Below are 569,788 nucleotides of genomic sequence, written 5' to 3' on the forward strand. Positions count from 1 at the left end.
TCCCTAGAGGTGTTTAAGTCTCGGCTTGACAAAGCCCTGGCCGGGTTGATTTAGTTGGGGTTGGTCCTGCCTTGGGCAGGGGGCTGGACTTGATGACATCCTGAGGTCTTTTCCAGCTCTATGATTCTCTGACTGGATATAAACATTGATGGATGTAAACTGTTCAGGGAGAAGAGGTGGAAGAGTTGCATTGTGAGCAGTATGATTGCTCAGAGTTCCTATGTGAAATTGGAGAAAAGCCTGTTGAGAGTGCTTGAGTTAAGTTTAGAGGCCAAAACAACCCGGGTGATATTGTGGTAAGTGGGGTGGGGGGGAGAGTGCTCCACTTGATATCAGCTGCCAACTAGGTATTGAGCCATTGATCACTATCAGTTGAGCCCGGTAGTCTAGCCAGCTTTTTACCCACCTTACAGTCTAAAGGTGAAATCAGAACAGTGATCGTGACTATGAAATGCTCAGGGAGATGAGAGAGGCTATCAAAATAAAAAACTCAATAATAGTGGGGGATTTCAACTATCCCCATATGGACTGGGTACACATCGACTAAGGACAGGATGCAGAGAGAAAATTTCTTGATACCTTAAATGACTGGTTCTGGAACCCACAAGGGAAGAGGCAGTTCTTGATTTAGCCCTAAGTGGAGCGCAGGATCTGGTTCAAGAGGTAAATATAACTGGACCGCTTGGAAACAGTGACCATAATGTAATAAAATCTAACATCCATGTGGTGGGAAAAACACTTTAGCAGCCCAACACTGTGGCATTTAATTTCAGAAAGGGAAACTACACAAAAATAAGGAAATTAAACAGAAATTAAAAGGCACAGTAACAAAACTAAAATCTCTGCAAACTGCAAAGACACAATAATAGAGGCCCAACTTAAATGTATACCCCAAATTATAAAATACAGTAAGGGAACCAAAAAAAGTGCCACCACGGCTTAACAACCAAGTAAAAGAAGCAGAGAAAGATAAGAAGACCTATTTTAAAAAGTGGTAGTCAAATCCTAGTGAAGAAAATAGAAAGGACCATAAACTCGGTCAAATTAAGTGTAAAATATAATAAGAATAGCAAAAGGGAGTTTGAAGAATATCTAGCCAAAAGCTCTAAAAATAATAGCAAAAAGTTTTTTAAATACATCAGAAGCAGGAAGCTGGCTAAAGAACCAGTGGGGCCCTTGGATGACTGAGATGCTAAAGCAGCTCTCAAAGATGATAAAGCCATTGTGGATAAGCTAAATGAATTCTTTGCTTCAGTCCTCATGGATGAGGATGTTAGAGAGATCTCAAACCTCAGCCATTCTTTGTAGGTGACAAAGCTGAGGAATTGTCCCAGACTGAGGTGTCATTAGAGGAGTTTTGGAACAAAGTGATAAACTGAACAGTAACAAGTCACTGGGACCAGATGGCACCCAAGAGTTCCGAAATAACTCAAATGTGAAATTGTGGAACTATTTAACTGTGGTTTGTAACCTATCCTTTAAATCAGCTTCTGTACCTAATGACTGGAAGTTTAACAAGGACAAATGCAAAGTGCTCCATTTAGGAAGGAACAATCATTTTCACAAATACAGAATGAGAAGCGACTGTCTAGGAATTAGTACTGCAGAAACGGATCTAGGGATCATAGTGGACCACAAGCTAAATATTAGCCAACAGTGTGACACTGTTGCAAAAAAAAGCAAACATGATTCTGGGATGAATTAACAGGAGTGTTGTGAGCAAGACACGAGAAGTCATTCTTCTGCTCTACTCTGTTCTGATTAGGCCTCAGTTGGAGTATTGTGTCCAGATCTGGGCACCACATGTCAAGAAATATGTGTAGAAACTAGAGAAGGTCCAGAGAAGAGCAACAAGAATGATTAAAGGTCTAGAGAACATGACCTATGAAGGAAGACTGAAAGAATTTGGCTTGTTTAGTTTGGAAAGGAGAAGACAGAGGGGACATGAGAGCAGTTTTCAGGTATCTAAAAGGGGGTCACATGGAGGAGAGAGAAAAATTGTTCTCATTGGCTTCAACGGATAGGACAAGAAGCAATGGGCTTAAACTGCAGCAAAGGAGGTTTAGGTTGGACATTAGGAAAAACTTTCTACCTGTCAGGGTGGTTAAACACAGGAATAAATTGCCCGGGGAGGTTGTGGAATCCCCATCTCTGGAGATATTTAAGAGCAGGTTAGACAGACACCTGTCAGGGATGATAGATGGTGCATGGTCCTGCCACAAGGGCAAGTTGCTGGATTTGATGCCTCCCAAGGTCCCTTCCAGTTCCAGTGTTCTATGATTCTATAAATTTTGAAGAGTACAAAGAATGATGGAACGGTAAATAAAAAGGACAAGTCAGTTGTACACAATTCTCTGCTGAGTGTAAATCACATGTTTTAATGCAATTATAAGATTATAAATCTAGGAGTAAAGAAGGTTGTTTCAAAGAATGTGTGCGCATGCGATGAAGCAAGGGGCTTAAATTGCAGCAAGGGAGGTTTAGGTTGGACATTAAGAAAAACTTCCTAACGGTCAGGGTGGTTAAACACTGGAATAAATTGCCTGTGAGTTTGTGGAATCTCCATCACTGGAGATATTAAAGAGCATGTTAGATAGACATCTATCAGGGATGGTCAACACCAGGGCTACTCAATACGCGGCCCATGGGCTGCATGCAGACTGCGGCGCTTCGAGCCGCTTCCCAGGCCGCCTGCCTGTGGGCTCCAGCAGCAGCGCCTCCCTGCAAACGCTACATTGAGACAGGCCACATGTGCAGGAGCTGCCGGCCAGCGGTGTGGGGTGGGGGAAGCAAGAGGCAGTGGCAGAGCGTGCCTGCTGCGTCGGCCACAGTGGCAGCACCTCCTCGTGAGCAGAGCCCTGTGGTGTGGTGCTGAGCCAGGCCATGGTGACGTGTGCGCAGGAGCTGCCAGGGCGGCAAGAGGCAGCAGGGGAGACAGGAGGCAAGGCAGTGGCAGAGCGGGGCAGTGAGAGACATGGGCAACGAGAGCGCGGGCGGTGGCGGAGCCGGGCAGCGAGGCCGGAGTGAGGAAGGTCTGTGCTGGGGCTTGGGAAGGGTGACCACACATCCGGTTTTTCCTGGACGTCTCCATGTTTCCACCCTTGGGACGGGTTTTTTAAAAGGCAAAAATGTGCAGGGATTTTTTGCCCTGGAGAGGGGATCGGGGAGGAGACAGCAGCACGTGTCTTCAACAGAACATTCGGAGCCTCATTCCTGGACCATTCACAGCTGCTCTGCACGCAGATCCCAGTGCCTGGAGGGAAAAGCACGGGGCTCCACCCCGCTAGATTTATGTCTTCAGCTCTGCAGAAGGGGAGCTGAGGTTGCCTGGCTCTGGGGGAGGGGAGGGGCATTGGGTTAGAGCAGGAGACTGGGGGGTACCTGGCTCTAGGGGAGGGGAGGGGCATTGGAGCAGGGGTGCTCCTGGCTCCAGGGGAGGGTAAAGGCATTGGAGCAGGGGTGTTCCTGGCTCTAGGGGAGGGGAGGGGCATTGGAGCAGGGGTGTTCCTGGCTCTAGGGGAGGAGAGGGGCATTGGAGCAGGGGTGTTCCTGGCTCTAGGGGAGGGGAGGGGCATTGGAGCAGGGGTGTTCCTGGCTCTAGGGGAGGGGAGGGGCATTGGAGCAGGGGTGTTCCTGGCTCTAGGGGAGGGTAAAGGCATTGGAGCAGGGGTGTTCCTGGCTCTAGGGGAGGGGAGGGGCATTGGAGCAGGGGTGTTCCTGGCTCTAGGGGAGGAGAGGGGCATTGGAGCAGGGGTGTTCCTGGCTCTAGGGGAGGGGAGGGGCATTGGAGCAGGGGTGTTCCTGGCTCTAGGGGAGGAGAGGGGCATTGGAGCAGGGGTGTTCCTGGCTCTAGGGGAGGGGAGGGGCATTGGAGCAGGGGTGTTCCTGGCTCTAGGGGAGAGGATGGGCATTGGAGCAGGGGTGTTCCTGGCTCTAGGGGAGGAGAGGGGCATTGGAGCAGGGGTGTTCCTGGCTCTAGGGGAGGGGAGGGGCATTGGAGCAGGGGTGTTCCTGGCTCTAGGGGAGAGGATGGGCATTGGAGCAGGGGTGTTACTGGCTCTAGGGGACGGGAGGGGCATTGGAGCAGGGGTGTTCCTGGCTCTAGGGGAGGGTAAAGGCATTGGAGCAGGGGTGTTCCTGGCTCTAGGGGAGGGGAGGGGCATTGGAGCAGGGGTGTTCCTGGCTCTAGGGGAGGAGAGGGGCATTGGAGCAGGGGTGCTCCTGGCTCCAGGGGAGGGTAAAGGCATTGGAGCAGGGGTGTTCCTGGCTCTAGAGGAGGGTAAAGGCATTGGAGCAGGGGTGTTCCTGGCTCTAGGGGAGGGGAGGAGCATTGGAGCAGGGGTGTTCCTGGCTCTAGGGGAGGGTAAAGGCATTGGAGCAGGGGTGTTCCTGGCTCCAGGGGAGGGTAAAGGCATTGGAGCAGGGGTGTTCCTGGCTCTAGGGGAGGGTAAAGGCATTGGAGTAGGGGTGTTCCTGGCTCTAGGGGAGGGGAGGGGCATTGGAGCAGGGGTGTTCCTGGCTCTAGGGGAGGGGAGGGGCATTGGAGCAGGGGTGTTCCTGGCTCTAGGGGAGGGGAGGGGCATTGGAGCAGGGGTGTTCCTGGCTCTAGGGGAGGGTAAAGGCATTGGAGCAGGGGTGTTCCTGGCTCTAGGGGAGGGGAGGGGCATTGGAGCAGGGGTGTTCCTGGCTCTAGAGGAGGGTAAAGGCATTGGAGCAGGGGTGTTCCTGGCTCCAGGGGAGGGTAAAGGCATTGGAGCAGGGGTGTTCCTGGCTCTAGGGGAGGGTAAAGGCATTGGAGCAGGGGTGTTCCTGGCTCTAGGGGAGGGTAAAGGCATTGGAGCAGGGGTGTTCCTGGCTCCAGGGGAGGGTAAAGGCATTGGAGCAGGGGTGTTCCTGGCTCTAGGGGAGGGGAGGAGCATTGGAGCAGGGGTGTTCCTGGCTCCAGGGGAGGGTAAAGGCATTGGAGCAGGGGTGTTCCTGGCTCTAGGGGAGGGGAGGAGCATTGGAGCAGGGGTGTTCCTGGCTCTAGGGGAGGAGAGGGGCATTGGAGCAGGGGTGTTCCTGGCTCTAGGGGAGGGGAGGGGCATTGGAGCAGGGGTGTTCCTGGCTCTAGGGGAGGGGAGGGGCATTGGAGCAGGGGTGTTCCTGGCTCTAGGGGAGGGGAGGGGCATTGGAGCAGGGGTGTTCCTGGCTCTAGGGGAGGGGAGGGGCATTGGAGCAGGGGTGTTCCTGGCTCTAGAGGAGGGTAAAGGCATTGGAGCAGGGGTGTTCCTGGCTCTAGGGGAGGGGAGGGGCATTGGAGCAGGGGTGTTCCTTGCTCTAGGGGAGGGTAAAGGCATTGGAGCAGGGGTGTTCCTGGCTCTAGAGGAGGGTAAAGGCATTGGAGCAGGGGTGTTCCTGGCTCTAGAGGAGGGTAAAGGCATTGGAGCAGGGGTGTTCCTGGCTCTAGAGGAGGGTAAAGGCATTGGAGCAGGGGTGTTCCTGGCTCTAGGGGAGGGGAGGAGCATTGGAGCAGGGGTGTTCCTGGCTCTAGGGGAGGGTAAAGGCATTGGAGTAGGGGTGTTCCTGGCTCTAGGGGAGGGTAAAGGCATTGGAGCAGGGGTGTTCCTGGCTCTAGGGGAGGGTAAAGGCATTGGAGCAGGGGTGTTCCTGGCTCCAGGGGAGGGTAAAGGCATTGGAGCAGGGGTGTTCCTGGCTCTAGGGGAGGGGAGGAGCATTGGAGCAGGGGTGTTCCTGGCTCCAGGGGAGGGTAAAGGCATTGGAGCAGGGGTGTTCCTGGCTCTAGGGGAGGGGAGGAGCATTGGAGCAGGGGTGTTCCTGGCTCTAGGGGAGGAGAGGGGCATTGGAGCAGGGGTGTTCCTGGCTCTAGGGGAGGGGAGGGGCATTGGAGCAGGGGTGTTCCTGGCTCTAGGGGAGGGGAGGGGCATTGGAGCAGGGGTGTTCCTGGCTCTAGGGGAGGGGAGGGGCATTGGAGCAGGGGTGTTCCTGGCTCTAGGGGAGGGGAGGGGCATTGGAGCAGGGGTGTTCCTGGCTCTAGGGGAGGGGAGGGGCATTGGAGCAGGGGTGCTCCTGGCTCTAGGGGAGGGGAGGAGCATTGGAGCAGGGGTGTTCCTGGCTCCAGGGGAGGGTAAAGGCATTGGAGCAGGGGTGCTCCTGGCTCCAGGGGAGGGTAAAGGCATTGGAGCAGGGGTGTTCCTGGCTCTAGGGGAGGGGAGGAGCATTGGAGCAGGGGTGTTCCTGGCTCCAGGGGAGGGTAAAGGCATTGGAGCAGGGGTGTTCCTGGCTCTAGGGGAGGGGAGGAGCATTGGAGCAGGGGTGTTCCTGGCTCTAGGGGAGGGGAGGAGCATTGGAGCAGGGGTGTTCCTGGCTCTAGGGGAGAGGATGGGCATTGGAGCAGGGGTGTTCCTGGCTCTAGGGGAGGAGAGGGGCATTGGAGCAGGGGTGTTCCTGGCTCTAGGGGAGGGGAGGGGCATTGGAGCAGGGGTGTTCCTGGCTCTAGGGGAGGGGAGGGGCATTGGAGCAGGGGTGTTCCTGGCTCTAGGGGAGGGGATGGGCATTGGAGCAGGGGTGTTCCTGGCTCTAGGGGAGGGTAAAGGCATTGGAGCAGGGGTGTTCCTGGCTCTAGGGGAGGGTAAAGGCATTGGAGCAGGGGTGTTCCTGGCTCTAGGGGAGGGTAAAGGCATTGGAGCAGGGGTGTTCCTGGCTCTAGGGGACGGGAGGGGCATTGGAGCAGGGGTGTTCCTGGCTCTAGGGGAGGGGAGGGGCACTGGAGCAGGGGTGTTCCTGGCTCTAGGGGAGGGGAGGGGCACTGGAGCAGGGGTGTTCCTGGCTCTAGGGGAGGGGAGGGGCATTGGAGCAGGGGTGTTCCTGGCTCTAGGGGAGGGGAGGGGCATTGGAGCAGGGGTGTTCCTGGCTCTAGGGGAGGGTAAAGGCATTGGAGCAGGGGTGTTCCTGGCTCTAGGGGAGGAGAGGGGCATTGGAGCAGGGGTGTTCCTGGCTCTAGGGGAGGGTAAAGGCATTGGAGCAGGGGTGTTCCTGGCTCTAGAGGAGGGTAAAGGCATTGGAGCAGGGGTGTTCCTGGCTCTAGGGGAGGGGATGGGCATTGGAGCAGGGGTGTTCCTGGCTCTAGGGGAGGAGGGGGGCATTGGAGCAGGGGTGTTCCTGGCTCTAGGGGAGGGGAGGGGCATTGGAGCAGGGGTGTTCCTGGCTCTAGGGGAGGGGAGGGGCATTGGAGCAGGGGTGTTCCTGGCTCTAGAGGAGGGTAAAGGCATTGGAGCAGGGGTGTTCCTGGCTCTAGGGGAGGGGAGGAGCATTGGAGCAGGGGTGTTCCTGGCTCTAGGGGAGGGGAGGGGCATTGGAGCAGGGGTGTTCCTGGCTCTAGGGGAGGGGAGGGGCATTGGAGCAGGGGTGTTCCTGGCTCTAGGGGAGGGGATGGGCATTGGAGCAGGGGTGTTCCTGGCTCTAGGGGAGGGGATGGGCATTGGAGCAGGGGTGTTCCTGGCTCTAGGGGAGGGGATGGGCATTGGAGCAGGGGTGTTCCTGGCTCTAGGGGAGGGTAAAGGCATTGGAGCAGGGGTGTTCCTGGCTCTAGGGGAGGGGATGGGCATTGGAGCAGGGGTGTTCCTGGCTCTAGGGGAGGGGATGGGCATTGGAGCAGGGGTGTTCCTGGCTCTAGAGGAGGGTGCGTTGGGTTAGGGCAGGGAACTGGGCGTTAAAACTTCTGGCTTCTTTTCTTTCCTGTATGTGGGCAGTGGGTCTGTGGGTTAGATTTGGGGGTTCCAGTCTCTGCTCCGTGAGGACTGTGGGAGCTGGTGCTTAGTGGGGCGGGCAGGAGAAAGGAAGGGATTCTGGGAGCAGGATTCCTGGGTTCCTTTTCTAGTCATGCCATTTCTCCCCTCGGTGCCTTTAACTCCACATTGATTGTACTTAATTTCAGTAAATATTGGATTGGCAGTTTTTGTTTGATTTGTTAAAATTGTGAAGCCAAAACAAAAAAGTAATCAATATAATGGTGGTTTGTTGATATGTGTTTTAGTAGTTAAATTCCTGGACTTTCAGTGCTCATGAAAAGGGCTGTCATATGGGTGGAAATCAGGTAAATGTTGCATTTTATTAGTATCAGCAGAACTGATTTAAATGGGGCCTGCGTGTTGTGTAGTCTCGCCTTAATCTTTGTATTCGTGCCCATCAGTGTGAAAGAAGCTATTTGCATACATTTGCATAAATATTCAGCATGTACTGCAGGTATCATTGTGGCCCCCCGAGGCTTCTAAAGTTGAGTAGCCCTGATCCAGATGGTACTGGGTCCTGCCATGAGGGCCACGACTGGACTCGATGACCTCTGAAGGTCCCTTTCGGTTCTAGTGTTCTACGATTCTACGAAAATTAATCCAAATCAGGTTCCCCTAATGTGGATGTGTTATCTCGATTTAGAGCCCCAAGAGGCACTGGGGAGGAATAACTTAAAATGGCCCTGGTGAGGAGCTATTTCGGAATAGCAGCTGTGGAGCATACACACACACACACCCTTTTCTGAAAGAGGCATTATTTGTCATGGAATGAGGTTTACCAACGTTGGGAAAAGCCCTCCGTTATTTCAACATTTTTTTTTTGAAATAACGCAATTGCTGGGTGGAGGCTAGTATTATTTTTCTGGAATAACAGCCATTATTCCAGAATAATGGGGCGGTGAAGATGTACCCTAAGGGGGGGCGGAGGGGATATGATAGAGGCTTATAAAATCATGACTGGTGTGCAAAAATTGAATAAGGAAACATTATTTATTTGTTCCTATAATATAAGAAGTAAGGGTCACCAAATGAAATTAATAGGTAGCAGGTTTTAAATAAACAGGTAGTTTTTCTTCACTCAGAACACAGTCAATCTGTGGAACTCCTTGCCAGAGGATGTTGTGAAGACCAGGACTTTAATAGGGTTCAGCAAAGAGCTAGATATATTCACGGAGGTTAGAGCCATCAATGGCTATTAGCCAGGATGGGTAAGGATGGTGTCTCTAGCCTCTGTTTGCCTGGAAATGGATGACAGGAGGGGGATCACTTGATGTTTCCCTGTTCTGTTCACTCGCTCTGAGGCATCTAGTATTGGCCACTGTCAGCAGACAGGCTGCTGGGCTAGATGGACTTTGGTCTGACCCAGTCTAGCCATTCTTATGCTCTTATCCATAAGAACCAGACTTTTTAAACTTGCTGTCAAGAATACTGTGGGAAACCAAGTCAAAAGCCTTGTTAAAATTAAAGTGTATGTACACACATTGTCAGGGGTTGTGACTCTGTGTATTTAGAATAGCTTGCTAATCATCTGTGCACAATTCCAATACACACTCAAGCTTGTGGTTTACACAAAACTAACTTCAAACATCCTGGCTTGATCCATTGTCCAGCCAGGAAAATGGAATGGTAAATCCCCTGAGCTAATGGAAACCATGGAAACCACTTACAACTGGAAGGAAAATCACAGTCTTGGAAAATGAAGACAGGGACAGAATCCCCCCACCAGGAATCACCCTTTTCTGAGAGAAAGCAAGAAAAAGAAAGGAGGTGGGAGCAACAGGGCAGCTTCTAAGCCAGGGGTGGGAACCTTTTTCGGGTCAGGGGCTGCTGACCCGCACAAAAAGAAGTTGGGGGCTGCACACAAGTGTGAAGCAGGAAAAAAAGAACAAATCCTCACTGATGTGGCCCCTGACGGAGAAGGAGAGAGACACTCCCCGTGTTCACCTTGTACAGCAGAACCTACTGGGACCTAGGTTGTTAGATTTTTGTGTTTCAGCCCTGCTGGGAAGCGGCAAAAAACTAAAGTAACAGCGTGGCCTACTCAATGCTGAGGGGGTGGGGGTGGAGCCCTGAGGCTTGGGGGCCAGATCCAGGCAAGCCGAGGGCTGCATCCGGCCCTGGGTCTCAGGTTCCCCACTCCTGTTCTAAGCAAACACAGTCCATGACATGTGGAGTCCCCTCTAGCATAGTGATGCACCGAGAAACTGTTCAGAGGCGAGGGTAACATGTTAGAAAAGGGAATTCGGCTAATGTAGAAACATAAAACCTAACACTGCATCTCCGTGTTTATTCTCTGTCTGGCCTGGGGGGGTGTTCACTTTCCCTCACTATTTCATCTCCGCATCTGTGAATTTTCTATTGCTTAAAGTCACTGTTTATTTTTTACCACAAGCCAGTCTCTGTTGTGCAAACTGCAAGGACATGAGTGCTCCAAAGGAAACTGGTAACTGGGGCCTGTTTTCACGCCTTTGGAGGTGATGAACCAGAGGGGGAAACTCCAAGTGCCTGGCAGTTAAGAATTTGGGATAGACAGATTTGGGAAGACTCAGGACCTGAAAGGCTACTGAGGCCACCCTGCAAGGAGTAGCTGGGCTGGTGCAAGCCAATGAAACTGTTATGCTTGTCGGCTGGCTAAAGGCATCAGGGCTCTCAGCCACAGCAGCATTACACGAAGGTACCAAAGTTTGGAGGCAAGCAGTGACAGAAGCCCTGACTTGTCTGGCGGTCTCCAAGCCATCATTCCTTACTATTCATTTGATCATCACACAGCTAGCCTGCCTTCAGAACTGCATCATAGAAGCTCACCTTCTGACTGAGAGCGCTGTGCTCTGGCCAGTACAAGAATTTGACTATCTCAGTAGAATAGAACCACTTGGCAACAGCAATCTTGTGGCAGGACCAATGGCTAAATTGTCAGCTTGTCTCCATCAGATAGGCCTAAATTCCATCACTACCCTATTCCAGCAGCAAGTGCTTCTGGGACATGTAGTCTGTGGGGGTCATCTGGGAGTTTAACAGGGTGCTTACCTCTCGTGATTTTAGCATAAGTCTTGTGATGTTTGATATTTTTCTGAATGTCTCAGCTTCTGGAGTCATGTGCGTACAAGAGAGTCTGTTGCCACTGAGGGTTTTCTATTGAAAGTCTTAGCCTTGCACACAGCTAAACAACTGAGCCTTGCACTGCATTACCAGCTAAATTGGGTGCTGTGACAATTTCCCCCTCTCCTCCTCCTGCCCAAATGGGCCACCACTAAGACATATTATCCCCTGGTGACCACACACTGTGAGGATAAATACATGCACTTCACAATACATAAATTCCTTAACATGCACCTCCCGATAATTATGAATCTTGACCAGTTATGAGCATGTTACTCTTTAGGATAAATATCTTCTAAGACCTGTTTGGTGCAGTGAGTTTGTCAGGGGTGAAGTGAGAATGTCCCCAGTTCTCAGCAGACCACTTTGCCAAGGAGTTACTATGTCATCTTCACATTGCAGGGTGATGCTGCAGCCTAACCAATCTCACTCTCCAGAAAAGTCCCTGCCCTTTGGCAAGATGTTCTCTCTGGTTTTGTCCTCTCCTTCCTTGATGTTTATGCTACCCACTAAATCTTTGTTTTCAAATCCTAGCTTGGCAGTCTGTTTACAGCAGATGGCATTGCAGACTGGAGGGCTTGCCTGCCTGGAAGCTACAATATAGCAAGGCAGGTGTCAGTTCTAAGTAGCTTTCAAACACAGTAGCTCCATTTGGCTCATGGGCGATACTGCTTTGGAGGGCCATGGATTCACAGCTGCAACCCCTAAGATGGTTGTTTGGAGGCCACCACTGTTGGGAGATCCCATGAAGGAAAATAAGAGACCAGGGTTACAAAGAAAAATAGGGGAGGAGCGCAGAGCAGAGAGGGAGGAGTCCTGTCTGAGTGAGTACAAGTAAACAATGAAACCAGACAAGCAGGGAAAGAGAGAGAGAGAAACCAGCCAGAGTGGGAAGGGGAGGGCAGCAGCACAGGCATAAGACAAGGTTCTCAGCCAGCAATGGATTGGGACTGGGGGAGGGGGTGCGGGCGGGGGGAGTGCCAATGACCGTGCAGTCTGATCCATCATTTGCAAGCTAGCTTTGTGTGTTGTGGGAGGGTGCTACTGGGCCAGAGGAGGACGATCATTTGCTTGTCTTATGGTAGCACCTACAGGGCAGGACCCCACCTTGCTGGCTGCGGCACTGAGAGCCCCTGACCCAGGATGACAGGCACATCCCTGGGGATGCCCGCTTGGCTTGGGTTCTGTATCCCTCCCTGCAGCAGCCACTACTGGCAACGTGACCTGGCGACTGGCCAGAGTGCACATGATGCTGACGATAAGCACTAATTGTCATGGCCCTGTACTGCGCAGATTGGCTGCTGGGCATCCTTCCTGACGAGGTTCACACGGGATGTGTCTGTAACTGTGTGTCAATACAGTATTTTTTACACAGTGCCACTCCTGGCAGTACAGCATCATACTCTGTGACATTCCAGCTGAAACAAAAGACAGGACTATGCAGCACTTTAAAGACTAACAAGATGGTTTATTAGGTGATGAGCTTTATATGATCAATATGTGGAAGAAAATTGGCACAACCATAGATACCAAAGTGATACAATCAAAAAAAAGTGAACACATATAAAATTGACAAATCAGGTTTAAGAACAGAGGGGTGAGGGGGGATGGTTAGTGTCTGAGGTAATGACATTGGGGTGATAATTGGGGAAGCTATCTTTGTAATGGGTGAGATAATTAGCATCTTTGTTAAGACCCATACGCAAAGTGTCAAATTTAAGCATGAATGACAGTTCTGAGACTTCTCTTTGAAGTCTGGAGTTAAAGTCTCTTTGAAGCAATATGCATGTTTTAAGGTCATTGAGGGAATGGTCAGTCTGGCTGTAATGGCAAGCAACAGCTTTCTCTCTGTGAGAGAGTCTTATGTCTGTTTTGTGGGCATTGATTCTTTGGCGAAGTGTCTGAGAAGTTTGTCCAATGTACATAGCAGACAGACACTTTAGGCACATGATAGCATAAATTATATTTCTGGATGAACAGGAATGTGTGTTCTTGATCTTCTAACTGGCATGGTTAGGTCCAATAATGGTGTCACCAGAGTAAATATGTGGACAAAGCTGGCACTAGGGTTTGTTGCAAGGGAAAGTTCCAGGGTTGGTATTAGTGTGGTATGTCCTGTGGTTGTTGGTAAGAATCATCCTGAGGTTAGGTGGTTGTCTATAGGGGTATGTCTACACTACCACCCTAGTTCGAACTAGGGTGGTAATGTAGGCATACCGCACTTGCAAATGAAGCCCGGGATTTGAATTTCCCGGGCTTCATTTGCATAAGCTGGCCAGCGCCATTTTTAAATGCTGGATTGTTCGAACCTCGTGCCGCGCGGCTACACGCGGCACGGGCTAGATAGTTCGAACTAGCAAGCCATTCCGAACTATCTGTACACCTCGTGGAACGTGGGACGAGGTGTACAGATAGTTCGGAATGGCTTGCTAGTTTGAACTATCTAGCCCGTGCCGCGTGTAGCCACACGGCACGGGTTCGAACAAGCCGGCATTTAAAAATGGCGCCGGCCGGCTTATGCAAATGAAGCCCGGGAAATTCAAATCCCGGGCTTCATTTGCAAGTGCGGTATGCCTACATTACCACCCTAGTTCGAACTAGGGTGGTAGTGTAGACATACCCTAGGAGACTATGGGTCTGTCTCCCAGAGCTCTCGAAGGGTAGTATTCTGTTCCAGTATAGGCTGTAGTTTACTGATAATGCATTGGATGAGTTTAAGTTGGGGGCTATAGGTGATGACAAGTGGTGTTCTATTGTTCGTTTTCTTGGGCCTATCTTGAAGTAGATGGTTTCTGGGTATTCGTCTGGCTCTTTCAATTTGTTTTTTATTTCTCCGGGTGGGTAGTTGAGGTTTATAAATGCTTGGTAGAGATCCTGAAGTTTCTGGTCTCTGTCAGTGGGATTAGAGCAGATGTGATTGTAGCTAAGGGCTTGGCTATAGACGATGGATCGTATGGTGTGTCCTGGATGGGAGCTGGAGGCATAGTGCTGCATAGTCCTGTCTTTTGTTTCAGCTAGATCAGACTAACATGGCTGCATCTCTATCACTATGTGCAGGGCTTGACAAGTGGTGAGGAGCCCGGCTCTCCAGCCGCGCAGTTTGGCACACTGCGCATGTGCAGACTGCGCGGCGCATGCGCTGATTGCGCTGTGATGCCATGCCGGGCTAAAATCTACTCGCTACAGGCGAGTAGATTGCCCTAATTGTCAAGCCCTGACTAGCTGACATTCCAGTCTCTCTTGAACTCTTCACTGTCAGTCTTGATTACTTTTGATCTGGTCTCTCAATTCCTTTTCTTTCTGACATCTGGAGTTGTCCATCTTTTTTCCCCAGCCAATTTAGCACAAACATGGTCACTAGGTTCTAAAGTGGACAGTCCTGTAACTGACTGATGTCTATTGTGAAAGAGCTCATAGGCTTTTCTTGCCTTTTTATCCAATGTGGCTGTTCCCTTGTGTCTGGCTACTGTAGAGATCGCATCTCATTTGCATTTCCTCCTTGGATCCCTTTTGCACAAGAGGTTTTTGCACAAAAAAGCACTGTGTAGATGGCTCCCTTTTGTACAAAAACCTCTTGTGCAAAAGGGATCCAAGGAGGAAATGCAAATGAGCACTCTATTTGCATTTCCTCTTGCGGAAGAGGCTCGTAGGGTAGACGTAGCGTGCCCAGGCAATCAGGTAGGAACTTTTATCCTCATCCTCTGTCTCTTGGCATCCCTACTGCCTTCCTGGCATTGGAGGTCCAGGTTAGGACACCGCCCGCATGCAGGCAGGCGAAGGACAGTTCTGCTGCGCTTTACTCAAGCTACCAGGAAACAACACATCCTTATCCCTGCATGCAATTCTAACATGATTTGTTACCCAGCACCAGCCGAAAGCGATCACAAGAGCAGCATAGCTTGTTCTGCTGGATACCTAGGCAGAGTAGGCATGATCATGTCAATATGGTCTGGGCCTGAAATCCTTCCCCACCCCAGCTCATTCAGACCCTGACACATTAAGATTTCCACAGACTTTCTGTACCAACAAAAATGGGGAGGCTTAGCAGAGATTTTGAAGGCCAGAAGCAATGTGCAGAGTGGCCTGGGGCAGCAGCCACGAGGACTTTTCTTGTGGCCAAGGGCTCCTGGGCTATGATGGGGGGAGCAGCAGCTCCGCCACCCCGTTGCTCCTGGATGCATCATCTTGGTGTTGGCTTCAAGGTGAGGCTGGGCTCTGCTCCCTCTGCAGACAGCTAGGGGACAATGCTAGTGGAGCAGGGGGCTGGTGAGCTCCCCCTATGCCACAGGCTTTGAGCTTCATCCCTGGGGTGATGGGGTGGCAGGCCCCAGCCTCTGGCCCAGGTCTGGCCAAAGAGTTTGTGGGACCTAAGGCAGCATGTATGGTTGGCTGCACCATGTGGCCAGGTGGCTCCCAGCCAGAGCAGCGTGGGGCCCTGAAGGCGAGGGGCCCAAGGCAACTGCCTTGTTCACTTTGCCTTAAGGCTGGGCCTGCTTTAGCCATGCAGCTTGGTCTCCATCCACTAGGGAACACGTCCCCTCCTTGCCAGCTGGGAGAGACAAGCTATATCAGGGCTACTCAACTCTGGAAGCCCCACAGGCCACAATGATACTCACAGAACGTGCTGAAGGCTGCAACTTAAGTGTGGTTGCATATACACAGGCATGGCCCAAGGCCGGCTGCGGCAGCTGGCGCCCCAGGCGGAAGGTGCGATCAGCGCCTCCGCCTGCACAGCTGCCAATGGCCATGACGTCATCATCGGGCGCCCAGGCCGGTGGCATCCTAGGCTCATGGGCCGCCCCTGCACATACATGCAAAAATATATGCAAATAGCTTATTTCACACTGATGGGCATAAATACAAAAATTAAGGCAAGACTACACAACACACAGGCCCTATTTAAGTCAGTTCTGTTGATATTAAGAAAATGCAACATTTACCCGATTTTCATACATATGACAGCACTTTTAATGAGCAATAACAGTTCAAGAATTTAACTACTAAAATGCATATCAGCAGAAGACCGTTATACAGGCGACCTCTGCACTTATGACCTAATTGGTTCCTGGAGAACCGTTGTAAGTTGGGCCGTCGTAAGTCGAACCCTTATTGCCCATATGGGCAATGTTATGAATGTGGGTTCCAATCCTAGCCCGCTTTGCCTCCTGGGAGTTGTAGTCACTGGAGCCAGCAGTGTGAACAGCACCCAGAGTTTGCTGGGGGCTGTGCTGGGTAGTAGGTGGCCCTGTGGCGCGGTACGAATGGCACCCTGAGCCAGCCAGGGGCTGTGCCAGGCGGTAGGCGGCCCCATGGTTCCTGGAGTAGGGCAGCCATAAATGCGGGGGGTTGTATGTCGGGCGGCCGTATGTCGGGGGTTGCCTGTATTGACTGCTTTTTTGTTTTGGCTCCTGCCCACGGGTCATCTGTTGAGCCCCATGTATATCCAAACCACACCATGGGCCACAAACAAGCAGGCCGCAGGCGGTTCACTGGCCACGTGTTGAGTAGCCTTGTGCTACACGCTGCCCTCAGCAGGGGGCTACTGTTGTCACTGGGGGTACGGCTGGACTGCGGGGTTTTTTGGGATAAGCTTTTCCAGAATAAGCTGCGAGCTGTCTACACTGGCCGCTTGCTTTTCCGGAAAAGCAACGATGCTCTACTGTACAAAATCAGCCGCTATTCCGGAAAAACTATTCTGCTCCCGCTCGGGCATAAGTCCTTATTCCGGAACACTGTTCCGGAAAAGGGCCAGTGTAGACAGCCCAGTAGTCATTTCTGGAAAAAAGCCCCAATCGCGAAAATGACGCTTGGGGCTCTTTTCCGGAAAAGTGCGTCTACATTGGCCACAGACGCTTTTCCGGAAAAAGGGCTTTTCTGGAAAAGCAGCCTGCCAATGTAGACGCTCCTTTTCCGGAAAAACTGAAAACGGAATAGCATTCCGTTTTAAGCAGTTCCGGAAAAAGGTGCCAGTGTAGACACAGCCTGGATGTTTAATAAACTGTATTTGCTTAGAACCTTATGAAATGATCACTGGGCCAAGAAAGCCTGCAGTGTGAGGAGAGCACCTCGGAGTGGGGACACCCTAACTCCTACCCCTAGTGACTAGAAGGTCGGGGATTAAGCCCCAGGAAACCTGGGCTCAGCCTTGTTGGGGTTTTGAGGACTCTGCTACTCAGGAGAGTGGAGAGGGAGCCCTCAGGATCAGGGGAGCCGTGGGGTAAAGGAAGAGGGATCAGGGACTCAGATCCTTTCGCTGGTCCATTTCACTGGGGTGGTATAGAAGCCAGGAAAGTTCCCCACAATAGCGGAACCATTCCCCCACTTACACATAGGCTATGTCTAGACTGCAAGCCTCTTTCAAAAGAGCGCGTCTAGACTACAATACGCGGATCGGAAAATCGATCCGCTTTTTCGAAAAAGAGCGTCCTGACTGCTGGACGCTCTTTCGAAATTAAAAGCCACCTGGAACCGCTTCTGCCAGGGCATGGGGGCAGCATTTCCTTCTGGGTGCTGCTGCCTGCCCTTTGCAGAGACGCGGGGTTAAAGGGATGCCCCTGAACACCCGTTGCTCTGCTTCTGCAGCTGCCTTTGCTGTCCCTCTAGGAGGTAAGCAAGGCATTGCAGTGCTGGTTTGGAGTGCTCAGCTTCCTGGGACACCCCAGCAGGTTTTTTGTTTAGAGGTTTTTCTGTTTTAGACCCATTTTTTTGGCACTGAGCCAGATCTGCCCCTGGGCAGGCGATGGCCCCACGCCATCATACTGCAAGTGTTGCTGCATCTGCATGACACAGTCATGAGGCTACTTCCCCATCTGGACCCAGACCAGAGGTACGAAGGGATCGTCCGTCATGCAGCCCCACTGCCCTTGCCTCCAAACTTCTTTGTGGACAGGTGTTTTTGGAGGCTTGACACCAGCTCTGACTGGTGGGACCGGCTTGTTATGCAGCTCTGGGATGACCAAGAGTGGCTACGCAACTTCCGGATGCGAAAGACCACTTTCCAAGAGCTATGTACCTGGCTCGCCCCTGCTCTGCAACGGCAAGACACCCACCTGCGGCCCGCTATCCCCGTGGAAAAGAGGGTCGCCATTGCTCTCTGGAAGCTGGCAACCCACGACAGCTACCGCTCCGTGGGACACCAATTTGGAGTGGGCAGGTCTACTGTTGGATACATCCTGATGGAGGTAAGTCATTGTCTGGGGACAGTCACCGTTTGGGGTGAGGGGGAAGGGAGACTGTCAGGAAGGGAAAAGTGGAGTGTGAGTGGGAGGGAGCTCCTCCACTCACCCTGAATTGTTGGGGGGGGGAGTTCTGAGGAGGGGATTCCTGGGGTGTTTGAGAGGGAAGGTGGGTGGTGGGTTCTCCTCCTAAGAGATAAGGCACCCCTTCTAACATTTTGTTGTCTGTCTTGTTCTGCAGGTGGTGAGGGCCATCAATTCGGAGCTGCTCAACAGGCTCGTCTGTCTACCAGATCTGGACAGCGTCATGGCCGGCTTTGCTGCCCTTGGCTTCCAGAATTGTGGAGGAGCGCTCGATGGGACACACATTCCAATCCGTGCACCGCCCCATCGAGGAGCCCAATTCATTAACAGAAAGGGCTACTTTTCTATGGTCCTCCAGGCCCTGGTCGACCATCGTGGCCAGTTTTCGGACATTTGTGTTGGGTGGTCAGGGTGGGCACATGATGCCCGCATCTTCAGGAACTCGTACCTGTACCGGAGGCTTCAGGCAGGAACATTTTTCCCGCATCACAACTTTGCGGTTGGGGATGTGCACATGCCGGTGTGCATAGTGGCTGATGCCGCCTACCCCCTGATGCCGTGGCTGATGAAGCCCTACACCGGCCATCTGGATGCGAGCAAAGAGCAGTTTAATGCTCGCCTTAACCGGGCTCGCAACCAGGTGGAATGTGCGTTCGGACGTTTAAAAGGCAGATTCCGGTGCTTGCTCACACACCTAGACATGGGGGAGAGCAACGTCCCTGAGGTGGTGGCCGCATGTTGCATTCTCCATAACCTGGTGGAGAGGAAAGGGGAGGCCTTCCTACCAGGGTGGGGTACAGGTGCTGATGGTCAGGAGAGGCACTTTGCCCAGCCCCCGACAGCTGCCATCCGCCAGGCTCACCGGTCTGCTGTTTGCATACGGGAGGCCCTACGGGAGCAATTCTCAATTGGAGGCCACTGACTCTACTGAGGGGCTTCTGCCTGGGGACTAGGCCCTGGCCCAAAAGAAGCTTCCCTCCACAACCCATCTCCTGACCCTGTTTGGAGAAATAATAAACACCAGGGTTTGTCTCAAAATAATAAGTTCTGTTTTATTTTTTTTAAATATCACTCACTGGAAAATAGTATAACTGTTGCAAACATAAAAAAGCTTTTGTTCATTTTTATGTAGAAAATATACTTTCATGCCAAACTATGTACAGTAAACATTTTGTTTAACACTTTCCTTGTCATTTAACTGGGGCGATGGGGGTGCTTGAAACCTGGAGGGGGGAAGGGGATCAGGTTGCACGGTGCTTGCCTGATCTCAGTCTCCTGCTTGGGCCTCGTGTTCGGGGTCCACCATGGCCATGGGATCGGGTGGTGCACCTGTCGGTTGGCTGGATAACAGTGGGTAGGTGCTCTTGGGAAGGGGAGGCCTGGGGGAGAGGAGGGCCAGGGGGAGAGAGGGGCTGGGGAACTGGGCGGGCTGGGGGAGAGGGAGGTCCAAGGGGGGAAAGGGATGTTGCTGTGGAAGGGGGGTTTGGTGGGGCGGGGTCATGGGGTGCTGGAGGAGCAGGACTAGGCAGAGGAGCAGGCAAGCCGCAGACCTCTCTGAGAGTGGCACTCAGGGACGTGCGCTGCTGGACCAGCTCCTCCATCAGACGGTCATGCCACCGACCCTCTGCCTCCGCCCTCTCGCAGGATGGTGTTGAGCTCCTGCACGGCCTCCACATGCTGCCTCAGGATGTCCGCATACACACGCCTGTGTCTGCGGCTCCCATGTCCCCAAGATGGAGGTGGGGCTGGGGTGCTGCGGCCCTCTTGCACGGCTGGTCTGGCTGTGGAGGAGGAGAGGAAGACACAACCAGTCCTAAAAAACTGGACTATGTAGCACTTAAAATACTAACAGGATGGTTTATTAGGGCCAGACCCACTTCCTCAGATCAGAGTAACACGGCTACATTTCTATCACAATCAGTCATGTGTGCAACAGCTGTCCAAAAGGGCATGCCCTCTCCTTGAGACAGGGGAATCAGACATTCTGAAGGTAACACCGTGTGTGACCTGGGCATCAGCCTGAGCATGACAGGTTTCCCTTGTGCATCACCCACTGTGCACCCACCTACCTCCCCACCCCCCGGGTGTTACACAACCTCACTGCACTCACCTGCTGCTTCATCTCCGGCATCAGATGACACCTGGGAGGCCTCTGGGGTCTGTGTGACTGGCTCCAGGGTGAGGGTCGCCGTCTTCTCACTGTCCTCCTCTGGCACCATGTCCCCGTCTCCAGATTGCTCTGGGTCCTGCTCTGGTGTGTCCACCACAGGGTCCGCCAAGCCTGACTGCATGAGATGCCGTGGTGTGCGTGCTTCACCACCACCACCCAGGATCTGGTCCAGCTCAGTATAGTAAGGGCAGGAGAGGAGGGTTGCCCCAGAACGGGAGCTATGCTCCCTGGGCTTCACATACCCTGGGTGCAGCTCCTTAACTTTGGAGCGCACCTGGTCCTGGATGCGGGGGTAGTGTCCTTTCTGGGCCAGGGCCTCTGCCATGTGGCCATAAATGTCTGCATTTCGCTGCCAGCTTTTTAGGGCTTGTAAGGCCTCTTCCTCTCCCCAGAGCTCGAGAAGGGTCTTGAGTTCTGGCCCAGACCATGACGGTGCCCGGTGTTTGGAGCCCCTGGTTGGGTCCCCAGAAGGCTCTCTAGAAGGGCCAGGAGGGTCTTGGGGCTGGGACATGCTGCACTTCACCAGCCGTGTGCTCTGGGCTGTGAGGGTGCCTGTCTCTTTAAGAAATGGCTGCAGACAGGAACCAGAGACATGCAAGCCGTGCCCCAGATTGTCCACCAGCGCTTCTTCCTGGAGGTCATTATTTTTGAAAAAATGGCCTCCCCACGTCCACACTCACTTATTTTCGACGGATCTCTGTCGAAAAAGGCGTTCTTCCTCGTGCAATGAGGTTTACCGCAGTCGAAAGAAAAGCCGCGTTCTTTCAATTTAATTTCGAAAGAACGCGGCTGCAGTCTAGACGCAGGTGAAGTTTTTTCAAAAAAACCCCTGAGTCTGGACACAGCCATAGACTTTGGCCTTTGCTCAGGGATGCTACCAATGCACTCAGAGCCCATAGAAGTGTCCCTAACCCACTATACTGCCAGGACTGGACTCTGCTCTCCACTGCAGGGAATTACTGCTGCCTAGTTGGCATCTGCTGCTGGGCTGTGTTCCAGGAGTGCTGTTACATATACTCCCTCCCTCTGCAGACTCACCCCCCAAGAGGGCGCCCACACACCAGCGCCTGCTAACAGAGCTTACATTGCTGACAAGATTAGATATGTCTCCTCTCCTCAATCATTTGCTGGCCAGTTTTTGTGGGTGCAGAAAAGCAGCACCTGTTGTTCTGTGTCATTTTGTCACTTACAAACTCAATACAGCTGAACTTTCCCCCAATAATTTATGCAGCACAGTCACCAATGTAATTGTCAAAGTCAGCCTGCAAGGCATTAGTTATTATGTTCCACTATTCCTCACTTTTTATGGCTGCTGAACTTATGCTAGTATTATTCATCTACTGGATTCTGCTTTCTGAACTAATCCATTTCCTTTACACACATGAAGCAGACATTTCTTAATATAAAGGCAAAGGGAGATTTTTTTTTATAAGCACCCTAAAAAAGAAAGGATTACATTACGAGATGCCTTTTCCTAGGGACAGAATCATTCCAAAACAAATCAGGAATGCTTACCAAGGCCCATACATCTCAAAGTGTTTCATAATAGGTTGGTGGAGGAGAAATGGGTGAAATTTTTCAGACACTTTATTTAATGCAAAATGCAGTTTGGGTTGATCTGTTTACAAATTTGACAATAGTTTTGGCTGAGAAACCAAAGGGCTACGTCTACACTGGCCCCTTTTCCGAAAGGGGCATGCTAATTTTCAAGTTCGTAATAGGGAAATCCGCGGGGGATTTAAATATCCCCGGCGGGATTTAAATAAAGATGTCCGCCGCTTTTTTCCGGCTTGTAGAAAAGCCGGAAAAGAGCGTCTAGACTGGCCCGATCCTCCGGAATAAAGCCCTTTTCCGGAGGATCTCTTATTCCTATTGAAGTAGGAATAAGAGATCCTCCGGAAAAGGGCTTTATTCCGGAGGATCGGGCCAGTCTAGACGCTCTTTTCCGGCTTTTCTACAAGCCGGAAAAAAGCGGCGGACATCTTTATTTAAATCCCGCGGGGGATATTTAAATCCCCCGCGGATTTCCCTATTACGAACTTGAAAATTAGCATGCCCCTTTCGGAAAAGGGGCCAGTGTAGACGTAGCCAAGGTGTGTCTGTCTACCCTTCTTTATAAACTTTAGCACAGTGGCTAGGCAATATGCCTGGGATGAAGGAGACCCACTCTTAAATCCCCCTCTCCAGCGCCACCTCTCCCACCTAGGGATGTTAAGGACTAGTTGACTTGTCAACTATCCAATAAGCAAATGCTTATCAGATAGACTATCAGAGGCAGCAAGGGGAGGCGGGAAAGGGGTACTTCAATGCAGCAGCACCACATGGAGCCCTGAATAAGCTGGAGTCCCCGGCTGACAGACTCCACGTGGTGCTGCTGCTTTGAAACGCCACTACAGCATTTCAAAGGGGCAGCACCGCACGAAGCCCGGGATCAGCTGGGGGCTGCCCCTTTGATATACCACTGTGGTGTTTCAAAGCGGCAGCACCGCGTGGAGCCCAGGTCCAGCTGGGGGCTGCGCCACCCTATCAACTAATCAAATAGTCGATGCAAAAATGCATTGACTATTCAATTAGTGAATTACACGCAACTTAACATCTTTACTCTCACCTGGCCAAGAAATCCTGGCTTTTGTGAACAAGCTCATCTCACCTGTCCTTTTTGTGCTACTGCCATGAGACTGTGGGGCTGTTGGCTAGGGGCCCTGTGTACACAAGGCCCTGTCTGCGCTCCCTCCAAACAGATAGCAGCACGTTTCTGAGAGACTCTTTGGGAGCAGAACATACAGGACAAACACTGTGACTTGGGAAACGGAAGCCAGCTGAATGCAGTTGGTGTCAAGCAGGAGCACATCTGGGTGCAAGAGCCAGTGAGAGTGGGAAGCTGCCTTTCTTCCAAAACACAATTTTGTGTCAGCTTCTTGCTTGTGCGAAGGCCAAAGGGCTGGCGCTGGGCTCTGAGTGCATGGCAGATAGATACAGCCTGGGTGTAAGTTGACTCTGCACAGGATGTGTGCATGCCAGTTGCTCCTGTTTGGAGGAAAGGGGACAAATCAGCTCCCCAGCTCTTGTCACATAACTGTCAGCACCAGACTAACTTGGAGCTGCTATGAATGGAGCTAAGTCTGAACTGCGCTGTAACCATTTTGCAATCACTGGAGAAACGCAGCTCCTAAGGGATGTGTTTTAAGTAGGAGACTTAAAAGCTTCACTCTCTTTAAATTGCACCAAATGCATTTTCGCCCACAAAGTCACACCCACTTTGTTTGGAAAGAAAATAAGCCAAGATGCAAATGCTCCTACGCTTTCAAAGCAACGCTCTTCCCTGGTACACTATCTCCCTCTTGCTGTCTCTAAGGAGCGCAGATGCTCTCGGTATTGGAAATGATCCATTATGATATGTCCCCCCCCAACCTGTGTGCAGGAGAGATGGCTGCTAGGGACTTTTACTTGGTGTTCTTGCCCTGCTGTGAGCCCGCCCAGGTGCCTAGCAGTGGGAGCCGGGTTTTGTGGCTGAGGCAGAGCTGAGCAATTTCAGACCCTCATCCCCAAAAAGGAACTCTGTGCCATGAGAGGTCAAAGGCAGCTGGGTCCCAGGAGACAGACTCCCTGCCAGCAGTGTTTCCTGTAAGCTGAGCGCTGGGGCGGCTGCCCAGGAGAGATTCGGGTGTTGCCCAGCTGCACAGCCAGCAGTGTGTGTTCGGGTGTTGCCCAGCATGCACAGCCAGCAGTGTGTGTTCGGGTGTTGCCCAGCTGCACAGCCAGCAGTGTGTGTTCGGGTGTTGCCCAGCATGCACAGCCAGCAGTGTGTGTTCGGGTGTTGCCCAGCTGCACAGCCAGCAGTGTGTGTTCGGGTGTTGCCCAGCATGCACAGCCAGCAGTGCGTGTTCGGGTGTTGCCCAGCATGCACAGCCAGCAGTGTGTGTTTCTACTGGTGGTGCACAGCTGCTCATGCCTCAGTGAACACTCCAAAATGGATTGTGCACATGGATGGCAAAAATTGAGGGAACATTGCTTGCCCACAGCTCCAGCTAAGCCCCCACAGCGTCCTGTGCAGAATCAGACATTGCTGGCCCATCCCTTTTCTGTGAGGGCAGACCCAGCTGCCTTCCCCCACTCTGGGCTGCCCAGCTGGGGCAGGAGGAAATGGAGGGTCTGCGCTGGCTCCCCACAGCTGTCCATGTGGCTCCTACCCTAAGCCAGCTCTGGCCAAGGCCTCAAGCCACAGCCCCTCCATGGTAAGAGCTGCACAGGCACTTGTGTGGAGCTGCAGCAGACCCTCCACCTGCCCACCCTGGGGTGGGGGGAGGGGCAAAGCAGCCCCCAGCCCATGTCCCTGCCCCGCTGGGCCTACCACACAGGGCAGGTAGAGGATCGGGGCTGCAGCTTCTCACAACTGCCCGAGGCTCTTACGGGGTCAGGGTAAGAGCCACGAGGCCGCTGTGGAGAGCCTGGGTTCCCCACCTGCCCTAGCTCAAAGACCCCAGGCTGTAGGCAGCCAGCCACTGATAGAGACACCGGAGTGGCATTTGGAGCTCCCCTGGGCAGCCACCCAAGCACACAGCTCACAGGGAACATGCTAATCCCCTGACAGCTGGAGCAGGCTACCCTTTGCTGGTCCCACCCCCGAACCTGAGCACCCCACCATCACCCCTCCCTTCCCATGGCCACCACTAGGTGGGCAGGCAATGCATGGCCCCAGGACTCCAAGAGCACAGCCCCTGAGCACAGGGTGGGGGGACACGTCCCCCATCCCTAGCCTCCAGTTGGGCAGCCCTGCGCCTCAGCCTCTCTCCCACCCAGGCCCCAGCTCCGCCAAGTTCAGCTAGGAGGTCGGGTGGCTGGGAGAGGCGCTGACGGCCAGAGCTGGGGCAAGGGCAGGCAAGAGGACGCTTGGCGAGGAGCAGGCTGGGCTCTTTGGGAAAGCGGTCTTCCCCAGCCTGTTTAACTCCCCCCATTCCCAGGGAGTGGGACTATGGGCAAGGGCTGCTCAGATGGGGCCCAGCAGGGTTGGGAGACCCAGGTGGGGTGAGGATAGGCTCCCTGGCCCCACTCTGGCTTCTGGTTTGGCCTGGGACAGGGCCTCTGGGGGAGGAGTAGTGGGAAGGGTGGGGTAGGATAAGAGGAGGGGTGGATTGGCAGTGCTCCTGCCCCCGGTCTGTAAGCCTCTGGCCCCCCTAAGTGGAGACAGAGACAAGGAACTGGGCTTTGGGTACAAGCGGGATCCTGGAGCAATTCCATTGCCCAAAAGAGAACAGTGTCTCACCTGCCCATTGAGAGGGGCACTGTAGCCTGATGGGTAAAGCTAGGGGACAGCACGTGTGGGCCTACGATTCATCTACACTGGGGGGGGGGGCACTCCAAGAATTTGGAAAGTGGTCGAGGGCCGCACTTGTCCATGATATTAATGGAGGAGATGTGGGGTGTGATGGAGATTGGGCGCAGAAGGGAGCTGCGGCTAGGGGGCTGGGATGCAAGAGGGGGTGCAGGGGATTGGGTTGTGACCTAGGGCAGCAGGGGGTATTGATCTTGGGCAGGGGATTGGAGTGCAGTGTCTGCAAGCGGGTAATGGGTGCAGGAGTGGGGGCCAGAGGTTGGGTTATGTGGGATAGGGAGGCAGGAGTGGGGGGCAGAGGTTGGGGGGGGGGGGCCTGGGGTGCCAGAGGCAGGCTCTGGCTGGGACACTTACCTGGGTGACTCCTGGCCAGCAGCCCAACACAATTCCCAGGCAGGGGCCATGTGGGTCTGTGAACAGAAACTGGCCAATGGGATTTTGCTGGGGGTGGGTGTTGAGCCCAAAGCCTCCCCTCCCCCTCCCTTTGGGCTTGCTGCTCCTCAAAGACTGCACCCACCATCCCGCCCCCAGCCCTGCACCCACCGTCCCGCCCCCAGCCCTGCACCCACCGTTCCGCCCCCAGACACAGCCCGGCACCCACCCTTCCGCCCAGAGACACAGCCCTGCACACACCATCCCGCCCCCAGCCCTGCACCCACCATCCCGCCCCCAGCCCTGCACCCACCATCCCGCCCCCAGCCCTGCACCCACTGTTCCGCCCCCAGACACAGCCCGGCACCCACCCTTCCGCCCAGAGACACAGCCCTGCACACACCATCCCGCCCCCAGACACAGCCCTGCACGCACCATCCCGCCCCCAGACACAGCCCTGCACGCACCGTCCTGCCCCCAGACACAGCCCTGCACGCACCATCCCGCCCCCAGACACAGCCCTGCACGCACCATCCCGCCCCCAGACACAGCCCTGCACGCACCGTCCTGCCCCCAGACACAGCCCTGCACGCACCGTCCCGCCCCCAGACACAGCCCTGCACGCACCGTCCTGCCCCCAGACACAGCCCTGCACACACCATCCCGCCCCCAGACACAGCCCTGCACGCACCATCCCGCCCCCAGACACAGCCCTGCACCCACCGTTCCGCCCCCAGACACAGCCCTGCACCCACCGTTCCGCCTCCAGCCCTGCACCCACCGTTCCGCCCCCAGACACAGCCCTGCACGCACCATCCCGCCCCCAGACACAGCCCTGCACCCACCGTTCCGCCCCCAGACACAGCCCTGCACCCACCGTTCCGCCCCCAGACACAGCCCTGCACACACCGTTCCGCCCCCAGACACAGCCCTGCACGCACCATCCCGCCCCCAGACACAGCCCTGCACGCACCGTCCCGCCCCCAGACACAGCCCTGCACGCACCATCCTGCCCCCAGACACAGCCCTGCACGCACCATCCCGCCCCCAGACACAGCCCTGCACGCACCATCCCGCCCCCAGACACAGCCCTGCACGCACCATCCCGCCCCCAGACACAGCCCTGCACGCACCATCCCGCCCCCAGACACAGCCCTGCACGCACCATCCCGCCCCCAGACACAGCACTGCACGCGCCATCCCGCCCCCAGACACAGCCCTGCACGCACCATCCCGCCCCCAGACACAGCCCTGCACGCGCCCTTCCGCCCAGAGACACAGCCCTGCACACACCATCCCGCCCCCAGACACAGCCCTGCACGCACCCTTCCGCCCAGAGACACAGCCCTGCACACACCATCCCGCCCCCAGACACAGCCCTGCACGCGCCATCCCGCCCCCAGACACAGCCCTGCACGCACCGTCCTGCCCCCAGACACAGCCCTGCACACACCATCCCGCCCCCAGACACAGCCCTGCACGCACCATCCCGCCCCCAGACACAGCCCTGCACGCGCCATCCCGCCCCCAGACACAGCCCTGCACGCACCATCCCGCCCCCAGACACAGCCCTGCACGCGCCATCCCGCCCCCAGACACAGCCCTGCACGCACCGTCCCGCCCCCAGACACAGCCCTGCACGCACCGTCCCGCCCCCAGACACAGCCCTGCACGCACCGTCCCGCCCCCAGACACAGCCCTGCACGCACCATCCCGCCCCCAGACACAGCCCTGCACGCACCATCCCGCCCCCAGACACAGCCCTGCACGCACCATCCCGCCCCCAGACACAGCCCTGCACGCACCATCCCGCCCCCAGACACAGCCCTGCACGCACCATCCCGCCCCCAGACACAGCCCTGCACGCACCATCCCGCCCCCAGACACAGCCCTGCACGCGCCATCCCGCCCCCAGACACAGCCCTGCACACACCATCCCGCCCCCAGACACAGCCCTGCACGCACCATCCCGCCCCCAGACACAGCCCTGCACACGCCATCCCGCCCCCAGACACAGCCCTGCACGCACCATCCCGCCCCCAGACACATGGCAAAGCGCTGCACACGCTGCCCCCCGACACAACACCGCCCCCTCCCCCTGACACAACACCGCCCCCCCTCCCGACACCATCCAGCACCGTCGAACCGAAGCGAAGCCTCGCTCCCGCCCATCCGCGCGCTCTCCGGCCCGGCCCCAGGCGGCTGGAAAGTCTCCGAGACGCCCAGCGATCCAGGGGCCGCCGCGCGCGTCCAGCCCTGTTCGCTGCCGGAGCCGGGCGGCCACACGCGGGGCCCCGGGGCGCTCGGCAGGTTCGGGGCAGCCCCCGCGGGGAGCGGGCGGTAAGTGCGGGCTGCGGACGGGGAAGGAGACCTGCGCCCGGCCTGCGCCCCGCTCCCAGGACCGCGGGGCTCCCGCTACGTGGCGACCGGCGAGTTCTCGGCAAAACTTTTTCCCCTCGAAAACGTGGTTTGGCCAAAAGCAGCCTGGGCCCGGGCAGCGTGTCCGCTCGGAGAGCCCCGCAGCCGCCCGCAATGGCCCGGGGCCCGGGCAGCGTGTCCGCTCGGAGAGCCCCGCAGCCGCCCGCAATGGCCCGGGGCCCGGGCAGCGTGTCCGCTCGGAGAGCCCCGCAGCCGCCCGCAATGGCCCGGGGCCCGGGCAGCGTGTCCGCTCGGAGAGCCCCGCAGCCGCCCGCAATGGCCCGGGGCCCGGGCAGCGTGTCCGCTCGGAGAGCCCCGCAGCCGCCCGCAATGGCCCGGGGCCGGGCAGCGTGTCCGCTCGGAGAGCCCCGCAGCCGTCCGCAATGGCCCGGGGCCGGGCAGCGCTGCCACATCCCCAGCCCGGACGGCTCCTGGAGGCAGCCCGCATGGTCCGGTGCAGAGGGAGGCAGGGGTCTGCTCCTGCCGGCAGGCACCACCCCTGCGGCTCCCATTGGCTGCGAATGAAGAACTGCGGCCAATGGGGGCCGAGGGGGCGGTGCCGGCCGCTGGCCCCTCGGGGGCGGGGTGGGGAGACAAGTAGCCGGCTTGCCTTAGCCTCGCTGCGCTGCTAACCGGGAGCTGCCTGTGGTAAGTGCCGCCTGAGCCATACCGCTGCCTGCCCCACGCCCCAGCCCTGAGCACCCTCCCAGAGCCAGCACCCCAAACCTGCTCCTGCACCCCACCCGTCTGCCTCAGCCCGGTGGCCCCACCCACACCTAAACTGCCTCCCAAGGCTTACACCCTTCCCCCCTCCTGCACTGTAGCCTCTGCCCCAGGCTAAACCCTGAGCCACCTTCCATACTGAACACCCCTTAGCCTCAGCCCAGAGCCTGCTCCCCCAAAAGCCCTGCCCCAGCCCAGAAAAAGGGAGGGAGGGAGGGTGAGGGAGAGCAAGCTGTGCGTGAGCAAGACAAGGTTTGGTCTGAGGTGTCTTTGAAGTGTAGGAACAGCCCTAGGGCTGTTGCTACATGTCAAAGGCGGAGATGCCCTATCGACTAATTGAATAGTCAATGCAAAATGCAATAGTCAATTACCCAATACTTATACTCAACATCCTTACTGTGATTCCTTCTGGCCTCGCCATCAATGACTGAGGTTAGCCTGCTGAACCCCTCCTCTCAGTCTTGGTAGGGGGAATTGATCCTCACTCTTGAAATTAACTATTAATTGGGGCAGAAAGAGGGACTGGCTCTGCAGCCTGCTGATCAAGATGCTCCCTAGGGATGTGCGCAGAAGCAGGCAGAGCAAGGAGTTCAAGCGGGGTCTGCACAGCCCAATTCCGTGCTGTACCCACCATCTCTCTCTCGGTCTTTCCCTCCCCTGAACAAGATTTTCCAGCAGTCTTGGTTAAATCGTTTGTGAAATGGAATCGTTTTCCATCAAGCCTGTTAATTGCCTCCCTGTTAAAATGTGTCTGGTATTTCCAGTTTGCACTTGGCTGACTTGAGCTTTCATCAACTGGATCTTGATTTGCCTTTGCCTGCTAAGTCAAAGGGCCTCTAATATACATTGCCTCTTAACTTTCTCTTCAGTAAAATAAATAGATGGAGCTGTTCAGGGCCACTGAGGACAGGAGGGGCAAAAAGGGCAGCAGCTGGAGCCCTGGGTGGTATGGGTCTGGCAGTGCTGAAGTGCTGGCTGGGGGGAAGCTAGCCCTAGCCCCAGCCTTGCCCTTTTCATCTGAGGCCCTGCCTCTTCTGAAGTCTGGAGCCAGCCTCCTCCACCTTCCCCAGAAGCTCAGCAATTCTGTCTTCAGCCCTGGAGCTGCCCTAAAGTTTTCTCACCAGAGCGGGGTGCCCTACACTGGAATTCAGTACCACTTCCCTGCTCTCAGTGACATCCCCTTTGGTACTGCTCCTGTTCAGCTGCTCAGGCCCTTAAGTCGCAGCTTTGCCGGCAGCAGTCTCCCCCCCCCCCCCCACAACCACCATCCCAGATGGCCAGCTGGACCTGTATTGCTTGTTCCTGGCCCAAGACGGGAACTGATACTGGTGGAGATTTCAGGGCAGTGAGATTTCTCCAGGCTTCAGGGAGCAAGAACAGCTCTTGACTCACCTTGGAGCTCTGCTTTCCGGATGATTTTATTTTATTTTATTGTATTTTAAACCTCTCCGAAATGCTTGTGTTATTACAAATCTAATCCTGAGCTGCCCCTTGTTGCTAACATTAGCCAACCAAGCATCTAGTGCCTGCCTCTCCTCCCCTCCTTTGGACATGGCTCTATGAGCATTCTCTGACCACAGAGAAGGAAGGACTGTTTGGGAGGTCAGGGTACAGGAATGTTGATTGTGACATTCACACCCGCCTTGGCAGGCGCTAATGAGTAACAAGCCCAGAAGTGGTCAGTCTCAGTAGCCCCTTTGGCTTTCCATGAGAACTGGCCTGACAGGTGCCTCGTAGCTGCTCTGCAGGGGGAAGTTTTGACACATTCTTGTCTGGGGGGCTGGTGTAAATGCCCCAGGGTCACACAGTGCAAATCTTTTCCCATGTTATCTGGCATCTTTTGGTGAATTGGCTCACACACTCTGAACTAGAGATGCACAAAACCATGACAATTGTTCAGTGGTTAAACAGTTACATTATTACTGTTTAACCAGTTAACCACTGGCGGACAGCTGCCAGGGCTGGGCACCCACTTGCCTGCCCAGCCACTTCTGCTGGCCCACCCAGTCCAACTAAGAGCAGCCAGGGCTCAGCCAGAGTCCTGCTTTGGCTGCTGTGGTGTAGCTGGGGCAGGGGTTCACCACTAGGGCTGGGACCAGGGTTCTGCCAGCCCACCCAGGCCTTTTTGGAGAATGTTGGGGATAACTTCTTGGCACAAGTGCTGAAGGATCCGACCAGGGGCCATACGCAGCTTGACCTTCTGCTCACAAGCAGGGAGGAACTAATAGGGGAAGTGGAGGTGGGTGACAACCTGGGAAGCAGTGATCATGAGATGGTAGATTTCAGGATCCTGACCAAAGGAAGAAAAGAGAGTAGTAAAATACACACCTTGGACTTCAGAAAAGCAGATTTTGACTCCCTCAGAGATCTGATGGGCAGAATCCCCTGGGATGCTAACATGAAGGGGAAGGGAGTCCAGGACAGCTGGCAGTATTTTAAAGAAGCCTTATTGAAGGCACAGAAAGAAACCATCCCGACGCATAGCAAGAGAGGCAAACATGGTAGGAGACCGGATTGGCTTACAGGAGAAATCCTTGGTGAACTTAAGCACAAAAAGGAAGTTTACAAAGAGTGGAAACTTGGACAAATGACCAGGGAGGTGTTTAAATGTATAGTTCGAGAGTGCCGGGGGTTATCAGAAAGGCGAAAGCACAGATGGAATTGCAACTGGCTAAGGATGTGAAGGATAACAAGAAAGGTTTCTACAGGCATGTTAACAAGAAGAAGGTGATCAGAGAGGATGTGCGGTCCCTACTGGATGAAGTGACAGATGATGTGGGGAAAGCTGAAGTACTCAATGCTTTCTTTGCCTCTGTATTCACGGACAAGGTCGGCTCCTGGACTAATGCGCTAAGTGATGCAAGATGGGATGAAGATGGACAGCCCGTGGTGGGTAAAGAACAGCTTAGGAACTATTTGGAAAACCTAAATGTACACAAATCCATGGGTCCAGACTTAATGCATCCCAGGGTACTGAGGGAGTTGGCAAATGTCATTGAGGAGCCTTTGGCCATTATCTTTGAAAAGTCGTGGAGATTGGGAGAAATCCCGGATGATTGAAAAAAGACAAATGTAGTGCCCATCTTCAAAAAAGGGAAGAAGGACGATCCAGGGAACTATAGTCCGGTCAGTCTTACCTCGGTTCCTGGAAAAATCATGGAAGGGATCCTTAAGGAATCCATTTTGAGGCACTTGGAAGAGAGGAAAGTCAGCATGGATTCACAAAGGGAAAGTCGTGCCTGACCAATCTCATTAGCTTCTATGATGAGGTAACTGGCTCCGTGGATGTGGGAAAGTCAGTGGATGTGATATACCTGGATTTTATCAAGGCTTTTGATACAGTCTCCCACAATATTCTTGCCAGCAAGTTAAGGGAATGTGGATTGGATAATTTGACAGTAAGATGAATAGAAAGATGGCTACAAGGCCAGGCCCAGCGGGTAGTGATCAATGGCTTGATGTCAGGATGGCCGTCGGTTTCTAGGACCAGTTTTGTTCAATATCTTTATTAATGACCTGGGTGAGGGGATGGATTGCACCCTCAGCAAGTTTGCGGATGACACTAAGCTAGGGCGAGAGGTAGATACGCTCGAGGGCAGAGATAGGGTCCAGAGTGACTTAGACAAATTGGAGGACTGGGCCACAAGAAATCTGATGAGGTTCAACAAGGACTCTGATGAGGTTCAACAAGAGTCCTGCACTTGGGACGGAAGAGTCCCAAGAATTGTTACAGGCTGGGGACCAACCAGCTAAGTAGTAGTTCTGCAGAAAAGGACCTGGGGGTTACAGTGGATGAGAAGCTGGATATGAGTCAACAGTGTGCCCTTGTAGCCAAGAAGGCTAATGGCATTTTAGGTTGCATTAAGAAGAGCATTGCCAGCAGATCCAGAGATGTCATTATTCCCCTTTATTTGGCTCTGGTGAGCCCACATCTGGAGTACTGTGTCCAGTTCTGGGTCCCCCCACTACAAAAAGGATGTGGATGCATTGGAGAGGGTCCAGCGGAGAGCAACCAAAATGATTAGGGGGCTGGAGCATATGACTTATGAGAAGACGCTGAGGGAGTTGGGTCTGTTTAGTCTGCAGAAGCGAAGAGTGAGGGGGGATTTGATAGCAGCCTTCAACTTCCTGAAGGGAGGTTCCAAAGAGGATGGAGAGAGGCTGTTCTCAGTAGTGACAGATGGCAGAACAAGGAGCGATGGTCTCAAGTTGTGGTGGGAGAGGTCCAGGTTGGATATTAGGAAAAACTATTTCATTAGGAGGGTAGTGAAGCACTGGAATGGGTTACCTAGGGATGTAGTGGAGTCTCCATCCCTAGAGGTGTTTAAGTCTTGGCTTGACAAAGCCCTGGCCAGGTTGATTTAGTTGGGATTGGGCCTGTCTAGATCAGGGGGCTGGACTTGATGACCTTCTGAGGTCTCTTCCAGTTCTATGATTCTGTTTCCATGACAGAAGCTTTATCGACATTATCTGTCGAAGAAGCCTCTGTCAACAAAAGCCTGTAGTCTAGATGTACTGTCGACAGAACTCAGCAGTAGTATAGATGCAGGTATAGCTTTGTCGACAAGTCTACTTTTGTGGACAAAACCCTGTAGTCTAGACACACCCTAGGTTATTCTTTATTTCTACGAGGAATAAGCCTTTTGTGCAACAGCTCTTGCTCAAAAAGGTGTTTGTGGATAGGAAACAGGTTTTTGCACAAAACCAGCCTACCGAAAGAAGCACAGTGCCCTGGTGGCTGATCAGAGCTTTCTTGTGAGAGAGTGTCCATGCAGTGTGCATGCTCTCTTGCACAAAAGCGCATCGCTTTTCTGATGTGCTGTTGCAGTGTGGATGCGCTCTTGTGCAAGAAGTTTTTGTAGAAGATCTTACAAAAAGCTCCTTGCGCAAGAAGCCTGCAGTCTAAATGTAGCCTTAGTGATTTGTTTCGGGTTATTAGCCTCCAACTGAAAGGACAGCTTGGAAAGGTGCATATGCAATTATTAACCTTCTCCTGGCTGCCCCTCACTCCCACCCAGCACCAAACCTAAGTCTGACAATTCTGTTGTTTTCTGTAGTTTTGAATATAAGCACCTCTTATCATGCCTCCCATGTTCATCTCAGCGGAGAGCACTGCGATGGTGGGTTCCTTTCCCACTGTTCATTGTGAGACACCATTGTAGCATGTCCCCAGCCGGAGCATTTGCACAATTCCTGGCAGGGCTGTATATTGGGTCTTTCTTCTTCTCTTCACTGCTGACAGGTCTGTCTTCTGCCAGATCTGATTATGAGCAACGAGGCATTCAGAGATGCCATGAAGGCTGAGTAGAGACCAATGTTCTGCAGCTCAGAGCCAACTTGGAACTTTGGAAAACACATTCATCTCCAGATGCCTAAGCTCTTGTAAAAAGTCTGTCTTTGAGTCCCTCAACACAATGCCACAGCCATAGCTATAGTTCAGTGGGCTGGTGCTTTGGAACTCAGGCAAAATACTCTTTCTTATAGGAGAGTAATGCTGGTTATTTATTAATTCAAAAAGGCAACATGAATAGTTTCTTTCCCTCCTGGGATCAGTGACCATTTCCAGCTTTTGTTCGTTAACAGGCACAGCCTCTAAATTCTGAGTACATGAAGTAAACAAACTCCTCAAACTCTGACTCAGGGTTATTGTTGTGCTATCTCCAGCTTCCATTTTGGAGCTACTTTGGTGAGAATTTGAACCTAGTTTTTGCTGTCTTCCTTCCAGCTCCGGGATAGGGGTGTGCTCGCTTTTAGCATTCGCCACTCCTGCTGCCCAGTTTGTTTAAGTGAGACCCTGGCTGATTGTTGCTCTGCCCTGATTGCAGGCCAGTGGCATAGACTGGTTGTTGCCCCACCTTGCTTGGGGGTCCAGGCCCAAAGACTTGTTTGCAGATCTGCCCTGACTGCAAGTCCGAGCCATATCACCTGAATGTTGACACCACAATTAAACAGCCTGGCAGCCCAAGCCCCATGAGCTCAAATCAGCTGAAATGAGTCAGCCACAGGTAATAAGAACATAGGAACGGCCAGACTAGTTCAGACCAAAGGTCCATCTAGCCCAGTAGCCTGTCTGTCGACAATGGCCAGCACCAGGTGCTTCAGAAGATATCAGCAGAGCAGGTAATCATGAAACGATCCTTCACCTGTCATCCATTCTCAGATTCCAGCCAACAGAGGCCAGGGACACCATCCCTGCCCATCCTGGCTAGTAGCCATTGATGGACCTAACCTCCATGAATGTATCTGGTTCTTTTCTGAGCCCTGTCATAACTTTGACCTTCAGAACATCCCTTGGTGATGATTTCCACAGATTGTCTGTGTGTTGTGTGAAGAAAAACTTCCTTTAGCTTGTTTTAAACCTACTACCTATTAATTTTATTTGGTGACCCCTAGTTCTTGTGTTCTGAGGAGTAAATAACATTTCCTTATCTACTTTCTCCGCAGCAGTCACAATTTTAGAGACCTCTATCATATCCCCTCTTAGCCTTTTTGAGTTGGGGCAACTAGCTCTGCAAAGAGTATTCAAGATGTGGGTGTACCATGGATTTATATATTGGCATTGTGATATTTTCTGTCTTATTGCCTGTCTCTTTCCTAATGACTCTGAACATTCTGCTTGTTTTTTTTTTCTCTTTTTTATTCAGCTACATATTGAGTGATGTTTTCAAAGGACTATCCACAGTGACTCCCAAGATCTCTTTTGAGTGGTAACAGCTAAATGATCCCTCTTATACTAGATCTGCTTATTTGCTTAACAGCCTTTGGTGAGGGATCTTGTCAAAGGCTTTCTGCAAGTCTAAGTACATGATATCCACTAGATCCCCCTTGCCAACATGCTTGTTGACTCCTTCTAATAATTATAATTTATGGGTGAGGCATGATTTCCCTTTACAAAACACATGTTAACTCTTACCCAACAAATTATGTTCATCTACATGTCTGACAATTCTGTTGTTTTCTGTAGTTTTGAATATTTGTCCAGGATTGAAGTTAGATTTATAATATGTAATTGCTGGGATCACCTCTGGAGTCTTCTTTTATAAAAGGATGTTACTTTAGCTGTTCTCTAGCCATCTGGTGCGGAAGCAGATTTAAATGATAGGTTACTGAGATCCTTCAGAACTCTTGGTCTGGTCCTAGTGACTTATTACTGTTTAACCAGTCAAACAGTGTAGATGTAGCCTCAGGTGTTGGGGACTGGGATTAGGAGAATCATGAAGCGAGAGCAAGTTGTCCAGGTACCAAATACAATGAATGAGGAGAAGTAGGTGTCCAAGAATGGGATTCACAAAAACAAACAACTAGACGGAGAACCACCCAAGCTGGCCAATGAAAGATGCTGAGGCAGCAGGTATGTCTTAAGCCTTGCCATGCTCAGAGACTTTGGCACCACAACCCAGGCTGCAGGAGGTGCCTCCCTCTGCTTGGGAGTCTTGGCTGCAAACCCGCTCTTGGTATTTGGCACCTGCTATGTTTTTGTGAGAAGGAGGTGGGCTTCCTCCGATCACGCAGCCCAGTGCTCAGGACACTTACCTGGCCTGGGGAAGAGCCTCAGTTCATGCCCCCAGAAGGAGTTTGACAGCCCTGCTGGTTCTCAGGTGAGGACTCCAACCACTGGGCTCTGGTACATGCCCTTGAGCAAAATATCAGTCTCTGCTGCTGAAGCTGTCAAATAGTGGCTGAAGTAATTGGCACAGGGTTAAGTGAGTTTCCAGCCCAGAGCCATGCTCATGGCTTTTTCGGTGTTTATGCTCAATGAGGCAACCGCAGCCCTCTCTCACACGACGGCTAGAGCACTCAGCTTATTCACAGCCCTTCTTCCCCTCAGGTGGAAGTGTGTGTGGGGAGGCTGGGCTATGCATAGAATCGTAGACTACTAGAACTGGAAGGGACCTTGAGAGGTCTTTGAGTCCAGTCTCCTGCCCTCATGGCAGGACCAAGCACCATCTAGACCATCCCTGACAGGTGTTTCTCCAACCTGCTCTTAAATATCTCCAGAGATGGGGATTCCACAACCTCCCTGGGCAATTTATTCCAGTGTTTAACCACCCTGACAGGCAGGAAGTTTTTCCTAATGTCCAACCTAAACCTCCCTTGCTGCAGTATAAGCCCATTGCTTCTTGTCCTATCCTCAGAGGCCAAGGAAAACAATTTTTCTCCCTCCTTCTTGTTACCACCTTTTAGGTACTTGAAAGTTGCTATCATGTCCCCTCGTAGTCTTCTCTTTTCTAAACTAAACAAACCCAATTCTTTCAGTCTTCCCTCATCGATCATATTTTCTATCAATTTTGTTGCCTTGAGGGCAGGGGATGAACTCGATGACTTCGCAGGGTCCCTTCCAGTTCTAGTGTTCTATGATTCTATTGTATGAGTCTATGGCAGGGGAGGGTGTTGAGTCCTAGGCTAAACACAAGGCAGGAGGCTTCCTCCACCCTCCCCTCTTTTATGCTAGTTCACAGATAGGCTCAATATGGCAAGTGATCTCGGAGCACGCTGCTCAGGTAGGGCCCCCAGGCAGGTGAGGTGGAGCAGTGCTTGTCGCCCTTCCTTTGATGCATTGCAGGGATGGTTGCAGGGGCAGATGACCATTTTGCGGGGCCCCGGGCAGCATAATTCTGCGGGGCCCCCGCTTTGCCACAGCGCATGTGTGGGGCGGCCGCCCCGTTCGCCCTGCTCTATATCCGCCCCTGGATGGTTGGGCATTTGGGCACCTGGTGTGGAGCTGCAGGGTGCATGCTGGGTACCTAGGTGCTGAGTGAGTGTAGGCACCTACCAGGTTCAGGAGCAGCCTAGTGGGGCCTGATACTGGCATGTAGGTGTCTACACTGAGAGTTGGATGCCAAAGTTCCTTTATGAATCCAGCCCAAGTGTTCAGAAGTGGAGCTGGCCACTGGCAATTTTGAAAGTCTTACTAAGCACCTGTCTGAACCATTTAGCTGCCTGGATACCTTTGAAAATCCATCTCTGAGACACTCTAGAAAACTACCTCTAGGAGCGTGGACTTAAGCACCTTAGCTCCTTTGTGGTTTAATTTGGTGTAGGCAAGAGAGAGTCAGTGCAGTATGGCCTGGCTGTGCCTAGCAAGAAACTCAGCTGCTTATATAAATTATCCTATATCCATCAGGCCCTGCTGCTTTGTCAGCCAGAGTAGAACTTTTGAATTGCACCAGGAGTTTTTTCCTAGATGATAGTCTTTCCCTGGCTTTGGAACATTCAAGATTTTCATTTGGGAACAGTTAGTTTGCATTAGAATTTTGTGCATCACATAGGGTTGCCAGGTAGACCCCGCCAAAAAACCGGACACACTTGATCATGGGCGGGGTGGGGGGGAGGGCTGGCCGGGAGGTGGGCAGGGCAGGAAGCAGAGCTGTCAGGAGGTGGGAGGTCCGGGGGTGCGGGGTTAGACTGGAGGAAGGGAGGGGGCGGGAAACAGAGTTGACGGGAGGGGGGGTGTCAAGGGGCCATGGGGCTGGCTGGGAGGAAGGGGGGGCTGGGAAGTAGATCTGGCGGGGGGTGGGGCAGACAGCCACTGGCAACAGCCAGAGTCCTTCGGACTGCGCCCCTGACAGGCACTCCCTTTAGTTGGGAGCAGAAGCCGGGCGGGGGCGGGGCTGGGAGTCACTCCCCGCGCCTGGCTTCTGCATGCAACCAGAGGCTCCCAGCTGGGAGGTGGGGGCCGTAATTGGCGCTGGGAGCCTCTGGTCCCGTGCAAAAGCTAGGCGGGGGGGAGGGGTGGTGGTGGCTGGGAGTCCCGGCCCCCACCTCTCCCCACCTGGATTTTGCACGCGACTACAGGGCTCCCAGTGCCGATCGCAGCTCCGCCTCCCAGTCGCTCCTTCGCCCCCGCCAGGCTTCAGTCTGGCGCCCAGCCGGAAATTCAGAAAATACTGGACATTGCACATGTCCAGTATTTTCTGAATTTTTCTACCAGACAGACGGTGTATATATTGGACTGTCCGGTAGAAAACTGGACACCTGGCAACCCTTTACATCAAGATTTTGATTCCCCTTTTGGGCATAGAACTGTGAGGATCAATATGGCAACATTTTGATATTCAAGGCTTGGCAGGTGTGGTCTGGATTTTATTTTTCATTGCTGATTTAGAATCAGATTGGAAGAATGGCTCTTCCTTATGACAAATAGGGAATGTCAGTCTAAAACAGAGAGAACTTGAGTGTGAGAAATGTTTTGCAAAGATTTGAACTTGGCTGCAGGATTCTGTTGTCTGTACGTAATGTTTCTGATCTGTTTTGTTGTTGTAGGGTTTGCTTGTGAGTTGGCCTATGAGAGGAGCCCAGTGCCCAGGTAAATATACTTCAGTATTCTCAACTGGAAAATGGCAATTTCTGAGTTGTTATTCAGTTCAAAAAACTCTGTTAGGCTGAATTTTAGCTCAGGGCTTCAAAATGGGACTTTTAGCAGATTTACAGAAAGCTTTTCTTTTGTTGGGTTGTTTTTTGCTAACTTTCCAACCCAGAAATAATCTAGGGTGGGGTGGGGAATCTAAGGCCCAGGGGATGAATGCTGGATCTAGCCCCTGAGGCTTGGGGAGCCCCTGTTGCTATGTGGTGGGTTTTTTGTTTCTCACTTGTATGCAGTCCCTGACTCTGGCACCTGACCCAGAGAAGGCGCCCCACCCCTGGTTTAAGGAGAGATCTGAAACGTTCCAGTGCAAGTTGCTGAAGCAACAACTCTCTCTAAACAGAAATGTCCCATTCAAAATAAGCCTGTGAGGAAGAACAGCGGAAACCTTCTCTCTGAGGAGCCTAGTGTCTCCAGACTCCACTTTGGGCCAGACTCTGTGGCCCACTTTGGGCTCAGTTCTCAGTGGGATTCACGGGGTTTGTCTTGTCCTACAAAGCCTTAAGTGGTTTGGACCTTTGCCTTTGACAGATGCTTTTCCACCATGAAGCTGCATTATTTGTGATCAGGAGAGATGCTTGGGCTGGTTAATTTCAGAAGGGGGGCTATTGGTAGGACATTTCTCTGAGGAACTTTCAGCACATGTGCTCTGCTAGAACCCAGATTTGTAAACCATTGTGGCATGAAACAAGGTTGCCAGTTTTCTTGGCTGTTTCCAGAAGGAACAGGCAACAAAGCAGTGCCAGTGGTAGGGATCAAAGCCAGTGCACTACACCCGGAAAGTCAGCTTAAGGTTCACAATTCCAGCTATGTAAATAACGTAGCTGGAGTTGACGTACCTTAAGCCAAGCTTGTCGCTGACTTTGCAGCGAGAGGTTGATGAGAGAAATGCTCCTGTCGACTTCCCTTACTTCTCATGATAACAAGGAATACTGGTGCCAGTAGGGATGCTCTCAGGTTCGATTTAGCGGATCTTTACTAGACCCACTAAATCAAACCCCAGAAGATTGATCACAAGAGTATTAGTCCTCTGGTAAATGGAGATGTGACCTTATTATGTGTGCAGTGGAGCTGGCTGAGATATTAAGGCTCTGGTTATATAAACAAAAGCTTCAGAGGGTAACCGAATTAGTCTGCAACAAGAAAAATTTAAAAAACAACAAAAAGTCTAGTAGCACTTTAAAGACTAATAAGACATGTAGATGGTATCATGAGCTTTTGTGGGAAAAACCCACTTCTTCAGATGACCAGAGTATTGTAAGTCCAGATCCAAGGAAAAATAAGGGAAGGGGGGGGGGGGGGGGAGAGGGAGAAAAAGAGAGATAGTGAGTAGATAAATTTTAAAAAACAAGTCAGTCTAGCAGCACTCTTAAGGACCAACAAAACATGTGGATGGTGAGTAGATGGTTCAAGTAGTTACAGGAGTCTGTTAAGAACCATTAGCACCTTCATTGTTTCTTTGGTTGCTAAAGTTATTAGAAGGAGGAAGATAGTGTGTGAGCCAACCAATATCCTTGTTTAGACCATTAGCATAAGAATTAAACTTGGGAATGAAGTTAAGTTCCAATCCTTTTCTGTGTATTTGGCTTGTGGAATTGGTCTGAAACAAAATGGTGACTTGAAGATCCATTAATGAGTGTCCAGGAAGATCAAAGTGTTCTCCAACAGGTTTTTGTGTGTTGCCTTTTTGGATATCTGGTGTGTGTCCATTAATTCTTTCCCATAGAGATTGTCCAGTTTGGCCAATATACATGGCAGTGGGACATTGTTGGCATTTGATAGCATAGATCACATTAATGGATGTGCGGTTAAATGAGCCTTTGATTTGGTGGCTGATGTCATTGGGTCCAGTGATTAAATCTTTTGTATAGATGTGTGTGCAGAGTTGCAGCAGGGCTGATAGCAGGGATGGGTTCCAGGATGATTAAACAAGGATATTCGATGGCTCACACACTATCTTCCACCTTTTAATAACTTAACTAACCAACCAGCCAATGGAGTTGCTATTGGTTCTTAACCGACTCCTGTAACTACTTGAACTATCTACTCACCATCTACATGTTTTGTTGGTCCTTAGAGTGCTGCTAGACTGATTGTTGTTTTTTAAGTTTTATCTACTCACTGACTCTCTTTTTCTTCCTCCCCTCCCCTCCCCCTCTCCTTTATTTATCCTTAGATATGGACTTCCAACACTCCGGTCATCTGAAGAAGTGGGTTTTTCTCAGGAAAGCTCATGATACCATCTACATGTTTTGTTAGTCTTTAAAGTGCTACCAGACTATTTGTTATATAGACAGTCACTTACTAAATCTAATGAAATACATAAAAAGAGGCCTGTGGCTCCATTAATGCCCAAAGGGCCCGGTCTAACATTGAGGCTGTGAACTTCCACATCACACGATTCCACAGTTCTGGGCTAACGCACTCGCTTTCTCTCTTTAGATCTGTTCGGCGATTACCAGCCATGTCAGATGAGGAAGTCCATCTTTGGTTGGGGGAATGATTGCACCACCGCTCATTAGAATCATTCACCATCTACTCAGTCATGGCCAATTCAGTAACTGGGACATCCTATGAATTTCAGGTCCACAGCATTGAACTCGTTAACCATTCAGCAGTCACAGCTAGCATTTAAGGGTTGCATGGACAGGTGAGAGAAAGCCAGGGTGGTCTGGAGATGTGCATACTGCTAGAACTTGGAACAAATGACTACATAGGGCCTAATAAGTGTGTCTGGCACCATACAGTCTTGTATTGTCATATGTACTCATGGAAGGGAGAGTTCCCTGTGAGAAGAGTTGCCATGTTCAGCTATTAACTGTGGGCAAGAGTTTTCTTAGAAAGTTTTGTCTCAAAGACAGGCCAATATGGCAATGTCAGATGTTCCACTCTGCATTTCACTCTCCAGTACTGAGAATTAGCTCAAAAAGAAGATGTGGACAGAACAGAAATTAAAACACTTTTTGGCCTTTGGCTAGATGAGAAATTGTGAAATAAAAATGGAATACCCGTAAATTCCCACCCTTTATACTCTAGCCAGTGTCAAAGTATGGCAGAAATAACAACTGGATGATTGTGTTAGAACTTGCTGCTTAGTGTAGTGGTACAAGAGATGTGTTGAAATAAACTGCAGGAATCTAATTTAGAAAATTCTTCACCTGTTACCCAGAGGTTGTTCTCCCCAGACTTGGTGTTATCCACAAAAGTTCCATTTCAGGTGAAACAGTCACATTGGAATTGCAATGGAAAATAAAAAAATGCCCCAGTGTAACCATTCACAAGAACTTTCTCGCCAGAATACATCCAATGAGTCTCTTAACTCCACTGAAATGCCGATGGCTTGGGATGAGACCACATTGCTAGGGCTGAGGATCTTACTAGCCGTCATTCTGTCTGCTATCACTCTGGCAACGGTTCTTTTCAATTCTTTTGTGATTATCACCATTTTTCTGACTAGAAAGCTTCATACACCTGCAAATTATCTCATTGGCTCCTTGGCCGTGACTGATCTCTTGGTCTCTATCTTAGTCATGCCAATCAGCATTGCTTATACTGTCAGCCACACGTGGGCGTTGGGCCAAGTTATGTGCGATATCTGGCTATCATCCGACATCACCTGCTGCACAGCCTCCATACTGCACCTCTGTGTCATTGCGCTGGACAGGTACTGGGCCATCACAAATGCTCTGGAATACACCAAGCGTCGGACGGCTGGCAGAGCAGCCCTCATGATAGCTCTTGTCTGGGTGATCTCAATTTGTATTTCTATGCCACCGCTTTTCTGGAGACAGGCAAAAGCTCATGAAGAAATGGCAGACTGTAGTGTGAACACTGACCAGATTTCCTACACAATCTATTCCACCTGTGGTGCTTTCTATATCCCGACTGTACTCCTGGTTATACTGTATGGGAGAATGTACATAGCAGCTCGGTCCAGGATTCTTAAGCCTCCTTTATTATACGGAAAACGATTTACCACAGCCCACCTGATTACTGGCTCCACTGGGTCATCCCTCTGCTCCATTAACTCTAATCTTCATGAGGGGCATGCCCATTCTGGGGGCTCCCCTGTGTTTATCAATCATGTGAAAATCAAACTTGCAGATAGTATCCTGGAAAGGAAACGAATTTCTGCTGCAAGAGAAAGGAAAGCCACAAAAACTCTGGGTATTATCCTGGGAGCTTTTATTTTCTGCTGGCTACCATTTTTTGTTGTGACCCTGATCCTGCCCATCTGTCAGGATGCCTGCTGGTTTCATCCGATCCTATTGGACTTTTTCACATGGCTAGGTTACTTAAACTCACTTATCAATCCAGTCATATATACTGCTTTTAATGAAGAGTTTAAGCAGGCCTTCCAGAAACTAATCCAGTTCAAAAAATATTCTTAGTCCTGCTACTTTCTTGTTTTGTCATTTGTCCCAGTGCATCCCCACAGCCCATCTTGTGGCTTGTGGACTCAGGCCTCCAGTTTGGACTGATAGTTGCTGTCTCTGTTGCTAGTTTGATGTACATGTAATGGAGAACTTCTTGCCAATCATTTTGTATTTATTTTTTGTCTGTGGTTATACATCTTTTCATAGAACTTCTTCCCGGTCTCTGCAGTGAGCGTGTATACTTACAAAATCAGGAGATGGAGGAAGTTTTGTAAGAAGCGTGCTGGAATGAATAGGAAAGCCAAATCCCCTGCTGTAGTGTGACATGGGTGTGACACGGTGGGAGCAGAAATATGTGTGGGTCCCAACTCTATTTCTTGTGAATAGTATTAGCAGAAATTCTCAATTGTGAATGAGGGTGGCTGCTGCGGGGAAGGTATATTAACTTTCGAGACCTTATCTGAGGGGGAAATCTCGCTCCCCTGCGGTACAGAGCCCCCAGAAGGGTCTGAGGCCGGAGGTCAAATCAGTGAGGCAGGAGAGAAACCTAGAAGAGAAAACTTTATGATGCATGCATGCAGGCTGTCACACCAAGAGTGAAGCAGCAGCAAAGAGAGACAGATTCAGGTATCCTATATACAGAATGCTTAGACAGTTCAATTGTTGATTGTTCTTCTTTAACATATTAAAGTCTCAGCAGAAGCACTCTGAGACTTCTGTTCACCCCGGGAGTGCTAGAAGTAAGTTTTACAGAACAAAGCCATATGAGAATGTGGAGTGAGTGGTCTTACAAGGCAAACTGTGCCAAAGATAAGGGTTTACATGACAAGTTGTGACAGACTAGGAGTATCCATGAACTTGAGATAGGAGGCATTGTAAGGGTCTTGATTAGAGTTAATTTGATTTCTCTCTGTTACAGGGAGAGAGGTCTGGAAAACCTTTAACCCTTACAGCAGTTTTCTTTTAGAGTTTTGATTTCCTGCACAGTCCCCCCTTTAGACACAATTGGAGTTATTTGATTTTTCTCCCACATATCTGTACTAGGGATGTGAAATGTCAGTTAACTGAATAGTCAAGTAACCTCGTGAATTCTTATCTGTTAGTCGACTATTCTATCGTCCCGGGGCACGGGGCTGGCAGCCAGCGCATCTCACTCCCGAGGAGCCCCCTGCCACTCTGTGCTGCTGCCTCTGTATCAGAGGCAGCAGCGTGGGGTGCCAGGCAGGAGTTGGTCTGTGAGGAGAGGCAGTTTAAAAACCAGCTCCCCTCACGGACTGGCTGCCTGTCACCCTGTGCTATCACCTCTGATAAAGAGGCAGCAGCCCTTGTCTGGGGGCGGGTCTGGTCTTCCTGACCCAGCATGAGCCGGAACTGAGCTGGGCTGCCTGCCTGCCCGGCTCCTAATACATTTTAAATGCAGAGCCACAGCAGAAGTAGGTCCCAGACCTGGCACAAGTCAGGACTGAGCCGGGTTGCTGGCCAGGAGGGTGGGGAAGAAATGCATATAGTCTATAGCAGTGGTCACCAGCCAGTAGATTGGATCTACTGGTAGAGCGTGAAGTCTCTGACAGGGGATCCTGACTGGTTTGGCCAAGACGCTATCAAGCACAGCACTTCAGCTGCCCCTCCCCTCACTGCTTTGCGTCTCCTGCCCTTTGCATTGGAGCTGCCTGCCCCCTCCTGGGAGCCTCCTGCTTGCTCTGCAGAGCAGGGAAGGGAGAGGAGGGAGCACTGATGTCAGGGTGCCCCTTTCCCACCCTGCATTCTGTCTTCACAGAACAGAGGGGGGCACCGGGCTTGGGATGCAGGGAGTTTGCTGGCTGCTTTTGGGAGTGGTGCAGGGCCAGGGAAGGGGTGAGCCTGCCTTAGCCCCACTGCACTACCACCCAGGAGCCACCTGAGGTAAGCAGTGCCCAGTTGGAGCCAGAATCTTAAACCCCTGCCCCAGTCATGAACCCCTCCTGCAGCTCAAGCCCCTGTCCTAGTCCTGAGCCCCTTAGACTCAAATGCCCTCAGAGCCTGTACCCTGAATCCCCTCTACCCCAACTCCCTGCCCCAGGCTGAGCTCATAGCTCCTCTCACTCCATATCCCTTAGACCAAGACGAGAGCCTATTCCCCAACCATCTGCCCCTGCCTGGTGAAAGGGAGAAAGATGGGGGAAAGAGGGAGGACAGAGTGAGCAGGGGTAGGGCCTCAGAGAAGTGGCACGAAGGAGGCGGGACAAGGGTATTTGTGTTTGAGGTAGATCTTGGATTGCACTTAAGTTCAAAAAGTGATCTTGTGCTTAAAAAGGTTGGAGACCACTGGTCTATAGCATTAACCTCTAAGCACAATAGCATTAACCTCTAAACTTCTGCTTATCGGTTAATCGGTTAGTTGACTGCACTATTACATCCCTAATCTGTACCCATCCTACCCATTGAAAATGTGATGAGCCAGTAATGGGTATCTGGATAATTGTTCATAATGTTGTGACACTGAATGTGACAGTTAGAATCAGGAAAGGGGCATGTGAGTTACGTGGAGCCTATTTCATTTCTCACCCTCCCTGTTGTGGAGGGATGCATGCTATATGACTATAAAACAAGTATTGTTTAAAATTATTTTTATACATTTTATCATCAATGGAATCAAAAGTGGAGAAATCCTACAAAAATAAACAGCATGTGAATATACTTTAAATGATATGGCTCTTATTTATGTGCTATTTTATTTTTTCATGGATATACTGAAAACAGAAAGAGACATTTTGCAGAAGAAAATATCGAGAAGCAATGTTCCCTCTAATGTGCTATGTCCATGTATGGAATGCATTTTGTTCTGTGCACCAATCTGGTGATGACATCCATATTGGTGCCCATAACATTTATTCTGTCCATGGATGATCTATGGCAGGAGTGGGACTGAGGGGTGCAGGCTGTGGGAGGGGGTGGGGGCTCTGGAGTGGGGCTGGGAATGAGGTGTTGGGATGCAGGAGGGGGCTCCAAGCTGGGGCCGAGGGGTTTGGAGTGCGGGAGCTGGCTCAGGAGGGTGGAGGTGCGGGGTCTGTACAGGATGCGGAACGGAGGTCAGGGTAGGAATGTGCGGTCTAGGAGGGATCGAAGGTGGTGGAGGGGGCTCAGGGCTCATGCATGGTATTGGGATGGATGGCTCTGTGCTTCCCCACCCTCGCCTGCAGGCCCCACCCCTCATAGTTCCCATTGTCTGTGTTTCCTGGCCAATGAGAACTGTGGGGACCAAGCTTCCTGGTGCTCCCGGTGATGCGGCTCCAGCAGGGAGAAGGAACAGCAGCCAGGAAGGGCTGGCCCAGAACACTGAGGCTTTATGGGCTGTAGCCAAGGGTCCCAGACTGCAGCCTCTAATGCCCCTTTCTTAATCTGGCCCTGCTGCTGGAGCTGGTTCCCCTGGCAGCCCTGAGCCCAGTGTGGGGCTCGTCAGGCAGTCGTGGGCTTAGAATAGTGATAGAAATGTAGCCGTGTTAGTCTGGGGTAGCTGAAGCAAAATGCAGGACAATGTAGCACTTTAAAGACTAACAAGATGGTTTATTAGATGATGAGCTTTCGTGGGCCAGACCCACTTCCTCAGAAAATAGTCACAGCCATATATACCAAAGGATACAATTAAAAAAATGAACACATATGAAAAGGACAAATCACATTTCAGAACAGGAGGGGGATGCGGGGGGGGGGGGGGGAGGAAGGAAGGTAAGTGTCTGTGAATTGATATTAGAGGTGGGGAGAGTGGGATGTCTGTGAGCTAATGGTATTAGAGGTGATAATTGGGGAAGCTATCTTGGTAATGGGTAAGATAGTTTGAGTGTTTGTTCATTCCTTCCCGGAGAGTGTCGAATTTTAACATGAATGACAGTTCAGAGGATTCCCTTTCAAGTGCAGATGTAAAAGGTCTTTGTAGCAGAATGCAGGTGGCTAAGTCATTGAGAGAGTGTCCTTTCTGGTTAAAATGGCAAGAAACTGTTTTAGAAGGAACCTTGGTGGTGAGGCAGGGTGTGGTTGAGCCTCCGCAGCAGGACTGAAGAGCCCTGGGCTCAGTTCTCAGCTCTGCTACAAACTTGGTGTGTGATCTTAGGCAAGTTCCCAGAATCTGGGCCTTACTCCACCACTTCTAACGTGGGGCTCACCAGGCCTCCTTCTCCCAAGGTGCTGGGAAGAGACATTTGCCAGTAGCTCTGGAAGGCACTTGGAATAGGAGGGTCATTTCAGAACTTGGAGACTTCTCCTACCAACAAAACTTCTACCCCAACAAGTGGGTCTAGCTTTGTCGCAAAGCGCTGTCCGCACCAGTCCTTGTCATCAGCAAAACTTTTCTCTTTCGGTTTTTTTTAAACACCTCTGAACACTGCTCCTCCCCTACCTCTCCCTGCAGAACCAAAGCAGCATTCCCCCCTTCCACCCATGACACACATGCACACAGAGCAATTTGGTGCTCATGACATTTGTTTGCCTCTCCTGGTCCTGGGCTCCAGCAATGGCCCTGGGTGGGAGGGTGGACTTGACCAGCAAACCCTGGCAGAAAACTTGGGGGGAGGGGTATGCAACCCTACCTGCCCCTACCACTTTTCAGGGGGGGATGGGAGCAGGCTGCAGTGCCCCCAGGTAGCATGGTGCTCACCTGTGCAGAGTTGTGTGCCCTCCCCACCTGCCAGAGCAGTTGGAGAAAGAGCAACCCCTCTTCTGGACAAGTGGTGCTTTTAGGGATGATTAGTCCAGGCTGACCCCCACCACAGTCTAGATAGGAGGGAGGCTGCTCCAAGCCCTCAGGTAGGACACACAGGGTATGTCTACACTACCACCCTTGTTCGAACTAGGGTGGTTAATGTAGTCATATGAACTTGCAAATGAAGCCCGGGATTTGAATTTCCTGGGCTTCATTTGCATGTTGCCGGGCACCACCATTTTTAAATGTCCGCTAGTGCGGACTCCGTGCCCGCGGCTACACGCAGCACGAACTAGATAGTTCGGATTAGGCTTCCTATTCCGTACTACCATTGCTCCTCATGGAACGAGGCGTACAGGTAGTTTGGAATAGGAAGCCTAATCCGAACTATCTAGTTCGTGCTGCGTGTAGCTGTGGGCACGGAGTCCACACTAGCGGACATTTAAAAATGGCGGCGCCCGGCAACATGCAAATGAAGCCCGGGAAATTCAAATCCCGGGCTTCATTTGCAAGTTCGTATGACTACATTAACCACCCTAGTTCGAACAAGGGTGGTAGTATAGACATACCCACAGAGTTAAGTGCTGGCACCTAAACCCTTCCTCCCTCCACCCTCATTTTATCTACACATGGAGACCCTGCAGTTCTGTCTAACTGTCCTGTACTCACAGTTGACCTGGTGCTTACTTGGAGACCTGCCACTTTTACAACGAGCTGCAGCCCATACGTGGCAGAGACCCATAACCACCATGGATACACAACCAGCCTAAGTCACAAGTCCCTGATGGGGGGCATGTAACCAGGGGTCCAGCTATTCCAGGAACCAGAATCTGTTTGAGACTCCACTGCAGTCCAATTAGTTCTGGAAGTTGAATCTGGGAACCCAGATGCCGGGGAAGGTACCTTGGGTAAGTGTGTAATTGGATGTCCCGTTACAGTGATAAATTAACAATGCCTTCAATTTCATGGGATGCAGCTATCGACTTTTAAAAGAAAGGTAAAGTTGTCATCTACTTTTTATTCCCCTATAGACTTTGGCAGGTAGACGATTTGGAACAGTTTTATTATGTAAAGAGGGATGTCGCTTGAATCCTCCTGAGAGATCTCAATAAACTCTCAAGGAGTTACTCTGAAATCCTTTTCTAAAGGTTTCTAGGGATGGTGCCTTATTTCTTCTTGTGCAGTAGGACACCTTTTCACATCAGTCTGTAATAACTTCAGCAGACACCACTGCAGCACACAGATTAGTAACAAAGGGTATGTCTACACTACAACGTTAATTCGAACTAACGTGTCTAGAACTAAAAACAAGTTTGAATTAGCGTTTTGCTAATTCGAACTAGCATGTCCACATTAAGTGGACCCTGAACCGGGCTTAAGGATGGCCGGAAGCAGTGCCGGCAGGGCATCAGAGGAGGACTTAGAGCGTGGAGATGCTGTCTTAGGCTAGCCGAGGGCTGCGCTTAAAGGGACCCGACCCCCACCCCGGACAGACAGTTCTCAGGGGTGCCCCGCTTGCAAAGCAGTCCTGGCTTGGAGTGCCTGGACTACCCACACTGGGCACATCACACCACTCGGCCATCAGACTGGCTGCACTTGCCGCAGGCTGACATCTGGGGAGAGGGAGCAATTGGGGGGCTGCAGGAGAGCTTCCACTCCCAGAAGCCCGCAGAGCCAGCCCAGTCCTCCCCATCGGGGGCTCGTACCCCATTCCTCCCTCACCTCCTTCCTCTTACCCTTCCCTAGCCCCTTTTCTTGATGTACAAAATAAAGGACAATTGTGTTCAAAAATGGAATCTGTCTTTATTGAACAAAACTGGGGGAGACTAGGAAAAGGAGGTGGGAGAGGGAAAGAGAGAGGCTTGGAAAGGCGAGGGCAACTAAAATGATCAGGGGTTGGGAACAGGTCCCATATGAAGAGAGGCTAAAGAGACTGGGACTTTTCAGCTTAGAAAAGAGGAGACAGAGGGGGGACAGGATAGAGGTCTTTAAAAGCAGGAGTTGGGTGGAGAGGGTGCATACAGAAAAGTTCTTCATTAGTTCCCAGAAAGAAAGACTAGAGGACACCAAAGGAAAGGAATGGGTAGCAGGCTTCAAACTAGTAACAGAAAGTTGTTCTTCACAAAGCAAAGAGTCAACCTGTGGAACTCCTTGCTGCAGGAGGCTGTGAAGGCTACAACTAGAACAGAGTTTAAAGGGAAGTGAGATCAAGTCATGGAGGTTGGGTCCATGGAGTGGTATTAGCCAGGGGGTAGGAGTGGTGTCCCTGCCCAACGTTTGTGGAAGGCTGGAGAGGGATGGCACGAGACAAATGGCTTGGTCACTGTCTTCGGTCCATCCCCTCCAGGGTTCCTAGTGTTGGCCGCTGTCGGCAGACAGGCTACTGGGCTAGATGGACCTTTGGTCTCACCCAGTACGGCCATTGTAAGCTCAGGGCTCAGGGTCGGGGGTCTCAGTGGACCCCCTTGATTTTCATGCACACCTGCTCCTGGGCCAGGCTGGCAGCTCTTTCCTGTGACCTAGTGCGGAGGTCGTGGACGAGGTCCACGATGTCTGCACTAGCCCAGGCGGGTACCCGCCTCTTGCGGTCCCGGGCAAGCTCCCGGGAGCCGCCAGCCTGGTCCCGGGAAGAGGGGGAGGGCTGGGGGGCATCGGGTGGGTGGCTCGATCCGTGCCAGGTGCAGGGTCTGCTGGCTTGGTGCTGGCAGGCTTGCACCTGGCACGGGCACCGTAGCCAGCCTGTGCCCCTTTAAGGGGTCCGGGGCCGGGAGGGGGGCAGATGAGTTTCCCTGGTGTTGGCCAGAGTGGCCACCAGGGAAACCTGGGGAGGGCTAGCCTCCCACTAGTTCGAATTAAGGGTCTACACAGCCCTTAATTCGAACTAGTAAGTTCGAACTAAGCTTAATCCTCGTGGAATGAGGATTACCTAGTTCGAACTAAGCGCTCCGCTAGTTGGAATTAAGTTCGAACTAACTGAGCGCTAGTGTAGCGCCTATGAAAGTTAGTTCGAACTAACTTTGTAGTGTAGACATACCCAAACAGATCTGGGTAGCTTCAGGATGCCAACACCAGTTGTGCTCTCTGTGCCTCTGTTACCTTCAGGAGTGAGATCTGCTAAAATCACTGACACCTGTGGAAAATAGTGCCAGTGTTCAGAGCCATGGCACAACAGTCATTGTTTCATAAGAACAGCCACACTAGGTCAGTCCAAAGGTTCATCTAGCCCAGTATCCTGTCTGCCAATAATGGCCAATACCCGATACCCCAAAGGGGTTGTACAGTACAGGGAAACATCAAATGATCCCTCTTCTGTCATCCATTTTTAGCCTCTGACAAACAGAGACTAGGGACACCATTCCTACCCATCCTGGCTAATAAGTATTGACTGTAGAACAACTTCCTCCCCATTTGTCTCATCTCTGGGGGTCCATATTCATCACAGGTGGTGCTGTGAGTGGTGCCATGAACAAGCACTCTGAAGTCTAGTGTAAAACTTGAAAAACGCGTAAAAGCATACGTGATGGCGCGTTGAGGTTTTCCCGTCTCCTGCACCCCCATAATGGCATGGACAGACTCCACCAGCCAGTAGAATAGAGGGAATGTATTGCTTCTCCAGGATACAGCACAGCACAGATGTAATCTGCTTACAGGGCAGGCCTAGGATGCCTCAGCCTCCCTTGAAATGGGGGAGCCTGGGCCCCTAAATCCCAGCCTGTTGCCTAGGCTGCTTCCTCTATGATACCAGACAGAAACTAACTCACTCACTTCCAGCCCTGCCCCCAGCCAGGGCTCCACTCCCCTTCTTCCCATTGTTCTGCTCCCTGGGAGATACCTGTCTGACGAGTTTCGAAGCCCCCTTGCATAATGACTCATCCTCTGCCCTGCTGGGCTGTGCTGCAGCCATCAGCCAGTGGAGGTCACTCACAACCCACTGCCCAGCATAGCAACCAGCAAGGTACCCCCCACTACATCACAGCATGTTTAGTGTAAAACTTTGGAGGAGCAAGAGAAGAGAGTTCTGAATCTGAACTTTCATGTTCTATTGTGACTGTATTGTGGCTTACTGTTCAAGTGCTCTTTCAAAGCCTCCTTGACCTGTATACATCTTTGTCAAGTTATTTAAATTCCCCTCTTGTCTGTCTGTTCCAACTCAGCAGACAGAAGATCTATGTCTGCCCTCCTCCATCCCTGGAAGTAATGTTTCCCCTTTGCTTCACAGGTATTATGCAGAATACAGAAGACCACTATAAGCACTGGGGTCCTTGTATTGGCACTGTGCATGCTCACTAAAGCTATGTCTACGCAGCAGCATTATTTCAGAATAACACAGTCCACTTCTACACAGCAAGCAGTTATTTCGACATAATGTAAAAATAATATCAAGCTGGAGGACTTCTTACTCCAACTCCTGTAACCTGCATTTCACAAGATAAGGGAAGTTGGAGGAAGAGTGCTCTACGTCGGATTTCCTGCTGTGTAGACAGTGACAAAAGCCGAAATCAGCTTTTTTTGACTGCCACTGAGCACTGACTGGATGTTTACAGAGAACTATCCACAACAACTCCAAGATCTCTCTCTTGAGTTGTTGTAGCTAAATTAGTCCCCATCATATTGTATGTATAGTTGGGGTTATTTTTTCCAATGTGCATTATTTTACATTTATCCACATTAAATTTCATTTGCCATTTTGTTGCCCAATCACTTAGTTTGCTGAGATCTTTTTGAAGCTCTTCAGTCTGCTTTGGCCTTAACTATCTTGAGCAGTTTGGTATCACCTGCAAAGTTTGCTACCTCGCTGTTTACCCCTTTTTCTAGATCATTTATAAATAAGTAAGTTGAATAGTATTGGTCCCAGGACAGACGCCTGGTGGACCCCCACTAGTTATCTCTCTCCACTCAGAAAACTGACCATTTATTCCTACCCTTTGTTTCCTGACTTTTAAACCAGTTATCAATCCATGAGAGGACCCTCCCTCTTATCCATGACAACTTACTTTACTTAAGAGCCTTTGGTGAGGGACCTTGTCAAAGGCTTTCTGGAAATCTAAGTATACTATATTCACTGGTTCCCCCTTGTTCACATGTTTGTTAACCCCCTCAAAGAACTCTAGTAGATTAGTAAGGCTTAATTTCCCTTTACAGAAACCATGTTGACTTCCCCCCAACAAATTATATTCGTCTATGTGTCTGACAAGTTTATTCCTTACTATAGTTTCAACTAATTTGCCTGGTACTGACATTAGACTTACCAGTCTGTAATTGCCAGGATCACCTCTAGAGCTCTTTTTAAAGATCAGCCATCTTCCAGTCATTAGGTACAGAAGCTGATTTAAAGGATAGGTTACAAAGTTAATAGTTCCTCAATTTCACATTTGAGTAAGTTTTCTGAGTGGAGAGAGGTAACTAGTGGGGTCCCCCAAGAGTTTGTTCTGGGACCATTCCTATTCAACTTATTTATAGAATCATAGAATACTAGGACTGGAAGGGACCTCGAGGTGTCATCGAGTCCAGTCCCCTGCCCTCATGGCAGGACCAAATACTGTCTAGACCATCTCTGATAGACATTTATCTAACCTACTCTTCAATATTTCCAGAGATGGAGATTCCACAACCTCCCTGGGCAATTTATTCCAGTGTTTGACTACCCAGACAGTTAGGAACTTTTTCCTAATGTCCAAACGAAACCTCCCTTGCTGCAGTTTAAGCCCATTGCTTCTTGTTCTATCCTCAGAGGCCAAGATGAACAAGTTTTCTCCCTCCGTCTTATGACACCCTATTAGATACCTGAAAACTGTTTCTTTCTCCTCACTGACCAGTGGGCCTAACCTTGGTCTTCCTCTTGCTTCTAATGTATTTATAAAAAGTCTTCTTGTTTCCCTTTATTCCCGTAGCTAGTTTGAGCTCATTTTGTGCCTTTGCCTTTCTAATCTTGTCCCTGCATTCCTGTGTTGTTTGCCTATATTCATCCTTTGTAATTTGTCCTACTTTCCATTTTTTATAGGACTCCTTTTTTATTTTTAGATAATGCAAGATCGCATGGTTAAGCCAAGGCCGTCTTTTGCCATATTTTCTATCTTTCCAACGCAGGGGAATAGCTTGCTTTTGGACCCTTAACAATGTCCCTTTGAAAAACTGCCAACTCTCCTCAGTTGTTTTTCCCCTCAGTCCTGATTCCCATGGGACCTTACCTATCAGCTCTCTGATCTTACCAAAATCTGCCTTCCCGAAATCCATTGTCTTTATTTTGCTGTTCTCCCTTCTACCCTTCCTTAGAATTGTGAACTCTATGATTTCATGATCACTTTCACCCAACCTGCCTTCCACTTTCAAATTCTCAACCAGTTCTTCCCTATTTATTAGGATCAAATCTAGAACACCTTCCCTCCTGGTAGCTTTTTCAACCTTCTGAAATAAAAAAGTTGTCTCGAATGCAGTCCAAGAACTTATTGGATAGTCTGTGCCCCGCTGTGTTATTTTCCCAACATATATCTGGATAGCTGAAGTCCCCCATCACCACCAAATCTTGGGCTTTGCATGATATTGTTAGTTATGTTAGGAATCATTTAAAAAGGGATACAGAATAAAACAGGAAATATCATATTGCCTCTGTATAAAACCATAGTACACGCCCATCACCACCAAGTCCTATGCTTTGGATGATTCTGTTAGTTGTTTAAAAAAGCCTCATCTACTTTTTCTGCCTGGGTAGGTGGTCTGAAGTAAACACCTAGCATGATACCCCTTTTAACCTAACCCAGAAACTCTCAACAAGTCTGTCTCCATGTCCATCTCGATCTCAGCCCAAGTGTATCCAGTTTTTAATGTATAAGGCAACACCTCCTTCCTTTTTCCCCTCCCTATCCTCTCCATTTTTTCCTTTTCTATCCCTCCCCCAAGCACCAGCTCCTACCTCCCAATCATTGCTTCCTCTGATACCGAGGCAGCAAGGGTGTGTGTGTGTGTTCTTGTAGTCGTTAGGATGAACTGATAAGCCCAGGTTTATCAGTTAATCGTTTACACGACTACGCAAACATCCCTATTCTATACCAATATTCCAATCCCACCAAGTCTCTGTGGGTATGTCTACACTACAAAGTTAGTTCGAACTAACAGATGTTAGTTCGAACTAACTTTCATAGGCGCTACACTAGCGCTCCGTTAGAATTTAATTCGAACTAACGGAGCGCTTAGTTCGAACTAAGTAATCCTCATTCCACGAGGATTAAGCCTAGTTCGAACTTACTAGTTCGAATTAAGGGCCGTGTAGACCCTTAATTCGAACTAGTGGAAGGCTAGCCCTTCCCAGCTTGCCCTGGTGGCCACTCTGGCCAATACCAGGGAAACTCTACTGCCCCCCTCCCGGCCCCGGAGCCCTTAAAGGGCCACGGGCTGGCTACACAGTTTGTGCCAGTTGCAAGGCTGCCAGCACCTGTGCCAGCACACCCAGCAGCTGACACCCCATGAGCCAGCCACCCGATGACACCGAGCCCTCCCCCTCTTCCTGGGACCAGCCTGGCGGCTCCCAGGACCCTGCCCGGGGCTGCAAGAGGCGGGCGCCCGCGTGGTCTAGTGCCGAGATCGTGGACCTCATCGAGGTTTGGGGGGAAGCCTCCAATGTCCATGATCTCCACACTAGCCACAGGAACGTGGCCGTCTACAGCCGCATGGCTGCCAGCCTGGCCGCCAGGGGCCACCAGCGCAGCCGGGAGCAGGTGCGCTGGAAAATCAAGGACTTGCGGCAGTCCTACTCCCGGGCCTGCCTGCCAGGGGCCGACCCAGAGGCGTGCCCCCACTTCCAGGCTCTGGACCGCCTCCTGGGGGCTCATGCCGTCCCTGCCCCCTGGGACGTGATAGACCGCGGGGCAGAGGGACCGCTCCCAGAGACGGAGGAGGAGGAGGAGGAGGAGGGCTCCGAGAGCCAGGAGCCTGCCGCCAGCCTGCCCAAGACCCGGGACCCCCGAGGTACCCCACAGAGCTGCTCGCCTGTGTCATCTGAGGCCGGGGAGGCGTCCACATGTGAGTACTATCGTGCTCCCCTTATGTGTACGGGAAGCCGGGGCGAGAGGGAGCCCAGGGACCGTGCGCCTGGGCCTTGCCCACCACGGAGCAGCAGCTGGGGATCCTGCCGGGGCCCTGGCCTTGCAGAGGGGAGCTGGGTTTCACACACCTGGGCCCCTGGGGTAATTGACCGCTGGTCTTGTTTCACCACAGCCGCAGCACCTGGGCCTGCAGGGCGCACCACCCCGCCTGCAGCAGCCGCCTGCACCCGGGCCAGCAGGAGAGCCAGGAACCAGGAGGAGTACCAGAGGCAGCACCTCCGGTTCCTGGAGCAACAGCTCCGCATCCAGGACCACTGGGTCCAGGAGGACGTGAGGCTGCGCCGGAGGAGCTTGGAGGCACTGGAGGAGCAGGGCCGTGCCCTGCAAGGCCACCTCCAGAGCCTGCTCGACCACTTCCCAATTCCTCCTGCTCCCTCCACACCCCCCATCCCTCCTGCCCCACCCTCCACAAGCATTCCCCACCGACGCCCCCGGACCTGCAGTGTTGCGAGACAGGAGAGGCAGCTGGACCCCCACCCCTGAGCTTTGCTTTCCCTTCCTCCCTTCCCTCCCCTTCCAGCGCCCTCGTCCCAGGTTTCCCCCTCCCCTCTCCCACCCTCCTTCCTCCCTCCCTCCGCCTACCCCAGTTATGTTAAATAAAAAGATGTTTTTGTTTGAAAAACAGGTGTCTTTGACAGTAGGTAGGGAGGGGAAAGGGGAAGGGGGGTAGGGTGGAAGAAGGCCCCAGTGGGGCTTGCAGGGAGAGGTCAGTCCTCCTCCTCCACCAGGAAGCTCTCCTGCAGGGCTTCCCGGATCCGGACGGGCCCCCGCTGGGCTTCCCGGATGGCAGCGGTGCGGGGCTGACCGTAGTGGCCAGCCATGCGGTCAGCCTCAGCCATCCAGGCTGGCAGGAAAGCCTCCCCCTTTCTCTCACATAAATTGTGGAGCACACAACATGCTGCCACCACGGGAGGGATGTTGTGCTCGGCCAGGTCCAGACGGGTGAGGAGGCATCGAAAGAGGGCTTTCAGTCACCCGAAGGACATGGTGCCCGGGGACAGTATAACCATAGTGGCCTTGTCGGAGTACTCGGTGAGCCTGCCTGTAGCTAGAGTCCATCTTGAGTGGGGGGACTTCAGGGGGCAGGTGTTGGTGGCTGTCCGGGACTTGATTCCCGCGGCTGTCTTGGTGGGGAACGACCTAGCGGATATGCCCAGCCAGGTTAACGTGGTGACCAGGTCACAGAAGGAATATGGGGGTGAAGCCGATGCCCCGGTAGGTAGCAGCGGGGCGGAGGGAGATCAGGCCCAGAGTGTGCCCCAGGCGGGGGAGGTTGAGAGGGCGCCCGAGGGGGCGGATGCTGCTCCAGCGCTGAGGGGCACACAGCAGGAGTTCCAGGAGGCCCAGCAGAGCGATGAGTCCCTGGAGAGAGCCAGGTAGGAGGCCCAGAACCAGACCCCAGCTACTGAGGAGAGGGGCAGATTTCTCATACAAGAGGGGCTGCTATACAGGGAGCCCCCCCTGGGGAAGAAGGGTTCCCCAGGCAGCAACCCTCCACCATGATACGGGCCCTGGTCAGCCTGGCATTGAAGGCCTGGCGGGAGGGACTGAGGTGCCCTGTGTAGGGCTTCATCAGCCACGGCTGCAGTGGGTAAGCGGCATCCCCCACCAGGCACACGGGCATGTCCACGTCCCCGACCCTGATGTGGCGGTCGGGAAAGAAGGTCCCGTCCTGCAGCCGCTGGCACACAGAGGAGTTGCGGTACACCCAGGCGTCGTGTGCTTTGCCGGACCAGCCCACATTTATGTCCGTGAACTGTCCCCGGTGGTCACACACGGCCTGCAGGAGGATGGAGAAGTACCCCTTGCGGTTCACGTAACGGGACGCTTGGTGTTCCGGGGCACGGATGGGGATGTGCGTCCCGTCGATGGCCCCCCTGCAGTTGGGGAAGCCGAGGGCGCCGAATCCCCGGATGACGGCGTCTGGGTCGGCGAGGCGGACCACCCTGCGGAGCAGCACCCGGTTGATTGCCTTGACCACCTGCGGAGAGAGACACAGCAAAGCGCCAATCAGTGGGGCGCCCGGGTGGCTGGGAGCGTGCGTGCCCTGGCAGTGCCCCGCGCCCCACTCCCGGAAGCAACCCCCCCTGGCGGCGTGTAGTACGGCCGGGACAGCCCGACCCCTCCGGTGCGGGGCGCTTTCACCTCCTCCCTCCCCCCCTTTGTCCCTGGGGTGGCCCATCCCCTCCTCGCAGCCCCCCTCCCCCCCGGCTCGGTGGCCGATGAGTGCCATACCTGCATGAGCACCGCTCCGACGGTGGATCTCCCCACGCCGAACTGGTTCCCGACGGATCGGTAGCTGTCCGGCGTGGAGACCTTCCAGAGGGCAATGGCCACCCGCTTCTGGAGGGGGATGGCGGGTCTCATGCGAGTGTCCCTTCTTTGCAGGGCAGGGGCGAGCCACTCGCAGAGCTCCAGGAAGGTGTCCCTCCTCATCCTGAAGTTCTGGGTCCACTGTCGGTCCTCCCAGCGCTCCAGGACGATGCGGTCCCACCAGTTGCTGCTGGTGTCCAGACGCCAGACGTGGCGGGGCACGCCGGTGCCGGGGCGCCGCCGCGGCTCCTCCACGGCCCCCAGGGCAGCCAGGCAGAGAGGCAGGGGGCTGACGTGCACCAGGAGCCTCGAGCCATTGGTGGCAGGCTTGCAGCAGCAAGTCCAGAAAGTGCACCAGAAGGTGCAGGGCGAGCTCTGGCTCCATGTTGCCACCTGCGGCGGTGTCCCCGAAGGGAAGCACCGACACAGACGGGCACAGAGACCAACGCTTTGCTGTCCCTCGGCGAGGTTGGCAAGCAAGCAGGAAAAGCTGAGAACCGGCTGTCCGGGGGGGTCCCTTTAAGCACGAGCCTCAGACAGCCTCAGACAGCAGCCACACAAAGCAACTACTGACCTGATGCCCTGCCAGAACCGGTTTCAGCCGCCCTTAGATGCCCCCCTGCGTCCAATCAGTGTGGACGCGCTAGTTCGAATTAGCAAAACGCTAATTCAAACTAGTTTTTAGTTCTAGATGCGTTAGTTCGAATTAGCGCTGTAGTGTAGACGTACCCTGTGATACCAACTATGTCATAGTTGTGTTCATTTACTAGCACTTCAAGTTCTTCCTGCTTATTACCCATACTTCTTGCATTTGTATATAGGCATCTAAGATACTGATTTAATTTTGCCCCCCCAGTTCTGCCTTGTCGTTCCTTTATCTCTGCAATTATAGCCTATGCTGCTTCCATTTCTGACCTGTCTCCCAGGTCTCCATGTTTTTCACTTACCTGTGGGCTTTGGTCATCTGCCTCCATCAAACCTAGTTTCAAGTCCTCCTCACTAGGTTAGCCAATCTGCATGCAAATTCTCTCTCCTCTTCTTCGAGAGGTGAACCCCGTCCCTACTTGGCAGCCCTCCTGGAAGAAGGAATGTCTCAGGCTGTATGATGGAGTATGCATACCCTGCACTGAAGCAAGCGGGGTTAGAAATCCATGGGCAGAGAAAGTCCTGCCCTTTTATCCAAACTGGGCATGCTCCAAATGCTGGGGCAGCATAAAAAGCAGGAGAGCAGCATCAGCTAGGGACCCAGGAGACCACTGTGAGTTACCAGCCCCAAAGGAACCCCAGGGAGAAGCAGCTGCTAGGGAACTAGAAAACCCGGGGGCCACACGGGACACCACCCCACCAGCACTGGAGGGTTCGGGGAGCTTGGTGTATTTCAGTTGGAGTCCCTGCTGACAGAGTGACATCTGGGGAGGGGGGCAATTGGGGGGCTGCAGGAGAGCTTCCACACCCAGAAGCCCGCAGAGCCAGCCCAGTCCTCCCCATCGGGGGCTCGTGCCCCATTCCTCCCTCACCTCCTTCCACTTACCCTTCCCTAGCCCCTCTTCTTGCTGTACAAAATAAAGATAATGTGTCTTCCAAAATGGAATCTGTCTTTATTGAACAAAACTGGGGGAGACTGGGAAAAGGAGGTGGGAGAGGGGAAGAGAGAGGCTGGGAGAGGGGAGGGCAACTAAAATTATCAGGGGTTGGGAACAGGTCCCATATGAAGAGAGGCTAAAGAGACTGGGACTTTTCAGCTTAGAAAAGAGGAGACGGAGGGGGTACAGGATAGAGGTCTCTAAAAGCATGAGTGGGGTGGAGAGGGTGCATACAGAAAAGTTCTTCATTAGTTCCCATAATAGAAGGACTAGAGGACACCAAAGGAAAGGAATGGGTAGCAGGCTTCAAACTAGTAACAAAAAGTTGTTCTTCACAAAGCAAAGAGTCAACCTGTGGAACTCCTTGCTGCAGGAGGCTGTGAAGGCTACAACTAGAACAGAGTTTAAGGAGAAGTGAGTTCAAGTCATGGAGGTTGGGTCCATGGAGTGGTATTAGCCAAGGGGTAGGAGTGGTGTCCCTGCCCAACGTTTGTGGAAGGCTGGAGAGGGATGGCACGAGACAAATGGCTTGGTCACTGTCTTTGGTCTATCCCCTCCAGGGTCCCTAGGATTGGCCGCTGTTGGCAGACAGGCTACTGGGCTAGATGGACCTTTGGTCTCACCAGTACAGCCATTGTAAGCTCAGGGCTTAGGGTCGGGGGTCTCACTGGACCCCCTTGATTCTCTTGCACACCTGCTTCTGGGTGGCCAGGCTGGCAGCTCTCCTGCCCTAGACGGCCACTTTCCTGTGCCTAGTGCGGAGATCTTGCGTTCCCGGGCAAGCTCCCGGGAGCTGCCAGCCTGGTCCCGGGAAGAGGGGCTGGGCTGGGGGTCATCAGGTGGGTGACTCGATCCGTGCCAGGTGCAGGGTCTGCTGGCTGGGTGCTGGCAGGCTTGCACCTGGCATGGGCACCGTAGCCAGCCCGTGCCCCTTTAAGGGGTCCGGGGCCGGGAGGGGGGCAATAGAGTTTCCCTGGTGTTGGCCAGAGTGGCCACCAGGGAAAGCTGGGGAGGGCTAGCCTCCCACTAGTTCGAATTAAGGGGCTACACAGCCCTTAATTCGAACTAGCTAGTTCGAACTAGGCTTAATCCTTGTAAAATGAGGTTTTCCTAGTTCGAACTAAGCGCTCCGTTAGTTCGAATTAAATTCGAACTAACGGAGCGCTAGTGTAGCGCCTATGACACTTTGTAGTGTAGACATACCCTTTGTTTATATTACATTTGAAGTTAGAGATACTTGTGCAGAGTCTGTATCCCATTGCTGTCCCTTAGCACAGTGCAGGTGGCACAAAGGAAGCAAAGACCAACTGCCAATCCCTAGCTAAGGATACCAAGTGAACTGAGGGAGTGCCTGAAGCATGACACGCTTTGGCAACCTGCAATTGGTAAAAGGTTCCTTGTGGACCAGAGCCAGCTGGTGCAAGTTAGAGCAGGTCCATGCTGTCTACTCTGGCCTGCACTGAAGGCCAAGCAGATAATCAGGATGGTACAACCTCCTCCCTGATTCTCCATGCCATCTGTAGTGGGCCCAGGCACTCCAGCCTCGTCACCCCCATTCAATTGGTTAACCAGTTAAACTTCAAGGCTGTGTCTACACTGGGCCACTTATTCCGGAAAATCAGCCGCTTTTCCAGAATAAGCTGCGAGCTGTCTACACTGGCCCTTGAATTTCCGGAAAAGCAACGATGCTCTACTGTACAAAATCAGTCGCTATTCCAGAAAAACTATTCTGCTCCCGCTCGGGCATAAGTCCTTATTCCGGAACACTGTTCCGGAAAAGGGCCAGTGTAGACAGCCCAGTAGTCTTTTCCGGAAAAAAACCCTAATCGCGAAAATGGCGATCGGGGCTCTTTTCCGGAAAAGCGCGTCTACATTGGCCACAGACGCTTTTCTGGAAAAAGGGCTTTTCCGGAAAAGCAGCCTGCCAATGTAGATGCTCCTTTTCCGGAAAAACTGAAAACGGAATAGTATTCCGTTTTAAGCATTTCCGGAAATTCATGCCAGTGTAGACACAGCCCAAGAGGAAACAAAGGGAGGATATGATAGAGGTCTATAAAATCATGACTGCTGTGGAAAAAGAGAATAAGGAAAAGGTATTTACTTGTTCCCATAACATAAGAACTAGGGGTCACCAAATGGAATTTATAGGTAGCAGGTTAAAAAAAGGAAGTTTTTCTTTGCCCAGCGCACAGTCATCTTGCCAGAAGATGTTGTGAAGACCAGGACTTTAAGGGCATGTCTAGACTACAGGCTTTTGTCGACAGAGGCTTTGTTGACAGATACTGGGTAGGAATGGTATCCCTAGCCTCTGTTTGTCAGAGACTGGAAATGGATATCAGGAGAGCTATCACTTGATGATTCCCTGTTCGGTTCACTCCCTCTGGGGCATCTGGCATTGGCCACTATCAGAAGACAGGACACGTGGGTTAGATGGACTTTTGGTCTGACCTAGTGTGGCTGTTCTTATGTTCCTATGTTTAAGCGGTTAACTAATTAAACAGGATTTTACATCCCTAGTAGGGAATGAGGCAGAGCACTCTGTGTGCATCCTTAAAGATAATTAAATAGGCAACTTCTTAGAGGGAAAATACCATTGATTGCAGCTATGTGCATGTGGATTCACTAAGGGAAAGTTATGCCTGACCAACCTAATTGCATGCTGTGATGGTATAACTGGTTCTGTGGATATGCGGAAAGCAGTGGACATGATACACCTTAACTTTAGCAAAGCTTTTGATAACATCTCCAACAGTATTCTTGCCAGCAAGTTAAAGAAGTCTGGTTTGGAGAAATGGTCTATAAGGTGGATAGAAAGCTGGCTAGATTGTTGGGCTCAACAGGTAGCGATCAATGTCTAGTTGACAGCTGGTATTAAGTGGAGTGCCCAGGGGTTGGTTTTGTTCAATTTGATTAATTGATCTGGATGAAGGGGGTGGATAGAACCCTCAGAAAGGTCACAGATGACACTAAGGGTGTGTCTAAACTACATGTGCCGGTCGACAAAGGCTTCCTTGTCGACAGCGGCGCGTCCAGATTGCCCCGATCTGCCGACAAAAAGCTGATCATGCTGGTCGGCGGAGCGCGGCAGCCATTTAAATTTAAATGAAGCCGTGATTATTTAAATCACGGCTTCATTTCCCTCTGTCGATCAGCCTAATCTACATGGCTCCATCGATGGACACACCCTAAGATGGGAAAGAGGTAGATATGCTGCAGGGGTAGGGTCCAGAGTGACCGAGATAAATTGGAGGACTGGGTCAAAAGAAATCTGATGAGGTTGAGTCCTGCAGTGAGGATGGAAGAATCCCAAACACTGCTACAGCCTGGGGATGGACTGGCTAAGTAGCAGTTCTGCAGACAAGGACCTACAGATTACAGTGGATGAGAAGCTGGATATGAGTCAAGTATGCCCTTGTAGTCAAAAAGGCTAACAGCATATTGAGCTGCATTAGTAGGAGCATTGCCAGCAGATCTAGCCATTTATTTGGCAATGGGGAGGCCACATCTGGAGTATGGTGTCCAATTCTGGGCCCCTCATTACAGAAAGGATGTGGACAAATTGGAGGGAGTCCAACAGAAGACAATGAAAATGATTAGGCGGTTGGAGCAAATGACTTATGAGGAGAGGCTGAGGGAACTGGGCTTAGTGAGTCTACAAAAGCGAAGAATGAGGAAGGGATTTGATAGCAGCCTTCAACTCCCTGCAGGGAGGGTCCAAAGGGATGGAGGGAGGCTGTTCTCAGTGGTAACAGATGACAGAAGGAGGAGCAGTGGGCTCAAGTTGCAGTGGGGTTGGATAATAGGAAACACGTTTTCCCTAGGAGGGCGGGGAAGCGCTGGGCTGGGCTCCCTGGGGAGGCGCTGGAGACTCCATCCCTGGAGGTTTTCAGGCCCTGGGAAGCTGGACTAGCTACTGCCTGGCCTCTCTGCCAGCCGGCCAGGGGACGTTTAGCCACCCAGGCACTGCCCACACGCTGGCACCAGGCCCAAGCTCGGCAGCTTCCCACGGGCCCCGCTCTGTCCTCGCCCTGCTCCCCGGGAGCGACGCGCTGGCCACGGCAGGGGCCTGGGACTCAGCGCGGCTCGCAGCTGCCCTGAACCAGGGGCCCGCCTGGGCTCGCCCGGGCCCGCCCCCGGCTCGCTGACGTCAGGCCCGCCCGGGCCGGGCCCGCCTCTCATTGTCAGGAGCCCGCCCCGAGCCCGCCGCGCTGCAAGGCGGAGGCGCCGCGCTCCGGGAGGAGCCCCCGGCGGAGGCTCCGTCTGCGAGACTCGGGCAAGTTCCCGGCGGGCCGGGGCGCTTTGTTCGCGGGGCCCCGCAGGGCGGTGCAGCTCCTGCCGGGCTGGGCGGCAGCTTCCCGCCGCGCTCGGGCCCAGGCCCGCGAGCCGGGGCTGGGCCAGGGCAGCTTGGGGCAGGCGAGCCCCGCCAGGCTCGCTCCGGGTCCCCCAGCGCCGTGTCTTTGCGGGGATGGTATCCCGGGGCTCGCTCCAGTGCGGCCAGGAGGCGCTTTGCGCGGTGCGGGGAGGGGTGGGCGCGAGCTCCCTGCGGCAGGACGAGCCGGGGGATGCGGGTTTGCTCAGGTCACTCCCAGGAATTTTCCAAGTTTCTAAAACGAAACCGTTTTCCTGCTCGGGGAGACGCGGCCGGCGGCGGCCTCCCGGCCAAGCTGTAGGAGTTTCAGCCTCCCGGAGCCGGGCAGTTTGCAGGGGTCTCAGTCCGCTTTCCTTGCGCGGTTCCCACCGCTTTGTTGGCCAAAGGGCAGCTCTGTTCCCCTAGAGCAGTTGTGAGCATCGTACTTTGTCCCGGGAGAGCTGAGCAGAGCCCTGTTTGACAGGGATTGTGGGGCTGACTCGTGTCTGCTTTTCAAGACTTTCAGCAATTTCTGTAGAATTCAATAAATCTTTTGGTAACCAGCAAAATGCTAATACAATACGAAGTTCATAGCAGGGATTCTGTGCTTCTAATACTCAGGGGGTTGGATTATATTGTTTCTGGTGTTTCTCGTTGGTTTAATCCAGTTTTATTGGGGGCCCTGCGACCCCAAGCATGGGCACCCTGTGTTGTTATCCCTGCTTAGTACCTTTCCAAATAGCTCTCTATTTATCTGAATTCCCCCTTCCCACTCCCATTCACCCTTCACTTAGTAATACCTCAATAATGCAACCTTAATGTCATCAATTTCAGACTAATGTTTTATTTTTATTTCAGCTTTTCTGATTTTCCAGAGTTGAGGTTCACTTTGAAAATTCTTGAGGAATTTGTCTCATCTTCCCCGATCCTAAAATCTTGGGAAGTATGTGATTTTAATCCTGGAAAACTGATAACATTTCTTCCTTCTTTCTGTTCCCATTTATAATTTTTCCTGAAATATTGCCTTTATGGTTTCCAAGTGGTAACTGCTGGTATTTGTGTTTAATGTTTGTGGCGCTATGGCAGAGGGGATATTTCTCCACAATGGTAACACACTGTAATTGCAAACTTGCATTTTTCTAATGCCAAATTTGAAACATCTAAACCAGTTAAGCCAGTTTAAAGACATCCAGATCAACCAATAAGTACATTAGAACTAGGCTTGGAAGGATTAGATTTTAATCAGCAAATGACAAGAGTAGTTAATTTCTCTTTGCTTACCAAACCACTGAAAAAATTGATAACTGAAATGTACATACATATCAGAGGGGTAGCCGTGTTAGTCTGAATCTGCAAAAGCGACGAGGAGTCCTGTGGCACCTTATAGACTAACTGAAGTGTAGGAGCATAAGCTTTCGTGGGCAAAGACCCACTTCATCAGATGCATGTAGTGGAAATTTCCAAACACTTCAATCTTCCTGGACACACAATTGCAGATCTAAAAGTAGCCATCCTGCAGCAAAAAAACTTCAGGACCAGACTTCAAAGAGAAACTGCTGAGCTACAGTTCATCTTTAAGTTTGACACTATCAACTCTGGATTAAACAAAGACTGTGAATGGCTTGCTAACTACAAAAGCAGCTTCTATTCTCTTGGAATTCACACCTCCAGATCAGCTGCTAGAAGTGGGCCTCATCCTCCTTGATTGGATCCACCTGGTCATCTCCAGCCTGATCCTGGCCTGCATATTTATTCCTGCCTCTGGAAATTTCCACTACATGCATCTGATGAAGTGGGTCTTTGCCCACGAAAGCTTATGCTCCTACACTTCAGTTAGTCTATAAGGTGCCACAGGACTCCTCGTCGCTTGTACATACATATGATTTTAAAAAATCATTTTGGTGGGTGTACACGAATATGAAGAACTGTTTGTTAGATATTGAGCATGCTTAAATTGATACATTCAGTCATTATGAACTATTCTGCAGTACTGAAGTTGTCAGGACACCAAAGCCCAGGAAAGGTGTATGTTTCTGAGCCAGACCTGTGTGCTTATTTTGACATTATACAGTTTGCAGTGATCATCTGCAATGAGAGAAGGGTAACAGCAGTTCTCCTACTTGTACAATCACAAGGCTGGAAGGGACCTTGAGAGGCTCTGCACTCATGGCAGGACTAAGAACTATCTAGACCATCTCTGACAGAAGTCTGTCTAACCTGCTCTTAAAAATCTCTAATGATGGTGATTCTACAATCTCACTAGGCAATTTATTCCAATGTTTATCCAGCCTGACAGGAAGTTTTTCCTAATGTCCAACGTAAACCTCCCTTGCTGCAATTTAAGTCCATTGCTTCTTGTCCTATCTTCAGAGGTGGAGAATAATTTTTCTCCCTCCTCTTTGTAACAACCTTTTGATGTACATGAAAACTCTTACCATGTCCTCTCTGTCTTCTCTTTTCCAGACTAAACAAACTCTTCCCTCATAACTCATCTTTTCTAGACCTTTAATCGTGTTTGTTGCTCTTCTCTGGACCTTCTCCAATTTGTTCACATCTTTCCTGTGGTGCCCAGAACTGGACACAGGATTCCAGTTGAGGCTTAATCAGCAATGAGTAGAGTGGAAGAATGACTTCTCATGTCTTGCTTATGATCCTCCTGTTGATACATTCCGGAATGTGTGCTTTTTTGCAACAGTGTTACACTGTTGACTCATATTTAGCTTGAGGTCCATTATGACCCCCAGAATCTTTTCTGCAGTGCTCCTTCCTAAGTACTCATGGAAGTCGTCATTTCCTATGTTGTATGTGTACACTTCATTCTTCCTTCCTAAATGGAATACTTTGCTTTTTTTTCTTATTGCATGTCATCCTATTTTCTTCGGATCAATTCTCCAGTTTGTCCAGATCAAGCGGGCTGGCTGAGGAGGGCAGCCAGAATCCCCACTGGTGGTAGTGGAACCAGCAGTGTCCACTGGGAATCCGAGAACACACTGTGGCAGCAGGGCTGTAGCAGTCAAGTAGTCCCCTCTCTCCCTCCCCTCCCTGGGAATCCTGGGAGACCCTGGGGCAGTGGGTGGGCAGCAGGGCAAGAAGCTGTGCTGGGCCAGTGTTAGGGGGGCCAGCAGCAGGGCAGGGAACCCCAAGGAGAGGAGCCCGGGAGAGGGGCAATCAGCAGGGGAGCACTGACTTCTCCTGGTCCAGCAAATTCCCTCATTTGGGACAGCTCAGGTCCCGAGGGTGCTGGACCAGGGAGGTCCTACCTGTATTTGCATCCCCTCCGAGTTTGGTATCATGTGTAAACTTTATAAATGTGTTCTCTATGCCATCATCAAAATCCCTGATTAAGATATTGAATGGAATTGGACCCAGGACTGTTTCCTGCAGGACCTCATTTGTAATGCCTTTCCAGCATGACTGTGAAACATTGATAACTACTTTCTGGGAACCGTTTTCCAACCAGTTTTGCACCTACCTTATAGTAACTCCATCTAGGTTGCATTTCTCTAGTTTCTGTATGAGAAGGTCATGGGAGACAGTCTCAACAGCTTTAATAAAGTCAAGATGTGCCATGTCTATTGCTCCCCGCCCCCCTCCCCCAATCCAGAAGGCTTCTTATGCTGTCAAAAACCACTATCAGGTTGGCTTGACATGATTTGTTCGTGACAAGTCTATGCTGACCGTCACTTTTCACCTTATTATCTTATAGATGTTTACAAATGGATTCCTTAATTATTTGCTCCATTCTCTTTCCTGGTGCAGAAGTTAAGCTGACTGGTCTGTAACTCCTTGAGTTGACATTATTTCCCTTTTTATAGATTAGTACTATATTTTCTCCTTTTTAGTCTTCTGGAATTTCTCCTGTTATCCTTGACTTTTCAAGTCATGGATGACCGGAAAATATCTCAGATCTTACTGGTCATCTTTGAGTATTCTAGGATGCCCTGGTGATTTGAAGACATCTAATATTTCTAAGTAATTTTTAACTTGTTCTTTACATATTTTAGCCTCTGATCCTCTCTCTCTCTTTCACTGGCATTCACTATGTGGGGCATCTAACCACATCCATCCTTCTTGGTGAAAACCAAAATGAAGTCATTAAGCACCTCTACCTTTCCCCATTTTCTGTTGTTGTAATTGAGTAATGGGCCTACTCTTTCTTTGGTCATCTAGCTTCTAATGACTTGTAGACGTTCTCTTGTAACCCTTTATGCAATATGCAAATGAACACACTTGGGTTAAAAATGGCCCTCAGCCACTCAAAGCATTTTGGACCAATGAAGGATATTACCTTACCCAGTTTGTCTTGTCATGTATCCTGAGACCAGCACAGCTACAATGACACAGCAGACATATTTGACACCATGTTAATGAACATGTTTTAGGTATCACATCTTTGAACACAGTGTATGTTTTTTCCACTGTAAGCAAGCCCTTTTGATAGTGTAAGTTCACATCTTTTCACTTAGAACTGCAGTTAGTAAGGAAATTTGCATTTGGTATTTATTACATAATCTCCTCAAAAAGTGATGATAGCATAATTGAACCTGGTCACTAAATGGGGAAAATATACTGAAACTTTAATCTCTTGTTAAAAGCAAATAATCTTGGCTAGAAAATATTTGATTTTAAAACCATTTCTTCTTCTATTAATTATGAGTATTAGTAAGTGTTGTGTGTTTCCATCTTCCAGGAGGCATGGCTTTTCCCACATCTTTACTGTGCTGCATTTTATTTCCTTTGTTGATAATAAACTTAATTCAAAATGATTTTTCCATAGTTTGGTGACTTTAGTTATTATTCATGTTGTTGGATTGACATTTTTAAATTCAGCCATTTCACTTACTCTCACTTTAACTTTTGTCCATGTCTCTGTTAGGTTCTGACTACTGCTTTTTGACTTTGCAACAGTAAACTTACAAAAGCCATTGGCGTGTGCCTAGGAGGAGACTGGGAATCTGGGCTCCAACTAGAGCTTATAGCCACTCCTTCCATTGGGTGAAAAAGAATTCCATCTCTGCTGGCTAAAGTTAGGTACGTTGATAAGTGGCCTGGTTCCCAAAAGTGCTGAGCACCTGCAGCTCCTATGAAAGTCCAGGGCATGTGTGGTACTTAGCACCTTTGAAAATCAGGCCACTTATTTAAGTGTTTAAATATGAATTTAGGGGCCTAACTTTAGCCACTCAAATTTGGCAATTTTGGCCTTCCCTTTGGCCTTTTCTACACTGCGATTTCAGTCACTGCAGCACCTGCACCTGTGCAAACCCCAGATGTAGACAGATACGCCGCTAGGAATGATAGTTTGTACTGATTTTCCTTAGCTCTCCTTGGAAGTCACCCTCAGCGATCCCTAGATTGGCGGATGATCTCTTTCACCAATTTGCATATGGGCCCTGAGATGACTTAGGCAGAGCACCTACAGTGGGTGGCGTCCTCTCCTTGTGAGTCAAATGCCTGTTGGGAGAGAGGTTCCCACTTCCCCTTTCCTTGTCTCTCTTTTCAGCTTCGAGGGCAAGGCGCTTCTTGAAGCAGGCCACACTGCCTGCTGGAGGATGTGGCACCATTGAGCTCGTTAGTGGCTTGCTCGTCCCTGCTTATGACATCCTCATCAGTTTTCTTGCAATACTCTTTCAGTGTGTCTTTGTAGCATTTCCTCAGCATCATGGGATCTTTGAACAAAGGTGAGCTGAGAGCAGGGAACTTGTTTTGGTGGGAGTCTGGTATCTGTACACAGTGTCCAGCCCAGCAGAATTGGCGCATGAGGATCATTGTCTCCGGAGTTCCTCTCTGGTGTTAGTGCAGCAATCTTCCCACTTCATGTGAAGGATCTTCCAGAGGCATTGTTGGCGCCACCTCTCCAGACTCTAGAGGTGCTGTTGATGGGTCATAAAGGATGGAAATAAGGCAAGATGCACTGATGCAAGGGACAGCTTTGCTTGTCTGCACTAGAGATTTGCTCTAATTCAGACATACCCCAATGTAGACAAGGCCTCTGTTTCTCCATCTGTAAAAGGGAGCTAATTTACCTGCTTCCTATGTTGTGAAGTTGCTTTAACTTTTGTGAAGTGGTACTATAATAATGGGATGAAAATAGAATCATTTGATGAGGACATTTATCTTTTTAGTTAATATATCCAACTACAGGCAGTCCCCGACTTATGTCGGATCCGCACTTACGAACAGGGCTTTCTCGCCCCGGAGGTCGAGGTGGCGGATTGCTACCTGCGAGCTCCGGGGCAAGAGAGCCCCGTTCGTAAGCTGCTCCAGTGCCCCTGGTCTGCTGGAGACCACAGGCACCGGGACTGAAGCGGCAGCCGCGGCAGGTCCCGCGCCTCTGAGACTTTGCCAGAGCAAAGCCTCAGAGGCGCGGCACCCTGCTGCCACTGCGGCTCTGCTCCCCGTGTCCCTGGTCTGCTGGGGGGGGGGGGCGCAGCTAGTGTGCCCCCCCCCAGCAGACCAGGCTTTTGTTTTGGACCCTGGGGCGCTGCCGATTGGTCCTGCAGCGCCGCTCTGGGCACTACTGGACCAACCCGGCAGCACCCCAGCTGCTCTGCCCCAGGTCCTGATTCAGCCGCTGCTGGTCAGTTTCAGCAGCGGCTGAATCAGGACGCCTGGGGCAGAGCAGATAGGGTGCTGCTGGGTTGGTCCAGTAGCACTGAGGAGCGGCGCTACTGGAGCAACCCAGCAGCACCCCAGCTGCTCTGCCCCAGGTGTCCCCAAGTCAGCTTCTGCTGAAACTGACCAGCGTTGACTACAGGAAGCCCGAGGCAGAGCTCTGCCCCGGGCTTCCTGGAATCAGCTGCTGATCAGTTTCAGCAGCAGCTGACTTGGGGACGCCTGGGGTTCTTAAGTTGATTCTGTATGTAAGTCAGAACTGGCGGTCAGTTTCAGCAGCGGCTGACGCCAGTTCCGACTTACATACAGATTCAACTTAAGAACAAACCTACAGTCCCTATCGTGTACGTAACCCGGGGACTGCCTGTACTAACTAGCTCCTCACCCAGTCTGTAAAGCAGAGAGACATTTCAGTTGTACTCATTGCACAGTGGGCATGTAAGAACTGCTAGTTCTGTTCATTGGAGTATTTGGCTAACTCACCAGGGTGTACTTGGTCTCTGAAGGTTCATTCTGTTGTTGTACAAAGAATCATCCTAAGGCAGAACTTGGAGCAGATACTTATTGAGTTAAGAAGGCCAGCGCCACCCCAGAGCCAGGCTGCCAAAGTGTAGATCTGTCAAATGTAAGAAAATATCCACCAATAGGAATGTGTTTATTTAAGATAAGCTAGACAGATGTGCAGCTGGTGTAAAGTGGCATATTTATCTCAGTCTCAGTAGAGCTACAGCGAGTTATATTTGAGCCTCTGGCCCTAAGTGTGTAATGTTGGCTTCATTGCCCTGATGCAATATTTAGTTTACTACTTATGCTGTTACAGCTTTAGACACTCTTCTATGTGGCCAAGCTTTCTGTCTTTCTGAATAGCATACCCTTCGTATTCTCTGACTCTTCTATACTAAAACTTTTCACTATAATGTAGCATTAACATAGCCGTTTGCATATTGTTAAAAAGGGGGAAACACCCCCCCTCAAAACGAAACTTCTCAGAGAAAAGAAGGAAATGCATATGGTCAGTTTGTGCCAAATCAACCTGGGTGTTGGATTCATTTAATAGCTCTGAGCACTAGTACCCGCCACTTGTCCACTGCAAAAGGCTGTGCCAGTATCACACCACACTTCACAATTGCTCAGAGACACGCAAGTCTTGTTAGCCAACTTTGGTAGCTGGGAACACTGAAGCAAGTAAAATAACTTCCAAGGCCACAGGAAGGGTCTGTTAGTGCTAGGGTTAGAATTCAGGAGTTCCAGTTACTAGATCATGCTCCAGATTTGTGTAGGGTCAGCTCAGCATAAACACTTAGCTTCCACAGGGATGTATGTGGTAACAGAATATTAATGATCCAGCTGCATGTTGGCAAATTGGCATCTGCCAATACAGATTGCAGCAGCATTAATATTTGCCCTGTACATTTTTGCTTACCTGTTTGTGCCACCCTATAGCTTTCCTTGTGACTTTGAACATCACATTATCACTCTTGCTAGATTGGTGCACCTGCCAAGCATAGTTCTGCTTTTGCACAACTCTTAACTCCATGGGGCAGAAGCACCCTTTCTTGCTGAGTTCTCTGCATATAGATCCCAGGGCCCTGCAGGCAAGCAAAGAGGGAGCAATGCGGCAGGGCTTACATCCCCTTCTTTCATGTTTCTTGGGACTGACTGTAAGGTATGGTCCTTTTGCCCCTTCCAGCCATGTTGGGAACAGTTTGGGCTTTAGTCCTTTCAGTCTTTCATCCACGTACCAACTCATGCATCCAGACAGCTGTAACTGTGAACTTACTTAGCTGATGGTTTTCAGAGTTGTCATTTTTTTTAAGGTCAGAAAAGACCGTATGGTCTTCTGTGGCTAGGCTCTGCATAACACAAGCTGGAAAATCTCACTTGATATCAAATTGCCTATCAACAAGCCTTCACTGAGAGATTTTAAATTTGAACCCTTTTTTTGTTATGTGAACAACTTTTTTAATTGGAGAAGTTATTGTTTTGGGTTTTGTCATGATTGCTTAGGTCAGAAATGGCTGGACAGATTTTGTTCAAACTGCCTTAGCGGCTGCTTTTGGATTGGACCCAAAACTTCAGTGAATAAGGAGTATTTCTGAGCAAGAATGAGCACCTATGGTTAGAATGACAGGCTCCTCTCAACTTTACTGTATATTCAGTACCAATACTCCTGCCACCTAGGCACTTTGTTCAGTGTTTTCTTGTGTAACTTGGTCTTTTTAAATGGCTTCTAAATATGTATTAAATATTAGGTTCTCTGTTAGTGGAGGGCATGGTATGATTGCTTATTATAGCATGTGGCCCATCTGTGACTTCTAGTAGCAAATATTTCCAGTGGTCAGTGATGGGACACTTTATGGGGAGGGCTCTGAACTACTACAGAGAAATCTTTTCTGGGTGTCTGGCTTCTGGGCATTGTCAATGTATACATAGTCTAACAGTTCACCATATCTGGGGTTGGGTAGGAATTTACCCTTCCCCCCACTCCACCCCCGGTCACATTGGATTTTTTTTTTGTCTTCCTCAGTAGCATGGGTCATGGGTCTCTTGCTGATTTGAACTAAAGTCAGTGGTGGATTCTCTGTAACTTGAAGTTTTTAAAAATCATAATTTGAAGACTTCAGTATCTCTGCCAGAGGTTCTTGGTCTGTAACAGCAATGTGTGGGTGAGGTTGTGGCCCATGATGTGCAGGAGGTCAGATTAGATGATCATGATGGTCCCTTCTGGCATTCTTAATATCTATGAATCTAGATAAAAACACATTTCCCTGCATAGGTTGGTGAGCGAAGTTTAAATGCAGGTAGCTTTGTAGTAGAGCGATGAACATAATTTCTTTTTTGAATTAAATGTTTCATTTTATGTAACACAAGTTTTTTATTGTTAATCTGAACAATTCAAAATGACTAAAATTTGCTTAACAATATCTACCAAGGGCTCATCAGAGTGGAAGTAGCTGCTTTAGCATTTTTTTTCAGCTCTGTCATATTCTGCTGCATTCAGCAGTACACCTTAGAATTCCGAGTAACAGATTTTGCTGCAGTGCTGCATGCTTTTGACATGCTGCAACTGGACCTGTCCTGCTTTGTTTTCACATTAACATTTAATGGTGTAAATTGCTTTCATGCATATAGCCTGAGCCCTATAACAAAGAAGTAGTAAGTAGTTTCCCTGTCTGGATATGTTGAAAAACATACCACACAGTTTCCAAAGCCAAGAAGATACCGCAGAGACTAAAAGCCTGAGCAGATCATCTGATTCCATTGCAGCACTTTTAGCTGGCTTGTGTCGTGAGGTCCCTGTGCCTCACGTGGGAGTAGAATGGGTTACCTTAAAGGGAAGTACAATGAGACTTCTTCAAGAACCTGTTGGTACAGGTGATACCTTCGTGAAACATACCAGAGGAGAAAGGAGATTCCTGAACAAGAATTTGGAGCAGAACTGAAAAATCATTAATTCCCTGTGTCTTGTGAATCATTTGGAAATGTCTGTTTCGAAGTGGAAGAAAATCTCTCCCCTTCTTTGAAACTAAACAAAGTAAATTTAGCATGAATATAAAAAATTTAAACATGCAGCAGATATGGACTCCTAATGCAAAGATCCCCACAGCAAAGTTAATACAGGGTATCTGTACATTGCATTTTGCAGAACAGTTCATGCTATGAAATGCAGAGAATGCCTTGGCCTTGATGCATGTGGGAGATTTAATGTTTCTGTTGGAAGTTTGTCTTTAAAAATCTTGGCTCATATGTATTTAAAGTCTCAGCTTTAATACTGTCTTCATGAAGCTTGTGTGCTGGGCAGGCGGTGCCAACATGAGGTTCAGTGTAGAGCATCTTCCTTCTGTGGGGAAAAACTCTTGACACAGAAGGAGAGAAATCCTCAAGCCAAATCAGCACTGGTGTGGACAATCCACAAAAGGGGCCCAAAGGGGAGGGATGAAAGTTGTCTGTCTGTCAGGGGTATGGGATTTGCTGTCCCATGGAGAGGATGAGGGCTATGGCTGTCTTAACCCAGGGATGCTCAGTCTCTTCATGGCACGGAGAGCAAATTTGTCCCACGCCCCCCCTTAGAAACTATGGGTGTGTCTAGACTACAGAGTTTTGTCGACAAAAGTGGACTTTTGTTGACAAAACTATACCTGTGTCTACACTACCGCTGAGTTCTGTCGACATAACGTCGACAGAACTCAGCAGTTTTGTCGACGCTGGTAAACCTCATTTTATGAGGCATAACACCTTCTGTCGACAGAGTTTCTGTCAACAGAAGGTGTTATTGAATGTAAACTGTCCTTTGCGTCTACACTACCATGTCAACAAAGCAGCTTGCTTTGTCGACAGAACTCAATGTAGTCTAGACGCTCTTTGTCGACAGAAGTTTTGTTGACAGTATCTGTTGACAAAACTTCTGTTGACGGAAGCCTGTAGTCTAGACATACCCTATGTGTCTAACAGAGATGCGGGGCTACCCAGCAGATCCTGGGACATTCACTCCAGAGATCTGGCCTTCTCAGCTGCTTGCCACCCTGGCCAGTGCTTCCCCTGCCCACCAATGCCCTTGGGAATCCCACTGAAAAGAAGTGCCACAGACTGTAAAGTGCCACTGGCACAGAGTGCCACTGTCCTGACCTGTGGAGAGACAACACAACATGTTTATCCTAGTAGTGTCAAAGGACCAACCAAAAATGGGGCCACATTGTGCTAGAATCTGTACAAATGCCCTGCCTTTTCCCCACGATGTCTCTGTGGGTCACACACAGGAAAGTAAGCATTATGTGCACAGAGATCTTGGGTACAGCCTGCAAACTCTGCCGGAAGAAATAAGAACCTTCTACCATCCCCTGTTGTGGACGAAATGAAGAGCCCACCTTTTGTCTTCCCCACAGGAGCTCCTTTGCTTTCCGGGATTGATTAAAAGCTGTTAAAACCCTTTCACCTGCCTCTCTCTGGTTAGGAAGGGCAAGAGAGAGCAGAGAGGCATGCACAGTCACACGAATCTAAAGCATGTAGGTGCCTACATCACATTTTCCAAAAAGACTATATTAATGGGACAAGATGCCTAAATGGCTCCTGGGCCAATGGCTTTCATGGCTCCTAAGGCCAAATTCTTAAAAGATATAGGTGCCGAACTCCCACTGAAATTGAAGCCTCCTTTAAATATAGGAATTAAGCACCTGAGTCACCTCTCTGCTTCTGAAAATGTTGAGGTAGGTAGGCTGATACTGCATATCTGAGGTGATTGTTGAAAGACACCAGGGAGTTAGAGGATAAGAAATTAGACACGAGCGTGATTCAGGATATCGGTAAAATAATGTGTGCGCAGCTTTGGCCTGTAAAGAGCAAGGGATAAATAACTTCTCTCATGTGAGATGAGTCTGCAGCTGCAGTGTGGCATTCACTTCTGAGCCCCTCATTACCAAAAATGTATAGACTAATTAGAAGGAGTTTAAGGAAAAACAACAAAGATGATTAAGAGCTGGCCCAGGAGGAAAGGCTCCCAGATAAATGACATATACCCAGATTGAATAACTGACACCTGAGCAAGATGGAGCCCATGAAATCCATTCTGTTTTATTTGGGATATTCCTGCCCGGTCAGGTCCTCCATCCACTAAAATGTGCAGCCCTAAATTTTCTCTCACTGCTAGAGCTGGCAGTGGGGAAACCTAATTATTTTACCACTGAGAAAAGTTAGGCTAAAGATCTGGGTTTCCCATTCTTTTCCCCTCTGTGGGCAGAAGCAGAGAGGTGGGGTAGGGGGAGGAGATGGTCTGGTCCAACCATAGCATAGTGAAGTCAGTGTGAGATGCTCTTCAGACAGTCCAAGAGGAAAAGGCCAAGTAAAAGGAACTGCCATGCCTGGAAAAGCACTGTAGCAGTAGACCCTCACAAGCTGTTATGGTTTGCTCTAGGGATGTTAAGATGCATGTATTTGTGTAAATGTGTATCCACTGACACTTTAAAGCCAGCTCCCCGTGAGCACTGGCTCCCATTTAGCCCCCCCCCCCCCACACTCCCCTGTGCTGCCTCTGTATAGAGGTGGGCATAGGCAGTCCAGTCCGCTCAGACTTAAGCCTGCGCTTAGAGGCTTCCACCTCACCCTCTGCGCTGCTGCCACTTTATCAGAGGCAGCAGTATGTGTGTGAGAGAGTGGCAGGCGGCTCTGCAGGAGCTGGCATGTGCTGTGAACTGGCTCTTGCCCCCCCCTTGCTGTTGTTGACATAGAGGCAGCAATGGGAGAAGGGTGTGTGTGTGTGGTGTGTGTGTGTGGTGTGTGTGGTGTGTGTGTGTGTTCATTTACATGATTAATCAGTAAGCCTGGGCTTATGTTTTTCCTCAGGAAGCCCAGTCTGCCTTCCTGCTCCCTGACTGCAAGTAGGCTCTGGCTTCCTGACATCTAGTTGCCACTTTCCATACAATAGTGGAAAACCCATTTTAAAGCGCCTCTTGTGAGGCTGCTGTTGCCATCTGCCAGCAAACTAAGCCCTTGGCAGGAGCAAAATCCCATGGCAGAAATGCTGAATTCTGTGTTATCTTGGAAAAATACTGGTCAGAAATCAGAGTCCATGGGTCATTGAGTAAGATGAATGGAGCAATTTGCACTTCTCAAAGCTCCTGTTTCAGGCTCTCTGTAGACTCAGGCAGACAACATGGTAGGGGCTTACCCTTGGTTTTTGTTCTCTCCACAGCCATAAGCAAAAGAAATGTGTGTTTTAATATATAAGATCATATTCTGGAACACGGTTTTGCATCAAGAGGTGAATTCTGAGGCACGTTAATGGTGTCAAATGACAAGTGGTAGCATTGTACTTCTAAGAAATATACCTGTATCTCCTGGAGTCACGTTCTTGTGTAATTGTGTAATTTATTTTTTCTTAAAAAAACAACACTCCTTAGGAAATTAAAAGCAAAAGTACCTAGCTTATATCCTCAAAAGTGCTTTAACCATTTGAGCCTAAATGTTTGTCTATACTAGCACTGTTGTCAATAAAACTTGTCATTCGGGGTGTGGAATAAATTCACTGATGGACGCACCAGTGTGGACAGCGCTTTTTCAGTGCAAGACCCTGTACTGTCAACATAGGCACTCATTAGAGGTGATTTAATGATGCCAGCTTGAGAGCGCTCCCCTGTTTGTATAAGCAGCTACAAGGGAGACCTTAGGGCAGCACAAGATCTGAAGTCTGGACCTGACCTCACTGGATGTCAGTTGCCAAGGTCAAACCAATTCTGGAGCCTTCCATTGTTTCCTAAGAGCAGTTAAGGTGACATAAGGAAGTCCAAGGAACATGTGCTGCGGGGGGCTAAGGGACAGAGTCCTGAGAGCATGTGCATAGATCTCTTGCTCAGTGCTACTTGCTATGACTTACCAAGCCAGTTTTCATTTACCTGCATGAATTGTGGGGAAAGAGCAGATTTGCTGTCCCCGTAGTTCAGGGGTCAGCGACCTGCTGCTCTGGAACCTCTTGAGGCTCTTTTGCTGCCCCTTTGCGGGCTGCTAAAAGTTCGGTAACTGTCTCCCAGCTAGATCCTGTTCGTTGCCCCCCTTCCCACACCCCAACTCACTGCCCCAGTTCAGAATCTCCTCCTGCTCCCAAACTCCCTCCCAGAGCCCGTAGCCCTTACTTCTGCCTGCACCCCAGCCTGGGCCCATACACAACACCCCCTCCTGCACTGGCCTGGAGTTCCTTCCTGCAGCATACAACTTTAAACATAATTTAACATAAAGGTAATAAGCAATTAACTACGACAGGGACTGGGTCACTGTGTAATGTCTTGGAGATGACAATGTACAGTCAAACTGTAATGTAATGATGCCGGAGGGAGGGTTAATAGGCACAGGACGTTCCATTACCTATTTTGTTTAAGTTGGAATTTGTTTGCCATCTGCAGTGTACAAGTAGCTTTGCCTGTGGTGAGACTCTCAAAATATTTTGGTGAAAGATTAAAAACAAACCAAAAAAGGGTCCTCTTTGGAAGGTGGCTGACACCTGACCTAGTTCAAATGATGACACTGTGAAATCCCAGGGGTCATTGAGCTGGTGTGTGGCAGAGGTGTGAGTCAGTGGCTCATGTAAGTGGGTGTGGTATCTGCCATTTCTGTTTAACTGCAAGGCAGGGTTTCCTGATTCGCTAATCATGCCTCATCTTGCCCGTCTCCTCAGTTCAGTTGTCACACTCGCTCCTCCTGAGCCAGCTCTTTTCCTGGTGCAGCCAGCACTTGTTCAGTGCTGGACATGGGCTGCAGAGATTGGAGTTGGTTATCGTGGAACCCCCAGGAGCCTCAGAGCTATTGGCAGGGTCTTGACAGGGTCCTGCTTTAACACAAAACTCTAGAATAAAGATTTCTTGAGATACAGCAGGAGTAAGTTAAAGCACCTGGTGCAAACTTGCAGGGAACCTTCGTGATGTGATCAATAGTCAAGTTTTATCTGCAGCAGCTGAACAATGGCATCCGGGCAGTGGCATCCTGCAGGGCCATGTTAAGATGAACTGCCCAAAGCTTTGTGCCAGAAGAGTGTCAAATGGCTGACACTTTCCGTCCAGTCTTTTGGTACCAGCAATGCTGACCCCTGGCCTGCCTCTGTCGAGTGCCCAAGCACCGCTGCCTGTGAGTGCTCTGCCTGCCTCTGGAATGCTGTTCTCTTGCAGCACCTGAGCCTCAGTTGTCTAGTGCCCAGCAGGGCTCTTGCAAAATGAAGTGACTGTATTTCTGTAGTTCTGCAGGCTTGCGTGGTGCTAGCAGCCATAGAAAGACACAAGCCTGACCCAAATTGCTCCAAGTCCAAACTGAAATGAAGACTGTCACCTGCTTCTGCACAGCTGGTGTCAGCAGTGGATTTAGCTTCCATTTCCAGCAACGGCAGCCTTTCCATTGATTTCACTGGGCCTCTGTTTAGCTGCATACACTGTCCCTGCAAGCACAGATTGAGTCAGGCTATGCTCAGCACCACTCAGAAAACCCCAGTTAGTCTCCTGGGAGCAGATCCCTGCCCTGGTTTGCTGAAATGCTGAGGTACCCTGTGTGGCTGGGTCTACACCCAGAGCTACGCACGTGCAGATGAACCAGCGCTGAGCCCTTCTTAGTACTGAATGGTGTTTCTGGCATAGGACAGGCAGGGTATGGTGGGCTGGGGGGGGAGATAGTGACGTACAAAGAAGGGGTTGTGCCCATTGCAGGGGGCCTTTTTCTATGGAGCGCATGGGGCAGAAGTCGGTTGCTTCTTTGGGTTTGCGGTTATCGCTTGTTTCTGTGTTTGAAAGATGTCATTTGCCTTTCAGTAGTGGATTAACAATTATGTGTTCTAAAGGTCACTGCAAAAGAAGAATTAAAATTGTGTTTATGGCCCTTTTATGGCAGGTAAAGTCCCATAAAACCTTGTGGCAGTTCTGGTTTGTGGAAGTTTTGTCTCCTTGATTTTTACCTTAGCAGAATCAAGAATAGCATGTCTAGTCCAGCCACATCATATCAAGTCTTTTCTGGGTTTGTGAGAGGACTCGATGGGAGTCTCAGAGACATGGCCAGCAAACTCTCTCAGCCTTTATGTGAAGTGGTGATGTTGAATTTTAACAGATGTATTTTCTCCAAAGCGCATACAAACATTGGCATTAAATCTGTATAAAAGAAATGGAAAATAAGTTTTTAAAAAGTCAGACTAAAAATTTCTTCCCATGTCAATTTGTTTCTTTTCCTGAGGATAGTCATTAACCAGCAATGGCCCATCAAGCCTTGCAACAAAACAAGAGCTGGATTTCTAATGTCACTGAGAGGCTTACCAAGCTGATCAAACCTTCGGATCGCTACCCCTTCCTGCTTCTCCATGTGGGAACTAATGATATGGCCAAGAATGACCTTGAGCGGATTACTGCAGATTACGTAGCGCTGGGAAGAAGGATCCAAGAATTAGGAGTGCAAGTGGTGTTCTCGTCCATCCTCCCTGTTGAAGGGAAAGGACTGGGTGGGGATCGTCGAATTGAGGACGTAAATGCGTGGTTGCGCAGGTGGTGTCGCAGAGAGGGCTTTGGTTTCTTCGACCATGGGACTCTGTTCCGGGCACAAGGATTGTTAGGAAGAGATGGGATCCACCTAACGAAGAGAGGAAGGAGCATCTTCGCAGGCAGGCTTGCAAACCTAGTGAGGAGGGCTTTAAACTAGCTTCGTTGGGGGATGGTGACCAAAACCCTGAGGGGAGTGGGAAAGTCGGATACCGAGAAGAAATGCAGAGAGAAATGAGCAAGAAAGGAGGACCCCTGTTTCAAATGGAGAAGATAGGGCGCTCAACTGGTTACCCGAGGTGTTTGTACACTAATGCGAGAAGCCTGGGCAACAAACAGGAAGAAATGGAGGCCCTGGGCCCAATCCAAGAAATATGATTTAATTGGAATAACAGAGACTTGGTGGCATGACTGGAGCGCTGTCATGGAAGGGTATAGACTGTTCAGGAAGAACAGGCAGGGGAGAAAAGGAGGAGGAGTTGCACTATATGTAAGAGAGCACTATGAGTGCTCTGAACTCCAGTATAAAGAGGGAGAAAAACCTGTTGAGAGTCTATGGGTTAAGTTTAAAGGAGCAAACAACAGCAGTGATGTTGTGGTTGGTGTCTGCTACAGGCCATCGAATCAGGTGGATGAGGTAGATGAGGGTTTCTTCGGACAACTGAGCGAAGCTTCCAGATCGCAGGCCCTGGTTCTCGTGGGGGACTTTAATCACCCTGACATCTGTTGGGACACCACTACGGCAGTATACAGGCAATCCAGGAAGTTTTTGGAGAATGTTGGGGATAACTTCTTGACACAAGTGCTGAAGGATCCGACCAGGGGCCGTGCGCAGCTTGACCTTCTGCTCACAAACAGGGAGGAACTAATACGGGAAGTGGAGGTGAGTGACAACCTGGGAAGCAGTGATCATGAGATGGTAGATTTCAGGATCCTAACCAAAGGAAGAAAAGAGTAGTAAAATACACACCCTGGACTTCAGAAAAGCAGATTTTGACTCCCTCAGAGATCTGATGGGCAGAATCCCCTGGGATGTTAACATGAAGGGGAAAGGAGTCCAGGACAGCTGGCAGTATTTTAAAGAAGCCTTATTGAAGGCACAGAAAGAAACCATCCCGACGTGTAGCAAGAGAGGCAAACATGGTAGGAGACCGGATTGGCTTACAGGGGAAATCCTTGGTGAACTTAAGCACAAAAAGGAAGCTTACAACAAGTGGAAACTTGGACAAATGACCAGGGAGGAGTTTAAAGGTCTAGCTCGAGAATACCGGGGGGTTGTCAGGAAGGCGAAAGCGCAGATGGAATTGCGACTGGCTAAGGATGTGAAGGGTAACGAGAGGTTTCTATTGGCATGTTAACAAGAAGAAGGTGATCAGAGAGGGTGTGCGGCCCCTACTGGATGAAGGAGGTAACCTAGTGACAGATGATGTGGGGAAAGCTGAAGTACTCAATGCTTTCTTTGCCTCTGTATTCACGGACAAGGTCGGCTCCTGGACTTCTGCGCTAAGTGACGCAAGATGGGATGAAGATGGACAGCCCGTGGTGGGTAAAGAACAGGTTAGGAACTATTTAGAAAAGCTAAACGTACACAAATCCATGGGTCCGGACTTAATGCATCCCAGAGTACTAAGGGAGTTGGCAAATGTCATTGAGGAGCCTTTGGCTATTATCTTTGAAAAGTCGTGGAGAAATCCTGGATAATTGGAAAAAGGCAAATGTAGTGCCCATCTTCAAAAAAGGGAAGAAGGACAATCCAGGGAACTATAGGCCGGTCAGTCTTACCTCCGTTCCTGGAAAAATCATAAAAGGGATCCTTAAGGAATCCATTTTGAGGCACTTGGATGAGAGGAAAGTGATTAGGAATAGTCAGCATGGATTCACAAAGGGAAAGTCATGCCTGACCAATCTGATTAGCTTCTATGATGAGGTAACTGGCTCGGTGGACATGGGAAAGTCAGTGGATATTATATACATTGACTTTAGCAAGGCTTTTGATACGGTCTCCCACAATATTCTTGCCAGCAAGTAAGGGAATGTGGATTGGATAAATGGACGGTAAGATAGATAGAAAGCTGGCTAGAAGGCTGGGCCCAGCGGGTAGTGATCAACGGCTCGATGTCAGGTTGGCGGTCGGTTTCTAGTGGAGTGCCCCAAGGTTCGGTTCTAGGACCGGTTTTGTTCAATATCTTTATTAATGACCTGGATGAGGGGATGGATTGCACCCTCAGCAAGTTTGCGGATGACACTAAGTTAGGGGGAGAGGTAGATGCGCTCGAGGGCAGAGATAGGGTCCAGAGTGACTTAGACAAATTGGAGGATTGGGCCACAAGAAATCTGATGAGGTTCAACAAAGACAAGTGTAGAGTCCTGCACTTGGGACGGAAGAATCCCAAGCATAGTTACAAGCTGGGGACCAACCAGTTAAGTAGTAGTTCTGCAGAAAAGGACCTGGGGGTTACAGTGGATGAGAAGCTGGATATGAATCAACAGGGGGCCCTTGTAGCCAAGAAGGCTAATGGCATATTAGGTTGCAGTAAGAGGAGCATTGCCAGCAGATCCAGAGATGTTGTTATTCCGCGTTATTTGGCTTTGGTGAGGCCACATCTGGAGTATTGTGTCCAGTTCTGGGCCCCCCACTACAAAAAGGATGTGGACGCATTGGAGAGGGTCCAGTGGAGGGCAACCAAAATGATTAGGGGGCTGGAGCATATGACTTATGAGGAGACCCTGAGGGAGTTGGGTCTGTTTAGTCTGCAGAAGCGAAGAGCGAGTGGGGATTTGACAGCAGCCTTCAACTTCCTGATGGGAGGTTCCAAAGAGGATGGAGAGAGGCTGTTCTCAGTGGTGACAGAGGGCAGAACAAGGAGCAATGGTCTCAAGTTGTGGTGGGTGAGGTCCAGGTTGGATATTAGGAAAAACTATTTCACTAGGAGGGTGGTGAAGCACTGGGATGGGTTACCTAGGGAAGTAGTGGAGTCTCCATCCCTGGAGGTGTTTAAATCTCGGCTTGACAAAGCCCTGGCTGGGTTGATTTAGTTGGAATTGGTCCTGCCTAGATTAGGGGGCTGGACTTGATGACCGTCTGAGGTCTCTTCCAATTCTATGGTTCTATGATTCTAAAAACACTTCAAAATCCTTTCGGGCCTAATTTTTGTGTGATGAGAAGCATAAGGTATTGAGCCACACTGTTTGGAATGCACTGGAGGGGTATGAAGTCAGAACAGGAGGGATACAGTAATGAAACAAGGAACAGATAAAGAGTTGGCCATCCTATGTGCTTGACTTGCATTTGGTTAAAAAGTGGTGCATCACTGCTTGGACATGCTTAAAACAGGTTGGGAAAATTTGCTCTAGGCTCTTCAGCTTGCGGGGAGGGGAAGCAGTCGTCCAAACAGAAACGGATCATGTGTTGTTATAATTCCCTCTGTCATTCAAAAGCCACGGAGGAAGGGTGGGGTCCTAGGCGTAATTGGTAAACAATATTTTTAGGCATCACACAAGTTAAGTAACAGGGCACCTGCTTAGAGAGAGTGGCAGACAGACTTTTATAATGTGGCAATAACTTAACAGTCCTTTCCCAGGCTCTGAGTTCAGAGCTGTGAAGTCAGGTTTGTGGGAGTGTCTCTCTGCATGGCCAGGCGTAATGGTCTTTCTTTGCTGGGTTGCAGAGTAGAGATGTGAAAAAGCAGTTAATTGTGTAACCGTGTGACTGCTGAAAAATCTCGGGTTATATTACTGAGTCTGCAGCGCAGCCGGCTTCCCACAAGCGGAGCTGGCTGGGCCCCACTCCTGGGGAGCTAGCTGCGCTTTGGGCTCTGCAGCATAAGCTTTATACTGTAGCTGGCTCCTCAGGAACAGGGCTGGGAGCCAGTGCGTAACGGTAACCGATAAGCCCGAGCTTCAACAGTTATACTATTATATCCCTACTGCGGAGTTCGCTCCATTTCACCAGTGTCTTGAAAATGTCCCTTGGCAATGACGCATCTGCCCTTGTGACTCTCGCACGTATTCTTCAGGACCTGGCTCAGGAGAGGAACGGACCAGTCCATTCCAGAAGCTCAGCACGCTTTGGAAAGGGCCAGGAGTAGCACTTGTGCTTCTCTCCTGGAACCTGGTGGGAAATAGGGATCTCAGCATTGCCCTGTCCCTGTACACGTGCAGTGGCTTTGATCTGGTGCTGGCGGATCTCACCAGCGAGTAGGGTCCTGGTAGCTCAGAGAAATGTTCTGAGCTGCTCTGGCTGCAATTGGCCACATTCCAGTATAATGAGTGCCACCTGTTTCTCAGGCACCTCCCTTTACCTGGGTGTGTATCTGGCACTGTTCATTTTGTCTTCATGGCTAGCTGATCCCATCAGGTTTGTCATTTCCCTAAATAGCTGTCAGGATTGTTTTTTGTGTTCATCCTGTAGCAGCCCTATCTGAGTCACAATGGCACTGCAACAGTAAGAACGTAAGAACTGCCACACTGAGCCAAACCATTGGTCCGTCTAGCTTAGCATCCTGCCTTGGACCAGACTTTTATCCTCTGCTTAGGTCCAAATCAAGAATTGCTTCTCGCCTGGATCTGGATCTAGCTGCTCTAGGAGACAGTTAATGGTGGCTAGAGACTTTCATCTTTGCATCCCATCGTGAGGTGATGTGGTTCCAGTCAGCATGGGGAGAGTTGAAACCTGTTGTTATTGGGTTTTCTGTTTTTTGTAGCTTCTCACATCTCCCTGAGCATTTCAGAGGTTAGTATAGTTCATTCCGTCTCCTGGGCTTCTCTTAGAATCATAGAACTGGAAGAGACCTCAGAAGGTCATCAAGTCCAGCCCCCTGATCTAGGCAGGACCAATTCCAACTAAATCAACCCGGCCAGGGCTTTGTCAAGCCGAGACTTAAACACCTCCAGGGATGGAGACTCCACTACTTCCCTAGGTAACCCATTGCAGTGCTTCCCCACCCTCCTAGTGAAATAGTTTTTCCTAATATCCAACCTGGACCTCTCCCACCACAACTTGAGACCATTGCTCCTTGTTCTGCCATCTGTCACTACTGAGAACAGCCTCTCTCCATCCTCTTTGGAACCTCCCTTCAGGAAGTTGAAGGCTGCTCTCAAATCCCCCCTCGCTCTTCGCTTCTGCAGACTAAACAGTCCCAAGTCCCTCAGCCTCTCCTGGTAGGTCATATGCTCCAGCCCCCTAATCATTTTGGTTGCCCTCCACTGGATCCTCTCCACTGCGTCCACATCCTTTCTGTAGTGGGGGGCCCAGAACTGGACACAGTACTCCAGATGCGGCCTCACCAAAGCCGAATAAAGGGGAATGATGACATCTCTGGATCTGCTGGCAATGCTCCTCTTCATGCAATAGTTCCTGCCTCTCTGTGGCAGGTAGATTCACAACCATTCCGTTGGACTCCGGTAAAGACACAGGAACAGAAAGCAGCATAGGCCGAGCTCCAGGCCACCCTTCCCAGCCCCTGCACAGTTTCAGAGAACTGATGGTATTAGATATATCGTTTGAATGGTCCTCATTCAATGCCCAGGCAAACCCTGTCCCTGCCAATCTGTCCTCCTGACTCCAGATGTGCCCTGTGTAAGCTGGAGCATTGCTACCATGATAGATTCCTACATTCCCAGGCCGGAATGGACGTTTGATCATCTGCTGTGGCCCACTGTACAACTCAGGCTGAGACCTGCCCAATGTAATTCTTACAGCACAGTTTCTCAAAAAATCTCTCCTCTTGATGTAAGAGTTGTGAGCGAGTGAATGAATCACAGGAATGTGCAGGCTGCCAGACCCTGAGGGAACTAGGAATTAGAAATGTCAGCTACCCCGCAAGGGTGGGCAACGACAAAGCACCTACATTTATCACAGTTAAATGTCAGGGATTATTTTTTATTTCCAGGATTCTCCACATTCTCCTTCTACTGTTTGACTCAACTAGAATGTCAGGAACCTGTGGCCACAGGGGAAGAGCTGCCCTACGCCCAGCCCCAAATTAACCCCCACCTTCCAACTGGAAGAGCTGGTGGGCTCCAGTCCAGACCCTGCCCCAGGCAGTGCGGCTCTGACCTGGTTCCTACTGCAGCAGCCCAGCCCTGATCCTCTTGTGAGAGGGATGCGGCTACAGTTCCCATCTAGGCTACGCACAGCACCATGACCACAGTGCTAGTGCTCTGGCCCCTGTCCAGCTGCAGCCTCTCCAATTTGGGCCTGCCTGACACTCTGCCCCAGCCCCCATCTGGCCTCGGCTCCATCCAGTCCCATCTCCTATCTGACCATAGTGGCCCAGCATCCACCCCAATCCAGTTTCTACCTTGGCTCCCACTCAGCCCCATGGGTGTTCCCTCCCCATCCAGGTGGTGATCTGAGGAATGAGAGCTGGGAGCAGGGGGAGTTCTTTCTCCTAGCAGTAGCCCTGAAGCACCACCCCAACCTTTCCTGAGCCCAGCCCCACCCCATAGCAGGTATCCCCAGCCAGAGCCCTTTCAGCCCTGCACCCCAATCTTCTCCAGCCATAAGCCCCTAATCTCTGGCCCCACCTCAGGCCTCACAGCCTTGTATTCAATCCTCTTCCTCAGGACTGAGCCTCCTCCCACACTATGAATTCCTTGGCCCCACTTTACCACATGAATTTTGGCCCTGGGAGAAGCAGGCAAGCATTCTTAGTAAAATATCCTTACAGTATCTGAAAGGGGAGAGGTCTCTGTCCTACTGCACATTGTTACGTTTGGCGCTGGGCAGTCCCAGTCTAGGTCACATTCTGATGGTGTGTGTGTGTGTGTGTGTGTGTGTGTGTGTGTGTATCTCACTCTACAAACGAATGGTTGCCTAGGTGTGCACGATTGCAGCCGATTTCATAAAGCTGGAAATAGGTATAAGCAACATTGATTGTCGAGAAAAAAATTAAATTGGCAAATGTGATTGGTGGCTGTTATAAAAATGTTTTACTAGATACCCATAAGCAAGATTCTCTCATACAATTATTTGACTAAAACAACTGTCTTGGTCTATAAGGGACATGAATGCCCCAATAAAAACTACTAACAAATGGGGGAAAGGGAGACTTAGTAGCAGCAAGTATGTCAGAGGTAAAAATGCAGGCTAAAGGTCAATGAATAATCAATGGCCAGTAAGGATGAAAGACAATGAGTGAATTATTTAACATTTTTACAATAGTGCTCGGTTATATTCATAAACTAACTTAGTCACAGTAAATCACAGCTTCCTCACATGCGCACACATTCTTTGAAACAACTTTCTTTACTCCTAGATTTATAATCTTATAATTGCCTTAATACATGTTATTTACACTCAGCATACTAAGCAATCCAGAGAATTGTGTACAACTGACTTGTCCTTTTTATTTACTGTTCCATCATTCTTTGTACTCTTCAAAATTTATAGAACCATAAACTCATAGACTTTAAGGTCAGAAGGGACCATTATGGTCATCTAGTCTGACACCCTGCACAGTGCAGGCCCTAGAATCTCACCCACGCACTCCTGGAATAATCCACTCCTCATAGAACACTAGAACTGGAAGGGACCGTGAGAGGTCATCGAGTCCAGTTCCCTGCCCTCACAGCAGGACCAAGCACCCTCTAAATCATCCCTGATAGATGTCTATCCAACCTGCTTTTAATATCTCCAGTGATGAAGATTCCACAACTTCCCTAGACAATTTATTCCAGTGTTTAACCACCCTGACTGTTAGGAAGTTTTTCCTAATGTCCAACCTAAACCTCCTTTGCTGCAGTTTAAGCCCATTGCTTCTTGTCCTATCTTCAGAAACCAACGAGAACAATTGACGCTTTTTTAGATACCTCTCGTGTCCTTCAGTTTTCTCCTTTCCAAACTAAACAAGCCCAATTCTTTCAGTTTTCTTTCATAGGTCATGTTCTCTAGACCTTTAATCATTCTTGTTGCTCTTCTCTGGACTTTGTCCATTTTCTTAAAATATGGTACCCAGAACTGGACACAATACTCCAGTTGAGACCTGATCAGAGCAGAGTAGAGTGGAAGAATGACTTCTTGTGTCTTGCTTACAACATTCCTATTAATGCATCCCAGAATCATGTTTGCTTTTTTTGCAACAGTGTGACACTGTTAACTCATATTTACCTTTGGTCTGCTATGACTCCTAGATCCCTTTCTCCAGTACTCCTTCCTAGATAGTAATGTCCCATTCCATATGTGTGAAACTGATTGTTCCTTCCTAAGTGGAGCACTTTGCATTTGTCCTTATTAAACTTTGCCCTATTTACCCCAGATCATTTTGAATTATGACCCTATCCTGTAAAGCTGTTGCAACCCCTCCGAGCTTGGTATCGTCTGCAAACTTAATAAGTGTGCAAATATCTAAATCGTTAATGAAGATACTAGACTGAACCAGTCCCAAAACAGACCCCTGCAGAACCCCACTTGTTATACCTTCCACCAGGATTGTGAACCATTAATAACTACTCTCTTATTAGAGTTATCCAGCCAGTTATGCACCCACCTTTTAGTAGCCCCATCTAATTTGTAGTTGCCTAGTTTATTGATAAGATTGTGTTAGACCATATCAAATGCCTTATTAAAGTCTAGGTATACCATGTCCACCGCTTCTCCCTTATCCACAAAACTCATTATCCTATCAAAGAAAGCTATCACATTGGTTTGACATGATTTGTTCTTTACAAATCCATGCTGGCTACTACCTATTTAGGTGTTTGTGAATGAATTCCTTAATTACTTGCTCCATTATCTTTCCTGGCATAGAAATTAAAATGAATGGTCTGTAGTTTCCTGGGTTGTTCTTATTTCCCTTTTTATAGATTGGCACTATATTTGCCCCTTTCCAGTCTTCTGGAATCTCTCCTGTCTTTCATGATTTTTCAAAGGTGATAGCTAAAGGCTCAGATACCTCCTCTTTCAGCTCCTTGAATATTCTAGGATGCATTTCATGAGGCCCTGGTGACTTGTAGACATTTAACTTTTCTAAGTGATTTTTAACTTGTTCTTTTTTTTTATTTTATCTTCTAAACCTACCTCCTTCCCTCTAGCATTCACCATGTTAGGCATTCCTTCATCATCAGACTTCTTGGTGAAGAGTGAAAAAATTAGAAACTGCCATTTCCAAGTTTCTGTTACTGTTTCTCCCTCCTCACTGAGTATTGGGCCTACCCTGTCCTTGGTCTTCCTCTTGCTTTTTATAGAAAGTCATCTTGTTTCCCTTCATGTCTGTAGCTACTTAGAGTTTGTTTTGTGCCTTTGCCCTTCTAATCTTGCTCCCGCATACCTGTATTCATACTTTGTAATTTTTCCTAGTTTCCACTTTTTATGACTCTTTTTTGATTTTGAGATCATGCAAGATCTCCTGGTTAAGACAAAGCAGACTTTTGCCATACTTTCTGTCTTTCGGACACAGTGGAATAGTTTGCTTTTTGGCCCTTAATAATATCCCTTTGAAAAACTATCAGCTCTCTTCAGTTGTTTTCTCCCTTAGTCTTGTTTCCCATGGGGCTTTACCTACCAGCTCTTGAGCTGTTCTCCTTTCTACCATCCTTTAGAATCATGAGCTCTTATGATTTCATGATCACTTTCTCCCAAGCTGCCTTCCATTTTCAGATTCTCAACCAGTTCTTCGTTATTTGTTAAAATCAAATCTAGAACAATTTCCCCCTACCTAGTAGCTTTTTCAAATTTCTGAAATAAAAAGTTATCTTCAATGCAGTCCAAGAGCTTATTGTATAGTCTGTGCCCTGCTGTGTTAGTTTCCCAACATATGTCTCAATAGTTAAAGTTCCCCATCACCACCAAGTCCTGCACTTTTGAAGATTTTGTTAGTTGTTTTAAAAAGTTATCAGTGTTTATATATTTTTTGTGTAGATCATCTATATTAAATAGTTAGACTTTAGTTCTTGGGATTACATTAGAAATACCACCACTAGATGATGATTCTTCATGAACAGTCACATTTTGAGCCAGTTTTTAATTATGCTAATTTTTAATCCGATTAAGTTCCAAGTAAGTCCAGAAGTCCAAGTAAAACACATCAACAGTTATCAAACCATTATACCAAGTTACTTTCACAAGTACTACTTAAAAAAATGTTGATTGGTGTTATTTCCAGCCTCTAATTCTTAATATTTGAATTCTGTATCACCGGTTTCATTATTTGTTTGATATTAATATCAGGCTAACAGCATGTAATTACTCTAGTTATCCCATTTTAAATATTGGCTCAGTGGGAGCTTTCTTCCAGTCCTAAGTATACAAAGTTCTATTAACTATTAACATTTGTGTCCAGAAAGTTCTGCTGCCAACTCTTTTAAAACTCTTGGGTGCAAGTTAGCTGGACCTGCTGATTTTAAGTTGAGTAATAAGAATGACCATATTGGGTCAGACCAGTTGTCCACTTAGCCTAGTATCCTGTCTTCCAACAGTGGCCAGGGCCAGATGTTTAAGAGGGAGTGAACAGAATAGGGTAGTTTGAGTGATGTATCCCCTGTCCTTCAGTTCCAGCTTCTGGCAGATGGAGGTAAAGGGATATCCTGACCGTGGGGTTTTGTGTCTGACCATCTTGCCCAATATCCATTGGTGGGGGCCTATCCTCCACAAAGTTATCTAATTCTTTTTTGAACCCAGTTCCTCTTTTGGCCTTCACAGAACGTTTTAAACATGCCTCCTATTAATTTCATTGGGTGATCTTGGATTCTTGTGCAGGGATGGATGACACTTTTCTGAATAGCTTTCTCTACACATTCATGGTTTTATAAACCTCTATCCTTTCTCCCCGCACTCATCTCTTTTTCAAGACAGTATTTTAAATCACTCCTCATATGGAAGCTATTCTATTCCCCCAACAATTTGTGTTGTCTTTCTCGGTACCTCTTTGAATTCTGTCTTGTTTTGAGAGAATGAAACATGCATGCCATGGGCTTATGCAGTGGCATTACAATATTTTCTTATCTCTCTCTCTCATATTAGGTGGCCTGGACACCCACTCTTGTGAGATCCCTTTGCAGTTAGTCCAGTCAGTTCTGGATTTAACTATCTGGAGTAATTTAGTATTCTCTGAAAACTTTATTACTTCCCAGTTTACCCTCTTTACCAGGTCATTTATGAATAAGTTAAACAGTACAGATCCTTGGAGGATCTTACTATTTACCTCTTTCCATTGTGAAAACTGATCATTTATTTGTATCCTTTGTTTCTGTCTTGTAACCAGTGAATGATCCAGGAGGGCCTTCCCTGTTATCCTTAGGCAATGCTATTCAACAGTAACTAAGGAGGATGTTAAAGTTGGAGGTGCTTTATCATTATTTTATGATGGAAACATTTTTCAATGAGCAGACAAACTTTAAATAAGATACAGTGCTCAGAAGTTGAAGCTAGAGATATCCAAATTAAAAATTATTCTATTCTTAGGCAGCAAAGTTTAAAAATCAACATAAGTCAAAAGAAGACACTCAAAATCCATTACAATAGATTCAGTCATTTAGGTTCCAGTTTGTAGGTAGAGAAGCCTTCAGGCAGAGATCTTGGTATTGGCTACACCAGGCAAATGTTTTGAAAGTTTTCTTCACAACCAGATGCATAACTGCTGAAATCAATGAGTTATGTGCATAAGTCACTTAGACCTTTTGTAAATCCCATTAGTGCTCACTTGCATCTTTTTGGTGGCTAGACACCTTTGTAAACGTGGTTGTAGAATATTCAATGAGAGCTGAAATGAGTCCAGTGGAACTTTAAAGACGAATACATTTGCACCCCCAGACTCCTTGTTTTTGCTGAAACAAACTAACACAGCCACCCCTCTGAAATGGAAGCTGAGATGCTGGAGAACAGTTATCACGTCATTCTGCAATGGCTGTGGAAATGGCTTGTCCTTCTGCACGCTGGAAAATGCTGCTTTAGCATAACCACAAGTTGTTTGACTGTGATGTAAGAAGCATAGAATGAAGTTCTCTGGCCTGAGTTATGCAGGAATTTAGATCAGGAGATTGTCTGATATTTGGATTTAGATGGTCCCTTCTGGCATTAAAACCTATTAAAAGAAATGTAGGGTGAATATCAGGGAAATTTTACTGATTTAGTCCTATGATGCTTTTCTTTCCTATAGGAACAAAAATGGACTGGACCCAGAAAACTGTTGATGGAACCATGTAGATGAGTTTACTAGACATAGGAAAATGAAGTGGCGATTTAAATAATCACGGCTTCATTTACATCAAAATGGCTGCCCCGCTGTGCTGATCAGCTGTTTGGTGGTACAGCAGGGCAGTCTGGATGTGCTGCTGTCGACAAGCGAAGCCTTTGTTGGCCGCTCGGGTATGCCTTGTGAAATGCTGTTTACCAGAGCGGTCGACAAAGGCTTCCCTTGTCGACAGCAGCACATCCAGACTGCCCTGCTGTACCACCAAACAGCTGATCAGCACAGCGGGGCAGCCATTTTGATGTAAATGAAGCCGTGATTATTTAAATCGCCACTTCATTTTCCTATGTCTAGTAAACTCATCTACATGGCTCCATTGGAGCCATGTAGTCTATTAATAAATGGAGATTGCCTATCTCCTAGAACTGGAAGGGACCTTGAAAGGTCATCGAGTCCAGTCCCCTGCCTTCACAGCAGGACCAAGTACAATTTTTGCCCCAAATCCCTAAGTGGCCTCCACAAGGATTGAACTCACAACCCTGGGTTTAGCAGGCTAATGCTCAAACCACTGAGCTATCCCTCTAGACATACCCTAGATGACCCAACAGGGTTTCTCCAGCTAAAAATCCATTTATTTATTTAAAAAAGTCTGTTTTGTCCACACCCTGATGAGTAGCCGCTCTGGTTCTTTTGTGCTGCAGCCTTACAAAGGGTGAGGAAGTAGCCATACCAGAAGTCGTTCTGGATGAGTCATAGGTGATAGTGCCTCACCCCCATCTTGTTTGGGTTTAAAGGCACCTAGTCCTTCCCATCTGCTTTGCAAAAGGTAAAGCCGGGGAAGCTGCCCCTGACTGATGCAGAACTGCCTGCAGAGCTGTGGCAGCGGCACCAGAACCAGTAGAAAGCTAATCGGAAACAAAATGTGTTTAAGCTCCTGGAGTGACCTCCCCCCATATTTCCCCAAAGGGCACTCACTCCAGAAGCCCTGTCCCACGGAGACACTGGATGCTTCAGTCTGCATGTCTGAGCTTCAGGGCTAGCCTTACCATGAGGCAAACTAAGGCGGCTGCCTCAGGTGCCAAACTGTGGGGGGAGGGCGCCACTAGGACCCAGAGTGTAGAAAATTGTGTCTGCTGCTGGTGCATCTGTATTCTCTCTGCCCTAGATGCACAGAGATGGTGGAGTGACATGAGAGGAGTAGAACAGGAAGAAGGCAGAATTGAGACCTTTCAAAGTTTTAGCCCAAGCGAGGGGGTCTGGGGGCCTCAGGTGCCAAAATGTTGTGGGCCGGCCCTGCTGAGCTGTTAGAGGTGCTGTTGAAATATGCCAACTGCAACTGTCACTGCCTACAAGCGGCATCCTGCAGATGGTCTGAGAGCTGCTGCTGTACCCCCTCCCCCCAGGGACTGGAGCTGGCCGAGGCTCCTGCAATTCAGGTCCTGAACAGTCTTTGATGTGGAGTTAACCATTAATCATCGCTGCCAGCCGCTTCTTTGCCTCAACTCCTGGATGCCTTCGTGGGTGGCAAGGAACCTCTTGGCTGCTCCCATAGCCCATCAGGTCCAGTTCTAAAGAGACTCACCTGGTGCTAAACTCTGCCTGCTCTGCTGCTGCGGTGGGCCCAGACGATAGGCAGGGTAAAGGGGTCTGGGTAGGAAGGCAGCAGCCTGTGAACTGTGTTGGGGGACACACACGGGCTGGCACGGAGTCCAAGGTGTCTGGCCCAGCGTGACCTCTGCATGTCACACAATTGACCTCAGGTTTTGTTACCTTTTCCCGCAAGGAGGAACTGTCCTTTGAGGATTGGCCGTAATGATGATTTATTTGCTGCTGCCACTTTCAGTGTCTTGGTGTGTGAAGTGGCAGCACAAGTGCCCTGCCCAAGCAATCCCTTCCTTCCCCCCCCCCCCCTCCAACCCCTTCAGCAAGGGCCTGCTTGGCAGGTTGCCGTGTTTGCATTCGACACCCCCTGCCCAACAGGAAGTGAGTCACCTCCTATCAAGTGCTTCGTGTCAGGCCCAGCAGTCTCCTCCCCACATCCTGCTCTTCCCTTCTTGGCTCTGTGAAATAGGAAACTCATTAAATGCTTCCTCTGCAGGGAACACTGACTGGGATGTATAGTCCAAGCCCTTTCTGCTGCTGGTCAGCCAGGCTCAGTAAGGCTTGTAGGCCACAGGTACTCTTCCTGGGCCGTATTCCTCAGGAGCCTGGAACTAACACACAGCAAGAGGAGGTGTTCCAGCCATTGACCAGCAGCCCCTGCCTCACCTGGAGATGAGTCAGAGGTGGATGGGGCTGGCCTAAGTATTCCCGTCACTGGTCGGCTCCCCGGAGAGGAAGCCCTTAAACATTCCCAAGTACGCTGCTTGGCTGGGCATTACACTGCTTTTAAAATGAAAAAGAACTTTGGGATCCATGGGACTGCAGACGTCAGCTGGGGATGGTGCGGCTTGCTGTTACAGGAGACGCCAGAGATAGAAAAGAGCGTTTGAAGAACCCCTCTCCTGGGCTTGGAGCTGTGACCTGACATCTCTCTAAATTGCATCTGGAGGAGCAGCGAGGAGTCCTGTGGCGCCGCAGAGCCTCAGATTTGTTAGGGCATAAGCTTTTGTGCGTGAAATCCATGTCCTCAGATGCACTGGATGGAAGCTTGTGCCCTAATAAATCTGCCAGTCTCTAGAGAACCACAGGACTGCTCGCTGTTTTTGCGGATACAGACTAACATGGCTCCTCTCTGAGACTTCTGGAGTCTCATTGACTCCAGAATTCACTGGCATTGCACTCCCAAAAATCCCCAGCTGCCTCTGTTTCTTGAGTCTGATCTCAGTCATCTTCAGTGAGCCCTGTCAAGCAACCAAAGCTCCAGAATTGAGCGATGTGATATGACAGGCTCTAAATCCCAACTCTCCCTATTCTCCTCTACGTGCCCAAGGAAGAGGAGTTGAGGTTTTCTCCCCACAGCTGCAGAATCCTGGATTCTGACTCTCGCTTTGCCTTTGTTTCCTGTTCCCAGCAGATGGCAGCAGGTGCTCGTGCTGGGCGGTAGCTCTGCAGACAGATCAGTTACACAGCTGCATTAGCATGTTTCTGGGGATGTTCTATTTTTCTGTTCCCTGATTGTAGAAATCCATGGAATTCTGACCTGGGCAGCTCTTCCCAAAAAACGGCTGCAGAGTGTCACAAGGCAGGGGATCCCCCACATATACTCAGTGGGTTCAGGAAAGAATTCAGCTCTCACAAACACCACTCCTCAGGTTCCAGCAGAAGTTCAGCAATCCTCTCCCTCCCCACCTATGGCTTGAGGTGCATTCAGATTCTACTCTGTCTTGCTATTGCAAACTCTTTAAGTGTAGCCAAAGGATGTGTTGCAGGCCAGGTGTACACTACACTCATAAGGTCAGCTTTAGGTTCACAACTCCAGTTATGTAAATAATGTAGGTGGAGTTGACATTTCTTAAGTCGAACCTGGTGCCATCTCCACTGAGAGGTCCTGTCATCTTCTCTTACTCAAGGAGAACCAGTGCCAATTGGGGGCGCCCTCAGCATTCAATTTGCTCGACATGCTAAATTGAAGGCCGGAAGATTAGCGCAGCATGATCTTCCTGCAAGTGGAGATGTGGCCGCAGAGGCAAATGTGATCCATTTCCCAGGGCCAGACTTCATGGGTGGGGAACCTTTTTTGGGTTGGGGACAACTGACCCCCAGGAAAATCAGTTGGGGGCCACACAAGTGAGATGCAATAAAAAACAATCATCACAGGACTGGGCTGGATGTTGGGGGGAGGGTCTGAGCAGAGGGTAGGGTGTAGGAGGACTGGGTAGGAGATGGGGTCTGGGTGAGGGTCTGAGTGGAAGGGGTGCAGGAACAGGGGTGGTGTCTGTGTGTGTGAGAGATCTGGGCAATGGAACGCACTCACCTGCACAGTTTCATGGGGACACAAGTGATTCTATGCCTCCTGGCACCACTCCCTGCTGCTCCTGTGGGCTGAGATTATGATCAGTCGGAGCGGTGGGGGAAAAGCCTCCAGGCAGGTGCTTCTCTGTACTACCATTTCCCCAGCCGGAGGGAGTTCACTGAGCTGTTAACCCGCCTCCCACTAGGCATAGCCAGCGGGCTAAACCCGGCCCATGAGGCTTGGTCCTTTCTTTCCCCTCCACAGTGAGGAGCCCATTGCAAATGTGATTCTGGGCTGCATTAACAGGAGTGTTATGAACAAGACATGATAAGTCATTCTTCCGCTCTACTCTGCGCTGATTAGGCCTCAGTTGGAGTACTGTGTCCAGTTCTGGGCACCGCATTTCAAGAAGGATGTGGAGAAATTGGAAAAGGTCCAGAGAAGAGCAGCAAGAATGATTAAAGTTCTAGAGAACATGACCTATGAAGGAAGACTGAAAGAACTGGGCTTGTTTAGTTTGGAAAGGAGAAGACTGAGAGGGGACATGAGAGCGATTTCCAGGTATCTAAAAGGGTGTCACAAGGAAGAGGGAGAAAAATTGTTCTCATTGACCTCAGCAGATAGGACAAGAAGCAAGGAGCTTAAACTGCAGCAAGGGAGATTTAACTGGACTTTAGGAGAAACTTCCTAACTGTCAGGGTGGTCAGACACTGGAATAAATTGCCCAGGGAGGTGTTGGAATCCCCATCTCTGGAGATATTTAAGAGCAGGTTAGATAGACACCTGTCAGGTAGGGAGCTGCTGTGAGGGCAGGGGACTGGACTCGATGCCCTCTCGAGGTCCCTTCCAGTTCTAGTGTTCTATGATTCTATGAAGCCATGGGCTGAATCTGGTCTGCAGGCTGTGGGTTCCCCACCCCTGAATCTCTGCTGACTTTAACTTGCAAAATCTCCAGCCTATGTTAGCAACAAGAAGGTGGTCAGAGAACGTGTGGGACCCTTACAGAATAGAGAAGGCAACTTAGCGACAGGTGATGAGGAAAAGCTGAAGTGTTCAGTACTGCTTTTTTTTTTTCCTTTGCTTTTCACAGACACGGTCAGCTCCCAGACTGCTGCACTGCCCAGTGCAGCAAGGGAGGAGGTGGGCAGCCCCCAGTAGTGAAATAACAGGTTAAGGATTATCTAGAAAAACTGGACACACACAGGTTCATGGGGCCAGATCTGTTGCTGCTGAGGGAGTTGGCTGATGTGACTGCAGAGCCATTAGCTATTATCTTTGAAAACTCGAGATTGGAAGAGTTCCCAGATGAATGGAAAGGCAAATATAGTGCCCATCTTTAAAAAAGGGAAGAAGCGGGAACTGAGTAACTACAGACTGGTCAGCGTCACCTCAGTCCCTGGAAAAAATCATGGAGTAGGTCCTCTAGGAATCCATTTTGAAACACTTGGAGGCAGTGGGACCAACAGAATTCCTGGGCTCCTGGGCAAAGTGGTGGGCTACATTTGAGACAGTATGCGTATTACTAGACTGAATGGATCACTGATCTTTTTCACTGTCACTCCTTATGCTCTGAATTATAGCTTTCAGAAACATGTTTAATGAAAGAAGAGATTATACAAAAATTGTTTCCTATCCTCCTTTACTCACTCTGTTTTCTTCTTTCAGGCTAACATTGTCTCTATCAAAGAAGCTGTAGGAGTCGAGGAACTGACATGTTTAAAACTACTCCTTTGATCCAAAGTGAAAAAAATTGAACTTAACAAGAACAAAACAATAACAATGGCAGAATTTCCAGGTTATAAGGAGACTTCAAATCGCCACCTTCGATTCAAATTACAGAGTCTTAGCCGTCGTCTTGATGAATTGGAAGAAGCAACAAAAAACCTCCAGAAAGCGGAGGATGAGCTTCTTGACCTCCAGGACAAAGTTATCCAGGCAGAAGGCAGCAATTCTAGCATGCTGGCTGATGTAGAAGCCCTAAGAAAGAGAGTGCTGAAAATTGAAGGCAAGGATGAAGAAATAAAAAAAGCCGAAGAGCTCTGTCAGTTGATGAAGGAAAAACTGGAGGAGGAGGAAAGTCTTACCCGAGAACTTAAATCGGAAATTGAGCGGCTTCAGAAGCGAATGGCAGAACTGGAAAAACTGGAGGAAGCTTTTGGCAGAAGCAAGAATGATTGTACTCAGCTGTGTCTGAGCCTTAATGAAGAAAAAAATTTGACCAAAAAAATTTCTACAGAATTGGAAATACTTAGGATGAAAGTAAAAGAACTTGAGGCATCTGAAGACAGATTGGATAAAACTGAACATAGTTTACTAAGTGAGTTAGAAAAACTGAAATCTTTAACATTGAGCTTTGCTAGTGAAAGAAAACACTTTAATGAAAGAGAAAAGCAGAATGAAAAATTAATCCAGGAGCTAACACAAAAACTAGAACTAAACAACAAACTAAATAGAGCAGATCAAACTAGAAATGCATCAAACCTGCTAGAAAGATCCTCAAATAATCTTGTGGATAGAAATGACCTGAGAATTGAAGATGACTTGACCTCTGCATTGCCTTCTAAAGAAGATGGAAGAAAGGGAAGGTTGGATTACCTAAAACATGTAGAAAATGAAACCAGAAATAAATCAGAAAATCAAAAGAATAAAAATCAAGAAGACAATAAAGTGAAAGATCTTAACCAAGAAATTGAAAAACTTAAAACTCAAATTAAACATTTTGAATCTTTAGAAGAAGAACTTAAAAAAATGAAAGCCAAAAATAATGACTTACAAGATAGTTATTTGAGTGAACAAAATAAAAACAAGCTTCTAGTTGGTCAGTTGGAAGAAATTAAAATTCAAATAAAAAAACAAAAGGATATGGAGAATGGTGAGGTGGAAAGTGAAGAAATGAACTTTCCCAGCAGAGTTAGACATGATAGACATAAATACAGGGGTATCACAGCAGAGCCACCAATTTCAAAACACAAGACCCGGGAGCTTTCACCGCAGCATAAACGGGAACGAATACGGAACAGAGAGTTCTCTTCTAATAATGACCATTATGCCACAAGCAACAAGCAAGTTCCAAGTCCAATATTAATTACTAGAAGAACAGCAAAGGCATCTAGTACATCTGCTTTACTAGATACTGTGGTTACTGATATAAAAAGAATGGAAGACAAATCAGCAGTTGCTACATATTTATCTATACAGAAAGACAGTGGTGCACCACAAAATGAAGTGAAGAAATTGAGAGAGCAGCCATCTGTGCTTAGTCGATACCCACCAGCTGCACATGAACATAAATCTTGGAAAGCATCTTCCAGACCTGGAAATGAAAGTGGACTGAAGGCCAAGGTTGAAAAGCCATCTCAAACACTTAGTCAAGGTAACTCTGATGCACTTGATGAAAAATCAAGCAAAGGGCAAGTGACTTCATCTTTGACTGAAAAGATGAAAACAAGCCAAGCAGAGGTGTCTGATCTATGTGTAGAGATACCCTTTATGAAAAGTAATCATGCACTATCCAATGAAACAGCTTTGTCATGTAGATACCATATGCCATCTGCAATGTTAGCAGCTGAATCCACTAGCTGTAAAGTAGAAACAGCAACAGTCTCTGTTTTATCTCCCAGACAGTCCCCAGAAGAGAAATCTAAAAGAACAATAAACTCTCAAGAAAGAGAATGTATAGATAGTTTTCACGAAAATACAAAGCCTCCAACTTTATTGAAGTATTCAAACAGGTCAAGAAGTCAAGAAGACATCTTACAAATTCTCACAAATCAAGATAAGGAAGAAATGGATCAATCTGCACCATCAGTTACAGGTCAGACAAATGTTGGCATAAAATCTGACTCTTTGAGATCCAAAGCCATCAAACCAGTTAGCCATGACAAATTTAGCACAGATGAGGAGATGGGTAAATGTAGCAATGCTGCTGCCGAGCCAGAGCTGGAGATGAGAGAAAAACCCAGCTCCAGAGGCGTTCTCAGAGCAGCTCTCTTAGAAAATGATAAAAATACTGGAAATGAAGATGACCCCCCCAAGTCCATAAAGACCTCATCAGATGTAAACAATGTTGGATTGAAACCCAAAAGGTCGTTCAGTCCTAGAGAAGCTCTGAGATCAAAAGCCATCATTAAACCTGTAATAATTGAAAAGGACATGAAAGAAGTAATGGGAGGGGCTGGGTCTGAAGAATACACTCAGAAACAGAAATCTGTGTTTAAAACTGTGACTAGTAAAATGACAAGCAGCATAACAATCTTCCCCTCTGAGCCAGCCAGCACAAGGGCCAATACAAATGAAGCAGCAAAGGAAAAACATACTTCTACCAGCAATATTCGAGTCACTCCAAATGAATTGTCATCTGTAACAAATAGCATCAGCTCACCCTTTGAGATCTCAATTAATAAGAGTGATATTGCTCTGAAATTATCTGAGACCGATAAAACTGGGGACTCAGCTCTGAGAAACAGGACAGAAACATTAATCTCAAGAAGCAGTATTACAATAAAACCTTCTGAACCCACTGAGAAGAACAATTGTGAGCCATCCTTAGAGACAATCAGCTGGAAAAGCCACGGGCCTTTAGAAGCAGATTCCCCAGAGACAAAACACATCACTCTGAGAAGTTCTTGGAGGACAAGGCGGGGGTTACAATCTTTGGAGGACTCTCAGGTCAAAGTGGAAAAAAATACAGCTTCCACTCGTGCAAACACAAGCAAGTCATCTACAGACCTCTCTGAAATGGAAGGGGCCAATGCAAGAATAAGTTTACTTGAGCAGAATTCAAGACGGTCCAGAGCCACTATTAATTCTTGGAATGCCCCTGAACTAGAATTCAGAAGGACCCAAAGTAGCTTAAGTGCATCTGAATTATCTGCTCGAAGGAGCTACATCCACGATCCCATCACTGCTTCTACTTGGAACCGCACGATATTACCAGTAAGTGTTTTCTGTTTCCACTTTTAACCATCCTTCTCTTTTTGAAATAGTCCACTGACTGTTGTAAATAAGCCATATTCATCTGCTCTTCCCAAGGCTAAGAGAGGGAAGAATTGGTCCCAGCTTAGTCGTGAGCCTGTTTGTCTTTTAAAGTTAAGCTTTGTAAGGCAGAGTCAGCAGTAAATAGCAGAGATGTGATTAAAAAGGGCTCCACTGCTTCTGTCTGAATGTTCAACTTGCATTTGTAAAGGGATGCTGGTCCTGTCGCCTCCATGTGACACACACTTCAAATGGCTCCTAGCGGGCCACAGAGAGATGGCTATTGAGGCTGTTGTTTTACTCTCAGTGAGAGGAAAGTTTGCATATGCAGAAATGAGGAGATGTTCTCTCTCTGAAAAGGAATTGTGGAATCCCTGACATACTTTAAAACATTCATCTGATGGGGTTTGTCCATTCAGGCCATGCTAAATAATACATGTCAATTCCTGTTACAGTTCAGTGTAGCCACTCTTTATGAAGTATCTGTACAACACAAACAGTAGGGGCACCCACATTAACACCCGCAGTCATCAGAGTTGCTCTGACACACAAAGTACAGAAGCTATCAAAGGGCTGTAGAGTGCTTGTGGAAGGGAGAGGAGTCTCAGCCAAAAGAGTTTGCCACTGAACAAATGCTTCCATTTGGAAATGGACGTGAAGATGTGAGAGGGTATTTTTTTTTTCAAACCTTATTTTGTTCCCTAGAACAAACTTTACCTCGCAGGGAGTAAGCATGCACCATGGCTCTACTTTGTAGTAGTGATTGTCCTCTGAGTTAGAGACAGATTATCAAAGAGATTTGGGCATGTCAAGATGCAGATAGGTCCATTACATTCATTAGGGGTCTAATAAGAATGTTTGAAAATCCCATTAGGCCCATTGCTTCTTTGAGTTGCTGCAGATACATATTCCAATCTGGTATGTGCTTACTCTGCGCACAGCAGCAGGAGACTTTTACCTACCGGTACCAGCCAGAGGGGCAGCGCTTGCCATTCATGTATGTAGTCTCTCCCCTGACAATATGAGTTGGCATCAACCAACGGCTGGAGTCAGAGCTTTGTGGGAGCAGTATTCACAGCCCTGCATTCATCCGCTTAGCTTAGCTTACTGTGCACTGATACGAGTTATACTTATCGTGTGAGCTTTAAAAAAAAAAAAAAAAAAGGTCTAGTGTCAGTGGGGTTCCAGCAGTGCCCTTGGTTTGGAGTGGTGATTCCCAGCAGTGACCCTATGAACAGTGCTCACTCTGCCTTGGCAAAGCCCACTTTAAGGAGCTCAGACTGGCCTGGGACTGGCCCTAGTGTGCAGGATGACATGAGTATATCAAACCCTCCCTCGGTGCTGGGAAGAGAATGCAGAAACCTTGCACCAGTGACTCCAGTTCTGGCCTCCGGGCATCCTGTGAGTCCAGCCTGGAGGGACGCCAGCACAGACAGTCTGATATCAGCAAACCAGGCTGTAGCAGATGTATACTGCCTTTGGGTCCCATCTTCGCTGCTGGTTCCAGATTTTCGAGGCTTGTGCCTGCTGTGGAGCCCCAGTTGGAGCATCCCACCCTCCTCAGGCCCTTCAGCCCCACACAAGGAAGCAGCCTTCCTGGTGGCAGTTCTGGACATGGCCCCGGAGCTGGGACGAGGCTCTTCAGGACCAGAACGTCCTCCACATCCAGGCACTTCAGGCTCTTTGCACCAGGATTGACGTTTCCTGTGGCACCAGCAGTAGGGATTTAATAGTATAGTCGATTAAGCGATAAGCAAAAGCTTATTGGTTAATGCTGTAGACTACACGCATTTCCTCCCCTCCCTTGCCAGGACAGTTTTTAGCAGGCTGGCCAGCAGCCTGATTCAGTCCTGCCTTGAGCCAAGTCCAGGAGCTCAGACACCCCCACCCCACCCCACCCCCAGACAGAGCCTGCTTCTACCCCATGCTGCCGTCTCTCTATCAGCCAGTCTGCGAGGGGGGCTGGTTTTTAAGCTAGCTCCTCTAGTGGACCAGCTCCCACCTGACACCCCATGCTGCATGATACAGAGGCAGCAGCACGGAGAGGCAGGGGGCTCCTCGGGAGTGGGGCCAGAGCGCACTGCCTGCCAGCCCCACCCCCACAGACTATAGAATAGTCGACCAACCAATAAGAATTCATGAAGTTAATCAACTATTCAATTAACTGATATTTAACATCCCTAACCAGCAGTGCTGACTACATCAGAGGCATCGATTCCATTCTTGAGCTGATACATGGATGTCCTGGGATCACCTATTGGCCCCCTCTGGAGTTGCCACCTTCTTGCCCCTCCTCCCTCTCCCCCAGAGCTTAGAGTTGAGATCTGTGTCAAGTTTGCTGGAGGAGGTCTGAAGGCCACTGGTAAAGCAGATGGGCCACAATGGTCAGCATTGGCCCAGCACCTTCAGAGCACAAATGTTGTACCTTTACCAGTGGCTGCCTTGGGCTCAGAGGAGAGCTCCTTCCTCTTTCTTTCACTCTTTGCTCCCTGATCAAATCAGTGACCATCCTTTTTAGGCTGGGATGGGACATATTTGGACTTGAAGCGTGTAGCCTGTGATTGAACAGGATGCCTCATTCCACCTCAAGATAGTGGGGCTTCAGGCTATCTACAACATGTCATGTTTTCTAAGCCCACATTAGGCATTCAGTGGTTCACTTACTCACCAAGGGCAAATGCAAAGGAAGGAACAATCAGTTTCTCACACACAGAATGGGAAGTGACTGTTTAGGAAGGAGTCCTGCAGGAAGGGATCTAGGGGTTTAGTGGACCACAAGTTAAACATCAGTCACCAGTGTGGTGCTATTGCAAAAAAAGCAAACACGATTCTGGGATGCATTAACAGGAGTGTTGTGAGCAAGACATGAGAAGTCATTCTTCCGCTCTACTCTGTGCTGATTCGGCCCCAATTGGAGTACTGTGTCCAGTTCCGGGCACAACATGTCAAGAAAGATGTGGAAATGTGGAAGGTCCAGAGAAGAGCTACAAGAATGATTAAATGTCTAGAAAACTTGACTTATGGGGGAAGACTGAAAGAACTGGGCTTGTTTAGGTTAGAAAGAGAGACAACTGAGAGGGGACATGATAGCGGTTTTCAAGTATCTAAAAGAGTGTTAACAAGAAGGAGGGAGAAATATTGTTCTGCTTGGCCTCTGAGGATAGGACAAAAAGCAATGGGCTTAAACTGTAGTAAGGGAGCTTTATGTTGGACATTAGGAAAAACTTCCTGTCAGAGGTGGTTAAACACTGAAATTGCCTAGGGAAATTGTAGAATCTCCATCATTGGAGATATTTAAGAGCAGGTTAGACAGGCATCTATCAGGGATGATCAGTGCTTGGTCCTGCTGTGAGGGCAGGAGACTGGACAGGATCACCTCTCACAGTCCCTTCCAGTTCTAGGATTCTGTGATTTTGTGACCAGCACAATGTACTCTGAGTACATTGTACTCAAACAATGGGGAGCCCACTCCAGTTGGCTCTGCCTCGGGCCAGTCAACCTATGGCAGGACTGCATCAAAGAAAACATCAACCTGATAGCTGTCCACTTGCTGGGTGAGCAGAACCATCTCTCAGAACGTCCCCCCGGGTGTTTTCCCCCAAGCCATGAATGGTCTCTTGAAGCAGAGATGGTGTCTGCAGCATGAGGCATCCCCATGATCAGTCTGCTCTCAACGAGGGAAAACAAGGCGTGTCGCCTATTCTGCTCTCGGGGGGGAGGGGGGGGATCTGAGGCTTTACATGGCAGCTGGCAGACAACTTTCCTCCTGTCCCAGTTGTTCCCTAGGTGAATTGACCCAGGCTTATCCTGATTGCTGTGGCGTGGCCCAGACAGTGCTGGTTCTTGGGCCTCCTTACTCTCAGATCAGCCTCCCATGCTGATGCTGCTCCAAACTCGGAGGCTGTTCAACAGGTCCTGCTTAACAGTAAGAACCCTTCCACTTGGACAGCCTACGTTGCAATGTGGCCAAGCAGGCACTTTCCTTCAGGACATCTTGGAGTGCCTGCTACACCGTCAGAAATCAGACTTGGCATTCAGCTCTCTGAGAGCACCCGAGGCAGAAATATCTGTGTTTCATCCAACTGTCCATCACTATGGAGATGAGATTTCTCTACCTGCACCTTATGGGACCTGCACATTGGTTTAGCAGCTCTTATGGGACCTCCATTTGAGCCCCAGGTGTCTTATCCATTGCTGCTCCTCTGGCAAAAAATGCATTCTTGGAAGCCATTACCTCTGGGCCTCCTTACACATAGCTTTCCTGGGACAAGGTAACACTCTGGCCATACCTGAACTTCTTATCCAACATTGTCTCTGTTCCATTTGAACCAGGTGGTGTATTTGTCCCTACTTTTCCCTTTAGCTGCATTCCTCTCCAGAGGAACACCACCTCTAGATGTTACACTGACTAGAACTGAACTGGTTTGTGCTTCACCTTGCCCGTGTGGACTGCAAGAAAAGGACAAGCAGCCTCAGTGCCTGTAAGCTCTAGATGCAAAGGGTCTTGTATCTAGATTACCTATGAGAGAGCATGAGCTATATTTCCTCAGTAGATATAGGCTCATTCCACGAGAGCATAGGCAACATTGATGGAGTTCCTCAGTGACAGTTCCACATTGGACACTTGCATGTGGCCACCCATGTTTACCATTACATGACCACAGCATCTCCAACAGCAGATGCCAGCATTGGAATTCTTAGTCTCTGAGCCCCTCCTCCAGACACAGGCACTCCTGGTGAGTCACCTGCTGCATCTAGTCAAAGAAGAAGAAAGGGTTTCTTATTGTAATGGTGGTTCTTTAAGATGTGATTCAGACATGTATTCCACGACCTGCCCTCCACCCCTCTGTGTTGCAGTCTTCCCCTAGACATTCAGTGTGAAGGAACTGTGGGCAGTCAGGGTGGCACTGCCTCATCTAGCCAGGGGAGTGGTTCTGGACCCACAGTGCCAACACTTCCCCTCTGAGTACAGCTCAGCCAAAGGTTTCATCTTCAGCACGTGTACATTTACTGGAAATACACGTCTGCATGCCATCTTGAAGAACTACCATTACAATAAGTAACTGCTTCGTTTAGGTACCTAAAATACCTTGGCAATCTGGCCCTAAGATAGTAGAGTTCACAGGTTAGGAACAGAGAGCTTAGTGCTATTTGAGGGTACGTCTAGACTACATGCCTCTGGCGCCAGAGGCATGTAGATTAGGCTACCAGACATAGTAAAATGAAGCGGCGACTTAAATAATCACCGCTTCATTGAAATTTACATGGCTGCCACGCGGCAGCCATGTAAATTTAAATGAAGCGGCGATTATTTAAATCGCCGCTTCATTTTACTATGTCTGGTAGCCTAATCTATATGCCTCTGGCGCCAGAGGCATGTAGTCTAGACGTACCCTTTGAGTCTAGATGAGAAGGAAGGAGAATGTTCTAACTGGTCATTTAAATGAGATGGAAGGTGGAGATGTAGAAGGGAAAGCTTTTTTCAGTGAGATGAGATTGTATTGGGCACAGGGAGGACAGATGGAGAAATAAAGAAAAAAAGCATGATGTCATGGAACACAAGACCTGTTTTTTGCTTCAGTTTGAAATAAACATACATGCATTACAGCACTATGAATGATTTTGCAGTACATCACAAATGAAGCTTTTTAACTAACATCACACGTTTGAGTGGTCATGCACTTAACGCATTGAGTCCAACTCTCCTGGCCTTGAGGAGGCTGAACTCTGGTGGGCAGTGGCCCTCTATGCCATGGTGTAAGCTCAGCCTCTGGTCTTAGAGTTCAGGAGGAATATGAGTGGGCAGGACACCTTGGAGGGGCAGGCAGCTTTAGAGCTGTTGGATGCTCTGCCCTGTAGGACACAGCACACCTGAAGTCAGTGCTTCAGGTTGGGGCCAATTGAAGCTGCCTACCAAACCCTGCAGCTCAAGCTGGAGGATGTTCCCATTGGTGGTCACAATGCACCTGGCCAAGCCAGTCAGTCTAGAGCTGCTCTGGAGGTGCCAAATGGAGGATGTAACACACTCAGAGTGTTGGCACTGTTGCTGCCAGCCCCACAGCCGCTCTGGGAGATTCCCACTGCAGAGGAGAGAAACGGGAGTTTCCCTGGCAGCTTTTTTAAAACCTGTTGAAGCTGGCGAGAGGTTTGTAATCTTGGACTCATTCCTGTGAGGATGGATGAGCAGGCCCAGAAGTCAAAGGGGCAAGATACTCACAATTTATCCAGCGCCTTTGCTGTTCATCACAGTGGTAGCACTGGCTCTGCCATGGAGTGGAGTTGTCTGTTAAAGCAGTAGTGCCATGAGAATTCAGTTCCTAGCACCCTAACTTTCTCCTTGCAGGCTGGAGTTTTATGTCTTTGGCCTCTGCCCGAAGATGAATTGTTTGTTTGTTTTTTTTAAAGTTTGAGCAAAATCTGTTTAGCCACTTTTAGGCATGTGAAGAGCAGTGACAAATCTAGGAGGCCTTTTCTAGTGGCTCCAGTGTGAACACTGACCTCTGGCCTAAAAATAGCCCTTGGGTGCATGGCACAGTTTGAGACTCCGAGGCATTGGCTTTGTTACAACTTTGTCAAATCAATGTAGAGGCCCTTTGTCTGTTAAGCTTGTGAGGTATCCAAGTAAGGAGCCTTGCCAAGCCTTGGCTTTCTCCCATTTACAAAATGGTCCCTCTCTCTTTTCTTTCGTTCATAGATTCCAAGTCAGCAGGGACCATGGGGATCATCCCCTCTGGCCTTGTGTTCCCTGCCCCGAAGTAATTCCTAGAGCAGAACTTGCCCCTAACCCTCCATTGCCTTAAAGAAACTGTATTGCAATCCAACCTTCTGAACCCATACAAAAAAGCGAATGTTCCAATAGAGACAATCCGCTGTAAGAGCCATAGATCTTTAGGAACAGCTTCTTGAGAGAGAGAAGCATCACAGGGAGAAGTTCTTAAGAACATAAGAATGGCCATACTGGCTCAGACCAAAGGTCCATCTTGCCCAGTATCCTGTCTGCCAACAGTGGCCAATTCTTTAAGTTCTTTTGCAGGCTCTTAATTAGGGATGTAAGATTGAAATCATTTAAACAGGTGACCAATAAGCATGTGCTTACTTAGATGGCTACACACAGCTTCTGGTCCAAACAACTAATGAAACCCAGGACTTGCGGGAAATGGCTGGCTTTTGGACAGTAATCTCTGTCCAGTTAGAAGTTCTCTTCCTAAGGTCAGGCACATTCATGGAGTCACCTCTCCAGAAACCATTTGGTACAATTATCTGGGAATAAGATCTCAAACTGCCTAGAAAGGCTCCATGATTTGAGTATCCGAGCTCTGCTTCAGGCAAGGAGAAAAGATTTGGGGTACTGGGGAAAGAGCAGTTTCTTGTGTAGGGATACACTCAAAATGAATATCGTGCAGAGGACACTCTTTTCCTGTAATCATCCTAGCTGACCTAGCAGACTGGGGTTATAATGGAGATGGGCTAAGAGAAGAATAGGGGTTCTCCTGGATTCCAAGACCATGGAAATATAGAGCTGGAAGAGACCTCAGGAGATCATCAAGTCCAAGGCAGAACCAATCCCAATGAAATCAACCCAGCCAGGGATTTCTTAAGCTGAGACTTAAAAATCTCTAGGGATGGAGACTCCTCCACCTCCCTAGGTAACCCATCCCAGTGCTTCACCAGCCCTCCTAGTGAAATAGTTTTTCCTAATATCTAAGCTAAACCTCCACCACTCTAACTTGAGACCATTGCGCCTTGTTCTGCCATCCGTCACTACTGAGAACAACCTCTCTCCATCTTCTTTGGAACCTCCCTTCAGGAAGTTAAAGGCTGCTATTAAATTCCCCCCCCCCCCTCACTTTTCTCTTCGGCAGTGGAAACAAACCCAAATCCCTCAGTCTCTCCTCATAGGTCATGTGCTCCAGCCTCCTAATCATTTTGGTCGCCCTCTGCTGGACCCTCTCCAATGTGTCCCCGTCCTTTCTATAGTGGGCAGCCCAGAACCAGACACACTACTGCAGATGTGGCCTCACCAGAGCCAAATAAAGGGGAATAATCACTTCTCTAGATCTGCTGGCAATGCTCCTCCTAATGCAATCTGAGATACCATTAGCCTTCATGGCTACAAGGGTGCCCTGTTGGCTCATATCCAGTTTCTCATCCACTATAATCCCCAGGACCTTTTCTGCAGAACTGCTACTTAGCCAGTTGATCCCCAGCCTGTAACAATGCTTGGGATTCTTCTGTCCCTTCCATGATTTTTCTGGGGACTGAGGTAATGCTTACTGGTCTGTAATTCCCTGGATTGTCCTTCTTCCTTTTTTAAACATGGGCCCTACATTTGCCTTTTTCCAGTCATCCGGGATCTCTCCTGATCTCCACGAGTTTTCAAAGATAATGGCCAAAGGCTTTGCCAAGACATTTGTCAACTCCCTCAGTGCCCTCAGATGTATTAAATCCGGACCCATGGATTTGTGTACGTTTAGCTTTTCAAGGGCTGCCTACCTCCTTCCCATACTGCATTGCCTACTACGTTAGTCTGGGAGCTGACCTTGTCCGTGAAGACAGAGGCAAAGAAAGCATTGAGTACTTCAGCTTTCCCCACATCATCTGTCACTAGGTTACCTCCCTCATCCAGTAGGGCCCCAAACCCTCTCTGATCACCCTCTTATTGCTACATGCCTGTAGAAACCTTTCTTGTTCCCTTTCACATCCCTTGCTAGCTGAAATTCCAATTGTACTTTCGCCTTCCTGATAACTCCCCTGCATTCTCGAGCAATATATTTATACTCCTCCCTAGTCATCTGTCCAGGTTTCCACTTCTTGTAAGCTTCCTTTTTGTGTTTAAGCTCACCAAGGATTTCCCCCGGTAAGCCAGTCTGGTCGCCAACCATATTGGCTTTTCTTGCTGCGCATCGGGATGGTTTCTTCCTGTGCCTTTCATAAGGCTTCTTTAAAATACTGCCAGCTCTCCTGGACTCCTTTCCCCTTCATGTTACATCCCAGGGAATCCTGCCCATCAGATCTCTGAGGGAGTCAGTCTGCTTTTCTGAAGTCCAGGGTGTGTATTTTGCTACTCTCCTTTCTTCCTTTGGTCAGGATCCTGAAATCTGCCATCTCATGATCACTGCTTCCCAGGTTGTCACCCACCTCTACTTCATCTTGCAGACATAGGCCAGAGGACTGCCTCCGCTTTTACAGGCACGCTGCTGAGTGATGGAGACTCCACCCCTACCCCTGGTCAGTTGTTCCAATGGTTCGTTACTCTCCCTGTTAAAAATGTACACTTTATTTCCAGACTAACCTTCTCTTGCTTCATCTGCCAGCCACTGGATGAAGGTAAACATTTCTCTGCTAGACTGAAGAGTTCTTTAGTAAATACTTGTTCCTCAGGTAGATGCTTGTAATCAAGTCACTCCTTAACCTTCTGGTTGTTAGGCTAAATCATCACTCGCTGTAAGGCAGGGTCTCTAATCCTTTCATCATTTTGTGGATTTCTCTGAATTGTCCCTAATTTATCAGCCTCCTTCTTGAATTGTGGACACCAGAATTGGACCCAGGATTCCAGCTACAGTCACAGCAGTGCCAAATACAGATGTCAAATAACCTCTCTGAGGTTTGTGTAGCTAAGAATCATATTAGTCCTTTTGGCCACAGTATTCCGCTAGGAGATCTTGTTCAGTTGAGGAGCCACCAAGGCACCCACAATCATTTTCTGAGCCCCTGCTTCCCAGGACACAGGCCCCAGCCTGTCATTAAAGCTGATGTTCTTTGTTTCCAGATGTGTGTTTGCAGTTAACCATATTAAAATGCATGTGGTTTGCTTGAGCCTATTGTGAATAAGCTGCACTGTGGTGCTGCAACACTTCAAACAAAAGAGACGTATGTTCAAGAACAGAAACTGGGTTTATTGAACAAAACTGGGGGGGAATGAACCTCTGGGAAGACTGGGAAAAGGAGGTGGGAGAGGGGAGGAGAGTGGATGGGAAAGGGGTGGGGGAAACCTGGGAGGAGGGAGCTGGAAGGGGGAAGCAAGGGGAAGAAGGGGGAGGGGAAGCTCAGGGCCCAGGGTTGGGGATCTCGCTGGACCAGCTTGATTTTCAGGCAAACCTGCTCCTGGGTTCGCATGTGGCCTTTGGTGGCCAGGCTGGCAGCTATCCTGCCATAGATGGCTGCGTTCCTCCGTCTAGTGCGGAGATCATGGACGTTGGGGGCATCCCCCCCCAAACCTGAATAAGGTCCATGATCTCCACCCTGGACCAGGAAGGCGCCTGTCCGGCTCCTGGGAGCTGGCAGACTGCTCCTGGGAAGCGGTGGAGGGCTGGCTGCCAGTGGCTGGCTGGCTCATATTTTGGGGCCACTGGGTCAGGGGCCCCGGTGGCCACTGTTGGCTCTAGGCTGGCAGGCTTGGAGCTGGCACAGGCACTGTGGCCAGGCTCTAACCCTTTAATAGCTCCAGGGTTGGAGGAAAGGGAGAGTAAGTTTTCCTTGTTGTGCCCAGAGGGGCCACCAGGGCTCCCTGGGAAGGGCTGGAGGCCCCTTATTTTGAATTAAGTGTCTACACAGCACTGCATTCCAAATAGCTATTTCGAATTTGATGTTACTCCTCGTAGAATGAGGTTTACCAAATTCGAATTAAGCGCTCCGCTGTTTTGAATTAATTTCGAAATAGCGGTTTGCATGTATAGACGCTATTAAAGTTAATTTGAAATAACGGCTATTATTTCAAATTAACTTTGCAGTGTAGACATACCCTTAGAAAGTTGACAGCACTCTCAGCATGACTTTCCCAGCAGGAAAAGTGGCTCGTATAACTAGTCGTTTATTAGCCATGTTCATAAAATCAAGGGTCTGCTATATTCCAAACTCTTGGATATTTATTCCCAAATGATCCATTGATAATCACCCTAGCAGAAATGGTCTTGCTCCCAAAAAATGAGCACTGTAATGATGAACATTCTGCTGCTGATGATTGCGTAACAGTGGTCTGTACTCCTGTTGAAACTTCCTACAAAGAAAGAAAGAAAGAAAAGGGTTTCCAGTCAAATAACAGCAATAACGCCCTCTTAATTCACCTTCTGGAATGGAATCCCAGAGGCTTTAGGGTAGGTGGGGCTGACTGGACTCCTGAATAAACTCGCACTCTTCAGTGGCAGTAGATAATTTGTCTTTCTTTAAAACAAACAAAATGCATAGAGTTTATGTGGCTTGAATGTTGCATAGTTGCAACCACAAAGTCCAGAAATGGAAAAGTTGCTTCTAGCAGCAACCTATACCCAGCTGCTTTGCACAGATGGAGCATATTCTAATTCTTCTTTGTTTCGTTAAGTGGTAGTTTAGACTCCTGTCTTCAAAGAGAGCTGATAATTTTAGGGTATCCAGTTTTAGGCTACCTGCTTGAAATCAATGGGAGCTGTAGATGTTCTTTATCCGTGAAAGCTGAACCTCTAGGCCTGTCTGGCTGTGCTGGCACCTAAGTGCACCACGTAGCTGCCACTAGCATTTTGAAAGCTGTGACTCAGCTGGTACCAAAGCACCATGGGTACCTATGTTTCCACTGGTCAGGATTTGTAAAACCTCCAAAGTACTGACTCTGCCTCAGCTACTGAGCTGCTCCAAGTCCTTGCTGAAGCTCCGTACGTTCCAAATTCTCAAACTAGGCAGGCAAATGCATGGCTTGCTAGTGGGGCCGTACTCAGTTAACATTTTCTGAGCAGGCCTAAGTCTGAGAACCTGCAGACGAGAAACCAGTGCCATAGGATGGTGTTGGGCACACATAAGAGAGGGATCAAGTATGAGCAAGAAGCAGAGAGAGAAATGGTTACAGAAATTAGGACATGGGCTAGCCAAGCAGCTGAACTGAGCCCTGACCCTAAAAAGTGAAAGAAAGAGGGTGTGCCACTCTGGCAAAGCCAGCAGGGAGCTGTTTAACGAGGCGGTGGGGCTTGCTGTTTAAAGAGCTGGTTAGGCATGCAGCTTTTGATGCACTCTTCCAGCCAGGCTCCTGCTGCTGGCCTGCACAGCCAGGTGAGTCAGCAGGCAGGTTGCCTGAACGGGAGCAGCATAGTATTTCCACAAGAACACTGACAATCTTACATGAGATTGTCAGTGTTCTTGAGGAAATTCAAACGGCCAGTATAAACAGCTGGCAAGTTTTTCTGAAAAACTTGCCAGTCTAGACTCAGCCCTGGTATAATCCACTCAGCATCATGAGCCTTAGGCACAAGGCTACCTGGACAAGTGAACTATTTTGCTAACAACAAAGGGACCGTAGGGCCGTACACTTTCTGAGGGCAAACCTCAAGTGAGTAAGACCCTCGTAATATGATCAAAGCCCTGGTTTGAGCTCCAGGTCAGGGCAAAAGTATATTGGTCAACTTTAAGAGAAGTCTTTGGGTTTTTTTTCCCCCTAGGGATTTTAATTAATTAATGGAGATTGCCTATCTCCTAGAACTGGAAGGGACCTTGAAAGGTCATCAAGTCCAGTCCCCTGCCTTCACAGCAGGACCAAGTACCATCCCTGACAAATTTTTGCCCCAAATCCCTAAATGGCATCTGCAAGTATTGAACTCACAAGCCTGGGTTTAGGAGGCCAATGCTTAAACCACTGAGCTATCCCTCCCCTGGATTCTTGAGTTAAACTACCCCAAATTTGGAATACTAACTATGTATATCCCCAAGCCTGACTCCTGCACCTCCTCCACACACATGTCCACATACACCCTACTTGAGCCTCCTGTACCCCAGATCTCCTGCCCTAAGCCTTCCCACACACTCCAATGGGAATGAAACTGCATGAATAACAGAAAATCAGAGTTACTGCTTTAATTATGTATATTTTACATTACATTACAAATCCTCTTCAGGTTTCAGTTTGTACTTGTCAGGGAATATGTTCACATCTGGTCTGATGTGATGTAATCCTACTGTCTGGGTCTCGCTCAAATAGTAATGGTGGATCCCCTTGTGAAATAAAGCAGTTTTACGTTCAGGCTGTGTCTAGACTGGCCAGTTTTTCCGGAAAATCAGCCACTTTTCCGGAAAAACTTGCCAGCTGTCTACACTGAACGCTTGAATTTCTGCAAAAGCACTGACTTCCTACTGTAAGAAATCAGTGCTTCTTGCAGAAATACTATTCTGCTCCCTTTCAAGCAAAAGTCCCTTTTGAGCAAAGCTTTTGCGCAAAAGGGCCAGTGTAGACAGCTCAGATTTGTTTTCTGCAAAAAAGCCCCGATCGCGAAAATGGCAATCGGGGCTTTTTTGCGGAAAAGTGCGTCTAGATTGGCACAGATGCTTTTCTGCAAAAAGTGCTTTTGCAGAAAAGCATCCATGCCAATCTAGACACTCTGTTCTGAAAATGCTTTTAACAGAAAACTTTTCCATTAAAAGCATTTCCGGAAAATCATGCCAATCTAGACACAGCAGTGTATAAATAGACATTGGGACAACTTCCCCCAGCCTTATTAGATTAGCCTGCCGTGTCAGATGTAGTTTACAGTAGAAAGTAAGTGGGGGGAAAAAATGCCTCCTAAGAAGAACCCCCCCAAGGGGATGGGTTGCAAAAGGACAGTACCTGTAAGAAATTTAAGTTGCTTTTACCTCTGATTTAGATACTTGACTTCTATGGGAAATAGGTTCCTAAATACCTTTTGATAATCTGGGCACAGGGGTCCGTGGCTGCAGGAAAGCATTCATGGCTCCGGATCCTGAGTGGAGAAAGATGCCAGATCAGCCACAGAGACATTTATGTCCCTTTCTTCTCCCTATCACCTCCTTAACCTTTCACTTCTGGCTGGCCTAAACGGATCCCTGCTCAGCTGCCTGGCACCAGAGGACCCTTTCTTGGATACTTACCTTGTGGTAAGAACCTTGCAAATCTGCAGAGAACCACTTTGTAGCTGCAGATATCCACGGATGCCAGTGCCGATATCCACAGCTCATGAGGGGCCTGGGTACCTAGCATGGGCTGAAATGCAACGGAGTTGCCAGGCACGTGGGAACTATTTATTGCAGCCCTACTTAAAGCAATGCTGAGGTATCTCTAAGGATCTGAGCTACATGTTTAATGCTCCGCATCAGGCTTGCTTCAGAACACTATTTATTCTGAGAAATATTCACTGAAAATGATGCAGTTTGCCCCGAAGCAAGGTGAATGGTGCTGTTGCTGGATTATTCTGCACTCTGGGTTTACCGTGAGCACATGTGGGAAGCAAGTCATTTGCTGATGATGCCAAGTTATTTTCATGAGTAAAGGTTTCCTGGGCTTTATGCCTCTGTGAGATTGGGCAGCACAATGGATGCTGAAACTCACTGTGGGCAAGTGGTCACATTAGCTAAATTAGCCAGGACGTCTCCTGCTGCAAACCTGCCAGACACACTCTGTTGTACTGAACAGCACAAGATTTCCAATCTTTATGCTCCTATCATGACAGGAAGAAAGCAAAGAGTTTGTTCCCAGTTCCAGAAGAAAACAATATGGGTCTTCTGAGCATCTGTTCCAGGCTGAGACTCCAGGGAAAAGGCCAGTGTTGCAGATGGAGCTGCAGCAGGGCCCTGAGGCCAGCCCCCATGCATATCTGGGCAGCAAGACAGAGGACCAGGTAGGCCAATCACTGCTCTAAAGAGAACTAAACTGACCAAAGGAGATGCTTGAGGCTCTTACTTCAAAGATTTGCAACTTCTCTGATATTCCCCATATAGTCAAGTCAGGTCTGGGGCTGCCACTACTGCTGGGTGGGGGCTGTTTCCTCCCATGTGCTTGGGGGATGTGGGTGGAGGGCCAGGTGGCTGTTTTTGCTCTCTGTGCGCGATTGAGGATGAGGAGCAGTGTTGGAGCTGCCCCAAGCTCTTTCCGTTCAGTGTTCATTGAAAAGCAAACCCCCCACAGATGACAAATCATTTTGGGTGACATCCCCCGTTTTGCCTCATTCTGAGCTTTCCAGTGGATACAGGTTTGGCTTCAGGGTCTCTGGCCATTGAGTTTCATTTGTCAGTGTTTGGTGCAGTGGGTGGTGAGGAAATGCTCTCACAAGCACCGCTTCCTTCCCCACCCAGTGAACTCTGAGGGATTTGCGGGCACTGCAGTTCCATCTTGGCTTGCAGGGCTTGAACTGCAGGTGCAGACGTTGAGGGTTGGGCTGCAGATTGAGCTCTGGGACCCTCCCTTTCACGGGGTCCCAAGGCCTGGGATCCTGCCTGAGCCCAAGTAGCAATTTAACAGCCTGAGCCTCGCGCTCCCCGGTCAGCAGACGTGGCCTGAGCATGTGCACAGCCAAGCCTGAGACACACTGCCAGGGCACTCACAACAATGGGATTTGTGGGACACTTGGCTGCTGTTCCTACAGAGCCCATCTGCACTGGCATGTCGAGATGAGAGATACCAGGCACGGGTATGGTCTTCTCAATGTATGCTGCCAGTCCGAGTAAGCAAGCTCTGTGCGTCTTAGTGTGACTGCTGCGAAGGGCCTGCCAGATGGCATCAGGCTGCTCCACGTGCATTGTCTCCATGGCTCAAGATCACTAATGGGAATTGTTTTGCAGCCCAAATATTCCCACAGGGACCCCCTAAGGCTTATGGCATTCATAGCCTCATAAGGCTAGGAGAGACCTCAGGGGCTCATTGAATCCAACCCCTAGCCCAAAGCAGGACCAACCCCAACAAGATCAACCCAGCCAGGGCTTTGTCAAGCTGGGGGACAAACACCTTTAGGGATCGAGATTCCACCCCCTCCTTGAGTAATCCGTCCCAGTGCTTCTCCACCCTCCTAGGGAAAGAGTTTTTCCTCATATCCAACCTAGATCTCCCCCACTGCAACTTGAGACCATTGCTGCTGCTCCTGTTATCTGTCACTACTGAGAACAGCCACTGTCAGTCCTCTTTGGAACCTCCCTTCAGGAAGTTGAAGGCTGCTATCGAATCTCCCCTCACTCTTCTTTTCTGCTGACTAAATAAGCCCAAGTCCCTCAGCCTCTCCCTGTAGGTCATGTGCTCCAGCCCTTCATAATTTCTGTTGCCCTCTGCTGGACTCTCTCCAATATGTCCACATCCTTTCTGTAAAGGACCCAGTACTCCAGATGTGGCCTCCCCAGAGCCAAAAAGGGGGAATCATCCCTTCCCTAGATCAGTGCTCATACCTATATAGGCCAATATGCCATTAGCCGCCTTGGCTACAAAGGCACACTGTTGACTCATATCCAGCTTCTCATCCACTGTAATCCCCAGGCCCCTTTCTGCCGAACTGATGCTTAGCCAGTCGGTCCTCAGCCTGTAGCAGTGTACAGGTGTCATTCAGGTCATGATTTACACAAGATGGGGCTCCACAGATTTAGCTGAGGGCTTATTTTTGATTGGCGATGATGTACAAGATAAACCCAGTGTGATTCACAGAGGGACTGTGTTCCCAGGTCCCTATGGGATAAATCCCATAACACAGAGAAAATACCAGATACAAACCTGGAGGCTGCCTGTCCCTGGACAATGCCCTGTTATCATGGGAAGCCTAAGGACATGATGGGGCATGTCAGAGCTGTTCCTGTATAAATTCAGAAAGGGGCAGGTTCCACTGATCAGTGCATTTATTCAGGAGGCAGTCAGGATTTACTGCTGAGTCCTCCTCACAGGTCTCTGGCTCTGTTGATGATGAGAACCAGAAGGCTGCTTGTGTGTGTGCCCAATGGTTTGTGCTGTCAACTTGTGCAATTTAGTGTCCGCAGCAGACCCCAAGAGAGCCCCCAAAGACTACAAACCACATAAGGGTAGAATATGCCAGGCCAGGTTTATTGTTAAGCGAAGTACAGTAACAGTTGTCAGTAGTCTCTACTGAACCACTATACGCATCTGTACCCCATAACATTGGAATGACTCAATCAGTGGGAAATTTCCACTGCCCCCTAGGTCATCCCAAGGCACCACCTTATATAAACGTATAAAAAAATCACATCTCACTGACGTATCAGGCTGCCACCCTCTAATGTTGTCAGGTTCCCATCCTCTGACGCTACTTAGATACCATCACCCATCACCCTGTACCTCGTGGTTTGAGTAGATCTTCTCTATCCATCATGCTGTCATTTTAGACCCTTTCCTGAACCTGGGTGTGTATCTGTGAGGAGTGGTATTTTTAATGAGCTAGTTATATCCTGTACTTTTCACTTATGACCAGTACCAATTATTTTTCTGCACCTTGGCTTATTACTAATTAGTGTTTTGCACTCTCAGCTCTGTTTGTGCCAAGTTCTGTGACCAGAGGCCTGTCTCTTGCTCACAGCTTAATGTTAGCCATGTTTTGTCTGTTGTTAGCTAGGCCTCAGGCCAGGCCTGTGCTGCATGGGCTTTTGTTTTAGGCCTTCATCTTACTACAGTCAGATCTCCCTCCCAGCTGCCCTGTCTGGGGCATGAGGCTGTGGCATTTGCACCCTGGGGGAAGGTAGAGAAGGAGGTAAAGGTTTAGGTGGTGATTGTTCCTCTGGCACATACTGCTTTTGGAGAGGAACAGATCTCTGCAGCTCTTCACCATGGATTGTTGTGTGGTTCTCTCTTCTAGGGTATTTCCCGCTCCACCCGGATGACCTCTAGGAGATGAACTTCTTTCCTTTCACCAAATGAACACTCCATTTCAAGGGGCAAGAACCAAGGATGTTTCCAGCTTCATGGGAGTCATTCCTGCCTTGTAAATGCAATGAAGCCTTCTGCTAGCCTGAAGTCTGTTTTCTGATGCGATTTGTGTGGGACAGAAGATGAACCAGAACATTTTCCTTCTCTGCCAGAAGTCTGCAGAGACGTCTCTCAGGGGAGCCCCACTTCTCATCTCTGGACTGAGACTGGATCTGTCTCCTCAGAAATTTAGGTCTGTGTCAGCATGGAAACCCCTCTGTGTCCATGGCCGCTGCTTCTACAGCCTGCTGTAATAATGGCAGTACAAAAACGTACCCTCCATTAACCACTGTAATTTATAAAGAACTCTAGAGCTACCCCAATGAACACAATGCAATCGATTCTCACAGCTGCCCCGTACATCTGGATTTTCAAAAGGAACCACGTCGTTCCACGTCTGAAAGTTTTCAGTGTCACGATGAGAATTTGCATTATTCTTCATCTGCTGCTTTGTAGTGCTCAGCAAACACCCCTTGCACCAGGAAAGCACATGAGTTCCCAGATTTTTTTTTGACCATGTCAGAGGAACACACTACCCCAACAGAACATTGCTTAGGCTCTTCCCCAGCAGTCCTGCCACAGTCATGCCAGGCCATCTTACTCCTCCTGGGCCAAGCAAAACAGCAGTGAACCTTCACTGAGCTTGGACCTGGCTGCTTTCCAGCCAGAGCTCCAGGCTCCATTGGCCCCAACCCTCCCAGCCTCACTGCCATGCACTAAGGGCCATGAAGAGAGCTTTGCACTCTGCCCTCGAAGGCAGAACCCTCGTCTCCAAAAAGGGCTTCTGGGAGGGAGCACAAATGTGCATTGAGCAAATCTGGGATGCTTTGCTCAAACCATTCTCCAGCCCTGCAAGAGACAGCCAGTACCTTTCCCTGTCTGCCTTCTGGCCAGGGGCTGTTCCACCTCCTCCCAGTATCCTCTGGCCAGGGGCTGTTCCACCTCCTCCCACTATCCTCTGGCCAGGGGCTGTTCCTGAATCTCCCTGTCATGCATCAGGACGAGGTTGTTGCCTTTATCTTTGTGTCCTGCCTCTGGCTAGGCTGGGAGCCATTGCACTCTAGCTGGGACCCTGTTATAATTGAACACTGTAGACATGTTTTTAAGGTTAACGTTCCCCCAGCGGGGAGAGGGGAAGGGGACAGAAGCAGACTCCGTTGCACTGTCAGTGGGGGACGGGAGTGGCACTGCATGGCTCCCAGCCCAGTCTTTGTGTGGCAGGGGGAGATGCTACATGGCTCCCACCCTGGTCAGTGGGGCAGGGGTGGTGGTGCATGGCATGGCCAAGGGATGGGGTGCTCTGCTCCCAGAACACAACTCTCACTAAATGACATCTCAGAGCTTCCCTGGGAAACTGTTGGCTTCTGAGGAGCAGTTTGCATCTGAGAACGAGTCTGTATTGCTGCAGGGGGGACTGGCCCATCAGGGGGGCTCAGGCCCTGAGGTCTGCTTGATGCTGTCCCTCTCGCCTCATGTAGCTGGGGCCCCTGCTTCAGCCTCTCTACCTCCCAGCACCTGCTGGGGCAAAGGGAATCCTGCAGGCAATTTAGCCTGAGCTTTGAGGCAACTGCAGGAGACTCTGTGCCTTCCATTGCTAGGATGTCCTTGCTATAAGTGTTTCCTCCCCCTTGCAGCCACTGCCCCTGAAAGGGAAGGAGGCTGGAACCCAGTTTCGTTGGCAATGCTCATGCTCTGCACACCTGCCATGCCCCACTGCAGCTGGACACAGAGATGCTCTGAACACAGGGACCCCCATTCCTAGTGTGCTCCACTGGAGGCAGTAGGACAGAGCTCCCCAGGCCAGCTGGCTGGACTTACAGCACAACCCCATCTGGTGTGGCTGATTTCCTTCTCTTGGGCAGGGTGATTGCACCTGTGTGTGAGCGTGACTCTCAGCACTGCATAAGGCTTCCTTCCTATCCTTACAATAGAATATTTCTTCCTGTTCGCGGCTTCCGCCCTTCGCTTGCCAAGATTCATGGCTACAGTTTCCCACAGCTCTGATCCTAAATCCCTGCTAGTCTGTGGGCCATGTCATTTGTGGTACCTTGGGGAATGGCTCCCAGGGCACCTGCCATGAGTAAACCCCCCCTGTTAAAGCAGCTGCCATTGGGCCTCTGTCCCAGCCTAGGCCAGGCTTGCTGCTGGCTGAGCTTGCCCCCGTGGGGAGAGGCAGGGAGCTCCTTCAGCCTTGTTGTGCTTACAGGGAACTTAAGCCATTCCCACAGCCAGCCAGGGATGTTAGCTTGCTGCAGCTCGGCCCAGGCTTGTCAAAGGTGTCTGTGCTGTGGCTGTTCCTGAATACACCCCTCCTCAGCATCTTCCAGGGTCACAGACTCAGCTCAGGCTCTGTGGGTCCTTCCGAACCGTTCTTTAGTCCCTGTCTCAGCTGAGCACTTGGCTGCTGCAGGCACAGTCCAAGATGTTCACTGAAACCTTACTGGGGCAGCTGGGAGGACATCAAATGCCAGTCCCTGCCATGTACTCCAGCCCTCACAGCCTCCCTCTCAGAGATGTTGTGCAGCAAAAAATTGTATTTGCAGGGGACTGGACTTGATGACCTCTCAAGGTCCCTTCCCATTCTACGATTCTAGTCTGGCTTTTCTCTAATGACGCTCCTAAGCATGTGCATACATTTCAGCCCACTGACTTCAGAAGGAGAGTACCTCACGTGCATAGGTAACGAACTGGCTAAGGGCCCTGGGAAAACCCAGCCATCAGAGTCTGCAATGATCTCAGGCCAGAGCTTACAGCCCCTCTGTCCTATGCTGTGGAACATGGCCCATCATGCCAGCTCCCCTCAGTCTGCACAGAGTCTGGGTGGGAGGCTCCGTGTTGCTGAGGCAGAGCTCTCACAGAGGAGGTGTTGCCATCCATGTCACTGAGCAGAAATGGGCCATGCTCAAATAAGGTGCGTCTACACTGCAAAGCTATTTCGGGATATCAGAGTATCCCAAAATAGCTAGTCCGCGTCTTCACAGCAAGCTCGTTATTTTTGGCTCGCTCTTCTGACATCCCTGTTAAACCTCATTCTAGGAGGATAAAGGGACATTTTGGAATAGCGCTTTATTTTGAAATAGCATCAAAATAAGATACACAATTTGAGTAGCTCAAATCTTATTTCGAGTTACGGTGCAGTGTAGACACAGTCTTAGAGGCATTCATCCAGGGCTAGGCATTGTGCCATTCCTCCATCTGCCTGCAAACAGTAACACCCCATTTGGGCAGCCGTAAACCTCAAGCCCCAAACCTCACCTGCCCCCAACCATATTTCTGACATTCAAAAGTAAAACCAGTTAAGTCAAATGCAACCACTGCCCCTTCCCTCTAACCCCCTCATCCCCAAGGCTGAGGGTGACCACAGAGAGCCGCCTTGCTATCACCAATGGTGTTTGCTCCTGTCAAAGCTTGTCTGCACCCAGCATGAGCAGCATTTCAACAGTGGACCAGGTGCACTGGAGTGCCCAGCGCCACTTCTCTCCACAGCAGTGTCCTGTGAAAGTCAGACATTGTGGGGCCTGGAGAGCTCAGGCAGGAACTTGGCTTCAGCTGCTCTGGCCGGTAGTTTGGACTATTCATTCACTGTTTCAAGGCATATTTGGATTCCTGTTTTTGAAAAGAAACAACCTCACTACCATTTCCCTGGCTGTAAATAATGAATGTAAATGTCAGTAACTGTAGGTTGTGGTTTATCTTAACACATCTGAGATTAACAGAGAAATCCTCATTGAAACCTAGTGGGGAAATATCCCCAAAATCTGAGTGCAATAGGAGCTGATTGTATTATTAAACTGATAGTATTGATTTCAGGAAACATATTTTACTCAAGTTGCACACTTTTGAGAACAGCTGTAACATAGAGAACCTATTTGTAAATATTGTCAGCACTGGGGAAATGGTGTTTGTAATTGTAGCATATGAATATGGGGGTTTCCATGGACTTGCTAATGCTGAAAATGTGAATCAGACATTCAGAGAATTCCAAAGTTGTAACTGTACCTGCTGCCTGTGAGAGTGTGTAACTGTTGCTCTCTTCTCCCAAGAAACACTTAGAGAAATCCAACCCTCATCTGCAGATCACACCTGCTATCCGGGAAGGAGGTTTTAGCAAAACTGGTACTGATGGAGAGGGTGTTCACACTGCCACAAGTAGCCTCAGGCCTGCTTCAGGCATCTGCTGGCCTAAGTGGTTTGAGTTGCTCCCTTCAGCTTCCCTCGTGTGTGGAAATGAAACTGCAGCCAGCCCTGGGGATGAATTGAGCCCTAAAGTGGCCCTGGAAATTCTGGAGTCTCAGTTCCTGATGTATATTGTCTCAGTCCTTCAGGGCTGGGACTGGCCTGCTTGCTAGACATGACCGGAGGACAAGGGAAGAGGGTTCAGGTGGCTCCTAAAGACTTTACACAGCGTGAACAACTCATTACACCGGTGCCCACCTTTAAGAGAACCAGCCACCCATCCCACCGGTGGCATAAAGAACCTGCACGGGGCAAATGGGGAAGAGTGAGGTGGCTGCTGTCTAGGGCATACCGCACAATGGATGGGTCTCCAGCATGCAGCACGATCATCTATCTGCACAGGGGAGGCACCTTGGCCTTCCTGCCATTCACTACCTGAGCACTCCAGCCAGTGTGGACTGAATTTTTAAGAGACATTTTTTTGTATTTGCAGATGTTTGATTGGGGAACTGAGTCCAGTCGTGGTGTTACAGGCAGATAGGAAACCAGGTCTCTCTTCCTTTTCCCATATTCCTGCTAAGTTACATGAGTCCAGTTCAAGTTAATTCTTTTCTCAGGCTCTAGCGTTCAGCTCCCCTCTACTCCAAATGGACCAAGAAAACTACCAATGCTGTAGTGACTCTTACAAAACTCCCCATACCAGCATGTTCAGTAGGGGAAAGCCTGTTCCTTCCTCTCTACCCTGCTTAAAGATGGTCCTTATCTCTTACCAGTTATATCACTCTTCTAATCTGCATGCCAAGTTTAAACAAAGTTTATCTGCATGTATCTCCACGACCAGATAACCGTCTCCATACTGTGCAGTGGCTCTGCCTCCAAGCCTTTTGACATCCAACTGGCGTAAAACAAGGCTGTGCAATGGCACGTGCCCTTTGCTCCTTTTTCTTAGCTATGGAAACAATCCAAGTCTCTACCACAGGGCATTGGCATCTAATATCGAACAGATGGGCAGCCTCTTCAGCCTTTCTCATCTCTATGCCAGAACTAAAGTGATAACCGAATTCTAGTACACAGATGATTGTGCTGTTGTTGCCACTCAAAGGAGGATCTTCAAAGAGCCCTTCATTGCTTCTCGGAAGCTTACAAAAGCCTATGGCTAACTCCGATTTACATTGGCAAAACAAAAGTTCTCCACCAGCCAGTTACTGGTGAAATCATCGAACCCAGCAAGGGAGAGCTACTCTGACAAAGAAAAACAGGCACCATATTCTCCATTTTCCAATCTTGGCAGCCACCTCTCTCAGAGGACAGACAGACGTTAAGATTCAGCCCGGAATCTGCTGCACCTGCCATGTCTTTAGCAGACTCTCTTACCAGGGGTTCAACAATCACAGTCTCAGAACACACACTGGACTTTTCATCTCTAAAGTAGTTGTACTCCCAGCAGCTCACCTCTAAGGCTATGAAACGTGGGTGACTCATAGGAAACACCCCGAAGGCAGCACCAGCACTTCCTCCGAAAGATCCTCAACAAGTGGGAGGATCATCACACTAATGTCAGTGTCCTCACAGAAGCCAACATCTTCAGTGCTGAGGCCCTGATTATCCAGCACCTGCTGAGGTGGAGCGGGCACGATGTGTGCATGCCTGAGAGACGCTTACCAAAAACCTGCTGTACGCCAAACTCCCCAAAGCAGACAGGAAATGGAGAGGTCAAAAGAAATGCTTTAAAGACACCCTCAAGATAAACAACAAGAGATGTAGCACCGACACTTCACACTGGGATATAGCAGCCCAGGATTGGGAGAACTGGCAAAGACTTGTCAGAGACGGAACATCCACTTGAGGAAAACTGTCTTGTCCTGGCCACAGGAAAATGCCAGGAAAGACAACTGTCACACAGCAGTTGTGGCTCAATTCTGTCAACACCACCTGCAAAGTCTACCAACAAGCCTGTGACTCCAGCATTTGGCTCCTCAGCCACCAAAGGACCTGTGAAAAAACCAGTAAAATGGGTCATAGAGGGATCTCCAGTGAGGATGGTTAAAGATAGTGCTCACCTCCTAACAGTTGTATCACTCTCCTAGTCTGCATGCCAACAGTTTATCTGCATGTATCTGCTGTCAGCTCTACAATATGTAATCAATAAAATTATCCCTTTATACGTATAATTGGAATAGATGTGATTTGGAGCTGTAGCGGTTCTCTTATCCTCCCTGTTTGTGAGTCTGAGAGTTTTTGGTTTCTCCACTTATGGAGTTGACATGACCTCACATTGATGCTCCTACAGCAAAATCAAATCAAATTTATTAACATATCCTCGTAGCTTGGGCTATGAGGATTAAGTAAATGCATATGTAATTTGCACAAAATAAATACATGTTTTAAAATCAACAGTACTCAATAAAATGGAGAAATGAAAATGAAAAACATACAACAACCCTTTCTCTAAAATTAATTGTATATTTAAAATCAACTCTGCACCATCAGGGTATGTCTGCTCAGTAGCATTGTTTTGGAGTAACTGACATTATTCTGAAATAACAAAGAGCACATCTACACAGCAAGCCATTATTTTGAAATAATGGCAAGCTGGAGGATTTCTTACTCCTTGTGAAATGAGGGTTACGGGAGTAAGAGAAGTCGAAGGAAGTGTGTTCTTCCTTTGATTTCCTGCTGTGTAGACAGCACCAAAAGCTGAATAAAACTATTTTGACTTCAGCTATGCAATTGACGAAGCTGAAGTAGTGTAGCTTAATTCGACTTTTGCCTGCTGTGTAAATGTGCTCTCAAAAATATAAAAGTAAATTACAAAAAGACATTTTGGGGGTCATACAATGCAACCCTTCACTCACTATTTTTCTTGTTTTTGCAGCCAATTGGGCAATAATCCAAATAATCAACTACTGAAAAAGATATCTAGTTTTTGAGCTGGTGCAGTAAATAGTGTTTGCACTAGAAAGGGAACTCATGATTTATCTCCTCAGATTACACGCATGTAGAAAATGTGATTAAATCATTGGCCTAGCCAAATCAATGAGATCAAAGATTTACATTATAGCTCTCAATAACAGCATACCTCGTTTCGAGGTGTAATATATGCATGGTGTAGAAACTATCATAAAGGCTATCCTTCATTATTGTTCTGATTAGCCAACTAGTTCTCTTACTTATGAATATGTTCTAATTGAGAAAGCTGAGTGGACATAGCCCAGTGGGCATATCTGCTGTACAGATAAGTGCCATTTCCATTTGTTTGCAAATACTTTCTTTTCTAAACTTGAGTTAAGATTTCTTGCTCTTGCCTGTAGTCCAAGCCAGGTAAAGTTCAGAGAAGCCTTAGGAATGGGGAGATCAACTGATTTGAAAAGCCAGTGTAACTTTAGGATCGGTATCTTGTTAAAACATAACCTTAGAAAGCATTGTTGAGTCCTATGGTGAATACATAGCCAGTAATTAAGGGCATTCACTTTAAATTGAATAGCACGCTCCCCTACCTCTGCTGTAAGTTCTTTAGTGGGGTGGAATTTGGGAAGCTGAACACGCGCCTTAAAAATTTGTTTTGTCCAATCTCTAACATCCCAAAAACCTTACTGTCCTACATTTCCTTACCACATGAGATTTGGGCATGGACTTCATTCAGCCTTGAAAAGTTTAAAAGCTGCATGGATCTATTTGAAGCACAGAACTTAAGTTTCTCCACTACACATTTATGCCTTTGGCCAAACACTTAGCAAAGGGCCAAACATGACCACTGCAGTATAATTCAGGCATGCCTGCTGGCACAAAGAGATAAGTCCTGGATTACAAAAGGGCTCTTTTGTTGAGCATTACAATTTATAGCTTTCAGAAACTACACTACAATGCACAATCCCTGAGTTAGGTGGTGAGGCTTCTTCTACAAGACCCTTTACTTAGACTGTCATTCAGAAAACCTAGCACAAGAGGCAGGTCTACGCCTGAGCTAGGTGACAGGAGAATCTGATGCAGGATTTCTGTTAAGCCCTGAGACAGACAACCAACACTAGTTGCAAGTCCCACCTGGGAACCCTCTTTGGAGTTAGGCACTGAACCGATGTATTGAAACAGGCTGGAGAAGGAGGCAGGCCTTCTTAAGACTTTTAGTCTAGTCAGCGGTTCGTGCACTGACCAGGGCTGCGGAATGCCCCACTACAAATCGTCCTCACCACCTAGGAAAATGTGTTTCAACAGGGATCTGCTAATTTTCAGGTGAGTGTCCCTAACCATTGCACTTGGGCAGATTTATTTATGGGGCTGCCTCATCTGCTGAAGTTGTTCCACTGGGGAGAACTAATTCTAGAGTCATTAGTGCTCAAGAAACTAGATCTGAGGCCTCCCACCTCCTAGGTGAATGCTGTAACCACCAGGGCACACGTTCATTTTCATGCTTATCTGTTCTGCTCTGACTTTCTGGCGTTAATCCACAGTGCAGTAGCTTCAACCCAAGAGTCCAAGGCAGCCTTCCATAGGAATAGCCCGTAACTCAGTAGCTAGAGCAGTGTGTGTGGAGAGGGATTTGAGGCGCATATCCTTGCCACTGAACAAAAAGTTAAGCACGTGTCTTGTCTTCCCCTTTCTCCCTTTCCCCACAGCTGTTTTCTGTGATCTCTTTCCTCTAGGAGTCTGAGCCAACAGGTCAGCTCTGAGCATGCTCACTTTGCTCGCATGCTCTGGGGCTCAGGTTTCTAGATATCCACAGCATGTATGTCCAGAGGCAGAAATGTAAGCGCCTGAACTGCTTTTAGTGCAAGTGCCTGGATCCTGAGTGGATTTAGGCACCTGCAGCACTTGGCAGAAGATGACGCGAGGTTTGGTAAGTCCCAGTGGGGCTGAGTTGTGGTTTAGGTGCCTAAATTGGTAGTTAGACAGCTATGCCCTTGTGTGAATGCAGCCTCATGTGAGTTCAGGCACCTACAGCGTTCAGCAGGCATTTTGTGAATCTCAGCAGAGCCTCTTACTAGATCTTAGGCACCTAAGTCTGGTGTTTAGATCCCTTGGGTATGTCTACACAGCAAAGTTATTTCGGAGTATTGGCCGTTAGGCCGCAATAACTGTGTGAGCGTCTACTCAGCAATCGTGGTATTTTGAAATAACAGGTGGCATATTCTGAAATCTAGAAACCTCATTCTATGACTAACACATCTTCCGGAATAGGGGCTGCAGTTATTTTGGAGTAAGGGACCCTCAGCTCCTCCCACGGTGCCCTGCTGGCCATTCCAGCCACACGCAGCCAAACTCGATATTCCACCCCCACGTCCCCTGGAGCCCTTAAAGCTGCAGCCTCAGTAGAAAGGGCTGCTGGCCAGCAGGAGGCCCTGATGGCCCAGATCCACCCTGCAACTGCCACTGCCACTGCCTCACTTTCCACCCTGCCGCTCCCAGGGAGCAGTGAGCCAGCTCTCAGGTGCTTGCCGGGGCCAAACGAGGCAGGCGCCTTCCTGGTCTGAGGCGCAGATCCTGGACTTTATTGATGTTTGGGGTGATGCGACCCAAGGCCGGCTTTAGGGGGCCCAATTCGAACCGTTTTGGTGCCCCCTCCCCCCAGGATTTTTTGTTGAGAAAAAAAATACACACAAGAAACCACAAACAAATATCACCTCAGAAGTAGATCTGATCACAATGTATAGCAATATAGTTGAACATTTTCAAAAAAAATGCAAAATTTTACACAAAATTAAATCAGTTGCCTTAAGTGTAGGTCAAAAATATTTTCAATTGCAAACTATCCAATTTTTTCAATAACGTTTAAAGTTTCATTTTTAAAAAGTTCCCAGAGAGCGTTTCAGTTTTCTGTTCCATTGATTTACTTTTTAAATAGCAAAAATGGAGTCTCTTTTTATTCCGCACCTGCTTTTGCGGAAAAACTTGCCAGTCTAGATGCAGCCTGCATTTAAAGTGTCAGATATAATTGAGGACCCCCAAATAGACTCTACACCACCAGAAAAAAAACCTGTTTCCATCTTCTGTGACTTCCTCTGCTTAGTGTTCAAGTTATGATAGACTCTAAGCCAGGTCATATTAAGTTCAGGTCTTTTACCTTTTAATCATGCAATATGGATTACAACATTTCATTCTCCCTGCTCCAAGTCTTAAGTGAATTTTGACCCAAAAGAGCCAAAATTGAGCACCTTGACACAGCAAGTGTGTCTACTGATCTCTGTGGCAAAGTAGGTATGTCTATATAAATAAGGTCTGCTCGTGAAGCCTTTTCCTACAGTTGATTAACAGAAGGCAGTAGATAGCTCATTCAGACAACTGGCTGATAATAGTTAGGCACCCTGACCAGTCATTAACCATAGTCATGGACTCATGCTACTCTCCACTGTCTCTATGATTCCCTGATGACCTGTGACAAAAAAGGAGGGTGGAAAGGGAAACTGAAGGGAGAGACCTCTCTAAATGGAGGTGGGCATAGAAGACAGAAATGTTGAGAGTCTCTGGGTTAGGCTAAAAGGGATTAAAAACAAAGGTGATGTCATGCTAGGCGTCTACTACAGGCTACCTACCCAGATAGAAAAAGTAGATGAGGCTTTTTTTAAACAACTAACAAAATCATCCAAAGCCCAAGATTTGGTGGTGATGGGGGACTACAACTATCCAGATATATGTTGGGAAAATAACACTGCGGGTCACAAGTTCTTGGACAGCATTGGAGACAACTTTTTATTTCAGAAGACTGGAAAAGCTACCAGGGAGAAAGCTGTTCTAGATTTGACGCTAACAAATAGGGAGGAACTGGTTGAGAATTTGAAAGTGGAAGGCAGGTTGGGTGAAAGTGATCATGAAATCATAGAGTTCACAATTCTAAGGACGGGTAGAAGGGAGAACAGCAAAATAGAGACAATGGATTTCGGGAAGGCGGATATTGGTAAGCTCAGGGAGCTGATAGGTAAGGTCCCATGGGAATTGAGAATGAGAGGAAAAACAACTGAGGAGAGTTGGCAGTTTTTTAGAGGGACATTGTTAAGGATCCAAAAGCAAGCTATTCTGATGTGTTGGAAAGATAGAAAATATGGCAAAAGCCTGCTGAGGCTTAACTACGAGATCTTGAATGATCTAAAAATAAAAAGGAGTCCTATAAAAAATGGAAAGTAGGACAAATTACAAAGGATGAATATAGGCAATCAGCACAGGAACGCAGGGGCAAGATTAGAAAGGCAAAGGCACAAAATGAGCTCAAACTAGCTATGGAAATAAAGGGAAACAAGAAGACGTTTTATAAATACATTAGAAGCAAGAGGAAGACCAAGAAAAGTGTAGGCCCGCTGGTCAGTGAAGAGGGAGAAACAGTAACAGGAAACTTGGAAATGGCAGAGATGCTCAATGACTTCTTTGTTTCGGTGTTTACTGAGAAGTCTGTAGGATTGCCTGACATAGTGAATGCTAGTGGAAAGGGTGTAATTGTAGAAGGTAAAATATTAAAAAAAACAAGTTAAAAATCACTTAGAAAAGTTAGATGCCTGCAAGTCACCAGGGCCTAATGAAATGCATCCTAGAATACTCAAGGAGCTGACAGAGGAAGTATCTGAGCCTCTAGCTATCATCTTTGGAAAATCATGGGAAACAGGAGAGATTCCAGAGGACTGGAAAAGGGCAAATATAATGCCCATCTATAAAAAGGGAAATAAGAACAACCCAGGAAACTACAGACCAGTTAGTTTAACTTCTGTGCCAGGGAAAATAAAGGAGCAAGTAATTAAGGAAATCATCTGTAAACACTTGGAAGGTGGCAAGGTGATAGGGAACAGCTAGCATGGATTTGTAAAGAACAAATCATGTAAAACCAATCTGATAGCTTTCTTTAATAGGCTAACGAGTCTTGTGGATAAGGGAGAAGCGGTGGATGTGGTATACCTAGACTTTAGTAAGGCGTTTGATATGGTCTCGCATGATATTCTTATCAATAAACTAGGTAAATACAACTTAGCTGGGGCTATTATAAGGTGGGTGCATAACTGGCTGAATAACCATACTCAGAGAGTAGTTATTAATGGTTCACAATCCTGCTGGAAAGGCATAACAAGAGGGGTTCCGCAGGGGTCTGTTTTCGGACCAGCTCTGTTCAATGTCTTCATCAACGATTTAGATATTGGTATAGAAAGTACGCTTATTAAGTTTGCAGATGATACCAAGCTGGGAGGGATTGCGACTAATCTGGAGGATAGGGTCATTATTAAACTTCATCCTATTTATCTCAGACCATTTCTCCAATTTGTCCAGGTCATTTTGAATTAAGACAAATGCAAAGTGCTCCACTTAGGAAGGAACAGTTTCACACATACAGAATGGGAAACGATGGTCTGGGAAGGAGTACGGCAGAAAGGGATCTAGGGGTTATAGTGGACCACAAATTAGTCAGCAGCGTGATACTGTTGTCTTTTTTGCAAACATGATTCTGGGATGTATTAACAGGTATGTTGTGAGCAAGACATGAGACGTCATTCTTCCACTCTACTCTGCACTGGTTAGGCCTCAATTGGAGTATTGTGTCCAGTTCTGGGCACCGCATTTCAAGAAAGATGTGGAAAAATTGGAGAGGGTCCAGAGAAGAGCAACGAGAATGACCTATGAGGGAAGGCTGAAGGAATTGTGTTTGTTTAGTTTAGAAAAGAGAAGATTGAGGGGGGACATGATAGCGGTTTTCAGATATCTAAAAGGGTGTCATGAGGAGGAGGGAGAAAACTTGTTCATCTTGGCCTCTGAGGATAGAACAAGAAGCAATCGGCTTAAACTGCAGCAAGGGAGGTTTAGGTTGGAAAAAGTTCCTAACTGTCGGGGTGGTCAAACACTGGAATAAATTGCCCAGGGAGGTTGTGGAATCCCCATCTCTGGAGATATTTAAGAGTAGGTTCAGGGATGGTCTAGACAGTTTTTGATCCTGCCATGAGGGCAGGGGACTGGACTCGATGACCTCTCGAGGTCCCTTCCAGTCCTAGTATTCTATGATTCTATGATTAAATTCACCGATGAAAGAGCAGTATTGCCAACCTAAAAATCACAAGGAACGCCTACACAAAGTTATGAGAATGGTCTACAAATCATAAGATATTTTAAAAATAAAACATGTTGGATTTTTATTGACCTTTTGTTTCTTGAGTATTTAGGGTTCATGTTTTAAAGCTTTCCTCCTTAGCTGTAAGGCCCAGAAGTATAAAGAACTTTTTTTAAATGAAAGCTGAGATTCCTACATAATCAGTTGACTCCAGGCCTTTAGAAAAACACCAAGAGTGCGTCTAGACTGTTTTGAGACTCATGGTAAAACAATGGAGGAATTCTTGTGAGCCCATGCTTTGCCCACAGTATAAATAAATAAGTAAAAAAAAAACTTCTCCACTAAACATCCTAATGAGATACTGCAAATGGTAAACTGAATTCAACAGCTCCTGATATGAACAGGGCAACTCAACTTTGGAAGCCCCAGGGTACTTACAGAACATGCTGAGGGCCTCAACTTAAGTGTGGTTGCATATGCAAGCAAATATATACAAATAGCTTCTCTCACACTGACAGGAATGAATACAAAGATTAAGGCGAGACTACACAACACGCAGGCCCCATTTAAGTCAGTTCTGCTGATATTAATAAAATGCAACGTTTACCCGATTTCTACCCATGTGTCAGCACTTTTCGTGAGCAATGACAGTCCAAGAATTTAACTACTAAAACACATCAACAGAAGATCATTGCACTGACTACTTTTTTGTTTTGGCTCCCACTCGCCGGCCACGTGTTGATCCCCACATAAACCCAAACTTCACTGCGGGGCGCAAACAAACTGGCCATGGGCCGCATACCAAGTTATTAATAAATATTTTATAAACCTTTACCTTTTCTCTCTGCTGCCAGGTCTCCTCTCCTTGTTCCATCACCTCCCCTGGTGCCTGCTGCCCCCCAACTCCCCACCCTCCTCTGCTGTCCTGACTCCTGCCCTTCTCACTGCCCTCAGCCCTCCTGTGACCTGCCCCCCTCCACCAGCCCTTCTCTCCTCCCTGTGCCCACTCCTCCAGTAGCCCCACTCTGATCATGTGAGCTACCCTCCTCATCCCCTCTCCTAACATCTCCCTCTGCAAACCTGCCCTGTGTCTCTCCTCTGGTGCTGGTCCCTCCCCTGCAGGTGTCTGCCCTTCTGCTTCACCCCAGAATCCCCTGGCACCTGCACCTTCCCTTACCCCTGCACCCTCCTGGTGCCTCCCCCTTCCCTTACTGACCCTGCCCCCTTTCTCCCTGATGCCTACATGGCACAAGAAAGAAGCTGAGATAGAAAAATCAGCCAAAGGCACAAGGCAGTGGTGGCCAATAAGGCAGAGGGCAACCACCAATAGAACTGCTCCGGCTGACAGTCCCTGCAAGAGGCCCTAAAGCTCGCAGCAGGAGAGAAACGGCTGTCCAGGGAGATCCCTTTAAGCACGTGTCTCAAAGGAGCTCCAGCCCCACCCCCGGAAAGGGCTGGTGCCATTTTGCCCTCTTCAAAATGGTTCCGGGCTTCTGCTTTTGCACAAAAGCGGCCTGCCAATGTAGACGCGCTTTTGTGCATCTTGTAGGACTAAGGGATCTTCCGGAAAAGGGCTTATTTTCCGCAAGATCCCGTCTAGACTGGCGCTTTTCTCTGGCAAAACCCCGAGCCGGAAAAAAGCGGCAGCCATGTTGATGCAAATGCTGCAGGGGATATTTAAATCCCCCGCGGCATTTGCAATTCTGACTGGTCTCATTAGCATCCCTTTTCCGGAAAGGGGTGCCAATGTAGACACAGCCCTTGATGGGGAAAAATACATGGAAACAGGGATACAGCTTCTCAGCCTTTCATTAATAATAACTGTCAGAATTGTTGATAACTGTCATCACTTGGGCTGGCAGGAGGATGGTTTGCTAAGGACCCAAGTCTGCAAACTGTACTCTCCTTGGGGAGCACGCCCACATATGAGTCAATGAGCTTAGTCAAGTGAGTGGTCATCATTAGTGAATGTTTGAATTCAATAAAAGATTTGTGATGGAATGACTTAATCGAAGATTAATGTAGCTCTATACAGAATGCAGAAAGGAGACATACTCTACTGTCTCCTGTAGATGAAGAAGAAAAAGTAGTTTGGAACTTTTTTCTGTACCTAGTGGAATAGTGCTTATGTTCATTCACAAATTAGATTGCCAACTTTTTTTCCTTTTTTAGGGTGTGAGATAAAGACACTTCTTTTTGGAGGTAAAAATACCTTCCCATGATTAATTTTACCATATGTGCTGTTTTCCTAATTACTCATGGAATTTCTTTTATGTTCCTCATTTGACCTGGTGGAGGAGCAAAAAAGGAATCCCTAAACTGGTCATTATTACTAACAGCTGTGACAGCTACCAGCAGTTAATGAGTTAAAAAAATATTTCAGCGGGACATTAGTTCATCAATTACAGAATTCATCTGCAATAAGAAATACCACGTCTCAATCAGCGAACATAACTGAACACCCCTTATCAATTACCCAGTCTTGTTTATTAGCACTTACCTCTGTAGACACCTTGCAATAGTTTTGAAGAGGTCCCTTCCCTGGATGTCTGGGCTCTGTTACTAAGGTGGAGGTAAAAAGCAGTGTAAAAGACACATTCTACCATTTTCCAGTGACCCCTTAGATTTGACCGGCCACACAAATGTTAGATTCAATATGTGTAGGGCGATAAACAGAGAGATGCACAAAATAAAAAGGCTGTTGGCTGGATTCCATCAGAGAGACTGGGTGGGCAGGAATGCAAGAGCTTCCTGGGCTAGTGCACAGTCAATGTCCTCTGCCATGTTCATAGGGGGACAGGTCTCCAAGAAGAGACGAACTGTCCATTGCCTGTTTCTTTGCCAAGCTGAGGATCCATGTGGGTGACTCAGTGGGAGGCAGCTGGGGCATGTCCCAGTGCCCTGTCAGTGCCTCAGCCCCACCCTAGATGGACTCCTCTGGGGCAAGATGCTGTTCTATCGCCGTGCTGAGTGAGGGGGCCAATCAGCATCAGTTGTGATCAACGATCTTGTGTGATGAGCTCTTGCCCACTGGGCTGATGCACTTGGGGGTGTCTGGGCCTGGGGCTCTCGTTTGGCCCATTACAGAGAAAGGGGAGAACCATGAAGCTTAGAACCAGCTCCCAGTGAGGATGCCAAATTTCTCCAGCACTTGGGTCTGGGGCACTGGCTCAGCCATCTGGAATTATTCCCCCTTGTGATACACAGAGGAACTCCCCACTAGCATGTGTCTGAGTATCGCTTTCTATGGCGTGTGGTGTGGACTAGGAGGAATGGCTACGGTGGTGTGTCTGCCCAGTGGAGGTAAGAAGGACCACTCCAACGGATGACATCAGGCGGTGTAGCAGCAGGAGCTCTCCTGCTCTGCTCTTCAGCTGTTTTAGGGATACCCTGTGGCTCCCATCTTAGCGGCAGGGCCCTGTGCACCAGGAATCAGGGCCCTACTGCACAGGCATTACTCTGCGTCTCAGCTTTCATCACAAAACACTTGCTTTCTAGCCTTTATGGTGGGGGGGTGGGGAAACTTTCCTGGCTCCAGCCCTCAGGACTCCCCCACTCAGCATTGGGGAGCACATGAGGGTGCTCAAGGCCCCCCACTATGGGAAATATCTACTAGCCTGGGCACTCCTAGAAGCTGGGACGTGAGGGGAATGTGAGACGTGTCGTTCTCCTTCTCAGTCAGGGGCCATGTCAATGAGGGTTGGTTTGGGGTTTTTTTGCTTCTCTCTTGTGTGCGACTCCCAAATTACTTTTCTGTGGATCAGTGGCCCCCCGACCCAAAATGGTACCCCACCCCTGCCTTACGGGTGCGACAGAACCTTGGCAGTATCAACCCTCTCTTCCCCTCGCCAAGGGCATCATGTGCACTTCAGGCCTTGCTCCCTAACCTCATGGGGTGGCCTCTGCGCAGGCCACAGCCATCCAATGACCAGCACAGGAGAATTTCCAACTGCCCAAGGGGCTACCGGAATTCCTGAAGGTGGGTTCTAGACCTAGGTGTCCAGTTGGGTTTGGCTGGGGAGGCAACAAGAGAGGAATCAGGTCAGCCCCGCCCCGGGTGTTGTACAGCACCTGGTACAGCACAGGGCTTGCGGGTCTGGCTGCTGGGCCCTAGGCATGAGCTGCTCCCTGTAGCATTAGCCAATCCCCCTATGCACCCAAGCCAGCCATTGAGGGTGAGCCTGCCTCCATCAGCCATGGCTTGGAGCAGGGATGGGTGTGTGTCCCTGCTTAGGCCAGCCTGCAGGGTGCACTCAGAGCTGGGGAAGGACAGAGTGAGGATGAACATAGAGCCCTCCCTGGGCAGCCTCGTTGGTGACAGGACTACAGTGTCCCAGTGAGGAGGGAGGCTCTGTGAGCCTGCCTCAGGCTGTGGCTCCGGTTTTGTGAAGCTGCAGGTCTCTGTCTTCTAGTGCTTGGCATGACTGGCCAGAAAGACCAGTGAGCGAATGGGCAGTGCCGTGGGCGGGCGGGGCCAGCAGTGCTGGGCAGCACTGAAAAAGCGAGTTCTGCTGAGAGCGGGAGAGGTGGGCAGTGCCAGGGTGGGACGTGTGGTAGCAGTGGTCAGTCCTGAGCTTTGTGGTCATCAGCTGCCTTCTACAGCCTGACCCAGTCCTGCTGGGATTCCACTGGCCCCGAGCCAGGACCTAGAGCAGAGGTGGGGAACTGCAGGTCTGGGGGCCAGCTGCGACTCTCAGCTTGCCTGCATCCAGCCCCTCAGGCTCAGCTCCCCACCAACGTTGGGAGAGCCTGCAGTGGTGCTCCAGCCCCCCCCCCCTCATTCCCCATGGGGCTGGAGCACTCAAAATCTATTAGGCTGCCCCCCCAGGCGCTGATCTGGGGAGTGTCTTTCTCCTCAGTCAAGGGCCACAGTGAGGGAATTTTCTCTGCTTCTCACTTGTGTGCAGTCCCCAACTGATTATTCTGTGGATCAGCAGCCCCCAACTCAAAAATGGTTCCCACCCCTGAACTAGAGCATGAATTTGGCCCACCGATTGCTGTAGCGGTCACCAGTAATGAACTCAGCACCTCTTTTCAAATGTATCTGGTACCAGCAGCTGGTACCGCTCCCCCTGGATTCCCCGGTGTGCTGTACAATATCAGTGCTACACTCGCTCTCAGATCAGAACGTTTGTACTGTGGCCTTGGGAGGGGACCCAACCTTCTAGGTGTTTGCGTGCTGAGTGGCCAGTTGCATGCTATTGTGTGGGCAGGATTTTCCTCCTCTCCCTCCCAGGTTGGGAGGGGGTTGGTGGGTCTAGTCAGGACAGAGCCCAGCTCTGTGCAGGGACAGGCTGGTGCCTGGGCTGCTGCCAGCCATCTGCCCTGTATCTCACCCTGCTGGTGACAGTGTTTCGTCTTGGCCCTGCAGCTGGGGATGCTTCTCCTACAGGTCATTAGCACCATGGTTTCAGCAGGGCACCTGGACACAGTGGTGGCCTCTCGAATACATTCTGCTGCTACTCGATGTGTCTGCCAAGGGGCAAGGTCAGCTCTCTGCCCACCAGACCTGGATTCACGCCCCCTTCTAACCCTAAGCTTTTCCCACCACACACCTCCATCCCCATGACACTGCTTTGATTCCCTATCCCTCCAATGGCATATCCATGCAACTTGCACGTTGCCATTTACAACTGGGTTTTGGCCGGCTTGTCCCCACACACCCTCAGATCCCTGGCTAGGGGGTTCACCCCAGCGGGGTCTCTGCCAGAGTGACTCTGCACTCATCTTTCCTAGGGGCATCCCCGGGGGGAGAATGGTGGAAAAAGATGACCCTGAAAACCAGCCTGGCAACATTAAAAACTATCCTTGCCTTGAACAGGGGGCTCAGCCAGATGAGTGACTCCAGTGACATACTGCAGTGACCCCCAGTCTAGCCCAGGCTGAGCAAGAAACGAAAGTGACAGGGCCAGGCCTGGGAAACAAGAGTGATTGGTGTCTGTGGTCACTGTGGAGCTCTAAGGGTGGTTATGGGGGAGGGGCAGAGTGGGGATCTGAGGGGACAGGGGGGCAGAGTGGGGCTGTGAGGGGGAGAGGTAAGCCTTGTGCACGCTCCCCCACTGCAGGAGCTATGGGTTCAGCTCCTGGGGTATGTTACCCACCCCCCACTATATATACACCCTCACCCCGTGCTGCTGACTGACTACTCTGGCAGAGAAGCATTAGAAGCACCAGTGCAGAATACATGGCTATGTGGAGCCAGGTCAACCCGGCCCTTCAGGGCTTCTGGGATCACAGCCCTGCGTTATCCTGACCACGGGCATGGGGCCCTGCAGTGCCAGCAGGGATGTGCTGGGGGTGGCAGCAACATTCCTGCTAAGCTTTTCCCACCCCTGTGCAGAACCAATGTTTATGGGCAGCAGCAGCAGAAACAAACCTCAAGCTGCGGGCTCTCTGCGCACCGCCTGGGCAGAATTGAGATCTCTTCTGAGTGGCTGCACAAGTGCCCACTTGCAGGGGACTTGAGGGGAGGGTTGGGTCGCCTTGCGCCCCCCCGAAGTTCTTCATGCCCCCCAGGGGGGCACACCCCTGAGTTTGGGAACCCATGTTCTAGACCCCACTCTTCTTCCAGAGCTGAGAGCGCGCCCGAAGTCCTGACAGGTTCTCTCTCTCTCCACAGACTTAGTAACAAAGTAGAATACAAAGTTAACCAGTGAACTCTGAGCGACTTGCCGCAAGATTCAAACTCTGTTCGTGTTAGAGCTGAGGGGGGTTAATATGTATTTAATGTTCTTTTAGATAGAAATGAGATCCAGGGCTCCTGTCAGCTAACTGCTGAGTTGTTTGCCAAAAAAAGTAGTTTTCCAGTGAGCAGGTACCCCTGGATAGAGATGATGTGTGTGGGGGAGGGGGGAGGGAGGAAGACAGATGGGGGTTGGTTTCCCCTCTCCCCCCTGCCGCCCCATTTGGTGCTTGGCTTGTACTCAGTAACACTGTCCTCAGCCCACACCCCAAGCTCTCATTCTCTTCCCCCCCTTTCAGATCTGAAATGGTGCCCCTGTCCAGAGGGAGGGGCGTCAATGATGTAGTCCCTCATTAGCACAGACATCCTGCTGTCCCCTCCCTGACTCCACCTACTGGGTCCTTGACTCAGGAGGGAACTGGTCAGCAAGTGTTTCCTGTTTATCCCGATGCTAAGCATGGACCTGGTCTCTGCCCTACCCCCGAGGGTAGCTGGGGCATGCAGATCACTTCCCTGCCCTTCTCAGGTGCTGTCAGCATCCCTGTTTGAGGGACAAAGGTGTGGAACATCACTCCTCTTGCTGAATGCCCTGTGATGTATGTGGATGAGGCTGGGCTGTGGTGGAGGGAGATTACAAATTTAATTCGATATCTGTTTGGTAAGAAGGGGTGGGAGTGGGAGCAGCTGGGATGGGATGAATGGAATGCAGCAGACAGGCTCTAGAACTATGGGAGCTTGCAGCCTCATGCTGCATAGTAGGCTTCCAGATGTCCCATTGGAGTGGTTGGGCTGGGATGGCAGAGAGGGATCAAGAAACTCACCAGTGAGTGGACAGAGTGAGGAACAGAGCTGAGCTACGGGAGAGAGACTGGCTAGAGCTTGCACCTGGGAAACCCAGATGGGGGCATGTCTTCCCTGAGAACCTGCTGCTCCCCTATTAGGGCTGTTCTCCACCAAGCCTTTAAATACTTTAACCCTATAAGCTCTGCTTACAAAAAATATAAACCCTCCCCAAGTTACAGATGCATTGTCTCCCACTGCCAACCTGCTGGGATCACCTGTTCCCCTCCTTTTGGCTGCCAGTCTCCCACCGCATCTCCGAGGCAGCGTTTTTCTGTTGGGGCTTTTCCTGGGAGTTCATTCCTACCAGCCCAGGCAGGCTGCAGCTCAGATTTATCCCCACTTCTCCGTTCATCACCCTTACCTCCCTCAGGGCTCTGGGGCAGGTGGGCAAAGCAGCACTGGATGGGTTCCTCCACTTTCCGTGCGAGGACTGGAGAGTCACCAGAATGGCCAATGCTGAAGAGAGCTGGGCTCCGGATGGACTCTTCCCCGGGTGCTACCGGGGCGAGCGATGAGGTGGCCAGCTGGGCAGGAAGTGGGATGGGTGCAGGTTCGGTGTTCTCCTCTCCATTTTACAAAGAAGCCCCTGAGAGCCAGCCACCCCCCTCTCCCTGGCATTTTCATGGTGCCCTGCTTTCCTCTGGTTGGAAACAGAGGAAAGAAGGGGGAATATAATGCCACAGTATACAGAGTGTACTGAGTTAGATACATCTCAACCCTGTGCTTCAGCAGCCAGGCTCAATCTTTTAAAAATCAACGAGTTAACTGCTAGAGGAGTTGCCCTCATCTTCTGAAAACTTTAACCAATGTTTAGTATGGTTACATAAATGTTCACAACTACTGGAGGCAAGAGAGATGAGACTGAACAGAAACCATTGCTAGTTCAGACATCATGGGGCCTGCTAAATTCACATACTCTTGGTTTTGATGATGACATTGCACAGATGATTAAATGTGTAGGTCAAAAACATTTTAAGTTGTCTGGAGCTATAGCTGCCCTGAAGGGATTTGCAAGGTTGCCAAACTGGCTGACTGGATTCCAACATACACTAGGGTGACCACAGGAGGAGGAGATGTAGAAGTGCTGAAAGGAATTGCATTGGACGCACTGCTGCCAGAAGTAATGGACTGAATGAATGAATGCATGGTGTGAGGAGGGAGGCAGACAGATCCCATGGAATGAGTGGATTGAAAAGGTGGAAAAGGCTGTAAAACAACAGGAGAGTACCCCAGTGCATGAGCTGTGAATGCAATTAGTACAGTGGAAAACTGAGGAAACAGAATGCTCCCCCTGTCTCTGAGGAAGCTGGGGTCCCAGCTGGCAGGGACTCCACCATTGTCCAGTGCAACCTCTGTCTGTAGGGAGTCCAGCTTGCTGTAGACATGGGCTGGTCCAGAGGGGTCTGGGAGCCAGAGGCAGCCCCGGTGTGACCTAACATTAACCAGGTAACTGATGAATAGGAAATTACATCACTAAGGAGATGGACTGCAACTTTGCATTTGTTGAAGTTATTGCAAAATTATCAAGTGTCCTGCATTTTCACAAGCCAGAATGACAATATTGAACCATAACTACATGGTGGACCATAGAATACTAGGACTGAAAGGGACCTTGAGAGGTCATTGAGTCCAGTCCCCTGCCCTCATGGCAGGACCCAGTACTGTCTAGACCATAGGTTCCCAAACTGGGGGAAATGAAGAGATTATGGGGGGGGAAGGAAGGGAAGAGGGGTGTGAAGAGACCCATTCCATGGGATCTGTCTTCCTGCCTCCTTGCACCATGCATTCATCCCTGCCCCCCCGCCTCCCAAGTCCCCCATAGGAAACAGCCCAGTCCATCCAGTAAAAAGATCCAGAAAATACCATGTGAAATGTCCGGTATTTTCTGTTATTCTTGGCTTGGGTGTCCGCTGGAACACACGCCTGGAGTACTGGAAACCATTCTTTTTTTAAATAAACAAAGGTCCTGGGAATTAAAGGGGCTGTGACTGTTTTTTGGCCCCAGTCAGTCCCCCCCCCCCCCCTTTTTTTTTTGCTCAACAAGTTGTTTTTTTTTTTGGAGGGTGTGTGAGGATTTCTCAAAAATAAAAAAGAATCTAAGAACCACAGAGCTGGAAGAGACCTCAGAAGGTCATCAAGTCCAGCCCCCTGCTCTAGGCAGGACCAATCCCAACTAAATCAACCCAGCCAGAGCTTTGTCAAGCCGAGACTTAAACACCTCTAGGGATGGAGACTCCACTACTTCCCTAGGTAACCCATTCCAGTGCTTTGCCACCCTCCTAGTGAAATAGTTTTTCCTAATATCCAACCTGGACCTCTCCCACCACAACTTGAGACCATTGCTCCTTGTTCTACCATCTGTCACTACTGAGAACAGCCTCTCTCCAGCCTCTTTGGAATCTCCACCCCTAGAGATTTTTAAGTCTTGGCTTTACAATGCCCTGGCTGGGATGATTTAGTTGGGTTGGTTCTGCTTTGGGCAGGGGGCTGGACTCGAAGACCTCCTGAGGTCTCTTCCAGCCCTTGGAGTCTATGATTCAATGAACTGCACCAATTTAATTCTCAAATGAAAGAGGAAAAAAGGAACTTGGTGAAAACTTTATTTTTTATTTTTTCTAAACAAAAAAACTCCATGTAAGAGACAAGTTCACATTGTTACCAACAGCAGCCAGCTACTGGAGTATGAAACCTTCTGTGCAATTACTGAAGTGTGAACACACTAATAAGTTCATTAGGTCTCAAAAGAAATGCAGCTCAACACCAGTAGCCTGGATTCCCAATGTATTTTCACTGCCACAGGAATTCCTGACTAGTTTGGCAGTAAGAGCTATACACAGACACTAAGACAGACAGGGATCTGTATACCTAATGCATGGGCAATAGATCTTATTTCATAAGGCCATCTCAATGGGATGACACTAATAAGTGACTCCTGGCACACTGCTTTCAGTAGCTACTGCTACAGACTATGAAGACATCCTGTCCTCAACAAATGCATTGTGAATCCATCACTCCTCTGGCAGCCAGCATGTCCCTCACATGCTAGGGGTCTGTGGTGTTGGAACACCAGGGGTAGGTTGGCGAGGCAGTGTGTACATTGCCCCAAGAAACTGGTCTGCAATGCGCCCTGCTTCTCTCAGCCCACTCAGCAGAGCACCGTGGACAGTTGCTGGGTAATTGCGAATTGTATGTTCTCCTGCGAAGAAGAGGCGAGGAATTGGCTGAGAAGAAGAACAAACAGCACACTGTTAAGACTGTTCTACTTAATCGGGTTCTCTTTCATCACTGCTACACTTCTCAGTAGAACTAATGAGAAATAAGCATTTCTCCTGTTCAGAGTTACTGCTACTGCACAAAGCTAGTTTAGGTGTGAACTAGGTAACCTCAGGGCATGTTTTAATCTTTCCTTCAACAAATGCTCTTGCCCACATGCTCAGGGTTTAGCTGGTCGCCATGTTTGGGGTCAGGAAGGAATTTTCCTCCAGGGTAGATTGGCAGAGGCCCTGGAGGTTTTTCACCTTCCTCTGTAGCATTGGGCACAGATCACAGCTGGAGGATTCTCTGCATGTTGGGGCCTTCAAAGTATTTGAAGGCTTCAATATCTGAGACATAGGTGAGAGGATTATTCTAAGAGGGGTGGGTGAGATTCTGTGGCCTGCGCTGTGCAGGGGGTCAGACTAGATGATCATAATGGTCCCTTCTGACCTTAAAGTCTATGAGTCTATGAGAAATACCTTTTGCTCCAAGGAGAATCAGCATCTGGTTCCCAACTCTCTCAAATGTTCAGCTTTAAGGAGACATGGGAACACTTTCCTGCTAGCTGACAAGGGAGCAGGGCTTCAGGGCAAAAAAAGATTACCATAGAGCAAGAGCAGCCATGGGCTGGGTCTGGCCCACCAAACGGGTTGATCTGGCCCCTGGATGCTCTGCTGCTCCCCAGCCCCCAAGTCAGTCTGCCTGGGGGAGCACGCAGTGCTTAGAGCTAATTGCCAATGGACGATCTGGTCCATCTTTGCAGGGTGGGAGTAGGGAGCAAGAGACTTCGCATGCTCCTTCGGCCCCCATTGACCTGGAGGCAGGAGGGGCGCACAAAGTCTCCTCCTGACACCAGCGGTGTGAGCATCTAGAGAGAACTGCCAGCTGTTCGGGGGGGGGGGGGGGGGGGGGACGGGACATCTTGCACTCCACCCCCAGGCCAATCAGGGTTGGTGGCCAGGAAAGTATGAAGTGTCTTGGCCCTGCCCCTTCTGCCCAAGGCTCAGCCCCTTCCAGGGCGGCCTGGGGCCACTTTATAGATGGGGTGGGCAATAATCTTTAGAGTTTTGTTCTGGAGAAAGGAAGCCTTTGGAAGGCAGAAGTTGAGAAGCAGAGGCCACACAGAATGTTGGGTTCTCTCTGCAGTGCAACCCATCAGATTAAAGGCCTTTCTATATGGCCATTTACTGCACATCGAGCTGGGATTTAAATCTATAAGCCACATATCCTAAATTTCCTTGTGGCCCTGCTGCTGTGCACTGAAAGTTCACTAGTGCACACTGACATAGTGGACTGTGAATAAAGGCAGAGGGAAAAACCACAGATAATTAACAGTTTGTACATTATAGTCCATAGTGCCCACTATCTAGCAATACAGCTAGTGCTAGCTAAACTAATGGATTTAACCAGCCATAACAGTTTTTAGACTAAATAAGACTCTTGCGCTGCAGCCTCACCATGTGGTGTTCAGAAGTCCCGTTTTAAGGGAATTCCCCATTTACTCAATAGGTTGGCAGGAGATAGGACTTGCACTCTGGACACTTCTCCCTAATCCCTTTACTTTATCTCATCACTCTTCACCATGAACGTTTTAAAATGATTCTTCAAAGGCATTTCTTGTAACTTATTACAACGTTTTCCCTGCACCCCACTCTGCAAACGTGGTTACATGTTACAGGGTGTCTCCTGACTGCATCATGGTGAAGGCTGAGCTGAAATTCTGTCCTGTGCCTCAAGCAACTTGCAGGCTAGGAAGACCTTTTGTGAATAACGCTCGTTTCAGTAGATGCTTCCTAACAGGTAGAGGATGCATTAGGCCAATTTATGCTTTTTTTACACAGAACCTGTGTTATATTATCATCTACCCTCATCTTTTTTTGTGGTATAAGAGGAGTTAAATTCTTGGTTTTACTTCTTGAACAGGAGGACTGAATTAAGAGCTAAGCACATTCACTGTCAACAGGCAGGTGAAAAATGTTACCACAGAAATAACAGCACAACAGGAAGCACACATCAGTGATAACATTTTCAATGGAGAAGTGTGAAAACTGTCTCATTTCAATAAGGTAAAAACGTTTTCTTTCAATCTTTATATTTAATATTGTATATTAGAGTATATTGCGAGTAGGGCTCTCAAGCAATAAAAATTAATTACGATTAATCACGCTGTTAAATAGAACATTATTTCAATATTTTTGGCAGTTTTCTACATTTTCAATTAGAACAGAATACAAAGTGTACAGTGCTCACTTTATTATCAAACACTTGCACTGTAAAAACAAAAAACTAGTCTCAATTTGTAGTACAACCTCTTAATCATGAAAGTTGAATTTGCAAATGTTGAATTATGGACAAAAAATAACAGCATTCAAAAATAAAACATTGAACCTTCAAGTCCACCAGTCCTACTTCTTTTGCAGCCAATCTCTCAAAACAAACAGTTACAATATGCAAGAGGAAAATGTTGCCCACTTCTTGTTTACAATGTCATCTGCCCACTTCATAGCACTTTTATGGCCAGCGTTGCAAGATAGTCATGTGCTAGATGCACTAAAGGCTCAAGTGTACCTTCATGCTGAGGGTACACATGAATCTTTCCACCATTCCAGAGAACATTCATCCATGCTGATGACAGGTTCTGCTCAATAACAATTCAAAACAATGCAGACTGACGCACATTTATTTTCGTCATCTGAGTCAAATGCTACCATTCTCTTTTCTGGTGGTTTGGGGTTCTACAGCTTCTGCATTGGAATGTTGCTCCTAAGATATACATCTCATCTCTCTTGGATTTTAGAAGGCACATCATTACTTGACCCAAGGTTTAAGAATCTGTAGCTATTTTTAAAAAACTCACATTGATATCTTCTTTGTGTTCTGTCAAATCTGCTGTGAATGTGTTCTTAAAATGAACATGTGCTAGATAACATGAAATATATGGCAGAATGTGAGTGAAACAAAGTAGGAGACGTACATTTCTCCAGCAAGGAGTTCAATCTTAAATTTAAATTAACACATTTTAAATAAGCATCAACAGCAGGGAAGCATGTCCCTCTGGATGGTCATATGAACATTTAACTTATCTGGCACATAAATACCTTGCAATATGAGTTTCAAAAGTGCCACATAAACACCTGCTCTCATTTTTAGGTGCCATTGTAAATAAGCAGCAGGCAGTAAACCAATTTGCTTCTCATAGAGATAGGCTGAACAAGAAGTCAGACCAAGTGATTCTAAAATTTTACACTGTTTTTGTTCTTGAGTACAATTATGTAACAAAAATTTCTACATTTGTAAGCTGCACATTCGTTACAAAGAGTGTGTTTTTCACAGTGCAAATATTTGTAATAAAATAAAAAAATATTAAGTGAGCATTATACACTTACTATAATTTATAATGCAGTGACATTACTGAAATGAAATCTCCTTGTTTCCAAATAGAAATTGTTTAGAATTTCAACTTAGAACAGAAACAAAATTTTAAAGTGTTATACATTTCCCAAAGGAAAGAAATTGTTTTCTGACCAGTTCTTATAATTAGAGGATATCTGGAGATTGGATGAATTGCCAAATGCTCCTGTTTCCCAAATGGCTCTTAAAAATTCCATTTGTGCTCTCATGCCAGTCATTTCTAACCGCATTTGTATATTTTCTCACCTGAGGAGAACCTGGAATGGCTGGTCCTGGAGTAATTGGCTGAGCCATCAAGTCATAATCATTTCCAGAAGATCCAGCTGCTACATAAGAATAGGACCCCCGGGCCCAAGGGTCAGCACGCCAACGGGATACCACTGTCTCCTTGGGCTAAGACAAGAGTTGTATACATCACTAGCTTTGCAAGAGCAATTTATAGCATATAAAATAAGCATGAAGATCCTAACAGTACCATGGAGTCTATATTTCTTGACACAGGGAAAATAAATATTTCCACCAAAGTTTTTATGGATCACGAAGCTCATTTCTGCAGTTATTTAACCAAACACATTTAACAGGACAATACTACAGATACCACAAGGAGAAAATACAGGAATCCAAATATTTGGAATACAACCAAAACAGTTAGTTGGCATATGTTCAGAATGGCACTTGTGAATGAAAATAAGAGGGCCATTCTGAAATTCATGAAGCATCTTAGGAAATATCCTGCCTGACTAAAAATTATAGAATACTAGGACTGGAAGGGTCCTCAAGAGGTCATCGAGTCCAGTCCCCTGCCCACATGGCAGGACCAAATACTGTCTAGACCATCCCTGATAGACATCTAACCTACTCTTAAATATCTCCACAGATGGAGATTCCACAACCTCCCTGGGCAATTTATTCCAACGTTTAACCCCCATGACAGTTAGGAACTTTTTCCTAATGTCCAACCTAAACCTCCCTTGCTGCAGTTTAAACTGCTTTTGGGATCCATTAGAGAATCTGATATTGCAATAAATGTATAAAAAAGGTAAACATTGTGCTAGATCAGTTAGGATCCTCTGTGCTAAATGCATTAAAAGTATGTAGCTCCTTTCACAGAAATTGCTGTCCTTGCCCTGATGCAAGTCCAAAGATAGAATCCTTGAATTAATGTATGTATTAATGTATGTATATCTGCCCATTTTAGTTTACAAAATTTTAGAGCTTGTCAGATTAAGTGTTGTCCTCCCTAGGGAACAATTAAAAACCCATCTGAAATCTCTGACATTGAGAAATGGTTATGGTCTTGATGGAGTCACTCCATAAACAGGTCCTAGGAAAAGGACAGCTGGCACTTCCATAAACTATGGAGGCATTGAAACACTGGCATAAATACCTACCACAAAGAGATGGCTAATGCACTCAGTTATCTGGGGTTCTTATGTTTGCTCAGACACAGAGACCGATCTATCAAATAGAGTGGGCGTATTACCTGGGGGACAGCACTGCTGCCAAAGATGCCTTTGAGAATTGCAAGGCAACGCCCAACAATGACATCATCACTGATGTTTTCCATGATCCCAGCTGCTTCTCCAGCTACTAAGGCCAAGAGAATCGGAGCTACAGAGGAGAAAGAATAATACATCAAGATGCTGATTAATTTGTAGAACTATAAGCAAAATATTTAAACTCAGAAAAATGTGGAACAGAACTTAAATTTTCAGGGCAAATCAAACCCAACAAAATTATTTTTAAAAATGGCCTAATATTACTCTGAAATAAAGGTAATAAGGGTTACATTAGAATTAAAATAGACATTTTGTTACACTTTGTTAGTTGGGACAATCCACATGACTAGAAAGTCAAAAATCACTGTTTATAATCATGTTAGGAAGCATTAAGTTGATAAGAGATGGGGACCTGCATTAAAGACATGATTGCTTTTTTTTTAATTTAAAAAAGAGTAATCATGGGATGTGTGTAGTGGAACTCCAGTACTGACTAGTCAACATTTTAATCAATGATCAGGAAAGAAAAAAAAATCACTGAAAATATGCAGATGAGACTGGCAGAGTGGTAAACAATGAAGACAACAGCACAGTCATACAGAGTGACCTAGATTTCTTGGTAAAGGGAAGTTACTCACCTTTTTATAACAGGAGTTCTTTGACACAGCAGTTCTTTGTATTTGACTGTAAATATATGTATTTACTCCATGCATTTGAGACTAGAGAATTCTAGCAAGTAGTGTTTGTTGGTCTGCATCTGTGTCCCTTCGTGTGTATCAGTCAGTGCTGAGAGTATCATGAGGCATGCAGACCAATAACTCCAACTCTTTCTTTTACTGTGAACCAGGGAAAGTCTGAAGCAGAAGGATGGCATGCAGTGGAATACAGAACCACACATCTCAAAGAACTCCAATTACAAAGGGTAACTAACTTTCCTTTCTGCTTCAAATGCTGGCCTCTCTCTCTCTGTCTTCCACAGTGGATGACTGCCAAGCAGTACTAGGAGGAGGATGCATGTATATGGATAGTATGATCGCTTGAAGTGCTGTCCCAAAGGATGAATCAGCAGAGAGACTGGGACCAAAATTGTGTCAAGTCCTGAGAGGAGATGTCTTCTTACTAAAGTCTAGATATACCATATGTTCTAAATTCTCAAGGCATATTTACAAAGATCTAGATTGTAATAAGGTGATAAGTATGAGTCAACATGGATTTGTCAAGAACAAATCATGTCAAACCATTCTAATAGCAGTATATCTAGATTTTAGTAAGTGACAGAAATGTAGCCGTGTTAGTCTGGTGTAGCTGAAACAAAATACAGGACTATGTAGCACTTTAAAGACTAACAAGATGGTTTATTAGATGATGAGCTTTTGTGGGCCAGACGCACTTCCTCAGATCAAATAGTGGAAGAAAATAGCCACAACCATATATACCAAAGGATACAATTAAAAAAATGAACACACATGAAAAGGACAAATCAAATTTCAGAACAGAAGGGGGATGCGGGGGGAGGGAGGGGGAAAAGGTAAATGTCTGTGAGCTAATGGTATTAGAGGTGATAATTGGGGAAGCTGTCTTTGTAATGGGTAAGATAGCTAGAGTCTTTGCTGAGACCCCCGCATAGAGTGTCGAATATTAGCATGAATGACAGTTCAGAGGATTCCCTTTCAAGTGCAGATTTAAAAGGCTTCTGAAGCAGGATGCAGGTAATTAAGTCATTGAGACAGTGTCCTTTCTGGTTGAAAGATTTTAGTAAGGCTTTCTATATAGTCTCGCATGACCTCCTCTTTAAACTAGGGAACAACCCGTGATGGAGCTACTGTAAAGGTGAATGTACAACTAGTTGGAGAACCATTCCCAGAAAGTAGTTATCAATGGTTCAGTGCCACATTGAAAAGGCATAATAAGTGGGGTTCCACAGGGATCAGTTCTGGGGCTGGTTCAGTTCAATACCTTGAATAATGGCATAAAGAATACATTCAAAGTTTGCAGAAGAAACCAAGATTAAAGGGGTTGCAAGTGATTTGGAGGATAGTATTATAATTCAAAATGATCTGGACAAACTGGAGAAATGGTCTGAGGTAAATAGGATGGAATTCAATAAAGAAAAAAATACGAAGTACTCCCTTTAGGAAGGAGCAATCAGTTATACACACACAAAATGGGAAATGAATGCCTAAGAAGGAGTACTGTCGAAAGGGATCTGGCTATAACAGTGGTACACTAAAATGGGTCAGTGTAATAGTCTTGCAAAAAACCGTAATTGTTCTGGGATGTATTAGCAGGAGTGTTGTAAGACAGACAAGAAATAATTCTTCCCACTACTCATTGCTAATTAGGCCTCAACTGAAGTCGTGTCCAGTTCCAGACCTCACACTCCAGGAAAGATGTGGACAAAAGGGAAAGTCCAGAGAAGAGCAACAAAAGTGATTAGAGGTCTAAAAAAACATGACCCATGAGGAAAGACTGAAAAAAATTGGGTTTATTTAGTGAGAGGGAACAGGATAACAGTTCTAAAGAACATAAAAGGCTGCTACAAGGAGGAGGGAGAAAAAGTATTCGCTCATGATAGGACAAGGAAGAATGGGCTTAAATTGCAGCAAGGGAGATTTAGGTTGGACATTAGGAAAATCTTCCCAATTGTTAAGGGCTACGTCTAGACTGGCATGATATTCCGCAAATACTTTTAATGGAAAAGCATTTCCGTTAAAAGCATTTGCGGAAAAGAGCGTCTAGATTGGCACAGATGCTTTTCTGCAAAAGCACTTTTTGTGGAAAAGCGTCCGAGCCAATCTAGACGCGCTTTTCCACAAAAAAGCCCCGATTGCCATTTTCACGATTGGGGCTTTTTTGCGCAAAACAAATCTGAGCTGTCTACAACTGGCCCTTTTGCGCAAAAGCTTTGCGCAAAAGAGACTTTTGCCCGAATGGGAGCAGCATAGTATTTCCGCAAGAAGCACTGATTTCAGAAAGTAGGAAGTCCGTGTTCTTGCAGAAATTCAAGCAGCCAGTGTAGACAGCTGGCAAGTTTTTCCACAAAAGCAGCTGATTGTGAAATCTCCATCATTGTGGATGTTTAAGAGCAGGTTAAACAAACACCTGTCAGGTAAGGTGTAAATGGTGCTTGGTCCTGCCATGAGTGCAGGGACTGGACTTGATGATGTCTGGAGGTCTATTCCAATCCTATAATTCTATATGCAGAAAGAAATACGAAAGAAGCCACACTCTTATTCGCTTTCTGATCACAGCCCAAGAAGCTTAGGCAAGCCTAAAACATTGTGTCTTGAGTGCAAGAACTGACCCCACCTGGATGGGGTCAGTTAGCACGCCTTTCTTTTAGATATAGGAGGGGATCTATTTTTAAGCTTATGAGAGCATCTTAGAGTCTTGTGAGAAGGCCAGACAAAAGGTCCTTTGCTTGAATAGTTCCTATTCCTGAGACAGCCATTGAGTGAGTAGGTGCTCTTGTCAGTGTTCCAGGTTCTCCCTTGGCCTGAATGTGACTGGGGCTTCATTTGGTTTTTCTAAAGGCGGTGTTCTTGTGCCTGACATGTTCAGCTGGGAAAGGAGTGGACAATACCAGAGAAGCTCATATCTCTGAAGTAGGAGAGACAGAGTTTGTGTTTATCACTGCCCACAAAGGACTGGGGGCAGCAGAAGCAGATCTTAAAGCCTGGAAGCTTGGGCATAATCTAAGTCATCCCCAGGGGAATGAATGCTGGATGGCCAGGATGTATGGGCCATTTAACATGATGAGAATGACTCATGTTCTGTCCTGCTGAATCTTCTGTACTACTTGAGGAAAGATGGGGATTCTTACCAATACTCTCCAAACTTCAAGAGTGAGAAGGAATAAAAGCAGCATTCTGTTTCACCCCTTATATCCTCAGCACAGACCAAAAGGAGAGCAGGGATTCTGGCAGAGACTTACTTGGCTACAATTTTCTGGTCTTAACACACATGGAGAGTATGCCTACCCACTGTGAAACACACACAGAGATCAGCACTCAAAGAAAAACCTGAACTCAAAGACAATGACACAATAAAATTGAATACCCAATATAGTTACCTTTGTAGAGATTCCAGAACAGAAAAAGTTCTCCTCTGCTGGCAGTAGTGCTGCCAACATGACCAAACAAATTGACACTTGGATCCCAGAAAACACGGTCAAAACATAATACCACCTAGAATAAGAAAGTTCAAGAGTTAAGAGGACCCAAAACTGAACAATTTTTTGTACAGCTTTTACAAAGGGAAAGACCAGGATATTAACATTCAGTGAATACGAAGTCACATATGTACACATTGCCTTTCCATACAAAAGCCACCTATTGTAATTTGCAACCTGACTAAAAAGCTACAGCAGAGGGGTCAGTTCATCCGCCAGGTTACACTACATACAACCATGCACAATAGTTTGAACAAGATGTGAGGAAGCGTTCCTTAACTGAAAACCCAGGGAAAATTTGGTAGTGAAATTATTTGTGTTTAGACGCATGAGCTCTTGCAGAAAGTGGCACAAGATATTCAATAGCAAACCATAGGTTGTTAGCCTCATTTGCATGTTTATCAACACAATGTCATCTACCTATGCTGGAGCACTGGTTGAGTACTTACTGAATAAAAATGCCCAACATTACTACCCAAAAGCTTCAGAGGGTACCTGAGTTAATTTGTAACTGTAAATTTTTAAAAAACCACCAATAGTCTAGCAACACCTTAAAGGCTAACAAAATATATAGATGTCATGAGCTTCTGTGGGTACAACCCACTTCTTCAGATAAATGAAGTATGAACCCAACTTACCGTACCAGCTACGGTCTTGCTCATACTTTCTTGTAGGCACTCTTAAGGATCTGAATCTCTAGCAGATTGAATGTTTCACAGACTAATGAAATTAGTCTGTCTATAAAGTGCTACCAGACCATTTGTTGCTTGGAACTAGAGAGTCATCTCGAGTAGCAGTGCAGGCACACAATAGTATCAGTCTAACTTTCATCTACAGCTACACATGTAAACCTGCTCTCTTTCACAAGAAACTGCTTGAAAATACAAAGACAAGAATATGGGATTAGATGTGTTCATCTGAAGAGGAGACAAATGGTTAGGTCACTGGACTTTTTATTTAAAATCCATCTAAAAAAGAATAAAGTTAAAATTAACTAGTAAGACCAACCCCATAAAGAAGAAATGCAGGAAAGGAAACAGACAACTCCCAATGACTAGTTTTCAAAACTCACGCTACAGGGATGTAAATATGAGTAAATTATCTTAAAAAAAGAAAATGTGTGATGCCTTCCATTGCAGTCCTTGAATTCTTGGTTACATTCTGAGTAAAACAGAAAGAATGGTCCTTGAACCAAAGGACTCCACATCTGAGTCTGAGGAATATTCAGATGCGGATCAAGGTGGTGCCGCAGGTGCCTCTTGGTGCTGGCTATGGTATACCATGGCTGCTGGTTTGCCCCAGTGCGGTGCCGGATGTTTCCGCACCGATGCCGCCTGTGCTGAAGGTGCCGGGATGGTGTTGCTTCTACCCAGCCCCTGACCCCGTGCCGACGTGGCCGGTATCACTCCCTCTGGCGGATTTGGCCCCGCTCTAAAGCCTGTTGGTCGCGGCTGTCACATGGCTCTACACCATGCCGTGCTGGACCCGGGGAAGAGGTCAATTCAATCAGCTCTTGGGCCATGTCGAAGGTATCCAGGGTTGACAGATGAGGGACCTCTTCCCCCAAGAGGTCTTGTACGTCAGGGCTACTAGCCCGTGCGGGGCTCAACCTGTGCCTGTGGTGTGTTGGAGCCTCACTGCATCTAGGCGGTGGTGAAGTCCATGCGGAAGCACCCCTTGGTCCCGCCTAGAGGGCAATCTTCCTTTCCTCGCTCTCTTGTCTGAGCTCAGTACCGGGGACTAGGAATGAAGCCTTGGTGCCGAGCGGTGTGTTGACGCCCTGGAACATCTAGGTGCGGTCTCCATACTTTGTACCAACTCCAGCATGCTATGCACCAACTGTGCTGGCTCCGGTGCCACAGACTGCAGCGCAGACTCCATTAACAGCAGCTTGAGTCTGCAGTCAAGTTCCCTCTTAGTCCTTGGTTTGAAGGACTTGCAGATCCCTACAGGAGTTCATCAAATGACCTTCCGCAATGCACTTAAGGCACTCCTTATGCGGGTCTCTTCAGGCCACGGGCTTCAGGCAACACTAACAGGGCTTGAAGCCCTGAGGTTTGCTAAGTACTTAAAACAACAATTAAGATAACACTAGCTACAAGAACTATTAAACTATTTACAGAGATAAGAGTGCTAAGGGCACACTTGCAGAAGCAAGAAAAGCAATCCAGCAACTGTAAGGGACGGTAAGAAGGAACGGAGGGAGTGGAGGGCCAACAAGGGTATATAGGCACCGATATAGCGGCACCACTCCAGGGGGCTCCCTGGCTGGCCCAACAGGTACTGCTAAGGATAAAAAGCTTCCAGAACTCATGCACACAGCGCGCACAAACACACTAAGTGGAATGGACATAAGCAACACATCTTGAAGAAGAACCTATCATTTGTAACTATGTGTCCCAAGTGCAGGACTCTACACTTGTCCTTGTTGAACCTCATCAGATTTCTTGTGGCCCAATCCTCCAATTTGTCTAAGTCACTCTGGACCCTATCTCTGCCCTTAAGCGTATCTACCTCTCCCCCCAGCTTAGTGTCATCCGCAAACTTGCTGAGGGTGCAATCCATCCCCTCATCCAGGTCATTAATAAAGATATTGAACAAAACCAGTCCTAGAACCGAACCTTGGGGCACTCCGCTAGAAACCGACCGCCAACCTGACATCGAGCCGTTGATCACTACCCGCTGGGCCTGGCCTTCTAGCCATCTTTCTATCCATCTTACCGTCCATTTATCCAATCCACATTCCCTTAACTTGCTGGCAAGAATATTGTGGAAGACCGTATCAAAAGCCTTGCTAAAGTCAATGTATATAACATCCACTGACATTCCCATGTCCACCGAGCCAGTTAACTCATCATAGAAGCTAATCAGATTGGTCAGGCACGACTTGCCCTTTGTGAATCCATGCTGACTATTCCTAATCACTTTCCTCTCATCCAAGTGCCTCAAAATGGATTCCTTAAGGATCCCTTTTATGATTTTTCCAGGAACGGAGGTAAGACTGACCGGCCTATAGTTCCCTGGATTGTCCTTCTTCCCTTTTTTGAAGATGGGCACTACATTTGCCTTTTTCCAATCATCCAGGATGTCTCCCGATCTCCACGACTTTTCAAAGATAATAGCCAAAGGCTCCTCAATGACATTTGCCAACTCCCTCAGTACCCTCAGATGTATTAAGTCCGGACCCATGGGTTTGGGTACGTTTAGCTTTTCTAAATAGTTCCTAGCCTGTTCTTTAACCACTACGGGCTGTCCATCTTCATCCCATCTTGCGTCACTTAGCGCCCAAGTCCAGGAGCCAACCTTGTCCGTGAATCCAGAGGCAAAGAAAGCACTGAGTACTTCAGCTTTCCCCACATCATCTGTCACTAGGTTACCTCCTTCATCCATTAGGGGCCGCACACCCTCTCTGATCACCTTCTTCTTGTTAACATGCCAATAGAAACCTCTCTTGTTATCCTTCACATCCTTAGCCAGTCGCAATTCCATTTGCGCTTTTGCCTTCCTGATAACCCCCCGGCATTCTCGAGCTATACATTTAAACCCCTCCCTGGTCATTTGTCCAAGTTTCCACTTTTTGTAAGCTTCCTTTTTGTGCTTAAGTTCACCAAGGATTTCTCCTGTAAGCCAATCCGGTCTCCTACCATGTTTGCCTCTCTTGCTATGCGTCGGGATGGTTTCTTTCTGTGCCTTCAATAAGGCTTCTTTAAAATACTGCCAGCTCTCCTGGACTCCTTTCCCCTTCATGTTAGCATCCCAGGGGATTCTGCCCATCAGATCTCTGAGGGAGTCAAAATCTGCTTTTTTGAAGTCCAAGGTTTACTTCTCTCTTTCCTTCCTTTGGTCAGGATCCTGAAATCTACCATCTCATGATCACTGCTTCCCAGGTAGTCACCCACCTCCACTTCCCCTATTAGTTCTTCCCTGTTTGTGAGCAGAAGGTCAAGCTGCGCACGGCCTCTGGTTGGATCCTTCAGCAGTTGTGTCAAGAAGTTATCCCCAACATTCTCTAAAAACTTCCTGGATTGCCTGTGTATTGCTGTATTGGTTTCCCAACAGATATCAGGGTGATTGAAGTCCCCCACGAGAACCAGGGCCTGCGATCTGGAAGCTTCGCTCAGTTGTCCGAAGAAACCCTCATCTACCTCATCCACCTGATTCGGTGGCCTGTAGCAGACACCAACCACAACATCACTGCTGTTGTTTGCTCCTTTAAACTTAACCCATAGACTCTCAACAGGTTTTTCTCCCTCTTTATACTGGAGTTCAGAGCAATCACAGTGCTCTCTTACATATAGTGCAACTCCTCCTCCTTTTCTCCCCTGCCTGTTCTTCCTGAACAGTCTATACCCTTCCATGACAGCGCTTCAGTCATGCGAGTCATCCCACCAAGTCTCTGTTATCCCAATTAAATTATATTTCTTGGACTGGGCCAGGGCCTCCAGTTCTTCCTGTTTGTTGCCCAGGCTTCTCGCATTAGTTACCTGAAGTGTTTGTACACCAGTTGATTGCCCTATCTTCTCCATTCTAAACAGGGGTCCTGCTTTCTTACTCCTTCCTCTCTGCATTTCTTCCCGGTATCTGACTTTCCCACTCCCATCAGGGTTTTGGTCACCGTCCCCCAACGAACCTAGTTTAAAGCCCTCCTCACTAGGTTTGCAAGCCTGCCCGCGAAGATGCTCCTTCCTCTCTTAATTAGGTGGATTCCATCCCTTCCTAACAATCCTTGTGCCCGGAACAGAGTCCCATGGTCGAAGAAACCAAAGCCCTCTCTGCGATACCACCTGCGCAACCACGCATTTACGTCCTCAATTTGACGATCCCTGCCCATTCCTTTCCCTTCAACAGGGAGGATGGATGAGAACACCACTTGCGCTCCTAATTCTTGGATCCGTCTTCCCGAATTCTTGTGTGAGAAGAAGCGCTTTCTTTTATTAGTTTTAAACCTGCTACCCATTAATTTCATTTGGTGTCCTCTAGTTCTTCTATTATGGGAACTAATAAATAACTTTTCTTTATCCGCCCTCTCCACACCACTCATGATTTTATAGACCTCTATCATATTCCCCCCTCAGCCTCCTCTTTTCTAAACTGAAAAGTCCCAGTCGCTTTAACCTCTCCTCATATGGGACCCGTTCCAAACCCCTAATCATTTTAGTTGCCCTTTTCTGAGCCCTTTCCAAGGCCAAAATATCTTTTTTGAGGTGAGGAGACCACATCTGTACACAGTATTCAAGATGTGGGCGTATCATAGTTTTATACAGGGGCAGTAAGATATTCTGTGTCTTATTTTTCTATCCCTTTCTTAATAATTCCTAGCATCCTATTTGCCTTTTTGACCACCACTGCACACTGTGTGGAAGTTTTCAGAGAATTGTCCACGATAACTCCAAGATCTCTTTCCTGATTTGTCATAGCCAGATTAGCCCCCATCATACTGTACGTATAGTTGGGGCTATAAACTGATGAGGCTAAGGGGTGGCACAGGGACTGGGGTTAATGGGCACTGCATCTCAGCTGCTCAGGGTTCTAAAAATCAGTGGAGGCAGCAGCAGAGCAGGTTGGTAGAGCCCTTTTGTAGTACCCACATCTGCAAACATGAATCATGGATATCTAGATTGCAGATATCCATGAATTTGCAGGCATCTATCAAAGGGAACTCCTTTCACTACTGAGCTGGGTCCATGGACAACCAGATGTGTTCCGGTACCATGACCACGGTCCAGAAGGTGTGTATTGGGAAGGTAGACCAACATCAGCCATGCCTCCAGGGCTCTAAGATGGTGCCATGCATACCAGACAACATTAAGTCTAAGTGCAATATGGTTCAGTATCTTAAGGTACACGCAGGCAGTCGTAGAGGGTGGGCCCATGTGGGAGATCAAGCTTAACATGGTCTGGAAACAGGCCTTTGGTGTGCTTGCAGATGAGTATTGCTCCTATGAACTCTATCATCTGAAGGATCAGAGTTGATTTCTGCTCATTTATCAGCAAGCCTAGATCCCAACAGGTAAAGCACACCAGATCAAGGCTCTTTGCACCTGAACCTTTAAGAAATTCAACAAGGAAAACAGAACACCACTGGTCATTACCAACAGCCCACAGCTTCAACGCCTCCAGTGCATCACTAACAATCTACAACCTATCCTGGAAAACAATCCCTCACTCAAATGCTGTGGGAGACAGACAACCCGCCAACCTGAAGCAAATACTCACCAGCGGCCACATATCACACCTTAGACACATTCACCCAGGAACCTACCCTTGCAACAAACCCCATTGCCAACTCTGTCCACATATCTTTACAAGCAATACCATCACAGGACTAAGCCACAACATCAGAGGCTCATACAGCTGCTGCACATCCTCTATGTGTTATATGCCATTGAGTGCCAGCAATGCCCCTCTGCTATGTATATATGCCATGCGCTAGAATAGCAGAGATAAAGGAGCAACAAGGCAGAACTGGAGAGCAAAATCAAATCAGTATCTTAGCTGACTTGTACACAAATGAAAGAAATCTGGGAAATAAGCAGGAAGAACTTGAAGAGCAAGTAAATCATAGAATCATAGAATACTAGGACTGGAAGGGACCTCGTGGCAGGACCAAATACTGTCTAGACCATCCCTGACAGACATCTATCTAACCTACTCTTAAATATCTCCACAGATGGAGATTCCACAACCTCCCTGGGCAATTTATTCCAGTGTCTGACTACCCAGACAGGTAGGAACTTTTTCCTAATGTCCAACCTAAACCTCCCCTGCTGCAGTTTAAGCTCATTGCTTCTTGTTCTATCTTCAGAGGCCAAGATGAACAAGTTTTCTCCCTCCTCCTTATGACACCCTTTTAGATACCTGAAAACTGCTATCATGTCCCCCCTCAATCTTCTCTTTTCTAAACTAAACAAACATAATTCCTTCAGCCTTCCCTCATAGGTCATGTTCTCTAGACCTTTAATCATTCTCGTTGCTCTTCTCTGGATCCTCTCCAATTTCTCCACATCTTTCTTGAAATGCGGTGACCAGAACTGAACACAATTGAGGCCTAACCAGCACAGAGGAGAGCGGAATGACTTCTCGTGTCTTGCTCACAATACACTTGTTAATGCATCCCAGAATCATGTTTGCTTTCTTTGCAAAAGCATCACACTGCTGACTCATTCAACTTGTGGTCCACTATAGCCCCTAGATCCCTTTCTGCTGTACTCCTTCCCAGACAGTCGCTTGCCATTCTGTATGTCTGAAACTGATTGTTCCTTCCTAAGTGGAGCACTTTGCATTTGTCTTTATTAAACTTCATCCTATTTACCTCAGACCATTTCTCCAATTTGTCCAGGTCATTTTGAATTATGACCCTATCCTCCAGATTAGTCGTAACCCCTCCCAGCTTGGTATCATCTGCAAACTTAATAAGCGTACTTTCTATACCAATATCTAAATCGTTGGTGAAGATATTGAACAGAGCTGGTCCCAAAAGAGATCCCTGCGGGACCCCACTTGTTATACCTTTCCAGCAGGATTGTGAACCATACTATTTAACCATAAACAAACATAATTACAACAAAGCTGATATCACAGAGTCTTGGTGGAATAATACATGATTCAAATATTAGTATAGAAGGGTACAGCTTGCTCAGGAAGGATAGGTAGGGAAAAAAGTGGTGCCTTGTATATTAAAAATATACATCCTTGGACTGAGGTTGAAATGGACATAGGAGAGAGACTTGTTGAGTCTCTGGGGTAAGTTAAAAGGGGTAAAAAACAAGTGTGATGTCATGCTAGGGGGTCTACTTCAGACCACCTAACCAGGTAAAAGAGGTGGATGAGGCTTTTTTAAACAATCATCCAAAGCAGAGGGTGTTGGGGGACTTCAACTATCTAGACACTCTTATCTCTGTGCCACAAACACAATCAATGTGTGTCACAAAGTCTATTTCTCTCTCTCCCCCCTTTTCTCTCCCCATCCCCTGTCCTTTCTGGGGGAGGGGACTGTGTTGAAGCCAGCCACAATCACATAACCAAAACTTGTGAAGTGGACCTCCTGAAAAAATTATTGCCCACTCCTGATCTAGATAGTGCTTGTTCCTGCCATGAGTGCAGGTGACTGGACTTGACTTCAAGATCCTTTCAAGTTCTAGTATTCTATGATTCTGTAGTTGCGAAACTGTTCAGTCTCTATGACAAACCTATAGGAGAACATTTTAACCTGCCTGGGCACTCAATCATAGATTTAAAAGTAGCCATTCTTCTACAAAGGAATTTCACCAGCCAGTTACAGGGTGAGAGTGTGGAATTGGTATTCATCTGCAAATCTGACATGTTTACCTGGGCTTGAGGAAAAACATTAACTGGATGTCGCATTATAAAGTCAGTTTCCACTTAATTAGCCTCATTAGCACCAGTCCTACAATAGACACACAGCTTTGTTCCCGTTATTCTTTTTTTTATGTTACATCTAGTTTCTTTTATTTCTACTCCAGCACAAAACTAGGAAAACACATTTACACAGGTATACAGGACAATTCTTTGAGAAAATAGATCCTGCTTAGAGGAAACTTCCAAATTCAGGTGCATGAGTACTCACATGTGAAATATACACAGGGTACCAGCTCACAAAGAAGCACCACAGATTGGCATTTCATTTGGCATTTCAATCCTGTGAGACCAAGGATTTAATCAGCATTGGACTGAACTATTTTTTTTAAAAGAGGTGTTCCTCCAATCCAGATTACAATCAAGGCAGGGCAACACTGATATGTACCTACAGGTGTTCTAAAGATATAAATGGGAAGGGGCTGGGGGCAGCTGTTGCTTCAACTTTGCTCATATGAAGCCACTTGGCACCTGGAAGCATCCTACAGAGGAACACAGTAAAGAAGAAAAACACTCTTCAGATATACGACTGAGGTTCCAGCTCCTATAGTAGGAACACAAAGACAAAAATTGTGAGGTCTCCTTTTACAGTTGCGTTCCTAAGCCAAGTCAAGTTCAGTGCAACTCACAATTTGCACAGAAATGGCTCTTCTTACAATCCAAACAATAGGGATCTAGAAAGAAAGTGAGGAGCTGCTTTCCAGATTAGCATCATGCATTCTAGTATCTTTTTATTGTACTTATTTCTCTATAGCATTTCCCCTCTCCTGTGACATTACCTTGTTAAGATTCCCAAAACCCATTCTCTGCACAGCGGACGTTTTCCACTCTGGAAGAGGTGGCACAAACTGTACAGCAGGTGGTTGCTGTTTCAACACTCCCAGAGGCAGAGTGCACAGGACAGCATCACATTTATAAATAAAAGTCTGGCTAGTGGAGCGGGTGTTCACAGCTATCACTTCACAGCCTGGTAAAGGTAAGGAAAGAGAGGCATTCAGACATTTCACAGCCAGGGCCTTGTGGAAAAAACAGCACATGATCATACCCTTAGGAGACTATCATGATGCATTCACACAGTTGGATAGAATTTAGGTTGCACATACCACCTCAATTCTGGAATGGTCTAATTTTTGAGTGCTTGAATCCAACCTCAGGAGGTCATCAAGACAAGCCCTCTGCCCAAGGCAGGACCAATCCCAACCTAGCCACGCTGAGACTTAAAAACCTCCAAGAATGGAGATTCCACCCACGCCCTACGTAACCCATCCCAGTGCTTCACCACCCTCCTAGTGAAATATTTGTTCTTAATATCCAACCTAGACCTCTCCCACTGTAACTTGAGACCATTGCTTTTTGTTCTGCCCTCTGTCACTACTGTGAACAGCCTCTATCCATCCTCTTTGGAACCTCCCTAAGGAAGTTGAAAGCTGATATCAAATCCCCCCTCACTCTTCTCTTTTGGAGATTAAACAAACCCAAATCCCTCAGTCTCTCCTCATAGGTCATGTGCTCCAGCCCCCTAATCATTTTGGTTGCCCTCCGCTGGACCCTCTCCAATGTGTCCACATCCTTTCTATAGACACATCCTTTCGGGACACAATACTCCAGATGTGGCCTCACCAAAGCTGAATAAAGGGAAAAAGAATGGTTACTTACCTGTAACTGTTGTTCTTCGAGATGTGTTGTTCACGTCTATTCGAATTAGGTGTACACACCGCGTGCACCGCATCTTCTGGAGCGTTTTCCCTAGCAGTACCCGTAGCACCAGCAGGGCATCCCCTGGAGTGGCGCCGCCATGGCGGTGCATAAGTACCTCTGCCGGCGCTGCCCCACCTCAGTTCCTTCTTGCCGGATGCTCCGACAAGGAGAGGTGGGGGGGAGGAGTTGAATGGACATGAGCAACACATCTGGAAGAACAACTGTTACAGGTAAGTAACCGTTCTTTTCTTCGAGTGGTTGTTCATGTCCATTCAAATTAAGTGACTTCCAAGCCAACCCCACTTCAAGGAGGAGGGGTCGGAGCACTCAGAAAGAGAAGTCCATGAAAGTTGAACAAACCAAACAAATTTATTCAACCAAACACACACATAAATACCGTACAAAGTGCAATGTTACACTGATAACCATACATATTTACAACACAGAGCTGAGGACTGCAGAGCCCACTCCTGTGTCCTCCCTGGCCTGCTGTGCAAGCGCGTAGTGCGCTGTAAAGGTGTGGAGTGACGACCACGTGGCCGCCCTGCAGATTTCAATGATTGGAACCTGCTCCCCAAAAGCCACAGAGGATGCCTGCGCCCTGGTCAAGTGTGCTGTAACCCAGGGTGGGACCTTCCCAGCCAGGGCATAACACTCCCTGATACACCCTGCGACCCAATTGGACAACCTCTGGGTTGAAATGGGAAGCCCTTTCATTCTGTCAGCAGCAGCAACAAACAATTGTGTGGATTTGCGAAAGGGTTTGGTCCTATCAATATAAAAAGTTAGTGCACGTCTAGCATCCAGGGAATGGAGCACTTGCTCCTTAGGGGAGGCGTGGGGCTTTGGAAAGAAAACCGGGAGGTAAATTTCTTGGGATAAATTGAACGGTGACACCACCTTGGGGAAAAAAGCCGGGTGAGGGCAGAGCCTCAAGTTATTGTCAGAAAACACCAGGTAGGGCGGATTTACAGTTAACGCCCTCAGTTCAAAGACCCTGCGAGCCGACGTAATGGCCACAATGAACGCAACCTTCATAGAGAGGTGCTTCAAAGAGCACGTGGCCAGCAGCTCAAAGGGGGGGGGGGGGCAACACAAGTCTAAACAAAACGAGGTTAAGGTCCCAAGTGGGGAGAGAGGGTCTAACCGAGGGATACAACTTATCCAAGCCCTTGAGGAACCTTTTAACCATAGGGTCAGAAAACAGAGAAAGTCCTGCCGAACCAACATGGAAGGCGGAGAAAGATGCCACATGGACTTTGATAGAGGAGGTAGAGAGGCCACCGGACCTAAGTTCAAAAAGGTAGTCCAGAATGGACGGGACAGGTGAACTCCCCTTCAGGATGCCCAAGACGAGAAGCGGAACTACTTGGCTGCGTACAACTGCCTGGTAGATGGCTTCCTACTACTTAGGAGCACCATCTGTACCTCCTGGGAACATTCCCTTTCCGGTTGGGTCAACCACGGATAAACCAGGCCGTTAGGTGGAGACCTGAGATTCAGGTGAGCCATGGTCCCCCCGTCCCAAGGTTGGGTGAGGAGATCCCGAGCTGGCGGGAGCATTACAGGCTCCTCGCTGAGCATGTCCACCAGTATAGGGAACCAAAATTGTCTGGGCCACCTGGGGGCTATCAGGATGACCGTGGACCTGAAGGTCTTGACCCTGGTCAGAACCCTGGGAATTAGGGGGAACGGATGGAAAGCATAAAGGATGCCCACCGGCCACGTGACCGTCATGGCATCCCCCCAGGAGTGTTCCCCCAACCCCAACAGGGAGCAGTAACTCTGACACTTGGTATTGCATGCTGAGGCAAACAGGTCTAGTAGGGGATAGCGCCACCTGAGGAAGATCTGATGAAGGGCTGAGTCCTTGAGAGACCACTCGTGGGCTCCAAAGGACCAGCTCAGAGCATCGGCCAGCAGGTTTTTGCAGCCCGGCAGGTACTCTGCCTGCAAAACCATGTCGTGCTCTACGCACAGGTCCCAGAGGTACAGAGCCTCGCGGCAGAGGGGAGGTGACCGGGCTCCCCCCTGCCTGTTGATGTAAAATACAGCTGCCATGTTGTCCAGGCGGACCAGGACAAAGAGGCGAGAGAGCTTTGACCGGAAGGTCTTGCACGCTCTCCTGACTGCACTGAGCTCCTGGACATTTATGTGCAGAGCCTGCTCTGCAGGGGACCAAAGACCCTGGGTCCTGCGGCACCCCAGGTGTGCTCCCCAACCCAGGTCCGAGGCATCTGTGACCAGAGTGAGCGAGGGGGGAGGTACAGTGAAAGGGATCCCGCTGCACACCACAGCCTCCAGAGTCCACCATTGTAAGGAGGCTATTACCTCCGGAGGCACTGAGAACTGTGTACCAGAGACCCCTGGATTGGTTGAATGCCTTTGCCAACCAGGTCTGCAGAGGCCTGAGCCTCATTCGAGCATGGCGTACCACATACGTACATGCTGCCATGTGCCCCAGTAACCTTGAGCAGACCCGGGCGGTTGTGATAGAAGACAGGGTCAATTCGGAGACCAGCTCCACTATGGACAGGAACCTGGGTCTGGGGAGAAATGCCCTCGCCCTCTGACGTCCAGGAGGGCACCCACAAATTCAAGGTACTGAGAGGGAGTCGATGACTTTTCCTCGTTTAGCATGAGTCCCAGCCTTACGAAGAGGGCCCTTGTGAGGGACACATGGGTCTCCACTTGTTCATAGGAACGGCCACGAATTAGCCAGTTGTCCAGGTACGGAAATACGTGTACCCCTCTTTTGCAGAGGAACGCCGCTACGACTGCCATGCATTTTGTAAAGACCCTTGGTGACGTTGAAAGGCCAAATGGGAGCACTGTAAATTGGAAGTGGCATCGGGAAACAATGAAACGGAGGAACCTCCTGTGGCTGGGTCTTATCGCCACATGGAAGTAAACATCCCTGAGATCGAGAGTTGCGTACCAGTCTCCTAGCTGTAGGACTGGGATGACAGAAGCCAGGGTTACCATTCTGAATTTGGATTTCACGACCGCCTTGTTGAGGTCCCTGAGATCTAAGATGGGACGGACCCCGCCCTTAGGTTTTGGGACAATGAAATATCGGGAGTAAAGGACCCCAGCTGGAAAGGGACCTTCTCCACAGCTCCCTTTTGGAGGAGTGCCAGCATCTTCTGGTGGAGCATGCCTTCGTGAGAGGTGCCCCTGAAAAGGGACGGGGCGGGCGGGTTGGAAGGGGTCAGGCCCAAAAAGGATATGGTATAGCCACTCCTGGTTTAGGACCCAGGCGTCGATCATGATTTCTGCCCAGGCCTGAGCAAACCAGGATAACCTGGCCCCAAACAGGGGGCCAGGGTGGGAGGCTGGTGCACAACTCTCTGGGAGCCCATCAAAATTGGTGCTTATGCTGCTGGGAGGGGCCTTGACCAACCCCATGGGGGTTGTCCCCCCTCGGACGATGTCTACGTCCACTTATGGACGAGGGGCCCGCAGCTGCCCCTGCACCCCCACCGGGAGGACAAGGATGGCGTCTCCAGTAATACCCATGGGGGACCTGGGACTGCGGTCTCCCCTGCTGCCTGTAGGGTAGCTGATGACGCTAAGGAGCCGGTGTGTGGATCCCCAAGGACCGTAGGGTAGACCTCATGTCCTTGAGCGCATGGAGCCTCGAGTTCGTATGCTCCGAGAATAACGCCTTGCGGTCAAAAGGCAGATCCTGGATAATAGACTGGACATCAGGAGGTATTCCAGATACCTGCAACCACACCTGACGCCATGGTGCGGCTGCAGAGTCGACAGCGTCCAGGGAAGCCTGAAGGGCTGTACGGGCGATGGCTTTACCCTCAGAGGTCATGGCCGCAAACTTCTGACGGGACTCGGCAGGCAGCTTGTCCTTAAACTTATCCACAGCCTGCCATGTATTAAAAGCATAGTGACTCAGCATCGCCTGCTGATTAGCGATGCGGAGTTGCACCCCACCGGTGGCGTACACCTTCCGGCCCATCCGGTCAAGACATTTGGGCTCCCTAGCTTTCGGGGATGGCCCCGGCTGGGGGAGCTTCTCCCTTTGGGCCGCAGCCTGAACGACCAAGGACCCCGGGACAGGCTGGGAGTACAGGTGCTCGTGCCCCAACTGGGGAACGTAGTAGCATCTCCCTGACCCCTACCTTAAAAGGAGTCGAGTCGCCGGTGTTCGCCACAGGGCATTGGTAATTTTTGCCACGGTTTTATTAAGTGGCAAAGCCAAACGGGCGGGCGCGTCATCCGAAAGAATGCCAATCATGGGGTCCATGTCCTCCACTACTGGCTCCACAGGGACACCCAGATTGGAGGCCAGATGCCTGAGCAGCTCCTGATGCGCTCGGGCATCCATAGTAGGCAGCGCCGGTGCAGGATCCGCCAGGGCTTCATCAGGAGACTATGACGACGACGACTCCTGGGTCGGTGCCGGGTTGGACAGGGGGTACCGCTTGCGGAAGCGGCTTCGGTACCAAAGGCTGTGTCTCAGCTGCAGGATCCGACACAAGCAGCCTCTGGGGGGAAGGAGGGGGTCGCGACAGCGATGCTGATGGTTGCGATCAGCGACCCGAGGCTCCTGACACCAGAGGAGGGCACAGGCCCTGCCACTGGTGGTAGGCCCATGGAGTCCAGAAGGGCTACTGCGGCTGAGATGGCCAAGTCTGCTGCACCTGTGGACGATCACGTCAGTGCCGGGAGTGGGATCTAGAGCTGAAGAGGCTCCCGAGGACTCCGACCGGAACGATGAGCAATCAGACTCCGGCCAGGGAGGCGCAGATGAGGAATGTCCCGTATCCGATGGAGGGGCAAACCTGGCCATGGACTCGGGTTTACCAGCGTGAGCTCGGTGGGGGCATGCCAGCACCGGGAAGACTGGTCCCGGTGCAGTTAGCGGTGCCTGTTGCGGTACTGGGGGAACAGGTTGCTGTTGCGGCACTGGGGGAACCGGGCCCGGTGCCGAGAGTGGTGTTGGTGCTGAAGGGTTGAGCCTTGGTGCCCGGGCTTGTGCCGGTCGCGGCACCGGGAGGCCCAGTCCTGGTGCCGGTTGCGGTGCTGACGCGGAGCACAACGGCGCTGCCGAAGCCGGTATCGGTTGCAAGATGAACCCTGAAGAAACCTACGTCACTGTTGACTGAGGCACTGGCAAGGTCCACATGGTCGATGCCGGTGCCTGCGACGGTGCCAAGACGTGCATCAGTGCTGCAGAGGCTGACGCTGAAGGGCCCAGCGCCGACGACTGGCACAGCACCTCTAGGAAGCTGCTCAATGCCAGCGTCGACGATGACGGTGCCGTAGACATTGCCACAAGGCTAGAGTGGTACGGCACCGGGGCGGCCAGGAGGGGGACAGAAAGAGGTCCTAGCACCGAGGAAGGCCGAGACCAGTCGGGTGCCGGGTGAGGCATGGAGGCCTGTGTCGATACCGGCACCGGTGAGGAGGCAAGCGGTACTGGTCCCACTGGGGACGATCCCGCTGCGTAAGTGGCCTGAGCCGTCCGATCATGCCGGTGCGGAGGCGAAGCCAAAGCCAACACGGCCTCTGGCGTAGGTGACCTCGACCCTTCCGCTTCAACCGATGACGGAGGGGAGGTAGTGAGGCTAATGAGGTCCTGCGCTGCCTCAAAGGTGTCCAGTGTGGAAGGGTGGTGAGAGGGTAATTGCCCTGGATTGGACGGATGTCCTGCTTGCTTACGCCACACTGTAGAGGATGAGGATGAGGATAAGTGCACCGGTGAGTTGGCACCACGGTGCAGGCCCAACCTGGATTTCTGGCTCGGAGACCTCTCAAGACTTTCTTGACCTCTTTGGTGCCAGAGAGTGAGACCAGTGCCGGGCCCTCGACACCGAGGTCCGGCCTCGGGACAGAGCATCTTGCATAGACACCGGTGCACTGTGTACCGCAGCATGCCCAGCCGGTGCTGGCTGTAAAGCCGCCTCCATGAGGAGGAGTTTTAGATGAGAGAATCTCTCCCTCTTAGTGCTCGGCTTAAAAGACTTGCAGATCTTACAGACATCTGTAAGATGGCCCTCACCCAGACACTTCAGACAACTGTCGTGAGGGTCTCCTTTGGGCATGAACTTTGTGCAGACAGCGCACGCCTTAAAGCCTTGCGGCCCTGGCATTCATCACCCCCGAAAGGGGGAGAAGGGACAAAACAAAGTCACTAACTACCTAACTAATTGAACTATTTACAATGCTAAGAGAAAACGGGAACCATTAACTGATCTAAGAGAGAGAGAGAGAGAGAGAGAGAGAGACGGAGACGCTCCAACGACCGTCACAGGCGGTAAGAAGGAACTGAGGTGGGGCAGTGCCATGGCGGTGCCCTGCCGGCGCTACGGGTACCGCTAGGGAAAACGCTCCAGAAGACGCAGTACACGCAGTGCGCACACCTAATTCGAATGGACTTGAGCAACCACTAGAAGAAGAATCACTTCTCTAGATCTGCTGGCAATGCTTCTCCTAATGCAACCTAATATGCCGTTAGCCTTCTTGGCTACAAGGGCACACTGTTGACTCATTTCCAGCTTCTCATCCACTGTAATCCCCAGGTCCTTTTCTGCAGAACTGCTACTTAACCAGTCAATCCCCAGCCTGTAACAATGCTTGAGATTCTTTCGTCCAAAGTCAGAGTGGCAGACTGCCAAACACAAAGCAAGAAATGCCTGCTGATCTGGATTCTCTTTAATCACCCTATTTGATTGTGGTCTTCTCTAAAACAGTTTCCTCATAGCCCAGTCTAAGAGCTTAGTGGCTTTGCTGGAACCCTAGGCATAACAGTGTGTGAATCTGAGTAGGCCTTGGCAGAATAGTAGCAAGGTGTCACATAACCAAGTAAGCTCTGACTAGAGGATGGTACAAAACCACACAGATCTCTCAGGTTCTAATTAACACTTTCCTAAGAGATAGACACCACCATGCCCCCTCAGCAAGAGAAGGATGGGCTGACAGGATAATGGATGAGGATGTTTTAATTCACTCTAGCACAGGGATGGAAAACCACGAATAGTGGGTGGGCTGCCTGAGTAACCCTCCTTGTGGCCACAGGAGCCCACAGCTCCTCATCTGTCCCCATCCACATGCGCCTCTCATGCACTAGGGCCCTACACTTACCTGTTCTTTCCCTTCCTCCCAGCACTTCCGAAGTGCCACAAATTGCCTGATTTGCACTCTGCCCCACTCCTCTGTCTCCTCTCCTAGAGCTGCTGATTGGTGGCATGTCAGCTCTGGGAGGGAGGGAAAGGAGCAAGGACCGAGTGTGAATCAGGCAATTTGTGTGATCCACTCTGGGCACCACCAGGGAAACTGCACAGGTCCGCAAGAGGCCGGCGCCCACCTGGTCTAGTGCGGACATCGTGGACCTCATCCACGACCTCCGCACTAGGCAAAGGAAAGTGGCCATCTAGGGCAGGATAGCTGCCAGCCTGGCCACCCAGGAGCAGGTTTGCATGAAAATCAAGGTGGTCCAGTGAGACCCCCCCGACCCTGAGCTTAGAATGGCCATACTGGGTCAGACCAAAGGTCCATCTAGCCCGTCTGCCGACAGCGGCCAACACTAGGGACCCTGGAGGGGATGGACCGAAACAATGACCAAGCCATTTGTCTCGTGCCATCCCTCTCCAGCCTTCCACAAACAGAGGCCAGGGACACCATTTCTACCCCCTGGCTAATAGCACTCCATGGACCCAACCTCCATGACTTGATCTAACTTCCCTTTAAACTCTGTTCTAGTTCTAGCCTTCACAGCCTCCTGCAGCAAGGAGTTCCGCAGGTTGACTATTTGCTTTGTGAAGAAGAACTTTCTGTTGTTAGTTTGAAGCCTGCTACCCATTCATTTCATTTGGTGTCCTCTAGTCCTTCTATTATGGGAACTAATGAAGAACTTTTCTTTATGCACCCTCTCCACACCACTGATGTTTTTATAGACCTCTATCATATCCCCCCTCAGTCTCCTCTTTTCTAAGCTGAAAAGTACCAGTCTCTTTAGCCTCTCTTCATATGGGACCTGTTCCAAACCCCTGATCATTTTCATTGCCCTCCCCTCTCCCACCCTCTCTTCCCCTTTCCTACCTCCTTTTCCCAGTCTCCCCTCAGTTTTGTTCAATAAAGAGAGTTTCTATTTTTGAACACACGTGTCCTTTATTTTGTACATCAGGAAGAGGGGTTAGGGAGGGGTAAGTGGAAGGAGGTGAGGGAGGAATGGGATACGAGCCCCCGATGGGGAGGACTGGGCTGGCTCTGCGGGCTCCTCGGGGTGGAAGCTCTCCTGAAGCCCCTCGATTGAACCCCCCCCCAGGGGGCACTCAGGGCATTCCAAGCCAGGACTGCTTTGCAAGCGGGGAACCCCTGAGAACTGTCTGTCCGGGGTGGGGGTTGGAACCCTTTAAGCACAGCCCTCGGCTAGCCTGAGAGAGCAGCTCCACGCTCTAAGTCCTAATCTGATGCCCTGCTGGCACTGCTTCCGGCCATCCTTAACCTCAGTTCAGGGTCCACTCAGTGTGGACATGCTAGTTCGAATTAGCAAAACGCTAATTCAAACTAGTTTACGTCTGGATGCGCTAATTCGAATTAGCTTAGTTTGAATTAGCGCTGTAGTGTAGACTACCCCCTGTGATTCACTGGACAGGGTGCTGCTATTGCTCTTTGCTGACCATAAACATGGCTGAGTGCCTTTGTCACTAAACAAAGCCTGTTTTTCTTTATGAAGGCCACTAAGCTCTGCCAATTCAGCAAGCACTGGTGCAGCTCAACACTGGAGCTCCAAGACCAGCAACACTAACACCATCACAGCTCTAAGAGTCTAAACCAGCACCCCCAAAGAACAATTCCCCCATGTTTATTCCCCCCTTCCAACCTGGTTCTCTTTCTATTCTAGGACACAAGCAATGCTAAAAAGGGAATTATGGTAATATATTTTAGATTCCATTTCCTCATGAATTCCCAAACGGTAAAGTATCAAGGCATTATATTATGGTCATTATATAATTAATGGGCATTAATTTGGTATGCAGCTACTTCTTACCGTAATTTAAAACAACATCTGGGTTTTTGTGTGCCAGGAAAACAAGAAGTGCTGGGAATGGCACTGTTTTGCATAACATGGAAAGAGAGGGGGCAGAGAGAGGAGGGTTGTGATACTGAGAGTGGCCATTGGGGGGCAGCGAGCACAGGGTAGGGCTATACTGCAGAGTGACCACTGGTGGCAGCTACACCCCCAAGACAGTGGCCATCCAATCAAGACGACCCCCTGCTGCAAATCTTTCCCCCACCCTGTGGTGGGAAAAACACCTCAGCAGCCCATCACTGTGGCATTTAATTTCAGAAAGGGGAACTACACAAAAATGAGGAAGTTAAACAGAAATGAAAAGGTACAGTGGCAAAAGTAAAATCTCTGCAAGCTGCATGGAAACTTTTCAAAGACACCATAATAAAGGCCCAACAAATTAAAAACCCCAAATTATACCCCAAATTTAAAAACACAGTAAGGGTATGTCTACACTACAGCATTATTTTGAAATAGCTTATTTTGAAATATTTCAAAATAACTTATTTCGAATTAACTAACATCTTCACACAAAATGCATTTTGAAATAGCGTTTTGCTATTTTGAAATAGCGCATCCACACTGAGTGGACGCTGAATCGCATTTACGGTCGGTAGGAACCAGGTCCGGCAGAGCATCAGGTCAGGAGTTAGCCTCAGGCAGCAAGTACACAAGGTATCTGAGGCCTCTGCTTCTCTCCCCCCCAGACAGCTGGTTCTCAGCTTTCCCTGCTTGCTTGCCTACCTCAATGAGGGACAGCAAAGTATTTTGTCCCTGCGTGCTCTGATTGCCCTCACTCGGGACACCACAGCACTCCGCAACATGGAGCCACAGCTGCCCCTGGGTACTCTGGTGCTTCTCGTGGACGCGTTGCTGCAAACCTGGCTGCACTTTCTGCAGGCTGCCATCCAGGAAGTCCATTGGGGGGCTGTCAGTATCCAGGAGGCCCTGCGGGAGAGCTTCCACCCTGAGGAGCACCAAGAGCCTCCCTGGTCTGCCTCACTGGGGGCTTGTGCCTCATTCCTCCCTCACATCCTTCCAATTGCCCCTCCCTAACCCCCCTTCCAGATGTCAAATAAAATACATGTATTTTCATGAACACAAACTCTCTTTATTTAACAAAACTGGGGGGGGGGGGGGGAAGGAAATGAAAATCTGGTGAGACTTCTGGGGAAAGGAAGTGGGAGAGGGGAAAAGAGAGGGTGGGAGTGGGAAAAGGGAAACCAGGGAGGAGGAAGCTGGAAGAGGGAAGCAAGGAGAAGAAGGGGGAGGGGAAGCTCAGGGTTGGGGGGGGGGGGGGGTCTCGCCAGACCAAATTGATTTTCATGCAAACCTGCTCCTGGGTTCGCATGTGGTCTTTGGCGGCCAGGCTGACAGCTATCCTGCCATAGACAGCTGCATTCCTCCATCTAGTGCGGAAATCATGGACCTTGGAGGCATCCCCCGCAAACCTGAATAAGGTCCATGATCTCTACCCTGGGCTAGGAAGGCGCTCACCTTCTCTGGGCCCTGGCAGGCTCCTGGGAGCTGGCAGACTGCTCCTGGGGAGCGGTGGAGGGCTGGCTGCCAGTGGCTCGCTGGCTCATGTTTTGGGGCCACTGGGTCAGGTACAGTGACAGATGGCTCTGGGCTGGCAGGCTTGGAGCTGGCACAGGCACTGGGGCCAGAGTCAACCCCTTTAAGGGCTCCGGGGAGAGAGAGTAGTGTTCATGGTTGAGGCTGGAGTGACCACTAGGGCACCCTGGGAAGGCTGGAGGCCCCCTATTTCGATATAAGTGTAAGCACAGCTATTTCAAAATAAGTGCTATTTCGACTTTGGCGTTATTCCTCGTGTAATGAGGTTTACCAAATTTAAAATAAGCATGCCGCTATTTTGAAATAATGGTTTGGCCGTGTAGACACTAGTAAAGTTATTTTGAAATAACGGTTGTTATTCCCTAAGAGAACCAAAAAAGTGTCACTGTGGCTTAACAACCAGGTAAAAGCAGCAGTGACAAATAAAAATATCTCTTTTAAAAAGTGGAAGTCAAATCCTAGTTAGGAAAATAGAAAGGATCATAAACTTTGTCAAATTTAGCATAAAAATATAATAAGAAAAGCCAAAAAGTTTGAAGACCAGATAGCCAGAAACTCAAAAAGTAATAGTAAAATCTTTAAGTAAATCAGAAGCAGGAAGCCAACTAAACAACCAGTGGGGCCCTCGGATGATAGAGATGCTAAACAAGCACTCAAAGATGATAAAGTCATAGCGGAGAAGCTAAATGAATTCTTTGGTTCAGTCTTCATGGTTGAGGATATTGGGGAGATTCCCAAACCTGAGCCATTCTTTTTAAAATAACAAATCTGAGGAATTGTCCCAGATTGAGGTTTGTTTTGGAACAAATTGATAAACTTAACAGTAACAAGTCACCAGGACCAAATAGCATTCACCCAAGAAAAAACTCAAATGGGAAATTGCTGAACTATTAACTGTGGTTTGTAACCTATCCTTTAAATCAGCTTCTGTACATAATGACTGGAACATAGCTAACATGACACCAATATTTAAAAAGGGCTCTAGAGCTAATCCTGGCAATTAGAGATCAATACAGGGCAAATTAGCTGAAACTATAGTGAAGAATAAAATTGTCAGACACATGGATGAATATAATTTGTTGGGGGGGAAGTCAACAAAGCTTCTGTAAAGGGAAATCATGCCTTACTAATCTGCTAGAGTTCTTTGAGGGGGATTGGCAAACACGTGGACAAGGGGATCCAATGGATATACAGTAGTACACTTAGATTTCTAGAAAGTCTTTGACAAGGGCCCTTACCAAAGGCTCTTAAGTAAAGTAAATTGTCATGGGATACGAGGGAAGATCCTTTTGTGGATTGAGAACTGGTTAAAAGACAGGAAACAAAGAGTAGGAATAAATGGTAAGTTTTCTAAGTGGAGAGATGTAACTAGAGGGATTTCCCATGGGTCTATCCTGCGACCCATCCTACTCAACTTATTTATAAATGATCTAGAGAAAGGAGTAAAATAGTGAGGTGGCAAAATTTGCAGATGATATCAAACTGCTCAAGATAGTTAAGGCAAAAGCAGACTAAAGAGTTTCAAAAAGATCTCACCAAACTAAGTGATTGGGCAACAAAATGATAAATGAAATGTAATGTTGATAAATGTAAAATAATGCACATGGGAAAAAATAATCCCAACTTTATATACACAATATGATGGGGACTAATTTGATTACAACTACTCGAGAGAGATCTTGGAGTCATTATGGATAGTTCTCTGAAAACATCCGCTCAGTGTGCAGTGGCAGTCAAAAAAGCAAACAGAATGTTAGGAATCATTAAAAAAAGGGATCTAGAATAAGACAGAAAATATCTTATTGCCTCTAAATAAAACCACAGTACGTCCACGTCTTGAATACTGCATACAGATGTGGTTGCCTCATCTTAAAAAAAAAAAAAGTATCTTGGCATTGGAAAAGGTTCAGAAAAGGGCAACAAAAATGATTAGGAGTTTGGAACAGGTTCCATATGAAGATAGATTAGAAAGACTTGGACTTTTCAGCTTAGAAAAGAGAAGACTAAGGGGGGATATGATAGAGGTCTATAAAATCATGACTGGTACGGAAAAAGTGAATAAGGAAAAGTTATTTACTTATTCCCACAATAAAAGAACTAGGGGTCCCCAAATGAAATTAATAGGCAGTAGGTTTAAAACAAAAGGAAGTTTTTCTTCATTCAGTGCACAACCTGTGGAACTCCTTGCCAGAGGATGCAGTGAAGGCTAGAACTTAAACAGGGTTCAGCAAAGAGCTAGATAGATTCATGGAGGTTAGGTCCATCAATGGCTATTAGCCAGGATGGGTAGAATGGTGTCCCCTAGCCTAGTCTCTTTTTCTCTGGAGGTGGGTGACAGGGGAGGGATCACTTGAGGATTACCAGTTGTGATCCCTCCCTCTGGGGCATCTGGTATTGGCCACTGTCAGCAGACAGGATACTGGGCTAGATGGACCTTTGGTCTGACTCAGTATGGTCATTATGTATGTTCTTACCTGATCTATTCATTCATCTGATGCTTTGAAGACCACTATTTTAGACAGTGTTAAAAAAAGAACTAGATAAATTCACGGAGGACAGGTCCATCAATGACGATTAGCCAGGAAGGGTAGGAATGTCAGAAGCTGGGAAAGGGTGACATGGGTATGTATCACTTGTTGCATATATTCTCTCTGGGGCACTGGCCACTGTCAGAAGACAAGATACTGGCTAGATGAATCTTCGCTCTAAGATGAAATTACTCACCCTGTGAAGTAACAATTGTTCTTCGAGATGTGCCCCGTGGGTGCTCCACTCTAGATGACGGGTCCCGTCCTGGTGCTGCGGCTTGGAGATTTCTCATAGCCATGCTCTGCCGGCTTACACATGCGTGCTTCCCTGGCGAGGCGTTTGCGCTTTTGATCAGCGAATGCTCTCCATACAACAAAGAGAGAGAGACTGGGCACATCCTTGTCTGTTGAGCTAAAACATGGTCGCCACATTGTCCGTCAGAATCCTGGTAGTTGTATTCCGAATGTGCGACCGAAAATGCTTGCAAGCATGGCGCACCTCTCTCAACTCGAGGACATTGATATGCAATAGCATTTCCTGTGTCAACTATCGTCCCTGGACCGTGAGACTGTCCATGTGAGCTCCCCATCCTGTTAGGGAGGCATCTGCTATCTGTTTTGTAGGTTGTGGTCGATAAAATGGAACACCCGCAAGAAGATTGGCCGGGTTGACCCCCCACTGTAGGGACTCCCGTACATACTGTGGCACCACTAGTGGTCTGTGAACACCGTGCTTCGCCGGAACGTAAACAGTGGCCAGTGTTGGAGGCAACGATAACATAACCTTGCGTTGTGCACTACGATGGTGGCAGCAGCCATATGCCCCATCAACTGTAGACAGACGCACATGGGAATTGTCGGAGCGTATACCACAGTATGCACCAGATCTTGGATTACCGTAAAACGTTCCGTTGGTAAGTATGCTCGTGCCATGGTGGAATCGAGTCATGCACCTATAAAGACGAGGTTATGGGATGGAACTAGTGATGACTTCTTCACATTTATGAGAAGGCCCAGAACAGGAAATGTGTTGGACACTGTTCGAACCATATGGCATGTTTCCGTATACATCACGCCCGATGAGGCAATTGTCTAAATAGTGAAAAATTGTCATTCACAATCTGCGCAGATGGGCTGCAACCACTGCCAATGTTTTGGTGAAAACTCTGGGAGCACATGCCAGACCGAAGAGTAGAACTTTGTATTGATAGTGTTAGTCCCCCAATTGAAAGCGGAGAAAACATCTGTGAGCTAGGTGGAAATAAGCATCTTGTAAGTTGAGGACTGCAAGCCAATCCCCTTTGTTCAACGATGGAATGATAGTTGTTAAGGTTTCGTTTCTTGAAACGAAACTTCTGAAGTTGTCAATTTAGCTTTCGAAGGTCTAGAATGGGTCTCCAGCCTCCCGACTTTTTTGGTGAGAGACAATATCGGGAATAAAAGCCTTTTCCCCAGAAATGCTTGGGAACTCTCTCTATCGCTCCAACAGCGAGCAAACTTTGAACCTCTTATTGCAGCAGTTGCTCGTGAGAGGGGTCCCTGAAGAGGGACGGGGCAGGGGGAGTGGTAGAAGGAAACAGAGAGAAAGGGGATGCAGAGGCCGGACTACACTACTTCTAGTACCCATCTGTCCGTGGTGATGTTGGATCAACGATGGTAAAATGATTGTAGGTGATGGTGAAAAGTCTCGTTTTCCGTGTTGACTGTGGGCGGCTGGTTTGCATCCTCGACAAACAAGTCAAATCTGCTGCTTCGTTGACGACTGATTGGTCGAACGGCCGTGTTGGGGTCACTTGCGCTGAGGACGTTGCCTAGGGCGTTGATTGTCGAAGGGACGTGATTGTTGTCTAGAGAAATTAAAATCATATCTTCGTTGATAAGGGACGTAACGTCTACGCTTGAAGGAGGCTGTGTACATCCCCAGTGTACGTAAAGTGGTACGTGAATCTTTTCCCAAGTGAAGGACTTCATCAGTGTTCGCCACAAAAAGCTTAAGTTTGTCAAACAGTAGGTCCTCAAACTTGCTTCGCATCTCCCTTGGGGCTCCTGCAGATGACAGCCATGATGATCTCCTCACGGCAATACCTGTGGCAGTGGCTCTAGCTGCTGTGTCAGCCACATCCATAGTAATCTGCAGTGCAGTACTACACGATACGTACCCTTCTTGCACTATTACTTTCAAGAGTGGTTTCTTGTTATCCGGGAGATGATGCAGTAACTCTGCTAATTTTGAATAATTATCAAAATTATGGTTGGATAAATGGGCTGAATAATTAGCAATGCGCAGTAGAAGCGTGGCTGAGGAGTAGACTTTCCTACCAAATATATCTAATTTTTTGTTGTCCTTGTCCGGAAGCGTATTTTTGTACTGTGGCGCCCTAGCCCTATGTTATGCTGCGCCCACCACTAACAAATGAGGCTGGGGATGACTAAATAAAAAGTCCAAGCCTTTCGCCAGCACAAAATACTTTGTCGGACTTCTTACTCATAGGTGTAACCAATGTTGGGGTTTGCCATATCTCATCTGCCACTTCCATGATTGCATCATCAATGGGTAAGGTGATCTTTGCACGTTGTTGTGGATGGAGGTTTTTCAAGAGACGGTGCTTTTTAACCAGAACATCCGTTAGCTGTATTTCCTGTGTGTCTGGCACACGTTTAAACAGGTCTTGAAATTGTCTCAGATCATCCGGTGGAGAGATGTCACCTGGGAATATCGCCTCATCCAGAGAGGACGAGGAGCAGTCTGCTGGAGAAATTTCCAGTTTGGGGTCTTCAACATCCGACAACTGCCACTCTGACTTGGACTGGTCTAGTTGGATCGTTGGACTCTTAGATGGAGAAGGTGAGTCTAGGTGCTGTGATTGATGAGATAAGTAGTTTGCACTCGATGGTTGACAAATGCAGGAGGATCCCCTACGGGAGGACGATGTATGATCATGCCGGGGACGATCATCGTACTGTCTATGGTAGCTCTCATAATACCGCTCGGAATGCAACGGGGAGGAGTGGCGTGATGAGCGTGCACTACCATGCTGAATATAATAGACGCAGCATGGGGAGCATTTAACAGACTCGTATCTTGAGGATTGACCGGGTGAGTGGGATTGTGAACGGGTCCGACGTATTTCTAGATACACTGCATCCCTATAATTACGCCGTGTATACGTGATCCATGTAGGAGAAACTCTATAGTCATGATAACAAACATACCTTTCTGGTGAAAAAACTGGAGACAGGGATCTATCCCTATAATGAGTCTTTGATAATGCCTCCCTAAGTAGGGAGGTGTTCTCTACCCTGACAGCCACAGGAGAGCCAGACACTGAATGGCAATGGAGCGGTGCCGGGGAAAGCAGCTGTTACTGCGTTGATGCTGGCGCTGGCAGAATGCCCGGTGCCGGAGTCAGCAGTGCTGCCGAGGCTGAGGCATCAAGACCTTCTACCACAGAGCCTGGTGCCAGAGGAGACGGTGTCATGGGGGACAGTACCACCATAAGCGGGGCCGGTGAGGCAGGCGCAGTTATAGCCGGTGACGCTGAAGCTGGTGCAGAGTGGCTGGTCAATTGCGGCACCGGCATCAATTTCAAAGAGCACACAGCTGAGGCAGGTGCAGGCTTGCCCGCCAGCTGCGGCATTGCTCCTGATGCTGGCGCCGAAGCCACACTCGATCTCGGTGGCGGGGGCTCTCTGATGGCTGCCCCAGCAGATTGCCCAGACCTCTCTGGGGTCACCTGAAGATGTTGCAGCTGCTGCAGGGAGGTATCGCACTGGGGACGGCTTCGATTGCTTTGAGCCAGCCAGACCTGGGGAAACCGCCCTGTTTTTCGGGGGCTTTTGTGGTTGCAGGAGGGATTGGGTCAGGCTGCAATGCCTTCCCAAACATCAGCATGAGTATCTTCATCTCCCCCTCCCTCCGGGTTCTTGATGTTAATTTTCTGCAATGCGTGCACTTCTCGGGGACATGAGCTTCCCCAAGACACCTAATATAGGTGTCATGGCCATCAGCCGTTGGCATGGGCTCACGGCATGCTGAACACTTTTTGAATCCGGTCGATCCAGGCATTTTCAGTTTGGGTACAGATTAAATGCCTGTATAAGCCTGGCATGAAGCCTTGTCAATTTCACTTTTAGCGCTCTGCACAGCGCTTTAAGAGAAAAAGAGAAAAAGCGAGAAAAAGAGAAAAAGCGGCTTGAGGAAAAGATTTTTTTTTTTTTAAAACTTTCTTTTGAACAGGAGAACAAAGTAACAGGAACACAACTAACACTAATAAATTTAACTATTTACAGATGCAAAAACTAACAAACCATTCTGAAGAGAGAACTCAGGGAGCTCCGACCGCGATCTGAGGCAGTTTGAGAGGAACTGACGGTTGCCGGCTCACATGCAGCTGATCAAAGGCACGAACGCCTCGCTGGGGAAGCACGCATGCGCGAGCCGGTGGTGCACAGCTATGAGAAATCTCCAAGCTGCGGCACCGGGACAGGACCCGTCACCTAGAGTGGAGCACCCACTGGGCCACTCGAAGAACTAATGGTTCCTATTATTTGTGATCTCAAATCTGGTTAAACTGCTTAAAACGCTCCTAACCCCATTGTGTTTCTAAAAAGCAGAATATATAGGTTTAATACTATTATGCTTGCACATCATCCTCCTAGGCCTCACATTTTTCTGTTGAAGGTAGGGGCCCAGGCAGAGACAGGTGCATCCTGGAGGCGTATGCCTGGCTGCATAGTTGGTATCATCAGGAGGGCTGTGGCTTCCTCGACCACGGATGCTATTCCAGGAAGGACTACTAGGCAGAGATGGTGTTCACATTTCGAGGAGGGGGAAGACCCTATTTGGACACAGACTGGCTAACCTAGTGAGGAGGGCTTTAAACCAGGTTCGACAGGGACAGGTGAGCAAATCCCACGGGTAAGTGGAGAACATGGAGATCTGAGAGATGGGTCGGAAACGGGAGGGAGCGTGGGCTATAATGGCAGAGAGAAAGGAGGATCAGGGCAAAACTGGGAGACAAGGTCAAATCAGTATCTTAGATGCCTATATACAAATGCGAGAAGTATGGGTAATAAACAGGAAGAACTGGAAGTGCTAATAAATAAGTACAATTATGACATTGTTGGAATCACAGAAACTTGGTGGGATAATACACACGATTGGAATGTTTGCATGGAAGCGTACAGCTTGCTCAGGAAGGATAGACGGGAAAAAGGGAGGAGCTGTTGCCTTATATATTGAAAATGAACACACTTGTAGCGAGGTGGAGATGAACATAGGAGACGCAAGTGTTGAGAGTCTATGGGTTAGGCTAAAAGGGATTAAAAACAAGGGTGATGTCATGCTAGGAGTCTACTATAGGCCACCAACACAGGTGGAAGAAGTGGATGAGACATTTATTAAACAACTAACAATATCATCCAAAGCCCAAGATTCGGTGGTGATCGGGGACTTCAACTATCCAGATACATGTTGGGAAAATAACACAGCGGGGCACAGACTATCCAATAAGTTCTTGGACTGCATTGGAGACAACTTTTTATTTCAGAAGGTTGAAAAACCTAGTGGGGAGAAGCTGTTCTAGATTTGATCCTAACAAATAGGGAGGAACGGGTTGAGAATTTGAAAGTGGAAGGCAGCTTGGGTGAAAGTGATCATGAAATCATAGGGTACATCTAGACTACAGGTTTTTGTCAACAGAAGGTTTGTCGACAGTATCTATCCACAAAACTTCTGTCGACAAAGAGCGTCTAAACTACATCCAGTTCTGTCGACAAAGCAAGCCACTTCGTCGACATGAGAGTGTAGACGCAAAGGACAGTGTAGATGCAATAACGCCTTCTGTCAACAGAACTCTGTCGACAAAAGGCATTATTCCTCGTAGAATGAGGTTTATAGCCATCGAAAAAACTCCGAGTTCTGTCAATGTTATGTCGACAGAACTCAGCAGCAGCAGAGACGCAGGTATAGTTTTGTCTTCAAAAGTCCACTTTTGACGACAAAACCCTGTAGTTTAGACACACCCATCGAGTTCAAAGTTCTAAGGAAGGGTAGAAGGGAGAACAGCAAAATAGAGACAATAGATTTCAGGAAGGCAGATTTTGGTAAGCTCAAAGAGCTGATAGGTAAGGTCCCATGGGGGTCAAGACTGAGGGGAAAAACAGCTGAGGAGAGTTGGCAGGTTTTCAAAGGGACATTATTAAGGGCCCAAAAGCAAGCTATTCCGCTGTGTTGGAAAGAGAAAATATGGCAAAAGACCGCCTTGGCTTAACCACGAGATCTTGCATTATCTAAAAATAAAAAAGGAGTCATATATATAAAAAAAAAAGAAAGTAGGACAAAAAATAAAGGATGAATAAAGGCAAACAACACAGGAATACAGGGGCAAGATTAGAAAGGCAAAGGCACAAAATGAGCTCAAACTAGCTACAGGAATAGTCAAGGAGCTGATAGAGGAGGTATCTGAGCCTCTAGCTATCACCTTTGGAAAATCATGGGAGACAGAAGAGATTCCTGAAGACTGGAAAAGGGCAAATATAGTGCCCACTTATAAAAAGGGAAATAAGACCAAACCAGGAAACTACAGACCAGTTAGTTTAACTTCTGTGCCAGGGAAGATAATGGAGCAAGTAATTAAGGAAATCATCTGTAAACACTTGGAAGGTGGCAAAATGATAGGGAACAGCCAGCCTGGATTTGTAAAGAAGAAATCATGTCAAACCAATCTGATAGTTTCTTTGATAGGATAACGAGTCTTGTGGATAAGGGAGAAGCGATGGATGTGGTATACCTAGACTTTAGTAAGGCGTTTGATACGGTCTCGTGTGATCTGCTTATCAATAAACTAGGCAAATACAACTTAGATGTATACTACTAAGGTGGGTGCATAACTGGCTGGATAACTGTACTCAGAGAGTAGTTATTAATGGTTCACAATCCTGCTGGAAAGGTATAAGTGGGGTTCCACAGGGTCTGTTTTGGGACCAGCTCTCTTCAATACCTTCATCGACCATTTAGATATTAGCATAGAAGTACGCTTATTAAGTTTGCAGATGATACCAAGCTGGGAGGGGTTGAGACTAATCTGGAGGATAGGGTCATAATTCAAAATGTCCTGGACAAATTGGAGAAATAGTCTGAGGTAAACAGGATGAAGTTTAATAAAGACAAATGCAAAGTGCTCCACTTAGGAAGTAACAATCAGTTTCACACATACAGAATGGGAAGCGACTGTCTAGGAAGGAGTACGGCAGAAAGGGATCTAGGGGTTATAGTGGACCACAAGCTGAATATGAGTCAGCAGTGTGATGCTGCTGCAAAAAAAGCAAACAATTCTGGGATGCATTAACAGGCCAGGGGTGCAAACACAGGAGTGTTGCGAGCAAGACACGAGACGTCATTCTTCCACTCTACTCTGCGCTAGTTAGGCCTCAGTTGGAGTATTGTGTCCAGTTCCGTATTTCAAGAAAGATATGGAGAAATTGGAGAGGGTCCAGAGAATAGCAACAAGAACGAGTAAAGGTCTAGAGCAGTGTTTCCCAATTGGAGCTCCGGGGAACCCTGGGGTTCCGCGAGGAGCCGGCACTCCCCCGCCCCCTCTGAAAGAGAACCAGCCAGCCAGCAGAAGCATGGGCAGCAAGTTGTATGGGCTCATGGTGCCCATGCTCCACCAATATTTGGAGCTGGAGTGGGAGCTGGTCCCCCCACGTGTCCTCCCACCCCGACCCCAGAGCGTCTCTCCCCCAGCCCCGTCCCTGGCCCATCCCTGCCGTGCGCAACCTTCACTGAGCTCCCCCTTGCTGGCTGCTGCTGCCCTGCGCAGTGTGCTCAAACCGGTGGGCGGGGAGATGCCTGGGCGTGACATAACATCACAGCCCGGGACTTTAAAACTGTGTTGCGCCATGTGACTGAGTTGCGGGTTCGGAGTCCGGGGACACAGCGCAGACTTCAGCCTCGCAAAGTGAAAGGCAGAAGGAAAGGGAAGGGTGAGAGAGGAAGGGGGCTTGTGTGGAGGGGGAGGAGAGAGGGGAAGGCACCAAAGGGACAGGGTGGAGGAGAGACTCTACCAGGGGGCCAAGTGCAGACAGTAAGGAAAAAGGCAAGAGGTGAGGTGTCAGTCGGAGCAGGACAGGGTGATGCTGGGAGGGGAAAGGGAGGTGCTGGGAGAAGGCTTGAAAGAAGGGGTGGGCATGAGAAAGGCCGGGATGGAGCAAATCATGTGTGAGGGCACAGAGGGACATGAGGAGAACGGGGGCAGAGGGTGGTGAGGGGGTGGGCATCAGGGAAAAAGGGCAAAGGAGGTAGGGGCAGTGAGGGAAGGGGGAGGCACCAGGAGGGTGCAGGAGTAAGAGAAGGTGCAGGTGCCAGGGGATTCTGGGGGTGAAGCAGAAGGGCAGACACCTGCAGGGGAGGGACCAGCACCAGAGGAGAGACACACGGCAGGTTTGCAGAGGGAGGTGTTAGGAGAGGGGATGAGGAGGGTAGCTCACATGAACAGAATGGGGCTACTGGAGGAGTGGGCACAGGAGGAGAGAAGGGCTGGTGGAGGGGGGCAGGTCGCAGGAGGGCTGAGGGCAGTGAGAAGGGCAGGAGTCAGGACAGCAGAGGAGGGTGAGGAGATGGGGGGCAGCAGGCACCAGGGGAGCTGATGGAGGAAGGGGAGGAGACATGGCAGCAGAGGGAAAAGGTAAAGGTTTAAAAATATTTATTAATAACTCGGGTGCCACAGTGGCACATTCAAACAAGCCACATGAACTCAGTACTTGCGAGCTGTGCTTTTGCACAAAAGTATCTATGGCAGCGTGGATGCTCTCTTGCCCAAGAAAGTGCCAACGGCCATTTTAGCCATAGGGCTTTCTTGCGCAAGAAATTCATGTTGCCTGTCTACACTGGCCTCTTGCGCAAGAACAGTTGTGTAAAAGGGCTCATTCCTGAGCGGACGCATCTTAGTTCTTGCTCAAGAAGCCCTGATTTCATCCATGAGAATGTCATTGTACTTGCACAAGAACATGCGGCCAGTATAGACAGGAAGCAAGTTTTTGTGCTAATGCGGCCGCTTTGGTGCAAGATCGTGCCAGTGCAGACAAAGCCAAGGGGCGGGCAGGAAGGAGGCAGGGGCAGGGAATCAGCGCTGGCTCAGCAGGTCTGTATGTTTTGGGGGAAGGTGCAGGGAAATTGAGCTCAGCTGGGTTGCAGAGTGGCGAGGTCCAGGGAGCTGAGCTGGGGGCGGGGGGGGGGGGGGGGGGTGAGTGTGAGCATGAGTGTGAGTGAGAGAGAAAGACCAGTGCTGGGCTGAGGTGGATGGGGGAGGGCATACAGAACAGATGGGCAGCTCAGCTGGGCTGTGAGGGGCTGCAGGGAACTGGTGCTGCACTCCCTTGGATTGTGGGGGATGGTTTTGGGGCAGGTGCAGGGAACCAGCAGTGGTGGACAGCTCAGTTGGGTTGCAGGGGATAGAGGTGCAAACAAGCCAGGTTGGAACGGGGGGAGGGGGGAGAACCAGGAGCCCTGAAATGATCTCCCCTGGTCCAAAGATCCCTCATCTGGGACCAAGGCAGGTCCAGAGGGTGGCAGATCAGGGAGGTCCAACTCCTACCCAAGTTCCCTCCCTGGCCCCAGGACCCTGCCAGTCACCCTAGTGCCCAGCAGGACCATGTCCTTGACCCCAGCACTTGCCCCCTGCCTGCCCCAGCACCCTGCCACCTGAGCCAGCATCCTTCCACCCAGCAACACCCTCTCCCCAGCCCCAGAACATGCTTTGACTCTGTCCCCTGCCCCCACCAGCACATTTGGGACCACATCAGCGAGGCTTGGGGTTTTTTTTGGAGGGTTGTTGGGTTTTTTTTGCATCTCACTTGTGTGGCCCCAACTGACTTTTCTGCGGGTCAGTGACCCTTGACTCAAAATAGGTTCCTCACCCCTCTCATAAATAAAGGCAATGCTAAAACCTTTTGAGTTTGACAATCTTTTATTTCAAAATGAAGCCTGGCCAACAAGCCCCTAGTTGGGTCCAAACCTCCATCTCACTGCATCATAACACTCCTGCACCACCTCACCCCAAACCTGAGCCTGTCATACACTGGAGCCCCCTGTCCTGAGCCTCTTACATCCCCAAACTCCTGCACCCCCACAGCCTCAGTCTTCTGCCACAACATTCCTCCACCATCCACACATCACAGATCTGTGTCCTGAGCCCATCATACTCACAGCCTCCTTGCCCTGAGTCCCTCCAGCCCAAACTCCTGCACCCTCACATCCACAAGCCCTGGCTTGCTCAGCACCCCAATCTTCTACTTGAACCCAACACTCCAGAGCTTGGAGCCCCCTCCCCAAGCCAACATCCCCTTCTCCTGCATCCAAATTCCCTCCCAGAGCTTGTACTTCTCACCCCTTCCCACACCCAAATCCCTCATTCCCACCCCACACCTCCTGTCTCAACCTAGTGAGAGTGTATAAGGGCTGGGGATAGCAAGTGGTGGAGAGGAGGGGAACAGAGCGGATGAGGCCTCAAGGAACGGGGGTGGGGGGTCTTGGGGAAGGAATGTGATTTTCATGCATTGGTGGGGATTTTCCCTCCCCCTCCCTTTTCCCCCCCCCTTGACAAACCTAGGGGTTCCTTGAAATTCTGAAAAGGGTTCCTTGGCCAAATAAAATTGGGAAACACTGGTCTAGAGAACATGAAGGAAGGCTGAAAGAACTGGGTTTGTTTAGTTTAGAAAAGAGAAGACGGGGGGGGGACGGGACATGATAGCGGCTCATCTTGGCCTCTGAGGATAGAACAAGAAGCAATGACCTTAAACTGCAGCAAGGGAGGTTTAGGTTGGACATTAGGAAAAAGTTCCTGCCTGTCAGGGTGGTCAGACACTGGAATAAAATTTCCCAGGGAGGTTGTGAAATCTCCATCTTTGGAGATATTTAAGAGCAGGTTAGATAAATGTCTAGACAGTATTTGGTCCTGCCATGAGGGCAGGGGACTGGACTCGATGACCTCTCGAGGTCCCTTCCAGTCCTAGTATTCTGTGATTTGCAACCAGAATTTAACAAGGAATCAATAGCATTGGCTAAGGACCCTGAAGGCATAAGAGATGGCAATTAAGTGAGAGTAGCAGGACATCTTAATTTTGATACAAAAAAGGAACAGGTACAGACTCATCAGGTGATCACTTCTGAGCAGGAGATGCAGGTGACATTAGTTATTGGAAGGGCTACAATGATCAATGGGCAAACTGTCTACAAGGTAAGGACATTCACAAAATACCAGAAAAGCCGAGAAAGAAATTTCAGCAGCAGAACCTGTCCTTTTAGAATTAGAACCTTCTAGGTTAGATGTCTATCAGGGATGGTCTAGACAGTATTTGGTCCTGCCATGTGGGCAGGGGACTGGACTCGATGACCTCTTGAGGTCCCTTCCAGTCCTATTATTCTATGATTCTATGATAATTAGGAATTTATTCCATTAAAATAAACAATTTTTGTGGGGGAGGGTGGCGAGTCCCTTTTTTGTCTGGCGAGTAGGGTTTTCCATAATTTGTTGACCCCTGGTAATCTGGATGGTTTAGACACAACAAACCCTACATCATGGCAGAGGATGAAACTAGATAACACTTTATAACATCATTTCTATGTCTACATTAGCACTTTTGAAGTAAAAAACTCACTACAACCAACAAAAGCAGCGGTGTCGATAGCTCTGTCAGTCAAAGGCTATCCCTCCAACAGAGTGGCTACATGGGAGACTTTACAGTGACACAGTTGCAGTGGTATAGCTGAGTTGTTGTAAGGTCATAGACTATGATTCTACGCTTGCTGCTTGAGTCATTTTAGGCCCATACAGCAAATCCTGCACCAATGGAACTGTGTCTTGGAGAACAATATGTTGGCCTGTAATGGACATTTCTGCGTAGCATAAAGCTCTCCCACTGAATTCCTATGGTCAGAATCAGCACAGGCTAGGCTGTATACAGAACCCTTACTGCATTTACCTTAACATTATGAATGGGAACCAGCAGATCAAGATGTACCTGGGACACGAGCAACTCAAGTTGCAAGATGATCAAAGCCCACACAACTAAACAAGAAACCAAAATTCATCATTTGTAAGCCTGTTACAGTGTCCTAAATAGTCAGACTCTGCTGGATATGGCTTTTCTATGGCTGTGCACAGTGCCAGGAGTGTGTGACTCCTGAGTGAGGAACAGAGGAAGTTGTCAAAGACTCCATGGTAGCTGACTTCTGAAGCTAGAAAGCTTGATTTACCTGAAGCAGTATACCGAACCTGTCGAACCGCTGTATTTAATTTTATGTCCAAACCTTCTGCCAAGGCTACAGGCACACAGGAATAGCCATTTCTCACAGTAAGGTGACTGCCTGTGAATTCAAAATCATCATCCTGAAAGAAAAATATAAAAATACATACATTTATAACCAAATCAACTCATCAGCACAGAGATAAAAATGGAGGAGAACTTCCACTCAAAGTGTTTTACCTAGAAAAGCCCTAGCATTACTGGCAAAATTAATGGTCTAGGCTATTGTCCTATAATAAATATAGCACTATAAACTAATTAGAGCCTGTTTGGGTATTAACAGGACTCTCTGGAACTTGGTCAGTAAACGTGTACAAGAATTAGCCATCTCTGTAGAATCTAGAATAGTGGTGGGCAATATGCAGCCCATCAGGGTTCTGTGTGTGGCCCGCCAGACACTATTTACCATTGCTCACATGCAGGTTTGCCAAATATCACTGGTTTCTGTCCCTGTAGTTTACTAAAGTGACATGTGCATTAAGCAAGGGCATGTAAAGTGAAGTGTGTGCTGACTGCATACCACATTGACTGTGTGAGAGCTGTGCACTCTCTCTGCATCCAAAGCACTGCTATGGTCCAACTGGCACACCCTGCAAAGTGTCTAAGCACCTAAGAGCAGTTGGCAAAACTATCCAATTCTGGGAAAGCATTTTTGTTACAATAGCTTTGCGGCCCACTGACAAAGGAGGGCAACTCATGCGGTCCACTATCTAGTCTAGGTTGCCCATCTCTGATCTAGAATGAGGGCTGAAGGGATAATGTTGAGGTACATGACATTTAAATCTTAGAGATGCTTGCTAACAAAGAAACAGGTCAGAATGAAATGCATGTGTTAAATCTATGAGCGCCATTTTAAATAATTAATTAGGTACCTGATCCCAGTGCTTCAATGAGAGTGTAGATAGTGGTGTGGCATTAGCAAATTCTAGATTTGCAAAATGCCAGTCAAGTATCTGTCTGTCCCTTGATGATAAATAAACATCACTAGAAAAATATAAAAAGGGAAAGAATAAAGTTTATGTTGAAGTACATGAAATACGGCAAACAAATTGGGGTCAAGAAAACAAGGAACACAAACAGAATATAACCCTCAAAGTTCCTGAGCTAACTGCAAAGAGTAATTCTGGACATAAGCACGGTGAAAGAAGGATGAGTACGGATCTATAAAGCCAATATAGGAATGTACAGACTTTCGTTTTCTCCATGAAATACTTCCACATTGGGTGCTCTCTTTGTGGAAACTAGGATCAAATTAACTCTTTTGGCCACTATGTCATACTGGGAGCTCACATTCACAGGATTATCCACCACCACTTCCAAATCTATTTCAGAGTTACTGCTCGAGATAGTCATCCATCCTGAAAGTACAGCCTAGAAGAAAATTATTTGCTTATGCCCAATTTACCAAGTGATTCAGAGTGTTCTGAATTAGTGATCTGTCTGCCTCATTATTTAACATTCTCCCAGTTCTTGTAGCATCTGCAAACTTTAATCATGGATGATCTTCTGTCTTCTTCCAAGTCATTGATATAATGTTACATTGCATGGGGGTCAAGAACAGTGTTCCTGCTAAGATTTTCCATCCATGAGAGGAGTAAGATTTGTCTTGTGCACCAATATTGAGATCATGTATGCTCGTTTGGATGTGTGCCACTGTGGCACACAAGTTATTAACAAATATCTTACATATATATTTTAAATGTTATTGGAAGAAAGAATATTAAAACAAGGGATAATTAACAAGGTGCATGACTTGAAATGTTTATTTAATATGAAGTCAAATAAAAAGAAAACACTGCAAAATTATAAGTAGCCAACTTGCTCTGCTTATAGCCCTCCCCCAGACTGTCCCTCAGCTGGGCTTATGCCTCAACTAAACCTGGCTCTCTTATCTTATGTTAATTGGCCTTTCAGACTAACATTTTTAAGCAAGACAGAACTCACTCTGCTCATGGATGGAAAATCTTAGAAAGAACACTTATCCCACACAAGAGTCTTATAAGCAATTTAGGGAAATATCTAGGGTCTGGATCTAGAAGACCCAGAGGGGCCCTGATAACCATCTTCAAATACATTAAAACTGTTATAGAGGGGATGAGGATCAATTGTTCCCCACTTATACTGAAGTTAGGACAAGAAATTTGCCCAATCTGCAGCAAGGAAGACTTGATGATCTTGCAATAAACCCTCCAAGCCCTACAGCTCTAAGATTTTTGAACATTTAAAGCAAGAGGTTTATTGAAGAAAATGTTCATACAGAGATGCTAGATTAAATACAACTTAAATGAACTACTCTGAGTTTCACTTTGGAAGTATAGCTATAATAGCCATCCAATAATTATTTTAATAAGGAGTGATAACATCCTATCATTTTAAGGGCATTAAATCAATTGACTCAAAGATATCTGGCTCAACCTTCAAAACGATAAATCATTGCCCCATTCCCCTCAATGCAAACCCTGCCCCTCCAATCCAGCCCCCACATCCTCCTTCACCCCCCCCCTCCTACTCCCACATCCCTGTGCCCCCAGAACTCTCACCACTAGGGCAGCAACGCTGAACTCGCAGGTACCAGGGAGCAGCACTGGGACGAGGAGAGGCTGGGGGGCGGGGGGGGGGGGGGGGGCAGGAAGAGGAAGAGGAGCAGGGCTGGAGCAGGCAGAGCTTACACTGCCCAGTGTGCAGCATGGCACAGCCCCAGGCCCCAGCTCTGTGGAGCGGGCCCATTTCTACCTGCTCCTGAAGCAGGAAGCCCGTAGCATGCGTGCACCTTAGCTCCAGGCGTGTACCTTAGAGGGAACACTGGTCAAGAACAAATCCCATAGGAGCCCACTGGAAAGAGACCCACACAATGATAATTTCCTGACTACATTTGTTAGTTCCAAATTTCTAACCAATTCAGTATGACATGTTATTAATTTTATATTGTTCTATTATTTTAATCAAAATGTTGTGCAGCACCAAGTCAAATGCCTTATAGAAGTCTAAATTAATAGTGCTGATGTAATCAAGCAAGTTTGCTATTTAAAAAAAAATGAGATTACAAATCCGTTTAACAGGATCATTTGTCAATGAACCATTTTGATTGGTATCAATTATATTACCCTCTTTTAGGTATTAATTGAGCCCGGTATCAGCCACTCTATTACCTTGCACAGATGTCAGGCTGACAGAACTATAATCATCTGAGCCTGAATGGAAACAAAGTTATCACAGTATGTCAGACCATCATCTGTTTATTCCTCAAACACAGAATAAGAACACTTCTGCCTTTTCTGCATCATTATTAATTTTATGTTTCCATCAAGTAAAAATGTAGGCCATACTGTACAGGATAGGGGGACTCCTTCCTGGAAGGAGCAACTCTGAAAAAGATTTGAGGGCCATTGAAAACTGAACATGAGTTACCAGTGTGATGCCCTGGGTCCCCCGTTCCCCAAAAAACCCACAACACAACTAATGCAATCCTTGGATGTATGAACATGATAATTTGGAGCAGGAGCAGGGAGGTTATAGCCCCTCTGTATTTGGCACTGGTGTGACCATTACTGGAATATTATGCCCAGGCTTAGTGTCCACAATGCAAGGTACAATGAAGAGACAAATATACAGACCAGAGAATGTGTAGGATATAAACTTGAAGGGATGAGAAATTATTTAGGATGATTCAAAGAGGTATAAGCTCAGCAAATGGGATGAAGTTGAAAAAGGGTGAATTTAGGCTAAATAGTAACAAATATTTAAGTGAAAGTTTTTACATTAGAGTTTTCCAAAATAGAGAGCTGGTCCCATCATTTGGGATAATTCACACCTATTGGGACACAGCAGCCAAGGATATAACAAAGTGGCTATTCCTGCATATACCTCAACAAAACTGACTTGTTAGAGTGATAAATGAATTAGTGGGTAGTAACTGAGAATAAAAAGGCAAGGAAAAGCAAAGTAGAGGCCTGAAAATGAGGAACCCTCTCACCAAAAACAAAGATAGGTGGCAAGTACAAAAGCATCTAGAAAACCACACACAAAAACCTAACTGAAAGATCACCACTGGGGATCCCAAGTGAATGGGGATATCAGACCTTTGAAGAGATTGTTATTAATTCCATTAGTGCCTGATCCAGACATAGTCGAACCTAAAAAATACAAACACTGGAGCTAGGGACTGAGCAGTCACTTGGGGCTTATCTAGACTACACTAAAGTGTCAAAAGAGATCATCATCTGATGTCGCTTTCAAAAGTGAAAATAGTTTAGACATGGCTTTTTTGGCGACCCCCCCTCTTCCCCTAGTCTTTATCGAAAAGCTGCATAAACCTCATTTTTTGAGGAAGAACGGCTTTTCAACTGGGGGAGGGGGGTGTTTTCGCCAAAAAAGCCGCATCTAAACTACTTTCCACTTTCAAAAGTGAGATCGGAAGAAGATATGCAAATTCCCGTGGAAACTGCATATCCTCTTTCAACACTTTAGCGTACTCTAGATAAGCCCTTGGAACTGGAACAAATCCATTAGGCTGCAGTTCGTGTACACGTACACACACGCACACACACACTCCCCTTAAAAGGTAGGCACATCTGGGCCGGTTCCTGGCCCAACTGCCTACTCACCAAATGGGAGGCAGCCATTTTCAGACAGGAGGTAAAATTGCTGAGTTTCACAGGCACAGTTGTGAGACCCTGAGTAGGTAAAGCAGTAGTAACAGTGGGGCCTGCACCACTTTCCTATAAAACATTGGGGGAGGGTAGCTTGCAAGCTCAGTCTGAACCCTGGGAAAGACACTTTGCAAGCTCTTACTGGAAGCTGTCCTGGAACATTTGCTGCTAGAGCTGGAATTCAGGCTCCTGCATACGCCTGCATGCTGTGCTCTGGAGAAGCAGCTAAATTGTCAAGGGCCACAGCTTGCACCCTGTGCCCACTGACACCATGGTGCACACCCCCACTTATAGATAAGAGGTGAAGATGCTGAAGTTCACTGGCATAGCTGTGAGCTTCACTCCTATAATGTCTTTGTTCAGAGTTATTAATCTTCATTCCTGAGGTGTCCATAACTCTGAGGTTTTACCCTAAAAGGGATGATTAACAGGCTATACTAACTGAGAATGACCTCTCTCCTTTAAGCCACTTTCTACTACAGAGGAAACTCAGACTTCACACACATGCTTTTACATAACCAAGTCACTTGGTTAATACAATACAAGGTGAATCTCTCTCAGCATTTTTCCCAAGAGAGTCTGTAGAAGAGAGAGAGTCTAAAACACAAGCCCTTATGTTAGAAGTCTGAAGTGAACTGAAGTAGTAACCAAGCTTTTCAGATATAGAGCAAAGACAGATTGTGAACAGAAGTCAGGTTCTGCCTGCTTGCAGGCTCACAGAACCTGGCAAGAACAGGGCTGGTATTGTAAACACACACATATCTGAGAAGTGCAAACACATTCCAGAAGGATGGTAGCAACACCTTCAATATCACTACAAAGGTAACAGGAACACACAGACCTTTCAAAGAAAAGGTTAGGATGATGGGTAGGATGTTTTGATCAAGTCATGTACAAGGTAACGGGGGATAACTAGCCACATCAGAGGGCTGTAACTAGCCATGTCAGACGGGCAATATATAACTTGTTTGTACTGGTATACAAAATGGAGTCTCAGAGGCCCAGCCTACGAGAAAGTGGAAGTCCTGCAACTCACCGTGCTGCATCCACTGTCACAAGCCTACATGTGCTACTGTTACTAGACAATTGTCCTGGGAGCTAAGACCTTGCTTTGTCAGCAATAAACCTAACCTAATGCCTTGGAATCTTAACAGATCTCGTGCCCATTGGGAGGTTTGATCAAGGTCTGATGTGCCAGCTCTCTGTACAGGTTTGGGACAGTACACAGAAAACACATGAAACCAAACATCGGACTACAGAGACCACTGTGATCATGTAGTCCAGTGCTTCTCAACCTCACATGCATGTACCCCTGGAGATACTTGGAGATTTTCCAAGGGGTACATCAACTCATGTATACATTTGCCCACTTTTACAACTGACTACATTAAAAAGCACTAGCAAAGTCACTACAAACTAAACTTTCACACGACTTGTTTCTATTGCTCTGTACTATATACACTGAAATATTTAAGTACAATATAAATATTCCAGTTGATTTTTTAGGATTTTTATGGTAAAAATGAGAACACACAATATTGTGTAAGCAAGTAGTTTTAAAATTAGGTGAAACTCAGTGGCATGCAGGAAACAAAAAAAACACTCCTGAAAGGCAAAAAGTAGTCTGGGAAGGCTTGGAACCACTGATCTAGTCCTGACTTCCTGCACTTTGGCTGAGGTTCTGTGACCTGCATCCACTCCTGAAATAGATCCAGAACCTCTGAATGAGTTACTGATCTCCTCAAATTATACATTTAAAAAGACTTCATGTTTCAGACAATCCACCAAATGAAACCAGCAAGTGACCTGTGTCCCATGTTGCAAACAAAGGCAAAACTCCACCAACGTCTCTGTCAATATGACCTGGGGTAAAATTCCTTCCTGATCTCAAATACATCAATGCAATATTAAATGAGAAACACCAGCCTTCCTGATAAAAAAAAAAAACCCTAGATTTAGAGTTACCTTGGTGGATTGGCTTCAAGTTCTTGGAGCTTCTCTTCCAGCTTCCCTTGTGTTTCTGCCAACTCATCATACTCCTGATAAAAGGTTAAACAAACCCAGTAAAGCATTAGTTTAAATTTCTCTTGTTTTTAAAAAGAAAATGAAGTGCCTATAATGAACTTAGATACAATGATCACAAACTCTGGCTGTACGCGGGCAAACCCAGGCAGGCCCCGGGCTATAGGCAGAGATCCACATTTCAAAGAAAGAATGCAGAAGTGCCTATTGACTAGTCAAAAAACTATCTGATAAGTAAATCCTTATCGGATAGTCGACTAGTCTTTACTATCCTTACCCATAACCATAAAAATTGAACACAAAAGGAAAAAAACAAAAACAATGAACAGTCCTGCAGCACCTTAGAGACTAACAAAAAATTTAGTTGGTATCATGAACTTTCATGGGTATAACCCACTTCTTCAGACAAGTGTAGTTTAAGGGATCCAGGTTCCACATAAATAGCAAAGAAAGAGAGGAGATGGTGAGGGAAAGGAGAAAAAATGGGAAAAGAATGGTCAATTACAATGTCCATGTTAAATGAAGCTGACAGAGTGGGTTCTAAGTATTCTTAAGTATCTGCTGTTTGGTTTTTTATGTCATTAGGATGTGGAAAGTAGCAGACACAAAGGATGAGATTTAGCTATTACAAAGTTATGAACAGTAAAGGTTTTGTAATTAAATATTTATATTACGGTAGAGCACACAGGCCCAATACAAATGGAGTTTGATCCATCTCCCACTGAAATCACTCATATGTGTTTCAATGGGTACTGAAGCAGGGCCCTGGATCTTAAGAGTGCTGTATATCACACACATGATGTGTATTTCTGCAGTTAAATGGATTGCAGAGGGGAGACAGGAGGGATGGGAGCCAGTGCTCTCCTGCAGCCAGCTTTTAAGATGATTTCCCACTAGCACCAGCTCCCGCTGATATAGGGGCAGCAAGGGTGCAGTTATGTGCTTGCATAGTCGTTAGGATTAACTGATAAACCCAGGCTTATCAGTTAATTGTTTAAATGACTTTATGCTAACATCCCTAATTGAACCCCAAACTTACTTTCCTGGATTATCAGCAAACACCCAGGTTAGAGAACGTGATAGAATCCATGAGATACAAGACGGTTCAACTCAACCACACTAGTTGTAATGTATTTTGTATTCTAATTTCCTTATTAAAGACTTAATATATGATTTCACTGTTGAATGTATAGTGAGATATTTTAAAAATAAAAGAAAAATTGAAAAATAATCAAGTATGTGCAATACACCCAAGCTGAAAGAATTTTAGAGAAAGACCTTTAGACACAGCTGTGAGAAATATGCCGTATTAACTGATGCAGAAGGACTCAGTGTAGGCTGTAGACCCAGTGGTCTCCAATCTTTTTATGCCCAAGATCACTTTTTAAATGTCAGAACAAGCCAAGATTTACCCATCCTTCCCCCAAGATCCCACCCCTTCCTTGATGCCCCGCCCTCTCTGTTCTCCTCCTCTCCATCACTTGCTCTTCCCAGCCCTTATACACTCTCAGGGTACAACTACACTGCCGCCCCCCCCCCCCCCCCAATTCTTCTGTAGGAAAAGGTTTTTCCAACATTTGGCCTGTCTAGACTGGGCAAAATTTCAGAAAAACCCCTTCTTTCAGAAGCCCCCTTATTCCTCGTAGAACGAGGAATACAGAGGTTACCAAAAGAGCATGTTTGCTCTTCTGCTAAAAAAAAAAAAAAAAAAGCAGAACAAATGAGTCCCTTGGACACGGAAGAGTTTTTCTGGGAGACCTCTGAAATCCCAGAAAAACTCCTGCAGTCTAGCCACACATTCACTGGGTTGAGACAGAAGGTGTGGGCTCTGGAGTGAGAATGAGGGTTTTGGGTGTGGTAAGGATGAGAGGTGCAAGCTCTGAGAGGGAATCTGGATGCAGGAGGAGGTGGAGAAGAGGATGCTGGCTCGGGGAGGGGGCTCCAGGCTGGGGAGTATTGGGTACAGGTGGAAGGTTGGGGTACTGAGCAAGCCACAGGCTTGTGGAGGTGAGGGTGCAGGAGTTTGGGTTGAGGTGTGTGAGGGGCTCAGGGCAGGGAAACTGGGAGCATGATGGGCTTAGGACACAGATTTCCGTTGTGTGGATTGTGCAGAAGTGTTATGGCAGAAGACTGAGGATGTGGGGGTGCAGGAGTTTGGGGATGAGAGAGGCTCAGGACGGGGTTCCAGTGTATGATAGGCTCAGATCTAGGGTCTGGGTGCAAGAGTGTTATGATACTGCAGCCAGATGGGGGCTTGGCCCCAATTGGGTATTTGTTGGCCAGGCTTCATTTTTTAAAAAAACATTCTGTCAAACACAAAAAGTTTCAGCATTGTCTTTATTTATGAGAAAGGTGAGGAGCTTGTTTTGAGTCAGGGGTCACTGACCCACAGAAAAGTCAGTTGTGGCCACACAAGTGAGATGCAAAAAAATAACTCCTCCAACCCCCTCTCCCTCACAAACCTCATTAATGTGGCCTCAACTGTGCCAGTGGGACCAGGGGACACAGACTCAGAGCTGGAAGAGACTTCAGAAGGCCATCAAGTCCTGCCCCCTGCCCAACGCAGGTCCAATCCCAACGAAATCAACCTAGACAAGACTTTGTCAAGCCAGGACTTAAACACCTTTAGGGATGGAGACTCCACTACTTCCCTAGGGAACCCATTCCAGTGCTTCACCACCCTCCTAGTGAAATAGTTTTTCCTAATATCCAAACTGGACCTCTCCCACCACAACTTGAGACCATTGTTCCTTGTTCTGCCATCCGTCAACTGAGAAAAGCCTTTCTCCAGCCTCTTTGGAACCTCCCTTCAGGAAACTGAAGGCTGCTATCAAATCGCTCCTCACTCTTCTTTTCTACAGACTAAATAGACCCAACTCCCTCAGCCTCTCCTCGTAGGTCATATGCTCCAGCCCCCTAATCATTTTGGTCGCCCCCCCTGGACCCTGTCCAATACATCCACATCCTTTTTGTAGTGGGGGGCCCAGAACTGGACACAATACTCCAAATGTGGCCTCACCAGAGCAGAGTAAAGAGGAATAATCACATCTCTAGATCTACTGGCAATGCTCCTTTTAATGCACCCTAATATGCCATTAGCCTTCTTGGCTACAAGGGCACCCTGTTGACTCATATCCATCTTCTCATCCACTGGAACCCCCAAGTCCTTTTCTGCAGAACTGCTACTTAGCCAGTTGATCCCCAGCCTGTAACAATGCTTGGGATTCTTCCGTCCCAAGTGCAGGACTCTACACTTGTCCTTGTTGAACCTCATCAGATTTCTTGTGGCCCAATCCTCCAATTTGTCTAAGTCACTCTGGACTCTATCCCTGCCCTCCAGCATGTCTACCTCTCCCCCTAGCTTAGTGTCATCTGCAAGGTTGCTGAGGATGCAATCCATCCCCTCATTCAGGTCATTAATAAAGATTTTGAACAAAACCGGTCCCAGAACCGAGCCTTGGGGCACTCCACTAGAAACTGACCGCCATCCTGACATCGAGCAGTTGACATTCCAGCCAGCTTTCTATCCATCTTACTGTCCATTTATCCAATCCACATTCCCTTAACTTGCTGGCAAGAATATTGTGGGAGATCGTATTAAAAGCTTTGCTAAAGTCAAGGTATATCATATCCACTGACTTCCCCATATCCACAGAGCAAGTTACCTCATAGAAGCTAATCAGATTGGTCATGCACAACTTGCCCTTCATGAATCCATGCTGACTATTCCTGATCACCTTCCCCTCTTCCAAGTGCTTCAAAATGGATTACTTGAGAATCCCCTCCATGATTTTTCCAGGGACATGGTACTGGGGAAGGGTGCTAGTGGTTGCTGGGGGTAGGGGATAGAGTGTCCCCCGCATGCGCTTCCTCCCAGGATTCCTACCACCCCTTCCCCCACCGAGGAGGGAAGCCCTGGCGCACGCCTACTCTGGGGACTCCTACCCCTCACCCCTGGGTTATGGTACTGCACCAGCTGTTTGGGGGAGGGGGAACTGCCAGCGCACTTTCTGAAACCCCAGAAATGGCGCGCAGCTGCCGAACTTCCTTCCACTCCGTAGGAAGCCGGCACTTCCTCTACTGTCGTTAGAGTTAGGTAGTGGGGCTTCATGGGGGTAAAAGAAATTGAGGGGGGGGGGGGCCCTGAACACCTAGCCATCAACTGGTTGAGCCCTCCCGATCAACTCATCGATCGAAATCGACGGGTTGGTGACCACAACTGTAACCAATGCTCCCTCTAATTTTTTTCATCCATCTGTGGAATTAATTTTGTTATGTGCACCAAATTAGAGGTAATTTGCAGATGTGTGCCACCAACAGAAACAAAAACCCTAGACTTAATATATATATTTTTAAAAAGTTACCATAGGGATAATTTCTCCAGGCAGGACGAGTGAGGCATTTTAATTGAAACTTGAGAGAAATAAAAATCATGAAATACACAGACCAATAAAAAAAACTCAAACAATAGCACTCTGAAAGAATAAAATTAGAGAATGTGTGTGCAGTAGGAAATACCAAGTAGTAACAAGTGCATGTTAGAAGGTAAAAGAAAGAGACAGCGAGCGAGCGAGCGCGCGCTGCTGGGAAAATGTCTGAGACTACACACTCTCTTTAAGCACAGAAGCATTCAGTCTGAAGGCTCATTCAGATCATAGCAGTGGCCAGCTGTTCCATCTAACTCCAGAGCCCTGTTCCTTTTCCCCTGCTCTGCAGAGATGAAGTACAGAGGAGGTGGGGGACACCCTGGCATCGGTGCCTCTGTATCACCCACCCACACTCCGCACAGCAGGCGGATCCTGGGAGCAGCTGGTCAAAGACTCCAAGGCAGAGGGCAATTTTTATTTCCGGTTACACAATGGGGAGACCAACAATTTTGGAGAAAATCAGAAGCCATCAAGGTGCACTCTCTTATAAATTGAAGCCACTTTTCCAGAATTGGAGGGTGGAGGGGAAGAGAGAGAGAAAACATTTAAATAAAAAACTTTTTCCTCAGTGCATCTGAGGGGCTTTTCTATCACAGTGGGTGGTAACTTCCTACCAAAGCAAACTACTCAAAAAGGGCCCCTAGAAAAGGAATAGGGAAGAGGGGCTTGTGACATTGTATTTCACTACCAACAATCCAGGAGTTGGGTGGGAGAAAAATAATTCTAATTTGTTGTGGGATGTCAAAGTTGTCAGTTTTCTTCACCAGGGTGAAATGGATTAAGAGGTATGACAAATAGTCATGACATGTACCAGTAGCTCCTCGTTTACTAGTAAAGCAATTCTACATTTGTGATGGGGTGCACCCAAATGTCCATTTCTTGACACTTATTAGTGCATGAATATCTGCCACATTGAACAACTGCTACTGAAAATACTTAAGCAGAAATGAAGACAATGAAAATAGTCTCTTCAGCAGAGGCTGAAGTATAAGCTTCAACCTGAGGGAAAAGAGCATCCTCAAGATCACTATCAGTGCTCTCAGTGTCTATTTCCAGCTTCTCCTCCCTACCCTGGTTACTTGACTATCCTCTTAAGTCCACCTCCCAAAATTGAACAAGAGGAGGGCACAAGAGCTAATATACCATGGAACATAATCAAACTGATAAACATGGAAATCTGAACAAACTCCACAAAGTACTAGAAAGACGAAGGGGAACGCTTTTAAAGTTCTATTAAGATGTGGGCCCTATTTTCTCAAATTTGGGAAACTATAACATTTTCCATGACTTCATCTGGGATGGATTTGGAGAAGATAGAAAGGGCATAGATGTGAGAAGATGTAAATCAGTGAAGTGATGGGGACTTCTCATTGATTCTCATACCAGGTAATGAACGAAGTAGAACAGAGTTTGAATCTAAGGATTACTCTAGAATGAATGCAATCAGGGAAGCTACCTCAGTTCTCAAGTCTAGATCCCATACACGTAGTTTCAAGACCCTAATTCATGATTACTCCTGGTGCTACTTACAGGATTATTCCAAATGTAAGCTATGATTTTATGGTTCTCTGAAGATTAGATTTGGAAGAGACCTCAGAAGGTCATCTAGTTCAACCCCTTGCTCAAAGCAGGACCACACTCAATGAAATCATTCCACTCAGGGCTTTGTTGAGCCTGGCCTTAAAAACCTTTAATGATGGAGATACCACCATCTCCTGGGGCAACCCATTTCAGTGCTTCACCACCCTCCTAGTGAAACAATGTTTCCATATAGCCTACACCTAAATCCCCCTGCCCAAGCTCGACTGTGATCTAAAACTCAACTAATTCACCAACACATTTATGTGCTTTGGCCTGGTGTGATAGGAGCTCATGTAGTCCCATTATTACTTTCCAGAAGGTTCTAACACAGGAAACCTGCACATGAACATTTCAGATCAGTTTTACACAGGCACTTTTTGGAAAGTGTACCTGACAATTCTGCATAATCAGTTTTTCATTCAGCTTTTAAAGACAAACGTTTGTAAGAGAAAACTCTTGTATTCATGGCATTTTGTACCTTGCAGAGGGCAGTAAGATCTCGATGTTTGCTCTTCACAAGGAACTCTGCAGTAATATCCCGAGGTGGTTTCACTTCAGATGCCTCCTTATACTGCTGATGGAGCTCTTTAATCTTCTCTTTTAAATTCACCATCTGGGAAGAGGGAAGGAATGAGGAAAAAACCAAGATTTTGTAACACTAACAGTAAAAAAGAATTCTACTTCAAAAACAGTTATACCACCGTTGGTACTTCCCTGCTTGCTATAAGGGAAAGGGGTTGCAACTTTTGGCTCTCAGCCTGTCATGGCAAGATATTTTGCTGACACTGACCATCCTCAGCCACGACTCCCTTGTTGTTTCCAGTGACTGTGCTTCACGATTCCCAGCCAATGGGAGCTGTGGGAAGAGATGCCTGCAGGCAAAGAACGTGCTAGCCTGAATTCCCTTTAAATTGCACAGGGACTCAAGGAAGATGCACCCTTTGGGCCCCAGCATGGAGCTATCACGGCAGCTCTGTGCCAGGTCAGGGGCCTTGCTCTCTGCCACCACAGCTCCATGCTAGGGCCTGGTGAACATGTCTCTTCTCTACCATGGCACCCAAGTAGGAGCTGCCCCAGGACAGGGACCCCTTTCCTGGCCACCAACCAGCCAACCCATGGCCTGTCCCAATGGAAGAACAGGCACCCTTACTCTGGTTGTGCCTGCTGGAGCTACAGTGGCTTTGCAGATGTGCTTCTCACATGGCCCCAAGCTGCATGGTGGGTGAGCTGAAGGTAATCCTCTCTCCCTGGAACAGCCTGCACCCAGAACCCTTCATCCCTGACTCCATGGCAGAGCCCACACCTCAACCCCATTGGTGCATATAACAAAATTTATTCTACACACGAGCCAATGTTCCCTCTAATCTTTTTCATCCACGTGCAGATTTTTTTCCCATCCACGTGCAGAATAAATATTTTGTGTGAGATGGGACATGTGTGAAAGTGCACCACTAATAGCAACACAAACCTAGCTGCAGGCACTCTCCTAAACAGCTGGATGGCATCTGAATCTTTCCTGAGCAGCTGTACAAATGTATAGCTTAAAGGGAACATTGACATGGACATAAAAAACCACTAGTGCTGGCTGCCTCTTTTCACTTTTTGGTGCTCTTCTTGAGGGCCTGTACGCCATTTATATTTAAGCCTCTTGTAAAGAACCATTTCTGCCATGATGGTTATAGTGAAACAAGATGATGTCTATATAAACTGACTACTTTCCCTGATCCTTTTACTTGTTTGTCTTTTGACTGAGGTTCTCAGAAGAGAAAGTGTCCTTCAGTGTTTTGAAAGCCCCAGCTTAACAAAATAACTAGCTTCTTTGGGGCTTGCTTGTCACAACACAATTCCTCCTTGTGGACCAAAAAGCATATTAATTTGTGAATAGTGTTGCTGCTCTCCTTATTGATAAAATCCAGATTTCTTGAAGTGTGTTCCTTTCCACATAAACGTGAAATGTAATGATGGCCATTAGTTTCTGAAATCAGAGTCTTCGTCAAGTCCCTAGTAATTCTGTCTAGTGCATTTGTAAGAGAAGGAAGTGACAGGAGAGCATTATATCCAATGTGTGCAAGAATGGGAGAAGTCTGACCTTGTTAAGGAGATCTTTCAGCTCCTCTTGTGTTTTTACAATCTTCTTCCAATGTTCAATCTGTTCATCCTTCACATGCTTCTCTTGAAGTCTAGGGGTGGGGAACAGAAGCCAGAGACTGTTTTAACCTGGAAATCCTACAAAGCTATAGGGCTCTCTCTTGATTGTCTAAGCTATGAATGTAAAGTAGTAAAGCCAAGTGTCATTTCAGTCAAGTCATGGTTATTTTTCCAGCAAATGTACAACTCATGGAAAGAAAGCAGCTGGTTAGCTAGTAGCTAAGTATAGGACACCTACAAAAGCCAAAGGGCACCAATTCTTTCTTGCAGGAAATGTTTCCAAAAAAAAAGGATTCAAATAAGCAGACTTTGTGCTATAAGACACCATTGTGCTCAGTCAAATGTTCATTTACTACTGTATCACTAATGGAAGAGGAATTTTCAAGGCTGATACAAGTTAAGGCAAAATTTCTCACCTTGGGTCTACAAAGCAGTTTGTTAATACTAAAAACGTGCAAAGGGTGTGCCTTGGGCAGAAGCAGAGGTAGGCGAGAGCCAGTACACACAGGGAGCTGGCTCCTCATGCGTACCAGCTCCTGTGGCCAAACTAGCTATGAAGTGGACCTGGACTGATGACAGAGACAGCCCTGGACTTTCACATGAAATAAACAAATTAAGATGGATTGCAGGAAAGAGACTTCATTCAGAGACCTAACAAGTGAGGGACTTCCACTTAGTGAGACAGGTGGTTCTGGTGGAGGGTTTTCTGCTATCCAGCAGCATTTGCTGGACCAATGCTGAGCAAGCATCCTCCTCAGGGATCTGCCACATAAATCAAACTGTTAGGTGTAAGAAGCCAGGATTCACGTGAAGCAACCTTCATTGGCTGTGGGAATCAGGTCTGAACATTGTGGGAGTCCCAATGGATTGCCACCAAGAGACGGAGAAGTGTGCCAAACCAGTGCTAATGTGGCCACATGAGAGCCATCCAAATAATTCTCAAGTTGTGTCTCAATCTTTAGTACGACCGTGGCTTCAGTGTCCTCAGTGACAACTGCAGCTCTAGGGAAGATTCACAGCATTCCAGCTCTGGTAAGGAAGGGGAGAAGCAGGAAGAGAGCGCAAATCAGCAGATTTGTGGCACTCCAAACGTGCTTGGAGGGAGGGGGACAAGTAGGAAGTGCAGAGCTACAGTGCACAAGAGGTGTGTGAAGTAAGGATGTTAAATTCATCAAGTAATTTCCATAGACTACTCAACCAGCTGACAGGCACTTCTGCATTCCTCCTTTGAAGTGTACGAGAGACCCTGGTGGGGCTCTTGTACATTTCAGAGGAGGAATGCAAACTCTTGTGTGCAGCCCAGGGCCAGTGGGAAGTCCTGCTGACTTCAGGCTGTACCTTCAAGTGTCCCCAGCAGGGGTCTTGTGCATATCAGAGTCCCCTATAGCCTCTGCAGACCTTACACTTCTCAACGTGAGCCTTCCCAAGGCAGTTTAAACAGGCTGAAAGTAAGTTGTTCACTGGCATAGGAAAAGCCCAGATTAAAGCACTCCCTTCAGGTTGGTGTCTGCAAACTTTAGATAACGGTAGAGGTAATACTCTTGTAAATTGAGGAACATATTGAACAGAACCAGACCCAGAACGGACCCCTGCAGGACCACACTCAATATGCCCCTCCAGCTTAAATGTGAAACATTAACAGATAGGAAAACAATTTCCAGGGTTGTGCTCCACTCTGATATTCCAGTAATTCTCAACTTATTTGCCATTATGGGTGCCATTCATGCAACCTACAAAGGTTTACATGAACCTCGTTCAGGATCACCTGTATGTCCATGAGCTTATCAAATGGGCCACAGTTGTGTGGTGATTGGGCCACAAATCACCAGTGGACTGCAGAATGAAAATATCTGCCATATTTCTTCCTTTTTTTATGAGAAGGTCACATGAGACACTATTTTAAAATCTTATGAGAGATAGACATAGTGTATCACTTTCTCCCTATCCACAAGCCTTGTTACAGGTTAAAGGATGCCATTAGGTTGGGTTGATATGATTTAATCTTGACTGTTAAATATATTATCTTGTAAATGTTTGTAAATTGCTTGCTTATTTGTTCTTTCTGGGTAGCAAAGTTAAGATCACTGGCCTGCAATTCCCTAGGTTGGCCTTATTTCTCTTTTTATAGATATGAACTAGATTTGTCCTCTACTGGTCCTCTGGAATTTCCCTCATTCCTAAGTTTATAGATAGGATGGTATGATGAAACTACCTGCAATGTCATATCATCAAACCATGACTGGTAGTTGCAAATATCTTCAGTGGCTGGTGAAGGGACACTAGCTGGGGAGGACAGTCACTATAGAGAATTCTTTCCCAGACATCTGGCTGCTGGATCCTGCCAAAATACTCAGTATCCGTATCTGGGATTGGGAAGGAATTTCGCCAGTCTAACAGGGAAGAGACCCTGAGCATTTTTCGTCTTCCTCTGCAGCACAGGTCACTTGCAGGTTTAAACTAGCGCAAATGGATTCTTTAACATGAAGTCTTTTATTGTGAACTTCAGTAACTCAGCCCAAGATGAGAGAGATCTATTACAGGAGTGAGTGGACGAGATTCTGTCATCTGCGAAGTGCAGGACGTCAGACTAGATGATCATGATGGTCCCTCCTGGCCTTAAAAAGTTCATGAGTCTATCAATTTCTATCAGCAAAGCATGAGGGCACTTACTGTATGACAACCTCCAGAGCCTGTCCTAAGGAGACTGGTTTGTTATTGAGGACATTGAAGTCCAGCTGATGACTGAGATAGGAGGTGGCCTCCAGCAAACGGTTGAATTCCTGCTCTACCATTTCATCTTTCTCCTTAGGAACCTGGAAGTCAAAGAACAGATTTGTCTCTGTAAATAATTTTTTTTTTTTTTAAAAAGCACAAGACACCACAGTTCCAAGATCAGGAACATTTAATTAAGAAGTCCAGAAAGACTTCAGAGCGATGGAGCTTATACCTCTTTTTCCATTGTGATATTAATTCCACTACAACATAACACAATTTGCCTCCAATCCTTCCTCCTCAAAATGTGAGCATTGTACATGGCAATGAAGTAATATGCAAAAAAGCAAGGCAGAGCACAGATACAATGTCACGCTGGTGATGACAATAATTGCTGTGCTGACCTAAGTCACATCCTTTTGAAAAAACTTCAGCAAACAAAAAGAAGATAGGGCAGGCACCTGTAAGTTTTGAAGTCTTCAATACTTCAAAATGATTAGAAAAGCTCAATATGCAGGGCATTGAGCAATAATCTGCCAAGTTCTTCTCTCACCTCTGAACTGGCACACTGGCAACTAGCACTGTTTACTGGTCTCCCCATGACTGCAAAAAATGTTAGTAGAAAAAGGATGAAATCAAACAAGTCAGGTACAATGGCTCACCTGTGGGCCATGTTTACGTTCTTTGGACACTGAGTAGGTATAACCCTGCTCTTCTGAGCAGTATGTCACCTCCCAACAAGGCTTAGTACACAGCAAGTCTCCAGAGAGGGCCTGCGGAATGCTGATCAGACAGAAGGAAAGTACTACACATGAGAGAGCTTGGCTGCAGATAACTAGCGCAACTAGTGCCCTCTGCCACCTCACCTATTTCTGGAGGAAATGGAGCACTGCTGTTAGCTTGCTAAGTTTTTCAATCTTACTGTGTAGTAAGGGAGATTTGTTTAAACACTTTTGGTGTTGCTACTGGGACACTACAGAACCTTCACCACTGCAGTACATGGAACCATAGCTGTTCTACAGGCCACTGCTTGAGGCCTTCCTTGCCCCACTAAATGGCAATGGCAACTGCTGTGCCAAGTGCATAGCAGCACAGTCGACCTAATAAATGCAAGGAGAAGCCTTGTGGAGCCTCTTCCTGAGTTCCAATAACATGACAAATGCTCTAAGGAGCTTTAGCAGTCAGTCTGGTAAGTGAGAGTGAGGAAATTAGGTGGGGAAACCTCCAGAACTAGGAGTCTGTGCACAAAGAAAAAAAGGAGTGAGAACACAGGATGGGGAAGAACAAAGGGGTCAAAGAAAGGAGGAGAGAAAACAGCAACCACCATAAAGGTGGGCAAGTGAGCAGAGAAAGTGCTAGATAGCATGTGCCAGGCTCACAGAAAGTCCTCTGGAAGCTAAGGACAGACACAGGGTTATTTTCTCCAGGACACAATTCCAGAAGGTATGGGGCACCTCTCTATCATCCTTAGTTCAGTAAATCCTCGATGTGACCATCACATTGCAGAGTGGCTCTCCTAATACCCTCTCAAAAGCTGCTTTCTAAGGAAGGCCTGAACAATTCCCTAACAGCACTGGGTGGTGAACTGCAACTTGTCTCCTGTGTATGTAGTGAAGGTGAGGGTTAATCAAAATGCCTTGTACAGAGCACAGAGTAGCAGATTTCATACCCTTCCGCCTGGATAGAGATGGGCTGTAACCTCAGTTGCTGCTGATGATAGGGAAGACGGAGACACAAACTGAGGAAGTTCATAGTGAAGTGGTGACTGCACTTTGGCTCCAGTACTAGTCGAGGCATATTTAAAGGGACACTGTCAAGGCTGTTGGTCCAGCATAAGACCTAAGTATTTCTTTTCAGTCTACATAGTCAGTGTAAATTTTTTCTCCCCTAAAACTATTCGAAGTTATCTGCCCAACATTCATGAGCAACCATCAAGTCAATGTGAATGTACCAATGAAGGGAAAAAAAGTGTTCAGTAACAAATTATTTCAATTTTAAACTCAGATTATTATAAACAATAACAAAAGGGATTTTAAAAAATTGTAAGTAATACCTTGACAGTGTCCTTTTAACCATTGCAGCAGAAAGAGAAATAAATAATAAATAGGCTAAAAGCTGTTTCAAGGTAAATTGTGTACAATAGGGTAAAATCAAAACAAGGTCTAACGCATTGCAGAAGCACCGATCACTTTTTAGCAGTAACAACAACACAGACAGACAGACTGTGGTAAGTCAGAAGAGAGAAAACCAAGAGTGAATGCAAGAATGAATTAGCTTGAAGCAGTTCGTATGTGCATTTAGGGTAAAACAAGGCTAAAGAAACAGTAAAGACAGGATACAAATGGAGAACAAAGAATGATGCTGAACAATCACACCATGCTTGAGCAAGCAAATTTAAACAATCCTGTCCTTTTATTGCATATCTGCAGTTATCGTCTCTTCAGTGTAGTCAATTTCAATGTATGCAACATCCGTGTACTGTATGCAACAATGCTGCACTGTGGAAGTAAAGGTACTATCAAGTACATGCTGTAAATTCCAGCTTTGAATAAATCGAGCAAATGATGGTGACGGGGAAAAATGAGAATTCTATTTACACAAATATTCTGACAAGAAAAGAAACTCAGAGAGACTCAATGGGATTTGGAAAGATAGCTTGTGCATGATAAGTTTTCAAGTAACATTAGTACCAGATTAACAGTCCAGGAGATTGAAGTATTCTGCTCAGCTACAGAGCAGTTACAGCACAGGGATCAGTACTTTCCCTTATAATAGTAGCTAGAAAGGGAAATTATGGAGTACATTAAGGAAGTATAAGATGCCACATTATATAAAATAATTGAGGGAAATGATGTAGGTGAGGCAAATTCTTTAATTGGACCAACTTGCTGAAGAGACAAGTTTTTGAGCTTACACAGAGCTCTTCTTTAGGCCTGGGTGATGTACTCAGTATTAGAATATTGAGCATAAGCAGTTAATACATATTTCAAGGGACCATTCAAGATCAACTGGCCAGTTAACACCTCTCACACCAACAGAAGTTTGTCCAAAAAAGCTATTACCTCACCCACCTAATCTAACATCCTAAGATCAAACATTAAATAATTCAGAACATCTACAATATGAACAATCTGTGTCACAATTTTCACGAGATGTAAAAAAGAAAGATTAATTGGGAGTTTACAGTGAATGTTCCTATTCAAGGAATTGAGGCAGTACACTGGAAACCTCTTGAAATGCTGTTGAGGCAACCCACCTCTCTCACCTTCCCCTTCTTGAAGGGCTCTGATCGTATAAAAGGAGATGTAATCTCAATCGCCTTTTCATTCCCGTACACTAACTCAAGAATTAAGATTCCAGTGAAATGAGGAAGAAAGGTGGAGATATAAACATGCTGAGGATCATCTGGATAAATGCCAGTTACTGGGAAGTAGTATTCTTTTCTTGACTGACCTCTGCACATTCCCAGTTGTGATAGTTTAGCCAGCAGTGTAACTCCAAGGAAGGTTACGCTGAGGAGTCACGGTGAACTAGCAACACAACTGCCAAAACAAGCATCAACAAAGAAGAATGGAGGCCAAAACCTCAGAGTTACAGTTTATAGTTCTGTATTTTACTCCTTCTGAAGGCAAAGCTCTATGACATATTTTCTTCAAACCATTTTTAGGGAAAAGTCTGTTTTTTAAAATTTGCCAACTTACAGCTTGTCCGTTGGCTTCATAAAGCGGGCATTTTTGTTTTATCTTAGCCAGTTCCATATTTACTTGTTTGCTGACCACAGCCATTGGATTCCCTCCTGGAAGAGATTGTGAGAGTAAATCTGACATTCATGCATAGAATAAAAAGGTGTCTGAAAATAAAACAATAAATACAATTCTGAGCAGTCATTCTAATAAAACATTAACTCGGGGCTACTCAATACGCAGCCCAGGGGCCGCATTAACAGGTGTGTTGTGAGCAAGACATGAGAAGTCATTCTTCCGCTCTACTCTGTGCTGGTTAGGCCTCAGCTGGAGTATTGTGTCCAGTTCTGGGCACCACATTTCAAGAAAGTTGTGGAGAAATTGGAGAGGGTCCAGAGAAGAGAAACAAGAATGATTAAAGGTCTAGAGAACATGACCTATGAAGGAAGGCTGAAGGAATTGGGTTTGTTTAGTTTAGAAAAGAGAAGACTGAGAGGGGGACATGATAGCGGTTTTCAGGTATCTAAAAGGATGTCATAAGTAGGGAGAGAAAACTTGTTCATCTTGGCCTCTGAGGATAGAACAAGAAGCAATAGGCTTAAACTGAAGTAAGGGTATGTCTACACTGCAAAGTTAATTCGAAATAACAGCCGTTATTTCGAATTAACTTTAATAGCGCATATACATGCAAACCCCTATTTCAAATTTAATTCGAAATAGCGGTGACCTTAATTCGAATTTGGTAAACCTCATTCTATGAGGAGTAACGCCAAATTCAAAATAGCTATTTCGAATTAAGTGCTGTGTAGACACTTACAGGCAGTCCCCAACTTACACGGATCCGACTTATGTCGGATCCGCACTTACGAACGGGGCTTTTCTCACCCTGGAGCTCACGGGCGGCACGTCGCCACCCGTGTCCTCTGGGGCGAGAAAAGCTTCTCCCGGTCTCCCTGGTCTGCTTGGGGTGCTGGGGGGGTCCAGCAAAGCCGCTGGACCCCCCCTGCAGACCAGGGACACTCGAGCAAAGCCACCGCCTGGGCGGCTTTGCTCGTTTGCCCGGGAGCAAAGCCGCCCAGGCAGCAGGACTCCCGCCGCCTCCAGCAGACCAGGCTTTTGTTGCGGGACGCCTCAGGTAGAGCAGCTAGGGTGCTGCCGGGTTGGTCCTGTGGGAACCTACCGGGCAGCGCCCCAGCTGTTCTGTCCCAGGCTCCAGGTTCAGCAGCTGTTGAAACTGATCAGGCTGATTCCAGGAAGCTGGGGGCAGAGCAGCTCTGCCTCCGGCTTCCTGTAGTCAGCCCCTGGTCAGTTTCAGTGGCAGCAGCTGAATCTGGAGCCAGTTCCGACTTACATACAAATTCAACTTAAGAACAAACCTCTAGTCCCTATCTTGTACGTAACCCGGGGACTGCCTGTAATTCGAAATAGGGGGCCTCCAGCCCTTCCCAGGGAGCCCTGGCGGCCACTCTGGGCACAACCAGGAAAACTTACTCTCCTCTCCCCCAGCCCCAGAACCATTAAAGGAGTAGACCCAAGTCACAGTGCCTGTGCCAGCTCCAAGCCTGCCAGCCCAGAGCCAGCAGTGGCCACCGAGGCCCCTGACCCAGTGGCCCCAAAACATGAGCCAGCCAGCCACTGGCAGCCAGCCCTCCACCACTCCCCAGGAGCAGTCTGCCAGCTCCCAGGAGCCTGACAGGGACTAGAGAAGGCAGGCGCCTTCCTGGTCCAGGGTGGAGATCATGGACCTTATTCAGGTGGGGGAGGGGGGGCAGGATGCCCCCAACATCCATGATCTCCGCACTAGACGGAGGAACGCGGTCGTCTATGGCAGGATAGCTGCCAGCCTGGCCACCAAAGGCCACATGGAAACTCAGGAGCAGGTTAGCATGGAAGTCAAGTTGGTCCAGCCAGACCCCCAACCCTGAGCTTCCCCTCCCCCTTCTTCCCCTTGCTTGCCCCTTCCAGCTCCCTCCTCCTAGGTTTCCCCCTCCCATCTCCCACCCACTCTCTTCCCCTCTCCCACCTCCTTTTCCCAGTCTCCCCAGAGGTTCATCCTCCCCCTCCCTACCACCAGTTTTGTTCAATAAACCCAGTTTCTATTTTTGAACACGTGTCTTTTAATTGACATCAGGAAGGGGGGCTAGGGAGGGGTAAGTGGAAGGATGAGGGAGGAATGGGGCACAAGCCACCGGTGGGGAGGACCAGGGAGGCTCTGAGGGCTCCTCGGGTTGGACGCTCTCCCTCAGGGCCTCCTGGATCCTGACAGCCCCCCCATGGACCCACTTTGCTGTCCCTCATCGAGATAGATAAGCAAGTGGAGAATCTGTGAACTCTCTGTCCAGGGTGTGAGTAGGTTCCCTTTAAGCACAGAGCTCAGTTAGCCTCAGGCAGCAGCCCCACGCACTAAGTCCTAACCCGATGCCCTGCCGGCATTGGTTCCGGACAGCCTTAACTTTGGTTCAGAGTCCGCTCAGTGTGGACGTGCTATTTCGAAATAGCAAAACGCTATTTTGAAATAGTTTTTGTGCATAGATGCGTTATTTCGAATTAGCTTAATTCAAATTAACTATTTCGAATTAAGTTAATTTGAAATAGGGTATGTCTACACTGCAGCGCTAAGGGAGGCTTGGGTTGGACATTAGGAAAAAGTTCCTAACTGTCAGGGTGGTTAAACACTGGAATAAATTGTCCAGGGATGTTGTGGAATCTCCATCTCTGGAGAGATTTAAGAGTAGGTTAGATAAATGTCTATCAGGGATGGTCTAGACCAACGGTTCTCAACCATGGGTCTTATGGCTCCCCAAGGGCCACACCCTACCTCTAGGGGGCCACATGGAAAAAATGGAACATTAGGTAAATTATGTACCTTTTTTCCAACTAACAGCGGCTATGAGAGGGGCCACAGAAGTAAACGAGGCTCAGAAGGGGGTCATGAGCAAAAAATGGTTGAGAAACACTAGACTAGACTGGACACAATGACGTTTCGAGGTCTCTTCCAGTCCTAATATTCTATGATTCTACAGCCCGCAGCCCATTTGTTTCTGGCCTGTGGGTGGAAGCTAAAACAAAAAAGTAATCAATATAATGGACTTCTGTTGATATGCGCTTAGTAGTTAAATTCCTGGACTATCATTGCTCATTAAAAGTGCTATCATATGGGTGGAAATCAGGTAAATATTACATTTTATTAATATCAGAAAAACTGACTTAAATGGGGCCTGCGTGTTGTGTAGTCTTGCCATAATTTTTGTATTCATGCCCGTCAGTGTGAAAGAAGCTATCTGCATATATATTTGCATGTATCTGCAACCACACTTAAGTTGCAGCCCTTGGCATGTACTGTGAGTATCATTGTGACCGCTGGGGCTTCCAGAGTTGAGTAGCCCTGTATTAACTATTGCCTATTTTGTGCAGAACATCTTCCCAGGAACCAGAAAAGCTTTCAAATATTGTTAAAGCTCCTCATAGCAATTCCATACAAGGAGAGACTATAGATAAGGAGCACTGATGACAAATAAGCTGAACTCTAACATGGTGGCAACTAGCAGGACAGCCTTGAGAGTTAATACCCAGAGGGACGCATTTCCCAGAGGTTCAAAGGAAAAACAGAACAAACTGTTCACAAAGGCCCAGTGAAACAAAGCGCTGGTGTAACAGACAAATAAGGATGTGCAGATATGCATCACTGAGGTCCACTAAGCTGGGAAAGGCCCAAAGGAAACACAATGGAAAACAGGCACTTGGCCAAGCGTAGACTGTTATTCACAGGGCAGCAAAAGGCATTTCTGACACACCAAGCGTATGACCAAATTTCCACATACCTAACATTTAATCAGTTAGCCTCTGGCTCTCAGCCCCTGCTGAAGCAATCCCTGTCTACAGCAGGCCAGGCTACTCATGGACAAAGGCTGCTCTGATGGAGCAGCCCCCTTCCTGTGGGGTACCTGGGCCCACTGTAGCAGTCGCTGCCTGCAGGTGCCTGGGTCCATCACCGATAGGGGCTGCTCTGGATGAAAGCAGCCGTTGTCCAGCCCCAGAGAGGGCTCGCAGTGGAGCAGCCCCCGGCCCATGGCAGGTGGAGAACTGCTCCAGCCCCCCAACTGTTACCAGTTAACCTTTGACATCCCTGGTCTCAACACATTTCCACTAAACTGACTACTACTGTGACTGATTCCTTCATTGAGCATCAGGGCATCCTGAATGAAGAAGAGACAAAAGGATGTTAACTACTGGGTATTTGTGTAAACATGTAACCACTTGAAATGTTAGCAGTTACATGTTTACACATGAGGAGGGGTAAAGGCAGGAGCCAGTGCTCCCCCTGAAAGTCAGCTTGCACCTGTGCCCCCTGCTGTCTCTAATGGAGATGGGAGGAGTGTGGTGTGGTGGTGGGGAGAGGAAGCTCAGTTGACCAACGTGGGCATGCATAGAGTGTTGTCTTAAAAGCCGGTCTCCACCTCCCCCGCCCTTCCTTACTGCCTCTGATACAGAGGCAGCAAAGGAGGGGCGAAGAAGTGCCACATAGCCAATGGGATTAACAAATAAGCCCAGGCTTATTGGTTAATCATGTAGTCAACTCCACAATGACATCCCTAGAAAAGACCCAAAGTAGAATGTTATTAAAAAAGAAGGGTTATAACCTTTAAAGTTCACTATTTTGAATGACTCACCTAGCCCTGTTACGACCATGGCACCTAGATCAGCAACATAGTTTCCTTTGCGAAATGTAGCAACTCTTCCTCCTACACGATCCTTTAAAAAGATAAAAATATATCAGCTATTTTCATTCAATCAAATTTAGAAAAAATATGAGCAATGAAGTCGCTCTTTCAAAAATCACTCCCCTGAAAGTCTGCCACAGATATCTAAAACAGGTTACCTGAGCTACAATAAGGCTATTTTTTCAGCTGAATAGAACACATGAATCCAGAATTACTGTAGGCTAAGCAAGGATTTTGTGAATATGTTACAGTAGATCCCACAAGCAACATCCCCTCGGGATGGTAGGAATGAGGCGTTTCATCTGCAATAGTCAATAGTGATCATAGTACTACTTTACCAAGAACTTACTTGCTCAGATTCCAAGTGAAAGTCTAGTATTTAACAGATTGGTGGATTATTCCACATTGCTGCCTTTCAGAGTACTGATACTAGCATATTCCTGAAGCAATGGAGGATGTGGTTTGCCATCTAGTGGAGTAGGCGATATACTGCCATTTTCTGAGAGACTGCCTGAACTTTATAACACTAAGCCATGACTAAGACCAGATGGAGACAGTGTCTGATAAACCAAGAGCTGGATACACCTAGTATGCATAGTCATTTCTTTCCTCCCACTGCAGAATATGCAACTTGGGGAAGACAATAAGTGGGCTGATTGACTGGTTTGAATGAAAATTTGAAATCATTTTCAGAATGAACTGCATGTGAAGCCTGAGAAGACTATGAAGTGTATTGGGAGGGAACCCAAAAAAGATTCCCCACTCTTGCCTTAGATGTTCTCCACTCATCAATTTTAAAGGTTCTTGGGCTACTGCCACTAACGATCCTGGGTTTGAGTGGAATAGAAGCGCTCAAAGAAAGACTTTGGTGGCACCTGATAAGCACTTCTGCATCCATGTAGATATGGGCTGAAAGGTAGCTATTGTTTTCTAGACCATGTGGTTAGCTCTAGTATGCCCTCATTTATAGGGAAGAGCAATTCTGACCTAGGCGGATGTGGTCAAAACATTAATAAAATGAATGCGATTTCTCTCATGAAAGTTTTAAACATTTAAAAACTCTCTGCCATGCAAGCTAGGAGACTCAGAAATGCTATAAAGTCTTCAATCAATGGAGCTGGAATGCTATGACTGCCTTGTCCCATCAGGATGACAACTTTTAATGGGGACTGGAGAAGCTGTTCTTCCATGACTCCCAGCGCTCCTTGGACTGATATTGGCAGATTGGGCTGAAATGCCTCCAAGGAGCCTGATCTCCTCTTCCTGGATCTAGAGGAACGGGCTCTGATGTGAAACACCTGAAAGATAGCCCCCAGTCAAGCCAGGGTGCAATGATATATAGGTACCTGCTCAGTTTTGGCTAACTGGTTCAATGCTACTTGTGTTTGCTGGGATAGCATCTTGCGAGAGGAATCTTGGCACAGGGTCTGGGGTCATGATCAGAAGAGAGGGGGGGTCCCTACTCAACACCAGGGAGAAGGTATAATAATGTGATGACAGTAAGAAAAAGCAGTGCTTTCTGAATGGCAATGCCATGTGCTGGTGTCTTGGCCCTTCCTCTGGGTGTTGTATCATGCCAAGGGTGACCTCTGAAGAGTTCCATGAAGGTATACATCAGTTCCTTAACCACACTCTTCATCAGTGATGGCTTACCTGTCATCACTTCCTCCTTTAACAAAGAGCTCCTATGTCCGGTCTTTGGTGTAATTATCGCTCTCTTCTCTCCAGGATGGTGCCCCTACTGTGTCTGGAGCCACATCTGCTATCCACCTGACCCTACCATTCAGTCTTACCTTTCTGTTGAATGACAAGTCTAATGAGAATGTTAGTACTGAAGGCACAGGTGCTGTGTCTGGGTATGTCTAGATTGTAGAGATTTTTCCAGGATACTAGAGGCATCCCAGAAAAGCTCCGCCGTATCCAAGAAACATGTCTGCTTTTCTGAAAAACACGGTTTTTCGGCATCTCTGCAAAACTCATTCTACAAGGAAGAAAGAGGCTTCCCCCCCCCCCAGCATTCAGCCTAGTGTAGACAGGCCAAATGTCAGAAAAGCTCCTTTGGAAGAAAAGTGGAAAATATCTAACTTTTCTTTGTAATCTAGACACAGCCTCAGTCTGTCCAGTGTCTGGGGCAGCATTCACTGAGAGTGGTTGCACAAGTGCCCAGCTTCAGAGAGATTCCAATGCCACCCAGCTGATTAGCACAGCGCTCACAGCTAGGTTTTATTTCCACTAGTGGTGCACATTTGCACATGCATCAGTGCATATAAAATGCATTCCACACTTAGATGGAAAAAATTAGAAGGAACATTAGTCTGTGGCAACATCCAGTGTCAGAGACTAGGTGCCGAGCTGATTAGTGTCAATGTGGGCACTTTCAATGGTTTTCCCTGGCCTCTCCTTCTGGACTTCAGGGTGTTGTGTCTGCTTGGAAGGGCTCTCACTGAGAACCAGCAGTTTGGTTCTTTGGAGGTAAATGCCAGGTCTGAGATGACTCATCCATTCAGTAAGTGTCCTATCACCCATGACAATATCCTCCGATTTCAGTTTCAGTTACTGTGGCAGTTGGGCATGTGTGTCTGGAGAATGTTTGATCCTTTGTTCCCTTAATTGCCTTTGATCAGCCTTAGGATTAGCCTTCCCCTGTGTAACTAACAAGGGAGTAGGCCTGATCTGGGCAAGCAGGCTTTAAAAGCCAGAGCAACCAGGGGAGGGAAGCAGACTGGGGGCTGCAGACCGGGGTGGTTTAAGAGGGAGTTTGACAGAGGGAGGCCCGCTATGGTCAGGAAGATCTGCAACACCTGTGCCAGGACTGCTTCTGTCTTCTCCACCTGCACCTGTAGCCAGACAGAGCACCTGATCATGGATGCCTCTACCCAAATCCTGGTGTGGTTTTGCAGGACTGTAGTTTGCAATTCCCACTTACTGAAATCCAGGCTGATGGGATGGGGGGGGAAGGGAAGAAACCATCCAATGTGAAAGGTGCCTGCTGGTAGAATCTCAGGCAGCAGGTGGGAGAGCTAAAAGAGGAGGTGGCTAAGCTGAGGAGCATCCAAATCCATGAGGAATTCCTGGACAGTATTCATGTGGAGACAGCTGAGGTAGCTGGCAGCTGGTCACTTCTAGCAGCAGGCAGTGCTCCACTCCTGCTCCCAACCCTCCCACCGTGGTACTGGGAAACCGTTACACTCTTCTTGATACAGAAAATAACTAATCACCCCCCTACAGCTCAGGAGGAAAAGCCTCATACCCCCATGGCTGGTAGGTCTGCTGCCACCACTGGGAGGAGGAAATGTAAGGTACTGGTGGTCAGAGATGCCCTGACATGTCATCTTGGGAGATATGCTACCTGCTAGGGGCCCATATCTGAGATGTTACGGAGGCATTGTTGAGGATTATCCGGCCCTCTGACTACTAGCCCAAGCTACTCATCCATGTGGGCACTAATGATACTGCAAGGTGTGACACTGAGTAGATGAAGAGTGATTACAGAGTTTTGGGAGTACCAGTGAAGGAGTTTGGAGCACAGGTGGTATTCTCTTCAGTCCTTCCTGTCAAAGACAGAGACAGGTGCATCCTGGAAGTGAATGCCTGGCTGCGAAGATGGTGTCACGAGGAGGGCTTTGGCTTCCTCGACCACGGAATGCTATTCCAAGAAGGACTGCTAAGCAGGGATGGGGTTCACCCTTCGAGGAAAGGGAAGACTATATTTGGAGGCAGACTAGCTAACCTAGTGAGGAAGACTTTAAACTAAGTTAGTCAGGGGCAGATGACCAAAGCCCACAGGTAAACAAAGAACATAGAGACGTGAGAGATGGGCCAGAAATGGGAGGGAGTGTGGGCTATAACAGCAGAGAAAAAGGAGAGGCAAGGCAGAACTGGGAGGCAAGATCAAATCAGTATCTTAGATGCCTATATACAAATGCAAGTTGTATGGGTAATAAGCAGGAAGAACTGGAAGTGCTAACACACACACACACACAACTGACATTGTTAGTATAAGAGAGACTTGGTGGGATAATACACGATTCAAATATTGGTATAGAAGGGTACAGCTTAATCAGGAAGGATAGGTGAGGAAAAAAGCGAGGAGGTCTTGACTTATATATTAAAAATGTATACATTTGGATTGAGGTGTAGATGGACGGAAGAGACAGATGTGTTGAAAGTCTCTGGATTAGGCTAAAAGGTAAAAAAACAAGGGTGATGACATGCTAGGGGTCTACTACAGGCCACCTACCCAGGTAGAGGTGGGTGAGGCTTTTTTTTAAAACAACAACAAAATCATCCAAAAGTGCAGGATTTGGTGGTGATGGGGGACTTCCAACTATCCAGACATATGTTGGGAAACTAACAGCAGTACACAGACTATCCAATAAGTTCTTGGACTGCATTGAAGACAACTTTTTATTTCAGAAGGTTGAAAAACCTAGTGGGGAGAAGCTGTTCTAGATTTGATTTTAACAAATCGGGAGAAGCTGGTTGAGAATTTGAAAGTGGAAGGCAGCTTGGGTGAAAGTTATCATGAAATCATAGAGTTCGTGATTCTAAGGAATGGTAGAAGGGAGAACAGCAAAACAGACAATGGATTTCAGGAAGACAAACTTCGGTAAACTCAGAGCGCGGTTAGGTAAGGTCCCATGGGAAGCAAGACTAAGGAGAAAAATAACTCAAGAGAGTTCGAAATTTTTCAGAGGAACATTAAGGGTCCAAAAGAAAGCTATTCCACTGCATAGGAAAGAGAGAGAAAGTATGGTAAAAAAACCTGCCTTGGCTTAACCAGGAGAACTTGCATAATCTAAAAATCATAAAGAAATCATAAAAAGTATAAACTAAGACAAATTTCAAAGGATGAATATAAGCAAACAATACAGGTATGCAGGGGCAAGATTAGAAAGGCAAAGGCACAAAACGAGCTCAAATTAGCTACAGGTATAAAGAGTAACAAGACAACATTCTATAAATATATTAGAAGCAAGAGGAAGACTAAGGACTGGGTAGGCCCACTGCTCAGTGAGATAGGAGAAACAGTAACAGGAAACTTGGAAATGGCAGAGGCGTTTAATGACGTCTTTGTTTTGGTCTTCACCAAGAAGTCTGATGATGATGGAATGCCTAACAGTGACTGCTAGAGGGAAGGGATGGGGTTTAAGATAAAATAAAAAAGAACAAGTTAAAAATCAGTTAGAAAAAGACAGATGTCTGCAAGTCACCAGGGCCTGATTAAATGCATCCTAGAATACTCAGGAGCTGATAGGAGGTATCAGAGCCTTTAGCTATCATCTTTGAAAAATCATGGAAGACGGGAGAGATTCCAGAAGACTGGAAAAGGGCAAATATCATGCCCATCTATAAAAAGGGAAATAAGAATAACCCAGGAAACTACAGACCATTCAGTTTAACTTCGGTGCCAGGAAAGATAATGGAGCAAGTAATTAAGGAAATCATCTGCAAACACCTAGAAGATAATAAGGTGATAGGTAACAGCCAGCATGGATTTGTAAAGAACAAATCATGTCAAACCAATCTGATAGCTTTCTTTCATAGGCTAACAAGTCTTGCGGATAAGGGAGAAGAGGTGGATGTGGTTTACCTACACTTTAGTAAGGCATTTGATATGGTCTCGCACAATCTTTTTATCAATAAACTCGGCAAATACAACATAGATGGGACTACAATAAGGTAGATGCATAACTGGCTGGATAACCGTTCTCAGGGTAGTTATTAATGGTTCACAATCCTGCTGGAAGGGCATAACAAGTGGGATTCTGCAGGGGGTCTGTTTTGGGACCAGTTCTGTTAAATATTTTCATCAACGATTTAGATACTGGCATAGAGAGTACGCTTATTAAGTTTGCAGATGATATTAAGCTGGGAGGGGTTGCAACTGCATTGGAGGATAGGGTCATAGTTCAAAATGATCTGGAAAAACTCCAGAAATGGTCTGAGGTAAATAGGATTAAGTTTAATAAGGACAAATGCAAAGTGCTTCACTTAGGAAGGAACAATCAGTTTCACACATACAGAATGGGAAGCAAGTCTAGGAAGGAGTATTGCAGAAAGAGATCTAGGCATCATAGTGGACCACAAGCTAAATGAGTCAACAATGTGACGCTGTTGCAAAAAAAGCAAACGTGATTCTGGGACACATTAACAGAAGTGTTGAGAGCAAGATAAGAGAAGTAATTCTTCTGCTGTACGCTGAGCTGATTAGGCCTAAATTGGAGTACTGTGCCAAGTTCTGAGCACCACATTTCAAAAAAGATGGAGAAACTGGAAAGGTTGTAGAGCAAGGGTTCCCAAACTTTTTGACCCAGAGACCAGTACATCCATTCTCAAGCTTTTGGAGGACTGATAACAGTCATTTGCATATTCATTAAACAAATAATGAATATTCAAATAAGCTGTTGCTGGTCCTCCCAAAGCCCCCAGTGCCAGCTTTAGCAAGGCTTGTGATACAATCACCCACAATATTCTTGGCAGCAAGTTAAGGAAATATGCCATCGATGCCCGAATTCCAGGCCGCAAATCTGGCCCACCTCTGCAGATAAGTTAGTCTCGTAATGGGTCTCCTGGAATTAAGATGTTTCTGACCCTTCGAGACAGCGTTAGCTCTTTGTCTGAGAGCCAACAAGCATCCAGGCTCGCAGGTTTAGTGTATGTAGCTTGGGGTGTGGTTTATACCCCCTGTCCTGAGTCAAGAGAGCTTGTACCAGGAAAAACTTGTACAGCTGACGTGTGCTGAGTTGGAGTATGCTAGGATACCAAATCTGTGTCTGCCAATTGGGACTATGACTCGTGCTGCTTCCTGTTTGACCTGTATTACCGTTTGGTGTATTACAGATATAGGTGGAAATGCATACGCTAGTGGGACAACCCAGTGTATTGCAAATGCATCTCCTAAAGCTCATGGTCCACTGCCCGCTCTGGAACAATGCAGAGGGACCTCTGACAGATTTGTTGATCTCCTCTTTGTGGTTCTGTGGGAATTGTTTGCTAAGGGCATCCATTAGTACATTGTCCTTGTCTGGCAAATGTATAGCAATAGACGTAGCATTGTGCATAATACACCAGAACCATAGTTTCATTGCTTCTGCACATAGGCTGAAGACCTCGCTCCCCCCTGCCTGTTTATGTAATGTGTCAGACAATTTCACAATGGCAATATCTTTACAGTTTTGTTTCATATGTGCAGAAGCAGTTGGGAGCATGCCCCGACTGCTCTGGGCTCCAGCACACTGATGTGAAGCTGGGACTCTTTGCATGTCCACTGTCCCTGTAATATCACACTCCCCAGATGGACTCCCCATCCCAGCAGGATAGTCGTGAGTGACACGGATGATGTCGTGTCTGAAGTAGAAGTCCTATACCAACATTGTTTAAGTCTATCCACCAATTTAGAGTACACGGAGCGTAGCAATGCCTGCAACAGCCTCATATGGAGATGGGCATTTGGGACACTTATGTGTCCGAGTATTTGCAGGCATGTACATGCAATGGCGTGTGCCACTCTGTGCAACTTGATCGTGTACGTACATTCTCGACCAGCAGTGGGTGGGCAGCGAGGCTAGGCTATGCCTCCAGTGCAGGCCAATTGTACCCCTAAAAAGTCCTGCGTCTGGGTAGGAGTGAGGGTGCACTTTTCCAAATTCAGGAAGAGTCCGAGTGTGTCGAATAATGATCCTGTGGGCTCCCGTGATTGTTCTGTGTCATCATAGGAGGACACCACGAACAAACAATCGTCAAGATATGGAAATGTTTGTTTTCTTCGCAGGTATGCGGCTACTACGTACAGAACTTTGGAAGAGACTGTGGGTGCTGTCGACAGCCCAAAGGGGAGCACCCTGTGCTGATAGTGTAAGCCCTTGATGGAGAACCTGAGGAATTGTCTGAGAGGTAGGTGAAGAGATATATGAAAATGTGCATCCTTGAGGTCGAGCCATGCTCCTTTCTCCAAGGTCGGTATGATCTTTGCTCGCGTGACCATCTTGAACCGTTGATAGTTGACGAACCGGTTGAGTGCACATAGGTCCAAGATAGACCTACACCCCCCTGATTTCTTGACAAAAAGTATCGAGAATAAAATCCCCTTCCTCTGTAGCAGCTGGGTACCTCCTCTATAGCACCTAGTTCTAGGAGGCGCTGTGCTTTTTCTGGGAGAGCCAACTCATGAGAGAGAGGGGGGAAGAGAGTTGGTTTGGTGGAACTGCTGTAAACGGTATGCCGTATCTGGTTCATATTCTTTCTAGGACCCACTGATCCGAGTTCATGGTTTTCCATGCTGAGTAGAATGCGGCAAGTCTCTCCAAATATTTGTCTGCTTGGTTGTACCTACCCTGGAGAAATCGGGGGCTTTTGTACCCTCGACCAAATTCTCAAATTTCCGGACGTGAGGCCAGGGTTGATGATTGCTCATTTGACTGTCTTCGTCAAGTTTCACTCATACACCTTTTGTTCTCACGGGGTCTTTGCTGTTGTGTATCCCCTGATGGTCTGAACCTCTGGTTATATTGTTCGTATTGTTGCCTCTTGGCTCTGGGCAGTTGTATCCCTAGTGTGTGGAGCATCACCCTGGAGTCCTTCAATGCATGGAGAGCTCAGCTTTGTTGCCTCTGCAAAGGGCTTCTCACCCTTGGATGGGAGATCCTCGATGTTCGGACTGAAGTTCCCTTGGGAACCCCGACAGTACAACCATGACATCCATATTCTCACTACTGCGGATGCCCTCAACCTGGCCACCGTATCCACTGTATCTAATGCAGCCTGTAGAGCTGTTTGGGGAATCAATGAGCCTTCTCTATTTGATTCAAATTGCTCCCTCACATCCTCTGGTATACATTGAACAAAGGAATTGAATGATTCAACCATGTTGTGAACTATTTTGCTAGTGGGGCCACAATTTGCAACGTGCAGCTGGAGGGAGGCTGAGGAGTAGGCTCTCTTCCCCATAGCGTCCAGCCTTTTTGTCTCTTTATCACGGCTTGGTGTTCTCGGTAATTTTGTTGTTTCCCCCTCTGATTGGCTGCTTCGACCACTAGTGAATTAGGGGAAGGGAGAGAAAGGAGGAATTGGACCTCTGTGGAGGCATTGTCTAGCTTTTGCGATATTGGAGGCACTGATTCCGGAGTTTTCCAGGTGAATTTAGCTAGTTCCATCAATGCTTTGTTCATCGGTAAAGCCAGCCTGGTACGTTGAGGTAAGATGAGCATGCTCGTGAGATCATATTTGGACTGTGTTACATTGGAAAGTTTTATGGCAAGGGTCTCCACGACCCTCCTAAATGGTCTTGGAACCTTCCAAAGTCATCCCCTCTGACTGGTGATGCGGGAGACTGTCTTCCTCCGTCGTGGAATAGGAATTATTGGACAGAATAGAGAAGCCTGTGTTGCATCCTCCATAGGTGACTGACTGTCGGGGTCAGCTCGGTTCCCGTCAGCTCACCTTCGGGTATTCACATGAGCAGGACTCGACAAATAATACAATCTACTGGCCACAGGCGAGTAGATTGTAACCCGGAAGAGCCGGGTTTGGGCAATCTGCACGTGCGCAGATCGTCGGACAGCATGGCTGGCGAGCAAGGCTCGCCGCGGTTCGGCGAGCCCTGCACATGCGCACACTATGCTGCTGGGGCACAGTCCACACAACTGTGGGGTCAGTACGGCAGCACAGAGTCCTAATAGGCCCATTGGGGAGGAAGGGGGCATCGGTGGGGGCATCCACTTGTGCCCTCTAACATTTCCACATTTGCGGTTGTTGTGGTTCCGCATATAGAGGGCATGACTTTGGAAGGTTCCAAGACCGTTTAGGAGGTGCTGACCCATTGGCTGCTCCTCCTCATCATCACTAAATCTAGCTGATGTTTCTGATGCTGGTGTCGAGGAGAACAGAGAACCTCTACCCCGTGAGATGCCATCGGTATTGACTACTGGTGAGCATGGTACCAATCCTACTGTGAGGTCCATCTCTGTCATGAGCCTTGGTACCAAAGATGCAGATACATTGCTATGTAGCTCCATACAGCTGCCTGCGTCGGTACCAATGGTACTGCAGCTTGCTTGCTCCTCCGCAGTACCATGTTACTGTGTGGAGAGCTACAAGCATGGCCAGCAGCTCAGTGCTTCATATTAGGGTCACAGCTTTTCTTTAAGCCAGACCCCTTATCCTGCTTTTGAGAGCCCTGCACTTGTGGCACTCTGATCAGCCTCCTTCGTCTGTTTGTCTGAGAGGCTGAGGCTCAGCAGGGGACCAGGAGTGTTTCATGCTTCACTCTAGGTCCTGCTTTCTAGCACGTCCCTGCTTGGTAGTGCTCCTCCTGCCCAAGAGTGTTCTCTGTAACTGGGGGGAAGAGGGGAGGCGATGTCGAATGAGGCTGTGACACAGCCATGTTGTCCAAAAGACTAGTCTTCTGTGTAATTTTGTCACCCTCTTAGAGTGCGGGACGAGCTTCTAACAATGTGAGCACAGACTGACAGAATGGTCTTGCCCTAGGCAACGCAGGCACTGCTCATGCCTCTCTGCTGCTGTAGATTCAGTGATTTGTCGAGCCCTGCCCATAAGGCATTTTCCTACAAAGTCCATCCAGCTGAACATAAGGAGTTAGATGGAAGACTGACTGACTTTAAGGCTGGAAAGGATCATCATGAGCATCTAGTCTAACTGCCTGCACATTAGGTCACAGAACCTCACCCACCAACTTCTGTAACAGTCCTAGTTCCTTTGACTGAGTTACAAAAGTAATTGAATCATGATTTAATGACTTCAAGTTACAGAGAATTTGCCATTTACACTAGTTTAAACATGCAAATAAACTGTGCTCCATATTGCAAAGGAAAGTGAACCTGCCTCTCTATCCCCTCACTGGTCTCTGCCAATCTGGCCTAGCGAAAAATTTCTTCCTGACCCTGAACATGTGAGCAAGACCTTCCAGCCAATCACCTGGCTTATGCCAGACACCCTCACCCCAAACACTATGCTTTCTCTATTATGGAGAAAAACAGGCTGTGGTGCTGCTGTGATATTTGATATAACTGAAGTGTGTTATATTCTGGATGGACTGCTAGGGAGATGAAAGAATGAAAATTAGATCACAAGGCTCACTAATCAAGGAAGCAGATTGTTTTGGATCACATTCTTGCATGGACAACTGCCAAAAGATGCACTCTGAGGCCAAAGAATTCCATCTCAATATTGGTGGAAACATGGAAAGGGCTTTTCTAATGATCTTCTGGACTTCACAAGAGTAATAGAACAGCACTGGTTGCAGCTCCTGGTCAAGAAGTATGATGGCACTACTGCACTTTTAAGAGTCAGGTACACTGAACAAATAAAAAGGAATATTCCTGTTTCTGAGCTGAAGGAAATCCAGCCACCTACCTAGTTGCCCACCTGAATTGGCAATGGTCACAGCCAGAAGTTCCTAGTCCCACTGTATGTTGTTACAGAGCATCCAATCATACCAGTACTTTATCACTTGTAAATATTGGCTAAATAAATTTCATTAGCTAAATTCTCTCTTTGATCAGCAAGTTCATACCCTGGCTTCCAGAAGCGTGACATCCATCCCAAAACTCTGTAACTGGCGAGCTGCAGCCAAGCCAGAGACTCCAGAACCTATAATGATCACCTTGCCAGTCTTCTTCGCTAGAAAAATGAAAGCATAAGTTATTGGCTACACATGTGTAATGGTACAAGCATAGGAGTACAAGTAAATTTCAGTCCTGAAATTAAGGATGGAAGTCTACTTCAAAACATTCTAATAATGCTTCATCACAGCTAATTATTAGAAGGAAAAAATGTATAATTCGTATAATTCTCAATTAAATGTAGTCAGTACTTAGTAGCCAGCAGAAGTTAATGATAAGAAAATGCAGGTAAACCACAATCTAGGTAGAAAACAGCAAAGACCCTAGATTGCATGTTCAGACAGGGTAATGGGGGCCAGCATGGTACCTAACCAGGAGGGACCTCCCTAACAGACATTTCCTCTCTGGGAAAAGAGGCAGTTGCAGGAGGACTGTGCAGCTGAGCAAAGGAATGAGCTCACTTGTCATTCTGAAGGAATGTGTCTTTCCCTGTTTCATGGAGAAAGTTGGAAGCATTGGGCAGGACTGCATTGGGTCAGATGTTTGTTTGAATGTGCAATCTATACACATTCACAGGCATCGGTACAAGATGCAGGCATACAGGGCCACAGAGGTGGCTTAGATTTGAAAGGGAAGTTATTTTTAAATAATGGAGAAGCTGCAATAGTCCTCTTTGAATTGTGTTCCCAAGCAAACTCCTATCACACTCAGATTTGTGAACCTTTGAGGTAGTGTCAGTAGAAGTGAATTAGCATGACATCCCTCGCTTCCACAGGTGAGTCACATTTCATCTGGAAACTACAATTCTCTCAGCTTCCCAAAACCTTGTAAGCAGTCCTGAATTAGGCAGGAAATGGGATGCCCAAAGCAAGGCAATCCAAACAATGACAATGCAACACTGGGGAAACAGAAAAGAACCCCCCCCCCACACACATACCCACCAGTGCAGGATCCTCAAACTAAGGAAAAAGGGTGAATAATTTGAGAGATGATGCATCTTAGGGATGTAAAAGAGTAGTCAAATAATAGACTACCTGATAAACCTACACTTATTGTGTAGTTGAGTGGACTACACACATTTCCCACCTGCCCTTGCTGCCTCTGTATTTGAGACGGCAAAGGTGGTGGTGGGGTGGGGGAAGAGGGTGCAGGAGCCAGTGCTGGGGGGAGCCAGCTTAAAAGCTGATTCTCCCCAGCAGTCTCTGTGGTGTGGTGAGTGGACAAGGGAGGCAGAGTTGCACCGAGGAACCCGGCACGAGTGGGGACTGGGTCCCAACTGCTGTGCTTTGGCCTCTGAAATGTAGCAAGAGCCACCCGCAGCTCTTACTACATTTCAAAAGCAGAGGCACAGTGACTAATCAAAATTTAACATCCATAATGCATACAGGCTTGTTTACTATAATGGCATAGATAGGACCTCGCCTCCCTCCATGACTATATCTTTAAAGGACTCTATTAAAAAAAAAAAGTAGAAAAGCTATATATAACTTCAAAAAACTTTAAAAAAATGTATTGCTCTTGCACAATAATATTAGACTAGTTCCCAGCCACTTCAGTAAGAACTAAGACTACAGCAAGTTGGGAAATTTTAAAACCCAAGTGTTACACAAATGTACAATAAAGTGTGAAATACTTGTGAAATGTGAAACATATTTTAATCCAAAGTAACTCAAATATAGGGTAAGCAGTGCTCATATTGTGGTGACGAATGACAAATATCTACAAATATAATGTTAAACTTGTCAAATAATTCAACTTTGGGCTCAGAAAAAATTGCAAAATTTCAGACCAAAAGAAAAATTGTGGAAGCCAAATCAAGAACACCAAACAGCATAACATTTAAAGCCTTTACTAGTGTTCCAATATCATGGTGCTAAAAATTACGTACATTTTGGGCCCACAGACCACACAAAAAAATTTAATTTAAAATCATTTGTAAACCTACTTGGTAGAGGCTTTACCCTTTTGTAGATACCGAAGTTGATTAGACCATGACGTTCTAGATAGCTGTGCACTCTGTGAACTAGAACAGTGTCACCTACAAAATAAAAGATTAAATAATTATATATTTTAATTATTCGCTATATTAAAATAATCTATAGTCACATTAACTGGCTGGCCCACTGGATTTACACAAACTGAAGAACTAGTTACACTCATGCCCACCTTTAAGAGACTTTGCTATACTCACCCCACCCATGTAAATAAAAACCATTTACTTAGCAAAAGATGAAGAGCAATGCAGATGTTGTGTAGGGCATATAGCACAAGGGAAAGTTATCCAGCACTTGTTTGCTTCTTACTTCTGGAGTACAAAAAAGCTTTAAACAAAGGCCTGAATGACAGATTCAAGCTGTGGATGTATTCAAGAGGGACTTTTAAGCCAAAAAAATTCAATATTTCTAAGAACCTGATATGATTGCTTTGCCATTTAACAACTACTATCTTCTTGTTCTTTTTTCTTTAATATGATCTTTTAATTATAAAGACTAAAGGACTCGCTGGCAGCAGGATATTTTGGGTAAGATTGATCCTACTAACGACCCGGGAATGTGGCTAGTCCTTTGCCCTAAGAATAACATTTTACATATTGAGAAGAGTTTCAAAAATAACTTCTCGCTGTACTGGTCTTAGGTACAGACTGGAGAGCCAGAGAAATGGAATGCAATAAGAGGGATATGTGATTTTTTAAAAGCTTCTTGACATCAGCATGGGGATCAGAAGCACAGTTTGTGATTAGTTGAGGAGTTTTAACCAGCCTTAGGAATACCTGCTCTACTGCCTTTGGCATTTTTAGTGAGGGCTATTTCAGGAACCCACGTCACATCCCCTTCCTGCTTAATGACTTTACTTAATTTGTACGCGAGTAGTAAGCAGAGGGGAGATAGAGGAACAGCGGGAAATGGCATGCTGCTTCTGCTTTTGAAGTGTACAAGAGCCCAATGTTTCGCTGGGGAGCTTCTACATTTCAAAAGCAGAGACCTGGGGCTCCCTGTGGGTCTTCCTTTTGAAATGTACAAGAATGTAAAGAAATGTTTGACTCCCAATTCTTTCAAAAGGTAATTGTGACGGGCCGGAGATGGCCCGCACGGAGGAACGCCAAGGGGGGCTGAGGGAGAAACAGAGCCGCGGTCTGTCTGGCTCCCGGCGCGCGTATGCCGGCGGCAGGCACAGGGGCTGACAGGCCGGGCAGGACAGGAGCGCGCGCCAATGCTGGAGGGGCGGTGCGCCGGTGAGACGTCATCTCCGGCGGGCCATTTAAAAAGGGCCCGCCGGCAGCGCGGAGGGGGCACGCCCTCGGAGGCCGGCTCCCACAGGGTTTGGGGCCGACACGGGGAGACGCCACCCCGGGGAACCCGGATTCCCAGCGAGGACCCCTGCGGCGAGGGGTCGAAGATGCCTACGGCAGCTGACCACTGACGGGACTGGATCCTGTGACGAAGGACGGACTACGCCCTCATTGAGTGACTGAGCCACGGTAGGCTACGGGGACCCCACGGGGAGGCCGACGGGGAGGAAGCAGCCTGGGGCGGGGCCCTTTTGGCGTCCGTGGGTGGACGCGTTTCGGGAAGGAATCCCATGTCCGCCGCACAGGGAGCTAGCTGACCCCTGTGCTTGGGGCCCTGGGCTGGGACCCGGTGGAGAGGGTGGGCCCTGGTCCCCCTCTCCTCCCGCCGTCGTCGGGAGCTGCAGGGCGCACCAGCGCCAACGAGCCGGAACCACTGGCAGAAACCGCGGGGAAGAACCCCGCTTAAAGGGACAGGCAACCTCTGGGTTCGCAGATTCCCCAGACTCGGCTGAGCAGGGTGATCGTGCCCAAAGGCGTTAAATTGGACTAGACTCCGGGACCAACGGGCCGGAGTCCGGCAACAGGGTCTGCCGAACCCCTCGCCCGGGGCAGGAGAATGTGGGTAGGAGACCGACGCGGGTGAGGGTAAGAAGTAGGCCGCGGGGGACGGGGGATAACCCGTTTTAACCCCGGCAGGTACAATGGATCTGAAACAGCTTTTGGACTGGGTGAGCGAGACCCAGAGACAGCAGCAACAGCAGCAAGCGCAAATGCTGCAACAGCTAGCCTCCCAGTTCCAGGACCAGCAAAGACAGCTGGTCCAGGAGCTGGCGGTGCAGCACGAGAAGTGGCTCCAGACCGCGGGCCCTCTGAGTCCCGGTTGGACCGAAGAAGATGACGGGGGAAAACGTTGGGCTCCCTGCCCGTGCGACTGACGAAGATGGGGTCAGAGGATGACCCGGAGGCGTACCTCACAACTTTTGAGATGGTAGCCACGGCCGTGCGGTGGCAGGAGGAACATGGGGCCAGCAATGTGGCCCAATATTTAACTGGCCCCGCACAGATGGCCTACCAGGGCCTGTCTGCCAAAGACGCGCTGCGCTATTTTCCAGTTAAGGATGCGATCCTCGACCAATTGGGGGTCACTCCTGAGACCTACCGCCAGCGCTTTCAGCAGGAACGGTTCCAGCAAGGAGAGCGACCCCGGGCCTTTGCCCAGCGACGCCGGGATTCGGCGTGGAGGTGATTGGAGCCGGAGCAGCGGACGGGGACCCAGGTGGCCAAGGTCATAGTCTTGGAACACTTCATCCATGCCATCCCGCGAGAAACTCAAGGTTGGGTGCGGCGGCACCAGCCCACCACGGTGGCTGAGGCCGTTACCCTCGTAGAGGCCCATCTCACAGCTGAAAGCGGGGATGGGACTAGCTACCGAGAGAAACCGCCGGGTATGCCCGGGAATAAGCCCCTGTCCCGACCGGGGGGGGGGGGGGGGAGGCGCCGGGGAAAAAGGGAGGGGCACAGACAGAAGCCCCCAAAGGACGACGCCCGTTCCTAGCCCCCATCTGGCCCGGGCGGGCGCGGGGAGATCTAGAAGAGGATAATGGGGGGGCAGAGGACAGGACCCAAGAAAGCAGGAAGGGCCCGTCCCGCAACGCCTGTTTTCAGTGCGGCCAAGAGGGCCACTTCAAGAGATTGCCCACTGATGGACTGCACCCTGAGCCAGACCATGCCACCCCAGGTTCTGGAGGAAGCCTGGCTGATGGTCACCCTGTGACTGGAGGGGCGGGTGGTACAGGCAGTGGTGGACTCAGGATCTACCCTCACGCTGGTGAGAGAGGACTTGCTGCAACGGGCCCCTACTACAGGGGAAGTGGTCTGGATGACGTGCATCCACGGGGATGTCAGAGCCTATCCGATGGTATGGGCCCACCTCTCAGACGGGCGACTGGCCAGACGATGGCGGGTGGGCAGAGCACCGGTACTACCCTGCCCTGTGATGCTAGGCCGCGATTGGCCGGGGTTCCGACAGTTGTTCCAGGTGAAGAACCCCCCAGAGAGACGAGCCCCGGGGAGTGGCACGCGCCAGAAGGTGGAAGGGTATGTACACTCCGAAGCCCCAGGGACGGACGGAGGATGGCCACGACCACTGAGGAACCCGGGAGCAGGTTCAACCCCGACGGCCGGATCCGGAGGCCCCGGGGATTTCGTGGCAGAGCAGCAGGAGGACCTCACACTGAAATACACTTGGGAACAAGCTGAGGCCCCCAGCACCGGAGAGGACGCTGTCGGCTGGAAGTGACAAGGACCTTGCTTTTAGGTACACGAGGGACGCCTGTACCGGGTGGTGAGTGGCCCCGAGGGCGAGGGAGATAAACGCCAGTTAGTAGTCCCCCAGGGTATGTCTACACTACAAAGTTAATTCGAACTAACAGATGTTAGTTCGAATTAACTATGATAGGCGCTACACATGCAAACCGTTAGTTCGAACGTAATTAGAACTAGCGGAGCGCTTAATTCGAACTAGGTAAGCCTCATTCCACGAGGACCAACGTCTCGTTCAAATTAAGTAGTTCGAATTAAGGGCTGTGTAGCCACTTAATTCGAACTAGTGGGAGGCTAGCCCTTCCCAGCTTTCCCTGGTGGCCACTCTGGGCACCACCAGAGAAACTCTTCTGCTCCCCTCCCGGCCCCGGAGCCCTTAAAGGGGCACAGTCTGGCTACGGTGCCCGTGCCAGGTGCAAGCCTGCCAGCATCCAGCCAGCAGACCCTGCACCTGGCACAGCACGAACCAGCCACCCGCTGCCACCCAACCCTCCGCCTCTTCCCGGGACCAGGCTGGTGGCTCCCGGGAGCCTGCCCGGGACCGCAAGAGGCGAGCGCCCGCCTGGTCTAGTGCGAACATCATAGACCATCATCCACGACCTCCGCACTAGACACAGGAAAGTGGCCGTCTAGAGCAGGATAGCTGCCAGCCTGGCCACCCAGGTGCAGGTTTGCATGAAAATCAAGGTGGTCCAGTGAGACCCCTGACCCTGAGCCCTGAGCTTAGAACGGCCATATTCGGTCAGACCAAAGGTCCGTCTAGCCCAGTAGCCTGTCTGCCGACAGTGGCCAACACCAGCTACCCCAGAGGGGATGGACCGAAGACAATGACCAAGCCATTTGTCTCATGCCATCCATCTCCAGCTTTCCAAAACAGAGGCCAGGGACACCATTTCTATCCCCTGGCTAATAGCACTCCATGGAACCAGCCTCCATGAATTTATCTAACTTCTCTTTAAACTCTGTTCTAGTCTTCACAGCCTCCTGCAGCAAGGAGTTCCACAGGTTGACTATTTGCTTTGTGAAGAACAACTTTCTGTTAGTTTGAAGCCTGCTACCCATTCATTTGGTGTCCTCTAGTCCCTCTATTATGGGAACTAATGAAGAACTTTTCTTTGTGCACCCTCTCCACACCACTCGTGCTTTTATAGACCTCTATCCTGTCCCCCCTCAGTCTCCTCTTTTCTAAGCTGAAAAGTCTCAGTCTCTTTAGCCTCTCTTCATATGGGACCTGTTCCCAACCCCTGATCATTTTAGTTGCCCTCCCCTCTCCCACCCTCTCTCTTCCCCTCTCCCACCTCCTTTTCCCAGTCTCCCCCAGTTTTGTTCAATAAAGAGAGTTTCTATTTTTGAACACACGTGTCCTTTATTTTGTACATCAGGAAGGGGGGCTAGGGAGGGGTAAGTAGAAGGAGGTGAGGGAGGAATGGGGTACGAGCCCCCGATGGGGGCTCTGCGGGCTCCTCAGGGTGGAAGCTCTCCTGAAGCCCCTCGATTGACCCCCCCCTCCAGATGGCAGCCTGCGGCAAGTGCAGCCGGGCTGATGGCCGAGTGCTGTGATGTGCCAAGTGTGGGCACTCAGGGCACTCCAAGCCAGGACTGCTTTGCAAGCGGGGAACCCCTGAGAACTGTCTGTCCGGGGTGGGGGTCAGGTCCCTTTAAGCACAGCCCTCGGCTAGCCTGAGACAGCAGCTCCACGCTCTAAGTCCTAATCTGGTGCCCTGCCGGCACTGCTTCCGGCCATCCTTAACCTCGGTTCAGGGTCCACTCAGTGTGGACATGCTAGTTCGAATTAGCAAAACGCTAATTCGAACTAGTTTTTAAGTCTAGATGCGCTAATTCGAATTAGCTTAGTTCGAATTAGTGCTGTAGTGTAGACATACCCCCAGAGACGTAGAAGGGAGGTGCTGGAATTAGCCCACGCCAACCCGTGGGCAGGCCACCTGGGGCGGGAAAAGACGCTGGCCCAAGTTATACAACGATTTTATTGGCCTGGGGTCTATCGGGCAGTGCGCAATTTTTGCGCGTCACGCCCCGACTATCAGAAGGTTTCCTCGGCAGGGGTACCTCGGGCCCCCCTGGTTCCCTTGCCAGTGGTTGGGGTGCCCTTTGAAAGGATCGCGCTAGATTTAGTGGGTCCCCTGAAGCCATCTCGGAGAGGGCACCGGTTTATAATGGTAGTGATTAACTATGCTACCCGATACCCCGAGGCCATACCCTTGCGGAACACGCAGGCCCCGACCCTCACAAATGAGTTGTTGGAAATGTTTGCCCGCGTTGGCTTCCCAAAGGCAATCCTGACGGATCAGGGCACTAATGTCACGTCCAGACTACTAAAGGAGTTGTGCGTGCTCCTCAAGATAAAGACATTGCGGACCTCGGTGTACCACCCGCAAACCGACGGGTTGGTCGAGAGGTTTAACCGCACTCTAAAGGACATGCTAAGGCGGGTGGTACAAGATGACCCTCGGGAGTGGGACCATCTGTTACCAGCACTCTTGTTCACGATCCGCGAGGGGCCCCAGGCCTCCACGGAATACTACCCCTTTGAATTGTTGTATGGGCGTCAGCCCCGGGGGATATTAGACATTCTGAAGGAGGATTGGGAGGCGCAGGAGACACGGTGCCAGAGTACGGTCCAGTACGTGTTGCAGCTCCAGGAGAAGCTCCAGCGACTAGGGGGCTACGCGAAGCTGAACCTCTTGAAAGCCCAGACCCGCCAAGCGCACTACTATAACCAAACAGCCCAGATACTCCAGTTCGAGCTCGGAGATCGAGTCCTGCTCCTTCTGCCCACGAAGGAGTCAAAACTCCTGGCCAAGTGACAAGGGCCATACGAGATAGTTCGCAAGGTGGGGGACGTCGACTATGAGGTGCAGCTCTCGGGACACCGGCGAGACACCCAAATATATCACGTTAATCTCCTTAAGAAATGGGTGGCTCGTGAGGGGTTCCTTCTGGCCCCCCAGGCGCAGCCTGAAGACGATCTAGGGCCCTCCCGGGAGGACTGCGTGACAAAGGGCACTGTAGCGGTGGGAGCCGACCTAAGGGAGGATCAACAGCAGCAGGTGGAGGCGCTGCTTGGGAAGTTCCAACACGTTTTGACGGCTGTCCCGGGACAGGCGAAGATAGGAAAGCATCATATCATCACGGAGGCGGGACGAGTCGTCCGAGAACCCCACCGACTCTTGCCGCGGAAGGTATGGGAGATCGTCCGGCAGGAGATCGACCAGATGCTACAGTGGGGAGTTATCGAGGACTCACAGAGCGACTGGCGGAGCCCTATCGTGCTGGTCCCCAAGAGCGATGGCATGACACGATACTGCATTGACTTCCGCCGAGTGAACGCCGTGTCGCAATTTGACGCCTACCCGATGCCCCAAGTGGACGAACTGCTGGAGCGTCTTGGAAGAGCCTGATATATATCCACTCTTGACCTGTCAAAGGGATATTGGCAGATTCCCTTGGAGCCTGCCCATAGGGAGAAGACAGCATTTGCGACGCCCTTTGGGCTCTACCAATTCCGGAGGATGCCATTCGGGCTAAACGGAGCAGCGGCCACCTTCCAACGGGTAATGGACAAGGTATTAGCCCCCCACAACCGGTACGTTGACGAGATTATCCATATTATCCATTTATAGCCTAACCTGGCAGGAACACCTCGCTCTGCGGGAGGCAGTGCTCCAGTCATTGCAGGAGGTGGGCCTGACAGCCAACCCCAAAAAATGCCACATCGCCAGAAGGAAGTGTCGTATCTGGGGTATACAGTGGGCAGAAGCAAGCTGAAACCACTAATGGATAAGGTATGAGCCTTGCGGGATTACCCCAAGCCGACAACAAAATGACAGGTCCGCCAATTTCTGGTTTGACGTGGTGTATCGAGCGGGGGCCAAAAACCAGAATGCTGACTTCAAGGGTATATGAGCCCAGGGAAGAAGTACACGGGTGCACTTTAAGGGGGGGGGGGGGGGGAGGAGGGTGTGTGACGGGCCAGAGACGGCCCGCATGGAGGAACGCCAGGGGGGGCTGAGGGAGGCAGCACCTTCGGCCGCGGCACCCGGCGGCGGGAAGCCGGCGCGCGGCAGATACCAGCCGCAGGAGCTTCCCCCGCGGCTGAGAAACAGAGCCGCTCCTGTCCTGCCCGGGCCGTCAGGCCCTGTGCCTGCCCCTGGGGGACGCGCCTCGACGCTGGAGGAGCGGCGCGCTGGCGAGACGTCATCTCCGGCGGGGCATTTAAAAAGGGCCCACCGGCAGCGCGGAGGGGGCACGTCCTCGGAGGCTGGCTCCCGCAGGCTTTGGGGCTGGACACGGGGAAGACGCCACCCCGGGGAACCCAGATTCACAGCGAGGACCCGCTGCGGCAAGGGGTCAAAGACGCCGTCGTCGGGAGCTGTAGGGCGCACCAGCGCCAATGAGCTGGAGCCACCGGCAGAGACCGCGGGGAAGAACCCCGCTTCAAGGGACAGGCAACCTCTGGGCTCGCAGATCCCCCGGACTCGGCTGAGCGGGGTGATCGCGCCCAAAGGCGTTAAATTGGACTAGACTCCAGGACCAATGGGCCGGAGGCCGGCGACGGGGTACGCCGAACCCCTCTCCCAGGGCAGGAGAGGGTGATCGCACCCCGCGGCGGTCACAGTAATCATTTTTTGAATCCCACTGCTCTTCAACCTCTTCACATATTGAGTTAGGTTTCTGAGCAACCCAGGAATGTTTGTGTTTTGAGGCCACATTTTTTTATATTGCTTGTGCCACAGTGGAGATGCAGAGGCTCAAAAATTTGGGTCAGTACATGTATCTATGATATTTGGAGCTCTAATCAGGCTCAGTGTCTGGAGTAATGATGCATTTGGTGTACATAGTTTCACATTATGACCGATAACCATTCAAGGTAGAAAGGTGTGTATTGCTGCTACTACCAGTAGTGCAACCCTTGACATTTGGAGGAATTTTCTACCTCAGTGACAGTCAGATAAACATTACCGTGAGAGTTGTGTCTAAACTTAACTTTTCTGAAGTTAAGGCTTGCTCTTTCAGATCTGGAACAGGCAGGCTCACGAGTTAATTCAAAACTATGTTATACAGCTAATTGTGTTTACATAGCAAATAAACTGTCTTCAGACTACAGCAAACATAGCTGCAGAAGGGAACTGTTCTAGACCAAGGTAGATGAGGATGCAGCAGTTACAACTAGAAACTGTTGCTAGTAAGATGTCTTAAAGGTTCATAACTTTGCTCTTGGAACATTCTGAACAAGCCCTAAAGGACTACTCTGAGAATACTCCAATGACTGCACATGTTCCACAAGCATCTTTCCACTACAGAAGAAGGATTTTATTTCTTACTTTGGGAATAAAATTCATACAGTGTGGATATATTCTTGTGTAAGATTCACTGGGGCATAACTGGCTAACAATTGAAAACAGCAAACACCATAAAACACAAGGTTCTCTCTGTGAAAAATGATTACTTTTGCTTGGAAATGTTGTTCAGAAAGTTTTTAGAAGTTCTCCCATAACTAGTTTAAACAGATGTCCAACAAATAGTCACCTCAATTTTATATTCAAACACTTAATGGACTCCACTTTGCTAGCTCTAAGAATATTATAGCTCTAAGAACAGTTTAGGACCTGACTGAGGGTCGTCTTGATCTGAAATAGCTTTTTCTTAAAACAAACTGGCAAACAGCAGCAATGAGGTTTCTTTAAAAAAAAAATATCGACTTACTGTTATAAGGTGCTTCTAGTTGTTGAAGAGTTGCCTCGAATGTCAGCTGGATCTTTGGATTGTCCAACCAAAGCTGCAACTATATTTTAAACCAAAACAGTGTGTATTTATGTATGGATAGACAAATACACACACTAAAGATACATCTTTCATGCTGTAACAGTTTCAATTCATAAGAACACAAAAGAATTTACATTTTGTACTGCTGTCACATAAGCAAGAAATAAAAACTATACATAATGTGGACTTATCCTTCTATGATACCTTTCTGATATTCTTTACATATGAATGAATCTGTGCTTTATTTTCCCACAACCATCACAAATAAGATAAAACATAATAACTGATCATATTTATAAGAAAGAATAAGAGAACTAGGTATGTTAAAAATCGGTTAACTGAATAGTCAAGTAACCTCATGAATTCTTATTGGTTAGTTGACTATTTTATAGTCCCCAGGGGTGGGGCTGGCAGCCAGTACACTCCAGCCCAACTCCTGGGGATTCCCCTGTCACTCCAAGCAGGATGCCAGGCGGGAGCTGGTCCGTGAGGAGAGCCAGTTTAAAAACCAGCTCCCCTCGTGGACCAGCTGCCTGTTGCCCTTTGCTGCTTCCTCTGATACCGAGGCAGCAGCGTAGAGTGGCAGCAGACCCTGTCTGGAGTGGGGAGGGGAGGAATGCCTGTAGTCTATAGCATTAACCTATAAGCTTTTGCTTATCGGATAATCGGTTAATTGACTACACTATTACATCACTAATTAGAACATGCATTAAGGTTAGAAAAAGGGCCGTGCCAGAACGCCTGCCTACGCAGCCTTAACTTGGCTTGCTAGTGAGTATGTAGCCATTTATTATGGCATTTCCCAGCTTCTGAGTTCTTTACTTTGCAACACCAACATCATTCCAAGACAGGTGGTGGTGTTCACGGACTCCCTCCTAAGAGGGACTGAATCATCCATCTGCCATCCTGTCCTGCAATCTCGAGAAGTGTGTGCTTACCAGAGCTTGCATTCAGAATGTGACAAAGTCTTCCGAAAGCGATTAAACCCTCGGATCGCTACCCCTTCCCGGTTCTCCATGTAGGAACGAACTATACAGCCAAGAATGACCTTGAGCGGGTCACAGCACATTCTGTATTGCTGGGAAGAAGGATCAAGGAATTTGAAGAGTAAGTGGTGTTATCGTCCATCATTACAATTGAAGGAAGAGGTCCGGATAGGGATCGTCAAATTGAGGAAGTAAATGCATGGTTGCGCAGATAGTATCGGAGAGAGGGCTTTGATTTCTTCGACCATGGGACTCTGTTCCGGGCACAAGGATTGTTAGGAAGAGATGGGATCCACCTAACAAAGAGAGGAAGGAGCATCTTCACGAGCAGGTCTACAATCCTAGTGAGGAGGGCTTTAAACTAACTTCGTTGGGGGACGGTGACCAAAGCTCTGAGGTAAGTGAGGAAGTCAGATACTGGGAACAAACAAGGAGGAACGAGCAACAAAGAAGGACCCCTGATTAAGAAGGAGAAGGCAGGGCAATCAACTGGCTATCTAAGGTGTTTGTACACAAATGCGAGACGCCTGGGAAACAAACAGGAAGAATTAGAAGCCCTGGTCCAGTCAAAGAACTAGGATTTGATTGGAATAATGGACACTTGGTGGGACGACTTGCATGACTGGAGCGCTGTCATGGAAGGGTATAAGCTGTTCAGGAAGAACAGGCAGAGGAGAAAAAGAGGAGGAGTTGCATTGTATGTAAGAGAGCAGTATGATTGCTCAGAGCTCCAGTACTTAGAGGGAGAAAAGACTGATGAGAGCCTGCGTGTTAAATTTAGAGGTGGCAACAACAGGAATGGTGTTGTGGTAGGCAACCAGATTGGCTTACCAGGGACATCATTGGTGAGCTTAAACACAAGACGGAAGCTTACAAGTGGAAACTTGGACAGATGACTAGGGAGGAGTATAAATTTATTGCTCAAGAATGCAGGGGAGTTATCAGGAAGACAAAAGCGCAATTGGGATTGCAGCTGGAAAGGAATGTGAAGGGCAACAAGAAAGGTTTCTACAGGCATGTTAGCAATAAGAGGGTGATCAGAGAGGGTGTGGGGCCCTTACTGGAGATGGGAGGTAACCTAGTGACGGATGATGTGGGAAAAGCTGAAGTACTCAATGCTTTCTTTGCCTCTGTCTTCACGGACAAGGTCAGCTCTCAGACTAATGCACTAGGCAATGCAGTATGGGAAAGAGGTGGACAGCCCTTAGTGGGGAAAGAACAAATTAGGTACTATTTAGAAAAGCTAAACAAACAAATCTATGGGCCCAGATTTAATGCATCCGAGAGTACTGAAGGAGTTGGCAAATGTCATTGTGGAGCCTTTGGCCATTATCTCTGAAAACTCATGAAGATCGGGAGAGATCCCGGATGACTGGAAAAAGGCAAATGTAGTGCCCATCTTTAAAAAAGGGAAGGACAATTAAGGCAATTACAGACCAATAAACTCTACCTCAGTCCCCAGAAAATTCATGGAAGGGACAGAAGAATCCCAAGCATTGTTACAGGCTTGGGATCAACTGGCTAAGTAGCAGTTATGCCAAAAAGGACCTGGGGGTTACAGTGGATGAGAAGCTGGATATGAGTCAACAGTGTGTCCTTGTAGCCAAGAAGGTGAATGGTATATTAGGGTGCATTAGAAGGAGCATTGCCAGCAGATCCAGAGAAATGATTATTCCCCTTTATTCGGCTCTGGCGAGGCCACACCTGGAATATTGTTTACAATTCTGGGTCCTTCACTATAGAAAGGGTTTTGGATGCATTGGCAAGGGTCCAGCAGAGGATAACCAAAATGATTAGGGGGCTGGAGCGCATGACCTATGAGGAGAGACTGAGGGATTTGGGTTTGTTTAGTCTGCAGAATAGAGAAGTGAGGGGAGATTTGATAGCAGCCTTCAACTTCCTGAAGGGAGGTTCCAAAGAGGATGGAGAGAGGCTGTTCACAGTAGTCATGGATGGCAGAAAAAGGAGCAATGGTCTCAAGTTACAGTGGGAGAGGTCTAGATTAGTTTTTCCTAATATCCATTTCACTGGAAGGGTGGTGAAGTACTGGAATTGATTACCTAGGGAGCTGGTCCAATCTCCATCCCTAGAGGTTTTTAAGTCTCGAGTTGACAGAGCTCTAGCTGTATTGACTTAGTTGGGATTGGTCCTGCCTTGGGCAGGGGGCTGGACTTGACCTCCTGAGGTCTCTTCCAGTTCTATCAAGGGCTGAAGCTAGGAATATAAAAAGAGTACTCGAGTCGGCTCCTTGCACTTCCTCCCACCCCTTGTTCCTACCACCCCTGTGGCAGAAAGTGGGGAGAGCAGAAGTTGGTGTGAGGAGCAGGGGATGAGGTGGAAGAGAGGCACAGCGGCGCTCTTTTAAATGCAGTAAGAGCCATAGCTCTTATTGCATTAAAAGGCAGAGGTGCAGCAGGGGTAGCAAGCGCCCTCCCCCCTTCTAGACTAATTGAGTAGTCGATGGAAATTCCGTGGACTACTCGATTAGCTGATTAACCGAAAGTTAACATTCCTGGCTGTAGCTGGCCTCTGGAGCAGCCCCGACAATCACAACAGACTCCGAAACACACAGCCAGGACCCTGGGTGCTGCTGCCACTGAGCTGGCTGACTCAGGCCCCTGCTGCCAGAGCAAACGATGTGGGCAGGCAAAGAATTGTTTTTGCATGGCTGCGCAGGCACACCCCTTAGCAGGAACTATGCCCCCTAGTATTTGCTTCTTTTAAAAGAAGATTACAGATGCAAAGCCAAGCACTCAAAATGCCATTATCCTCTTTATTATGCAAATACTGAGCTGGGTGAGTAAGCTTTAAAAGCCAGAGGCAGGGTGACCAGGGGAGAGAAGCAGACAGGGGGGTTTAAGAGGGAGTTTGACAGAGGGAGGCCTACTATGGTCAAGACCACCTGCAACACCTGTGCCAGCACTGCTTCTGTCTCCTCCACCTGTGCCTATAGACAGAGCACCTGACCCCGAATGCCTCTACCCAGATCCTGGTGTGGTTTTGCAGGGCTTGTGGCTTGCAATTCCCACTTACTGAAATCCAGGCTGGGGGGACCCATCCAATGTGAAAGGTGCCTGCTGGTTGAATCTCTCAGGCAGCAGGTGGGAGAGCTAAAGGAGGAGGTGGCTTGGCTGAGGAGCATCCGAATCCATGGGCAATTCCTGGACAGTATTCATGTGGAGACAGCGGAGGTAGCTGTCCCACTGCACAAGACTGCTGACCACCACTGGTGGAGGAGGAGATGGTCTGACCTAATATGGCCATTCTTATGTTCTTATATGTGGAACAGGGATGTGGACAAGCCCCCATGAGAGACTGTGTCCTGGACCTCTCAGGGGGCTACGGACAGTACTAACCCCCCCCCCCCCAAATGAGGTGGTGGTTCTCATTTCCCCCCCTTGCACACGGCAAGGTGGTGCTGTATGAGCACAAGGGTCCTGCTGGGCAGCACCTTGCTGAAGTGCATGGCCCAAAGAGTCCTCAGAGGCCAGGTTAGAGCGGGACACACCCTGCAGCAGCATGCACAAGGCAGGTAGGTCCCCATCACAGCAGGCACAGCATGGGGGTAGTGCAGGTTCACCAGCTCCTTGCTCGAGAATCCCATCTCCAGGTCGACTCCCAGTGACTGGGGAGTGGGAGACACGACAAGAGGCTCACGGCGGCTGCAGACTCAGAGCACAAAGAACAAGGTGGGACAGGCAGTCTCGCCTGAGGTGCGGGGACATGGATAAGCCCCCCATGAGAGCCCACTGCATCCGTCTGTAGTGTAGAAAGGTGGGAGTGGGGGCTGAGCTTGAGCCGCGGATGGCTGCACTTTGAGAACCAGTGGTTTAAGCGACTGCCTAGAATCCAGAGCAGCATTCCCATCCCAAGCTCATGATCTGAGTCTCCTTGTCTTCCTCCTCCTCCCCCTCAGCTCCCAGTGCCTCGGCTTCCCCATTTTTACACATGGGGATAAAACGACAAAAGTCTACATAAAGTGCTGAGAGATATGAAGATTAAAAGCACTGTCCTAATCGATCCCCATCCTCCCAGTTTCTCTCCCTTTTCAGACCAAGTCTCACCAGACTTCTCACCAGACTTGTGTCAGTCACCTGTATTCATGGCAGGGCCAACCATCTAGCCCAGAAGTGGGGAACCTCTGGCCCCTGATTTGTCTGGATCCAGCTCGAGGCTCCCCCCAAGCATTAGGGGGACTGGTGCTCCAGGCCCTCACCTTCCCCTCCATCCACTAGCCTGTGCCCTCTTAGGCTTTGGCGTGCAATGGGAATGTAGATATTCTCTCTCTCTCTCTCCCCTCCCCCCCAACTGATTTTTCTATAGGTCAGCAGACCCCCAACCCAAATCAAGGTTCCCCAGCCCTGATCTAGATGAACTCCAATATGTTTTTGGCCCAACTCTTGGACAAAAGGAAACTAGTTCAAAAGTTATGATCAAGAAGGAGAATCTTATATGATACTTCTGTTTGTAATCTTAAGAGTGTGCATAGAATCCAATGAAGAGGTCCAACATCAATGCAGATTTCCCTCTACTGCCCTATACGAATGCCTCAATCCAGAACTGGATAAGAAACTAACTGCATTGATTTTGTGAAAGGTTTCTGAAACAGAACAGCTCAGAGATCATCAATCACAAGAAGAAATTGCAATCCAGATGTTCTTGGCAAATTATTAAAGATGTAAGGAAATGTTCCCAGAAATGTTCCTAAATACTTAAGAACTTACTGTGCGATTCCTGATGTACAGAAACACTTTCTGAGTTTGCTGCGGGCCACTGATGATGTCTGGAAAACACGCAGCTTCTTGAGAGGTCATACGATCATGTGGAAGTCTACTCTGGAAAGCTGCGCCCTCCACACCTACAAAAAAAAGGTGAATCTAACAAGTACTCCAAAAGCAACTGATATGTTAGTATTTTTATTAGAAAGCTCCAACCTCATGGTCAAAACACCTACAATATTCATATATAATGATTGGTTCTGTCTTACATTTTCACCAGCTTCTTTTATCTATTTCTGCAAGTCAGATCAATCTCAGACAGTGCTTTGAGTTAGAGAGCAAAATTGGTCATCAGGCGAGCACTACCACAAAAGAACATAGAATTTGGAAAATTAGCATCAAGTACATGTGAGAAGATAGAAAGACATGTAAAGAAAACTAAACTGTTAATCAGTAAGAAATAACAGGTTTAGATCTCTCACCTTCCCAAAGCTCTACAAATCTTCAGGACACCCCTATTAAGCCAGGGTACATCTACACTATAGAGGAAGATTGAAGCTGCCACTGTCAATCTTCGAGGGTTCAAATTTGTGGTCCAGTTAAGACAGTTAATTCAAACTAAGAGGGGAACTCTGGTCGATGCCGGTAACCCTGCTTTCACAAGGAATAAGGGAAGTAAAAGGAAGAGAATTCTTCCTTCGACTTCCTGCAGTGTAGACCATGCCAAAAGCTGAGTTAAGCTACTTTGACTTCAACTACACAATTAACGTGGCTGAAGCTGCGTATTTAATTCAACGGTGTCTTGTAGTGTACATGTACCCAGAGTGCTGTAAACTAGGGATGTTAAATTTAGTTTAGATCGACAAGTCGATTAGTTGACAAGTGGGGGAGCCGCAGTGGGGACTCTGCTGCAACTCTGCCTTTTAAATGTGTTAAGGGCCGACAGGTTCTTAATACATTTAAACGGCTAAAGTGCAGCAGGAGGGATCCAGCATGAACTGGGACAGCTGATTCCTGACTCGTGACAGGTCCCCTCTAAAAGGCATCAGCCTTTTAAATGTCAGCTTGCACTGGGTCCCTCCGGCTGCACTTTAGCCTTTTAAATGTATTAAGAGCTGACAGGCTTTTAATACATTTAAAAAGCAGAGGTACTGCTTCTGGGACTGGGCGGAAGCTGGGAATCAGTCCCTGCTACCCCCCTGCAGAAACAGTGCTGGGGGGAACTGGCTTTTAAGCTAGCTCCCTCCAGCACTGGCTCCTGCTCTCCCTCCCCCCCACACCACCTCTGATCGAGGCAGCAGGGGGAAGGAGCAACTAGTCACCTACAATCCTACTGTAAACCACAAAGAGGAAAGCATTTAGTTTCCTTCTATCTGCTACTTAGCTTCCAAAGATGCATCTAGATTAGCCAACTCAAACACTGGCTTCTTTTCCTAAACCTAGAGAAATTCCACACAGTTCATCCCTTGCAGTGGTTCTCAACCTACAGGCAGTCCCCGACTTACGCGGATCCGACTTATGTCGGATCCGCACTTACGAACGGGGCTCTCTCACCCCGGAGGTCGGGGCGAGAAAGCCCCGTTCGTAAGCTGCTCCGGTGCCCCTGGTCTGCTGGAGACCGTCTCCAGCAGACCAGGGGCACCGGGCGGGTTCCGGCGCTTCTGAGGCTTTGCCAGAGCAAAGCCTCAGAGGCGCGGCACCCCGCTGCCGCTGCGGCTCTGCTCCCCGTGTCCCTGGTCTGCTGGGGGGGGGGGGGGGGGGGCGCAGCTAGTGTTCTCCCCCCCCCCCCGCAGACCAGGCTTTTGTTTTGGACTCTGGGGCAGAGCAGCTGGGGCGCTGCTGATTGGTCCTGCAGCGCCGCTCTGGGCACTACTGGACCAACCCGGCAGCACCCCAGCTGCTCTGCCCCAGGTCCTGATTCAGCCGCTGCTGGTCAGTTTCAGCAGCGGCTGAATCAGGACGCCTGGGGCAGAGCAGATGGGGTGCTGCTGGGTTGGTCCAGTAGCACTGAGGAGCGGCGCAACTGGAGCAACCCAGCAGCACCCCAGCTGCTCTGCCCCAGGCGTCCCCAAGTCAGCTTCTGCTGAAACTGACCAGCGCTGACTACAGGAAGCCCCAGGCAGAGTTGCTCTGCCCCGGGCTTCCTGGAATCAGCTGCTGATCAGTTTCAGCAGCAGCTGACTTGGGGACGCCTGGGGTTCTTAAGTTGATTCTGTATGTAAGTCAGAACTGGCGGTCAGTTTCAGCAGTGTCTGAATCTGGACGCCAGTTCCGACTTACATACAGATTCAACTTAAGAACAAACCTACAGTCCCTATCTTGTACGTAACCCGGGGACTGCCTGTATTTACCATTGTGGACGGCATCCAATACTATATCCATATGGCCCTGAGGATGTCAAATAGACTACAGCGATGTGTTGATTTGGCCACAAGCAGCCCACAGGCCAGAGTCTGAGAACCACTTAGCCTAACCAACATAGCCATAATGCGTACAGCAGTGGTATGTAGGCCCACGCAAGAGACTGCTATATTTTTCTGAGTGAAATAAAGGAAAGCAATTTTATTCCTGGGCAACATAATACTTAAACTCTACTGCTCGACAAACTAGATGCTGTTTCTTAATATGCAAAGATGGCATCCAATTAAGGCACCTGAATATTTAACATTCTTGAAACAAATAGAAGTCACAGGCTAAAGAATACTACAAGAATATCATCATCTAGACTGTATTCCTTAAGTTACAGTGGAACACAAAAACTAGCTAAACACAAGTCACAAAAAATGCACAAAATCAGACATCTGTGCATAAAAGGACATTTGACAGGCACAAAAAGGGAGGACAAAAGTACATTGAGAGGGAAATGTCCATGAGGTTAATTTTAAAATACCAGGTAACCTAGGAAGGTTAAAAATATAAGCAGAAAATCAAGTTAAATGGCGATAAAACAAGCTATAGTACAATATCCAAAGAAAAATGCCAACACACAGATAATGAAATAAGCGTGAGGCAATCAATAGTGATGCTGGGATTGTTCAAGAGATGGTAGTAGGCATCAAATTAGATAGGACCTTGTCGGGTGTTGTGGAAACAAAAATATGAATGATTTTAGGCTTGATGGGCACCATGTTATAGAATGGTGAGGTGGGAGGGAAGGAAATTATGCAGGTCTGGTGAAACTGTTCTGAGCATTTTTATACCATAAAGAGGAAGACAAACTTGAATGAACTTACAGATAATTATTATGGGTCTGAAGAGTGATTTATGAGAAAAGATTAAAAAAAGAGCTCACTAAGAGTGAAGACAACTGACTGCAATTATTTGTGGGATCAAAACACCATGGAAGCAGATAACTTTGTGGCACAGGGACCCAGGAGATTATTTAGTAATATAAACTGAAACTAAGTGGAAAAACTAGGTTGAATATCAAGTAAGGTCTATTGACAGCAATATCTATTAGGCTATTAAAAAAAGTATTCTACTGTAGAGAGTAGAAAATCTATTCCTCGGATAATAAGTTTTCACTAGTCCTGGGAACGATTTATGCTATAGCGATTTTCCATCCTCCTATAAATCTGATATTTACTCTGCAAGAATATGCATTCAGTAAAAAGTACCCTACATATTCTGTCAAGGGAATCAGTCTGAAACTATCCATTACCCTCTAATACCATTAGCGGAACTGACTGACTACCAGAGATTAAGTATTCACATCACCAATATCAATGAGAAAAAGTTGGCTCTTAAACTGCACGAATACCAAACTTGTAAAAACTGCTTTACAAGTTTTTACTGGAAACAAAGAGGCTAACCAGAGATTTTTTTCTGAAAGAACACCCCATCAATGTTTAATTAATGGAGTTTGCCAATCTCCTAGAACTGGAAGGGACCTTGAAAGGTCATCAAGTCCAGTCCCCTGCCTTCACAGCAGGACCAAGTACCACCCCTGACAAATTTTTGCCCCAAATCCCTAAATGGCCTCTTCAAGGACTGAACTCACAACCCTGGGTTTAGCAGGCCAATGCTCAAACCACTGAGCTATCCCCCCCCAAACTACTATTGCAAAACTCCAAATAAAACCTTTGGAAGGACTCAAGAGCTACGTCGAGACTACATCCCTTTTTCGGAAAAGGGATGTAAACTAGACGTATCGCAATTGCTAATGAAGCGGGGATTTAAATCTCCCGTGCTTCATTAGCATAAAAATGGCTGCCTTATAAGGGATCTTTCGGAAAAGGCTTTATTTTCCGAAAGATCAGCGTCTAGACTGGCGCTTCTCTCTGGCAAAGCTCCGTGCCGAAAAAAAAGCAGCAGCCATTTTTATGCTAATGAAGCACGGGAGATTTAAATCCCCACTTCATTAGCAATTGCGATACGTCTAATTTACATCCCTTTTCCGAAAAAGGGATGTAGTCTAGACGTAGACAAGATACATAAACCTAATCCCTTTCCACTCAGTATGGCATAGTCAGCAGAGTTTGTGTTTCAGCAGAGTTTTAAAAAACAAAGCTCCTGCAGCTATAAAGAACCTTAAAAAGAAAACTTTCAGCTCCCACAAAAGGATTTAAAGGGATGGTCCAAGCAGCCTTCCTCCCCTGCCCCACCGCCAAAGTCAGGCTCACATCTCATGAGACTACAGGCTTTAAATTACAGGTCACAGAAACAAGCTGCTTTTGCTGACATTTCATAATTAAAGGCTGAGCAGAAACATTTACTTCTCTTATTTGAAGAAGGAGACCAGGACATCAGAAGAGAATATTTTAATATGGCTCACCAACAAAAAGAGCTCACAATCAAATAAACTTTTAGTGGATTCCTTGCAATTGAGTTGACTACTCTGACACAAACCATGGTTTATGAAAGAAATCTCAAAGAAGAATGGAAAGATCTCATCCTGGGGGATTCACACTCATTTGTCTTGCATAAAAAACTGTCAATTGTTCCACCACAGATTTTACTCTTTTACAAACACAAGAGATTTACTACTTCATGGCTATAGTACCAACCATTATGAACATTTAACCCAACCCGTACTTTTGTATACTACTACTTCATAAGACACATCCCTTAAGAATTTTATTAACTAATGTTCCATTAAAAAAGAAAAAACAAATCTCACTTGGACATTTTCAGATAAAAACTCCTCAGTTCTCTGAAAGCAACACATTTTGCTCCCTTGACAATTTCCAGGAATTAGTAATAATCCACCAAAGTGGGTAAAGCATACTCTCACAAGAAACAGTTTGATATTCATTTAACATGCATAATTTGCAAACATGTAGAGTCAAAAAAGTCAGAGGGGACACTGCTCCCCCACTAAGTCTAAAATATTTAAAAAAGGATTGTGCGCGCGCGCTGGTACCAAGTCCAAAATGTAACCAGGATAGAATAAAGATAAACCCCAGAGATATCTTGAATTTTGTATCTGATGCAAAGAGGTTTACTTCACAGACCAGAACAGGTCTTAGAACTCATAGCTACATTGATTAAAACCCCATGCCTCATTTCTCAGATGGCACAGGCATATAGTGAGATGGTTTGAGGAAGATGAACATTTTGATAGCATTCTGGAAGTACTTGAAGAAAACAATTGGTGAGGATTATAAGCTAAACGCATATGCCTTATATCAATATGTGGGATCAAAGCGTGGCTGTAATTCATGAGCCAGTCTATTAAAAAGCAGACTAATCTACCCCACAGGTAAATCTTCTGTGCTTAATACCGGGACATTTATCTATGGGCTTCTTCAAGTGTACTGGAAAAGGGCCTGGTATGCTGAAGCCTGGCACTCAGTGCCATTCTACTGGGTAAAAGCTAGCTACGCAGGGACTACCCTTTCCCATGTTTGGTCTCCTCTGAGCATGGAGAGGAGTGGAGGGATGAGAGATCGGCCTGAGGGATTTCAGTATAGTTTTACTTTCCATTTCCTTAGTCACTATAGCCTTCAACTGCAATCAGAAGAGATTCCTCCCTTTTTCCAAAAGGTGAGTAAATGTCTCCTGTACTTCTTGCTAAGGTCTGGACACCCACACCCATGCGCACTTGCAAGCATCAATCCCTCATTTGGCGGCTCTTGCTACTAAATGGCAAGCATCAAACGCCACCCTCACCTGATGCTTGGCCGTCTCCATACCCTCCAGAATTGTCGTCTTGAAGTCCTCCTGCTTGCCCTGTGGAAGGAAAGAGGAGAACTCAGGGACCTTACTCCATAAATTAAAATCATATTTGGACATAAAGGCCTGGCAGTTGGTGATTTAAGTATTAAACTTCACTAACTAACTAAACACATTTTCTTCTAAAGTTTTGTTTTTGTTATTGGAACCCTTTAAATTACTCTTGCGGGAAAGGTAGAAGCACACGGTATGTAGTATTCTTGGTGGCTCAATAATTATGATCAGCTTTTATTAATAGCTGAGAGTGGAATAGCAAGATTACACTTAGTATCAATATGAAGACTGGTTGGATGGGTATACTGACAACCTAGGGATCTGAAGCTGCAAGAATTTGATAAATTTGCCCAGAATATTCCTGCATTTGCTACCTGAAGTGGAACAGAGTAAATCATTCTGAAAAGCATCTGTTATTTTCAAGAGAGCCTTTTCCTTCTCTTCCATACATTTTCCTTGAAGCTGGAAGCATGAACCATGCAAGGTTCAGGACAACAATATGTGCTTCAATCCCTGTGGTAAACCTACATTCTATTAGAATGCTAAAACAACCCTAGAAGTGGAGGTGGGTCAACAGTATTGACCCACTGATGACTGGTTTGGGCAGCTATACTCTTGGGTACACTATAAAGGTATTAAATACTTTGAACTTTTACTATATCCAGAGCTGGGCACATAAAGAAATGCAAAGTACCCAGCTGAATGGTCTGAAGAGACCTTGAAGTTCTCTCACCTTACATAAAAGTCCTGCCTGAATGAAAATACTAATTGGAAAATGAGTAATTTTAGGAATAGGGTAAGTGTCTGCAATGCCTATGGGAGCAAGCTTTTAGGCCCCTCTCTCATGGCTCACTAACTTCTACTGGCGGAACTCTCTAAAACTTTTGCTCATAGAAGATATGCTTCTACGACTAGATGGTTCTGTCATTACATCTCAGCTCCCAAGTGCAGGAAGCAGTGGAATGATCTGAAGTTATCTGAGTAGTCTAGATCACCACTGAGGCACCTTCAAAGCAATGCTTCAATGCAATCTCCCAAGACCCAGCAGATCCTAAAGGCCAAACAAATCTCCTATGCTCAACGGAAAAGATTTCTGAAGCTCCCAGTGGCTAAAGGGACAGTAGCGTTTCTCAGGTCATGAGGACTGAAAGTGACATCCTCAAATAGATCACACTGTTTTACTCCCCTGTGGTACAGAACACTGGTTAAGACTGTTCGTTAGGCTTGGGGGATCTTTTTGTAAAACTGGGATACAGTTTGAAGTTCTTAGGGAGCCTCTGGCATCCTACCATATAAATTTAGCAAATTACCTCCCACGCCAAATCGAACCTGATAAGATGTATGATAAGTCAGATATTTGCATCCTTTTGTATGTTAAAAATGCACTCTGAACTCCACAACATCCCACATTTACACAAAATAAAAATGGAAAATAGGAAATAAGGGAAGGGAAATCTGAACTATAAAGTACTCCACAGAAGTTACTATCCATACTGAAAGCTTTAGCAAAAATACAGGACTAACAAGATGGTTCATTAGATGATGAGCTTTCGTGGGCCAGACCCACTTCCTCAGATCAAATAGTGGAAGAAAATTGTCACAACCATATATACCAAAGGATACAGTTAAAATTTTTTGTATCTCTATCCTTTAGTGGAAGAAAATTGTCACAACCATATATACCAAAGGATAGAGATACAAAAAATTTTAACTGTATCCTTTGGTATATATGGTTGTGACAATTTTCTTCCACTATTTGATCTGAGGAAGTGGGTCTGGCCCACGAAAGCTCATCATCTAATGAACCATCTTGTTAGTCTTTAAAGTGCTACATAGTCCTGTATTTTGTTTCAGCTACACCAGACTAACACGGCTACATTTCTATCACTATTCTGAAAGCTTTAGGGCACTTCAAGTTCCAATGTGATCAAGAGAAAGGCTCTTAGGAGAAGGGTTAGGTAGCTACACATACACTTTCACTCATATGAAGAGGATGAAGTGGTTGGGGGGGGGGGGGGTTGGGTGTTTTTTTTTTTTTTTTTTAAAAACACTTGCTAGTTTGCCAGACTGACTATCATTGGGGAAAGTCTACTGAATTTTTATACCCACTTCTAATTTTTTAGGAGAGACTGAGCCAAAAGTTATATGAATGAAAAATGAGCACTCATAGGTTCTAATCAGAACTGGGGACCTACAGTGCTCATAGCTCCACAACCACAGTGAGAAAATGCCACTAAAGCACAAAGTTTATTTTCATATCAAGACACACACTCATGCCTTGTGTACATTAGGAATTTGATCAATCTCTTGCAGGCCCTGGCTGTCAGTCATCAGTCTCTCTGAACTGGTGCTGACAACATGAGTAGATAGAACAAAGATGTTTTCAGTACTACTACAGAATGTGCGATGCTTTGTATTTACATGTACTACAGTCAACTGTTTTCAATACCAGTTCAGAGAGGCACTACTGACTTGCACTTTTAATAGCAAGCCAATTACTGAGCACAGATGTGGCTTAGAGTTACTGGAATACAGCTCAGGTTTCAAAATATATTTCTGACAAGCAAGTAGATGTACTGTAAATCAGAGAAATGCCTATTATCTCACAGTAATGAACTGAAATGGACAATCCTTGTCAATATCATATGGTTCCAGCTGAACAAACGATGTAAAGAGCAGACTACAGTATTCAAAAGCCTCTGCCTCTTGGGATAGACGGGGAAGGAGCACAATTTTCTGAAAAGCAGCGAGGGAGAAAGAGGCAGAATCCATTTTAATTTTGCTATTGTTTTTCTTACATATACAAGAGCAAAGTACCAGTCACCCATAGTATTCAAATAAAGGCAGTGGAAAGCAGCAAAGGAGACTTAAAATTCCATGCTCAGTTTAAATTTAAGAAGAAGAAGAAGGAAAAAAAAAAAGGAAGGAGGCAGACCACAGAGCAGTCATTGTGGGCAAGTGACTGGAGCAAATTTAATCTTGCTCTCTCTTGGCAAGCAGCAGCTATACACATTACTTATCACAAACTAAAAAGACTGACAGACGAATAGACAAATGGGGTCTGAGTGGGAAGAGAAGCCATGGGAAGTGGGGCAAAAAGGATAAACTCCAAATTGATGAAGGCAGGGATGAAAAACAATAAAGGTTGCTTAATTTAAAAGGAGTTTAACAGTATTCAAGAACTGACATAATTTAACAGACATTTAGATTGTTAACAGAAAAACCTGTACTCTCTTCTCTCCCCCCCCCCCCCATTCTTTTCAATTGTTCTCCAAAGCGGAGTAGCCAGCAAAGTGAAGTTAAGCTTCTAATACAATATTTTTAAAGTTACTTTAATTAAATATGCCTCTGAACACTGTTTTATAATACTGAGGGTCTTCCTTGCTAAAGCTTGAAATTTCCGAATGCTCTGAACATTCTCCCAACCAGGGCCATCCCATCACATCCTAAACAAAGCCCAAAGCGTTACTACTTAGTAAGCTCTGTTACCACAGAATGTAGGGTCTTGTTACTTGATTTTACTATCTCTAGGGACAACAATGTAAACAAATAACTAGGTTGTAAAATAGTTTTTGCTCTTAAATTAAAAGCCATTGAATGTTATGTTTGCAAAACTGACATTTGTTAAGAAATACAAAATGTTCTTACGGTATCACCAACTTGTTCACTTCTTATCTTGGTTATCTATACATAGTATTATAAACCAATTATAACCAAAATAGAATAGAAAACGGGTCATGCAAAGTAGCCAAGTTAACCATGAGGCAGAAAATAGATTCTACGTTTTCTGATTTTGCAATATTAATCTATCATTGTACTTTCTGCATTTATATAATAAAAAGGCTTAAGGAATTTAATATTCCAATTAAGCTTTAATTCCATGCTTCACTAAGAATGGGAAGAGACACATTTTATCACAATGAGTAAATCTACACTAGAAAAAACTATCAATGCAATGTGGAATATGAGTTTGCTGCTAGTACTGTTTGGATGAAGAGTTTTCAGCAAGTCTACACCCTCAAAGTAACAAATTTTCTCATTTTTAAGTTTGCTGTATCCTAACAACTGAAGAGACAAAAACTACACTGCTCAGCAAAATGCACGATTAAACCCATTTTACAAATATAAAAGCAGAAAGGCTCGAGATTGGATATGAGAAGAATCTCTTTTAGTAAGTCTTTTTTCCTGAAACTCAGATGTGTCAAGGTTTTTTACATGGTCCAGGGGCAGATAATACAACAAAGGCAGGACAAAACAGCCTGGAATGTAGCATGTTTCAAAAACAAGATACATCTAATGGTCCAGCTATACTATACACTACTGGTGATAGCATGTAGTGTATGTGTAGCTAGCTGCCACAGTGAAAATTTGCCTGCTTTCATGGTGTCATCTGAAGCTACATGTCTTAGTGAAAAGCTCAATAGCAGGGAAGCATGGGGAAAGACTACAGAAGCAGCTAAAAATAGCAGCATCAACACAGAAGCAATGGCTTAGTATACAGAAAGCAAGTGAGACAGGGTAGATACTCACACACTTACATACACCCTTCACAATACAGGGCTATGTAGCTCTTTAAAGACTAACAAGATGGTTTATTAGATGAGCTTTCGTGGGCCAGACCCACTTTCTCAGATCGATCTGAGGAAGTGGGTCTGGCCCACGAAAGCTCATCATCTAATAAACCATCTTGTTAGCCCTGTATTTTGTTTCAGCTACACCAGACTAACACGGCAACATTTCTATCACTATACACCCTTCAGGCATTTCTTTATTTGCTTAAGCCATGCTTCACTGGCTATACTACTAAGCATACCTATAATGGGGGAGAAGGGGAAACCTATGCAGGTATCAAGTATCAGAGGGGTAGCCGTGTTAGTCTGAATCTGCAAAAGCGACGAGGAGTCCTGTGGCACCTTATAGACTAACTGAAGTGTAGGAGCATAAGCTTTCGTGGGCAAAGACCCACTTCATCAGATGCATCTGACGTACACTTAACTACCAGTATATCCCTTACAGATGCTTTTGCCTGAAAAATTAGGAATGAGACAGGACACAGAAAGCAGTCACTCAATTTCACAAATACAAAATCTAAGAACACAAATTCCCATTGCTAAAGGAGACATTTCACCTTACCAAAAGGCAGGAAGGAAAGCAATCAAGTTTATGCAAACAGTATCTTGCCAGAAATAGAAGAATACAAACCTACAAATTTACAGTTTAAGGCATCAAGAAACCATAGTCTAATATCAAATTAGTCCAGGGAATTCTCAAACTTGATTATAACGTGATCCCCTTCTGACAACAAAAATTACCACATGACTCCAGAAGCCTGCCAGAAGCTTCCCCAGGCCAGAGGGCCAAAGCCCAAACCGCACTGCCCTGGCCAGCAGAGCCAAAGCCCAAGCGTGAACCACACTACCCTGGGCAGAGGGACCAGACACAAACCCAAGGGCTTCAGCCCCAGGTTGGAAGCCTGTAACATGAGCCCTGCCATCCAGGGTGGAAGCGCTCAACCAAAGGCAGTGTGGTTCAGCTTTGGCCCTGGTCAGTAGGGCTTGGGTCTGGAGTGGTACAGCTTGGGCTTCATGCCTGGGCCCCAGTAATTCTATCACTAGCCCTGTTGACTCCATTACAACTGGGTCACACCTACAGCATGAAAATTACTAAATTAGTCTAATCTCCAGCATAGCACACACCAAGAATTCACCCAATAATTTCTGGCATCTTTTCCTGTAGAGAAACAAACAATGAATATTTGCAGCTAAACAGATGTTGAAAAAGCTACTGGCACAAGTATTTGCTTATCCAGATCATCATTTAAAGACAGAACAACCAGTGCTAAAGATGCAGTCTTGTCATGCACATTTCAGTATGTGGTCTTGTCATGCATATTTATATAAGATCAGAACATGGCAATCTGCTCTTATGTATCTGTGTAGCCTCTTTTCACACGGAGACCAGCTGAGAAAGTTTCACAGAACATTTTTCTAAATGATCTAAAAATCAGGGTCATGATACTGTATCTGAATGACCACAAGTTTCTGCAGCTGAAACAATGCAAATATTACATTGTTAGAAGAGTTGATTCTCCACTCACCAGATGGCTCTTCTGGTTCGCTCTCATTCTCTTCTTCTGGAGGGGCTGGAGGTGGTGGTGGTGGCAGCTTTTTCTCTTTCTCCGCTTTAGCATTTCTCTCCTCCTCGGAATAATACTCATCTTCAGAGAGGTTTGCAAGACTCTCATCCATCTCCCTGTACTCCACCTGCAAAACAGCACAATTACATGGTAAGCACCACAGAACAAGATAATGGGTTTTAATACCAAAGCAAGCACTGGAAACATCAGGGCTATGTCTACACTCGCGGCTTCTTGCGCAAGTACGGCCATTCTTGCGCAAGAATCCGCAGAGCATCCACACTGGCTGCCTGCTCTTGCACAAGGAAATTTACAGTACGGCGTGGTAAGAGAGGGCTTCTTGCGCAAGAGCTACACTCTTTTAACAGGTGTAAGCCCTCTTGCGCAGGAGCTCTTGTGTAAGAGGGCAGTGTGGACGCTCGGCAGGGATTTCTTGCACAAGAAAGCCCTATGGTTAAAATGGCCATCAGAGCTTTCTTGCGCAAGAGAGCGTCCAGACTGCCATGGATGCTCTTGCATAAAAGCACATCTCCCACACGGCAGTGTGGACGTTTTCTTGCACAAGAGTTCTTGCACAAGAACCCTTGTGCAAGAAGCCACCAGTGTAGACATAAGCCTAAGAAACTATTCATGAAAATTCAGTTTGAAGTGGTGATCCTTTTAGTCTTACGTACTTCCAAGAAGATAGTTTCGCAATAAAAATTTGCCAGCTTGTGACAGTTAGAGAACCATAGCAAACAACTAAAAGATGTCATACCTGCCTCTACAGAATTGAGATCGTGAATCCTTGAGAAAACCTCCTGGGAAGGCTCCCAGAATGCCCACTAGAGAACATGGGATATTACCCTGTTACTACTTCTTTGAAAAGTACTCCAAATAAGAATCCCTCTATTACAGCTGATTGTTAAGAGTGCTAGTGAAAGTGTAGGCAGTAACCCAAAGTTTCCTTGGAGCATGAAGCAATGGCTATTATCAAATGAAGTTTTTCTGAAGAAAAACCATGCCTTTTTTATTTTTAAACTAAAAACCACTTAGTGAAAACAGAGCACCTAATGAAAAAACTGAAGCCCAAACTCAAATGAGCAAGTGAAAACTGGAGGAGTTGATATCCAAGAAATAAATTAAAAGACAGGAGACTGGGAAGCTTCACTTACAGGAAAACAGAAAACTGTTAATGAACAGGACACAGATTTAAGAGCTCTTTGAATATCAAGTTGCGAATAGGACTTTAATGGCAAAAGACATGCATCTATGTGGCACATTTGATTAGCTCACTAAAATAAAAAAAGCTTCACACCTTTGAGCTCAAATAACTACTGCATGTGTCTTGTAATGCTCAGAAAAAGATAGCAATGAATTCAGGATTCAACTACAGCATCACTTCCATCCCTATAAAACTTAGATTTCCTTACTGACTAACGCTCACAGATATTTGAGTGATTAAAAAAGGAACTTGCCAAGACCATGAATACCACAACACAGGGAGCTTTCAAGTATGTTAGATTCATTCATGGTTGACAAAAGTCAATGAAAATCTTACCGTTATCGTCTTTGGACTCCTGAAAAATGAATAAGAAGGGTAGTTGTCAATAAGCTAGGTATGGAAAGAAGAAGATTATGGTTAAAGGGATCATTGGGGTCTGTTTATACCATGTTGCAAGCCTTTTACATTCACAGAACTGGAAATCCTTCTGGCAGATTTCTTTAAAGGTAATTTCCATGGTGCTAAAATAGCATAATTCATAACATTAATACAAAGATAAAGAGGCCTCATACCAAGGCTGTAATGCAATAACTTATGTTTCAGGCCCTTTTCCTACTACAGAAGTTAGGATAGACTATACAGGCAGTCCCCGAGTTACGCAAACCAGGGAGACGGAGCAAAGCCGTGGAGGACGCGGGCGGTCCCGCCACCCGTGTCTCCCTGGTCTGCTGGGGGGAGGGCGGGGTGCAGCTAGTGCCCCACCTCCCCTCTCCCCCCCAGCAGACCAGGCTTTTCTTGCCTACGCCTGGGGTAGAGCAGCTGGGGCGCTGCCGGGTTGGTCCCGCAGCGCCGCTCCTCGGTGCTACTGTACCAACCCAGCAGCACCCCAGCTGCTCTGCCCCAGGCGTCCTGATTCAGCCGCTGCTGGTCAGTTTCAGCAGTGGCTGAATCAGGACGCCTGGGGCAGAGCAGCTGGGGTGCTCCAGTAGCGCTGAGGAGCGACGCTACTGGAGCAACCCAGCAGCACCCCAGCTGCTCTGCCCCAGGCGTCCCCAAGTCAGCCACTGCTGAAACTGACCAGGGGCTGACTACAGGAAGCCCGAGGCAGAGTTGCTCTGCCCCGGGCTTCCTGGAATCAGCCGCTGATCAGTTTCAGCAGCAGCTGACTTGGGGACGCCTGGGTTTCTTAAGCTGAATCCGTATGTAAGTCAGAACTGGCGTCCAGATTCAGCCGCTGTTGAAACTGATCAGTTTCAGCAGCGGCTGACGCCAGTTCCAACTTACATACAGATTCAACTTCGGAACAAACCTACAGTCCCAATCTTGTACGTAGCCTGGGGACTGCCTGTATTCTTACCATTAGAATACAGCAGCTGAAAATGTAGAAATGGTGTGTGGGTGGGTGTACAGGGAAGGAGGGGGGCGGGCTGACTCAAACGCTATGCCTCTAGGTCTCTACTGTTCTAGAATCCATGATGTCTGGAAAAGGCCTTTCAGACTAGGAGAGTGAAAAGCACACTTGGTAACTGATCATTTGTGACTAGACATGCAATCTTATGTGATGGGTCACTGATTCTGCAGCGGAACTGAACTGTATGCCAGCATGGGTAATGGGGCTTTCTGAAATTGTCAAAAATACTTTTGTATCAAATACTCGGCCTGGGAATATACATCAACCCTATCTAAAGTACAGAGAAAGCAGTCGTTGCTACAGTCAGTTCAGTGCCAGCAGCACAAGAATGGTAGCTCTTTGCTCAAGTGAAAGAGTCCCAAGGGATAAAATGAGGGCTGTATACTAATTAGGGATGTTAAATATCAGTTAATTAAATAGTCGAGTAACCTCATGAATATAGGCTCCGTGGGTAGGGCTGGTAGCCAATTCACTCCACCTCACTCCCAAGGAGCCTCGACACTCTGTGCTGCTGCCTCTGTATCAGAGGCAGCAGCACTGGGTGCTAGGCAGGAGCTGGTCTATGAGGGGAGCCAGTTAAAAAAAAAATCAGCTCCCCTCATGGACCAGTTACCTGTTGCCCCATACTGCTGCATCTGATAAAGGCAGCAGCCCCATCTAGGAGGAGTCTGAGCTCCCAGACCCGGCAAGAGCCAGAACTGAGCCAGGTTGCCTGCCCACCTGGCTCCTAATACACTTTAATGCCACAGCAGGGGTAGGTCCTGGAACCACTGCAAGCCAGAACTGAGCTGTGCTGCTGGCCAACCTGCTAAAAAATGAACTGGCTCCGGGGAGGGGGAGGATGCATGTAGTCTACAGCGATAACCTATAGCTTATTTGTTAATGAGTGAATCAATTACACTATTACATCCTTAATACTAACTGACTTAACCCATCTGAGACAGTATCTTTCTCTAGGTATGAGAGTGCTGTATCTTGAGTTGACAGCTGCTGTGGGCATGAAGTTACCATGTTGCTTCTTCATCCAAGGCTGGATAGATCTATGGTCACTACATAATGAGATACTGGAATTTGTAAGTCCAGCACTAGTAAGAAATTCCCAAATGGTCAAAGAGGATTTTAGGTCAACCATCTCTAGGAATCAATGCAGACCACTTGGTACCCTTCTTCCATCTGGGATCTACGTGCCCAAGAGCTGTTTCATATGGAAGCATGGCATATGTACTATAGTTATTGGTAGCCATATGTAGTGATGTGAGGTGAGAATATTCTCCGAGAACAAGAATATTCTGAGAATTATTATTTCCTGAGAATTTTTGAGAATTTTCTAATTTTTCATTTCCTCTTGAAATAATATATTATATTCAACTTTTACAACACCCTGAATGTTAAAGAGCTTTCGTGATCATTCAAGATAGCTTGAGAACGTTATAGAATTTTCCAGAATGTTATGGAACTTTCTAGAACATTCATGAGTCAGGAATTCTGTCTGTTATGGAACTTTCTGGAAGCATCACAAAAAGTATATAAAGATATAACACATGTATTCTCTTTTGTGAAAGGTGTCATTGTGTCTTCATCAGTATGAAAAGAAGAACTAAGCCTAAAAGTGATGTGTGGGATGATTTCCTTCATAAAAACAGTTAAAGACAAAGTGTTATATGAATGTAAGTACTGCAAGGCTGAATACATCAGAAATGCGACACGGATGAGATAGCATATTTCCAATTGTTTGAAGATTCCTGCTTACATCAAAGAAAAGACAACAAAATTCTCAGAGTCCAGAAGCAGATCACCTCAACCATCAACATCTACAGAACACTGTGATAGTGAATTTACATCACCACCTTCCACATCTAGTTCAGCCAAGGTGTGTGACTCTAAGTTGCTACTTTGATTCTATGAATGAAACTGAAAAAGTTTTGGATGAATTTTTTGCACAATCTATATTCTCATTGGGATCACCTCTTTCACTGGTTGAAAATGAAGACTGGATTATTTTCATGCAAAAATTAAGATCATCTTACAAGATGCCATCTAGATACACGCTTTCTAACAAACGTTTGGAAGCTGAATATCGACATGTTGATGCTCTTATAAAAACAAAAATTGCTGAAGCCTCTTCTCTTGCACTGCAGTGTGATGACTGGAGCAACCAAATAAATGAATCTGTTATAAATTTTATTATATCAATACCGCAACCAGTATTTTACAAGACAGTGGCAACCGATGTTGAACGGCATACTGCTGAGTATATGGCATTCCGTATGGAAGAAATAATGACAGAAACAGGCACTGAAAAAATTGGCGCCATTGTCACGGATAATGCTGCAGCAACAGTGAAATCCTTATCCATGTTTAACAAGAAATACAATCACATTGCTATGTACATTTTTGCTGCTCACACACTAAATTTGTTAATTTGTTAATCAGTAACTTTATCTGTTCAAGAAACTGAAGCTACCTGTAAAACTATTGTGAAGAAAATTAACAAACTGCAAGTTTTACAAGCTCATTTTATTGAATTTCAAAAAGAGAAATAAGTCAAACTTGTGCACTTAAATTGCCAGTTAAAACAAGGTGGGGTTCCATTTTTATCGTGTTTGAAAAGCTTACTGGGAAAAAAAAGGTCTTAAAATGCCTTGCTGTCCATGAAGATTTACAGACTAAACTGAGCAAATGTACCAGGAATTCAATCCTGGATGAAGATGTATTTTAGGTAGGGGTCCAAAAACTTCATGCACTGATAATTCCTGTTGTTAAATGGATCACACTGTTTGAATCTGACCAGCCAAAAAGGAGCAAAGTTCCTGAACGTTTCAGGGAATTAAGCGATCATTTTGATAGGCTACTTCCTGAAAGTCCACCTACCAAACAAGAAAACAGTATGTGATGAAAAGTTTTGAAAAAAGAAAAGATATGGCTCTAAAAGACATTCACTATGCTGCAAATATTCTAGATCCAAAATTCAACAGTGAGTGCCTTACAAGAAATGAATACAAGGAACTGAATTAATCAATTAATTAGTCACAGGAACGTATGGCACTGATCACTCAGCAAAAGTCATTGCAGAGCATCGTGCTAAAGAACGTTTTTTTGGAAAATCATATGTAACAAAATCAGCTGGCTCAGTAGATGCAGTAACATAGTGGAAAAGTATTTGCTATGGATCAAAATTAGGGAAAGCAGCAATCAACATATTGACTATGCCACCACCAACAGCAGCAACTGAAAGAAGTTTCAGTACTTACAGTATCATTCATAATGCAAAAAGAAACGCTGACATTCATAGCCCAAAACATAAAGCTTCTTAAAAACCCAAATGATGCTCCATTGAAATCCCCAAGAGAAAAAAGAAAACAGAACCAAAGAAATGAGGAAGAAGAAACTGATGATGAAGAGAAAGAAGAAGTCAAAGAAGAGGATATGTATGAGGAAGAAGAAGAAGGAGACAGAAAGATATGGGTCAGATTCGGAAAGTGCAGATTCTGATTAGACTTGTATTCAATCCAGAAAGTTAAAAATATTTGTATCCTGCAATAGAAGATTTGTAATAAAAGTTCTAGTAATTTAAACCTGCCTTTTTTCCTTTACTTTCCCAAATTTTCATTTTAACAATTGGAAGCTTTCATGATTATTTTACTAAAGACAGACATTATTTAAATAGTAACATTCTTTAAAAAAAACCTATTTAACAAGTATTTAAGAGAAAATTCTCAAAAATTCTTGCATTGGAGAATATTCTCAAGAAATTCTCGGGAATAAACTGTCCGAGAATGTTAACATCACTAGCCATATGTCTCCATAAATCACAGCATTATCTAAGCTATCAATTACTGGGCCCATGAAAATCCTCTCAGCTTTACTGATATCCTGGATCCAAGGCAGAAAGCATAGATGAACCATATCAAGTCAATAAACTCTCATGCAGTTGTTTACAAACAAGTTACTTTATCTGTACAGTTTCTTGGGCTGCTTTCATCACCTTTCACAAATGCATTAAGTAACTGACTGACATGCATCACATGTGGCTCATTACAGATGTACCCAAACAAGTAGCTTATAAACAAGGGACCTTCAGGGCCCCTAAACAAACTGATACTTAGACATCTCCAGAGTATTATTTTATCAGCCAATCCCACTAGATGCAGAAGTACAAATCAGCTTCTGTACCTAAAGATTGGAAGATAGCAAATGTGACACCAATATTTTAAAAGGTCTGTAGAAGCGATCCCAGCAATTACAGACCAGTAAGTCTAACGTTAGTACCCGGCAAATTAGTTGAAACAATAGTAAAGAAGAAAATTGTCAGACACATCGATGAACATAATTTGTTGGGGAAAAGTCAAAATGGTTTCCGTAAAGGGACATGCTGCCGTACTAATCTATTAGAGTTCTTTGAGGGGAGGGGATCAACAAACATGTGGACAAGGGGATCCAGTGAATATAGTGTTTTAGTTTTCCAGAAATACTTTGACAAGGTCCCTAACCAAAGCTCTTAAGTAAAGTAAGCTCTCATGGGATAAGAGGGAAGGTCCTCTCATGGACTGATAACTGGTTAAAAGACTGGAAACAAAGAGTAGGAATAAATGGTCAGTTTTCAGATTGGAGAGATAACTAGTGGCGCCCCCCCAAGGGTCTGTACTGGGACCAATCCTATTCTACCAATTTATAAAAGGATTGGGAGAAAGGATTAAACAGTGAGGTGGAAAAATTTGCAGATGACACTAAACTGCTCAAGACAGTTAAGACTAAAGCAGACTGTGAAAAGCTTCAAAAAGATCTCACCAAACTAAGTGACTTGGCAACAAAATGGCAAATAATATTTAATGTTGATAAATGTAAAGTAACACATTGTAAAAAAATATAAAAAAATCACCCCAACTACTCATACAATATGATGGGGGACTATTTTAGCTACTCAAGAGAGATCTTGGTGTGTCTGTGGATAATTCTCTGAAAACACTTACACAGTGTGCAGCGGCAGTCAAAAAAGCAAACAATGTTGGGAATCATTAAAAAAGGGAAAAGAGAAGAAGACAGAATATCTTATTACCTCTATACAAAAGCATGTGTGGCAAGGTCAGTCCTCCCTCCTAGGTCCCAGACTCATGTTCTGCCCACTCTCTCACAGTTTAGGGACCATGGTACAAGTCCCACATACCTTTTATCAGCATTTGGGCTTCTGTCCCTTGGCAAAAAACAAAAAGGGTGCTGGGGCTGCTGTTTTTTCTCAGCCCTAATTGTCGAAGAGCAAACAGTCTTCCCCAACCATCAGCTAATGTTTCTGGCCACCTTGGGGGGGAGGGGGGGGGGAGGGAACCGCCAAGGACTCTGTCAGAGCCCCTCACCTCTCACCAAAAGCCTTTGGCAGTGCTGATGTTCTGCTCAGCTCCTCTGATTCTTCTTAACTATTAATTCCTCTCCCCCTCCACTCTCTCACCCTCTCCCAGTAGGAAGATTTTTAAAGGTCCAGTGGTATCATGAAGTCAGCTCACCGGCCCTTAATTGATTTATTGCTGCCCTGCCTCAGCTGCTCCAATTAACAAAAAACAAGTTGCTGTTTTTTCCAGAGCTGCCTTTCTCTCCTTCTATTAAGCCCTTTAATCTGCCCTGTCACATATCCCCCCTCCCCTACCCAACACTATGGGGTTAGACTAGTTGGGACTACATGTAGTGTACCCTTGACAGGCCATCAGTGTTACTGTGCTTGGCTCTGGCACTTGAAAGTGGTTACTGTGCTTGGTTGCACTTGAAAGTGGAATGGTTGTAGGGATAGGAACCACGTTACTCTCACGTGCCTGTCTTTATTCCAGCGCATCCACTGTAAGGGCATGTGGTCCGTAACGAGGGTGAATTTTTGTCCAAGCAGGTAACATCACAAGCTCTCCATGACCCACTTCACCTCAAGGCACTCCTCAACAATGGCATGGTTTCTCTCTCTTGGGAGGAGCTTCTGGCTGAGGTATAGAATAGGATGTTCTTCCTCACCAACCGTTTGTGACAGTACAGCACCCAATCCAACTTCAGAGATGTCAGTCTGGACTAAGAACTCACTCTCAAAGTCAGGAGCTATGAGCACTAGGACACTACACAGGGCTGAATTAAGTTGATGAATGCCTCCTTTGCTGCAGTGGTCCATTTCACCACATCAAGGCCCCAGGCTCTCATTAAGTCGGTCAGGGGAGACACACCGGAAGCAAAGTGGGGGATAAAACTGTAATAATACTCCACTAGTCCCAAGAATGCCCGGACCTGCTTCTTTCGGACCGGCCAGGGCCAGTTCTGTATTGCTGCCACTGTATTCAGCTGGGGCCTCACTAAGCCCCTTTCCACTATATACCCCAGGTATTTGGCCTCTGCTAGCCCCATTGCATACTTTGCCAGGTTTGCTGTTAGGCTAAGTCTCCTAAAGTGTCCAATACGGCCTCCACCTTCTCCAGATGCATGTCCCAGTTTGGGCTAAGTACAATGACATCATCAAGATAAACAGCTGCATACACACAGTGTGGGCACAGCAGCTTATTCATAAGCCGTTGGAAGGTCGTGTAGCCTGATTAGGAGGACGGTGTACTGATATAGGCCTTTGGGTGAGGAAAAGGCGATCTTCTCTCTGGCTTCCCTGGCCAAGGAGATCTGCCAGTAATCCTTGGTCAAGTCAAGGGTGAACAAAAACTGAGCCTTTCCCAAGCAGATCAATCAGCTCATCTATTCAGGGCACAGAGTATGCATCAAACCTGGACACCTCATTTAACTTCCTGAAGTTACAAATCCGGAGGCTTCCATCAGGCTTAGGCACTAGGACGATGGGGCTGGACCACTGGCTGTGCGATCGTCCTCTTCAACAACTCAGTTCTGTAACCAGTCGGGACACAACCCTCCACTCTACTGGCGTCTAGCTGATTGGACATACTCCTCTGCTTTCCCCTGGACCCTACCTCTCAGTTAGAATTTATGTTAAGCTCTGCGTCATGCCTTTGGTATGTTAACCCACATAGTATTTACATTAGGTCCTTTTAGAATGTCAAGCAATCCAATTTATGGTAGGTTTCTGGTTACTTACCCAGAAACCATATGGCTTATGAATATGTACATAACCTTTGTTGGGGTGAATGAGAAATACCCAACCAAAAGGCCAGTTTAGGATCCATGACCTTTTAAGGCAGACAAAGACCCTGCAAGCAGAAAATTAACTGAGAAGAGGCCAGAAAAAAAAATTCTCACTCACTCACAATGTAACATTACAGCAGAAACCTGGGACCAGCTCAGAGAAAGTAAAGCCTCCTTCAAGCTGACACCTGGCCAGCACTCCAGCCACCAGCGACATCAGAAGTAATCTACACTGCACTTGCAGCCTGCCTCCAAAGTGCCAGCATGAATGCGGTGTGTACGTGTGTGTGTGTGTGTGTGTGTGTGTTTGTTCCCCAGCAGGTCTGAGGAAGTGCAACAAGTTACAGCATTTTTCTTACTTCTTTTCGGCCCTCCTCCCACTTTGCCCCTGGGATTCAGAAGGGCCTCACATTCACCCTTACTCCTGGGTCCATGACTATGTGGGGTTCAACCTCAGTGGTCCACCCAGGCTCAGTTGAGAACACATCCAAGTGTCACTTCAGCATCGCAAGAACCTCCGCCCGTTGGTCCGGGGTTAACTCTGGTGAGATCTGCACCTGCTCCTGTTGGCTTTCTTTTGGTATCACCACCCCAGGGTGGACAATTCCACATCCTGGTCCCACCAGGGTTTCAACAGATTAATATGATAGATTTGTTCTAGTTTCCGACAACCAGTTTGTCACACCTTATAATCTCTCCCCCCTTAGGACGTCAACCACTTCATAGGGCCCCTGCCACCTGGCAAAGAGCTTGCTCTCCGCTGTTAGAACCAGTACCATCACCCACTTGGAATTTCAGGATTGTTGCCAATGGTTATAGTAGGCTCCTGGGCCTTTTCCAGGTGCTCTCTTACGATGGGGGTAATCTGGGCAATACTCTCTTTCCTTTGGAGAACATACTCAATAATATTGCTTCTGTGATTTGACTGCTCCTCCCAGGCCTATTTGGCAAGATCTGGGATTCCCCAGGGGTTACGTCCATGTAATAATTCAAAAACAGAAAAGTCTGTGGATGCCTGAGGAACATCTAGGATGGCAAACACAAGGTATAGGAATGGGTATCCAAGTCTCATGTCCCAGCTCACCACTTTCTGGATCATATTCTTGAGGGCATGGTTGAAGCGCTCGATGAGGCTGCCCAACTGTGGGTGGTAGACTGACCTCTTCAGGATGCGTATGTGGACCAGTGCACACAGGTCTTTCATCAACTTAGAAACAAAGGGAGTACCCTAGTCTGTACCCTACAAACAAAGGGAGTAACCTAGGATTGCCTTGGATACCTCCACCCTTGAGAAGATCTGGACTAACTCCCTTGCTATTGTCTTCGAAAGGGTATTCCATAGGGGCACCATCTCCAGGTATCAGGTGGTGTAATCCAGGACTACTAATATGCTCTGGTACCCGCAGGCTGATTTCTCCAGTGGGCCAACTAGGTCCACAGCGATGCATTCAAAGGGAACCTCAATGATAGGCAGGGGTACCAGTGGTGCTCTCAGATGCAGCCGAGGCCCATATAGCTGGCACTTGGAGCATGAGGCGCGATATCATTGGACTTCCACATACACCCCCGAGCCAATAGAACTGCCCAGGGTTTTCTCGACTCCTAGGTGGCCCCCAAGCAAATGGCTGTAAGCCAAGTCCAGCACAGCTCTCTGGTGTTTCTGGGGTACCAAAAGTTGTTCCACCACTGGTTCCTGGACTGGCACTATAGGGTACAGTACGTCCTGCTTGATTAGGTAGTATGGTTGAAGGCCCTTGGTCCTTCCTTCTATGTGGGATCCCATTTTCCTCCATTACCTCTCTGCAAGTGTTTTGGTAAAGATTATTGGCCTGGTCCTGTCCAAAATTTTCCTGGAAGGACCCTGTGCGCCCAAACCCAAGGGGGCCTTCTGCCTCTTATAACCCAGGGAGTTCTGCTGAGTTAAACAAGCCTGAGGCCAGGCCTACCTCCTATGTCGCTCCCCTATAAATTGGCTCAGCTTCCCACCTGGTCAGGGCCTGCCTTAGGTTCTGGGACAGGATCTGCATGCCCAGTCTGTTGGCTGGGCTCCTCTCCCGCCTGGAATTCCAGGGTTTCCCAGGCTCCATGAACAGGTCCTGGGAAAACTCATGGAAGATCGGGAGCAGGCTCTCTACGCCCACCTCATCTGTGGGGAGTAGGTCACTAAACCCAGGGAAGTCCCTCCCGATCACAACTGGGTACAGAAGCCTTAGTACCACCCCCGCTGCCACCCAGTGACATTCCCCTGGATCTCTATCCGCATGGGGACAACTGGGTAATAACTGACATCCCCATTCACACAGGATCTCTCTGTGCACTTGGCACAGAAAAGCTGGTCCCGTCCCATCAGCTGCCCTGAGACCAACCTAATGGCACTTCTTGAGTCCACTAGCGCCAAGGTCTCTATGTGGGCCCTTTGGAACGGGCTAGCTTTTTTACCCCTCCAGACTTCCTCCCTAAGGGGTTGCAAGAGACCTTTAGCCATTAACTGTCTCTATGAAAGCTACCATGTCATCGTATGAAGAGGGGTCATTCTGGCTGACCCATATTGCAGGTCAAGTGGCAGTCCCCTCATATCAGTCCAGGACGACAATTTCCACAATCTTCTCCGGGCTGTGAGTCTCAGGCCGCATTCATTTTTGGGCAAGGTGGTTTAGGTCAAATCATAGAATACTAGGACTGGAAGGGACCTCGAGAGGTCATTGAGTCCAGTCCCCTGCCCTCACGGCAGGACCAAATACCGTCTAGACCATCCCTGACAGACACCTATCCAACCTGCTCTTAAATATCTCCAGAGATGGGGATTCCACAACCTCCCTGAGCAATTTATTCCAGTGTCTGACCACCCTGACAGTTAGGAACTTTATCCTAATGTCCAACCTAAACCTCCCTTGCTGCAGTTTAAGCCCATTGCTTCTTGTTCTATCCCCAGAGGCCAAGATGAACAAGTTTTCTCCCTCCTCATGACACCCTTTTAAATAGCTGTCACCTTGGCACTCTGCCCTCCTGGTGCCCCCTCTCATGGAACCTTTGGGCTTTGGCAGCAGTGTTCATTCCCCAAGGTGATCTTGGCCTTCAGCTGGAGGTACTCAGTGACTACCACCTCAGGCACGTTGAAATAGGCCTTCTGGGCCTCACCACACAGAAACGGAGCCAGGATGGTGGCCTACTGGGCTTGGAGCCAGCCTTTCCACAAGGCAGTCCTCTCAAAGGCCAGGAGGCATGTGTCCACATCGTCCTCCCCTGTCATTTTCTGGAGATAACTGTTGGCCCACAGGGACTGAACGCCATCTGGGCTGGTCAGAGCCTTCAGCTGCATTACCACCTCCTGCAGGGTGGCTCGCCTCATCAGCAGCTGGTTTATTTCCTGCTGTAGCCACACTGATTCCCACTGGGAAGTCACTTGAACCCTGGTAGCTTCTTGATGCACTGTGGTGGCTTGTACTAGTGCCTTCGCTACACCCTCCATCATACTTTTCTCCCTTCTTACTGGGAGAATCCCACACCTGACAACTGTTGGTTCCTCTCCACCTCCACTCCCCAAACTCCTTCTCCTTCGCTGTCCCCCACTGGAAAGCTTTTTAAATAGGTCCAGTGGCAGCCTGAAGTCAGCTCACCCAGACCTTAATTGATTTATTGCCACCCTGTCTCAGTTGCTCCTAATTAACAAGTGCAGTTGCTGTTTTTTCCAGAGCTGCCTTCCTCCCCTTCTCTTAAGCCCTGTCACGTATCTCCCTCCCCTGCTCAACACTATGGGGTTGAGCTAGTTGGGATAGCATGCAGTGGACCCTTGACAGGCCATCAGCATTGCTGTGCTTGGCTCTGGACTTATGTTACACTTGAAAGTGGAATGGTTGTAGAGACCGGAACCACAGTTATTCTCATGTTCCTGTCTTTATTCCACTGCATCCACTGTAAGGGCGCGTGGTTCATAACAAAGCTGTATATACTGCAAAGCCCACAGCGTGTGTAACTACTAGGACTTTTAGCAATTACAGTTACATTTTGAAATTACTTTTTACATCCCTAATCCCAATGGCAAGGATCCTCTTGTACGAATTTCTGCGGCATAATTTTCAATATCTTTTCCCCCAAGCTGTGGATTTGGGCATGGTACATGGACATCTGGAGGGCTCGGATACCTAAAGGCAGTATGACTCCGCCACTAGGCAGATCACATTTATGCTTTGATCAGTTAGAATTTCATGGAGGATTCCAACCTGGGCAAAAACCTTCAAGAATTCTGTTGTGATCTTTGACTTGGTTGTAATAAATGTTCCCTCAAACCATATGCAGAATAAATTATATACACGTCCACCTCGAGGAGAAAACACAAATATAGATGTGACTGCTCTACTAATCAGCTGGGCAGCATTTTATTCTCTCCTGAGCAACTGCACAGCTTACAGGGAACACTGTCCCTGGATAGAGAGGGTCTTCCTCCTTTTGTTCAAGGACAAAACCATTACTGAGGTCAACCTGGAGCCCTGAACGGATTTCATCTGCACGAAGTGCAAGCTGGTCAACATTTTGGAAGAGAAAATTAGAGGACTGGAGGCCAAAGTGTTGACCCTACGTTCGATCAGAGAGGATGAAGACTTTGAAGGATTAAATGCTGCCTTCTATCGACCACGGCAGGCAGAGGAGCCAGAGAGGGCAGTACGTGACCAAGAAGAGAACTGGCAGCATGTAACTTCTAGAAGGGGAAAAAGGCCAGCATGGGAACCCCCCAATGCTATAGAGGTAACTAATAGCTTTCAGGCTCTCTCCACAGGCTCTGCAGTGCAGAAAGCTTTGGAAGGGACCTCACAAGGAAGAAACCAGAAGGGAACACCATCTACTGGAAGGCATGGGATGCGTAGTCCTAGGGATGGGGGTTCCACGGCCACCACCCCCAAAAGAAAACGACGGGTGGTGGTGGTCAGGGACTCCCTCCTAAGAGGGACTGAGCCATCCCTCTGCCATCTGGACCTGGAATCTCAAGAGGCGTGCTGCTTACCGGGAGCTCACATTCACGATGTAACTGAGAGGCTTACCAAGCTGATCAAACCTTCAGATCGCTACCCCTTCCTGCTTCTCCACGTAGGAACTAATGATACGGCCAAGAATGACCTTGAGCGGATTACTGCAGATTACGTAGCGCTGGGAAGAAAGATCCAAGAATTGGGAGCGCAAGTGGTGTTCTCGTCCATCCTCCCTGTTGAAGTGAAAGGAATGGGCAGGGAAGGTCGAATTGAGGACGTAAATATGTGGTTGCGCAGGTGGTGTCGCAGAGAGGGCTTTGGTTTCTTAGACCTCGGGACTCTGTTCTGGACACAAGGATTATTAGGAAGAGATGGGATCCACCTAACGAAGAGAGGAAGGAGCATCTTCGCAGGCAGGCTTGCAAACCTAGTGAGGAGGGCTTTAAACTAGCTTCGTTGGGGGATGGTGACCAAAACCCTGAGGGGAGTGGGAAAGTCGGATACCGAGAAGAAATGCAGAGAGAAATGAGCAAGAAAGGAGGACCCCTGTTTCAAATGGAGAAGATAGGGCGCTCAACTGGTTACCCGAGGTGTTTGTACACTAATGCGAGAAGCCTGGGCAACAAACAGGAAGAAATGGATTGGGCCAGGGCCTCCATCCAAGAAATATGATTTAATTGGAATAACAGAGACTTGGTGGCATGACTCGCATGACTGGAGCGCTGTCATGGAAGGGTATAGACTGTTCAGGAAGAACAGGCAGGGAAGAAAAGGAGAAGGAGTTGCACTCTATGTAAGAGAGCACTACGATTGCTCTGAACTCCAGTATAAAGAGGGAGAAAAACCTGTTGAGAGTCTATGGGTTAAGTTTAAAGGAGCAAACAGCAGTGATGTTGTGGTTGGTGTCTGCTACAGGCCACCAAATCAGGTGGATGAAGTAGAGGAGACTTTCTTCGGACAACTGAGCAAAGCTTCCAGATCGCAGGCCCTGGTTCTCGTGGGGGACTTCAGTCACCCTGACATCTGTTGGGACACCAATACGGCAGTACACAGGCAATCCAGGAAGTTTTTGGAGAATGTTGGGGATAACTCCTTGACAGAAGTGCTGAAGGATCCGACCAGGAACCATGCGCAGCTTGACCTGCTCACAAACAGGGAGGAACTAATAGGGGAAGTGGGTGACAACCTGGGAAGCAGTGATCATGAGATGGTAGATTTCAGGATCCTGACCAAAGGATGGAAAGAGCGTAGTAAAATACACACCTTGGACTTCAAAAAAGCAGATTTTGACTCCCTCAGAGATCTGATGGGCAGAATCCCCTGGGATGCTAACATGAAGGGGAAAGGTGTCCAGGACAGCTGGCAGTATTTTAAAGAAGCCTTATTGAAGGCACAGAAAGAAACCATCCCGACGTGTAGCAAGAGAGGCAACCATGGTAGGAGACCGGATTGGCTTACACGGGAAATCCTTGGTAAACTTAAGCACAAAAAGGAAGCTTACAAAAAGTAGAAACTTGGACAAATGACCAGGAAGGGGTTTAAATGTATAGCTCGAGAGTGCCGGGGGGTTATCAGGAAGGCGAAAGCGCAAATGGAATTGTGACTGGCTAAGGACGTGAAGGATAACAAGAAAGGTTTCTACAGGCATGTTAACAAGAAGGTGGTGATCAGAGAGGGTGTGCGGCCCCTAATGGATGAAGGAGGTAACCTAGTGACAGATGATGTGGGGAAAGCTGAAGTACTCAGTGCTTTCTTTGCCTCTGTATTCACGGACAAGGTTGGCTCCTGGACTTGTTCGCTAAGTGACGCAAGATGGGATGAAGATGGACAACCCGTGGTGGGTAAAGAACAGGTTAGGAACTATTTAGAAAAGCTAAACGTACACAAATTCATGGGTCCAGACTTAATGCATCCCAGGGTACTGAGGGAGTTGGCAAATGTCATTGAGGAACCTTTGGCTATTATCTTTGAAAAGTCATGGAGATCGGGAGAAATCCCGGATGATTGGAAAAAGGCAAATGTAGCGCCCATCTTCAAAAAAGGGAAAAAGGACGATCCAGGGAACTATACGCCAGTCAGTCTTACCTCGTTTCCTGGAAAAAATCATGGAAGGGATCCTTAAGGAATCCATTTTGAGGCACCTGGATGAGAGGAAAGTGATTAGGAATAGTCAGCATGGATTCGCAAAGGGCGAGTCGTGCCTGACCAATCTGATTAGCTTCTATGATGAGGTAACTGGCTCTGCGGACGTGGGAAAGTCAGTCGATGTGATATACCTTGACTTTAGCAAGGCTTGAGATACGGTCTCCCACAATATTCTTGCCAGCAAGTTAAGGGAATGTGGATTGGATAAATGGACGGTAAGATGGATAGAAAGATGGCTAGAAGGCCAGGCCCAGCGAGTAGTGATTAACGGCTCCATGTCAGGATGGCAGTCAGTTCCAAGCGGAGTGCCCCAAGGTTCGGTTCGAGGACCGGTTTTGTTCAATATCTTAATTAATGACCTGGATGAGGGGATGGATTGCACCCTCAGCAAGTTTGCAGATGACACTAAGCCAGGGGGAAAGGTAGATACGCTTGAGGGCAGAGATAGGGTCCAGAGTGACTTAAACAAATTGGAAGATTGGGCCACAAGAAATCTGATGAGGTTCAACAAGGACAAGTGCAGAGTCCTGCACTTGGGACGGAAGAATCCCAAGCATAGTTACAAGCTGGGGACCAACCAGTTAATTAGTAGTTCTCCAGAAAAGGACCTGGGGGTTACAGTGGATGAGAAGCGGGATATGAGTCAACAGTGTGTCCTTGTAGCCAAGAAGGCTAATGGCATATTAGATTGCATTAAGAGGAGCATTGCCAGCAGATCCAGAGATGTCATCATTCCCCTTTATTCGGCTTTGGTGAGGCCACAATTGGAGTATTGTGTCCCGTTCTGGGCCCCCCACTACAAAAAGGATGTGGACGCATTGGAGAGGGTCCAGTGGAGGGCAACCAAAATAATTAGGGGGCTGGAGCATATGACCTACGAGGAGAGGCTGAGGGAGTTGGGTCTGTTTAGTCTACAGAAGCGAAGAGTGAGGGGGGATTTGATAGCAGCCTTCAACTTCCTGAAGGGAGGTTCCAAAGAGGATGGAGAGAGGCTGTTCTTAGTTGTGACAGATGGCAGAACAAGGAGCAATGGTCTGAAGTTGTGGTGGGAGAGGTCCAGGTTGGATATTAGGAAAAACTATTTCACTAGGATGGTAGTGAAGTACTGGAATGGGTTACCTAGGGAAGTAGTGGAGTCTCCATCCCTAGAGGTGTTTAAGTCTTGGCTTGACAAAGCCCTGGCCGGGTTGATTTAGTTGGGATTGGTCCTGCCTAGAGCAGGGGGCTGGACTTGATGACCTTCTGAGGTCTCTTCCAGCTCTATGGTTCTTGATTCTAACTCACAAGACAATATTACAAATAAGCAGCATGGACTTATGAAGAACAAATCTACACTAGCTAATTTGATTTCCGTTTTGTAGAATTAGAAAGTTATTGAATTAAAGTACTACTGTCAAAGTATGTGAGCTACTTGTATGAACAGATGTTCACCAACAAGATGGACAGGAAAATGAGACCCTTGGATTTCAGTAAAACTTTTACTGCTGCCTCTCTTAAAATTAATTCAGATTGACTTGGTTATAACAATGGGGTGGGAAATTAATGTAAACAGTCAGAAGCAATCGATGACACTCAACTGAATTGACAGATATGTTCAGTGGAGTATTAAAGGATTGGTGTCATGATTTAGACCCAGCCTTGCGTTTTCCAATATGCAGATGAACCCCTGTCCCTACAAAGAGCAACACTAACTGCAGTGGGGCTCTGTAAAACACAGGGTACTTCCTTCATGTGGCCTTTGGCCACAATTCAGGGCAGCACTTGGACACATGCTTTATTTCAGCCATCTTTATTCAGCAAATCACTTCAGGCTTATGCTCAAGCACACTGCTGAATGTGGACCTTATTTGCCATCTGTATTATGATATAAAAAAGTAAATACCATGTTGATGAAATATGCAAATAAAACTAAATTAAGAAGACTTGTGGAACTACTGAGGGCAGAGAAAGAATGCAAAGAGATGCCAAGAGGCTGGAAATATGAATAGAAAAATAAAATAAAATTCTCCTTGGATGACAGAAGCAACTGTATTTGTGGAATAACAATCTAAAAGCCAGGGATAAAAACCCCAAGAGCAGTAATGCTGCATGAAATTTAGGGAAGGTAGTGGAGAGTAAATTAGATAGGAGTTTGCCTTGAGAAAAAAAGGCACTTTGATCTTTGTCTGAAGAGAGCACATCACAGAGCATGGAAGTAACAGTCCTTCAGTAAATGGCTCTGGTACAATAGCAACTTTGGCATTTAATTTGGTACCACATTACCTAAGTTTGAAAGTATTTTAGAGAAGAGCAGTAAAAATAACTCAGTCTGGCAGGACCAATTAGTGAACATAGGTACTTAAGAATGGCCATAATGGGTCAGACCAAGGGTCCACCTAGACCAGGGTTTCCAAACCTATGGGTCAGAACCCAAATACGAGTCGCCATTATATTTCAAAAGGGTGGCCAAGTGTCTTCCCCAGGTGGCTCTGTCCCCTCTCCTCCCCACCCTTTTTGAATTGCCTTGGGTCACCAAGTCTTGTCAAAATGGGTCCCCATCTGGAACAGGTTGGGAATTGCTGACCTAGACCAATATCCTGTTTTCCGAAAATTATCAATGCCAGGTGCCCTCAAGGGAATAAATAGAACAGATGTGGGCTTGACTAGGTGCTCCAATGGCCCATGTTAATTCTTCAGTGAACACACATCTCAAGTCTGCTCCCCTTCAAAATCCAAACCAAGCACACACTTCACAAACCATCCCAACCCTACAAATACCACAGGATGCCTCAGACTTCCCCCCTGCTTCACTTCCCACTCAGTTGTCTTGTGTCTTTTCTGGTCAGAATATTAGTGCTAACTGCACGTAATTCTGTCTGATTCTACTGCTTTAGTGCTAGAGTTGTTGCATATACATCCTGCCTATTCTTTCCTGTTCTTATAATGTGCTCTGTAAAAATAAGAGAACAAGGGACAGACAGGTCCAGGAATCCAGTATGCTGCTGGCCTGTCCCTTCCAAGTCACTTTCCTGCACTCCCATTTTTCTATTTGATGGGGGCCCTCTATGCAGACCATAGATTCAGGCTTTATAGGTCCATGGGCACCTTCCTGACTAGGGGTCTTGATGCATCTTAATCAACTGTGTTGTTAGAGGAGGTTTTAGAACAAACTGATAAACTAAACAGTAACAAGTCACTAAGACCAGATGGCATTCACCCAAGAGTTTTTTTTTGGGGGGGGGAGGGGGGAAGAAAACACACTTCAGTGTGAAATTGCAGAACTACTAACTGAGGCAGTGGGTCTGGCCCAAGAAAGCTCATCACATATTAAACCATCTTGTTAGTCTTTAAAGTGCTACATAATTTTTCCTTTTGTTTTAGTAAGATCAGACCAATACGGCTACCTCTCTATTACTAACTGTGGTTTGCAACCTATCCCTTAAATCATCTTTTGAACTTAATGACTGGAATAGAAGAATCCTAGAACTGGAAGGGACCCTGAGCGGTAATCAAGTCAAGTCTTCTGCCATCACAGCAGGACCAAGCACTGTCTAGATCATCCCTGATAGATGTCTATGCAACCTGCTCCTAAATATCTCCAGTGATGGAGATTCCACAGCCCCCCTAGGCAATTTATTTCAGTGTTTAACAACCTTGACAGGCAGAAATTTTTTCCTGATGTCCAACCTAAGCTTCCTGTGTTGCAATTTAAGCCCATTGCTTCTTGACCTATCTTCAGAGGTCAAGGAGAACCATTTTCCCCCCTCCTCCTTATAACACCCTTTTAGATAGAAGTTTTCAAGTATCACGTCCCCTCTCTGGGTCTTCTTTTCTAAACCAAACAAGCCCAATTCTTTCAGTCTTCCCACATCGCTCATGTTTTCTGGACCTTTAATCATTTTTGTTGCTCCTCTCTGGATCTCTGCCAATTTCTCCACATCTTTCTTGAAATGGAGTATTGTATCCAGTTCTGGGCACCACACTCCAATTGAGGCCTAATCAGCACAGAGCGCGGAAGAATGAGTTCTTGCGTCTTACTCACAACACTCCTATTAATGCATCCCAGAATAATTTTTGCTTTTTTTGCAACAGTGTCACACTGTTGACACTGTCTTAAGATAGAGGCTCCAGTTGAGAGTGATTTCATAAGTCAGGCTGAAAGCAACTTCTCGTTATGCATATAAAAAAAAAAAAAAAACATATCCTCCCCAAACTCACTACACTTAACAGCTGAGTTTTTAATGCATAGTCAAAGAATGTGCAATTACGTTTTCTAATTAATTTATAAGTCAAACCTTTAAAATATTTCACATTTTGCCAGTCACATTTAAAGCTTTGACTTAAATTATGTTAATAATGGAACATAATGTAGACTCTTCAAATTTACCATTTAGGGACATGAACTTTTGAATGAACTATCTATTGTTATTAGTGGCCAGATTCACCAATACAGCTCAGCTGCTTCTGGATGCTCCGCTGAATGGATTAATTTTTTCTTAAAAATAAATAAATAAATATCTATATAGATATTGATTGAACCTCTCTAGTCTGGCACCATCTATGGTCCAGCATGATGTTCAAGTTTCCCACGGTCACATAAAGTTTGTTTGCAGCCACCAGTACTGGCTGTCAGTGTTCTGTGCTGTTATTTTGCTCTAGGGAGTTTGGAAGATGAGTGGGAAGAGGTGCGACACTTGCCATTCTTTAAAATCTTTTCACTAAACTATCATCAAAACTTCCTGAGCTCTAGTGGGTATTCAGGGGTCGATTATATCAGAGGCAAGGCTTTGAGCCGGACCTAGCCTCAGCTTTCTAAAAGAGGCAGCCAGAGCAAATGCAGAGAGCAGTGAAAAGGGGAGCAGCCAACATGGGAGTTTGCCTGGGAATTCACCCTGGAACACCCCCGTAGTATTTGGTGCTCTTTTCCCTGAAGACATTTTTCTTTTCTCTCTCTCCTGCCATTCAAGGAGGCATTTAATAACATTTGAGCAATCTCTCAGAAGGCAGGCAGGTATGGATGGTGATAGGTCTGCTGTTGCACAGCATGTGCCGTGTTTGTCTTCCTCCCAGAAGAAAGAAGGAATTTCATCCGCACTAAGTGCAAGCTGGTCACCATTTTGGAAGAAAAAATTAGAAGACTTGAGACCCAAGTATCGACCCTCGAAGACTTCCTCGATAGAAGGCAGCATTTAACCCTGCAGGCACAGCAGGTTGAAGAGCCAGTCAGGGCAGACCAGGACAAAGAAGACAACTGGCAGCATGTAACCTCTAGAAGAAGCTGACCAATTCAGATATCCCTCATTCCTGTAGAGGTAAGTAACCTCTTTCAGGCTCTCTCCACAGGCAGTAGAGTGGAGAACGCTTTGGCAGGGACCTCTCAGGGAAGAAATCAGAAGGGAACACCATCTATGGGAAAACATGGGATGCGTAGTCCTAGCGATAGGGGTTCCACAACCACCACCCCCAAAAGAAGATGACAGGTGGCGGTGGTCGGGGACTTGCTCCTAAGAGGGACTGAATCATCCATCTGCTGTCCAGACATGTCCTGTTTACCGGGAGCTTGCATTCAGGATGTGACCAAGAGTCTTCCAAATCTGATCAAACCTTCGGAACGCTACCCCTTCCTGCTTCTCCATGTAGGAACAAACGATACGGCCAAGAATGACCTTGAGCGAGTCACTGCAGATTATGTAGAGCTGAAAAGAAGGATCAAGGAATTTGAAGCACAAGTGATGTTCTTGTCCATCCATCCAGTTGAAGGAAAAGGTCCGGGTCAGGATCGTCAAACTGAGGAAGTAAATGCGTGGCTACGCAGGTGGTGTCGAAGATAGGGCTTTGGTTTCTTCGACCGTGGGACTCTGTTCTGGGCACAAGGATTGTTAGGAAGAGATGGGATCCATCTAACTAAGAGAGGAACGAGCATCTTCGTGGGCAGGCTTGCAAACCTAGTGAGGAGGGCTTTAAACTAGCTTCCTTGGGGGACGGTGACCAAAGCCCTGAGGTAAGTGAGGAAGTCGGATACCAGGAACAAACACAAGGAGGAACGAGCAACAAGGGAGGACCCCGGACTCGAATGGAGAAGGTAGGGCAATTAACTGGTTATCTAAGGTGTTTGTACACAAATGCAAGAAGCCTGTGAAACAAACAGGAAGAATTAGAAGCTCTGGCCCCGTCAAAGAACTAGTATTTGATTGGAATAACGGATACTGGGGCTGTGTCTACATTGGCAAGATTTTGCGCAATGCGCAAAATCTTGCCACCTGTCTACACTGGCTGCGAGTACTTGCACAAGAACACTGATGTTCTAATGTATAAAATTAGTACTTTTTGCACAAATACTCTGACGCTCCCGCTCAGGGATAAGCCCTCTTGCGCAACAGTTCTTGTGCAAGAGGCCAGTGTAGACAGGAAACGTTAATTACTTGCGCAAGAAAGCACGATGGCTAAAATGGCTATTGGAGCTTTCTAGTGCAAGAGAGCGTCTACACTGGCACAGATGCTTTTGCGCAAAAGCACATCTCTTGCGGAAAGCCACATGCCAGTGTAGACGCTCTCTTGCGCAAATACTTCAATGCAAAAACTCGTGTTAAAAGTATTTGTGCAAAATCTTGCCAATGTAGACGTAGCCTTGGTGGGATGACTCGCATGACTGGAACACTATCATGGAAGGGTATAAACTGTACAGGAAGAACAGGGGGAGGGAGGGGAGTAAAGGAGGAGGAGTTGCATTGTTCGCAAGAGAGCAGTATGCTTGGTCAGAGCTCCAGTAAATAGAGGAAGAAAAGCCTGATAAGAGTCTATGGGTTAAGGTTAGAGGTGGAAGTAACAGGGATGATGTTGTGGTTGGTGTTTGCTATAGACAACAGGATCAGGTGGATGAGGTAAACGAGGCTTTCTTCAGACAACTGAGAGAAGTTTCTAGATCGCAGGCCCTGGTTCTCATGGCGGACTTGAATCATCCTGACATCTGTTGGGACACCAATATAGCAGTACACAGACAATCCAGGAAATTTCTGGAGAATGTTCAGGATAACTTCTTGGTACAAGTGGTGAAGGAACCGACCAGGGGCTATGAGCAGCTTGACCTGCTGCTCACAAACAGGGAGGAACTACTAGGGGAAGTAGAAGTGGTGACAACCTGGGAAGCAGTGATCATGAGATGGTAGATTTCAGGATCCTGACCAAAGGAAGAAAGGAGACTAGCAAAACACAAACCCTGGACTTCAGAAGAGCAGAGTTTGACTCCCTCAGAAAACTGATTGGCAGGATTCCCTGGGATGCTTACACGAAGGGGAAAGGAGTCCAGGAGAGCTGGCAGTATTTTAAAGAAGCCTTATTGAAGGCACAGAGAGAAACCATCCCGACGTGTAGCAAGAGAGGCAAACATGGCAGGAGACCGGATTGGCTTACAGGGGAAATCCTTGGTGAACTTAAGCACAAAAAGGAAGCTTACAAGAAATGGAAACTTGAACAGAGTGCTAGGAAGGAGAAAGCGTAATTGGAATTGCAGCTAGCAAGGGATGTGAAGGATAACAAGAAAAATTTCTACAGGCATGTTAGCAATAAGAGGGTGATCAGAGAGGATGTGGGGCCCTTACTCGATGGAGGAGGTAACCTAGTGATAGATGATGAGGGAAAAGCTGAAGTACTCAATGCTTTCTTTGCCTCTGTCTTCACAGACAAGGTCAACTCCCAGACAAATGCACTAGAGAATGCAGTAGGGGAAGGAGGTGGACAGCCGTTGGTGGGGAAAGAACAAGTTAGGTACTATTTAGAAAAGCTAGACACTCACAAATCAATGGGTCCAGATTTAATGCATCCGAGGGTACTGAGGGAGTTAGCAAATGTCATTGCGGAGCCTTTGGCCATTATCTTTGAAAACCCGTGGAGATCAGGAGAGATCCTAGATGATTGAAAAAAGGCAAATGTAGTGCCTATATTTAACAAGGGGAAGGACAATCCAGGGAACCACAGACCAGTCAGCCTTACCTCAGTCCCCAGAAAAATCATGGAGGGGATCCTCAAGGAATCCATTTTGAGGTACTTGAAAGAGAGGAAAGTGATCAGGAATAGTTAACATGGATTCACATGCCTCACCAATATCATGAGCTTCTATGATGAGGTAACTGGCTCTGTGGATATGGGAATGTCAGTGGATGTGATATACCTTGACTTTAGCAAAGCTTTTGATACCATCCCCCACAGTATTCGTGCCAGCAAGTTAAGGGAGTATGGTTTGGATAAATGGACTGTAAGATGGATAGAAAGCTTGCTAGACTGTCTGGCCCAACTGATAGTGATCAACGGCTTGATGTCAGGTTGGTGGGCGGTTTCTTGTGGAGTGCCCCAAAGATCTGTTCTAGCACCGGTTTTGTTCAACATCTTTATTAATGATCTGTACGAGTGGATGAACTGCACCCTCAGCAAGTCTACAGATGACACTAAGCTAGGGGGAGGAGTAGATACGCCGGAGGGCAGGGATAAGGTCCAGAGTGACCTAGACAGATTAGAGGATTGGGCCAAAAGAAATCTAATGAGGTTCAACAAGGACAAGTGTAGAGTCCGACACTTGGGACAGAAGAATCCCAAGCATTGTTACAGGCTGGGGATCGACTGGCTAAGAAGCAGTTCTTCAGAAAAGGATCTGGGGATTACAGTAGATGAGACGCTGGAGATGAATCAACAGTGTGCCCTTGTAGCCAAGAATGCTAATAGCATATTAGGTTGCATTAGGAGGAGCATTGCCAGCAGATCCCCTTTATCCAGCTCTGGTGAGGTCACATCTAGGCTATGTCTAGACTGGCATGATTTTCCGCAAATGCTTCTAACGGAAAAGTTTTCCATTAAAAGCATTTTCAGAAAAGCGTGTCTAGATCGGCAGGATGCTTTTCCACAAAAGCACTTTTTGCGGAAAAGCATCCGTGGCCAATCTAGACGCGCTTTTCCACAAGAAAGCCCTGATCGCCGTTTTCGCTATCGGGGCTTTTTTTGTGCAAAACAGTTTTTAGCTGTCTACACTGGCCCTCTTGCGCAAAAACATTTCTGGAAAAGGGCTTTCCTCCCCCCCCTCCCCCCCCGAATGGGAACATCGAAACATTTGCGCAAGCAGCACTGATTTCGGACAGTAGAACGTCAGTGGTTTTGCGCAAAAACAAGCGGCCAGTGTAGACAGCTGGCAAGTTTTTGCGCAAAAGCAGCCGCTTGCGTAAAAACTTGCCAGTCTAGACGCAGCTCTGGAGTATTTTGTTCAGTTCTGGGTCCCCCACTATAGAAAGGATGTGGACGCATTGGAGAGGATCCAGCAGAGGGTGACCAAAATGATTAGGGGGCGGGAGCACATGATCTATGTGGAGACACTGAGGGTTTTGGATTTCTTTAGTCTGCAGAATAGAAGAGTAAGGGTAAGAGTAAGAAGCAGCCTTCAATTTCCTAATGAGAGGCTCCAAAGAGGATGAAGATAGGTTGTTCACAGTAGTGACGGATGGCAGAACAAGGAACAATGGTCTCAAGTTACAGTGGGAGTGGTCTAGATTGGATATTAGGAAAAACTAATTCACTAGGAGGGTAGTGAAGTACTGGAATGGGTTACCTAGGGAGGTGGTGGAATCTCCATCCCTAGAGTTTTTTAAGTCTCAGCTTGACAAAGCCCTGGCTGGTTGATTTAGTCGGGATTGGTCCTGCCTAGAGCAGGGGTCTGGTCTTGATGACCTCCTGAGGTCTCTTCCAGCTGTGTGATTCTAAATGTCTTCTTAGACCCCAATAAGTAGTGGAAGTGTTGGTAAGGCTGCTAGGTCCCAACGGTGCCAGACTAGAGAGGTTCAACCTGTATTAAGAGTACAAACCATTGGAAACACCGTGGCTACGTCTACACTGGCATGATTTTCCGGAAATGCTTTTAACGGAAAAGTTTTCCATTAAAAGCATTTTCAGAAAAGCGTGTCTAGATCGGCAGGATGCTTTTCCACAAAAGCACTTTTTGCGGAAAAGCATCCGTGGCCAATCTAGACGCGCTTTTCCGCAAAAAAGCCCCGATCGCCATTTTTGCGATCAGGGCTTTTTTGCAGAAAACAAATCTCTGCTGTCTACACTGGCCCTTTTGCGCAAAAGCTTTTTGGAAAAAGACTTTTGCCTGAATGGGAGCAGCATAGTATTTCCGCAAAAGCACTGACAATCTTACATGAGATCGTCAGTGCTTTTGCAGAAATTCAAGCGGCTAGTGTAGACAGCTGCCAAGTTTTTCCAGAAAAGCGGCTGCTTTTCCAGAAAAAAGTAGCCAGTCTAGACACAGCCCGTGATAGTGCTTTCAAAGGGTTGCTTGTTTAGTAGTCATATAGAAAATTTTAAAACAAGTGCACACAAAAAAATCTAGACCATAACTTCATCCAGACCAAGTGAATTTTTTTATTCTAGGGATTTAAATAAAAGCCCACATTTTTGGCTGAAGCATTAGTAAAGTAGCAAAACTACTGTTAAAATGGATTATAAAGATAGAAGTGCAATTTAGGGAATCACAGCAAGAGTTAAGGCAAATTTGTGAACTGTTATGAGACATCACACAAACTGATGAAAGACTTTTAAATCTTCAAAATATGTTACACTCCCCCTCATGTGCTTATAGAATTCTGACTCCTGTGCTGTAGCAGTGCAGAGAGGGAGGCGCTGCTGGGGCTAAGCTACCAGGTAGACACAATGCATTAGGGAAGCTGTCCTGTGCTCCAGTGCTAGTCTGTCACTCAGTTTCTGTCCCCTTGTGCCCCCCCCCCTCACCTCCAGCTTTGTGCATTCTGCAGGGGGCTCACCCCTTGGGGTAACCGCTACCCCCCTAACCCCTCCCTGAATGGAGGCAGAACACCTGACACGGACAGGAGCACCCCCCGCCCCCGCGTCTCCCCTTTCTAGCCCGTTCTGCCACGGTTAACGGACCGCTCCGGCCGGTTAATTCCTGCCCCGCTGCTCCTTTGAATGACTGCAGAGAGCCGGGAGCAGCGGCTGAAGCTACGTAACGGCAGAGCGAGGGCGGCGGCAGCGCCTGAGCACGCTCAGCCCCCGGGCACGGCTCCTGGCGCTTCACCGGCACCTACTTTGGCCCGCTTGCGGCGGCTGGTCCTGCGGCCCTCGGGTGTCTCTGCGATGCCGGTAGTCTCGGGGCCGGGGGCGATGGCGGCCGGCGGCTCGGACAGGCCCCCCGGGGGCGAGGCCCGGGACGGTTCCTTTTTGCGCGGAGTCCGCTCCGGGCCCCCGGAGGCCTCCGAACCGGAGAGCCCGGGCGGCGGCGGCACCGGCCCCTCGGGCCCGCTCTCCCCGCCGCCCTCGGCCGCCTTCTTGCCCCCCGACAGCATCGTCGCTAGCCCGCCCGCTCCGCACCGGACAAAGGGCCACGACGCGCCCCAGCCCCGCCCCGCGTCCTGACGTATCCTCGTTACGGGGTGCGCAATAGACCCGCCCCGCGTCCTGACGTATCCTCGTTACGTAGTGCGCAATAGGCCCGCCCCGCGTCCTGACGTGCCTTCGTTACGCCTCAGCAATGGGCTCAGCCAGTCACCGGGCGGGCGCGTGCCCAGAGGCCGTTGGTCGCGCGTGCCCAGAGGCCGTTGGTCGCGCTCTAGCGCGAGCCGGGCAGTACTGCAGTCTGTGCCCTGTGCATGGGCTGGGGCCGTGCTGCTGGGCATGCTCAGTACAAGCCAAGCAGCAAAGGGGCCACAGTGTGCACCGCCCCTCCCCCCACACAAGGCCCAGGGCGAGTGGCTCGAGGGAGACTTGCAGGTTTAGTGTCTGCACTCCGGGTCTCAGGCTCTCGCGGGGCCAGGCGGACGTGGCCTGCCACGCTGCTGGATCGGGCCCATGGGCGCGGTGAGCGCCTAGTCCTGGGGGAGGGGAGAGGCCTCACGCGCTGTCCCCCCGCCAGCACAAGGCTGCAGCTCCCCTTGGCCAGTCAGAATCGCCTGTCTGGAGAACAGGTGCAGTACCTTTTCCCCACCCCTCTTGGGCGTCCAGCTGTTCATAGACACACACGGCCCCCTAGCTCGCCGCCTGCTCTGAGCGGGTAAGCGGCTCCCAGCTGGAGCTTGCCTCTTGACACTCCAACCATATGCCTCCCTTCCCCCCACATAACACAAACCCTCTCTCTTCATGCGCCCATAACCCCTCCCAGACCTTGCATCCAATCCCCTGCCCCAAGTCACAACTCTCTCCTGCCCTACGTTACATCCCAAACCCATGCATCGCCTCCTGCACCCCAGTCCTCTGCCCTAAGTCTCAACCCCCTCCTTTACCCAAACTCCCACCCAGATCCCACACCATCTTGTTAGGCCACAGAAAATTGGGCCTAGGGCAACCTAAGACAGACCGAGAACAGTCCAGCAAAGGGTTCTGGGTAGTCCCTGAACAAAATTTGAGACATGGGTTGAGCAAGGGCATGAGATAAGCGAACAGCTGCTTTTTTGTACTTGCTGAGCTGAACAGCTTGCTTAAGAAACTGATAAGAAAACTCCCTGTCTCCTCATTGTCTGGTACTTGCTTTCTGTCTTAATAAGAAAGTTGCTAATGTATCAAGGCCACCTTGTACAGCTGGCAAGGTATGCACCCATGCTAGAAGTGTCTAACAAACAAAGGGGGGGGTTGCTTAAGTGAATAGTCGATGACGCGACAGAACTGTCTATATAACCCCACTTGCTATAGGACTCGGGGGCTGGTTCTTGGTAGAGACGGGCTGCTCTCTATTGTTGTGTGCACTCTTCAATAAAGAGCTTTGTGATTAGACCTTGCTGGTGTTGCCTGTCTCTTTGCGGTCAGACAACAAACTGATGCCATCTGGATTAGAAGTCCCTGACAAATTTGGCGACCCAGATGGGACTCGTCTGACTCTCTGGTGCGGGATCGGACTCCGAAGCAATGCAGCGTGCATCCTCCGGCTTTGAGGAGCCTTGCCCGGTGGCCTGATCCCTGCGTCGGCGATAAGGCGTTTCCTGTGAACCAGCCGAAGCCCGCAGAAATCCAGCAACGTCGACCTACCCGTTGTGTAGGATCCAGGTCTTCGGGGTTCGAGTCCCTGGACAGGTAAGCGAGCGCTTGGTATTGAGAGGTTGGGGTTAGAGTCCCTTAACCGAGGTTAGGGTTTGAGTCCCTTAACAGAGGTTGGGGTTAGAGTCCCTTAACCGTGGAAAATGGGACAAGTTGGCTTACTGCCCGGGGGACGCCCCGTTGTCCCTGATACTCAGAGATTGGAAGGGTATCTCTGGAACAACCGGTTTAGCGAAGTCAAAAATGAAGAATTTGTGTCAAATTCAATGGCCTTCTTTTACTGCCCATTTGTCCCCGACTAATGATTGGCCAGACTGCAGAACTTTCTCCGTAGAGAGGATGGGTGCCTTAAGAGATGTATTGGTCAGTCTTAGACTGGGACAAATGGAATATTTATTTGTGTGGTACAATTATAAGCCAAAAGAGAGGGAGATGGCCCTGCAGGCTGTTTGTATGAAGGAGTCTGTTAAACTTCCCCCACCCTATGCCCCGGAAGTGGTAGAAAGAACATTCCGTACCATTTTCTCTATCCATCTGCCAACCTGGGCTGATGTGAACCAACTGTTGGATACCCTCCTTACGGAAGATGAGCATCAAAAGGTTAAAGAAAAAGCTGTAGCATATCACCAGAATCAAGCTTGAGGAAGTATGCTCACCGCTGAGCCTAATTAGGATCCGATTTCGGATGGGATGCAAGGGAAAAGTTTACCTGAAGTGTTTAGCATTGTGACACGGGTGTACAATGGGAAAGAAGAGAAGAGAGAGAGAGAAAGAAGGAAGAAAAAACAGAAGGATATGAGGGATCAAGTATCGCTGTTGGCAATGGCTGTGACAGGAGGCAGAGGAGGGGGCCGCGGGTGGAGTCGCGGTAATCAGGGAGGACCTATTGGAAGGGGAAGGGGTAGAATAGCAAGAGGGCGAAGACGCAGAGGTAGTGGTGACCCTGGTCGTAATGAGTGCCACTATTGTGGTGAGGCAGGGCACTGGAAAAGAGAATGTCCTTTCAGACCAAACCCTGATTGCAAGCCTGAGGTAATGGGTCAGCTGAATCTCGAAACTCAGCGGATATGTAAGGAAGTGACAACTCCCCTTATTTCATAAGCTGCTAAGGTCTGACACTCTAGACCTGGCAGACTCTTTCTTTGGCGTGTGTAGAGTTAGTTTAGGTGGGGGTTAGTCTAAACATATCCCCCCACACTGCCGAAAGGCACCCCTGTGTACTACATGTACGTGCATAATAGTCCAAGGACTTGTAAGCATTTAACGGATTGGAAGAGGAAAAAATTAAAGCCCTGAGGGATGAAAGTAAAGCTCAGAAAAGCAAAAATCCGCCCTTCAGTGAAAGATGTAACTTACAAACTGGGCAGCGCCTCTGTGCCAAAATAATGCACACAAAAAATGAAAAAAAAAAAGATTTCTCAGTTGGCACACCCATATCAACCAAGCTTGGGGGGGAATTCGGCACAACATCACCCCCTATCCCTCTTTATGATGTATACATAGATAAAGAGGAAACACGAAAAATAACTGAAAGGAATTAGCTCTTCCCTTTGGAAACATGGGCTCCTGTAACAAACTTGCCCGATCCAAAGCAAAACACAGAGTTTTGAAATAGACTTAACAGCTTGTGGAAAGTATTCCTCCAAATTCTCAAAGAAGGAATGCCCACCGGCCATCAAGCCATATTGGCCCTAAGCATTTTAGTTAGAAACATTTACACAGAACACAATACAAGAGTAGGAAAGGCTGCCAAGCAACTTCAGGAGATTCTCAAGCCCTTGTTAGCAAATAGATAACTACAGTCTCTCCGGCTGGAATCGCAGGCAATTCAAGAATGTATCACGACGCACGAGCAGAGGCTGTCCAGAGAAAAAATAAACAGTTAAAACTTTTCCCTCACACACTGTTATAATTGGCTTGAGAGCGTGAGAGGAGGTAATCTAAAAGCCACTGTAAAGTCAACCAGTAGAAATTGAATTTGAAGATGTAATCACTAGAAGCTAAATCTGCCTTAACAAGGAGACACATTCTGCAACATAAATCTCCTTACAGAACATGGGTGAGTGATTCACCCCAGAGTCAGCAGCATAGATCAGCTGCTGCAGCATAGATGTTATGAAAACCCTATACTGATAAGTTTAAAATTAATAATAGCTGACTGCACTACTAAACATTCAGATTTACCTACTGAAAAAAAATTAGGAGGGGTAGAGCTAATTGGAAAGTCCACCCTCCTTACCAAATTAATACTAGATAAGCTTGTATCATTGAGAAAAGTCATTTAGAAAGAATAAGGAAAGTAGGACAGACATTGGAAAGTTACTAGGAATGAGAAACGTTTTCTTTGGAAGAATGAAGCATGTGATTTGAGGGTATGCGAAGGTGAGAAGTAACTCCGTGGGAGAGTAGAAAGGATTAAGCAATTGTTGTAATATGTGAAGAGAAACCTGCTTTAAAAATGACTCGTTTCTTGCAGCCTCTTTTAATCATCTAGGCAAAGAAACAATCAAGTTTAAACACTTGGCTACAGACACTTTGTTAAATCTATTATAGAGAAATAAGGAATTCTACTGAAACTTTATTGGTTAACTGCATAAAAGAATAAAATCTATATTTTGTAAATTTGTAAAACCTGCACCCTAAGAGTTAAATGTGTCTTCCTAGGAAACTAATTATTGTTTTAAAAATCCAAGCCCAGAAACTTCACTGTGTTTCTGTTCAAGGCTAAGTTGATAGCACTTTTGGCTTGCTTTCAGATCCAAGGTTGTGTGTGTCTGCAAACTGCCTGTCTGTTCTGGAAGTGGGGAGAAGAGCACTGTCCCCCATAAGTAAGCCTGTAACATTCCATGTGATTCTTTTCAGGAAAAGAAAACCTTTTTGCTTGCTAGAATAGTAACTAGCAAGCACCTTGTTCTAAAAAAAAGTTTCTGTAGCAGTAAATCATTTGAAGCTTCACATTAAAAAAAGTCTGGTCTGCAGTACAAGAGGGAAACTGAGGCATGCCACTGTTAGGAAAAGCTAGCAACTCTGAGGTAATTCAAGGGAGTGGAAGGTCACAAGTACTGATGAAGCACCCTTGTTCTCGGAAAGTTGCTGCTCACTCGCCCATAGAAGTGGTAAAGAGTTAGCTGTAACTGGTTCCCCTAGCAGATCTTAGGCAGTATTTTAAGTTATAATAGGCCACCCCGATAGAGGTAGAAATGTTTTCTTTGTCTTTCAGATCATTAAAAAGCACTAATATCAGCTGAAAAGTTAATTGAAGAAAAAAAAACATGGTTCTGTGTCATGACATAAGTTTATGTTCTGTGTTCTATCCACATTTGTCTAGTGTGTCTTAATTGTGATATATGTATTTCAAGCATTGTTGTGTGTACAATATTGTTGTTTTAATGAAAGAATAATTTAAGTCCCTTGAATAATCTTAACTTTATGCTTTATACAGATAAGTTTTTGCCGTTATAAATCTAGTGAGGTTTTAGCAGCAAGATATGTAGTTTGTACTGTCTGGAATGTAGCGGAATCTGCTCCTGTACCTGCTGTTTTTTCCCCTTCTCTCCTACGATCGCCAGCTCCTTTGCCACCTCTTTCGGAACTGGCCCTCCTGTAAGACCAAGCCCCAGAATCGGGAAAGCAAGGGTATGTCTACACTACCCTCCTAGTTTGAACTAGGAGGGTAATGTAAGCATACCGCACTTGCAAATGAAGCCCGGGATTTGAATTTCCCGGGCTTCATTTGCATAAACCGGGCACCACAATTTTAAATCCCGGCTCATTCGAACCCCGTGACGCGCGGCTACACGCGGCACGGACTAGGTAGTTCGGACTAGGAAGCCTAGTCCGAACTACCTAGTCTGTGCCGCGTGTAGCTGTACGGCACGGGGTTCGAACGAGCCGGGATTTAAAAATGGCGGCGCCCGGCTTATGCAAATGAAGCCCGGGAAATTCAAATCCCGGGCTTCATTTGCAAGTGCGGTATGCTTACATTACCCTCCTAGTTCAAACTAGGAGGGTAGTGTAGACATACCCCAGGAGTGGAGACTGGCAGGGTGCACCTTGCACCCAGACCACTACTGGTGCAGCTCTGATGGCCACATTGTTGCCCCAGTGGTCTTGTTACCTCACCTTGCCTCCGTGATCCATGGATTGTCGCACATTGGCAAAGGTAAAACAAAATTAGTTTGCTCCCAAATTCTCCCAAGCAGCCAAAAATTACTGTCTGGCTTGCCATGTCTGCCAAGCCCACAACATGGGTAAACCTGTAAAGACAGTTCTGGCAACCAGACCTCCACCTTTGGGACCATTTGTGAATTTACAAATGGACCTTATTCAATTGCCTAAATGTCAATCCTTTGGATATGTGCTAGTTATTGTTTGCTTGTTTTTTTGATGAGTAGAAGCTTATTCCTGCAGGAAAACTAATGCCATCACAGTGGCAAAGAAACTTCTAAATCATTACATTCCATCACGGGGAATACACCTTGTGATCTTCAGTGATAGAGGTACCCACTTTACTAGACAAATTATTCAAAACTAGCAAAGTACTACTCTATCAGACAAGCACTGCACTGTGTGTGACACCCGGAGAGTGCAGAAGCAGTAAAAAGATGAAACAGGATTTTAGAGAACAAACTTGCTAAAATATGTGAGGACTCTGGCTTAACATGGGTAGAAGCACTCCCGATTGCCCTAATGAGCATGAGAGCCACTCCTAATTGGAAAACTGGACTCAGTCCACATGAAATTGCATGTGGCCGACCTATGAGATTGTTAAGCAGCCCAGAAATTAACCTGGCTGATGCCACACTTGTTAAAGGAAGCATAGTCAAGTATTGACAGGAACTTATGAGGTGTGTACAGTCTTATCATTCACAGGTTAAAAATGCCTTCCAGGAGGCTCCGACTGAGCCGTGCCATAAACTACAACCAGGAGATTGTGTTTCCATGAAAGTTCATCATTGGAAAACTGCCCTGGAACCCAGGTGGAAGGGTCCCTACCAGGTCCTTCTGACCACCATACTGCTGTAAAGTACGAGGAATCGCCCACCTAGATTCATGCCTCCCGCTGCAAACTGGTTCCAGTGCCTAAATAGGTTGGCCCCAACAAGGAGCACCGCAGACCTGGTACCAAAAACCCAGGTCCAGAAGTAGACGGGGATAAGCGCAGGCCTGGTACCGGCAATCCAGGCCCAGAAGCAGATGACGTCGGACTTCAAGGGAGCCATGCATGTTCACCCCACCACGAATCGGGTGAACCAGAAGCAGATGACATCTATGCCCGAGGCAAATGAACTGCTACCCCCTTAGGCAACCTGAAGCTTCGCCTTCAACTGAGATAGCCTTAAATTAGTGGTGTCCTTTCCTGGAAAGATAGCCTCATTTCCTTGCCTAGGTTCTTAGGTTTACAATCGGTTTATTATTTGTCGTCTTTCTTTTTCAGTGGTATGGAATGTAACAGTTTCAGGCTCACATTAGAAGAGCCCCCCCTTGAATAATGATAATAAGTGAAAAGAAAATTCATATATCCATGCCACTGTAGTTATAGCTAAAGCTTTACACTGATCCAAGTGTTGGTTATGTGGTTGAAACTCCCTGTCAGCTTCCCAATCTTCATACCCTACTACAGCGATAGGTGAAGCAAACTACAAAGTCCTGAAGAACAGCCAGCATAAGGCTGGACAAACAATACATGCTAAACTTATGCTTAATTTTGTTTTTAATACCTAGCAGTTACAATTTATATGGTTCAAATGTGTTTATGCTTTTAATGAACCAAGTTTCCTAAAAATGTAATTCCACAGGTTGCTGGATATATGCTCTCAGTCCTGTACATTCAAAAGGAGGTATCCCAATGATTCCAGTCCCACTAAACAACACTCAAATGAATGGCACACTGTTTAGTGAACTAAAGCCAAATAATACTTAGCAGGATAAAAAGTTTACTAATCCAGAGTATATCCGCCTAGCCCTGACCCCAATTGGAGAGTACTGCTGAACATGTAATGGTTCCAGAGCCAGGGTAGAAAAAGCCAAAACCGGATGGCCCTAAACTACGTCCTAGCAAGTAAAAGCAGGGTCTGTGCCTTAGTGGGAAAAGAATGCTGTGTGTATATTTCTGACACCAGCAAAGAAGTAAAGGAAGATGCCTCAGAAATTAAAAGAACTGTGGAAAGCCTAAGACAGGAAAAAAACTGGACCCTCTGGGGTTAGTGAGAAAGCTGATCTGAACATGTGGAAACTTGGATTTTGCATGGAATAGTTCTAGTATTCGTTATATTCTTTTGTGCTTATTGCTGTTTCTTGTTAATTAAATGCTGTATTTCTTGTATTTAAAAAAAACACAAGACAGACCTTTACCAAAAGGAATGTGAAACTCATGATGTTAAAATATAGTGAACAAGGTTCTGATCAGCGCGCCACGCAGTACCGCAAGGTTGTCTCAAGAGTCCCTTTGTGGTACTCTAGGGATAAAGGGGGGACTGTTAGGCCACAGAAAATTGGGCCTGGGGCGGTTATGGTAAGACAGACCGAGAAGAGTCCAGCAAAGGGTTCTGGGTAGTCCCTGAACAAAATTTGAGACATGGGTTGAGCAAGGGCATGAGATAAGCGAACAGCTGCATTTTTGTACTTGCTGAGCTGAACAGCTTGCTTAAGAAACTGATAAGAAAACTCCCTGTCTCCTCATTGTCTGGTACTTGCTTTCTGTCTTAATAAGAAAGTTGCTAATGTATCAAGGCCACCTTGTACAGCTGGCAATGTATGCACCCATGCTAGAAGTGTCTAACTAACAAAGGGGGGATGGGTTGCTTAAGTGAATAGTCGATGATGCGACGGAACTGTCTATATAACCCCACTTACTATAGGAATCGGGGGCTGGTTCTTGGTAGAGACGGGCTGCTCTCTATTGTTGTGTGCACTCTTCAATAAAGAGCTTTGTGATTAGACCTTGCTGGTGTTGCCTGTCTCTTTGCGGTCAGACAACGAACTGAAGCCGTCTGGGTTAGAAGTCCCCGACAATCTTCTGCACCCAATCCCTTACCCACTGATGCGCAAACTTTTTTTATTCATGACTCCCGGGAAAATTTTGTTAAGCAAAAAAAGAAACCCGCCAGGCCACTGAAATGCAGTCTTGGCCCCTTTAATTGCCAGGACACGCCCCTGCAACTCCCCCAGCCACGTGACCATTGGGCATCAAGCTGGGAAAAGCAGAAAATGATGAGGTTCAACAAGGACAAGTGCAGAGTCCTCCATTTGGGACGGAAAAATCCCAAGCATTCTTACAGGCTGGGGACCAACCAGTTATGTAGTAGTTCTGCAGAAAAGGACCTGGGGGTTACAGTGGATGAGAAGCTGGATATGAGTCAACAGTGTGCCCTTGTAGCCAAGAAGGCTAATGGCATATTAGGTTGCATTAAGAGGAGCATTGCCAGCAGATCCAGAGATGTGATTATTCCCTTTTATTTGGCTCTGGTGAGGCCACATCTGGAGTATTGTGCCTAGTTCTGGGGCCCCCCCCCCACTACAAAAAGGATGTGGACACATTAGAGAGGGTCCAGTGGAGGGCAACCAAAATGATTAGGGGGCTGGAGCATATGACCTACTAGGAGAGGCAGAAGGAGTTGGGTCTGTTTAGTCTGCAGAAGCAAAGAGTGAGGGGGGATTTGATATCAGCCTTCAACTTCCTGAAGGGAGGTTCAAAAGAGGCTGGAGAAAGGCTGTTCTCAGTTATGACGGATGGCAGAACAAGGAACAATGGTCTCAAGTTGCGGTGGGAGAGGTCCAGGGTGGATATTAGGAAAAACTATTTCACTAGGAGAGTGGTGAAGCACTGGAATGGGTTACCTAGGGAAGTAGTGGAGTCTCTATCCCTAGAGATTTTTAAGTCTCGGCTTGACAAAGCCCTGGCTGGGTTGATTTAGTTGGGATTGGGCCTGCCTAGGGCAGGGGGCTGGACTTGATGACCTTCTGAGGTCTCTTCCAGCTCTATGGTTCTATAATTCTATGAAAATACCGGCCAGCCAGATCACAGAGCTGCGACCCCCCCCCCAGGAATACAGCCGCAACTCCCATGGGTTGCGCACTACTGCCTTACCTCATGCTCCCTTCTGCACCCAACCTCAATCCCAGACCCCGCACCTCCTCCATTAATATGGAAGAGTGCGGCCCTTGACCACTTATACAATTCTTAGACTGGTCCCCCCATCAACAATTACAGATCACCCTTGGTCTGGTGGATTACGGCAGCAGGCAGATATATCTAGACTCTAGCTATGAACATCAGGATGGCCATATTTGGTCAGATCAATGATCCATCTAGCCCACTATCCTGTCTTTTGGGGGTGGTGAATGCCGGGTGGTGAATGCCAGGTGCTTCAGAAGGAATGACAAGAAGAGGTAATCATCAAGTGGTGCTACCAGACCATTTGTTTTTATCCAGGCTAGGGAGGTAATAGTGTAGTCAATTAACTAATAGGCAAAAGCTTATACATATAGGCTACGTCTACACTGGCCCCTTTTCCGGAAGAGGCATGTAAATTTCATGAGTCGTAGTAGGGAAATGCGCGGGGGATTTAAATATCCCCCGCGGCATTTAAATAAAAATGTCCGCCGCTTTTTTCCGGCTTTTAAAAAAGCCGGAAAAGAGCGTCTACACTGGCCCCGATCCTCCGGAAAAAGTGCCCTTTTCCGGAGGATCTTATTCCTACTTTGAAAAGGGGCCAGTGTAGACGTAGCCATAGGCTGTGTCTAGACTGGCCTGTTTTTCTGGAAAATCAGCCGCTTTTCCGGAAAAACTTGCCAGCTGTCTACACTGGCCGCTTGAATTTCCGCAAAAGCACTGACTTCCTACAGTAAGAAAGCAGTGCTTCTTGAGGAAATACTATGCTGCTCCCGGTCAGGCAAAAGTCCCTTTTGCACAAAACTTTTGCGCAGAAGGGCCAGTGTAGACAGCTGAGATTTGTTTTTCGCAAAAAAGCCCCGATCGCGAAAATGGCGATCGTGGCTTTTTTGCAGAAAAGCGCGTCTAGATTGGCCACAGATGCTTTTGCGCAAAAAGCGCTTTTGCGGAAAAGCATCCGTGCCAATCTAGATGCTCTGTTCCGAAAATGTGGGGGGAGCTCGAGGAAGGGGGTGCGGGAAGCAGCGCTGGAGGGGGGGAGTGCGGGGTTCAGCCACTGGCCGCAGCTGGAGTCCAACAGGCTGCGCCCCCAGCAGGCACTCCCTCTAATTGCTAGTAGAAGCAGGGCAGGGGCGGAGGGAGTGACTGGGGGGGCCACTCCTCCTGCCCAGCTTCTGCATGCAACCAGAGGCTCCCAGCTGCGGGGCGGGGCTGCGATTGGCGCTGGGTGCCTCTGGTTGTGTGCAGAAACTGGGAGGGGGACCAGCCACTGCCACCTCGTCCCGCCCTGCCCCATCCCGCCCGACTTTTCCACACGACCACAGGGCTCCCAGCGCCACTCGCGGCCCGCCTCCCAGTCGCTCCCCTGCCCCTGCCAGGCTTCCGTTCGGAAATTCAGAAAATGCCCTGTATTTTCTGAATTTTTCTACTGGATGGAGGGCGCAAATACCAGACTTTCCAGTAGAAAACCGGACACCTGGCAACCCTAATCACAATTGAGTGGTTGATCAGGAAGGCATGACCAATTGATCACGAGGCATTTGGGCCCCCCCCATTTCCTCCCATCCCCAAGAAGTGGGACATCCTTCCCCTGTGGAGGGGAGAGGCGGTAGGAGTCCCTGGAGGAGGCATGCGCTGGGACGTCCCTCCTCGGTGGGGTGGGGTGGGGTGGGATGGGAGGGGGTAAGAGTCCCTGGAGGAGGAGCGCATGGACTTCCCTTCTCTAGGGGGAAGGGAGGGAGTAGAAGTCATGGGAGGAAGCATGGGGACTCCTTGTTCCCTGACCCCACCAACACCCTGTTCCCTGCCCAACACCCTGTCCCCTGCCACAGCACCCTGTCCCAGCATCCAGTGGCACCTGTCCCCACCAGCACCCTGTCCCCTCCAACACCATGTCCCCTGCTGCAGCACCCATTAGCATGCTGTCTCCTACCACAGCACCCTGACCCAGCACCCACTGGCACTTGTACCCTGCCTCCACTAGCACCCTTCCCCAGTACCATGTCCCCTGCTCCCACCCGCACAGTTGGGGCCACATTAGTGAGGCTTGGGGGGTTTTGGAAGAGGTTTTTTTTTTTTTGCATCTCACTTGTGTGGCCCCCACTGAATTTTCTGTGGGTCAGTGACCCCCTGACTCAAAACAGGTTCGTCACCCTTATCATAAAGACAATGCTGAAACTTTTTGGCTACATCTACACTGCGGGCTTCTTCTGCAAGAACGCCTATGCTTGTACAAAAACTTGCAGAGTGTCTATACTGCACGCACATTCTTGCGCAAATAAATTTACAGTAAAGCATCGGAACAGAGGGCTTCTGCTCTCTTGGAATTCACACCTCCAGATCAGCTGCTAGAAGTGGGCCTCATCCTCCTTGATTGGATCCACCTCCTCATCTCCAGCCTGATCCTGGCCTGCATATTTATTCCTGCCTCTGGAAATTTCCACTATATGCATCTGACAAAGTGGGTCTTTGCCCACGAAAGCTTATGCTCCAACACTTCAGTTAGTCTATAAGGTGCCACAGGACTCCTCGTCGCCTCTGATCCTTGTTTCCCGACCCTCCCCCCTCCTTCTTCTGCTCCCTTCTCCCCTATTTATTTTGAGTCTGTACATCCTAAACTCAAAACTCTGGTCTTCTGAAGAAGTGGGCTGTACCCACGAAAGCTCATGATAACCATGTTTTGTTAGTCTATAAAGTGCTACTAGACCATTTATTGTTTTTTACGTTTAGTGTGTACAGGATAACTCAGCTACCCCCTGAAGCTTCTGAATGTACTCAGATATGAAACTGCTAAACTACTGTAGTTTATATAAGGTGCCACAGGACTTCTTGTTGTTAAGACTAACACATTTATTTGGACATAAGTTTTCATGGGCTGGAGCACGCTTCATCACATGATATATAACCTATCACTTCAATCTGCCTGTGCCAGATGACTGGCAAAAAAGCAAATGTAACACTGATTTTTTAAAAGACCCCAAAACCGATTGTGGCAGTCATATCCCAGTAAGCCTAACTTCAGTACCAAGCAAATTGGTTGAAAGTACGATAAACAATAATATAACTGAACATATTGATGAACATGGTATGTTGGGGGACGATCAATACAGCTTTTATAAAGAGTAATAGTGCCACACCACTCTAACGTTCTTGGAGGACGAAGCATTTGGAGAAAGGTGATCCCGAAGTCTTTTAAGCAAAAGTAATTAGACATAGGATAAGAGGGAAGGTCCTGTCATGGATTAGTAATGCTAAAAGACAGGAGAGAAAGGGTGAGACTAAAATGGTTAGTTTTCACAATGAAATGGGTCCCTAAGGATCTGTACTGTGACCAGTGCCGGTCAAAATATTCAGAAATGATCTGGAACAAGTGTGGGAACAAACTTTGCAGATACAGCACTACTCAAAATAGTTAAGTCAAAGGCAGACAGTGAAGTTACAAAGAGATATTACAAAACTGGAAAACAAAATGGCAGATGAAATTCTATGTTGACAAATGCAAACTGGAACACGTAACCTCCAACAAATAATAGGATCTAAATCACTTTATATATTAAAGAGAGTTTTTCCTACAGGGCGACAGTGTGACATCATCACATCACTATGTCGCCTCTCCCCGCAGCCTGAGTGTCCCCAGGAGGGGAAGAGGCGGCCATGGCTCAGGGTTCTACTCCCACAACCTTGAGCTCCCTGCTCAGAAGGAGGATCAGGGGGCACCAGCAGCAGCTCCTCACTGTGCTGGGGGGCCTGACACTCTGGGACCCAGCGGGGAACCGCTGCCTCTGGCTGCTCGGGCCAGGCACACTGGGGCTGCCACTTGCCTGGAGCTCTCCCTGCCAGCACCAGCTTTCTGTGGAGGAGTGGGGAGAGGAGAAACCCTGAGGCAGCTTGTAGAGAAGCATGCTCAGCAGAGGGGAGGAGGCCCTTGGCCCTCCCCACAGTAGTACAAGCACTCTTTTCCACAAGCTGCCTCTGACTTGGAGCCTTGGGGTTTTCTCCTCTCCCCACTCTCCCACAGGAAGCCAGGGCTGTCATGTTAATCTTGTGGGGAGGAGGAGGTAGAATGACATGATGATATCACTTGATTGCCCTGCAGGAAAAACCTTTTTTAATATATAGTGTTAGATCCCATAATTCGTTGGAGGCTGTGTGTTCTGGTTTGCATTTGTCAACGTTGAATTTCATCTGCCATTTTGTTGCCCAGTCATCCAGTTTTGTGATCTCTCTTTGTAACTTCACTGGCTGCCTTTGACTTAACTATTTTGAGTAGTTTTGAGCAAATTTTGTTCCCACACTTGTTCCAAATCATTTCTGAATATGTTGAACAGTACTGGTCGCAGTAGTTTCCCGCTGGGTCCCAGAGAATTAGGGCCCTCAGCGCAGTAAGGAGCCGTTACTGCTGCCCCCTGGCTCAGCCCCGGGGGCCAAGAGGCTGGCTGCAGCCCAGGAAGGAAGGAATGCGGGAGTGTGGGGGGAGAAGAGGCCAGGGCTAGCTGCGGCTGCAGGGGGGATGAGAGGCCAGGGGGAAAATGGGGGGGATGAGAGGCTAGGGCTGGCTGGGGCCCCCCAAGAGGCCAGGAATTGGAGGGGCTGGGAGGAGAAGGCTGGGGAGGGGAAATAGGTCAGGGCTGTAACCAGGGCCCTCCCCAGCGGCTGGGTCTGGTGTGGCCCCAGCCTTCCCCTCTCCCAGGTGGTTGGGGGTGCTGAGAGGCCAGGACTGGTGTGGCCACCCAGGGGACAGCCAGACTTGCTTACCCCCAAAATAGGGAGATTAGCAAACACAGCCAGCCGGGACACTACCCCCTAGTTAACTATTACCACTACAGAAAGAGACCTTGGAGTCATGTTGGATAATTCTTTTGAAATAATGTGCAACAGTCAAAAAAGCTAACCAAGTTAGGATACATTAGAATAGGGACAGATACAAAACAGAAAATATCTTATTGCCACTATATTAATCCATGACACGATCATACCTTGAAGTGCGCAGTTCTGGTCATCTCTAGGGATATTAAAATGTTTATTTTTACAAACGTGCACCTGCTGCAATTTTCATCACTTACATGTTTACATGCAGCTGGCAGAGGGAGGCAGGAGCCAGTGCTCATGGAGAGCTGGCTTGGCTTAAAAGCCGGCTCCCCACACATACTGGCCCCTCCTGCATTGCTGCCTCTGTATCAGAGGGAGTGGGGAGGCAAATGAGCCCAGAATCATCAGTTAGCCTCGTACTCTGGTATACATTCTGTTACTACCAGCTCTGTGAATCCAGGCCTGCTCACACCCAAATTCATCATTATCAGACCAATTCTAGTAATGGATCCTATTGACATCCAAAATACTGAAACTACCTAGTTGCATTGTGAGCTCCTTCAAGGAACATCACCCATAGCCAGGTGTGATCAGTCTCTATTGTCTCTCTTCTGTTTACCCATAAACAAATCCAGTGTTCTCCTTGAACTATTGTCCTGTCCCTATAAAAATGCCTACCCTTGCCCAAGAAAAACTGTTCTAATACCTGGATTTAAATTACATCAGATCCATTGAGACGTCTTCATCTCCTGTCTGATCATGCTGGGGGCTCTGCTCTGCTTGTCTCCTGCCTTCCAGATTCCTGGCTACCATCACCATCTGGGAACAGTGATCAAAGCAAGCTCCACGGAGTGGTGAGTTCTCTCTTCCCCTGCCCCCCACTAGCTCTCTCTAAGCATAGTCTCCTGACCCTGTCCTATGTAGATTGTTACATGGTTTGCTAGCCATAAACTTTGTAATCAGTTTCAATTTAGATTTAATATCACAAATGAGGAGCTTTGGAATAGAGCAAGACAAGAACCGCTTGATGTTCAAATCAAGAAAGTGGGGATGATTAGGCCCCACTCTCAGAAAACCATCATCCAGCATAGTCCGCCAAGCTCTCACATGGAACCCGCAAGGAAAATGCAAAAGAAGAGGACCTTGGACAACGTGGAGAAGATCTACTGAGACTGAAGGACAAAAACTGGGGTACTCCTGGAGTCAGCTAGAAGTTTTGTCTCAAGACAGAGTGAAGTGGAGGAGACTTGTAGATGACCTATGCTCCACGCAGAGTACAAGTGTTGAAGAAGATCATAACTGTTTTGTGTGTCTGGCTCCTCATACATATATATATTCACTAGCCAGAAAGAAATAACTTTCATTGTTAAGCTGGTTGCTTCTCTCTCTCTCACTCACTCTTCCTCAGGAGTGCTGTTTTGGCTTCCTGATTCTCTGCAACGCTTCTTGTACCCAAGCTAAAGATCCCTGTAGTGCCCAAAAATGCTGTGGGGTTTGCTTTTCACATGGCTTACCAATGAATGATTGTAGTGTGAAAGTGGGGACAGGGAGGTGCTGAACCTGGGAGCATATGAGGATGGCAGCTTAAAGTATTGTTAAATCCAGCCCACTGAGTCCAAAGGCACATGAGGTTACAGTGTGGCATTGCTATTAAACCCAGCCTGCTGAATCCAGGAACATATAAGGGGTCAGTTTGTGAGTGCTGATTAATCAGGCCTCTCAGACATGCTCTGTTAGCGGGTGTGAGCGTTCGTGTTTCTCTAAGGTGGAAAGAACCCGATCCTGAGGAACATAGTTCCTGCAGGAGAACTCCATTGGGAGGAGGAATTGTCAGCAGGGAAAATTCAGCTCCATATGAGAGCACAAGCAGCACATGGACACAATTATTAACCTCCCCCCAACAAGAGTAACCCTAATAAATGAGCATACCCCAGAGTAATGAGAAAATCTGGTAATTCTCATCCCTAGTCATCTCATAAATGATACATTAGAAATGAAAAAGATGATTAGAACTATGGAACAACTTCCACATGAAAAGATATTAAAATACAGTTCAGCTTGGAAAAGTAAATAAGGAAGCATTATTTATTCTTTTACATAACACAAGAACTGCAGTTACCAGAAAATTAATAGGTAATAGGCTTTAAAACAAACACAAGGAAGTACTTATTTATGTAACACATAGTCAATCTAGCAAAATCATTGCTAGGAGATGTTGTGAAGGCCAGAAGTATAAGTGGGTGTTAAAAATGACTTAGAAAATGTGTTGGAAAATTAGTCCATTAATGGCTATTAGCCAAGATGGCCAAGAGGACAATCCCATGCTCTACATATTCCTTAGCCTCTGACTGACAAATGCTAGGATTGGGCAGCAAGGAATGGGTAATTCAATTGTCCTGTTCTGTTCATTCCCTCTGAAACATCTGGCACTGGCCACTATTGGAATACAGGCTACTGGGCCAGATGGATCATTGGTCTGACCCAGAATTTCCAATTTTATTAGCAGCTGCCACTCTTTGGAAGTAGCAAGAATTTCAGGAGATGGGGACACAGGTATGACAAAGAATTAGCAGCTTTTTTCCCTTCTGTGGAACTTCTTGCTCCCTCTCTGTAGCCTCTTCATCGACCACAGACCCAATGAAGAGTGAAGAGCTGATTTCAAACACCAGTAGAGGTACAGTGCACAAGTTATGACTTCAAGAATGATCAAACATATTCTGGAGATGGAATTTATTGTGATTCTTCGATTAAAAGAAGAGGCAGTTTTATTATACCTATGAAAGTAGCTTTTTCATCCACTGCAAACAAGAATTTGAGTTCAAGGAAAGGGCGCACCTTCTATCCAATACAACCACTTGTTAAATACAAATGAACAGTAATTAGCTAGCATAAGCATTTCTCACATGAGGAGCTAAATCACCCAAACCTTCACTCTGAATTAGGAGCACTGGGCTGAGGTGCTGTCAATCTAATTGATGCAAGTGAAAACCTACTTTACAAAAAGCCGAAAAATTATCAAAATTTCAAAAGCCACAATCAAAATTTATACATACTCGTGAGATGTTTGCTTCTGGGGATGAGAGGAAATGTTTTCCCTCAAAATCTGTTCTGCCATTTAAAGATAACATTTAGTGAACAAGAAACACCTTTTACAACACATTTTTCAAATTTAGTCCCACAAATTATTTTCTTAAAAACTCAGTTTAGTAAATTTAATAATTTACTAACTGCATTCAGATCAGGACACACTGGAAGAATTATTTGGAAAAATCAAAAAACAACTCTGAATTTTGCTTCTGAGATAGAAGCACTGTTTCTGAACCAACAATGATATTCCAGTCAGTCTTGCTTTGCTTCTTTCAAGGCTTGAAGTCTTTCTAACAGAGGAGGGTGGGAATAATGCCACATTGAAAATATCCAGTCAGAAACAGGAAATCCCAAATTATCTTTGTTTAATTTGATCAGAGCAGAGTATAGATCATTAGCCTTTCCAAGCTCCTTGGCAAATGCATCAGCTTGAAACTCAAATCGTCGGCTCAACACTGTCAAGCAAAAGGAGAGAACCTGTAGGGGAAAAGAGATTAAAATGGTATAAAATCTAGCTGCCTACATTTTTCAGGAGAGTTCTCAACCAAGTAACCTAGTTTCCCTACATTGATTTTGAAATTAGCAGACAAGTTCAAATCTCGCCTCTCCTATGAACTGTTAATATTTCAGTGCACTTCATAGCCTTAACAACTGAAAACCTTACACTCTAACCATAGAAGACAGTCAAATATTAATTTTAAAAATAAGTTAACAGAGGATGCACAAGGCCTCTTCACCCACTGTTGGGAGTAGACTCTAGGTCATTATAGAGCAGACATGTTTTATCGAATAACCCCGCTGCAGCTCTGCCTTTTAAAAATGTATTAAGAGCTGCCAGGTTCTTAATACATTTAAATCGCTGAAGTACAGCGGGGAGGACCAGTTGCGAACTGGAACAGCCAATTCCTGGCTCACGGCCCGGTCCTCCGCTATGCCTTGGCCTCCCGTGGAGATGGTGCTGGAGGAATCCGGCTTTTGAGCCAGCTTACCCTAGCTCTGGCTCCTGCTCCCTCCTCCTCTCCCCTGCTGCCTCTGATAGAAACAGCAAGGGGGGGAAGCGACTGGTTGAGTCACTACTCAACTATCAAGTAAGCTTATGCTTATCAGATAGCTGACTAGTTGCTTACATCCTTACATTAGCTCGACAAAATCAAAGAGAAACAACAATCTAGTCAAGCAAGTTAAGGGAATGTGGATTGGATAAATGAACGGTAAAATGGATAGAAAGCTGGCTAGAAGGACGGGCCCAGCAGGTAGTGATCAATGACTCGGTGTCAGGTTGGTGGTCGGTTTCTAGTGGAGTGCCCCAAGGTTCGGTTCTCGGACCGGTTTTGTTCAACATATTTATTAATGACCTGGATGAGGGGATGGACTGCACCCTCAGCAAGTTTGTGGATGACACTAAGCTAGGGGGAGAGGTAGATACGCTTGAGGGCAGAGATAGGGTCCAGAGTGACTTAGACAAATTGGAGGATTGGGCCACAAGAGATTCAACAAGGACAAGTGCAGAGTCCTGCACTTGGGAGAGAAGAATCCCAAGTATTGTTACAGGCTGGGGACCAACCAGCTAAGTAGTAGTTCTGCAGAAAAGGACCTGGGGGTTACAGTGGATGAGAAGCTGGATATGAGTCAACAGTGTGCCCTTGTAGCCAAGAGGGCTAATGGCATATTAGGTTGTATTAAGAGGAGCATTGCCAGCAGATCCAGAGAAGTGATTATTCCCCTTTATTCGGCTCTGGTGAGGCCACATCTGGAGTATTGTGTCCAGTTCTGGGCCCCCCACTACAAAAAGGATGTGGATGCATTGGAAAGGGTCCAGCGGAGGGCAACCAAAATGATTAGGGGGCTGGAGCATATGACCTACGAGGAGAGGCTGAGGGAGTTGGATCTGTTTAGTCCGCAGGAAGCAAAGAGTGAGGGGGGATTTGATAGCAGCCTTCAACTTCCTGAAGGGAGGTTCCAAAGAAGATGGAGAAAGGCTGTTTTCAGTAGTGACAGATGGTAGAATAAGGAGCAATGGTCTCCTTATTGGGAGAGTGAGTGCAGGCACATGCACGGCGGCCAGGAGGCTTGTGGTGGGAGAGGTCCAGGTTGGATATTAGGAAAAACTATTTCACTAGGAGAGAGATGAAGCACTGGAATGGGTTACCTAGGGAAGTAGTAGAGTCTCCATCACTAGAGGTGTTTTAAGTCTCGGCTTGACAAAGCCCTGGCTGGGTGGATTTTGTTGGGACTGGTCCTGCCTAGAGCAGGGGGCTGGACTTGATGACCTTCTGAGGTCTCTTCCAGCTCTAAGGTTCTATGATTCATCAGAAACCTCAAACTATTCCCTGAAATAACAATATAAGCAAAATGATTATGAAAAAAACAGTATGATGTTCAAATGTATATCTTTTTAAAAGGCCATAACAGAAAGCCATAATTTTACCTCATTATACGGTGAAAAAATGAATTGGAAAATAATCATCAGGCCAATTAGGGTGGGCTGAGTCTCATAGAAACCAAATGCAGCAAAGAGTTCTCTCTGACCGATTAATACTGCAAACAAAAAGAAGCAGAGAAACGAATTCATCTAGAAAGAGAGGAAACAGAATGTTAGAGAAGAAACATACTAAAATAGATAAAAGTGTCTGACTAATGCCAGATTGTGGCCACTTGGACATTGTGTTGAATGTCTGAGGTAAACGTGTGTAGGCAATAAAGCAGTTACTTTTACCCCATCCGCTCCTGGGCTATTTGTTTCTTTTCTCGCACAGAATATTCCCCATTAATATCAGCCTTTCACCTAGTCACAAGTTTATTGCTTAAATGCTGCTTAGAGAGGTGCTCAGTAGCAAGTGTCCTGCTGAGAAGGTAGCATGTGATCATGTATGAGACACCAAATTAAGGTCTTAAAGGCAACTCAGTTCTGACATTTCCTAACTTTCAAGTATGTGACTGTGCCACCCTAATAATGTTCTTTTAACGTAATTTTCTGTGTTTATGAATAAAGTCTGTCCATTATCCCTCTCTGCCAACAACTAGGCTGACTTTATATAGGCATGATGGCAATAGAGGCAGTTCTTTTGAAAAATTCAGAAGCAAGATTCTGTAGTAACTTTACAGATCTATTAAAAATAGGTGGTGTGTGTGTAATAGGCAGCATGTCAAAGGCACACAAATGTTTCCATGAAAAACTGACATAGGAGAAGAGGTAAGGGGCTCATTAGAAAAAAAAAAGTGGAGAAGACGTAGGGAGAGACAGATTTGTGAAGATTCTTGAAGAGGAGGTCAAGAAGTTTGAACTTAATGCAGTGAAATGGGAGAACCAGTGGAGGGAGGATTTGAGGACATTGGGAATAGAACTCAAGACAATGCTATTGCTAGGATCTTCTAAGATATTACAGTACAGTAATTCCTCATTTAACACGGTAGATACATTTCAGAAAATGATTGTGCTAAGTGAAAACTTGTTATGCGGGGTCAATTTTCCCATTGAAAATGATGGAAAAGGTGGGGGTTGCGTTTCAAGTGCACATGCGCTTGCAGCTCGAGTCTGCACTTGTTAGCAGCTGGGACCGGGACATAAGGTTGGGGGAGAAAGGGGACTGGGTTATAGCAGGGAGGGGAGGTGTTTGGCTCTGGAGAAGGGAAGGGAAGGACAGGGGAGGGGGCTTGCAGCTGGCGGCTGGGTTTCCCCACCTGGCCAGTCACTGACAGCTGTGCGGAGCTTCCCCTGCCTCCCTGCAAAGCGGCAGAGGTTCACCGCTTTGCCACGCCGTTCCCTGGCGACCGCCTCTGGCCAGATGCCTTGCGTCCGGCGAGGAGGGGTCGCCAGGGAATGGTGCGATGAGCGGAGAACCTCTGCCACTTTGTAAGGAGGCAGGGGAAGCCCCGCGCAGCTGCCAGCGACCGGCCAGCTTGGGAAACCCAGCCGCCGGCTGTAAATGGGGCAGGGGGAGGAGAGGGAAAGAAGCATCCCCAGAGGTCGTGGCCGTTGCGGAATGGCGCAGGGAACGGTGAACCTCCGGAGGCAGGGGAAACCTCGCACAGCTGCCGGCAACTGGCCAGCTGCAGAAACCCAGCCACCGGCTGCAACCAGGGGGCAGAGGAGAGGGAGCCAAGCATCAGGCCAGAGGGGGTCGCCGGGGAATGGCGTGGTGAGCGGGGAACCTCTGCCGCTTTGCAGGGAAGCAGGGGAAGCCCTGTTCAGCTGCCGGCGACCGGCCGGTTGGTAGGGGAAATCGTGTTATTGCGGGGACGGGTCGTGTTGTTCGAAAAAGGTTCCCTACAAAATAAATCATGCTATCTTGAAAATGTGTTAAGCGAGGAATTACTGTACCAAAAGCAAATGAACGAAAGAGACTGATGCTGGTAATCAACAGCAATTTAGAATAAAGTTCTAGATCAGGGGTCTCCAACCTTTTTACGCCCAAGATCACTTTTTAAATGTCAGAACAAGCTGAGATTTACCGACCCATCCTTCCCACAAGACTCCACCCCTTCCTTGAAGTCCCACCCTCTCTGTTCTCCTCCTCTCCATCACTTGCTATCCCCAGCCCTTATACACTCTCAGGATATAGCTACACGGCCAGGTTTTTTTCAATTCTTCTGTAGGAAGAGGTTTTTCCAACATTAGGCCTATCTAAACTGGGCCAAATGTCAGAAAAAACCCCTTCTTTCGGGAGCCCCCTTATTCCTCGTGGAACGAGGAATACAGGGGTTACCAAAAGAGCATGCTTGCTCTTCTGCTAAAAAAAGCAGAAGAACAAACGCGTCCCTGAACACGGAAGAGATTTTCCGGGATATCTCTGGAATCCCAGAAAAACTCCTGCATTCTAGCCGTACCCCCAGTGAGTTGAGACAGGAGGTACAGGCTCTGGGATGGGAATGAGGGATTTGAGTGTGGGAAGGAGTGAGAGGTGCAAGCTCTGGGAGGGAATTTGGATGCAGGAGGAGGAGGAGAAGGGGATGCTGGCTCGGGAAGGGGGCTCCAGGCTGGAGAGTGTTGGGGTCAGGTGGAGGGTTGGGGTACTGAGCAAGCCACAGGCTTGTGGAGGTGAGGGTGCAGGAGTTTGGGTTGGGGTGTGGGAGGGGCTCAGGGCAGGGAGGTGGGGAGTATGATGGGCTCAGGACACAGATTTGTGGTGTGTGGATGGTGCAGAAGTGTTTTGGCAGAAGACTGAGGATGTGGGGGTGCAGGACAGGGGGTTCCCTTGTATGATAGGCTCAGATCTGGGGCAAAGTTTCAGTCTTTATTTATGAGAAGGGCGGAGAATCTGTTTTGAGTCAGGGGTCACTGACTCTCAGAAAAGTCAGTTGGGGCCACACAAGTGAGATGCAAAAAAATAACTCCTCCAACCCCCGCCCCCAAGCCTCACTAATGTGGCCCCAACTGTTCTGGTGGGAGCAGGGGACATGGTACTGGGGAAGGGGACAGATTGCCAGTGGGGAGCGGGGGTCCCCAGCATGCACCTCTCCCTGGGACTCCTGCCCTCTCCCCCTGCAGAGAAGGGAAGCCCTGGCGTGCGCCTCCTCTGGGGACTGCCCCTCCCCCCGCAGAGGGAAGCCCCAGCACGCGCCTCCTCTGGGGACTGCTACCTCCTTTGCCCCCTCCGTGCAGCAAGTCCCTGGCATGCCACAGACCTGGGTTTGGTACCGCACCGGCTGTTTGGGGGAGAGGGAGCAGCCAGCGCACTTCCTGAAACCCCAGAGGTGGCGTGCAGCTGCCGGAAGCTGGCACTACCTCCATTGTTGCTGGAAATAGGTAGTGGGGCTTCTTGGGTTTGGGAGGAAATGGGGGGGCCCCTGAACGCCTCGCAATCAACTGGTCGAGCCCTCCTGATCGATCAGTCGATCGTGATTGATGGGTTGGTAATCACAGTTCTAGATACACTGAAGTGCAAGAGAGATTTGGGGAATATTTTCCTAGCTTTTGTGCACTGTTCAGACTGGATTGCACGAGTAAACTGATTTTGTCAGATCTCACTTCAGAATGTTGGGGTGCCCTTTTATTGCAGTCTCGAGTCATGCGGGGACCTTGGGGAAGTGCTCTGCTCCCCAAGTACAAAGGCATAGAGCACCCTTCTACTAAAGCATAATGGGAAAGTCATAATGCACCCCCCCCTTAGGGAGCAAGAATTGCAAAAAGAAGTAGACAAGGAATGATTTGGGAGCATGAGAAAAGATGAAACTTGAGGGTATAGAGGATGTTTTATAGAAAGAGAAGGCCTAAAGGAAGGGATGTTGTCTCTCTTTGTTCAGACTGTACTAAGGTTCCCTGAAGATGTGACTGGATGTGGTGGGCAGTAGAGTTGCATACAGGATGCAGAACCCTTGGTGTGAATTGCAGACAGGCATCAATACTGCTTCAGATTCAGAAAGAACAAGGGCACCAATTTGGGAAGGCAGGAAGGGGCAGCAGCTACGTGTTCTGGGATGCGGCTTACTTTTCTTCCTGTTCCTGATAAGGGAGTGAGGAGAGTACACTTGGGTTCCATGAATTACTCCTCTGCTCCCTCCTTTCATCAACCAGGAGTGAGAAATGTATACAGAAGCCACGTACTTTCCCCTCACTCCTTAATCGTCGGGGAATAGGAAGGAAAGCAAGCCGCGTTCCAGTATGCATGACTACCACTCCCCCCGCTCAGGCTCTCCCGAAACAATGCCTTTAAAAAAGAAATGGAACCAGACAAAGTAGGCAAGAGTAAAATGACTTGGGTACTTGCGATACCATTCCCAAATAGCTGCAAAGGAAAGCTGAATGGCCCATGGAATGCCACAGACTTCCCGTTCCTCAATAGTTCATTTGCTGCAGGCAGCATGATTATGTGTGAACCATTTTGAATTGCTGAACACTGTAATTGAAAAAAATGCTTAAGGAATACCACAAAATCTACTACTATTTACCTGGCTGATGACAATATTTTTGATAGTATGACCGAGCTTCCAGTGACCCAGTTCATGGCCAAGCACTGCCAAAACCTCTTCATTTTTACACCCTTGCTTTTTACTCTGTGCAAAAAAAGAGAAAATTTTCAAACAACTCACAACATGAGTAACCAGTTTCTTTCCTGTTAATTTGTTTTTTCCAAACCCTATAGCATGCCAGCCCAGAAAGCAATTATTTTCCTCCTCCAAGCCTAGGAATACAAGTACAGGCAGTCCCCGAGTTACATACAAGATAGGGACTGTAGGTTTGTTCTTAAGTTGAATGTATATGTAAGTCGGAACTGGTACATATTGTACCCCAGGTGTCCCCGATTCAGCCGCTGCTGAAACTGACCAGTGGCTGACTACAGAAAGCCTGAGGCAGAGCTGCTTTGCCCCGGGCTTCCTGGAATCAGCCGCTGATCAGTTTCAGAAGCAGCTGACTTCAGGACACCTGGGGTAGAGCAGCTGGGGTGCTGCCAGGTTGGTCCCCGCAGCGCTGAGGTGCGGCGCTGTGGGGACCAACCCGGCAGCGCCCCAGCTGCTCTGTCCCAGGCGTCCAGATTCAGCCACTGTTGAAACTGACCAGCAGCGGCTGAATCGGACATGCCTGGGGCAGAGCAGCTGGAGTGCTGCTGGGTTGGTCTGGTAGCGCCGACCCTTGGCGCGGCGGGACCAACCCGGCAGCACCCCAGCTGTCCCCAAGTCAGCTGCTGCTGAAACTGATCAGTGGGGGTACGTCTACACTACAGCGCTAGTTCGAACTAACTTAGTTCGAATTAGTTAATTCGAACTAAGCTAATTCGAACTAACGCGTCTAGAACTAAAAACTAGTTCGAATTAGCGTTTTGCTAACTCGAACTAGCAAGTCCACATTGAGTGGACTCTGAACAGGGCTTAAGGATGGCCGGAAGCAGTGCCAGCAGGGCATCAGAGGAGGACTTAGAGCATGGAGATGCTGTCTCAGGCTAGCCGAGGGCTGCGCTTAAAGGGTCCCGACCCCCACCCCGGACAGACAGTTCTCAGGGGTGCCCCGCTTGCAAAGCAGTCCTGGCTTGGAGTGCCCGGAGTACCCACACTGGGCACATCACACCACTCGGCCATCAGCCCGGCTGCACTTGCCGCAGGCTGCCATCTGGGGAGAGGGGGTAATTGGGGGGCTGCAGGAGAGCTTCCACCCCCAGAAGCCCGCAGAGCCAGCCCAGTCCTCCCCATCGGGGGCTCGTACCCCATTCCTCCGTCACCTCCTTCCACTTACCCTTCCCTAGCCCCCCTTCTTCTTGATGTACAAAATAAAGATAACGTTTCTTCCAACATTGACTCTGTCTTTATTGAACAAAACTGGGGGGAGACTGGGAAAAGGAGGTGGGAGAGGGGAAGAGAAAGGCTGGGAGAAGGGAGGGCAACTAACATGATCAGGGGTTGGGAACAGGTCCCAGATGAAGAAAGGCTACAGAGACTGGGACTGTTCAGCTTAGAAAAGAGGAGACGGAGGGGGGACAGGATAGAGGTCTCTAAAAGCAGGGGTTGGGTGGAGAGGGTGCATTCAGAAAAGTTCTTCCTGAGTTCCCATAAAGAAGGACTAGAGGACACCAAAGGAAAGGAACGGGTAGCAGGCTTGAAACTAGTAAGAGAAAGTTGTTGTTCTTGACAAAGCAAATAGTTAACCTGCGGAACTCCTTGCTGCAGGAGGCTGTGAAGGCTACAACTAGAACAGAGTTTAAAGGGAAGTGAGATCAAGTCATGGAGGTTGGGTCCATGGAGTGGTCTTAGCCAGGGGGTAGGAGTGGTGTCCCTGCCCAAAGTTTGTGGAAGGCTGGAGAGGGATGGCACGAGACAAATGGCTTGGTCACTGTCTTCGGTCCATCCCCTCCAGGGTCCCTAGGGTTGGCCGCTGTCAGCAGACAGGCTACTGGGCTAGATGGACCTTTGGTCTGACCCAGGACGGCCATTGTAAGCTCAGGGCTCAGGGTCGGGGGTCTCAGTGGACCCCCTTGATTTTCATGCACACCTGCTCCTGGGTGGCCAGGCTGGCAGCTCCTGCCCTAGACGGCCACTTTCCTGTGCCTAGTGCGGAGATCGTGGACAAGGTCCACGATGTCCATACTAGCCCAGGAAGGTGCGCGCCTCTTGCGGTCCAGGGCAAGCTCCCGGGAGCCGCCAGCCTGGTCCCGGGAAGAGGGGGTGGGCTGGGGGACATCGGGTGGGTGGCTCTGTGCTGTGCCAGGTGCAGGGTCTGCTGGCTGGGTGCTGGCAGGCTTGCACCTGGCACGGGCACCGTAGCCAGCCCGTGCCCCTTTAAGGGGTCCGGGGCTGGGAGGGGGGCATAGAGTTTCCCTGGTGTTGGCCAGAGTGGCCACCAGGGAAACCTGGGGAGGGCTAGCCTCCCACTAGTTCGAATTAAGGGGCTACACACCCCTTAATTCGAACTAGCTAGTTCGAACTAGGCTTAATCCTCGTAAAATGAGGTTTACCTAGTTCGAACTAAGCGCTCCGCTAGTTCGATTCAAATTCGAACTAGCGGAGCGCTAGTGTAGCGCCTATTAAAGTTAGTTCAAACTAACGTCCGTTAGTTCGAACTAACTTTGTAGTGTAGACATACCCTGGCTGATTCCAGGAAGCCCGGGGCAGAGCAGCTCTGCATCGGGCTTCCTGTAGTCAGCTGCTGGTCAGTTTCAGCAGTGGCTGACTTGGGGATGCTTGGGGCAGAGCAGCTGGGGTGCTGCTGGGTTGGTCCAGTAGCGCTGCACCTCGGTGCTGTGGGACCAACCTGGCAGCCCCCCAGCTGCTCTACCCCAGGTGTCCTGATTCAGCCGCTGCTGAAACTGACCAGCGGCGAGAAAAGTCTGGTCTGTTGGGGGGGGGGGGCGCGCACTAGCTGCGCCCCCCCCCAGCAGACCAGAGAGACGCGGGCGGTGGGACCGCTGAGACGCGCCGACCCAAAGCCGCCTGCATCCTCCGTGGCTTTGCTCCACGGACCCCCCCCCAGCAGACCAGGGAGACGCGGAGCAGCTTTTCTCGCCGCGGAGGACGCAGGTGGCGGACTGCGGCGTGTCTCGGCGGTCCTGCCGCCCGCGTCCTCCACGGCGAGAAAAGCCCCGTTCGTAAGTAGGGAGCCGACTTAAGTCGGATCCACGTTACCCGGGGACCGCCTGTAAAAGCTAACCTCTTCTAATATTCTTTTTTTTATAGGGATTCACTCATAAGAGCTGGACTCAAAAAACCATTTACTGGACCTATTAGCCATCAATGAAGCTACAAACTTTTGAATAATAATACAGAGTCTTATGTAACAATAGGTGGTTATCTTTATACTATCAGTATATATGCACTTTTATGCCGAACTTTCATAACACTGCTACATAGAATACAGCCAAATCAGATAAATTAAAAATATAATAAATAACTATTGAGCTTTATTGGCTATGTCTGGGGGCCTTTAAATACCAGTAAAATAAAAATTTCCAGCTTCCAGGCAAAGAGACATCAAAATGAGCTATAGAAAACCAGGAGACATTTTCTAAAAGGAAGCAGGACAAACAGAGGTGGTGGACTGTCCTACGCTGAATGCTTCACAGATAGAACAGAAGCAAAAAGAAAAGACTGAGGAAAACTTTTGTTCAGGTGAACCGAGAATGAGCTGTCTGCTGGTTGGAATAAACTCTTTTGAGCCAGCTACCTTTATACTGGTGAGAATGTCCTAGGTTGTTTTATCCTGTCCTCTCTCTGCTAGCAGAACTTGAGCCCACTGTCCCAACTAACATACAGGATGATAGAGAAAGTGCAATCACTGTGCAATCAGTCGTTGTAAAATAATTTTGCTTATACTACTGAGGAACACATGTGGAAGCATTTAAATGTGTTCTTCCAAACAGTTCAAGCATGAACTATTTCTCTAAAACCCATATAACAAGCAACTGGGGCTGACTGAAGTCCACTTTTTTGGTTCAGTGGGTTTTACAAATTCAGTTTGGTGGATTTAATTTGCTATCCAGACTGTCTCAAGATGCAGACTTTGTTCTGCGGAACAAGTCTGTTTCTGGCCCCAAAGTTCAACTGTAGAAGAGCCTAGGAGACCAACCTACTCCTCCACTCTGCCCCATGAAGGACCTTCCTGGATTGGAGTCAGGTATCTTTTTGCCTGTCTCTCAAGACTGAATAGGAAAACATGCTGCTGACTGCCTGGAAAAGATTTTTGAATGGGGAGAAAAGTAAAGTTTATCAGGTCTCTAGCTGAAGACAGCTACAGGTGAAAGATGTACCAAAGCCTGAGACAAGAAATGGCATAGGAAACTAGCACACAGAACTTTTGAGGTAGAAAAGAGAGGCCAGAAGAGCTCTCCAGAGATTTTTTAGGAACCTCTAGCCAAGATTTTTGAGCTCCTGATGTTGCACCCATCCACAACCTTGGAAAGTGCATTTGTACCACTGTGTCGGATTTTTTTTAATAATGCAGTAATCAAGTTTTAAATGCTTCAAGTTTTATTTTCAGTTTCACAGTCCTCCAAGAGAATATGGAGAATATATAAGAGAGAATCTCTCTGAGGGATAAAGACGAACACCACGATGGGAACAAAAGCGAAGCTCACTTGGACTTTGGACTTTGTTTCATCTTCTTCCCCATTTTCTCCATCTGGTTGTTCTTTGTTCAGTGCAGAGTAATCTTCCAGGAGGGTATCAAACAGAACGATCCGCTTATTCTTGAAGAAACCATAGAAATAAGCATTGCTATGAGAGGAACGCTTGGAACCTAGTGGGGGTGAAAATTCGCATTAAAAACATAGGTCAAAATACTTTGAGTGCATTCAAATCTAATTGTACAACCTTCCATTTAACAGTCTTTCAGGAGCTTTTCCTCTATCAGGAGATCAACAGCCATTAAATCATTGAAAAATACATTACACGCCATTAGGTTTGTTTCAACTACTGCTGTAGTACAGGACATACAATAGATTAGATTTCTTTATCTGCCAAGCCCATTATAAAGGCACTATATATAGTTAAGTTTGCATTTGGAAAAGAACTTAATGTCGCATAACATTTTCTCTGTATGTAAATAGCCTCAAAGTGTGAAATTTGTTTTAGCTTAGCATTATATAAAAATCAATGTATCACATTCAATGGATTAAAAAATAGCCAGCTGATATCTCAAAACGTAATTCATATGGGGAATAGTTATCCAATGGAAACAATTCAGTTGGGATCTCACAAAGACGTTTTCTTGCTTCACTGCTGTTTGAAACTTATTAGTGATAAAGAAGAAAATATAAATTCCTTTATGCAGATGACATAAAAATTGACAGAGTGGTAAATACTGATAAGATCAAGTCAATTCTACACTGTAACATGGATTGAATGGAAATCTGGATTAACCTGAACATGCATTTTTGTACAGGTGAATGAAAGTCATACATCTAAGATCCAAGAGGGCAGGTCATGCTTTTAGGATGGAAGACTACCCTGAAATAGAGAGACTCTCAAAAGTACTTAGGGGCCATAGTAGAAATCAACTGAATGTGAGCACCCAGTGAAACAAGATGGCTAACAGCACATTTGACAGATGGATATATAAGAGCTGAACACTAAGCTAAAATATGAAAGTGTTATTACCACTCCATATGGAATTAGTGACTATATACTGTCAGTGGAATACTATGGCCGGTTCTGGTGTCCACAGAAGCTACAAGAATAATTTAAGGTCTAGAAAACCTGCTTCACATTAACATTTAAGAGATGCCTCAATTACAGTCTAAGTACATACATAGAAAGAAGTTTTCTGATAGTAAAAGACTCTTGTCTAGCAAGCATAACATGATCCAAAGGTTGGAAGCAATAGCTAAATACATTCAATCTAAAAATAAGGCGCACATTTTTAATGGTGAGAGTAATCAACCACTGGAACAATTTATTAAAGGATATGGTAGATTCTTGATCACTTCTCATCACAACTGGTGAGCACTACCTCAACCAGAAGTTATAGGCTTTGTGCAGGGATCTCAGGAGGAAATTCTCTGGCATATGTAATGCAGGAGACAAGACAAGATGATCACAACAGTCTTTTCTGGCCTTAACAAAAATCTATAATTTATATTAATTATGCCCCTGGAGTTTTTATATAGTTTTTGTTTAGCTCCATGTAAGAAATCTCTCCTGTTAAAATCTGTCAGGAGGTTTCTCATGTTTTTTGCTGTTGTATCTGTTTAAAACATGATAATCTATCTTCCCAAAAATTTGGCAGAGGGAATTTTGGAGTAGATTAGGTACTACAGATACTTCTGAAAGGAAGTATTTATGTATAAAAGACAGTTATAAAGCAAACTCCTGAGCAGTGATCAGGAGTTTCAATCAGAATGACAGCACTTCCCTTTTAAATGTGCTATTCAACTCTGGTAAGTATTATAGCCAGCAAAACACACAAAAAACAAAAAAACACCAATTACTCTGATCTTCAAGGGACAAAGTAAGTTTTCCTTTCCTCTTGAAGAAAAAGTTTTCCTTCGTGTGCATAAACTCTAAGTGGTAGCTGTCTTGGAAGTAAGTTTATAATCTCAAAAATACAATGCCAAATGTAGAGATCCTGACTATATGGATTTTGTGCTACTATACCTATAATCTGTTGGAAATCAGTTTAAAATGATAAAATCCCCTAGTATACCATTGTAAAAGTTGTATCAATGTAGTTTAATCCTGTCCAGATACTGAAATAAACTACACCAGTGTGAGCATCTTCATACTGATATACCTGCACCCACACCATGATTAATGCTGATTTAAGTAGTTTTATTATAAAAGGTACATCCTGAATCACATTAATTCAAACTGGCACAAAAAATGTGTGTAGACAGCCTTATGTGGCATTCAAGACGCTGTGATCACAAAGTGAAAGAACCACATAATTCTACCCAATTAAATTCATCACACTGAAGGAAGTACTTAGCATGGCAACCAGAAGATATATAACTAGGTCTTAAGCAAAAGTAGTGAATTGCTAGGAAAAGACCTGACATAATTCAGACTCAAAGCATCACACACATAACAAACTAAGTTATCTTAGTAATTAAAAATATTCTTTCATATATATGGTATACACCAATGTTAAAAGCCTGGGCTGGAAGGACTGGAAACTCTTGTATTTGAGAAAAATTCTTCAAAAATCTGGTAGAAGGATTCATATGAATATATAAATCCCTGTAACTACTTAAGGAGGAAAGGATGGGTAAAATTATAATACCTAGCTCTTATGTAGCACTTTTCATCAATAGATCTCAAAGCCATTTTCAAAACATGCCAGTAATGTTATCCCTATTTTAGAGATGGGGAAACTGAAGAAATGACTTGCTGAAGTTGTCCAGTAGTCAAGCAGCAGAGCTGGAAATACCACCTTGGTCTCCTGGTTTGTAGTTCAGTGTTCTAGCCACCATAGCAAACTGCCTGCATAAAAAGTATCATTACCTGTATTAAATTTGCTGCAACTTTGGAACGCATGCTTTTGACTGACTAATGTCTAGTATTCTAATAGGTAAAGCACAAAATGAGGTACTGGAATTTAACTTGTGTAGCACATGAGGATTTGCCTTCTATGAAGAGGTAAATGGCTTTGTGGGTATAGGGAAAGCAGTGGATGTGATACACCATTTCCAGCCTCTAACAAATAGAGGCTAGAGACACCATTTCTACCTATCCTGGCTAACAGCCATTGATTGACCTAATCTCCATACATTTATCTAGTTCTTTTTTGAGCCCTGTTAAAATCCTGGTCTTCGAAACATCCTCTGGCAAAGAGTTCCACAGGCTGATTGGGCACTGCATGAAGAAATACTTCCTTTTGTTAGTTTTAAACCTGATACCTATTAATTTCATTTGGTGATTCCTAGTTCTTATGGTACGGGACCAAGTAAATAACTTTTCCTTATTCACTTTTTCCATACCTGTCATAAGCCTACCTAGCCCTAGACACAGTAATGTTGCTTTGCCTGTTTTCTTGTGTCTCCAGTGAAAACTGAACCAGAGGATAAAGAAAAGCAATCTAAATAGACCATAATTAAAGCCATCAAGCTAAAAGAAAAGACCACTCAGCACTCCTGATGGGGAATTGAGCTTGCACACCCAGGAACCCTTCCTGGCTCTTGGCACAGAGACAACAGATTCTATCTAATATAAGCAAAGACTGAAGGCTATTTTGGTTTCTTTACCTAGGTGATAAAGGGGGAGCTACACCCTTTGAACTCTTGAACCTTTTGCCCTGAAAACCAAAGTGTAGCTAGAACTGATTACAGATGAGAAACCTGGTTAGACAAAGATTGTAACTTGCTGACATTAAATATAAGTCACTAGAAAATGTATTTTGTTTCATCTTTAACTGTACCTGTGTCTTCTATTCTTAGTATCATTTAAATCTCTGATCTTTGTTAATAAACTTATTGTTTTAGTACAAAACTGTCTCCATGCTGTATATTAAATTGAAGTGTGAAGTCATCAGCTAACTGGCTGGTGTGGACTCCCAGGCTGGTGTAGACTGTTTCTTTGGAGGCAGTGAACTTAACACCAGTGAGCAGCCAGGGAATGGACTGGACACAGCAGGACAGTCAGTTTTGGGGAGACTGGATTCAAAAGCTGTTGGTGTCACCAACTCAGGAATAGCCAGGCTGGAGGAGTCGGGATAAGGCTGTCCTACAGTGAGCAGTGATAGAAACGTAACCATGTTAGTCTGGGGTAGCTGAAGCAAAATGCAGGACAATGTAGCACTTTAAAGACTAACAAGATGGTTTATTAGATGATGAGCTTTCGTGGGCCAGACCCACTTCCTCAGATCAAATAGTGGAAGAAAATCAAGATCAAGAACACATATTCCTGCGCATCCAGAAATATAATTTATGCTATCATGTGCCGAAAGTGTCCGTCTGCTATGTACATTGGACAAACATCTCAGACACTTCGCCAAAGGATTAATGCCCATAAAACAGATATCAGACAAGATCACAAAGAAAAAACAGTTTCTTGCCATTTTAACCAGAAAGGACACTCTCTCAATGACTTAACCACCTGCATTCTGCTACAAAGACCTTTTACATCTGCACTTGAAAGGGAATCCTCTGAACTGTCATTCATGTTAAAATTCGACACTCTCCGGGAAGGAATGAACAAACGCTCAAACTATCTTACCCATTACCAAGATAGCTTCCCCAATTATCACCTCTAATACCATTAGCTCACAGACATCCCACTCTCCCCACCTCTAATATCATCAATTCACAGACACTTACCTTCCTTCCTTCCCCCCCCCCCCCCCGCATCCCCCTCCTGTTCTGAAATGTGATTTGTCCTTTTCATATGTGTTAATTTTTTTAATTGTATCCTTTGGTATATATGGTTGTGACTATTTTCTTCCACTATTTGATCTGAGGAAGTGGGTCTGGCCCACGAAAGCTCATCATCTAATAAACCATCTTGTTAGTCTTTAAAATGCTACATTGTCTTGCATTTTGCTTCAGCTACCCCAGACTAACACGGCTACATTTCTATCACTATTCTACATGCAAGGCACTACATTTAGCCGTTTGGAATGGAAATCCATCAACCATACGAAGAAACTTGCACAGATACAGACAGACATCATCTTTCTATCCAAGTGCAAGAAGATGGACATCATACCCAAAGGACTGAAAGTGAATAATCCACTAAGATCAATATATCAGAGGGGTAGCCGTGTTAGTCTGAATCTGCAAAAGCGAAGAAGAGTCCTGTGGCACCTTATAGACTAACTGAAGTGTAGGAGCATAAGCTTTCGTGGGCAAAGACCCACTTCGTCAGATGCATGCAGTGCAGTATATTGATTCGTAAGATCAATATACTGCACTGACTACAGTGAAAGACTCTGCCTCACACTATCCAAGAAATTAAGAAATCACCTGATAAGTATTTTATACAAGAAACAGAAAACCATCAAGAATGACATTTCTAACTTAGATCGTCTCATCTCAAGACAAACATCCACACTGACTGACACCTTGCAGGACTTTTGTTCCACCAGACAAGAAATCTACTATACACACTTCTATTCCCTACAACAAAGAAAAGACAATAAATTTTCTAACCTGCTCCATACCACTGGCTACAACAGCAACTGCCTCAACCTACCGGATAATATTGTTAACCTCTCCAGCTACAAACTCAATCCAGCAGAAGAGTCTGTCTTGTCCCGGGGTCTCTCTTTCTGCCCCACGTCCCCCACAAACTGGATACAATTTTGTGGTGACCTTGAGGCTTTTTTTCGCTGCCTCTGCCTCCGGGAATATTTCCAAACCACCAATGAACATCAATCTGACCTACCAGATCCCCCCTATCAACACCAAAGGAAAAATAATTCTATATGGACTCCCCCTGACGGTCGGAATTACAATCTGGATTTCTATATACAAAGCTTCCGCAACAACGCCCAGACTGACATTATTCGCAAACGACAACAAGCGACACACAATCTTAGCCGCGCTGAACACCATGCCATCCAGAGTCTCAAAAACAACCTGGACATTATAATCAAACCAGCTGACAAAGGGGGTGCTATGTTCATTATGAATAAGGCCGACTATAACCAGGAGGCAACCAGACAACTCTCGAATACCACATTTTACAAACCTCTCCCCTCTGATCCCACCTTGGAATACCAAAAGAAACTACACTGTCTCCTTAAAAGCCTCCCCACAGCTACTCGGGAACAAATCCACACAGAAACACCTTCTGACCCCCGACCAGGATTGTTCTATCTGCTTCCCAAGATCCATAAACCTGGGCACCCCGGATGTCCCATCATCTCTGGTATTGGCACGCTCATTACTGGTCTATCCAGCTATGTAGACTCTCTTCTCAAACCCTTCGCAACCAACACCCCCAGCTATCTCCGAGACACTACTGACTTCCTAAGGAAACTACAAAACATCGATAACCTCCCCAATAACACCATCCTTGCCACCATGGATGTAGAAGCTCTATATACCAACATCCCACATGAAGACGGATTACAAGCAATTAGAAACACTATCCCAGAGCACACCACTGCCAACCTGATAGCAGACCTATGTAACTTTGTTCTCACCCACAATTATTTCCAGTTTGAGAACAACTTATACCTCCAGATCAGCGGCACAGCCATGGGTATACGCATGGCCCCACAGTATGCTAACATCTTTATGGCTGACCTAGAACAACGTTTCCTCAACTCCCGTCCCCTTTCACCCCTTCTCTACCTACGGTACATCGATGACATCTTTATGATCTGGACACATGGCCAAGAAACACTGGAGATATTCCACAGAGATTTCAACAACCTACACCCCACCATCAACCTCAGCCTGGACCATTCTACACGAGAGATCCACTTCCTGGATACCACAGTACAAATCAACAATGGAAAATTAGACACCACTCTCTACAGAAAACCCACCAACTCATATAGTTACCTACATGCTTCCAGCTCCCATCCAGAACACACCACACGATCCATCGTCTATAGCCAAGCCCTTCGATACAACCGCATCTGCTCTAATCCCACTGACAGAGACCAGAAGCTTCAGGATCTCTACCAAGCATTTATAAACCTCAACTACCCACCCGGAGAAATAAAAAAGCAAATTGAAAGAGCCAGACGAATACCTAGAAACCATCTACTTCAAGACAGACCCAAGAAAACCAACAATAGAACACCACTTGTCATCACCTACAACCCCCAACTTAAACCTGTCCAACACATTATCAATAAACTACAGCCTATACTGGAACAGGATACCATACTCCAAGAGGCTCTGGGAGACAGACCCATAGTCTCCTATAGACAACCACCTAACCTCAAGATGATTCTTACCAACAACCACAGGACATACCACACTAATACCAACCCTGGTACCTTCCCTTGCAACAAACCCCATTGCCAGCTTTGTCCACATATTCATTCTGCTGATACCATTATTGGACCTAACCAAGTGAGTTATAAGATCAAGAACACATATTCCTGCGCATCCAGAAATATAATTTATGCTATCATGTGCCGAAAGTGTCCGTCTGCTATGTACATTGGACAAACATCTCAGACACTTCGCCAAAGGATTAATGCCCACAAAACAGATATCAGACAAGATCACAAAGAAAAAACAGTTTCTTGCCATTTTAACCAGAAAGGACACTCTCTCAATGACTTAACCACCTGCATTCTGCTACAAAGACCTTTTACATCTGCACTTGAAAGGGAATCCTCTGAACTGTCATTCATGTTAAAATTCGACACTCTCCGGGAAGGAATGAACAAATGGTCAAACTATCTTACCCATTACCAAGATAGCTTCCCCAATTATCACCTCTAATACCATTAGCTCACAGACATCCCACTCTCCCCACCTCTAATATCATCAATTCACAGACACTTACCTTCCTTCCTTCCCCCCCCCCCCCCCCCGCATCCCCCTCCTGTTCTGAAATGTGATTTGTCCTTTTCATGTGTGTTCATTTTTTTAATTGTATCCTTTGGTATATATGGTTGTGACTATTTTCTGAGGAAGTGGGTCTGGTCCACGAAAGCTCATCATCTAATAAACCATCTTGTTAGTCTTTAAAGTGCTACATTGTCCTGCATTTTGCTTCAGCTACAGTGAGCAGGCAACTGATGGCAAGGCTTTCATCCAAAGCTTTGCAGCACAGAAGTACCCAAGGTTCCATGGCAGGCAGAGAGAGATTCCCCTAATGGTCTGGATGACCCCCCAAAGCATCACCCCTGTGTAATACAACAGGATTTTCACACAGCTTGCTACTCCACTGAGGTTTACGTTCTAAATATTGCTAAACAAGCTTGTTAAGTGATTTTGAGGGAGAAGACTAAGAACCAGCAAAAAAAACGCAGTGTTCTGTTTACTCCAGTAGACCACAACAAGGAATTTTAAAGTGAGCAAAAATGCAGTAACTGCAAAGTTTACTCACTGGAGGGAGAGAGAGGAAGGAATCTGTGCCACTGTGGGGACTCAATTCCTATGGCCTGATTTAAACACTAAAAGCTGACCCAAAACCGAGTGAAAATAATGGAAAAGCTCCCTCTAGCTTCAAAGGGCTTTGGACCAGATCTGAAGTTAGTATTAATAGGAAGAGCTGATAAAAATACAAATCAGTTAGGCTGTGTCTACATTGGCAAGATTTTGTGCAAAATCTTGCCGCCTGTCTACACTAGCCACAAGTATTTGTGCAAGAACACTGACTTTGTAATGTACAAAATCAGTGGTTCTTGCGCAAATACTCAGATGCTCCCGCTCAAGGATAAGCCCTCTTGCGCAGCCTTAATGTTTCCAAAAACTTTCCATTGTGAGCCTGTGTTTATAGTTGCTCAGAACTTTGCCAATCTAGAATTATTTGGGCGACTTTTTAATTTTTTTCTCTTTATCTCAGTCTGATGTTTTGTACAGTTCAACAATTGAGCTATTTTGAAGAATTATGTTGGGAAAAACGTGGGTTTTTTGCAGATGTTCACAATCATCCCTTCTGCCCCTCAGCAGCTATTTCTTGAAGAGCTGCAGTACCTCAATATTATGGTATGTGAGAATAAAATTTGGATGGTTGCTATCTAGGTCATTTTGGCTCTGAAAGTTGTCATTCCCACAAGATGAGCAGAGCCTGTTAGAGGCTCACTGCAGAAATTATAAACCTCCCCCCCTCCACCTTCATGACAACGCCACTGTATCTGCTTAGACTCCAGAGAACACTTTTAATGATTCTGGATGAGACACAGGCAATACTGGAGATGCAAACTATCGTTTTGACCTAAGGGAAGGTGTGTTGTGTTGGAAGCCAACAGACAACAACATGGATTCTAGTCTAAAGGCTTTATCGCTCTGCTCTGGGGAAATAAGGGTTAAACTCAGCCTCGGAAAAGAGCTGGGATTATGGGCCAATCAGTTGAGGCAGGTAGTAGCCAATCAAGGCCCATCTGGAGCAGTATGAACAAGGGGTGCTAAGCTCAGGGACACATGCTCTTGCTACAGCTGTGAAACAGGAAGGATGGGGCTGCCTGGTAAGCTAGAGAGACAGAGAAGTGCGGAGCAGCTCTAGCCAGGCAAACTCCCAGGCTGAGCCTTGCTCTCAAGGTCTGTGGGGTACCAGGACTGTAGGGAGGCTGATAGAGGCACTAGGGCTGCAGTGAACTGGATCGAGGAGGCTGGATTATACTCTATGACATACTCCTATGAAATGGTGAAAATACATACTGTGGCCAAGCTCGGGCTGTGCCCCTTCGGTCCTGCGCTTCCTGGTGGGGTTCTGTATGCCTCAGAGGCTCACAGTTGCTCTACCACTGCCTCTTTTTTTCTCAGAGGTGAGAGTACCCTGCTTCATGAGCCATTTTCTTCAGAGGCCAGTCACTAGTTTGGAAGGAAAATCTCCTCCACCATCCAAAGGTCCTTTTCCCCTGTTGGCAGTCCACCAGCCGGGGGGTGGGAAAACCAGTTCCACCCACTTACTCTGGGTTCTGACACAGGGCCCTATGTGGCAGCTACTAGTGGAGCTCTTGCCCTTATCCCCACTGAATAGCAGCCCCTCCCTAGGCCACTTCCCCAACTGCTCCCTCAGTACCTCCTCCCTGGCATCTTGGAGAAAAACTCTTCCTGCTTGCAGCCTGTAGTTTTTGCCTCCACTCTGTCCCTCTTCTTCTTCCTCTACCCTGCCTGAGGGGAAGCCTTTTATAGTGGGCCAGCAGGCCTTGACTGATAGCAGGTGTTCCATTCAGCTGCACTGTAGGCTGGCTCCTAATGAGTTTCAGGTACCCACCTGACCTGATGGCTAAGCAGTACTCTCTGGCAGTCTATTCAGAGAACATAAACCCACGCACCCAAATACACCTGCACCCGCCCTCCACCAACCTCCTGCAACCTGCTGTCTTCGGTCTGCCACAATACACACACGGGGGGGACAGGCTGAACTAGGATTGCACAGGCAAAATAACTTTACTGGCACGGTTCTATGTGCCTTCATGGAAATAACTAAAATCTAATGGTAAATAGCACATGCCCTGACCTAAAGCACAGGAGTTAGCAAACTTAAATAATCTGCAATCAGCAAAACTAGTAGGAAACTAAAAAGAGGTTTATGAACTCCATCTGTGTGTTTACTTCAAAAGTCTCACCTTCTACAACATAGACCTTAGTCAAAGGAAAATCAATATTTTTTGCCATAATTTCAATTGCTTGTTTGAGTTCTCCCTCGGGAAGTGGAATGAATTTATCAAATAGAGGGGCAATGTAGTCTGCGTAAATTGTAACAAGAACCTGCAAAGAAACATAGTGTTAAGATCAGGCATAGAAAAATTCTTGATGACCAAAAGAATTCAATCTTAAAATTTAAGAACAATATTTCTATTTCTAGATTTTTAGAACACAGGTTTGGAGTAAGAAGCCTTCAACAGAAGGTGGTGGTAAGGAGCCATTCCCTCAGAATCAGACACTGAAAATGAGACCTGTTCTCATTACAGTAAAAAAAGTGTGCAGTTCTTGAAGAGCAGCAACTACAACGGAATAGTAAAATGTTCCTCAGAGTGATCAAAACTAGCCGGTAACCTGGGTACATTTTAACATGGGTTTTAATGCAGCCAATGCAAAGTCCAGCATTCCTGAGCAAAGAGCACAGGACACTGTATCTTGGAAAGTAGCATCTCTGAACAGGATAGTCATGATGGAAACCAGCTGAACACAACTCCCAATATGATGCACCGACTAAAATGGCAAATGCAATCCTTGTGTTAGCCAATATATTTTTTCTAGAAGGTTTTGAACAGTTTGCATTTATGCTATTCTGCAAAGATGTGAACCAAATTCCCAGCATGTTTTTGCACTTATGCCAAGCTTATGGTAAACTGTTTATAAACTTTATTCTGTATATGCACTGAACTTTTCAGAGGATAGATATGTTCAGTTAAGCAATGTTATACATGAATTGTTAGTAAGTATCATTAGTATAAACCAGTTTGTCACTACCCACTGCATAGTTCATGAACATCTGGAAAGTATGTTGAAAAATAGATATGAAACTGGATAAGGAAAAGGTTGTAAAGTGTGTTAATCTACTTGCTATAAACAAATGGACAAAACACGGTCATATTAACTCTCACTGCGGAGCAGACATAGATTATATGAACTGATTGCTGTGACACCACTTCTCAGAGATTGAGAACCTACAATTCTCTCTGTGCTGATTTTTCTATATTTAATAAACTGAGTTATCTGATATTTCATTAATCACTAATGAAAACTGAAACCTAATAACTGGAAATCAAAGCAGGGAATAATACTTTCCCTGTATCTATTTGAAACTACTTCTGTCAGCATTAGTGAGATAATAACTGGAACAGCAGGTCCAGTTTCTCTGTCAACTTAACTTTTGCCTCTTGGAGAGGTGGATTCAAGATGGTGATGGGAAAACCCCACTCATCACTGTAGTGATTGTTCACATAGAAGCATAACAGCAATTGTACTGCCATAGCTTTTCATATGTAAACATACCCTAAGTATTATGTAACTAAAACCAGTGATAGGATATTTGAAAAGAATGTCAGATGTTATGGTCAGAAATGTATATGTAGTCAGATGGTTATTTTCCTCTTGATAGAAGACACAATATTAAATGTATTTTTCAGTTAAACGTCACATTAAAAACATTTATGAGCATTCAGAGGAAAAATAAACATGAGTTGCTGGTGCTGGACAAATAGTAATAATAACATTGCAAAGTCTGATAGAGTCCCAACTATATATTTCTTTCCGTTTCAAAAAATATATTACAGTATTTAAAAATCTCTGTGCACTGTACTCTAAGAACAAATATTCAAAATGGACATAAAAGTATCTCCATACTCACCAAGGAAACAACTAATGTGAACAGCCAGGCATAAATGAAGAAGTAGTCTCCCCCTATTTTAATAATGTAAAGCAGAAGAGAGGTCACCGGCAACAAAATACACTGAGTCACAATAAATTTCTTGATGGCATCCTTAAAAAAAAATCCCAGTGTCTGGAAAGAAAGAGAGAAAGAGAGTGATATTCATATTGATACCTAAGTGGCACTGTTGGTTAATCAACTGGTCTTTCCCCTAACGTTCAAAAACTACTTTAGATTACAAGTGAGAGGAATACAGCAATACCGATGTATGCCATTGAGCAACACAGCAGAGGCAACAATTAAAAACTGAAAGAACAGTTAGTTTTCTTTCAGGAGCTATTGTTCTAAGATGTACTCTCTACATGGATTCTACTCCAGGGCACATGCACCCCAGGCATATAACAGAAGGTTCTCTTGACCAGCAGTATCCAATAAAGCTGCACTTGCACCAGACAGAGGTGTCCTTGAACCACCACCTCCCACTGAAAGACATGAAGGGCAGAGTGAGTCCAAACAAAATGGGAATTTTTCATAATATTTTTATGAAGCCCACCTGTGCCTCACCTTTCCTTTGTACTTTCCATTACTATCCAGTGGGAGGGGAGGGGGGGAAGGAGGGGAAGGTTGAAATGTGCCGTCAGGGCAGCACAGCAGATGTGAAATGTTTATGTTGCTTTGCTATCTGAACCACAGTGCATTCACACCCAGCATTCAATCATCAAGAAAAAGGTGGTTTCAGGAAAACGCTAGTGGCACACAGCTGGGACTGACAATAAGATTAGAGACAAAAGAGATAATAAACCCATTACTGTATGAGTCTTCGACCTTTTTATGTTCAAGATCTCTCTGAATTTAAGAGCAATCCAAGATCTACCCTGTCTCACTCACTCCATCCCCCCAGCTGGGGTAAGGGGTTGTGGTGCAGGAGGAGGTATGGGGTGCTGGCTCTCAGAGAGGGTTCAGGAATGAGGAGCAGTAGTTTAGGGTATAGGAGGTGATCAGGGTGCAGGAGGATGTATAAGGTACTGGGGGCTCATGTGCCCCAGCCCTCTAATCATTTTCATTGCCCTGTGCTGGACATTCTCCAATTTGTTCACTTCCTTTCTATAGTGGGGGGCACAAAATAGATGTAATGCTCCAGATGTGGACTTATCAGTGCTGAATAGAGGGAATCACTTCCCTCGATCTACTGGTAATGTTCCTACTAATGTAGCTTCCCATATGCCATTAGCCTTCTTGGCAACAAGGCCACAGCTTCTCATCCACTGTAATCCCCAGGTGTTTTTCTGCAGAACTGCTGCATAGCCCAACCTGTAGCAGTGAGTAGGATTCTTCCATCCTAAGTGCAGGAATCTTCATTTATCCTTGCTGTACGTCGTCAGATTTCTTTTGGACCAGTCTTCCAATTTTCCTCTATGGACTCTATATCGCTAACCTCCAGCATATCTACCTATCCCCCCAGCTTTAGTGTCATCCGTAAACTTGCTGAGAGTGCAATCCATCTCATAATCCAGATCATTAATGAAGATGTGGAACAAAACCACCACCAGGACTGACCCTGGGGCACTCCACTTGATACCAGCTGTCAACTAGGCTTTTAGCCAATGATCATTACCTACCGAGCCCAACAATCTAGCCAGTTTTCTATCCATCCTACAGTAAATTCATCCAAACCATTCTTCTTCAATATGGTGGCAAGAATACTCTGGGAGACAGTATCAAAAGCTTTGCTAAAGTCAAAGTGTATCATGTCCACTGCTTTCCCCGTATCTATAGAGCCTTGTTATCTCATCATAGAAGACAATCAGGTTGGTCAGGCATGATTTCCCTTGGTGAATCCATGTTGACTCTTCCTGATCATCTTCCTTTCCTTCAAGTACATTAGAGTGGATTATTTGAAGACATGCTCCATGATATTTTAAGGGAATGAGGTGAGGCTGAAAAGTCTATTTCCCTGGATTCTCCTCCTTCCCTTTTTAAAATATAGGCACTACATTTGCCTTTGTCCAATAATCAGGAATTCCCTCAATCACCACAAGTTTTCCAAGATAATGGCCAACTGCTCTGCAGCCAACACTTTCAGCACTCTCAGATGCACTAGGTCTGTCACCTCGTGTTTACACCAGGGATTTCAAGTGAAATGGGGAGCTCCTTTAGCAATTTTACTACTACAGATCAAAGCGTTCTGTACTTCCGTAGAATAGCTTTGTTTGATGACCGCTAGCTGGCCAGCATCCAGGCTGTCAGATATGATGATGTGGGATCTGGATATAAGATACAACCACAAACCACACTGGGTAGGAACAGGTCTGATCAGCAGCTGCACTGATGGATTTATCAGATCAGAGTATTAGAACTGTGAAGCGGTTACTACCATAATCATGGAGAATGAATCTTATCCAGTTTTCTTGGAACCATTGGTATTGATGGGATTAATGGCTAGACATACAAAAACCCTAGTGTTCATGGATTGAGGAAAACGTATGACAGGGACCATAAGATCAAACTTCTCTGAAGCAGAACACCCAGCATTTCTTGTTCTGGACTGTGGCAAATCAGGAGACCCCAAAATAGACATGCCTGCAGGTATTCTGCACAATTGAGTTTCATAATTGACTGGTGTCTGATCTAGCTAGCCTAGGTGATTCAATGGGGCATTTTGTAAGCTTGAAAGATGCAAAACCACAGGTTAGAATTGATGATGAGTGCACCAGTCAGGGGCTATGTCTAGACTGCAAGCCTCTTTCGAAAGAGAGCGTCTAGACTGCACGCAGAACTTTCGAAAGAGCAAGCCGCTTTTTCGAAAGAAAGCACCCAGTGAGTCTGGATGCTCTCTTTAGAAGAAGCCCTAGTTACATTCAAGAACGCCTTCTTTCGAAAGAAGCACTTTCGAAAGAAGGCATTCTTCCTCGTGAAATGAGGTTTACCGCCGTTTAAAGAAAAGCCGCGTTCTTTCGATTTAATTTCGAAAGAACGCGGCTGCAGTCTAGACGCAGGTGAAGTTTTTTTGGAAAAAGGCTACTTTTCCCGAAAAACCCCGAGTCTGGACACAGCCCTACTGACAAATGCCTTCTTGACAGAGTTAAGTTGACCCTGCTTCTCCCCATCTATTGACAGAATGCACTGCTGTTGCATTGCCTCTCATCATTTGGGCTGGGGATCCCTGTAGCAAAAGTCAAAATGCCACACATACAAGATGTATGGTTCTGAAACTGAGGACATTAATGTGGAGAGAATTTTCTGTGGGGTAAAAGGGAGAGAAGATGCACAGAGTTGAAGATGGTCCAGATGAGCTTCCCATCTGATTGTGTATCATCCATCATCAACTTCCTGACAGGTGCTGCTCCATCTGGGATAAGGTGTTGCAGTTCATAGCAAAGCTTAAAAGAGAAAAGAGAATATCTGTAGCATGTGAAGGGCAGCTAGTGGCTCGAACATCTGTGCAAAAGCTGCTTTAGAGGCATCTGATACAAGGGAATGTTCAATGGCCGCTTTCGTTCTAGCAAACAGGGCTTTGTGGCCGGGAATACCCAGGGAGGGCCAAATGACCACTGAAGACCAGCGAACACCCCATGTGTTCACACTTCAAGACTTCAAAGAATCTGACAAGATCAGCAAGTCTGAGGGAGGTAAGATCATGTTTTGCAAATATTATACAAATCGCTTCTAAAATTACTGTCTTGCTCCAAGTTCTGCTTGTAATAAGTAATCCACTAGTGCAATATTATCCAGTTGGATGTGGACAAGGAGATGTGCTTCTTGACGAGTATTAGGGCAAATTGGATGGACTGCGGTTTGCAAAAAAACTGCATAGATTTCTTTGCTTCCCTGACCAGTTGCCCTAAGTCAACCCAAAGATAAACACTGCTCACTCACATTGGAAATGACTGACCAGTGAAAGTTGTGAAGAGGCACATTTTTGTTTAGGTTCATGAGGCTTCCACCAGCCCACAGATTGTCTGAGTGGAGCTAAGAAGGAAATTACTTTTTTCAGAGTTAACTATAAAGTCCAGGACAGTAATTAACTGAGCTGATCTTTATACCTGATGACTTTGCTTTCTGACAAGGATGAAGTATCTAGAAAGTATCAGCAGACAAAATACTGTTGCAGTGACAACCACTTTAGAGAATACACACAGAGCAGATGGTATGGTAAGATGATAATTTAAAATGTTCATGGCCAAGAGCAAATATCTGGCAACCTCTGCTTCAAGAAAAAATAAGTCTGTGTTCTTTTTGATTCTTTATGGAAACGGACACACAACACACTTTCCTGAAATGTTTCTTAAACATTTGAGTGTGCATGTAAGAACTCAAACAAAACATGAAGTTTTAAGCATTTTGAATAGACATCATCTTCCCTTTCAGTCAATTAAGTTGTTTCCATAGTATTTGTGATGCCGCACTCGTACTATTTATGCAGCCCACATGGCTAGGCTAGACATGTAATTCTAATGAATGAAATAAAACAGTTGGGGGGGAGGGGAGAACAGAGTGCTGGGAGCAAAAGAGGAGCAGGGAGAAAAAATGTTAGTCCTTTTATACACAATAGTAAAAAAGCTTCTGTTCTTTTTCATTGTTGGTCACCTGTAGATTGATGGAAGCAAGAGTCTGCTGGTTCTAGTGCAGTAGGGGTGAAGTGACTGTCACACTGGCACTGCTCTGAAATGTCTAAGTGAGAAACAACTAGTAGATCTAGCTTCAAATCAATCCTCCTAGCTCCTTGCATTCTCTACAATATGATACAAGGTATTCTTCATTGACTTCCCAACTTCCAACCTGTGCGAAACTGGAACCTTTGTGGTGGGCTCTGGGTCCCACAGTCCTTTCTGGAGAGATATAGTGCTGTGCAGACAGCTACAACCAAGGTTTCAAAGTCCACAGAAATAAACTGCCTATTATGGTCTGGAGAAGAATATTTCTCAGAGAAGCAAAGCCTTTCTCCAGAGGAACTGAAAAAAACTAGTGCCAGGGAAGAAGGAAGGAACCAAGTCTGATGCCCTGGGATCTGACCTCTGAGTAGGGTGCCCTAGCTGAGCAAGAGCCAGAAGATATTGGGAAGGGAAAACTCTCTGGAAAGAAACGTCTTGCCACTTTAGGAGGGAGACTTGAGCATGTAATGGGGAAGGAGCAGGTTAAGGAAGTTGGAGCTACTGGAACAAGACAAGTGACTAGTTTGAAGGAGATGGACATGAAGACATGATCCTTCCCATTTAGCAGAAGGTGGAATTCATGAGGCAGATTAAGGAGGTAAACCAGAGATAGTGTTGTCAGCCCCACTCAGTCAACTACACGTAGTGCCTCAACATGAGTGTCAGAAGTGATTCTGGGAAGGGCTAAACAGCAGCCTAGCAAAGGAAACTCACTCACTAGACCTCTTCAGTTTGGGACAAGTAAAAGGAACCAGACTGTACGAGGCACATACAAGACCTAACTGACAATGGACCCTGTAACAGGGTGTATTGGCCCTGCCCTGGAGCAGAAGTGCTTAAGGCAATGCTCTTAGCAGCAGAAGCCAGGCCCCCTCAACCTGCTGGGCATGCCATTGGACTAGGGTTGTTAAATTGAGGGTAATTGTCTAATCGAATAGTCAATGCATTTTGCATCGACTATTCAACTGGTCAATAGGGCGCCTCCACCTTTGAACTGCAGAAACAGCTTAGGGTTATTACACTTTAAGGGCAAAAGCGCCATGTGGAGCCCGGGGTCAGTCGGGACTCCCTGCTGACCCTGGGCTCCGTGCAGTGCTGCCAATTGGAAACACTGCAGAGCCCAGTGTCAGGCTCCTCCTGGCATTTCAAAGCGGCAGTGCTGCATGGAGTTCAGGATCATGCCTCAGGCTCCACGCAGCACTGCCACTTTGAAGTACCCCCTTTTTCCTCCCCCATCATTTGCTGCCTCTTTCTGATAGAGGTAGCAAAGGTGGGGGGGGGGGGGGGAAGGAAAGCAACTAGTCAATAAGCTTGTCGACTAGTCCTTCACATGCCTACATTGGCCCACACAGCTCTGAGGCTGAGCACAACCAAATTAACTTAACAGCTGGGCTAGCACCTTTATCCCACACCCAGGGTTAGGAGGCAGCCCCATGACAAGCAATGAGGAAGGAGAGATTTTTGACTCCACAGCTAGTGTATATATTTCCTCCCCTTTTTCCTGAAACCACTGTTATAATGTTTTTAAGGACAGGCTTCACAAAGCCCTGGCTGAAATGATTTAGTTTGGGCGTTCCTCCTGTTTTGAGCATGGGATTGGACTAGATGATCTCCTGAGGTCTCTTCCAACCCTATTCTTCTATGATCTTCCCTGAATAACTTAATATAAATATAAAGCATAACTGATTCCTTTGTAGGTCCTGGTTCTCAGGCTTTCTTCATACTACATTGATGAGATGCTTGTGTGAGGACAGCTGCAGAAAGAGCTAAGTACCAAGAGTTCATCGTCTGCAATAGAAGGTGATCTCTTGATACAAGCAGAAATTGCCATATTTGTGATTTATGGTCAGGAAATTGAGAGATTCAGGCTCCCACACAAATATTAATGTCACATTCCATATGGTAAAAGAATGATCTGCTAAAAGAAATGCTACTGGCAAAAAGGCTATTTACAGCTATTGGTCCACCTTGCATTTTCTGTAAACTAACTTTAATCTGGAAAGTTATTTCTGTACATGTATATTTCCAAAATACCTGTTGATTGAAGCCATGTTTCTCCTCTATGACAAAGGTATTATATAGACTCCATGGCAGGCCAGTCACCGCACTGAAGAGCGTAGCAAGCAACAGGAACATCAATGACTGAATGATCTATACACAAGAAAAAGAATTCCGACTTGTAAACTTTTTACAATTTAGACATCTTATTGTCAATAATTCAAATTTATATAAATAGTGTAAGAAAACCTGCCTGAAATCAAAAGCTAGATAAATTCTGGCTAAAGATAAGGTGCAAGTTTTTAACACTTAGGGTCATTAACCAATTGAATTACTTGTCTGGATATGTGATAGGTTATGATTCCAAGTGAGAAATAAAGTGTGGATGTTTTTCCAAAAACATAATGTAGCTTAACCACAACTTAATCAAGGATTTACTGGGTGAAATTCTTTGGCTTGTGATAAGCAGTAACTTGGAGTAGATGATGATGGTCCTTTGTGGCCTTAAAGTCTATGAATCTCTGAACACATGTTCATAAGTATTTCAAGACAGGGAGGAAATATATAGGGCAAAGTTCAAATATATAAAGCCCAACAATGTAACAGACACAGAATGCTCTAATCAGAACCCAGAACACAAGGGAAAATTAACTACACACATTTCTGTTAATAAGATACCGTCTTGAGTGATTTGTCCAAAAGTACTGACCATTCTTAATTACATCCTGTTATTTTCTATGAAGGATAGATAGAGATCAATTTGTCCAGGACAGCAACTTTTTTCATTTGACAAGCTATTGTATAAACTAGATCCAGCATAAACTATTTGAATAGAGCAAAAACACACCAACTGACTGGAACAGCTAAGCATTAAGATCTCCTCCTGTGCAACAGCTTACATCAAGTCTGTCATAAAAGCCAAAGCTCTAAGTATATAGAATCATAGAATCATAGGACTGGAAGGGACCTCGAGAGGTCATCTAATCCAGCCCCCCGCCCTCAAGGCAGGACCAAGCTCCATCTACACCATCCCTGACAGATGTCTATCTAACCTGTTCTTAAATATCTCCAGAGAGGGAGATTCCACCACCTCCCTTGGCAATTTATTCCAATATTTGACCACCCTGACAGTTAGGAATTTTTTCCTAATGTCGAATCTAAACCTCCCCTGCTGCACTTTAAGCCCATTACTCCTTGTCCTGTCCTCAGAAACCAAGAGGAACAAATTTTCTCCTTCCTCCTTGTGACACCCTTTTAGATATTTGAAAACCGCTATCATGTCCCCCCTTAATCTTCTTTTTTCCAAACTAAACAAGCCCAGTTCATGAAGCCTGGCTTCATAGGTCATGTTCTCTAGACCTTTAATCATTCTTGTCACTCTTCTCTGTACCCTTTCCAATTTCTCCACATCTTTCTTGAAATGTGGCGCCCAGAACTGGACACAGTACTCCAGCTGAGGCCTAACTAGTGCAGAGTAGAGCGGCAGAATGACTTCACGAGTTTTGCTTACAACACACCTGTTGATACAACCTAGAATCATATTTGCTTTTTTTGCAACAGCATCTCACTGTTGACTCATATTCAACTTGTGGTCCACTATGACCCCTAGAACCCTTTCCGCCATGCTCCTTCCTAGACAGTCGCTTCCCATCTTGTATGTATGGAACTGATTGTTCCTTCCTAAGTGGAGCACTTTGCATTTCTCTTTATTAAACTTCATCCTGTTTACCTCTGACCATTTCTCTAACTTGCTAAGGTCATTTTGAATTATGTCCCTATCCTCCAAAGAAGTTGCAACCCCACCCAGTTTGGTATCATCTGCAAACTTAATAAGCATACTCTCTATCCCAATATCTACATCATTGATGAAGATATTGAACAGTACGGGTCCCAAAACAGACCCTTGCGGAACTCCACTTGTTATCTGAAGGATAAACTTAACTGTTGTCAGTATGACCCCTGCTGTTAAAGTCCGGTCTTTGTAAAGAGGTACGTGCTTGAACACAGGTATAGAAAAGGTTTGAACCTGTTGTAAGGCCTGCAAAAGGACTGTGAGGGGACAAATGATGATTGGAGGGAATTTGGTGCAAAGGGGCATGACCTGTATATACATGCAATTGTAAGTGGTCAGTAAAAGGGGGGTAATTACCCTGTAAGAAAGTACAAAAGACCTTGCCTTTTGTTTGGGCAGTTGCAGAAACTTTGCAGAAACTTTTTTTCTCCTGAGTATCCTGGAGGTTTTTGCCCTGGAATGCATTCCTGAATAAAGCTGGTTGCTTAAGAAGGGTGTCTGGAATTGATTTGGTAGGGGTTTTGGGCCCCCATCCGAACCCTCAGATTAAATTCTCCGTCATATCCCTTTCCAGCAGGATTTAGCACCGTTAACAACAACTCTCTGACTACGGTTATCCAGCCAATTATGCACCCACCTTATCGTGGCCCTATCTAAGTTGTATTTGCCTAGTTTATCAATAAGAATATCATGCGAGACTGTATCAAATGCCTTACTAAAGTCTAGGTATATGACATCCACCGCTTCTCCCTTATCCACAAGGCTCGTTATCCTATCAGCATTAGCCTATTAGCATCAATTTCCCAAGATGTATAAATAGCAATTACCTGTTATCAGTTTAATTGTCTATTCTGTTTTTGCCGGTGAGACTGACCAGTTTCTTTCCACTGATCAGAAATGCTATCAGCAATAGCAGACGGGGACTCAATCCAGTATTTGTTGGAAAGGGGAGTGAAAAGACATTTCCCTGCTGCTCAGTGTTCCCTGTAAGTTGTGTGAACACTCAGAAAAGATTCAAATGCCGCACAGCTGATTAGCAGAGTGCTCACAGCAAGGTTTTTTGTTTTTACTGGTGGTATGTATTCACACGTGCCTCGGTGCACATTAAAAAACTCTTCTGCATATAGATTAAAAAGTCTGCATATATGGAGGAGAAAGATTAAAAGGAACATTGCTCTTATTTCTGCTCTCAGGACCAAGTCTTTGTCTGTATTTCTTTTCATAGTCTTTAGAGCTGTGGTACAGTGAAAATTATCAGTAGCTAGTTGGTCTGTTTTCACAGTTCACGTCAGACATGTGTAGAAGCAATAAAAGTGACAAGATACTACAGTAAATTTCCGATAATCTGGCACCTTTAGGACCCAGGGGGTGCTGGATTATCAGATATGACGGTCTATCAGAAGGGGGGGCTATGAGGGATCTGGAGTGGGGTGGGGTGAGGATGCCACCACGGACCCCTTATAGCCCCCCCCCGAAAATGACCAGCAGCGGCTGAATCAGGGACACCTGGGGCAGAGCAGCTGGAGTGCTGCCGGGTTGGTCCGGTAGCGCCGACCCTTGGCGTAGCGAGACCAACCCAGCAGCACCCCAGCTGCTCTTGGGGACGCTTGGGGCAGAGCAGCTTGGGTGCTGTTGGGTTGGTCCCGCAGCGCCGCTCCTTGGCGCTACTGGGCCAACCCGGCAGCACCCCAGCTGCTCTACCCCAGGTGTCCCCAAGTCAGCCGCTGCTGAAACTGACCAGCGGCTGACTCCAGGAAGCCCGAGACAGAGCTGCCAACCTGGCAGCGCCCCAGCTGCTCTGTCCCAGGCGTCCTGATTCAGCTGCTGTTGAAACTGACCAGCGGCTGACTCCAGGAAGCCCGAGGCAGAGCTGCTCTGCCCCGGGATTCCTGGAATCAGCCGCTGGTCAGTTTCAACAGCAGTTGAATCGGGATGCCTGGGACAGAGCAGCTGGGGTGCTGCCAGGTTGGTCCCCGCAGCGCAGCGCCACACCGCACCTCGGCACTGCAGGGACCAACCCAGCAGCACCCTAGCTGCTCTGCCCCAGGTGTACCCAAGTCAGCTGCTGCTGAAACTGACCAGCAGCTGATTCCAGGAAGCTGGGGCAGAGCACCTCTGCCTCGGGCTTCCTGGAGTCAGCCGTTGGTCAGTTTCAGCAGCAGCTGAATCGGGGACAACTGGGGTGCTGTCGGGTTGGTCCCGCAGCCCTGAGGGGCAGCGCTACAGGACCTACCCGGCAGCACTCCAGCTGCTCTGCCCCCGGTTTCCCCGATTCAGCCGCTGGTCAGTTTTAGCAGCGGCTGAATAGGGGAAGCTGGGGGCAGAGCAGCTCCAATGGTCCGGCTGCCCGGAGCACTTCCGGGTTCCTGATGGTGCCGGACCATCAGGAGTGCCGGACCATCAGATGCCGGACCATCGGAGTTTTACTGTATTTGAAGGTTATACAATATAGGTCTGTCAACTTTTGAAAATATATATCTTATAACACATCCTAGCTAAAGCAAGCACTATGTTAAACACAATTTTCCTCTCTTTATAGAAAGGGGCTGTCATGTTTGACATTGTGTGAGCTTGTCATGATGGTACTCCGAAAGAAAGAACTCTCGTCTGCAGTTCTTGGTCCAGCAAAAGAGGGCATAAGGTGTCCCTATGTCTTGCTCAGCAAGTTTTCCTGTAGTACTATCAGGTAGATTTGATGTTTAAGAAGCCATCATATCTAAGAGCTTCACTGCCTCTGAGGAAAAGGCAAGTTTACAATGCAAAAAATGTCAACACAAAATAGATTAAAAATTCCTTATCTCAGAATTGCCTACAGAAGGGCTAGCCTAGGTTTTAGAACGGTTCTCTCCAGGAATAGCCCTTAGCAACCTGTTTGATCATAGGAAAGTAAATCACAGTGAATTACTGTTCAACACTAGCACTTTGAGAGTCATCTCTGATTAATTCTTAGGAAATTCAGTGCAACAGTAAAATTTGTGACAGAAACAGTTACCAGACTACTAGTGAGACCTCTTGACACTCATTTTGCATTTTCTCTGTGTGTGTCACAGTAGCTTTTATGATGGCTATAAGTTTTGCATATAGTGTCTAATTTGGATATATTCTCTAGAATCCCAATTTATAACCTATTTCCAAACCAAATTTGCCTAACTTCAACTTCCAGCCATTGGACTGTTTTACTTTCTTTTGCTGGATTGAAGAGCCAATTATCAAATATTTTTTCCTTATATAGGGTACTTGCAGACTGATCAAATTCCCTTCTTAATTTTCTCTTTATTAAGATAAACAGATTTAGTTTATAGAATCTGTCACTATAAGGCACATCTTTAATCACTCTCCTGGCTTCCACTGTGGGCACTCCATGACCCTCCCTCCTGCCCTCTGCCTCAGAGTTCTAACATATCTCTGCAGTAGAGAAGAAACTGAGGGACGGTTGACAGCGCATATGCACTGGCACACTCACCATGGCATAAGCAGCACCGCCAGCACCCAGGGGTACTGCTGCTAAAAAGTGTAAATTGTAAGTGCAGGGGCACCGAGACACCTACAATGGAGCACCCACAGGGACAAACATCTCAAAGAACATCATTTTCTGCACAAGGTGAAAAATCTCTCTTTTATCCAATGAACGTGAACTGGAGTTAGCAAAGGCAGATTCAGAATTAAGGAGTGTGCCTTTGCCAGATGAAAATGCAGTGATGATTCTGAAAGGTCCACCATCAGAAGGAACTGGAGGATTTTTGAGTTCTCAGATGTCAATGGAATTGGCTAATTGTTCTGCTTTTGTGGAGAGAGGAATCATCTCTTCGATATTTTGAGGGCAGTGGATAGACAAGAAGTCATACTTCCCTAATTAGTGGAACTGAGTTAGCCAGCAAAGGCAGTCTGGAAAACTTCTTCAATCACTCAGTCCTCATCTAAGAAGGCAAATAAATTATATCTGTTCTCTCAAGCAAGAAACTGGCTGGTCTTCATATTCTTCTCCTAATTTTTTTGTGGTCAGCATAGTATCTCAAACTGAAAAGATGCCCAAGCTCGGTCTACTCCAGGAGGTGGAAATACCATTTTTCTATCAGGGGCCATTGACCCCCCCACAAAAAAAATCAGTTGGGGGTCTGTGAGTGTCATATCCCATGGTGACAAATGAAGAGTAGAAGGCAGGTACGTTGGGTTTCTTGGGGAACTGTGACCAAAGCCGAGGTAAGTGGGGAAATCGGTTACCAGGAAGAAGCACAAGGAGGAACGAGAAACAAAGGAGGACCTGATTTGAATGAAGAAGGTAGGGCAATCAACTGGTTATCTAAGATGTGTGTACATAAATGCAAGAAGCCTGGGAAACAAACAGGAAGAATTAGAAGCCCTGGCCCAGTCAAAGAACTATGATTTGACTGGAATAACAGAGACTTGGTGGGATGACTTGCATGACTGGAGCGCTGTCATGGAAGGCTATAAACTGTTCAGGAAGAACAGGCCGGGGAGAAAAGGAGGAGTTGCACTCTATGTAAGAGAACAGTATGACTGTTAGGAGCTCCAGTATATAGAGGAAAAGTCTGTTGAGAATCTACAGGGGGAGGGATAGCTCAGCGGTTTGAGCACTGGCTGGCTAAACCCAGGGTTGTGAGCTCAATCCTTGAGGGGACCATGTAGGGATCTGGGGCAAATCTGTCAGGGATGGTACTCGGTCCTGCCGTGAGGGCAGGGGACTGGACTCAATGATCTCTCAAGGTCCCTTCCAGTTCTATGTCATAGATATATCTCCGTATATTATTATTATGGGTTAAGTTAAGAGGTGGAAGCAACTGGGGTGATGTTGTGGTTGGTGTCTGCTATAGACAGGTGTATGAGGTACACGAGTCTTTCTTTGGACAACTGAGAGAAGCTTCCAGATCACAGGCCCTGGTTCTCATGGGGGACTTGAATCACCCTGACATCTGTTGGCAGACCAATACAGCAGTACACAGGCAATCCAGGAAATTTCTGGAGAATGTTCAGGATAACTTCCTGGTACAAGTGCTGAAGGAACTGGCCAGGGGCCATGCGCAGTTTGACCTTCTGCTCACAAACAGGGAGCAACTAGTAGGGGAAGTAGAGGTGGGTGACAACCTGGGAAGCAGTGATCATGAGATGGCAGATTTTAGGATCCTGACGAAAGGAAGAAAAGAGTAGCAAAATACACACCCTGGACTTCGGAAAAGCAGACTTTGACTCCCTCAGAAAACTGATGGGCAGGATTCCCTGGGATGCTTACATGAAAGGGAAAGGAGTCCAGGAGAGCTGGCGGTATTTTAAAGAAGCCTTATTAAAGGTACAGGAAGAAACCATCTTGATGTGCAGTAAGAAAAACAAATATGGTCGGCGACCAGATTGGCTTATGGGGGAAATCCTTGGTGAGCTTAAACACAAAAAGGAAGCTTACAAGAAGTGGAAATTTGGACAGATGACTAGGGAGAAGTACAAATATATTGCTTGAGAATGCAGGGGAGTTGTCAGGAAGGTGAAAGCGTAACTGAAATTGCAGCTAGCAAGGGACATGAAGGGTAACAGGCATGTTAGCAATAAGAGGGTGATCAGAGAGGGTTTGGGGCCCTACTGGATGAGGGAGGTAACCTAGTGACAGATTATGTGGGGAAAGCTGAAGTACTCAATGCTTTCTTGGCCTCTGTCTTCACAGACAAGGTCAGCTCCCAGACTAATGCACTAGGCAACACAGTATGGGAAGGAGGTGGGCAGCCCTTGGTGGGTAAAGAACAGGTTAGGAACTATTTAGAAAAGCTAAACGTACACAAATCCATGGGTCCGGATTTAATGCACCCGAGGGTACTGAGGGAGTTGGCAAATGTCATTGAGGAGCCTTTGGCCATTATCTTTGAAAACTTGTTGACATCAGGAGAGATTCTGGATGGTTGGAAAAAGGCAAATGTAGTGCCCATCTTTAAAAAAGGAAAAAAGGACAATCCAGGGAACTACAGACCAGTCAGCCTTACCTCAGTCCCTGGAAAAAATCTATGAGGGGATCCTCAACTAATCCATTTTGAAGCACTTGGAAGAGGGGAAGGTGATCAGGAATAGTCAACATGGATTCACGAAGGGCAAGTCATGCCTGACCAATCTGATTAGCTTCTAGGATGAGGTAACTGGCTCTGTGGACATGGGAAAGACAGTGGATGTGATATACCTTGACTTTAGCAAAGGTTTTGATACCATCTCCCACAATATTCTTGCCAGCAAGTTAAGGAAGTATAGATAGGATAAATGGACTGTAAGATGGATAGAAAGCTGGACAGACAGTCAGCCCAACGGATAGTGATCAACGGCTCGATGTCAGGTTGGCGGTCAGTTTCTAGCGGAGTGCCCCAAGGAATGCTTCTAGGACCGGTTTTGTTCAACATCTTTATCAATGACCTGGATGAGGGGATGGATTGCACCCTCACCAAGTTCGCAGCTGACACTAAACTAGGGGAGACAGATATGCTGGAGGGCAGAGACAGGGTCCAGAGAGACCTAAACAGATTAGACAATTGGACCAAAAATCTGAGGAGGTTCAACAAGGACATATGTAGACTCGTGCATTTAGGACGGAAGAATCCCAAGCATTGTTACAGGCTGGGGACCGATTGGCTAAGTGGCAGTTCTGCAGAAAAGGACCTGGGGATTACAGCGGATGAGAAGCTGGATATGAGTCAACAGTGTGCCCTTGTAGCAAAGAAAGCTAATGGTATATTAGGTTGCATTAGGAGGAGCATTGCCAGCAGATCTAGAGAAGTGATTATTCCCCTTTATTCGGCTCTTGTGAGGCCACATCTGGAGTATTGTGTCCAGTTTTGGGCTCCCCATTATAGAAAGGATGTGGACTCATTGGAGAGGGTCCAGCGGAGGGCAACCAAAATGATTAGGGGGCTGGAGCACATGATCTATGAGAAGAGACTGAGGGATTTGAGTTTGTTTAGTCTGCAGAAGCGAAGAGTGAGGGGGGATTTGATAGTAGCCTTCAACTTCCTGAAGGGAGGTTCCAAAGGGGATGGAGAGAGGCTGTTCACAGTAGTGATGGTTGGCAGAACAAGGAGCAATGGGCTTAAGTTACAGGGGGGGAGGTCTAGGTTGGATATTAGGAAAAACTAATTCACTAGGAGGATGGTGAAGTACTGGTATGGGTTACCTAGGGAGGTGGTGGAATCACCATCCATAGAGATTTTTAAGTCTCAGCTTGACAAAGCCCTTGCTGGGTTGATTTAGTTGGGATTGGTCCTGCCTTGGGCAGGGGGCTGGACTTGATGACCTCCTGAGGTCTCTTCCAGCCCTAAGATTCTATTAGCCCTAAGGGAAGGTTTTCACCCAGGGTCTCTGTCATCTGAACCAGAGGAAAATTCCTTCCCAACCCCAAATTTCAGTCCTGATCACCACCACCCGTCTTTTCTTAATCAAAAACTTGCTCCCAATGCATTCTATGAACTTACGGGACATTTTGTGTTTTGCCTTATTGAGGGATGTAAGTGACTAGTTGGCTATCCAATAAGCATATCGGATAGTCAACTTGTGACTTGACTAGTCGCTTCCCACCCTTGCTGCCTCTATCAGACAGTGGCAGGGGGAGGAGACGGAAGAGAGCACAAGTTGGTACTCGGGAGAGTTGGCTTAAAACCTGGTCTCCCCCCCCCCCCCCCCCTCCCAGCACTATCTCCAAGGAGGGGAAGAGGCATAGCAGGGGACTGAGCGCAAACCTGGAATTAGCTGTCCCAGCTTTTGCCTGGACCCTCCCGTTGTGCTTCCGTCTTGTAAGTGTATTAATAGCCTACTGGCTCTTAATACATTTAAAAGGCAGAGCTGCAATGGGGTTAAGCTCCCGGGGGCCAGGAGGTAACCCCACTGCAGCTCTGCAGTTCCCCCCCTTATCAACTAATTGACTAGTTGATGGAAATTCCTTCAACTAGTTGATTAGCTGATTAAATGCCATTTAACATCCCTAGCCTTATTCTTTTCCAACAGATGCTCGAGTAGTAAGTCTCCCATTACTATTACGTCTTGCACTTTGGATATTTCTGATATTTGTTTTGAGCATGGCTCACCTTCTTCTCTCCTCATGGTTTAGTGGTCTATAGTGGACCCCAACCATGAAGCAAGTTTTTTGGACCTGCTCATTTTAAAATGTCTAACTTCAGTAGCTGTTGTTAAGCATCCGTTTGTGCTAATAACAGAATAAAAAGTGTATAATTACTATAATGATATGGTGATTTTTTTTTCCAAATAACCACCAGAAATTTTTAAAGTGTACATTTCTGCCTTTTCTTCATTATTATTGACAATTCTTCCATTCCCATTCAGTGGATGAATGCCATCGTTACAATTCATTTTAATCCTAATATATTTATAAACTTCTTACTGGCCTTAACTCTTCTAAACAGATTCTTCCCTTTGTCCCTTTGCTTCCCTCAATTTTCTCCAATTTCAAGCTTCTGATTTATGTTGATTACTTTCAACTTCTTCTTTCTTCTGTTTTTTGTCTGTTTTATAACAGCAGCTTTCATTTCCCCTCTAAACCAGGTAAGTTTCAGATGGCCTTCTTTCTTGATTGTTGGACTGTTGCTTAACACATTTCTAAAAAAAATGCTGAAGTTTGAATGTGACCTAACTGAAGAGCAAGACGACAATCTCTTATCCTATTCTGCCCTCTTGTCAACCATAGCAGCAAATTCTGACTGACAAATTCTAAATGCTACAAAAACAATAATGGGCTTTTTTTAGAGTCCATACAAGTCAACATGAGTCTTCCCATGGACTTCTACAGGTTTGCATCAGTTCTTATAGATCAGTAATTAATATTAGCAGGAAAAACTGAGGCCTAATCTATACCTAAAAGTTAGGTTGACATAACTATGATGGCTCAGGGAGTGAAAAAAAATGCCCTAGCTATGCCAACCTACACCCCAGTGCACACATAGCTAGGTTGACAGAACAATGCTTCCATTAACCCAAATACCATTATTTGAGGAGATGGCATTCCTACAGTTATGGAAAAACAGAAAGCCTGTATAGTACAGCTGTACCACTGTAGTACCCTTAGTGCAGCAACAGCCTTAGACCATGCAAAGAAGAAGTTGGGATCAATGACTACCATGGGTAGTGAAGAGAGATAAACTGTGGGGTGGGTAGGGAAAGATAATTTACCCCTTCTATGGTGGTTACATGGCACTCTGCATAGGCAATACCATGAGGGAGAAGGGGGAAAAGAAGAGTTTCTTTCCATTTTAAAATATACATTTCAAGTATTTTTTTCTTATTTGCTAGGGCTTCCAGCATTGAAAATAACACTAATTCATTCACCAAACAGATATCACCCAGAAAGCCTCACACTTTCCTCCCATCTTTGATCTGGAAAGACCACATTCTTGGAACAAAAGACAGAACTATGTAGCATTTTAAAGACTAACAAGATGGTTTATTAGGTGATGAGCTTTCGTGGGCCAGACCCACTTCCTCAGATCAATATGTGGAAGAAAATCAGCACAACCATATATACCAAAGTGATACAATCAAAAAAATGAACGCATGTGAAATTGACAAATCAAATTTTAGAACAGAGTGGGGGTGAGGGGGGAAGGTTAGTGTCTGTGAGGTAATGACATAGGGGTGATAATAGGAGAAGTTTCTGCAAGGTAATGTCATTGGGGTGATAATTGGGGAAGATATCTTTGTAATGGGTGAGATTAGAGTCTTTGTTTAAACCCATACATAAAATGTCAAATTTAAGCATGAATGACAATTCTGAAGCTTCTCATTGAAGTCTGGAGTTAAAGTCTCTTTGAAGCAATATGCATGTTTTAAGGTCATTGAGGGAATGGTCAGTCTGGTTAAAATGGCAAGCAACAGCTTTCTCTCTGAGAGAGAGTCTTATGTCTGTTTTGTGTGCATTGATTCTTTGGCGAAGTGTCTGAGAAGTTTGTCCAATGTACATAGCAGACAGACACTTTAGGCACATGATAGCATAAATTATATTTCTGGATGAACAGGAATGTGTGTTCTTGATCTTCTAACTGGCATGGTTAGGTCCAATAATGGTGTCAGCAGAGTAAATATATGGACAAAGCTGGCACTAGGGTTTGTTGCAAGGGAAAGTTCCAGGGTTGGTATTAGTGTGGTATGTCCTGTGATTGTTGGTAAGAATCCTCCTGAGGTTAAGTTAGACTATAAAATTATTTAGGCATAATAAAACTAAATGGGAGCTTTACCATAAATTTTATTATAAACTCCCAGTTTAGGAACCCATCATTTTCACAATCAGTTAAAAAGTGCTTACCTCATATTCTGGTCCAAATCCTGCATGACCAGAGATTTGTCCAGATACATTCCAAAGGAAAGGAATTCCTCCACAGAGAAGAATCAACTATAAAAAAAAACACCCAATAGATACAATTCACTCTGTGCTATCATGGAGGAAAAAACCATGAAAGGTAAGCACCTGCCCAGCAAGCTACTAAGTAGGGGACTGGACTCACTGACCTCTCGAGGTCCCTTCCAGTTCTAGTGTTCTATGATTCTATGATCAAAGCTGTTCTTTTGTCAGTGTGAATGATAATGACCCTTGTTCAGTATTTCATGATAACTCAGTCTCTTTACTTTTGAATAAAAAGCTGGTGGTAGAGACATAGCCTTTTTGTTTTTGTTTGTTACTTGGGTTTTTCATGTTTACATTTGTGTTTTGGATGAGTATTTTACAAACCTGAGAATATTGCCAACAGAGTCTACTTTTCATTTTGAAATTGTTGTTGTCTTGACTTTTCCCCAACAGTCTTTCCACACCCTTTCTATGTAATAAATGCCACACACTTCAAGTGTTCCTCTGTCCACTGCCATGCTGCTCCTGGCCTCTGGTTAGGAGCTGCTCCTGGGAGCCTCCTACTTGCTATAGGAGAAAGGAAGGGGGCACTGATGTCAGGAAGCCTTCCTCCCCTGATTCCTGTACCCCATCTCTTCAGAGTGTGGGGGAGATGTGACAGGGAACAGAGGGAGATTACTGGTGGCTGCAGCCATTGCTGCTTTGAGTGTTGATCTACTGAAAGGGCAATATATAGCAGCAAATCATTGAGCTGAAAAGAAACACTACTGCTTACGATTTTAGTGAGGCTCCAATATTTGGGCTATATTTTGCCATTATCTGAAATTCTGTGCTTTAATTAAAACAATCCCTGAGTTTCTTTTTCTACTGTGAATACAGAATCATAAGACAGCATTCTGATATATAAACACTCAGCTGTCTCTGGTGCAAAGGGAGAGTTTGGTCCTCTGTAGAATAAGAAAAAATGGCCTCTTTCAGCGAGGAATGTGGTTTGGGAAATGTTTTCTCCTAAACTGGGTCCATGTTACCTGGCACTGGGGCAATGTCCTGACTTATCTATTGATATGCAGCTACACGTCAGATCTGTCAGCCAGTACGCCACAACTCTGAGCCTACAGATATTGTTAAGTTCCCTGACTATAGCTCAGAATGGGAAGAAGCCGCTTCTCCAAAAACTCAGAGGATACTGTATATTAAGGATGTTAAATACATCAACTATTCGATTAGTTGGTAGGGGGCCTCCACCTCTGAAATGTAGCAACAGCCCTAGGGATGACCCTGGGCTTCACATGGTGCTGCCACTTTGAAACACCGCGTGCAGCCAAGGTACACTCCAGCTGGCCCTGGGCTGCATGTGGCATTTCAAGTGGCAGAGTTGCATGGAGCCCGAGGTCTGGCCCCAGGCTCCATGAAGTGCTACTGCTTTGAAATACCTCCTCCTCTCCCCCACTTGCTGCCTCTTTCTGATACAGGCAGCTGGGGGATGGAGGGTAGGAGGATGGGGGGGGAGGGGGAGAAGCGACTAGTCCTTCACATCCCTACTGTATACACACGTAATATGCATGCACATAATAAAATTTGTCCTGCATGTGGATGGATAAAATTAGAGGGAACATTGGACAAGACCAATGCTTAAAGGTGAACTAGATTTTTTTTAAAAAAAATCCTTCTTTACAATATATAAAGAACACCTTAGTTCCCCCTGCCCCTTTTATCCTTAGCCATCAGGAATAGCAAGTGAGATCGTCCTTAGTTTTGTTTGGGAAATGCTGGGAAATCTCAGGACATATTTACTAAGGCCTCTACTACCTTAACTGAAGATTTTGGGGTTATCAAAGGCTTCCTTATTCAGAATAGGATCAGAGGGGTAGCCGTGTTAGTCTGAATCTGCAAAAGCGACGAGGAGTCCTGTGGCATCTGACGAAGTGGGTCTTTGCCCACGAAAGCTTATGCTCCTACACCTCAGTTAGTCTATAAGGTGCCACAGGACTCCTCGTCGCTTATTCAGAATGACAACCAGTGAAGTTAAATAGCTGATAAAAATAAAAAATTGACTTTCAGTCTTTCACTTTGTTAGTAAGGGAGATATCACCTTGCACTAGTTTTCACATCACCAGAAAGTCTTCCAGCCTGCACAGGACCTAATTTCAGGCTGAAGTTTAGATGATATAAACAATGGCAAAATAAGAAAAAACTGTTTCTCTGCTCTTACAAGTTGCCTATAAACTTTTGGAAAAACAGCTACAATTCCAAGTATTGATTAAAGGTAATATAAAAATACTAACTCTCTTTGGTAAAATATTATGAATAAAACTGGTTGTAAGGGGAAAAGCAACCTAAAATCACTTGACTGGTAATTGTGTTAGTTGTAGTGTCCTCTTCTATCATTCTAGAACAGAAGATTAATGGCCAAACAGTGCAGTAGTTTCATCTTTTGGAAGAAAGGAATCAAACAGTTCTGAAACCCCATCTTGATTACATAAGTTTTAGCCAGAAGAGCCTCCCTCTAACTAACTTCCAAAGTCAGTCTATAAGACACCAAGAGAGACAACAGAGGCAAGCATTCTGAGGGGAGAAAAGGGGAGGATGGAGAAAGAGGAAACAAACAGAATTACCAGTAAGTAATTTTCTTTTGTCATATGCCTCTCACATTTTCCGCCGATAAAAGTGCATTACTGGACAGTGTATGTAACAAGCAGTTGTCACAGGAGGTGCAGAGGGCCTCTGTGATTGTGTTGCTAGCAAGACTCTGGAGCTAAAGGACATCCAGAGAAGCAAAAGAGCCCAGCTGATGAGGAGGTATGAAGAAGTAGGATGATGATCACAGTTCCACCTTACATACCTAAGAAGTGAATGCTCACTACCCATAAATAGTAAGCTTCTTTTCCAAAAAGCACCTGATAAACCCAAACCAAGTCTACCAACCTGATTGTATGCTGCACAAATGCAGTCTAAAGCACAAAAACCCACACGTGCGTTAGCTTCAGCCTTTAAAACAGGGGTGGGGAACTTTTTTGGCTCGGAGGCCACTGACCCACAGAAAAATCAGTCAGGGACCATACATACAAGTGAGAAGCAAAAAACCCAGATCCTCATTGACATGGCCCCTGATTGAGAAGCAGAGACACTCCCCGCATTCCCCTTATACACCAGAGACTGGGGGGCCAAGGCTAGTTGACTTTTTGTGCTCCAGCCCCACAGTGGGGCAGTGGAGGTGCTGAAGGCACGCAGTTATTCAGGATAAGATTCTTTGGGGTGTTGTGTGGTTTTCCTGAAGGGCCCATCCAACATATAAAATTGACGTTCCCCAGCAGTCTTGAAAAATTTTGAAAGAAGACTAGAAAAAAGTCTCCTGGTTGTTGAGAAACTGTGATGCCACTTTTGATAGGATGGCCAGACAGACACACAGCTCCACCAGGTTCTGACATAGTGGCCTTAATCTCAGAGACCCTCCAGGCACAGGTGATCACTATCTGGAAGGCAATCTTCCAAGAGAGAAACAGTATGCAGCACAATACTAAATGGCTTGAAGGGAGGCCCCATGAGCCTTGACAGAATAGGTTCAAATTGCATGTGGTGGGGATTGGTTTGCAAAACTAAGGGTAAAGTCTTTTCAGCCCCTTGAGAAACTTGACTCATCTCATGAGAGAACACTGATCTGTCATTCACACACAGGTCGAAGGTTGAGATGGTTGCCAATTTTAATAGATGAGAAAGTCAGACCCTGATGGTTTAGGGGGAGCAGGTAGTCCAAGAGATACTGCAGAGGAGATTGGGATGGAGAATGATTCTGTTCAGAGGTCCAACAAATGAAATGTTTCCACTCGGCCAGGTAAATAATTCTGGTGGAAGGCTTTCTATTATCTAGCAAGACTTGTTAAACCTGATCTAGCAGGCTTGCTTTTCAGGATTCAGACACACAGCAACCATGTAGTCAGGGATAGGAAGACAAGGTGAAGTTTAGGTAAAGTAATTAGCTGTGGTCTTGTGAAGCTTAGTCCAGGAGTAGTCGAAACATGAGTGGCTCTGCCACAGAGAGGTCTAAAAGCAAACTGAACCAGTGCTGATATGGCCACGCTGGTGCTATCAGGATAACCTTTGCTTTGTCCTATTTGATGTTTAGGAGGACCTTGTGAATTAAAACAAAATGCAGGACAATGTAGCACTTTAAAGACTAACAAGATGGTTTATTAGATGATGAGCTTTCGTGGGCCAGAGCTCATCATCTAATAAACCATCTTGTTAGTCTTTAAAGTGCTACATTGTCCTGCATTTTGCTTCAGCTACCCCAGACTAACACGGCTACATTTCTATCACTATTGTGAATTAAAGTGATCGGTGGGAAGGCGTACAGTAGGTGGTTTGCCCATGACAGTAGACAGGCATCAGAGAAGGAGCCCTAGTTGTTCCCACACAACAAACAGAACTGATGGCAATTCCTGATCTGTCTCATTGCAAACAGCTCCACTTGGGGAGGCTCCCATCTCTGGAAGAGAATACAGACGAAGCAGGCTGCCCACCCCAGGTCTGACACCCCATGTCTAAAGCGGTGGTTCTCAAAGTGTATTCTGTGGACAGTCCTGTGGACAGTGTGGGCTGTGGGCTTGGAGTTCGCCTCTGTCCAGGGGAGGAAGCCTGCACTAGCACTCCATCCCTGTGCCCTCCCCCGCAACCTCATGCTCAGATTGGAGCATGAGCACCAGCTTCCTGGTGTGGGAGAGGGGGAGTGGAGGGAGGCCCATACCTCACGGGCTGGATCCGGCTCATGATGGGAAGATGCAGCTCTGTGAGTTGCCACTTCCCCTCACCCCTGCTGGGGGAACAAAGGCACAGGAAAATGCTCACCTGGAGGCTTCCCGCTGCTCCAATTGGCCAGAATCACAGTCAACGAGAGCAGTGGGGGTTGGTGCCTGAGAGCAACAGGGGGCGGTGCAGCCAGGTAAGCGTTCCCATCCCCTTACAGGTCTAGTCTTTTGGCCTCTCTATTTATATGGGTAGCACTTGACTGTCAGTCTGTCTCTTCACCGCCGACACAACCAGAGACCAGTGTGTGTGGGGGAGCATGTGTGCAAGTAATGGTACTCAAACCCACTAGCTGAAATATATTTATTTTCTGCCCTTTTTAAGGTGGTGTAGAGAAGTAGTCTGCCACAGTGTTCTGATGCAACCACATCATTAAAAAGTAAATCCACTCTGGAAAGGGCAACTGCAGCCAAGGAATTGATTAGGCTTTGTGCTGACTTTGTAAGCTCCTAAACTTCTAAGACCAACTTTCAGGAACTTCTGGTTGGCCTTCAAGTCATCCTATAGGAACAGGTCTGCAACTGCCTCGTCTGGGAATGACGATGAGGCCTGTGCCAGAGAAGGGGGTTCCCTTCTCCTCCTCCAACATGTTCATTGGAGCCATTTCCCAAAGTCGGTACTAGAATCAGAGTCCAGTGCTAGATAGAAAGAAAGGTAGCTCGTTTCCAATATGACAGAGTAGAAGCACTGAGGGAAGTGAGGGATACTAGGGGAAACACTGAAGAAGTCCAAGATAGCTGCCAGGCACCAGCAAGAAGGAGGGTAGCGAAGTCCAGTGTGTAGGCTGGATAGCAGTAGGCTTTGAGTGGAGTAAGAATGTTAAATACTGATTAATTTACTAGTTGATCGAATTTTCATAAACGACTCGACTAGACCATAGGCACTTCCGCATTCCTCCTTTGAAGCGTGCAAGAGTCCCAGTGGGGGCTCTTGTGCATTTCGAAATTGGAACTCCTTATGCAGCCTGGGGCCAGCGGGAAGTTCTCCTGACCCCCCGGGCTCTTGTGCATTTCAAAGCAGAAGCGCTCACATGGAACCCAGAGTAAGCTGGATTTGCCACTTGCCCTAGGGTGCATGCGGCGTGCCAACTTTGAAATATACAAGAGTCCCCAGCACAGGGGTTCTAGACATAGCCTCTATGTCCCTTCAAGACAAAGAAAGAGGGACAGAAAGAATAAAAAGAAGAAGCAATCAGGAGACAAAGTGAAGCCTCCAAATTTCTAAATAGAGGACGCAAAGCTAGAGAAAGGCTATTCTGACTGAGTCTAGTATCAGGATAGGGTTTCACAACTTTTTTTTCTTGTTTCTAGTAGGTGGTGCCATGACACCACGTGTCCATTAAGACATAAGTTTAGGATGCAAAAAAAAGAGCTATGACAGTGAAATAATTACTCAATTTCCCCATCCCTTTTTGGGTAAAATCTAGGATATTTAAAAAAATCAAAACAGCTCTGTAGTTAGTTAAAAAAAAAAAAAAGGTGTGTGTGTGTGTGTCATTTTTTAAATTCAATTAATGAAAATATTTTTAGAATACTGACATTTGGCAAAATTTAACTTTTTTTACCAGCTATATAATAAACTGAAAAAATCCCAACTCACATATCAGGAACAAGTGCTATTTGACAGACACATAATACAGGTTGGACTTCCATTGTCTGGCACCCTTGGGACCTGACTGGTCCTGGATAAGGGATTTTTGCGGACCAGGGAGGTCATTCTTGGCCTCCTATTGCCTTGCCCCTATCCCCCGTCTTGCCCCTATCCCCTGTCTTGCCCCTATCCCCTGTCTTCCTGGCTCCCCTGGCAGCCCAGCTGGGTTGTGTGCACTGGGCTTCCTGCCCCTCTGGTTCCCCACTAGCACCGAATCCTGAAGAGCTGCCTGCCCCTCCACAGCTGCCTGACAGAGGCGCAGCAGCATGGGAATGCTTTCAAGCTGACTCCCTGTGTGTATCAGCTCCCATGAAATCACCTACCCCCCGGAGACAGCATCATGGCGGGGGTGGGAAGTAGATGGGATGCAAGAGCAGCCTTTGTCCGTTGCAGGCTGTTCTGTGGGATGCTGGTCTATGGTTAACCAATTAAAATGGATTTTATGCGTTTCGCATCAGCATAATTCTTGTTAATATAGAATAAGATGCTGCCACATGCACACTGACTAAAAAGGTGTTCTGAGAATGAAATAATCTTGATGTAAACACTCCCCTTTTTTGGCAGTGATGACATAGCCCAAAGACTGAAACCTTACCAAAGGCTGCATTTGCAGAGACACACACAAGGCATGCCACAGCGTAAACCCTGGAGTTGCAGAGTTATATTTGAAGGATTAAATTTAAATTATTTTATGTTCAGATCCAATGAAAAGTATTGTATAAACTTTAAAGTAGCTATGGTACTTACAGTCCCCTCTAGCTCTGAATACAGGCCCGACCAAAAACTGAAAGTGCTTTTGTCCAGTTGATACAAACGAGACTTTTCAAAGGTTTCTGAATCCATGATCTGTCCTAATTCCCATGGGACATGTGTTGTTGTTCTATATACCTTCCTCTGAAAGAGAAAAAGACATATAAAAATTAACATTTTGAAAAAGAGTCAAAATGTTTTTGTAAAGGGATATCATGTCAAACAAATCCAAACTGAGGGGGCAAAGTTTGAAGACAATTCAATATTACTAAATATAGTTAAGTCCAAAGCAGATTGCAAACTGTTACAAAGACATCTCACAACACTGACTGGGCTGTTGATAGATGCAAAGTAATATTCATTGCACAACATAATTTAAATTATATGTATAAAATGATTTGAACTAAATTAGCTGTTATTACTCAAGAGAAAGATCTTGGAGTCATTTTGGAAAGTTACCTGAAAAAGTCCACTCAATGTGCAGCAGCAGTCAAAAAAAGCAAACAAATTTTTAGGAACAATTTTAAAAAGGTATAGGGAATAACGGAGATTATTTCATTGCTTCTATTTCAATCTCTGATATGCCCACAGCTTGAATGCTGCACCCAGAATTGGTTGTCTTATCTCAAAAAAGATATCTTGGTAATGGAAGAAGTTCAGAAAAGGGCAACGTAAACGATTAGCACTATGGAACAGCTCCCATGTGAGAAGAGATTAATAAAACAGTGACTTTTCAGTTTGGAAGAGAGACAATTAAGGGGGTGGGAGGATATGATTGACTAGTGCGGAGAAAGAGAATAAGGAAAAGTTATGTATTTCTTCCCATAACACAAGAACTCAGACTCATAGACTTTAAGGTCAGAAGGGACCATTATGATCATCTAGTCTGACCCCCTGCACAGTGCAGGCCACAGAATCTCACCCACCCCTCTTAGAATAATCCTCTCACCTGTATCTCAGATATTGAAGCCTTCAAATACTTTGAAGGCCCCAAGATGCAGAGAATCCTCCAGCTGTGACCTGTGCCCCATGCTACAGAGGAAGGCGAAAAACCTCCAGGATCTCTGCCAATCTACCCTGGAGGAAAATTCCTTCCCGACCCCAAACATGGCGATCAGCTAAACCCTGAGCATGTGGGCAAGACTCACCAGCCAGACACCCAGAAAGTTCTCTATAGTAACTCCTAGCATCCCAACTATGGGTCACCAAATAAAATTAACAGGTAGCAGATTTAAATTAAACAGAAGGAAGTATTTCTTCACCTGTTCTGTTCATCCTGTCTGAGGCATCTGGCATTGGCCATGTTCCATATTGCATGTGGCAGCACCCAAGTTAGGTGTCAGTCAAGCTCAGGTGTGGCTGAACTGTGTGCTGCTCAATCACATTAGCCCCACTGAGCCAGCAGTAGGGTGATGCAAATGGACCAAGCTAGAGTAATAATTTCACAAGCCCTCAGAAACTCCTCCACTGGAAAACAATGACAGACTCTACACAGACACATAGCGCTCAGTTGCAAGCTTCTAATACTAGCAATCTTTATTCCTAACCCCATGCTCAACTGAGAGTCCTTACCATAGGCATACGCACAGGGTGTGCCGGGTGTGCACAGGCACACCCTAATGCAGGGGCGGACTGGCAGACTGGCCAGCTGGAGGCTGCTGGAGGAGGAGGAAGGGTGTGACGGGACGAGAAGATGCCGGCGGCCGTGGCGTCATAAGCTGCGCAGCCCAGCGCGCCTCAGCGCTGCTGTACATGCTCCGGAGGCCCCGTGGACACTTCAAAAGGCCGGGCTGCACACCATGAAGCCAGCAGAGGACGCGGAAGGCCTTCGGGTGAGTGCAGCACCCCATGTGCTCCCTCCAGCCACCCCCTCGCGTGCACACCCCTGCAACTCCCCCCCCGCCCGTGAGGCCCCCCTCGCCTGTGTACCTCCACTGCCAGCCACCACGGTGCGGCTCTGGCGGTGGCGGAGCAGAGCCGCTCATAGAGGGAGGGGGCGGCCGGGCTCCCCACCTTGCCAGCACCACTCACCCACCTGCACCCCACTGTGCGATCTGAACCTGAGAGCTGCCCCCTCGGTGCCGAGGCCCTGCAGCTCAGGATCTCGCCGCTGGCCATGTCGTGCCGTAACTAGTGACTGGTTGGGCAGGACTGCAGTGGCCGGGCTCCAGAGCTGCCCACATCATGGGGGCCTGCTGCTCAGAGTCCGCCCTGGGAGTAGGCTTACCAAGTTGGTTTAGAAAAAATACTGTCCGGGAGGGGTTGGGGGCAGCGCGGGGGGCGGGGCTGCCGGGCGGGAGTCTGGGGGCAGTGTGGCTGGCCCGGTGAGATGGGGTGGGAGGGCAGCTGGCTGGAGGAGATGGGGGGTTGGGGGCTGCGCGGCTGGCCGGGGGAGATCGGGATGAGGAGAACCGGCTGGCAGGAAGCAGGGGTGGCCGGGAAGGAGTCGGGGGGGGGAGGGGGGGGCAAATCGGCCAGCAGGGAGTGGGACTGACCCAGGCACATGCAGATGCCGGGGTGCCATCAGTCCTGCGCACAGTCCTGGCGAAGCGTGAGTCCAGCTGCGGCTCTACAACGCGCTCAAGAGCAGGGACAGGGCTTCCCCTCCCCAAGGCACCAAACTCAACCAGAGGCTCCTAGCACCGATCGTGCCCCACCTCCCAGCCATTCCCCGTGGCCCCACCATCCTTCCGTCTGGCACCCAGCTGGAAAACCAGAAAATACTGGACATTGCACATGTCCGGTATTTTCTGGAATTTTTTACCAGAGGGCCCAAAAACTGGACTGTCTGGTAGAATACCGGACACCCGGCAATCCTACCTGGGAGGCAATGGAGGGAGCCACAATGAAAGTGCGTCTTGCCTGGAGCCCAGCCAGGTTGGGGCTCCATGCACGAGTGTACGCATGGCGCTGGCAGCGAGGGGTCAGAGCCAGGCAATGCAGCCGTGCTTAAAGGGTCAGAGTGCTGTGAGCTCCCTACAGTGGAGGCACCGCCAGGCGAGACCCTCGCCCTTGCTGGAGCCCTGCATCATGGAGTGCAGCAGCATTTGGCAGGCAGGAAACTGAGGCACAACGTGAGGCAGAACCATGCGCCATCCCCCTGCGGCCAGTGGTGGAGTTGGGGCCAGAGCCCCTGACTGCGCTTCCCTGAGGTCAGTCTGCTTGGCCACACATAGCAAGGTCTGGCCAGGAATCCAATTCTTCCTGTCACAAACCTTCCCGGGGCACCCCTCTGTGGCAGTGTGCATGAGCCAGCTGGAGAACACCCTGGGCCTCTCTTGTGACAGGTCTCAGTGGCCCCAGCAGCAGGGGTTACTCATGGAAGCCACAGAACCCATCAGCAGCCCCCAGGGATCACCCCCAAATGGGGGGGAGGACTCCAGAGAGGGGAAGGGGGGACATCAGGGAAAAAGGGGTAGGGGCAGTGAGGGAAGGGGGAGGCACCAGGAGGGTGAAGGGGTAAGGGAAGGTGCAGGTGCCAGGGGATTCTGGGGGTGAAGCAGAAGGGCAGACACCTGCAGGGGAGGGACCAGCACCAGAAGAGAGAGGCAGGGCAGGTGTGTAGAGGGAGGTGTTAGGAGAAGGGATGAGGAGGGGTAGCTCACATGATCGGAGTGGGCATGGGGGGAGGAGAAGGGCTGGTGGAGGGGGGCAGGTCTCAAGAAGGCTGAGGGCAGTGAGAAGGGCAGGAGTCAGGACAGCAGAGGAAGGTGATGGGGGCTAATTTCGCTACGAAAATCAGGAAAGAGATCTTGGCATTATTGTGGACAGTTCTCTGAAAACTTCCACACAGTGTGCAGTGGCGGTCAAAAAGGCAAATAGGATGTTAGGAATTATTAAGAAAGGGATAGAAAATGAGACACAAAATATCTTACTGCCCCTGTATAAAACTCTGCTACGCCCACATCTTGAATACTGTGTACAGATGTGGTCTCCTGACCTCAAAAAAGATATTTCTGAAAGGGTTCAGAAAAGAGCAACTAAAATGATTAGGTGTTTGGAATGGGTCCCATATGAGGAGAGGCTAAAGAGACTGGGACTTTTCAGCTTAGAAAAGAGGAGTCGGAGGGGGGATATGATAGAGGTCTATAAAATCATGAGTGGTGTGGTAAGGGTGAATAAAGAAAAGTTATTTATTAGTTCCCATAATAGAAGAACCAGAGGACACCAAATTAATGGGTAGCAGTTTTAAAACTAATAAAAGAAAGTTCTTCTTCACACAGCGTGTAGTCAACCTGTGGAACTCCTTGCCAGAGGAGGCTGTGAAGGCTAGAACTATAACAGAGTTTAAAGAGAAGCTAGATAATTTCTTGGAGGTTAGGTCCATAAAAGGCTATTAGCTGGGGGATAGAAATGGTGTCCCTGGCCTCTGTTTGTCAGAGGCTGGAGAGGGCTGGCACGAGACAAATCGCTTGATCATTGTCTTTGGTCCACCCTCTCTGGGGCACCTGGTGCTGGCCAGTCAGCAGACAGGATACTGGGCTAGAAGGACCTTTGGTCTGACCCAGTACGGCCGTTCTTATGTTCTTAGGAAGTCCAGCAAAGAGCAACAAAAATGATTAAATGTCTAGAAAACACAATTTATGAGGGAAAGGCTGAAAGAACTTGGTCTGACCCAGTACGGCCATTCTTATGTTGGGAGCAGCAGGCACCAGGGGAGCTGATGGAGGAAGGGGAGGAGACATGGTAGCAGAGGGAAAAGGTCGAGGTTTATAAGACATTTATTAATAACTTGGGTGCCACAGTGGCACATCCAAACAAGCCACCTGAACTCAGTACTGGTGCCCAACACAACATTCATTCTGCTCGGGGAGGAAACCCTTGGAGGGAACACTCCCCCCCAACACACACTGGGTTAATGCAATTGCAGGACAGTTGCACAGAGGGTTTTGGTGGGGGATGAACTAATCCCTATTGGTAAGAGGATGGTGGGGAAGCCCTGGGGGAAGGGGCCCCATGACCCCTTTTACTGGCCACGTGTCCGTGTGGCCCGCGGGAGTCGGGGCGCGGCTAACGGTCAAGGCCCATTTTAAACGTTCTTCGGGCGCTCGCCAATGGTCCGCGCGCCCCCGCGGGGAGCCCTGCAGGCCCCTCCAGAAAGGCCCCGCCCCGCCGCCGAGTTCCGACCTGCCGCCGCGCCAGGAAGGCCTCCCACAGGTACACAGCCCAGGAGAAGAGCAGCACGGAGCAGAAGATCCGCTTCTCCACGGGCAGCCCGGCCCAGAGCGCCCCCAGCAACACCGCCATGGCGCAGGGCCCTCGTGCGCGAGGCAGCTTCCGGCCCGGCGTCCCAGCAAACCCGCCCCCCCGTTTCCGGCCCGGTGTCAGGGCGTAACCCGCCCTCCGACTTCCGGCCAAGCGTCACGGGAAAACGCGCTCTTCGGCTTCCGGCGCCGTAGCAAAACCTCCCTTCCCGCTTCCGGTTTGGCGCCACTGGAAATCCGGCGGGATGCGGCGCGGCGTCCCAGCAACCCTCGCCCTTCCGGCTCGGTGATGTCACAGGCCGTGTCGCTCTCGACCTGTCCCTGCGCGCTAAGAGATTTGCAGCGACACCGGGGAGGGGCTGCAGGCCGGGCCCTGCGGGGCGCGTGCCCCGTTCCGCGGCAGAGCCGGGGCTCGGCTTGGCAGCGCGCGCCGTGCAGGTTAGTTTTACCTCAGAGAACGCGCGACCGGCTGCTGCATTTCCTAACGGACGTTGCGGCAGATGTTCATGACGTCACTGGGCCAATAGGGTAATTGTGAGGAGCGGGAGGATTTTCTGGCCCTGCTGTGCCAGGAGCAGTTACCGGACACTGGAGCGCCCGGCCCGCGGGAGAGGCCGAGGCACTTGGGTCTGTTCAGTCCGCAGACGCGAAGCGCGAGGGGGGATTTGAGAGCAGCCTGCAGCTCCCTGCAGGGGGGTTCCCAACGGGATGGGGAGAGGCTGGTCTCAGTGGGGGCAGAACAAGGAGCAATGGGCTCAAGTTACAGTGGGGGAGATCTAGGCTGGATATTAGGCAAAACTATTTCCCTAGGCGGGTGGGGAAGCGCTGGGCTGGGTTCCCTAGGCAGGTGGTGGAATCTCCATCCCTAGAGGTTTTTAAGTCTCAAAACCCCGGCCGGGTTGATTTAGTTGGGATTGGTCCTGCTTTGGGCAGGGGGCTGGACTTGACGACCTCCTGAGAGCTCTTCCAGCTCCATGATTCTATGATACTTTATTAATTGATTTTATTCACTTTTAATCTGTTAAATCCCATTTCTTTAAATTGTTAAGTATAGGTGTGTTAATTCTAATTTAATCAATTAGTTTTATATTATTTATAATTGCTATTTTGGAGTTAGAGCTAGATTATTACTGGGATAATTTTATTTCTGGAGGCTCCTAAGGCACACCATTAAATGTGTACAGGGCCAGCCAGATGGAAGCACTGCCATTGAATATTCCTTTAGAAGTAAGGGACTGCAACAAAATGGGGTGGATAGAGAATCCTCAACCCAGCAAGTACTAGGCTACTCAGGATCTCCTTTTTTGTTAAAAACATCAGGCGCCCAGGCACATGTGAATGTGACCTGCTCCCAAGTAACCCAGGGAGGAAAAAGGGGTTACAGTTGTTTCTGGATGATGTAATCCCCCCCTTTTGCTAGTGATGGAAAGACTAGCATTGGCAGATAACTCTGAAACTATCGAAAATGATGATCTTGAAAATGGATAGTCTTGAGAATCCTGTATGTTGAGGATGGATTCTCATAAAAAGATAAGTTAATGCAGTTATTTAATTATTACCATGGACACAAATCAGATATCTGAAAAGGCAACACACAGAAACGTGTGAACACTTTAACCTGTCTGGGCACTCATTAATGGATCTCAAAGTCACCATGTTGTTTCAGGCCAATTCCACAAGCCAAATACCAGGGAATGGTTAACTTCATTTACAAGTTTGATTCCTATCAGAGAGGAATGAATAAAGATATTGGCTGGCTCACACAGTATCTTCCATGACTTAATGACTTAACCAACAAGAACAAACAATGGGTACTTATAGAGGTGCAAATTGTTCTTATCAGCCTCTTGTAACTTGAACAATCTAATTCACTATTTTTCTCTCTCTCCCTCCACCTCCCCCCCCCCACTCCACCTTCCCTTGTTTATTCTTGGATCTGGACTTTTAATACTCCAGTCATCTGAAGAAGTGGTTTGTGCCTATGAAAGCTCATGATACCATCTATATGTTTTGTTAGTCTTTAAAGTGTTACTAGATTGTTCGTTGTTTAAGTTTTGCTCATTTAGTATTACTCCTTGCATTAATTGACGATCGTACTAAGGATGTTAAGGATCGTGTAATTCACTAATCGAATAGTCGAATTTTTATATTGACTATTTGATTAGTTGATAGGGTGGCACTGTTCCTTTGAAACCCGCCACTGCGTTTCATAGTGGCAGCACCCCATGGTGCCTGGGATCCCGGGCTCTGTGCAGTGCTGCTGCTTTGAAGTACCCCTGTCTTCCCTCCCCTTGCTGCCTCTATCTGATAGAGGCAGCAAGAGAGGGCGTAGACTAGTCCTTAACATCCCTAGATGGTACTGCTTTAAAGTGAAATGGTAAAGGGAAAATTTGCTTATTTTATCTATTTTTTTTAGCACAACTGCATCAATAATGATAGTACCATAGAGTAACAACTTTTTTGCTCAAACATGAGAATTCAAGAATAGTCCAAAAGGAAGACAAGGCAGACCTTAAGAAAGAAGTATGAAATAAAAATTTACCAACCTCAAGATCCTTCATGTTCAGACATGTTCCTTTCATCATCTTCAACACAGCATCCTCCTGAGAAGGAACACTTCTCATGATGTTTCGTTCAGGCAATCAGTCCTTGCATATCTTTGTTGCAGTGTTTGCATTTTGCATGTATGCATGGCCTGTCTTACCCACAGGTTGAGGAATTTCATTAAAATATTCCCAAATTGGGTCTCTTATGGCCCGCTGCCATTATTGGGTTTTTCCCTTCTAGTAAGAGATGGTATGATAGATCTTATATCAATAAAAACTACATTCAGAAAGACCTCAAGACTTCTGGAACCTGCTGCTCAAACCATTACACGTTTGTTTCTACGCCTATCCCTCCCTTCTCATGTTTATCTCCATACTTTTCCTTCTCCAGGTCTATTCCACCTCAACCATCTACTATTCATTTAGCATTTTGAAACTTTGCAGTTTGAGAGGTAAGGGAATGAGTTTGTGTACACCAGTGGTCGCCAACCTTTTTAACCACAAGATCACGTTTTCAATATACAGGCAGTCCCCGGGTTACGTACAAGATAGGGACTGTGGGTTTGTTCTTAAGTTGAATTTCTATGTAAGTCGGAAGTGGTACATATTGTACCCCGGGTGTCCCCGATTCAGCCGCTGCTGAAACTGACCAGCGGCTAACTACAGGAAGCCCAAGGCAGAGCTGCTTTGCCCCGGGCTTCCTGGAATCAGCCGCTGATCAGTTTCAGTAGCAGCTGATTTGGGGATATCTGGGGTAGAGCAGCTGGGGTGCTGCCAGGTTGGTCCCCGCAGCACCGAGGTGCAGGGCTGCGGGGACCAACCCAGCAGCGCCCCAGCTGCTCTGTCCCAGGCGTCCACATTCAACCGCTGTTGAAACTGACCAGCAGCGGCTGAATCGGACATGCCTGGGGCAGAGCAACTGGAGTGCTGCTGGGTTGGTCTGGTAGCGCCGACCCTTGGCGCGGCGGGACCAACCCGGCAGCACCCCAGCTGCTCTACCCCAGGCGTCCTGATTCAGCCACTGCTGAAACTGACCAGCGGCGAGAAAAGCCTGGTCTGCTGGGAGGGCAGGGGAGGGGGGCGCACTAGCTGCGCCCCCCCCAGCAGACTAGGGAGATGCGGGCAGCGGGACCACCGAGACGCGCCGCGGTCCCGCTGCCCGCATCCTCCGTGGCTTTGCTCTGCGTCTCCCTGGTCTGCTGGGGGGGGTTCCCCCAGCAGACCAGGGAGACGCGGAGTGGCTTTTCTCGACGCGGAGGACGCGGGCGGCGGGACCGCGGTGCATCTCGGCGGTCCTGCCACCCGCGTCCTCCGCGGTGAGAAAAGCCCCGTTCGTAAGTAGGGATCCGACGTAAGTTGGATCCACGTAACCCAGGGACTGCCTGTATGTGCAATGTAAGATCTACCTCAAACCCAAATACCCTTGCCCCACTTCCTTCCCACTCCTTCTCTGAGGCCTCACCCCTGCTCATTCCATTCCCCTTCCTTCCCCATCCCCACTCACTTTCACCAGGCTGGGGTAGAGGGTTGGGCTGCTGGCTCTGGTCTTGGGTCAAGGGGTTTGGAGCATGGGAGGAGCTCCGGGCTTAGCCCATGGTGAAACATTGGGGTCCATGAGGGAATTCAAGGTCCAAACTCTGGGAAGGAGTTTGGGTGCAGGGTGACTCATGTCTGGGGCAGATGGTTGGGTTATGGATATAAGCAACTAGTTGACTACCTGATAAGCATAAGCTTATCGGATAGTCGAGTAGTGACTAAACTAGTCACTCTCCCCCCCCCTTGCTGCCTCTATCAGAGAGAGAAGCAGCAAAGGCGGAAGCACCATCTCTGGGGGGGGGGGGGGGGAGTGGGGAAACAGCATGAATGGGGATTGAAGCAGTTCCTGCTTGCACTGGTTCCCACTTCAGCCTTTGAAATGTACAAAAGCCCTGTGCTCTCTGATCCCTGCTGCCTATATGAGAGGTTTAAAATGCAGAGCCACAGGGCGGTTGGCTCCTGGAGCCAGCATGAGCCAGGACTGCACAGTCCCAGATCGAGCAGGATTCTGGAGCTATCCCTGCAGCGTGGTCCTATCGACTAATCATATAGTCGATAGAATTATTCAGGGGTGGGACAGGAACTCAGGAAGCAAGCTCTGGCTGGGCACCATTAAACTGAGATGGCTTCCGGGCGAGGGAGCAGTGGAGTTAAGGAACTCCCCTTCTCACATCCTGCATGGCAAGCAGGAAGCTCCCAGGAGGGCAGCTCCAAATCACAGGGCAAGAGCAGCACGACAGTGAGTGGAGAGGCAACTGAAGTGCTAGCGATTGATAGGTGATCCTGACTGGTTTGTCCAGGAAGCTATCAGAGGCTCTAAGATCTACAGGTAGATTCCGATCTACTGGTTGGTGACCAGTGGTGTACACAAATTTGCAGAGGGACAGTAGGGTTGAGGTTTGTTAACAAGCACATTATCTCTGGAGACACAAATCCACAGTCTGAGAACTACAAGGCTGTATCTACATTGGCGTGATCTTGCGCCAAAGTGGCCGCTTTTGTGCAAAAACATGCTGCCAGTCTACACTGGCAGGGAGTTATTGCGCAAGAACACTAATGTTTTAATGTGTGAAATCAGTGCTTCTTGCACAAGAACTGTGATGCACCCGCTCAGGAATAAGCCCTCTTGCCAACTGTTCTTGCGCAAGAGGCCAGTGTAGACAGGCAATATGAATTTCTTGCACAAGAAAGCCTGATGGTTAAAATGGCCATCGGAGCTTTCTTGCGCAAGAGAGTGTTTACACTGGCACAGATGCTCTTGCGCAAAAGCACATCTCTTGTGCAAAGGCACATGCCAGTGTAGACACTCTCTTGCGCAAATACTTTAACGTAAGAACTCTTGCCTTAAAGAGTATTTGTGCAAGATCATGCCAATGTAGATGTAGCCCAAAATTAAGCATCTCTGATGTTGTCTTCTAGGGTGGCTAGAAAGATTAACCTAAGAAATCTTTACAGAAGCCTCTGGAACCCTATAAAATTGGGTTCTTAATCAGGGAGCTGTTAGAACTCATTTAGAAAACTTTTCTTAAACATTACATGAAAATATTCTCACACTATTAAATTACCATGTATAATTCCTATTCCATGATGAGATAGCTTTGAACTATAATGTATCTTAATTAAATCCATCTTTAGATTTAGGGTTTTTTCCCTTAAAAAGCATTTTATTAAAAAATCTGTTTTAAATTACAGAGTGAGTGTGAGAAAAAAATTAATTTCCAGGCTTTCAGAAAGGAAAAGTCAATTTTTGCAGCTAGAGAGGGAGATAGATGAGTGTAGCCAGTGCAGCAAAGGTCTCTGTTGAGGCGGGGTAGATGAGTGTAGGGGAGTTTGGACAACCCTATCTTCACCAGAGTAGGTCTGGCCCTGCATTGACTGGACTAACGATGGTTGTCTTGCCCAAAGTGCAGATTTCTAACAAAGCAAACCCAGGCCTGTCTCAAGTTTGGGCACATACGCATGCAGGCCAGGCTGAGGTGGGGGAGCTTTGAGAGTCAGGAGTGCTTTAAATAATCGTGCGTAGGGAGTATGGTATAGTGAAACCATGTCAAGAACATTGGGAGAAACTTGGTACTGGTACATAATATTTCTGATAAGCAAAAATCAGATACAGCCATAGAACTGTCAATCAAGTAAATAGTTTTTGGCAACAGCCTGAATAGCTGGATGTATCCCAAATATGGGCATAATAGGTATTTTACACAATATGCAGTTGATTGGTAAATATTAGAACGACCAAGTCTCGTTTTACTATAAAATGGAATTAGTAAGAAGAATCAATGGGAAGGAGTGAGCAGGATTGACCCACAAGTCCTGCTTGTTGTAACCAGAAGTAAATAGATCCTTCACACCAGTTACCCCAGTGCATGGTGTCCTAATGGGTGGGAATCAAAGGGACTACGACCTCCTGCTTGGTACTGTAGGTAGCATACAGGTTTACTTTAAGTTAACTAGGCTTAAGTATTGAATTATCTTCTATTAATTGTTTTTGCATTGCTTTGCACTGTATTAATTGCTTTAGAATTCATAGTATTTAAGGTTTAAATTGTATTGTAATTGTTTTTAAGTCTTGTAAAATTTAAACTATGTTAACTGCTTAAAGCTTACAATAAATACAAAAGTGTTTCTCAGGAGTCTCCTAGTTTCCCTTGGATCTAAAAATCAAACCACATGACACTGGCACAGGATCAGCCTGGGCAGCAGGCTCTGCTCTGGGGATGGCTGCACACAAGATGGGCTCTTTGCATGGAGGCTGGGAGATAAGAACATAAGAACGGCCGTACTGGGTCAGACCAAAGGTCCATCCAGCCCAGTATCCTGTCTGCCGACAGTGGCCAGCACCAGGTGCCCCAGAGAGGGTGGACCGAAGACAATGATCAAGCGATTTGTCTTCTGCCATCCCTCTCCAGCCTCTGACAAAAAATTACAATACAAACAGATAAGTGCTACCAGGGGTGTATCTGGCTTCCTCTCCAGCCCCGTGGTGCTGGCGGCTACAGATCCCGAGGATGTGCCCACCCTGCTCTCTAGCACCTGGCTGGTGTCTCTCTCCAGCTGTCTGCTGACTTTCAGAGCTACTTTGAAACTCTTGTAGCTGTTCAGTGGTGGTTTGGTGGCCTTCCTCTTCAGCTGCTTGAGGCTGCTGAGCCCCTTCACACACAGGCTGGTCCAGAGTTCTGCTACCAGGAGCTACATGCTGTTCATGGCAGGAGCCTGTCAGGGAGTTGAGTGCCTTCCTCTCTCTGCCTCAGGTTGTTCCCTTCCCCCCACAGGTGTACACTCCTCTCCCTTTCGCTGCCCCTGCAGCAGTGCTGTTGCTACTGCAACCAGATTGAATGCTGATGGGCTACCTGGTGGCTATATAGAGGCAGGGCAGTTGGGGAACTTGCGCTTTTGCACCTGGCAGCACTCAGAATGGCAGCTGACATCTCCTCCACCTGACCAGCAGTTCTGAGGAATGCATGCTGAGCACCATTGTGCTCCAAGGGGGCAGGAGCCATGCAGCCTCCCCTCTCCCTGGTGCGCTGGGTCAAGTGGGGGAGGACGTGGGAGCCACACAGCCTCCCCCTGCTCCGAAGGGGAGCAGTGGGCTGCAGATGGAGGGATTCCCTCCTCCCCAGTGTTCTGATTTTTATCCACCCTGCAGCCTGGCATCAACTAGTTGATCACAGATCAACTAGTTGGTGACCAATGGTCTAGATAATACTTAGTCCTACAATGAATGTAGAGTGATTTTGTATGTGTGGTCTATTCCCTAGGCAAGGAGGAAAACTCTAATCTTCTATGATTCTGCAACTTAGTTTTCACTTTTTTGTATGACAACTTTTAGATTCAGGTCACTGAAGATCTCCTTTCTTCCTGGCTTGCCTGTATGTTAGGATAATTTGCTCTTGTACCATTAGTAAGGTCTGAAAAACTGCCCAACTCTCCTGAATGTTTTTCCATAGTTGTGCTTGCAAAGTTCTGCCCTCAAAGTCCACAGTCTTAATTCTGCACTTTTCACTTTCCAGGTCATAGAATCGTGAACTCACTTTCGCTATTCAGTGCCGAATACTCAACCAGTTTATCTGTCAGAACCAAATCTAGAATAGACGCACCCCTAGTCATTTTCTCCACCTTATGTAGTAAAAGGTTCTCTCTAATGTATAGGTTCCTAAACTGGGAGGCATAAAGAAATTCCAGGGAGGGGAGGGGAGGGGGAGGTGATCCAGCCTCCCCAATCAATTCACCCCCTCTCCCTCACAAGAAAGAGCCCGATCCATCCAGTAAAAAAAATTCAGAAAATACTGGACATGTCTGGAATTTTGTTTTTCCTGATTCAGGCGTCTGCCAGAACATGCGCAGCTCGGGCTGGCTGAGGTGGGAGGAGAATGGAGCATCCCGGGTGGACTTTAAAATGACCATCTTAAAAGGGTAATGCCAATCCCAACTAAATCAACCCAGCCAGGGCTTTGTCAAGCTGAGACTTAAACACCTCTACGGATGTAGACTACACTACTTCCCTAGGGAACCCATTCCAGTGCTTCACCACCCTCCTAGTGAAATAGTTTTTCCTAATATCCAACCTGGACCTCTCCCACCACAACTTGAGACCACTGCTCCTTGTTCTACCATCTGTCACTACTGAGAACAGCCTCTCTCCATCCTCTTTGGAACCTCCCTTCAGGAAGTTGAAGGCTGTTATCAAATCCCTCTTCACTTCTGCAGACTAAACAGACCCAACTCCCTCAGCCTCTCCTCATAGGTCATATACTCCAGCACCCTAATCATTTTGGTTGCCCTCCACTGGACCCCCTCCAATGTGTCCACATCCTTTTTGTAGTGTGAGTCAGGGGGTGGGAGCCCAGAACTGGGCACAGTGCTCCAGACGTGGCCTCACCAGAGCCGAATAAAGGGGAATAATCACATCTCTGGATCTACTGGCAGTGCTCCTATTAATGCAACCGAATATGCCATTAGCCTTCTTGGCTACAAGGGCTTCCCATCCACTGTAATCCCCAGGTCCTTTTCTACAGAACTGCTACTTAGCCAGTTGGTTCCCAGCTTGTAACAATGCTTGGGATTCTTCCGTTCCAAGTGCAGGACTCTACACTTGTCCTTGTTGAACCTCCTCAGATTTCTTTTGGCCCAATCCTCCAATTTGTCTAAGTCACTCTGGACCCTCTCTCTGCTCTCAAGCATATCTACCTCTCCCCGTAGCTTAGTGCCATCTGCAAACTTGCTCAGGGTGCAATCCATCCCCTCATTCAGGTCATTAATAAAGATATTGAACAAAAGCGGTCCAAAAACTGAAGTTTGGGGCACTCCACTAGAAACAGACCGTCATCCTGACATCGAGCCGTTGATCCACTACCTGCTGGGCCAGGCCTTCTAGCCAGTTTTCTATCCATCTTACCGTCCATTTATCCAATCCACATTCCTTTAACTTGCTGGCAAAAATATTGTGGGAGACAATATCAAAACTTGCTGAAGTCAAAGTATGTCACATCCACTGACTTTCCCATGTCCACAGAGCCACCAGTTACCTCATCATAAAAGCTGATCAGATTGGTCAGGCACGACTTGCCCTTTGTGAATTCATGCTGACTATTCCTGATGACTTTCCTCTCTTCCAAGTGCCTCAAAATGGATTCCTTAAGGATCCGTTCCATGATTTTTCTGGGAACTGAGGTAAGACTGACTAGCCTGTAGTTCTGTGAATCATCATCCTTCCCTTTTTTTGAAGATGGGCTCTATATTTGCCTTTTTCCAATCATCCGGGATCTCTCCCAATCTCCACGACTTTTCAAAGATAATGGTCATAGGCTCCTCAATGACATTTGCCAACTCCCTCAGTACCCTCGGATGCATTAAGTCCGGATCCATGGATTTGTGTATGTTTAGCTTTTCTAAATAGTTCCTAACCTGTTCTTTACCCACCAAGGGCTGTCCATCTTCATCCCATCTTGTGTCAGTGCATTAGTCCGGGAGCCGACCTTGTCCATGAATACAGAGGCAAAGAAAGTATTGAGTACTTCAGCTTTCCCCACATCATCTGTCACTAGGTTACATCCTTCATCCAGTAGGGGCCCTATACCCTCTCTGATCACCTTCTTGTTAATATGCCTTTAGAAACTTTTTTGTTATCCTTCATATCCTTTGCCAGTCGCAATTCCAATTTCACTTTCACCTTCCTGATAACCCCCTGGCATTCTCAAGTTATACATTTAAACCCCTCCCTGCCCATCAGGTTTCTGAGGGAGTCAAAGTCTGCTTTTCTGAAGTCCAAGGTGTGTATTTTACTACTCTCTTTTCCTCCTTTGGTCAGGATCCTAAAGTCTGCCATCTCATGATCACTGCTTCGGAGGTTGTCACACACCTCTACTTCCCATATTTGTTCCTCCCTGTTTGTGAGCAGAAGGTCAAGCTGCGCACGGCCCCTGGTTGGATCCTTCAGCCTTGTACCAAGAAGTTAACCCCAACATTCTCCAAAAACTTCCTGGATTGCCTGTGTACTGCCGTATTTGTCTTCCAACAGATGTCAGGGTGATTAAAGTCCCCCACGAGAACCAGGACTTGCAATTTGGAAGCTTCTCTCAGTTGTCCCAGAGAAAGGCTCATCTACCTCATCCACCTGATCCGGTGGCCTGTGGTAGACACCAACCACAACATCGCTGCTGTTGTTTGCACCTCTAAACTTAACCCATAGACTCTCAACAGGTTTGTCTCCCTCTATATACTGGAGTTCTGAGGTCTTTAGTCCTAATTCAAAATGGCATCATAGAGCTAAATTAAAAGTTATCTTGTGGTAACTGGGGAGTGGGGGGGAAGGTCTTTGATGTGTCATCTCTATGCAGTGTACTTCAGATTACGTATGTTCCCTGTACCTGAGACAGGACAATTCTACCTAGAAGGATCTGCAGATATACCCCTGCTTCCCTTATTTTCCATCCCAAAAGTTTAAGGGGCTGTATTGGTCCCAGCATCATCTCAACTCCTTCCTCACTGCAAATCTTGATACTGGGATCTGAAGAAGAGATGGAAGGAGAGTAGTGCAGTGATTCTCAACCTTTCCAGTCAACTACACCCATTATGGAGTTTGATTTTTCTTGTGTACCCAAGTTTCACCTAATTTTAAAACTATTTGCTTAGACATGCAGACACTTAATACAGTAAGTGTTTGCTCTCTCATTTTACATCATTATAATTTTATTGGAATGTAAATATTGAACTTGCATTTCGGTGTACTTGAGTCTCTCTTCCTTTGTGAGTCTTGTCTATAGCTGAAACATGTAATAGCTTTAAGTGGCCACTGGGGCATAAAGCCCCAAGCAAGTGCCCTGCGTGCCATCCGTCCACTTACAACCCCAGCTAAATCCCTCCAGTAAACCCTGAGAACAGTGATCTAGATGAATTGAGTACCCCTACAAAATATAGGTTTCCACCAAGGGTATGCGGACCTAGGTTGAAAAACACCAGAGTAATGCATCACACACAGGGACATCATCATCTTAAAGAACTCCAATCATTACCAGATGAATAACCATTTCCTCTTCAAGTACTTCTCACAATGCTTGGTGCACCTTCAGTAATTCACAGGCAGTGGCTCCTTGGGGAGTTGGGTTCTTGAACATTCATCTCACTGCTGATTGAAGGACTGCTCTGCCTATCTGACGCAGCAATCTGTTCCAAAAGGCACTGTATTGTGAAGTGTACTGAGCCCTTTTGCAGGTATCTGAAAGGGACATCCCAGAATGAGGCTACTGGGTCTCTTGTTGAGTGTGCTTTCAAGAACTCTCATGAACGAGCTTGTAGCACAGTATTCAGCAGCCTGAAATCCATTTTGACAGCAAAAATGACCTCATCCTTCTTGCAAAGTAGATAAATAGATTTTCCAAAATGGCTTAGTTTTCCACAGGTAAAAGTCCAGGGCCCTGAGTACATCCAAAGAGTATATAAATTCACGTCCTGTCTGCATGTATGCAGCTTAGCATGCACAAATTGATATGACCATTCAATACCACTTTAAGAATCAATCTTGGGTGCAACATCATAGATATTTTGTCTTTGTAAAATGTTCTGAAGGGGAATCAACCACAGGCATCCCTAGCTCCTAGTTAACGTGATCACAAGCAGAAATATCAACATCATAGAAAGATGGAACATGATAGCTGTTTGAATGGTACCCCATCAGTGTCAATAAGAACAAGTTCAGGTCCCAAGCTGGCACAAAGAAGCCAAACACGCGCTGTCTGTCTAGGACTATAAGTGGTGCAGAGAAATTCAGACGGGAGTGGTGCAGCACTACTTACATAGTCTACATAAAGCACAAAGAGAGAAGTGTGTTGACATGCACTGAGCGGATGCTGCTAAGAAAGAATACTTCAGTCTCAAGTGCATGTACAACCTGAAATACAGTATATATTGGGACAAGCACTTGAAAAACATTTATGAAACACGTACAGAGGCAGTCAATATAGGGAGGAATTCCCATGTGTGCATTAGTTGGCTTTGAGTATATGACAGGTATCTTTTTCATCCTTTTGCATTGTCATTCAAGAGCTGCAGAAATTTGTTAAAAAAGCCCTTTTAAAAGCCAGGGGTGAGATTCATACTATATATCCTTAGAAAAAAAGTTTCTAATGAAAGTGATAGTGAGAAAGCTAGAATACATTTTTCTACTTTGAATATAGTTGCTTATTAATTACTTTATACCTCTTTGCCAAGCTTTAATATTTTACATGACCTGATTTTTTTGTAATGTTCACCTATTTTAAACTTCTGATCCATGAACTGTGGAACTCCTTTCCAGAGGAGGTTGAGAAGTCCAGGACTATAACAGGGTTTAAAAGAGAACTAGATAAATTCATGGAGGTTAAGTCCATAAATGGCTATTAGCCAGGATGGGTAAGGAATGGTGTCCCCAGCCTGTTTGTCAGAGGGTGGAGATGGATGGCAGGAGAGAGATCGCTTGATCATTACCTGTTCAATTCACTCCCTCTGGGGACACCTGGCATTGGCTACTGCAGGCAGACAGGGTACTGGGCTGGATGGACCTTTGGTCTGACCCAGTCTGGCTGTTCTTATGAAAACCCACTGCCACATTATTTGTCAGAACCCTGTCACAATTGTTTTAAAAAAAATGGTTCTGAGCTTCCATTTATAGGGTGTGGGGAAGTAAGGCACTAGCTCTAGTTCCCACTAACACAAGGGTGGGCAATAATTTTTGATGGGGGGGGGGCATTCCAAGATTTTGGAAAGTGGTCAAGGGCCTCACACTTCCATGATATTAATGGAGATGTAGGGTCTGGAATAGAGGTTGGGTGCAAAAGAGAGCTTGGGGGTAAGAGACTGGGGTGCAGGAGGGAGACGAGTCTGGGAGGGAGTTGGGACGAAGCAGGCAGTTGTGACCTATGGCAGGGGACTGGAGTGCAGGGGTCTGGGATATGACCTAGGGTAGGAGGGGATTGTGATCTGGGGCAGGAGATTGGGGTGCCAGATCTGGGAGGGGGTATGGGTGTAGGAGGATGTCATGAGACACGCCTGCAGGCCTCAGACAGCAGGGATGGAAGTTTCCTAGCTGTATTACAGCCTGGTATTCGTGTACCCTGCAAGCACAAACACCAGGTGTTTGCTATCAGAAGGCCTTCATTGGCCACGACTCCCTATGCTTGCTAACTGAGCGCCAACTATGGGATAAATAACATCACCTCGGCTCTCAGTCCTGTGGGAATGTTAAATGTGGCATTGGGCCAGCTCGCACACACTCCGTAAACAGCAAACATAGAAGATTACTGGGAGTCCTGCCCCTAGATGAGTCTCACCCGGAACCCAACCTCGAGTGGCAACTGGGATTTCCCCATGCAGAAGCAACATCCATTGTGGCTGAGTGCAAGGCAACCGGAACAGGACACCTCCCCTCCCCCCACAGAACTGAAGGAACCCTCAAGGTTTGTCCAGTGATGTTTTGGCCTACCATCCTCTCTGAATATCTATGGAGCCACTCTCAACCCACCCTTTGTTCTATTACAATGCTGCAGCCATGCAATGCAAGAGATCACATCACTTGTAATATAGTGGGCAATGGGGAGGAGGTGTGGACTGAAGGATGGCTGTATCATTATTTACCACCAGATGTATTAACACAATGTGACCTGGGAAACTTGTAGACCCCGCACTGTTTCTCAACAATGGATAGCAGTATACAGAAAACTGTCAAGATTCAAGGCGTAGCCTCCCCCATTACTATCCTCCTCCTCATAGAATTAAACCCAGGATCTCTGTTCTATTACCTCAACATATTTCAGCTGAATCTTTTTTGTCCCCCAGCATGGAAAAAATGGGGGACAAGGAATGGATCTGGATAATACAGAAGTTCATATAATAGTGTTTTGGGTAAACAGGAGTTTACTGTACTGAATATCTTGTTAGTGTTTCACTAGCAATAGATGTGCCCAGATTACTAAAAATGGACTCTTTAACTTCCATATTCCTAGAGGCCCTTATCTTATCCTTCCCAGCTATGTTTCCCCCACCCATTTACCTTAATAGACAAAAGGATTTTGTGTTTATGGGCTTCTCAACACACATTGCATTAATTCAGCTTTGAATAGCCTCGAATCATTTTGTCCCTCTCATTAAACCAGTTGTTTCTATCTTTAACTGTCTTTATCTCAATTATTTTATTTAGCATTAATTTAGTCTTCTTTCCTGCAAACCATCTTTTGGGGGGTAATTTCTTATTTGGGTCTCTTTGCCAAACATTTTTTTGTTAATGCCGCAGATTTCTCAAAATTTCATCCTGGAATTAGCCACCTGTTTCTTGATTTCTTTTGTCTATGAAAATGTAGATTAAAAAAAACCTAGATTTAGTTTTGAATTTGAATTCTGATTCCTCATTCTGCAGGACTATCTGGGTTTCATTTCCTTCAGTGAGTAGTACCGAGAACTAAAATGGGGCCATTTCTACTCAGATATTTGAACACTTTACATTGTTAGGAAGAAACAGATCTAATGTAGCTCATCTTCTAGTTAAAGTCATCACCATTGTTCAACAGAATCTTCTGGCTACGCTATATTCATTACCCACAAGATCCCTAGAGATGTTAGAATCCCTCCACCTATGGTTTCTTTTGGCTGAAGTAACTGAAAAGCTGGTCAATGCCTCCAGTCATGGGTGTATGTGACAGATACCCAAGATAGCTTTTTAAATTATTTGTGTTTCTACCCGATGTATAACACAGAATTACAGTAATAAAGATTACGCCATCAGGTTTCAGCTACGTACTAAGTAACAAATTCCATCATATTTTAAATATTTGGTTCAATATCTGAAAATGGCCAGCAGGCTACATTTATTTAAATAGGATGTGTTCTTAGGCTATATGCTGTTTTTCTAGTACTCGCGCATTTTAATGTTCACAGAAGAGTTAATAAAATAAGCAAGTTTTAAAAAATTAAATATCGAAACATACAAAACCAGATTCAGATCTGTAAACAGTCTTCAGAAGCTTCATATTTTACACCATTGCCATTGCATTAACAATGACCCTTAATTCATTTACCATAAACAAAAATGAATTGTAAAACATCTGTAATAAAAAACATCTATCATAAAAAGTGAAGATTTACTGTAGGGTAAACAAAATATGGGTGAAAAATTGTAGTTTATTGAAACTCAACTCCAAAAAATATAAGATGCTGTAGTGTACAATATGTTACACAATGCACCCTTAGGTGCACATTCAAGTCAAGTAAGAACTCAGTCTTTCCCCAAACCCTGGTACCCTAGTACTTGTTGTTCCATATACAATCATGCACATTTACTTTGCAAGAGGAAGCCCCCAGAATTCTGAGGTGTTAATTAGCACCAAAAACAGCACATTCCATTTTTTTTAAATGAAACTGGGGAGCTAAATGAACTTAGCTAATACTTTCTGACAGACACATTCATGGAATTAAACAGCCTAATCTAACCTAAACAGTGTGTGTACTGTACCAGTTTGTTATAGTTTGCAATTTTCCCCTTATAGCAGTAGTGAAGAAGTCAGTTTTTAAAACAAACTACTTATGTACTTCCTACACAAAGTTCATCTGACTTTTTCGTTGGAAATAAGTCTATAAGAGGTGTGGAAAATCTGGATCTTTCAAGGACGACTACTGGTCGCAAGTAATGGAGCTGTTTTAAGGCAAGATCTCCACAGTCTGTTAGTGCCTTGTCTAATATGGCCCTCAAGTTTTCTAACGAAGGGACAGATGTTGACTCTGTTGATAATAAAGGTTGGATTTCTGTTAGCTGGCCATGCACTGCTGACCCATGATTTTGGGGTATGTTTACTTCTGTGCTTTCACACACAAAGTTGTCTATCACTCCCCTTTGTAAGTCTCCATCTTTTTTTAAGACACCATCAATCTGAAATTGTTCTGGGGACTCCCATTCCTCTAGTTCTTCATCATAGTCATCATCATCGTCATCATCTTCTTTTTCCTCACTTTCCTGAATAAATTTTAGAAATGAAGATTCAAATCCCATTGGTTTATATGTTTTTAAATCAAATGGTCTGGACAATGAATGCTTTTGAAACTTGTTTTTTGTGGTGTGGAGTGGATATTTTTTATCATTCTGATGTACTGAGCTGTGTTGCCAGACTTCTGTCTCTCTCTCTGTTGGTAACTGCAAAGGTAAACTAGCAAAATAAGAGCTGTTCTCTCTACTTTCAGATGAACCTTCAGTTTTACTCAAAGAGTTTGTTATATTACATTCTTCAGAACAACTAGTTTTTGAACTATGGTTATATTTTAAAGTGCCTGAATACACAAAAGCACCTGTGTCAAAATCCAAACAATTTGCTGCACCTCTAGTTTGATTTTCATTGCCTGTATCTTGATGAGCATAAGCAGTGTTTGGTACACAATGTTCTCCATTTTCATGCAGGTTGTCTGTGTGCATTATATTTTCCTTTTTAAAATCTCTGGCTTCCTCTTTATTTAATAGCTCTGTTTCCAAAGAGGTTTTCTTTTTGATCATTGTACCACTTTTAACACAAAGTACCAGTTTCTCAGTCTGTTGTTCTATATAAATACTGGTCATCTGATGTGTGCGTTTATAATGCCTCACAATACTGCTTTCCAGTTTTACTACAGACAGACACCCTTGAACCATGCAAGGATACTGATTCTGGTTAGATTTTTCTCTACACATTTTCAGGGCCTCCTCCTTTGTTTTAAAATGAATCAAATGTTTTTCTTTATTTTTGCCAATTGTTTTAGATTTTTCTTTTATCTGTTTCTCATTCTCCTCATTTATAGCATACTGATCTTTCAAACAGTCTTGTTCATTCTTCTCATTAAGCAGATTTTCCTGTTCCTCTTTATGATTTCCAAAGAGACTACCATAATATTCACGATGGCAGAAATCTACATGTTGAGAGTAATGGTTATAATTTGTGAAAATCCTATCACAGCCATTAAGGCTGCAATGAATTTCAAAGTCTTTGTTTATGTCTTCTCCACTAGCATGCTGTTCTATCAAGTGATGTTTTAACTTGTTAAAAGTATCAAACACAGCTGGGCACTGAGGCTGGTTACATCGAAATCTTGCAGATTCAGTTTCAGAAAGGGTTTTTTGATCCTCTAACTGATCAAGGTTATGAAAGTCACTGCAATGCTTAGCAAGAGCCTTAGGACATAAAAAGCGTTTAGTACATTCTTTGTATTTGCATGCAAATATTTTTTTACATTTGACAAGTTCTCTTTTTGTTCTTGCTTTATCTTTTTCTAAACAGAGCTGCTCTTTGTTATATTGATGTACAGTCCTATAGTGACGAATCAAACCTTTCTGATTGGTAAAGGCAGAGTTGCAACTTTTATGAACACAATGGAATGGTTTGTGGTACTTATGCAATATATAACATAAATTTCCTTTGGCAACTGTTCTTTTACTTCCTCTCCCCTCTCTTGCTTCCAATTCTTCCCTGTGGCTGTTTAGAGAAGATATTTTAGAAGGTTTTCCAGTTATATTACTATCTGTATCTTCGCTGGACTCCAGATCAGTTTCAGAACTACATTCTTCCTTCTTCAGGTGGCACAGTTGCTCAGCAGATTGTGCAGTTTTTTCTGTATGTTCGTCCTCTCTATTGGTACAGAAACCTGGGGCTGTAGATGCATTCGTTTTTAGCTTGCCCTCTGTATATGCACCTACGTGCTCACATTTTTCATTAGCAAGTAGTTTCTGAGTTCTCTCATTGCCAATTTGATGTTTGTTTCTATAGTGAATTCTAAGGTGTGTTTTTCGTGTAAATGATCTTTGACAAATATGGCATTTAAATGGTGAATACCGATGTCGAAACATATTTAACTGAAGAACTTTTTCCTTTGAATAATTATGTTTTTTGACATAATGCATTAAGAGAGCTTCTCTGGTCACAAACTCATATTTGCAACCTTGACGTTCACAGAAAAATGGTTTAGCTGCCAGTTGAGTGAGATACTGTGTAGGTAAGTTGTCTTGTTGCTCTTGTAAATGAAGTTCTGAGGTAGATTCATTGACAACTAATTGAGGACATTTGGCATCATTAAATGTATATGACTGTAATGACCCCAAAAAAGGCTTGTGTGTTAAAGTGGAAGAATTTGCAGCAAAATTAGACTTTAAACTTAAATGTTTCAAGCCTAACAGAAGATCCAACATGGCATCTTCAGTATTTGGCACTTTAGAACCTTCATAGAAAGAAGGATCCATGGAAGAACAAATGTCTTCCTTGAGACAATTTTTTCCTTTACAATTAGTATTACAACACAGACTTTCTGGAGAATCAGTATTTGTATCAGAATTATGCCTCAGATGTGCATTAAGATCTTCAGTGTGTTTACTGTTTTGACTATCATTAATTAGACTGAAAATATCTTTAGCTTTTATCCCCATCTTTTTTTTAGGTTTGAAATGGTATGGATGAGCCCTTCGAAGATGTTTCTGCATACTTTTGGCATTTTTGTATGTTGAACTACATCCTTCAAAACCACAGGTAATTTTCTCCCCATCAAAACAAACTGCCACATGGGAGCATTGTTCTTTTAAACTAGAAGGGTGAAAGACTCCCTCATGCGGTATTAAACTTCTAGGAATTGTCTGATTCTGTGCTATTGTTTTTATCAAAGGGGAAACCTGCCTTTTAGTTACTACAGTAGAGGTTCTGTGGCTCCCAAAATAAACACTACAGTTGCTTTCACTATCAGTTTCATCGTCAGAGAGAGTTTCTTCCTTAGTCTGTAGAATTTCTTGAGAACTTGTTGACTCCACGGACAAAGTAAGATTTTCATGTGGACTGAAATTATCTGCTTGATCAAGCAGTTGAGACTCAGGAAGATAACTGCATTTGTCTTTTGAAACAGGCTCTTCAAATTTAATTGATGTCTCCTTCACTTCTCCATTTGATATTGAAATATTATGCATTGCAAGGTGATTCTGAAATTCTGTTTTTGAATAATAAAATTTTTTGCAACCAAGAAAGTTACATGTATATGATGCATCTCTAAAATGCTGAGCTTCATGGTGGTAAAGCTGCCCCAAGTCACTGAAAATTATGTTGCAACCATTTAATTCACACTTGTATCGTAGATCTTGATGCATTTGTTTGTGATTTAGTAATTCATTAACTGACCCAAATCGAGCATAACAATCCATAGATACGCACATGTATGGCTGAGGACCACTATGCACTCTTTCATGCTCCTGCAGATGAAAAGATGACATGAAGTGACGTCGGCAAAAAGCACACTTCTCTCTCCTGTTTTTCATATCCAAGTAGTGTTTTGCATTTTCATCATTGTTTTGATGTTCAGCTTTTAGATGTACACTTAAATATTTAAATTGTTTAAATACCCTAGAGCAGTCTGTGCCAGGACATGGATATATGTCTCTATCTTGCAGATGGAAATTTTCTAACTGGCTAAATGTCACATATTCATGTGGGTCATTTTTTCTGTTTTCAGATGGTTGTGGTTGCTGCTGCTGCTTTTCCTCAGGTGATGCAGACATTTCCACAGAGTTTCTGGATGTACTGGTACTTTGTGATGATCTCTCTTTTTTCAGCAGTATTTTCTTTTTTGGTCGGTAAGTTCTACTAGGTGGCATTTTAACATGCTCCATTACATGAGGTACAAAAATTTCCTTTTTCTTGAACTTTTTTGTACACACTGGACAAGTATAAATACCATCTTCCATGTGCATCTTAGAATGATGTAGTATTCTAGCCTCTATACATTCTCTTTTGCATAACACACAGAAGAATTTATATTGGAGCCATCGCTGATACCTTTCAGAAGATCCAATTGGTTTTTTCACTCTTGTTTTCTCTTTAAGTTGATTTGTTGCCTCTCTTTCTCCTTCATAATATTTATATTCTTTAGTCTCATCGCAATCACTCAAAAAAGTTTCTAATATGTCAGTTTCATTGACTGACATATCATTACAACTTGCATCATCTTCAGAATCGGAAGCTTCTTTCCCTAAAAGTTTAAGACAATGCCGTTTTAAAGTCTTCCAGTCCCAAAATTCAGGATCAAATGGCCAGTATGCTTTTAAAGCTAGCAGGAGCTCACAACGGAGTGAGTTTGGAACCAGTGCATTTTCTTCATCAAATTTCTGATCTGGTTGCATATGTAATTCTTCCAGCACATTGTATCCAACTAAACTTGGCTCGAGCAAAAACTCAGTTAGCTGACATGCTCTTCTAACTTCAAGATCCATTGGTAAAAGGCATGCAATTGTTTTACATACAGATGTCTTCATTTCATCATTTCCATTTGATCTGAGCTGAAGTGCTCTCACACATAACAAGACAGATATAGCAAGACCTGCTTCTTCTGCCTGTGTGGAAAAAAAACAAACAAAAGTTACTTTTTAGTTCTTTGACAGATGCATTCTTTCCTGAATCACACAGTGTGCAACAACAGCATCTACATCTGTCTGAAGCTATTAGCATATCTATTACAAAACTAAAGTAGATCAGCAGAAAAAATTGCCACTGTAGAAAATTGGGAAAATAAAGACAGTAAGTTGCACAGTACATTCTATAAAACCAAAAATTATACCTCAAAAAGAACGATTGGGCACTTTTAAAAATAATATTGATGATTTTGCAAATGTAATCTTGTATGTCATCCCCAATAAATTCTGAGTTACTTAGATATTGAGCTTCTACCATTTCTCTTGGCAAACTCTCAATGGCCCCACCTTTACTGCTGTAATGCTTTCTACTAATAACCTAATTTTCCTTCGGAAAAAATTATTCCATTTTTCCTATTAATACACAACTCCCCTTTGTTAATTCTAATATTTGTAAAATTGTATGTCAGTCACATTATATGTTTCTTTTATTTCTCTCCTTAAAAGTTAACTCCACTTGCTCATAATCATGTTAGTTGGTTTACTTTGAATTTCCTCCAAGTATTTAAAACTTTGTCAAATATGCAAACCCCAACAAGTAACCGAGTCCCACTTCTGGGGATAGTAATGATTTTTTTTAATAAAAGGTGGGATGAGGGTGATGTCATGGGATAATACACACTCGAATTTCACTCTCCATTCCACAGTGTTACGTACATTCCCATCTGCAGAGTCAATTTTGTTTGGCTATACAGCAAAGAATCATTTTACTAACTTGCCCCAAAATCCTCATGCTAGTTCTGTGTATGAGGTGTGATCCTGGGACACACAAATTGGCAGTTTTGGTGTCCTTCCGTTTCTCTCCTCAGACCAACCACCAATTGCTCTTAAGAGACTCAGAGGTTGGGTAATCTTATTAAGGCAAGGGTGGTGAACCTATAGCCACTCAGCCAAATCCAGCCTGCTTTTGCACCCTCCCTCTCATCCCAGCCTGCTCCCCAACAGCACTTTATTGTGCACTGAACTCCTCATTTTTGGCCTCACCCCAGAGCCACAAAATCCACTAGCCCCAGTGGTGAATGTCTTTTTTTCTGCTTCTCAGTTGTGAGCCACAGTAAGAGTGGTTTTGTTTGTTTTGCTTCTCACTTGTGTGTGGCTCCTGACAGATTTTTCTGTGGGTCAGTGGCCCACAACTCCAAAAGGGTTTCTCACCCCTCTACTAAGGTCAACAGGCATCCTCTGACTACATCACTATAAACTCTTAAGAGACTGAACTCCATCTAAAGCCTTTTCACAATCTCACCAATACCACATACAGAAAGCTTCCCAGGATAGATTCCCTCGTTCTGTGGATAGGGCCTGTGTTCTCTGTTACTTGATGTGCAACTTTGCATTTGGAGATGTTAAAATTTGCTTGACAAGGCCCAGTTTACCAAATGATCCTGATGTCTCTGGGCAATCGCACTGTTGTAATTTACCATTACACCAAACTGTCATCTGTAATCAGAAGTGATTTCATATTTACCTCCAGTACAGTGGAACTGCTGAATAGCATTGTGCTTACTATTTATCGCCTCAAAAACCCACTATATACATTCCTATACCAGTTCATATTGCAAATAATGAGTGCTTAACTGATGGTGGCGTATAGTACTAATTTTTAAATCAGAATATTATGCAGTACAGTAATTCCTCATTTAACACGTGCTTGCTTAACACATTTTCGCAATAGCACAATTTTTTTTTTAGGGAACATTTTTTGAATTACACGACCGTCCCCGGATTAACACGATTTTCCCAGCCAAGCCATTGCCGGCGGCTGCCTGGGGCTTCCCCTGCCTCCCTGCAAAGCAGCAGAGGGTTCGCTGCTCGTTGCGCCGTTCCCTGCTGACTCCCCCTTGCTGGACGCTTTGCCCCTTTTTCTCCATCCCCACTTGCAGGCCGGCAGCTGGGTTTCCCCAGCTGGCCCTTCGGCAGTGGCTGCGTGGGGCTTCCCCCGCCTCCCTAGAAAACAGTGGAGGGTTCACTGCTTGCCATGCTGTTCCCCGGCGACTCCCCCCTCACCGGACGCAGTGCAGGTCCTGGCAGACCCGTCACAGGGGCATACTCCCAACCCAATCCCCCTCCCCCTCTCCTTCACCCCCTTCCACAGAGCCAAACACCTCCCATCCCTGCTGTAACCCAGTCCCCTTTCTCCCTCAACCTTATGTCCCAACAGATACCACCACTTGAAACGCAGTTCCCACCTTTTCCATTATTTTCAATGGGAAAATTGACCCCACAACACATTTTCACTTAACAGGATCATTTTCTAAAACATATCTATAGTGTTAAATGAGAAATTACTGTACTAACTCAGCACTTAAATCGGCTTCCGTACACCTAATGATTGGAAGGTAGCCAACGTGATACCAATATTTAAAAAGGGCTCTAGAGGCGATCCTGGCAATTACAGACCGGTAAGTCTAACTTCAGTACTGGGCAAATTAGTCGAAACAATAGTAAAGAATAAAATTGTGAAGCATGTAGAAGAACATAATTTGTTGGACAAAAGTCAACATGGTTTCTGTAAAGGGAAATCCTGTTTTACTAATCTGTTAGAGTTCTTTGAAGGGGTTAACAAACATGCAGACAAGGGGGACCCAGTAGATATAGTATACTTAGATTTTCAGAAAGCCTTTGACAAGGTCCCTCACCAAAGGCTCTTGTGTAAATTACATGGCCATGGGATAAGAGGGAAGGTCCTTTCTTGGATTGAGAACTGGTTAAAAGACAGGAAACAAAGGGTAGGAATAAATGGTAAATTTTCAGATTGGAAAGGGGTAACTAGTGATGTCCCCCAAGGGTCAGTCCTGGGACCAATCCTTTTCAACTTATTCATAAATGATCTGGAGAAAGGGGTAAGCAGTGAGGTAGTAAAGTTTGCAGATGATACCAAACTGTTTAGGATAGTCAAGTCAGAAGCAGACTGAGGGACTCCAAGAAGATCTCACCAAACTGAGTGATTGGGCAACAAAATGGCAAATGAAATTTAATGTGGGTAAGTGTAAAGTAATGCACATCGGGAAAAATAACCCCAACTATACGTACAGTATGATGGGGGCTAATTTGGCTACGATAAATCAGGAAAGGGATCTTGGAGTTATCGTGGACAGTTCTCTGAAAACTTCCACACTGTGCAGCGGCGGTAAAAACGGCAAATAGGATGCTAGGAATTATTAAGAAAGGGATAGAAAATAAGACCCAGAATTGGTCCCAGGAAATTAGTGAGATAAGGTGAGTGAGGGAGACAAGCTTTCGATCTTACACAGTCTAGAAGAGGCTCAAAAGCAGGGGTGGGCAATAATTTTTAAGAGAGGGCCACATCCAGAAGGGGCAGGGCATTGGGCAAAAGAAGCAGGGCCAGGAGACTTCTCATGCCCCCCCACCATGACTGGCCTAGGGGTGGGGGAGTACATGAAGTTCCCCCTTCCTCCCCAGGAGAATCGCCAGCTGTTTTAAAACAGCTGGTGATTCCCTCTAGGCACTGAAGTGGGAGAAGACCTCTCACACTCCACTCACCCCCAGGTCAATCAAGGCCCGGGGAGCAGGGCAGAATGCAAAGTCTCTCGCCCCCTACCCCTGCAGGGCAGAGGCTAGAGAACCACCAGCTGTTTTAAAACAGTTGCGCTTCTCTTGAGCTGCTGTGCGCTGTTAGTGGGGGAGAGGAGACTGTGCACTACCCCATCCCCAGGTCTCAATTGGCTTGGGGGTGGGGAAGTGGCAAGGTGACTGTGGGCTGAATTCAGCCCATGGAGGCCCCTTTGCCCACCTCGCCTCAAAAGCCTGTCTCTCTCACCCACAGAAGTTAGGTAATATCTTATACTGGCAGTCCCCGGGTTACGTACAAGATAGGGACTATAGGTTTGTTCTTAAGTTGAATTTGTATGTAACTCGGAACTGGCTCCAGATTCAGCCGCTGCTGCTGAAACTGACCAGGGGCTGACTACAGGAAGCTGGAGGCAGAATTGCTCTGCCCCCAGCTTCCTGGAATCAGCCACTGATCAGTTTCAACAGCGGCTGAATCTCGAGCCTGGGACAGAACAGCTGGGCTGCCAGGTAGGTCCCTGCAGGACCAACCCGGCAGCACCCCAGTTGCTCTACCCCAGGGTCCACAACAAAAGCCTGGTCTGCTGGGGGGAGGGGGGCACACTAGCTGCGTCCCCCCACCCCAGCAGACCAGGGACATGGGGAGCAAAGCCGCAGCGGCGGCGGGGTGCCGCGCCTCTGAGGCTTTGCTGTAGCATCTCCAGCAGACCAGGCTTTTGTTGGACCATCTCCAGCAGACCAGGGACACCTGGAGCAAAGCCGGGGAGGCGGAGGGGTCCTGCACCTCTGAGGCTTTGCTCTGGCAAAGCCTCAGAGGCGCGGCACCCCGCCACTGCTGCGGCTTTGCTCCCGGTGCCTCTGGTCTGCTGGGGACCGTCTCCAGCAGACCAGGGACACCGGGAGCAAAGCTGCAGCGGCGGCGGAGTCCCGCGCCTCCCCGGCTTTGCCAGAGCAAAGCCTCAGAGGTGCGGGACCCCTCCGCCTCCCCGGCTTTGCTCCAGGTGTCCCTGGTCTGCTGGAGATGGTCCCCAGCAGACATGGGGCACCCGGAGCAGCTTTTCTCGCCCCGTAGGTCGAGGTGGCGGGACCGCTGCACTCTGGGCGGTCCCGCTGCCTGCGAGCTCCGGGGCGAGAAAGTCCCGTTCGTAAGTGCGGATCTGACATAAGTCGGATCCGCGTAACTCGGGGACTGCCTCTATTGTACTTACCCATCTAGTCTCACTAATTCTAACAACATAAGAATGGCCATACTGGGTCAGCCCAAAGGTCCATCCAACCCAGTATCCTGTCTGCCGACAGTGGCCAATACCAGGTGTCCCAGAGGAGTGAATCAAACAGGTAATGATCAAGCGATGTCTCTCCTGCCACCCATCTCCACCCTCTGACAGAGGCTAGGGACACCATTCCTCACCCATCCTGGCTAATGGAGATTTATGGACTTAACCTCCATGAATTTATCTAGTTCTCTTTTAAACCCTGTTCTAGTCCTAGCTCTCACAATGCCCTGAGGCAAGGAGTTCCACAGATTGACTATGCACTGTGTGAAGAACTTCCTTTTATTTGTTTTAAACCTGCTGCCCATTAGTTTCATTTGGTGGCCCCTAGTTCTTATATTATGGGAACAAGTAAATAGCTTTTCCTTATTCACTTTCTCCAGACCACTCATGATTTTATAGACCTCTATCATATCCCCCTTTAGTCTCCTATTTTCCAAGATGAAAAATCCCAGTCTCTTTAATCGCTCCTCAAACGGGACCCGTTCCAAACTCCTAATCATTTTAGTTGCACTTCTCTGAACCATTTCTAATGCCAGTATATCTTTTTTGAGATGAGGAGACCACATCTGTATGCAGTATTCAAGATGTGGGCGTACCACGGATTTATATAAAGGCAATAAGATATTCTCCGTCTTAATCCACATCCCCTTTTTAATTATTTCTAACATCCTGTTTGCCTTTTTGACTGCTGCTACACACTGTGTGGACGTCTTCAGAGAAGTATCCACAATGACTCCAAGATCTCTTTCCTGACGAGTTGTAGCTAAATTAGTCCCCATCCTATTGTATGTATAGTTGGAGTTATTTTTTCCAATGTGCATTACTTTACATTTATCCACATTAAATTTCATTTGCCATTTTGTTGCCCAATCACTTAGTTTGCTGAGATCTTTTTGAAGTTCTTCACAGTCTGCTTTGGTCTTAACTACCTTAAGCAGTTTAGTATCGTCTGCAAACTTTGCCACCTCACTGTTTACCCCTTTCTCCACATCATTTATGAATAAGTTAATAGGACTGGTCCTAGGACTGACCCTTGGAGAACACCACTAGTTACCCCCCTTCTCCGTGCTGAAAATTTAGCATTTATTCCTACCATTTGTTTCCTGTCTTTTAACCGGTACTCATTCCATGAAAGGATCTTCCCTCTTATCCCATACCAAACACACTTGTACATATATGCACATTTCTATATGTATGCTAAAATATTTTATTCTTCTGTAATACTTGATCTCTAGAATATTTCCTACAAAATCTTATTAGAAGAGTATTACATTTGCAACATCAAGAACTCAAAAGTTGTGAAATAGCCAGATTAAGACTGCCTGTGTAACATTCACTCTGCCCCATTTGTGTCAAATTATAGGACCAGATCCTATTATTTTTCCCCCATGAGGACCTTCTACTGCTCAATTCATGAGACACCTGTTCAGTATTTCCCCCCCCCCCCAATATCATGAGTGAATCTGTGGCCTTACTTGCTGCGCCCAGTCAAACTCTGCCCTGAAAAAAGGAATTCTTACATTTCTTCATGGACTTTTCCACACTTCACTTATCTGCCGTAGTATCTGAGCCTTCACAAATGTTAATTTACCTTCTCAACACATTTGCCAACCTTTGACTACATTGATAAATTTGTGCTATAAACTAAGTGATGATTTAAAAACTGATATTAATATACTACTATCAATCTTAATATGGCTACTCATATCCTAATATGGAGTGGCTTTTTCTAGCTTAGCTTAAACTACTTCTCAAACTATACAAGAAAAAAGAATTTCTTATACTGAAATAGGACAAAGCTGGCTATTATATCAACGTTTCCCAAATGGTGATCCGTGGAACCCAGGGTTCCACAAAGTGAAAATAAGGGTTCTGTGAGGAAATTCCATTACAACATTTTATGATTTTTTTAAAAAAATAATATGAATGTGATTTTTGTTTTTTAAAGGTGTGCAATTAAACTAGATGTTGATCTCATGACCTTGTTTAGTATTTGTTAAATTATTTCAAGTTTAAAAGGGTTGTGGCCAAATAAAATTGGGAAACACTGTATTATATGAGGGTGTGTCTGTGAGCTAGCCAGTGAGTCTGTCTGTCCAAGAACTCCTCCTAAACGGTAATAGTTAGGACCACCAAATTTGGTATCTTAAACTTAACTTAAAGCAAGGTAAGGATTTGGTTGTGCTAAGACAATGACATGTGCCTGGAATGAGATTGTTTTTCATAACACAAAAAGGAAGAGGGCAGCTAGTAAGGAAAGTTGTATTGTGTAATGACCATAGGGGGGCAGCAGCAAGGGGCCAGAGATGGGGACCAGGACAGCCATAATCCCATTGGGACAGTGGGGTAGAGGTAAGCTTTCTGCTTACCCTGGGGATCCTCACCACAGCCAACATGGCTCTGCCAGTTCCTGTACCGCACACACAGCCCCAGTCCCCTGCCCTGAGCATCTACTCACCCCCAAAATCTGACTTCCTGAACTCCTCACACAGTCCCAACCAGGGATGATAACTGTTGGTTAACTGAACAGGCGACTACTCGCATGAAAATCTTAGCAGTTATTCAACTATTTGATAGTCCCTCGGGACAGGGCTCGCAGCCAGTGCACTCTGGCTCTATTCCTGGGGAGCCCCCTGTCACCCGTGGGGTACCAGATGGGAGCTGGTCTGCAAGGGGAACCAGTTTAAAAGCCAGCCTCTCTCCCGGACCGGCTGCCTGCTGCTTCTGCAGCGTGGGATGGCAGCAGCCCCTGTCCATGGTGAGTCTACCGTGAAGTAGCCTCTGTCTGTGGCAGTGCCAGTGCTGGCTGTGGACAGAGGCTGCTCTGTCAGCTGGGGCACCCTGCGGACAGGGACTGCTGCTAGGGACAAAACTATCCACAGCAGGCCCAGGCTCGCCACGGACAGAGGCTGCTCTGGCCTTGGGGGTGGGGAGAAAGGTGGCACCGTGGCATTCCATAGGGATAGAGAATGAACACGTTACTGTTTGGTTTTAGACTTTTGCTGCACATACAGAGGATTCACTGAGTTATGCACAGTGACATTTGTGTGTGTCATGCTGCTTGGCTTATCTCAAATCCTGTCTGGAGTTTCTCAGTGTTCTCTAGTCTTGACTAACCTAAAGGACTCATCTGCAAACTTTACCCTTCTATTTACTCGTTTTCCAGCAATGTATTGCACATTTTGAACATCAGTATATAGCAAACATCTTGGGTCCATGCCATTAAGCTTTGGTAAAACAAGAGAACAATGCTCATTTTTAAAATTATACAATCATATTTCAAACCAGACCTGCCTTTTAAGGTTAGTTAGTACGGCCTTTGGGTGTATTTACTTCTGTATATAGAAACATTAGATGAGCAATCTATGAGAGCGTGCTCAGTTACTATGCTGATAGGTACATTTAAAAGGCATGTAATAATTATAAAGTATGATTATAACTTAGGTTGGAATTATTTTTTTTAAATCTTGAGTTATTCAAAATGTATTGTTATAGCAAAGCAATGAATTATGTTCTATGGTGCAATTTGTACACGGATTCAAAATGAAATTAAGAACAACCAGCACACTGCAACAAAATAACTTACTTCAGACTGTATGACTCTAATCAGGAAGAATAAGTGTTGTAGCGTTTTAGCTAGGATTCCAAACTGCCGACATCTCTCCAAAAAAGAATCTAAAGAAGGATCGATTCTTCTTTGCAACTTGCTCCAGAACAGAGTCAGCTCCCTGTGAAAAGAGTTCAAATCAGATTGCAAACATGATGCAAGGTGAAGAAACTGGGTGAAATTCGTCTATCTCCACAATGTAGCTTCAAAGGTTAACTATGGAGAATAAATCCCTTTAGCCGAATATGGATCAGGCCTCTTACTCTTGAGCAGCTAACAGTCTGTACTATTAAGATTACACTTAATCAGAACAAAATCTGTCATCTTGCTAGTCTCTATTCAAGGGGGAAAGACAGTGGATTCTTTAAAGATCGTTTGCTCTCCCAAAGCACCTTCCCAGATGCATGCTCCTATCTCTAGGCTACAAAGTCACTCATGCTTGTGTACTCTCTCTCAAATTGCAGGGGGGATAAAAACACACCAACATGTTAGGTTTATTCCCCCCACCCAAACTTGGGCCCCCAAGTATTTGCCTTATTTGTTTGGGTTAAGAGCTCACTAAACTGGAGGACTTGGTGAAAGCTCTGTTTCAAGTCATGCAACCCAGCAGGAGGCCACCTGGGTGCAGGGGTTGGCTCTACCGGAGGTTACCCGGCAGCAGCAAAGAAGCAAATCAGCTTCTAGTGAATCAAGCAGCCTCTTAGTCCTCCTTCGAGAAGCAATAAGCCAGCTAAAGACCCTTACCACCCGGACTCCTGGGCCATGAGAGATGAAAACCCTGATAGCCAGAGGCTGTCTGCCAAAGATGATGTCTGAGGGTGACATAGCAATGTATTCATTTACAAAGACTGCCCAGCAAGGAGCAATGGGCCGGTATACTCACCCCATTCCTCTATAGTGAGGCTCAGGTTTATTATGATTTGCCTACTGAGGACACAGCCAAGTACACACAGCTATAGGAAGAAATCTTGGCCCGTTTGGGGTAATAACAGTTGTGCAGGCCCAAGTATATCACAAATAGAATTACGAAGAAAGTAAGCTGCTATGGTCCAAACTATTCAATGTATTCACCTCACGCAGAAACACACAGCTCAGAGGCAGTATTGGAGATACTGGTCACCGTCCAGTTCATGAGGAAATTGCCGCCAGACCTTTGCACTTGGATAGGTCAGCATGACCCAACCACTTATGACAAGATCACATTAGCGTAGAGACCGTTAACAGCTAGTGAACTGGCTCACCCACCTAAGGAAGGTCCCATGTGAGGTAGGCCATCTATGCCAGCCCTGTGTCTTTTGGTGTCCAAACACCCAGGGAGCCCTTGATGGACCAAAGGGAAGGCCCGCCGGAGGAGGGGGGGCTGAAGGCAGGAATAGTTTAGGGCAGGCTGACTCCGGGGGGGGAGAGGGGGGGACACACATACAACCTTTCTCCATAGAGCCAAAGGAGAAACTATAGGTTTTATAGGTGTGTGGAGTTGGGACATATAGCTTCTCAATGCCCCAACATCAAGGAGCCCATGCAGTGCAACCTCAAAGATTGGGATGACCCATGTTCCCTCTCAACTTGGTGGGGGTTGCCATTACCCCACATAAGTATACAAGACTGGTGAAAATGGATGGGGTTGAGGAGGTTACTCACCTTCCTGTAACTGACGTTCTTCAAGATGAGCATCTCGGGGGTGCTCCACTGTAGGTGTAGGTGCATCCCAGCTCGAGAATGCAGGGGAGTTATCAGGAAGGCGAAAGTGCAACTGGAATTGTGACTCGCAAGGGATGTGAAGGATAACAAGAAAACATGCCGGTAGAAACCTAGCAAGAAGAAGGTGATCAGAGAGGGTGTGGTGCCCCTGCTGCATGAGGGCAGTAACCTAGTGACAGATCATGTGGGGAAAGCTGAAGTACTTAATGCTTTCTTTGCCTATGTCTTCACGGACAAGGTCAGCTCCCAGACTAATGCGCTAAGTGACACAATATGGGACAAAGGTGGACAGCCCTTGGTGGGAAAAGAACAGGTTAGGAACTATTTAGAAAAGCTAAATGTACATAAATCCATGGGTCCTGACTTAATACATCCGAGGGTACTGAGGGAGTTGGCAAATGTCATTGAGGAGCCTTTAGCCATTATCTCTGAAAAGTTGTGGAGACTGGGAGAGATCCTGGGTGACTGGAAAAAGGCAAATGTAGTGCCCATCTTTAAGAAAGGGAAGAAGGACGATCCAGGGAACTATAGGCAATCAGTCTTACCTCAGTCCCTGGAAAAAATCTATGAGGGGATCCTCAACTAATCCATTTTGAAGCACTTGGAAGAGGGGAAGGTGATCAGGAATAGTCAGCATGGATTCATGAAGGGCAAGTCGTGCCTGACCAATCTGATTAGCTTCTATGAGGAGGTAACTGGCTCAGTGGATATGGGGAAGTCAGTGGATGTGATATACCTGGATTTTATCAAGGCTTTTGATACGTCTCCCACAATATTCTTACCAGCAAGTTAAGGGAATGTGGATTGGATAAAGGGAGGGTAAGATGGATAGGAAGCTGGCTGGAAGGTCAGGCCCAGCGGGTAGCGATCAACGGCTCCATGTCAGGATGGCGGTCAGTTTCTAGTGGAGTGCCCCAAAGTTCGGTTCTGGGACCGGTTTTGTTCAATATCTTTATTAATGACCTGGATGAGGGAATGGATTGCACCCTCAGCAAGTTCGCAGATGACAATATGCTAGGGGGAGAGGTAGACACCGTGGAGGGCAGGGACAGAATCCAGAGTAACTTAGACAAAGTGGAGGATTGGGCCACAAGAAATCTGATGAGGTTCAACAAGGACAAGTGTAGAGCCCTGCACTTGGGACGGAAGAATCCTAAGCATTGTTACAGGCTGGAGACCAACTGGCCAAGAAGCAGTTCTGTAGAAAAGGACCTGGGGGTTACAGTGGATAAGAAGCTGGACATGAGTCAGTGTGCCCTTGTAGCCAAGAAGGCTAATGGCATACTAGGTTGCATTAAGAGGAGCACTGCCAGTCGATCCAGAGATGTGATTATTCCTCTTTAATCGGCTCTGGTGAGGCCACATCTGGAGTATTGTGTCCAGTTCTGGGCCCCCAATTACAGGAAGGATGTGGATGCATTGGAGAGGGTCCAGCGGAGGGCAACCAAAATGATTAGGGGGCTGGAGCAAATGACCTACGAGGAGAGGCTGAGGGAGTTGGTCATCATAGTCTGCAGAAGAGTGAGTGGGGATGTGATAGCAGCCTTCAACTTCCTGAAGGGAGATTCCAAAGAGGATGGAGAAAGGCTGTTGGCAGTAGTGATGGATTGCAGAACAAGGAACGATGGTCTCAAGTTGCGGTGGGAGAGGTGCAGGTTGGATATTAGGAAAAACTATTTCACTAGGAGGGTGGTGAAGCACTGGAATGGGTTCCCTAGGGAAGTAGTGGAGTCTCCATCCCTAGAGGTGTTTCAGTCCAGGCTTGACAAAGGCTGGTCTTGATGGCCTTCTAAGGTCTCTTCCAGCTCTATGATTCTCTGAAATCTAATCTAATTAGATTAACCATCTACAGAGATCACTATTTATGTTCTTATGAAAGTGCTAAGTTGGGATGGGAAAGACTGGAACACTAGGGATGTAAGCATAAGCTTATTGGATAGTCAAGTAGTGACTCGACTAGTTGCTCCTCCCCTACCCTTAGAGGCAACAAGTGGGGGGTGGGGGTAGGAGCCAGTGCTGCGAGGAGCCAGTTTAAAAGCCAGTTCCCCAGAGCATCGGCTCCACTGCAATTTTGCAGTTTCCCCACTTTTCAATTATTCTAGTTGATTAGCTAATTAAATGCAATTTAACATCCCTATGGGACACCCCGTTACTTTACCTTATGTTCTCCAATTGGGAGGCACCTCAAGCGTCAACTGTATTTTCCCCTTTTTTGTTATTTATGAGGATGCCACCTCCGTGGCACCCTGGATAGCACCCGATAGATCTGAGAGGAAGAACCCGATGCAGGGAAAAATAACAGAACATGTTCTGCAGATGAAAGAATGGATAGCTCGGGTCACCCCAATTGTATGGGAACATCTGGAAAAGGCACAGGAGGCCCAGCGAGTTCATTACAATTACCAGGCAAAAGTTCTGCAGTTTCAGCCAGGGGAGTTGGTGATGATATCCATGGGAGAAAGCAAAACTTTTGTCCCAATGGCAAAGGCCCTATGAGGTGGGTGAATCCAGGGGGGCGGAGTAAATTACAAAAAGTAGCAACCCAGACATCGAATGGCATAGGAATGGTGTCTCTATTCTGTCTGTCAGGAGCTCGAAATGGATGACAGGAGAGGGATCACTTGATGATTACCTGTTTCAGTTCACTCCCTTTGGGGCACCAGTGAATAAGACTGGGATATATGGACCTTTGGTCTGACACAGTATGGCTGTTCTTATGTTTTGAATTTGCCCCACTCCTCACCCCCAAAATGGGTTGCAAATATACTGGAAATCATTAGGAGCTGGTGGACCAAGCAGAAGAAATAGAAAACAAGGCCTAGGGGAAAGAAAAGTTCCCAGCAACTACTGTATCCATCACATTCTAAAGTTCAGTGCCAAGACCTGCTACTTATGCTGCTTATCCATTATTTCTATGAACCAACAGTGCAAGTCTCGGGTGCCAATAGTATGAATGTGCAGAAGCAACAGCCCCAAGAACTCCAGTTACCCATAACCAACCTCTTTTTCACAGAACATATATTTTTAAGACCTGAACCAATTTATCCTTGTTAGTTCGGCTACTTTGCTTTTTAATGCCTCTAAAATTCTCATATGAATGTCATCAAGTTCCAGAAATTTAATTTCTCAATAGTTACCATTATCATTTTTCAACAATCATGTAAAAAACAAAGAGCATGTTTAAAATGCACAGTGAACTGATTGCTGCACTTCTCATAAACCATTCATGAGAAACGAATATATTACTTACCAAGAGCAATACACTGTTGCAGTTTGAAGTTGCTGAGTAAGGTACGTTGTACAAAGAATAAACGCAGTGTTATCTTGCCCCTCAGATTCCAAATTACATATGATCTCCAGTACTTCTTTGCAATCCACTTTAGCAATCTAACAAAAACAATGTTATCAGGTGAAAAAGAATAAGAGCTTTTTCAGGGTGGTTTTTTTTTTTTCAAAATCATCTAAATGATGTAAATTGACAAAGTTTAATATTAGTTAATTTTTCTAGTTGCAAATATTTTAGCTCCTTCTAAACATATGGAATTCAAAGTTTAAGGAAAATCAGGATTAATATCTCATGGAGAAAGCCAATTTCATAACGTATTTCCTCCTCTTCCATTCAATGGTCATCTGCTAATCCTTCCCCAGATGTTCTGATATTTAAATTTTGTTTCCAGTATATTTTGGCAAGAGGCCCTTACTACCAATAGGTTTAAGCTAAAGTAGAACTACAGTAATTTGTATTTCTTTAATTCTGTTGTGCACTGGGACCAGAAAAACGACAATATTCTATTAAATTCTACCAAGAATCATAGAATCATAGAATCATAGAATAATAGGACTGGAAGGGACCTCGAGAGGTCATCGAGTCCAGCCCCCCGCCCTCAAGGCAGGACCAAGCTCCACCTACACCATCCCTGACAGATGTCTATCTAACCTGTTCTTAAATATCTCCAGAGAGGGAGATTCCACCACCTCCCTTGGCAATTTATTCCAATATTTGACCACCCTGACAGTTAGGAATTTTTTCCTAATGTCGAATCTAAACCTCCCCTGCTGCACTTTAAGCCCATTACTCCTTGTCCTGTCCTCAGAAACCAAGAGGAACAAATTTTCGCCTTCCTCCTTGTGACACCCTTTTAGATATTTGAAAACCGCTATCATGTCCCCCCTTAATCTTCTTTTTTCCAAACTAAACAAGCCCAGTTCATGAAGCCTGGCTTCATAGGTCATGTTCTCTAGACCTTTAATCATTCTTGTCGCTCTTCTCTGTACCCTTTCCAATTTCTCCACATCTTTCTTGAAATGTGGCGCCCAGAACTGGACACAGTACTCCAGCTGAGGCCTAACTAGTGCAGAGTAGAGCGGCAGAATGACTTCACGAGTTTTGCTTACAACACACCTAGATAGATGTTTAAAAACGATCACTAGTGAAATAGCTTCAATATCACCAATATTAGCCTTCTGACACAAACACTGTAGAATCATAGAAATGCAGGACTGGAGGGGATCTTGAGAAGTCATTTAGTCTAATTCTCTGCACTCAAGGCAGGACTATGAAAAACTAGACCTGTAGCGTCCAACCAGTTCTGAACTAGCCACACACAACCAGCCAAATAGCCATATGTAGCTACTGGTTAGTGTATTGAACACTACGGCACTAGATCTTTCCTGACAAGTCTTTATTTAATCTGTTCTTAAAAGTCTCCAAAGGTAGAGATTCCACAAACTTCCTAGGCAAATTATTCCAGTGCTTCACCACCCTGACAGGAAGATTTTCCTAATATCCACCCCAAACTTCCTTTGCTGCAATTTAAGCTGACTGCATCATGCTTTATCCTTAGAGGTACAATTTTAACCTCAGTACAATTTATCTCCCTTTTCCTTGTAACAACCTTTCATGTACTTGTAAAGTATTATCCCACTCCCCTCTCCCTTGCCTCCCTGGTCTTCTACAGACTAAACAAATCCAGTTTTTTAAATCTTTCCTCAGAGATCATGTGTCCTAGACCTTTTATCATTTTTGTTGCTCTTCTCTGAGCTTTCTCCAAATCTTTCCTGAAATGGGGCACCAAGATCTGGACAAAATATTCCAGCTGATCCCTTAACCAGCAGAAAAGAACAGAAGAGTTACTTCTCATGTCTTGCCTACAACACTCCTATTGATGCTCTCTTGGTGCTTTTTATTTCTAACAGTGCTATATTGTTGATTCATTCATCTTGTGATGCACTATATTCCTCAGATACCTTTTCACAGTACTTCTTTGTAGGCAATCATTTCCCATATTTTTGTCTACAAATGACTGTCCTTCCTAAATGGAGTACTTTGCATTTCCACCCTTATTGAATTTCATCCTATTTGCTTCCGATTATTTCTCCAGTTAGGTTCAGACCATTCTGAATTTTAATCCTATCCTCCAAAGCATATGCAACCCCACCTTAGTTGGTACTGTCCACAACTTTATAAATGTATTCTTTATGCCATTATCTAAGTCTGTGATGAACATATGGGAACTGAACTTGACCAAATCCCAATCCCTAGGAGACTCCACCCAATACACACTTTCAGATCAACTCTGAATCTCTATGGAGATGAAGGGAGCAATTAAGAGCTACATTTTCTCTTCAGACTGGGCAAGACAATCATTTAGTTTGAATTTCAGGACTTTAGCATAACCATAAAGACTATCAAATTATGTGATTAAAAATTAACTGTGGGATTCCATTTGTGTATGTCACAATTAAACTGTACGCTATTAGCAAAGATATTCTAACCAATCATCAGTACTGCAAGTCAGTCCAAATTTGGGAAATCATGTTGCATTCTATCTACCTTCTGAGTAATCACCAGAAATAAAGGTTTGTATTGCAAAGTGTGGCAGGGCATTGCCCTGCACTGGCCCTTTTAGGGGCTCAGACCTGGAGTCAGCGGAAAGCCCAGCTGAGGCAAATAAGGAGAGCCTAGCTGGAGACTACAAGAGCAACTCCTGGGAGGAGGAGGAGAGAGACCTGCCTGCCTGCAATGAGAGAGGCTTCAGCCTAGCAAACCCAGGCTACCTGGCCAGAGACTTAGGGCTGCAAGGAGGCAGTCATGGAGAGCGGGGCTCACATGGAGGCATCCCTAAAAAGCTGGGCTTCAAGGAAGCAGCCGTAGCTTTCAAGGAGGCAGCTGAGGTAGGCTGGGGGAGTTTGAGCCAGGGAAGCCCCAGGCCATAAGACCACAAGGCAGGGTTGCAGGAGGCAACCGGGCAGGCAGAGGCGCACCTTTGGCGAGGGAGGAATGGCCGGGAGAGACTGCAGTGTGCCCTGAGACAGGGCTAGAGAGGGACTGGCAGTGGGCCACTGAGGAACTGTGTGTTCCTGGAGGGAGCTGGTGTTCCCAGGAAGAAGAACCGGGGGTCCTAGGGAGCAACCTGGACTGAAGGAAGAACAATAACCCCCCCCCCTTCCCGAAGGGGGCACAGACCAAGATCGGTTTGGTCACTGCCGGACGGCAGTACCCCCAAGACAACACCACACCCAAAGGGGGCGTGTTGGAGCAGCCAGCTACTTCCCCAAAAGCTACCCTGAGGGAAGAAGCCATGCTGAAAGTGAGTCAACCCGTTACAATAGTAATGCTGGTACAGTATACTTCAAATACTAGTTCAGTCTGCCCCCCGATTATTTAGCCAACCTAAAAATTGCCTAATTTAGTGATTTGAGTATGAGACTTAATATATACAAGGATTTGCAAAACTGTACAGAATGCTACAGACCACAAATAAGCTAACGCTACCCTAACCCTGGCCCTAGTAGGAAATTTACAGTCTTAGTTGGGCTAGTATTACAGCAGTCATTGTAATAATTTGTAACAATAGGGAAGTGGTAGTTAAATTAGATATTGACGTGTAATATGTCAGTTTGGAGAGGGAGTTCTCCCAGTGGAGAAGGAGCTAATACAGGACCCTTGAGGGAAGTGGCTGTCTGTAGTGCGTGTTTGTGGGTTTCTTGCTGTGTGCTGAGCTTGTCTCTCTGTCTGGGGTCCGGTGGGTCCCTCCCGCCCCCCGCAGGGTGTGTGCTGTGGTTGGCAAGTGGAAGCTGTGAGCTTCTAATCAGGGTTTGAAATCTAGAAGCCTCTGCTCATTGGTTGAGCCTTAATCAGTGGGAGGGGCTATCAGGCAGTCCAGGGCTTTATAAAGGAGTGAGTCAGCGACCAGGCAGCTTGCCAACAGGGAGTTTGGAAAGGGAGTTCAGAAGGGGAGTGGGAAGGGAGCAATACACACTCACCATTCTTTAAAATCTTTCACTACACTCCTGCCCTTCAAGGAGACATTTAATAACTGAAGAATCTCTCAGAAGGAACGCAAGAATGGATATTGATAGGTCTGCTGTTGTTACCTGCACAGCATGTGCCATGTTTGTCTTCCTCCCGGAAGAAAGAAGGGATTTCATCTGCAATAAGTGCAAGCGGGTCACCATTTTGGAAGAAAAATTAGGGGACTTGAGGCCAAAGTATCAACCCTATGTTCCATCAGAGAGGATGAAGAGTTCCTCGAAAGAAGGTAGTGTTTACTTCTGCAGGCACAGCAGGCTGAAGAGCCAGTCAGGGCAGTATAGGACAAGGAAGAATACCAGCAGCATGTAACCTCTAGAAGAAGGAGGCCAATTCAGGTATTCCCCCATTCATGTGGAGGTAACAACCAGCTTTCAGGATCTCTCCACAGGCACTATGGTGGAGAATGCTTTTGCAGGGCCCTCTTAGGATAGAAATCAGAAGAGAACATCATCTACTGGAAGACATGGGATGCGTAGTCCTAGGGATGGGGGTTCCATGACCCCTCCCCCTAAAGAAGACGGGTGATGGTGGTCAGGGACTCCCTCCTAAGAGAGACTGAGTCATCCATCTACCGTCCAAACCTGCAATCTTGAGAAGTGTGTTGCTCGCATTCAGGATGTGACTAAGAGTCTTTCAAAATGGATTAAACCTTCGGATCGCTACCCCTTCCTTCTTCTCCATGAAAGAACTAATGATACGGCTAAGAATGACCTTGAGTGGGTCACAGCAGATTATGTAGCACTGGGAAGAAGGTTCAAGGAATTTGAAGCGCAAGTGGTGTCCCCCTCCATCCTTCTGGTTGAAGGAAAAGGTCCGGGTAGGGATTGTCAAATTGAGGAAGTAAATGCATGGTTGCGCAGGTGGTGTCAGAGAGAGGGTTTTGGTTTCTTCTATCATGGGACTCTTTTCTGGGCACAAGGATTGTAAGGAAGAAATAGGATCCATCTAACCAAGAGAGGAAAGAGCATCTTTGTGGACAGACTTCCAAACCTAGTGAGGAGGGCTTTAAACTAGGTTCATGGGGGGACAGTGACAAAAGCCCTGAGGTAAGTGAGGAAGTCGGATACCAGGAAGGAACACAAGGAGGAACAAGCAACAAAGGAGGACTCCTGACTCGAATGGAGAAAGCAGGACGATCAACTGGCTATCTAAGGTGTCTGTACACAAATGTGAGAAGCCTGGGAAACAAACAGGAAGAATTAGAAGCCCTTGCCCAGTCAAAGAACTATGATTTGATTAGAATAACGGAGACTTGGTAGGATGACTCATATGATTGGAGCACTGTCATGGAAGGGTATAAACTGTTCAGGAAGAACAGGCAGAGGAGAAAAGGAGGAGGAGTTGCATTGTATGTAAGAGAGCAGTATGATTGCTCGGAGCTCCAGTATTTAGCAGGAGAAAAAGACTGTTGAGAGTCTATGGGTTAAGTTTAGAGGTGGAAGCAACGGGGTGATGTTGTGGTTGATGTCTGCTACAGACCACCGATCAGGTGGATGAGGAACACGAGGCTTTCTTCAGACAACTGAGGGAAGCTTCCATATCGCAGGACCTGGTTCTCATGGGGGACTTTTAATCACCCTGACATCTGATGGGAGATCAATATAGCAGCATACAGACAATACAGGACGTTTTTGGAGAAGGTTGGGGATAACTTCTTGGTACAAGTGCTGAAGGAACTGACCAGGGGCCATACACAGCTTGACCTGCTGCTCACAAACAGGGAGGACCTACTAGGGTAAGTAGAGGTGGGTGACAACCTGGGAAGCAGTGATCATGAGATAGAAGATTTCAGGATCCTGACCGAAGGAAGAAAGGAGAGTAACAAAATACACACCCTGGACTTCAGAAAAGCAGACTTTGACTCCCTCAGAGAATTCATGGGCAGGATTCCCTGGGATGCTTACATGAAGGGGGAAGGAGTCCAGGAGAGCTGGCAGTATTTTAAAGAAGCATTATTAAAGGCACAGGAAGAAGCCATCCCCATTCACAGCAAGAGAAGCAAATATGGTAGGTGACCAGATTGGCTTACCAGGGGATGTCCTTGGTGAGCTTAAACACAAAAAGGAAGCTTACAAGAAGGGGAAACGTGGACAGATGACTAGGCATTGGAACTGAAAGTTTTATTCCTTTTATATTTCTTATCTTAAGTTTAGTAATGTAGTAATGTAAGGTAATATGTAATCATATTTAAGATTGTAGTAAGTCAAATCCTTTAGTTAAGTATATCTCTCCTATATTTCCTTGTTTTAAAGTTTAGTAAGTAAAGAGACAGGATCTCATACTGTGTCTGTTAATGAGATTAGAAGAATGTTGATGGCTGAGAGGCCTTAATTGCTTGATTTACAATGCCTCTTTGCTCTGCCCAATGCAGATCTGTGTATCTGCGTAACCTCGAGAGTCCTTGTAATACTGCTTGTGTGTGTGAGAGAAAGGGAACAAATGTATCGAGATAAGGTGCAAAAGTTATATTGCTCAGAACCAGATGGCCCAAGAAGGAGGGTGAGCAAGTGTGGGTGAAGACTAAATGACCTGGCGGCAGAGAAGCCATCTATAACCATCGATGCGTACCCCTACTCATAAGATGATTGGATATTGGCAGATTGACAAGCCTTGAAGCAAGCGGGCACCCCCAAAAGACAATTAATTACAGGATGAGCCTTGGAAAATGTTTTGGGAACAATGACATCAAAAAGAAAACGTTCCAGTCACAAAGTGACAGAGCGGAATCCATGGATTTCAACAGAGAAAAGGATTAGAAAAGCAGGGTGCTTTGCTATGGAACTTTGGGTTCATCTTGCCACTCCAGGAGCATCGGATCGATCGACCAACAGAGCCCAGCTCCCCCTCTGTGTTTGATCTAGCTGGCCACTAGATTGATACAGACTCCGGACTGTAACTATAACATCATCCGGCAAGACTGTGTGTATGTGTATGTTTGTGTGTGAGTGACAGAAAAGCATATACAACTGTTGTATTCTTAGTGAATGCAGCGTACTGCCTTTTCCCCTATAAAAGATCTCGTGTGCTTCATTTAAGCATAACATAAGGAGGAGTATAAATATATTGCTTGAGAATGCAGAGGAGTTATCAGGAACGCGAAAGCGCAATTGGAATTGCAACTGGCAAGGGATGTGAAGAACAACAACAACAAAGATTTCTACAGGCATGTTAGCAATAAGAGGGTGATCAGAGAGGATGTGGGGTCCTTACTGGATGAAGGTGTTAACCTAGTGACAGATGATGTGGGAAAAGCTGAAGTATTCAATGCTTTCTTTGTCTTTGTCTTCACACACAAGTTCAGCTCCCAGACAAATGCACTAGGCAGTATGGGATAGAGGTGGACAGCCCTTGGTGGGGAAAGAACAAGTTAGGTACAATTTAGAAAAGCTAAATGTACACAAATCCATGGGCCCAGATTTAATGCATCCAAGGGTACTGACAGAGTTGGCAAATGTCATTGCAGAGCCTTCAGCCATTATCTTTGAAAACTCATGGAGATTGGGAGAGATTCTGGATGACTGGAAAAAGGCAAATGTAATGCCCATCTTTAAAAAAGGGAAGAAGGACTGTGATGGAGTGGGCCAGACCTGCACTGAACATGGGGGCAGAAAGCCTGCCTATTGGATAGAATACGCCCCTCCCCCGCAGCCCTGCTGGGCATGCTCGCAGTGCAGCCCCGGTACAAAAGGCTGCATAGCTGCTCAGTTGGGGCTGGCCTCTGGAGGGGAAGGAGCTCCTTTCCAGACTCCAGAGCCACAGCTGTTGCAGCTGGACCATTTACCCCTACCACTGTTGTTTCCGGGACGAGCCAGACTGCAACACCGGCTGCGCTATGCAGCTCCCTAGAAGCCATTGCTACCCTGGCCACTGCTGTCTCCCAAGCTACGGCTGCTGACATTGCTGCTGTAGCTGGACCCGCATCCACAGGTGGGACCGCTGTCGGACAGCGTGAGGGGGCAGGAAGCCGTCCCACCACCTTACCATCAGGGCGCCCCTTATCCATCCGGACCAGGGGCTGACTGGTTTTGGCTCACCTGACCCGACCCAAGACTAGAACCCATGACCCAGTCCTTCCCAGGCGAGCGCCCTATCCCCTAGGCCACATGGGAATCCACCCCACCACATTACCGTCAGGGCGCCCCTTATCTCTCCAGCCCCAGGGCCGACCCATTTTGCCCCGGGGCTCGAGGACCCAGCGGGCTGAGCGAGTTTTGGGGAGAACCCCCCACTAAGCCAGTGGCGGAAACCACCCACCACTGATAGGGCCCAGGGATGGGGCCTGGTGCAGAGGGAGGGCCCGGCCCTCCTACCCCCTTCTCCGAGATCCCAGATGACGAGGGTATCCCATAAAAGGACTACGCCGCTGGGTTGAAGGGGGCGGGGCTGGTGACCCTGTCACAAGGACAATCCAGGGATCTACAGACCAGTCAGCCTTACCTCACTCCCCGGAAAAATCATGGAGGGGATCCTCAAGGAATCCATTTTGAAGCACTTCAAAGAGGGGAAGTGATCAGGAATAGTCAACATGGATTAATGAAGGGCAAGTCATTCCTGACCAATCGGATTAGCTTCTATGATGAGGTTTAGTAATGTAGTAATGTAAGGTAATATGTAATCATATTTAAGATTGTAGTAAGTCAAATCCTTTAGTTAAGTATCTCTCTCCTATATTTCCTTGTTTTAAAGTTTAGTAAGTAAAGAGACAGGATCTCATACGTTCTCCCACAATATTTTGCCAGCAAGTTAAGGGAATATGGATTGGATAAATGGACAGTAAGATGGAAAGAAAGTTGAATAGACTGTTGGGTCCAACGGGTAGTGATCAACAGCTCGATGTCAGGTTGGCGGTCAGGTTCTAGCGGAGAGCCCCAAGGATTGGTTCTAGGACCGGTTTTGTTCAACATCTTTATTGACGACGTGGATGAGGGGATGGATTGCACCTTCAGCAAGTTCGCAGACGATACCTAGCTAGGAGGAGAGGCAGATATGCTGGAGGGCAGGGACAGGGCCCAGAGTGACCTTGACAGATTAGAGAGTTGGGCCAAAAGAAACCTGATGAGGTTGAACAAGGACAAATGTAAAGTCCTGCACTTGGGAAGGAAGAATCCCAAGCATTGTTACAGGCTGGGGCCTGAATGGCTCAGTAGCAGTTCTGCAGAAAAGGACCTGGGGATTACAGTGGATGAGTACCTGGATAGGAGTCAACAGTGTGCCCTTGTAGCCAAGAAGGCGAATGGCATATTAGGGTGCAATTGGAGAAGCATTGCCAGCAGATCCGGAGAAGTGATTATTCCCTTTTATTCAGCTCTGGTGAGGCCACATCTAGAGTAGTGTGTCCAGTTCTGGGCCCCCTATAGAAAGGATGTGGACACATTGGAGAGGGTCCAGCGGAGGGCGACCAAAATGATTAAGGGGTCTGGAGCGCATGACCTATGAGGAGAGACTGAGGGATTTGGGTTTGTTTATCTGCAGAAGAGAAGAGTGAGGGGGGATTTGAGAGCAGCCTTCAACTTCCTGAAGGGAGGTTCCAAAGACGACGGAGAAAGGCTGTTCACAGTAGTGATGGCAGAACAAGGAGCAATGGTCTCAAGTTACAGTGGGAGTGGTCTAGGCTGGATATTAGGAAAAACTATTTCAGTAGGAGGGTGGTGAAGCACTGGAATGGGTTACCTAGGGAAGTGGTGGAATCACCATCCCTAGAGGTTTTTAAGTCTGTTTGACAAAGCGTTGGCTGGGTTGATTTAGTTGGGATTGGTCCTGTCTTGGGCAGGGAGCTGGACTTGATGACCTTCTGAGGTCTCTTCCAGCTCTGTGATTCTAATATCTATAAACACTCATATCCCATTGCAAGAGGCTTTGTTTACATTCTCTTTTTGTTGCAGGCACTTAGTCTTATACTTATAGTCACACATGGGAATAATGATCTTCCTGGCCGCGGGGAGCAGTGGTGATGGTGAAAGGAAGGGAACAGAATATTCCCTCTCCAGTCTCTAGAACCCATTGGTCTGAGGTAATGGACCCCCAGGCTTGGCAGAAGGAAAATAAGCAATCCCAGAACTGGAAAGTGGAAGTTGGGAGGCTGTCCTCGGGCATACCCTGGCAGGGCCCATGCGGTTTATTAGAGGGGCCCTGATCCTGATCCGAGGGAAGGCAGGAATGGCACCTATTATTTCTGCCATTTCCATTCTTCTCCCTACAATGAGGGAAATCAGGTCTCGAGCACTGTTGGGCAGGCCTGGGAGGATTTCTACCCCGGAGGGAATGCCTCTCGGGACCTGGGTGTGAATCCCGAGGGACTTCAGGGTAGCCCAGCTGTCTAAGGCCACACACATGCTAATGAGTCTGTTCGGTAAAGAGGGACAGCCTTTTGAAGGGGAAGTCCTGAATGGTGGTCTGGAGTTCATGAGACACTCTAGACCCCTGCAGCCATGAACTGCATTGCAAGACAATTCCTGTGGCCATGGTGCGTGCGGCTGCATCTGTAGCGTCCAGTGCAGCTTGTAAGGCCACCCGGGAGATTATCCTGCCCTCCTCTACGAGGGACCTGAACTCTGAACAGGAGTCCCTTAGGAGTATCTCAGCAAATGTGCCCATAGTCACCCAGGTGTTATACGCGTAGCGGTTCAGCAAAACCTGCTGGTTCATTGAGGAGCTACAGGCCTCCAGAGGCATAGATCTTCCTACCCAGGAGGATCCATGTTTTTGGCCTCGTTTTATGGTTTTGCACCCAGCTGGCCTTGCCCCTCTCTCTGGTTGACCGCTTGGACAACCAGCAACCCTAGGGATGGGTGGGAGAAGAGGTGTTCATTCCCCTCCTGTGACAGAAAGTACCTCTGCATGGCCATTTTATTGATTGGTAGGATGGAGGCCGGGGTCTGCCAGAGGGTTTTCGCAACCTTTGTTACAGTTTTGTTGATGGGCAAGGCCACTCTGGTGTGGATGTCGGATTGGAAGATGTTGACCATCGCATCTGAATCCTTCGACACTGTCAGCCTGAACCCCTAAGCTCTGGGCCAGGCAACGGAGGTGGTTCTGATGAGACCTAGAGTCCATAGCTGGCATGGATAGGTGGGCCCCGCCAAGAACCTGGTCAAGTGAGAAGGGCCTGCAATCATGAGGGGCTGGGCCGCTGATGGGCCCCTCATGATAGCCCAAGCGAGGCTTCCCCCGGAAAGAGAGAGACTGCCCCAACATCAGGGAATGGGTTAGTGGGGTTTCCAATGGGGGATCCCTGAGTCCAGAGTAGGCCAATCCAGGTCCAGAGGAACTCACCCAATGGCCTTGGTGAGAGGCCCAGGGAGTCCAGAAAGACCACTGCACAGGCACTTGTAGGTGAGGAGACCAAGACTGTTGCACTCCTGATACTGGAGCGGGCTGTGGCCAAGGCTAGTGCTAGACTGGGTGCACCAATGTACTGCGGTGCCAGAACTGATGGCGGGAGTAAGATTGGTGTCATGACCTTGATCTAGAGCCCCATAAACACCAAATCGATTCCGCCTCCGAAATAGGTCAAGTACTCAGATGTTGATCAGGGCAGTGCTGTAGCAGTGGCAGTTGGCAAACCCTGCCATGGGGCATGCCGTGCCATTGATTCAGGCTGAGGGGGAGGTGGAGGCATGGCCAAGGGTGGTACCAGACCACTCGGCACCGCATCAGGAGGACATGGCACCTTGGCTGGTGCCAACTCTGATGCAGGCACTTGAGTAGAGTTGGGGGGCAGGGGCGGTGCTGCACCCGGCACCGTTGTCGAGATGGACAGTGCCACAGTAGAGCTGTGGGGCATGGTGCCATCTGACGACCTGCTCTTTAGCCAGGCACTGTGCCAAGTCAGGATGATGTTAATTCAATCAAATCCCTTGCCACCTTGAAAGCGTCCAGAGTGGGGGCTCTGGGAGATCCACCGCTGGACTGAGATCTCTGAGCAAACTAGAGCAGTGCTGACCCAACCACGATGATCTGGGTGCTGAGCTTGTTGGTGCCACATGCCCCACCTGGAGGTGCACAGAGGGCATATGCCTTGAAGGAGACTTTTCCACCACCCAGGACTGAGACCGATGCTGAGATCTGTGCAGTGCCAGGGAAGTGCATAAGTGGCTAGGTGCCTCCCGCACCAAACGGTGCACATTAGGTTTCTGGGAATGCTTACCAGGTAACTGGTTGATGGTCAACCATGGCAGGCTGGAGCAGCCCTGGCTGAGTCCAGACAGCTGCTCTGACTCAAGGTGTGCTGGCTGGCAGTACCAGGCCAGTGGGACTCTGGCCCTGGCTGGGGTGGGTGGGTGAGACTCCAGCCCCAGCAGGCTGGCGGGCCCTTAACTGGTTATACATTATAACTTTAGTTATTTTATCAGTTAACTATTTAAACTGTTATTAGACTAGCTCTGCTACCCCTCTGAAGCTTAACAGAAAAATAATTAAAAAACAACAATGACAGAAGTGGGTTGTGGCCACGAAAGCTCATGATACCATCTACATGTTGTTAGTCTTTAAGGTGCTACTAGACTAATCTGTTGTTTTAAGTTTAAACTGTTATTGACATCCCTAACACGTAGCTGTACATTTATGCAGGACATCTTTCTAAGTAAGCATCTGAAGAAACCATATCCCCTACTCCTGCTAACTTCAGCTCCTTCACCATCTCAGCTCAACTTCTTGTTTCAGAGTAATTGGATCTGTGCAGCTCAGCTGTATAGCTAATGGGAAAGCACTCTAACTGTTTAACAGATGTGCTAACATATAAAACTCCACATTTTCAAATAATGATTTTGTTCTTAACGTCTCCCACCCCACCCCACCCCGCCTCCCACCAAGTATATTGGCATTAAATTAGGGGCTATTCTCGAAGTTCTGAGTTAGTGTCACTTTTCACTTTAAACAATGCAAATTCCTGTCCACTATCCTGCCATTTGCCAATAAATCAAAGATGGATTAAGGAATCTTGCTCACATTTCCTCCCAAAGTCTCATACTCAACACTAAGCATTTAAGTAGTCAGCCCAATAAAAAGCAAAAAGAGGTGGTCATAGTGGCAACAATTTTGCAACCTCGATTACAGTGTTTACCACTAGCGCAGTTGTTACTATCCTGAAAAAGAAACAGACTTTTGATCCAAGTGGTAGGGATGGATCATAAAGGTTCAGACCACTAGACACTACAGGAGTTGCTCATGGCTGCCCAGTAGGGATATTAGATATCATATAACTGAATAGTCATGTAACTGCATCAAATTTTAGCAGTTACACAACTATTCAACAGTCCCCCGGGGCTCTCTAGTAGAGGCAGCAGCATGGGGTGGCATTGCGGGAGCTGGTACGTGAAGGGAGCAGGTTTAAAAATCAGCTCCCCATGGACAGAGGCTGCTCCATGGATGCTGGTGCAGCATCTGTCCACAAGTTTGGGCCCCTCGTGGATAGGAGCTGCTACACAGCAGAACACTGCCTCACTCTGTGCTGCTTCTGATAGAGGAAGCAGTGCCCAGTGGACCGGGGCGGGAATGGAGGCAGAACCAGTTTTTAAACCGGCTCCCCCTGAGCACTGATTTCTGCCTCTCCCCCTCCCGCTGCCTCCATGGGAGTAGAGTGAGTTTAGTCGACAAGATTAACCGATAAACTCAGGCTTATAGGTTAATCTTGTAGTCCTCTACACATTGACATCCCTACTCCCCAGACCTCCTTTTCAAATAGAGTGAAAACTAATGTAGAACAGTCATTTTATTCCTTCACATCAGAAGAATACAACGTCCCAGTGCAGAGGGCAGTTTGAAGGCTAGACTTCAGATTTATACTTCATTTGATGCATATGAGGATTTAGCACACAAGCCTGTTTTGCACTATTTAAAATATGGTTAAGCCGACACTAATAGACCATATATGTATATGTGTAGCAACAACATTAATGTACTTTCATACTACAGCCTGAAATCTTTATATTTCATTTTTCCTTTAACCTTAGCATTAGCCAAAGGTCTTTCAAAAGGCACTTGATAGAAAATTCACAGTAATATGGGCTATGATTACTAACCTCTTTAATAGAGTCTTCATTGGGCAGCATAGAGCACAAACATGTTATGTAGGCTTGATGGAAAGAGGATACATTTGAAATTTCTGAAGACTCCGCACACAATTTTGACAAGAAAGTAGCTTGTGGAATGCAGTTTGACTTCATCAGGTGTTTTATTCGCATCTGCAGGAAGGAAGGTCCTTCTTGTGTAATGAATTTATTTGCTAGGAAAAGAAAAAAAATACACCTTTGAGAATACACCAAATTCACAATTGGAATTTAAATTGCTTCATTGCATTTACACCATGTTGCTTTTGTAGGAAACGGGCTGAGGTCTGGTCCCTGCGTGAATACAAAGTTTGTATCCATCTCTACATCCACATCTGCAATAATGAGCCTCAGATACCCAAGGACAAGAAGTGGATATCCATGGATTTGCAGGACTCTAGATATATGAAACACTTCCTCTAGCAAAAATGGATAGTGATTAAGCAGCATTCTTTTATACAAATCAGCACATTAGCAGCACACCTTTATAGTAATAAAGGAAAGCTATGCTAAAAAAGTAGTGCTAATATGTTGGTAAAGAATGGTAGCCTTTTTAATGCAATAAAGACATCACAGCACAATATTAAGAGTCACTGACAGCAATGGCACTACTCAGATCCTATCTATAGTATTTTTCACATGAATAGAACTAATCAATTCGACCAGGATAACCCAAGTTAAGAATCTAATAATTAGGTTTGTCTATGCTTTATTTTTCCCCAGTACTTTAAGCGGGGTAAGCTTAATATATTTTAATTTCTTCAGCATCTGCCCATGCCTAAAAAACTAAGCATTTCAAACAGTACACTAAACATTACACGTTCATCCAAAAGAAATGCATGCGTGATTAAATGTGTTTAAAATCCAGTTATACTACCAAAACTTTCATTTAATAGAGAACTTCTCTATCTTGAATTGTGGTACTCTTTTTTTTTTTTTTTTTTTTTTAAATAAAGGATCCAGTTAGGCTCCTAATATAGTAAAACCTGTGTTAACCAGAACACCCTAATCCTCGAGCGTGCCGGATATCTAAAAATTCCAGTTATCTGAGGGTCCCCATCAACCTAGGAAAAACCAATAGACAATAGTAGTAAAACACAAGTTTTTAATTTTGGTAGTTTTGTAGTGTGAGGCAGTTGGTCTCACATTTCTATTTTGAGTTAAAGATGATTAGTACTTCTTAAATAAAAAATTGTTAAGCCAATCATGGTAAACCAAGCCAGGCCTGTGCGCCTGAAGATGTGACAGTACTGTGGCTGGGGGCAATGCCAGTTAAAGTTTTCTAGTTAACAGAGTGCCGGAAAACAAAGGTTTCACTGTACTATTATAGTAGGAGTCATAAGGTGGCACTGTAGAATAGTGTTTCTATTTTACAGCACATTAGCAGTGTAGAGTCTGAATAAATGCTGTATTGTTACTAATAAGATCTCTTTTTGGTAAGGAAGCTGTTACAAAAAAGTAACAGAATTTACTCTCTCCTTTAACTATAAAGTCAATTCTTGAGGCAGAGTTAATTCCTGGCAACAAGTCCTTGGATATGTCTATACTGGAGACAGACACTAGCCCTGCTCAAACTGGTGTACTAAAAATAGCAGAGCCTTTGTGGCACAGGCAGGGTCTCATGGTAGCTACTAGGGATATAAACCACAACTCTGTTAACTGGCTAACTGATAAGTGATTATCAGGAACTGGTAACAACCTGCCTTCTCCTTGACCCCCTGCATGCTCTGAATTTAAAACTAGGACTTACAGTGGATGAGAAGCTGGATATGAGAAATTATAGAAGCAGATCTAGAGAAATTATTATTCCCCTTTATTCGGCACTGGTGAGGTCACATCTGGAATATTGCATCCAATTCTGGGGCCCCCACTACAGAAAGTATGTAGATGCATTGGAAAGGGTCCAGTGGAGAGCAATCATAATGATTAGAGGGCTGGAACACATGACCCAGGAGGAGAAGCTGAGGGCTTAGTCAGTCTGCAGAAGAGAAGAGTGAGGGGGATTTGATAGCAGCCTTCAACTACCTGAAGGGAAGTTCCAAAGAGGATGGAGAGAGGCTGTTCTCAGTAGTGACAGGTGGCAGAACAAGGAGCAATGGGAGGAGGTCTAAGTTGGATATTAGGAAAAACTATTTCACTAGGAGGGTGGTGAAGCACTGGAATGGGTTACCTAGAAAGGTGGTGGAATCTCCATCCCTAGAGGTTTTTAAGTCCCAGCTTGACAAAGCCCTGGCTGGGATGATTTAGTTGGGACTGGTCCTGCTTTGGGTCTCTTCCAGCCCTAGGATTCTATGACCAAGTGACTTGCACTTGGGACGGAAGAATCCCAAGCATAGTTACAAGCTGGGGACCAACCAGTTAAGTAGTAGTTCTGCAGAAAAGGACCTGGGGGTTACAGTGGATGAGAAGCTGGATATGAGTCAACAGTGTGTCCTTGTAGCCAAGAAGGATAATGGCATGAACAAGGTTGCATTACAAGGAGCATTGCCAGCAGATCCAGAGATGTCATTATTCTCCTTTATTCGACTTTGGTGAGGCCACATCTGGAGTATTGTGTCCAGTTCTGGGGCCCTCCACTACAAAAAGGATGTGGACGCATTGGAGAGGGTCCAGCGGAGAGCAACCAAAATGATTAGGGGGCTGGAGCATAATGAAGGGAGGTTCCAAAGAGGATGGAGAGAGGCTGTTCTCAGTAGTGACAGATGGCAAAACAAGGAGCAATGGTCTCAAGTTGTGGTGGGAGAGGTCCAGGTTGGATATTAGGAAAAACTATTTCACTAGGAGAGTGGTGAAGCACTGGGATGGGTTACCTAGGGAAGTAGTGGAGTCTCCATCCCGAGAGGTGTTTAAGTCTCGGCTTGACAAAGCCCTGGCCGGGTTGATTTAGTTGGGATTGGTCCTGCCTAGAGCAGGGGGCTGGACTTGATGACCTTCTGAGGTCTCTTCCAGCTCTATGGTTCTATGATTCTGTGACCAGCAGGCTGGTAGTAGCCTACACAGGCAGTAGCATGGGTGGCAGGCAGGAGCTGGTCTGCATGGGGAGAAGATTTTTAAACCAGCTCCCCCTGAACAGGCTCCCACCTGCTACCCTGCACTGCTGCCATCTGATATAGAGGCAGCAGCACAGGGTGGCGGGGGGCTCCCCGGGAATGGGGCTGGGAGCACAGTGGCTGCCAGCCTCACCCTGCACCCTCCCCCAGGAGCACCGAGTAACCACTCAGAACTGTTGTGGTAACACTGGGTATGTCTACACTACCCCGCTAGTTCGAACTAGCGGGGTAATGTAGGCATACCGCACTTGCAAATGAAGCCTGGGATTTGAATTTCCCGGACTTCATTTGCATAAGCGGGGCTCCGCCATTTTTAAATCCCCGCTCGTTCGAACCCTGTGCCACGCGGCTACACGCGGCACGAACTAGGTAGTTCGAACTACCGTTACTCCTGAGGAAGCCTAGTTCGAACTACCTAGTTCGTGCCGTGTGTAGCCGCGCGGCACAGGGTTCGAACGAGCGGGGATTTAAAAATGGTGGAGCCCCGCTTATGCAAATGAAGCCCGGGAAATTCAAATCCCGGGCTTCATTTGCAAGTGCGGTATGCCTACATTACCCCGCTAGTTCAAACTAGCGGGGTAGTGTAGACATACCCACAGTTATTAAAAGAAGGAGTTACACACTTTGTGCAGTAATGGTGGTTCTTCGAGATGTGCCCCCCTGTGGGTGCTCCACTCTGGGTGCTGGTGCATCCAGGACCCTTGTGCCATTGGTGTCCGTTAGGTGTGCGCGTGGCTCAACCCCTCCATTCTTTCTCTACCCATGCTGTTAGAACATGGGGCGCCAAAGCAGAGGAAGGAAGGAGGGTAGTGGAGCACCCATGGGGACACACATCTCTAAGAACCACCGTTACTGCAGAAGGTGAGTAACTCCTTTGAGTGGTGTTCCCGTGGGTGCTCCACTCTGGGTGACTACACAGCTGTTGTCGGCCCGTGGAGGTGGGTTTGGAGCCCTGTATTTGTTACTGTAGTCAGAACTGCTTGTCCCACCGCCATGGATGATGCAATGGAAGAAGAAAGAGCGTAGTGCTGTGCAAATGTATGGTCTGATGACCACATGGCGATGTTACAAATGTCCTGGAGAGGGTCATTGCTGAGGAAGGTGGTAGTGGAAGACATCGCCGTGGTGGAATGCGCTCTGATGGTTCCAGGTAAGTCTTTATCATGGAGTGTATAGTATGCGTAGATACATGAGGAGATCCACTTCGAGATTCTCTGTGATGAGACTGCTTGTCCTTTGGATCGTTCTGCATAGGACAGAAACAGTCTAGGTGATGCTCACCAGGCCCTGGTGCGATCAACATAAAATGCAAGTGCTCTGCGAACGTCGAGGGTGTGTCATGCAGCGTGTACAGGATCAGCGTGCGGTTTAGGAAAAAAGGCAAGTAAATGGATGGGTTCTTTAATGTGGAAGGTACTTTGGGGAGAAATTTCGGGTGGAGTTGAAGTATAACTCTGTCCTTGGTGAACACCGTGTATAGGGGTTCAGCCATCAGTGCAGCGAGTTTGCTCACTCTCCTGCTGGAGGTTATTGCAACCAGAAAGGACACTTTCATCGATAAGTGGGACCAGGAGCAAGTTGCTAGTGGCTCAAAGGGTGGTTTTATCAAGCTCTTGAGTATGTGATTCAGATTCTAGACAGGGACTTGTGGGCAACCGGATGGAAAGGTGTTCTGTAGGCCCTTAAGGAATCTCTTGGCTATCAGATTGGCAAGGAAGGAAGCACCTTGGAAAACTGCTATGGCAGCTGCATGTACTCTGACCGTACAGAGAGCAAGGCCCGATTGTTTAAGGTGCAACAGATATTCCAACAGAAGGGGGAGGGGAGCGGATTCTGGAGATGTCGTATCAAATCGTTTGAACCAGTGGGAGAATCTCTTCCATTTATATAGGTATATTTTCCTGGTAGATTGTCTCCTGCTGTTAATTAGTATTTCCTTCAACCCTTTCTGAAGAGGTGTTTTTGGCATCCTGGAGCCATGAAGGAGCCAGGCGTGGAGGTGAAGTTTGTGCGGTTCTGGATGGAGATTCTTCCCGTGATTTTGGGATAGGAGGTTGTGCTGAGTGGGAAGGCGTATGGGTCTGCAATTGTCATCCTTTGACAGTAAGGGTACCATGTCTGCCTGGACCACGCTGGTTCTATCAGTATCACTTGAGCTTGGTCTGTTCTAATCTTGTTGAGGACCTTGTGAAGAATCGGAAAGGGTGGGAAAGCGTAGAGAGGTGTCCCACCTGATGGAAAAGGCATTCCCCAGGGAGTGCTTTCGTAAGGCTGCCCAGAAGCAATAAAGGTGACACTTGCTGTTGTCCCAGGTGGAAAGGGGGTCTATGTCTGGTTGGCTCCATTGGTGAAAAACTTGATTGAGTGTGTATTTGTCTATTTCCCATTTGTGATGGTTGTGAAACCTGTGACTTAGTGCATCTGCCATGACACTGAGTACCCCTGGAAGGTAAGAGGCCACCGGGGTAACCTGGTGAGTCAGGCACCAATTCCATAATTTGATAGCCTCCGCACAAAGGGATGGGGATTGTGCACCTCCCTGTCAATTGATATAGCACATGCATGTGGTGTTATAGGATAGAAAGTGTTGACACGCATACCGAACCACTCGCAGTTCTAGGAGGTTGATACAGAATGTTTGCTCTGTTAGGATTGTTCCTCAATGGGGCCCCCAACCCATGAGTGATGCATCGGTCATCATTGTAAGTGTGGGGGAAGGTTGTTGGAATAGTACCCTCTCTAGCATATTTTGTCGGTTTGTCCACCACTGAAGGGAGTTGAGAATCTGTAGTGGAATGGTAACTAGTTTGGAGATTGGGAGTGTCGTGCAAGAGATTCCCACTACATCAAGATAGACTGGCCACTCCGACAGTCATTGGAGCCTGGGAGGAAAAGTGTTCAGCATCCATCACTTGTTGAATCAAGGAAGATTTTGTTACCACCCTTACACATCAAGCTGGGTCTGATGAAGAACTTGGTCAAGACCATGGACAAAACACAAGCAGCTTTCAAGTACCTCCGTGGAAAATTTCCAAGTTAAATGAAGCTAAGATAAAGGAAGGTGTCTTTGTTGGTCCTCAGATTCGTGAACTTCTTCGACATGATGCATTTGACCATGCACTGCATGGCAAGGAAAAGACGGCATGGAAAGCCTTCCAGTTAGTGGCAATACATTTTCTTGGAAACAACAAGGCAGACAAAAGGGAGTTACTCACCTTGTGCAGTAACGACTGTTCTTCGAGATGTGTGTCCCCGTGGGTGCTCCACTGTAGGTGAAGGGTCGCCCTGAGCCTCAGATCGGAGCTTTCTATAGCAGTTTCCCCTGTTGAGTCACGCATGCCCAGGAGGCGTCTCGAGCCCTTGCCGCCTCCTGAGGAGCGTGACTCATCCCCCTCCCTTTCAGTTCCTCGTCTCCGCCCGAGTAATTTCGACTCCGAGCAGAGGGGAGGTAGGGAGGGTCGTGGAGCACCCACGGGGACACACATCTCGAAGAACAGTCGTTACTGCACAAGGTGAGTAACTCCCTTTTCTTCTTCGAGTAGTGTCCCCGTGGGTGCTCCACTGTAGGTGACTACAAAGCAGTATCCAGTATATGGTTGGAGGGAGCCGGAGTCAGCGTTTGGCAGTGGTGGAGAGCACTGCCGTGGCAACTGCTGAGTCACTCTTAAGTTGTGGAAGAATGGCGTAATGTTTAGCAAAGGTATGATCTGAAGACCATGTCGCTGCCCGGTAAATGTCTCTTAGGGGGACATTGCTCAGAAAGGCTGTGGAGGCAGCCGTGGCTCGAGTAGAGTGTGCTCTTGGTGGGCATATCAGCGGTCTATTGCCCAGAGAGTGGCACTTAATTATGCATGTAGATATCCATTTTGAGATTCGTTGAGATGATATCGGTGTGCCTTTGGATCGTTCAGCGATGGAGATAAAAAGTCTTTCAGATTTACAGAATGGTTTTGTTCTTTCTAGGAAGAAGGCCAGAGCCCTCCGGATGTCCAGGGTGTGCAGAGTGGCATCTGTCTGTGACGAGTGCGGTTTTGGGAAAAAGGTAGGTAACACGATCGGTTTGTTAATATGGAATTCTGTACCGACCTTTGGCAAAAACGTGGGGTGGGGTCTAAGTATGACCCTATCCTTTGTGAAAATTGTGTAAGGAGGTTCTGACATTAACGCTCCAAGTTCGCTCACCCTCCTGACTGAGGTGATGGCTAGGAGGAAATAGACCTTCATAAAAAGGAAAGGAAGTGGCACTGTTGCCAGTGGCTCAAAGGGAGGTCTGGTGAGGTAGTTCAAAACAAGATTTAGGTCCCACAAGGGGGGTGGAGTCCTATGTGGTGGGTATACATTCTGGAGTCCCTTGAGGAATCTTTTTGTAATAGGGTGGTTGAAAACGGAGAATCCATCTACTGGTGTATGAAATGCTGCTATTGCAGAGAGGTGTACTCTTAGGGAAGAGATAGAGAGTTCTGATGCTTTAAGGTCCAGAATGTAATCTAGAATGGTATCTAATGGTGAGGCACGGGGCTCAATTTTGACTCGCTGACACCAGTGACAGAAACGTGCCCATTTCTGTTGGTAAGTTTTCCGAGTAGACTGTCTCCTGCTCTGGAGGAGGATGTCCTTTACTCGCTGGGAGTAGCGATCTTCTACCTCTGAGAACCAGAGAGAAGCCAAGCCTGAAGATGCAGGGTATTGAGTTGTGGGTGCAGTATCTTGCCGTTGTTCTGAGATAGTAGGTCTATCCGGTACGGTAGCGGGTAGGGGGGCTGGACCGCTAGCCTGTGAAGGTATGGGTACCAGGTTTGTCGAGGCCATGATGGCGCAATCAAGATGACTAGGGCTTTGTCCCTCAGGATCTTGCGCAGGACTCTGGGGATGAGCGGTATGGGAGGAAAGGCGTAGTGTAGGGAGGCTGTCCAATTGATCAGGAAGGCGTCTCCCAGAGAGTGTTTGCCAAGTCCCGCACGTGAGCAGAATTGGGGACATTTGGTGTTCTGGGTAGAAGCAAAGAGGTCTATCGATGGCCATCCCCACTGGTGGAAAATTGAGTTCGCCACCTCCGTATGTAACTCCCATTCGTGGTTCAAAGCGAAGTTTCGGCTGAGTGAATCCGCTTTGATGTTGTTCACCCCGGGCAAGTAGGACGCTATAAGGGTGACTTGGTTGCGGATGCACGAGTTCCACAGGTGAATAGCCTCCGCGCATAAAGAGCGGGAGCGGGCTCCACCCTGCCTGTTTATGTAGAACATTGTGCAGATGTTGTCTGTTAGGATGCGGACTGTGTGATTGGCGATGGCGGAGGCAAAGTGTGCACAGGCATTCCTTACTGCCCTCAACTCGAGGAGATTGATATGTAAGTGTGTCTCGTTTGGGGACCATCTGCCTTGAACTTCGTGGCCGTTCATATGTGCCCCCCAGCCTAGCAGGGAAGCATCTGTGGTGATTTGGATAGTGGGTTCGGTTTGTTGGAACGGAACCCCTGTCAAGAGATTGCTTGGCACTGTCCACCATTGTAAGGATCCCAGCACGTCTGGTGGGATAGTAACCGTTTTGTTTCGAGGGTGCCGTGATGGGATATAAACGGTTGCCATCCAGAGTTGAAGACATCGAAAGTGCAGGCGAGCATGGTGGACTACATAGGTGGTGGAAGCCATGTGGCCCATTAGTCTGAGGCATGTAAGTACTGTGGTGGTAGGAACTGTAAGCATCCCATTTATAATTTCTTGCATAGTTGCAAAACGTTGTTGAGGTAGGTATGCCCGGGCTGTCACTGAGTCCAGGCGTGCACCAATGAACTCTATGTCTTGAACTGGATACAGCGTTGACTTGTCTTGGTTGATTAGAAGGCCTAGACGACTGAGGAGGGTCGTGGTCGTCTGTATCATAGAGGCTGTTTCGGCGTACGAGGATCCCTTTAGGAGGCAGTCGTCTAGATAGGGAAATATGATGACGTTTTGTCGTCTGAGATATGCCGTCGCGACAGCCAGTACCTTCGAAAATACTCTTGGGGCTGATGAGAGGCCAAAGGGGAGAACCCTGTACTGGAAGTGGTCTGGTCCCAACATGAAGCGCAGGTAACGTCTGTGGGAGGGGTGGATGGTTATATGGAAATAGGCATCTTGGAGGTCGAGGGCTGCAAACCAGTCCCCTTGATCTAGCGCAGGAATGATTGTGGAGAGTGTGACCATCTTGAAATGTTGTTTCTTGAGAAATTTGTTCAGTTTGCGGAGGTCCAATATAGGTCTCCAGCCCCCTGTTCGTTTTTCGGTTAAGAAATAGCTCGAGTAAAACCCTCTCCCGTGGAACTCTCGGGGTACCCTTTCTACTGCTCCGATGAAGAGGAGTCGATCGATTTCTTGTTTCAGAAGGGTCTCGTGAGAGTGGTCCCTGAAGAGGAACGGGATAGGGGGAAGGGTAGGGGGGATAGAGGTGAAAGGGATGGTGTAGCCCACTCGAATGATTTCCAAAACCCAGCGGTCCGATGTTATGGACTCCCATTGAGGAAGGAATGGGCGCAAACGATGGGTGAACAGATGGCCATGTTGGGGTAGTGCTAGATCGTAAGCAGGGTGTCGCAGGCCCTCGACCAAATCTTCAAATTTGCTGTTTAGATGGTTGGGTAGTTGGTGGGCGGGCCTGGTTGTGGCGTCTTCTGGGACCTCGTTGCCTTGGTCTAGTGTCTTCATAGGGCCTCTGTGATCTATTATATTGCCCATATCGGTATCGGTTGTATGAGTTATATGGGGTGTATTGTCCGCGTCTATAGGGCTGCGTGCACATGCCCAACGTGCGGAGTGTAGACTTGGAATTTTTGCTGTTATGGAGTATTTCATCCGTAGTGGCTGCAAATAGTTTGTGCTTGTCGAATGGCAGATCCTCTACTTTAGGCTGGAGATCGCGGGGAACTCCTGATGACTGGAGCCAAGAGGTTCTACGCATGACTACCGCTGTAGCTGTAATTCGGGCTGCGGTGTCAGCAACATCCATTGCGGTTTGAAGAGCAGTGCGGGCGATCATATGGCCCTCATGAACTATTGTTTTCAGGATGGATCTTTTAGACTCGGGGAGATGTGGTATCAGCTCTCCCAGTTTTGAGTAATTGTCAAAGTCATGATTTGCTAAAAGAGCAGAGTAGTTCGATATTCTGAGTTGTAAGGTGGAAGAGGAGTATACCTTCTTGCCAAAGGAGTCCAGCTTTTTGTGGTCCTTGTCTGCGTTGCCCAACTTGTATTGTGGGATCTTTGCACATTGTTGCGCTGAATCCACTACTAACGAGTTGGGTTGTGGGTGTGTGAAAAGAAAGTCGTTGTCTTTTGATTCGACAAAGTACTTCCTATCGATTCTTTTATTCGTTGGTTGAATGGATGCAGGTGTTTTCCAGAGGTCTTCCGAGGTCTCCATTATTGCCTCGTCTATAGGGAGGGCAATCTTGCTATGTAATGTGGGATGGAGATTCTTTAGCAGTTGGTATTGTTTCCTCTGGACCTCCTGCAGGGAAACATTCTGGCTTATTGCAACCCTCTTGAATAGATCTTGGAATTGTTTTAGGTCGTCAATTGGTGCAGAATCTGATGGAACTACGGCTTCATCTGATTGTATATCGGGAGCATCAGAATGTGTGACTTTTATTGAGTGAGTGTCTGATTCATTGTCAGAGATTCGGTCCACCTCCTCATCCAAAAGAGTTGCTGGAAGTAGGGACTGCGGCCGAGATAAGCTTCTCCGGGATGGAGTGGAGTGAATTGGGGAGCGTTGTCCACGTGATTCCCAGTGTTCCCAGGGTCCCCATTGCGGATAAGGTGGGGGTGGGTAAGGCCAGTACGGGTGCCATGGGTTCTGTTGTGGTGGGGCTCCATAGTCATAAAAGCGAGATTGCCTAGGTGATGGGTGCCTCGAGGAATAAGATGTGTGGTGATCATTCTCAGGAAGGGGAGCGTCTCGGCCGGATAAGATTGGTGTAGACCTGGGAGGGAATAGCCGTGATAGGGACTTCCCAGGTGAGTAGGATGTGGAAGGCAGACACTGAGCAGAAAGACTGCTGTGTGAGAGAGCTTCTTGCTGGCTCTGCTCCATAGCAGTGTCGTCTGGCTGCCTGTCAGTTTGCCCTGGCAGCGTTAGTGCAGCATCCTGCTGCTTATCTGGAGGTGGTGCCGGGCGTTTGGGCTGTGGGTCACTCTGCTGCGGTGCCGTGGTTTTAGTCGGCACCGTAGCTTTAAGGAGCGCTGTGGTTTTCGGCGCCGCGGAAGGCTGTGCAGTTGAAAGCGGTGCCGCTGTTTGAAGCGGCACCGCGGTTTGCTTCGGCGCCGGCTTTTCTTGCCGTGCCGGCTGTTTTGAACGCTCCCGGGGCCGCTCAGCAGTGGCGTGCCCCGATGCCAGCGCGGAGTGGGAGGATCGCCCCGAAGCCTTTGTGGCGGGCATCCTCCCGGTCTGGTGTGCCTCTCCTCCATGTTTAGGAGAGGAGGAGGCTGATAAGGAGTGGGATGGTGAGGCTCTACCCCTCAGCTCGGTTCTGGAGAGAGGGGGAGGCTCTTGGCGCGTTCCTGGCTGTTCCGCGGGCTGCAAGGATTTTTCAAATAGGATCATTCTTAGGCGGAGCTCACGGTCTTTCCTGGCTCTCGCCGTGAGGGAATTACAATGAGTGCAGCTGTGGGGAGAGTGAGATTCCCCCAAACAGCGAATGCATTTTGAATGACCATCCGAAGCCGGCATAGGGTCCCGGCATTGGTCGCACTTTTTAAAGCCTGAGGAGGCGGACATGTCCGGTTCTCTCCTCTAAGTTTTTTTTTTTTTTTTGTATTTATTTTAGTGTTCCTGCTGTTGTTGTCAGTCCGTGTTGGTGTCTTTTTTTTTTTTTTTTTTTTTAAATCTGTTCTTTCTTCTCTGTGTTAAAGAGCTGTGAAAACTCCGGTATCTCTGAGACCCGGTCTGAGGTGATTCAAGCCCCCCCCGAGAGGGGAGGGGGGCTTAGGTAAGTGTATTTCCCTTATTACTAAAAATTCTTTTTTTTTTTTTTTTTTTTTTTAAAGAAACAGGGAAGGTAACTTGGATATCAGGGGAAAGAACTATAACTAAACTAGGGAGAAAAAAGGTAGTCAGAGAGTCTGACAGGGAGCTCCTGTTTGCTCCGTCTGCAGGCGAGGGCGGTTGAAGAGGAACTGAAAGGGAGGGGGATGAGTCACGCTCCTCAGGAGGCGGCAAAGGCTCGAGACGCCTCCTGGGCATGCGTGACTCAACAGGGGAAACTGCTATAGAAAGCTCCGATCTGAGGCTCAGGGCGACCCTTCACCTACAGTGGAGCACCCACGGGGACACTACTCGAAGAACTACAGGTTGTTGGTGGAAAACCTCCTCAAGGCATACAAAAGCCTAGGTTGCAACATGTCACTAAAGATACATTTTTTTGCACTCTCATCTAGATTTCTTTCCACTGAACTGCGGAGCAGTGAGTGACGAGCACGGCGAGCGATTTCACCAGGACATTGCAACAATGGAGAAACGCTATCAGGGCAAATGGAGCCCATCAATGCTTGCAGACTATTGCTGGACAGTGACAAGAGATGCTCCATTTAATGAATAGAAGAGACAAGCAAAGAAAAGAGAGTTACTCACCTGGTGCAGTAACGTCTGTTCTTCGAGATGTGTGTCCCCGTGGGTGCTCCACTCGAGGTGCTGGGCTCGTCCCGGCGCCGCAAACCGGAGGAATTTTCACTAGCAGTAGCCCCCTGCCGGACCGCGCATGCTCGAGTGCCCCCTTCGCGCCTTTCATCTGAGCGCGGTCCGGTCTCGTCAGTTTCCTCCCAACCGGAAGCATCTGAAAGACATAAATAGAGGCTCCGAAGCAGGGAGGAGGGTGGGACATGGAGCACCCACGGGGACACACATCTCGAAGAAGAGACGTTACTGCACCAGGTGAGTAACTCTCTTTTCTTCATCGAGTAGTGTCCCCGAGGGTGCTCCACTCGAGCTGAGTACACAGCAGTGGTCCAGCGTGACTTGCGTGCTTCGGACCTATCGCTTTCGGGCTGTAGACAAGACAGCCTGAGCTACCCTCGAATCGGAGTTAAGTATGTTCGCAAGGGCATAGTGCTTAGCGAATGTGAGGGTGGACAACCAGGTTGCTGCACGGCATATGTCCTGCAATGGTACTCCACGAAGATAGGCAATGGATGTAGCTATGCCCCGGGTGGAATGAGCACGAAGACCACTCGGAAGAGACTTGTTGCGCAAGGCGTAACATCGCGTGATGCAAGCAACGACCAAACGGGAAATGCGCTGTGCAGAAAGCAGTTTGCCTTTGGAGCGTTCGGCTGTAGAAAGGAAAAGCCGTTGAGATTTTCTAAAGACTCGAGTTCTGTCGAGGTAAAAGGCCAGTGCTCGCCTGACATCTAGTGTGTGTAGACGTACTTCTTCCAATGAGGAGTGAGGCTTCGGGTAGAAAGTCGGTAGAATTATAGGCTCATTTATATGGAAAGCAGAGTTGACCTTTGGCAAAAACGCTGGTTGGACACGCAGTACTGCCGCATGACTGAAGAATTGCGTATACGGCGGATCGGAGGAAAGAGCTGCTAATTCGCTTACTCGACGCGCCGACGTAATGGCAAGCAGAAACACAGTTTTCATCGTGAGCATCCGTAGATCACACGTTGCGAGCGGCTCAAAGGGTGTGCGAGTCAGAGCGTCCAATACCAGAGGTAAGTCCCAAGGCTCTGGTGGGATCCTGTGGGCCGGATACAAGTTGCCTAGCCCCTTCAGGAATCTCTTGGTGATAGGGTGGGCGAACACTGAATAGCCGTCCACGGGAAGACGGAAGGCTGAAATTGCCGCTAGATGCACCCTCAGGGACGAAATAGTTAGCCCCGTCGTCTTTAGATGCATTACATAATCCATTATCTGTTGTATAGACGACAAGTGAGGGTCAAGATCCTTAGCCAAACACCACGAGTGGAAACGGCGCCATTTATAGAGGTAGGATTTACGTGTTGTACTGCGTCTACTGTTAACCAATACGCGTCTCACTTCTTGGGAACATAAAAGTTCCGAAGCTTGGAGCCAACTAGGAGCCATGCTGTGAGGTGCAAGCGGTCGATGGCTGGGTGAAGAACCGTGCCGTGTTTCTGGGATAGCAAGTTGGACAGTTGCGGTAGTCGTTGTGGATAGGCCGCTGACATTCTTGACAGCTGTGTTAACCAAATCTGTCTGGGCCAGAAAGGTGCTATCAGAATCACTGTTGCGCCATCCAGTGCTATCTTCTCCAAAACCCTTGGAATGAATGGGAGAGGAGGAAAGGCGTACAGTAACTGGTGGTGATCCCAGTCCAGAAGGAAGGCATCGCCGAGGGAGTTCGTGCCGATGCCTGCTCGTGAGCAATACTGAGGACATTTCCTGTTGTGTCGAGTGGCGAACAAGTCCACTTTGGGAAAACCCCATTGCAAAAAGATGTCGCGGAGCACTTCGGGATGCAATTCCCACTCGTGCTGTGAGAGGAAATGCCTGCTCAGAGTATCGGCAATAACATTGTCCTTGCCAGGGAGGTATGCTGCAGTTATGGTGATACCTTGTTGAATAGCCCAATTCCACAGGCGCACAGCCTCCGCACATAGGGAGCGGGAGCGTGACCCCCCCTGCTTGTTGATATAATACACCGTGCATATGTTGTCGGTGAGAATCTGTATGGAATGTCCTCGGATGATGGGCAGAAAGTGCTTGCAAGCCTTGAAGACTGCTCTTAGTTCGAGAAAATTTATATGCTGAAGCGATTCCTGGGACATCCCTAGACCCTGCGCACGGAGCTCCCGAAGGTGGGCGCCCCAGCCGAGTAGAGAGGCATCTGTAGTGATTTGTAGAGCTGGTTTCTGGGCATGAAAGGGGACCCCTATTAGCATGTTGACGGGGTTGTCCCACCATGCCAGGGAAGATCGCACCTGACTGGGCAGAGAAACCACCCTGTTCGTACTGCGCACCCGGGGCGTGTACACAGTGAACAGCCAATGTTGAAGACTTCGCATATGGAGTCTGGCATGCGGAACCACATACGTGGTGGCCGCCATGTGTCCCAGTAGTTGCAGACAGGTAAGTATTCGGGACTTCGGAGAAATTGATACTGATTGCACCAGGTCCTGTATGAGTTGAAACCTCTTTACCGGCAAGTATGCTCTCGCGGTTAGGGAGTTGAGTCTTGCGCCGATAAACTCCAGGTCACGAGTAGGTGTTAGGAAGGACTTCTCAACATTGATTATGAGCCCTAGGGCTGTGAACAAAGCGGTAGTTGTAGACACTGCCCTTGTGGCCTCGTCGAGTGTGGGAGCCTTTAGCAGGCAATCGTCCAGGTATGGGAAGATTGTAATATCGAGACGTCGCAGGTAGGCCGCCACTACCGCCAGGGTTTTGGAGAAAACCCGTGGGGCCGCCGATAGTCCGAAAGGCAGCACGCGATATTGATAGTGGTCGGACCCCACTGTGAACCGCAGGAATCTTCTGTGCACCGGGTGTATAGTTATGTGGAAGTAGGCGTCTTGAAGATCGAGGGACGCGAACCAATCCCCTTTGTCGAGAGCCGGGATAATCGAAGATAACGTGACCATCTTGAATTTTTGCTTTCTCAGATGTCGGTTGAGCCGACGTAGGTCCAGGATAGGCCTCCAACCCCCTGATTTCTTCTGGGTGAGGAAATAGTGAGAGTAGAACCCTCTCCCCAAAAAGGGTGTTGGCACCCTTTCCACTGCCCCTAATATGAGAAGGCGTGACACCTCTTGACGTAGAAGCGTCTCGTGGGAGGGGTCCCTGAAAAGGGACGGGGCAGGAGGGGAGGAAGGGGGAAGAGAGGTGAAGGGGATGACATATCCTGAAGTAATTATGTCGTGAACCCACCGGTCGGTGGATATGACAGCCCAACGATGCTGGTAAGGTCTGAGACGATGATGGAATATGCCTTTTGTGATATCCGGAGTCTCTGTTAACGGGGTGGTCCGAAGTCCCTCGATCAACCCATCAAACCTGCTGTCGGCCCTGCTGCTGGACAGGCGTCTTGTTGGGTTGCTGGCGACGCTTTTGGGGCCATTGCCTAGGCCTCTGTTGCTCGTATGGCCTGGCGCGTGGTGTCGCATATGAGAATTGTCTTTGTCTATTGTAGGGTATGTATCTCTTACGTCTGTAGGGGGGAGTGTACATCCCCAGCGTCTTCAGAGTCGTACGTGTGTCCTTGCCCGAGTGGAAGACCTGATCTGTCGACTGAGCAAAAAGCGATTTGCGATCGAAGGGCAAATCCTCCACCTTGGCCTGCATCTCCTTCGGGACAGCGGCTTGGTGCAGCCAAAACGCCCGACGCATGACTATGGCCGAAGCTGCGGATCTAGCAGCTACATCAGCCGTGTCAAGGGCGATCTGCAGGGCTGTTCGGGCGACTGTGTAGCCCTCTTGTATCACTGCCTTAAGCAACTGACGTTTGGAATCCGGCAAGTGCTCAAATAGAGGGATCAGCTTCGAATAGTTATCGAAATCGTGGTTTGCCAGCTGTGCTGCAAAATTACACATCCTCAGGGCAGAAGTAGAGGAGGAATATACTTTCCTGCCCAAGATATCCAGTCGTTTGGCCTCCTTGTCATTTGAGGGATTCTTGGTTTGAGATGATCTTGTTCTCTGTTGTGCAGCGTCCACGACAAGGGAGTTAGGCTGAGGATGTGTAAAGAGAAACTCCATATCTTTCTGAGAGATGAAGTACTTCTTATCCGACCGCTTGTTAGTTGGTAGCGAAGTGGCCGGGGTCTGCCAGATGTCGTTGGCGATCTCCAGTATAGCTTCATCAAAGGGAAAAGCGAGCTTTGACTTTTGGGAAGGTTGTAAATTTTTAAGCAATCGATGTTGTTTCTGTTGCACGTCCGCGGTCTGAACGTCCTGGGATTGTGCATCTCTCTTAAAGAGCTCCTGGAACTGCTTGTGGTCCTCCGTAGTAGACAAGTCCGGAGGGACCACTGCGTCATCCTGCGAGGATGAGGAACGCTGCGCCGGGGAATCAGGGCTCTGCTGTCCTTGAAGAGAAGTGTGTACCTGCTTATCCTCGTGATATTGCGACAGCCGAGGTCCCCAGCCGAGGATGGTGGTGCTACATAAGGAGCGACTCGTCCAGACCGTGTGGAGATTGATGCTGAGAAGAATGCGGTGATCGCGATCGCGAATACCTTCTGCGGCGAGATGAATGAGAAGAGTACTCATGATAATAGCGGTCCTCCCTCCGACTGCGGCAGGGAGAGCGGCTGTATCCTCTCAATGTGTCATATCGCCGATGGTAGTCTGTACAGCGTGGGGATCTTGGTGAAAGGGACCTCCTATAGTAGCGTGAGGGCGAGCCCGAATAGCGATCCCGATAGTATCGACGCAGCGATGAACGACGAGGTGACCTATAGTAGGGCTCCCTGGAGGTCGAGTAGCGGTGACTGTGACGACGGTAATCAGCATTGGACGAGGTAGGTGAGTCAGGTCCAGGTGAGAAGGTGACACTGTCCGGAGTTATTGATGGTGTCTGGACTCTGGCAGTCTTTTGCTGAGCTTTGGTTGGCACCGAGGCATTGCAGGCAGGCTGCAGAGGTGCTTGCGTGAGAACAGCAGACAGTGGAGAAGCCTCTGCCACTTGAACGTCTGCCACATGAACGGCAGAGTAAAGGCTCGGTGCTGCTTGATCCCCCAACAGAGTGAAAGCAGGAGGCTGGACTGGCAGAGACTCCTGCGGGGGAGGTGCATCCGGTGCCGATATGCCCGGCACCGAGGAGCCCAGGGTGGCACCTAAGGAAGGCGCTGCGGGTGCCGTCATGGCTGGCTGCGAGCGCGCATGCGCCGGAACTCCTGGTGCCGGGGCTTCCCTTGCCGGTTCCGCAATCGCCGTTAAAGGCACCGACTCTGCTCTTGATCCCTTCTTGAGCGTCGGATCGGAGCTTTTGGGGCCGGCAGTAGTCGGGGCAGAAGAGCTACAGCCCTTGGCTGCCTTGCCCGCGGGGAGTCTCGGCGCATAGCCAGAGCTCCCCGGCTTGCCTGCATTGGCGCTTGGCGTCCCGTGGGTCCTGGGGGCTTGCCCGGGTTGCTGAGGAGATGCAGAGTGCGGCTCGGAGACCTCCGGAGCTTGGAGAGCCTTATTGAAGAGAAGGACTCTCAACCTAAGCTCCCGATCTTTTCTAGCGCGAGCTGTCATCTTCGCGCAGTGACAGCACTTGGTCGGGACATGAGTGTCCCCGAGACATCGGACACAGCGGGAGTGTCCATCTGAGATGGGGATAGCCTCCTGGCACTGGAGGCACTTCTTGAAGCCGGGTGATCCTGGCATTCTTGAGTCCTTTCCTTTCCTTTTTTTTTTTTTTTTTTTTTTTTTTAATAAAGGGGGAACTACAACTAGAACAGATAACTACCTATCACTAACTAAACAACAACTAGGAAGGTTCTTCCCTTTCCCCTCAGAGAGGAGAAGGGAGCCTAAACTAACTCCGTCTGCGGCTGCGGACGGTTGGAGAGAAACTGACGAGACCGGACCGCGCTCAGATGAAAGGCGCGAAGGGGGCACTCGAGCATGCGCGGTCCGGCAGGGGGCTACTGCTAGTGAAAATTCCTCCGGTTTGCGGCGCCAGGACGAGCCCAGCACCTCGAGTGGAGCACCCTCGGGGACACTACTCGATGAAGAAGCACCGAGTAGACACTGAATAGGACTAAACTATGTACATAATAGTTTTTTGCCTTTTGTTTCATAATAAATTATATTTATATAACCCTTTCACTGATTTTTGAAGCGTTTCATAAACAGGACAGCTGAAATATCATGTAAAGCAACCATAAACACATGAAAAGACCTAGGTTTACAGTTATGATTAAAACTCTACTATCTACACAATATACATAGACGTAAAATGTAAAAACTTAAATACAGTAAACTTCTGATAATCCGGCACCTTTGGGACCCAGGGGGTGCCGGATTATCAGATATGCTTGACTATCGGATGCCACCCCAGACCCCTCATAGCCCCCCCCCTTCCGATAGTCAGGCTCTGCCCCATGCATCCCTGATTCAGCCACTGCTGAAACTGACCAGCAGCGCCTGAATCGGGGACGCCTGCAGCAGAGCAGCTGGAGTGCTGCCGGGTTGGTCCGGTAGCGCCGACCCTTGGCACGGCGAGACCAACCCAGCAGCACCCCAGCTGCTCTTGGGGACGCCTGGGGCAGAGCAGCTGGGCGCTGCCGGGTTGGTCCTGCAGCGCCGCTCCTCAGCACTACTGGACCAACCCGGCAGCACCCCAGCTGCTCTGCCCCACGTGTCCCCAAGTCAGACGCTGCTGATACTGATCAGCGGCTGACTCCAGGAAGCCCGGGGCAGAGCTGCTCTACCCCAGGCTTCCTGGAGTCAGCCGCTGGTCAGTTTCAGCAGCGGCTGAATCGGGGACACCTGGGGTGCTGCCCAGTTGGTCCCGCAGCCCCGAGGGGCAGCGCTAGGGGACCTACCCGGCAGCACCCCAGCTGCTCTTCCTCTGGCTTCCCCGATTCAGCTGCTGATCAGTTTTAGCAGCGGCTGAATTGGGGAAGTGGGGGGGAAGCAGCTCCAATGGTCCAACTGCCCGGAGCACTTCTGAGTTCCTGATGGTGCCGGACCATTGGAATTTTACTGTATCTTGGAAACAGTAGCCAATCAGTTGTTTTAATTGTCATATTTGAATTCAGCACATCAAAATACATAATAAATAGCACATTTTATCTCTGAAGCAGACGACATCTAAAAAATTGTAGACCAGTGTTATCTGTTCACTCTGCTTCCAGAAAGGACTGAAATTCCAACAGGGTGGTGGTACATGGCTTACAATAGAGGGATGTTAAATCAAGGTTGTCTTCTGCTGAACTACGAACATCCTAGATAACATACTAGCTTTTACCCAGTAGGACTTGTTTGTCAGGGACAGACTCCCTGGCAATGAAGCCACTTAAGTAGGACTCTAGGTCATTTGTTGAGACTGATCAGGAGTCACTTGATAGAGGAGACTGCAAAATTGCAAAGGAATGGAATGGCTTTCCTCAAGAGTCCTTTTTGGCTGCTTTTCATCAGCTTAAGATACAGGCAGCTACTGCAGGTGCAGGATGCAGTTAGGGACACAGATGGTATCCCTAAGACTCCAAAGGGATAAGATAAGAGCGAGGGGCTGTATGTCCAGCATGTTCTATAGATATCTCTCTGCCATCAACATCTTATGCTTAAGTAAAGACCAATACTGTTCTGTAAGTCTACGCAAAGTGCTATTATCTTGCTATATATTTTAGAAATGTGCATCTGCCTGTCCATCCGACAGTCCATTTGTTCAAGAATTCCTCCTAAATGATAAGAGCTAGGACCACCAAATTTGGTATGCAGATTCCTCTTAAAACAAGGTAAGGATCTGGTTGTGCCAAGACAATGGGATGAGCCTGGAATTTGATTGTTTTTCATAAAATGGAAAAGAAGGGGTCTGGCTTGAGAGTGTTATACTGTAGAATGACCACAGAGGGGCAGCAAGGAGCCAAAGATGGGAACTGGGATAGCTATAACCTCATTGGGCCAGCAGGGGTGGGGAAATGGACAACTATTCTACTATGCATTTCAGAGTTTGTTTATACGAATGTCCCCCAGCTGGTGGACATGCACCCCTCCCCTATCTGTGTCCACTGCAGCAGCCCTGGACAGGTGCTTCTCACCTGTCCCCAACCTGCTGGTGAGCGAGGGCTGGTCCTCTCTCCCAGGGCAGTCTGCATACTGAATCCCTCCATTCCCAGCTCCACTCCAGAACAATGATTTAAAGGAAGAAAAATGAAAATTAAATGATTTTCATTAAAGGACCCAAGCAATGGCGGGTAAATCTTCTAAGTACAGCCTCTCTCCGAGTTATGAACGAGTTATAGACCAAACTCTTGGCCATAACTCGATCCGTTCATACTCAGACCCTGCTGAATTACACATGACCGCGCTGTTCATAAGCGCGGGTCACGTTTGTAACTCGGGGACCGCCTTTACGACTGCTCTATGAGAGCTTTGGTTGTAAGTGTGAACGGTCGTAACTCGACCATTCGCAACTCGGGGAGTGACTGTATGCTCCATTTAACAAGTAGAGCTTTAAAAATGTAAGCCACCTTCAAATGAGATTCTGGGAGACCATCTGTTTAAAACTACAGTAGAGTCTGTGGAATCAACACCTAGCTCAGATACTAGGCTACTGGAGAGCTTGCAGCTCTCAGGAGAGGGTTGTAGAGAAAGGCATGCCTAGGGACCCCCAAGACAGCGAACAATGACTTGACTCTGTTCAGATGCTTATATATTAAAACACCCAGGCATTCAGCCTTTGGGTACCATCAACGCACTGGTGGGCTGCTAGCAGTGAGAGCCTAACTGCATCAGACACACAATATGTCTTTGAACTGCGATCTTCATTTTCAGTTCAACTAACTAGTAAATTCAACAATATTCCCTATTCATGTCTCTGTACATGTCCACAAATAGATCCTCTCTGCTCCCCCTCTTTCTGGACAATGTTCCACCTCCATGGATCAAGTCCGCCCATCTCCCTCAATTCCAATGTATAGCAGCAGCAATCACTACAGCAGTGGTCTCCAACCTTTTTAACCACAAGATCACTTTTTCAATTTAAGTCAATGGAAGATCGACCTCAAACCCAAATACCTTGCCCTGCTTCCTTCCCACCCCTTCTGAGGCCCCACCTCTGCTTCAAGGACTCACCCTGCTCACTCCATCCTTCTTCCTCCCCCATCCTCACTCCCACCAGGCTGGGATAGTGGGTTAGGGTGCAGGCTCTAGTCTTGGGCCAAGGGGTTTGGCCTGTGGGAGGGGCTCCAGGCTTAGCCCAGGGTGGGGGATTGGGGTCCAGGAGAGGTTTCAGGGTGCAAGCTCTGGGAAGGAGTTTGGGTGCAGGGGGAGCTTCAGGGCTGGGACAAGGCTTTAGGAAGCAGGCTCTGGCTGGGCACTATTAACAGAGACTGCTTCCGGGCACGGCCAGATTAAGACCTTTAGAGGCCCTAAGCACTGAAAAGATTATATTGACCTCCCCCCCGCCCCATATGAAATTCAAAATAAAAACAATACTATACTGTAAAATCTTTTTTTTTTTTTTGGTGCCCCTGCTTTTTTGGTGCCCTAAGCACGTGCTTCGTCTGCCTACTGGGTAATCCAGCCCTGCTTCCAGGTGGTGAAGCAGTGGGGTTAAGGCAAGCTTATTCCTGCCCTGGACCTGCATCACTTCTGAAAGCAGCTGGCATGTACAGCCATGGCACCATGTGCTGCCCCCCATCTACAGGCATTGAGCCCACAGCTTCTACTGGCCATTGTTCCCCATTATTGATCAATAGGAGCTGCAGTAGTAGTTTCTGAAGGCAAGGACAACATGCAGAGACCGCTTGCTCTGCCTCTCTCAACGGCTGCAGGCACATGACATCCCTATGGTAAATGCTGCTCCTGGAAGTGGCTAAGTACTCCAGCCACAACAGATTAGAGTTAGACTAAAATACAAGAGTAAAAGAAATGAAAATGATGAAATGCACAGACCAGTCAAAACCCCAAAATAACACACTTTGCAAGCAGTAAAAGAGATAACCACCCACATGTGTGTTGGTCGAAAGAGGAGAGTAAAGGACAGCGTGCGTTTGTGAGAATGACAGATTTTCATTGCCAAGTTCCCTCCATCCTCTTCTCTCTGTGTGGAGCTAGGGTACAGGAGTGGGGGGAGGAGGGACACCCTGACATCAGTGCCCCCCTTCTCACTCCCACAGCCTGCACAGCAAGCAGGAGACTCCTAGGGGTGCAACGCCAAGGCAGAGGGCAAGAGCAGCAGGGCAGTGGGTGGAGGGGCAACTGAAGTGCCAGCTCGTCGTAGCTTCGTGGCCAAACTAGTCAGGAGCACCTGTCAAAGGGTCCAAGATCTATCTACTGGTATATCCCTATCTACTGGTTGGTGACCACTGTGCTACAGTAACAAAAGCATGTTAGTACTAAAACAGGCATGTCCAAAGTCCGGCCCGCGGGCCAATTGCGGCCCGTGTTCCGGTTTAATACGGCCCCACAGGTAATTTGGCAATATCTATCTTTTATGGCCCCCAACTAATCCATATGTATTGAGATGAATACATTGTAAAATCTCAGTTAATGTCAGTTGGTCTAAATCAGTTAAATATATTTGGACACAACATGTATACTTGGTGTTATGTTCCTGTTCATATTTTTTGAACTTAAAAGTTGACAGACAACCTTTATTACCAATAATATGTAATGTACTTTACAATGTTCCTGACATATTTCAGCTTCCTGGATTTTTTTTTCATCTGGCCTTCAGATATGAAAGGCAGAGTGATTTAACACCTGTTTAGATTTGTCATCCATGTGACGAAATGAAAAGTATGCCGTTTGCAATAAACTTTGCATAAAATAGTTAATTTGCATTTAATTTTAATGGTTCAAAGAATGTCAGGCAAAATGGTCGGCCCTCACGCATGTTCACTTCATCAAATTTGGCCCTCTTTGAAAAAAGTTTGGACACCCCTGTACTAAAACATAGTAAAGCCTCTGCCGTCATCAAAAATATCAAGGGATGTACTAAAATTAATTTCAGTTCAGTTTCAAATTCTAATGGCTACTAAAGTAAGCTATATTACACATGGAGCATAAAGAAAGTTCGGGGGGCTGACACCGAACACTCACTGTAGAGTGGCTATTCTCTGCTCAAAGGTGGGGAGAATAGCAAATTGGAAGCAAGGAGGAATTTTGACAGTTTTCTGTGCAACTTCTGAATGATCTAGCCTTTCTGATTAATCCGCACCACTAAAACTCCTGATCAGTTTAGAAATCTCCCCACATTGTAGTTACTCCGCTATCTTCTTCTATGACCTACAAACACAGTCTAGCCTGGCTCATATCCATTCAGAATGCTGCTGCAAAGATCAATTTCCTTGGACAATAGCATTCCTTTCTTTTATCACCTCCTCTGGCTTCCATTTCTCTTGTGGGGAGGGAGAAACATACTGTTTGTCTTCACTTTTAAGGCCTTTCATGGCAAGTTTCTACCGTAACCATAATTTCTCATTCCCTATCAAGTTCTTGATGCTAGTCTCCAATCAGCCCACAAGCCAGCCTTCAAAGCCCACTTACATTTTCCAACAAGCACCTCTGTTCTTTCTCTCATGATGTCCCATACGCTTGTGATGGCTCCTTGCAAACTTCTGCAAAGCTACCTCAACCTTTAATTTCTACTCAAAACTCTTCTTTGCCATCATGCTTAGAATGATTAGGCTGCTGCTATTCAGACTATTCATCATGATGGCCAATATTGTCTCATTGGGTCCTTTTTACCCACCTTACACCTGGTATCTTTTGTCTTGTAATTAGATTGCACGTTCCTTGGGGTAGACACCATCATTTTGTTTTGTGTCTGTATAGCACCTAGCGCAACTGGGTTCTGGTCCATAACTAGGGACAGTGTTCCCTCTAATTTTTTCCATACATGTGCAACACAAATTTTGTTATGTGCACGGAAATGTGTGAATGTGCACCACCAGTAGAAATGCATGCTGCTGGCTGTGAGCATTGTGGGTGCTCTGCTAATCAGTTGAGTAGCATTTCAATCTCATCTGAGTGGTTACTCAAGTGTTCAGATTACAGGAACACAGACTAGGGCTCATAGGCCCTAGTAAAAAATAAATAGTGACCTTTTATCACCCTCATGAGGTTGAACAGTCATACTGGATCAGATAAAAGGTCCCTGTAGTTCAGGATCCTGTCTTCTGACAGAGGCAAGTGCCAGATGATCCAGAGGCAATGAGCATAACAGGTAATCACCAAATGATCCATTGCCTGTTGTTCATTCCCAGCTTCTGGCATACAGTCTAGGGACACCATCCTTACCCATCCTTGCTACTAGCCATTGATGGACCTATCCTCCAGGAACTTACCTAGCTCTTTTTTGAACACTTATAGTCTTGGCCTTCACAACATCCTCTGCCAAAGGAGTTCCACTGATTGTGTATTATCTGAGAAATACTTCTGTGTGTTTCAAACCTGCTGCCCATTAATTTCATTTGGTGACCCTAGTTCTTGTGCTAGGAGATAATTGTTACTCTTTAATAAAGAATTGCTTTAGTCAGTGTTTGCTGACTTGCACGGGACTGGTACTGGTTCACTGAGAAATAGGGATGTGAAGGACTAGTCACTTCACAAGCAAATGCTAATAGGATAGTCAACTAGTTGCTTCCCCACCCTTGCTGCCTCTATCAGATGGAGGCAGCAAGGGTGGGGGAAGAAGAGGCAGGTACTTCAAAGTGGCAGAGGCACACTGAGACCAGGGTCAGCTGCTCTGTGCAGCGCTGCCACTTTGAATGCTGCAGGGAGCCTGGCATCAGGTTCCTCGCAGCATTTCGAAGCGGCAGCGCTCCGTGCAGTGCTGCCGCTTTGAAATGCAGTGTGGAGCCTGCACACTGGCACTGCTGCTTTGAACACCACGAGGAGCCCGGTTTCAGGCTCCTTGCGGCATTTCAAAGCAGCAGCGCTCTACAGAGCCCAGGGTCAATGGGGGAGTCTCCCGCTGACCCCAGGCTTCAGAGCTTTCACTTTTGAAATGTATCAACACTTCTAGAGCTGTTGCTACACTTCAAAAGTGGAGGCACTATCAACTAATCAAATAGTCAATGCAAAAACGCATCGACTATTCAATTAGTCAGTTACCCAATACTTACCATCCTCACTGAGAAACACAGTCCTAAACGAGAAAACAAGCATGTTACTTTATGCTGTAATTGAGGTTCTTCAAGAGATGTCCCCTACTGGGGGGGGAGGGGGGAATCCATCCAGAGAGTGCTCTTCTTTAGGTGATGGAGTGCCCTGTGCCTCCAAGCCAGAGAATTTCAACAGCAGTTCCTGGGTGGGTGGCACATGTGCTTCCCCCTATTTCACACCTGTCAGGGTAGTTTATTAGTGTTGCACAGCCACTCCTTCCCCTCCCAGCAACACTCAGTTCCCCCTCTACCACAGAGAGCCAATTAAAATTCCAAAATAGAGGACAGGAGGGGGTAGCGCAACACCCACAGGGACACATCTCGAAGAAACTCAGTAACTGCCCTAGGCGAGAAACCCTCTCTTCTTATTTGAGCAATGTCACTGTGGGTGCTTCGCTTAAGGTGACTGTATATCTGTGCCCCTTAGATGGGAGGAAAGGTTGAGTTAATTTTGAATAGACAATAGGCAGGGGCGGCAGGTTTGTATAATTTTTGGTGGTGCCCCATTAGCCACTCCCCCTAACCTCTGTTAACCACGCCCCGACCCACATTAGCCACACTCCTTGACCGCTGTTAACCAGGCGTCTGGAGGTAACATGCTCGGGGCAAGATGGACACATGACCAGAAGTAAAAGGTGTCATGTCACCCCTATCGAAGGACTTTTCCCACCATCCTCCTACCAAGAGGGACTAGTTTGGCCCCCACCAAACCCACCTCATGCAACTTCCCTGCAATTGCATTAACCCAATGTGTGTGACATTAACTCCGGGGCAGAGAGGCTAGGGGAAGTGTTCCCTCTAAGGCTATGTTTACACTCGTGGCTTCTTGCACAAATACAGCTGTTACACACTGTCCACCTGCTCTTGCACAAGGAAATTTACGGTATGGCGTGGTAAGAGAGGGTGTCTTGCGCAAGAGCTATGCTCTTTTCTAACAGGTGTAAGCTCTCTTGCGCAAGAGGGCAGAGTGGATGCTTGCACAAGAAATCCTTACGGCTAAAATAGCCATTGGAGCTTCCTTGCGCAAGAGAGCTTCTACACTGCCATGGATGCTCTTGCGCAAAAGCACAGCTCGCACATGGCAGTATGGACGTGTTCTTGCGCAAGAGCACACTATTCCATAGTGTAGAAAAGATACAAAGTATGGCAAGAGACCACCAGCTTAGCCAGGAGATCTTGAATGATCTCAACATTAAAAAGGAGTCCCATGAAAAGTAGAAACTAGGTCAAAGTACAAAGAATGAATATAAACAAATAAGTATGCAGGGGGCACAATTAGAAAGGACAAGGCACGAAACAAGCTCAAACTTGCTAAGGACATAATGGCCAACAAAAAAACATTCTACAAATACATTAGAAATAAGAGGAAGATCAAGAACAGAGCAGAACTGTTATTCAATGAAGAGGGAGTGGGGGTAGAAAGGAAATGTGGAAGTGACAGAAGTGCTTAATGACATCTTTGTTTTGGTTTTCACCAAGAAGTCTGCTGGCAATTGGGTGCCTAGCATAGTGAATGCTGGAGAATATGAGGTAGGGTCAGAAGTTAAAATAGGTAAAGAAGAAGTTAAAAATTACTTAGAAAATTAAGTATCAGAGGGGTAGCCGTGTTAGTCTGAATCTGCAAAAGCGGCGAGGAGTCCTGTGGCACCTTATAGACTAACTGCAGTGTAGGAGCATAAGCTTTCGTGGGCAAAGACCCACTTCGTCAGATGCAGGGCATAAGCTTTCTTTGCCCAGGAAAGTTTATGCTCCTACACTGCAGTTAGTCTATAAGGTGCCACAGGACTCCTCGCCACTTTTTTAGAAAATTAGAGGTCTTCAAGTCACCAGAGCCTGATCAAATGCTTCCTAGAATACTGAAGAAGTTAATGGCTCAGTTACCTCCTCAATTAACTATCGTCGTTTCAAAGTCAGAGAAGACTAGAAAAGGGCAAAGATAGTGTCCATCTATAAAAAGGGAAATAAGGACAACCCAGGAAACTATAGACCAGTCACAGCTTCACTTCTGTGACAGGAAATCAATGGAACTAATCTATGGAACATGTAGAAAAGGGGTGGGGAAGCTAAGGCCTGGGAGTTGGATGCGGACCCCAGCTTGCCTGGATCCAGCCCATGAGGCTCAGGGCTCCGCCCAGCACTGGGTAGCCTCCACTGGCACTTCAGTCCCCCCGCCATCTCCCCACAGGGCTGGAGCATGCAACATCTAGTAGGCTGGGCCCCCCTAACCTCGGGGTTTTGGTTAGTTTTTAGTGGTCCCCCCCCACTTGTGTGCAGCCCCCGACTGATTTTTCTGTGAGTCAGCAGCCCCTGACCCAAAAAAGGTTCCCCACCCAATCTAGAATATAAGGTGATAGGTAACAGTCAGCATTGATTTATAAAGAACAAATCATGTCAAAACAACTTGATAGCTTTGATAGGATAACAAGCCTTGCTGATAAGGGGGGATTGGCATATGTCGTCGTGACGGCGCATTGGGGGTCCCCCGTCTCCTGCACCCCCGAAATGGCACGAACAGACTCCGCCAGCCAGTAGAATAGAGGTGGTTTATTGCTTCTCTAGTATACCGCACAGCACAGATGTCATCAGGTTACAGGGCAGGCCTAGGATGCCTCAGCCCCCCTTGATATGGGGCAGGGGTCTCGGCTTCTAAACCCCCCAGCCTGTTGCTGAGGCTGCTTCCTCCGTGCTCCCAGACAGAAACTAACTCACTCTCCTCCAGCCCTGCCCCCCAGCCAGGGGCAGCATCCACCTTCCTTTGTTCCTCTCCATCAGGGGTAGCTGGTCAGACGGGTTGAGATACCCTCTTTGCATAATGACTCATCGCCTGTCTTGCTCGGTGGTGCTACAGACAGTAGCCAGTGAGTTAGCAAGTTACCCCCACTACGTCACAGTCGTATACTTAGACTTCAGTAAAGCATTTAATACAGTTTTACATGACCATTTCAATATACAATATAGTAAATGGGGCTACTATAACTGGTTGGATAACCAGTCTCAGAGAGTAGTTATCCATGGCTCAGTCATATTGAAAGGACATAACAAGTGGGGTTCCCCAGAGATCAACTTCGGTACTGGCTCTGTTCAACATCTACATCAGTGGTCTCCAACCCAAGATCACTTTTTAAATGTCAGAACAAGCCAAGATCTACTGCCCCATCCTTCCCCCAAGACCTCACCGCTTCCTTGAAGCCCCACCCTCTCTGTTCTTCTCTTCTCCATCACTTGCTATCCCCAGCCCTTATACACTCTCAGGGTATGACTACACTGCCACTTTTTTTCGATTCTTCTGTAGAAAGAGGTTTTTCCAACGTTTAGCTTATCTAAACCGGGCCAAATGTCAGAAAAAACCCTTCTTTCAGGACCCCCCTTATTCCTTGTGGAACGAGGAATACAGGGGTTACCGAAAGAGCATGTTTGCTCTTCCGCTAAAAAAAAAGCAGAAGAACAAACACGTCCCTGGACACGGAAGAGTTTTTCCAGGATACCTCTGGAATCCCAGAAAAACTCCTGCAGTCCAGCCGTACTCTCACTGGTGGGAGACAGGATATGTGGGCTCTGGGATGGGAATGAGGGATTTGAGTGTGGGAAGGGGTGAGAGGTAAAAGCTCTGGGAGGGAATTTGGATGCAGGAGGAGGTGGAGAAGAGGACGCTGGCTCGGGGAGGAGGCTCCTGGCTGGAGAGTGTTGGGGTCAGGTGGAGGGTTGGGGTACTGAGCAAGCTGCAGGCTTGTGGATGTGAGGACGCAGGAGTTTGGTTGTGGTGTGGGAGGAGCTCAAAGCACGGAGGTTGGGAGTATGATGGGTTCAGGACACAGATTTGCAGTGTGTGGATGGTGCAGAAGTGTTGTGGCAGAAGACTGAGGATGTGGGGGTGCAGGAGTTTGGGGATGAAAGAGGCTCTGGACAGGGGGTTCCAGTGTATGATAGGCTCAGATCTAGGGTCAGGGGGTGGGGTGGTGCAGGAGTGTTATGATGCTGCACCAGATGGGGGCTTGGCCCCAACTGAGGGTTTGTTGGCCAGGCTTCATTTTTAAATAAAATATTATGTTAACACAAAAAAATTCAGCACTATCTTTATTTATGAGAAGGGTGGAGAACCTGACTCACAGAAAAGTTAGTTGTTGCCATGCAAGTGAGATGCAAAAAAAAAAACCTCCTCCAAACCCCCCCGCTCCCCCGCCCAAGCCTCAGTAATATGGCCCCAACTGTCCTGGTGGGAGCAGGGGACATGGTACTGGGGAAGGGTGCCAGTAGGTGCTGTGGCAGGGGACAGTGTGCCCGTGGGTGCTGGGGCAGGAGACAGGGTGCCAGTAGGTACTAGGACAGGGTGCCTGGGGCAGGGAGTCCCCAGCACGCACCTTCTCCAGGGACTCCTCCCTCTGCGCAGAGGAGAGAAGCCCTGGCATGCACCTCCTCCCGGGTCTCACCACCCCCCCCTCCCCCCCCGGCAGAGGAGGGAAGCTCTGGAAAGCGCCTCCTCCTGGGACTCCTCCCCCCTCTGCAGAGAAGGGAAGCTCCAGCATGCACCTTCTCCTAGGACTCCCTCCTCCTCCTCCCCCCTGCCCCAGAGGTGGGAAGCCCTGGCGCATGCTTCCTCCCAGGACTCTTCCTCCCTCCCCCTCCAGAGAAGGGAAGCCCCGGCACATGCCTCCTCTGAGAACTCCTACTCCCCTTCCTCCCTCTGTACAGCAAGTCCCTGGCACTCCACAGACTTGGGTCTGGTACCGCATCAGCTGTTTGAGGGAGGGGGAGCAGAAAGTGCACTTCCTGAAACCCTGGAAGTGGCGTACAGCTGTCAGACTTCCTTCCATTCTGCAGGAAGCCAGCACTACTTTCATTGTTGCTGGAGGTAGGTAGTGGAGCTTCTTGAGGGACTGGTCGAGCTCTCCCGATCGACCAATCAATCGCGATTGATGGGTTGGTGACCATGGGTCTACATCAATGGATTTAGATAATGACAAAGTACTTTCATAAAGCTTGTGGATGATACCAAGCTGGGATGGGCTGCAAGTGCTTTGCAGGACAGGGTTATAATTCAAAATGATCTGGACTAACTGGAGAAATGGCTTGAGGTAAACAGGATGGAGTTCAGTAAGGACAAATGTAAAATACTCCCCTTAAGGAGGAACAATCAGTTGCACACATAAAATGGGAAGTGACTGTATATGAAAGAGTACTGCAGAAAAGGATCTTAGGGTCAGTGTACCACAAACACATTTTTTACAGCAGTGTCACACTGTTGTGAAAAAAGGTAACATTCTGGGATGTATTAACAAAAGTGTAGTAAGCAAGTAATAATTTTTCTGCTCTAGTCTATGCTCATTAAGCCTCAACTGGAGTACTGTGTCCAGTTCTGGACACCACATTTCAGAAAGCATATGGAAGAGGAAGACAGAAGCAGACTGTGAGGGACTCCAAGAAGATCTCACCAAACTGAGTGATTGGGCAACAAAATGGCAAATGAAATTTAATGTAGATAAGTGTAAAGTAATGCACATCGGGAAAAATAACCCCAACTATACATACAGTACGATGGGGGCAAATTTGGCTACGACAAATCAGGAAAGATCTTGGAGTTATCGTGGACAGTTCTCTGAAAACTTCCACGCAGTGTGCAGCAGCGGTCAAAAAGGCAAATAGGATGCTAGGAATTATTAGGAAAGGGATAGAAAATAAGACCCAGAATATCTTACCGCCCCTGTATAAAACTATGGTACGCCCACATCTTGAATATAGTGTACAGATGTGGTCTCCTCACCTCAAAAAAGACATTTTAGCCTTGGAAAGGGTTCAGAAAAGGGCAACTAAAATGATTAGGGATTTGGAACGGGTCCCATATGAGGAGAGGTTAAAGCGACTGGGACTTTTCAGTTTAGAAAAGAGGAGGCTGAGGGGGGATATGATAGAGGTCTATAAAATCATGAGTGGTGTGAAGAGGGCGGATAAAGAAAAGTTATTTGTTAGTTCCCTAAATAGAAGAACTAGAGGACACTAAATGAAATTAATGGGTAGCAGGTTTAAAACTAATAAAAGAAAGTTCTTCTTCACACAGCGTGTAGTCAACCTGTGGAATTCCTTGCCAGAGGAGGCTGTGAAGGCTAGGACTATAATAGAGTTTAAAGAGAAGCTAGATAATTTCATGGAGGTTAGGTCCATAAAAGGCTATTAACCAGGGGACAAAATGGTGTCCTTGGCCTCTGTTTGTCAGAGGCTGGAGAGAGATGGCAGAAGACAAATTGCTTGATCCTGTCTTCGGTCCACCCTCTCTGGGGCACCTGGTGTTGGCCACTGTCGGCAGACAGGATACTGGGCTAGAAGGACCTTTGGTCTGACCCAGTACGGCTGTTCTCATGTTCTTAGGAAGTCCAGCAAAGAGCAACAAAAATGATTAAATGTCTAGAAAACACAATTTACGAGGGAAAGGCTGAAAGAACTGGGGGGTTTGTTTAGTTTGGGGAAAAAACAGAGAGGATATAACAGTTTTCCAGTACAGGTAGTCCCCGGGTTACGTACAAGATAGGGACTATAGGTTTGTTCTTAAGTTGAATTTGTACGGAACTCGGAACTGGCTCCAGATTCAGCCGCTGCTGCTGAAACTGACCAGCTTCCTGGAATCAACCACTGATCGGTTTCAACAGCGGCTGAATCTGGAGCCGGGGACAGAACAGCTGGGGCGCTGCCGGGTAGGTCCCCCCAGGACCAACCCGGCAGCACCCCAGCTGTTCTACCCCAGGCATCCACAACAAAAGCCTGGTCTGCTGGGGGGGGGGGGGGGGGGGGAAGAGGCGCACTAGCTTCCCCCCCCCCCCCACCCCCAGCAGACATGGGAGACCCGGAGGAAAGTCGCAGAGGCGGTGGGGTTCTGCGGCTTTGCTCCGGGTGTCCCTGGTCCGCTGGGGGGGGGGGGGGGGGGTGGTCCCCAGCAGACCAGGGACACCTGGAGCAAAGCCGCAGAGGCGGCGGGGTCCCACACCTCCAAGGCTTTGCTCCGGGTGTCCCTGGTCTGCTCAGGGTGTCCCTGGTCTGCTGGGAGGGGTCCCCAGCAGACCAGGGACACCCCTAGCAAAGCCTTGGAGGTGGCGGGGTCCTGCGCCTCCAAGGCTTTGCTCGGGGTGTCCCTCGTCTGCTGGGAACCCCCGCAGCAGACCAGGGACACCTGGAGCAGCTTTTCTTGCCCCGGAGGACGCGGTGGCGGGACCACTGCGCGTCTGGGTGGTCCCGCCGCCCGCGAGTTCCGGGGCGAGAAAAGCCCCGTTCGTAAGTGCGGATCCGACCTAAGTCGGATCCGCGTAACTCGGGGACTGCCTGTACCTAAAAGGGTGTTACAAGGAAGCGGGAAGAAAAATTATTCTCCTTAACCTCTGATGATAGTCCAAGAAGCAATGGGCTTAAAACGAAGCATGGGAGGTTTAACCTGGACATTAGGAAAAACTTCCTAACTGTCATGGTGGTTAAGCACTGGAATAATGGACCTAGGAAGGTAGAAGAGTCTCCATCACTGGAGATATTTAAGAGCAGGTTAGATAAATATCTATCAGGGATTATCTAGATTCATGGTGTCCAACCAGTTCTGAAGCTATAGCCACTCCTGTATGTGTGGTGTGTGGTCTACTGTGCTCTTGTGGCTCAGATCTGATACTGGCTTGCAGAGGCAAGAAAAACCTGAGATGAAGAAAGTTCTCTCTCCTCATCCTGCTCAATGGAAGAGGAGGAGCAGATGCAGCTAGTGGCATGCATGGTATACTTTTGAGGTACATGTTTCCCTCAAGCACATGAGGGAGTGTCTATCCGATAGCTACTGCCTCACAGCAAGACATACGTTTAAATCCAGGAGATCCTGGCATTTCCAAGGGAATATTCCGTGATGCAAATATATGTATATTTTTTAATATGGGGAGAAGAAAACTAGGAAGTCTTGACCAACTAATCCAGCCGTACTAATAACACTAATCTGTTATATATAGAAACTGTTAAAAAGAAACCCTCCAGTACAGCAAGTGAAGGCACTGCTGTAGCTCTGACTTAAAGGATGGCTAAGAAGCATCTAAGTGTGGGGGATGGCTGCACAACGCTAATCAACTACCCTCAAAGGCACAAGACTGGAAGACTGCATGTGCAGCCCAGCCAGGTGCTGCTGTCAAAATTATCCAGCTGGAGGAGCAGGGCACTCAGTCACCTAAAATAAAACACCCACAGGTTCAACACTCGAAATAACTTATTTTTAACCTTTGCAAGTGACCTTTAACATTCTCTCCATTTGCAAATGAATGCAGGGATAAGAATTGGTAAAGACTTATGAAAGTCAATCTACTGAAGTTTTGGGGAAGGAGAGAAATTCTACCTTCAGGGTGTGTCTAGACTACAGGGTTTTGTCGACAAAACTAAACCTGCGTCTACACTACCGCTGAGTTCTGTCGACATTATGTTGACAGAACTCAGTTTTGTCGACGCTGGTAAACCTCATTTTACGAGGAATAACGCCTTTTGTCGACAGAGTTCTGTCAACAGAAGGCATTATTGCATCAACACTGTCCTTTGCATCTACATTGCCATGTCGACAAAGCAGCTTGCTTTGTCGACAGAACTGAATGTAGTCTAGAAGCTTTGTCGACAGAAGCTTTGTCGACAAAACTTCTGTCGACAAAAGCCTGTAGTCTTGACGTACCCTCACAGAAAATAAACATTTCTCCAGAAGACTGTTTTTTAAAACGGTGGTTTTTTCCCCCAAGATCCTCAAATTTACACGGTTAAAAACGGCCTGGGGCTGGGACATATTAGTAAATATAAGTGGTGGGCAGCATACCAATGAGAAAGTTTCATGATAAATGCAGTTTCTCTTGTGGTTAGCACAATATAGCTCCAAGTGAAATATAACCAAGTTCTGTAGTAATGAGAAGTTCAAATCAGGATTAACAAGTAGCAGCCCCCATCCAAATCCAAAAGTGTATCAGTTTTTTGAACTTCATACATTATAAATCAATCTCACTTCTTACCTTCTTCTGCTTCTACTGGCTGCTGTGATAGAATCTTAAGAAGAACTGGATTTTTCCACACTCCTTCCCTAGTAATGTCAACCAATATTTGGAGGTTATTATTGCCAAATTCCAGTAAAGCATCATGTGAATCCTATAAAACAAACAACAAAAATAAACAGAAACCCAAAATTCATTAAGAGAATTTTAAATAGGATTAAATATTTATTTTAACTTGGGCAACCACCAGCCAACTATACTGTTTTGGCATTATACCAGTAAAAAATGTTTAAACACCTGTCAGCTGCATCATGGTAATTTCTGAATGCTTAATTTCTGTTGTGCTGGGTTGGGACACTACAATGTTACTTGTTAGTAAACTGGCTTTAAATTCTGCAGCTGGGTCTTCTGGTTGATGCAGCATTCTGGTTAGACATCTTCAGTTAGACATTTTCAGGAGTTAAATGAAAAAGAAGCATCCCTAAAATAGCCCAGGTCCTATTTATTTTTGTAGTAAATATATTTACACTAACTCTTCATTTTCTGTGTGCCTCAAATTTTCCTAGCTGAACCAAAGTAGTCAAAGGGAAAAATGGAAGTTTTGGCAGAAGATTAAGGATATTTGGGGCTTTTAATACCACGTAAAATGGGGGGTGTGACTGGAGAATTGTGGGATAAGAATATTAACTTGATTCATTTTAATGACCATTTAAAGAGCGTAGTAGTTCAGGACAGCAATACAGTAAATCCAGGATTTATTGGTGTTGTTTCCAACTATTTTATTATGTACTTAGCTGGTTGTTGTTGTACACGGGTGGACAACCCGTTCCAAGCAAAGAGCCAAGATATCAGTGGATCCAGCACAAAGAGCCAGGGCAAAGTTGTTGGGGGGAAGGGGGGCAGACAAGGGGGGAGAACTGCCCATTTAAGAAAATGCGTTGAGGCTTTTTGGCCACATCAGGCTCCCGCAAGCCGAGACGCCATCTTTAATACTCCATCTTCAATGGCCGCGCCGGATGGCTCCCCTGCCCCGGTGAGCATAGGTAGCTGGAAGGAGAGGGACATTTTGAGGGGCATGGGGAGGAGTGTGCGGGTGGCTTTACAAGCCACGGGGGGAAAGGAGAGGGCTTCGCAAACCACACCCTGGGCAGGGGGTAGGGGGCGGGGCTGAATGCAGCTCATGAGCCATGGGTTGTCCACGGCTGTTCTTGTACTATCTTGGTGGCATGTATTTACATAGTTCATGTGCTTCTATCCATGCTAGCAGTTCTAGTGCTGACACACACTAGACTTGCAAGCAAACATTTGCTTTTCACATGACCTATTATTCATAGTATAACTTTTGCTTACTTTGGTTCATGCACCAGGTCCATGCTTTAGCCTCTTTGCTTCCCATTGTAAGAGAAAGAATGCAGATTCTTAACTTGTCATCTTTCAGAGTTGATACTCTTTTGACATACATAAGACCAGTTCACACCTCAGAGAAAATTGCTATTTACTTTGCAATAACTGTGATTCTTGGAGACCTTGAAGATATCGTAAATCCCATTCAAGGAGTGCATGTGCCTCATGCACAGGAGATTCATGCACTCAGCTTTCTCATTCTTCAGTGGGAAAGCTTAAAAGGCATAAGACCCATAACCCTCCCTCAGTTCCCTTGCAATTCAAATCTTTTGTTAGTTAAGGACTCCTAACACAGACAAAGAATTGGGATTATGGGGGCCCACCCATCAGTTGCATCAGTGAAACAGCCATCAATACTCTACAAAATCTGGTGTCTGTTTTGGGAATTAAGTCCAATGCATAACACTTGATAAAAGGGCAGTGAATTATTCCATGTTGTGGCCTTACAATGCAAATTGGAGAGCTCTAAACCAGGAGGAAGATGTCTCGAGTTCTAAAAGAGGTACACAGCCAACTGGAAACACTGACAAAGAATTGCAGTGTAATGCAATGTGTGATGCTATAGCCTCGGAATAACCACAGTTGTAGACAGAAGTAACAGGGGACAAAAACCTGATAGTTTGGGTTTGTTGCTGTAGTAAAAAGACCCACCAGATATTCTCAGGATTAAAATATTTTCTTCAGATGAACAGTGTACTTTTGGGAAGATGACAAGCAGGTTAACTATTCACAAAAATAATGAGACCACTTGAGTGACAATGAGAGAGGGTTTTCAACACCCAATTGTGCCTATGAAACATCATGTAAATAGGATAAACTTAAAAAAAAAACAAATAGTTTGGTAGCACTTTAAAGACTAACAAAATATGTAGATGGTATCATGAGCTTTTGTGGGCACAACTCACTTATTCGGATGACCATGTAAATAGGGCTAGTGATAAGTACTTGGCACTCACTTGCCTGGCCAAAGTTATACCATCTAGGATCACCATCATGTACTGAAAGCAGAGTGGATCGATTTAAATGAAAGCAATTTAAACAAACCAAAAAAAAAAAAAAAAAAAACCATGGACTTAAATCAAGTTTCCCAATTATACTTTTTCACATTTCTTCAAACAATGACACAAAGAGTGTATACGTTGTGTAATTTTTTTAGATACTTGATTTTTATTAATTTAGGAAATTGTACAAAATACTCATTACCTGTGTTAAGTTGCAGATGTAGGAATCTAAGCTGGAATGGTAAGAACTAAATCGTACACACAAACACAACATCACTAACATTTTATTAAGCTAAACCTTAAATGCTACATAAACGTTTCATATTTCCATTGTAGTAGTCTCCGGAGTTGCTGGCTGATGGCTGCCCTTACAGATTTTTATTTTTTAATTTTCATATTTTATTGACTAACACAGTGGCTCCCAATCTTTTTTATACTGTGGACTGGCAAACCCATTCGTGAACTTTTGGCAGACCGGTAACATGTTATTTGCATAGTTATTATGCAAACAAAACGTTACCCGTCTGCCAAAACCCCGACCCCCTGAGCCAACGCGAGCAGACGGCTTCAGCTCCAGCAGTCGCCACATGGTGGGCAGCTGCCACAGCTGAAGCCAGCAGTTTGCAGCAGCTCTGGGGGACAGGGCTGTGGGACATCTTGGCCCCCCGAGGCCCGCAGGGCCAACCCTAATTGCTAGAGCCACCCACCCCTCCACTACCCTCCAGCACCAGCCACTGACCCTAGAGTCCTCTGCACCCCGTCAGTGCCACCCTCCCACCCACCCCAGTGCTAGCCCCATGTCCCTTAGAGCCTCCAGTGCCAGTCTGTTCCTTAGAGTCTCCAGAATCCCCTCCTGTTTCCAATAGTAGCCCCACCTCCAGAACCCCTCAGTATTAGCTTCAGCCCAGAGCACTCCAATGCCAGCCCCCGCAACATTTTAGATCCCCCCCCCACTTGCACTAGCCATGCCCTGAGCCCCCAGTGGCTGCCCTTTCCTCCTCACCTAGCCCTGCGCTGCCTCCCAGCTGCCAGCTAAGCGCTCTTGCCTGGGTCGCAGATGCTCTAAGACTGCTGTACAGGGCTCCGCATGGCCCTCTCACTGTGCAGCAAACCACTCTTCCACATCCAGGAGGAGACCCTGCCCCTACCCGTCGTTGGTTGGCTGCGGCGTGGGGCAGGACACATCTCTCCCAACAGTGTTCCCCAGCCCAGGCTGCCAGCGGTTCATGGCTCAGCACCAGTCTGCAGATCAGCAGTTGGAACCACTGCTTTAACATACAAGTCCTCAGAATACTAAATCTACTAATTCTACAACTAGCTTTCATCTCCCTCGCTGTCTTTTTTATGCAGATCTGATTCCATGTTACCAAAAAAAACCTAGGACTGATTGTGCTTAGAGTGCACTTAATTTTGAAGTAAGCCCCACTGAACACAATTATAGCATGGGGTTCCACCTTTGGGAAAGCTGAGTTACGTTGAAGTAAAATAGGGAATAGACTTGGAGCATTACAGTCTGTGACCACAATATTCCAAAATAAGAGGCATGTATTATCTATCTATATTTTAGAAATTTGTATATCTTTCTGCAAATCTGTTTGTTGAAGAACTGCTCCTAAACAGTAAGACCTAGAAGCACCAAATATGGTATGTAGCTTCCTCTTATCCCAACTTAAAGCAAGGTCATGGTTTGGTTGTGCCAGGAAAATGGGATGTGCCTGGAATTCAATTGTTTTCTATTAACAATGGAAAGGGAGGGGGCAGAGGAGGAATGCAATATTCAGTCACCACATGGGGCAGTGAGCACAGGGGACAGCTATATTGCTGAGTGACAACTGGAGGCAGCTGCACCACCAACGAAGTGACTAGCTGAGGACAGGGCTCACCACCTTGCCTATACCTGTTCTCATGCAGAATAGCGAAGTCACGTGCAGAATAGCGAAGGCAAGTTCTGCTTTTGGTAGACTGCGCCCCACTGTATGGGAACGTCGAGGAATCAGCCAAACAACAAAACTGAAGGTCTACAGAGCAGTGGTACTCACCACCCTCCTGTATGCCTGTGAAACGTGGACCGTGTATCGGAGGCATGCAAGACAGCTTAATCACTTCCACATGATTTGTCTTCGCAGAATATTACGCATCAGATGGCAAGACAAAATACCAGACACTAAGGTTCTCTCTAGAGCAAGTTTACCGTCAGTCTACACTCTGCTGATGAGTGCACAGACTAGATGGGCAGGTCATGTCATTCGTATGCTGGACGAACGTATACCTAAGCAGCTCCTTTTTGGGGAACTCTCTACTGGTAAACGCTCGCATGGTGGACAGAGAAAACGTTACAAAGACACACTCAAGGCCTCCCTGAAGTCGTTCGGAATTGATACAACCACCTGGGAATCGCTGGCACACAACCGCCCTGCCTGGCACACAACCGCCCTGCCTGGCACAGTCTCATCCACAAGGGATACCAAGCTCTCAAAAAAAGGCACATCTCTGAAGCACAACACAAGCGCGTGCTGCGCAAGTCCAAAGCTACCAGCGCAACGATAGCAATGCCTACACATGTTTGCCCGACATGTTCCAGAACATTTGGTGCCCGAATTGGCCTGATAAGTCATCTTCGGACACACTGTATCCGGTCTCAAAGCACTTGGTGTTGAGGTCTTCATCAACCACGATGGACGAATAACTCCTCCATTTTTTGAGGAGTAACGTTGGTTCGAGCCAAGGGGTTTGATTTGAACTAACGCGTCCCGGCGCGCACTTCCTGGTTCGAATCAGCTGTGATTCGAACTAGCGTGCCGGCGAGATCATGCTAATGAAGCATGGGATATTTAAATCCCCGCTTCATTGACCATTTCGAATGCCTGCATTTGCAACCCTAGTTCGAACAAGGGTGCAAGTGTAGACACACCCTATATATCTATACATTGGTCTCTAAGGTTCTACAGCTACAGGACTACTTATATTAAAAGGCAGAGAGAGAGTCTGGAAGAAGGATGTATTACAAAGCTGATCCACATTGTTCAATATATCCATATTTTCATCCACATAATTTTCTCCCAATAAGCAGTTTTCCTTAGGTTTCATTCTTGCAGCTGAGCCCTGCATTTTCTTCTTGCACGGCTTACTCTTGACGTGTTTTCCTTTTTATCAGGGAACAAATTTCTTTAAAATATTCTGAGATGGAAAAAAATCTGGGGTGTAAAAGAGACCCTGTGGCAAAAATGTAGGGGAATATAGAAAGTTGTGTGTATTGTCTAATGTCTTCTCTTTCTTTCCAGTCCATTCCACTGCTCCTTTCTATTCTGCCTCTGTCTTTTCTTATACATTGTCTCTGTCTTTAGATAATGTCTTTACTACTTCAGCCTTGCTTGGCCCAGGGCCACCATCACATAAGCAAAGACTATAAAACCATCTTTTCAAGCCAGTGTCTGTCTTTGCAATGTTAGCTTGCTGAAAAACAGAAAATGAAAGCCCAGAACATTCACAAAGCTGGACTAGAGAGATTCATTCATTTTTAAAAGACTAAGGTCTTCCGTTTAAAAGTTTTCCGTTAAAAGCATTTTCGGAAAAGCACGTCTAGATTTGCAGGACGCTTTTCTGGAAAAGCACTTTTTAGGGAAAAGCGTTGTGGCCAATCTAGACGCGCTTTTCTGCAAAAAAGCCCCGATCGCCATTTTCACGATAGGGGCTTTTTTGTGAAAAACTGTGCCCGAACGGGAGCAGCATAGTATTTCCGGAAAATCACTGACAATCTTACATGAGATCGTCAGTGCTTTTCCGGAAATTCAAGCGGTCAGTGTAGATAGCAGGCAAGTTTTTCCGGAAAAGCAGCTGAACTTGCCAGTCTAGACACAGCCTAAGTGTAGATGTAGCATGTTTGGAATAAGATTTAATTGTAACATTTAAATGAGAAATTGTTTTATTTATGATTAAATATAATCTGATTTAAGTAAAATCTCTCTCATTTTATTTATTTATATATGTGTATATGTGTATATGTGTATAAATAAAATTGTTCCTGCCAGACAACAGGATGACATCACATCATCAGTATGAACAGGCCCTGTCTTCGCATGCACTCCCTGCCTCGGACACTGTTTGGGGATCGGAAAAGCCCCCTGGCAGCCTATCCTGGGCAGATTCTGCCTCCCAAGGGTCCTGCCCACTCAGCTCTGGTCGTGGCCTTTTCAGATGGCCTTGTCCCCTGACCCAGGTGGCTGCTTCAGCAGGTGCAGGGCCCAGGACCCGGCCCACTCATGCTGGGAACAGAGGCAGGACACGGCCAGGCCTGTTCTGCCCGTTGCAGCCCATGTTGGAATGCCATGCCACAGATCTCCCCACAAGCGAGAGGCTCCGGTGACCCATGGCCAGGCCCCTGGTTCAGTCACACCCTCCTGGGCTTGCTGCAAGCTGGGTAGGTCTTTGGGGACGGCGTGGTTATGCTGTACACAGCTCAATGGAACAGCTTCCTTGTTCCAGCCCCCTCTACCCAGTCCCCTCTCTTCTCTTCCCTGCGGCAGGGAGCCTATGCTGGCACTCCAGCACTCCAGCTTCATCCTCCCGCACAAGGCTGAAGTGACAACACTGGCTTCCTGCGGGGGAAGAAAGCCACAAGACTCCTGCACATTGTCACTTCCCTTTCCTCTCCCCCAGTTTGGGGAACAGCAGCACAGGGATATGCTTCAAGGAGGCTTTTCTCACTGCTTGGCAAGGTGGTGAGTGATGGGGGGGCGGTTCTCAGCATGAGGGTGGGAGTGCAGGGGTGAAGCTGGAGTAGGCCCCCAGCACGGCCCCAGACTGCTCACACACACCTGTCAAGCCAAGACCCTGCACCCACGGCTCCCTCACAAACACCCTCCGCTGAGACCCCACATCCCCAGCCCTCTCACTCATACCCAAGCAGAGCGAGACCCCACACCTCTAGCCTCCTTACCACCCTGCCAAGAGCTTGCATCCCTGCCACCTCTCACACCTCCACTAAGACCCCTTCCCCCTGGCCAGACACTTACTCCCAGCCTAGCCTTGCTCCTGCCTCCTCCCCACTGGCCAGACACCCTGCTCCCAGCTCACTCCTGCCTCCAGGCCAGATACCTACCCCCAGGGAGGAGGGTTGGCAAGCATAGCTTTCACGCTCTCTTGATCATGAAAGCCGCTGGGGAGGGTGGCAAGCATAGTAAGCAGGGTTGCAGCCCCCTAAATTTTTGTTAAACATACATTGATTTTTATCCACACTGACTGGAAAACAGTCTGGAGTACTTCAGAGGCAGCAAAGTCACAAGGATCTTAAGTCAGGATAGCTTTGTAAAGAACAAATAATGTCAAACTGATCGAATAGCTTTCTCTGATAGGATAACAAGTCTTGTGAATAAGGGAGAAGAAGTGGACATGATATACCTAGACTTTAGTAAAGCATTTGATAAGGTATTGCATGATCTGCTTATCAATAAACTAGGGAAATACAACCAACATGGGGCTACTATAAGGTAGGTGCATAACTGTTCTCAGAGTAATTATTAATGGTTCATAGTCATGCTGGAAGGATATAACAAGTGGGGCTCCACAGGGGTCTGTTTTGGGACTGGTTCTGTTCAATATCTTCATCAACAATTTAGATGACGGCACGGAGAATATGGTTTGTGGCAAGGAGAATATGGTTTGCAGATTATTAAGTTTGCAGATGATGCCAAACTTAGAGGGGTTGCAAGTGCTTTGGAAGATAGGGTCATAATTCAAAATGATCTGGACAAACTAGAGGAATGGTCTGAGGTAAATAGGATGAAGTTTAATAAGGACAAATGTAAAGTACTCCACTTAGGAACAATCTGTTTCACACATACAAAATGGGAAGCGACTGTAAGGAAGGAGTACTGCAGAAAGAGATCTAGGGATCATAGTGGACCACAAGCTAAGTAGGAGTCAACAGTGTGACACTGTTGCAAAAAAAGCAAGCATGATTCTGGGATGCATTACTAGGAGTGTTGTGAACACGACACAAGAAGTGATTCTTCCACTCTACTCTGTGCTGATTAGACCTCAGTTGGAGTATTGTGTCCAGCTCTGGGCACCACATTTCAGGTAAGATGGACAAATTGGAAAAGGTCCAGAGAAGAACAACAAAAATCATAAAGGTCTAGAAATCATGGCCTAGGAGGGAAGACTGAAAGAATCGGGCTTGCTTAAGCTTAGAAAAGAGAAGACAGAGGGTACATGATAGTAGTTTTCAAGTATCTCAAACGGTGTTACAAGGAGTAGAGAAAAATTGTTCTTGGCCTCTGATGATAGGACAAGAAGCAATGGGCTTAAATTGCCGCAAGGGAGATTAGCTGGACATTAGGAATAACCTTCCTAACCATCAGGATGGTTAAACACTGGAATAAATTACCCAGGGAGGCTGTAGAATCTCCATCACTGGATATATTTAAGAGCAGGTTAGATAGACAGCTAGATCAATGTTTCTCAACCTTTCTGTATAAAGAACCCCCTTTAAAAAAATTATAAGTATCCCCAGTACCTAGTTTTCAGACACACAATTTTTTTTCTCTACTATAGCAACACATTTGTTTAAATTATTTAATCGTAGCCGGGCGGGCGATGAAATTTTTGGGTGTAAAAAGTGACTTTTCTCAAGTACCCCTAAGGGTACTCATACCACTGGTTGAGAAACACTGATCTAGATGGTACTTGGTCCTGCTGTGAGGGCAGAGGATGGATTTAATGATCTGTCGAGGTCCCATCCAGTCCTAGTATTCTATGATCTCTGCCCACAAAGAAGTGATAGCTGGAGGCCTGAGATCCAAAGGGGCACTTTCAGATCTCAGGGGGCAGCGGTGCCATTAACTTTACAACTGTGACAGAAGCTATGAGAATGATTGTGGCCTTGTCTTTTTTTTTTTTTTGGAAGTCACCCTAGGGATCAGGCAAATGTATGGAATTAGCAAGCATAATGCCTGTTTTCCACAGCAAAATGAAGCTGTTAAACATAGGTTCATGCCCCTACTGGAACAAAAAGTTTCATCATTTGGTAGATAACCTGTCATTATAGGAAGCTGGTCCCTCACACCAAATGATGAAATATAGGCTCTGATGGAGCACTGCAGAGAGGACGCATAATAGGGCCTGATACATCCTAGAACACTCAAAATGCTGACTGAAGAGATTTCTGAGCTATCAGCAATTATGTCTGAAAGCTCACTGAAGATAGGAAAGATTATAAAAGATTGCTAGAAGGCAAATATATTGTCATTCTTTAAAAAAGGAAATAAAAACAACCTGGAAAACTGTAGACCAGTCATCTTCACTTCAGTACCCAGAAATATAATGGAGCAAATAATAAAGCAATCAATTTGCAAACACCTAGAAGACAGTGTGATAAGTAACAGTCAGCATGGATTTCTCAGCAATAAATCATGTCTAACCAACCCAATAGTTTTAACAGGGTAACAACCATTGTGGATGGGGTGGGAGAGAAAGCAATAGAGAGAGAGAGATCTTGGTTTTAGTAAAGCTTCTGATACGGTCTCAGGACACCTTTTCATAAACAAATGAGGAAAATACATTCTAGATCAGTGGTGGTCTATCTGCAGGCCACAGGTGATCAGCCCATAGATCCCCTGTATGCCCCCAACTCAACGCGCCTCTGGGGCACTGGTGTAGGGATGTAATAGTTTAGTCGATTAATCAATAAGCAAAAGCTTAGCAATTAATGCTATAGACTACACATATCCCACCACCCCTGCCAGAAAATTTTTTAGCAGGCTGGCCAGCAGCAACACTCAGTCCTGGCTTAGGCCTGGTCTGGGACCTACCCCATGGCAGCTTTGCCTTTAAAGTGTATTAGGAGCCAGGAGGACAGGCAGCTCAGCTCAGCCTCATGCCAGGTCCAAGAGCTCAGTCCCCTGCCCTCCCTGGACAGGGGCTGCTACCATCCCACGCTGCTGCCTCTGTATCAGAGGCAGTAGCGCAAGGCGACAGGCCCACAAGGGGTGCTGGTTTTTAAACTGGCTCCCCTCATGGAGCAGCTCCTGCCTGGCACCCCACGCTGCTGCTTCTGATACAGAGGCAACAGAACAGAGTGGCAGGGAGCTTCTCGGGAGCAGGGCCAGAGCGTACTAGCTACTGGCCCCACATCCGGGGACTATAAAATAATAGTAGAGTAACCAATAAGAATTAATTAAGTTAATCAACTAATATTTAACATCCCTACATTGAAGCCCTTCAATTCTCTACTCCTTCCCCTCTCTCACAGCATTTTTGGAGTGTCATGAATCTGCCAAGGTGGAACATCAGGGATAGTTTGTGGCTATTCCATCTCTGGGAGGGACAGGAAGGAGTAGAGAAAAATTGGGTCTCAGCACTTATCAGCATTATGCACCTTTTAATAATTCAGAGTAACATTTAGTATACTTTCACTAAAAGGGGGGCGATGTGGGAAGGGGAGGCTGGGAAGAGACTGTGAGAGCAAGAGCAGCCTGGTTGGGAAAGGGGGACACATAGTGCAAAGGTTGTACAGCGGGAGACGGGGGAGATACAATGGCAGCTCCCCCCACCCATGGGGCAGGGGAGGGCAGAGGTGACTGGTGGTAGCACCTCAGGGCACCAGATCCTATGTCCCTGACAAAATTTCAGTTACTAAATAGGGTGCCCCACATGCCCCACTTCCACTGTGGTTGCCCTTCCCTCTGCAGACCCCAGTTGCCCCAGGGGAAGAGGCTGCCCCACCCAGCAGCTAGAGAAGAATTCTGAGAGTTTTTTTAGTGTTATAGATATCTACAAACTCCGATCAGTTATGACATGTGTGCGTGTGTGTGTACAGATGCAATGTAAAACACCACATGACCTTTTAAAATTAATTACCATAATAAATATGCAAATATACAAATAAAATGTTACCAGTCTGCCAAAAGTTTGTGAGTGGGTTTAATAGTCCGGGGTATTAAAAAAAGGTTGGGAACTACTGCCTTAGAATACTTGAAGTAAAAATAAGTTGTGTTACCCACCTGGTAAATTCTACCTGTCACATAACCCAATCCCACTCTCTGCTCCCAAACCTATGTTGCTGAACTCATTATCTGATCAGACCCATAGCTCTCCCATCTTGGAATTTCTCCACTGGCCTCCCCAGTTCTGACATAACTCTCACGTGTACAAAGCCATGTACAGCTATGCTATAGCCTACATCTCTTACTGCAGCTCCACATCCCAAGCCAAAGGTGCCAGTCTTGTTGTTTACTTCATCCACCTTGGTCTTTGCTTTTCTCCACGATGCCCACGTGCATACGGCTAAATTTGCAATTCCTGCTCTCCATGACATCACCTTCCATAGTCCCACCTACAAATTCACTTCTTCTGTTTCTATGAATTTATGTATGCATTTAAGTCCAGAAGGGATCACTGATTTTCTAATCTGACCTCCAGTATAACACATGCCAAAAGATTTCCCTATATTAATTCCTGTTTAAAATAGAGTTTCATAGAAATACGCCCAATCTTGATTTAACAATTTCTAGTGATGTAGACTCTACCACAACCCTTAGTAATTTGTTGCAAAGATTAATTATCCTAACTGTGAAAGTGTGTGATTTATTTGCAGTCTGAAGTTGGATTACTTGAACTTCTAACCACTAGGTCTTGTTACAAATTAGTGAAACACACTTACCTTTAAAGACTGATGAAATCCTAACCATACTTCACATGGTAATTCACTTTCAGGCACAGAAAGCAGTAGTTCAAAACAACTCCTGTAAGAGAAGAGCTATACAAGTAAGATCGCTAAAACACTGCTGTAGCAGCATTACAAAATAGCAAGTCTTTTTTTATTCCCACACATGAAACTATATTGAGATTCAGCTATATCAGGGATTGTCTAGACAGTATTTGGTCCTGCCATGAGGGCAGGGGACTGGACTCGATCTTTCAAAGTCCCTTCCAGTCCTAGTATTCTATGATTCTATGGTTGAGAGTATGTCTTAGTAGCTTATAGGTAGAAACAAAAACAATTACAGGGATGCACTAATTATTGCAAAGCCGTGTATTATAAGCCCAGGAAAATCAGCGTTAAGATTCAATTTCTAAGAAATCCAATATGCATTTTTAACCTTAAGTTTGTCCTATAGCGGCCTCATGAAATAATTATACCATGACTAATGGAGATCCTAGACGTCAACTGATTTTTTAAGATTCATATTAGATTTAATGTTCTGTGCCCGTGACATCACTAAAGGCAAAAATTAAGGTCAAGTTACCATTTTACAGCATGATTAATGTCATTTGCCATACCGTACAATGAAATTTAAAAAAAAAAAACAAAAAAACAAAAAAAAAAACACATTTTTACAAGCAGCATGATTCAACTGCAGTGGAGAATGACCATGAAGGGTGTTAGCTCAGCTCTCCTTTCCTGTCCTATATAGAGGTCACACTGAGCAGAAGTCACGGTATGTCTCAGTGCGTGGTCAGAGAAGCTGATAAGAACATGTCTGGTATTGCCAAACACACATACTCCTAAGACATGATAGGTACAGGGCATTCAGCTTGGGGATGTTAACAATTGATTGACTAATCAAGTAATCGATGGAATTTCCATCCACTACTCGATAAGGGGGGGGGAGGCACTCCCTCTGTAGCTCTACACTTTAAATGTAGTAAGAGCCCAGTGGACTCTTACTACATTTAAAGTGCGGCACTGCAGTGGGGTTAGTTTCCTGGGACCACCGAGGTTCTGCCTCCCCACCTCCCCCCACACCGCTGCCTGATACAGAGGCAAAGCGGGGGGGGGTGGGGGGGGAGGGGGAGGGAGGGGAGAGAAATAGTCAAGTAGTTACTGGACTAGTGATTTACATTACTAATTTACTTAAGCACATTCTATAAGGACAGTATCAGAATATCCTGACACCAGGCAGGTACAAACACCACTCAAACAGAAACACCTTGACCTCTCTTAAGGAGATAAGATCAAGACGACAGACTGATGCCTAGAGAAGTTTTGATCAAACCAGTATGTACAAGATAAAAGATGGGAACTAGCCACATCGGGGGCAATAGGTAATTTGTCTGTATCAGAGTATAAAGAGGAGGTCTCAGAGAAAGTGTCTTTGGTCAGCTAAGGGGGAAAATGGAAAGTCCACTATTCACTGAGCCGGCCTGTTATTGATATAAATGTCTTAGTGATCCTGTGGAGTCTATAAGATACTAGGTCCTAGGGATGTAAGCAACTAGTCAACTATCCGATAAGCATAAGCTTAGCAGATAGTATAGTAACTCGAATAGTCGCTTCGTCCACCCTTGCTTCCTCTGCACCAAGGTGGGAGAGCAGGAGCTGGTGCTGGGACGAAGCCAGCTTAAAAACTGGTTCCCTTTAGCACCATCTCCATGGGGGGCAGAGGAGGCCGAAGCGCAGTGTAGGGGACCAGGATTGAGCTGGGAATCAGCCTGACCGCTCTTAATACATTTAAAAGGCAGAGCCACAGCTGAATTAGCTCCCTGCAGACCAGAGAGACGGGGAGCAAAGCAGAGCAAAGCCGCGGAGCACGCGGGCAACGAGCAGCCCAGAGGCGTCTGGGCTGTCCGCTGCCCGCGTGCTCCGCCGCTTTGCTTCCTCTCCCTGGTCTGCTGGAGACCAGGGAGACGGGCCCCGTTCGTAACTGCAGACTCGCGTAACTCGGGGACTGCCTGTATTCAATTCAAAGAGCTCCTTGGGCCTCAGAGGCAGAGTACAGTATTTCAAGGCTAAAGTGGTTGAATTGAAGGAACTAAGGGAGGAGAGAGGTACATGGATGAGGCTTTTCAGGACACTGTAGAACAGCCCCCATGCTGTTAAGGAGGGTGAAAGGCTCAGGGAAGGAACATTCAGGGAAGGAGAACATTCAACCGGAGCAGAGGGAAACCATCCCATAGTTAAGACCCTCCTTCCAGATGATGATGCAGTATCCTCTCACACTGAGGATACCTCTCCGGGGGAGGGAACTCCAGTTATGAGGAAAGGGCAGCTGTTAGTAATGGGGGATTCAATCAGAAACAGGAAAGCATTGGAACTTAACTTCTTTTACAAGTTTGGGACCCATCACAAAGGTATGAAGCACACTACCTTCCACATCCTAATGACTTTACAAGCCAAACAATGGGAACTTAAGATCAATTTGCACCTTCTCTATCAGCTTCATGTAACAGGAACACTAATTCACTCTCTCTCCCACCCCCTTTCCTTCTTTCTCCCACTCCCTATTCCTTATTTATTTTGGAACTGGACTTTTAATACTCCATCTGAAGAAGTGGGTTGTGCCCACGAATGCTCATGATACCATCTACATGTTTTGTTAGTCTTTAAGGTGCTGCTAAACTATTCGTTGTTTAAGTTTTTCCAGTTACAGACTAACTCAGCTACCCCCTCTGAAGCTTATAGGCAGTTGGGTTTGCGATGACCAGGAGAACTGCACTGTGACTTGCCTGTCTGGTACAAAGGTTGCAGATCTCTCCACACATCTAGACAGACTTATGTGTAGTGCTGGGGAGAAGCTGGTGGCCGTGCTACCTGTAGGTACCAATGACATAGGAAAGGGGAGGAAAGAGGTTCTGGAGGCCAAATTTAGACTGCTAGGGAGGAGACTGAAATCCAGGACCTCTATGGTAGTGTTCTCTGAAATGCTTCCAGTTCCACGCACAGGGCCAGGTAGGCAGGCAGAACTTCAGAGTCTCAATGTGTGGCTGAGACACTAGTGTAGAGAGGAGGGTTTTAGATTTATTAGGAACTGGGAAAATGTTTTGAAAGGGAAGGCCTATACAGCAGTGGTCACCTACCAATAGATCTGTGAGCCTCTGACAGGTGATCTTGATCGGTTTGGCCAGGAAGCTATCAAGCGCTGGCACTTCAATTGCCTCTCCCCCACACTGTCACACTACTCTTGCCCTTTGCCTTGGAGCTGCCCCCCTGGGAGCCTCCTGCTTGCTGTGCAGGGTGTGGGAGGGATGGGGGGGGCGGCGCTGATGTCAGGGTGTCCCTCCTCCCCACCACTCCTGTGCCCTATCTCCACACAGAGAGAAAGAGATGGATAGAGCTTGGCAATGCAAATCTGTCACACACACACACACTGTGTATGTCTGGCATTCTCACAAACACACTGTCTTGCATTCTCATCTCCCGACCTAACACATACTTGGGGGTTGTTGATACTTCCGTTACTGCTTGCAAAGTATGGTATTTTTGCTTTTTGACTCGTCTGTGCATTTCATAATTTTCATTTCTCTCTTACGCGTAAATTTAATTATTTGAGTAGTGAGTTCTAAAATGCCTAACCTAACACGGCTGGAGTCATTATCGTTGTGGTAATTGCTGCTCCTGGAAGTGGCTGGCATGTCCCACCAGACCCTGAGAAAGGCAGAGCACAGGGTCTCCACATGCTGTCCTTGCCTGCAGACACCACTCCTGCAGCTCCCATTGACCAATAACGGAGAACCATGGCCAGTAGAAGCTATGGGCTCAGTGGATGAGAAGCAGCACATAGCGCCAGGGAGCCATTGCTGTACATGCCAGCTGCTTTCAGGATTGGTGCAGGGCCAGGACAGGAGTACGCCTGCCTTAACCCCACTGCTCCAACACCCAGAAGCTGTCTGAATTAAACAGTGCCCAGCCAGATGCTCCTTCCTGAACCCGTCCCAGCCCTTAGCCGCCTCCTACACCCAACCTCCTGCCCCAGACCTGAGTCCCCCCGCAGCCAAACTCCTTCCCAGACTTTGCACCCTGAAACCTCTCCTGCACCCCAATCCCCCAACCTAGGCTAAGCCCAGAGCCCCTCCCACACTCCAAACCCCTTGGCTCAAGACCTGTGCCTGCACCTCAACCCCTTACCCCAGCCTGGTGAAAGTAATGAGGCTGGGGAGGCAGTGAGCAGGGTGAGGTCTCAGAGGGTGGAGCAGAGGCGGGGGGGGGGGGGGGGGGGGGGAGGGGGGAAATCAAAGAAGGGGCGGGAAGGAAGCCGGGCAAGGGTATTTGGGTTTGAGGTAGATCTTACATTGCACTTCAATTGAAAAAGTGATCTTGTGGTTAAAAAGGTTGGAGACCACTGCTATAGAGGAAGGATGGGCTCCACCTAAACCAAAATGGAACCAGATTGCTGGCAGGTAACATTAAAAACGTTGTAGAACATTCTTTAAATAAACTAAGGGCTGTGGGAAAGCTGATGGATGTGAAGAAGCATATGGATCAGACAAACATCTCTTAGAAGAGGCTATATTTATACAGGCTATATTATATATATTTATTCTCTATGTTCTAGTAAGGAGAAGAGAATGGAAAGTGATAAAGCAGGGGTGGGCAATAATTTTTAATGGGGGAGCCACTCCAAGATCTTGGTAAGTGGTCAAGGAGAGCTGGCAGTATTTTAAAGAAGACTTATTGAAGGCACAAAAAGAAACCATCCTGATGTGCAGTAAGAAAAGCAAATTCGGTAGGCGACCAGATTGGCTTACCGGGGAAACGCTTGGTGAGCTTAAACACAAAAGGAAGCTTACAAGAAGTGGAAACTTAGACAGATGACTAGGGAAGAGTATAAATATATTGCTCGAGAATGCAGTGGAGTTATCAGGAACGCGAAAGCGCAACTGGAATTGTAGCTAGCAAGGGATGTGAAGGATAACAAGAAAGGTTTCTACAGGCATGTTAGCAATGAGAGGGTGATCAGAGAGGGTATGGGGCCCTTACTGGATGAAAGAGATAACCTAGTGACAGATGGATGTGGGAAAAGCTGAAGTAATCAATGCTTTCTTTGCCTCTGTCTTCACGGACAAAGTCAGCTCTCAAACTAATGCACTAGGCAACGCAGTATGGGAAAGAGGTGGGTGGACAGACCTTGGTGGGGAAAGAACAGTTTAGGAACTATTTAGAAAAGCTAAACATGCTCAAATCCATGGGTCCAGATTTAATGCATCCAACGGTTCTGAGGGAGTTGGCAAATGTCATTGCAGAGTCTTTGGCCATTATCTTTGAAAACTCGTGGAGATCAGGAGAGATCCTGGATGACTGGAAAAAGGCAAATGTAGTGCCTATCTTTAAAAAAGGGAAGAAGGACAATCCAGGGAATGACAGACCAGTCAGCCTTACCTCAGGCCCCAGAAAAATCATGCAGGGGACTCTCAAGGAATCCATTTTGAAGCACTTGGAAGAAGGGAAAGTGATCAGGAATAGTCAACATGGATTTAAAAAGGGCAAGTCATGCCTGACCAATCTGATTAGTGTCTATGATGAGGTGACTGGCTCTGTGGATATAGGAAAGTCAGTGGATGTGATATACCTTGACTTTAACAAAGCTTTTGATACAGTCTCCCACAATATTCTTGCCAGCAAGTTAAGGGAGCATAGATTGGATAAATGGTCTATAAGATAGACAGAAAGCTGGCTGGTGTCAGGCTGGCGGTCGGTTTCTAGCAGAGTGCCTCAAGGATCGGTTCTAGGATGGGTTTTGTTCAACATCTTTATTAATGACCCTCAACAAGTTTGCAGATGACACTAAGCTGGGGGAGAGGTAGATACGCTTGAGGATAGAGATAGGGTCCAGAGTGATTTAGACAAATTGGAGGATTGGGCCAAAAGAAATCTGATGAGATTCAACAAGGACAAGTGCAGTGTCCTGCACTTGGGACGGATGAATTCCAAGCATTGTTACAGGCTGAGGACCGAATGGCTCAGTAGCAGTTCTGCAGAAAAGGACCTGGGGATTACAGTGGATGAGAAGCTGGATAGGAGTCAACAGCTAATGCCAAGAAGGCTAATGGCATATTGGGTTGCATTAGGAGGAGCATTGCCAGCAGATCTACAGAAGTGATTATTCTCCTTTATTCGAAACTGCTGAAACTGACCAGCGGTGGACTTGGGGAAGGGCGGGCAGAGCAGCTGGGGTACTGCCCGGTTGGTCCTGCAGCGCTGCTCAGGTGAGGGGCGGTGCTGCGGGACCAACCGGGCAGCACCCCAGCTGCTCTGCCCGCCCTTCCCCAAGTCCTCAGCTGGTCAATTTCAGCAGCGGAGGATTTGGGGAAGCCGAGGGACAGAGCAGTTGGGGTGCTGCCAGGCACTGAGCAGGGGGGTGAGGGGTGGCGCTGCGGGACCAACCCGGCAGCACCCCAGCTGCTCTGCACCGCTTCCCCAGGTCCGCAGCAGCGGACTTGAGGAAGCAGCGCGGAGCAGCTCCAATTGTCCAGCTGGCCGGAGCACTTCCAGGTTCCAGTTGGTGCCGGACTATTGGGAATGCTGGACCACTGGATGCAGGACAATTGGAGTTTTAATGTACATCAATATCCTTCAATACAAGGAACTCTTGTTCATCCATCTTATTATTTAGACTTCTAGCATTTGTGTATAAGCACTTCAAAAATTTGTTACTATCTGTCTGCCATTTCCTGATGTGTGTGACTTTTTCATTTGATTGTTTCTCATCTGATCTTACCCACACTTTATCTTACGGGTGGGCAAGATGCGGCTAGTGGGTCAGACCCTCCTGCCTGCCCAGTGTCTGTATCCAGCCCGAGCCTTCCTTGCCAGCACTCTTACTGCAGAGCAGGAGCCGCCGCTTTAAACAGCAGGGTGTTAGTTGCTCTGCAAGCTGGGCAGGGAGAAGAGAGTGTTGTGTGCTGTCCACACTGCCTAGCAAAATCCCCAAGCTCCTATTGGCCAGTTTTTGGCCAATAGGAGCTGAAAAATTTTGCTGAAGACAGGGGCAGTGAATGAAGCCCCCCCCCCCCCCCCGTGCTGGAGCAGAGCCACATGGAACAGCCCACAGGAATGGAATCTGTAGAGTTCTGGCTGGGAGCTGCTTAGGTAAGTGCCTTCCAGCCAGAGCCTGCCTCAGGCTCCCCCACCCCCACTCTTCCCTCAACTACCTGCCCCAGGCCACCACCCAAACAGTTTGAGTTCCCTCTCTCCACCTCCTCTAGGTCACAACTCCCTCTGAGACTCTGCACTCCCTCCTTCACCCCTCCCCAGGCCATAATCCTCTCCTGCACTCATAACCCCTCCTGGACCCTGCACCCCAAACCCCTGCCCCAGATAACCCCTTACTTCACTCAAACTCCTCCTCAGACCACACACTGCCTGCTGCACCCCAGTCCTCTATCCCAAGCTTCCTTCTACACTGCACCTGCTGTCCCAGACCCCACACCTCCTTCACAAAAGTCATAGAAGAGCTCTCAGGAGGACATCAAGTCCAGCCCTCTGCCCAAGGCAGGACCAATCCCAACTAAATCAACCCAGCCAGGGCTCTCTCGAGCCATGGCTTAAAAACCCCTAGGGATGGGGATTCCACCACCTCCCTAGGTAACCCATCCCAGTGCTTAACCACCCTCCTAGTGAAATAGTTTTTCCAAATATCAAACCTAGATCTCCCCCATTGTAATTTGAGCCCATTGCTCCTTGTTCTGCCATCCATCACTACTGTGAACAGCCACTCTCCATCCTCTTTGGAACCTCCCTTCAGGAAGTTGAAGGCTGCTGTCCAATTCCCCCTCACTCTTCTTCTGCAGACAAAACAAACCCAAATCCCTCAGTCTCTCCTCATAGGTCATGTGCTCCAGCCCCTTAATCATTTTGGTCGCCCTCACTAGACCCTCTCCAATGCATCCACATCCTTTCTAAAGTGGAGGGCCCCAGAACTGGACACAATACTCTACATCCCAACTGCTCTGCCCCACAGCTTCCCCAAGTCTGCAGCTGCTGAAACTGACCAGTGGTGGACTTGGGGAAGGTACAGTGCCAAAAGTAAAATCCCTGCAAGCTGCATGGCAAATTAATTGAAACTGTAGTAAAGAATAAAATTGTCAAACACATAGGTGGACATAATGTGTTGGCGAAAAGTCAACATGGTTTCTGTAAGGGGAAATCATACCTCACTAATCCATTAGAAGCATCAGGAGGTAGCCAAGTTAGTCTTTAAGTGTTACCAGACTATTAGTTTATCCTATACAGACTTAAAAAACAACAAACAAAACATGTAGATGGTATCATGAGCTTTCGTGGGCACAGCTCACTTCTTCAGATGACCACAGTGTTGGATGTCCAGGATCAAAATAAACAGGGGAAAAGGGAAGGGAAAATTGGGAAGTGGGGGACAAGAAGAGGCACTGAGTAAAAAATATCAAGGGGAAAGCCCAGCTGGAATGTAATAGGAACTGTCATGATTATGAGGGTTAGCCAGCAGCATGGGGATTAAGGGGTTAACTACACCTAGCCAGGTGGAGTGACCAATAGGAATGTAGGTGGGACTTTTCAAACTGGGACAAAGGAATTTGGGTTTTTTCTTTTTTTCTCTGGGAGTGAGTTCTCTGCAACTACAGAGAGGGACAAGCATGTCTCTCTCTCTCCAAGACACCATTCTTCATTTTCTGTAAGTAGGGTAAAGTTTAGGCAGTTTCGTTAGGTTTTATTGTTTTAAGGATTGGGTATGGGATCTGAGATCTGGCACTGTTTAAAAGATGTTTTGGCTTTTCTTGGTAACTAAGTTCTAGGCCCATGGAGTTTCTCCATGAGTATATTTTGTTACCTCCCTATCTAGTCATGATGGTTGCAACAGGAATATTGTTGTAATAATAAAAGTTCTTTCTTTTCTTTTTATTAACCTGGCAGTGGTTAATTGTGTGCCTTGATTTTTATTTTAGGGGTAAGATTTCCCAAATGATCTTTCCCCTGATTTCTTTATCAACATTTGGGTGGTGGCAGCGGAAGTTTTATTCCCAAGATCTAGGTTTTTAAGATCTTGGGAGGAATTTTTATACCAAAGCCTGGTAGATAAAGCTTTGGGGTACACTTGCTGGCCCCCACTTCTGCATTTATCATGCCAGAGTGGGGAAGGAGCCATGACAGGAACGTATAGACTATTTTTTTCCTAAGACTGGGTAATCAAGAGGCAGATACAAACTAACAAAACATGTAGATGGTATCCTGACAGTATCACATGAGAAGTATTAGGATACCATCTACATGTTTTGTTAGTCTTTAAGTGCTACCAGACTATTTGTTGTTTGCTAATTAATGGTCTTTATCTGCCTCTTGACTATCCAGTCTTAGGTACTTATAGTCTAAACACGGCTACTCCTCAAACTGCTCAAGATAGTTCAGACCAAACCAGATTGTGAAGAACTTCAAAAAGAGCTTCAGAAAACTATATGATTGGGCAACAAAATGGCAAATGAAATTTCATGTTGATAAAGGTAAAGAAATTCGTTCTGGTTTTGCGCAAAAACAGGCAGTGTGGCCGTAGCCATTTTGCACAAAAAAACCCTTTTTCCGCAAGATCCTTATGCCTGTCCCGAGTCGGGGCGGGGGGAGGGGGGGGGGAAATGACATTTAAAGTTCTCCAGTTAAAGTGATGGATATATAAAGCTTTCACTTTAGGTTGTTTACTGAGCTGACAAGGCACATAAGGTTCACACGAACACTGCCTGGGCAAAGGAGAGTCACTTGCTCCTCCTGACTTCTGGGTAGTATTTAGTCACCTGTATGAGGACCAAAGAAGCCCGCAACAGTCTATGGAGGGGGCAAAATGCAGGCCAATAGTTACAGACAGGAGTGTGGCAAAGGGAAGCAGGGGGATCATACATAAATGGTTCCTGTCTGGGGGAAAAGGTTCCCTTCCCTGCAGCAGCACAGCAGTGCTGCAGCAACTAGAAGTGTTCAAATGCAGTTGAGTAACAGCACAACTGCTGAAAATGTCAGTGACTATAAGGTTACACGTGGGTAGCAGTCAGCTTCCCAAGAGTTGGTGCATGCAGGGAACTGGCTTTTGAGGTTAACTGCATACATGGTTACACTCTCACATCCCAAGCAGCAACTGAGTCCTGCATGGCAGGTTTCTCTTGTGAACAAGCTGAGTCTTTAACAATGGGGCAGTTTTTTGTACAGGACTGACTGCATGATAAAAGGCAAGGGCACAATAAGGGCTGCAGGTGATACCAAAGCAAACAGACCTATTCTATAATAGGACAAGATTCCTCCTTTGTCAAGGCTCCTATTACTCAAAGCAAGGCAGCCTAACCAGCATGGTTCAGTAGTTCCTGTATTACAGAAATGCTGCAGATAGAGAGGCCCTCCAACCTACAGCCATCTGTGCCAAATACCTGCTGTCCCTCTCTCCCAGGAGATTCTTCCAATACATCTCACAACATCAGAAAGTACTAATTCCTTCCACAGGTAGTGCCTATTTGGAGGCACTTGCTGCTGCATTTCAAACCAGCACTTCACTTTCGGACACCCACAAGACTGCCAGCTGGAGAAACTGTAAAAACACCTCAGCATCTGTGATTGTTTGTGGTGAAAGTGCCCCTAAATCCTCCTTCATTAAAAGGCAGGAAGAAGAATGGAGTGATGCTGTCTCTGGAGAAGCTCTGACCCAAAGAAAACTTGCCTGAACTTAGGGAACCACCAGCAGGTCACTAACTGGAGCTTCTGGAAGAAGAGAATCCAGAGGAAAAAAAATGGAGTACACTGACATTGGGGGAAGCTGTGTTGACACTTAAGATAGGAAAATGGTCAAAAAAGATTTTTACTAAGATCAAGACTCCCATGATGCTTTGTAGTTAAGATTAAACTAACTTTAGAGAACATAATTTTACAGAGCAGTACTCAACATTATTTTTGAAAATAGCTGGAAATGTTTCAGCAATGTACTGACAGCAAAATGTAAAACAAACCTTAATGGATGGGGGAAACCTTGAAACAGCCTACTGTAAGAAGTATGTACCAACAAAGAACAATAAATGAGCAGGGCTCGACAAACTGCGGCGAGATCTACTCGCCAGCCCCGCCCCGTATATGCGTCAGACTGGCACCGCGCATGCGTCGGACTGGTACTGCGCATGCGCACAGCGCCAGTGAACGGGGCGACCAGCTGAAATCTTGCGACGGGCGAGTAGAAACAGCGATTTGTTGAGCCCTGTAAATGAGGATCAATTGCACAAGACAGTGAGACCAAGCAAAGGTTGATGGATCTACAAAACAGTGCTACAACCCAATTCCCTGATGACACAGAGAATTAAGGCAGCTGAATTCTTTTCGTGCACACCCCAGCAGATCCCTGAGATGCCCAACAAATGGACACCAACCTAGAGATCGAACAGGCATTCAGATTCCTGATCAATGTTGCCAGTAAAGGGGCTGGACTCCTAGTGAAACTCTTATTCACTGCTGCAACTTAGATTAAAAGGGGAAAAGTCACTATGGTCATCAATCTCAACACTTCCATAACATAGGCCCAATGATTCCTGCATCAAGCACATAATTTCTGGTCACGCTAATGTGTTTCAGAAAGACATCATTTCTTGACTTACAGTGTTGGGAGAATCCACCATACGCTCTGGTAAATTACTCCAATAGTTATTTATTCATGTTGAACACAACTGTCTTGTTTCCAGTTAAAAGTGGTCTAACTCAACCTTCCAGCCACTGAATCAAGTAATACTTTTGTCCATCAGGTTAAACAGCTGTCTAATATCACAAACGTTTTCACCATGTTGGTATTTGTAGATTGTGATAAATAACTACAGCTAAATACAGTGCTTCTTAAGCATGTCACTATAAAAGCAGGTTTTCCCCTAACACATCATTTCTGTAGCTCTTTTCTTAATCTATCTGCTTTTGTGTGTTTACATGTTTAGTTACTGGGATGGTCTCACCTAAGGACGTTAAAAACTGTGTAATAAGGTAATCATGTAGCTGCTGAAATTTTCAGCAGTAACACAGTTACCTGTGCTGTGGGCTCTGCAATATAAAAACGTAGCTTTATACTGCAGAGCCTGCAGCGAAGCCTCCCTGGGAGTGGGACCACCAGATCCAGCCATACTCACCTGGCTCCACAGGAGGCAGCTTCACTAAGTGTAACTAACACCATTAGCCAACAAGCATCTGCTTGTTTGTTAAATGATTAGTCCTTTACACTCAAATATTCCTAGCCCATTTGCTACTCAAGTTTGGAAGCCCTAGGGCAGTGGTCTCCAACCTTTTTATACCCAAGATCACTTTTTAAATCTCAGAACAGGTGAAGATCTACCGCCCCGCCCCTTCCTTGACGCCCCACCCTCTCTATTCTCCTCCTGTCCACCACTTGCTATCCCCAGCCCTTACTTACACACTCTGATAAAGAGCTTATTTTTAAATTATGCGATATATAAAATTTAAATCATGTGTTTATAGTTATGAAATAAATAGTCTGTTTTTTATTCATTCTATTTAAATCTAAAATGGAGCATTTATAATTATACATTTTGTGGGGACATAGTTCTGCGGCTGGGGGCAGGGGAGAGGGAACAGGGTGCCGGGAGGGCAGAGGACAGGGTTCTGCAGCTGGGGACAGGGTGCTAGTGGGGACAGAGTTTGGGAAGTGGGGACGGGAATAGGGACAGAGTTCTGTAGCTGGAAACAGGGGAGTAGGGACAGAATTCTGTGGCTAGGGACAGGGGAGTGGGGACAGCGTTCTGTGGCTGGGGAGTGGGGTGCCAGTGGAGGCAGAGAGTCCCCTGCATCTTCCTCCTCCCAGGATTCCCCCGCCCCAAGGGAAACCAGTGCATGCCTGCCCCAGGGCTGCCCCCCCCCCCCGGCACAGGGATGCCCCGTGCGTGCGTGCCAGTCCAGGAGTCCAACCCCCCCCCCCCCCCCCGGCATAGGGAAGCCGTGTGCATGCTTGCCCAGGCGCCAACCCCCGGCCAACCCCCCCGTGTGCGCCGGGAAACCTCGCATGCACCTCCCCTGGGGCTGACTCACCCCTCCTGTGCGGTGCAGGGAGCCAATGCTTCCTCCCGCAGTACACCCAGCAGAGCAGCTAGCGCACTTCCAGAATCGCTGGAAGTGGCGCTAAGCTGCGGGACTTCTGTCCATCCCCGGGAAGCCGACACTACCTCCCTTTTCACTTGAGGTAGGTAGTGGGGCTTCGAGGGTGGGAGGGAAATGGGGGCAGGGCGGACAGGACACCTCGCGATCGACTGGTCAAGGCCTCGCAATCAAACAGTCGATCATGATCGACCTGTTGGTGACCACAGTCATAGGGTCTACAATGACACTCACAGCACATGCGGGGCTGCAACTTAAGTGTGGTTGCATATATATATGCAAATAGCTTCTTTCACACTGATGGGCATGAATACAAGCACTTCCCACAATGCACTGGTGCTCCCAGCACCTCCTCCTTGGAGGCTAGAAACCAGTTTATTTCAACTAGCCCATCAGCTTGCATCTTTCAATGCTTACCCTGCCTCACCACAGCGGAGCATGTTCCCAGTGGAGGCCATGTTCAAAGGATCCCACTCACAGGCCGCATGCTGAGCCCTGCATAAACCCAAACAACAAACAAACGGCCTGCGGGCTGCATGGTGAGTAGCTCCGTCTCACCAATAACACTTCCCATCCTGTATTACTGTTTATTTGCCATTTCAGTGACAACAGAGCACAAGTTGCTAGAATTCACGTTGGCCTTTATCTCTCTTTCAGAATTGTTACTTTCCAGGATATAGTCCCACTTCCTGTATTTGTTCCTACATACAAGACCTTGCATTTGACTATATAAAACTTATATAGCCCTATATAGATTGTCATACAATTGACCAGTCCACATTATTTACAACAGCAATCTGTTCACATGCTCTACCTTTCCCCCTCCCCTGCAAATGCAAGTAAATTACAAAAATTATGCTGATTCTTCCCCAAAACATAATGTATATCAATCTGTCTGACAATTTTTTTTTTTAAACTTTGTTTCAAGCCGTTTTCTGGTACAGAAGCCAGGCTTACATGCCTTTAATCGCCAGGCTCACCTCTAGAGCCCTTTTTAAAATTTGGTATTCATGAAATCATAGAACCATAGGTGGCCATCAAGTCCATCTCCCTGCCCAAGACAGGACCAATCCCGATTAAATCAACCCAGCCAAGCAAAGACTTAAACACCTTTAGGGATGGAGACTCCACTAGTTCCCTAGGTTAATGCTCTCCAAATTTATTTGGCCACGGAGCCCCTAGAGTTGCCTTAAAAAAAAAAAAAAAAGGCCCCTGCCACGTTTTGTTGAGCTAATTAAAAAAAAGCCCTTACCATGGCTGTCTCTTTAACGGGGGGGGGGGGGAGGAGAGAAGGAGTGCTGGCTCTTCGCAGAACCCTTGTTTTTGCTTCACCAACTGGAAAACACTGCCCTAGGTAACCCATTCCAATGCTTCACCACTCTCCTAGTGAAATCTCCTAGTTTTTCCTGATATCCAACCTGGATCCCTCCCACCACAACTTCAGACCATTGTTCCTTGTTCTGCCATCCATCACTAGTGTGGACAGCCTTTCTTCAGCCTCTTTGGAACCTCCCTTCAGGAAGTTGAAGGCTGCTCTCAAATCTCCCCTCACTCTTCTCTTCTGCTGACTAAATAGACCCAAATCCCTCAGCCTCTCCTTGTAGGTCATATTCTCCAGACCCCTAATCATTTTGGTTGCCCTCCGCTGAACCCTCTCCAATGCATCCACCTCCTTCCTGTAATTGGGGGCCCAGAACTGGGCACAATACTCCAGATGTGGCCTCACTAGAGCCTATTAAAGAGGAATAATCACATCTCTGGATCAACTGGCAATGCTCCTCTTAATTCAACCCAATATGCCATTAGCCTTCTTGACTACAAGGGCATAGACTACTGTGGACTCATGTCCAGCTTCTCATCCACTGTAATCCCCAGGTCCTTCTCTACAGGACTGCTACTTAGCCAGTTGGTCTCCAGCCTGTAACAATGCTTGGGATTCTTCCGTCCCAAGTGCAGGACTCTGCACTTGTCCTTGTTGAACCTCATCAGATTTCTTGTGGCCCAATCCTCCAATTTGTCTAAGTCACTCTGGACCCTATCGCTGCCCCGCAGCATATCTACCTCTCTCCCTAGCATAGTTTCATCCGCAAAATTGCTGAGGGTGCAACCCATCCCCTCATCCAGGTCATTAAAGATGTTGAACAAAACCGGTCCCAGAACCAAAACTTGGGGCACTCCGCTAGAAACCGACCACCATCTTGACATTGAGCCATTGATCACTACCCGATGGGCCCAACTTTTCAGCCAGCTGTCTATCCATCTTACAGTCCATTTATCCAATCCACATTCCCTTAACTTGCTGGCAAGAATAGTGTGTGAGACTGTATCAAAAGCCTTGCTAAAGTCAAGGTATATAACATCCACTGGCTTCCCCATATCCACAGAGCCAGTTACCTCATCAACAGAAGCTCATCAGATTGGTCAGGCACGACTTGCCCTTAATGAATCCATGCTGACTATTCTTGATCATCTTCCCCTCTTCCAAGTGCTTCAAAATGGATTCCCTGTGGATCCCCGCCATGATTTTTCCGGGGACTGAGGTAAGACTGACTGGCCTATAGTTCCCTGGATCGTCCTTCCCTTTCTTAAAGATGGGCACTCCATTTGCCTTTTTCCAATCATCCAGGATCTCTCCTGATCTCCACAACGTTTCAAATTCATGAAGGGTCGGTCCATCAATGGTTATTAGCCACTATGGGTGCAGATGGTGTCCCTAGCCCAGTGGTTACCAACCAGTAGACTGGGATCAACCAGTAGATCTTGGCGCCTCTGACAGCTGATCCTGATTGGTTGGCCAGAAAGCTGTCAAGCGTTGGGACTTCAGTTGCCCCTCCACCTATTGTCATGCTGCTCCTGCTCTCTGCTTTGGAGCTGCCACCTTAGGAGCCGCCTCCTTGCTGTGCTGAGTTTGGGAGGAAGAAAGAGGGGCGCTGATGTCAGGGTATCCCTCCTCCTCCAACCTCTGTTCCTTATCTCCACACAGGGAGAAGGGGATGGAGGAAGCTTGGCAATGCAACTCTGGCACTCACACACTGTATATCAGTCGCTCTCACAAACACACACTGTCCTTTACTCATCTCCTTACCCAACACATACGTGGGAGGTGGTTGTTACTTCTTTTACTGCTTGCAAAGTGGGTTATTTTTGGTTTCTGACTGGTCTGTGCATTTCGTAATTTTCATTTCTCTCTTACGCTTAAATTTCTTCTAATAGTGAGTTCTAACATGCCTAACCTGTCATGGCTGGAGTCATTATCCCTATCATAATTGCTGCTCCTGGAAGTAGCTGGCATGTCCCTGCAGCTCCTGAGAAAAGCACAGCATGGGGTCTCCACATGCTATCTGTGCCCAGAGCTACTGCTCCCACAGCTCCCATTGATCAGTAATAGGGAGCCGTGGCCAGCAGAAGCTGTGGGCTCAGTGCCTATAGATGAAGCGCAGCATGTGGCACCATTGCTGTACATGCCAGCTGCTTTCAGGAGTGGTACAAGGCCAGGTCATGAGTAAGCCTGCCTTAACCCCACTGTCCCATCACACGGAAGCCATCTCAGTTAAATGGTGCCCAGCTACAGCCTGCTTCCTGAACCCTTGTTCCAGCCCTGAACCCAACCTCCTGCCCCAGACATGAGTCCCTCACATCCAAACTGCTTCCCAGAGCTTGCACCCTGAAACCACTCCTGGACCCCAATCCCCCACCCTGGGCTAAGCCCTGAACTCCTCCCACACTCCAAATCCCTTGGCCCAAGACCAGAGCCTGCACCCCAACCTTCTACCCCAGGCTGGTGACAGTGAGTGAGGCTGGGGCAGGAAGGGGAATGGAGCGAGCAGGGTGAGGGCTCAGAGAAGGGGTGGAGCAGGGGCAGGGCCTCAAAGAAGGGGCAGGAAGGGCATTTGGGTTTGAGGTAGATCTTACATTGCACATATATTGAAAAAGTGATCTTGTGGCTAAAAAGGTTGGAGACCACTGCCCTATCCCCTACTTGCCAAAAGCTGGGAATGAGCAACAGGGGATGGATCACAATCATTACTTGTTCTGTTCATTCCCTCTGGGGCACCTGGCATTGGCCACTGGCAGAAGACAATATTGGGTCAGTTAGACCCTTGATCTGACCCAGGATGGCTGTTTTTATCTATATTGTTACATACTTGCTGACAAGTATTTTGAAATAAATTATCAAAATGACTGAAACTGGCAACATTATATAGTGTTATTTTGACAATTTGCAGAATTTAAAAATATTATGCACAGAATTTTTAGTTTGTTTTGGTAATTCCTCCAGGAATAGCCAGTTTCATCATTTCTATCCAAGAAACAATACTACCACTACACTCTCATGGAATAGGAAGCCTCACTAATTGTTACCTTTGACCCACTGCTTAAATTGTTACTTTCCCTCCATACAGAATCTTGTGAAAGGGGAAAAGAAACAACCCTCAATCAACTCATCTCATCTCATCAGCAGCTTAAAGGTCTCACCTTCATTATACTTCTAACCCCTCTACCTTCTTTCTGCAACATTCCTTCCACAATGTGTCTCTAGTTGATCTTCATAATATAAGCATGTCTACTTTTCCCCCTAAACACAAAGTCATCCCTTAATTTTACTTGCCGCCCAACTACTGCTCCACCCTTCCACTCTTCATTACTAAGTTTGATGAACATGCAGGCTACAATCACAGCACAAAATTTCTCTCCTCATATCTAGCTTCTATATTCATTCTGTATAATTAAGAGTACGTCTACAATGCACAGCTATTTATAGTAGCTACTCTGCGTCTACACAAGCCACCCGTTATTTTGAAATATTTTTCAAAATAACATGTGCGCTATTTCGCCATCCCGGTAAACCTCACTGCACTAGGGATGGCTCAAAATAGTGCGTTATTTTGAAATCTCATGATATGTAGACACACCAAATTTCAAAATAAGCTATTTTGAAATGGATTTGAGATAAGATACGCAATTTGCACAGCACAAATTGCGTATCTTATTTGAGTTTAGGGTGCTGTGTAGACAAATACACTCTAAAGAAAATACTTTCCCTCCTTACTCTTAAACATAAAGCTATGGATAGGATTTTTTTTAACTTCACTGAACAGGCTCTAACATCAGAGAGGGGTTTCAAAGATCATGACAAGTGTTCATATGCCCTATTGCTGGAGTCATGCTGGTCCTAGAATAGGAAAGACAACGTAGGTGAAGTAATATTTATTGGAACAACTTCTGTTGGTGACAGACAAGCTTTCAAATCTACATAGTACAGCATACCATTATCTTTCCTGAAGAGAGATATATTACTTGAAATAAGATTACCTGGAAATCTATACTCTCTAACCTTCACACACCAGAGAGAACAAGCAAGTTACTGGGTTAAGATTTTCTTTCTCCATAGTAGATGGCTATGATCATGAGCGTCTTGCTTTTATGATAAAACATAAGCACTCTAATCACCTTCACATAATCTTTAAAAAATTGCAGTGTCAGATAGTTACACGGTAAACATATGGAATAAATGTCTTTTGATGGTAACTGGAATCTCATGCAACTTTAAGATGATGATACAAGTGGTAATATTTTAAAAATTTTCGGAAATCTCACAGAACTTGATATTCCAGTTCTGTGAATTTTATGAAAGCCAAAGTCATTTCTGAAAAATGGGACTTACACTTTTGTTTCTGTGTAAAAGTTTCAAGACAGCTGACAGTCAAGAAAAGCAGAGAAAGGGAAATTAACAGCGGACTGGTTGAGTTAGAAAATATCAAATCACCTGGTTAGTGAACACCAAATTGAATATTTTCCCCAAGAAAGTAATATTTCTTCCCCAAAAGTTATCTTAGATGCAACAGACTCTCACTGATTAGCACGTTTTAATTGGAATACAAGAGTATAAACATAATTAGTACTACAAGTCTCAAATTTCAATAAGACAATTTTTTGTATTGCTTAATCACAGATTTGCCAAATTTGGTAATTTCAAAATCATGAGATTCTATTGTACTCATAAGAGATTAGTGAACCAAATAAAACTTACAGTACTAGCCTTCCAAGTACCAAAAGGACATCTTCACATTCTGTAGTCAAGTATGGTCGTGCATTAGCAAAGTTTTGGATAGAGATTCGATATACTTCCAAAAAAGGCAAAATATGTTCTGATGCACCCCGGGTTCCAGCATATTGTAATAATGTCTGAAAGAAAAAACGTTTTATTATTAAAATTGTCTCGAAATTTTACACTTAAATGCAAATATATATGCTATAGCAACATTTAGACTACACTGTAAAAAAAAAAAATCATGGAAAAGATAAATTTCCACTATAAAGTGATTGGAAAAACAGCAGTGTTTTGCTCAAGAGACGTTCTCTATATGCAGTCTCCTGATATAAAAAGTAGGGATGTAAGTGACTGGTCGAATAGTTGACTACCCAAAAAGCCTAGGCTTATTGGGTAGTGGAGTCACTACTCGATTACTTGCTCCCCCGACCGCCCTTGTTGCCTTTGTAGCTGAGGCAACAAGGTAGGGGGGTTGGGGAAATCAGGAGCTGGTGCTGGGGAAAGCCAACTAAAAAACCAGTTCCCCCAGCACCGTCTCCGTGATGTGGTGAGGAAGGAAGGAAGGGGAGGCAGAAGCGCAGCAGTCCAGGACTTAGTATGAGCCGGGTCTGGGACCTGCCCCCAGGTGGCTCTGTAATCCAGGACTCCCTGGACCAGCAACATCCATTGTCCAGCAGAACCACGGATGATAAACTAGGCAAATATAACTTAGATAGGGCCACGATAAGGTGGGTGCATAATTGGCTGGATAACCGTAGTCAGAGAGTTGTTGTTAACGGTTCTAAATCCTGCTGGAAAGGGATAACAAGTGGAGTTCCTCAAGGGTCTGTTTTGGGACCCGTACTGTTCAATATCTTCATCAATGATGTAGATATTGGGATAGAGAGTACGCTTATTAAGTTTGCAGATGATACCAAACTGGGTGGGGTTGCGACTTCTTTGGAGGATAGGGACATAATTCAAAATGACCTTAGCAAGTTAGAGAAATGGTCAGAGGTAAACAGGATGAGGTTTAATAAAGAGAAATGCAAAGTGCTCCACTTAGGAAGGAACAATCAGTTCCATACATACAAGATGGGAAGCGACTGTCTAGGAAGGAGCATGGCGGAAAGGGATCTAGGGGTCATAGTGGACCACAAGTTGAATATGAGTCAACAGTGTGATGCTGTTGCAAAAAAAGCAAATATGATTCTAGGTTGTATCAACAGGTGTGATGTAAGCAAAACTCGTGAAGTCATTCTGCCGCTCTACTCTGCACTAGTTAGGCCTCAGCTGGAGTACTGTGTCCAGTTCTGGGCGCCACATTTCAAGAAAGATGTGGAGAAATTGGAAAGGGTACAGAGAAGAGCGACAAGAATGATTAAAGGTCTAGAGAACATGACCTATGAAGCCAGGCTTCATGAACTGGGCTTGTTTAGTTTGGAAAAAAGAAGATTAAGGGGGGACATGATAGCGGTTTTCAAATATCTAAAAGGGTGTCACAAGGAGGAAGGAGAAAATTTGTTCCTCTTGGTTTCTGAGGACAGGACAAGGAGTAATGGGCTTAAAGTGCAGCAGGGGAGGTTTAGATTGGACATTAGGAAAAAATTCCTAACTCTCAGGGTGGTCAAATATTGGAATAAATTGCCAAGGGAGGTGGTGGAATCTCCCTCTCTGGAGATATTTAAGAACAGGTTAGATAGACATCTGTCAGGGATGGTGTAGGTGGAGCTTGGTCCTGCCTTGAGGGCGGGGGGCTGGACTCGATGACCTCTTGAGGTCCCTTCCAGTCCTATGATTCTATGATTCTATGTTCCAGAACAAGAGAGTCCCAGTGGAGGGCTGTGGCTGGGCTGGGCTCCCCAGTGCACAACTATGTAACCAGGCACAACCCAACGGGGATGCCCGGCAGGGCCAGGAGCCTGGTGCGCAGGGAGGTAGGCTGCCCAGCGTAGCAGGGAAGGCAGTGGGCGGACCGGCAGGGCAGCGAGGCGGGTGGCTGTTCCAGGTCTGCGGGGAGCCAGATAGGACTTCCCCTGGTCTGGCAAAATCCGTCATCTGGGACCAGTCAGGTCCCAAGGGTGCCAGACCAGGGAGGACTGAACTAACCATGACAATTACAGGGTGGAGACGATCATGTCACCAATCCTCACCACCACTGCTGGAAAGGTACATTTCTCTATTTTATATATAAAGCTACTGAGAAACGTATATGTCAGTATCATGATGGCAATGCCTATATTATGTAAACAATACCTAGTAATAATTGCCAAATGAGACCACTTTCAGCCTGCTTACAAAGGGCCTGATCCAATTTAAATTTTAAGCTAGGATTGAGCCCAAAGCAATTTGTTGATGTTACCCAAGAAGATCTTTGGAGAAAACTGGAGAGACTTTGAATGTACTGCTTCTGACAGCAGCACTTTCTCTCCCTGGACATGGGGTCTTTTAGCCCAGGTTTCACTTTTGTCAGAGTAACTGAGAAATGCATTGCCACAGCTAACTCCATTCATGTCTAGACAATGTGTAGCCCAAAGACAGAACAAGTCCCTTGAATCTGGAAGTAAAAACATCTCACCTTTTTACAGAGCTCACAAAGGACTTGTTCACCCAGTGACACAAGTCATGACAACCCTCTCTGTAGAGAGACAATACATCCTGCCTTTCTGTGTACATGCTAAGTGTTTTCACATGGCATCTTAACACACTGTTTAAATCACCAACTGCTTGGATGAAGAAAACGCAAAAAGTCTGTCCATCATCTACACCAGTGACATGGTGATTTCACTACCGTGGAAACAGACCTGATCTCTCTATGGGCTCGTGGAGCAGCAGGAAGCCTTCAGCGGTCTCTCAGGAGGAGCTTCTATTTCAGTGGTTCTCAAACTTTTTGGCCTGTAGACCACCTGGCTCAATATAAACCTTTCCAAGGACCACCAGTTGTTAATGGACACTTACTATTAATTACATAATTACATCCAAACCATTTTGCTAGTGCTACAGTTAGGGAGAATTATTTAAATTATTAAACAGATTTAGCATTTTAACTTTGTTAGTTTAATCAAATTTCATTTAAAATACAGTAATATATTAATTTATGTCTATCACAAAAGGTTTCAAAGTTTTATTTATGGCAGGGGTCAGGACTTTTTTGGGTCAGCACCACTGACACACAGAAATATCAGTTGAGGACCACACAAGTGAGAAACAAAAAAAACTCCTCCCAAAATCCCCAGCCCTCACTGACGTTGCACCCAACTCAGACACCTCACTCCTCTTCTCACCCTATGCAGCACCAGAAGGGACAGAGAGGACTGAGGTTCAGGGCTTCCCATAGGCCATATTTGCTTTTCTGGTGTATTTTATGGACCCCCTTAGGGTCTGATATGGGGAAAAAATGAAGGGTTCAGTGTGTGGGACAGGGCTGCCAATGAGCAGAACAGAGTTCAGGATCTGGGAGGGAGGTGGGGGTGCAGAAGGGGGAGAGGATGTGAGGTCTGGGTAGGAGGTAGGGTGCAGAATCAGGCTGGGAGTAGGGTACCTGACCAGGGGGAGGGAGCAGGGGAAGGTGCAGTGTGTGGCCAGGATGGAGGGAGTAGGAGCAAAGGTGGATGCAGGAGCAGGGTAAGGGTAGGGTGTCTGGCAAAGGGGGAGGATGCAAGAGTAGACTTGGGATAGGGGTTTGACCTCCCTGATCAGGCACCCTCAGGACCTGACTGGTCCCAGATGAGGGATTTTTCTAGACCAGGGGAGGTAATTTCAGGCCACCTGCTGCCACCCCCACACTGGGCTTCTTGGCATGCCCCACCCCAGCTGAGCCCTGCACTGGTTCCTTGGACACCCCCCTCACAGCCCAGCTGAGCTGCCCATCTGTTCCCTGTGCCTCCCTCATCCCCCGCAGTCCAGATGAGCAATCCAGATGGCCTCATGCCCAAGTTCCTGGTGCCTCCCTCACCCCCAACAGCCCAGCTGAACCCCGTGCCACTTCCCTGCACGCACCCCCCACGCCCACCCGCAAATCACTTGCTTTTCCATGCTCCCAACAGGCACTGCCTCCTGCAGCTCCTACCGGGCAGGAAATGTCCCTGAATCCCATTCCCACAGCGAAAGAGGGGGAGGGGAAACACCAGCACACAGCTGCATTTGGAGTCTCAGGCCTTTTTGGAACATTTCAGTGCTTCATGGGAAAACCAGGACAGGAGATTAAAAATCAAGACTGTCCCAGATTTTCCAGCGTAAGTATAGCTAAAGTTCTAACAGGCCTATAGCTACCCAGACACACATTTTAAATATTGCCTCAACACTGTCTTTAGTGCTTTGGAACATCCTCCTTATTCCAAGATTAAAAATAACATTTGCTCTACTAGAGAAAATTACATCTTGTAATACAAAGAACGTACGTCACACTTAAGAAGATGGGAAACTTTACCCAGGAAATCAGCAACCCTGAAAAAGAAAGAGGGTGTGACTGGTGACCAACTAACCTTGATGCCCAGTGTGCAAAGCTACACCCAAGCTAATGTGATTCTTTGATGTATTAATTCCGATGTAAATAGTTCATCAGTTAACTGGTAAGCCTTACCGTTAATTGTAAGCTTCTGGAGGAGCTCCCTGTCCACCCCAGGCTGAGGGCTGGCTCCAGCCCTATGGAGCCTGCCAGAGTAGCCCCTGTCCATGGCAGGCCCTGCTGGGCGCTTCCCCCCCTCCTGCAGGTTACATGCTGCCTCCCTGGGAATGTGACTGGCCCTACTCCCCAGGAAGCTTCGCTGTGGATTCTGCAATTATAATTTATTTAAGCTTTATACTGCGAAGACCATAGCATATGTAACCGCTCTGATTTTTTGCTGTTACAGACTTACTTTTTAAACACATTTTTACAACCCTAATTATGACCATAAAAATGAAATTATGGGTTTCCTGAAGAGATTACTAAGAGAAATGTTACAGTCCAGACTATGCAGAAAGTCAGAAAAGATCAACATAACATTGACCTTAAGTGACTGCACCCTTATAATACACTACTAACATTACTGGAATACATAGTAAAGAGATTTAAATAGGTAATAGCTATTTTTTAAATAGCTGAAGAATTATTCTAAGTTATTCTTTCCCAAATCATTGCTGATTACAACGTGTTAAATATTCAATATGAACTCAGAATTTCTGTGTTCCATATCTCTGATCTTCTAATCCAAGAGCCTTCCAAAATCCACCCAGATATCTCCAAACTATTTTTCACTTCAAATTCAAAGCTCAAAAGCTAGCTATGATTTGATGACAAAAGTCCACAGCAAAATCAATTTATATTGCTTCAAGATGCTGTGGGTCCTCTAACAATGTGATGCCAGACTAAAAATAGTGTAGCAATTTCAAGTACATGTAAACTTGTCAGACACGTAGATGAACACACTTTGTTGGGGAAAAGTCAATATGGATTCTGTAAAGGGAAATCATGCCTTACTAGAGTTTTTTTGAGGGGGGAGTCAAGTATGCGGACAAGGGGGATCCAGTGGATATAGTATACTTAGATTTTCAGAAAGCCAAGGTCCCTCACCAAAGGCTCTAAGTAAAGTTAGTTGTCACGGGATAACAGGGAAGGTCCTCTTATGGAATGATAACTGGTTAGACAGGAAACAAAGGGTAGGAATAAATGGTCAGTTTTCAGATTGGAGAGAGGAAGTGGTGTCCCCAAAGCGTCCATCGTGGGACCAACGCTATTTAATTTATTTATAAATAATCTGGAGAAAGGGGAACACAGTGAGGTGGCACAATCTGCAAATGATACTAAACTACTCAACGTAATTAAAAGCAAAGCAGACTGTTAAGAGTGTCAAAAGAACCTCACAAAATGAGGTGATTGACCAACAAAATGGGAAATGATTTATAATATTGATAAATGCACAGTAATGAACATTGGAAAAAATAATCCCAAGTGAACATACAAAATGACGGGAACTCATTTAGCTAGAACCACTCAAGAAAGATCTTGGAGTTATTGTGGCTAGTTCTCTGAAAATATCCACTTAATGCGCAGCAGCAGTCAAAAAAAGCAAACAATGTTAGGAATGATTTAAAAAGGGACAGAGAAGAAGACAGAGAATATCTTATCACCTCTATATAAATCCATGGCACTCCCACATCTTGAGTACTGCATACTCATGTGGCTGCTTCATCTCAAAAAAAGATATAATGGCATCAGAAAAGGTTTAGAAAAGGGCAACAAAAATCATTAGAGGTTTGGAACAGGTCCTCATATGAAGAGAGATTAAAAGAAAGGGATATGATAGAAGTCTATTAAGTCATGACGTGTGTGGAGAAAGTGAATAAGAAAAAGTTATTTATTACGGATGTAAGATTTCAATTAGTCGATAAGGGTGCCTCCACCTTTGAAATGTAGCAACTGCCCCAGGGCTATTGCTACACTTCAAAGGTGAAAGCACCCTGTGCTCCCAGCAACTTTTCAAAGCGGCAGCGCTGCCTGCTCCATCATGTGGCACTGCTGCTTTCAAGCACCCCTGCTCTGCCCCTACTTGCTACCTCTTTCTGATAGAGGCAGCAAAGGTGGGGGAAGTGACTGGTTGACTAGCATGTCGACTATCCAATAATAGGGTTGCCAGATGGTTTAACAAAAAATACTCAACATCTCCCCCGCCAAAAAAATGAAAAAATTGTCGAGGAAAAAAAGGGGGGGGGGGGGGGGAGGAAGAGACCAAAGTTGTTGAGGAAAAAAAAAAAGAACCCCAAGAGTGAGTGAGTGAGTGAGTGTGAGAGTGAGTTGTTTGTTTGTTTGTTTGTAAGAAAGAAAGAAAGAAAGAAAGAAAAACAACATAGCCCCTTTAAGAAACGCTTTGCTTTTGAGGCTTTTTGGCCCTAACCGGCTGCTGGCCCACCATCTTACCTACCTGCGCCGGGCCAGACAGCTCCCCTGTGGAACCCGGTAAGCACCTGGGATTTTTGCCTCCTGGCCGGGGGGGGGGGGGGGGGGGGAAATCAGAAAATACTACACATTTTAGGTGTCGGTATTTTCTGAATTTTTTTTTTTTTTTTTTAAACCAGACAGGAGGTGAAAATACCGGACTGTCCAGTTCAATACAGGACACCTGGCAAACCTATCCAATAAGCATTTGTTTATTGGATAGTCGACTAGTCGTTCACATCCCTATTATTTACTTGTTTCCATAACCTAAGAACTAAGGGTCACCAGATGAAGTAAGTAGATAGGTTTAAAAGGAAGTTTTTCTTCATGAAGCACACAGTCAACCTGTGTAACTCCTTGCCAGAAGAGGTTGTGAAAACCAGGACTTGAACAGGGTTAAAGGAAGAACTAGATAAATTCATGGAGGTTAGGGCCATCAATACTTATTAGTCAAAAAGGCTACAAACTGTGTGCTCAGCCTGTTTGGGGCTAGAAATGGATGACAGGAGAGGGACCACTTTATGATTACCTGTTTTTGTTCACTTCCTGTGAATCATCTGGCATTGGACTATATGAACCTTTGGTCTGAACCCAGTATGGCTGTTCTTATGTTCTTTTATTGACTACCAAGAAGATACACACAAATTCATGTTTTTAATATTGAAGCAATTAGGTCTCTGACTTTTCAATATGATGCAAATTATTATACCAAACAACTGCATTAATATTTAAGGAAACAGCTAGAGAATTCTGTTCCCACACATGCTGTTGGCTATTACAGGTAATAACGTATTTCTGCTGAAATGAGCAGTGAAATATCTAAGAACGCATTTAGATTTGTCTATTTGAGTTTGAATACCTCCTCAGAACTATTGACTAAAACAACACTGCCGTACTTGCAACCTTGTGGTGGCAAGAGAAAAATTTTTTCTTAAAATAAAACTTACATTCTGGAGCGCACACTCGATGACAAAAGACACGACCTGCGCAGGACGCCCAAACTCTACTGATGAACAGCGTGCAGAAATGTAACACCTTAAACGCGAATAGCTCACGCCTCAGAATGGGAAGGAACTCCAAGAGAGCAGTTCTCGTCCCTAGCGGGCTGAGAAGCCAGGGTGCGCTCACCGATACAAAGGCTCACAAGAAGGCCTGGCTCGCCCGGCGTGGCGGACAGGCTCTCCCGACACAACCTCTCCGAGCTCCCACCCCACGGCCGGGCACACGAGCTCTGCGCGGCCTAAGGCCAAGGCGGCCGCACTCTACGCGGCGCCGCGGGCAAAGCTGGGAGAGCCGCCAGCCTCCGGCAAACCGGGCGTGGTGTGGAGACCGCGACCGCAGCGTATTCGGGACCACAGCCCCCGCCCGGAGCGGACTGGAGGGACCCCGGGGCCTCACGAACCCACCCAGGCTCGGCTCCCACCTGGCAGAACCCCCGGCAGTAGGCCCGGGACGAAGACTCCGAAACCTCCTGTTCGCGCAGCTCCGCTTGCAACTGCCAGAGACGGGCGCGAAGAGCGACCACGAGCCGCTCCATCTCAGGGCGCGGAGACGCCTCGGCCTCTGCGTCCGCCATCTGCACCCAGACTCCCCGCGCGTAGGCAGCGATCACGTGACCACGAGCAACCACTGATGACCTCATCGGCCTGGAACTGCGTCACATGATTCACACGTGACCACAGCAACAGACACAACGGACAACCGTCACGTTCTCGGGCGACGCCATATTGTTACCCGTATATTGGTCCCGCCCTCTACGTCTCCTTACGTCGTGCGGAAATAGCAACCGACACCAGGCAGCTTGGAGCAGGGCGCTGCGGTCCGGGCTTGGTGCAGTGGTTGCCATGGCTACCCTTAGGCCACCTCGCCTCAGACCCAGCAGTGAGCCTGGACGGCAATGTCTGTGTCTCCCGCTCTCCTTGCCCCGCCCCTGCCCGAGTTCCCCACGTCCTTGCTCAGCAGGCCTGGGCTGTTACTGCTCTGCGGCCATTCGTTACAGGGCTGGAGCTGGCGGACAGTGACTCAAAAAGGGGATTTACATAACACGATATTTCACACCGGTCTTTCTCGCCCCTCTTTCCATGTCTGGGTTTTGTTCCCTACACTTACTGTAATTGTATGGGTGGAGTTAGGACCTTATGTTATCCCAGCTGCAATTGGTCCATTAAAGGTCTACTCCTGAAGGCCAAATGCAAATCCATGGAGCAGAACTATTGAAAACCGTATGTCCAGATACCGATATAATCAAATCTTTAGAAACTTTCTCATGCAGATACACACTTGTATTCATGTGTACACATCTAGCATGTATGAACATACACTTCCACATTATTTATTATGATAATTTTTGTTTAGTGCCTCGAGACCCCAACTAAGATCAGGGCTCCAGCATGATTGGTGCTGCACATACACATAAAAAGAAAAAACTTAATGAATGGTCCTGCAAAACCTTAGAGACTAACACAAAATGCTGATAATATCATGAGCTTTTGTGGGCACAACCCTCAACATTTTGTGTTAATCTCTAAGGCGCTGCAGAACCATTTGATGTTTTTCATTTTTTTCAGTTATAGACTAACAAGGCTACCCATCTGAGACATAAAAACAAAAAATCTGCAAAAAAGAGTTAGACCAGGTGGGGAATAAGTGTCCTGTGGGCCAGATGCAGTTCACCTGAAGGGTGGTTGGTGCTTTATTTACCTGCATGTCCACAGGTACATCTGTTTGCAACCCCTGTTGGCTGCAAATTGCTGTTCTCGGTGTCCCTGTCCATGCCACTTCCTTCAGCTCCCATTGGCCAGGAACAGTGATCTGCAGGAATAGGAGCTGCAAGCTTCTGTACCTGCAAATGTGCAGATATATAAAGTGCTGCCAGCCCACCAGAGGCTAACCCTCTGATTTATTGTCCACCCCTGAGCTAGGCAAAGATGGTAAGCAATGTATTATAAATTGTCAAAAACAATTACATTTTAAGAAATAATACATTTAAAGTTCCCTTTTCAAACTTATCATGAAACGAATACATATACATTTTATGTCATGAATTTTTTTGTACACAAGTTAGCAAAAGGTTTAAAAGTTGAAGTGTCTGCAAATGTTATTCCCACAGATATGTACACATGCATCAATACACACAGCTCCCTACATAAACCACAGTCTCATATTTACACGCATACAATGCATGCATGCACATACTTGCCTACGCAGAGACACTTATTCATAGTTTTCTAGAGGCTCCCTAAATGACCCAGCCAGGATGAGGATGGGCTGGAGGGAAAAAGATGGAGGGGAGTGAAAGAGGCCAAGGATATGAGCAAGATGGGGGTGAGAAGGGACAGTAAATGAGAGAGAAAGTAGAGTGGGGGCTGTGGAGTGGATGGGGATGTAAGGCGGAGGTGTCAACAAGTAGTCAACTATACGATCAACTGATAAGTTGATAAGCCTAGGTTTATCAGTTAATCTTGTTGACTATTCACATTCCCCCTTTGGGAGAATAGCAACCTCTGTTCATAGGGACCTAGGACACATACCCCTCCCGCCTCCGTGGACAGGGGTTACTGCTGGACCAGCGTCTGTTCATGGCCAGCCCGGGCCGCTGTGGACAGAGGCTACTTCACAGCAGCCACTTGCCCCCTGTGACGTAGTGGGGGGGAACATGCTGGTTTCTATGGGTCTGTGGTAACCCCACTGGCTGCCGCCGGTACTACAGCCCAGAAGGACAGGGATGGGTCATTATGCAAAGGGATCTCTCAACCGGTCCGACCAGCTAACCCCCATGGAGAGGAATAAAGGAAGGTGAATGCTGCCCTGGCTGGGGGGCAGGGCTGGAGGAGAGTGAGTTAGTTTCTGTCTGGGAGCATGGAGGAAGCAGCCTCAGCAACAGGCTGGGGGGTTTAGAAGCCGAGACCCCTGCCTCATATCAAGGGGGGTTGTGGCATCCTAGGCCTGTCCTGTAACCTGATGACATCTGTGCTGTGCTGTATACTGGAGAAGCAATAAACCACCTCTATTCTACTGGCTGGCGGAGTCTGTTCGTGCCATTTCGGGGGTGCAGGAGACGGGAGACCCCAATGCGTCGTCCACAGAGGTTTGTGTCCTCTGGGGATTTTCTTATGTGTACTGAAGTTTGACCTATGCTGGAAGACTTTTCCATAGTCAGTATACTTATAGGGATAGAAATGTAGCCGTGTTAGTCTGGGGTAGTTGAAGCAAAATGCAGGACAATGTAGCACTTTAAAGACTAACAAGATGGTTTATTAGATGATGAGCTTTCGTGGGCCAGACCCACTTCCTCAGATCAAATAGTGGAAGAAAGTAGTCACAACCATCACCTACAACCCCCAACTTAAACCTGTCCAACACATTATCAATAAACTACAGCCTATATTGGAACAGGATACCATACTCAAAGAGGCTCTGGGAGACAGACCCATAGTCTCCTATAGACAACCACCTAACCTCAAGATGATTCTTACCAACCACCATAGGACATACCACACTAATACCAACCCTGGTACCTTCCCTTGCAACAAACCCCGTTGCCAGCTTTGTCCACATATTCATTCTGCTGATACCATTATTGGACCTAACCAAGTGAGTTATAAGATCAAGAACACATATTCCTGCGCATCCAGAAATATAATCTATGCTATCATGTGCCGAAAGTGTCCGTCTGCTATGTACATTGGACAAACATCTCAGACACTTCGCCAAAGGATTAATGCCCACAAAACAGATATCAGACAAGATCACAAAGAGAAAACAGTTTCTTGCCACTTTAACCAGAAAGGACACTCTCTAAATGACTTAGCCACCTGCATTCTGCTACAAAGACCTTTTACATCTGCACTTGAAAGGGAATCCTCTGAACTGTCATTCATGTTAAAATTCGACACTTGCCAACAAGGACTTAACAAGAATTTGAACTTTCTCACCCATTACCAAGACAGTTTCCCCAATTATCACCTGTAATACCATTAACTCACAAACATCCCACTCTCCCTACCTTTAATATCAGCAATTCACAGACACTTACCTTCCTTCCTCCCCCTTCCCACCCCCCCCGCATCCCCCTTCTGTTCTGCAATGTGATTTGTCCTTTTCATATTTGTTCATTTTTTTAAATTGTATCCTTTGGTATATATGGTTGTGACTACTTTCTTCCACTATTTGATCTGAGGAAGTGGGTCTGGCCCACGAAAGCTCATCATCTAATAAACCATCTTGTTAGTCTTTAAAGTGCTACATTGTCCTGCATTTTGCTATACTTATAGGGTTTCTCATTACTGTGAAGTCTCTTATGTGACAGACGGTGTGAGCAACTTCTAAATCTTTTCCCACACTCATTGCACAAGTAAGGTTTCTCACCTGTGTGGGATCTCTGGTGAATAAAATAACTGATTTGTTTTAGAAACTTTTCCCACAATGACAACACTTATGGGATGACACAGAGGGTCTTTCTCCTCTGGATTTTCTGATGTTCAGAAAGGGCTGAGACTTTTTTTCTGAAAGTTTTTTCCACATTCAGAGCACTGAAAAGGTTTTCCCCCGTGTGAATCCTCTGGTGAGCAGTAAGCGTTGACCTGTAAGTGAAGCTTTTCCCACAGTCAGAGCAGTTATATGGTCTCTCCTGTGTGGGTTGTGGAATGGGATCAAAGGTGAGAGAGGCAACTGAAGCTTTTCCCACATTCATTGCATTTATAGGATCTCTGCCCCGTGTGGGTTCTCTGATGATCATTGAATTCTACACTGTAACTGAATCTTTTCCTACCGTCTGGACAGTTATAGGGTTTCTCTTCTGTGTGAATTTTCTGATGCTTAACAAGAGATGAATTTTGACTGAAGCTTTTCTCACACTCATTGCATTGGTAGGGCCTCTCTCCTGTGTGGATTCTTTGATGCTGAATAAAGGTTGAGCTCAGACTGAAGCTTTTCCCACAGTTGGGGCAGTTAGAATCATAGAACACTAGAACTGGAAGGGACCTCGAGAGGTCATTGAGTCCAGTCCCCTGCCCTCACAGCAGGACGAAGCACCGTCTACACCATTCATGATAGATGTCCATCTAACTTGCTCTTGAATATCTCCAGAGATGGAGATTCCACAACCACCCTAGGCAACTTATTCCAGTGTTTAATCACCCCGACAGGAAGTTTTTCCTAATAACCAACCGAAACCTCCCTTCCTGCAGTTGAAGCCCATTGCTTCTTGTCCTATCCACGGAGGCGAAGGAGAATAATTTTTCTCCCTCCTCCTTGTAACACTCTTTTAGGTACTTGAAAACTGCTATAATGTTCCCTCTCAATCTTCTCTTTTCTAAACTAAACAAGCCCAGTCTTCCCTCATAGCTCAAGTTTTCTAGGCCTTTAATAATTCTTGTTGCTCTTTACTGGATCTTCTCCAATTTCTCCACATCTTTCTTGAAATGTGGTGCCCAGCATTGGAAGCAATACTCCAAGGCTATGTCTACACTGGTGGGTTCTTCTGCAAGAACGGCCGTTCTTCCACAGAGTGTCCACACTGCCTGCCCGCTCTTGCCCAAGAAAAATTAAAGCAAAGCGTGGGAAGAGAGGGCTTCTTGTGCAAGAGCTACATTCTTTTCTAACAAGTGTAAGCTCTCTTGCACAAGACCTCTTGCACAAGAGGGCAGTGTGGACACGTGGCAAGGGTTTCTTGTGCAAGAAAGTCTTAGGGCTAAAATGGCCATCAGTGTAAAATCATATGGCCACGTGGACGTGTTCTTGTGCAAGAGTTCTTGCGCAGGAATTCTTGCACAAGATGTACTTGCGCAAGAATCCGTCAGTGTAGACATAGCCCAACTGAGGCCTAATCAGTATAGAATAGAGTGGAAAAATGACTTTTTATGTCTTACTCACAACACTCCTGTAAATGCATCCCAGAATCATGTTTGCTTTTTTTGCAACAGCATCACATTGTTGACTTATATTTAGCTTGTGCCCCATGTGACGTGGGGCGGCGTGGGGGTGCTATCCACTCTTGTGGCCTGAATTCACTCTGGTTTTGCATTCACTGGTTGCTGCGTTATGCTGTGTGTGACCCCTACTGCCCTATGCTGGTCTGCAGAGATTGTGTGTGTCTGTGGCATGTAGGCAATGGCCCAGCTGCTTTACACCTGGCCAGGAGAAGGCATTTGAACAAAGAAAGGGGTGTGGTTGCCTGGGAGTAGTGAGTTACCCGGTGGCTCTGAAAAGGAGCATTCTTGTCTGGGGGAAGCATGAAGAAAGCAGACTAAGTCCAGTACAGGGCAGGGTTCAAGGGCTGTCTGCCCTGTCTCCTACGTCAACATCGAGCCTGTGTTGTGCTGTATCTCAGAGAAGCAATAAACCCTTTTTACTCTACTGCTGGCAGAGAGTCACATCTGGCTGCGGATGAGGGTGCAGGGTTGGGGTCTCCCCGACGCGTTGTCACAGTGGTGCCAGGGGTGGGATGCACTGCACTCCGTGGATAGAGCTTCCAGCAGCAAGTGACTGGGCACAGTAGAAGAAAGGGGGCTTGCAAGAGCCAGGTGTGCTGGAGGCAGAGCGAAGCGATTCCTGGGAGTCGTGTGGTGCTCCAGCATTGGCCGGTGAGTCTGCACCCCAGGGAATAGCAGGAAGATGGACTACATCAGACTCCTGAAGGCAGACATTGTGGGGCAGTGCAAGGAGAGGGGCCTGGCAGTGAGGAAAGCAACCAAGGCCCAGTTGATTGTCCGGCTGGAAGAGAATGACCATTCCAGGGGCCTGGATCCTGTCCCAGCAGGGAGCAGCCAGACACCCCCTCGGAGCGTCTCAGACTCTCAGGCAGGAGGGAGGGCTGGAGTCCATAAGACAGATGCATTACCCACCAGGCCACGCTCTACCAGCAGCAGTTCATCTCAGGTGAGGTCCCTCTTGGCAGAGCTGTGATGGCTAGAGATCAAGCTGAGGCTAAAGGAATTGGAGGCACAAGAAAAAGAGAAGGAGCGGCAGGACCATGAGAAGGAGTGTGAGACCTGTCGGGAGGAGCGCCAGGAACTGGAGAAGGAGCGCCAGGACCGAGAGACAGCGGCAGCATGAGCAGGCCATTGCAGAGTGAAGAAGCTGAAAGGTGAGTGCAGAGGGATCCAGGGGGCCTGGGACAGCCAGACGCTTGGAGAAGCTCATGCTGTCCCAATGTAAGGACGTAGGGGACATGGATGGGTTTCTTAGCTCCTTTCAGTGAGCCTGCGAGCTGTACCAGGTCCCCCCAACTGACTGGCTCCAGCAGCTCACCCCCTTGCTGGATCAGAAGGCCGCAGGGGTGCTCAGCCAGCTGGAGAAGCTGCAGCCGGGGGACTATGAATGGGTCAAACAGGCCCAGCTGCACAAGTTCAGGCTGACTCCTGAGACATACAGGAAAAAGTTCTGGGAGGCGCTGAAGGGGACAGGGGAGACCTATGTGGATCTGGCCTCCTGCCTGATGCAATACTGCCACAAGTGGGTGTACGGGACAAGGGCCAAGACTGCAGAGCTTATGATCCTGGAACAGTTCTATGGAGCGTGCCCATCTGACCTGAGGCTCTGGCTCAAGGATCAGAAACCAGAGGACACCCACAGCAAGGGGAAGCTGGCTGATGAGTTCTTGGACAGCCGGTCCAGGTGTGAAAGGGAGTCCCAGAGAGGAAATTGCGCAGAGACCAGTTCTCAGCTGTGCAATTGAGGAAATCACCTATGGGGTGAGCCCAGGAAGCGAGGCCCAGCAGTTCTACCTGCAGAGGGTCAGCCAGTACCCGGATGGAGCAGCCGGCCTGAGGAGACCCATTGGGCCTGACCTGCCATTGCTGTGGGCAAAGGGGCCACAAATGGGCTCAATGCCCCAGGCACCAGGACAAGCTCCATAACCTGAGACTTCCCAGGATTAACTGGCTGGGGCTGGAGGAGGAGCAGGCTGCCCTGGGGCAGGGGCTGACAGGCTGACCACAGCTCAGTCGGGAGGCTACTCAGGCCAGCTCCTCAGGGAGACCTAATGCTCTGGAGGCAGGTCTCTCCATGTATTGGGTGGGGACAGGGCGGCCCTTGCAGAGTGAGTGCCTTGTGCCCCTGAAGGTGGATGGCAGGATGGTGACAGGCTACTAGGCGGAGGTGATGCTAGCCTGGCCCGATATATTAGCCCCGGACCACATGGTGCCCAACACTCAGCTGACCCTGAGGGGTATAGACAGAACCCTGTTTAAGGTGCCTGTAGCCCCGGTACATCTGAGATGGGGGGCTAAGGAGGGCCCCAAGGAAGTGGGATGCACTGGCACTTGCCTACGCAAGTGCTGATGGGGGGTGACCTAAAGGAGTGGCCAGATGGACCCCACAGTGCCCTGGTCACCACCCGTAGCCAGAGCCAGGGGCTGGCAACCCTGAGCCAGGGGAGGGCTCCCTGCAGGGGGCGCAGAGTCCCATCCCTGGCATCCTGACATCTGTTGGGAGACCAATACGGCAGTACACAGGCAATCCAGAAAGTTTTTGGGGATAACTTCTTAGTACAAGTTCTGAAGGATCTGACCAGGGACCTTCTGCTCACAAATAGGGAGGAACTAATAGGGGAAGTAGAGGTGGGTGACAACCTCAGAAGCAGTGATCATGAAATGGTAGATTTCAGGATCCTGAGCAAAGGAAGAAAATAGAGGAGTAAAATACACATCTTGGACTTCAGAAAAGCAGATTTTGACTAGCACAGGGTATGCCTACACTACCCTCCTAGTTCGAACTAGGAGGGTAATGTAGGCATACCGCACTTGCAAATGAAGCCTGGGATTTGAATTTCCCGGGCTTCATTTGCATAAGCGGGGCGCCGCCATTTTTAAAACCCCGCTCGTTCAAACCCCGTGCAGCGCGGCTACACGGGGCACGAACTACTGTCACTCCTCGTGGAATGAGGAGTAACGGTAGTTCGAACTAGGAAGCCTAGTTCGAACTACCTAGTTCATGCCCCGTGTAGCCGCGCTGCACGGGGTTCGAACGAGCGGGGTTTTAAAAATGGCGGCGCCCCGCTTATGCAAATGAAGCCCGGGAAATTCAAATTCCAGGCTTCATTTGCAAGTGCGGTATGCCTACATTACCCCACTAGTTCGAACTAGCGGGGTAGTGTAGACATACCCACAGAGACCTGATGGGCAGAATACTCTGGGGTGCTAACATGAAGAGGAAAGGAGTCCAGGACAGCTGGCAGTATTTTAAAGAAGCATTATTGAAGGCACAGAAAGAAACCATCCCGATGCATAGCAAGTGAGGCAGACATGATAGGAGACCGGATTGGCTTACCGGGGAAATCCTTGGTGAACTTAAGCACAAAAAGGAAGCTTACAAAAAGTGGAAACTTGGACAAATGACCAGGGAGGGGTTTAAATGCATAGCTCGAGAATACCGGGGGGTTATCAGGAAGGCGAAAGCGCAAATGGAATTGCGACTGTCTAAGGATGTGAAGGATAACAAGAAAGGTTTCTACAGGCATGTTAACAAGAAGGTGATCAGAGAAGGTGTGGGGCCCCAACTGGATAAAGGAGGTAACCTAGTGACAGATGAGGTGGGGAAAGCTGAAGCACTCAATGCTTTCTTTGCCTCTGTATTCACGGACAAGGTCAGCTCCCAGTTACGCAAGATGGGATGAAGATGGACAGCCCGTGGTGGGTAAAGAACAGGTTAGGAACTATTTAGAAAAGCGAAACGTACACAGATCCATGGGTCCGGACTTAATGCATCCGAGGGTACTGAGGGAGTTGGCAAATGTCATTGAGGAGCCTTTGGCCATTATCTTTGAAAAGTCGTGGAGATTGGGAGAGATCCCCGATGACTGGAAAAAGGCAAATGTAGTGCCCATCTTCAAAAAAGGGAAGAAGGACGATCCACGGAACTATAGGCAGGTCAGTCTTACCTCGGTTCCTGGAAAAATCATGGAAGGGATCCTTAAGGAATCCATTTTGAAGCACTTGGAAGAGAGGAAAGTGATCAGGAATAGTCAGCATGGATTCACAAAGGGCAAGTCATGTCTGACCAATCTGATTAGCTTCTATGATGAGGTAACTGGCTCTGTGGACGTGGGAAAGTCAGTGGATGTGATAGACCTTGACTTTAGCAAGGCTTTTGATACAGTCTCCCACAATATTCTTGTCAGCAAGTTAAGGGAATGTGGATTGGATAAATGGACAGGAAGATGGATAGAAAGCTGGGCCCAGCGGGTAGTGATCAACGGCTCAATATCAGGATGGCGGTTGGTTTCTAGCAGAGTGCCCCAAGGTTCGATTCTCAGACCAGTATTTTTCAATATCTTTATTAATGACCTGGATGAGGGGATGGATTGCACCCTCAGTAATTTTGCGGATGACACTAAGCTAGGGAGAGAGGTAGATATGCTTGAGGGCAGAGATAGGGTCCAGAGTGACTTAGACAAACTGGAGAATTGGGCTACAAGAAATCTGATGAGGTTCCTCAAGGACAAGTGTAAAGTCCTGCACTTGGGACGGAAGAATACCAAGCATTGTTACAGGCTGGGGACCAACCAGCTAAGTAGTAGTTCTGCAGAAAAGAACCTGGGGGTTACAATGGATGAGAAGCTGGATATGAGTCAAAAGGGCGCCCTTGTAGCCAAGAAGGCTAATGGCATACTAGGGTAGGAGAGGTCCAGGTTGGATATTAGGAAAAACTATTTCACTGGGAGAGTGATGAAGCACTGGGATGGGTTCCCTAGGGAAGTAGTGGAGTCTCCATCCCTAGAGGTGTTTAAGTCCCAGCTTGACAAAGCCCTGGCTGGGTTGATTTAGTTGGGATTGGTTCTGCCTAGAGCACGGGGCTGGAGTTGATGACCGTCTGAAGTCTCTTCCAGCTCTATGGTTCTATGATTCTATGATCCCAGAAGACACAGGGCCCAGCAGGTCCCTGCCTCAGCTGCTGAATTTCAGGCTGTGGTGCAAGCAGATCCTTCCTTGCAGACTCTAAGGGACCGGGCTGAACTGGGTGCAGCTCAGCCCCTGGGGGGAAACTGCCAGGAGAGGGTCCTGTGGGAGAAGGGATTCCTGTATTGGGAATGGCTCCCCAAAGGAAAGTGGGGTCATGGGGGGTCCAGCAGCAGCTGGTGGCTCCCCCAAAGTATCACCCTAGGCTATTGTACCTGGCCCATGAAGTCCCATTCGCGAGGCACCAGGGGATCCAGAGCACCCGGCTGAGGCTGCTTCAGACCTTTTACTGGCCCAGGATATTTGCGGCCATGCAACGATATGCCTGGGCCTGTGACTCCTGTCAGAGGACGCGGAAAGCCCGAGACTGGGGGAAACCTGCCTTGAGGTGTCTGCCCATCATAGAAGAGCCTTTCCAGAAGGCAGCAATAGATAGAGTGGGGCCTATTGGCAGGGCGACCCGGACGGGGGAGAAATACATCCTGGTGGTGATGGATTTGGCTACCTGCTACCCCAAGGCTGTGACTCTGCCCTCTATCGATGCGGACATGGTGGAAGACATGCTGCTGGCCATTTTCATCAGGGTGGCTTCCCCAAGGAGGTCCTCCCAAACCAGGGGTCCAATTTCATGTCAGCCCTACTTGGTTACCTGTGGGAGAAGCACGGGGTCCAGCTCTCATGGGCCCCAGTGTATTGCTCCCAGTTCAACGGGCTGGTGGGGAGGTTCCAGAGGACCCTGAAGCAGATACCCAAGGTCTTCATGTATGAGCACCTGCAGGACTGGGGCGAGTACCTGCCCCACCTGCTGTCTGCACACAGGGAGGTGCACCAAGGGTCCACCAGGTTCTCCCCGACTGAAGTGGGAGGGAACCCCTGGGCTTGCTGAGAGAGTTATGGGAGGGGGAGGCCTCCCTGGATGGAGAGTTGGGGGTGGAGGACATTCTGGCTTACCGGGAAAGGCTCACTGAGCACATGGGCCCTGCCAGGGAGACCCTGGGCAGAGCCCAAGGGAAGAGGAAGGGCTGATACGATCGCAGAGAGTGGGCCCTTGCCAGCCTCCTCAAAGTCATCCCGCAGTTGAACAAGGCGGAGCCGGGTCCTGTAGGATGTCGCCGTGGCAGGCACAAGCAAAGGGGAGCGCCAATGTCACAGCCTATGCTTTACACTGTGGGGAACCCGAACTTCCTCAGGCCACAGGCTGAGTGACCCTCTCAGTTTGCACTTGAAGGGGGGAGAGATGTGACGTAGTAGGGGGGTGCTATCAAGTCTTGTGGCCCTGAATTCACTCTGGTGTTGCATTCACTGGTTGCTGTGTTATGCTATGCGTGAGACCCCCCTACTGTCCTATACTGGTCAGCAGAGACTGAGTGTGTCTGTGGCACATAGGCAATGGCCCAGCCACTTCACACCTGGCCAGGGGAAGGAGTTTGAACAAAGGAAGGGGTGTGGTTGCCTGGGAGTAGTGAGTCACCGGTGGCTGGGAAAAGGATCATTCTTGTCTGGGGGAAGCATGAAGAGAGCAGACTAAGTCCAGTACAGGGGGGGTTCAGGGGCTTGTAAACCCCTTCCCCCCAACAGGACTAAGGCTGTCTGCCCTGGCTCCTACATCAACATCGAGCTTGTGCTGTGCTATATCTCAGGGTATGTCTACACTACCACCCTAGTTCGAACTAGGGTGGCTAATGTAGTCATACGAACTTGCAAATGAAGCCCGGGATTTGAATTTCCCGGGCTTCATTTGCATGTTGCCGGGCACCGCCATTTTTAAATGCCGGCTAGTGCGGTCTCCGTGCCTGCGGCTACACGCGGCATGGACTAGGTAGTTCAGATTAGGCTTCCTATTCCGAACTACCTGTACACCTCGCAAGTTCGTAGCACTACATTAACCACCCTAGTTCGAACTAGGGTGGTAGTGTAGACATACCCCAAAAGTCGATTTCTGCCATCGCTACCCGGGGGGAGTTATAGGGCTACGGACGTGGATTTTGGCTTTCGCATACCATGTCGCCACTTTTGGCTTCAAAAGTCGATTTTGGCCATCGAAGCCCGGGGGGGGGAGGGGGCGTTTTCGGGCTCCGGACATGGATTTTGGCCTCCGCAGCCCGGGTCGCAATTTTCGGCTTCTAAACTCGATTTCGGCCATCGAGGACCGGGGGTGAGTTTTCGGGCTCCGGACGTGGATTTTGGCGTCCGCAGCATGGGTCGCCGTTTTCGGCTTCAAACGACGATTTCGGCAATCGCAGCCCAGGGGAGGCGTTTTTTGTCTCCGGATGCGGATTTCGGCCTTCGCAGCCTGGGTCGCCATTTTCAGCATCAAAAGTCGATTTCGGCCATCGCAGCCCAGGAGTGAGTTTTTGGGCTCCGGATGTGGATTTCCGCCTCCACAGCCCGAGTCGCTGTTTTCGGCTCTGAAATTCGATTTCAGCCATCGCAGCCCTGGGAGGCGTTTTTGGTCTCCGGATGTGGATTTTGGCCTTCGAAACCCTGGTCACCGTTTTCGGCTTAAAAAGTCGATTTCGGCCATCGCGGCCCGGAGGGGAGTTTTTGGGCTTCGGATGTGGATATTTGCCTCCACAGCCCGGGTTGCCATTTCCGGCTTCAAAAGTCGATTTCGGCCATTGCGGCCCACAGGAGGGCGTTTTCAGGCTCTGAACGTGGATTTCTGGCTCTGCAGCCTGAGTCGCCGTATTCTGCTTCAAAATTCGATTTCGGCCATCGTGGCCAGGCGGGGTGTTTTTGGGCTCTGGATGTGGATTTTTGCCTCCGCGTCCCGTGTCGCCGTTTTCGGCTTCAAAAGTCGAATTTGGCTATCGCGGCACGGGGGGGAGTTTTCGGGCTCTGGACGTAGATTTTGGCCTCCGCAGGCCGGGTAGCCGTTTTCTGTTTCAAAAGTCGATTTCGGCCATCGCGGCCAGGGGGGGAGTTTTCGGGCTGTGGACGTGGATTTGCGGCTCCGCAGCCCAGGTCACCGATTTTGGCTTCAAAAGTCGATTTCGGCCATTGCGGCCTGGAGGGGGAGTTTTCGGGCTCCGGACGAAGACTTTGGCCTCCGCAGCCCGTGTCGCCATTTTCGGCTTCAAAAGTCGATTTCGGCCATCGCGGCCAGGGGGGGTGTTTTTGGGCTCCGGACATGGATTTTTGCCTCCGCGTCCCAAGTCGCCGTTTTCGGCTTCCAAAGTTGATTTTGGCTATCGCGGCATGGGGGGGGGGGGGGGGGGGAGTTTTCAGGCTCTGGACATAGATTTTGGCTCCGGATGTGGATTTTGGACTCTGCAGCCCAGGTTGCTGTTTTTGGCTTCAAAAGCTGATTTCGGCCATCGCGTCCAGGGGTGGAGTTTTCGGGCTCCGGATGTGGATTTTGAAGGTATTAGAAGGCCAGTATTGAAGAATAGGATAGCTTTAACCACCCAGCCCTTATGGTGGTGAGTCCCCATCTCCTCCGTGCCTACCCATGGGAGTGGGGAAGTAGAGAATCCATGAGGACCCAAAGGCCCACCTGGACAGGCCATAATATAACCATTTGTTTTTGGCCCCTCTGGGGATTCCTCACTCAGATCAGATCAGAATGGTAACCTCCCTGCCTGTACCAAAGCAGGAGCATATAGATAGATCGAGGGCATCGCTTATTCTGAAGGTGCGGGAACCTCCCTATACCCAGGGATTGTTGCACCCACTTTGATAAGGAAAAATGTATGTACCTGCCCATTTAACATCATGACGAATCTGCCTAGGTTTGATGTGGTTGTCTCAGAGAAACAAAAACATCGAGCTGGTCCAAATAAACGGTACCTACTGGTGTTTGACTACCCAGACAGATCACTCCATCCTGCCCCTCTACATATCCGTCTGTGTGTATAACAGCCCCTCGCCGGATGATCCTTACCGTTGATGGAATGCGGCTCTATCGCACTTCGGCAGTGATAAGTAACCGAACATGAGATTCTGAGTGGCACGGCGGAAGTAAGTACCTAGAGGAGGGTTTACTGGCCCTGCAGGCAAAGATCGAGGAGTTGGTGGCCAATGCCCAAAGATATATCGGGGCTGGCCGTCTGAGGTACACACAGATAGGGAAACACCGTGGACCATGCCAAACACCTACCTCTGCAGCACTCAACCAGGCAGTAGAGGTCAAACCTATAATCATGGGCAGCGCCAGTAAGGCGATGAAATATCTTGAAGATGGAGTTGAATAGTGTTTGCCAAATTATGTGGGAAGTTTTGATTTTAACATTTATAATAATGCTGGTGCTGTACTCGTACTTCCAGAGTAAATTAAAACCCCTTAATTTGTATTTTACCTGGTGGGTTAAGGAGAACCCCAAAGTCAAGAGAAAGGAACTATAGGAGTAAACTGAGGCAATCCATGGTATCTTGCTGAGAACTGACAACTCAAACCTGAAAGTATTAGGCCAGCTTGGGAAGTAAAACAGTTCAACAGTTACTGTGACCCTGGTTCCCCTGGCAACCACATTGCAAAAGGGCCTCACTTTGATAAGGCTGGTACCAAACAACTAAACAACCACGCGGGATTGTTTTTACAATTTGCTTTATTCCTAGGAAATAATCTTGGTTCCAAAGGAGCTAGCTGGCTTTTAGCTCAGAGAATAGAGACTCGTATGTCCATCAGCGAAAGACTGCTCTAGAAAGACCTTTACCAAGTTTTGCTAACCACCAACACCGCTGTGAAGTGCCAAGAACTGACTGTTGGCCAATGCTTCTCGCTGCAAAAAGATCCCTCCATCTCGAAATGATCCTACCCCGATTGCTGATAAGCCTCTCTCTTCTGGTCCTGCTTTCCCACCTGCTGGACACCAGAAGAACCAAAATATTACAGGGTGATGTGCTGGTAACCTCTCCCCTGCATGATGCTGAACCACGACTGTTTCAAGAAAAAAAAAGAGGAAAAGTCCGCTCCTCTGACACCGCCAAAGCCCAAAGATTCCTGACTACAAAAGGACATTAAAAACTGACCTTGGTGAAAGAAGCGAAGTATTGTATATTGCCAAGGAGAAACTTGTGGGAGTGGTTTGGGTTTCTCCCTTTGATCTGGACTCTGTGCTTATGGACAGGTACCATCAGCATGTACCTGCCCTCCCTAATTTGGTTACTAATTATGATATGTTGTATGATGTTACTAAAATTATAGAACAGCCCCATCATAGAATTATATTGGGGATATTAATGATTATATTGCTTTTGCTTATTAAAAGTTTCATATTTGATTGTTGTTGTAAGGGATGTGGTGGTAGAGATAGCTTTTGTGTTTGTGCTAATTATGTAATGTTTAATGACAATAAAGGTTTAGAAAGATAGTTGTGCTGTAAGCACAAAAGGGGGGATTGTGGAGGCAGGAAAAGGGAATAAGGGAATTTGTGTGCAGCCATCTTGGTCTTGTTAACAAGAAAGCAAGAGTTAGGCTAAGTCTGTGGCCTGACAACGCGAGATCTGTAATTAGACGCTGCCTTCGCCTCTCACCTCCATACGGAGATAAGGATAGAATGCTGACTCTGGTAGGGACCTTGAGATAAGGAGCATCTGGGTGGAACTAAATAACTGTTAGCCATTGGTGTTTGTAATGGGAAGGAGACTAATTGTTATTGTTATTATATTTAATAGACAGTATATAAACTGCTTCATAATTGCTTGTATTCGAAGATCTGCCTCGGTGAGGGGGGGGACTCCCCCCCCCGTCCGAACCAGTTTTTCCCTTGCTGCAGCTCGTAATAAAACTGCCTCTGGCTACTTGTTGCTTACAAACTCAGAGTGAGGACAATGTTTTCTTCCACATCGGCCATCGCGTCCAGGGGTGGAGTTTTCGGGCTCCGGATGTGGATTTTGGACGCCGCAGCCCCGGTTGCCGTTTCCAGCATCAAAAGTCGATTTTGGCCTCCGCAGCCCGGGTCGCAGATTTTGGCTTCAAAAGTCGATTTTGGCCATCGTGTTCTGGTTTGGCGTTTTTGGGCTGCAGACGTGGAGTTTGTCCTCCGCAGCCCAGGTCTCCGTTTTCGGCTTCAAATGTCGATTTTGGCCATCGCGGCCCGGGGGGGCGATTTCGGGCTCCGGACATGGATTTCTGGGTCCACAGCCCAGGTCGCCGTTTACGGCTTCAAAAGTCGATTTCGGCCATTGCAGCCCGCGGGAGGACGTTTTTGAGCTCCAGACGTGGATTTTTGCCTCCGCATCCCGTCACCGTTTTCGGCTTCAAAAGTCAATTTCGGCCATCGCGGCCCGGGGGGGGGGGGGGGGGGGCGTTTTTGGTGTCCGGGTGTGGATTTTGGCCTCCGGAGCCCGGGTTGCTGTTTACGGCATCAAAAGTCGATTTCGGCCATCGTGGCACAGGGAGGTGTTTTCAGGCTCCGAATGTGGATTTCTGCCTCTCCAGCCAGGGTCGCCATTTTCCGCATCAAAATACAATTTCGGCCATCGTGGCCTGGGGGTGCGTCTTTCGTCTCAGGACGTGGATTTTGGCCTCCGCAGACTGGTTCGCCGTTTTTGGCTTCAAAAGGCGATTTTGGCCATCGTGCCCGGGGGGGGGGGGGGGGGGGGAGGCGCGTTTTTGGTCTCCATAAGTTTACTTCTGGGTCTGCAGCCCAGGTCGCCGTTTACGGCTTCAAAAGTCGATTTCAGCCATCGTGGCCTACGGGGGGGCGTTTTCGGGCTCCAGACATGGATCCGCAGTCCGGGTCGCCATTTTCAGCTTCAAAATTCGATTTCGGCCATAGTGGCCTGGGGGGGCGTCTTTTGTCTCCGGATATGGATTTTGGCCTCCGCAGACCAGGTCACCGTTTTCAGCTTCAAAAGTCGATTTCGGCCATCGTGGCCAGGAGGGCGCGTTTCTGGGCTCCAGAAGTGGATTTCTAGGTCTACAGCCCAGGTCGCCGTTTACGGCTTCAAAGTCGATTTCAGCCATTGCGGCCCAGAGGGGGCGTTTTCAGGCTCCGGACGTGGATTTCTGGATCCGCAGCCCAGGTCGCCATTTACGGCTTTCAAAAGTCGATTTTGGTCATCACGGCTGTGACCTAGTGGGGGTACCTTGCTAGGGCTGTGGCAACCTTGCTAGGGCTGTGGGCGACCTCTGCTGTCTGTAGCAAGACCCAGCAGGGAAAGAGGGAGTCATTATGCAAAGGTGGCTCCAAACTGGTCTGACCAGCCACCCCCCATGGGGAGAAACAAAGGAAGGTGGAAGGCTGCCCTGGCTGGGGGCAGGGCTGGAGGAGAGGTGGTTAGTTCCTGTCTGGAAAGCAGGGGAGAAGGAGCTGGGGAGGGGGCTGAGACTCCCCCTTCTCAAGGGGGGCACTGAGGCCTCTTAGCCCCAGTTCCTGTAACCAGATGACATCTGTGCTGTGCTGTATCCTGGAGAAGCAATAAACTACCTCCATCCTACCGGCTGGTGGAGTCTGTTCGTGCCATTTCGGGGGTGCAGGAGACAGGGGACCCTAACTCGCCGTCACACTGGTGTCAGGTGTGGGATGCACTGCACCCCGTGGATGGAGCTCCCAGTGGCAAGCAACAAGGCGCAGTAGAAGCAAGAGCCCTGGACCCAGGCATGCTGGAGACAGAGCAAAGCGGTTCCTGGAAATCATGGGCGCTGCAGAACTAGACTGGTGAGTCTGCACAGAGGGGACCAGCGGGCAGATGGCCTACGTCCGACTCTTGAAGGCAGAGCTGGTGAAGCTGTGAAGAGAGAGGGGCTTGCCTGTGCGGAAAGCAACCAAGGCCCAGCTGATTGCCTGGTTGGAAGGGAATGACCAGCCACGGGGCCAGGACCTTGTCCCCAGGGGAAGCAGCCAGACCCCTCCTGAGAGTGTGTCAGGCTCTGAGAGGGGGAGGAGCACTGGAAGCCACCGGAGAGATGAGACAGCTTCCCCCCGGAGGCCTGCAAGCCGTAGCCCGTCTAGGGCAGGGGCCAGCCGAGCAGAGCTGCGGCGGCTGGAGATCCAGCTGCGGATGAAGGAATTGGAAGTAGAAGTTCGAGAGAGGGACTGCCAGGACCGAGAGAAGGAGCGCCAGGACTGAGAGAGGTAGCGACAGCATGAGCTGGCCATGGCAGAGCGGAAAACCAGCGGGGCCCCGGCTGCGCCAAGAGTGGATGGGCCCCAGAGTCCTGGGGCTGACAGGCGCTTGGAGAGGCTCGTGGTGGCTCAATTAAAGGACATGGGCGACATAGACAGGTTCCTCAGCTCCTTTGAGAGGGCCTGTGGACTGCAACGGGTCCCCCCAGCTGACTGGCTGCAGGAGCTCATCCCCGCACTGAACCAGGAGGCGGCCGGAGTGCTCAGTCAGCTGGAGGACCTACAGCCAGGGGATTACAACCGAGTCAAGGAGGCTCTGCTGCACAAGTTCGGGCTGACACCCGAGATGTACAGGAAGAGGTTCTGGGGGGTGCAGAAGGAGCCACGGGAGACCTATGTGGATCTGGCTTCCCGCCTGGCGCAATACTGCCGCAAGTGGGTGTTTGGGGTCAGAGCCCAGACCGCAGAGGAGCTGCTCAAGCTGGTCATGATGGAGCAGTTCTATGAAGCGTGCCCACCCAAACTGAGGCTGTGGCTCAAGGACCGGAGACCAGAGAACCCCCAGGAGGCCGGGAGACTGGCGGATGAGTTCATGGAGAGCCGGTCCGGGTGTGAACCGGAGTCCCGGAGAGAGAGGGAACCGCGCAGAGACCGGTTCTCGGCTGAGCGACGGAGGGAGGCACCTCCGAGGCGAGCCCGAGGGACCAGGACCAGTCATCGATACCGCAGAAAACCAGCCAGAGCCCAGGCAGAGCCAACCCAAAAGGGCCTGCAGAACCTAACTTGCCATCGCTGTGGGCAATGAGGCCACAAAAGGGCTCAATGCACCAGGCGCAAGAACAGGTCCCATGACCTGGGACTTTCCAGGGTTAACTGGCTGGGGCGGGAGGAAGGGCAGGCTGCCCCAGAGGCAGGGGCTGGCCGGCAAACCTCAGCTCGGGGGGGGGAAGGAGGCTCAGTGCACCTCCCCTGGGAGGTCTGACTCTCAGGAGGCGGATTTCTCCGTGCGCCGGGTGGGGGCAGGGCGGCCCCTCGAAGGGACTGCCTCGTACCCCTGGAGGTGGATGGCAGGAAGGTGACGGGTTTCTGGGACACGGGGGCGGCGGTGACGCTGACCCGGCCCGACATAGTGGCCCCAGACCGTATGCTACCCGACACTCAGCTGACACCGAGGGGCATAGGCGGCACCCCATTTAAGGTACCCGTAGCCAGAGTGCATCTGAAGTGGGAGGCCAAGGAGGGCCCCAAGGAAGTGGGGGTGCACCCGCACTTGCCCACCGAGGTGCTAATGGGGAGTGACCTGGAGGAGTGGCCAGACGGACCCCACAGGACGCTGGTCACTACCCGTAGCCAGAGCCAGCGAGGGGCTGGCGGCCCGGAACTCGAGGAGGTTTCCCAACAGGGCGCCCAGGGCCCCGTCCCAGCAGACCTAGAGTTGGACCGAGGCAGTGGTGGGAACCACGGCCCTGTCCCAGCCCCAGCCCCAGCCCCAGCTGCTGAATTCCAGGCGGAGGTGCGAGCGGATCCCTCCTTGCAGGCCCTGAGGGTCCGGGCTGACCTGGGTGCAGCTCAACCCCTAGGAGGAGATTGCCAGGAGAAGTTCCGGTGGGAGAGGGGATTTCTGTACCGGGAATGGCTTCTTCCCGGGAAGGTAGGGGAGTGGGGGCTCCAGCGGCAGCTGGTGGTTCCCCAAAGGTATCGCCGCAAGCTGCTATACCTGGCCCATGACATCCCGTTCTCGGGACACCAGGGGCTCCGGCGCACCCGGCTGAGGCTGCTCCAAAACTTCTACTGGCCGGGGATGTTTGCAGCTGTACAGCGGTACTGCCAGTCCTGCGACTCCTGCCAACGAGTGGGGAAGGCCCAAGACAGGAGGAAATCTGCGTTGAGACTCCTGCCCATCATAGAGGAGCTTTTCCAGAAGGTGGCGATGGATATTGTGGGGCCCTTGAACAGAGCAACCCGGACGGGGAAGAAATACTTCCTGATGGTGGTGGACTTTGCCACCCGCTACCCCGAGGCCGTGGCCCTGCCCTCTATTGAGGCAGACACGGTGGCAGATGCCCTGCTGACCATTTTCAGCAGGGTGGGGTTCCCCCAGGAGGTTCTTATGGACCAGGGATCCAACTTCATGTCGACCCTGCTCCGGTGCTTGTGGGAGAAGAGTGGGGTGCAGCACACCTGGGCCTCGGCGTATCACCCCCAGACCAACAGGTTGGTGGAGAGGTTCAATGGGACTCTGAAGCAGATGCTACGGACCTTTATGCACAAACACCCGCAGAACTGGGACAAGTACCTGCCACACCTGCTGTTTGTGTACAGGGAAGTGCCCCAGGAGTCCACGGGGTTCTCGCCATTCGAGCTGTTATATGGGAGGCGAGTGAGGGGCCCCCTGGACTTACTGAAAGACGAGTGGGAGGGGAAGGTCTCCCCAGAGGGTGAGCCGGTAGTGGAATACGTCCTGACGTTCCGGGAAAGACTTGCCGAGCTCATGGGCCTGGCCAGAGAGAACCTGAGCAGGGCCCAGAGAAAGCAGAAGGTCTGGTACGACCGCAATGCACGGGCCCACGCCTACGCTACTGGGGACCAGGTGATGGTCTTGATCCCCGTGCGGAAGAACAAGCTGCAAGCCGCCTGGGACGGCCCCTTCAAGGTTATTAAGCAGCTGAACGAGGTGAACTACGTGGTGGAGCTGACGGGCCGGACGCGCGGCCAGCGGGTATATCATGTTAACATGATGAAGCCGTACTGGGACAGGGAGAACTTGGTGCTGGCTGTGTGTAAGCCCTGGGAGGAGCAGTGGGAGGATCCCCTGGTGGGCCTGTTCCCTGGGACCAGAGAGGACTCGTCGCTGGAGTCAATTTCCCTCTCAGACCAGCTCCCGGACCAGCAGGCCGAGATCCGAGAGGTGCTGCGCTCCCACCAGCAGCTGTTCTCCAACAAGCCTGGTCTCACCAGCCGGGCTGTCCACTGCATGCAGACGGGCACTCACCCCCCCGGTGCACTGCTCCCCATTCAGGGTCACAGGGAAAACAGCCCAGGACCTGGAGAGAGAGGTCCAGGACATGTTGGCCCTGGGGGTGATCCAGCCGTCCTCCAGCCCCTGGGCCTCCCCCGTGGTGCTGGTTCCCAAGAAGGACGGGTCGATCCGGTTCTGCGTGGAGTACCGGAAGCTCAACGCCATCACGGTGTCCGACGCCTACCCGATGCCAAGGCCCGACGAGCTCCTGGACAAGCTGGGGGGAGCTCGCTACCTCACCACCCTGGACCTCACCAAGGGCTACTTTCAGGTGCCGCTAGACCCTGAGGCCAGACTGAAGTCGGCTTTCATCACGCCGCTGGGGCTCTATGAGTTCCTGGTCCTGCCCTTCGGCCTCAAAGTGGCGCCGGCCACCTTCCAGCGCCTGGTGGACCAGCTGCTGCAGGGAATGGAGAACTGTGCCCTAGCGTACATAAATGATATCTGCGTCTTCAGCCAGTCCTGGGAGGACCACATGGCCCAGGTCAGCCAGGTACTGGATCGGCTGAGGGAGGCTGGGCTGACCGTAAAGGCTGGGAAGTGCAAGGTTGGAATGGCCGAAGTGTCCTACCTGGGCCATAAGGTGGGGAGCGGCTGCTTGAAGCCAGAGCCGGCCAAAGTGGAGGCCATCCGAGACTGGCCTGTACCCCAGACCAAGAAGCAGGTCCAGGCTTTCATTGGGATGGCAGGGTACTACTGGAGATTTGTACCCAACTTCAGCTCCATCGCTGCCCCGATCACAGAGCTGTGCAGGAAGGGGAGGCCAGATAGGGTGGTCTGGATGGAGCAGTGCCAGAGGGCTCTCTGTGCACTGAAGAAAGCCCTGGTCAAGGCCCCAGTGCTGGTCAATCCAGACTTCGACAAGCCCTTTATCATGTTTACGGATGCCTCGGACACCGGGCTGGGGGCGGTGCTGATGCAGGCGGACGAGAAAGGGGAACATCACCCCATCGTGTACCTGAGCAGGAAGCTGCTGCCCCGGGAGCGGAGCTATGCGACCGTAGAGAGGGAATGCCTGGCCATGGTGTGGGCTCTGCAAAAGCTGCAGCCGTACATGTTTGGCCGGCGTTTCACGGTGTACACCGACCACTGCCCCCTGACCTGGCTGCACCAGATGAAGGGGACCAACGCCAAGCTGCTGCGGTGGAGCCTGCTCCTGCAGGACTATGACATGGAAGTGATCGACATCAAGGGGAGCGCCAACATCATCACCGACGCGCTGTCCCGTGGGGGGGCCCGAACTTCCCTAGGTCACGAGTGGAGTGACCCTGCTCAGTTTGCTCTCGGAGTGGGGAGAACTGTGACGTAGTGGGGGTAACTTGCTAAGGCAGTGGCGACCTTGCTAGGGCTGTGGGCGACCTCTGCTGTCTGTAGCAAGACCCAGCAGGGAAAGGGGGAGTCATTATACAAAGGTGGCTCCAAACTGGTCTGACCAGCCACCCCCCATGGGGAGAAACAAAGGAAGGTAGAAGGCTGCCCTGGCTGGGGACAGGGCTGGAGGAGAGGTGGTTAGTTCCTGTCTGGAAAGCAGGGGAGAAGGAGCTGGGGAGGGGGCTGAGACTCCCCCTTCTCAAGGGGGGCACTGAGGCCTCTTAGCCCCAGTTCCTGTAACCAGATGACATCTGTGCTGTGCTGTATCCTGGAGAAGCAATAAACTACCTCCATCCTACCGGCCAGTGGACTCTGTTCGTGCCATTTCGGGGGTGCACGAGACAGGGGACCCTAACTCGCTGTCACAGTGGCCCGGGGGGCAGATCTTGGGCTGCGGACGGGGATTTTAGCCTCCGCAGCCCAGGTCGCTGTTTTTGGCTTCAAATGTCGATTTCAGCCATCGCGTTCCGGTGGGGCGTTTTCGGGCACCGGACATGGATTTTGGCCTTCGAAGCCCTGGTCACCATCTTTGGCTTCAAAATTCGATTTCAGCCATCGTGGCCGGGGGGGGGGGGGCGTTTTTCATCTCCGGACGTGGATTTTGGCCTCCTTATACCGTGTCGCCATTTTCAGCTCAAAAGTCGATTTTGGTCATCGTGTCCCGGGGGGGCGTTTTCGGGCTTCGGACATGGATTTCTGGGTGTGCAGCCCAGGTCGCCGTTTACGGCTTCAAAAGTCAATTTCGGCCATCCTGGCCCAGGGGGGGAATTTTCGGGCTCCAGACGTGTATTTCTGGCTCCGTAGCCCGGGTCTCCGTTTTTGACTTCAAAAGTCGATTTCGGCCTTTCGGGCGAGGGGGGAATTTTTGTGCTCTGGATGTGGATTTCTGGCTCCGCAGCCCGGTTCGCCGTTTTCAGCTTCAAAAGACTGTTCCTTCCATCGTGTCTCGGGTGGGAGTTTTCGGGCTCCGGATATGGATTTTGTCCTCCGCAGCCCGGGTCGCAGATTTCGGCTTCAAAAGTCGATTTCGGCCATCGCGTTCTGGTTTGGCGTTTGCGGGCTGCAGACGTGGATTTTCTCCTCCGCGGCCTGGGTCGCCGTTTTCGGCTTCAAATGTCGATTTCGGCCATCGCAGCCCTGGGGGGAAGTTTTCTTCCTCTGTACATGGATTTCTGCCTCCACAGCCCAGTTCGCCATTACCGGCATCAAAAGTCGATTTCGACAATCGTGGCCCAGAGGGGAGTTTTCGGGCTCCGGATGTGGATTTTGACCTCCGGAGCCCGGGTCGCCGTTTTCAGCTCCAAAAGTCAATTTTCGCAATAAGGTTCTGGTGGGGCATTTTCGGGCTCCTGTCATGGATTTTAGCCTCCGAAGCCCGTGTTGCCGTTTTTGGCTTCAAAATTCGATTTCGGCCATCGCAGCCCAAGCGGGGCGTTGTCGGACTACGGACGTGGATTTCTGGCTCCACAGGCAGGTCACCATTTTCAGCTTCAAAAGTCGATTTTGGCCATTGCGGGGGGGGGGGGGGGGGAGTTTACGGGCTCCAGATGTGGATTTCTGGCTCCGCAGCCCGGGTAGCCGTTTTCGGCTTCAGTAGTCGATTTTGGCCATTGCGGCCCCGGGGGGAGTTTTCAGGCTGCGGACAACATTTTTGGCCTCCGCAGTCAGGGTCGCCGTTTTCGGCTTCAAAAGTCAATTTGGGCCATCGCGGCCAGGGGGGGAGTTTTCGGGCTCCGGACGTGGTTTTCTTGCTCCGCGGTCTGGGTCGCCGTTTTTGGTTTCAAAAGTCGATTTCGGCCATCGCAGCCCAGGGGGGAGTTTTCGGGCTCAGGACGTGGATTTTGGCCTCCGCAGCCTTGGTCGCCATTTTTCTTCAAAAGTCGATTTCAGCCATCGCGGCCACAGGGAGGTGTTTTCGAGCTCTGGACGTGGATTTCTGGACATGCATTTTGTCCTCCGCAGCCCAGGTTGCCGTTTTCGGCTTCAAAAGTCGATTTCGGCCATCGCGGCCCGAAGGAGGCGATTTCGGTCTCTGGATGTGGTTTTCTCGCTCTGAGGCCTGGGTCGCCGTATTCGGCTTAAAAAGTCGATTTTGACCACCGCGGCCCGAGGGAGGCATTTTTCGGCTCCGGACGCGGATTTCTGGCTCCATAGCCCGGGTCACAGTATTCGGCTTCAAAAGTCCATTTCGGCCATCGCGGCCCAAGGAGGGCATTTTCGGGCTCCGGACGCAGATTTCTGGCTCCGCAGCCCGGGTCACCGTATTCGGCTTCAAAAGTCGATTTCGGCCATCGTGGCCCGGGAGGAGTTTTCGGGTTCCGGACGTGGATTTCTGACTCCGCAGCCCGGGACTCCGTTTATGACTTCAAAAGTCGATTTCGGCCATCGCGGCCCGGGGCGGAGTTTTCGGGCTCTGGATGTAGACTTTGGCCTCCGCAGCCTGTGTCGCTGTTTTTGGCCCCAAAAGTCGATTTCAACCATCATAGCCCCGTGGGGCGTTTTCGAGCTCCAGACAAGGATTTTGGCCTCCGCAGCCCAGGTAGCCGATTTTGGCTTCAAAAGTCGATTTCGGCCATAGTGGTCCATGGGGGAGTATTCAGGACCTGACAACGATTTTGCCCTAGGCAGCCCGGGTCGCCGTTTTCAGATTCAAAAGTTGATTTCGGCCATTACGGCCTGGGGGAATTTTCGGGCTCCGGACGTGGATTTCTGGCTCCGCAGTCCGGGTCGCCGTTTTCGGCTTCAAAAGTCGATTTCGGCCATCGCGGCCCGAGAAGAGCGTTTTCGGGCTCCGGACGTGGATTTTGGCCTCTGCAGCCCGGGTCCCCGTTTTGACTTCAAAAGTCGATTTCGGCCATTGCAGCCTGAGGAGGGCGTTTTTGGTGTCCGGATGTGAATTTTGGCCTCTGCAGCGCAGGTCTCCATTTTCGGTTCAAAAGTCGTTTTTGGCCATCGTGGCCCGAGGGCTGCACTTTCGGGCTCCGGACGTGATTTTCTCGCTCCGCGGCCCGGGTCGCCCTTTTCGGCTTCAAAAGTCGATTTCTGCCATCGCGGCCCGAGTTGGGCGTTTTTGGGCTCCGGACGTGGATTTTGGCCTCCTCATACCGTGTCGCCATTTTCAGCTCAAAAGTCGATTTTGGTCATCGTGTCCCGGGGGGGGCGTTTTCGGGCTCCGGACATGGATTTCTGGGTGTGCAGCCCAGGTCGCCGTTTTCGGCTTCATAACTCGATTTCGGCCATCGCGGCTCAAGGATGGCGTTTTCGGGCTTTGGACGTGATTTTCTCGCGCCGCGGCCTGGGTCGCCGTTTTCAGCTTCAAAAGTCGATTTCGGCCATCTCCGCCCGAGTAGGACGTTTTCGGGCTCCGGACGTTATTTTTTCACTCCGCGGCCAGGATCGCCATTTTCGGCTTTAAAAGTCAATTTCGGCCATTGTGACCAAAGGAGGACGTTTTCGGGCAACGGACGTGATTTTCTCGCTCCACGGCCCGGGTCTCCGTTTTCAGCTTTAAAAGTCGTTTTCAGCCATTGCGGCCCAAATAGGGCATTTTCGGGTTCCGTACGTGATTTTCTCGCTCTGCGGCCCGGGTCGCTGTTTTGACTTCAAAAGTCGATTTCGGCCATTGCAGCCCGAGGAGGGCGTTTTTGGTCTCCGGATGTGAATTTTGGCCTCTGCAGCGCAGGTCTCCATTTTCGGTTCAAAAGTCGTTTTTGGCCATCGTGGCCCAAGGGCTGCACTTTCGGGCTCCGGACGTGACTTTCTCGCTCCGCAGCCCGGGTCGCCCTTTTCGGCTTCAAAAGTCGATTTCGGCTATCGCAGCCCGAGTTGGGCGTTTTCGGGCTCCGGACGTGGATTTCTGGTTCCACAGCCCAGGTCACCGTTTTCGGCTTCAAAAATCGATTTTGTCCATCGCGGCCCAAGTAGGGCGTTTTCGGGCTTCGGACGTGATTTTCTCGCGCCGCAGCCTGGGTTGCCGTTTTCGGCTTCAAAAGTCGATTTCGGCCATCTCCGCCCGAGTAGGACGTTTTCGGGCTCCGGACGTTATTTTTTCACTCCGCGGCCAGGATCGCCATTTTCGGCTTTAAAAGTCAATTTCGGCCATTGCGGCCTGAAGGGGGCATTTTTGGGCTCCAGATGTGAATTTCTGGCTTGGCTGCCCGAGTCGCCATTTTCTCCTTCAAATGTCGATTTCGGCCATCGCGGCCCGAGGAGGTAGTTTTCGGGCTCTGGACGCGGATTTTGGCCTCTGCAGCCCGGGTCGCCGTTTTCGGCTTCAAAACACGATTTCGGCCATCACGGCCCAAGGAGGCCGTTTTCGGACTCCGGACATGAATTTCTGGCTCCGCAGCCTGGGTCACTGTTTTCGGCTTCAAAAGTCGATTTCGGCCATCGCGGCCCGAGGAGGGCGTTTTCGGGCTCCGGTCGTGGATTTCTGGTTCCGCGGCCCGAGTCGCCGTTTTCGGCTTCAAAAGTCGATTTTGTCCATTGCGGCCCAAATAGGGCGTTTTCGGGATTCGGACGTGATTTTCTCGCTCCGCGGCCCGGGTCTCCGTTTTCAGCTTCAAAAGTCGATTTCGGGCATCGAGGCTCAAAGAGGGCATTTTCGGGCTTCAGATGTGATTTTCTCGCTCTGCGGCCCGGGTCGCCGTTTTCAGCTTCAAAAGTCGATTTCGGGCATCGCGGCTCGAGGTGGGCATTTTCGGGCTCCAGATGTGAATTTCTGGCTTGGCTGCCCGAGTCGCCATTTTCTCCTTCAAATGTCGATTTCGGCCATCGCGGCCCGAGGAGGTAGTTTTCGGGCTCTGGACGCGGATTTTGGCCTCTGCAGCCCGGGTCGCCGTTTTCGGCTTCAAAACACGATTTCGGCCATCACGGCCCAAGGAGGCCGTTTTCGGACTCCGGACATGAATTTCTGGCTCCGCAGCCTGGGTCACTGTTTTCGGCTTCAAAAGTCGATTTCGGCCATCGCGGCCCGAGGAGGGCGTTTTCGGGCTCCGGTCGTGGATTTCTGGTTCCGCGGCCCGAGTCGCCGTTTTCGGCTTCAAAAGTCGATTTTGTCCATTGCGGCCCAAATAGGGCGTTTTCGGGATTCGGACGTGATTTTCTCGCTCCGCGGCCCGGGTCTCCGTTTTCAGCTTCAAAAGTCGATTTCGGGCATCGAGGCTCAAAGAGGGCATTTTCGGGCTTCAGATGTGATTTTCTCGCTCTGCGGCCCGGGTCGCCGTTTTCAGCTTCAAAAGTCGATTTCGGGCATCGCGGCTCGAGGTGGGCATTTTCGGGCTCCGAACGTGGATTTTGGCCTCCGAAGCCCATGTCGCCGTTTTTGGCTTCAAAAGTCGATTTCGGCCATCGCGGCCTGAGGAGGACGTTTTCGGGCTCCGGACGTGGATTTCTGGCTCGCCTTCCCGGGTCGCCATTTTAGGATTCAAAGGTAGATTTCGGCCATCGCGTCACAAGTAGTACGTTTTCGGGCTCTGAGTGTGGATTTCTGGCTCCGCAGCCCGGGTCGCCTTTTTCGGATTCAAAAGTCGATTTCGGCCATCACAGCCCAAAGAGGGCGTTTTCGGGCTCCGGACGTGGATATTAGCCTCCAAAGCCCGTGTCGCTGTTTTCAGCTTCAAAAGTCGATTTTGGCCACCGCAGCCCGAAGAGGGGGTATGTCTACACTACAAAGTTAGTTCAAACTAACGGACGTTAGTTCGAACTAACATTCATAGCCGCTACACTAGCGCTCCGCTAGTTCGAATTTGAATCGAACTAGCGGAGCGCTTAGTTCGAACTAGGTAAACCTCATTTTACGAGGATTAAGCCTAGTTCGAACTAGCTAGTTCGAATTAAGGGGTGTGTAGCCCCTTAATTCGAACTAGTGGGAGGCTAGCCCTCTCCAGGTTTCCCTGGTGGCCACTCTGGCCAACACCAGGGAAACTCTATGCCCCCCTCCCGGACCCGGACTCCTTAAAGGGGCACGGGCTGGCTACGGTGCCTGTGCCAGGTGCAAGCCTGCCAGCACCCAGCCAGCAGACCCTGCACCTGGCACGGCACAGAGCCACCCACCCGATGTCCCCCAGCCCACCCCCTCTTCCCGGGACCAGGCTGGCGGCTCCCGGGAGCTTGCCCTGGACCGCAAGAGGCGGGCACCTTCCTGGGCTAGTGCGGACATCGTGGACCTCATCCACGATCTCCGCACTAGGCACAGGGAAGTGGCCGGCTAGGGCAGGAGAGCTGCCAGCCTGGCCACCCAAGAGCAGGTGTGCATGAAAATCAAGGGGGTCCACTGAGACCCCCGACCCTGAGCCCTGAGCTTACAATGGCCGTCCTGGGGCAGACCAAAGGTCCATCTATCCCAGTAGCCTGTCTGCCGACAGCGGCCAACCCTAGGGACCCTGGAGGGGATGGACCGAAGACAGTGACCAAGCCATTTGTCTCGTGCCATCCCTCTCCAGCCTTCCACAAACGTTGGGCAGGGACACCACTCCTACCCCCTGGCTAAGACTACTCCATGGACCCAAACTCCATGACTTGATCTCCCTTCCCTTTAAACTCTGTTCTAGTTGTAGCCTTCACAGCCTCCTGCAGCAAGGAGTTCCACAGGTTAACTATTTGCTTTGTCAAGAAGAACAACTTTCTCTTACTAGTTTCAAGCCTGCTACCCATTCCTTTCCTTTGGTGTCCTCTAGTCCTTCTTTATGGGAACTCAGGAAGAACTTTTCTGAATGAACCCTCTCCACCCAACCCCTGCTTTTAGAGACCTCTATCCTGTCCCCCCTCCGTCTCCTCTTTTCTAAGCTGAACAGTCCCAGTCTCTGTAGCCTTTCTTCATCTGGGACCTGTTCCCAACCCCTGATCATGTTAGTTGCCCTCCCCTCTCCCAGCCTTTCTCTTCCCCTCTCCCACCTCCTTTTCCCAGTCTCCCCCAGTTTTGTTCAATAAAGACAGAGTCAATGTTGGATGAAACGTTATCTTTATTTTGTACATCAATAAGAAGGGGGGGCTAGGAAAGGGTAAGTGGAAGGAGGTGAGGGAGGAATGGGGTACGAGCCCCCGATGGGGAGGACTGGGCTGGCTCTGCGGGCTTCTGGGGGTGGAAGCTCTCCTGCAGCCCCCCGATTGCCCCCTCTCCCCAGATGGCAGCCTGCGGTAAGTGCAGCCGGGCTGATGGTCGAGTGGTGTGATGTGCCCAGTGTGGGTACTCCGGGCACTCCAAGCCAGAACTTCTTTGCAAGCGGGGCACCCCTTAGAACTGTGTGTCCGGGGTGGGGGTCGGGACCCTTTAAGCGCAGCCCGCGGCTAGCCTGAGATAGCATCTCCATGCTCTAAGTCCTCCTCTGATGCCCTACCGGCACTGCTTCCGGCCATCCTTAAGCCCTGTTCAGAGTCCACTCAATGTGGACTTGCTAGTTCGAATTAGCAAAATGCTAATTCGAACTAGTTTTTAGTTCTAGACGCGTTAGTTCGAATTAGCTTAGTTCGAACTAACTTTGTAGTGTAGACGTACCCAGGGTGTTTTCGGGCTTCGGATGTGGATTTTGGCCTGCGAAGCTCGTGTCGCCGTTTTCGGCTTCAAATGTTGATTTTGGCCACCGTGGCCCGAGTAGGGCGTTTTTGGGCTCCGGACGTGGATTTCTGGCTCCGCAGCCGGGGTCGCTGTTTTCAGCTTCAAAAGTCGATATCGGCCATTGCGGCCCAAGGAGTATGTTTTCGGACTCCAGATGTGGATTTCTGGCTTTGCAGCCCGGGTCGCCGTTTTTGGCTTCAAAAGTCTATTTCGGCCATCGCGGCACGAGGAGTATGTTTTCGGGCTCCGGATGTGGATTTCTGGCTCGGCGGCCCGGGTCGCCATTTTTGCCTTCAAAATTCGATTTCGGTCACCGCAGCTGGAGGGGGGCGTTTTCAGGCTCCGGACGTGGATTTCTGGCTTGGCGGCCCGGGTAGCCGTTTTCGCCTTCAAAAGTCGATTTCGGCCACCGCTGCCCGAGGAGAAGGTTTGTGGGCTCCGGACGTGATTTTCTCGGTTCGCGGCCCGGGTCGCCGTTTTCGGCTTCAAATGTCTATTTCGGCCACCGCGGCCCGAGGAGGACATTTTTGGGCTCCGGATGTGGATTTTGGTCTGCGAAGCCCGTGTCGCCGTTTTTGGCTTCAAAAGTCGATTTCAGCCATTCTGGACGGAGGAAGGCGTTTTCGGGCTCCGGACAAGGATTTCTGGCTCCATAGCCCCGGTCAAAGTTTTAGGATTCAAAAGTCGATTTCGGCCACCGCAGCCCGAGGAGAACGTTTGTGGGTTCCGGACGTGATTTTCTTGGTCCGCGGCCCGGGTCGCCGTTTTCGGCTTCAAAAGTCGATTTTGGCCATCGCGGCCCGAGTAGGGCGTTTTCGAGCTCCGGACATGGATTTCTGGCTCCACAGCCGGGGTCGCTGTTTTCAGCTTCAAAAGTCGATATCGGCCATTGCGGCCCAAGGAGTATGTTTTCGGACTCCAGATGTGGATTTCTGGCTTTGCAGCCCGGGTCGCCGTTTTTGGCTTCAAAAGTCTATTTCGGCCATCGCGGCACGAGGAGTACGTTTTCGGGCTCCGGATGTTTCAGCTTCAAACGTCAATTTCGGCCATCGCAGCGCAAGAAGGGCGTTTTAGGGCTCCGGATGTGAATTTCTGGCTCCACAGCCCGGGTCGCCGTTTTCGCTGTCAAAAGTCGATTTCGGCCACCGCTGCCCGAAGAGGGTGTTTTCAGGTTTCGGACGTGGATTTCTGGCTCCGCAGCCCAGGTCGCCATTTTCGGCTTCAAAAGTCCATTCCTGCCATCGCGGCCCGGCGGGGGAGTTTTTGGGCTCAGGTCATGGATTTTAGCCTCCGCAGCCCAGGTCACCGTTTTTGGCTTCAAAGGTCGATTTCGGCCATCGTGATCCAACAGGGGCTTTTTCCGGCTCCGGAAGTGGTTTTGTGGCTCTGCAGCCCAGTTCGCCGTATTCAGCTTCAAAAGTTGTTTAGGGCCATCGCGGCCCAAGGATGGCATTTTTTGCCTCCAGACGTGAAAATCCGGCTCCGCAGCCCGGGTCGCCGTTTTCGGCTTCAAAGTCGATTTCGGCCATCGCGGCCCGAGGAGGGCGTTTTCGGGCTCCGGACGTGGATTTCCGGCTCCGCAGCCCGTGTCGCCGTTTTCAGCTTCAAAAGTCAATTTTGGCCATCGCGGCCCGAGGGGGGCGTATTCGGGCTGCGGAAGTGGATTTCTGGCTCGGTGGCCCGGTTCGCTGTTTTCGCCTTCAAAAGTCAATTTCGGTCATCGCGGCCCGAGTAGCGCGTTTTCAGGCTCTGGACGTGGATTTCTGGCTCTGCAGCCCGGGTTGCCGTTTTGGCTTCAAAAGTCGGTTTCGGCCATCGCAGCCCGAGGAGGGCGTTTTTGTAATTCGGATGTGGTTTTCTCGCTCCGTGGCCCAGGTCACCATTTTCGGCTTCAAAAGTCGATTTCGGCCATCGCGGCCCAAGGATGGTGTTTCCGGGCTCCGGATGAGGATTTTTAGCTCTGCAGCCCGGGTCACCGTTTTCGGCTTCAAAAGTAGATTTCGGCCAAAGCGGCCCGAGGATGGCGTTTGCTGGCTCAGGATGTGGATTTACGGCTCCGCATCCCAGGTCGCCGTTTTTTGCTTCAAAACTCTATTTCAGCCCTCGCATCCCAAGAGGGCGCTTTCGGGCTCTGGACGTGGATTTCTCGCTTGGCAACTCAGGTCGCTGTTTTTGCCTTCAAAAGTCAATTTTGGCCATCGCGGCCCGAGGAGGGCGTTTTCGGGCTCTGGACGTGGATTTTGCCTCAGAAGCCCGTGTCGCCGTTTTCGGCTTCAAAAGTTGATTACGGCCATTGCAGCCCTAGGAGGGCATGTTTGGGCTCCGGACGTGGATTTCTGGCTCCGCAGCCTGGTTCGCCATTTTGGCTTCAAAAGTCGATATCAGCAATCGCGGCATGAGGGGGGCATTTTCGGGCTCTGGACGTGGATTTCTGGCTCTGCAGCCCGGGTCGCTGTTTTCACCTTCAAAAGTCGATTTCGGCCCTCGCGGCACGAAGAGGGCGTTTTCGGGCTCCGATTGTGGATTTCTGGCTCTGCAGCCCGGGTCACCGTTTTTGCCTTTAAAAGTCGATTTCGGCCATCGCGGCCTGAGGAGGGCATTTTCGGGCTCCGGACGTGGATTTCTGGCTCGGCGGCCCGGGTTGCTGTTTTGACTTCAAAAGTCGATTTTGGCCATTCCTCCCCGAGGAGGGCGTTTTCGGGCTCCGGATGTGGATTTTGGCCTCCGAAGCCTGTGTCGCCGTTTTCGGCTTCAAAAGTCGATTTCGGCCATCGAGGCCCGAGGACGTCATTTTCGGCCTCCGGACGTGGATTTCCGGCTCCGCAGCCCGGGTTGCCGTTTTGGCTTCAAAAGTCGATTTCAGCCATTGCGGCCCGAAGGGGGCATTTTTGGGCTCCGGATGTGAATTTCTGGCTTGGCTGCCCGAGTCGCCATTTTCTCCTTCTAATGTCGATTTCGGCCATCGCGGCCAGAGGAGGTAGTTTTCGGGCTCTGGACGCGGATTTTGACCTCTGCAGCCCGGGTCGCCGTTTTCGGCTTCAAAACACGATTTCGGCCATCACGGCCCGAGGAGGCCGTTTTCGGACTCCGGACATGAATTTCTGGCTCCACAGCCTGGGTCACTGTTTTCGGCTTCAAAAGTCGATTTCGGCCATCTCGGCCCGAGGAGGGCGTTTTCGGGTTCCGGACGTGAATTTCTGGCTCCGCAGACGGGTCGCTGTTTTCGGCTTCAAAAGTCGATTTCGGCCATCGCGGCCCGAGGAGGGTGTTTTTGGGCTCCAGACGTGGATTTCTGGCTCGGTAGCCCGGGTCACCGTTTTCGCATTCAAAAGTCGATTCCTGCCATCGCGGCCCGAAGAGGGCGTGTTCGGGCGTGTTTGGGCGTGTTCGGGCTCCCGTGGCTCCATATTCGGCTTCAAAAGTCGATTACGGCCATCGCAGCATGAGGAGGGCGTTTTCAGGCTCTGGACATGGATTTCTGGCTCAGCGGCCCGGCTCGCCGTTTTTGCCTTCAAAAGTCGATTTCGGCCATCGCAGCCCGAAGGGGGCATTTTTGGGCTCCAGATGTGGATTTCTGGTTTGGCAGCCCAGGTCGCCATTTTCTCCTTCAAAAGTCGATTTCGGCCATTGTGGCCCAAGGATGGCGTTTTTGGGCTCCGGACTTGGATTTCTGGCTCGCCTTCCCAGGTCGCCGTTTTCGCAAGACGCGGAGCGGCTTTTCTCGCCGCAGCCTTGCTCTGCGTCTCTCTGGTCTCCTGGGGGAGGTTTTTTCAAAGGCAGCGAGGAGGCGGGACTTAGAAAATTTCTATTCCCCCACGCTGGGGGACGTCTTGGGAGGAGGAGAGTACGTCTGTGTGCGCCGTGAGGTGAGGTAAGCTCGAGTGTAGTATCCGGCCCGGGGTCCTGTTTGAAGATCGCCTGATTAAGCAACCGCCCTGGGATCGAATCCTTTGCTCCATGGGACCCGATCGGATCCAGCCCTTTTTAGGGCTTCTGACACCAAGACTCTGCAATCAACAGCCTTATTTCTAGGCCCCTCAGAAACCGCTCCGGAGCCTAAAAGGCTCCAGTGGTGTGCGGTATCTTTTTTTTTAGCCTGGAAGGGATTTAAACCCCTACCACGGTTTTTCTGCCGGCCGCTCTACAGCTGATCTGCAATCAGCTGTTCAGGCCCCGCCCAGGCACGTCTTTTGAGACTGCCTATTGGCGGAGGCTCTTCTGCTGCCTTGAAGCAGAAGCTGCTCTCTCCTTTTTGCTACACTGGATCCTCTGCTATCGGCTGTGGATCTGCTCCGCTGGATCTGGATCTGGATCTGGATCTGGATCTGGACCTGGAACTTCCTGCTGCCTTTGGACCTGCCCCTGACTCCTGGGTCCTGCTCCTACCTCCTGAGACCTCCTCCAGACCTGCTCCTGCAACCTGCTCCGGACCTGCTCCTGCCTCCTGGGACCCGCCCCTACCTCCTACCTTTGCTCCCCATCTGCCTGGTCTCCTGGGGGAGGTTTTTTCAAAGGCAGCGTTGGCAAGCCGCCGCTTTTTTCATTTTAATTTTCTGTTTATTTTTTTTTAAATCAAGAAAGGGAGTGAGGGCTCAGAAGAGCAGAGGCAAAGACAGAAAGACTGCGGGGAGAGGGGGCGAAGCCCGAATGCAGATGAGCCCGGGGGCTGGAGGAGGCTGCCTGGAAGGGAGGAAGGAAGGCAGGAGGGAGGGAGGCTGTGATTCCTAAATTGTTATCATTACTTGTACACCCCCATCTCTGTCTTGACCCATATCAGTAATTCTAGCAAAACACGTTTTAAGAGGACTTCATAGTTGTCCTCAAAGGTGCGCTAAATACCGTCAACAGATACTATAGGACTGGAAAATTCGATTCGTACACGAGATGTGCTTGAGACGTGTTCACGTGCAGGAAAAAAAACCGAATCGTTCATTAGCTATTTAGAGGCATTTTTTTTTACAAAATTGATGCCTGTTCTCAATGACTCCGCCAAACCCCCGAACTTCACGTTTCTTTTGCAGGAAAGGGCAGCAGTAGGTATGGGGTCGGTGCTTTAGAATGTGCTCATGACTTGAACACCACTATGTCAGTATTGCCCCATGTCAGTATTCCTACCGAGGCATTATTCTCGCCAAATTCTCATATGGCCTCAGAAATGGGCTAAATACCTGCCACACGTAGTCGAGGACTACTCAACTACTTTCTCACACGAAATGTCCTTCCGACGTCCTTACATGCATGGGGAAAAAAACCCTAATCGTTCTCTACTTCTGTAAAGACATCTTTTACTAGATTGAGCCCTGTTTCAATGACGCCTCAACAATCAAGTTTCCTTTAAAAAATCGCAGCGCAGTTTATGCTGTATGTGCGTAAGAATGCTAGGGCGCCTCGTACACCACATTGCCGAATGTAACTATGACTAGCTGACATTGTTTCACACAAATTCTTATATGGCTTCAGTGTGACGTAGTGGGGGTACCTGGCTGGTTTCTATGCTGCTGGCTCTGGGGTAACCCCCACTGGCTGCCGTGGGTACCACGACCCAGCAAAACATGATGAGTCACTATGCAAACCAGTATGGCCAGACACCCCCCATGGAGAGGAACAAAGGAAGGTGGATGCTGCCCTGGCTGGGGGGCAGGGCTGGAAGAGAGTGAGTTAGTTGCTGGCTGGAAGCATGGAGGAGACAGCCTAGGGAAAGGGGCTGGAGTTTAGAGGCCCAGTCTCCCCCATCTCAAGGGGGCCTGAGGCATCCTAGTCCAACTCTGTGACCAGATTACATCTGTGCTGTGCTGTATCCTGGAGAGGCAATAAACTTCCTCTATTCCCCCGGCTGGTGCAGTCTGTTTGTGCCATTTCGGGGTGCAGGAGACGGGGGACCCCAACGCGCCGTCACATTCAGAAATGCGCCTAAAAGCGGGACACAATGACAGGACGACTGCAGAAGTCCATTCGCACACCTCATTTGCTTGGGACGTTCTTACATGAAGGAAAAGCACCTACATCTTCATTAGCTCTGTAAAGACATGCTCGCCACGCTCGATGTTTGTTTTCAATGCCCCCTCAAAGAGCACATATCCTCTCAGGCGTGACGCAGCACAGTCCATACCACATCTGCGTTACAATGCTATCCTACTTTTAAACCAATAGCTCAGCATTGCCCACTCTAAGGAGCACAAGCAGCATAGAATGCGCTCCGTTCTGCTTCAAAAGAAACTTGATTTATAGGGAGAGGTGGGGGCTTTGATAACAGGATGGCATTAGTAAAACATGTCTTTACAGTGCTAATGAATGATTAGGTGTTTTTCGTGCATGTGAGAACTTGGCAAGGAAATCTCGTGTGCGAATGTAGTTCTGCAGTCTTCCAGCACGTGTGGCGGGTATGTAGCAAGTTTCTGAAGCCATATAAGAATTTGTGTGAAACGGAGTCTGGCTAGTAAGACTTCTATTGGACAATGCTGGTTAGTGGCGTTCATGAAGTCAGGACATTCTAAGGCAGAAAATGCGCTGCAAAGGTTTGGGACCGTAGTAGGCTCTTCTGTGAAGCTGCATAAGAATGGGCGTGAAACAGTGTCTAGCTAGTGATAGCTACACTCGGCTCTGCTGAGCATACAGAATGCTGTGATTCCTAAATTGTTACCAATACTTGTACACCCCCATCTTGACCAATATCAGTAATCCTAGCAAAACCTTTTTTTAGAGGACTTCTTAGCTGTCCTCAAAGGTGCGCTAAATACTGTCGACAGATACTATAGGACTGGAAAATTCGATTCGTACACGAGATTTGCTTGGGACGTGTTCACGTGCAGGAAAAAAACCAAATCGTTCATTAGCTGTTTAGAGGCATTTTTTTTTACAAAATTGATGCCTTTTCTCAATGACTCCACCCAACCCCCGAACTTCACGTTTCTTTTGCAGGAAAGGGCAGCAGTAGTTTTGGGGTAGGTGCTTTAGAATGTGCTCACGACTTGAAAACCAATATCATAGAATCATAGAATCATAGAACTGGAAGAGACCTCAGAAGGTCATCAAGTCCAGCCCCCTGCTCTAGGCAGGACCAATTCCAACTACATCAACCCAGCCAGGGCTTTGTCAAGCCGAGACTTAAACACCTCTAGGGATGGAGACTCCACTACTTCCCTAGGTAACCCATTCCAGTGCGTCACCACCCTCCTAGTGAAATAATTTTTCCTAATATCCAACCTGGACCTCTCCCACCACAACTTGAGACCATTGCTCCTTGTTCTGCCATCCGTCACTACTGAGAACAGCCTCTCTCCATCCTCTTTGGAACCTCCCTTCAGGAAGTTGAAGGCTGCTATCAAATCCCCCCTCACTCTTCACTTCTGCAGACTAAACAGACCCAAGTCCCTCAGCCTCTCCTCCTAAGTCATATGCTCCAGCCCCCTAATCATTTTGGTTGCCCTCCGCTGGACCCTCTCCAATGCGTCCACATCCTTTTTGTAGTGGGGTGCCCAGAACTGGACACAATACTCCAGATGCGGCCTCACCAAAGCCGAATAAAGGGGAATGATGACATCTCTGGATCTGCTGGCAATGCTCCTCTTAATGCAACCTAATATAACATTAGCCTTCTTGGCTACAAGGGCACACTGTTGACTCATATCTAGCTTCTCATCCACTGTAACCCCCAGGTCCTTTTCTGCAGAACTACTACTTAACCGGTTGGTCCCCAGCTTGTAACTATGCTTGGGATTCTTCCGTCCCAAGTGCAGGACTCTACACTTGTCCTTGTTGAACCTCATCAGATTTCTTGTGGTCCAGTCCTGCAATTTGTCTAAGTCATTCTGTACCCTATCTCTGCCCTTAAGCATATCTACCTCTCCCCCCAGCTTAGTGTCATCTGCAAACTTGCTGAGGGTGCAATCCATCCCCTCATCCAGGTCATTAATAAAGATATTGAACAAAACCGGTCCTAGAATCGAACCTTGGGGCACTCTGCTAGAAACCGACCACCATCCTGACATCGAGCCATTGATCACTACCCGCTGGGCCCGGCCTTCTAGCCATCTTTCTATCCATCTTACTGTCCATTTATCCAATCCACAATCCCTTAACTTTCTGGCAAGAATATTGTGGGAGACCGTATCAAAAGCCTTGCTAAAGTCAAGGTATATAACATCCACTGACTTCCCCATGTCCACCGAGCCAGTTACCTCATCATAGAAGCTAATCAGATTGGTCAGGCACGACTTGCCCTTCATGAATCCATGCTGACTATTCCTAATCACTTTCCTCTCATCCAAGTGCCTCAATATGGATTCCTTAAGGATCCCTTCCATGATTTTTCCAGGAACCAAGGTAAGACTATAGTTCCCTGGATCATCCTTCTTCCCTTTTTTGAAGATGGGTACTACATTTACCTTTTTCCAATCATCCGGGATTTCTCCCGATCTCCACGACTTTTCAAAGATAATAGCCAAAGGCTCCACAATGACATTTGCCAACTCCCTCATTACCCTCGGATGCACTACGTCCGGACCCATGGATTTATGTACGTTTAGCTTTTCTAAATAGTTCCTAACCTGTTCTTTACCCACTACGGGCTGTCCATCTTCATCCCATCTTGCGTCACTTGGCGCAGAAGTCCAGGAGCCGACCTTGTCCGTGAATACAGAGGCAAAGAAAGCATTGAGTACTTCAGCTTTCCCCACATCATCTGTCACTAGGTTACCTCCTTCATCCAGTAGGGGCCGCACACCCTCTCTGATCACCTTCTTCTTGTTAACATGCCTGTAGAAACCTTTCTTGTTATCCTTCACATCCTTAGCCAGTCGCAATTCCATTTGCGCTTTCGCCTTCCTGATAACCCCCCGGCATTCTCGAGCTAGACCTTTAAACTCCTCCCTGGTCATTTGTCCAAGTTTCCACTCTTTGTAAGCTTCCTTTTTGTGCTTTAGTTCACCAAGGATTTCCCCTGTAAGCCAATCTGGTCTCCTATCATCTCTGCCTCACTTGCTACGCGTCGGGATGGATTCTTTCTGTGCCTTCAATAAGGCTTCTTTAAAATACTGCCAGCTGTCCTGGACTCCTTTCCTCTTCATGTTAACATCCCAGGGGATTCTGCCCATCAGATCTTGGAGGGAGTCAAAATCTGCTTTTTTGAAGTCCAAGGAGTGTATTTTACTACTCTCTTTTCTTCCTTTCGTCAGGATCCTGAAAACTACCATCTCATGATCACTGCTTCCCAGGGTGTCACTCACCTCCACTTCCCCTATTAGTTCCTCCCTGTTTGTGAGCAGAAGGTCAAGGTGCGCACAGCTCCTGGTCGGATCCTTCAGCACCTGTGTCAGAAGTTATCCCCAACATTCTCCAAAAACTTCCTGGATTGCCTGTGTACTGCCGTATAGGTTTCCCAGCAGATGTCAGGGTGATTAAAGTCCCCCACGAGAACCAGGGCCTACAATCTGGAAGCTTCGCTCAGTTCTCCGACGACAGCCTCAACTACCTCATCCACCTGATTCGGTGGCCTATAGCAAACACCAACCACAACATCACTGCTGTTGTTTGCTCCTTTAAGCATTTCCCCATGTCAGTATTTCTACCGAGGCATTATTCTCGCCAAATTCTCATATGGCCTCAGAAATGCGCTAAAAACCTGCCACACGTAGTCGAGGACTACTCAACTTCTTTTTCACACGGGATGTTCTTACATGCAGGAAAGGGCAGCAGTAGGTATGGGCTAGGTGCTTTAGAATGTGCTCACGACTTGAACACCACTATGTCAGCATTGCCCCAAGTCAGTATTCCTACCGAGGCATTATTCTCGCCAAATTCTCATATGGCCTCGGAAATGCGCTAAAAACCTGCCACACGTAGTCGAGGACTTCTCAACTGCTTTCTCACACAAGATGTCCTTCCGACGTTCTTACATGCATGGGGAAAAAAACCCTAAGCGTTCTCTAGTTCTGTTAAGACATATTTTACAAGATTGAGCCCTGTTTCAATGACGCCTCAACAATCCAATTTCCTTAAAAATACAGAGCGCAGTTTATGCTGTATGTGTGTTAGAATGCAAGGACGCCTCGTACACCACATTGCCGAATGTAACTATTCCTAGCTGACAGTGTTTCACACAAATTCTAATATGCCTCCAGAAAAATGCATAAAACCGGGACACACGGACTGGACAACTGCAGAAGTTCATTCGCACACCCCATTTGATTGGGACGATCTTACATGAAGGAAAAGCACCTACTCCTTCATTTGCTCCTAAAGACATGCTCGCCAAGATCGATGCTTCTTTTCAAAGCCCCGTCAAAGAGCATGTATCCTCTCAGGCGTGACGCAGCCCAGCCCATACTACATCTTCGTTAGAATGCGATCCTACTTTTAAACCAAAAGCTCAGCATTGCCCACTAAAAGGAGCACAAGCAGCATAGAATGAGCTCCGTTCTGCTTCAAAAGAAACTTAATTTATAGGGAGAGGTGGGGGCTTTGATAACAGGATGGCATTAGTAAACCATGTCTTTACAGATCTAATCGAACGATTAGGTGTTTTCCGTGCATGTGAGAACTTGGCAAGGAAATCTCGTGTGCGATTGTAGTACTGCAATCTTCCAGCACGTGTGGCCGGTATATAGCATATTTCTGAAGCCATATAAGAATTTGTGTGAAACGGAGTCTGGCTAGTAAGAATTCTATTGGACAATGCTGAGTTAGTGGCGTTCACGAAGTCAGGACATTCTAAGGCAGAAAATGCGCTGCAAAGGTTTGGGACCGTAGCAGGCGCTTCCGTGAAGCTGCATAAGAATGGGCGTGAAACAGTGTCTTTCTAGTGTTAGCTACACTCGGCTCTGCTGAGCTTAAAGAATGCTGTGATTCCTAAATTGTTACCAATACTTGTACACCCCCATCTTGACCAATATCAGTAATCCTAGCAAAACACGTTTTTAGAGGACTTCTTAGCTGGCCTCAACGGTGCCCTAAATACCATGGACAGATACTAGAGGACTGCAAAATTGGATTCGTACACGAGATGTGCTTGGGACGTGTTCACATGCAGGAAAATAAACCGAATCGTTCATTAGCTGTTTAGAGGCATTTTTTTTTTACAAAATTGATGACTGTTCTCAATGACTCCGCCCAACCCCCGAACTTCACGTTTCTTTTGCAGGAAAGGGCAGCAGTAGTTATGGGGTAGGTGCTTTAGAATGTGCTCACGACTTGAACACCACTATGTCAGTATTGCCCCATGTCAGGATTCCTACCGAGGGATTATTCTCGCCAAATTCTTATAAGGCCTCAGAAATGGGCTAAAAACCTGCCACACGTAGTCGAGGACTACTCAACTACTTTTTCACACGAGATGTCCTTCCGACGTTCTTACATGCATGGGGAAAAAACCCTAATCGTTCTCTAGTTCTGTAATGACATCCTTTACAAGATTGAGCCCTGTTTCAATGACGCCTCAACAATCACGTTTCCTTTATAAAAACGCAGCGCAGTTTATGCTGTATGTGCGTTAGAATGCTAGGGCGCCTCGTACACCACATTGCCGACTGTAACTATTACTAGCTGACACTGTTTCACACAATTTCTTACATGGCTCCAGAAATGCACTTAAAACCGGGACACACGGACTGGAGGACTGCAGAAGTACATTCGCACACCCCATTTGCTTGGGACGTTCTAACATGAAGGAAAAGCACCTACTTCTTCATTAGCTCTGTAAAGACATGCTCGCCAAGTTCGATTCTTGTTTTCAATGCCCCCTCAAAGAGCACGTATCCTCTCAGCCGTGACGCAGCACTCTACATTTGCGTTACAATGCTATCATTCTTTTAAACCAATAGCTCAGCATTGCCCACTCTAAGGAGCACAAGCAGCATAGAATGCACTCCGTTCTGCTTCAAAAGAAACTTGATATATAGGGAGAGGTGGGGGCTTTGATGATAGGATGGCATTAGTAAAACATGTCTTTACAGTGCTAATGAATGATTAGGTGTTTTTCGTGCATGAGAGAACTTGGCAAGGAAATCTCGTGTGCGAATGTAGTTCTGCAGTCTTCCAGCACGTGTGGCGGGTATGTAGCAAGTTTCTGAAGCCATATAAGAATTTGTGTGAAACGGAGTCTGGCTAGTAAGACTTCTATTGGACAATGCTGGTTAGTGGCGTTCATGAAGTCAGGACATTCTAAGGCAGAAAATGCGCTGCAAAGGTTTGGGACCGTAGTAGGCGCTTCTGTGAAGCTGCATAAGAATGGGCGTGAAACAGTGCCTAGCTAGTGATAGCTACACTCGGCTCAGGTGAGCTTACAGAATGCTGTAAACCCCCATCTCTGTCTTGACCCATATCACTAATCCTAGCAAAACATGTTTTTAGAGGACTTCTTAGTAGTCCTCAAAGGTGCACTAAATACCGTCGACAGATACTGTAGGACTGCAAAATTCGATTCGTACACGACATTTGCTTGGGACGTGTTCACGTGGAGGAAAAAAAACCGAATCGTTCATTAGCTGTTTAGAGGCATTTTTTTTTTACAAAATTGATGCCTGTTCTCAATGACTCCGCCCAACCCCCGAACTTAACGTTACTTTTGCAGTAAAGGGCAGCAGCAGTTATGGGGTAGGTGCTTTGGAATGTGCTCACGACTTGTACACCACTAAGTCAGCATTGCCCCATGTCAGTATTCCTATCGAGGCTTTATTCTCGCCAAATTCTTAAATGGCCTCAGAAGTGCGCTAAAAACTTGCCACACGTAGACGAGGACTACTCAACTACTTTCTCACACGAGATGTCCTTCCGACGTTCTTACATGCATGGGGAAAAAACCCTAATGGTTCTTTAAAGACATCTTTTACAAGATTGAGCCCTGTTTCAATGAAGCCTCAACAATCAAGTTTCCTTTTAAAAAATACAGCACAGTTTATGCTGTATGTGCGCTAGAATACTAAGGCGCCTCGTATACCACATTGCGGAATGTAACTATTACTAGCTGACACTGTTTCACACAAATTCTAATATGCCTCCAGAAATGCGCTTAAAACCGGGACACACGGACTGGAGGACTGCAGAAGTACATTCGCACACCCCATTTGCTTGGGAAGTTCTTACAAGAAGGAAAAGCACCTACTCCTTCATTAGCTCTGTAAAGACATGCTCGCCAAGCTCGATGCTTGTTTTCAATGCCACCTCAAAGAGCACGTGACGCAGCGTGACGCAGCACAGTCCATACCACATCTGCGTTAGAACGCTATCCTACTTTTAAACCAATAGCTCAGCATTGCCCACTCTAAGGAGCACAAGCAGCATAGAATGCGCTCCATTCTGCTTCAAAAGAAACTTGATATATAGGGAGAGGTGGGGGCTTTGATAACAGGATGGCATTAGTAAAACATGTCTTTACAGTGCTAATGAACGATTAGGTGTTTTTCGTGCATGTGAGAACTTGGCAAGGAAATCTCGTGTGCGAATGTAGTTCTGCAGTCTTCCAGCACGTGTGGCGGGTATGTAGCAAATTTCTGAAGCCATATAAGAATTTGTGTGAAACGGAGTCTGGCTATTAAGACTTCTATTGGATAATGCTGGTTAGTGGCGTTCACGAAGTCAGGACCTTCTAAGGCAGAAAATGCGCTGCAAAGGTTTGGGAACGTAGTAGGCTCTTCTGTGAAGCTGCATAAGAATGGGCGTGAAACAGTGTCTAGCTAGTGACAGCTACACTCGGCTCAGCTGAGCTTACAGAATGCTGTGATTCCTAAATTGTTGCCATTACTTGTACACCCCCATCTCCATCTTGACCAATATCAGTAATCCTAGCAAAACATGTTTATAGAGGACTTCCTAGCTGTCCTCAAAGGTGCGCTAAATACTGTCGACAGATACTATAGGACTGGAAAATTCGATTCGTACACGAGATTTGCTTGGGACGTGTTCACGTGCAGGAAAAAAACCCGAATCGTTCATTAGCTGTTTAGAGGCATTTTTTTTTACAAAATTGATGACTGTTCTCAATGACCCCGCCCAGCCCCCGAACTGCACGTTCCTTTTGCAGTAAAGGGTAGCAGTAGTTATGGGGTAGGTGCTTTAAATGTGCTCACGACTTGTACACCAGTATGTCAGCATTACCCCATTTCAGTATTCCTACCGAGGCATTATTTTCGCCAAATTCTTATGTGGCCTCAGAAATGGGCTAAAAGCCTGCCACACGTAGTCGAGGACTACTCAACTACTTTTTCACACGAGATGTCCTTCCGAAGTTCTTTCATGCATGGGGAAGAAAACCCTAATCGTTCTTTAGTTCTGTAAAGACATCGTTTACAAGATTGAGCCCTGTTTCAATGAAGCCTCAACAATCACCTTTCCTTTATAAAAACGCAGCGCCGTTTATGCTGTATGTGCGTTAGAATGCTAGGGCGCCTCGTACACCACATTGCCGAATGTAACTGTTACTAGCTGACACTGTTTCACACAATTTCTTACATGGCTCCAGAAATGCGCTTAAAACCGGGACACACGGACTGGAGGACTGCAGAAGTACATTCGCACACCCCATTTGCTTGGGACGTTCTAACATGAAGGAAAAGCACCTACTTCTTCATTAGCTCTGTAAAAACATGCTCGCCACGCTCAATGCTTGTTTTCAATGCCCCCTCAAAGAGCACGTATCCTCTCAGCCGTGACGCAGCACAGTCCATTCTACATCTGCGTTACAATGCTATCCTACTTTTAAACCAATAGCTCAGCATTGCCCACTCTAAGGAGCACAAGCAGCATAGAATGCGCTCCGTTCTGCTTCAAAAGAAACTTGATGTATCGGAGGAGGTGGGGGCTTTGATGATAGGATGGCATTAGTAAAACATGTCTTTACAGTGCTAATGAACGATTAGGTATTTTTCGTGCATGTGAGAACTTGGCAAGGAAATCTCGTGTGCGAATGTAGTTCTGCAGTATTCCAGCATGTGTGGCGGGTATGTAGCAAATTTCTGAAGCCATATAAGAATGTGTGTGAAACGGAGTCTGGCTATTAAGACTTTTATTGGACAATGCTGGTTAGTGGCGTTCATGAAGTCAGGACCTTCTAAGGCAGAAAATGCAATGCAAAGGTTTGGGACCGTAGTAGGCTCTTCTGTGAAGCTGCATAAGAATGGGTGTGAAACAGTGTCTAGCTAGTGATAGCTACACTCGGCTCTGCTGAGCTTACAGAATGCTGTGATTCCTAAATTGTTACCATTACTTGTACACCCCCATCTCCATCTTGACCAATATCAGTAATCCTAGCAAAACATGTTTATAGAGGACTTCCTAGCTGTCCTCAAAGGTGCGCTAAATACTGTCGACAGATACTATAGGACTGGAAAATTCGATTCGTACACGAGATTTGCTTGGGACGTGTTCACATGCAGGAAAAAAAACCGAATCGTTCATTAGCTGTTTAGAGGCACTTTTTTACAAAATTGATGCCTGTTCTCAATGACTCCACCCAACCCCCGAACTTCACGTTTCTTTTGCAAGAAAGGGCAGTAGTAGTTTGGGGTAGGTCTTTAATATGTGCTCACGACTTGAACACCAATATCTCAGCATTGCCACATGTCAGTATTCCTACCGAGGCATTATTCTCGCCAAATTCTCATAAGGCCTCAGAAATGCGCTAAAAACCTGCCACAAGTAGTCGAGGACTACTCAACTACTTTTTCACACGAGATGTCCTTCCGACGTTCTTACAAGAAACAGAAAGCTTTCAAAACCTCTGCATGAGCCCTCATCTGGAGATAAGTTCAGCAAACTGTACAGAGTTAGCCTATATGGGACTTAAGAAACTGTGGCTAGCTAGAAACACTTCATTCAACATTCCCCTATAGCACTTCTAAGAAGTTGGTTTGAATTGATTTTTAGCTGTAGCTGAGATGTTTGCACCCTGGACCATTCGAACACTGTGACCAGCTGGATACAACATTCCGCTAGATCAGTTCTACTTACGAGACGCTTTCTCTCGAGGTTTCTGGTATTGCCTCAGAAATGTGTGAAAAGCCTTCCGCACGGTCTAGAGAAAGCAACAGCTCTGTTCAACTACATCTTTTGGGTGGGACTGTCATACATGGGGAAAAATGAAAGCTTTCGTTTTCCCGCAACAGAAAGCTTTCAAAAGCTCTGCATGATCCCTCATCTGGAGACAAGTTCAGCAAACTGTACGGAGTTTGCCCATATGCGACTTAACAAAGTGTGGCTAGCTAGAAACACTTCATTCAAGAGTCCCCTACAGCACTTTTGATTACGAGAGGATTTTTCAAACCATTTCTTGCATTGCCTAGGAAAGGTGTGAAAAACTTGCCAGACGCTACAGAAACCGCAACAACTCCGGTCATTCCCATGATTTACATGGCGCCTTCACGTAGAGAGAGAAAGTAAAGTTTTCATGCTCGCTGAGAGGAAAGTTGTCACAGGCACTTCATGAGTCTTGATTCCGAGCCTTTTTCCAGTGAAAGGTATGGAATTTGGTCGTATGTGCACTAAAACACTTTATCTAGCTGCATACATTTGGGTCAACATTCCCCTATGTCAGTTTTGGTTACAATTCCGTTTTTCCTCACCCCAATCACTTGAATACCTCAGAAATGTGTGAAAAGCCTTCCCCAGGTTCTGGAGAACACAACAACGCATGTCAGCTACGAGGTATGTGCGGAACTTGCTTGCACAGCGCAAAATGCAGTCATTCATTCCCACTGACAAGTTGACTTTCACAAGCTCGTGCTCCATTTTGCTGCATGATCCCTCTTTTGAAAAGCGTTTTCAGCATGACCTGTCGTGTTTATCACTGTGGTCTTTAGAAAACTGACTAGCTGCGTATAAAATTCCCCATATCAGTTTTGCTTGCGAGACCCTTTTCCACACAGTGTCTTCAACTTGCTCAGAAATGCGTGAAAGTCCTGCCTTCCGTTCTACACACAGCAACAACTCAGTTTACATACAGATCAGCTCGAGACATTGGTACAGAAACCACACTGCTCATTATGTTTCAGGAGACGATTTTCTGAAGCTGTAGCCCTGTAGGCATCATACAAGAAGTAAGTTTGAATTGATTTTTAGCTGTAGCTGAGATGTTTGCACCCTGGACCGTTCGAACACTGTGACCAGCTGGATGCTGCATTCTGCTAGATCAGTTCTGCTTACGAGACTCTTTCTCTCGAGGTTTCTGGTATTGCCTCAGAAATGAGTGAAAAGCCTTCCGCACGGTCTAAAGGAAAGCAACAGCTCTGTTCAACTACATCTTTTGGGTGGGACTGTCATAAATGGGGAAAAATGAAGGCTGTCATTTCCCGGAACAGAAAGCTTTAAAAAGCTCTGCATGAGCCCTCATCTGGAAATAAGTTTAGCAAACTGTACGGAGTTTGCCTATATGGGACTTTAGAAACTGTGGCTAGCTAGAAACACTTAATTCAACATTCCACTATAGCACTTCTAAGAAGTTGGTTTGAATTGTTTTTTAGCTGTAGCTGAGATGTTTGCACCCTGGGCCATTCCAACACTGTGACCAGCTGGATACAACATTCCACTAGAAAAGTTCTGCTTACGAGACGCTTTCTGTCAAGGTTTCTGGTATTGCCTCAGAAATGTGTGAAAAGCTTTCCGCAAGGTCTAGAGAAAGCAACAGCTCTGTTCTACCACATCGTTTGGGTGGGACTGTCATACATGGGGAGAAATGAAAGCTTTCATTTTCCCGCCACAGAAAGCTTTCAAAAGCTCAGCATGAGCCCTCATCTTGAGAAAAGTTCAGCAAACTGTACGGTGTTTGCGTATATGCGACTTAACGAACTGTGGCTAGCTAGAAACACTTCATTCATGATTCCCCTACAGCACTTTTGATTATGAGAGGATTTGTCAAGCCATTTCTTGCATTGCCTCGGAAAGGTGTGAATAACTTGCCAGACGGTACAGAAACCGCAACAACTCGGGTCAAGCCCATGATTTACATGGCACCTTCACGCAGAGTGAAAATGTAAAGTTTTCATGCTCGCTGAGAGGAAAGTTGTCACAGGCACTACATGAGTCTTGATTCGGAACCCTTTTCCAGCGAAAGGAATGGAAATTGGTGGAATATGCATTAAAACACTGTATCTACCTGCATACATTTAGGTCAACATTCCCCTATGTCAGTTTTGGTTATGATTCCGTTTTTCCTCCCCCCAATCAGTAAGACAGATTAGTAAGACAGGATTTCCCTTTACAGAAACCATGTTGACTTTTTTAAATATTGGTGTCACGTTGGCTACCTTCCAGTCATTAGGCACGGAAGCCAATTTAAAGGATAGGTTACAAACCACAGATAAGAGCCCAGCAATTTCCCATTTGAGTTCTTTTAGAACCCTTGGATGAATGCCGTCCGGTCCTGGAGATTTGTTAACATTAAGCTTTTCTATTTGTTCCAAAACCTCCTCTAATGACACTTCAATCCTGGACAGTTCCTCAGACTACTAACACCTGCCTCTTCCTAACTGGCATTCCCTCCCCCTCAGAGGTATCCTCAGTGCGAGAGGATACCGCAACATCCTCTGGGAGGAGGGTCCCAACTACGGGATGGTTTCCCTCTGCTCCCATTGAATGCTCTTTTCCCTTGAGACTTTCATCCTCCTTAAGAGCACTGGGGCTCTCAGACTGGAGGTGGGACAGTACTACAGTGTCCCGGAAAGTCTCATCAACATAGCTCTCTGCCTCCCTTAGCTCCTCCAGTTCAGCCACCCTGGCCTCCAAAGCCCGAACTCGGTCTCTGAGGGTCAGGAGCTCCTTGCAATGGGTGCACACATACACCACCCGCCCACAGGGCAGGTAATCATACATGTTACACTCGACACAATAAACAGGATAGCCCCCACTCTGCTGCTGGGCTTCTGTCTCCATTTTTCTAATGAATAAGTTTAAGTATAAACTGGGATTCTTTTTACACCTCTGGAATATAGATTATTCTGAGTTATGTTTTAAAGAAGGCCAGAAGTCACTAGTGCCCTCTAAACTCCCTCTCCAAACTCTCCTGTTAGCTGTTCCTGGTCGCCGAGTATAGCTCTGGTAGCCACTCCCCCTGACTGAGGCTCAGCCAATTAACAGAGGCTTCTAGATTTCAAACCTTTTAGAAGCGCCTTCAAACAAACAAACCAACCAACCAAACAAACCAAACAGACAAACACAAGCTCAGAGGGGCAGCCCTGGGAGTCTGTAACTTTAAAAGACAAGGACTTGTCCTGTAGCACCTTAGGGTGTGTCTACACAGCTCCCTGAACTCAAAATAAGAGATGTGCCAAAGATACAAAGGGTATGTCTACACTAGAAAGTTAGTTCGAACTAACGGACGTTAGTTCGAACTAACTTTCCTATGCGCTACACTAGCGCTCCGCTAGTTCGAATTTGAATCGAACTAGCGGAGCGCTTAGTTCGAACTAGGTAAACCTCATTTTACGAGGACTAACGCCTAGTTCGAACTAGCTAGTTCGAACTAAGGGCTGTGTAGCCCTTTAGTTCGAACTAGTGGGAGGCTAGCCCTCCCCAGGTTTCCCTGGTGGCCACTCTGGCCAACACCAGGGAAACTCTATGCCCCCCTCCCGGCCCCGGACCCCTTAAAGGGGCACGGGCTGGCTACGGTGCCCGTGCCAGGTGCAAGCCTGCCAGCACCCAGCTAGCAGACCCTGCACCTGGCACGGCACAGAGCCACCCACCCGATGCCCCCCAGCCCACCCCCTCTTGCCGGGACCAGGCTGGCGGCTCCCGGGAGCTTGCCCTGGACCGCAAGAGGCGGGCACCTTCCTGGGCTAGTGCGGACATCGTGGACCTCGTCCACGATCTCCGCACTAGGCACAGGAAAGTGGCCGTCTAGGGCAGGAGAGCTGCCAGCCTGGCCACCCAGGACCAGGTGTGAATGAAAATCAAGGGGGTCCACTGAGACCCCCGACACTGAGCCCTGAGCTTACAATGGCCGTCCTGGGTCAGACCAAAGGTCCATCTAGCCCAGTAGCCTGTCTGCCCACAGCGGCCAACCCTAGGGACCCTGGAGGGGATGGACCGAAGACAGTGACCAAGCCATTTGTCTCGTGCCATCCCTCTCCAGCCTTCCACAAACGTTGGGCAGGGACACCACTCCTACCCCCTGGCTAAGACTACTCCATGGACCCAAACTCCATGACTTGATCTCCCTTCCCTTTAAACTCTGTTCTAGTTGTAGCCTTCACAGCCTCCTGCAGCAAGGAGTTCCACAGGTTAACTATTTGCTTTGTCAAGAAGAACAACTTTCTCTTACTAGTTTCAAGCCTGCTACCCATTCCTTTCCTTTGGTGTCCTCTAGTCCTTCTTTATGGGAACTCAGGAAGAACTTTTCTGAATGCACCCTCTCCACCCAACCCCTGCTTTTACAGACCTCTATCCTGTCCCCCCTCCGTCTCCTCTTTTCTAAGCTGAACAGTCCCAGTCTCTGTAGCCTCTCTTCATCTGGGACCTGTTCCCAACCCCTGATCATGTTAGTTGCCCTCCCCTCTCCCAGCCTTTCTCTTCCCCTCTCCCACCTCCTTTTCCCAGTCTCCCCCAGTTTTTTTCAATAAAGACAGAGTCAATGTTGGAAGAAACGTTATCTTTATTTTGTACATCAAGAAGAAGGGGGGCTAGGGAAGGGCAAGTGGAAGGAGGTGAGGGAGGAATGGGGTACGAGCCCCCGATGGGGAGGACTGGGCTGGCTCTGCGGGCTTCTGGGGGTGGAAGCTCTCCTGCAGCCCCCCAATTACTCCCTCTCCCCAGATGGCAGCCTGCGGCAAGTGCAGCCGGGCTGATGGCCGAGTGGTGTGATGTGCCCAGTGTGGGCACTCAGGGCACTCCAAGCCAGAACTTCTTTGCAAGCGGGGCACCCCTTAGAACTGTGTGTCCGGGGTGGGGGTCGGGACCCTTTAAGCGCAGCCCTCGGCTAGCCTGAGACAGTATCTCCATGCTCTAAGTCCTCCTTTTATGCCCTGCCGGCACTGCTTCCGGCCATCATTAAGCCCTGTTCAGAGTCCACTCAATGTGGACTTACTAGTTCGAACTAGCAAAACGCTAGTTCGAACTAGTTTTTAGTTCTAGATGCGTTAGTTCGAACTAGCTTAGTTCGAATTAACTAATTCGAACTAAGTTAGTTCGAACTAGCGCTGTAGTGTAGACGTACCCAAAGATGCTAATTCCCTTGCCCATTACAATGATAGCTTCCCCACTCATCAGCCCCTGATTAGCCATTCATTAACAGCTATTCCCTCCCTACCTCTCCGTCACCCCACCTTCTGTACTTAATCTAATTTGTCAGGTTAATAATGTGTTCACTTTTTTTCATTCTATTCCTTTGGTGTATATGGTAATGCCAACTGTCTTCCAGAATATGATCTGAGGAAGTGGGTCTGGGCCCAAGACAGTGAACACAGAGAACCACCAACCTTAGTGAAACATCTCCTTGGGTCTGACGTACTGGCTCAGACTTGCACAAGGACAAGGACCTGAGACTCCTCCCCATCAATGCCCCTGTCCTGCCAATCGGAGAGACTGAGGGAGGGCGGTGGAACGTTCTCACCAAAGAGCCCAAAGCATGGCCACATCATGGGGGTGATCCCAGTCAGAGCACTATTTATGCCCCACCTTTCTGGTTTGACTCCTGGGAGACCAGCTCTTCATGTGGGGTGGGGAGCAGAAGAGGACAAAAGAGACAAGAAAAGAAGAGAAATGCGGGCGGGACGGAGGGAAAGAGAAACCAAACAGGAGAAACCCCCACGGTCCCAGTGGTTCTAAGGGACAAAGCCCCAGGTGGGGAATAAAATTCCGACCCTTTCACCCAGTGTTCCGTGCCTAGAATCCAGCCGGGACCAGGTGGATCAGACTGAGCAGTTCCCACCCCCTCGGAGGCTCTTACCTTCTCCACAGGGATGTCTGGGTCATAGGCAAATCAGGAGAAGGAGGAGGAAGCTCGACAGAGGTTCCTCCAGGTGCTCACGTGCAGGAAGCAGGAAGCTCTGAGTCCTCAGAGAGACATCGCGAGACAGAGACTTGCCTTAGCAAATGCCACAGGGGTCTGCGAGGTCATCCCGGCCTTGCCCCTCTTGTGCCTGGCTGATGTCACCATCTCTGTGAGGTCACCACCTCCCCACCATCTTTGCCTAATATGGGGAGGGCCTGCCAAAGGCCTGTGTGATGTCACTGCCGCCCCCTCCCCCCACGCTGCAGGATGAGTGTCCTGCCTCTGGCCACCCCTCGGGATGTTTGAGCCATTCCCTGTGCTCCCCCCACTCAATGCCTGTTCCTCCTAGGAAGTCAGCCGGCTGCACAGTCGCACCTCAGAAGTGTCACATTATTGGATTGTGAGGGGAGCAGCCGGGTCACTGCTGCACCCATGGGGGGGTGTTCGCCCCAAACGCGGCACAAAGGGGGCCATATGAGGGGGCAAACAAAAGCTTGCTTTCTTCTGATTCTGTATCTGCTCTTCACATATCTGTATAATGTCTGTGTGTGTAGTTAGGAATCTGTAATCTGTGTGGAGACTGGAAGTCTCTCTGAATGTGGTTGAGCAGTGGGCAGAGCCCGGCCTATGGACATGCTGATTAGTGAGGCCCTGTGGGACAATAGCACTCAATGGGCCAAGGACACGGCTCGGGAATGGTGACCGACACCTAAGGGCTACCAGCAGGGAACACAGTGATAGGCCACTGGCCAGGTGACCTGCTGCAGCCAAGAAGAGACCAGGAAGGATGTATAAAAATGCCATGTAGCTGACTCCATCTTGGTAATCAGCTCAGCACTTCATCCCAGAGGCAGCAGTGCAGGGATCGAAGAGCTGGAAAGAACTGAGGACCCGTTTTAACCTAGGATGTACAAGGACTTCCAAGCCAGCAGCTATAACATCTCTGCCAGAGCCTGCATTGAGAGCTGGGAGATGCAATGCATGTAGTGTATGATACTTTAGCACCCTTACTCTCGTGCTTTTCTTTCTGGTAGCAATAAACCTTTAGAAGTTAGATGTTAAAGGACTGGCTCAGTGTGATTCGTGGGTAAGCTCCAGAAGGTAAATTGACCGGGGATCTGTGGCTGGTTTCTTGGAACCGGACAGAACTTGTTTGGGGTAGGTGAAATTGGGTTCTAAGACCCCTCACCTGAATATGAGGCCCGGGGCCATCTGGGGCATGGATATTGCTGGGGATTGGAGTGGTTTTGCTCATGAGGCTTCAGGGCAAGCAGCTGAAGCGCTCTGTGGGACTGGTTTGTGGCCTGTTTGGGAAGGTCTCCAGTCTGGGGTCTGTAAGGAGCCCCAAAGTTGAGCAATTTGTCCTGAGTGGACACCTTTAACTGTGCCCAGGCCGGTCCAGTATGTCACACTCTCCTTCCTGAGACATCTATCCGTTTTCAAGCTCCTGCTGCACCTGAATTCCCTCCCAGAGTTTACATCTCTCATCCCTTCCCACACCCAAATCCCCCATTCCCACCTCAGAGCCCGCACCTCCTATCTCAACCCAGGGAGAGTGCGTAAGGGCCGGGGACAGCAAGTGATGGAGAGGAGGGGAACGGAGAGGATGGGGCCTCAGAGAAGGGATGGGTACTTAGGACAGGTGGTGGGTGCTTGGAGTAGATCTTGGCTTGCCCTGACATTGAAGAAGGGATCTTCGGTGTAAAAAGGTTGGAGAGAACTAATAACGAAACTGAGAGGCTCATTGAATCCCTTGACTCTGGGAGCTGGGGCTGAAAAGCAAATGACAAAGTTCACAGGATGCATGAGAAAAAGACGACAAATGGTCACACAGTGTGCAGGAGGCCAATACGAGAAGTAAATGCTCCTGTTCCAGTCACAGGGCTCTGGAGGCAGAAGGTGATTCCAAACACACCTAGAATAGCTGAAATTCAAAGCTTGTTCCGGGAAGAATTTCATGTTGAAGAAAGGCCGTTTTTTTCGCAGCCAGGTCTCCTCCTGCCTGCCCCAGGAAAGCCAAGTTCAGACACTGGGGCGATGGTTTTAGTGGCTGAGAAGCTGTTTAATGGGCTGTGATGCTTCAGGTGCAGGAGCAGTGATCTACTGTCCCCCCCAACTCCTCAGCCAGTTTTCATCTCTGTCCGTGTCAGGTGGTGGGTGCCAGGTAAATGCTGCAGCTGCTTTGTCCAGTGCCAATGGGATTATTTCACTCGACATCATCAGTGGTGCCAGGGGAGGAGAATCACTTACACAGGGCTAGAGCTGTGTCCACACTGGGGGGTTTCCACTGCCCCAGCAACACTTCCTGGTGCGGACCAGGCTCAGGGTGCTGCCTTGGCCCCCACTGCCATAGTGATCACCTCCTGGGCATCGCTGTACTGATCCTCTCACCTGCCTGTGAGGCAGGGCAGGGCTATTAGCCCCGTGCTACAGGTGGGGGGAACCGAAGCACGACACGACTATGGGATTCACAGAGCTGTGTAGGTGCCTGACACTGACTGACCTTAAGGGGAGTTGGGTTGGGAATCCCAGCCCAGTGACTTACCCCGAGTGTCCCAGGAACCAGGCCAGAGCAGGGAGCTGAACCCAGCTCAGTTCTCTAACCACTGACACAGCCTTCCTCTGTCACCTGTGTCATGAATCATGGGTAGTGTGAATGGTTAGCACGAGTGCATGAGTGAATCAACAGTAAGTGAGCTGAAGAGAGGCCATGCTGAGGTCCAGGCAAGCGCCCCAGAGAATTATGGACTTGTTTGTTCTGGACAAAACCCCTGGAGGATCATGGACGTGTTTACAACTTTAAGAAGAAGGACCGTGGGAAATAAAAGAACTCTGTGTATGTGGCTGAAGCAGCGTTTCCAGCATTGCCAGATAAGAAAAGTAACAAGAGAAGAGTCTAACCAAGGACAGACCATTGTTTCTCACTAGTGGTGAGGCAAGTGGTGCAAAAACCGGATATTTCTGGATCGGTCGTGGACACACCAGTAAGAAGAAGGGGGTGTCACTAACGGACATCACCCCACCTGGACTGTGAGCAGCCAGTGGATGCATCCCACCGGCCTGGCCCCTGCCGAGGGGATATGTACCACACCATTTCCCCCCAGGAGTTGGAGTCCATCGATTCGGCATATTGGGGTGATGTGCACATTGGACTTCCACCTCAACCAAATTAACCAACATTCCCTGGGGTCTGGCCAGCCCCAGAGGGTGAGTGTGTGTGAGTGTGTTAAACTGAATTAAGAATTAAGCTGCTAAATTGGGTTAAGGAGTAGATGTAGATTGTTATTCCGTTCAAATATTGCTTTTAATGCCTTTTAATGCTTGTGATGCCTTGTATTGTTGTTTTAATTGCTTAGTACTAAATATACATGTAGCGCCCCTCTCCACCTGGTTACTTTCTTTAAGGCCAATCTGCTTACAGGTTTTGATGGAGAGGTCTGGGTTCTTCTGGATTCCACCACCCACTCAACTTTATTTTTTCCAATGGATTTATTTGGCGGTGCCTCCACCCCCCTCACTCCTTCCTGGCAGGGTCACCAGGGCAGCTTGGGAGAAAAATTCTAACCCAGGGTAATCCCCATTTATTTGCCAGATAGTGGGAGACTCCCAGAAACACATAGGCTGTGCCTACACTGGGCCACTTATTCCGGAAAATCAGCTGCTTTTCTGGAATAAGCTGCGAGCTGCCTACACCGGCCCCTTGAATTTCCGGAAAAGCACTGACGATCTAATGTAAGAAATAAGCTGCTTTTCCGGAAAAACTATGCTGCTCCCGCTCGGGCAAAAGTCCTTTTTACGGAAAACTGTTCTGGAAAAGGGCCAGTGTAGAGAGCACAGTAGTCTTTTCTGCAAAAAAGCCCCGATCGGGAAAATGTTGATCAGGGCTTTTTTCCGGAAAAGCGTGTCTACATTGGCCACAGACGCTTTTCCGGAAAAAGGGCTTTTCCAGAAAAGCATCCTGCCAATGTAGATGCTCTTTTTCCGGAAATACTTATAATGGAAAACTGTTCCGTTTTAAGCATTTCCGGAAAATCATGCCAGTGTAGACGTAGCCATGCACTATAATAAACACAGTTATATTAAACAGGAGACAAATATAACAGAACAGAATAAAACACTATTTTTAAGATCACCGGTGCCCAACAACTGTAAGGTTAGTGTCCCGTTGGTACGTGCACTTTGTTGGGGCCCTTGATGACTTTTGACCACAAAATTCTTCTCTGCAGTGGTTTAGCAGTAGGGCTGACTGGGTCCAGTACAGCCCAAAGGACTCATAAGCGGGAGAAGGTGGTAAATCCCGCACAGGTTTAATATGCAGCAGGTAATAAAATCCCCAAGCAAATTCCCTGACTTACTAACTAAGGGTATGTCTACACTACAAAGTTAGTTCGAACTAACGGATGTTAGTTCCAACTAACTTTCATAGGCGCTACACTAGCGCTCCGTTAGTTCGAATTTAATTCGAACTAACGGAGCACTTAGTTCAAACTAGGTAATCCTCATTCCATGAGGATTAAGCCTAGTTCGAACTTACTAGTTCGAATTAAGGGCTGTGTAGACCCTTAATTCGAACTAGTGGGAGGCTAGCCCTCCCCAGCTTTCCCTGGTGGCCACTCTGGCCAACACCAGGGAAACTCGTCTGCCCCCCTCCCGGCCCCGGGTTCCTTAAAGGGGCACAGGCTGGCTACGGTGCCCGGGCCAGGTGCAAGCCTGCCAGCACCCAGCCAGCAGACCCTGCACCTGGCACGGATCGAGCCACCCACCCGATAACCCCCAGCCCTCCCCCTCTTCCCGGGACCAGGCTGGCGGCTCCTGGGAGCTTGCCCGGGACTGCAAGAGGCGGGCACCCTCCTGGGCTAGTGCGGACATCGTGGATCTTGTCCACGACCTCCGCACTAGGCACAGGAAGGTGGCCGTCTAGGGCAGGAGAGCTGCCAGCCAGGCCACCTAGGAGCAGGTGTGCATGAAAATCAAGGGAGACCAGTGAGACCCCCGACCCTGAGCTTACTGCTGACAGCGGCCAACCCTAGGGACCCTGGAGGGGATGGACCGAAGACAGTGACCAAGCCATTTGTCTCGTGCCATCCCTCTCCAGCCTTCCACAAATCTTGGGCAGGGACACCACTCCTACTCCCTGGCTAATACCACTCCATGGACCCAACCTCCATGACTTGATCTCACTTCCCTTTAAACTCTGTTCTAGTTGTAGCCTTCACAGCCTCCTGCAGCAAGGAGTTCCACAGGTTGACTCTTTGCTTTGTGAAGAACAACTTTCTGTTACTAGTTTGAAGCCTGCTACCCATTCCTTTCCTTTGGTGTCCTCTAGTCCTTCTTTATGGGAACTAATGAAGAACTTTTCTGGATGCACCCTCTCCACCCAACTCCTGCTTTTAGAGACCTCTATCCTGTACCCCCTCCGTCTCCTCCTTTCTAAGCTGAGAAGTCCCAGTCTCTTTAGCCTCTCTTCATATGGGACCTGTTCCCAACCCCTGATCACTGTAGTTGCCCTCCCCTCTCCCAGCCTCTCTCTTCCCCTCTCCCACCTCCTTTTCCCAGTCTCCCCCAATTTTGTTCAATAAAGACAGATTCTATTTTTGAACACAATTGTCCTTTATTTTGTACATCAGGAAGGGGGGCTAGGGAAGGGTAAGTGGAAGGAGGTGAGGGAGGAATGGGGTACGAGCCCCTGATGGGGAGGACTGGGCTGGCTCTGCGGGCTTCTGGGGGTGGAAGCTCTCCTGCAGCCCCCCGATTGCCCCCTCTCCCCAGATGGCAGCCTGCGGCAAGTGCAGCCGGGCTGATGGCCGAGTGGTGTGATGTGCCCAGTGTGGGCAGTCCGGGAACTCCAAGCCAGGACTGCTTTGCAAGCGGGGCACCCCTGAGAACTGTCTGTCCATGGTGGGGTCGGGACCCTTTAAGCACAGCCCTCAGCTAGCCTGAGACTGCATCTCCACGCTCTAAGTCCTCCTCTGATGCCCTGCCGGCACTGCTTCCGGCCATCCTTAAGCCTGGTTCAGGGTCTACTTAATGTGGACATGCTAGTTCGAATTAGCAAAACGCTAATTCGAACTAGTTTTTTAGTCTGGATCCGTTAGTTCGAATTAGCTTAGTTCAAATTAACTAATTCGAACTAAGTTAGTTCGAACTAACGTTGTAGTGTAGACGTACCCTGCCTTACTAACTAAAAGATGCTGCAGTCACACACTCCATGGATGAGGCTCAGGTTCAGAGTTGACTCGGTCACTGCAGAGGGGCTGGTCTCTTCTGGCAGGGATCCTCTTCAGGCAAGAATCAGGCTGCTTCAATCCCGGAATTTCCCCTCACCACAAAGGGGTGCCAGGCTCAAGGTGCAGGCCACACAACTGCACCAAAATTCAAACTATAATCTCCTAGCCCAGCATTCAGACACACACACAGCAGGCAGCAGCCCCGAACCAGCAGAGGGGAAAGAGCTGACCATGGTGGCTGGTCTCACCCAGGGAGCGGGAGAGCCAGCTCTGCCTCGCTGGGGAAGCCTCCCAGCAAACTCCACAAACTGGGAATCAACAGTGGAGACATAATACCCAGCTGAGGGATCCTGCCTTCCGGTCCCTAGAGGCTAGTTCTCAGGGGGAACCCTGCATGCAGGCCTGGGGTTCACTAGCTCCCACACAGCCAGCTTCCCCTTCCCAGGCTGGCTCCAGACTCTCCCACCAATGGCTCCTCCTTCCCCTCCTGAACTCCCTGGGAAGGGCATCTCACTCCCTATGGGTTGCCGGGCAGACTCTGTCCCTGGTAGGGAGGGGGAGCCAAGGCAAACTCCGTGCGCCTGTCCCTGAGCTGCCAGCAGACAGAGCCCCAGGAATCTAGGTCATCTCCTTGGGGTTACAGACACATATAGGCTGTGTCTACATTGGCACCCTTTTCTGGAAAAGGGATGCTAATGAGACACTTCCGAATTGCAAATGCTGCAGGGATTTAAATTTTCCCTTGGCATTTGCATGAACATGGCTGCCGCTTTTTTCCTGCTCGGGGCTTTGCCAGAAAAAAGCGCCAGTCTAGACGGGATCTTTCGGGAAATAAAGCTGGATGGGGAGCAGCCTCTGGGGTGCCAGGGCCAGGACACCAGCCTAGCAGAGGATGGGTGGGAGGTGGCATTGACATCACAAAGGGCCTATTGTATTACCACAGCCTATTGGGGGACAGTGATGACCTCACAAAGAGTCTCTGGCAACAAGCACTCAGGACAGAGGTGCACGGCCGGGGCAAACGCCGAGTTTCCTGTGGCTTGGCAGCAGCATGGCCCCTTCTCAGGGTCTCTGCAGGGGCCGGATGGAGAAGTGGGACGGAGGGGCGGAGGCAGGAGCCTCGTCAACATTTTCTCCTTCCCTGCAGCTGGTCCTGTCGTCCCAGGTGACAAGGTAGGAGCCTCGGAAAGGTTTGGAGCCTGCTCAGTCTGGTTCCCCTTTGCTCCATTCCCTCTCTCTGTCTCGCCTTCTCCTGCGTCTTTTTCCCTTTCCCTGCCCCACCAAGCAGGAGGAAGTGTTGGGGAGTTGGGACAGTGGGAAGCCTCACACAGAACTCAGACTGGCAGAGTTCTCGGAGCAGGTGACCTGGCCCTCCATTTGGACGTGTGCTGAGACCCACCCCCCACCTCCTAGCTCCCAGAGTCTTGCTCCCGAATGGCCAAACGGGTGGTTACTGATGGAGGACACTTGCAGCCTTTTGTTCTCTTTCAAACCGATTTCGGGGAGTCATTATTAACAGTTCCCAGCCATGCAGGAAGTGCCTAACACCTGGGGTTCCACAGGGGTCTGCTTATTAAGTTTGCAGATGACCCCAAGCTGGGAAGGGTGGCAAGTGCTTTGGAGGACAGGGTCATACTTCAAACTGATTTGGACAAACTGGAGACATGGGCTGAAGTAAACAGGATGAAGTTTAATGAGGAGAAATGCAAAGCGCTCCACTTAGAAAGGAACCACCCATTTCACACATGCTGAATGGCTAGGAAGGAGTCCTGCAGGAAGGGATCTAGGGCGTCAGAGTGGACCACAAGCGAAACAGGAGTCAACAGTGTGACACTGTTGCAAGAAAAGCAAACATGATTCTGGGAGGCGTTAACAGGCATGTCGTGAGCAAGATTCGAGAAGTCATTCTTCTGCTCTACTGTGCACTGATTAATCCTCAGTTGGCGTCTCGCTGCTGATTAGGCCTCTGTTGGAGTTTTGTGTGCAGTTCTGGGCACTGCATTTCAAGAGAGCGTGTTCTACTACCAGGGGAAAAAAAGGAAACTGTGAACCGTAATTTGAATACCTTTCTTCCGGGGCGGGGTTTTGTTTTTGTTTTGTTTTTTGAAGAGGCATTTCTGGGGCCAAATGTCACAAAAAGCCCTCTTTCAGAAGCTCCCTTCTTCCTGATGGGAGGAGGAAGACTGGGCTTCCAAAAGAGTAGGTTTCCACTTCCAGCTGAGCAAACGTGTTCCCTGGATGTAGCGGGGGCGGGGATGGGCAGGTGTGTGTGTGGGGGGGGGGGGGGCGTGTTTCTGGGATACAGCAGTATATACCAGGCCTGAGAGGGGACACGAGAGCAGTTTTCAAGTGCCTAAAATGGGGTTATAGGGAGGAGGAGATAAATTGCTCTTCTTGGCCTCCGAGGAGAGGACAAGAAGCAATGGGCTTAACTGCAGCAAGGGAGGTTTAGGCTGGACATGAGGAAAAACTTCCTGCGAGGGGGGTTACACTCAGGAGATATTTCAGAGCAGACACCTGTCAGGGATGCTCTAACGGTGCTTGGTCCTGCCGGAAGGGTAGGGGGCTGGACCCAATGATCCCTGATGGCTGGTGCCCATTAGTGGTGGCTGGGCTGTGGCCGGTTGGAAGGCCTCTGTGTGTCCTAAGGGGGTGCTTGGGGGCAGGACATCAGCCTGACTGGGGTTGGGGGGGCAATGACACCACAAAGGCCTATGGAGGGGAGGGGCTAGGGAAGGGCTGAGCTCATGGAGATCCCCTGACAGCTGCACGGCAGGGCAGCCTCAGAGACACCCCCCAGCCCTTTCTGGCTGTGTGGGAGCCCCCCAAAGAGGCGGGGCTGGAATCGCTCTGAGACCGACCCTGCTGGGGGTGACCTGGGCCAGCCCTTGGGACGTCCCCGGAGACCTCTCGCCCGCCCCCCTCTCCCAATCTCGCTGCTGATTGGCTGAGCCGGGGGCCACGGACAGGGAGGAGGTTTCCTGGGTGTGACCCCCCCGCCCTTCCTTTGCAGGCTCTGCACGGCCGGGGTCCAGGCCTCCAGCTGGCCCTGCAGGGGGACCGGCAGGCACAGCCCCACACAGGTGCCAGGAGAGCTGGTAGGTGAGCATGAGCAGGGGTGTGGGGGCAGTCTTCCCTTAGCACTGGGGTAGGGGGGCATGGGGACCCTGGGGCAGGGCCGGCAGGACAGGGCTGTGTTGGGCCTTTTCTCCATCCGGGACAGGTGAAGGGGATGGAAGTTGAAGTCAGGGCCTGGCTGGCTTTGGGATAGGGACCCTCAAATCCCATACACCTGGCGCGGGGGGGGGGGGCTTGTTGGCACAGCCTGGGCACTGGTCTATTGACCCGGCTCTACCTCTCTCCCCCGCAGCACGTCAGCTCCTGCATCACGCCCACGGTGTCCTAGGGGAGAGCCAAGGCCCAGGGAACAACAGAGCCGGTTGTAACCTCCCCCCCCGCATTTCTGCATGGGAGGCGAGTGACCTCTGAGCCGGCCCCGGACCCTGGGGTGGGCAGGTGGCTCCCGCAGGGCCAGCAGCGGTAGGGCTGCGGGCTGGCAGCAACCCCTGGGGAGGGCCAAATCCGAGCCGGGCCTGAGCAAGGTGGCCAGTGTCCGGTTTGGAACCGGACAGGCCAGAATCTGAGGTTTCTGTGTGGGAAAGAAATGGAGACAATAGAAATGAGACAATGGGAATGGGCGGGATTTCCCTGGGGAGACGGAATGTCGATTGTGATGTCATGTCAAGTGTGTCCAGTAGTTTTGTTGAGACCATCTGGCAACCCCAGGCCTGAGCCAGACTTAGGCCCAGTTCAGGGGAGACCCTGGGACGTTAGGGGCCCATGTTCCAGCCAGACTCCTGCCCCGACCTGGGTCCCTCCTTGTCCCCCTGGAGCATCTGGGGGTGCAAATCCCCCTGGAGGGCCTTGCCCACCGCTCTTTGCCCCAGGAGCTGGGGGTCTCGTTAGCTCCTCTCCCCAGTGGCTTCAGCGGAGGGATGTGGGGAGGGAAGCGCCTGGCCCAGGGGGGTTGGGAGCTGGCAGCAGGACTGCCAGAAACCAGACTCTCCAGTAGAAAACTGGACACCTGCCATCCCTAGCTGGCAGCAGGACACTGATGGGCCCCGTCTCCTCCCTTCCATCCCAGCTCAGCACAGCCCCCACTAGGGAGCTTGGGGCCCAGCTGGGACTGTCCCTCAGGGGCCCAGCCGAGGACACCGGCCGGCCGGCCAGGGAGGGTCCTGACCCCTGTGCCCACTGCTGCTGCACCAGAGGTGAGGGACCCCGCTGGGCAATGGGCCCCCAAGCACTGACACCGACAGACGCCAGGCCGGGGGCCCTGCTGAAGTGTAGCCCCCTGATCCTGCCCCCCCCCCGGGAATGGGAGCCTGGTTGCTACACACCAGACCCTCTGGGACCAGCCCCACGGAGGGTGAGTCTGTCTCTCTCCCCTCCCCCACACTCCATGTAGGACCAGCCCCTCCCCAGGCCCCAAGGCACCTGCTCTTTGTGGGGCCAGGGATGCAGCCCGCTGGGAACCCAGCCCCAGCCAGGGCCCTAGGGCAGCTGGACGCTGCAGGGGAACAGCTCGGGGGAGAGGGGCATCACCAGCTCCTGCACTGATAGCCCCGGAGGGGTCTGGCCCTGGGGGGCACTAGAGAGGTGCTACGCCCATCCCAGGGCCAGCTCCCTCTACCCCCTGGTTCCCAGGCACCGCGTCTGACAGGCCCTTGCTCTCTTGGGACAGGAGGAGCCCGGCCACGGGGACACGCCAGCTCCCCTGGTCTGACCCTGGCCCCAGGTGCCTGCAGCTCGGCAGGGGCTGCCCCAGGGCAGGTGACGACAGCTGGGGAGGGAGCCGCCTGCGATATCAGCACCTCGCTTTCCCTGCTCACGCTGGGAGTGGAGCTGCAGCCGCGGCCGGGCACCGGGGAAGAGGGAGGGGCTTCCCCCCCGCCTACCGCTGGGGATAGAACCATCCACCCATCTCCTGTCTCTGGACAGGGACCTGCACAGCCTCGTGAGTCAAGGCCAGCTTATGGACTACAGCCGTTAGGCTGAACTGCCTGACTAAAGGGGCAAAACACTGGCCATTGGGCAACACTGCCCTTAGAAAAGGGGCAAGGTACTGACTGGCCATTGGGCCACACTGCCCAGAGGAGAGGGGCAAGGTACTGACTGGCCATTGGGCCACACTGCCCAGAGGAAAGGGGCAAGGGGCTAACTCCGGCCATTGGGCCACACTGTCCTTAGAAAAAGGGGAAGGTGGTGTCTGGCCATTGGGGCACATTGCCCAGAGGAAAGGGGCAAAGTACTGACACTGGCCATTGGGCCACACTGCCCAGAGGAAAGGGGCAAAGTACTGACACTGGCCATTGGGCCACACTGCCCAGAGGAAAGGGGCAAGGGGCTAACTCTGGCCATTGGGCCACACTGTCCTTAGAAAAAGGGGAAGGTGGTGTCTGGCCATTGGGCCACATTGCCCAGAGGAAAGGGGTAAGGTACTGACACTGGCCATTGGGCCACACTGCCCTTAGAAAAGGCGCAAGGTACTGACACTGGCCATTGGGCCACACTGCCCTTAGAAAAGGCGCAAGGTACTGACACTGGCCATTGGGCCACACTGCCCTTAGAAAAGGCGCAAGGTACTGACACTGGCCATCGGGCCACACTGCCCTTAGAAAAGGCGCAAGGTACTGACACTGGCCATTGGGCCATACTGCCCTTAGAAAAGGCTCAAGGTACTGACACTGGCCATCGGGCCACACTGTCCTTAGAAAAGGCGCAAGGTACTGACACTGGCCATTGGGCCATACTGCCCTTAGAAAAGGTGCAAGGTACTGACACTGGCCATTGGGCCATACTGCCCTAAGAAAAGGGGCAAGGTACTGACTGGCCATCGGGCCACACTGCGGTTACGGACTCCACCCACTAGGCTGCCCTGCCCTATGCCGGGCTCTGCCAGAGGGAAGCTGGGAGCCTGCAGGCTTTGTGGCCAGAGAAGCTGTCGTCTCCTTGGCACCAGGCGCGAGTTGGACCCAGGGGCCGGATGGTGACGATTCCAGCCCACGGATGGGGCGTGTCGTGGCACAGACTGAAGGCTGAAGAACTCACCCAGAGGCCAGGACCAGGGCAGCGGAGGAGGAAACCGGCTGGCCAGAGCAGAGAGGCCAGATGGAGGCTGCACTTCAGGGACCGGCTGAATCTGGAATAGACGGAGGGGCCTCCCCGTCGCGCCGCTTCCCCCCGGAAGACAAGCTCAGGCAGAGAAGCCACCGCGAACCCGGCACCTCGCAGCCCTACCCTGGGCGCTCATGGTCTGGCCAGGCCTTTCCCAGGGAGACTCCCATCCAGTGCAGATCCCTATGGAGGGGGTGGGGAGCCTCAGGCATGGGGGCCGGATGCAGCCCCGGCTTGCGGGGATCCAGCCCCTGAAGCTCGGGGCTCCCCCCTGCACTGGGGGCCCACGCTGGGGAGAGGAGGGGGGCTGTTTCTCACTTGTGGGCAGCCCCCCATAGATTTCTCTGTGGGTCAGTAGCCCCGACCCAGCAAAGGTTCCCCACCCCTGCTCTGTGGGGGGTAAAGGTCCCTGGGAACCTGACTAGGGCCCCACCCATTTCACAGCCAGGAGACGTGCAACGGGGGGAGAGGAGGGGATGGGGGAATGGCGAGGGGAGTCTGAGCTCCCCACGTGGCGAGGGGCCTGGAGCGTCAGCTGCTCCCTGACCTGGCTGGGATGGGACAGGAGTTGTCCTGCCCCGACATGGGCACTCACGGAGGGGGCAGATCAGAGCCACCCTGAGGGGCAGGGAGAAGTGAGGGTGGAACGGCTCTAGCTCTGCCCCACAGGCTGCTGGGAAGTGAAATTGGCACTCTTGGGGCGCCCCCACCCCCATTGCACACTATCCTAGTTTGGGCCAGGACCCGGCCGGTTAGAGAGCCGGGAAATTTCCCAGGGAAGCCCCCGGGAGTGTGCCAGGGAGCAGCGTGGACACGGTCTGGCTGTGAAATGGGCGAGGTTGCAGGGGGACGCGATGGGGCCCTAGATCCGGCGTATTCCCTGGAAGTTGTGGGAAAGGGTCTGCCAGAAACTCCTGGCCCTGTTGGTCTCCAGGGTCATTGGGGAATCCCCTAGTGCAGCCTTTCTCCAGCTGGGGCTCCCCACCCAAAAGGGGGTCCCAGGGCCAGGAGAGGGGGCTCGCGAGCAGGGTCACTGGCCGCCTGGGTTTTCCCAGCCATGACCTCGTCTTCAGGCCCCAAATCTTCCTCTGGGCAGATGTTTGGAAATATTAAAAACTGTCGGATTTCTCCCGGCTTTCCCAGCTGAGTGGCTGGAGAGCAGCGGCTACTGTCTGGCCATCCGGTTTGGGGGCAGCCCCATTGACAGCAGCAGCACAGGAGGAAGGGAGGCCTGGTCCGGTGTTGCCACCCTTCCTTCTGCACTGCTGCTGGCGGGGGAGCTGCCTTTCCATCTGGGTGGCTGCAGAGCAGCGGCCCCTGGCAGGTCACCCAGCTCAGAATTCAGCGCCAGCACCAGCTGCAGCGCAGAGGGAAGGGGGCATGATAAGGTCTTGCCTCCTCCCCTTCTGCACTGCTGCAGGGTGTGGGGCTGCCTTCTGACCCGGGTGGCTGGAGAGCAGTGGCTGCTGGCCAGGGGCCCAGCTTAGACGACGGCGTCCCTGCCAGCAGCAGCACAGAAGCAGGGTGGCTCCGTGTTGTGTCACTCCTACTTCTGCACCACTGCTGGCGGGGGCCCTGTCCTCCGAGCTGGGCGCCCCAGGAGCAGCCACGACTCTCTGGTCACCCGCTCGGCCGTCAGTGCTGCCCCAAGAGCGGTGCAGCAGGAAGTGCAGGAGGGGCGGGATTGCAGCACTTCCTTCAGCACCGCGGCGGGTGTCAGCCCTACCTCCCAAACCGGGTGACCAGAGAGCGGGTGCCACTGGCCAGGGGCTACCTCAGAGGGCAGCGCCGATACCAGCAGCAGCACAAACTAGGGGTGTCAACGTGTGTAGCTGGCTACACGATTAACCGATACGTCTGGGCTTATTGGTTAATCCTGTCGCCTCCACACACCCCTCCCCCGGCTGCCTCAGGAACAGAAGCAGCAAGGGGGGTGGAAGGTGGGAGCTGGTGTCTGTGGGGATCCAGCTATTAAGCTGCCTCCCCATGAGCACCAGATCCCATGGAGCTGCCTGGCCCGCACCATGGGCTGCTGCCTCTCATAGAGATGCAGCAACACGGAGGGTGAGGGAGTCAGGCAGGAGCTGGTGCACACGGGAAGCAGCTTTTAAGACAGCTCCCCATGTGTATCAGCTCCTATGGAACCACGTCTCACCCATCCCCCTCCACTGCTGCCTCCCTATCAGCGTGGGGGCAGGGCAGACATGAGATGAGATGTTTGGGGAACTATCTTCTAAGCCGGCTCTCCACACAGGCCAGCTCCATGGAGCCCCCTTTCCTCCCTCGCTGTCTCACATAGAGGAGAGGGGGATGGGGGGTTGCTCGAGGGGAGCTGACTTAAAATCTAGTTCTCCGTGAGCACCAGTTCTGCGGAGCTGCCTGCTCCTGCCTCTCACGCTCCAGAGGAGGCTGCTGCAGAGCAGCCTCTGTCCCGGGCTGGCACAAGCTCTCGTCGCACAGAGGCTGCTGTGTGGGATGCCGGTGCAGCCCCTCATTGCTGACTCAGGCACCAGGGACTATCGAATAATCGTGGAATTGCTACACTTTGATGCAGTGACATGATTGTTCAGTGACTCCCTGTCTGACGTCCCCAGCAAACAGGGAGGGGGGCCCTGGACTGTGCTCCCCTCGTCCTTCTCTGCCTTCGCTGGCAACAGCGCCGCCACTCCCGCCGGGCAGCTGGACAGACCGTGCTGTCTCCGGTAACAGTGCAGAAGGCAGGTGGGCTGCTGCAGCTTTGCCTCCCTGCCTTCCGTGCCGCTGCTGCTGGGTAAGGATGTTAAATAACGATTCACGGACAAGTTGAGGAGTCGATGGAATTTCCATTGGCTACTCGACTAGTCGATGGGCACTTTCTGCACTTTGAACTGGACAAGGGCCCCAGCAGGGCCTCCTGTGCACTTCAAAACGGGAACTCCGTGTGCAGCCCGGGGCCAGCAGGAAGTCCCACTGACTCGGCTTTACGAGGGTCCTTCCGCTTTGAAAGGCTCAGGATCCTGGAGGCTCTTGTGCATTTCTGAGTGGAAGCACCTGCATGGAGCCTGGAGTCAGCAGGGGACTCAGACCCCTGGCATCCCCGAGGTCCATGTGGCGCTGCTCCTTTGGAGAACCCCCTTTTCACACCTTTTCCCATGAGCAGGCAGCGCCAGCACCACCAGCAGCGCAGAAGGGAGGGTGGCCTGGTGTGGCGGTGCCTCCCTTCCCTCTGCACTGCTGCGGGTAGAGGCTCTGCCTACTAACGGGATGGCTGGGGGCAGTTATAAGGGGTCAGGTGCCCAACCTGGATGGCAACCCCACCGCCAGCAGCAACGCAGGAGGGAGGGGAGCTGGTCTGATATCGCCACCCTCCCTGCTGTGCCGCTGCTGGCCGTGCCTCTCACTTCTCAGCTGGGCAGCTAGACAGCGCAGGCACCATGTGCACAAGGCCGCCTGACCCAGCAGAGCCACCCTCCCTTCCGTGCCACTGCTGGGGGCAGCCCTGCCTGCCACACTGACGCTACGTCTAGACAAAACCCTGTAGTCTAGACACACCCTGAGTGGCCTGCGAGTGGCCCATGCTGGCAGGACTCCCAGCTGCAAAGTCAGCGCCAGCAGCAGCGCAGGAGGGAGGGAGGCCTGGTCTGGTATCTCAGCCCTTCCTTCTGTGCCGCTGCAGGCGGTGGCGCTGCCTTTGGACCTGGGCGGCAGCAGAGCAGCGGCTGCTGTTGTGGGGCCCAGTTCGGAGGGGGCCCCACTGAGCAGCGAGTGGGGGTGGTCACTGACGGGTCCCCCAGCTCAGAAGTCAACGCCGCCCCAGCAGCAGCGCAGAGGCAGGGTGGCCTGGCATGTTGTTGCCACCGTTCCTTCCGCACTGCTGCTGGCAGGGCTGCCTTCTCCGCTGGGGGACCACAGAGCAGGGGCCACAGGGGAGGTGCCCAGCTCGGAGGGCAGCTCCGCTCCCAGCAGCAGCGCAGAAGGAAGGGGGAGTGGCTGCCATTGCATCCTTCCCTCTTCCCCCTGCTGGGGGCATCGCTCCCCTCCAAGCTGGGTGGCCAGAGCGAGCGGGATCCCAGCTGTGGGGTCAGTGCCAGCAGCAGCAGCAGCGCAGGAGAAGTGGAGGCAGCGATGCCGTTGCCACCCGTCCGTCTGCGCCGCTGCTGGCCAGGTTGGGGGCAGAGAGCAGCTGCCCCTCCAGCCGCCCAGCTGGGGAGGCCAGGAGAGATCAGGGACATTTCTTCTTATTTCCAAACTCCGCCGGGATGGGGACCTGGGGACTGAACACGAGGCCACGGCTGGGAAAGCCCAAACGTCCGGTGCCCCCGTGAGCGACCCTCCTGCCCTCGCCTTGCCGCCCCCTTCTGGGCAGGGACCCCCGGGGGAGAAACGCTGCACTAGGGGATTCCTCTACGACCCCGAGGGCCCCCACGGCCAGGAGTTCCCGGCAGCCCCTTTCCCACCACTTCCACGGAGGAGGCGGCAGGTTCTCAGGGGAGGTTTCCCCAACTCAGAGATCTGCCTGGATGGAGAGTGGAGGAGCAAAGGGAGGGCCTGGCCAGGATCGCCCAGGGCCAGGGCAGGGCTCACACGGCAGCACCCGCGGCAGGGAACCTGTTGCTCAGCCAGGCCCAGAACTCTGTGTCTCCCGGCCACTGGGGCCAGCCCAGATGTATCCAGCCTCCTGATGACTTGAGAGTCCCAGCTGCCTCTTCCTGTGTAGCCTGGAAGAAGAAAAGCGACTCGAGACCTCCAAGAGATGCTCCCTCGATGCCAAAATCTCCACCCAGCTCAGGGGTAGCATCAGCAGGAGCCAAATAAAAAATTGTGAGATTGGCTTAAAATAAATACATTAAAGAGAAATACACAAATTATGTTTTTATGAGCTTTGCTTTCTGGGCCCTAAGCGCACGCTTGGGTCCGTCTCAGCCATTCCCTGCAAACCGGAGGACTTGAAACACTTTTCCCATGACAGCCGAGGGGGCGGCTACACCCCAGGGCCTGTGGGGACAGAGCGGTGCCAGCAGAGCCCCCTCACTGGGATGCAGCCCACAGGCACAGCAGGGGTGTTTCTGTTGCCACGACAACAGCCCCTCCCCAGGCAAAGCCCTCCCAGACCTCTGGCTGGAGCAGTCATGCCTAGCAGTCAGAGCAGGGGCTGTGGGTCACAGCTGGGGTTAGGAGTCCCTCAGCAGCTGAAAGGCCGGTCTCCTGGGCTCAGACTTGAAGGGCCGAAGGGACCATCATGAGCACCTGGTCTGACCCCTTGCACCTTGCAGACCCCAGAACCTCACCCACCCCTCCGGTCCAGCCCCACTCTCCCTGGCTGTGTTACTGACGCCCTCACGTCATGGCTCAGCGATGGGGAGGGATGGAAAATCCCCCATTGACACAACTTGATCCCAGCCTGGGACCCTGCCCCACACTGCAGAGGGAGGCAGCCTCGTCCACCCTGCCCCCATGGGCTCTGCACATCTCCCCCTTGACAGTCCCTTCCCACCCCCAGACACGGGATCAGTCGGCGCAGGCGTGTTCTGGCCGGAGCCCCCAGCCACACGGCGGGGAAAGAATTGTCTGGAGCCGCTCAGCACCGGGGAGCCCACGTTTCCCTCTGCGGAGTGCGGGGCAGCCGGTCCAATTCCTCCCACTCACGTGAGTTCAAGGGTCTCGGATGGGAGCTGGGCAGCACAGACGCTCACACTGACTCCCAGTTGCCTGAGCCCCCGTGTCGGGGGCACAGCCGGGGGATGGCTACCCCTCGAGATGAGCCCTTCCAAGGGCGTTGTGCTGCCTTTACTCCAAGGCTGTGTCCTTTCCCCACACTCAGTGTTAACCTGGCTGGTCAGCCACGTCTCGAGGGGTGTCTGCTAACACCTATGTGACTCCGCGGCCTGGCACCCAGAGGGGTCCCCTCGGTTAGAGGCTCCCAGGCCCAGAGGCCTCGTTGAGAAGTGAGTCCCAGTCCATAGGTCAGTCCCTTCTATCAGGAGCAATAGGGCCTAGCTCATAGGTGAGTGCAAACTTCCAAGGAACTCTCTTGCTACGGGTAGTGGGGTTATCTAGACCTGGGCCCTCCCGCTACTCTGGGTCCAAGCCCTGGGCCCTGTTGGCCGTGGAGCAGGGACTCCGACTCCGACTGCAGCACGCTGAGCTCTCAAGGAACAATCCCAGCTCTGGTGCATCTCTCCTGTCGTGCAGTCTCTGGGCAGCATCCCGTCCGAGGGCTTCCGTGGCTGCTGCTGGAGTCTCCCGCCACCTCCTGTTACACAGAAATCCCGCCTGGCTGCAGATGAGCATTCATGGCTTCCCCCTCCTGAAATAGCATTTTCCAAGGACCCTTTGTGGAACCCTCCCCATCCCCAGGGTGAAATCAGATTTCAAGTGTGTTCCAAAAAGCACCAGCTGACAGGGTCCCATGTCTCTGTGCCACAGCTAGGGCTTCCAGGGAAAACACAAAGCCATTTCCAGATTAGTGCTCTGAGCACTGGGCCGGCAAGGTCCTTACTCACCATGAATGGCTTTGTCTACAAGACCCAGATTAATAACACAGGTATTGGGGGAGTGGGAGCCGTGTCAGTCTGTGTCTATAAAAACAATGAGGGCTCCAGTGGCACCTCAGACTAACGGATTTATCTGAGCATCAATTTTTATGGGCAAACCCCACGTCCTTGTTACTTTCCTACGTGCCTCCAGCGTCCATCCAGGACCCATCACATGCTCCATGTCCAACGCCAAGCCCTGAGACACACCCACACGGGCTCCAGTCTGTCAGGGTATGTCTACACTACCCTCCTAGTTCGAACTAGCGGGGTAATGTAGGCATACCACACTTGCAAATGAAGCCCGGGATTTGAATTTTCTGGGCTTCATTTGCATAAGCGGGGAGCCGCCATTTTTAAAACCCTGCTGGTTCGAACCCTGTGCAGCGCGGCTACACGAGGCATGAACTAGGTAGTTCGAACTAGGCTTCCTAGCTCGAACTACCGTTACGCCTCGTGAAATGAGCACTTGAGGTGTGGATGCTCCACCGGTTTTTGCACAAAAATTGCAGAAGAAAATTGACAGAACAGAGGACTTTTGCTGGTAGAGTTATTCCTCTCCCCACAAGGAATAACTCCTTTTTTGCACGACAGCTCTTGCACAAAAAGGCAGGTGTAAATGCTCTGCAGGGGTTTTTGCACAAAGCAGAAGTTCTCTAATGCCCATTTTGTGAATGGCAGTCAGAGCTTTCTTGTGCAAAAGTGTCCATGCAGTGTGGACACTCCCTTGTGCAAAAGCACATTACATTTGCAATGCACTTTGACATCTGGATGCGCGTTTGCACAAGAAGTGTTTGCATGAGAACTCTTCCACAAAAGGCTTCTTGTGCAAAAACCCTGCAGTGTAGACTAAGCAAGGGGATTGAGCTGTCATTGATTGCCACTCTTGGGTTAAACCAAAGGGGAGTGAACTATCTCTCTCACCCACACAAACACAGACTGTGATGGGACAGGGCTTATGGACATGAATATACATAACTCAAAGGTGGTTTGAGCAAATGATTTCATCTAACCTGTCCATCTTCATGTCATGATCCACTGGTTCTGTTTATCTTACTCTGTTGTATGTATCTGTGACGGCGCGTTGGGGGTCCCCCGTCTCCTGCACCCCGAAATGGCACAAACAGACCGCACCAGCCGGTGGAATAGAGGAAGTTTATTGCCTCTCCAGGATACAGCACAGTACAGATGTAATCTGGTCACAGAGCTGGGCTAGGATGCCTCAGGCCCCCTTGAGATGGGGGAGACTGGGCCCCTAAACTCCAGCCCCTTTCCCTAGGCTGTCTCCTCCATGCTCCCAGACAGCCAGCAACTAACTAACTCCCTTCCAGCCCTGCCCCCCAGCCAGGGCAGCATTCCACCTTCCTTTGTTCCTCTCCATGGGGGGTGTCTGGTCACTGGTTTGCATAGTGACTCATCCTGTTTTGCTGGGTCGTGGTACCCACGGCAGCCAGTGGGGGTTACCCCAGAGCCAGCAGCATAGAAACCAGCCAGGTACCCCCACTACGTCACAGTATCCTTTGAATGTATAAAATTAGACAGGTGGAGTGGGGAATACTTTGTGAGTTTCAAGTGTGTGAATGGGAGACATGGAGGGGGTTACCTGAAACTTCTTGATGAGCCACTGTAAAACAATCTTTTGTCCTTAAGTCTGAGCAGTGGTTGGAAGGGAGCGGCCTCAACTCCTTAACAAAAAGAGTAGGAAAGCAAAGGGTCTTTTGGCTGGGCTGTACCTGAAGGAAGAAGCCAGGCTCCATGGTGTGGAAGAGAGCCCTGGTTTAGAGTGGCAACTGGAAAAGAGGTTTTAGGGTGAGTTTGTGCTGAGGTGTCAGTGTAGAAATAGCCAAGCATTTTTGTTTCTTTTGATTTGTAACTTACTTTGCTCTGCCCTTTGTAATTTACTTTGCTCACTTATTACAGCTTAAATCCTACTGCTTCCACTTAATACAATAATTTTTGTTTTCTATCAAACCCGGTGTAAGCAATTGTTACCTAGGAGGGAACAACCAGTGTGCACATTCCCACCCTACCCCCACCACGAACAGTGTAGCATGCTGGGGAAACTGAGGCAGACACCATCTTCCTGGAAACTATTACAGCAAATTCCCACCCTACCCCCACCACGAACAGTGTAGCATGCTGGGGAAACTGAGGCAGACACCATCTTCCTGGAAACTATTACAGCAACTTCCCACCCCCACCACGAACAGTGCAGCATGGTGGGGAAACTGAGACACACCGTGCCTGGAAACTATCACCGAAAATTCAAGGCTGGAAGCCACCTTCTGTGCCTCACATCCCAGGGCGGCCATCGCATTGGCAACACCCCGTGCCCAGGCAGCGCGTGGGGAAGGGCTGGGCCCAGGACTGACCTTGCCAGGCCCCTCTGGGAGACACTGGCAGGTCCTGCACCCTGGGGAGAAAAGGGCTGAACAGCATCCTCCATGCGCCCCCACCCATGCCTGGTCCCTGGACCTCCGGGACTCCAGTTCCTCTTGCCGATGGAGGCTGCTGCGGCTCCGTCTGGTTTGGCACAAGCCAGGGCCCCGTGTGCAGCAGCAATGGCCCCAGCTGCTGATGCAGAACAGACAACGCCCACACCTGGGCCCCTCCTGCCCAGCTGGGTCCTAACCCCCTGGGTCCTGTTACCAGTGGGGCCGGGACCCCCTGTACTTCCCGTCCCAAACTGCTGTGCCGTGTGTCTAGGAGGTGGCTGCTGCGCTGCACCCCAGCTACAGCTGCATTTGGCACCAGGCCAGGAAGTCCCTGCACCAACCGCCCCGTCCCGCCCCAGCGGTGGCTGCATCTCTGTCCCAGGTGAGCGACGCTGGCTAAAAAGCCCCACACCTGCGCCCATGGGATGGCTGCCTCTCAGTGCTGGGCGAGGGGCCCCTGTACCAACAGCCCCACCTTTTCCCCAGAGGTGGCTGCATCTCCGTGTGCAGGTTGTGGGGAGCAGCTGGCAGCCGATGGAGGCCTGAGTCACAGCAGGCTCTGGGGTGGAGGGGAGGGAGGGCGGGCGAGTGTCCAGAGGGGTCAGGGGCAGGAATAGGAGGGGAGTTAGAGGGCAGGTGCAGTGAGTGTCTTTGGCCACCAGGTGGCGGCAGGACCCTAGCGGGGGTCAGGCTGGAGTTCGGGGCTTGTGACTGATTTTGCTGCCTGCTTGGAGACCCCCACTCCCCCAGCTGGCTGGGCACAGGGAGGGGGCACAGTTAGGCTAAGGGCCTGGCTGTCCTGCCCCCAATGACATGCTCACTGCTGCAATGAGTGCGTCTGTTCAAAGCACCCCGGTGGGTGGGTGGGCGTGGACCAGAGACGGGCGGACGTCCTGCTTCCTGCAGGCAGGGCTCCATGGGAGCGGAACGTGGGCAGTGTGATGAGTACCCCACCCCGTTCTGGGGCTGCAGGGGTTCAACCTGGCTCCCTGAGCGAGGGTCCCTGCCTGAGATCCCTATTGGGCATGCTCCAGCGGAAGGCAACTATAAAAGCAGGGGGAGGGGGAGCAGCTCAGTGGGGCTGGTGTTGGCTGGACTTTGTGTCCGGGAAGAGCTCTCGGGGGGGAGGACGGGGGGCTCTGCCAGAGGAGTCGGTACCAGAGGCGGCCGCTTGCTTTTCTCTCGCCTCTCACAAGCTCTTTGGGGGACACAGAGTTTGGGGTGCCCCGGGGTTGGTTTCCATTGTCTGCCCCACTTGTGGGTTCCAAACACTTGATGGTGGCAGCAGGTCCCCCAAAAACTGGGTATTGGGGATTTGGGGAAGCCTGCAGAGGCAGGGTTTGGGGTGCTCTTGCTGGCCCCCAACTTCTGCATTTATTGTGCCAAAGTGGGGCATAGCCCTGACAGGGGCTCCTGGAGGTGGGGCTAATCTGGGGCTGCCAGATCTGTTAGCTCCCGGGGGAGGGTCACCCCTTGACGGGCGGTGTCCCCTCCTGTCGCTATCTCGTGTCCCGGGAAGGGTTTGGAGGTGCTGACGCTGGAGCACTGTGGAGGGCTGGACGTGCTTGCCCAGGGCTGGGGGGTGCGGATGTCATAGGCTCCTTCCCCACTCTGGCATGATAAATGCGGACGTGGGGCCTGCAAAAGTACCCAGAACCTGATCTCTCCAGGCTGTGGTAAAAACTTCCCCCCAAAAACTTAACCTAGATTTGGGGGACAAAATCCGCTGCCACCACCCAAGTGATGAGAAAAAAACCAGGGGGAGAGCACTTGGGAAATCTCCCCCCTAAGGAAAAAACCAGGACACAACAATTAACCGATGCCAGGTTAATACAAAGAAACGAGAAAGAACGTTTATTATGGTGACGGCGTGTGGGGGTTCCCGATTCTGCCCCCCGTAGCAGTGGGAACAGGCTCCGCCAGCCAGTAGAACAGGGGGGCTTATTGCTTCTCCAGGGTACAGCCCAGCACAGACGTGATGTGGCTACAGGAGTCAGGGCCAGGCAGCCTCAGACCCCTTGGGGTGGGGGGTCAATCGTCCCTGGACCCTCGTCCTCAGCTTCGGTTGTTCCCTTCATGTTTCCAAGCCAGCAACTGCCCCTTCCCCCCAAAACCTCCCTCCTTTGTCCCCTCCCTGCCCTCCACCGGTCGGACAGGTTGGGTCTTGGCCTAGGAAGGTGATCGTAGGCAGCCGTCCTGCTGGGACGTGCTACCGACACCAGCCAGTAGGGGTCACCCCCAGCCCACACCGCCACCAGTGGATGTCCCAAGGGTACGGCTGCCCAGTGCACCACAGTCATCACCACAACACTCCTGTTGCAAGCAGAGCGACCAGCTAGAAAAGTCCCACAGTGATGTCCCCATGGAGGGACCCACCCCGGGCCAGGGCTGGGTTACAAAGGCGAGCGCGGAGCTTTGGCGCTGAGCAGGCTGGAGCGAGGGGAGAGTCCAGAGCCCGGCAGGAGATTCAGTAGGGACCCTCCACGGCTGCAGGGCCCACGGCTCCGTCAGACATTAGGAACTGGGCAGGGAGAGGCAGGGTCAGGCAGGCAGGGCCGGTCACACTGTACGGCTCACGGGTGCTCAGGGGAGGGGGAGCTCTGACCGGGGCCCACGTGGAAGGGAACGGACCCCGCAAGCCGGTCACCCACCCCCGTGCAGCAGCCACCCTGCTTGGGACCCGTCTTTGTGGGCGACCAGGGGGTGGCTCCCCAGCCGGCAGGTCAGAGGGGCAGGGCCTGGGGGACTCTGGAAAGGGACCCGGGCTCTTCCTGTGTCTCCCCCCCTCCGTTCCCCCCTCACTTCCCCTGAGTGCTGGGGTTGCACCCTGGTTACTGCCTGGTGGGCGAAGGGCAAGTTGGCGTTAGAGTCTCTGGCAATGACCCCCCAGTCCCTCGTGCCAGCATCCCCCTGCTTCAGGGTGGGTGTAAGGCTGTCCTAGGTGAGTGGATGCACTTAGCCCTGAGGTGTGGGGCGACGCTGGGAGCTGGCGGGAGTCGGCAGAGTTACACATGGGGCAGATACCTTCTACCTGGGCTAAGACCCTGCACTGCCCCAAGACTGGGCACACGGGGATGGGGCTTTCAGAAGCACCTTGGGAACTCAGGAGCTCAAACCCCAGTTAATCAGTGGGGCTGAAGCTCCTGCTTCCCCCCTCCACACCCTCGTCAGTGTCGGGCATGTCCCACCAACCCCCAGCCACTAGGCCAGGAGCCAGGCTAGACACCTCCAGAGCCACAGCTGGCCAGATGCACCTGACGGAAGGGGTGGGGGGCAGACTGCTGAGCCCCAGGGGGCACAGTGAGCAGCACAGGGACAGGGGAACGACTCAGCACTCACCCGCGGCTTGTCTGCGGTGATATTGCTACTTCCCTATGGAGGGAGACAAGGCAGAGCAGTGAGCGTGGAGACTCCCGGGACAGGACCTAGCTTCATTCCATGCCCACGGCCCATCCCAAGGGAGGTGACAGCTAAGTGCCCTGGAAGCTGCGTGGCTGCACAGCTGTTTAGTGAGTTCCTCCCAGAGGCTCAGAGCACCCACAATGGCAGGGAGCTCAGCTGACCGGCTGAGGAGTGGGGCGCCTGAGCAGCCCCAGACCAAGAGCTCATAGGGAGGGGAGATGAGGAGGGAATACGTGGAGTGAGCGGAGCTGTAAGGGAGTTTAGGGAGTCCCACCCCGCAACATTTCAGGGGCCAGGTGCAAACGGAGACGTGGTCAGCACCATCCCCAGAGTGCGGGAAGCCGGGGGCAGGTCCCAGGGGCCATGGAACAGACAGCAAAGCCTGTCCAGCCATTCTGCCTTGGGGAGTCCTGTCCATGGGGCTCGGCCTGGCTCCCCGCTCTGACCCCTACGACTGGGCACAGCAGGGAGAGGAGAAAGAGCCTGAAGCAGGGGACTGGGGTGAGGCCTGAGGCCTGAACCCAAGTGAGCAGGAATTGGGCCAGGAGCAGGAATTCAGCCCCTGGCATATGAACTCGGCCCTAGCCTGGCTAAACCACGCGGATGTGCAAACGCCTCCGGCCAAGAAGGGCCCCGTGAGGGAGAGGAAATGCTGGGGTGTCTCCCCTGAGTCTACAACTTCTCCCCAGGGAGTCCTGGGCCAGTGCTGGGGATGTTGCTGCGGGCTCAGGCCCTGAACCGACTGCAGAGCTCGGTGGGAAGGGACGCGTGTTTCCCAAACGTAGCCCATGTACACGGTGCCAAAGTTTGAGAAAACTTGCTCTCTTGGAGGGCTAAGACCAGGCACCTCACATCCCCTCTCCCAGCCTCTCTGAGCCCCTCACAACCTCCCCCATGGGCACCGCGCCCTCGGTCCGGTTCCACATTCACACCACCACACCCCCCCACCCCACCCACTGGGGGTCCCTTTGAGCCTCTGCTAGCCCTGCATGTAGCCCCCCTGCACAGCCGGTGCCCCATTCAGACCCCCCGCTCGAAGGCCCCGCACTCACCTGCACTCTGGCTGAGGAGCTTAACCCCTGTCTTTGAGTCACTGTCCACTTTGGGCTTCTGCTGGAAGAGTTTGCAGATCCCTGTGTCGAGAATGCAGGGGGGTATCAGGAAGGCAAAAGCACAATTGGAAGTGCAGCTAGCAAGGGATGTGAAGGGGAACAAGAAAGGTTTCGACAGGCATGTCAGCAAGAAGAGGGGGATCAGAGAGGGGATGGGCCCTTCCTGGATGAGGGAGGAAACCTAGTGACAGATGATGTGAGGAAAGCAGAAGTACTCAAGGCTTCCTTTGCCTCTGTCTTCTCAGACAAGGTCAGCTCCCAGATAAATGCACTAGGCTAAGCAGTATGGGAAGGAGGTGGATGGCCCTTGGTGGGGAAAGAACAAGTTAGAAACTATTTAGAAAAGCTAAACATACAGAAATCCGTGGGCCCAGATTTAATGCATCCGAGGGTACTGAAGGAGTTGGAAAATGTCATGGCGGAGCCTTTGGCTGTTATCTGTGAAAAGTGGTGGAGATTGGGAGAGATCCTGGATGACTGGATCTTTACAAAAGGGAAGAAGGACAATGCAGGGAACTACAGACCGGTCAGCCTCACCTCAGTCCCAGGAAAACTCATGCAAGGGATCCTCAGGGAATCCATTTTGAGGCACTTGGAAGAGGGGAAAGTGATTAGGAATAGTCAGCATGGATTCACCAAGGGCAAGTCCTGCCTGATCAATCTGATTAGCTTCTATGATGAGGTACCTGGCTCTATGGACATGGGAAAGTCAGCGGATGTGATATACCTTGACATTAGCAAGGTTTTTTATACGGTCTCCCGAAATATACTTGCCAGGAAGTTAAGGGAATGTGGTTTGGATAAATGGACGGTAAAATGGATAGAAAGCTGCCTACACTGTCGGGCCCAGCGGGTAGTGATCAACGGCTCGATGTCAGGTTGGGAGTCGGTTTCTAGCGGAGTGACACTAATCTGGGGGGAGGTAGATATGCTGGAGGGCAGGGATAGAGTCCAGAGTGACCTGGACAGATTAGAGGATTGGGCCACAAGAAATCTGATGAGGTGAAACAAGTGCAGAGTCCAGCCCATGGGGAGTAAGATTCCCAAGCATTGCTACAGGCCGGGGACCGATGGGATAAGTTCTGCAGAACAGACCCTGGGGATTTCACGAGATGAAAAACTGGATCTGAGAAACTGGGTCAGCAGGGCGCCCTTGTAGGCAAGAAGCCCCTTGTACCACCAGGACCATGTGGCTGCCAGCACCAGACGCTCACAGCTGGCAGCCGGGAAGCCCATGAATGCTGATTGGGGGAGAAAGTTTGAGGGCAGGGCTGGACCGGGCCCCCCCACCACCTTCAGCCCCTTTCAGTGACAGACTCGGAGCAGCCGAGGGAGCAGCCTGCAGGGTGCTACTGACCAACCCCCCACTCAGTGTCACTCAGCGGGACGGGCCCCGTGGTCCTGTCTGTGCCCTGCTGATCCCGGGCCGGAAACCTGTCCCCCACCCCGTGGTCACTGCTCCCCTCACCCAGCAGCAGGGAAAGACCCCATGAATCCTGGTTCCCAGCCCCCCTGCTCTAACCACTAGTCCGCAGGAGTCCCGCTCCCAACCCGGCAGGCAGCCATGCCCTGAGCCCAGTGTGTTGCTTCCCAATCCCCACGGCTGTTTGCGCCATTCCTGGGAACTATTTGGTCTGGTCCCCCTTGGGGGCAACTCTGGGCCTGGGACACTTTGCCCCGTGCGGCAGCTCAGGTGTGGGGCTGCTGACAGACCCCAGGTCCTGTGCATCCCCTGCTGGGACTGCACCAGCAAGCGCGGAGGGGCCGGGGGGGAGGGGAGGTGCCAGGCAGCTGCAGCAGGTGCCATTTTGCCTGAGCCGCCATCACCCCGCCTCCAAGCACTCTGCTCCGTCTGGTGGAGGGGGGGGCAGAGGGTGCAGTTCAGCCGGAAAGGGCCATGTCCCTGGTCCAGCTACATCCCGTGGCTCTGCTCTCACCTGCGCTCTCCAGTGCACCCAGGAAGAGCTCCATGTCTTCAGGTGACCAGCTGATCTCCCCTGCTCTATGCTGCCTGCACAGGAGCTCTGCCTCGGCCTTGCGTTTGGCTGAAGGGAGACGGGGGGGTCAGAGCCACCAACACCAAGCCCCCGCGTCCTTCCCCCCCTTCCCACCCTGCCCCCGACATCGCCCCCTGCACCGCCTGGGCTACAGACCTGGTCTCAGAACAGGCCCCGAAGGGAACCCGGCAGAGCCTGGAATCCCAAGACCAGCTGTTCGGCGCACACGGACCCGCCCCCTGCTTCCACCGGGCCCCGCCCCTAAGCAGCCATTGAACACTGATTGGGGGAGAAAGTTGGAGGGCAGGGCCGGACCTCCTCCCGCCCAGGCCTGGCTCCCTACGCCCCTCCCCCCAGCAGTGCCCTCGCCAGGCACAGGAGCTGGTCCCAGCCACTAATGCCCAAGCAATTAACACCCTGCTGGGGCTCCCCCCACTCACCCACCACCCGGCGCATTTAGTGTGTGGGCAGGGGCCCCATGGTCCTGTCTGTGCCCGTTCTGGAGACCTGCCACCCCCGTGTGGTCACTGCCCCCCACACCCAGAGGCAGGGAAAGACCCCAGGAATCCTGGCTCCCAGCCCTCTGCTCTAACCACTGGCCCCCACTCCCCTCCCATAGCCGGGGGAGACCCCAGGAGTCCCGCTCCCACCTGGCAGACAGCCGTGCCCTGACCCCAGCATTTGGCTTCCCAAACCCCAGGGCTGTTGGCGCCATTTCGGGGAACTATTTGGGCTGGTCCCCCCTGGGAGGCGGCTCTGGGGCCCTGGGGGGGGATGCGGGTCTCCAAGACTCCGTCTGCCCTGCAGACTTTCTCCAGGGGGTCTCTGCCGTGTCCAGGGAATGCGGCTGCCCCCGACTTGCCAGGGGGAGGGGGGGCTGGGTGTCCTCTGATCAAGCGTGGGGAGCAGCCGGCCCCGCTGGAGAGGGGAAGGGGCCAGGCACGGGTGGGTTCAGCAGGGCGGGGGACCACTCCCCCCCCAGCACGAGGGGTTCACGCACCAGAGCTGGCCCAGGGCACTGCTGGGGGGAGAGTCCGGCAGTGCAGGGGTGAGGACGCACCTGCCCCACGGCCCCCACCCAGCTAGAATTGGAAGGGACCGAGCGGCACCAAGGCCAGGGCCCTGGTGTGGGCAGAGGCTGGATTGGGGCCTTACAGCCCTGGGGGAGGGGAGATTTCCAGAAAGGGCCCCGTGAGGCAGAGGGGACACTGGGGCATCTCCCTCAGACCAGATGGGCCTGGATCCAGGCACGAGAGTCCAGGGGACACGTCCCAGGCCAGAGGAGAAGGACCAGGCGGGGCTTCAAAGACCATTTCCCTGTTCCACCTGCACCCCAACCTCCCCTCCCGCCGGGCCTGCTCTCACCCCCGCTCTGGCCGAGCCGCTCCCACAGCTCCTCCAGGGTGTGCTCGTTGTCCAGGGACTTCAGGACCGAGGCGACAGCCTTCAGGGTGGCTTCGTCCGGCAGCGGGAAGATGAACTGGAACTGGGGTTGCTGCTCCCCACGCTGCTCCGCTCCGCCCTCCCCACCAGCAGGCCGCCGGCACAGACAGCCCGGCTTGAGCATCACTGGAGGGGGGGGGTCAGAGTCACCGGCCCCCCACGTCCCTTCCCCCTGCACCTCACGTCCCTCCCCGCGCTGCCCCGACTCACCAGCGTAGCCCCCCCCGTGACGTAGTGGGGGTACCTGGCTGGTTTCTATGCTGCTGGCTCTGGGGTAACCCCCACTGGCTGCCGTGGGTACCACGACCCAGCAAAACAGGATGAGTCACTATGCAAACCAGTGGCCAGACACCCCCCATGGAGAGGAACAAAGGAAGGGGGAGTGCTGCCCTGGCTGGGGGGCAGGGCTGGAAGGGAGTTAGTTAGTTGCTGGCTGTCTGGGAGCATGGAGGAGACAGCCTAGGGAAAGGGGCTGGAGTTTAGGGGCCCAGTCTCCCCCATCTCAAGGGGGCCTGAGGCATCCTAGCCCAGCTCTGTGACCAGATTACATCTGTGCTGTGCTGTATCCTGGAGAGGCAATAAACTTCCTCTATTCCCCTGGCTGGTGCAGTCTGTTTGTGCCATTTCGGGGTGCAGGAGACGGGGGACCCCCAACTCGCCGTCACACCCCCGTAGCGCCAGGGCCATGTGGCTGCCAGCACCAGACGCTCGCAGCTGGCAGGCCCATGAACGCTGATTGGGGTAGAAAGTTGGAGGGCAGGGATGAATCCCCCCTCCAGTCGCTGGCTCCCCACAGCCTCTCCCCAGCCCTGCCCTGGCCAGGTACAGGGGTGGCAGCCTGGCACAGCCATTAACATCCAAGCAATTAATGCCCTGCCCGGCTTCCCCCCACCCCCAGAAAGCGGTGGATTTTCTGTGTGGGCAGGGGCCCCACAGGCCTTTCTGTGTCCCAATGCCCCCATGCTGGACACCTCCCAGCCATGTGATCACTGTCCCCCCACCCCACTGGCCCCCACTTCCCTCCCAGAGCCAGGGGGAGACCCCAGGAGTGGCGCTCCCACCCGGCAGGCAGCCCTGCCCTGACACCAGTGTTTTGCTTCCCAAACCCTAGGGCTGTTTGCAAAGTTTTTGGGAAGTATTTGGGCTGGTCCGCTCTGGGGAGCAGCCAGCCCCGCCGGCGAGGAGAGGAGGCCAGGCCTGGGCGGGTTCGGCAGGGTCGGGAGGTCCCTCCTATTGGCACGATGGGCCCACGCGCCAGAGGTGGCCCAGGGCACCGCTGGGGGAGAGTCCGGCAGCGCAGGGGTGAGGTTGCCCCCACCCCACGGTCCCCACCCGGCTAGATCCGGAAGGGACTGAGCCCAGGGCCCAGGAGCAGCTGGGGCAGGATTTGGGATCTTACAGTCCTGGGGGAGCGGAGGGGAGGCTGCCGGGGAGGGGGGGCTGCTAAGAAGGTCCCCGTGATGCAGAGGGAAGGCTGAGGCCTCTCCCCCGGGCCAGATGGGCCTGGATCCAAGCGCAAGGGCCCAGGGGACACGTCCCAGGTTGGAGGAGAAGGACCAGGCAGGGCTGGTGAACACAGACACCCCCCCTCCCCCGCTCCTCCCTCTGCCTGCCTGGGGAGGGGGGTTAGGAAAGCATCCGGGCCCCAAAGTCAATTTCCCTGCCCTGCCTCCCCACTCCCCCCGGGGCTGCTCTCCTCTGCGCCTCTGGCAGAACTGCTCACCCATCTCCTTCACGGTGCTCTCGGGGCACTGGACCTCTTGATCCGCAGGCAGCCGGTACAGGGATCCCGGCTTGAGCATCACTGGAGAGGGAGGGGGGGTCAGAGTCACCGGCTCCGGGACCCCAGGTCCCTTCCCCCCCTCACGTTCCTCCCCGCGCTGCCCCGACTCACCGGCGTAGCCCCCCTGCAGCGCCAGGGCTGTGTGGCTGCCAGCACCAGACGCTCGCTGGATCCCCCCCAGCTCCAGCCCCTGGCTGCCCACCCCCCTTCCCTCAATGCTGCCCTGGCCAGGCACAGGGGCGGTAGCCTGGCACAGCCATTAATGCCCAAGCAATGAACACCCTGCCCAGCCTGCCCCCGCACCCCTGATCTGTGTATTTACTGGGTGGGCAGGGACCCCACGGTTCTTTCTGCGCCCTGCCACTCACATGCTGGACACCTGCCCCCCGTGTGGGCATTGCACCCCTCACTGACAGCCAGGGGACAACCTGAGGAGTCCTGGCTCCCAGCCCCCTGCTCTAACCACTGGCCCACACTCCCCTCCCCGAGCCGGGGGAAGACCCCTGGAGTGGCGCTCCCACCCGGCAGGCAGCCCTGCCCTGACCCCAGTGTTTTGCTTGCCAAACCCCAGGGCTGTTTGCGGCATTTCTGGGAACTATTTTGGCTGGTCCCCCCTGAGAGGTGGCTCTGAGTCCAGGGGCAGTTTGCCCCCAGCGGCAGCTCAGGCCGGGGGATGCGGGTCCCAGGCTCCGTCTGCCCTGCAGACTTTCTCCGGGGGGTCTCTGCCATGTCCAGGGAACGTGGCTGCCCCCCACTTGCCAGGGGAGGGGCAGGGCCAGGCGCCTGCTGAGCGAGGGTTGTCCCAACCTGGGCAGCAGCCGGCCCAGCTGGTGAGGGCAGGGGCCAGGCATGGGTGGGGTCCGCAGGGTGGGGGCCACCTCACCCCGGCACGAGCGGCCCACATGCCAGAGCTGGCCCAGGGCACCGCCTGGGGAGAGTCCGGCAGCGCGGGGGTGGAGACGCCCCCGCCCCACAGCCCCCACCCGGCTGGAACCCGGAGGGATTGAGGGGCACCGAGTGAAGGGCCTGGGAGCAGGAAAGAGGACCTTACCGCCCTGGGGGGGAGGGGAGGCTGGGCTGCCAAGGGCCCCGTGAGGCATCTCCCCCCGGGCCAGTTGGGCCTGGGTCCAGGTTGGGGGAGGGGGGGAGGGGAAATGTCACAGGGCAGAGGAGGAGCCGGGGGTGTGGCTGGGCATCCAGGTGAGCACAGACACACACACCCCCCGCGCCAGGGGAGAGAAGAGGAAGCTTCTGCTGCCGGGCAGTGCGCCACTGTGGGGCGGGGGGGGCAAGTGACGTTAGGCAGCGGAGCAGAGCCCCTGCCCACACACTCGCTGCTCTGTCTGTGGGGAGGCAGCCGGGCCTCAAAGGGCCATGTCCCTGTTGCAGCTGCCGCCCCCCAGAACCTGCAATCACCAGAGTCTTGGTTGCGGGACTGGGGCTGCAGGACCCATGTCTCCTCTGGACCGCTCCAAGAGGCAAGTTGCTCCGGGTCGGCCGTCAGCCCCGGGTGGGAAGAGCCCAGGAACACTGCGGAGAGCCGGGGAGTCAGCGGCGCCGCCGGAGACACCCCCATCACCTCCCCGCCCCCCACTGCTCACAGCTGGGGCATGGCGCCGCCAGGACCACGATGGTGCTGTGGGTGTTGCTGCTGCCGATGATGCTGCCAATGATTTTGCCGCTGTTGCTGGTGCCTGCAGGGAAGGGACAATAGGCTGAAATCACACGGGATCCCCTTGGCCACCACTGGCCGGGAAGCTCCAAGCCCCCCGGCTCTAACCACTGGCCCTCACTCCCCGCACTGAGCCGGGAGAGAACCGAGGAGTACTGGCTCCCAGTGCCCCCCTGCTCTAACCACTGGCCCTCACTCCCCGCACTGAGCCGGGAGAGAACCCAGGAGTACTGGCTCCCAGTGCCCCCCTGCTCTAACCATTGGCCCTCACTCTCCTCCCCGACCCGGGAGAGACCCCAGTAGTCCCGGCTCCCAGCCTGCCCCCCTCAGAAACCTCTTATATGCCCTCCTCCTGCCACCCCCCAAGTCCTCCTACTTTGCCCCATCACTGCACACAGATGCACTTGTCCAAGCTGCACCCTAAGATGAGCGGTGGCGCCTCCGTTGATAGTGGCCCTGCCCGAAGCACGGGGCGGGCGCTGGGTGGGGCAATCGCCATCACAGGCCGGGGCAGGCGGCGGAGGTGGGGGAGGGGCAGCTCCCACAACAACTTCCTCAGAGCAGTGCACCTCTGCTTCCCCTCCCCCCGGGAGAGCCTCACCGGCCCCATAAACCTGCCGTCCCTCTCTGCTGAGAGGATGGAGCCAGGCACACAGGGATGGCGAGGGAGGGAGAGGCTGAGGAAAGGGGGGTGAGAAAGGTAGCGCAGGGAGAAAGGAGGAAATGTACCAGAGAGGCACCAGAAGGACTCCAGTTCCTCCTGAGTCTGCACAATGCAGCAATGAGGGGTGTGTGTGTGTGTGTGTGTGAGAGAGAGAGAGATCCTGGGACTCACACCTGCTCTCTCTTGCCCTCTAGGCCACCTTGCAGGGATAACCACTTGGGCTGGGTAGAAAGTCTTACAAAGACTTTTTCCATGAAACTGGCAGGTGCTAAGCAGTGACTCATGGAACATATGTGGAGAGGGCGAGCCAGCCTTCCTCCGGGTATGTCTACACTACAAGGTTAGTTCGAATTAACTTAGTTCGAATTAGTTAATTCGAACTAAGCTAATTCGAACTAACGGATCCAGACTAAACAACTAGTTCGAATTAGCATTTTGCTAATTCGAACTAGCATGTCCACATTAAGTGGACCCTGAACCAAGCTTAAGGATGGCCGGAAGCAGTGCCGGCAGGGCATCAGAGGAGGAATTAGAGCGTGGAGATGCTGTCTCAGGCTAGCCGAGGGCTGCGCTTAAAGGGTCCTGACCCCCTCCCCGGACAGACAGTTCTCAGGGTTGCCCGCTTGCAAAGCAGTCCCGGCTTGGATTGCCCGGACTACCCACAGTGGACACATCACACCACGTGGCCATTAGACCGGCTGCACTTGCCGCAGGCTTCCATCTGGGGAAAGGGGGCAATTGGAGGGCTGCAGGAGAGCTTCCACCCCCAGAAGCCCGCAGAGCCAGCCCAGTCCTCCCCATCGGGGGCTCGTACCCCATTCCTCCCTCACCTCCTTCCACTTACCCTTCCCTAGCCCCCCTTCTTATTGATGTACAAAATAAAGATAACGTTTCTTCCAACATTGACTCTGTCTTTATTGAACAAAACTGGGGGAGACTGGGAAAAGGAGGTGGGAGAGGGGAAGAGAAAGGCTGGGAGAGGGGAGGGCAACTAACATGATCAGGGGTTGGGAACAGGTCCCAGATGAAGAAAGGCTACAGAGACTGGGACTTTTCAGCTTAGAAAAGAGGAGACGGAGGGGGGACAGGATAGAGGTCTGTAAAAGCAGGGGTTGGGTGGAGAGGGTGCATTCAGAAAAGTTCTTCCTGAGTTCCCATAAAGAAGGACTAGAGGACACCAAAGGAAAGGAATGGGTAGCAGGCTTGAAACTAGTAAGAGAAAGTTGTTCTTCTTGACAAAGCAAATAGTTAACCTGTGGAACTCCTTGCTGCAGGAGGCTGTGAAGGCTACAACTAGAACAGAGTTGAAAGGGAAGTGAGATCAAGTCAAGGAGGTTGGGTCCATGGAGTAGTCTTAGCCAGGGGGTAGGAGTGGTGTCCCTGCCCAAAGTTTGTGGAAGGCTGGAGAGGGATGGCACGAGACAAATGGCTTGGTCACTGTCTTCGGTCCATCCTCTCCGGGGTACCTAGTGTTGGCCACTGTCGGCAGACAGGCTACTGGGCTAGATGGACCTTTGGTCTGACCCAGGACGGCCATTGTAAGCTCAGGGCTCAGGGTCGGGGGTCTCAGTGGACCCCCTTGATTTTCATGCACACCTGCTCCTGGGTGGCCAGGCTGGCAGCTCTCCTGCCCTAGCCGGCCACTTTCCTGTGCCTAGTGCGGAGATCGTGGACGAGGTCCACGATGTCCGCACTAGCCCAGGAAGGTGCCCGCCTTTTGCGGTCCAGGGCAAGCTCCCGGGAGCCGCCAGCCTGGTCCCGGGAAGAGGGGGAGGGCTGGGGGACATCGGGTGGGTGGCTCTGTGCCGTGCCAGGTGCAGGGTCTGCTGGCTGGGTGCTGGCAGGTTTGCACCTGGCACGGGCACCGTAGCCTGCCCGTGCCCCTTTAAGGCTCCTGCTTCAGGCTCTTTCTCCTCTCCCTGCTGTGCCCAGTCGCAGGGCTCAGAGCGGGGAGCTGGGCCCAGCCCCACAGACAGGACCCCCCAAAGCAGGATGGCTGGACAGGCTTTGTTGTCTGTTCCGTGGCACCCGGACCTGCCCCCAGCTTCCTGCGCCCTGGGGATGACGCTGCGGGGTGGGACTCCCCAGACTCCCCGCACTCACTGCTCTGCCTTGTCTCCCTCCGCAGGGAAGTAGAGAGGTTGCCGCAGACAAGCCGCAGGTAAGTGCTGAGTCGTTCCCCCATCCCTGTGCGGCTCACTGTGCGCTCTGGGGCTCAGCAGTCTGCCCCCCGCCCCTCCCGTCGGCTGCATCTGGCCAGCTGTGGCTCTGGGGGTGTCTGGCTTGTGTCTAGCCTGGCTCCTGGCCTTGTGGCTGGGGACTGGTGGGACGTGTCCTACACCGAGGGGGAGGGAGGCAGGAGCCTCAGCCCCACTGATTTACTGGGGTTTGGGCTCCTGAGTCCCCAAGGTGCTTCTGAAAGCCCCACCCCATGTGCCCAGTCTTGGGGGGGTGCAGGGTCTTAGCCCAGGGAGCAGGTACCAGCCCCATGTGTAACTCCCCCGACTTCCGCCACCTCCCTGCGTCGCCCCACACCTCAGGGCTCAGTGCAGCCTCTCACCTGGGGCAGCCTCACACCCACCCTGGGGCAGAGGGATGCTGGCACGAGGGACCGGGGGGGGTCAGGGCCAGAGACTGGCGGGTCCCAGGCAGGAGAGGCTGGTGGTGGGGGCGTGTCTGGCTCGGACGGGAGATGGCGCCGGCACCAGGAGCAGGGTGGCTACAGCGCGGTGGTGGGTGACCGGCTTGCGGGGTCCGTTCCCCTCCACGTGGGCCCCGGTCAGAGCCCCCCCTCCCCTGAGCACTTGTGAGCCGTACAGTGTGACCGGCCCTGCCCGCCTTACCCTGCCTCTCCCTGCCCAGTTCCTAATGTCTGACGGAGCCGTGGGCCCTGCAGCCGCGGAGGGTCCCGACTGAATCTCCTGCCGGGCTCTGGACTCTCCCTCGCTCCAGCCTGCTCAGCGCCAAAGCTCCGCGCTCGCCTTTGTAACCCAGCCCTGGCCCGGGGTGGGTCCCTCCATGGGGACATCACTGTGGGACTTTTCTAGCTGGTCGCTCTGCTTGCAACAGGAGTGTTGTGGTGATGACTGTGGTGCACTGGGCAGCCGTACCCTTGGGACATCCACTGGTGGCGGTGTGGGCTGGGGGTGACCCCTACTGGCTGGTGTCGGTAGCACGTCCCAGCAGGACGGCTGCCTACGGTCACCTTCCTAGGCCAAGACCCAACCTGTCCGACCGGTGGAGGGCAGGGAGGGGACAAAGGAGGGAGGTTTTGGGGGGAAGGGGCAGTTGCTGGCTTGGAAACATGAAGGGAACAACCGAAGCTGAGGACGAGGGTCCAGGGACGATTGACCCCCCACCCCAAGGGGTCTGAGGCTGGCTGGCCCTGACTCCTGTAGCCACATCACGTCTGTGCTGGGCTGTACCCTGGAGAAGCAATAAGCCCCCCTGTTCTACTGGCTGGCGGAGCCTGTTCCCACTGCTACGGGGGGCAGAATCGGGAACCCCCACACGCCGTCACCATAATAAACGTTCTTTCTCGTTTCTTTGTATTAACCTGGCATCGGTTAATTGTTGTGTCCTGGTTTTTTCCTTAGGGGGGAGATTTCCCAAGTGCTCTCCCCCTGGTTTTTTTCTCATCACTTGGGTGGTGGCAGCGGATTTTGTCCCCCAAATCTAGGTTAAGTTTTTGGGGGGAAGTTTTTACCACAGCCTGGAGAGATCAGGTTCTGGGTACTTTTGCAGGCCCCACGTCCGCATTTATCATGCCAGAGTGGGGAAGGAGCCTATGACATCCGCACCCCCCAGCCCTGGGCAAGCACGTCCAGCCCTCCACAGTGCTCCAGCTTCAGCACCTCCAACCCCATCCCGGGACATGAGATAGCGACAGGAGGGGACACCGCCCGTCAAGGGGTGACCCTCCCCCGGGAGCTAACAGATCTGGCAGCCCCAGATTAGCCCCACCTCCAGGAGCCCCTGTCAGGGCTATGCCCCACTTTGGCACAATAAATGCAGAAGTTGGGGGCCAGCAAGAGCACCCCAAACCCTGCCTCTGCAGGCTTCCCCAAATCCCCAATACCCACATTTTGGGGGACCTGCTGCCACCATCAAGTGTTTGGAACCCACAAGTGGGGCAGACAATGGAAACCAACCCCGGGGCACCCCAAGTTCTGTGTCCCCCAAAGAGCTTGTGAGAGGCGAGAGAAAAGCAAGCGGCCCCCTCTGGTACCGACCCCTCTGGCAGAGCCCCCCGTCCTCCCCCCCGAGAGCTCTTCCCGGACACAAAGTCCAGCCAACACCAGCCCCACTGAGCTGCTCCCCCTCCCCCTGCTTTTATAGCTGCCTTCCGCTGGAGCATGCCCAATAGGGATCTCAGGCAGGGACCCTCGCTCAGGGAGCCAGGTTGAACCCCTGCAGCCCCAGAACGGGGTGGGGTACTCATCACACTGCCCACGTTCCGCTCCCATGGAGCCCTGCCTGCAGGAAGCAGGACGTCCGCCCGTCTCTGGTCCACGCCCACCCACCCACCGGGGTGCTTTGAACAGACGCACTCATTGCAGCAGTGAGCATGTCATTGGGGGCAGGACAGCCAGGCCCTTAGCCTAACTGTGCCCCCTCCCTGTGCCCAGCCAGCTGGGGGTGTGGGGGTCTCCAAGCAGGCAGCAAAATCAGTCACAAGCCCCGAACTCCAGCCTGACCCCCGCT

General features: G+C 48.4%; 5 protein-coding genes and 3 long non-coding RNA genes across 18 annotated transcripts; 5 read left to right on the forward strand and 3 right to left on the reverse strand.

Annotated features, from left to right (window-relative positions):
• The first annotated feature begins 28,232 nt into the window (after positions 1–28,232).
• Positions 28,233–46,579, forward strand: HTR1D (5-hydroxytryptamine receptor 1D). Of its 3 annotated transcripts, none has more exons than XM_075908798.1 (3): positions 28,233–28,362; positions 39,427–39,469; positions 41,969–46,579. In XM_075908798.1, the coding sequence occupies exon 3, from the start codon at positions 42,769–42,771 to the stop codon at positions 43,915–43,917; it is 1,149 nt and encodes a 382-aa protein (XP_075764913.1). In that variant the 5' UTR covers positions 28,233–28,362; positions 39,427–39,469; positions 41,969–42,768; the 3' UTR covers positions 43,918–46,579. The 3 variants fall into 3 exon arrangements, with proteins under 3 accessions (XP_075764913.1, XP_006113329.2, XP_014424067.2); XM_006113267.4 differs by lacking the exon at positions 28,233–28,362 and adding an exon at positions 29,005–29,088; XM_014568581.3 differs by lacking the exons at positions 28,233–28,362; positions 39,427–39,469 and adding an exon at positions 41,662–41,736.
• An 18,109-nt stretch (positions 46,580–64,688) lies between these two features.
• On the forward strand, positions 64,689–149,957 carry LUZP1 (leucine zipper protein 1). Of its 5 annotated transcripts, none has more exons than XR_012897620.1 (4): positions 64,689–64,845; positions 99,213–102,482; positions 146,055–146,197; positions 149,889–149,957. XR_012897620.1 is itself a non-coding variant. In XM_075908904.1 (4 exons), exons 2-4 carry the CDS (start codon positions 99,327–99,329, stop codon positions 120,089–120,091), a joined length of 3,363 nt encoding a protein of 1,120 aa, XP_075765019.1. In that variant the 5' UTR covers positions 64,689–64,845; positions 99,213–99,326; the 3' UTR covers positions 120,092–126,509. The 5 variants fall into 5 exon arrangements, 4 of the variants coding, with proteins under 4 accessions (XP_075765019.1, XP_075765022.1, XP_075765021.1 ...); XM_075908904.1 differs by lacking the exons at positions 146,055–146,197; positions 149,889–149,957 and adding exons at positions 116,942–117,109; positions 120,053–126,509; XM_075908905.1 differs by lacking the exons at positions 64,689–64,845; positions 146,055–146,197; positions 149,889–149,957 and adding exons at positions 65,112–65,863; positions 116,942–117,109; positions 120,053–126,509.
• On the reverse strand, positions 143,460–283,883 carry KDM1A (lysine demethylase 1A). Of its 2 annotated transcripts, XM_075908908.1 has the most exons (20): positions 283,552–283,883; positions 255,619–255,784; positions 249,465–249,524; positions 243,360–243,493; positions 237,590–237,668; positions 228,200–228,292; positions 226,206–226,312; positions 214,622–214,703; positions 209,970–210,064; positions 206,227–206,369; positions 203,498–203,588; positions 201,887–202,021; positions 195,344–195,417; positions 189,602–189,713; positions 188,680–188,812; positions 162,368–162,555; positions 153,114–153,228; positions 149,026–149,153; positions 147,789–147,935; positions 143,460–144,097 (listed from the first exon to the last, which is right to left on the reverse strand). In XM_075908908.1, the coding sequence occupies exons 1-20, from the start codon at positions 283,807–283,809 to the stop codon at positions 143,912–143,914; spliced, it is 2,526 nt and encodes an 841-aa protein (XP_075765023.1). In that variant the 5' UTR covers positions 283,810–283,883; the 3' UTR covers positions 143,460–143,911. The 2 variants fall into 2 exon arrangements, with proteins under 2 accessions (XP_075765023.1, XP_075765024.1); XM_075908909.1 differs by lacking the exon at positions 249,465–249,524.
• A 1,180-nt stretch (positions 283,884–285,063) lies between these two features.
• On the forward strand, positions 285,064–292,436 carry LOC142819937 (uncharacterized). 2 transcript variants are annotated; one of them, XR_012897622.1, is made up of 3 exons: positions 285,064–285,526; positions 288,247–288,318; positions 290,348–292,436. It is a non-coding gene; the product is annotated as an uncharacterized LOC142819937 (long non-coding RNA). The 2 variants fall into 2 exon arrangements; XR_012897621.1 differs by lacking the exon at positions 288,247–288,318.
• An 8,034-nt stretch (positions 292,437–300,470) lies between these two features.
• Positions 300,471–356,649, reverse strand: ZMPSTE24 (zinc metallopeptidase STE24). Of its 3 annotated transcripts, XM_006113272.3 has the most exons (10): positions 356,410–356,600; positions 351,280–351,426; positions 344,041–344,127; positions 331,994–332,110; positions 325,287–325,439; positions 323,560–323,701; positions 312,998–313,158; positions 308,388–308,492; positions 303,928–304,071; positions 300,471–301,976 (listed from the first exon to the last, which is right to left on the reverse strand). In XM_006113272.3, exons 1-10 carry the CDS (start codon positions 356,527–356,529, stop codon positions 301,752–301,754), a joined length of 1,401 nt encoding a protein of 466 aa, XP_006113334.2. In that variant the 5' UTR covers positions 356,530–356,600; the 3' UTR covers positions 300,471–301,751. The 3 variants fall into 3 exon arrangements, with proteins under 3 accessions (XP_006113334.2, XP_006113336.2, XP_006113335.2); XM_006113274.4 differs by lacking the exon at positions 303,928–304,071 and having other exon boundaries at positions 356,410–356,649; XM_006113273.4 differs by lacking the exon at positions 344,041–344,127 and having other exon boundaries at positions 356,410–356,647.
• Positions 356,650–356,672: 23 nt separating this feature from the next.
• LOC142819976 (uncharacterized) lies at positions 356,673–376,658 on the forward strand. Its single transcript, XR_012897676.1, has 3 exons — positions 356,673–356,924; positions 375,482–375,570; positions 376,538–376,658. It is a non-coding gene; the product is annotated as an uncharacterized LOC142819976 (long non-coding RNA).
• On the forward strand, positions 356,931–359,251 carry LOC142819977 (uncharacterized). Its single transcript, XR_012897677.1, has 2 exons — positions 356,931–357,113; positions 358,903–359,251. It is a non-coding gene; the product is annotated as an uncharacterized LOC142819977 (long non-coding RNA).
• RLF (RLF zinc finger) lies at positions 360,342–479,576 on the reverse strand. Its single transcript, XM_075909195.1, has 8 exons — positions 479,320–479,576; positions 470,981–471,135; positions 451,810–451,891; positions 439,768–439,900; positions 404,940–405,142; positions 390,856–390,992; positions 385,884–386,025; positions 360,342–377,414 (listed from the first exon to the last, which is right to left on the reverse strand). The coding sequence occupies exons 1-8, from the start codon at positions 479,536–479,538 to the stop codon at positions 372,615–372,617; spliced, it is 5,871 nt and encodes a 1,956-aa protein (XP_075765310.1). The 5' UTR covers positions 479,539–479,576; the 3' UTR covers positions 360,342–372,614.
• Positions 479,577–569,788: the final 90,212 nt, after the last annotated feature.

The sequence above is a fragment of the Pelodiscus sinensis genome, chromosome 25, assembly GCF_049634645.1.
Source record: "Pelodiscus sinensis isolate JC-2024 chromosome 25, ASM4963464v1, whole genome shotgun sequence".
NCBI lineage: Eukaryota > Metazoa > Chordata > Testudines > Trionychidae > Pelodiscus > Pelodiscus sinensis.

Bases quoted from the DNA above. Each gene is read 5' to 3' on its own strand.
- ZMPSTE24 (XM_006113272.3), bottom strand. From the start codon at position 356,529: ATGGCGGTGTTGCTGGGGGCGCTCTGGGCCGGGCTGCCCGTGGAGAAG. The intron at 332,111-344,040 runs GTAAGCACTTTT...TCTTGTGTATAG, and splicing joins GATTTGGACCAGAATATGAG to ATCATTCAGTCATTGATGTT. The intron at 304,072-308,387 runs GTAAATAGTAGT...CTCTCTTTCTAG, and splicing joins AAAATATTGTCATCAGCCAG to ATGAATTCGTTTCTCTGCTT.
- LUZP1 (XM_075908904.1), top strand. From the start codon at position 99,327: ATGGCAGAATTTCCAGGTTATAAGGAGACTTCAAATCGCCACCTTCGA. The intron at 102,483-116,941 runs GTAAGTGTTTTC...CTATCATGACAG, and splicing joins GGAACCGCACGATATTACCA to GAAGAAAGCAAAGAGTTTGT. The intron at 117,110-120,052 runs GTAGGCCAATCA...TCTCTCTTCTAG, and splicing joins GCAGCAAGACAGAGGACCAG to GGTATTTCCCGCTCCACCCG.
- RLF (XM_075909195.1), bottom strand. From the start codon at position 479,538: ATGAGGTCATCAGTGGTTGCTCGTGGTCACGTGATCGCTGCCTACGCG. The intron at 471,136-479,319 runs GTGGGAGCCGAG...TTTTTCTTTCAG, and splicing joins ACTGCCGGGGGTTCTGCCAG to ACATTATTACAATATGCTGG. The intron at 390,993-404,939 runs GTTAGTAATCAT...TGTTTTTGTTAG, and splicing joins ATGAAGACTCTATTAAAGAG to ATTGCTAAAGTGGATTGCAA.
- HTR1D (XM_075908798.1), top strand. From the start codon at position 42,769: ATGGAAAATAAAAAAATGCCCCAGTGTAACCATTCACAAGAACTTTCT.
- KDM1A (XM_075908908.1), bottom strand. From the start codon at position 283,809: ATGCTGTCGGGGGGCAAGAAGGCGGCCGAGGGCGGCGGGGAGAGCGGG. The intron at 195,418-201,886 runs GTACAAAATGCC...ACCTTTTATCAG, and splicing joins ATCTTACTGCCCTCTGCAAG to GAGTATGATGAGTTGGCAGA. The intron at 147,936-149,025 runs GTAATACGCCCA...CTCTTGTCTTAG, and splicing joins GCAGCAGTGCTGTCCCCCAG to CCCAAGGAGACAGTGGTATC.